General features: G+C 45.5%; 16 protein-coding genes, 6 long non-coding RNA genes, 1 other non-coding gene and 2 pseudogenes across 163 annotated transcripts; 12 read left to right on the top strand and 13 right to left on the bottom strand.

Annotated features, from left to right (window-relative positions):
- Positions 1–161,641: 161,641 nt before the first annotated feature.
- LOC128929312 (uncharacterized) lies at positions 161,642–219,672 on the bottom strand. 50 transcript variants are annotated; one of them, XR_013524745.1, is made up of 26 exons: positions 218,346–218,731; positions 216,162–216,482; positions 215,455–215,576; positions 214,828–215,044; positions 214,431–214,519; positions 213,799–213,896; positions 212,988–213,083; positions 212,247–212,364; positions 211,228–211,321; positions 209,511–209,569; positions 208,145–208,217; positions 205,931–206,026; positions 202,114–202,280; positions 201,219–201,315; positions 199,215–199,273; positions 198,037–198,134; positions 190,766–190,953; positions 189,943–190,038; positions 187,640–187,728; positions 186,118–186,179; positions 185,580–185,670; positions 184,929–185,033; positions 182,155–182,387; positions 180,203–180,325; positions 178,695–178,753; positions 171,149–173,063 (listed from the first exon to the last, which is right to left on the bottom strand). XR_013524745.1 is itself a non-coding variant. In XM_078344840.1 (24 exons), exons 19-24 carry the CDS (start codon positions 190,890–190,892, stop codon positions 172,711–172,713), a joined length of 795 nt encoding a protein of 264 aa, XP_078200966.1. In that variant the 5' UTR covers positions 190,893–190,953; positions 192,075–192,195; positions 197,438–197,560; positions 198,037–198,134; positions 199,215–199,273; positions 201,219–201,315; positions 202,114–202,280; positions 205,931–206,026; positions 208,145–208,217; positions 209,511–209,569; positions 211,228–211,321; positions 212,247–212,364; positions 212,988–213,083; positions 213,799–213,896; positions 214,431–214,519; positions 214,828–215,044; positions 215,455–215,576; positions 216,162–216,482; positions 218,346–218,731; the 3' UTR covers positions 171,149–172,710. The 50 variants fall into 50 exon arrangements, 32 of the variants coding, with proteins under 32 accessions (XP_078201081.1, XP_078201071.1, XP_078200966.1 ...); XR_013524741.1 differs by lacking the exon at positions 185,580–185,670 and having other exon boundaries at positions 180,203–180,300; XR_013524743.1 differs by lacking the exons at positions 180,203–180,325; positions 185,580–185,670 and adding an exon at positions 176,662–176,805.
- LOC118154946 (U6 spliceosomal RNA) lies at positions 180,848–180,947 on the bottom strand (annotated as a pseudogene).
- Positions 219,673–221,022: 1,350 nt separating the features above from the next.
- On the top strand, positions 221,023–277,666 carry LOC108588271 (uncharacterized). 50 transcript variants are annotated; one of them, XR_013524641.1, is made up of 26 exons: positions 222,062–222,375; positions 224,239–224,559; positions 225,145–225,266; positions 225,677–225,893; positions 226,202–226,290; positions 226,825–226,922; positions 227,638–227,733; positions 228,357–228,474; positions 229,400–229,493; positions 231,153–231,211; positions 232,516–232,588; positions 238,449–238,611; positions 239,409–239,505; positions 241,446–241,504; positions 242,587–242,684; positions 243,161–243,283; positions 248,526–248,646; positions 249,769–249,956; positions 252,994–253,082; positions 254,544–254,605; positions 255,690–255,794; positions 258,336–258,568; positions 260,414–260,536; positions 261,983–262,041; positions 267,687–276,107; positions 277,279–277,666. XR_013524641.1 is itself a non-coding variant. In XM_078344695.1 (22 exons), exons 16-22 carry the CDS (start codon positions 249,830–249,832, stop codon positions 264,006–264,008), a joined length of 618 nt encoding a protein of 205 aa, XP_078200821.1. In that variant the 5' UTR covers positions 222,062–222,375; positions 224,239–224,559; positions 225,145–225,266; positions 225,677–225,893; positions 226,202–226,290; positions 226,825–226,922; positions 227,638–227,733; positions 228,357–228,474; positions 229,400–229,493; positions 231,153–231,211; positions 232,516–232,588; positions 238,449–238,611; positions 239,409–239,505; positions 241,446–241,504; positions 242,587–242,684; positions 249,769–249,829; the 3' UTR covers positions 264,009–267,467. The 50 variants fall into 50 exon arrangements, 3 of the variants coding, with proteins under 3 accessions (XP_078200821.1, XP_078200817.1, XP_078200824.1); XR_013524626.1 differs by lacking the exons at positions 243,161–243,283; positions 248,526–248,646 and having other exon boundaries at positions 267,687–269,650; positions 269,762–276,107; XR_013524631.1 differs by lacking the exons at positions 243,161–243,283; positions 248,526–248,646 and adding an exon at positions 258,806–258,975 and having other exon boundaries at positions 260,439–260,536.
- LOC118151078 (U6 spliceosomal RNA) lies at positions 259,780–259,879 on the top strand (annotated as a pseudogene).
- Positions 277,667–283,881: 6,215 nt separating the features above from the next.
- On the bottom strand, positions 283,882–292,353 carry LOC128929308 (uncharacterized). The gene is made up of 3 exons (XR_008475600.2): positions 292,251–292,353; positions 290,467–290,847; positions 283,882–289,618 (listed from the first exon to the last, which is right to left on the bottom strand). It is a non-coding gene; the product is annotated as an uncharacterized LOC128929308 (long non-coding RNA).
- Positions 292,354–302,405: 10,052 nt separating this feature from the next.
- On the bottom strand, positions 302,406–318,199 carry RABL2B (RAB, member of RAS oncogene family like 2B). Of its 9 annotated transcripts, XM_078344653.1 has the most exons (10): positions 317,951–318,199; positions 317,757–317,789; positions 315,862–316,026; positions 313,301–313,330; positions 312,078–312,157; positions 311,186–311,265; positions 304,492–304,603; positions 304,047–304,144; positions 303,633–303,716; positions 302,406–303,466 (listed from the first exon to the last, which is right to left on the bottom strand). In XM_078344653.1, the coding sequence occupies exons 3-10, from the start codon at positions 315,966–315,968 to the stop codon at positions 303,368–303,370; spliced, it is 690 nt and encodes a 229-aa protein (XP_078200779.1). In that variant the 5' UTR covers positions 315,969–316,026; positions 317,757–317,789; positions 317,951–318,199; the 3' UTR covers positions 302,406–303,367. The 9 variants fall into 9 exon arrangements, with proteins under 9 accessions (XP_078200779.1, XP_078200804.1, XP_008979085.3 ...); XM_078344678.1 differs by lacking the exon at positions 311,186–311,265; XM_008980837.5 differs by lacking the exon at positions 317,757–317,789 and having other exon boundaries at positions 315,862–316,088.
- A 1,418-nt stretch (positions 318,200–319,617) lies between these two features.
- ACR (acrosin) lies at positions 319,618–326,518 on the bottom strand. Its single transcript, XM_035274874.3, has 5 exons — positions 326,410–326,518; positions 325,198–325,401; positions 324,695–324,978; positions 320,804–320,949; positions 319,618–320,363 (listed from the first exon to the last, which is right to left on the bottom strand). Exons 1-5 carry the CDS (start codon positions 326,484–326,486, stop codon positions 319,866–319,868), a joined length of 1,209 nt encoding a protein of 402 aa, XP_035130765.2. The 5' UTR covers positions 326,487–326,518; the 3' UTR covers positions 319,618–319,865.
- Positions 326,519–331,583: 5,065 nt separating this feature from the next.
- SHANK3 (SH3 and multiple ankyrin repeat domains 3) lies at positions 331,584–388,635 on the bottom strand. Of its 6 annotated transcripts, XM_035295285.3 has the most exons (23): positions 388,568–388,635; positions 386,745–387,392; positions 386,186–386,389; positions 384,699–384,770; positions 382,725–382,833; positions 382,499–382,650; positions 382,233–382,400; positions 380,850–380,966; positions 380,302–380,379; positions 379,190–379,256; positions 369,651–369,924; positions 366,775–366,968; positions 365,682–365,795; positions 360,254–360,329; positions 359,908–359,990; positions 359,184–359,308; positions 358,970–359,102; positions 357,928–358,008; positions 353,298–353,321; positions 349,533–349,663; positions 348,829–348,913; positions 342,286–344,539; positions 331,584–334,099 (listed from the first exon to the last, which is right to left on the bottom strand). In XM_035295285.3, exons 2-23 carry the CDS (start codon positions 387,030–387,032, stop codon positions 333,508–333,510), a joined length of 5,421 nt encoding a protein of 1,806 aa, XP_035151176.1. In that variant the 5' UTR covers positions 387,033–387,392; positions 388,568–388,635; the 3' UTR covers positions 331,584–333,507.
- LOC118148204 (U6 spliceosomal RNA) lies at positions 373,706–373,812 on the top strand. The gene has a single exon (XR_004734985.2). It is a non-coding gene; the product is annotated as a U6 spliceosomal RNA (small nuclear RNA).
- Positions 386,584–414,842, top strand: LOC118147801 (uncharacterized). 3 transcript variants are annotated; one of them, XR_013524589.1, is made up of 3 exons: positions 386,584–386,627; positions 395,252–395,375; positions 414,642–414,842. It is a non-coding gene; the product is annotated as an uncharacterized LOC118147801 (long non-coding RNA). The 3 variants fall into 3 exon arrangements; XR_013524588.1 differs by lacking the exon at positions 414,642–414,842 and adding an exon at positions 396,943–398,711; XR_004734394.3 differs by lacking the exons at positions 386,584–386,627; positions 414,642–414,842 and adding an exon at positions 408,128–408,545 and having other exon boundaries at positions 395,251–395,375.
- Positions 389,347–402,213, bottom strand: LOC144578575 (uncharacterized). Its single transcript, XR_013524590.1, has 3 exons — positions 402,076–402,213; positions 393,642–393,719; positions 389,347–389,559 (listed from the first exon to the last, which is right to left on the bottom strand). It is a non-coding gene; the product is annotated as an uncharacterized LOC144578575 (long non-coding RNA).
- LOC144578570 (uncharacterized) lies at positions 402,825–407,306 on the bottom strand. Its single transcript, XR_013524585.1, has 3 exons — positions 407,205–407,306; positions 403,107–403,796; positions 402,825–403,003 (listed from the first exon to the last, which is right to left on the bottom strand). It is a non-coding gene; the product is annotated as an uncharacterized LOC144578570 (long non-coding RNA).
- Positions 414,843–423,477: 8,635 nt separating the features above from the next.
- Positions 423,478–426,590, top strand: ARSA (arylsulfatase A). Of its 2 annotated transcripts, none has more exons than XM_035274861.3 (9): positions 423,478–423,725; positions 423,831–424,073; positions 424,237–424,477; positions 424,590–424,808; positions 424,882–425,051; positions 425,351–425,475; positions 425,567–425,694; positions 425,938–426,040; positions 426,155–426,590. In XM_035274861.3, the coding sequence occupies exons 2-9, from the start codon at positions 423,856–423,858 to the stop codon at positions 426,472–426,474; spliced, it is 1,524 nt and encodes a 507-aa protein (XP_035130752.1). In that variant the 5' UTR covers positions 423,478–423,725; positions 423,831–423,855; the 3' UTR covers positions 426,475–426,590. The 2 variants fall into 2 exon arrangements, with proteins under 2 accessions (XP_035130752.1, XP_035130744.1); XM_035274853.3 differs by having other exon boundaries at positions 426,137–426,590.
- A 7,839-nt stretch (positions 426,591–434,429) lies between these two features.
- LOC144578566 (uncharacterized) lies at positions 434,430–435,660 on the bottom strand. The gene is made up of 2 exons (XR_013524577.1): positions 435,470–435,660; positions 434,430–435,092 (listed from the first exon to the last, which is right to left on the bottom strand). It is a non-coding gene; the product is annotated as an uncharacterized LOC144578566 (long non-coding RNA).
- Positions 435,661–437,158: 1,498 nt separating this feature from the next.
- MAPK8IP2 (mitogen-activated protein kinase 8 interacting protein 2) lies at positions 437,159–447,461 on the bottom strand. Of its 4 annotated transcripts, none has more exons than XM_035274755.3 (12): positions 447,371–447,461; positions 446,393–446,498; positions 444,802–445,077; positions 444,576–444,669; positions 443,213–444,457; positions 442,777–442,852; positions 442,486–442,658; positions 442,296–442,405; positions 441,478–441,585; positions 441,264–441,334; positions 438,454–438,552; positions 437,159–438,005 (listed from the first exon to the last, which is right to left on the bottom strand). In XM_035274755.3, the coding sequence occupies exons 1-12, from the start codon at positions 447,433–447,435 to the stop codon at positions 437,933–437,935; spliced, it is 2,496 nt and encodes an 831-aa protein (XP_035130646.2). In that variant the 5' UTR covers positions 447,436–447,461; the 3' UTR covers positions 437,159–437,932. The 4 variants fall into 4 exon arrangements, with proteins under 4 accessions (XP_035130646.2, XP_035130656.2, XP_035130657.2 ...); XM_035274765.3 differs by having other exon boundaries at positions 443,213–444,454; XM_035274766.3 differs by having other exon boundaries at positions 443,213–444,421.
- A 17,773-nt stretch (positions 447,462–465,234) lies between these two features.
- Positions 465,235–465,941, bottom strand: LOC103787986 (uncharacterized). The gene is made up of 2 exons (XR_004734390.3): positions 465,767–465,941; positions 465,235–465,523 (listed from the first exon to the last, which is right to left on the bottom strand). It is a non-coding gene; the product is annotated as an uncharacterized LOC103787986 (long non-coding RNA).
- Positions 465,942–466,227: 286 nt separating this feature from the next.
- Positions 466,228–470,200, top strand: CHKB (choline kinase beta). Of its 6 annotated transcripts, none has more exons than XR_013524565.1 (11): positions 466,228–466,509; positions 466,711–466,819; positions 467,198–467,311; positions 467,506–467,639; positions 468,240–468,335; positions 468,505–468,563; positions 468,650–468,731; positions 468,839–468,947; positions 469,041–469,180; positions 469,375–469,456; positions 469,922–470,200. XR_013524565.1 is itself a non-coding variant. In XM_035274833.3 (11 exons), the coding sequence occupies exons 1-11, from the start codon at positions 466,286–466,288 to the stop codon at positions 469,994–469,996; spliced, it is 1,188 nt and encodes a 395-aa protein (XP_035130724.1). In that variant the 5' UTR covers positions 466,228–466,285; the 3' UTR covers positions 469,997–470,200. The 6 variants fall into 6 exon arrangements, 2 of the variants coding, with proteins under 2 accessions (XP_035130724.1, XP_035130714.1); XR_013524564.1 differs by having other exon boundaries at positions 468,466–468,563; XM_035274833.3 differs by having other exon boundaries at positions 469,077–469,180.
- Positions 470,201–470,535: 335 nt separating this feature from the next.
- Positions 470,536–480,799, top strand: CPT1B (carnitine palmitoyltransferase 1B). 7 transcript variants are annotated; one of them, XM_078344575.1, is made up of 20 exons: positions 470,536–470,605; positions 471,178–471,337; positions 471,687–471,826; positions 472,117–472,294; positions 472,514–472,615; positions 472,807–472,944; positions 473,029–473,106; positions 474,273–474,380; positions 474,454–474,538; positions 475,176–475,371; positions 475,889–476,074; positions 476,932–477,037; positions 477,118–477,234; positions 477,843–477,977; positions 478,060–478,194; positions 478,310–478,462; positions 479,260–479,373; positions 479,997–480,089; positions 480,244–480,329; positions 480,578–480,799. In XM_078344575.1, exons 2-19 carry the CDS (start codon positions 471,197–471,199, stop codon positions 480,325–480,327), a joined length of 2,289 nt encoding a protein of 762 aa, XP_078200701.1. In that variant the 5' UTR covers positions 470,536–470,605; positions 471,178–471,196; the 3' UTR covers positions 480,328–480,329; positions 480,578–480,799. The 7 variants fall into 7 exon arrangements, with proteins under 7 accessions (XP_078200701.1, XP_008979053.3, XP_078200680.1 ...); XM_008980805.5 differs by having other exon boundaries at positions 477,813–477,977; XM_078344554.1 differs by having other exon boundaries at positions 470,536–470,656; positions 477,813–477,977.
- Positions 480,800–487,459: 6,660 nt separating this feature from the next.
- On the top strand, positions 487,460–514,239 carry SYCE3 (synaptonemal complex central element protein 3). Of its 2 annotated transcripts, XM_054243044.2 has the most exons (4): positions 487,460–487,524; positions 491,847–491,894; positions 497,257–497,383; positions 513,954–514,239. In XM_054243044.2, the coding sequence occupies exons 3-4, from the start codon at positions 497,275–497,277 to the stop codon at positions 514,109–514,111; spliced, it is 267 nt and encodes an 88-aa protein (XP_054099019.1). In that variant the 5' UTR covers positions 487,460–487,524; positions 491,847–491,894; positions 497,257–497,274; the 3' UTR covers positions 514,112–514,239. The 2 variants fall into 2 exon arrangements, with proteins under 2 accessions (XP_054099019.1, XP_035130633.1); XM_035274742.3 differs by lacking the exon at positions 491,847–491,894.
- Positions 514,240–515,235: 996 nt separating this feature from the next.
- On the bottom strand, positions 515,236–519,412 carry KLHDC7B (kelch domain containing 7B). Its single transcript, XM_035274739.3, has one exon. The coding sequence runs from the start codon at positions 519,285–519,287 to the stop codon at positions 515,361–515,363; it is 3,927 nt and encodes a 1,308-aa protein (XP_035130630.3). The 5' UTR covers positions 519,288–519,412; the 3' UTR covers positions 515,236–515,360.
- A 16,972-nt stretch (positions 519,413–536,384) lies between these two features.
- Positions 536,385–538,425, top strand: CIMAP1B (ciliary microtubule associated protein 1B). Its single transcript, XM_078344520.1, has 7 exons — positions 536,385–536,414; positions 536,791–536,933; positions 537,128–537,331; positions 537,595–537,699; positions 537,812–537,933; positions 538,017–538,157; positions 538,291–538,425. The coding sequence occupies exons 2-7, from the start codon at positions 536,825–536,827 to the stop codon at positions 538,369–538,371; spliced, it is 762 nt and encodes a 253-aa protein (XP_078200646.1). The 5' UTR covers positions 536,385–536,414; positions 536,791–536,824; the 3' UTR covers positions 538,372–538,425.
- A 385-nt stretch (positions 538,426–538,810) lies between these two features.
- TYMP (thymidine phosphorylase) lies at positions 538,811–542,951 on the top strand. Of its 2 annotated transcripts, none has more exons than XM_035274707.3 (10): positions 538,811–538,930; positions 539,085–539,336; positions 539,462–539,664; positions 540,153–540,251; positions 541,054–541,183; positions 541,490–541,608; positions 541,987–542,149; positions 542,232–542,462; positions 542,571–542,711; positions 542,786–542,951. In XM_035274707.3, the coding sequence occupies exons 2-10, from the start codon at positions 539,123–539,125 to the stop codon at positions 542,932–542,934; spliced, it is 1,449 nt and encodes a 482-aa protein (XP_035130598.3). In that variant the 5' UTR covers positions 538,811–538,930; positions 539,085–539,122; the 3' UTR covers positions 542,935–542,951. The 2 variants fall into 2 exon arrangements, with proteins under 2 accessions (XP_035130598.3, XP_078200613.1); XM_078344487.1 differs by having other exon boundaries at positions 541,400–541,608.
- A 173-nt stretch (positions 542,952–543,124) lies between these two features.
- Positions 543,125–545,073, top strand: SCO2 (synthesis of cytochrome C oxidase 2). Of its 2 annotated transcripts, none has more exons than XM_078344502.1 (2): positions 543,125–543,262; positions 544,211–545,073. In XM_078344502.1, the coding sequence occupies exon 2, from the start codon at positions 544,224–544,226 to the stop codon at positions 545,022–545,024; it is 801 nt and encodes a 266-aa protein (XP_078200628.1). In that variant the 5' UTR covers positions 543,125–543,262; positions 544,211–544,223; the 3' UTR covers positions 545,025–545,073. The 2 variants fall into 2 exon arrangements, with proteins under 2 accessions (XP_078200628.1, XP_002743928.3); XM_002743882.6 differs by having other exon boundaries at positions 543,125–543,689.
- NCAPH2 (non-SMC condensin II complex subunit H2) lies at positions 543,906–556,469 on the bottom strand. 8 transcript variants are annotated; one of them, XM_035274676.3, is made up of 20 exons: positions 556,248–556,469; positions 552,708–552,809; positions 551,512–551,567; positions 551,333–551,417; positions 551,186–551,254; positions 550,956–551,032; positions 550,724–550,869; positions 550,301–550,384; positions 549,698–549,828; positions 547,398–547,469; positions 547,020–547,086; positions 546,789–546,896; positions 546,617–546,670; positions 546,405–546,475; positions 546,220–546,313; positions 546,057–546,128; positions 545,908–545,957; positions 545,719–545,820; positions 545,485–545,634; positions 543,906–545,418 (listed from the first exon to the last, which is right to left on the bottom strand). In XM_035274676.3, the coding sequence occupies exons 1-20, from the start codon at positions 556,353–556,355 to the stop codon at positions 545,278–545,280; spliced, it is 1,839 nt and encodes a 612-aa protein (XP_035130567.3). In that variant the 5' UTR covers positions 556,356–556,469; the 3' UTR covers positions 543,906–545,277. The 8 variants fall into 8 exon arrangements, with proteins under 8 accessions (XP_035130567.3, XP_035130550.3, XP_035130575.3 ...); XM_035274659.3 differs by having other exon boundaries at positions 543,906–544,196; XM_035274684.3 differs by having other exon boundaries at positions 546,057–546,125.
- A 732-nt stretch (positions 556,470–557,201) lies between these two features.
- LMF2 (lipase maturation factor 2) lies at positions 557,202–561,493 on the top strand. 3 transcript variants are annotated; one of them, XM_035274637.3, is made up of 14 exons: positions 557,202–557,314; positions 557,851–558,104; positions 558,217–558,245; positions 558,378–558,595; positions 558,687–558,845; positions 559,111–559,221; positions 559,352–559,486; positions 559,554–559,659; positions 559,734–559,830; positions 559,903–560,085; positions 560,156–560,324; positions 560,418–560,529; positions 560,604–560,700; positions 560,797–561,493. In XM_035274637.3, exons 1-14 carry the CDS (start codon positions 557,221–557,223, stop codon positions 561,103–561,105), a joined length of 2,073 nt encoding a protein of 690 aa, XP_035130528.1. In that variant the 5' UTR covers positions 557,202–557,220; the 3' UTR covers positions 561,106–561,493. The 3 variants fall into 3 exon arrangements, with proteins under 3 accessions (XP_035130528.1, XP_017819859.2, XP_078200570.1); XM_017964370.4 differs by having other exon boundaries at positions 558,667–558,845; positions 559,080–559,221; XM_078344444.1 differs by lacking the exon at positions 559,111–559,221.
- Positions 561,494–574,227: the final 12,734 nt, after the last annotated feature.

Raw genomic sequence — 574,227 nt, 5'->3', positions numbered from 1 at the left:
AAGCAAAATTGCGCTGAATATAATCTGTCAGAAAAAATATACAATGTTCTTTTCTGCTCTGTTTTGCAGTATATACACCAACTGAATATGCTCTCTCATGTAAAATTCAGAAATTCTGATTTTACGTGAATGGAAAAAAATATAAATATTATTTAGGCACCCCAATGTTAAAAACAAATTGCTCTGAATTTAATCTGTCAGAAAAAATATACAATGTCTTATTCTACTTTGTTTTGGAGTATATACTACAACTCCATATGCTCTCTCATATAAAATACGGAAAATCAATATTAAAGTGAATCGAAAAAAAATTTAAATATAATCTAGGCACCCCAATGTTAAAAACAAAATTTCTCTAGATATAATGTGTCACAAAAAATATACAATGCCTTATTCTACTCTGTTTTGGAGTATGTACTCCAACTCACTATGCTCTCTCAGGTAAAATACCTAAATCCTAATTTTACGTGAATCGAAAAAAATCTACATATTATCTAGGCACCCCAATGTTAAAAATAAAATTGCTCTGAATATAATCTGTCAGAAAAAAATTACAATGCACTATTCTACTCTGTTTTGGAGTATATACACCAACTCCATTTGCTCTCTCATATAAAATACAGAAATTCTATATTGAAGGAAATCGAAAAAAATCTAAATATTATCTAGTCAACCCAATGTTAAAAGCAAAATTGCTATGAATGTAATCAGTCAGAAAAAATATACAATGCCCTTTTCTACTTTGTTTTGTAGTATATACACCAACTCAGTATGGTCTCTCATGTAAAATACAGAAATTCTAATTTTACCCAAATCAAAAAAATCTAAATATTATCTAGGAACCCCAATGTTAAAAACAAAGTTGCTCTGAATATAATCTGTCAGAAAAAATATACAGTGTTCTATTCAACTCTTTTTTGGAGTATATACTTCACCTCAGTATGCTCTGTCATATTATATATCGTAATTTTAAATTAATGTGAATCGAAAAAACATAAACATTATCTGGGAACCCCAATGTTAAAAGCAAAATTGCTCTGAATATAATCTGTCAGAAAAAATATACAATGCCCTTTTCTACTCTATTTTGTAGTATATACACCAACTCAATATGCTCTCTCATGTAAAATACCGAAATTCTAATTTTACGCAAATCAAAAAAAATCGAAATAATATCTAGGCGAATCAAAGTCAAAAGAAAATGGCTCTGAATATAGTCTGTTAGAAAAAATATACAATGCCTTATTCTACTCTGTTTTGGAGTATATACACCAAATCAGTATGCTCTCTCATGTAAAATACCTAAATCCTAAATTTACGTGAATCGAAAAAAATCTAAATATTATCTAGGCACCCCAATGTTAAAAACAAAATTGCTCTCAATATAATCTGTTAGAAAAAAATAATAATGTGCTATTCTACTTTGTTTTGGGGTACATACAACAACTCCATATGCTCTTTCATGTAAAATACAGAAATTCTATATTTAAGTGAATCGAAAATAATCTAAATATTGCCTAGGCACCTCAATGTTAAGAGCAAAATTGCTCTGAATACAGTTTATGACAAAAACTATACAATGCCCTTTTCTACTTTGTTTTGTAGTATATACACCATCTCAATATGCTCTCTCATGTAAAATACTGAAATTCTAATTTTATGCGAGTCGAAAAATATCTAAATTATATCTAGGGGCTCCAAAGTTAAAAGGAAATGGCTCTGAATATAGTCTGTTAGAAAAGATATACAATGCCTTATTCTACTCTGTTTTGGAGTATATACACCAACTTAGTACGCTCTCTCATGTAAAATACCGATATTTTAATTTTACGTGAATCGAAAAAAATCTAAATATTATCTTGGCACCCGAATGTTAAAAACATAATTGCTCTGAATATAATCTGTCAGAAAAAATATACAATGTTCTATTCTACTTTATTTTATAGTATATACACCAACTCACTATACTCTCTCATGTCAAATACCGAAATTTTAAATTTACGTGAATCGAAAAAAATCTAAATATTATCGAGGCACCCCAAAGTTAAAAGCAAAATTGCTCTAAATATAGTATGTCAGAGAAAATATACAATTACCTTTTCTACTCTTTTTTGGAGTATATACACCAACTCAATATACTCTCTCATGTAAAATACCGTAATTCTAATTTTACGTGAATCGAAAAAATTCTAAATAATATCTAGGCGCCCCAAAGGTAAAAGAAAATGGCTCTGAATATAGTCTGTTAGGAAATATATACAATGCCTTATTCTACTATGTTTTGGAGTATATACACCAACTCAGTATGCTCTCTCACGTAAAATAGGCAAATTCTAAATTTAAGTGAATCGAAAAAAACCTAAATACTATCTAGGCGCCCCAAAGTTAAAAGAAAATGGCTCTTAAAATAGTCTGTTAGAAAAAATATAATATGCCTTATTCTACTCTGTTTCAAAGTATATACACCAACTCAGTATGCTCTCTCATGTAAAATACCAAAATTCTAATTTTACGTGAATCGAAAAAAATCTAAATATTATCTAGGCACCCCAATGTTAAAAACAAAATTGCTCTGAATATAATCTGTTAGAATAAAATTACACTGATATATTCTACTCTGTTTTGGAGTATATACACCAACTCATGTAAAATACAGAAATTCTATATTTAAGCAAATCGAAAAATATCTAAATATTATCTAGGCACCCCAGTGTTGAAAACAAAATTGCTCTGAATATAATCTTTCAGAAAAAATATGCAATGCCTTATTCTACTCTGTTTTGGAGTATATACACCAAATCCATATGCTCTCTCATGTAAAATATGGATATTCTAATTTTACGTGAATTGAAAAAAATCTTAATAATATCTAGGCGTTCCAGAGTTAAAGGAAAATGGCTGTGAAAATAGTCTGTAAGAAAAAATATACAATGCCTTATTCTACTCTGTTTGGGAGTATATACACCAACTCAGTATGCTCTCCCATTTAAAATACAGAAATTCTAATTTTACGTGAATTGAAAAAAATCGAAATATTATCTAGTCACCCCAATGTTAAAGGCAAAATTGCTCTGAATATAATCTGTCAAAAAAAATATACAATGCCCTATTCTACTCTTTTTTGGAGCATATACACCAACTTTATATGCTCTCTCATACAAAATGCCGAAATTCTAATTTGACGCGAATCGAAAAAAATCTAAATAATATCTAGGCGCCCCAAAGTTAAAAGAAAATGGCTCAGAATATAGTCTGTTAGAAGAAATATACGATGTTTTATTCTACTCTGTTTTGGAGTATATACACCAAATCAGTATGCTCTCTCATATAAAATAGAGAAAATCTAATTTTACCCGAATCGAAAAAATATAAATATTATCTAGGCACCCCAATGTTAAAAACAAAATTGCTCTGAATATAATCTGTCAGAAAAATAATTACAATGCACTATTACACTCTGTTTTGGAGTATATACACCAACTCAATATGCTGTCTCATGTAAAACACCGATGTTATAATTTTACACGAATCGAAATATCCTAAATAATATCTAGGCACCCCAAAGTTAAAAGAAAATGCTCTGAATATAGTCTGTTAGAAAAAATATACAATGCCTTATTCTAATCTGTTTTGGAGTATATACACCAACTCAGTATGTTCTCTCATGTAAAATACAGAAATTCCAATTTTACGTGAATCGAAAGAAATCTAAATATTATCTAGGCATCTCAATGGTAAAAAGAAAATTCCTCTGAATATAATCTGTCAGAAAAAAATATACACTTCCCAATTGTACTCTGTTTTGGAGTATATACACCAACTTCCTCTACTCTCTCATGTGCAATATAGAAATTCTATATTTGAGCGAATAGAAAAAAATCTATATATTATCAAGGCACCCCAATGTTAAAAACAAAATTGGTCTGAATATATTCTGTCAGAAAAAATATACAATGCACTTTTCTATTTTGTTTTGGAGTATAAAAACCAACTAAATATGCTCTCTCATATAAAATACTGAAATTCTAATTTTACGCAAATTGAAAGAAATCTAAATAATATCTAGGTGCCCCAAAGCTGAAAGAAAATGACTCTGAATATAGTCTGTTAGAAAAAATATACAATGCCTTATTCTACTTGTTTTTGGAGTATATACACCAACTCAGTATTCTCTCTCATGTAAAATACAAAAATTCTATATTTAAGAGAATCGAAAAAAATGTAAACCTTCTCTACTGAACCCAATGTTAAAAGCAAAACTGCTCTAAATATAATCTGTCAGAGAAAATATACCATGCTTTTTTCTACTCAGTTTTGTAGTATATACACCAACTCAATATTGTCTCTCATGAAAAATACCGAAATTCTAATTTTACGTGAATAGAAAAAAATCTAAATAATATCTAGGCGCCCCAAAGTTAAAAGAAAATGGCTCGGAATATAGTCTGTTAGAGCAAATATACAATGCCTTATTGTACTCTGTTTTGGAGTATATACACCAACTGAGTATGCTCTCTCATGTAAAATATCGAAATTCTAAATTTACGGGAATCGAAAAAAATCTACATATTATCTAGGCACCCCAATGTTAAAAGCAAAATTGCACTGAATATAATCTGTTAGAAAAAATATACACTGCCATTTTCTACTTTGTTTTGTAGTATATACACCAACTCCATATGCTCTCTCATGTAAAATACAGAAATTCTAATTTTACCCGAATCGAAAAAATCTAAATATTATCTAGGCACACCAATGTTATAAACAAAATTGCTCTGAATATAATCTGTCATAGAAAACATACAATGCCCTAATCTACTCTGTTTTGGAGTATATAAACCAACTAAGTATGCTCTCTCATATAAAATACCAAAATTCTAATTTTATGCAAATCGAAAAATACCTAAATAATATCTAGGCGCCCCAAAATTAAAAGAAAATGGCTCTGAATATAGTCTTTTAGAAAAAATATACAATGCCCTATTCTACTCTGTTTTGGAGTATATACACCAACTAAGTATGCTTTCTCATGTGAAATACAGAAATACTATATTTAAGCGAATCGAAAATAATCTAAATATTATCTAGGCACCCCAATGTTATAAGCAAAATTGCTCTGAATATAATCTGTCAGAAAAAATATACAATGCCCTTTTCTACTCTGTCTTGTAGTATATGCACCAACTCAATATCCTCTCTCATGTAAAATAGTGAAATTCTAAATTTACGTGAATCGAAAGAAGTCTAAATAATATCTAGGTGCCCCAAAGCTCAAATAAAATGTCTCCGAATATAGTCTGTTAGAAAAAATATTCAATGCCTTATTCTACTCTGCTTTGGAGTGTATACACCAACTCCATATGTTCTCTCATGTAAAATACAGACATTCTATATTTAAGCAAATCGAAAAAAATCTAAATATTCTCTAGGCACCACAATGTTAAAAGCAAAATTACTATGAATATTATCTGTCAAAAAAATATACAATGCCATTTTACACTCTGTTTTGTAGTATATACACCAACTCAATATGCTCTGTCATGTAAAATACCAAAATTAAAATTTTACGCGAATCGAAAAAAATCTAAATATCTAAGCGCCCCAACGTTAAAAGAAAATGGCACTGAATATAGTGTTAGAAAAAAAAACAATGCCTTATTCTACTCTGTTTTGGAGTATGTACACCAACTCAGTATGCTCTCTCATGTAAAATACAGAAATTCTAATTTTACCCGAATTCAAAACATCTACATATTATCTAGGCACCCCAATGTTGAAAACAAAATTGCTCTGAATATAATCTGTCAAAAAAATACACAATGCCCTATTCTACTTTGTTTTGGAGTATATATACCAACTCAGTATGCTCCCTCATGTAAAATACAGAAACTCTATATTTATGCAAATCGAAAAAAATCTAAATATTATCTAGGCACCCCAATGTTAGAAGCAAAATTGCCCTGAATGTAATCTGTCAGAAAAAATATACAATGCCCTTTTCTACCATGTTTTAAAGTATATACACCAACTCAATATGCTCTCTCATGTAAAATACCGAAATTCTGATTTTACGCGAATCGAAAAAATTCTAAATAATATCTAGGCGCCCCAAAGTTAAAAGTAAATGGCTCGGAATATAGTCTGTTACAAAAAATATACAATGCCTTATTCTACTCTGTTTTGGAGTATATACACCAACTCAGTAGGTTCTCTCATGTAAAATACAGAAATACTAATTTTACGAAATTCGAAAGAAATTTAAATATTATCTAGGCACCCCAATGTTAAAAACAAAATTGCTCTGAATATAATCTGTCAAAAAATAATTACAATGCACTATTCTACTCTGTTTTGCAGTATATACACCAACTCCATATGCTCTCTCATGTAAAATATAGAAATTCTATATTGAAGCGAATCGAAAAATATCTAAATATTATCTAGGCACACAAATGTTAAAAACAAAATTGCTCTAAATATACTCTGTCAGAGAAAATAAACAATGCCTTATTCTACTCAGTTTTGGAGTATATACACCAACTCCAAATGCTCTCTCATGTAAAATACGGATATTCAAATTTTACGTGAATTGAAAAAAATCTAAATAATATCTAGGCGCCACAAAGTTAAAAGAAAATGGCTCTGAATATAGTCTGTTAGAGAAAATACACAATGCCTTATTCTACTCTGTTTTGGAGTATATATACCAACTCACTATGCTCTCTTATGTAAAATATAGATATTCAAATTTTACCCGAATGGAAATAATCTAAATATTATCTAGGCACACCAATGTTAAAAGCAAAATTGCTCTGAATATAATCTGTCAGAGAAAAATTACAATGCACTATTCAACTCTGTGTAGGAGTATATACACCAACTTCTTATGCTCTGTCTCATAAAATACAGAAATTCTATATTTAAGCGAATCGAAATAAATCTAAATAATATCTAGGCACCCCAATGTTAAAAGCAAAATTACTGTGAATATAATCTGTCAGAAAAAATATACAATGCCCTTTTCTACTTTGTTTTGGAGTATATACACAAACTCAATATGCTCTCTCATAAAAAATACCGAAATTCTAATTTTACGAGAATCGAAAAAAATCTAAATAATATCTAAGTGCCCCAAAGTTAAAAGAAAATGGCTCTGAATATAGTGTGTTAGAAAAAATATACAATGCCAGACCCCATCGAGTCAGCCCAAAAACTCCTGAAACTGATAAGCAACTTCAGCAAAGTCTCAGTATATAAAATCAATGTGCGAAAATCACAAGCATTCATCTACACCAATAACAGACTTAAAGAAAGCCAAATCAAGAGCGAACTGCCATTCACAATTGCTACAAAAAGAATAAAATACCTTGGAATACAACTCACAAGCAACGTAAGAGACCTCTTCAAGGAGAACTACAAACCACTGCTCAACAAAATCAGAGAGGACACAAACAGGTGGAGAAACATTCCATGTTCATGGTTAGGAAGAATTAATATCGTGAAAATGGCTATACTGCCCAAAGTAATTTACAGAATCAATGCTATCCCCATCAAGCTAACATTGACTTTCTTCACAGAACTGGAAAAAACCACCATGAACTTCATATGGAACCAAAAGAGAGCCCGCATAGCCAAGTCAATTCTAAGCAAAAAGAACACAGCGGGGGGCATCACACTACCGGATTTCAAACTATACTACAAGGCTACAGTAATCAAAACAGCATGGTACTGGTACCAAAACAGAGATATAGACCAATGGAACAAAACAGAGGCACCGGAGGCAACACAACATACATACCACTATACAGTCTTTGATAAACCTGACAAAAACAAGCAATGGGGCAAGGATTCCATGTTTAACAAATGGTGTTGGGAAAACTGGCTAGCCATGTGCAGAAAGCAGAAACTGGACCCCTTCCTGACACCTTACACTAAAATTAACTCCAGATGGATTAAAGACTTAAACATAAGACCTGGCACCATAAAAACCCTAGAAGAAAATCTAGGCAAAACCATCCAGGACATAGGAGTAGGCAAGGACTTCATGAACAAAACACCAAGAGCATTGGCAACAAAAGCCAAAATAGACAAATGGGACCTAATGAAACTCCACAGCTTCTGCACGGCAAAAGAAACAGTCACTAGAGTGGATCGGCAACCAACAGACTGGGAAAAAATTTTCGCAGTCTACCCATCTGACAAAGGGCTGATATCCAGAATTTACAAAGAACTCAAACAGATTTATAGGAAAAAAACAAACAAGCTTATTCAAAAATGGGCAAAGGATATGAACAGATACTTTATGAAAGAAGACATATACGAGGCCAACAATCATATGAAAAAATGCTCGTCGTCACTGGTCATCAGAGAGATGCAAATCAAAACCACATTGAGATACCATCTCACGCCAGTTAGAATGGCGATCATTAAAAAATCTGGAGACAACAGATGCTGGAGAGGATGTGGAGAAAAAGGAACACTTTTACACCGTTGGTGGGAGTGTAAATTAGTTCAACCATTGTGGAAGACGGTGTGGCGATTCCTCAAGGCTTTAGAAATAGAAATTCCATTTGACCCAGCAATCCCATTACTGGGTATATATCCAAAAGACTATAAATCGTTCTACTATAAGGACACATGTACACGAATGTTCATTGCAGCACTGTTTACAATAGTAAAGACCTGGAATCAACCAAAATGCCCATTGATAATAGACTGGATTGGAAAAATGTGGCACATATACACCATGGAATATTATGCAGCAATCAGAAATGATGAGTTCGTGTCGTTTGTAGGGACATGAATGAGTCTGGAAATCATCATCATCAGCAAACTGACACAAGAACAGAAAATGAAACTCCGCATATCCTCACTCATAGGTGGGTGATGAAAAATGAGAACACATGGACACAGAAAGGGGAGTACTAAACACTGGGGTCTATTGGGGGGAAAAGGGGAGGGCCAGTGGGAGGGGGAGGTGGGGAGGGATAGCCTGGGGAGAAATGCCAAATGTGGGTGAAGGGGAGAAGAAAAGCAAAGCACACTGCCATGTGTGTACCTACGCAACTGTCTTGCATGCTCTGCTCATGTACCCCAAAACCTAAAATCCAATAAAAAATTAAAAAATATATATATATACAATACGCTTTTCTACTCTGTTTTGGAGTATATACACCAACTCAATATGCTCTCATGTAAAATACAGAAATCCTAATTTTACACGAACCGAAAAGAATCTAAATAGGATCTAGGCGCCCCAAAGTTAAAAGAAAATAGCTATGAATATATTCTGTTAGAAAAATTATACAATGCTTTATTCTAATCTGTTTTGCAGTATATACAACAACGCAGTATGCTCTCTCATTTAAAATACCGAAATTCTAATTTTACGTGAATCGAAAAAAATCTAAATATTATCTATGCACCCCAATATTAAAAACAGGATTGCTCTGAATATAATCTGTTAAAAAATATATAAAATTCCCTATTCTACTCTGTTTTCGAATATATACACCAACTCCATATGCTCTCTCATGTAAATTACAGAAATGCTATATTTAAGCGAATCAAAAATAATCTAAATACTATCTAGTCACCTCAATGTTTAAAGCAAAATTGCTCTGAATTTAATCTGTCACAAAAAATATACAAGGCACTTTTCTACTCTGTTTTGGAGTATATACACAAACTGAGTATGCTCTCATGTATAATACCAAAATTCTAACTTTACGTGAATCGAAAAAAATCTACATATTATCTAGGCACCCCAATGTTAAAAGCAAAAGTGCTCTGAATAGATTCTGTTAGAAAAAATATACACTGCCATTTTCTACTTTGTTTGGTAGTATATACACCAACTCAATATCCTCTCTCATGTAAAATACAGAAATTCTAATTTTACCTGAATCGAAAAAATATAAATATTATCTAGGAACTCCAATGTTATAAACGAAATTGCTCTGAATATAATCTGACAGAGAAAATATACAATGCCCTAATTTACTCTGTTTTGGAGTATATAAACCAACTAAGTATGCTCTCTCATATAAAATACCAAAATTCTAATTTTACGCAAATCGAAAAATACCTAAATAATATCTAGGCACCCCAAAATTAAAAGAAAATGGCTCTGAATATACTCTGTTAGAAAAAATATACAATGCCTTATTCTACTCTGTTTTGGAGTATATACACCAACTAAGTATGCTCTCTCATGTAAAATACCGAAATTCTAATTTTACCCGAATTGAAAAAATCCAAATATTATCTAGGCACCGGGATGTTAAAAACAAAATTGCTCTAAATATAATCTGTCAGGAAAAATATAAAATGCCCTATTCTACTCTGTTTTAAAGTGAATACACCAACTCCATATGCTTTCTAATGTTAAATACAGAAATACTATATTTAAGCGAATCGAAAATAATCTAAATATTATATAGGCACCCCAATGTTATAAGAAAAATTGCTCTGAATATAATCTGTCAGAAAAAATACACAATGCCCTTTTCTACTCTGTCTTGTAGTATATGCACCAACTCAATATCCTCTCTCATGTAAAATACCGAAATTCTAATTTTAAGCGAATCGAAAGAAGTCTAAATAATATCTAGGCGCCCCAAAGTTCAAAGAAAATGGCTCTGAATATAGTCTGTGATAAAAAATATACAATGCCTTATTCTACTCTGTTTTGGAGTGTATACACAAACTCAGTATGCTCTCTCATTTAAACTACCGAAATTCTAATTTTACGTGAATCGAAAAAAATATAAATATTATCTAGGCACCCGAATGTTAAAAACAAAATTGCTCTGAATATAATCTCCAGAAAAAATATACATTGCCCTATTCTACTCTGTTTTGCTGTCTATACACAAACTCCATATGCTCTCTCATGTAAAATATAGAAATTCTAGATGTAAGCGAATCGAAAAAAATCTAAATATGATCTAGGCACACCAATGTTTAAAGGAAAATTGCTCTGAATATAATCTGTCAGAAACAATATACAATGCCGTTTTCTACTCTGTTTTGTAGTATATACACCAACTCAATATGCTCTCTCATGAAAAATACAGAAATTCTACTTTTACCCGAATCGAAGGAACCTAATATTATCTAGGCACCCCAATGTTAAAAACAAAATTGCTCTGAATATAATCTGCCAGAAAAAATGTACAATGCCCTATTCTACTGTGTTTTGGAGTATATACACCAATTCACTATGCTCTCTCATGTAAAATACAGAAATTTTAATTTTACCAGAATCAAAAAATCTAAATATTATCTACCAGCCCAATGTTAAAAACAAAATTGCTCTAAACATAATCTGTCAGAAAAAATATATAATTCCCTATTCTACGTTGTTTTGGAGTATATACACCAACTCCATTAGCTCTCTCATGTAAAATACAGAAATTCTATATTTAAGCGAATCGAAAAACATCTAAATATTATCTAGGCACCACAATGTTAAAAACAAAATTTCTCTGAGTATCGTCTATCAGAGAAAATATACAATGCCCTATTCTACTCTTTTTTGGAGTATATACACCATCACCATACGCTCTCTAATGTAAAATACAGAAATTCTATATTTAAGCGAATCGAAAAAAATCTAAATATGATCTAGGCACCGGAATGTTAAAAGTAATATTGCTCTGAACATAATCTGTCAGAAAAAATATACAATGCCCTATTCTACTCTGTTTTGTAGTATATACACCAACTCAATATGCTCTCCCATGTAAAATACCTAAATTCAAATTTTACGCGAATCAAAAAGGATCTAAATAATATCTAGGTGCCCCAACGTTAAAAGAAAATGGCTCTGAATATACTCTGTTAGAAAAAATATACAATGCCTTATTCTACTCTGTTTTGGAGTATATACAAAAACTCAGTATGGTCTCTAATATAAAATACCTAAATTCAAATTTTACGTGAATTGAAATAAATCTAAATATTATCTAGGCACCCCAATGTTAGAAAAAAAATTGCTTTGAATATAATCTTTTATATAAAATATAAAATGCCCTATTCTACTCTGTTTTGGAGTATATACACCAACTCCATATGCTCTCTCATGTAAAATACAGAAATTCTATATTTATGCGAATCCAAAAGAATCTAAATATTATCTAGACACCCCAATGTTAAAAGCAAACTTGCTCTGAATATAATCTGTCAGAGAAAATATACAATGCCCTTTTCTACTCTGTTTTGTAGTATATACACCAACTCGATATGCTATCTAATGTAAAATACAGAAATTCTAATTTTACATGAATCGAAAAATATATAAATAATATCTAGGCTCCCCAAAGGTAAAACAAATTGCCTCTGAATATAGTCTGTTAGAAAAAGTATACAATGCCTTATTCTGCTCTGTTTTGGAGAATATACACCAACTCAGTATGCTCTCTTAAGTAAAATATAGCAATTCTAAATTTACGTGAATCAAAAAAAATCTAAATATTATCTACGCACCCCAATATTAAAAGCAAACTTGCTCGCAATATAATCTGTCATAAAAAATACACAATGCTTTTTTCTACTCTGTTTTGGAGTATATACAGCAACTCCATATGCTCTCTCATGTAAAATACAGAAATTCTTATTCTACCAGAATTGAATAAATATAAATATTGTCTAGGCCCCCCAATGTTAAAAACAAATTTGCTCTGAATATAGTCTGTCCGAAAAAATATACAATGCCCTATTCTACTCTGTTTTGGAGTATATACACCAACTCCATATGCTCTCTCATGTAAAATACAGAAATTCTATATTTATGCGAATCCAAAAGAATCTAAATATTATCTAGACACCCCAATGTTAAAAGCAAACTTGCTCTGAATATAATCTGTCAGAAAAAATATACAATGCCCTTTTCTACTCTGTTTTGTAGTATATACACCAACTCGATATGCTATCTAATGTAAAATACAGAAATTCTAATTTTACGTGAATCGAAAAATATATAAATAATATCTAGGCTCCCCAAAGTTAGAACAAATTGCTTCTGAATATAGTCTGTTAGAAAAAGTATACAATGCCTTATTCTTCTCTATTTGGAGACTATACACCAACTCAGTATGCTCTCTTAAGTAAAATATAGCAATTCTAAATTTACGTGAATCAAAAAAATCTAAATATTATCTACGCACCCCATTATTAAGAGCAAACTTGCTCTGAATATAATCTGTCATAAAAAATACACAATGCCCTTTTCTACTGTTTTGGAGTATATACACCAACTCCATATGCTCTCTCATGTAAAATACAGAAATTCTAATTTTACGCGAATCGAAAAAAATCTAAATAATATCTAGGCGCCCCAACGGTCAACAAAAATGGCTATGAATATACTCTTTTAGAAAAAATATACAATGCCTTATTCGACAATGTTTTGGCGTATATACACCAACTCCATATGCTCTCTCATGTAAAATACAGAAATTCTAATTATACCAGAATCGAATAAATATAAATATTGTCTAGGCATCCCAATGTTAAAAACAAAATTGCTCTGAAAATAATCTGTCCGAAAAAATATACAATGCCCTATTCTACTTTGTTTTGGAGTATATACACCAACTCCATATGCTCTCTCATGTAAAATACAGAAATTCTATATTTAAGGGAATCGAAAAAATCTAAACATTATTTAGGAACCCCAATGTTAAAAGCAAAATTGCTCTGAATATAGTATGTCAGACAAAATATATAATGCCCTATTCTACTCTGTTTTGGAGTATATACACCAACTCAATATGCCCTCTCATGTAAAATACCGAAATTCTAATTTTACCCGAATTGAATAAATCTAAATATTATGTAGGCAACCCAATGTTAAAAGCAATATTTCTCTGAATATAATCTGACAGAAAAAATATAAAATGCCCTTTTCTACTATCTTTGGTAATATATACACCACCTCAATATGCTCTCTCACGTAAAATACAGAAATTCGAAATTTACGTGAATCGAAAAAAATCTAAATAATATCTAGGCGCCCAAAAGTTAAAAGAAAATGGCTCTGAATATAGTCTGTTAGAAAAAATATACAATGCCTTATTCTTCTCTGTTTTAAAGTATATACACCAACTCAGTATTCTCTCTCATGTAAAATACAGAAATTCTAATTTCACCCGAATCGAAAAAATCTAAATATTATCTAGGCACCCCAATGTTAAAAACAAAATTGCTCTGAATATAATCTGTCAGAAAAAATATACACTGCCCTAATCTACTCTGTTTTGGAGTATATACACCAACTTCATATGCTCTCTCATGTAAAATACAGAAATTCTATATTTAGCGAATCAAAAAAAATCTAAATATAATCTAGGCACCCCAATGTTAAATACAAAATTGCTCTGAATATAATCAGTCAGAAAAAATATACAATGCCCTATTCTAATCGGGTTTTGCGTATATACACCAACTCCATATGCTCTCCCATGTAAAATACAGAAACTCTATATTTAAGTGAATCGAGAAAATCTAAATATTATCTAGGCACCCTAATGTTGAAAACAATATTGTTCTAGTTATAATCTGTCAGAGAAAATATACAATGCCCTTTTCTACTCTGTTTTGTAGTATATACACTAACTCAATATGCTCTTTTATGAAAAATACAAAAATTCTAATTTTACCCTAATCGAAAATATCTAAATATTATCAAAGCTCCCCAATGTTAAAAAAAAAACTGCTCTAAATATAGTCTGTCAGAAAAAATATACAATGACCTACTCTACTCTGTTTTGGAGTATATACACCAACTCCATATGCTCTCTAATATAAAATACAGAAATTCTATATTTCAGTGAATCGAAAGAAATCTAAATATTATCTAGGCACCCAAATGTTAAAAGTAAAATTGCTCTTAATATAATCTGTCAGAAAAAATATACAATTCCCTATTCTCCTCTGCTTTGGAGTATATACACAAACTCAATATTCTCTCTCATGTAAAATACAGAAACTCTATATTTAAGCGAATCGAAAAAAATCTAAATATTATCTAGGCACCCCAAGGTTAAAAGCAAAATTGCTCGGAATATAATCTATCAGAAAAAATATACAATGCCCTTTTCTACTCTGTTTTGGAGTATATGCAGCAACACAATATGCGCTCTCATGTAAAATACAGAAATTCTAATTTTAATGCGAATTGAAAAAAATATAAATAATATCTAGGCACCCCAAAGTTAAAAGAAAATGGCTCTGAATATAGTCTGTTAAAAAAATATACAATGCCTTATTCTAATCAGTATCCTCTCTCATGTAAAATACCGAAATTCTAATTTTACCCGAATAGAAAATATCTAAATATTATGTAGGCACCCCAATGTAAAAAACAAACTTGCTCTGAATATTATCTGTCAGAAAAAATATACAATGCCCTATTCTACACTGTTTTGGAGTACATACACCAACTCAATATGCTCTCTCATGTAAAATACCGAAATTCTAATATTAAGTGAATGGAAAAAAACCTGAAGAATATCTAGGCGCCCCAAAGCTAAAGAAAATGGCTCTGAATATAGTCTGTAAGTTAAGATAAACAATGCTTTATTCTACTCTGTTTTGGAGTATATACAACAACTCCATATGCTCTCTCATGTAAAACACAGAAATTCTATATTTAAGCGAATCGAAAAAATCTAAATATTATCTAGGCACCCAAAGGTTAAAAGCAAAATTTCTCTGAACATAATCTGTCAGAAATCATATATAATGCCCTATTCTACTGTGTTTTGAAGTATATACAACAACTCCATATGCTCTCTCATGTAAAATACTGAAATTCTAATTTTACGTGAACAGAAAAAAACCTAAAAGATATCTAGGCGCCCCAAAGTTAAAAAAAAATGGCTCTGAATATAGTCTGTAAGAAAAAATATACAATGCCTTATTCTACTCTGTTTTGGAGTATATACACCAACTCAGTATGCTCTCTCATGTAAAATACCGAAATTCTAATTTTATTCAAATCGAAAAAATCTAAATATTATCTAGGCACCCCAATGTTAAAAACAAAATTGCTCTGAATATAATCTGTCTGAAAAAATATACAATGCCCTATTCTACTCTGTTTTGGAGTATATAAACCAACTCTATATGCTCTCTAAGGTAAAATACAGAAATTCTATATTTAAGCGATTCAAAGAAAATATAAGTATTATCTAGGCACCCCAATGTTGAAAACAAAATTGCTCTTAATATAAACTGTCAGAAAAAATATACAATGCCCTATTCTACTCTGTATTGGAGTATATACACCAACTCAATATGCTCTCTCATATAAAATACAGAAATTCTATATTTAAGCGAATCGAAAAATATCTAAGTATTATCTAGGCACCCCAATGTTAAAAGCAAAATTGCTCTGAATATAATCTGTCAGATAAAATATACAATGCCCTTTTGTACTCTTTTTTGGAGTATATACACCAACTCAATATGCCCTCTCATGAAAAATACCGAAATTCTAATTTTACCCGAATCGAAAAAATCTAAATATTTTCTAGGCAACCCAGTGTTAAAAGCAATATTGCTCTGAATATAATCTGACAGAAAAAATATAAAATGCCCTTTTCTACTCTCTTTTGTAGTATATACACCACCTCAATATGCTCTCTCACGTAAAATACAGACATTCGAAATTTACGTGAATCAAAAAAAATCTAAATAATATCTACACGTCCCAAAGTTAAAAAAAATGGCGCTGAATATAGTCTGTTAAAAAAACTATGCAATACCTTATTTTACTGTCTTTTACAGTATATACACTAACTCAGTATGCTCCCTCATGTAAAATACCGAAATTCTAAATTTACGTGAATCGAAAAAAATGTAAATAACATCTAGACGCCCCAACTTTAAAGAAAATGGCTCTGAATATAGTCTGTTAGAAAAAATATACAATGCCTCATTCTAATCTGTTTTGGAGTATATACACCAACTCAGTATGCTCTCTCATGTAAAATACCGAAATTCTAAATTTACCCGAATCGAAAAAATCTAAATATTTTCTAGGCAACCCAATGTTAAAAGGAATATTGCTCTGAATATAATCTGTCACAAAAAATATTCAATTCCCTATTCTAATTTGTTTTGGTGTATAAACACCAACTCATTATGCTCTCCCATGTAAAATAGAGAAATTCTAAATTTACGTGAATCTAAAAAAATCTAAATATTAACTATGCACCCCAAAGTAAAAAGCAAAATTTCTCTGAATATAATCTGTCAGAAAAAATATACAATGCCCTATTCTACTCTGTTTTGGAGTATATAATCCAACTCCATATGCTCTCTCATGTAAAATACAGGAATTCTATATTTAAGCGAATAGAGAAAACTCTAAATATTATCTAGGCACTCCAATGTTAAAAGAAAAATTTCTCTGAATATAATCTGTCAGAAAAAATATACAATGTCCTATTCTACTCGGTTTTGGTGTAAATACACCAACTCAGTATGCTCTCTCATGTAAAATACCAAAATTCTAATTTTACCCGAATCGAAAAAAATCTAAATATTATCTAGGTACCCGGAGATTAAAAGCAAACTTGCTCTGAATATAATCTGTCAGAAAAAATATACAATGCTTTTTTCTACTCTATTTTGGAGTATATACACCAACTCAATATGCTCTCTCATGTAAAATACCGAAATTATTTATTTACGTGAATCGAAAAAAATCTAAATATAATCACGGCACCCCAATGTTGAAAACAAAATTGCTCTGAATATAATCTCTCAGAAAAAATACACAATGCCCTATTCTATTCGTTTTTGGAGTATATACACCAACTCCATATGCTCTGTCATGTAAAATAGAGAAATTCTAATTTTACCCGAATCGAAAAAATCTAAATATTATCTAGGCACCCCAATGTTAAGAACAAAATTTCTCTCAATATAATCTGGAAGAAAAAATATACAATGCCCTTTTCTACTCTGGTTTGGAGTATATACACCAACTCAGTTTGCGCCCTCATGTAAAATACAGAAATTCTAATATTACCCAAATCGAAAAAATCTAAATATTCTGTAGACACCACAATGTTAAAAACAAAACAGCTCTGAATATAATCTGTCAGATAAAATATACAATGCAAAATTCTACTCTTTTTTGGAGTATATACACCAACTGCATTTGCTCTCTCATGTAAAATACAGAAATTCTAAATTTACTCGAATCGAAAAAAATCTAAATATTATCTAGGCACCCCTATGTTAAAAAAAAAATTGCTCTGAAAATAATCAGTCACAAAAAATATACAATGCCCTATTCTACTCTGTTTTGGAGAATATACAAAAACTGCATATGCTCTCTCAGGTAAAATACTGAAATCCTAATTTTACGTGAATCGAAAAAAATCTAAATAATATCTAGGCACCCCAAAGTCAAAACAAAATGGCTCTGAATATAGTCTGTTAGAAAAAATATACAATAGCTTATTCTAATCTGTTTTGGAGTATATACACCAACTCAGTATGCTCTCTCATGTAAAATACAGAAATTCTAATTTTACCCAAATTGAAAAAATCTAAATATTATCTAGGCACACCAATGTTAAAAACAAAATTGCTCTGAATATAGTCTGTCAGAGAAAATATACAATGCCCTATTCTACTCTGTTTTGGAGTATATACACCAACTACATATGCTCTCCCATGTAAAATACAGAAATTCTATATTTAAGAGAATCGAAAAAAATCTAAAGAATATCTAGATGCCCCAAAGTTAAAAGAAAATGGCTCTGAAAATAGTCTGTTAGAAAAAATATACAATGCCTTATTCTACTCTGTTTTGGAGTATATACACCAACTCAGTATGCTCTCTCATGTAAAATACCGAAATTGTAATTTTATGCGAATCGATATAATCTAACTAATATGTAGCCACCCCAAATATAAAAGAAAACGGCTCTGAATATAGTCTGTTAGAAAAAACATACAATGCCTTATTCTACTCTGTTTTGGAGTATATACAACAACTAAGTACGCTCTCTCATGTAAAATACAGAAATTCTAATTTTCCCCGAATCAAAAAAATCTAAACATTATCTAGGCACCCCAATGTTAAAAACCAAATTGCTCTGAACATAATCTGTCATAAAAGATATATAATGCCATTTTCTACTCTGTTTTGGAGTACATACACCAACTCCATATGCTCTATCATTTAAATAAAGAAATTCTATATTTAAGTGAATTGAAAAAAATCTAAATATTATCTAGGCACCCAAATGTTAAAAGCAAAATTGCTCTGAATATAATCTGTCAGAAAAAATATACAATTCCCTCTTCTACTCTTCTTTGGAGTATATACACCAACTCAATATGCTCTCTCATGTAAAATACAGAAATTCTATATTTAAGCGAATCGAAAAACATCTAAATATTATCTAGGCACCCCAAGGTTAAAAGAAAATTGCTCTGAATATAATCTGTCAGAAAAAATATACAATGCCTTTTTCTACTCGGTTTTGGAGTGTATACACCAACTCAGTATGCTCTCTCATGTGAAATACCGAAATTCTGATTTCACGCGAATCGAAAAAAATGTAAATGATATCTAGGCGCCCCGAAGTTAAAAGTTAATGTCTCGGAATATAGTCTTTTAAAAAAAATATACAATGCCTTATTCTACTCTGTTTTGGAGTATATAAACCAACTCAGTACGCTCTCTCATGTAAAATACAGAAATTCTATATTTAAGCAAATTGAAAAAAATTAAAATATTTTATAGGCACCCCAATGTTAAAAGCAAAATTCCTCTGAATATAATCTGTCAGAAAAAATATACAATGCCCTTTTCTACTCTGTTTTTAGTATATGCACCAACTCAGTATGCTCTCTCATGTAAAATACAGAAATTCAAATTTTACCCAAATCGAAGAAATCAAAATATTATGTAGGCACAACAATGTTGAAAACAAAATTGCTCTGAATATAATCTGTCATAAAAAATATACAACGCCCTATTCTACTCTGTTTTGGAGTATATACCCCAACTCCATATGATCTCTCATGTAAAACACAGAAATTCTATATTTAAGCGAATCGAAAAAAATCTAAATATTATCTTGGCACGCCAATGTTAAAAACAAAATTGCTCTGAATATAATCTGTGAGAAAAAATATACAATGCCCTATTCTATTCTTTTTTGGAGTATATACACCAATTCCATATGCTCTCTCCTGTAAAATACAGAAATTGTATATTTAAGCGAATCGAAAAAAATCTAAATATTATCTAGGCACCCCAATGTTCAAAGCAACATTGCTCTGAATATAATCTGTCACAAAAAATATACAATGCCCTTTTCTACTCTGTTTTGTAGTATATACACCAACTCAGTATGCTCTCTCATGTAAAATACAGAAATTCTAATTTTACCCGAATCGAAAAAATCTAAATATAATCTAGGCATTCCAATGTTAAAAAAAAATTTCTCTGAATATAATCCCTCAGAAAAAATATACAATGCCCTATTCTACTCTGTTTTGGAGCATGTACACCAACTCAATAAGTTCTCTCATGTAAAATATCGTAGTTCTAATTTTACATGAATCAAAAAAAATCTGAATAATATCTAGGCGCCTGAATGTTAAAAAAAATGGATCTGAATATTGTCTGTTAGAAAAAATATACAATGCCTTATTCTACTCTGTTTTGTAGTATATAAACCAACTCAGGATGCTCTCTTAAGTAAAATAATAAAATTCTAATTTTATCTGAATCGAAAAAAATCTAAATATTATCTAGGCACCCCAATGTTAAAAGGAAAATTGCTCGAAATATAGTCTTTCAGAAAAAATATACAAAGCCCTTTTCTACTCTGTTTTGGAGTATATTCACAAACCCAATATGCTCTCTCATGTAATATACCGAAATTGTATATTTAAGGGAATCGAAATAAATCTAAATATTATCTAGGCACCCCAATGTTAAAAGTAAAATTGCTCTGAATATAATCTGTCAGAAAAAATAAACAATGCCCTTTTCTACTCTGTTTTGTAGTATATAAACCAAATCTATATGCTCTCTCATGTAAAATACCGGAATTCTAATTGTACGCAAATCAAAAAAAATCTAAATAATATGTAGGCGCTTTGAAGTTAAAAGAAAATGGCTGTGAACATAGTCTGTTAGAAAAAATATAGAATGCCTTATTCTACTCTGTTTTGGAGTATTTAAACCAACTCCATATGCTCTCTCAAGTAAAATAGAGAATTTCTACATTTAAGCGAATCGAAAAAAATCTAAATATTATCTAGGCATCCCAATGTTAAAAGCAAAATTGCTCTCAATATAATATGTCAGAAAAATTACACAATGCCCTTTTGTACTCTGTTTTGGAGTATATACACAAACTCAATATTCTCTCTCATGTAAAATAACGAAATTCTAATTTTAAGCGAATACAGAAAAATCTAAATAATATCTAGGTGCTTTAAAGGTACAAAAAATGGCTCTGAATATAGTCTGTGAGAAAAGATATACAATGCCTTATTCTACTCTGTTTTGGAGCATATACACCAACTCAGAATGCTCTCTCATGTAAAATACCGAAATTCTAATTTTGCGCGAATCGTAAGAAATCTAAATAACATCTAGGTGCCCCAAAGTTAAAAGAAAATGTCTCTGAATATAGTATGATAGAAAAAATATACAATAACCTATTCTACTCTGTTGCGGAGTATATACACCAACTCCATATGCTCTCTCATGTAAAATACAGAAATTCTAATTTTACGCGAATCGAAAAAAATCTAAATAATATAGAAGTGGCCCAAACTTAAAAGAAAATGGCTCTGAATATAGTCTGTTATAAAAAATATACAATGCCTTATTCTATTGTGTTTTGGAGTATATACACAAACTCAGTGTGCTCTCTCATGTAAAATACAGAAATTCTAATTTTAAACGAATCTAAAAAATGTAACTATTATCTAGGCACCCCAATGTTAAAAAAAATTTTCCCTGAATATAATCTGTCAGAGAAAAATACAATGCCGTATTCTACTTTATTTTGGAGTATATACACCAAATCCATATGCTCTGTCATGTAAAATTCAGAAATTCTTTATTTATGCGAATCGAAATAAATCTAAATATTATGTAGGCACTCCGATGTTAAGAACAAAATTGCTCTGAATATAATATGTCAGAAAAAATATGCAATGCCCTATTCTACTCTGTTTTAGTGTATATACACCAACTCCATATGCCCTCTCATGTAAAATACCGAAATTCTAATTTTACGTGATTCGAAAAAAATCTAAATATTATCTAGGCACCCGAATGTTAAAAGGAAAATTGCTCTGAATATACTCTGTCATAATAAATATACAATTCTTTTTCCTACATTTTTTTGTAGCATATACACCAACTCAATATGCTCTCTCATGTACAATACAGTAATTCTAATTTTACCAAAATCGAAAAAATCTAAATATTATCGAGGCACACCAATGTTAAAAAAAAATTGCTCTGAATATACTCTGTCAAAAAAATATATAATGACCTATTCTACTCGGTTTTGGAGTATATAAACCAACTCAGTATGCTCTTTCATGTAAACCGAAATTCTAATTTTATGCAAATCGAAAAAAATCTAAATAATATCTCGGGGCCTGAAAGTTAAAAGAAAATGGCTCTGAATATAGTCTGTTAGAAAAATATACAATGCCTTATTCTACTCTTTTTTGGAGTATATACACCAACTCAGTATGCTCTCTCATGTAAAATACAGAAATTGTAAGTTAACCGGAATCAAAAAAATCTAAATATTATCTAGTCACCCCAATGTTAAAAACCAAATTCCTCTGAATACAATCTGTCATAAAAAATATACAATTCCCTTTTCTACTCTGTTTTGGAGTATATAAACCAACTCTATATGCTCTCTTATCAAATACAGAAATTCTATATTTAAGCGAATCAAAAAAATTTAAATATTATCTAGACACCCCAATGTTAAAAGCAAAATTCTCCAAATATAATCTTTCAGAAAAAATATATAATGCCCTTTTATACTCTGTTTTAGAGTACATAAACCAACTCAATATGCTCTCTAATGTAAAATACCGAAATTCTAATTTTACGCGAATCGAAAAAAATCTAAATAATATCTAGGCGTCCCAAAGTTAAAAGAAAACGGCTCTGAATATAGTCTGTAAGAACAAATATACAATGCCTTATTCTACTCTTTTATGGAGTATATACACCAACTCAGTATGCTCTCTTATGTAAACTATAGAAATTCTAATTTTACCCGAATCAAAAAAATCTAAATTTTATCTAGGCACCCCAATGTTAAAAACAAAATTCCTCTGAATATAATCTGTCAGATAAAATATACAATGCCCTATTCTATTCTGTTTTGGAGTATATACACCAACTCATTATGCTCTCTCATGTAAAATACCGGATTTCTAATTTAGGCGAATCAAAAAAAATCTGAATAATATCTAGGTGCCCTAAAGTTAAAAGAAAATGGCTCTGAATATAGTCTGTAAGAGAAAATATACAATGCCTTATTCTACTCTGTTTTGGAGTATATACACCAACTCAGGATTCTCTCTCATGTAAAATAAAGTAATTCTAATTTTACCCGAATCGAAAAAATCTAAATATTTTCTAGGCACCCCAGTGTTAAAAAAAAATTGGTCTGAATATAATCTGTCAGAAAAAATATACAATGCCCTATTCTACTCTGTTTTGAAGTATATACACCAACTCCATCTTCTCTCTCATGTAAAATACAGAAATTCTATATTTAAGCGAATCGAAAAATATCTAAATATTATCTAGGCACCCCAATGTTAAAAGCAAAATTGCTCTGAATATAATCTCTCAGAAACAATATACAGCGCCCTTTTCTACTTGGTATTGTAGTATATACACCAACTCAATATGCTCTCTCATGTAAAATACTGAAATTCTAATTTTACGCGAATCGAAAAAAATTTAAATAATATCTAGGCACCCCAAAGTTTAAAAAAAAATGGCTCTGAATATAGTTTGTTATAAAAAATATAAAATGCCTTATTTTACTCTGTTTTGGAGTATATACACCAACTCAGTATGCTCTCTCATGTAAAATACAGAAATTTTTATTTTACATGTATCGAAATACATCTAAATATTTTCTAGGCACCCCAATGTTAAAAACAAAATTGCTCTGAATATAATCTGTCAGAAAAATTATACAATGCCCTATTCTACTCTGTTTTGAAGTATATACACCAATTCAGGATGCTCTCTCATGTAAAATAGAGAAATTCTAATTTTACCCGAATCAAAAAAATCTAAATATTATCTAGGCACCTCAATGTTAAAAACAAAATTGCTCTGAATACAATACATCAGAAAAAATATACAATGCCCTATTCTACTCTTTTCGAGTATATACAACAACTCCATATGCTCTCTCATGTAAAATACAGAAATTCTAATTTTACCCGAATCGAAAAAATCTAAATATTAACTACGCACCCCAATGTTAAACGCAAAATTGCTCTGGATATAATCTGTCAGAAAAAATATACAAGGCCCTTTTCTACTGTGTTTTGTAGTATAAACACCAACTCAATATGCTCTGTCATATGAAATACAGAAATTCGAATTCCACCGGAATCAAAAAAACCCAAATATTATCTAGGCACCCCAATGTTAAAAGCAAAATTTCTCTGAATATAATCTGTCAGAAAAAATATACAATGCCCTATTCTACTCTGTTTTAAAGTATATACACCAACTGCATATGCACTCTCATGTAAAATACAGAAATTAAATTCTACCCGAAACGAAATAATCTAAATATTGTCTAGGCACCCCAATGTTAAAAACAAAATTGCGAGAGGGGACTCAAGATGGCGCTGTGAGAACAACCCAGGATTGGAGCCCGCGTTGAATCCGGAAACGGTGAGTCAGTGCTGCATTTCCAGACTGATCTTTGTTGCCCACAGAACAAAGAAACTGCCAAGTATAAAAAGACATGGGACGCCAGGCAGTAGGTCTGCCTGGCGAAGCCGGCAGCCGGGTCGGCGGCAGCTGGCCCTACCCAGCAATCCCCACAGGGCACGCTTCTCCGGGTGCCTTGTTGAACCGGCAACCTGAGACTTGAGAGGGCTGGACTTGAGACTGAACGAGACTTGCACAGTAGCCCAGCCCAGGGGATTGCAGGGACAGATCGTTTGGGATACCCAGTGGGACCAACAAAACCGCGATTTCAAACTATCCCAAGCAGACGGCCCGAGATGCTCTGTGGGGGAGGGGCGTCCACCACTACCGAGGCAACCCGCCCCAACTGAGATACACACCCACTGCTGATGCAGCCAGCCGTTGCCGAGGCAACCCGCCCCAACTGAGATACACACCCACTGCTGACGCATCCAGCCGTTGCCGAGGCAACCCGTCCCTACTGAGATACACGCCCACTGCTGAAGCAGCCTGCCTTTGCTGAGGCAACAGCCTACAATGAAGAGACTCTGCCGCAGGGCGTGGCGAAGACCACAGCAGAGCCTGCAGGAACAGGGCGAATCACACAACAGCAGGGTGGAGCCTGGCAACCAAACAGTGGCTAGTCTGCCTTCTAGCTGGGCAGGACACTTCATCGAACATCCAAAAATAAAACCCAAACCCCTCAATACAGAGCATTTGAGAAAAAAATAAAAGGGTTTTTTAATGAGCTCTGTTGCAGCAGAATCAAACATAGCAGCCTAACAGCACTGAAGGAACAACAGAGCGCACAGCTCAGCAATTAAACCCCTATAAAGTACAAACTGTCTCCTCAAGCAGCTCCCTGACCCCTCTATATCCAAAAGACTGATATTAGGCAGGCATCATCCTGGGACAAAGATAGCAGAAAAAGAAACTGGTAGCATCCCTCGCTGTGCCACAGCAGCTAGAGGTGCACCCCAGACAAGCAAGGTCTGGAGCGGACCTCAGCAGTCGTACAGCGAAGGGGCTAGACTGGTAGAAGAAAAACCAAGCAACAGAAAGACTCCATCATCAACATTCTGGGTGTCCACTCAGAGACCCAATCGAAAAATCAGCAACTACGCAGACGACCAGCGGACAAATCCACAAAGATGGGAAGAAACCAGTGCAAAAAGGAGGAAAACACCCGAAACCAGAACACCTCGCCTCCTAGAAAGGACCAAAACACCTCACCAGCAAGGGAACAAAGCTGGACAAAGAATGATTGTGACAAAATGACGGAACTAGACTTCAGAAGATGGATAATGAGAAACTTTTGTGAGCTAAAAGATCATGTATTAAATCAATGCAAAGAAACTAAGAACCTTGAAAAAAGATTTGAAAAAAGATTCGAGGAAATGATAACAAGAATGGATAACTTAGAGAAGAATATGAATGAATTAAAGGAGCTGAAAAACACCATACGAGAACTTCGCGAAGCAAACACAAGTTTCAATAGCCGAATTGACCAAGCAGAAGAAAGAATATCTGAAGTCGAAGACCAACTCAATGAAATAAAATGAGAAACCAAGATCAGAGAAAAAAGCGCAAAAAGGAATGAACAAAGTCTCCAAGAAATGTGGAACTATGTGAAAAGACCTAACCTACGTTTGATAGGTGTACCAGAAGAGGACGAAGAGAATGAATCCAAGCTGGAAAATACTCTTCAGGACATCATCCAGGAAAATTTCCCCCACCTAGCAAGACAGGCCAACACTCAATTGCAGGAAATACAGAGAACACCACAAAGATATTCCAAAAGAAGAGCAACCCCAAGGCACATAATCGTCAGATTCAACAGGGTTGAAATAAAGAAGAGAATACTAAGGCGAGCCAGAGAGAAAGGTCGGGTCACCCACAAAGGGAAGCCCATCAGACTCACAGCAGATCTCTCGGCAGAAACACTACAAGCCAGAAGAGAGTGGGGGCCAATATTCAACATTCTTAAAGAAAAGAACTTTCAACCCAGAATTTCATATCCAGCCAAACTGAGCTTCAGAAGTGAAGGAAAAATAAAATCCTTTGCAAACAAGCAAGTACTCAGAGATTTTGTCACCACCGGGCCTGCTTTACAAGAGCTCCTAAAAGAGGCACTACACATAGAAAGAAACAACCAGTACCAGCCATTCCAAAATCACACTGAATGCTAAAGAGCTTCAACAGAATGAAGAATCTACAACAACTAACAGGCAAAACAGCCACTTAGCATCAAAATGGCAGTATCAAATTCACACATAACAATATTAACACTAAATGTAAGTGGACTAAATGCACCAATCAAGAGACACAGACTGGCAAATTGGATAAAAATCCAAAACCCATCAGTGTGCTGTATCCAGGAAACCCATCTCACATGCAAGGATACACAAAGGCTCAAAATAAAGGGATGGAGGAAGATTTACTAAGCTAATGGAAAGCAAAAAAAAGCAGGAGTTGCAATTCTCATCTCTGATAAAATAGACTTTAAAGCAACAAAGATCAAAAGAGACAAAGAAGGCCATTACATAATGGTAAAAGGATCGATACAACAAGAAGAGCTAACGATCCTAAACATATATGGACCCAATGCAGGAGCACCCAGATACATAAGGCAAGTTCTTAATGACTTACAAAAGGACTTAGACTCCCACACAATAATAGTGGGAGACTTTAACACTCCACTGTCAATACTAGACAGATCAACCAGACAGAAAATCAACAAGGATATCCAGGGCTTGAACTCAGACCTGAAGCAAGCAAACCTGATAGACATTTACAGAACTCTCCACCCCAAATCCACAGAATACACATTCTTCTCAGCACCACATCACACCTACTCTAAAATTGACCACATAATTGGAAGTAAAGCACTGCTCAACAAATGCAAAACAACTGAAATCATAACAAACAGCCTCTCAGACCATAGTGCAATCAAGTTAGAACTCAGAATTCAGAAACCAACCCAGAACCGCACAGCTTCATGGAAACTGAACAACTGGCTCTTGAATGTTGACTGGGTAAACAACGAAATGAAGGCAGAAATAAAGAAGTTCTTCGAAACCAATGAGAACGAAGACACAATGTGCCAGAACCTCTGGGACACATTTAAAGCAGTCTCTAGAGGAAAGTATATAGCAATAAGTGCCCATATGAGGAGAATGGAGAGATCCACAATTGGCACCCTATCGTCAAATTTGAAAGAGCTAGAGGAGCAAGATCAAAAAAACTCAAAACCCAGCAGAAGACAAGAAATAACTAAGATCAGAGCTGAGCTGAAGGAGATTGAGACACGAAAAACCCTTCAAAAAATCAATAAATCCAAGAGCTGGTTTTTTGAAAAGATCAACAAAATAGACAGACCACTAGCCAGATTGATTAAAAATAAAAGAGAGAACAACCAAATAGATTCAATAAAAAATGATAAAGGGGAAATCACCACAGATTCCACAGAAATTCAAACCATCATTAGAGAATATTACAAACAACTCTATGCGCATAAACTAGTAAACCTGGAAGAAATGGATGAATTCCTGGACTCCTGTGTCCTCCCAAGCCTAAACCAGGAGGAAGCTGAAACTATGAATAGACCAATAACAAGGTCTGAAGTTGAGGCAGCAATTAACAGCCTACCACACAAAAAAGCCCAGGTCCAGACGGGTTCACAGCCGAATTCTACCAGACACACAAGGAGGAGCTGGTACCATTCCTTCTAAAACTATTTCAAACAATCCAAAAAGAGGGAATCCTTCCCAAATCATTTTATGAGACCAACATCATCCTGATACCAAAACCCGGCAGAGACCCAACTAGAAAAGAAAACTTCAGGCCAATATCCATGATGAACATAGATGCAAAAATCTTCAATAAAATATTGGCAAGCCGATTGCAACAGCAAATCAAAAAACTTATTCATCATGATCAAGTAGGATTCATCCCAGGAATGCAAGGCTGGTTCAACATACGCAAGTCTATCAACGTAATTCACCACATAAACAGAACCAAAAACAAAAACCACATGATTATCTCAATCGACGCAGAGAAGGCATTTGACAAAATTCAACAGCCCTTTATGCTAAAAACCCTCAATAAACTCGGTATCGATGGAACATATCTCAAAGTGATAAAAGCTATTTATGACAAACCAACAGCCAATATCATACTGAATGGGCAAAAACTGGAAGCATTCCCTTTAAAATCTGGCACTAGACAAGGATGCCCTCTCTCACCACTCCTATTCAATATAGTAGTGGAAGTTCTAGCCAGAGCAATCAGGCAAAAAAAGAAATAAAGGGTATTCAAATAGGAAAGGTGGAAGCCAAATTGTCTCTATTTGCAGACGACATGATAGTATACCTAGAAGACCCCATTGCCTCAGCCCAAAAACTCCTGAAACTGATAAGCAACTTCAGCAAAGTCTCAGGATATAAAATCAATGTGCAAAAATCACAAGCATTCTTCTACACCAACAACAGACTTAAAGAAAGCCAAATCAAGAGGGAACTGCCATTCTCAATTGATACAAAAAGAATAAAATACCTTGGAATACAACTCACAAGGAACGTAAGAGACCTCTACAAGGAGAACTACAAACCACTTCTCAACGAAATCAGAGAGGACACAAACAGATGGAGAAACATTCCATGTTCATGGTTAGGAAGAATTAATATCGTGAAAATGGCTATACTGCCCAAAGTAATTTACAGAATCAATGCTATCCCCATCAAGCTACCACTGACTTTCTTCACAGAACTGGAAAAACCACCATGAACTTCATATGGAACCAAAAGAGAGCCCGCATAGCCAAGTCAATTCTAAGCAAAAAGAACACAGCGGGGGCATCACACTACCGGATTTCAAACTATACTACAAGGCTACAGTAATCAAAACAGCATAGTACCAGTACCAAAACAGAGATATAGACCAATGGAACAAAACAGAGGCACCGGAGGCAACACAACATACATACAACTATACAATCTTTGATAAACCTGACAAAAACAAGCAATGGGGAAAGAAATCCATGTTGGGAAAACTGGCTAGCCATGTGCAGAAAGCAGAAACTGGACCCCTTCCTGACACCTTACACTAAAATTAACTCCAGATGGATTAAAGACTTAAACATAAGACCTGGCACCATAAAAACCCTAGAAGGAAATCTAGGCAAAACTATCCAGGACATAGGAGTAGGCAAGGACTTCATGAACAAAACACCAAGAGCATTGGCAACAAAAGCCAAAATAGACAAATGGGACCTAATGAAACTCCACAGCTTCTGCACGGCAAAAGAAACAGTCACTAGAGTGGATCGGCAACCAACAGAATGGGAAAAAATTTTCGCAGTCTACCCATCTGACAAAGGGCTGATATCCAGAATTTACAAACAACTCAAGCAGATTTACAGGAAAAAAACAAACAAGCCCATTCAAAAGTGGGCAAAGGACATGAACAGATACTTTACGAAAGAAGACATATATGAGGCCAACAATCATATGAAAAAATGCTCATCGTCACTGGTCATCAGAGAGATGCAAATCAAAACCACATTGAGATACCATCTCACGCCAGTTAGAATGGCGATCATTAAAAAATCTGGAGACAACAGATGCTGGAGAGGATGTGGAGAAAAAGGAACACTTTTACACTGTTGGTGGGAGTGTAAATTAGTTCAACCATTGTGGAAGACGGTGTGGCGATTCCTCAAGGCCTTAGAAATAGAAATTCCATTTGACCCAGCAATCCCATTACTGGGTATATATCCAAAAGACTATAAATCGTTCTACTATAAGGACACATGTACACGAATGTTCATTGCAGCACTGTTTACAATAGCAAAGACCTGGAATCAACCCAAATGCCCATTGATAATACACTGGATTGGAAAAATGTGGCACATATACACCATGGAATATTATGCAGCAATCAGAAATGATGAGTTTGTGTCATTTGTAGGGACATGGAGGAATCTGGAGAACATCATCCTCAGCAAACTGACACAAGAACAGAAAATGAAACACCGCATATTCTCACTCACAGGTGGGTGATGAAAGATGAGAACACATGGATATAGAAAGGGGAGTACTAAATACTGGGGTCTATTGGGGGAAAACGGGGAGGGCCAGTGGGAGGGGGAGGTGGAAAGAAATAGCCTGGGGAGAAATGCCAAATGTGGGTGAATGGGAGGAGAAAAGCAAAGCACACTGCCATGTGGGTACTAACGCAACTGTCTTGCATGCTTTGCTCATGTACCCCAAAACCTATAATCCAATAAAAAATTTAAAAAAAAAGGAAATGCCTCTAAATATAGTCTGTTAGAAAAAATATACAATGCCTTATTCTACTCTGTTTTGGAGTATATACACCAACTCAATATGGTCTGTCAAGTAAAATACAGAAATCCTAATTTTAGGTGAATCGAAAAAAATCTAAATATTATCTAGGACACCCAATGTTAAAAACAAAATTGCTCTGAATATAATCTGTAAGAAGAAAAATAAAATGCCCTATTCTACTTTGTTTTGGAGTATATACACCACCTAAATATGCTCTCTCATGTAAAATACAGAAATTCTATATTTAAGCGAATCAAAAAAAATCTAAATATTATCAAGGCACCCCAATGTTAAAAGCAAAATTGCTCTGAATATAATCTGTCAAAAAAAATATACAATGCTCTTTTCCACTCTGTTTTGGATTACATACACTAATTCAATATGCTCTCTCATGTAAAATACCGAAATTCTAATTTTACATGAATCGAAAAAAATCTAAATAATATCTAGGCGCCCCAAATGTATAAGAAAGAGGCTCTGAATATACTCTGTTAGAAAAAATATACAATGCCTTATTCTACTCTGTTTTAAAGTATATACACCAACTCAGTATGCTCTCTCATGTAAAACACAGCAATTCTAATTTTACGTGAATCGAAAATAATCTAAATATTATCTAGGCACCCCAATGTTAAAAGCAAAATTTCTCTGAATATAATCTGTCAAAAAATATATACAATGACCTTTTCTACTCTGTTTTGGTGTATATACACCAACTCAATATGCTCTCTCATGTAAAATGCCGAAATTGTAATTTTACGTGAATCGAATAAAATCTAAATAATATCTAGGCGCCCCAAAGTTAAAAAAAATGGCTCTGAATATAGTCTGTTAGAAAAAATATACAATGTTTTATTCTACTCTGTTTTGGAGTATATACACCAACTCAGTTTGCTCTGTCACGTAAAATACAGGAATTTTAATTTTACTTGAATCGAAAAAAATCTAGAAATTACCTAGGCACCACAATATTAAAAACAAAATTGCTCTTAATATAATCTGTCTGAAAAAATATACACTACCCTATTCTACTCATTTTTGGAGTATATACACCAACTCAGTATGCTCTCTCATGTAAAACACAGAAATTCTATATTTAAGCGAATCGAAAAAAATCTAAATTTTATCTAGGCACCCCAATGTTAAAAACAAAATTGCTCTGAGAATAATCTGTCAGAAAAAATATACAGTGCCCTATTATACTCTGTTTTGGAGTATATACACCAACTCAGTATGCTCTCTCACGTAAAATACAGAAATTCTAATTTTACGTGAATCGAAAAAAATCTAAATATTATCTAGGCACCCGAATGTTAAAAGCAAAAGTGCTCTGATTATAATCTGTCAGAAAAAATATACAATGCCGTTTTCTACTCTGTTTTGGAGTATATACACCAACTCAATATGCTCTCTCATGTAAAATACAGAAATTCTAATTATACGCAAATCGAAAAAAAGCTAAATAATATCTAGGCACCCCAAAGTTAAAAGAAAATGGCTCTGAATATAGTCTGTCAGAAAAAATATACAATGACCTATTCTACTCTGCTTTGGAGTATATACACCAACTCAACATGCTCTCTCATGTAAAATACTGAAATTCTTTATTTAAGCGAATAGAAAAAAAATCTCAATATTATCTAGGCACCCCAATGTTAAAAGAAAATTTGCTCTGAACATAATCTGTCAGAAAAAATATACAATGCCCTTTTCTACTCTGTTTTGTAGTATATACACCAACTCAGTATGCTCTCTTATGTAAAATACAGAAATTCTAATTTTAACCGATTTGAAAAATTCTATATATTATCTAGTCACCCCAATGTTAAAAACAAAATTGCTCTGTATATAATCTGTCAGAAAAAATATACAATGCCTTATTCGGCTGTGTTTTGGAGTATATACAACAACTCAGTATGCTCTCTCATGTAAAATACCGAAATTCTAATTTTACGTGAATCAAAATAAATCTAAATATTATGCAGGCACCCAATGTTAATAGCAAAATTGCTCTGAATATAATCAGTCAGAAAAAATATACAATGCCATTTTCTACTCTGTTTTGGAGTACATACACAAACTCAAAATTCTCTCTCATCTAAAATACAGAAATTCTAATTTTACGTGAATTGAAAAAAATCTAAATATTATCTAGGCACTGCAATCTTAAAAGCAAAATTGTTCTGAATATAATGTGTCAGAAAAAATATACAATGCCCTATTCTACTCTGTTTTGGAGTATATACACCAAGTCGATATGCTCTCTCATGTAAAATACAGAATTTCTATATTTAAGTGAATCGAAAAGAATCTACATATTATCTAGGCACCCCAGTGTTAAAAGCTAAATTGCTCTTAATACAATCTGTCAGAAAAAATATACAATGAACTTTTCTACCCTGTTTTGGAGCATATACACCAACTCAATATGCTCTCTCATGTAAAATACCAAAATTCTAATTTTTCGCGATTCGAAAAAAATCTAAATAATATCTAGGCTCCCCAAAGTTAAAAAAAAATGGCTCTGAATATAGTCTGTTAGAAAAAATATACAATGTTTTATTCTACTCTGTTTTAGAATATATACACCAACTCAGTATGCTCTCTCATGTAAAATATCAAACTTCTAATTTTAGCAGAATTAAAAAAATCTAAATATTATCTAGGCACCCCAATGTTAAAAACATAATTGCTCTGAATATAATCGGTAAGAAAAAATATACAATGCCCTATTCTACTATTTTTTGGAGTATATACACTATCTCGATATGGTCACTCATGTAAAATACAGAAAATCTATATTTAAGCGAATCGAAACAATCTATATATTATCTAGGCACCCCAATGTTAAAAGCAAAATTGCTCTGAATATAATCTGTCAGAAAAAATATACAATGCCCTTTTCTACTCGGTTTTGTAGTATATACACCAACTCAATATGCTCTCTCAGGTAAAATACAGAAATTCTAATTTTACCCGAATCGAAAAAATCTAAATATTACTTAGGCACCCCAATGTTAAAAACAAAATTGCTCTGAATATAATCTGTCAGAACAAATATACAATGCCCTATTCTACTCTGTTTTGGAGTATATACACCAACTCAGTATGCTCTCTCATGTAAAATACCGAAATTATAATTTTAGGTGAATCCAAAAAAATCTAAATATTATCTAGGCACCCCGATGTTAAAAACAAAATTGCTCTGAATATAATCTGTCAGAACAAATATACAATGCTTTTGTCTACTCTGTTTTGGTGTATATACACCAAAACCATATGCTCTCTCATTTAAAATACAGAAATTCTATATTTAAGCGAATCGAAAAAAATCTAAATATTATCAACGCACCCCAATATTAAAAGCAAAATTGCTCTAAAAATATAATCTGTCAGAAGAAATATACAATGCCCTTTTCTACTTTGTTTTGGGGTATATACACCAACTCAATATGCTCTCTCATGTAAAATACCGAAATTCTAATTTTACACGAATCGAAAAAAATCAAAATAATATCTAGGCGCCCAAAAGTTAAAAGAAAATGGCTCTGAATATAGTCTGCTAGAAAAAATATACAATTCCTCATTCTACTCTCTTTTGGAGTATATACACCAGTCAGTATGCTCTCACATATAAAATACAGAAATTCTAATTTTACGTGAAACGAAAAAAGTCTAAATACTATGTAGGCACCCGAATGTTAAAAGCAAAATCGCTCTGAATATAATCTGTCATACAAATGCAAAATAGAGTATGTTTTCATGTTATTTATACCACATTCTTGCAATGTGTTTAATGTATGAACTTAAAATGTCTTCATCATCTTCATGACTATAAAGCTGTATGTATATATGTGTATGTGTATTCATATACATACATACTATGTATGTGAAATAAACTAAATAAAATATTCAAACTGTACACTGTAAATAGGTATTTGCAACTATAGAATCACAGAATCACTACTCTAACACCATTTACTTCATATATACATTTTCTATTTCCCTTTAAATGTATTTAAATTTACATTTAAATTATTGTAATTGTTTTTAGGGTACATAATTGTTAATAGGCACCATTCAGAACTAAGAAAATAAAGATTATAGAAAATTAAAAAAAATAATAATAATAATCTGTCATAGAAAATATACAATGCACTTTTCTACTTTTTTTTGGAGTATATACACCAACTCAATATGCTCTCTCATAAAAAATTCCGAAATTCTAATTTTACGCGAATCGAAAAGAATCAAAATAAAATCTAGGCGCCCCTAAGTTAAAAGAAAATGGCTCTGAATATAGTCTGTTAGAAAAAATATACAATGCCTTATTCTACCCTGTTTTGGAGTATATACACCAACTCAGGGTGCTCTCTCATGTAAAATACAGAAATTCTATATGTAAGCGAATCGAAAAAAATTAATTTTATCTAGGCACCCCAATGTTAAAAGCAAAATTTCTCTGAATATAATCTGTCAGAAAAAATATACAATGACATTTTCTACTCTTTTTTGGAGTATATAAACCAACTCAGTATGCCCTCTCATGTAAAATATACAAATTCTAATTTTACCCGAATCGAAAAAATCTAAATAATATCCAGGCGCCACAAAGTTAAAAGAAAATGGCTCTGAATATAGTCTGTTAGAAAAAATATACAAGGCTTTATTCTACTCTGTTTTGGAGTATATACACCAACTCAGTATGCTCTCTCATGTAAAATACTGAAATTCTAATCTTACGTGAATCGAAAAAAATCTAAATATTATCTAGGCAACCTAATGTTAAAACCAAAATTTCTCTGAATATAATCTGTCAGAAAAAATATACAATGATCTTTTCTACTCTGTTTTGGAATATATACAACAACTCAATATGCCCTCTCATGTAAAATATCGAAATTCTAATTTTACGCAAATCGAAAAAATTCTTAATAATATCTAGGTGCCCGAAAGATAAAAGAAAATGGCTCTGAATATAGTCTGTTAGAGAAAATATACAAGTAGAATGTCTTATTCTACTCTGTTTTGGAGTATATACACAAACTCAGTGTGCTCTCTCATGTAAAATACCGAACTTCTAATTTTACGTGAATCGAAAAAAATCTAAATATTATCTAGGCACACGAATGTTAAAAGCAAAATTGCTCAAAATATAATCTGTCAGAAAAAAATATACAATGCCCTTTTCTACTTTCTTTGGGAGTATATACACCAACTCAATATGGTCTCTCATGTAAAATACAGGAATTCTAATTTTACTGGAATCGAAATAAATCTAAATAATATCTGGGCACCCCAAAGTTAAAAGAAAATGGCTCTAAATATAGTCTCTTAGAAAAAATATACAATGACCTATTCTACTCTCTTTTGGAGTATATACAATACCTCAATATGCTCTGTCATGTAAAATACAGGAATTCTAATTTTACGCGAATCAAAAAATATCTAAATAATATCTAGATGCCCCAAACTTAAAAGAAAATGTCTCTGAATAGAGTCAGTTAGGAAAAAAATACAATGCCTTATTCTAATCGGTTTCGGAGTATATACACCAGTCAGTATGCTCTCTCAGGTAAAATACCAAAATTCTAAATTTCCGTGAATCGAAAAAAATTTAAATAGTATCTAGGCACCCCAATGTTAAAAGCAAAATTGCTCTGAGTGTAATCTGTCAGAAAAAATATACAATGATTTTATCTACTCTGTTTTGTATTATATACACCAACTCAGTATTCTCTCTCATGTAAAATACCAAAATTCAAATTTTACATGAACCGAAAGAAATCTGAATATTATGTAGGCACCCAATGTTAATAGCAAAATTGCTCTGAATATCATCTGTCAGAAAAAATATACAATGCCCATTTCTCCTTTGTTTTGGAGTATATACACCAACTCAATATGCTCTCTCATGTAAAATACAGAAATTCTAATTTTACATGAATCGAAAAAAATCTAAATATTATCTAGGCACTGCAATGTTAAAAGCAAAATTGTTCTGAGTATAATCTGTCAGAAAAAATATACAATGCCCTATTCTACTCTGTTTTGGAGTATATAGACCAAGTCCATATGCTCTCTCATGTAAAATACAGAAATTCTATATTTACACGAATCGAAAAAAATCTACATATTATCTAGGCACCCCACTGTTAAAAGCAAAATTGCTCTTAATATAATCTGTCAGAAAAAATATACAATGAACTTTTCTATTCTGTTTTAGAGTATATTCAGCAACTCAATATGCTCTCTCATGTAAAATACTGAAATTCTAATTTTACGTGATTCGAAAAAATTCTAAATAATATCTAGGCGCCCCAAAGTTAAAATAAAATGGCTCTGCATATAGTCTGTTAGACAAAATATACAATGCCTTATTCTACTCTGTTTTGGAGTATATACGCCAACTAAGTATGATATCTCATGTAAAATAACAAAATTCTAATTTTACCCAAATCGAAAATATCTAATTATTATCTACGCACCCCAATGTTAAAGCAAAATTGCTCTGAATATAATCTGTCGGACAAAATATACAATGCCGTTTTCTACTCTGTTTTCGAGTATATAGACCAACTCAATATGCTCTCTCAGGTAAAATACAGAAATTCTAATTTTACCGAATCGAAAAAACCTAAATATTATCTAGGCACCATAATGTTAAAAACAAAATGGCTCTGAATATAATCTGTCAGAAAAAATATACAATGCCCTATTCTACTCTGTTTTGGAGTTTATACACAAACTCAGTATGCTCTCTCATGTAAAATACAGAAATTCTAATTTTACGTGAATCGAAAAAAATCTAAATATTATTTAGGCACCTCGATGTTAAAAACAGAATTGCTCTGAATATAATCTGTAAAAAAATATATACAATGCCCTATTCTACTCTGTTTTGGAGTATATACACCAACTCCATATGCTCTCTCATGTAAAATACAAAAATTCTATATTTAAGCGAATCGAAAAAAGTCTAAATATTATCAACACACCCCAATGTTAAAAGCAAAATTGCTCTGAATATAATCTTTCAGAAAAAATATACAATGCCCTTTTCTACTTTGTTTTGGAGTATATACACCAACTCACTCTGCTCTCTAAAGTAAAATACCGAAATTCAAGTTTTACGTGAATCGAAATAATCTAAATAATATCTAGGCGCACAAAAGTTAAAAGAAAATGGCTCTGAATATAGTATTTTAGAAAAAATATACAATTCCTCATTCTACTCTGTTTTGGAGTATATACACCAGTCAGTATGCTCTCTCATATAAAATACCGAAATTCTTCATTTACGTGAATCAAAAAAATGTAAATAGTATGTAGGCACCTGAATGTTAAAAGCAAAATCGCACTGAATATAATCTGTCAGAAAAAATATACAATGCTCTTTTCTACTCTGTTTTGGAGTATATACACCAACTCAATAGGCTCTATCATGTAAAATTTCGATATTCTAATTTTACGCGAATTAAAAAAAATAAAAATAAAATCTAGGCGCCCCAAAGTTAAAAGAAAATGGCTCTGAATATAGTCTGTTAGAAAAAATATATAATGCCTTATTCTACTCTGCTTTGGAGTATATACACCAACTCAGTATGCTCTCTCATGTAAAATATTGAAATTCTATACGTAAGTGAATCGAAAAAAATTAATTTTATCTAGGCACCCCAATGTTAAAAGCAAAATTTCTCTGATTGTAATCTGTCAGAAAAAATATACAATGCCCTTTTTTACTCTGTTTTGGAGTATATACACCAACTCAGTATGCCCTCTCATGTAAAATACAGAAATTCTAATTTTACCCGAATCGAAAAAATATAATAATATCCAGGCGCCACAAAGTTAAAAGAAAATGGCTCTTAATATAATCTGTTAGAAAAAATATACAAGGCTTTATTCTACTCTCTTTTGGAGTATATACAACAACTCAGTATGCTCTCTCATGTAAAATACCGAAATTCTAATTTTACGTGAATCAAAAAAAGTCTAAATATTATCTAGACACCCCAATGTTAAAAGCAAAATTTCTCTGAATATAATCTGTCAGAAAAAATATACAATGACATTTTCTATTCTGTTTTGGGGTATATACAAAAACTCAATATGCCCTCTCATGTAAAATACCGAAATTCTAATATTACGTGAATCGAAAAAAATCTTAATAATATCTAGGCGCCCAAAACATAAAAGAAAATGGATCTGAATATAGTCTGTTAGAGAAAATAAACAATGTCTTATTCTACTCTGTTTTGGAGTATATACACCAACTCAGTGTGCTCTCTAATGTAAAATGTAGAAGTTCTAATTTTTCGTGAATCGAAAAAAATCAAAATATTATCTAGATACACGAATGTTAAAAGCAAATTTGCTCAAAATATAATCTATCAGACAAAATATACAATGCCCTTATCTAGTCCCTTTTAAATTATATACACCAACTCAATATGCTCTCTCATGTAAAATACTGAAATTCTAACTTTAAGGGAATTGAAAAAAATCTAAATAATATCTAGGCGCCCGAAAGTTAAAAGAAAATGTCTCTAAATATAGTCTGTTAGAAAAAATATACAATGCCTTATTCTATTCTGTTTTGGAGTATATACACCAACTCAGTACACTCTGTTATGTAAAATACCGAAATTCTAAATTTACGTGAATCGAAAAAAATCTAAATATTATCTAGGCACCCCAATGTTAAAAACAAAATTGCTCTGAATATAATCTGTCAGAAAAAATATACAATGCCTTATTCTACTCTGTTTTGAAGTATATAGACGAAGTCCATATGCTCTCTCATGTAAAATACAAACATTCTATATTTAAGCGAATTGATAAAAATTTAAATATTATCTAGGCACCCCAATGTTAAAAGTAAAATTGCTCTGAATATAATCTGTCACAAAAAATATACAATGCCCTTTTCTACTCTGCTTTGGAGTATATACACCAACTCAATATGCTCTCTCATGTAAAATACCGAAATTCTAATTTTACGCGAATCGACAAAAGTCTTAATAATATCTCGGAGCCCCAAAGTTAAAAGAAAATGGCTCTGAATATAGTCTGTTAGAAAGAATATACAATGACCTATTCTACTCTGTTTTGGAGTATATACAACAACTCAATATGCTCTGTCATGTAAAATACAGAAATTCTAATTTTACACGAATCGAAAAAGTCTTAATAATATCTTGGAGCCCCAAAGTTAAAATAAAATGGCTCTGAATATAGTCTGTCAGAAAAAATATACAATGACTTATTCTACTCTGTTTTGGAGTATATACAACACTCAGTATTCTCTCTCATGTAAAATACAGAAATTCTTAATTTACGTGAATCGAAAAAAATCTAAATAGTACCTAGGCACCCCAATGTTAAAAGCAAAATTGCTCTTTAAATAATCTGTCAGAAAAATTATACAATGCCGTTTTTTACTCAGTTTTGGAGTATATACACTATCTCAATATGCTCTCTCATGTAAAATACAGAAATTCAATTTTACGCGAATCAAAAATAACTTAATAATATCTAGGCGCCCCAAAGTTACAAGAAAATAACTCTGAATATAGTCTGTTAGAAAAAATATACAATGCCTTATTCTACTCTGTTTTGGAGTATATACACCAACTCAGTATACTCTCTCATGTAAAATAACAAAATTATAATTTTACCCCAATCGAAAAAATCTAAATATTATCTAGGCACCCCAATGATAAAAAAAAAACTTGCTCTGTATATAATCTGTCAGAAAAAATACAAAATGCTCTATTCTACTCTGTTTTGCAGTATATACAACAACTCCATTTGCTCTCTCAAGTAAAATACGGAAATTCTATATTTAAGCGAATCAAAAAAATTCTAAATATTTTCTAGGCATCCCAATGTTAAAAACAAAATTGCTCTGAGTATAATCTGTCAAATCAAATATACTATGTCTTATTCTACTCTGTTTTGGAGTATATATACCAACTACATATGCTCTCTCATGTAAAATACAAAAATTCTATATTTAAGTGAATCGAAAAAATTCTAAATATTATCTAGGCACCCCAATGTTAAAAGCAAAATTACTCTGAGTATAATCTGTCAGAAAAAAAAACACAATGCCCTTTTCTACTCTGTTTTATAGTATATAAAGGAACTCAATACGGTCTCTCATGTAAAATACTGAAATTCTAATTTTACACGAATCGAAGGAAATCTAAATAATATCTAGGCGCCCCAAAGTTGAAAAAAATGGCTCTGATTATATTCTGTTGGAGAAAATATACAATGCCTTATTCTAGTCTGTTTTGGAGTATATACACCAACCCAGTATGCTCTCTCATGTAAAACACAAAAATTATAATTTTACCCGAATCGATAAAATCTAAATATTATCAAGGCACCCCAATGTTAAAAACATAATTGCTCAGAATATAATCTGCCAGAGAAAATATAGAATGCCCTATTCGACTCTGTTTTGGAGTATATAAACCAACTCATTATGCTCTCTCATGTAAAATACAGAAATTCTAATTTTACCCGAATCGAAAAAATCTAAATATTATATAAGCACCTTAATGTTAAAAGCAACATTGCTCTGAATATAATCTGTCAAAAAAATATACAATGTACTATTCTACTCTGTTTTGGAGTATATACACCAACTCAATATGCTTTCTCATGTAAAATACCGGAATTCTAATTTTACACGAATCGAGAAAAATCTAAATAATATCTAGGCGTCCCAAAGTTAAAAGAAAATGGCTCTGAATATAGTCTGTTAGAAAAAATATACAATCCCTTATTCTACTCTGTTTTGGAGTATATACACCAACTCAGTATGCTATCTCATGTAAAATACCAAAACTCTAATTTCACGTGATTCGAAAAAAATCTAAATATTATCTAGGCACCTGAATATCAAAAGCAAAATTGCTCTGAATATAGTCTCTCAGAAAAAATATACAATGCCCTATTCTACCCTGTATTGGAGTATATACACCAACTCCATATGCTCTCTCATGTAAAATACAGAAATTCTATATTTAAGCAAATAGAAAAAAATCTAAATATTATCTAGGCACCCCAATGTTAAAAGCAAAATTGCTCTGAATATCATCTGTCACAAAAATATACAATGCCGTCTTCTACTTTGTTTTGTAGTATATACACCAACTCAATATGCTCTCTCGTGTAAAATAAGTAAATTTTAATTTTACGTGAATCGAAAAGAAACCTTAATAATATCTAGGCGCCCCAAAGTTAAAAAAAAAATGGCTCTGAATATAGTCTGTTAGAGGAAATATACAATGCCTTATTCTACTCTGCTTTGGAGTATATACACCAACTCAGTATGCTCTCTCATGTTAAATACCAAAATTCTAATTTTACGTGAATCGAAAAAAATCTAAATATTATCTAGGCAACCGAACATTAAAAGCAAAATTGCTTTGAATATAGTCTGTCAGAAAAAATATACAATGCCCTTTTCTACTCTGTTTTTGCGTATATACACCCACTAAATATGCTCTCTCATTTAAAATACCGAAATTCTCATTTTAGGCAAATCGGAAAAAATCTAAATAATATCTAGGCGCCCCAAAGTTAAAAAAATCTGGCTCTGAATATAGTCTGTTAGAAAAAATATACAATGCCCTATTCTCCTTTGTTTTAAAGTATATACACCAAATCACTGTGCTCTCTCATGAAATATACCGAAATTCTAAATTTACGTAAATCGAAAAAAATCTAAATATTATCTAGGAACCCCAATGTTAAAAACAAAATTGCTCTGAATATAATCTGTCAGAAAAAATATACAATGCCCTATTCTACTATGTTTTGGAGTATATACACCAAGTCCATATGCTCCCTCACGTAAAATAATAAATTTCTATATTTAAGTGAATTCAAAAATATCTAAATAATACTTAGGCACCCCAATGTTAAAAGCAAAATTGCTCTGAATATAATCAGTCATAGAAAATATACAATGCCCTTTACTACTCTGTTTTGGAGTATATACACCAACTCAATATTCTCTCTCATGTAAAATACAGAAATTTTAATTTTACGCGAATCGAAAAAAATCTAAATAATATCTAGACGCCTCAAAGTTAAAAAAAATGGCTCTGAATATAGTTTGTTAGAAAAAATATACAATGCCTTATTCTACTCTGTTTTGGAGTATATACACCAGTCAGTATTCTCTATCATGTAAAATACCGAAATTCAAATTTTGCGTGAATCGAAAAAAATCTAAATAGTATCTAGGACGCCCAAATTGAAAAGCAAAATTGCTCGGAATATAATTTGTCAGAAAAAATATACAATGCTCTTTTTTTCTCAATTTTAATGTATATACCCCAACTCAATATGCTCTCTCATGTAAAATACCGAAATCCAAATTTTACGCAAATCAAAAATATCTTAATAATATCTACGTGCCCCAAAGTTAAAAGAAAATGGCTCTGAATATAGTCTGTTAGAAAAAATATACAATGCCTTATTCTACTCTGTTTTGGAGTATATACACCAACTCAGTATGGTCTCTCATGTAAAATAACAAAATTCTAAGTTTACCCGAATCGAAAAAATCTACATATTATCTAGGCACCCCAATGTTAAAAACAAAATTGCTCTGAATACAATCTGTCAGAGAAAACATAAAATTCTTTATTCTACTCTGTTTTGGAGTATATACACCAACTCCATATGCTCTCCCATGTGAAATACAGAAATTCTATATTTAAGCGAATTGAATAAAATCTAAATATTGTCTAGGCACACCAATGTTAAAATCAAAATTGCTCTGAGTATAATCTTTCAGAAAAAGTATACAATGCCCTATTCTACTCTGTTTTGGAGCATATACACCAACTCCATATGCTCTCTCTTGTAAAATACAGAAAATCTATATTTAAGCGAATCGAGAAAAATCTATACATTATCTAGGCACCCCAATGTTAAAAGCGAAATGGCTCTGAATATAATCTGTCAGAGAAAATATACAATGCTTTTTTCTACTCTGTTTTGTAGTATATAAACCAACTCAGTATCCTCTTTCATGCAAAATAAAGAAATTCTAATTTTACCCACATCGAAAAAATCTAAATATTGTCTAGGCACCCCAAAGTCAAAAACAAAATTTCTCTGTATATAATGTGTCAGAAAAAAATATACAATGCCCTATTCTACTCTTTTTTGGATTATATACAACAACTCAGTGTGCTCTCTAATGTAAAATACCGAAATTTTAATTTTACGTGAATCATAAATATCTTAATAATATCTAGGTGCCCAAAAGTTAAAAGAAAATGGCTCTGAATAGAGTCTGTTAGATAAAATATACAATGTCTTATTCTACTCTGTTTTGGAGTATATACACCAACTCCATATGTTCTCTCATGAAAAATACAGAAAATCTATATTTAAGTGAATCGAAAAAAATCTATATAATTTCTAGGCACCCCAATGTTAAAAGCAAAATTGCAGTGAATATAATCTTTCATAAAAAATATACAATGCCCTTTTCTACTCTTTTTTGTAGTATATAAACCAACTGAATATGCTCTCTCATGTAAAATTCCGAAATTCTAATTTTACGCGAATCGAAAAAATCTAAATAATATCTAGGAACCCCAAAGTTTAAAGAAAATGGCTCTGAATATAGTCTGTTATATAAAATATACAATGCCTTATTCTACTCTGTTTTGGAGTATATACACCAACTCAGTATGCTCTCCCATGTAAAATACCAAAATTCTTATTTTACGTGAATCGAAAAAAATCTAAATATTATCTTAGGCACCCGAATGTTAATAGCAAAATTTCTCTGAATATAATCTGTCAGAAAAAATATAGAATGCTCTGTTCTACTCTGTTTTGGAGTATATACACCAACTCATTATTCTCTCTCATGTAAAATACAAAAATTCTAATATTACGCGAATCGAAAAAAATTTAAATATTATCTAGGCACCCCAATGTTAAAAGCAAAATTGCTCTGAATATAATTTGTCAGAAGAAAATATACAATGCCTTTTTCTACTCTGTTTTGTAGTATATACAACAATTCAATATGCTCTCTCATGTAAAATACGGAAATTCTAATTTTACCCAAATCAAAAAAATCTAAATATTATGTAGGCACCCCAATGTTGAAAACAAAATTGTTCTGAATATATTCTGTCAGAAAAAATATACAATGCCCTATTTCACTCTGGGTTGGAGTATATACACCATCTCAGTGTGCCCTCTCATGTAAAACACCGAAACTCTAATTTTACGTGAGTCGAAAATATCCATATATTATCTAGGCACCACAATGTTAAAAACAAAATTTCTCTGAATATAATCTGTCAGAAAAAATATACAATACCCTATTCCACTCTGTTTTGGAGTATATAGACCAACTCCATATGCTCTCTCATTTAAAATACCGGAATTATAATTTTACGCGAATCGAATAAAATCTAAATAATATCTAGAGGACCCAAAGTTAAAAGAAAATGGCTCTAAATGTAGTCTGTTAGAAAAAATATACAATGCCTTATTCTACTTTGTTTTGGAGTATATACACCAACTCAGTATGCTCTCTCATGTAAAATACTGAAATTTTAATTTTACGTGAATCGAAAAAAATCTAAGTATTATCTAAACACCCGAATGTTAAAATCAAAATTGCCCTTAATATAATCTGTCATAAAAAATATACAATGCCCTATTCTACTCTGTTTTGGCGTATAAACACCAACTCAGTAAGCTCTCTCATGTAAAATAGCGAAATTCTGATTTCACGTGAATCAAAAAAAATCTAAATATTATCTAGGCACCCGAATGTTAAAAGTAAAATTGCTCTGAATATACTCTGTCAGAAGAAATATTCATTGTTTTATTCTACACTTTTTTGGATTATATACACCAACTCCATATTCTCTCTCATGTAAAATACAGAAATTCTATATTTACGTGAGTCGAAAATAATCTATATATTATCTAGGCACCCCAATGTTAAAAGCAAAATTTCTCAGAATATCATCTGTCAGAAAAAATATACAATGCCCTTTTCTACTCTGTTTTGTAGAATATACACCAACTCAGTATGCTCTCTCATGTAAAATAGTGAAATTCTAATTTCACGTGAATCGAAAAAAATCTAAATATTATCTAGGCACCCGAATGTTAAAATTAAAATTGCTCTGAATATACTCTGTCAGGAGAAATATTCAATGTTTTATTCTACTTTTTTTTGCATTATATACACTACTCCAAATTCTCTCTCATGTAAAATACAGAAATTCTATATTTACGTGAGTCGAAAATAATCTATATATTATCTAGGCACCCCAATGTTAAAAGCAAAATTTCTCAGAATATCATCTGTCAGAAAAAATATACAATGCCCTTTTCTACTCTGTTTTGTAGAATATACACCAACTCAGTATGCTCTCTCATGTAAAATAGTGAAATTCTAATTTCACGTGAATCGAAAAAAATCTAAATATTATCTAGGCACCCGAATGTTAAAATTAAAATTGCTCTGAATATACTCTGTCAGGAGAAATATTCAATGTTTTATTCTACTTTTTTTTGCATTATATACACTACTCCAAATTCTCTCTCATGTAAAATACAGAAATTCTATATTTACGTGAGTCGAAAATAATCTATATATTATCTAGGCACCCCAATGTTAAAAGAAAAATTGCTCTGAATATTATCTGTCAGTATAAAATATACAATGCCCTATTCTACTCTGTTTTGAAGTATATACAACTCCATATTCCTTCTCATGTAAAACACAGAAATTCTATATTTAAGCGATTCGAAAAAAATCTATACATTATCTAAGCATTCCAATGTTAAAAGCAAAATTGCTTCTGAATATAATCTGTCAGAAAAAATATATAATGCCCTTTTCTACTCTGTTTTGTAGTGTATACACCAACTCAATATGCTCTCTCATATAAAATACAGAAATTCTAATTTTAACCGAATGAAAAACACCTAAATATTATCTAGGCACCCCAATGTAAAAAACAATATTTCCCTGAATATAATCTCTCAGAGAAAATATACAAGGCCTTATTCTTCTCTGTTTTGGAGTATATACACCAACTCAGTATGCTCTCTCATGTAAAATTCTATATTTAAGCGAATTGAAAAAAATCTATATATTATCTAGGCACCCCAATGTTAAAAGCAAAATTGCTCTGAATATCATCTGTCAGAAAAATATACAATGCTTTCTTCTACTTTGCTTTGTAGTATATACACCAACTCAATGTTTTCTCTCATGTAAAATACGTAAATTCTAATTTTACGCGAATTGAAAAAAACGTTAATAATATCTAGGCGCCCCAATGTTAAAAGAAAAATTTCTCTGAATATAATGTGTCAGAAAAAATGTACAATGCCCTTTTCTACTTTGTTTCGGAGTATATACACCCACAAAATATGCTCTCTCATGTAAAATACAGAAATTCTATATATAAGCGAAGTGAAAAAAATCTAAATATTATCTAGGCACCCCAAAGTTAAAAGCAAAATTGCTCTGAATATAATCTGTCATAAAAAATATACAATGCCCTATTCTACTCTGTTTTGGAGTATATACACCAACTCAGTATGCTCTCTCATGTAAAACACGAAAATTCAAATTTTACGTGAGTCGAAAAATATCTAAATATTATCTAGGCACCACAATGTTAAAAACAAAACTGCTCTGAATATAATCTGTCAGAAAAAATATACAATGTCCTTTTCTACTCTGTTTTGGAGTATATACAACAACTCAATATGCTCTCTCACATAAAATAAAGAAATTCTAATTCTACGTGAATCGGAAAAAATCTTAATAATATCTAGGCGCCCCTAAGTTAAAAGAATATGCCTCTGAATATAGTCTGTCAGAAAAAAGATACAGTGCCCTTTTTACTTTGTTTTGGAGTACATAAGCAAACTTCCTATGCTCTCTCATGTAAAATAGAGAAATTCTATATTTAAGCGAATCGAAAAATATCTAAATATTATCTAGGCACCCCAATGTTAATAGCAAAATTGCTCTGAATATAGTATGTCAGAAAAAATATACAATGCCCTGTTCTACTCTGTTTTGAAGTATATAAGCCAACTCAATATGCTCTCTCATGTAAAATACAAAAATTCTAATTTTACGTGAATCGAAAAACATCTAAATAATATCTAGGCGCCCCAAAGATGAAAGGAAATGGCTCTGAATATAGTCTGTTAGAAAAAATATACAATGCCTTATTCTACTCTATTTTGGAGTATATACACCATCTAAATATGCTCTCTCATGTAAAATATCGAAATTCTAATTTCACCCAAATCGAAAAAATCTAAATATTATCTAGGCTCCCCAACGTTAAAAACAAAATTACTCTGAAAATAATCTGTCAGAGAAAATATAAAATGCCCTATCCTACTCTATTTTGGAGTATATAGAGAAACTCAGTATTCCCTCTCATGTAAAATACCGAAATTATAATTATATGTGAACTGAAAAAAATCTAAATAGTATCTAGGCTCCCCAATGTTAAAAACAAAATTGCTTTAAATATAATCTTTCAGAAACAATATACAATGCCCTATTCTACTATGTTTTGGAGTATATACACCAACTCAATATGCTCTCTCAGGTAAAATACCGAAATTCTAATTTTTCGCGAATCGAAAAAAATCTAAATAATATCTAGGTGCCCCAAAGTTAAAAGAAAATGGCTCTGAATATAGTCTGTTAGAAAAAATATACAATTCCTTAGTCTACTCAGTTTTGTATTATATACACCAACTCAGTATGCTCTCTCATGTAAAATAACGAAATTCTAATTTTACGTGTACCGAAAAAATTATAAATATTATCTAGGCACTTCAATGTTTAAAGCAAAATTGCTCTGAATATCATGTGTCATAAAAAATATACAATGCCCTTTTCTACTCTGTTTGGGAGTATATACACCAACTCAATATGCACTCTCATGTAAAATAACAAAATTCTAATTTTATGCGAATCGAAAAAAATCTAAATAATATCTAGGTGAACCAAAGTTAAAACAAAATGTCTCTGAAAATAGTCTGTTAGAAAAAATATGCAATGCCTTATTCTACTCTGTTCTGGAGTATACACACCAACTCTGTATGCTCTCTCTTGTAAAATACAGAAATTCTAATTTTACCCAAATCGAAATAATCTAAATATTATTTACGCACCCCAATGTTGAAAACAAAATTGCTCTGAATATAATCTGTCAGCAAAAATATACAATGCCCTATTCTATTCTGTTTTGGAGTATATACACCAACTCAGTATTTTCTCTCATGTAAAATACCGAAATTCTAATTTTACGTGAATCGAAAAAAATCTAAATATTATCTACGCACGCTAATGTTAAAAACAAAATTGCTCTGAATATCATCTGTAAGAAAAAATATACAATGACCTATTCTACTTAGTTTTGGAGTATATACACCAATTAAGTATGCTCTCTCATGTAAGATTCGGAAATTATTATTTTACGTGAGTCACAAAAATCTAAATATAATCTAGGCACCAAAATGTTAAAAAAAATTGCTCTGAATATAGTCGGTCAGAGAAAATATACAATGCCCTATTCTACTCTGTTTTAAAGTATCTACACCAACTCCATATGCTCTCTCATGTTAAATACTAAAATTCTATATTTAAGCAAATCGAAAAAAGTCTAAATATTATCTAGGTACCCCAATGTTAAAAGCAAAACTGCTGTGAACCTAATCTTTCAGAAAAAATATACAATGCCCTTTTCTACTTTGTTTTGGAGTATATACACCAACACAATTTGCTCTCTCCTGTAAAATAACAAAATTCAAATTTCACGAGAATCGAAAAAAATCTACATAATGTCTAGGCGCCCCAAAGTTAAAAGAAATAGGCCCTGAATATAGTCTGTTAGAACCAATATAAAATGCCTTATTCTACTCTGTTTTGGAATATATACACCAACTCAGTATGCTCTCCCATGTAAAATACCGAAATTCTAAATTTATGTGAATCGAAATAAACTAAATATTATGTAGGCACCGCAATGTTATTGCAAAATTGCTCTGAATATAATTTGTTAGAAAAAATATACAATGCTTTCTTATACTCTGTTTGGAGTATATACACCAAATCAATATGCTCTCTCATGTAAAATACAGAAATTATTATTTTACGTGAATCGAAAATAATCTAAATAATATCCAAGCGGCCCAAAGTTAAAAAAAAATGGCTCTGAATATAGTTTGTTAGAGAAAATATACAATGCCTTATTCTACTCTGTTTTGGAGTATATACACCAACTCAATATTCTCTCTCATGTAAAATACAGAAATTCTAATTTTACACGAATTGAAAAATCTAAATATAATCTAGGAACCCCAATGTTAAAAGCAAAATTGCTCTTTAAATAATCTGTCAGAAAAATTATACAATGCCCTTTTCTACTCTGTATTGGAGTATATACACCAACTCAATATGCTCTATCATGTAAAATACCCAAATTCTAATTTTACGTGAATCGAAATAAATCTAAATAATATCTAGGCGCCCCAAAGTTAAAAGAAAATGGCTCTGAATATAGTCTGTTAGAACAAATATACAATGCCTTATTCTACTATGTTTTGGAGTATATATACGAACTCAGTATGCTCTCTTATGTAAAATAAAGATATACTAATTTTACTCGAATCGAAAAAATCTAAATATTATCTAGGCACCACAATGTTAAAAACAAAATTGCTCTGAATATAATCTGTCAGCAAATTATACAACGCCCTATTCTACTCTGTTTTGGAATATATACACCAACTCTACTGGCTCTCTCATGTAAAATACAGAAATTCTATATTTAATCGAATCGAAAAAAATCTAAATATTATCTATGCACCCCAATGTTAAAAGCAAAATTGCTCTGAATATAATCTGTCAGAAAAAATATACAATGCCCTTTTCTACTCTGTTTTGGAGTATATACACCAAATCAGTATGCTCTCTCATGTAAAACACCGAAATTCTATATTTTAGCGAATCGAAAAAAATCTAAATAATATCTAGGCACCCCAAAGTTAAAAGAAAATGGCTCTGAATATAATCTGTTAGAGAAAATATAAAATGCCCTATTCTACTCTCTTTTGGAGTATATACACCAACTGAGTATGCTCTCTCTTGTAAAATACCGAAATTCTAATTTTACGTGAATCAAAAAAATTCTAAATATTTTCCAGGCACCACAATGTTAAAGCAAAATTTCTCTGAATATAATTTGTCAAAAAAAATATGCAATGCCCTTTTCTACTCTGTTTTGGAGTATATACACCAACTCAATATGCTCTCTCACATAAAATACCGTAATTATAATTTTACGCGAATTGAAAATTCTAAATAATATCTAGGCACCTCAAAGTTAAAAGAAAATGGCTCTGAATATAGTCTGTAAGAAAAAATATACAATGCCTTATTCTACTCTGTTTTGGAGTATATACATCAACTCAGTATGCTCTCTCATACAAAATACAGAAATTCTTATTTTACTTGAATTGAAAAAATCTATATATTATCTAGGCACCCCAATGTTAAAAACAAAATTGCTCTGAATATAATCTGTCAGAAAAAATATACAATGCGCGATTCTTCTCTGTTTTGGAGTATACATTAACTCCATATGCTCTCTCATGTAAAATACAAAAATTCTATATTTAAGCTACTCGAAAAAATCTAAATATTATCTAGGCACCCCTATGTTAAAAACAAAATTGCTCTGAATATAATCTGTCAGGAAAAATATACAATGCCCTTTTCTACTCTGTTTTGTAGTATATACACCAACTCAATATGATCTCTCAAGTAACATAACGAAATTCTAATTTTACGCTAATCGAAAAAAATCTAAATATTATCTAGGAACCCAATGTTAAAAGAAAATGACTCTTAATATAACCTGTCAATCAAAATATAGTATTCCCTTTTCTACTGTGTTTTGCAGTATATACACCAACAGAATATGCTCTCTAATGTAAAATACCAAAATTCTAATTTTATGCGAATCGAAATAAATCTAAATATTAACTAGGCACCCAAATGTTAAAAGCAACATTGATCTGAATATAATCTGTCATAAAAAATATACAATGTTCTCTTCTACTCTGTTTTGAAGTATATACACAAACTCAACATGCTCCGTAAGCTAAAATACCGAAATTCTAAATTTACGTGAATCGAAAATAATCTAAATTTTATCTAGGCAAGCCAATGGTAAAAGCAAAATTGCTCAGAATATAATCTTTCAGAAAAAATATACAATGTTTTATTCTACTCTGTTTTGGAGTATATACACCAACTCAATACGCTCTCTCATGTAAAATACAGAAATTCTAATTTTACCCGAATCGAATAAATCTAAATATATTTTTGGCACCCCAATGTTAAAAACAAAATTTCTCTGAATATAATCTGTCAAAAACATATACAATGCCGTATTCTCCTCTGTTTTGGAATATATACTCCAACTCAGTATACTCTCTCATGTAAAACACCGAAATTCTAATTTTACGTCAATCGGAAAAAATCTAAATATTACCTAGGCACACCAATGTTAACAACAAAATTGCTCTGAATATAATCTGTAAAATAAAATATAAAATGCCCTATTCTACTCTGTTTTGGAGTATATACAACAACTCCGTGTTCTCTCTCATGTAAAAGATCGAAATTCTAATTTTACGTGAATCGAAAAAAATCTAAATGTTATCTAGGCACCACAATGTTAAAATCAAAATTACTCTGAATATAATCTGTCATAAAAAATATACAGTGCCCTTTTCTACTCTGTATTTGAGTATATACACCAACTCAATATGCTCTCTCATGTAAAATACTCAAATTATAATTTTACGAGAATCGAAAAAAATCTAAATAATATCAATTCACCCCAAAGTTAAAAGAAAATGGCTCTGAATATAGCCTGTTAGAATAAGTATACAATACCTTACTCTACTATGTTTTGGAGGATATACACGAACTCACTATGCTCTCTCGTGTAAAATAAAGAAATTCTAATTTTACCCGAATTGAAAAAATCTAATTATCTAGGCACCCCAATGTTAAAAACAAAATTGCTCTGAATATAATCTGTCAGAAAAAATATACAATGCTCTTTTCTACTCTGTTTTGGAGTATATACAACAACTCCATATGCTCTCTCATGTAAAATACAGAAATTCTAATTTTACGTGAATCGAAAAATATCTAAATATTATCTAGGCACCCATTGTTAAAATCAAAATTGCTCTGAATATAATCTTCCAGAAAAAATATACAATGCCATTTTCTACTATGTTTTGGAGTACGTACACCAACCCAATATGCTCTTTCATGAAAAATACCGAAATTCTAAATTTAAGCAAATCAAATGAAATATAAATATTATCGAGGCACCCCAATGGTAGTAGCAAAATTGCTATGAATATAATTTGTCAGAAAATATATACAATGCTTTTTCTACTCAGTTTTTGAGTATATACACCATTTCAATATGCTCTCTCATGTAAAATACCAAAATTCTAAATTTACGTGAATTGAAAAAAATCTCAATATTATCTAGGCACCCCAAGGTTAAAAGCAAAATTGCTCTGAATATAATCCGTCAGAAAAAATACACAATGCCCTTTTCTACTCTGTTTTGGAGTATATACACCAACTCAGTATGCTCTCTCATGTAAAATACGGAAATTCTAATTTTACGCGAATTGAAAAAAATCTCAATATTATCTAGGCACCCCAAGGTTAAAAGCAAAATTGCTCTGAATATAATCTCTCAGAAAAAATCTACAATGCCCTTTTTTACTCTATTTTGCAGTATATAAACCAAATCAATATGCTCTCTCATGTGAAATACCGAAATTCTAAATTTACGCGAATCGAAAAAAATCTAAATATTATTTAGGCACCCCAATGTTAAAGCAAAATTGCTCTGAGTATAATCTGTCAGAAAAAATATACAATGCCCTTTTCTACTCTGTTTTGGGGTATATACACCAACTCAATATGCTCTCTCATGTAAAATACAGATATTCTAATTTGACTCGAGTCGAAAAATATTTAAATATTATCTAGGCAACCCAATGTTAAATGCAAAATTGCTCTCAATATAGTCTGTCAGAGAAAATACACAATGCCCTTTTCTGCACGGTGTTGGTGTATATACACCAACTCAATATGCTCTCTCATGTAAAATACTGAAATTCTAATTTTACGCGAATCGAAAATAATCTAAATATTATCTAGGCAAACCAATGTTAAAAGTAAAATTGCTCTGAATATAATCTATCAGAAAAAATATAAAATGGCCTTTTCTACTCTGTTTGGGAGTATATACACCAACTAAGGATGCTCTCTCATGTCATATACCGAAATTCTAATTTTACCCGAAGCGAAAAAAATCTAAATATTATCTAGGCACCACAGTGTTAAAAAAAATTGCTCTGAATATAATTTGTCAGAAAAAATATCTAATGCCCTATTCTACTCTGTTTTGGAGTATATACACCAACTCCATATGCTCTCTCATGTAAAATACAGAAATTCTATATTTAAGTGAATCGAAAAAAATCTAAATATTATCTAGGCACCCCAATGTTAAAAACAAAATTGCTCTGAATATAATCTGGCAGAAAAATATACAATGCCCTATTCTACTTTGTTTTAAATTATATACACCAACTTCATATGCACTCTCATGTAAAATACAAAAATTCTATATTTATGTGAATCGAAAAAAATCTAAATATGAATTAGACACCCCAATGTTAAAAGCAAAATTACTCTGAATAAAATTTGTCAGAAAAAATATACAATGCCCTTTTCTACTCTGTTTTGGAGTATATACACCAACTCAATATGCTGTCTCATTTAAATTACCGAAAGTCTAATTTTAGGCGAATCAAAAAAGATCTAAATAATATCTAGGCGTTACAAAGTTAAAAGAAAATGGCTCTGAATATAGTCTGTTAGAGAAAATATACAATACCCTATTCTACTCTGTTTTGGGGTATATACACCAACTCCATATTCTCTCACATGTAAAATAAAGAAGTTCTATATTTAAGCGAATGGAAAAAAATCTAAATATTATCTAGGCACCCCAATGTTAAAAACAAAATTGCTCTGAATGAAATCTCTCAGAAAAAATATACAATGCCCTTTTCTACTCTGTTTTGTAGTATATACACCAACTCAATATGCTCTCTCATATAAAATACCGAAATTCTAATTTTACACGAAACGAAAAAAAACTAAATTATATCTAGGCGCCACAAAGTTAAAAGAAAATGGTCCTAAATATAGTCTGTAAGAAAAAATATACAATGCCTTATTCTTCTCTGTTTTGAAGTATATACACCAACTCCATATGCTCTCTCAAGCAAAATACAGAAATTCTATATTTAAGCGAATCGAAATAATTCTAGATAGTATCTAGGCACCCCAATGTGAAAACCAAAATTGCTCTTAATATAATCTGTCAGATAAAATATACAATGCCCTTTACTTCTCTGTTTTGTAGTATATACACCAACTAAATATGCTCTCTCATGTAAAATACAAAAATTCTAATTCTACCCAAATCGAAAAAATCTAAATATTATCTAGGCACCACAGTATTAAAAAAAATTTTCTCTGAATATAATCCGTAAGGAAAAATATACAATGCCCTATTCTACTCTGTTTTGGAGTATATACACCAACTTCATATGGTCTCTCATGTAAAATACCGAAATTCCAATTTGACTCGAGTCGAAAAATATCTTAGTATTATCTAGGCACCGCAATGTTAAAAACAAAATCGCTCTAAATATAATCTGTCACAAAAAATATACAATGCCCTATTCTACTCTATTTTGGAGTATATACACCAACTCCATATGCTCTCTCATGTAAAATACAGAAATTCTATATTTATGCGAATCAAAAAAAATCTAAATATTATCTAGGCACCCCAATGTTAAAAGCAAACTTGCTCTGAAATAATCTGTCAGAAAAAATATACAATGCCCTATTCAACGCTGTTTTGGAGTATATACACCAACTAAGTATGCTCTCTCATGTAAAATACCGAAATTCTCATTTTACGTGAATCGAAAAAAATCTAAATATTATCTAGACACCCCAATGTTAAAAACAAAATTGCTCTGAATATAATCTGTCAGAAAAATTATACAATGCCCTATTCTAGTCAATTTTCGAGTACATACACCAACTCCATATGCTCTCTCATGTAAAATACAGAAATTCCATATTTAAGCAAATCGACAAAAATCTAAATATTATCTAGGCACCTAAATTTTAAAAGCAAAATTTTTCTGAATATAATCTGTCAGAAAAAATATACAATGCCCTATTCTACTCTGTTTTGGGGTATATAACGCAACTCAGTATGCTCTCTCATGTAAAATACAGAAATTCCATATTTAAGCGAATCAAAAAAAAATTTAAATATTATCTAGGCACGCGAATGTTAAAAGCAAAATTGCTCTGAATATAATCTGTCACAAAAAATATACAATGCCCTTTCTACCCTGTTTTTAGTATATACAGCAATTCAATATGCTCTCTCATGTAAAATACAGAAATTCTAATTTTACCCAAATCGAATAAATCAAAATATGATGTAGGCACCCCAATGTTTAAAACAAAATTGCTCTGAATAGAATCTGTCAGAAAAAATATAAAATGCCCTATCCTACTCTGTTTTGGAGAATACACACTAACTCCATATGCTCTCTCATGAAAAATACAGAAATTACATATTTAAGAGAATCGAAAAAAATCTAAATATTATCTAGGCACCACAAGGTTAAAAACAAAATTGCACTGAATATAATCTGTCAGAAAAAATATATAATGTCCTTTTCTACTCTGTTTTGTACTATATACACCAAATCAATATGCTCTCTTCTGTAAATTACAGAAATGCTAATTCTACCCTAATCGAAAATATCTAAATATTGCCTAAGCACCCCAATGTTAAAAACAAAATTGCTCTGAATATAATTTGTCATAAAAAATAAACAATGCCATATTCTACTCTCTTTTGGAGTCTATACACCAACTCAGTATGCTCTGTCATGTAAAATACGGAAATTCTAATTTTACGTGAATCGAATAAAATCTAAATATTATCTATGCACCCCAATGTTAAAAGTAAAATTGCTCTGAATATAATCTGTCTGAAAAAATATACAATGCCCGATTCTACTCTGTTTTGGAGTATATACACCAACTCCATATGCTCTCTCATATAAAATACCGAAATTCTAATTTTATGCGAATCGAAAAAAATCTAAATAATATCTAGGCACCTCAAAGTTCAAAGAAAATGGCTCTGAATATAGTCTGTTAGAAAAAATATACAATGACTTATTCTAATCTGTTTTGGAGTATATACACCAACTCAGGATGCTCTCTCATGTAAAACAGAGAAATTCAAATCTTACCTGATTCGAAAAAATCTAAATATTATCTAGGCAACACAATTTTAAAACAAAATTGCTCTGAATATACTCTGTCAGTAAAAATATACAATGCCTCATTCTACTCTGTTTTGGAGTATATACAACAACTCAATATGCTCTCTCATGTAAAATACCGAAATTCTATATTTAAGCGAATTGAAAAAAATCTAAATAATATCTAGGCGCCCCAAAGTAAAAAGAAAATAGCCCTGAATATAGTCTGTTAGAAAAAATATACAATGCCTTATTCTACTCTGTTTTGGAGTATATACACCAACTCAGTATGCTGTCTCATGTAAAATACAGAAATTCTAATTTTACCCGAATCGAAAAAATCTAAATATTATCTAGGCTCCCCAATGTAAAAAACAAAATTGCTCTGAATATAATATGTCAGAGAAAATATACAATGCCCTACCTATTCTGCCCTGTTTTGGAGTATATACAGCAATTCAGTATGCTCTCTAATATAAAATAAAGAAATTCTAATTTTACGTGAATCGAAAAAAATCTAAATATTATCTAGGCACCCCAATGTTAAAAGCAAAATTGCTCTGAATATAATCTGTCAGAAAAAATATACAATGTTCCTTTCTACTTTGTTTTGGAGTATATACACCAACTCAATATGCTCTCTGATATAAAACACCGAAATTCTAATTTTAAGTGAATCGAAAAAAATATAAATAATATCTATGCACTCCAAAGTTAAAGGAAAATGACTCTGAATATAGTCTGTTAGAAAAAATATACAATGCCTTATTCTACTCTGTTTTGGAGTGTATACACCAACTCACTATGCTCTCTCATGTAAAATACAGAAAGTCTAATTTTACGTGAATTGAAGAAAATCGCAATATTATCAAGGCACCCAAAAAATTTAAACAATATTGCTCTGAATATAATCTGTCAGAAATAATATACAATGCCCTGTTCTTCTCGGTTTTGGTGTATATATACCAACTCAATATGCTCTTTCATGTAAAATACAGAAATTCTAATTTTACCCAAATCGAAAAAATCTAAATATTATCTAGGCTCCGCAATGTTAAAAGCAAAATTGCTCTGAATATAATCTGTGAGAAAAAATATACAATGCCCTTTTCTACTCTCTTTTATTGTATATACACCAACTCAATATGCTCTCTTATGTAAAATAAGAAAATTCTAATTTTACACGATTCGAAAAAATCTAAATAATATCTAGGCGCACTAAAGTTAAACGAAAATGCCTCTGAATATAGTCTGTTAGAAAAAATGTACAATGCCTTATTCTACTCAATTTTGGAGTATATACACCAACTCAGTATGCTCTCTCATGTAAAATACAGAAATTCTAATTTTACCCGAATCAAATAAATCTAAATATTATCTAGGCTACCCAATGTTAAAAACAGAATTGCTGTGAATATAATCTGTCAGAAAAAATATACAATGCCCTATTCTACTCTGTTTTGTAGTATATACACCAACTCAATATGCTCTCTCATGTAAAATACCGAAATTCTAATTTTACGCTAATGGAAAAAAATCTAAATAATATCTAGGCGCCCCAAAGTTAAAAGAAAATGACTCTGAATATAGTCTGTTAGAAAAAATATACAATGCTTTATTCTGCTCTGTTTTGGAGTATATACACCAACTCACTATGCTCTCTAAAGTAAAATACCGTAATTCTAATTTTACATGAATTGAAAAAAATCTAAATATTATCTAGGCACCCCAATGTTAAGAAAAAAATTTCTCTCAATATAATATGTTAGAAAAAATATACAGTGCCCGATTCTCCTCTGTTTTGGAGCACATACGCCAACTCAATATGCTCTGTCATGTAAAACACCAAAATTCTAATTTTACCTGAATCGAAAAAAATCTAAATAATATCTAGTCGTCCCAAAGTTAAAAGACAATGGCTCTGAATGTAGTCTGTTATAAAAAATATACAATGACTTACTCTACTCTGTTTTGGAGTATATACACCAACTCAGTATGCTCTCTCATGTAAAATATCGAAATTCTAATTATACGCGAATCGAAGAAAATCTAAATAATATCTAGGAGCCCCTAAGGTAAAAGAAAATGGCTCTGAATATAGTCTGTTAGAAAAAATATACAATGCCTTATTCTACTCTGTTTTGGAGTATATACACCAACTCAGTATGCTCTCTCATATAAAATTCAGAAATTCTAATTTTACCCGAATAGAAAATATCTAAATACTATCTAGGGACTCCAATGCTAAAAAAAAAATTGCTCTGAATATAATCTGTCAGAAAAAATACATAATGCCCTGTTCTACTTCTTTTTGGAGTATATACACCAACTCGATTAGCTTCTCTCATGTAAAATACAAAAATTCTATGTTTAAGTGAATCGAAAATAACCTAAATATGATCTAGGAACCCCAATGTGAAAAACAAAATTGCTCTGAATATAATCTGTCAGAAAAAATATATAATGCCCTATTCTACTCTGTTTTGGAATATATACACCAACTCCATATTCTCTCATGTAAAATACCGAAATTCTAATTTTAAGCGAATAGAAAAAAGTCTAAATAATATCTAGGGGCCCCAAAATTAAAAGAAAATGGCTCTAAATATAGTCTGTTAGAAAAAATATACAATGCCCTATTCTACCCTGTTTTGGAGTATATACACCAACTCAGTATGCTCTCTAATGTTAAATACCGTAATTCTAATTTTACGTGAATTGAAAAACATCTAAATATTATCTAGGCAACCCAATGTTAAAAACAAAATTGCTCTGAATATAATATGTCAGAAAAAATATACAGTGCCCTATTCTACTTTGTTTTGGAGTATATACACCAACTCAATATGCTCTCTCAAGCAAAATACCGAAAATCTAATTTTACCCGAATCGAAAAAAATCTAAATAATATCTAGGTGCCCCAAAGTTAAAAGAAAATGGCTCTGAATATAGTCTGTTAGAAAAAATATACAATGCCTTATGCTACTCTGTTTTGGAATATATACACCAACTCAGTATGCTCTCTTAGGTAAAATATCGAAATTCTAAATTTACGTCAATGAAAAAAAATCTAAATATTATCTAGGCATCCTAATGTAAAAAACAAAATTTCTCTGTATATAATCTGTTAAAAAAATATACAATGCCCTATTCTACTCTTTTTTGGAATATGTACACCAACTCCATATGCTCTCTCATGTAAAATACAGAAATTCTATATTTAAGCGAATCGAAAAAATGTAAATATTATCTAGGCTCTCCAACGTTAAAAAAAAATTGCTCTCAATATAATCTGTGAGAAAAAATATACAATGCCCTTTTCTACTGTCTTTTGTACTATATACACCAACTCAATTCGCTCTCTCATGTAAAATCACAAAATTCTTATTTTACACGAATCAAAAAAATTCTAAATAATATCTAGGCGACCCAAAGTTTAAAAAAAAGTCTCTAAATATAGTCTGTTCGAAAAAATAAACAATGCCTTATTCTACTCTGTTTTGGAGTATATACACCAACTCAGCATGCTCTCTCATGTAAAATACCGAAATTATAATTTTACGCGAATCGAAAAATATGTAAATAATATCTTGGCACCGCAAATTTAAAAGAAAATGGCTCTGAATATAGTCTGTTAGAAAACATATACAATGCCTTATTCTACTTTGTATTGGAGTATATACACTGACTCAGTATCCTCTCTCATGTAAAATACAGAAATTCTACTTTTACCCGAATCGAATAAATCTAAATATTATCTAGGCACCCCAATGTTAAAAACAAAATTGCTCTGAGTATAGTCTGTCAGAAAAAATATGCAACGCCCTACTCTCTGTTTTGTAGTATATACACAATCTCAACTCAATATGCTCTCTCATGTAAAATACAAAAATTATAATTTTACCCGAATCCAAAATATCTAAATATTATCTAGGCCCCCCAGTGTTAAAAACAAAATTGCTATGAATATATTCTGTTAGAAAAAATATACAAAGCCCTATTCTACTCTGTTTTGGAGTATATACATCAACTCAGTATCCTCTCTCATGTAAAATACCGAAATTCTAATTTTACGTGAATCGAAAATAATCTAAATATTATCTAGGCACTCCAATGTTAAAAGCAAAATTTTTCTAAATATATTCTGTCAGAAAATATATGCAATGATTTTTTCTACTCTGTTGTGGAGTGTATACACCAACTCAATATGCTCTCTCATGTATAATACCGAAATTCTAATTTTACGAGAATCGAATAAAATGTAAATATCTAAGCGCCCCAAAGTTAAAAGAAAATGGCTCTAAATATAGTCTGTTAGAAAAACATACAATGCCTTATTCTACTCGGTTTTGGAGTATATACACCAACTCACTATGCTCTCTAACGTAAAATACCGTAATTCTAATTTTACATGAATTGGAAAAAATCTAAATATTACCTAGGCACCCCAATGTTAAGAAAAAATTTCTCTGAATATACTATGTCAGAAAAAATATACAGTGCCCTATTCTACTCTATTTTGGAGTAAATACACCAACTCAATATGCTCTGTCATGTAAAACACCGAAATTCTAATTTTATTCGAATCGAAAAAAAATCTAAATAATATCTAGTCGCCCCAAAGCTAAAAGACAATAGCTCTGAATATAGTCTGTTACAAAAAATATACAATGACTTATCCTACTCTGTTTTGGAGTATATACACAAACTCAGTATACTCTCTCATGTAAAATACCGAAATTCTAATTTTACGCTAATGGAAAAAAATCTAAATAATATCTAGGCGCCCCAAAGTTAAAAGAAAATGACTCTGAATATAGTCTGTTAGAAAAAATATACAATGCTTTATTCTGCTTTGTTTTGGAGTATATACACCAACTCACTATGCTCTCTAAAGTAAAATACCGTAATTCTAATTTTACATGAATTGAAAAAAATCTAAATATTATCTAGGCACCCCAATGTTAAGAAAAAAATTTCTCTCAATATAATATGTTAGAAAAAATATACAGTGCCCGATTCTCCTCTGTTTTGGAGCACATACGCCAACTCAATATGCTCTGTCATGTAAAACACCAAAATTCTAATTTTACCTGAATCGAAAAAAATCTAAATAATATCTAGTCGTCCCAAAGTTAAAAGACAATGGCTCTGAATGTAGTCTGTTATAAAAAATATACAATGACTTACTCTACTCTGTTTTGGAGTATATACACCAACTCAGTATGCTCTCTCATGTAAAATATCGAAATTCTAATTATACGCGAATCGAAGAAAATCTAAATAATATCTAGGAGCCCCTAAGGTAAAAGAAAATGGCTCTGAATATAGTCTGTTAGAAAAAATATACAATGCCTTATTCTACGCTGTTTTGGAGTATATACACCAACTCTGTATGCTCTCTCATATAAAATACAGAAATTCTAATTTTACCCGAATCGACAATATCTAAATATTACCTAGGCACCCAAATGCTAAAAACAAAACTGCTCTGAATATAATCTGTCAGAAAAAATATACAATGCCGTATTCTACTATTTTTTGGAGTATATACACCAACTCCATATGCTCTCTCATTTAAAATACAGAAATTCTAATTTTACCCGAATTGAAAAAATCTAAATATAATCTAGGCACCCCAATGTTAAAAACAAAATTGCTCTGAATATAATCTGTCAGAAAAAATATACAATGCCCTATTCTACTCTTTTTTGGAATGTATAAACCAACTCCATATGCTCTCTCATGTAAAATAAGGAAATTCTAATTTTACTCGAATTGAAAATATCTAAATCTTGTCTAGGCACCCCAATGTTAAAAAGAAAATTGCTCTGAATATAATCTGTCACAAAAAATATACAATGCCTTATTCTAGTCTGTTTTGGAGTATATACACAAACTAAGTATGCTCTCCCTTGTAAAATACCGAAATTCTAATTTTACCCAAATCGAAACAATCTAAATCTTATCTAGGCACCCCAATGTTAAAAGCAAAATTGCTCCGAACATAATCTGTCTGAAAAAATATGCAATGCCCTATTCTACTCTGTTTTGCAGTATAAACACCAACTCCATATTTGCTCTCACGTAAAATAACGGAATTGAATTTTACGTGAATCAAAACTGATCTAAATAATATCTATGCGCCCCGAAGTTAAAAGAAAATGGCTCTGTATATAATCTGTTAGAAAAAATATAGAATGCCTTATTCTATTTTGTTTTGGGGTATATACACCAACTCAGTATGCTCTCACATGTAAAATACAGAAATTATAATTTTACCCGAAACGAAAAAATCTAAATATTATCTAGGCACTTCAATGTTATAAGCAAAATTGCTCTTAATATAATCTGTCAGAAAAAATATACACTGCCCGTTTCTACTCTGTTTTGTAGTATATACACCAACTCAATATGCTCTCTCATGTAAAATACCGAAATTCTAATTTTACGTGAATCGATAAAAATCAAAATATTATCTAGGCACCCCAATGTTAGAAACAAAATTTCTCTGAATATAATCTGTCAGAAAAAATATACAATGCCTTTTTCTACTCTGTTTTGGAGTATATACACCACCTCAGTATGCTCTGTCATGTAAAATAAAGAAATTCTATATTTAAGCGAATCAAAAAAATCTAAATATTATCTAGGCACCTCAATTTTAAAAGCAAAATTTCTCTGAATATAATGTCAGAAAAAATATACAATGCCCTATTCTACTGTGTTTTGGAGTATATAACGCAACTCAGTATGCTCTCTCATGTAAAATACAGAAATTATATATTTAAGTGAATCGAAAAAAATTTAAATATTATCTAGGCACCCGAATGTTAAAAGCAAAATTGCTCTGAATATAATCTGTCAGAAAAATACAATGCCCTTTCTACCCTGTTTTTAGTATATACACCAGTTCAATATACTCTCTCATGTAAAATACAGAAATTCTAATTTTACCCGAATCGAAAAAAACAAAATATTATGTAGGCACCCCAATGTTTAAAACAAAATTGCTCTGAATATAATTTTTCAGAAAAAATAAACAATGCCCTATTCTACTCTGTTTTGGAGTATACACACCAACTCAGTATGCTCTGTCATGTAAAATACGGAAATTCTAATTTTACGTGAATCGAATAAAATCTAAATATTATCTATGCACCCCAATATTAAAAGTAAAATTGCTCTAAATATAATCTGTCTGAAAAAATATACAATGCCCGATTCTACTCTGTTTTGGAGTATATACACCAACTCCATATGCTCTCTCATATGAAATACCGAAATTCTAATTTAATGCGAATCAAAAAAAATCTAAAAAATATCTAGGCGCCTCAAAGTTCAAAGAAAATGGCTCTTTATATAGTCTGTTAGAAAAAATATACAAAGCCTTATTCTACTCTGTTTTGGAGTATATACACCAACTTAGGATGCTCTCTCATGTAAAATAGAGAAATTCTAATTTTACCCGATTTGAAATAATCTAAATATTATCTAGGCAACACAATGTTAAAAACAAAATTGCTCTGAATATAATCTGTCAGAAAAAATATACAATGCCCCATTCTACTCTGTTTTGGAGTATATACAACAACTCAATTTGCTCTCTCATGTAAAATACAGAAATTCTATATTTAAGCGAATTGAAAAAAATATAAATATTATCTGGGCACCCCATGTTAAAAACAAAATTTCTCTGAATATAATCTGTCAGAAAAAATATACAATGCCCTATTCTACTCTGTTTTGAAGTATATACACCAACTCCATATGCTCTCTCATGTAAAACACAGAAATTCTATATTTAAGGAAAACAAAAAATATCTAGATAGTATCTAGGCACCCCAATGTAAATAGCAAAATTTATCTGAATATAATCTGTCAGAAAAAATACACAATTGCATTTTCTACTTTGTTTTTTAGTATATACACCAACTCAATATGCTCTCTCATGTAAAATTCCGAAATTCTAATTTTACGCGAATCGAAAAAAATCTAAATAATATCTAGCCGCCCCAAAGTTTAAAGAAAATGGTTCTTCATATATTCTGTTAGAGAAAATATACAATGCCTTATTCTACTCTGTTTTGGAGTATATACACCAACTCAGTATGCTCTCTCATATAAAATACAGAAATTGTATATTTAAGCGAGTCAAAACAAATCTAAATATTATCTAGGCACCCCAATGTTAAAAGCAAAATTCCTCTGAATATATCTGTCAGAAGAAAGATACAATGCCCTTTTCTACTCTGTTTTTAGTATATACACCAACTCAATATGCTCTCTCATGTAAAATACAGAAATTCTAATTTTAGCTGAATCGAAAATATCTAAATATTAGGTAGGGACCCCAATGTTAAAAACAAAACTGCTCTGAATATAATCTGTCAGAAAAAATATACAATGCCCTATTCTACTGTTTTTTGGAGTATATACAGAAACTCCATATGCTCTCTCATGTAAAATACCGAAATTCAAATTTTACGCGAATCGAAAAAAATCTAAATAATATCTAGGCGTCACAATGTTCCAAAAAAATAGCTGTGAATATAGTCTGTTAGAAAAAATATACAATGCCTTATTCTACTTTGTTTTGGGGTATATACACCAACTCCATATGCTCTCTCATGTAAAATACGAAAATTCTAATTCTACTCGAATCGAAAAAATATAAATATTGTCTAGGCACCCCAATGTTAAAAACAAAATTGCTCTGAATATAATCTGTGAGAAAAAATATACAATGCCCTATTCTACTCTGTTTTGGAGTATATAAACCAACTCCATATGCTCTCTCATGTAAAATACAGAAATTCTATATTTAAGGGAATCGAAAAAAATCTAAATATTATCTAGGCACCACAATGTTAAAAGCAAAATTGGTCTCAATATAATGTGTCAGAAAATATATACAATGCCCTTTTCTACTCTGTTTTGGAGTATATACACCAACTCCATATGCTCTCTCATATAAAATATGGAAATTCTGTATTTAAGTGAATCGAAAAAAATCTAAATATTATCCAGGCACGCCAACATTAAAGCAAAATTGCTCTGAATATAATCTGTCGGAAAAAATATATAATGCCCTTCTCTACTCTGTTTTGTAGTATATACACCAACCCAATATGCTCTCTCGTGTAAAATACAGAGATTCATTTTTTACCCGAATCGAAAAAATCTAAATATTATCTAGGCACTACAATGTTAAAAACAAAATTTCTCTGAATATAATCTGTCAGAGAAAATATACAATGCCCTATTCTACTCTGTTTTGGAGTATATACACCAACTCCATATGCTCTCTCATATAAAATACAGAAATTCTATATTTAAGCGAATTGAAAAAAATCTAAATATTATCTAGGCACCCCAATGTTAAACGCAAAATTTCTATGAATACAATCTGTCAGAAAAAATATACAATGCTGTTTTCTACTCTGTTTTGGAGTATACACACCAACTCCATATACCCTCTCATGCAAAAAAGCGAAATTGTAATTTTACGCTAATCGAAAAAAATCTAAATAATATCTAGGCACCCCAAAATTAAAAGAAAATAGCTCTCAATGTAGTGTGTTAGAAAAAATACACAATGCCTTATTCTACTCTGTTTTGGAGTATATACACAAACTAATTATACTCTCTTATGTAGAATACCAAAATTCAAAATTTACATGAATTGAAAAATTCTAAATATTATTTAGGCACCCGAATGGCAAGAGCAAAATTGCGCTAAATATAATCTGTCAGAAAAAATATACACTGCCCTTTGCTACTTTTTTTTTATAGTATATACACCAACTCAATAAGCTCTCTCATGTAAAATACAGAAATTCTAATTTTACCCGAATCTAAAAAAATCTAAATAATATGTAGGCCTCCAAAAGTTAAAAGAAAATGGCTCTGAATATAGTCTGTCAGAAAAAATATACAGTGCCTTATTCTACCTTGTTTTGGAGTATATACACCAACTAAGTATGCTCTCTCATGTAAAATACCAAAATTCTAAATTTACGTGAATCGAATAAAATCCAAATATTATCTAGGCACCCCAATGTTAAAACCATAATTGCTCTTAATGTAATCTGTCATAAAAAATATATTATGCCCTATTCTACTCTATATTAAAGTATATACACCAACTCCATATGCTCTCTCATGTAAAATACAGAAATTATATATTTAAGTGAATCGAAAAAAATCTAAATATTATCTAGGAACCACAATCTTAAAAGCAAAATTACTCTGAATATAACGTCAGAAAAAATATACAATGCCATTTTCTACTCTGTTTTGGAGTATATACACCAACTCAATATGCTCTCTCATGTAAAATACAGAAATTCTAATTTTAGCCCAGTCGAAAAATCTAAATATTATCTAGGCACCCGAATGTTAAAAACAAAATTGCTTTGAATATTATCTATCAGAAAAAATATACAATGCCCTATTCTACTTTGTTTTGGAGTATATACACCAACTCAGTATGCTCTCTCATGTACAATACCGAAATTCTAATTTTACGTGAATCGAAAAAAATCTAAATATTATCTAGGCACCCCAATGTTACAAAAAGTTGCTCTTAATATAATCTGTCAGAAAAAATATACAATGCCCTATTCTAATCTGTTTTGGAGTATATACACGAACTCAGTATGCACTCTCATGTAAAATACTGAAATTCTAATTTTACGTGAATCGAAAAAAATCTAAATAATATCTAGGCGCCCCAAAGGTAAAAGAAAATGGCGTTGAATATAGTCTGTTAGAAAAAATATACAATGCCTTATTCTACTCTGTTTTGGAGTATATACACAAAATCAGTATGCTCTCTCATGTAAAATACCGAAATTCTAATTTTACGTGAATCAAAAAAAATCTAAATATTATCTAGGAAACCGAATGTTGAAAGTAAAACTGCTCTCAATAGAATCTGTCAAATAAAATATACAATGCCCTTTTCTACTCTGTTTTAGAGTATATACACCAACTCAATATGCTCTCTCATGTAAAATACCGAAATTATAATCTTACGTGAATCCAAAAAAATCCAAATATTATCTACGCACCCGAATGTTAAAAGCAAAATTGCTCTGAATATAAGCTGTCAGAAAAAATATACAATGCCTTATTCTACTGTTTTGGAGTATATACACCAACTCAGTATGCTCTCACATGTAAAATACCCAAATTCTAATTTTACGTGAATCGAAATAAATCTAAATATTATCTAGGCACCCCAATGTTAAAAAGAAAATTGCTTTGAAAATAATTTGTCAGAAAAAATATACAAAGCCCTATTCTACTCTGTTTTGGAGTATATACACCAACTCCAAATGCTCTCTCATGTAAAATACAGAAATTCCATATTTAAGCGAATCGAAAAGAATCTAAATATTATCTAGGCACTCCAATGTTAAAAGAAAAATTGCTGTGAATATAATCGGTCAGAAAAAATATACAATGCCCTTTACTACTCTGTTTTGAAGTATATACACCAACTCAATATGCTCTCTCATGTAAATTAACGATATTCTATTATTACGCAAATCGAAAGAAATCTAAAAAATATCTAGGTGCCCAAAAGTTAAAAGAGAATGTCTCTGAATATAGTCTCTTAGAAAAAATATACAATGCCTTCTTCTACTCTGTTTTGGAGTATATACACGAACTCAATATGCTCTCTCATGTAAAATACCGAAATTCTAATTTTTCGAGAATCGAAAAAAATCTAAATAATATCTAGGCGCCCCAAAGTTAAAAATAATGGCTCTAAATATAGTCTGTTAGAGAAAATGTACATTGCCTTATTCTACTCTGTTATGGAGTATATACACCAACTCAGTATGCTCTCTCATGTAAAATACAGAAATTCTAATTTTACCCGAATCGAAAAAATCTAAATATTATCTAGGCGCCCCAATGTTAAAAACAAAACTTCTTTGAATATAATGTGTCAGAAAAAATGTACAGTGCCCTATTCTACTTTGTTTTGAAGTATATACACCAACTCCATATGCTCTCTCATGTAAAATATAGAAATTCTATATTTAAGCAAATCTAATAAAATCTAAATATTACCTAGGCACCCCAATGTTAAAAACAAAGTTGCTCTGAATATCATCTATCAGAAAAAATATACAATGCCCTATTCTACTCTGTTTTGGAGTATATACACCAACTCCATATGCTCTCTCATGTAAAATACCGAAATTCTAATTTTAGGTGAATCGAATAAAATCTAAATAATATCTAGGCGCCCCAAAGTTAAAAGAAAATGGATCTGAATATAGTCTGTTAGAAAAAATATACAATGCCTTATTCTACTCTGTTTTGGAGTATATACACAAACTCAGTATGCTCTCTCATGTAAAATACAGAAATTATAATATTACCCGAATTGATAAAATCTAAATACTATCTAGGCGCCCCAATGTTAAAAACAAAACTTCTTTGAATATAATGTGTCAGAAAAAATGTACAGTGCCCTATTCTACTTTGTTTTGAAGTATATAAACCAACTCCATATGCTCTCTCATGTAAAATACAAAAAATCTATATTTAAGTGAATAGAAAAAAATCTAAACATTATCTAGGCAGTCCAATGTTAAAAACAATATTGCTCAGAATATAATCTGTCAGAAAAAATATACAATTCCCTAATGTACTCTGTTTTGGAGTATATACACCAACTCCATATGCTCTCTCTTGGAAAATACAAAATTTCTAATTTTAACCGAATCGAAAAAATCCAAATATTATCTAGTCACCCCAATTTTAAAAACAAAATTGCTATGAACATAATCTGTCGGAGAAAATATACAATGCCCTCTTCTACTCAGTTTTGGTGTATATACACCTAATCAGTATGTTCTCTCATGTAAAATACCGAAATTCTAATTCTACGTGAATCGAAAAATAACTAAATATTATCTGGGTACCCCAATGTTAAAAGCAAAATTGCTCTGAATATAATCTGTCAGAAAAAATATACAATGCCGTATTCTACTCTGTTTTTGAGTTTATACACCAACTCAGTGTGCTCTCTCATGTAAAATACTGAAATTCTAATTTTACATGAATCGAAAAAAATCTAAATATTATCTAGGCACTCCAATGTTAAAAGCAAAATTGCTCTGAATATAATCTGTGAGAAAATATATACAATGCCCTTCTCTACTCTGTTTTGGAGTATATACACCAAGTCAATATGCTCTCCAACGTAAAATAACGAAATTATAATATTACGTGAATCGAAGAAAATCTAAATAATATCTAGGCGCCCCAAAGTTAAAAGAAAATGGCTCTGACTATAGACTGTTAGAAATAATAAACCGTGCCTTATTCCACTCTTTTTTGTAGTATATACACCAACTCAGTATGGTCTCTCATATAAAATACAGAAATTCCAATTTTACACGAATAAAAAAAATCTAAATATTATCTAGGCACCCCAATGTTAAAAACAATATTGCTCTGAATATAATCTGTCATAAAAAATATACAATGCCCTATGCTTCTCTGTTTTGGAGTATATACACCATCTCCATATGATCTCTCCTGTAAAATACAGAAATTCTATATTTAAGCGAATTGAATAAAATCTAAATATAATCTAGGCACCCCAATGTTAAAAGCAAAATTTCTCTGGACATAGTCTGTCAGAAAAAATACACAATGCTCTTTTTACTCTGTTTTGTAGTATATACACCAACTCAATATGCTCTCTCATGTAAAATACCGAAATTCTAATTTTACACGAATCGAAAAAAATCTAAATAATATCTATGTGCTCCAAAGTTAAAAGAAAATGGCTCTGAATATAGTCTGTCAGAAAAAATATACAATGCCCTTTTCTACTCTGTTTTGGAGTATATACACCAACTCAATATGCTCTCCAACGTAAAATAACGAAATTATATTTTTATGTGAATCGATGAAAATCTAAATAATATCTAGGCGCCCCAAAGGTAAAAGAAAGTGGCTCTGAATATAGTCTTTTAGAACAAATATACAATGCTTTATTCTACTCTGTTTTGGAGTATATACACCAACTCAGTATGCTCTCTCATGTAAAATATAGGAATTCTAATTTTTCACGAAATGTAAAAATCTAAATATTATCTAGGCACCCCAATGCTAAAAAAAATTGCTCTGAATATAATCTGTCAGAAAAAATATACAATGCCCTAGTCTAATCTTTTTTGGAGTATATACACCAACTCCATGTGCTCTCTCATGTAAAATACAGAAATTCTATATTTAAGCGAAGTGAAAATAATTTAATATCATCTAGGCAACCCAATGTTAAAAGCAAAATTGCTCTGAATACAATCTGTCATAAAAAATATACAATGCCCTTTTCAACTCTGTTTTGGAGTATATACACCAACTCAATATGCTCTCTCATGTAAAATACCGAATTTCTAATTTTATGTGAATCCAAAAAAATTTAAATAATATCTAGGCTCTCCAAAGGTAAAAGAAAATGGCTCTGAATATAGTCTGTTAAAAAAAATATACAATGCCTTATTCTACTCTGTTTTGGAGTATATGCACCAACTCAGTATGCTCTCTTATGTAAAATACAGAAATTCTAATTTTACCTGAATCGAAGAAATCTAAATATTATCTAGGCACCCCAATGTTATAAACAGAATTGCGGCCGGGCGAGGTGGCTCAAGCCTGTAATCCCAGCACTTTGGGAGGCCGAGGCGGGTGGATCTTGAGGTCAGCAGATCGGGACCATCCTGGTCAACATGGTGAAACCCCGTCTCTACTAAAAATACAAAAAATTAGCTGGGCACGGTGGTGCGTGCCTGTAATCCCAGCTACTCGGGAGGCTGAGGGAAGAGAATTGCCTGAACCCAGGAGGCGGAGGTTGCGGTGAGCCGAGATTGTGCCATTGCACTCCAGCCTAAGTAAGAAGAGCGAAACTCCGTCTCAAAAAAAAAATTAAACAAAAAGAATAAAAAAAAACAAAACAAAAAACAACAAAATTGCTCTGAGTATAATCTGTCAGAAAAAATATACAATGCACTATTCTACTTTTTTCTGGAGTATATACACCAACTCCATATGCTCTCTCATGAAAAATAATGAAATTCTATATTTAAGCAAATTGAAAAAAATCTAAATATCATCTAGGCACCCCAATGTTAAAAGAAAAATTGCTCTGAATATAATTTGTCAGGAAAAATATACAATGCCCTATTCTACTCTGTTTTTGCGTATGTACACTAACTCAGTATGCTCTCTCATGTAAAATACAGAAATTCTAATTTTACGTGAATCGAAAAAAATCTAAATAATATCTAGGGGCCCCAATGGTCAACAAAAATGGCTCTGAATATAATCTGTTAGAAAAAATATACAATGCCTTATTCGACTTTGTTTTGGAGTATATACACCAACTCCATATGCTCTCTCATGTAAAATACAGAAATTCTAATTCTACCAGAATCGAATAAATATAAATATTGTCTAGGCACCCCAATGTTAAAAAAAAAATTGCTCTGAAAATAATCTGTCCGAAAAAATATACAATGCCCTATTCTACTCTGTTTTGGAGTATATACACCAACTCCATATGCTCTCTCATGTAAAATACAGAAAATCTATATTTAAGGAAATCGAAAGAAATCTAAATATTATCTAGGCACCCCAATGTTAAAAGCAAAATTGCTCTGAATATAATATGTCAGAAAAAATATACAATGCCCTTTTCTTCTCTGTTTTGTAGTAAATACACCAACTCAATATGCTCTCTCATGTAAAATACAGAAATTCTAATATTACCTGAATCGAAAAAATCTAAATATAATCTAGGCACCCCAATGTTAAAATCAAAATTACTCTGAATATAATTTGTCAGGAAAAATATACAATGCCCTATTCTACTCTGTTTTTGCGTATGTACACCAACTCAGTATGCTCTCTCATGTAAAATACCGGAATTCAAATTTTACGTGAATCGAAAAAAATCTAAATATTATCTAGGCACCCCAATGTTAAAAGCAGAATTGCTCTGAATATAATCTGTCAGAAAAAATATACAGTGTTCTTTTCTACTCTGTTTTGGAGTATATACACCAACTCCATAAGCTCTCTCATGTAAAATACAGAAATTCTAATTTTACAAGGATCGAAAAGAATCTAAGTAATATCTAGGCGCTTCGAAGTTAAAAGAAAATGGCTCTTACTATAGTCTGTTAGAAAAAATATACAATGCCTTATTCTACTCTGTTTTGGAGTATATACACCAACTCAGTATGCTCTCTCATGTAAAATACAGAAATTCTAGTTTTACCTGAATCGAAAAAATCTAAATATTATTTAGGAAACCGAGTGTTAAAAACAAAATTGCTCTGAATACAGTCAGTCAGAAAAAATATACAATGCACTATTCTACTCTGTTTTAAAGTACATACAGCAACTCCATATGCTCTATCATGTAAAATACAGAAATTCTATATTTAAGCGAATCGAAAACAATTTAAATATTATCTAGGCACCCCAATGTTAAAAACAAAATTGCTCTAAATATCATCTGTCAGAAAAAATATACAATGCCCTATTCTACTCTTTTTTGTTGTATATATACCAACTCCATATGCTCTCTCACATAAAATACAGAAATTCTAATTTTACCCGAATCGAAAAAATCTAAATATTATCCACGGACCCCAATGTTAAAAACAAAATTTCTCTGAATATAATCTGTCAGAAAAAATATACAATTCCCTATTCTACTCTGTTTTGGAGTATATACACCAACCAAGTATGCTCTCTCATGAAAAATAACAAAATTCTAATTTTACCCATATAGAAAAAAATCTAAATATGATCTAAAGACCAGAAGCTTAAAGCAAAATTGCTCTGAATATAATCTGTTACAAAAAATATACAATGCCCTATTATATTCTGTTTTAGAGTATATACACCAACTCAGTATGCTCTCTCATGTAAAATTCCGAAATTGTAATTTTATGTGAATCGAAAAAAATTTAAATATTATCTAGGCACCCGAAGGTTATAAGCAAAATTACTCTGAATATAATGTGAAAGAGAAAATATACAATGCCCTTTTCTACTTTGTTTTGGAGTATATAGACCAACTCAATATGCTCTCTCATGTAAAACACAGAAATTCTAATTTTCCTGAATCGAAAAAATCTAAATATTATCTAGGCACCCAAATGTTGAAAACAAAATTGCTTTAAATATAATCTGTCAGAAAAAATATACAATGCCCTATTCTACTCTGTTTTGGTGTATATACACCAACTCAGTATGCTCTCTCATGTAAAATACAGAAATTCTAAATTTACATGGATCTAAAAAAATCTAAATATTATGTAGGCAACCCAACGTTAAAAGCAAAATTGCTCTGAATATAATCTGTCATAAAAAATACACAATACCCTATTCTACTCTGTTTTGGAGTATATACACCGACTCCATATGCTCTCTCATGTAAAATACAGAAATTCCATATTTAAGCAAATCGAAAAAAATCTATATATTATCTAGGCACCCGAATGTTAAAATCAAAATTTCTCTGAATATAATTTGTCAGAAAAAATAAACAATTCCCTATTCTACTCTGTTTTGGAGTATGTACACCAACTCAGAATGCTCTCTCATGTAAAATACAGAAATTCTAATTTTACGTCAATCCAAAAATATCTAAATATTATTTAGCTACCCCAATGTTATAAATAAAATTGCTCTGAATATAGTCTGTCAGAAAAAATATACAATGCGCTATTCTACTCTGTTTTGGAGTATATACACAAACTCCATATGATCTCTCATGTAAAATACAGAAATTCTATATTTAACCGAATCGAAAAAAAACTAAATAATATCTAGGCACCCCAAGGTTAAAAGTAAAATTGCTCTGAATATAATCTGTCATAAAAAATATACAATGCTCTTTTCTACTCTGTTTTGTAGTATATACACCAACTCAATATACTATCCCATGTAAAATACCAAAATTCTAATTTTACGTGAATCGAAAAAAATCTAAATAATATCTAGGTGCCCCAAAGTTAAAAGAAAATGGCTCTGAATATAGTCTTTTAGAAAATATATACAATGCCTTATTCTACTCTGTTTTGGAGTATATACACCAACTCAGTATGCTCTCTCATGTAGAATACCGAAATTCTAATTTTAGGAGAATCAAATATAATCTAAATATTATCTAGGCACCCGAATATTAATAGCAAAATTGCTCTGAATATAATCTGTCAGAAAAAATATACAATGCCCTTTTCTACTCTGTTTTCGAGTATATACACCAACTCAATATGCTCTCTAATGTAAAATACCGAAATTCTAATTTTACCCAAATCAAAAAAATCTTAATAATATCTAGGAGGCCCAAAGTCAAAAGAAAATGGTTTTGAATATAGTCTGTTAGAAAAAATATACAATGCCTTATTCTACTCTGTTTTGGAGTATAGACATCAACTCCATATTCTCTCTCATTTAAAATACAAATATTCTATATTTAAGTGAATAGAGAAAAATCTGGGCCAGGTGTGGTGGCTCAAGCTTGTATTCCCAGCAATTTGGGAGGCCGAGGCGGGTGGATCACGAGGTCGGCAGATCGAGACCATCTTGGTCAACACGGTGAAATCCCGTCTCTACTAAAAACTACAAAAAATTAGCTGGGCACGGTGGCCTGTGCCTGTAATCCCAGCTCCTCAGGAGGCTGAGGCAGGAGAATTGCCTGAACCCAGAAGGCAGAGGTTGCGGTGAGCCGAGATCGTGCCATTGCACTCCAGCCTAAGTAACAAGAGTGAAACTCCGTCTCCAAAAAAAAAAAAAAAAAAATCTGAATATTTTCTAGGCACCCAAATGTTAAAAACAAAATTGCCCTGAATATAATCTGTCAGAAAAAATATACAATGCCCTTTTCTACTCTGTTTTTTAGTATATACACCAACTCAATATGCTCTCTCATGTAAAATACAGAAATTCTAATTTCTCTCGAATCGAAAATATCTAAGTATTATCTAGGCAACCCAATGTTAAAAACAAAATTGCTCTGAATATAATCTGTCAGAAAAAATATACCATGCCCTATTCTACTTTGTTTTGGAATATATACACCAATTCAGTTTGCTCTCTCATGTAAAATACCGAAATTCTCATTATACATGAATCGAAAAAAATTCTAAATATTATTTAGGCAACCCAATATTAAAAACTATATTGCTCTGAATATAATTTGTCAGAAATAATATACAATGCCCTATTATACTCTGTTTTGGAGTATATACACCAACTCAGTATGCTCCCTGGAGTAAAATAACAAAATTCTAATTTTACGTGAATCGAAAAAAAATCTAAACATTATCTAGTCACCCCAATGTTAAAAGAAAAATTACTCTGAATATAACCTGTCAGAACAAATATACAATACCTTTTTCTACTCTGTTTTGGAGTATATACACCAACTCAATATGATCTCTCAAGTAAAATACCGAAATTCTAATTTTACGTGAATTGAATAAAATCTAAATAATATCTAGGCGCCCCAAAGTTAAAAGAAAATGGCACGGAATATAGTCTGTTAGCAAAAATATACAATGACTTATTCTACTCTGTTTTGGAGTATATACACCAACTCACTATGCTCTCTCATGTAAAATACCAAAATTCTAATTTTACGTGAATTGAAAATAATCTAAATATTATCTAGACACCAGAATGTTAAAAACAATATTGCTCTGAATGTAGTCTGTCAGAAAAAATATACAATGCCCTATTCTACTCTGTTTTGGAGTAAATTCACCAACTCCATAGGCTCTCTCATGTAAAATACAGAAATTCTAATTTTACCCAAATCGAAAAAATCTAAATATTATCTAGGCACCCCAATGTTAAAAACAAAATTGCTCTGAATATAATCTGTCAGAAAAAATATACAATGACTTATTCTACTCTGTTTTGGACTATATACACCATGTCAGTAGGCTCTCTCATGTAAAATACTGAAATTCTAATTTTATGTGAATCAAAAAATATCTAAATATTATCTAGGCACCCCAATGTTATAAACAAAATTGCTCTAAATATAATATGTCATAAAAAATATACAATGCCCTATTCTACTATGTTTTGGAGTATATACACCAACTCCATATGCTCTCTCATGTAAAATACATAAATTCTATATTTAACCGAATCGAAAAAAATCTAAATAATATATAGGCACCCCAATGTTAAAAGCAAAATTGCTCTGAATATAATCTGTCAGAAACAATATACAATGCCCTTTTCTACTCTGTTTTGTAGTATATACACCACCTCAATATGCTATCTCATGTAAAATAACGGAATTCTAATTTTACACGAATCGAAAAAAATCTAAATTATGTCTAGGGGCCCCAAAGTTAAAAGAAAACGGCTATGAATATAATCTGTTAGAAAAAATATACAATGCCTTATTGTACTCTGTTTTGGAGTATATACACCAACTCAGTATGCTCTCTCACGTAGAATACAGAAATTCTAAATTTACGTGAATCGAAAAATATCTAAATATTATCTAGGCACCCGAATGTTAAAAGAAAAATTGCTCTGAATATAATCTGTCAGAAAAAATATACAATGCCCTTTTCTACTCTGTTTTCGAGTATATACACCAACTCAATATGCTCTCTCAGGTAAAATACGGAAATTCTAATTTTACGTGAATCGAAAAAAGTTTAAATAATATTTAGGCGCCCCAAATTTAAAATAAAATGGCTCTGAGTATAGTCTGTTAGAGAAAATATACAATGCCTTATTCTACTCTTTTTTGGAGTATATACACCAACTCAGTATGCTCTCTCATGTAAAATACAGAAATTCTAATTTAACCCGAATCGAAAAAATCTAAATATTATCTAGGCACCCCAATGTTAAAAACAAAATTTCTCTGAATTTAATCTGTCAGAAAACATATACAATACCCTATTTTACTCTGTTTTGGAGTATATAAACCAACTCAGTATGCTCTCTCATGTAAAATACGGATATTCTAATTTTACGTGAATCGAAATAAATCTAAATATTATATAGGCAACCGAATGTTAAAAGCAAAATTGCTCTGAATACAATGTGTCATAAAAAATATACAATGCCCTTTTCTACTATGTTTTGGAGTATATACTCCAACTCAATATGCTCTCTCATGTAAAATACCGAAATTCTAATTTTAGGAGAATCGAAAAAAAACTAAATAATATCTATGTGCCCCAAAGTTCAAAGAAAATGTCTCTGAATATAGTCTGTTAGAAAAAATATAGAATGCCTTATTCTACTCTGTTTTGGAGTATATACACAAACTCAGTATGCTCTCTCCTGTACAATAGAGAAATTCTACTTTTACGTGAATCTGAAAAAATCTAAATATAATCTAGACACCCCAAAGTTAAAAGCAAATTTGCTCTGAATATAATATGTCAGAAAAAATATACAATGCCTTATTCTACTCTGTTTTGGAGTATATAAACCAACTCAATATACTCTTTAATGTAAAATACAGAAATTCTATATTTAAGTGAGGAGAGAAAAATCTAAATATTATCTAGGCACTCCAATTTTAAAAGCAAAATTGCTCTGAATATAATCTGTCAGAAAAAATATACAATGCCCTAATCTACTCTATTTTGGAGTATATACACCAACTCAATATGCCCTCTCATGTAAAATACCGAAATTCTAATTTTACCCGAATCGAAAAAATCTAAATATTATGTAGGTAACCCAATGTTAAAAGCAATATTGCTCTGAATATAATCTGACAGAAAAAATATAAAATGCCCTTATCTACTCTCTTTTGTAGTATATGCACCACCTCAATATGCTCTCTCACGTAAAATACAAAAATTCTATATTTAAGCAAATCGAAAAAAATCTAAATAATATCTAGGCGCTCAAAAGTTAAAAGAAAATGGCTCTGAATATAGTCTGTTATAAAAAATATACAATGCCCTTTTCTACTCTGTTTTGTAGTATATACACCAACTCAATATGCTCTTTCATGTAAAATAAAAAATTCTAAATTTGCCCAAATCGAAAAAATCTAAATATTATCAAGGCACCCCCAATGTTAAAAACAAAACTGCTCTGAATATAGTCTGTCAGAAAAAATATACAATGACCTATTCTACTCTGTTTTGGAGTATATACACCAACTCCATATGCTCTCTCATGTAAAATACAGAAATTCTTTATTTAAGCGAATCGAAAAAAATCTCAATATTATCTAGGCACCCCAATGTTAAAAGCAAAATTGCTCTGAATATAATCTGTCAGAAAAAATATACAATGTTCTTTTATACTCTGTTTTGGTGTATATGCAGCAACTCAATATGCGCTCTCATGTAAAATACCGAAATTCAAATTTTACGCGAATTGAAAAAAATCTAAATAATATATAGGCGCCACAAAGTTAAAATAAAATGGCTCTGAATATAGTCTGTTATAAAAAAATATACAATGCCCTATTCTACTCTGTTTTGGAATATATACACCAAGTCAGTATGCTCTCTCATGTAAAATACCGAAATTGAAATTTTACGTGAATAAAAAAATCTAAATATTATCTAGGCACCCCAATGTTAAAAGCAAATTTGCTCTGAATATAGTCTGTCAGAAAAAATATACAATGCCGTTTTCTACTCTGTTTTGGAGTATATACACCAACTCAATATACTCTCTTATGTAAAATGTCGAAATTCTAAATTTACGCGAATCGAAAAAAATCTAAATAATATCTAGGCACCCCAAAGTTAAAAAAAATGGCTCTGAATATAGTCTGTTAGAAAAAATATACATTGCCTTTTTCTACTCTGTATTGGACTATATACACAAATTCAGTATGCTCTCTCATGTAAAATACAGAAATTCTAATTATACGTGGATTGAAAAAAAATAAATATTATCTAGGCACCCCAATGTTAAAAACAAAATTGCTCTGAATATAATCTGTCAGAAGAAATATACAATGCCCTATTCTACTCTGTTTATGAGTATATACACCAACTCAGTATGCTCTCTCTTGTGAAATACAGAAATTCTAATTTTACGAGAATCGAAAAAATTTAAATATTATCTAGGCACCCCAATGTTAAAAGCAAAATTGCTCTGAATATCATCCGTCAGAAAAAATATACAATGCCCTTTTCTACTCCGTTTTCGTGTATATACACCAACTCAATATGCTCTCTCGTGGAAAATACGGGAATTATACTTTTACACGAATCGAAAAAAATTTAATAATATTTAGGCGCCCCAAACTTAAACGAAAATGCCTCTGAATATAGTCTGTTAGAGAAAATATAAAATGCCTTATTCTACTTTGTTTTGGAGTCTATACACCAACTCAGTATGCTCTCTCATGTAAAATACACAAATTCTAATTTTACCCGAATCGAAAAAATCTAAATATTATCTAGGCACTGCAATGTTAAAAACAAAATTGCTCTGAATATTATCAGTCAGAAAAAATATACAATGCCCTATTCTTCTCTGTTTTGGAGTACATACACCAACTCCATATGCTCTCTCATTTAAAATACAGAAATTCTATATTTAAGCGAATCGAAAAAAATCTAAATATTATCTGGGCACTGTAATGTTAAAAACAAAACTGCTCTGAATATTATCTGTCAGAATAAATATACAATGCACTTTTCTTCTCTGTTTTGGAGTATATATACCAACTCTAGGTGCTCTCTCATGTAAAATACCGACATTCTAATTTACGTCTATCGAAAAAAATCTAAATAATATCTAGGAGCCCTAAAGTTTAAAAAAAATGGCTCTGAATATACTCTGTTAAAAAAATATACAATGCCTTATTCTACTCTGTTTTGGAGTACATACACCAACTCAGTATTCTCTCTCAGGTAAAATACTGAAATTCTATATTTAAGCAAATAGAAAAAAATCTAAATATTATCTAGGCATCTTAATATTACAAGCAAAATTGCTCTGAATACAATCTATCAGAAAAAATATACAATGCCCTTTTCTACTCTGTTTTAGAGAATATACACGAACTCCATATGGCCTCTAATGTAAAAACAGTAATTCTATATTAAAGCGTATCGAAAATACCTAAATATTATCTAGGCATCCCAATGTTAAAAGCAAAATTTCTCCGAAGAAAATCTGTCAGAAAAAATATATAATGCACTTTTCTACCCTGTTTTGGAGTATATACACCAACTAAATAGGCTCTCTCACGTAAAATACCGAAATTCAAATTTTATGGGAATCGAAAAAAATCTAAATAATATCTAGGCGCCCGAAAGTTAAAGGAAAATGGCTCGAAATATAGTCTGTTAGGAAAAATATACAATGCCTTATTCTACTCTGTTTTGGAGTATATACACCAACTCCGTATGCTCTCTCATGTAAAATACAAAAATTCTATATTTAAGCAAATCGAAAAAAATCTAAATATTATCTAGGCAACCCAATAATAAAATCAAAATTGCTCTGAATATAATCTGTCAGAAAAAAAATACAATGCTCTTTTCTACTCTGTTTTGTAGTATATACACCAACTCAATATGCTCTCTCATGTGAAATACAGAAATTCTATATTTAAACGAATCGAAAAAAATCTAAATATTATCTAGGCTCCCCAATGTTAAAAGCAAAATTGCTCTGAATATAATCTGTCAGAAAAAATATACAATGCCCTTTTCTACTCTTTTTTGGAGTATATACACCAACTCAATATGTTCTCTCAGGTAAAATACCGAAATTCAAATTTTACGCGAATCGAAAAAAGTCTAAATAATATCTAGGCGCCTCAAAGTTCAAAGAAAATGGCTCTGAATATAGTCTGATAGAAAAAATATACAGTGCCTTATTCTCAACTGTTATGGAGTATATACACCTACTCAGCATGCTCTCTCATGTAAAATAGAGAAATTCTAATTTTACCCGATTTGAAAAAATCTAAATATTATATAGGCAACACAATGTTAAAAACAAAATTGCTCTGAATATAATTTGTCAGATAAAATATACAATGCCCCATTCTACTCTGTTTTGGAGTATATACACCAACTCAGTATGCTCTCTCATGTAAAATACCGAAATTCTAATTTTACGTGAATCGAAAAAAATCTAAATATTACCTAGGCACCCCAATGTTAAAAACAATATTGTTCTGAATATAATCCGTCAGAAAACTATACAATGCCCTATTCTACTCTGTTTTTGAGTATGTACACCAAATCCATATGCTCTCTCATGTAAAATACAGAAATTCTACATTTAAGCGAATAAAAAAAAATCTAAATACTATCTAGGCACCTCAATGTTAAAAGCAAAATTTCTCTGAATATAATCTGTCATAAAAAATATACAATGCCTTATTCTACTCTTTTTTGGAGTATATACACCAACTACGTATGCTCTCTCATGTAAAATACAGAAATTCTATATTTAAAAAAAAACAAAAAATATCTAAATATTATCTAGGCACCCCAATGTAAATAGCAAAATTTCTCTGAATATACTCTGTCAGAAAAAATACACAATGCCATTTTCTACTCTGTTTTGTAGTATATACACCAACTCAATATGCCCTCTCATGTAAAATTCCGAAATTCTAATTTTACACAAATTGAAAAAAATCTAAATAATACCTAGGCGTCCCAAAGTTTAAAGAAAATGGCTCTTAATATAGTCTGTTAGAAAAATTATACAATGCCTTATTCTACTCTGTTTTGGAGTATATACACCAACTCAGTATGCTCTCTCATGTAAAATACAGAAATTGTTTATTTAAGCGAATCGAAACAAATCTAAATATTATCTAGGCACCCGAATGTTAAAAGCAAAATTTCTCTGAATATAATCTGTCAGAAAAAATATACAATGCCCTTTTCTACTCTGTTTTTTGTATATACACCAACTCAATATGCTCTCTCATGTAAAATACAGAAATTCTAATTTTACCCGAATCGAAAAAATCCAAATATTATGTAGGCACCCCAATATTAAAAACAAAATTGTTCTGAATATAATCTGTCAGAAAAAATATACAATGCTTTATTCTATTCTTTTTTGGAGTATATACATAAACTCCATATGCTCTCTCATGTAAAATACCGAAATTCTAATTTTACGCGAATTGAAAAAAATCTAAATTATATCTAGGCGCCCCAACGTTCCAAAAAAATAGCTCTGAATATAGTCTGTTAGGAAAAATATACAATGCCTTATTCTACTCGGTTTTGGAGAATATACACCAACTCAGTATGCTCTTTCATGTAAAAGAGCGAAATTCTAATTTTACGTGAATCGAAAAAAATCTAAATAATATCTAGTCGCCCCAAAGTTAAAAGAAAATGGCTCTGAATATAGGCTGTTAGAAAAAATATACAATGTTTTTTTCTACTCTGTTTTGGAGTATATACACCAACTTCGTTTACTCTCTCATGTAAAATAAAATAATTCTAATTTTACCGGAATACTCAAAATCTAACTATTACCTAGGCACACCAATGTTTAAAACAAAATTGCTCTGAATATAATCTGTCAGAAAAAATATACAGTTCCCTATTCTACTCTGTTTTGAAGTATATACACAAACTCCATATGCTCTCTCAAGTAAAATAAAGAAATTCTATATTTAAGCGAATAGAAAACAATCTAAATATTATGTAGGCGCCCCAAAGTTAAAAGAAAATGGCTCTGAATATAGTCTGTTAGAGAAAATATACAATGCCTTATTCTACTGTGCTTTGGAGTATATACACCCACTCAGTATGCTCCCTCATGTAAAATACCGAAATTCTAATTTTACGTGAATCGAAAACAATCTAATTATTATCTAGGCAACCGAATGTTAAAAGCAAATTGCTCTGAATATAATCTGTCAGAAAAAATATACAATGTGCTTTTCTACTCTGTTTGGGAATATATACAACAACTAAATATGCTCTCTCATGTATAATAACGAAATTCGAATTTTTCGCGAATCGAAAAGAATCTTAATAATATCTAGGCCCCCAAACTTAAAAGAAAATGGCACTAAGTATAGTCCGTTAGAAAAAATATACTATGCTCTATTCTACTCTGATTTGGAGTATATAAACCAACTCCATATGCTCTCTAATGTAAAATACAGAAATTCTATATTTAGGCAAAGAGAAAAAAATCTAAATATTATTTAGGCACCCCAATGTTAAAAGCAAAATTGCTCTGAATATAATTTGTCAGAAAAAATATACAATGCCCTATTCTACTCTGTTTAGGAATATAAACACCAACTCAGTATACTCTCTCATGAGAACTACAGAAATTCTAATTTTACATGAATGGATAAAAATCTAAATATTATCTAGGCACCCCAATGTTAAAAGCAAAGTTGCTCTGAATATAATCTGTCAGAAAAACTATACAATGCTCTTTTCTACTCTGTTCTGTAGTATATACACCAACTCAATATGATCTCTCGTGTGAAATACAAAAATTCTAATTTTACCCGAATAGAAAAAATCTAAATATTATCTAGGCACCCCAATGTTAATAGCAAAATTGGTCTGAATACAATCTGTCAGAAAAAATATACAAAACCCTTTTCTACTGTGTTTTGGAGTATATACAGAAACTCAATATGCTCTCTTATGTAAAATACCAAAATTCAAATTTTATGTGAATCGAAAAACATCTAAATCATATCTAGGCGCCCCAAAGTTAAAAGAAAATGGCTGTGAATATAGTGTGTTAGAAAAAAATGTACAATGCCTTATTCTACCCTGTTTTGGAGTATAAACACCAACTCAGTATGCTCTCTCATGTAAAATACCGAAATTCAAATTTTACGTGAATCGAAAAAAATCTAAATATGATCTAGGTACCCCAAAGTTAATAACAAAATTGCTCTGAATATAATCTGTCAGAAAAAATATACAATGCCTTATTCTACTCTGTTTTGGAGTATATACACCAAGTCAGTAGTGTCTCTCATGTAAAATACTGAAATTCTAATTTTACGTGAATTGAAAAATATCTAAATATTATCTAGGCACCCCAATGTTATAAACAAAATTGCTCTGAATATAATCTGTCAGAAAAAATATACAATGCCCTATTCTACTATGTTTTGGAGTATATACACCAACTCCATATACTGTCTCATGTAAAATACAGAAATTCTAAATTTACCCGAATCGAACAAAATCTAAATATTATCTAGGGACCCGAAGTTTATAAGCAAAAATGCTCTGAATATAATCTGTCAGAAAAAATATATAATGCCCTTTTCTACTCTGTTTTGGAGTATATACACCAACTCCATATGCTCTCACATGTAAAATACCGAAATTCTAATTTTACGCGAATGGAAAAAACCTAAATAATATCTAGGCGCCCCAAAGATTAAAAAAAATGGCTCTGAATATAGTCTGTTAGAAAAAATATACAATGCCTTATTCTACTCTGTTTTGGAGTATATAAACCAACTCAGTATGCTCTCTCATGTAAAATACCGAAATTCTTATTTTACCCAAATCGAAAAAAACTAAATATTATCTAGGCACCCCAATGTTAAAAGTAAAATTGCTCTGAATATAATCTGTAAGAAAAAATATACAATGCTCTATTCTACCCTGTTTTGAGTATATACACCAACTCAGTATGCTCTCTCATGTAAAATTCCGAAATTCTAAATTTACAAGAATCGAATATAATCTAAATATTATCTAGGCACCCCTATTTTAAGAGCAAAATTGCTCTGAATATAATCTGTCAGAAAAAGTATACAATGCCCTATTCTTCTCTGTTTTGGAGTATATACACCAACTCCATATGCTCTCTCATGTAAAATACAGAAATTCTATATTTAAGCGAATCGAAAATAATCTAAATAATATCTAGGTGACCCAAGGTTAAATGAAAATGGCTCTGAATATAGTATAATAGAAAAAATGTACAATGCCTTATTCTACTATGTTTTAGAGTATATACACCAACTCAGTATGCTCTCTCGTGTAAAATACAGAAATTCTAATTTTACCCGAAATGAAAAAATCTAAATATTATCAAGGCACCCCAATGTTAAAAACAAAATTGCTCTGAATATAAACTCTTAGAAAAAATATACAATGCGCTATTCTACTCTGTTTTTGAGTATATAAACCAACTCTACATGCTCTCTCATGTAAAATACAGAAATTCTATATTTAAGCGAATCGAAAAAAATCTAAATATTATCTAGGCACCCAAATGTTAAAAACAAAATTTCTCTGAATATCATCTGTCATAAAAAATATACAATGCCCTTTTCTACTCTGTTTTGGAGTATATACACCAACTCAGTATGCTCTCTCATGTAAAATACCAAAATTCTAATTTTACGTGAATTGAAAAAATCTAAATATTATCTAGGCACCCCAATGTTTAAAGAAAAATTGCTCTGAATATAATCTGAATGACAAAATATACAATGTCCTTGTCTACTCTGTTTTGGAGTGTATAAACCAAATCAATATACCCTCTCATATAAAATACAGAAATTCTTATTTTATGCAAATCGAAAAAAATCTAAATAATATCTAAGCACCAAAATGATAAAAACAAAATTGCTCTGAATATAATCTGTCAGAAAAAATATACAATGCCCTATTCTACTCTGTTTTGGGGTATATAAAACAACTCCATATGCTCTCTCATATAAAATACAGAAATTCTATATTTAAACGAATCAAAAAAATCTAAATATTATCTAGGCACCCTAATGTCGACAGCAAAATTGCTCTGAATATAATCTGTCAGAAAAAATATACAATGCCCTATTCTACTCTTTTTTGTAATATATACACCAACACAATATACTCTCTTATGTAAAATACAGAAATTCTAATTTTAGCAGAATCGAAAAAATCTAAATATTATCTAGGCACCCCAATGTTAAAAACAAATATGCTCTGAATATAATCAGTCAGAAGAAATATACAATGCCCTATTTTACTCCGTTTTGGAGTATGTACACCAACTCTATATGCTCTCTCATGTAACATACCGAAATTCTAATTTTACGTGAATCGAAAATAATCTGAATAATATCAAGGCACCCCAAAGTTAAAAGAAAATGGGTCTGAATATAGTCTGTTAGAAAAAATATGCAATGCCTTATTCTACTCTGTTTTGGAGTATATACACCAGTTCAGTATGCTCTCTCATGTAAAATACAAAAATTCTATATTTAAGCAAATCGAAAAAAATCTAATTATCTAGGCACCCCAATGTTAGAAGCAAAATTGCTCTGAATATAGTCTTTCATAAAAAATATACAACGCCATTTTCTACTCTGTTTTGTAGTATATACATCAACTCAATATGCTCTCTCATGTAAAATACACAAATTCGAGTTTTACCCGAACTGAAAAAATCTAAATATAATCTAGGCACCCCTATGTAAAAAACAAAATTGCGTTGAATATAATCTGTCAGAAAAAATAAAGTATGCCCTATTCTACTCTGTTTTGGAGTATATACACCAACTCCATATGCTCTGTCATGTAAAATAAAGAAATTCTGTATTTAAGCGAATTGAAAGAAATCTAAATATTATCTAGGCACCCCAATGTTAAAAGCAAAATTGCTCTGAATATAATCTGTCAGAAAAAATATACAATGCCCTATTCTACTTTCTTTTGGAGTATATACACAAACTACATAGAGTCTCTAATGTAAAATACAGAAATTCTTTATTTAAGCAAATCGAAAAAAATCTAAATATTATCTAGGCACCCCAATATTCAAAGTAAATTTGCTCTGAATATAATCTGTCAGAAAAAATATATAATGCCCTTTTCTACTCTGTTTTGGAGTATATACACCAACTCCATATGCTCTCTCATGTAAAATACCGAAATTCTAATTTTACGCAAATGGAAAAAACCTAAATAATATCTAGGCGCCCCAAAGTTAAAAAAAATGGCTCTGAATATAGTCTGTTAGAAAAAATATACAATGCCTTATTCTACTCTGTTTTGGAGTATATAAACCAACTCAGTATGCTCTCTCATGTAAAATACCGAAATTCTAATTTTACCCAAATCGAAAAAACCTAAATACTATCTAGGTACCCTAATGTTAAAATCAATATTGCTCTGAATATAATCTGTAAGAAAAAATATACAATGCCCTATTCTATTCTGTTTTGGAGTATATACACCAACTCAGTATGCTCTCTCATGTAAAATTCCAAAATTCTAATATTACGTGAATCGAAAAAAATCTAAATATTATCAAGGCACCCGAAGGTTATAAGCAAAATTGCTCTAAAATTAATGTGTACAAAAAAATATACAATGCCCTTTTCTACTCTGTTCTGGAGTATATACACCAACTCAATATGCTCTCTCATGTAAAACACAGAAATTCTTATTTTACCCGAATCGAAAATATCTAAATATTATCTAGGCACCCCAATGTTAAAAACAAAATTGCTCTGAAAATAATCTGTCAGAAAAAATATACAATGGCCTATTCTACTCTGTTTTGGTGTATATACACCAACTCAGTATGCTCTCTCATGTAAAATAGAGAATTTCTAATTTTACGTGAATCTAAAAAATTCTAAATATTATCTAGGCACCTTAAAGTTAAAAGCAAAATTGCTCTGAATATAATCTGTCAGAAAAGATATACAATGCCCTATTCTACTCTGTTTTGGAGTATATACACCAACTCCATCTGCTCTCTCAGGTTAAATACAGAAACTCTATATTTAAGCGAAAAGAGAAAACTCTAAATATTATCTAGGCACCCGAATGTTAAAAGCAAAATTGCTCTGTATATAATCTGTCAGAAAAAATATACAATGCCCTTTTCTACACTGTTTTCTAGTATATACACCAACTCAATATGCTCTCTCAGGTAAAATACGGAAATTCTAATTTTACGGGAATCGAAAAAAGTCTAAATAATATCTAGGCGCCCCAAATTTAAAAGAAAATGGCTCTTAATATAGTCTGTTAGAGAAAATATACAATGCCTTATTCTACTCTGTTTAGGAGTATATACACCAACTCAGTATGCTCTCTCATGTAAAATACAAAAATTCTAATTTCACCCGCATCGAACAAATCTAAATATTATCTAGGCACCCCAATGTTAAAAACAAAATATCTCTGAATATAATCTGTCAGAAAACATATGCAATGCCCTATTTTACTCTGTTTTGGAGTATATAAACCAAATCCGTATGCTCTCTCATGTAAAATACCGAAATTCTAATTTAACGTAAATCGAAATAAATCTAAATATTATATAGGAATCCGAATGTTAAAACAAAAATTGCTCTGAATACAATGTGTCAGAAAAAATATACAATGCCCTTTTCTACTCTGTTTTGGAGTATATACACCAACTCAATATGCTCTCTCATGTAAAATACCGAAATTCTAATTTTACGAGAATCGAAAAAAATCTAAATAATATCTATGCGCCCCAAAATTCAAAGAAAATGTCTCTGAATATAGTCTGTTAAAAAAATATAGAATGCCTTATTATACTCTGTTATGGAGTATATACACAAACTCAGTATGCTCTATCCTGTAAAATAGAGAAATTCTAAATTTACGTGAATCTGAAAAAATCTAAATATTATCTAGACACCCCAAAGTTAAAAATAAAATTGCTCTGAATATAATCTGTCAGAGAAAATATTCAATGCCTTATTCTACTCTGTTTTGGAGTATATACACCAACTCAATGTGCTCTTTAATGTAAAATACAGAAATTCTATATTTAAGCGACGAGAGAAAAATCTAAATATTATCTAGGCACTCCAATTTTAAAAGCAAACTTGCTCTAAATATAATCTGTCAGAAAAAATATACAATGCCCTATTCTACTCGGTTTTGGTGTATATACACCAACTCAGTATGCTCTCTCATTTAAAATACCGAAATTCTAAATTTACCCGAATCGAAAAAAATCTAAATATTATCTAGGCACCCCAAAGTTAAAAGCAAAATTGCTCTGAATATAATCTGTCAGAAAAGATATACAATGCCCTATTCTACTCTGTTTTGGAGTTTATACACCAACTCCATATGCTCTCTCATGTTAAATACAGAAACTCTATATTTAAGCAAATAGAGAAAACTCTAAATATTACCTAGGCACTCGAATGTTAAAAGCAAAATTGCTCTGAATAAAATCTGTCAGAAATAATATACAATGCCCTTTCCTACTATGTTTTCGAGTATATACACCAACTCAATATGCTCTCTCAGGTAAAATATGGAAATTCTAATTTTACGTGAATCGAAATAAGTCTAAATAATATCTAGGCGCCCCAAATTTAAAAGAAAATGGCTCTGAATATAGTCTGTTAGAAAAAATATACAATGCCTTATTCTAGTCTGTTTTGGAGTATATACACCAACCCAGTATGCTCTCTCATGTAAAATACAGAAATTCTAATTTCACCCGAATCGAAAAAATCTAAATATTATCTAGGCACCCCAATGTTAAAAACAAAATTTCTCTGAATATAATCTGTCATAAAAATAAACAATGCCCTTTTCTACTCTGTTTTAAAGTATATACACCAATTTAATATGCTCTCTCATGTAAAATACTGAAATTCTAATTTTAAGGGAATCGAAAAAAATCTAAATATTATCTAGGCACCCCAAAATTAAAAGAAAATGGTTCTGAATATAGTCTGTTAGAGAAAATATACAATGCCCTATTATATTCTGTTTTAGAGTATATACACCAACTCAGTATGCTCTCTCATGTAAAATTTCGAAATTCTAATTTTACGTGAATCGAAAAAAATTTAAGTATTATCTAGGCACCCGAAGGTTATAAGCAAAATTACTCTGAATATAATGTGCAAGAAAAAATATACAATGCCCTTTTCTACTTTGTTTTGGAGTATATAAACCAACTCAATATGCTCTCTCATGTAAAACACAGAAATTCTAATTTTACCTGATTCGAAAAAATCTAAATATTATCTAGGCACCCAAACGTTAAAAACAAAATTGCTTTAAATATAATCTGTCAGAAAAAATATACAATGCCCTATTCTACTCTGTTTTGGTGTATATACACCAACTCAGTATGCTCTCTCATGTAAAATAAAGAAATTCTAATTTTACATGGATCTAAAAAAATCTAAATATTATGTAGGCACCCCAACGTTAAAAGCAAAATTGCTCTGAATATAATCTGTCATAAAAAATATACAATGCCTTATTCTACTCTGTTTTGGAGTATATACACCGACTCCATATGCTCTCTCATGTAAAATACAGAAATTCCATATTTAAGCAAATCGAAAAAATCTATATATTATCTAGGCACCCGAATGTTAAAATGAAAATTCCTCTGAATATAATTTGTCAGAAAAGATAAACAATTCCCTATTCTACTCTGTTTTGGAGTATGTACACCAACTCAGTATGCTCTCTCATGTAAAATACAGAAATTCTAATTTTACGTGAATCGAAAAATATCTAAATATTATTTAGGCACCCCAATGTTATAAATAAAATTGCTCTGAATATAGTCTGTCAGAAAAAATATACAATGCCCTATTCTACTCTGTTTTGGAGTATATACACCAACTCAGTATGCTCTCTCATGTAGAATACCGAAATTCTAATTGTACGTGAATCGAAAAAAATTTAAATATTATCTAGGCAGCCGAATTTTAATAGCAAAATTGCTCTGAATATAATCTGTCAGAAAAAATATACAATGCCCCTTTCTACTCTGTTTTCGAGTATATACACCAACTCAATATGCTCTCTAATGTAAAATACCGAAATTCTAATTTTACCCAAATCAAAAAAACCTAAATAATATCTAGGAGGCCCAAAGTTAGAAGAAAATGGTTCTGAATATAGTCTGTTAGAAAAAATATACAATGCCTTATTCTACTCTGTTTTGGAGTATAGACATCAACTCCATATGCTCTCTCATGTAAAATACAAAATTTCTATATTTAAGTGAATAGAAAGAAATCTGGGCCGGGTGCGGTGGCTCAAGCTTGTAGTCCCAACACTTTGGGAGGCCGAGGCGGGTAAATCACGAGGTCGGCAGATCGAGACCATCTTGGTCAACACGGTGAAATCCCGTCTCTACTAAAAACTACAAAAAATTAGCTGGGCACGGTGGCCTGTGCCTGTAATCCCAGCTACTCAGGAGGCTGAGGCAGGAGAATTACCTAAACCCAGGGGGCAGAGGTTGCGGTGAGCCGAGATCGTGCCATTGCACTCCAGCCTGGGTAACAAGAGCGAAACTCCGACTCAAAAAAAAAAAAAAAATCTGAATATTATCTAGGCACCCAAATGTTAAAAACAAAATTGCCCTGAATATAATCTGTCAGAAAAAATATACAATGACCCTTTTCTACTCTGTTTTTTAGTATATACACCAACTCAATATGCTCTCTCATGTAAAATACAGAAATTCTAATTTCTCTCGAATCGAAAATTAAGTATTATCTAGGCAACCCAATGTTAAAAACAAAATTGCTCTGAATATAATCTGTGAGAAAAAATATACAATGCCCTATTCTACTTTGTTTTGGAATATATACACCAATTCAGTTTGCTCTCTCATATAAAATACCGAAATTCTCATTTTACATGAATCGAAAAAATTCTAAATATTATTTAGGCACCCCAATATTAAAAACTATATTGCTCTGAATATAATTGGTCAGAAAAAATATACAATGCCCTATTATACTCTGTTTTGGAGTATATACACAAACTCAGTGTGCTCTCTTGTGTAAAATAACAAAATTCTAATTTTACGTGAATCGAAAAAAAATCTAAATATTATCTAGGCACCCCAATGTTAAAAGAAAAATTACTCTGAATATAACCTGTCAGAACAAATATACAATGCCTTTTTCTACTCTGTTTTGGAGTATATACAAACTCAATATGATCTCTCAAGTAAAATACCGAAATTCTAATTTTACGTGAATCGAAAATAATCTAAATATTATCTAGGCACCCCAATGTAAAAAGCAGAATTTCTCTGAATATAATATGTCAGAAAAAATATACAGTGCCCTAATCTACTCTTTTTTGGAGTATATACACCAACTCCATATGCTCTCTCATGTAAAATACAGAAATTGTAATTTTCCCAGAATAGAAAAAATCTAAATATTATCTAGGCACCCCAATGTTAAAACAAAATTGTTCTGAATATAATCTGTCTTACAAAATATACAATGCCCTATTCTACTCTGTTTTGGAGTATATACACCAACTCAATATGCCCTCTCATGTAAAATACCGAAATTCTAATTTTACCCGAATCGAAAACATCTAAATACTATGTAGGTAACCCAATGTTAACAGCAATATTGCTCTGAATATAATCTGACAGAAAAAATATAAAATGCCCTTATCTACTCTTTTTTGCAGTATATACACCACCTCAATATGCTCTCTCACGTAAAATACATAAATTCGAAATTTACGTGAATCGAAAAAAATCTAAATAATATCTAGGCGCCCAAAAGTTAAAAGAAAATGGCTCTGAAGATAGTCTGTTAGAAAAAATATACAATGCCTTATTCTTCTCTGTTTTAAAGTATAAACACCAACTCAGTATGCTCTTATGTAAAATACTGAAATTATAATATTACCGGAATCGAAAAAATTTAAATATTATATAGGCACCCGAATATTAAAAACAAAATTGCTCTGAATATAATCTGTCAGAAAAAATATACAATGCCCTATTCTACTCTGTTTTGGAGTATATACACCAACTTCATATGCTCTCTCATGTAAAATACAGAAATTCTATATTTAGCGAATCGAAAAAAATCTAAATAAAATCTAGGCACCCCAATGTTAAAAAAAAAATTGCTCTTAATATAATCTGTCAGAAAAAATATACAATGCCCTATTCTAATCGGTTTTTGCGTATATACACCAACTCAATATGCTCTCTCATGTAAAATACAGAAATTCTATATTTAAGCAAATCGAAAAAAATCTAAATATTATCTAGGCACCCCAATGTTGAAAACAATATTGTTCTGGGTATAATCTGTTAGAGAAAATATACAATGCCCTTTTCTACTCTATTTTGTAGTATATACACCAACTCAATATGCTCTTTCATGTAAAATAAAAAATTCTAATTTTACCCAAATCGAAAATATCTAAATATTATCAAGGCACCCCAATGTTAAAAATCAAACTGCTCTGAATATAATCTGTCAGAAAAAATATACAATGACCTATTCTACTCTGTTTTTGAGTATATACACCAACTCCATATGCTCTCTCATGTAAAATACAGAAATTCTATATTTAAGCGAATCGAAAAAAATCTCAATATCATCAAGGCACCCCAATGTTAAAAGCAAAATTTCTCTGAATATAATCTGTCAGAAAAAATATAAAATGCCCTTTTATACTCTGTTTTGGAGTATATGCAGCAACTCAATATGCGCTCTCATGTAAAATACCGAAATTCTAATTTTACGCGAATTGAAAAAAATATAAATAATATCTAAGCACCTTAAAGTTAAAAGAAAATGGCTCTGAATATAGTCTGTTAGAAAAAATATGCAATGCCTTATTCTAATCTGTTTTGGAGTATATACACCAACTCAGTATGCTCTCTCATGTAAAATACCGAAATTCTAATTTTACCCGAATCGAAAAAATCTAAATATTATCTAGGCACCCCAATGGTAAAAACAAAATTGCTCTGAATATAATCTGTCAGAAAATATATACAATGCCCGATTCTACTATGTTTTGAAATATTTACACCAACTCCATATGCTCTCTAATGTAAGTCGCAGAAATTCTATATTTAAGCGATTCAAAGAAAAAATAAGTATAATATAGGCACCCCAATGTTAAAAACAAAATTGCTCTGAATATAAACTGTCAGAAAAAATATACAATGCCCTTTTCTACTCTGTATTGGAGTATATACACCAACTCAATATGCTCTCTCATGTAAAATACAGAATTTCTATATTTAAGCGAATCGAAAAAAATCTAAATATTATCTAGGCACCCCAATGTTAAAGGCAAAATTGCTCTGAATATAATCTGTCAGATAAAATATACAATGCCCTTTTCTACTCTTTTTTAAAGTATATACACCAACTCAATATGCCCTCTCATGAAAAATACCAAAATTCAAATTTTTCCCGAATTGAAAATAATCTAAATATTTTCTAGGCAACCCAATGTTAAAAGCAATATTGCTCTGAATATAATCTGACTGAAAAAATATAAAATGCCGTTTTCTACTCTCTTTTGTAGTATATAAACCACCTCAATATCTAGGCAACACAATGTTAAATGCAAAATTGCTCTGCATATATTCTGTCATAAAAAATATACAATGTCCTCTTCTACTCTGTTTTGGAGTATGTACACCAACTCAATATGCTCTCTCAGGTAAAATACCGAAATTCTAAATTTACGTGAATCGAAAAAAGTCTAAATAATATCTAGGCGCCCCAAAGTTAAAAGAAAATGGCTCTGAATATAGTCTGTTAGAGAAAATATACAATGCCGTATTCTACTCTGTTTTGGAGTATATACACCAACTCAGTATGCTCTCTCATGTAAAATACAGAAATTCTAATTTTACCCGAATCAAAAAATTATAATATTATCTAGGTACCCCAATGTTAAAAATAAAATTGCTCTGAATATAATCTGTCAGAAAAAATATACAATGCCCTTTTCTACTCTGTATTGGAGTATATACACCAACTCAATATGCTCTCTCATGTAAAATACAGAATTTCTATATTTAAGCGAATCGAAAAAAATCTAAATATTATCTAGGCACCCAAATGTTAAAAACAAAATTGCTCTGAATATAATCTGTCAGAAAAAATATACAATGCCCTATTCTACTCTTTTTTGGAGTATATACACCAACTCAATATGCTATCTAATAAAAAATACATAAATTTTATATTTAAGCGAATTGAAACAAATCTAAATATTATCTAGGCCCCCCAATGTAAAAAGAAAAATTTCTCTGAATATAATCTGTCAGAGAAAATATACAATACCATTTTCCACTCTGTTTTGGAGTATATACCCCAACTCAGTATGCTCTCTCATGTAAAATACCAATATTCTAATTTTACATGAATCGAAAATAATCTAAATATTATCTAGGCACCTGAATGTTAAAAGCAATTTGTCTCTGAATATAATCTTTCATAAAAAATATACAATGCTTTAATCTAGTCTGTTTTGGAGTATATACACCACCTCAATATGCTCTCTCACGTAAAATACAAAAATTTAAAATTTACGTGAATCGAAAAAAATCTAAATAATATCTAGTCGCCCCAAAGTTAAAAGAAAATGGCTCTGAATATAGTCTGTTAGAAAAAATATACAATGTTTTTTTCTACTCCATTTTGGAGTATATACACCAACTTCGTTTACTCACTCATGTAAAATACAGTAATTCTAATTTTACCGGAATACTTAAAATCTAACTATTACCTAGGCACACCAATGTTTAAAACAAAATTGCTCTGAATATAATCTGTCAGAAAAAATATACACTTCCCTATTCTACTCTGTTTTGAAGTATATACACCAACTCAATATGCTCTCTCAAGTAAAATACAGAAATTCTATATTTAAGCGAATCGAAAAAAATCTAAATTATATCTAGGCGCCACAAAGTTAAAAGAAGATGGCTCTAAATATAGTGTGTCAGAGAAAACATACAATGACTTATTCTACTGTGTTTTGGAGTATATACACCAACTCCATATGCTCTCTCATATAAATTATCGAAATTATAATTTTACCTGAATCGAAAAAATCTAAATATTATCTTGACACGCCAATGTTAAAACAAAATTGCTCTGAATATAATCTGTCAGAAAAAATATACAATGCCTAATTCTACTCGGTTTTGGATCATATAGACCAACTCCATATGCTCTCTTATATTAAATACAGAAATTCTATATTTAAGCGAATCGAAACAAATCTAAATATTATCTAGGCACCCAAATGTTAAAAACAAAATTGCTCTGAATATAGTCTGTTAGAAAAAATATAAAATGCCTTTTCCTACTCTATTTTGGAGTATATACACCAACTCAGTATGCTCTCTCATACAAAATACAGAAATTCTAAATTTACCCGAATCGAAGAAGTCTAAATATTATCTAGGCACCCCAATGTTAAAAACAAAATTGCTCTGAACACTATTTGTAAGAAAAAATATACAATGCACTTTTGTACTCTGTTTTGGAGTATATACACCAACTCAAAATGTTCTCGCATCTAAAATACCGAAATTCTAATTTTACGCCAATCGAAAAGAATATAAATAATATCCAGGTGCCCCAAAGTTAAAAGAAAATGGGTTTGAATATAGTGTGTTAGAAAAAATATACAATGCCTTATTCTACTCTGTCTTGGCGTATATAAACGAACTCAGTATGCTCTCTCATGTAAAATACCAAAATTCTAATTTTACGTGAATCGAAAGAATCTAAATATTATCTAGGCACTCCAATGTTGATAACAAAATTGATCTGAATATAATATGTCAGAAAAAATATACAATGCCGTTTTCTAATTTGTTTTGGAGTATATACACCAACTCAATATGCTCTCTCATGTAAAATACCGAAATTCTAATTTTACATAAATCGAAAAAAGTCTAAATAATATCTAGGCGCCCCAAAATTAAAAGACAATGTCTGTGAATATAGTCTGATAGAAAAAATATGCAATGCCTTATTCTACTCTGTTTTGGAGTATATACACCCACTCAGTATGCTCTCTCGTGTAAAATATCGAAATTCTAATTATATGCGAATCGAAAAAAATCTAAATTATATCTAGGCGCCCCAACATTAAAAAAATGGCTCTGAATATAGTCTGATAAAACAAATATACAATGACTTATTCTACTTTGTTTTGGAGTATATACACCAACTCAGTATGCTCTCTCATGTAAAATACCGAAATTGTAATTTTACGTGAATTGAAAAAAATCTAAATATTATCTAGGCACCCCAATGTTAAAAGCAAAATTGCTCTGAATATATTCTGTCAAAAAAAAATACAATGCCCTATTTTTCTTCGTTTTGGAGTATATACACCAACTCCATATGCTCTCTGATGTAAAATACAGTAATTCTATATTTAAGCAAATCGAAAAAAATCTAAATATTATGTAGGCACTCCAATATTAAAAGCAAAATTGCTCTGAATATAATCTATCAGAAAAAATATACAATGCCCTTTTCTACTCTGTTTTGTATTATATACACGAACTCCATATGCTCTCTCATGTAAAGTACCGAAATTCTAATTTTACGCAAATCGAAAAAAATCTAAATAATATCTAGGCGCCCAAAAGTTAAAAAAAAATGGCTCTCAATATAGTGTGTTAGAAAAAATATACAATGCTTTATTCTACTCTGTTTTGTAGTATATACACCAACTTAGTATGCTCTCTAATGTACAATACGTATAATCTAATTTTACGTGAATCCAAAAAAATCTAAATATTATCTAGGCACCCCAATATTAAAAACAAATTTTCTCTGAATATAATCTGTCAGAAAAAATATACAATGCCCTATTCTACTCATTTTTCGAGTATATACACCAACTCCATATGCTCTCTCACGTAAAATACAGAAATTCTATATTTAAGCGAATCGAATAAAATCTAAATATTATCTAGGAACCACAATGTTAAAAAGAAAATTGCTCTGAATATAATCTGTCAGAAAATATATACAATGCCCTATTCTACTCTATTTTGAAGTATATACACCAACTCGATATGCTCTCTCATGTAAAATAGAGAAATTCTAATTTTACCCAAATAGAAAAAAGCTAAATATTACTAGGCACCCCAATGGTAACAACAAAATTGCTCTGAATATAATCTGTCAGAGAAAATATACAATGCTCTATTCTACTCTGTTTTAAAGTACATACACCAACTCCATATGCTCTCTCATGTAAAATACAGAAATACTATATTTAAGCGAATAGAAAAAAATCTAAATATTATCTGGGCACCCCAATGTTAAATGCAAAATTGCTCTGAATATAATCTGTCAGAAAAAATATACAATGCCCTTTTCTATTCTGTTTTGGAGTATATACACCAACTCAATATGGTCTCTCATGTAAAATACCGAAATTCAAATTATACAAGAATCGAAAAAAATCTAAAGGAAGTTCATTGCAGCACTGTTTACAATAGCAAAGACCTGGAATCAACCCAAATGTTCATTGATAATAGACTGGATTGGAAAAATGTGGCACATATACACCATGGAATATTATGCAGCAATCAGAAATGACGAGTTTGTGTCGTTTGTAGGGACATGGATGAATCTGGAAAACATCATCCTCAGCAAACTGACACAAGAACAGAAAATGAAACACTGCATATTCTCACTCATAGGTGGGTGATGAAAAATGAGAACACATGGAAACAGAAAGGAGAGTACTAAACACTGGGGTCTATTGGGGGGAAAAGGGGAGGGCCAGTGGGAGGGGGAGGTGGGGAGGGATAGCCTGGAAAGAAATGACAAATGTGGGTGAAGGGGAGAAGAAAAGCAAAGCACACTGCCATGTGTGTACCTACGCAACTGTCTTGCATGCTCTGCTCATGTACCCCAAAACCTATAATCCAATAAAAAATTAAAAAAAAAAAAAAAAGAATATCTAGGCGCCCTAAAGTTAAAGGAAAATAGCACTGAAAATAGTCTGTTCGAAAAAATATACAATGCCTTATTCTACTCTGTTTTGGAATATATACACCAACTCTATATGCTCTCTCATGTAAAACACCGAAATTCTAATTTTACGTGAATCAAAAAAAATCTAAATAATATCTAGGCGCCCCAAAGTTAAAGGAAAATGGCTCTGAATATAGTCTGTTAGGAAAAATGTACAATGCCTTATTGTACTGTGTTTTAGAGTATATACACCAACTCAGTATGCTCTCTCATGTAAAATACAGAAATTCAAATTTTACACTAATCAAAAAATCTAAATATTATTTTGGCACCCCAATATTAAAAACAAAATTATTCTGAATATAATCAGTCAGAACAAATATACAATGCCCTATTCTACTGTTTTTTGGAGTATATACACCAACGCCATATGCTCTCTCATGTAAAATACAAAAATTCTATATTTAAGCAAATCGAAATAAATCTAAATATTATCTGGGCACCCCAATGTTAACAGCAAAATTCCTCTGAATATAATATATCAGACAAAATATACAATACCCTTTTCTACTCTGTTTTGGAGTATATACACCAACTCCATATGCTTTCTCATGTAAAATGCCGAAATTCTAATTTTACAAGAATCGACAAAAATCTAAATAATATCTAGGCGCCCTAAAGTTAAAGGAAAATGGCTCTGAATATAGTCTTTTAGAAAAAATATACAATGCCTTATTCTACTCTGTTTCGGAGTATATACACCAACTCAGTATGCTCTCTCATATAAAATACCGAAATTCTAAATTTACACGAATCGAAAAAAATCTAAATATTATCTAGGCACCCCAATGTTAAAAAAAAATTGCTCTGAATATAATCTTTCATAAAATATATACAATGCCGTATTCTACTCTGTTTTGGAGTATATACACCAACTCTATATGCTATCTCATGTAAAATACAGAAATTCTATATTTAAGCAAATTGATAAAAATCTAAATATTATCTAGGCACCCCAATGTTAAAAGCAAAATTGTCCTGAATATAATTTGTCAGAAGAAATATACAATGCCCTTTTCTACTTTGTTTTGTAGTATATTCACCAACTCAATATGCTCTCTCATGTAAAATACCAAAATTCTAATTTTACGCTAATTGAAAAAAATCTAAATAATATCTAGGCGCCGGAAATTAAAAAATAATGGCTCTGAATATAGTCTGTTAGAAAAAATATACAATGCCTTGTCTTACTCTCTTTTGGAGTATATACACCAACTCAGTATGATCTCTGATGGAAAATAACGAATTTCTAATTTAACGTGAATCGAAAAAAATCAAAATATTATCTAGGCACCCCAATGTTAAAAACAAAATTGCTCTAAATATCATCTGTTGAAAAAATAGACAAGGCCCTATTCTGCTCTGTTTTGGAGTATATACACGAACTCAGTATGCTCTCTAATATAAAATACGGAAATAGTAATTTTTCGTGAATAGAAAAAAACTACGTATTATCTAGGCACACCAATGATAAAAAAAAAATTGCTCTGAATATAATCTCTCATAAAAAATATACAAGGCCCTATTCTACTCTTTTTTGGAGTATATACACCAACTCCATATGCTCTCTCATGTAAAATAGAAAAATTCTAATTTTACACGACTGGAAAGAATCTAAATAATATCTAGGCGCCACAAAGTTAAAAACAAAATTGCTCTTAATATAGTCTGTCAGAAAAAATATACAAGGCCCTATTCTACTCTGTTTTGGAGTATATACACCAACTCAATAGGCTCTCTCATGTAAAATTCTGAAATTCTAATTTTACGCAACTCGAAAAAAATCTAAATATTATCTAGGCGCCCCAAAGTTAAAAGAAAATTGCTCTAAATGTAGTCTGTTAGAAAAAATATGCAATGCCTTATTCTACTGTGTTTTGGAGTATATACACCAACTCAGTATGCTCTCTAATGTAAAATACATTAATTCTAATTTTACACGAATTGAAAAAATCTAAATATTATCTAAAAACCCCAATGTTAAAAACAAAATTGCTCTGAATATAGTCTTTCAGAAAAAATACACATTGCCCTATTCTAGTCTGTTTTGGAGTATATACACCAACTCCATATGCTCTCTCATGTAAAATAGAGAAATTCTATATTTAAGCGAATCGAGAAAAATCTAAATATTATCTAGGCACCCCAATGTTAAAAGCAAAATTGCTCTGAACATAATCTGTCAGATAAAATACACAATGCCCTTTTCTACTCTGTTTTGTAGTATATACACCAACTCAATATGCTCTCTCATGTAAAATAAAGAAATTCTAATTTTACCTGAATCGATGAAATCTACATATTATATAGGCACTCCAATTTTAAAAACAAAACTGCTCTGAATATAATCTGTCAGTAAAAATATACAATGACTTCTTTTATTCTTTTTTGGAGTATATAAACCAACACAGTATGCTCTCTCATGTAAAATACAGAAAGTCTATTTTTACCTGAATGGAAAGAATCTAAATATTATCTTAAAACCCCAGTGTTAAAAACAAAATTTCTCTGAATATAATGTCAGAAAAAATACACAATGCCCTATTCTACTCTGTTTTTGAGTATATACACCAACTCCATATCATCTCTCATGGAAAATACAAAAATTCCATATTTAAGCGAATCTAAAAGAATCTAAATATTATCTAGGCACCCCAATGTTTATATCAAAATTGCTCTGAATATAATCTGTGAGAAAAAATATACAATGCCCTTTTCTACTCAGTTTTGTAGTATATACACCAGCTCAAAGTGCTCTCCCATGTAAAATACCGAAATTCTACTTTTAGGTGAATCAAAAAAAATCTAAATAATATCTAGGTGTTCCAAAGTTAAAAGAAAATGGCTCTGTATACAGTCTGTAAGAAAAAATATACAATGATTTATTCTACTCTTTTTTGGAGTATATACACCAACTCGGTGTGCTCTCTCATGTAAAATACCGAAATTCTAATTTTACATGAATCGAAAAAAATCTAAATCATATCTAGGCGCCCCAAAGTTAAAAGAAAATGGCTCTGAATACAGTCTGTTAGAAAAAATATATAATGCCTTATTCTACTCTGTTTTGAAGTATATACACCAACTCAGTATGCTCTCTCATGTAAAATACCAAAATTTTAATGTTACCTGAATCGAAAAAATGTAAATATAATCTAGGCACCCCAATGTTAAAACAAAATTGCTCTGAATATAATCTGTCAGAAAAAATATACAAGGCCCTATTCTACTCTATTTTGGAGTATATACACCAACTTCATATGCTCTCTAATGTAAAATACAAAAATTCAATATTTAAGCAAACCGAAAAACATCTACATATTATCTAGGCACCCCAATATTAAAATCAAAATTGCTCTGAATATAATATGTCAGAAAAAATATACAATGCCCTATTATACTCTGTTTTAGAGTATATACACCAACTCCATATGCACTCTCATGTAAAATAGAGAAATTCTATATTTAAGCAAATCGAGAAAAATCTAAATATTATCTAGGCACCCCAATGTTAAAAACAAAATTTCTCTGAATATAATCTGTCAGAAAAAATATACATTGCCCTATTCTACTCTGTTTTGGAGTATATACACCAACTCCATATGCTCAATCACGTAAAATACAGAAATTCTATATTTAAGCGAATCGAGAAAAATCTAAATATTATCTAGGCACCCCAATGTTAAAAGCAAAATTGCTCTGAACATAATCTGTCAGAAAAAATATACAATGCCCTTTTCTACTCTGTTTTGTAGTATATACACCAACTCCATACGCTATCTCATGTAAAATACCGAAATTCTAATTTTACGTGTATCGAAAAAAATCTAAATAATATCTAGGTGCTCCAAAGTTAAAAGAAAATGCCTCTGAATATAGTCTGTTAAAGAAAATATACAGTGCCTTATTCTACTCTGTTTTGGATTATGTACACCAACTCACTATGCTCTCTCATGTAAAATTCTGAAATTCTAATTTTACATGAATCGAAAAAAATCTAAATATTATCTAGGCACCTTAATGTTAGAAACAAAATTTCTCTGAATATAATCTGTCAGAAGAAATATACAATGCCCTATTCTATTCTGTTTTGAAGTATATACACCAACTCCATATGCTCTCTCATATAAAATATAGAAATTCTATATTTAAGCAAATCGAAAAAAATCTAAATATTATGTAGGCACCCCAATGTTAAAAGAAAAATTGCTCTGAATATAATCTGTCAGAAAAAATATACAATGCCCTCTTCTACTTTGTTTTGTAGTATAAACACCAACTCAATATGCTCTCTCATGTTAAATACAGAAATCCTAATTTTACGCGAATCGAAAAAAATCTAAATAATATTTAGGCGCCCCAAAGTAAAAAGAAAATGGATCTGAATATAGCCTGTTTTAAAAAATATACAATGTTATATTCTACTCTGTTTTAGAGTATATATACCAACTCAGTATGCTCTCTCATATAAAATAGCGAAATTCTAATTTTACATGAATCGAAAATAATCTAAATATTATTTAGGCACACCAATGTTAAAAAAAATTGCTCTGAATATTACCTGTCAGAAAAAATATACAATGCCCTATTCTAGTCTGTTTTGGAGTATATACACTAACTTTATATGCTCAATCATGTAAAATACAGAAATTCTATATTTAAGCGAATCGAAAAAATTCTAAATATTATCTAGGCACCCCACTTTTAAAAGCAAAATTGCTCTGAATATAATCTGTCAGAAAAAATATACAATGCCCTTTTCTACTCTGTTTTGGAGTATATACACCAGCTCAATATGCTCTCTCATGTAAAATACCGAAATTCTAATTTTACACCAATCGATAAAAATCTAAATAATATCTAGGCGCTTCAAAGTTAAAAAAAAATGGCTCTGAATATAATCTGTTAGAAAAAATATACAATGACTTATTCTACTCTGTTTTGAAGTATATACACCAACCCTATATGCTCTCTCATGTAAAATACAGAAATTCTATATTTAAGCGAATCGAATAAAATCTAAATATAATCTAGGCACCCCAATTTTAAAGGCAAAATTGCCCTGAATATAAGATGTCAGAAAAAATATACAATGCTTTTTTCTATTCTATTTTGTATTATATACACCAGCTCAATATGCTCTCTCATGTAAAATACCGAAATTCTAATTTTACGCATATAGAAAGAAATCTAAATAATATCTAGGCGCCTAAAAGTTAAGAGAAAATGGTTCTGAATACAGTCTGTTAGAGAAAATATACGATGCCTTATTCTACTCTGTTTTGGAGTAGGTACACCAACTCAGTATGGTCTCTCATGTAAAATACCGAAATTCTAAATTGACGTGAATCGAAAAAAAATCTAAATATTATCTAGGCACCCCAATGTTAAAAAAAAAATTTCTCTGAATATAATCTGTCAGAAGACATATACAATGCCCGATTCCACTTTGTTTTGGAGTATATACACCAACTCCATATGATCTCTCATGTAAAATACCGAAATTCTCTATTTAAGTGAATCGAAAAAGTTCTAAATATAATCTAGGCCCCCCCATGTTAAAAGCAAAATTACTCTGAATATAATCTGTCAGAAAAAATATACAATACCCTATTCTACTCTGTTTTGGAGTATATACAAAAACTCATTTTGCTCTCTGATTTAAAATACTGAAATTCTAATTTTACGCGAATTGCAAAAATTCTAAATAATATCTAGGTGCCCCATAGTTAAAAGAAAATCGCTCTGAATATAGTCTGTTAGAAAAAATATACAATGCCTTATTCTACTCTGTTTTGGAGTATATACACCAGCTCAGTATGCTCTCTCATGTAAAATACAGAAATTCTAATTTTACGTGAATTGAAAAAAATCTAAATATTATCTAGGCACCCTAGTGTTAAAAACAAAATTGCTCTGAAAACAATCTGTCAGAAAAAATATACAATGCCCTATTCTACTCTGTTTTGGAGTGTATACACCAACTCTATATGCTCTCTCATGTAAAATACAGAAATATTATATTTAAGCGAATCTAAAAAAATCTAAATAATATCAAGGTGCCCCAAAGTTAAAAAAAAAATGGCTCTGAATATAGTCTGTTAAAGAAAATATACAATGCCTTATTCTACCTTTTTTGGGGTATATACACCAACTCAGTATGCTCTCTCATGTAAAATACCGCAATTCTAATTTTACATGAATCGAAAAAATTCTAAATATTATCTAGGCAACCCAATGTTAAAAAAAAAATTGCTCTGAATATAATATGTCAGAAAAAATACACAATGCCCTATTCTACTTTGTTTTGGAGTATATACACCAACTCCATATGCTCTCTCATGTAAAATACACAAATTTTATATTTAAGCGAATGGAAAAAATTCTAAATATTTTCTAGGCACCCCAATGTTAAAATCAAAATTGCTCTGCATATAATCTGTCAGAAAAAATATACAATGCCCTTTTCTACTCTCTTTTAAACTATATACTCCAACTCAATATGCTCTCTCATGTAAAATACCGAAATTCTAATTTTACATGAATCGAAACAAATCTAAATAATATCTAGGCACCCCAAAGTTAAAAGAAAATGGCTCTGAATTTAGTCTGTTAAAAATAATATACAATGCCTTATTTACTGTTTTGGAGTATATACACCAATTCAGTAGGCTCTCTCATGTAAAGTACTGAAATTCTCATTGTCCCCAAATCGAAAAAATCTAAATATTATCTATTCAACCCAATGTTAAAAACAAAATTGCTCTGAATATAATCTGTCAGAAAAAATATATAATGCCCTAATCTACTCTGTTTTAGAGTATATACACCAACTCCATATACTCTCTCAAGAATAATACAGAAATTCTATATTTAAACGAATCAAAAAAATCTAAATATCATCTAGGCACCCCAATGTTAAAAACCAAATTCTGTGAATATAATCTCTCAGAAAAAATATACAATGCCCTATTCTACTCTGTTTTTGTGTATATACACCAACTCGGTATGCTCTCTCATGTAAAGTACAGAAATTCTAATTTTACCCACATCGAAAAAGATCTAAATATTATATAGGCACCCCAATGTTAAAAACAGAATTGCTATGAATATAATCTGTCAGAAAAAATATACAAGGCCCTTTTCTACTCTGATTTGTAGTATATACACCAACTCAGTATGCTCTCTCATGTAAAATACCGAAATTCTAATTTTACGTGAATCGAAAAAAATCTAAATATTATCTAGGCACCCCAATGTTAAAAGCAAAATTGCATTGAATATAATCTGTCAGAAAAAATATACAATGCCCTTTTCTACTCTGTTTTGGAGTATATACACCAACTCAGTATGCTCTCTCATGTAAATACAGAAATTCTATATTTAAGCAAATCGAAAAAAATCTAAATATTATTTAGGCAGCACAATGTTAAAAACAAAATTTCTCTGAATATAATCTGTCATAAATAATATACAAAGCTTTATTCTACTTTGTTTTGGCGTATATACACAATCACAGTATGCTATCTCATGTAAAATACAGAAATTCTAATTTCACGTGAATCAAAAAAAATCTAAATATTATCTCGAAACCCCAATGTTAAAAGCAAAATTGCTCTGACTATAATCTGTCAGAAAAAATATACAATGCCCTTTTCTACTCTCTTTTAAAGTATATACTCCAACTCAATATGCTCTCTCATGTAAAAAACCGAAATTCTAATTTTACACGAATCGAAAAAAATCTAAATAATATCTAGGCACCCCAAAGTTAAAAAAAATGGCTCTGAATTTAGTCTGTTAGAAAAAATATACAATCCCTTATTCTACTCTGTTTTGGAGTATATACACCAATTCAGTATGCTCTCTCATGTAAAATACAGAAATTCTAATTGTCCCCAAAACAAAAAAATCTAAATATTATCTAGGCAACACAATGTTAAAAACAAAATTGCTCTGAATATAATCTGTCAGTAAACATATATAATGCCCTAATCTACTCTGTTTTGTATTATATACACCAACTCCATATGCTCTCTCAAGAAAAATACAGAAATTCTATATTTAAGCGAATCGAAATAAATCTAAATATATACTAGGCACCCCAATGTTAAAAACAAAATTTCTGTGAATATAATCTGTCTGAAAAAAAATACAATGCCCTATTCTACTCTGTTTTTGTGTATATACACCAACTCAGTATTCTCTCTCTGGTAAAACACAGAAATTCTAATTTTACGCGAATCGAAAAAAATCTAAATAATATCTAGGCGCTCCAAAGTTAAAACAAAATGGCTCTGAATATAGTCTGTTATAAAAAATATACAATGCCCTATTCTACCCTGTTTTGGAGTATATACACCAACTCCATTCGCTCTCTCATGTAAAATACAGAAATTCTATATATAAGCGTATCTAAAAAATCTAAACATAATCTAGGCACCCCAATGTTAAAAGCAAAATTGCTCTGAATATAATTTGTCAGAAAAAATCTAGAATTCTCTTTTCTACTCTGTTTTGGAGTATATATACCAACTCAATATGCTCTCTCATGTAAAATACCGAAATTCTAATTTTACGTGAATCGAAAAAAATCTAAACAATATCTAGACACCGCAAAGTTAAAAGAAAATGGCTCTGAATATAGTCTGTTAGAAAAAATATACAATGCGTTATTCTACTCTGTTTTAGAGTATATACACTAACTCAGTATGCTCTCCCATGTAAAATACCGAAATTCTAATTTTACCCAAATCGAAAAAATCTAAATATTATATAGGCACCCGAATGTTAAAAGCAAAATTGTTCTCAATATAATTTGTCAGAAAAAATATACAATGCCCTTTTCTACTCTGTTTTGGAGTATATACACCAACTCAATATGCTCTCTCATGTAAAATTCCGAAATTCAAATTTTACGCGAATCAAATAATCTAAATAATATCAAGATGCCCCAAAGTTAAAACAAAATGGCTCTGAATATAGTCTGTTAAGGAAAATATACAATGCCTTATTCTATTTTGTTTTGGAGTATATACACCAACTCAGTATGCTCTCTCATGTAAAATACCAAAATTCAAATTTTACATGAATTGAAAAATATCAAAATATTATCTAGGCACCCCAATGTTAAAAACAAAATTACTCTGAATATAATCTGTCAGAAAAAATATACAATGTTCTATTCTACTTTGTTTTGCAGTATATACACCAACTCCATATGCTCTCTCATATAAAATACAGAAATTCTATATTTAAGCGAATCGAAAAAAATCTAAATATTATCTAGGCACCATTATGTTAAAAGCAAAACTTTTAACTCTGAATATAATCTGTCAGAAAAAATATACAATGCCCTTTTCTACTCTGTTTTGTAGTATATACACCAACTCAATATGCTCTCTCATGTAAAATACGGAAATTCTAATTTTACGCGAATCTAAAAAAATCTAAATAAGAATTAGGCGCCCCAACTTTAAAGGAAAATGGCTCTGAATATAGTCTGTTAGACAAAATATACAATGCCTTATTCTGCTATGTTTTGGAGTATATACACCAACTCAGTATGCTCTCTCATTTAAAATACCGCAATTCTAATTTTACGTGAATCGAAAAAAATCTAAATATCATCTAGGCACCCCAATGTTAAAACAAAAATTGCTCTGAATATAATCTGTCAGAAAAAATATACAATGCCCTTTGCTACAATGTTTTGGAGTATATACACCAAGTCATTATGCTCTCTCATGTAAAATTTCAAAACCCTAATTTTACAAGAATCGAAAATAATCTAAATAATATCTAGGCGCCCCAAAGTTAAAAGAAAATAGCTCCGAAGATAGTCTGTTAGAAAAAATATACAATGCCTTATTCTACTTTGCTTTGGAGTATATAAACCAACTCTGTATGCTCTCTCATGTAAAATACCGAAATTCTAATTTTACGTGAATCGAAAATTATCTAAATATTATCAAGGCACCCCAATGTTAAAAACCAAATTGCTCTGAATATAATCTGTCAGAAAAAATATACAATGCCCTATTCTACTCTGTTTTAAAGTATATACACAAACTCCATATGCTCTCTCATGTAAAATACCGAAATTCTATATTTAAGTGAATCGACAAAAATCTAAATATTATCTAGGCACTTCAATGTATAAACCAGAATTGCTCTGAATATCAACTGTCAGTAAAAATATACAATGCCCTTTTCTACTCTGTTTTGTAGTGTATAAACAAACTCAATATGCTCTCTCATGTAAAACACCGAAATTCTAAATTTACGAGAATTGAAAAAAATCTAAATAATATCTAGGCGCCCCAAAGTTAAAAGAAAATGTCTCTCAATATAGTCTGTTAGAGAAAATATACAATGCCTTATTCTACTTTTTTTTGGAGTATATACACCAACTCAGTATGCTCTCTCATGTAAAATACAGAAATTCTAATTTTACCCGAATCGAAAAAATCTAAATATTATCTATGCACCCCAATGTTAAAAGCAAAATTGCTCTGAATATAATGTGTCATAAAAAATATACAATGCCTTTTTCTACTCTGTTTTGGAGTATATAAACCAACTCCATATGCTCTCTCGTGTAAATACAGAAATTCTATATTTAAGCGAATCGAAAAGAATCTAAATATTATTTAGGCAGCAGAACATTAAAAACAACATTACTCTGAATATAATCTGTCAGAAAAAATATACAATGCTTTATTCTACTTAGTTTTGGCGTATATACCCCAACACAGTATGCTGTCTCATGTAAAATACAGAAATTCTAATTTCACGTGAATCGAAAAAAGTCTAAATATTATCTCGGAACCCCAATGTTAAAAGCAAAACTGCTCTGAATATAATCTGTCAGAGAAAATATACAATGCCCATTCCTACTTTCTTTTAAAGTATATACTCCAACTCAATATGCTTTCTCATGTAAAATAACGAAATTCTGATTTTACACGAATCGAACAAATCTAAATAATATCTAGGCACCCCAAAGTTAAAATAAAATGGCTCTGACTTTAGTCTGTTAGAAAAAATATACAATGCCTTATTCTACTCTGTTTTTGTGTATATACACCAATTCACTATGCTCTCTCATGTAAAATACAGAAATTCTAATTTCACGTGAATCGAAAGAAACCTAAATATTATATAGGAGTACCAATGTTAAAACCAAAATGTCTCTGAATATAATCTGTCAGAAAAAATATACAATGCCCTTTTCTACTCTGTTTTGGAATATATACACACACTCAATATGCTCTCTCATGTAAAATACAGAAATTCTATATATAAGCGTATCGAAAAAAATCTAAATATAATCTAGGCACCCCAATGATAAAAGCAAAATTGCTCTTAATATAATCTGTCAGAAAAAATATAGAATTCCCTTTTCTACTTTGTTTTGGAATATATACACCAACTCAATATGCTCTATCACGTAAAATACCGAAATTCTAATTTTACGTGAATTGAAAAAAATATCAAGAATATCTAGGCACCCCAAAGTTAAAAGAAAATGGCTCTGAATATAGTCTGTTAGAAAAAATATACAATGCGTTATTCTACTCTGTTTTGGAGTATATACACTAACTCAGTATGCTCTCCCATGTAAAATACCGAAATTCTAATATTACCCAAATCGAAAAAATCTAAATATTATATAGGCACCCGAATGTTATAAGGAAAATTGTTCTCAGTATAATCTGTCAGAAAAAATATACAATGCCCTTTTCTACTCTGTTTTGGAGTATATACACCAACTCAATATGCTCTCTCATGTAAAATACCAAAATTCAAATTTTATGTGAATCGAAAAAATTCTAAATAATATCTAGGTGCCCCAAAGTTAAAAGAAAATTGCTCTGAATATTGTCTGTTAGAAAAAATATACAATGCCTTATTATAATCTGTTTTGAAGAATATACACCAACTCAGTTTCCTCTCTCATGTAAAACACAGTAATTCTAATTTTACCTGAATCGAAAAAAATCTAAATAATATCTAGGTGCCCCAAAGTTAAAAGAAAATGGCTCTGAATATAGTTTGTTAGAAAAAATATACAATGCCTTATTATACTCTGTTTTGGAGTATATACACCAACTCAGTATGCTCTCTCATGTATAACACAGAAATTGTAATTTTACCTGAATCGAAACAATTCTAAATAATATCTAGGTGCCCCAAAGTTAAAAGAAAATAACTCTGAATATTGTCTGTTAAAAATAATATACAATGCCTTATTCTACTCTGTTTTTGAGTATATACAACAATTCAATATGCTCTCTCATGTAAAATAAAGAAATTCTAATTTTACGTGAATCAAAAAAAATCTAAATATTATCTAGGCACCCCAATGTTAAAAACAAAATTTCTCTGAATATAATCTGTCAGAAAAAATATACAATGCCCTATTCTTCACTGTTTTGTAGTATATACAACAACTAAATATGCTCTCTCACCAAAATAATGAAATTATAATTTTACGTGAATCTAAATAAATCTAAATAATATCTAGGCACCACAAAGTTAAAAGAAAATGGCTCTGAATATAGTCTGTTATAAAAAATATACAATGCCTTATTCTACTCTGTTTTGGAGTATATACACCAACTCAGTATGCTCTCTCATGTAAAGTACAGAAATTCTAATTTTAACAAAATCGAAAAAATCTAAATATTATCTAGGCACCCCAATGTTAAAAACAAAATTTCTCTGAATATAAACTGTCAGAAAAAATATACAATGCCCTTTTCTTCTTCGTTTTGTAGTATATACACAAACTCAATATGCTCTCTCATGTAAAATATAGAAATTCTAATTTTACCCGAATCGAAAAAAATCTGAATAATATCTAGGTGCCCCAAAGTTAAAAGAAAATGGCTCTGAATATTCACTGTTAGAAAAAATATACAATGCCTTATGCTACTTTGTTTTGGAGTATATACACCAACTCAGTATGCTCTCTCATGTAAAATACCAAAATTCTAATTTAACCGAATTGAAAAAATCTAAATATTATCTCGGCACCCCAATGTTAAAAACAAAATTGCTCTCAATATAATCTGTCAGAATAAATATACAATGCCCTATTCTACTCTGTTTTAAAGCATATACCCCAACTCTGTATGCTTTCTAATATAAAATACCGAAATTCTAATTTTACGTGAATTGAAATAAATCTAAATATTATCTAGGCACCCGAATGTTAAAAGCAAAATTGCTCTCAATATAATCTGTCAAAAAAATATACAATGCCCTTTTCTACTCTGTTTTGGAGTATATACACCAACTCCATATGCTCTCTCATGAAAAATAGAGAAATTCAATATTTAAGCGAATCGAAAATAATCTAAATATTATCTAGGCACCCCAATGTGAAAAGAAAATTGCTCTGAATAAAATCTGTCAGAAAAAATATACAATGCCCTTTTATACTTTGATTTGTAGTATATACACCAACTTAATATGCTCTCTCACGTAAAATACAGAAATTCTAATTTTACCTGAATTGAAAAAATCTAAATAATATCTAGACAACCCAATGTTAAAAACAAAATTTCTCTGAATATAATCTGTCAGAAAAAATATACAATGCCCTATTCTACTCTGTTTTTGAGTATATACACCAACTCAGTATGCTCTCTCATGTAAAACAACGAAATTCTAATTTTACGTGAATCGAAAAGAATCTAAATAATATCTAGGCACCCCAAAGTACTCTCTGAATACTAAGGGCAGCCAGAGAGAAAGGTCGGGTCACCCACAAAGGGAAGCCCATCAGACTCACAGCAGATCTCTCGGCAGAAACACTACAAGCCAGAAGAGAGTGGGGGCCAATATTCAACATTCTTAAAGAAAAGAACTTTCAACCCAGAATTTCATATCCAGCCAAACTGAGCTTCAGAAGTGAAGGAAGAATAAAATCCTTTGCGAACAAGCAAGTACTCAGAGATTTTGTCACCACCAGGCCTGCTTTACAAGAGCTCCTAAAAGAGGCACTACACATAGAAAGGATCAATCGGTACCAGCCATTCCAAAATCACACTGAATGTGAAAGAGCTTCAACATAATGAAGAATCTACAACAACTAACAGGCAAAACAGCCACTTAGCATCAAAATGGCAGTATCAAATTCACACATAACAATATTAACCCTAAATATAAATGGACTAAATGCACCAATCAAGAAACACAGACTGGCAAATTGGATAAAAATCCAAAACCCATCAGTGTGCTGTATCCAGGAAACCCATCTCACATGCAAGGATACACAAAGGCTCAAAGTAAAGGGATGGAGGAAGATTTACCAAGCTAATGGAAAGCAAAAAAAAGCAGGAGTTGCAATTCTCATCTCTGATAAAATAGACTTTAAAGCAACAAAGATCAAAAGAGACAAAGAAGGCCATTACAAAAATGGTAAAAGGATCGATACAACAAGAAGAGCTAACGATCCTAAACATATATGGACCCAACACAGGAGCACCCAGATACATAAGGCAAGTTCTTAATGACTTACAAAAGGACTTAGACTCCCACACAATAATAGTGGGAGACTTTAACACTCCACTGTCAATACTAGACAGATCAACCAGACAGAAAATCAACAAGGATATCCAGGGCTTGAACTCAGACCTGGAGCAAGCAAACCTGGTGGACATTTACAGAACTCTCCACCCCAAATCCACAGAATACACATTCTTCTCAGCACCACATCACACCTACTCTAAAATTGACCACATAATTGGAAGTAAAGCACTGCTCAACAAATGCAAAACAACTGAAATCATAACAAACAGCCTCTCAGACCATAGTGCAATCAAGTTAGAACTCAGAATTCAGAAACCGACCCAGAACCGCACAGCTTCATGGAAACTGAACAACTGGCTCTTGAATGTTGACTGGGTAAACAACGAAATGATGGCAGAAATAAAGAAGTTCTTTGAAACCAATGAGAACGAAGACACAACGTGCCAGAACCTCTGGGACACATTTAAAGCAGTCTCTAGAGGAAAGTATATAGCAATAAGTGCCCATATGAGGAGAATGGAGAGATCCAAAATTGACACCCTATCGTCAAAATTGAAAGAGCTAGAGGAGCAAGATCAAAAAAACTCAAAACCCAGCAGAAGATAAGAAATTACTAAGATCAGAGCTGAGCTGAAGGAGATTGAGACACGAAAAACCCTTCAAAAAATCAATAAATCCAAGAGCTGGTTTTTTGAAAACATCAACAAAATAGACCACTAGCCAGATTGATTAAAAATAAAAGAGAGAACAACCAAATAGATGCAATAAAAAATGATAAAGGGGAAATCACCACAGATTCCACAGAAATTCAAACCATCATCAGAGAATATTACAAACAACTATATATGCATAAACTAGTAAACCTGGAAGAAATGGATAAATTCCTGGACTCCTGTGTCCCCCCAAGCCTAAACCAGGAGGAAGCTGAAACTATGAATAGACCAATAACAAGGTCAGAAGTCGAGGCAGCAATTAAGAGCCTACCTCACAAAAAAAGCCCAGGTCCAGACGGGTTCACAGCCGAATTCTACCAGACACACAAGGAGGAGCTGGTACCATTCCTTCTAAAACTATTTCAAACAATCCAAAAAGAGGGAATCCTTCCCAAATCATTTTATGAGACCAACATCATCCTGATACCAAAACCCGGCAGAGACCCAACGAGAAAAGAAAACTTCAGGCCAATATCCATGATGAACATAGATGCAAAAATCTTCAATAAAATATTGGCAAGCCGATTGCAACAGCAAATCAAAAAACTTATTCATCACGATCAAGTAGGAACAAAACAGAGGCACCGGAGGCAACACAACATACATACAACTATACCATCTTTGATAAACCCGACAAAAACAAGCAATGGGGAAAGGATTCCATGTTTAACAAATGGTGTTGGGAAAACTGGCTAGCCATGTGCAGAGAGCAGAAACTGGACCCCTTCCTGACACCTTACACTAAAATTAACTCCAGATGGATTAAAGACTTAAACATAAGACCTGGCACCATAAAAACCCTAGAAGGAAATCTAGGCAAAACCATCCAGGACATAGGAGTAGGCAAGGACTTCATGAACAAAACACCAGAAGCATTGGCAACAAAAGCCAAAATAGACAAATGGGTCCTAATGAAACTCCACAGCTTCTGCACGGCAAAAGAAACAGTCACTAGAGTGGATCGGCAACCAACAGAATGGGAAAAAATTTTCGCAGTCTACCCATCTGACAAAGGGCTGATATCCAGAATTTACAAAGAACTCAAACAGATTTACAGGAAAAAAACAAACAAGCCCATTCAAAAGTGGGCAAAGGATATGAACAGATACTTTACGAAAGAAGACATATATGAGGCCAACAATCCTATGAAAAAATGCTCATCGTCACTGGTCATCAGAGAGATGCAAATCAAAACCACATTGAGATACCATCTCACGCCAGTTAGAATGGCGATCATTAAAAAATCTGGAGACAACAGATGCTGGAGAGGATGTGGAGAAAAAGGAACACTTTTACACTGTTGGTGGGAGCGTAAATTAGTTCAACCATTGTGGAAGACAGTGTGGCGATTCCTCAAGGCCTTAGAAATAGAAATTCCATTTGACCCAGCAATCCCATTACTGGGTATATATCCAAAAGACTATAAATCGTTCTACTATAAGGACACATGTACACGAATGTTCATTGCAGCACTGTTTACAATAGCAAAGACCTGGAATCAACCCAAATGCCCACTGATAATAGACTGGATTGGAAAAATATGGCACATATACACCACGGAATATTATGCAGCAATCAGAAATGATGAGTTCGTGTCGTTTGTAGGGACATGGATGAATCTGGAGAACATCATCCTCAGCAAACTGACACAAGAACAGAAAATGAAACACCGCATATTCTCACTCATAGGTGGGTGATGAAAAATGAGAACACATGGACACAGAAAGGGGAGTACTAAACAGTGGGGTCTATTGGGGGGAAAAGGGGAGGGCCAGTGGGAGGGGGAGGTGGGGAGGGATAGCCTGGGGAGAAATGCCAAATGTGGGTGAAGGGGAGAAGAAAAGCAAAGCACACTGCCATGTGTGTACCTATGCAATTGTCTTGCATGCTCTGCTCATGTACCCCAAAACCTATAATCCAATAAAAAATTAAAAAAAAAAAAGAAATATATAGGTACATATTTTACAGATTATGTACACTTTTTCTACATGTGTATTGTGTACACCTATGCACAGCAGAGTAAATGTACAGACTGTACCTATTTTATACATTTCTTGTTATATGCCAATAAATGTACACATTATGAGTACATTCTAAAATATAATTTTTACCATATTAGAAATTATTCCATTGACCAAAGTGGGTGTACACCCAGGTGTGTACATAGTTTATACGTGTACATATTGTGCATATTAGGTACTCATGTACAAAATGTACATGTCAACATTATATGTATGTGTACATAGTATACAAATGTACATACTGTGCACACATGTACATGTGCATATTTTGTACATGTGTACATAATGGGTACATGATGTGCATGTGTACACACCATGATACCACAATAAATGTAAATGTACATGATGTGTGCAATATGTACATTTATATTATGTATTACTTGTGTATTGTGATTTTATATGCTGTTGTGATTATATGATATCATTGTAATATTACAATAAATGTACATATTGCACACATTACATACATACCTATTGTGTACACATTATGTACCTGTAATTGCACATATTGTACAGATTATGTACATTTTTGGTACATCTGTATTGTGTACACATATGTACATAACACTCTAAGTACATATGGTACGTATTCTGCACATTGATTGTAACATCTCAATAAGTGTACACATTATGAGTATATTGTGATATATGATTTTTAGTATATTAGATAAAAATTTCTTTCTATATCAAAGTGGGTATACACCCATGTGTGTCCATTTTTTGATATTATCCATCATATTTTAAGTAGGTATTACTCTCATTTTGAAAGCAAGTGTTCACTCTGTGATTGTTCCAGTATCACAGGCAAAGTACAAGGCTTCTTTAATGTACTACCTAATATCCTGGGGACAAAAGATTATTATATTCTGAATATCGCAGGAAGTGTACACCACCACTGTAGTATCGTGTCTAATATCCAAAAACAGAAAAGATATTACTCCAAGTATCTGATAAAGCACACAAGACCCCCATGATATTTTTTCTAATAACTAAGGGATTACAGATGACATTACTCACGATATGACAGGGGCTGTCCGCCGGTCCTGTGATATTGTTCCTAATATCCAGAGAACGAGAGAATAATGTTGCTGCCCATAGGCAAATCCTCTGAATACGGCAAGAGGAGTACACTGTGCTCTGATATGGTCACTAATGTAAACAAGAAAACAATTATATTGAATTTAACATTGCAAGGGGTGAAACCCCCTTATGATTTCAATTCTAATGTCCAGGGGTGTGAGGATGACATTTTTGTCAATATGGCAGAGGTGTAACTAGAACTATTGCCTAGTATATAAAAAACCAGTATAACATCATTTCCATATGATATGGTCGCCAGCATCATATTACACCACATTTTCAAAATAGCCGGGCATAGCGCCCTAGCCAGGGGGTCCCTAAGCAGCCAGCGTCAGCCTGGGAGCCGTTACGGGCCCTCTGGCGGGGAATGTGGTTACAGCCCCCTAGCCAGGGGGTCTTTAAGCAGCCAGGGTGGGCCTTGGGGCTGCTACGAGGGGGGCTGTGGTAATAGCCTGTTCTGCACAGGTACATAGTTTTAATAATGAACACATATTTGTATAAGTGTACACATGGTGTTATTATGATAAATATATGTACATATGTGCACAATACATATAGACCTAATGCGTACCTCATGTGTACAATATGTACTTTTTTGTGATATTACATGATATATATATATTACTGTGATTATATGCGTTATTTTGATTATATATATTTTATCACTGATATTTTAAGGAATGTGCATAGTGTACACATTATGTACCTATACATTGTTTACACATTATAGAAATATGTAGGTACATATTTTACAGAGTATGTACATTTTTGTACATGTGCATTGTGTACACATATGTACAGCAGGGTAAATGTACAGATTGTACCTATTTTATACATTTATTGCAATATGCCAATAAATGTACACACTATTACTACATTCTGAATTATTATATTTTGCATATTAGATAGAAATTTCTCCAGTTACCAAAGTGGTTGTACACCCAGGTGTGTACATAGTTTATATGCGTACATATTGTGCATAGAATGTACTCGGGTACCGAAGGTACATATCTACATTATATGTACACATGTGTAGTGTACATATGTACATACTGTACCCACATATGTACACTTGCATATATTGTGCATCTGTACATAATGGGTACATGATGTACATGTTTACATATCATATCACAATAAATGTAAATGTACATCATGTTTGCAATATGTACATTTATATTGATATTACATATTACATGTGTATTGTGATTTTATATGCAGTTGTGATTATATAACATTGTGATATTACAATAAATGTACATATTGTACACATTATATGCATACCTATTGTGTGCACATTTTGTACATATATTCGTACAAATTATACAGTTTATGTACATTTATTGTACATCTGTATTGTGTACATGTATGTACATCAGTCAATGTACATGTTACATAATCTGTACATTGAGTGTAATATCCCAATAAGTGTACACATTATGAGTTTTTTCTGGGTTATGACTTTTAGTATATTAGATAAAAATGACTTCCAATATCACAGTGGGTATATACCCATGTGTGTCCATTTTGTGATATTATCCATCATATCCTAAGTAGGTATTTCTCTCACAATGAAAGAAGGTGTACACTCTGTGATTGTTCCAATATTATAGGCAAATTGCAACGCTTCTGTGATGTAGTTCCTAATATCCCAGGGACAAAGGATGAGCATACTCTTAATATGGCAGGAAGTGTACACCACCACCGTAGTATTGTTTCTAATATCCAGAAACTAAAAGGATATAACTCCAAATATCTCCAAAAGCACACAAGACCCCCGTTACATTGTTCTTAATATCTAGGGGATTACAGATGACATTGCTCACGATGTGACTGGCGCTGTAAGCCGGTCCTGTGATATTCTTTCTAATATCCAGATAAGGAGAGAAAAATGTTGCTGCCCATAGAGAAATACTCTGAATACTGCAAGAGGTGTACACCGTGCTCTGATATGGTCACTAATGTAAACAAGAAAACAATTATATTGAATTAAACATTGCAAGGGGTGAAACCCTCCTATGCTTTCAATTCTAATGTCAATGGGGTGAGGATGACATTTTTGTCAATATGCCAAATGTGTAACTAGAACTATTGCCTAATATGTAAAGAACCACAATAACATTATCATTTCTGTGTGATATGGTTGCCAGTATCATATTACACCACATTTTCAAAATAGCCGGGCCCCAGCAGCTGTGGGCACAGCGCCCTAGGCAGGGGGTCCCTAAGCAGCCAGCGTGAGCCTGGTAGCTGTTATGGGCCCTCTGGCGGGGGCTGTGGGTACAGCCCCCTAGCCAGGGGGTCTTTAAGCAGCCAGGGTGGGCATTGAGGCTGCTTCGAGCAGAACTGTAGTAATAGCCTGCTGTGCATAGGTATGTAGTTTGCACCTATTTCTGCATGTGTACATTGTTTAAATAGTAGGCACATATTTGTATACGTGTACATACGGTGTTATCATGATACATATATATTTTCATAATATGTGCACTATACATATGTACCCAATACATACCTAATGTGTACAATACGTACTTTTTGGTGATATTACACGATATATATGTATTAGTGTGATTATATATCTTACTGTGATTATATATATTTTATCACTGATATTTTAAGGAATGTGCATAGTGCACACATTATGTACCTATGCATTGTGTACACATTATAGAAATATATAGGTACATATTTTACAGATTATGTACATTTTTTGTACATGTGCATTGTGTACACCTATGTACAGCAGAGTACATGTACAGATTGTGCCTATTTAATACATTTATTGCAATACGACAATAAATGTACACACTATGACTACATTCTGGGATTTTATATTTAGTATATTAGATAGAAATCTCTCCGGTTACCAAAGTGGGTATATTGTACATACTGTGTACTCCTGTACAGAAGGTACATATCTACATTATATGAACATATGTGTAGTGTACATATGTACATACTGTGCACACTTATGTACACGTGTATATACCGCAAATCTGCACGTGTGCATGATGTACAACTGTACATATCGTAATCACAATAAATGTAAATGTATGTGTGCAATATGTACATTTATATTGATATTATGTATTATGTGTATTGTGATTATATATGCTGTTGTGATTATATGAAATCATTGTATTACAATATATTTACATATTGTACACATTATGTACATACCTATTGTGTACACATTATGTACATATAAATGTACATATTGTACAGATTATGTACTTTTTTGTACATCTGTATTGTGTACACATATGTATATCACAGTCAATGTACATATGGTACATATTTTGTACGTTGATTGTAATATCCTGATAAGTGTGCACATTATAAGTATATTCTGGGATATGATTTTTAGTATATAAGAAAAAAATTACTTCCAATATCAATGCGGGTATACTCGCATGTGTGTCCACTTTGCTGTACCTTCTATTAATCTTTGCCATTGAACATGATAGTGAGAGGTGGTTCTTTTCTCTAACAAGGTTTTCTGTTAATATAACTCAACTCTACTACCTTGTGGCCTCTGTATCTTCCATTGTAAATTGTAATTACCTATAAAAGAGAATATTTTGACATCACGTATCTACCTCTTGGATCCATCAGCCAGAGGCCTAAAATGAAAAAGACATTCACCCCACGAATGGTTATATAGTGGTTGACAACCCCACTTTTTTCTAGGTAAATAATATCCTTTCTTTAACAGTAGCTACTCACAAGATTTATGCATAAAGAATGTGAATTTTTTATCAGTATCTAGTTTATTCTTACATAAATTTCTAAAATACTGAGAGAATATTCTAATCATTGGTTATGTACTATTTTAATTTAATTTTTTCCTCTCAAATTTTATCTTAACTGCATACTCTACCCTGTTTATAAGACTGCCCTATGGTTAAATTTAGTAGGTAGTAAATTATCCTGAGCACACAGAACGGTTCTTTTTGTAATCAACTCTGAAACATCATTGAAAGAGCAAGGATATGGGAATGAGATTTATCTGGCTTTTATTTCTGGTACTTACTTGCTCTCTGACCTTGGGCAACTTATGTATTGCTCTGAGTCTCATCTTCTTCATCTGTAAAATGATCATAGTAATACCTAATTCATATGCAGCTTGGAAATGTGTAATTTAGTGATTTATATAAAGTTCCTGATACAATTTCTGACAAAATAATAGACACCCCACGAGGGATAACCATAACAATCAGAGTTTATCTTCACATTAACTGGGATAAAATTGATCTGAAAATACAGCATGGAAAAGCAGCCAAAAATTCACAAGCATATATTTCGCTTGCCCTTTTATACAGAGCTGGAAAATTTCTCATCATTATCTCATCCATTGCCTGCAGCACGATCCTTCCAAAACTCCTCCTAAGACCGTCTGCCAAGGTGGAACACACTGAACCGCATGTGACTCTGCCTTTTCTGACTATTTTTGCAAGATTTTTCTCATAGAGTATTATTAACAGAAAATGGGGCTGTTATCAAGGTGACTAGGAATGGTGCATTCTCAGTTCAGGCTCTGATGGAATGTCTACTTGATCTGGTGCAACTCCAGCTGTGCTCTTGGCGTTCCTCACTTTTGTGGTTCCGAGAATGCAAATATTCTCCCATGGCTTCCTGATTTTGTCTTTCTCCATGAGGTCTCATTCAAGTATAAACATTCCCTTCAATTTTCTCAACTCATTTTATATTTTCTGAATAACCTTGATAATTTTCCCTTTCCTAAAGCTATAGACCTTCTTTTTGTGTGTAAGAACAGATTACTCACAAATGTTTACTGTCCGCTAAACATTTATGTGTAATCAGTCCTTAATTCTACACACAAAATATCATCTCTACCAACATTTTACAACTATAGTCTTTCTATAGAGAACTATGAAAGGAACTTGCTCTAAAGGAGAAACTTCCAGAGCTAAGCCGAGGGTCTGACAATTTTTAACAATATGTTATTCAGTAAAAATATTTTTTCAGTTAACAGAGAAGAATGCCATGGACAAAATGGCAAAACAGAACTTTTCAGCACTTATTCCTTCACAGAAACATCAATTTGAACAGCCATCCGTGCATCAAAGTGTCTTCAAAAGAGACAAGGAATCCAGGTGAGAGGTTATAGCACGTTTGTGGAGTAGAAATGTAAGAAAAACTACATAAAATAGAGTATAACAGAGAGTTTTCTATTATCTGCATTACCCCGCCCCTAAACCTGGGTAGTGCAGCATGGAAAGAGATACCATGTATGTGCAGAGAGGAGAGTAAATGTAACACCTGACTTCAACATCAACTCCAATGCCAGGCACAATTCAGTGAACTCAACACCAGGCAGGTCTCTATAGCCACAGGCTATGGGACAGACCCTGTCAACCCAAGCTCCAGGCCTTCCCCTATGGCTCTAAGATCTAATGCCTTCAACCTCCATGGCTCCTATCAACATAGGCTCCAGGCCTTCACCACAACCAGGCCATTTATGGCTTCCCCAGCCTCCACACTGGTTACTATAAACTTGTAAGTGCCTGGATAAACAAACCTGTACATCTACACAGTGGAATATTATTCAGCAATGAAAGCAATCATCTTTGAATGTGGCTTTTGTTGCAGAAAAAAAGCACGTGAGCTATGAAGCCATTAAGAGACATAGAGGAAACTCAAATACATACTACTAAGTGAAAGAAACCAATCTCAAATGACCACTTACTATATGAATCCAACTATATGACATTCTGGAAAAGGCAAAACTATAGAGACATCAAAACGTTCAGTGATTGCTGGGGGTTGAAAAGTGGGGAAGGATAAATGGGCAGAGCCTAGAGGATGTTTAGGGCAATGAAACTACTCTGTGTGTTACTATAATGGTAGACACATGCCATTACACCCTTGTCAAAACTCACTGAATATACGACAGCAAGAATGGTCCCTAATGTCAATTATAAACTATGGGTGACAGTGATAAGTCAATGTTGGTTCATCCATTGTAACAAATGTACCTCTCTAGTGAGGAAGGCTGATAGTGGAGGAGGCTGTGCATTTGGGGAGGTGGGAATGTAGGAACTCTCTGTACTTTCCACTATGCCTCACTATTCACTTTACACTGCTCTAAAAATAAAGCGTATTTGAAAAAAGATTGAGCTGTTGATATAAGCCCAATGTCTACTTTGACGTCCAGAAATGTTTCTTTTAAAACGCTAATACACAACTTCCTGGAAGAAAATATTTGTTAACAAATTCTTTTCTAGAGCAATTATTTTTGTGGGTGTCCCTGTCACAACTATACATAAAAATCAGAATATGCAGCAACATCTTGATACTCTAAAAACACAATACCAAAAACGTTAAGAAAATCATTTCTAAATTTGATCTATGCCAAAATGTGGAGAAGCAAAAGGGAAGAAAATTATTTCTGTATAATGAGATTATAGGTTGTTTCTCCGAACTCCTCTACAGTTTTCAGTATTTTCCAACTTCTATCATGGAGATATATAGATATATAAGTAGATATGTAGATATATAGTCATTAGATATATATTTATATATAATAAATAAACAGATATCATTTTTATCTTTTATTATTTATTTATTTATTTTTTGAGATGGAGTTTCGCTCTTGTTTCCCAGGCTGGGGTGCAATGGCGCGATCTCGGCTCACCGCAACCTCCGCCTCCTGGGTTCAGGCAATTCTCCTGCCTCAGCCTCCTGAGTAGCTGGGATTACAGGCACGCGCCACCATGCCCAGCTAATTCTTTGTATTTTTAGTAGAGACGGGGTTTCACCATGTTGACCAGGATGGTCTCGATCTCTTGACCTCGTGATCCACCCGCCTCGGCCTCCCAAAGTGCTGGGATTACAGGCTTGAGCCACAGCGCCCGGCCTACAGATACTATTTTTAAAAGATATATTTATGTATTTTATATATTTATATAATATATACATGTTCATATATACATCATGTTATCACCATTATGGATATAAAGAAGGACATTAAAATAGTGAAAAGATTAAAATAAAATGTACCAAAATGGAAACAGTAATTTAACTCTGCCTAGCTTTATGTGATTAAACAAGGTATTTTTCAAATCTATTTTTCTTTGCTTTCTAGAGGCTTTATAATAAACCTATAGTTTTATATTTAAAAGCCTAATTTTTATTAAACAAATAAAAATTCAGCAACACTGTCTTTAGAACATTTTTTAAATCAACTTGAGCAGGAAGAAAATGTTATGACTATGGTGGTGAGCATTTTGAAAGATTAGCAGAAGCAGGGATAATGTGACATTTAGCTGATCTTTCAAGCTAGACAAATGACACTTTTCGAAAAGAAAATAGTCACTAGTGTTGAAACATGGTATTGCCAGTATGATTAAGAAGGAAAGTGTCAACTTCTTCTGTGGAAAATCCTAACATTACCAAACGTAAGAAGGCAAATACTTCAACAACAGAAATGAAAAATATCTTGATTCATTTATTTAACACTTTTTTAGAGTTTAATCCCAAAAAGTCTATTTTGAAAAAAAGAAAAAATCTTACTCGTGTATATTACCCTTTGCAGTGAACTGGCCAAATAAGTCTATCCAAGGTACGTTGAATACCGAGCATGCTGGAAACATTTTTATTGACATCATCTCTAATCCCTACAACAATAGTGCAAGGAAAGGTTTAACATCTTCTTTTTACAGAGAGGAAAGCTGAGGCTCAAAGAGGTATAGTAGCTCATTTAACATTACACATCTAATACGTGGTGGAGGTGGGACCTATACTTACATCTGTCAGACCTTAAAGTCTGTGTTCTTCTTTCTACCTCTCTGCCTCAGTCCAACAATTGGGATCTTTGCCATGATGCCTCACGAGTTCACGAGGCACTTTTCAGGAAGTTTTTGACTCAGACTTTATCACTCAGCAAGATACCTCAACTAATTTACAAAATGTGACTTGAAAAGCAGGTTGTAATTCCAAAAGCAAAAATCCAACCACAAAAGATAAAGTCTTAATCAGTAGAGCTTTACAGAAGGAAGTAATGTAGGTAGTAAGGGCACTTTCGGAAATGTCTGGAATCAGAGGAGTCGATGTATCACCTGTTAGAAATTGTACTCGCTTGGTAGCAAAATTTTCCTTGTGTTCACTTAAAATAATAGTCTTGTTGTTTTAAAACCAACGCACAGTCAGAGGGTGACTTGGATGTTTATTTTTTATTCTCTTTGCCTTCTTGTTTTAAGAATGGATTTTTCCTAAATTCTAATTATTATTGTAACTTACATAAGTGCAGCCGATTTTGCTTTTAAGGATAAAACTACATTTAAGTAGCTTTGTCTGGATTATCAAAACCAGGCCCTGAAGAAGTGAGTTCCTAAAGGGTAGGAACTTTGCTTATGTCTATATCTCAGTTGTGTTAAACAGAATAACTGGCACAAATTAGCAAATGATGCACTGAGGAATCATAGAACAAAAGACTTTATGAAGAACTAAGTTTCAGATTCAGGGTGACGCTAAGGAGCTAGTGTACCAGAGGATGGTATGCCTTCTGCAATCACAAAAGCAGCATTCAGTCTGATCTGGGCTCTAAGAAGTGCTCCTTGAGACCTGACATTTTATCCTAACACTGCCACTAACAGGTTAAGTCAGAAAGAGTTCACTTCCCAGAGCTTTCGATTTCTGGTTTCCAAATCGGCACAATGAGAAACTGAAAAGAAGGAAAGAGGAAAAAAAGAGAGGGTCAGAGATCCCTTCTGCTTGTACAATGCCATGATTTGGACACAGGGTTTGGGCAACCATGGCCCATCCACCAATTCCTGCCTGTCGTCTCTTGTCATACAGCTCATGAGCCACGAATGTGAAAGAATTCAAAAAAGTAACAATATTTTGGGACATGTCAACAATTATATAAAATGCAATTTTCAGTTCTCATAAAAGTACTTTAGAACTCAGCCCCACTCCTTTATTACCCATTTCTATGGCTGCTTTCACACCACAACCACAGAGATGAGTAGCTGTGACAGAGACCATATGGGCTGCCAAGCCTAAAATATTTACTACCTAGACCTTTCCAGAAAAAAAAAAGAAGGATTGCTGATCTTTTACACAGACAATCAAGCAAGCGATCACCTGAGAACATTAAAATCTGTGTCTAGGAGAAATGGGGCCTATATAAACTAGGGAATAATCTTCCCCACTACTTATGAAAGAACATTCACCCTTGAGAGAGCAGGCTACATGGCTTGGCAGCATTACTGCCACCAGTCCAGACTTCCCCTCACCTGTGCCCTATAAGTGACCAGCATTTCTAGGCATCCGTGGAGCATCGGGGTGCATTCTCATGGCTGGCCCCACACCTTTCCTTCCTCCTGCTTCCTCACATTCTATTTTCTGAGTGGTTGTCAAAGGAACGCTGAATTTTGCTGTCACTTTTTCAGACCCCAATTCCACTTATGACAGTCTTGATACCAGGAAGCATTTCGAGCTCCTATCTCATCACCACAACCACCTGCTTCTCGCTTAGTCCAGACGAGCTTGCCACAGTGCACTTGCTTTTTAATCACTCTCTCTCTTCTTGCCTTCACCTCCTCTCCCTCCCTCTCTCCATGGCTCTTTCTGTCACACAGGTGTGTGCACATACACAAGTTCCGATTAGATAAAAGAAGAAACACTTTTTTAGTTTCTTTCTAGGCCTAATAGAAAATTCATTTTTTTACAAAAACAGATCTGTTTTTTTCCATTGCAAAAGTGTGGGTGTCCTTCCTTTTGGAGAGTAACAATCATTTTCTACATGGCCTTCTGACACATTGCATGTTGTACATATGTGTGTGTGCACATGTGCATGTGAGTGTTAGAGTATGTGTGTGTAGCAGGGAGGAAAGAGATGAAGGAGAGTGTGTATGTGCATATTGGTTCATATGAGTGTGAGTGTGTGCATACACGTGCCTGTGTGTGTGCACATGTGTATGAGCATGCTTGTATTTGCATATGAGAATGTGCATGTGAGAGAGAAAGAAAGAATGCGTGTATGTGTGAATGTGTATGTGTGTGTATAGCAGGGAAGAAGGGGATGAAGGAGAGTATGCTAATAAGAGAACCCCTCAGAACAGTCAAATAAAAGATTCCATATCAACATCATATCTTGTTAAAATACAGGATTCCCAAGTCAGTCACCTTCAAGCTGGAAGCCTGGAGTGTAAAAAGAGTGGGTATTCTTCTCTGACAACTTATTGTCTAAGACAATTTTATGATCAAAAACATATTCGAATAAAAGTACCTGAAAAAAGTACATAAAGAGAATATAGCAAAATATTAACAATGGTTTTCTTTGGGTGAGAGGAAGAAGAGGCAGGTTGTGGTTGATCTGTTTCTTTTAGTTCAACTATTCTGCATTCCTCACTTTTAAATTTTGGATATTAAGCTGGAGAGAAAGAACATGAATATAAAGATGAATTTGCTGAATGGAGCAACGAATGCTGAGTTAGCCAAAAATGTATGGCTACCTTCTATATCTAATTATCTGAGGGCGAATCAGAAAACACCAGTTTCAGAAAAAAAATTTTTTTTTTAGAAATGAAGTTTCGCTCTTGTTGCCCAAGCTGGAGTGCAATGGCACAATCTCGGCTCACCGCAGCCTCCGCCTTTTGGGTTCAGGCAATTCTGTTTCCTCAGCCTCCTGAGTAGCTGGGATTACAGGCACGCACCACCATGCCCAGCTAATTTTTTGTATTTTTAGCAGAGACAGGGTTTCACAATGTTGACCAGGATGGTCTCGATCTCTTGATCTTGTGATCCACCCACCTCGGCCTCCCAAAGTGCTGGGATTACAGGCTTGAGCCACCGCGCCCAGCCAGAAACTTTTTAAAATGTGTTTTACGTTATTTTCCCTTTCAGCCTAAGGACGAAAAATTGAACACAACTGGATCTGCGCCATTGCCTCAAAGATTCTTAGCCTAGTTCAAGATCCATTGTCTGGACACTCCTGCTTTTTAGACAGAAAACAGGGCTAAATTCCTATTGACTTCCAAATACACAGACCCACAGATTTGTCACAGTAGCCTCTCTCTCTCACCCTGTCTCTGTCCGTCTGAGTCTTTCTTTCTCTCTCTCTTCCCTCACATCATCCCCAAATCAGAATGCATATATAAAAATGTGATTAACTGAAACATAGAATGATTAAGATTTTACTTCAAGAGAAATACACAGACTTCAGCTAAGATGTTTGGTTGAATACCTGCATATGCCTTCACTCCATCATTAAACCACATTAACACGGGATGATTAAAAATAAACCAACAAAGATAAAAAGACAATAAAGACAATCCCTTCAGCATATAAAAAACTGGCAAGCAGAAGCTGTCAGTGACACCGGAGAGTAGACCCAGGGATGCTAAATCCCAAGTCAGTGGCAGGAAGGCAACCAAGATCCCCAAGGGTTCAAGAGTTGGCAGCTAAATTTACCTAGGGAATTTATGTTTCAGTAGTAGCTAGATCCCAGATCCTCTCCCTAGACTGGGTGACTGCATCCCACGGTGGTGGCAGGGTGGAGGTTTCCTCTCTATAGGGTAAAATTTGGTGTCTCTAGGCAGGAGCTCTCTAGACATAAGTGCTTAAATGTACACACTGAACACTGAGATCCTCCAGGTTTTCCTACCACTTAGTTCCAATGAGGGTGGCAGATACTTGGTCAGAAGTTAAGATGATTTTTCTCTAGAGAGAATCTCTCTTGCTCAAGAAGAAAAGGTCTGACCCAGCAAGACCACCGCCCACAAAATGTTACAATCACAAAACTTCCATCAGCTCTTAGCTTTTCAGTGCTCCATTTTTTTCTAACATACACAGACAGCTAAGGGTCACCAGGCATCTGAGCAAAGCTTCTAACATGAATGGCAGAGACCAGAGAAAGAAGACACATAAATGCAGCCTGAATGAAAAGGACTGTGTTAGGAGATAAGACCTTCTGAAACCCATATGAATGTTCTCGAAGAGATAAAAGTGTTACCATTTTCATGAAACAAGAACCAAATTTAAAGAAAAAGTAAACGCTTAGAAATTGAAAATATGACAGCAGAACTTGTGAAAAATTCTTGTTAGAATAGTAAGACAACAAAGTTGAATAGATGAACCTTATGTCTTCCAGAAATAGCGATAAGAAAAAAGTTGAAATCCGGAAGAAAATTTGAACAGGTTCAACACTAAAATGATCAGAATTCCAAAGATAGAAATAGAGACAGACAGAGAGAGAGAAAAAAGAATAGACACACGCAGCAAATAAGAAAGAGAGAGATAAACCCTAACACAGTAATTGCTGGAGACTACAACACCCAACTTTCAGCACTGGACGGATCTTCCAGACAGAAAACCAACCAATCAACATGAAATTTAATCTTTACTACAGACCAAATGGAACTGATATTCAAGGAACATTTTATCCAATGACTGCAGAATACACATTTTTCAACTCAACACATAGATCATTCATAAGTATAGAAGATACCTTAGGTCACAAAGCAAATGCAATCACATTTGAAATCAGGACTAAGAAATTCATTCAAAACCATACACTTACATGGAAACTGAGTAACATGCTCCTGAATGACTCCTGGGTAAATAATGACATTAAGGCAGAAATCAAGAAGTTTAAGAAGTTCTTTGAAAGTAATGAGAACAAAGGTACAACTTACCAGAGTTTCTGGGATGCAGCTAGTCAAGTAGTGTTGAGAGAAATGTATAGTACTAAATGCTCACATCAAGAAGTGAGAACTCGGGACAGCTGCGGTGACTCACTCTTGTAATCCCAGCACTTTTGGAGGCCAAAGCGGGCAGATTACAAGGTCAGGAGTTTGAGACAAACCTGACCAACATGGTGAAACCCCATTCTACTAAAAATACAAAAATTAGCTGGTGTTGTGGCACATACCTGTAATCCCAGGTACTCAGGAGGCTGAGGCAGGAGAATTGCTTGAACCCAGGAGATAAATGTTGCAGTGAGCCCATATCACACCACTGCACGCCAGCCTGGTTGAGAGAACAACACTCCATCTGAAAAACAAAATTGAGATCTCAAGTTGACTACCCAACATCACAATTAAAAGAATTAGAAATCCAAGGGCAAAGAACACCCTCAAAGCTATGCTGAATGGGAGTGGGGAGAGAGGGCATCTTTATCTTGTGCCAATTTTTAAGGGGAATGCTTTCAGCTTTTGTCCATTCAGTATGATGCTGGCTGTGGGTTTGTCACATGTGGCTCTTATTATTTTGAGGTATATTCCTTCAATACCTGGTTTATTGAGAGTTTTTAACACACATGAAAGTTGAATTTTATCAAAAGCTGTTTTTGCATCCATTGAGATAATCATGTGGGTAATTTTTTTCTTTAGTTCTGTTTATGTGACGATGACATTTATCGATTTGCATATGTTAAACCAAACTTGCATCTCAGGGAGGGTGGTTGTGACCAGGAATTTATCAGTTTCTTCTAGATTTCTCAATTTTTTCAGGTTCAGTGGCTCACATCTGCAATCCCAGAACTTTGGGAGGTCAAGGTGGGTTGATCACCTGAGATTGGGAGTTCAAGATCAGCTGGATCAACATGGAGAAACCCCATGTCTACTAAAAATACAAAATTAACCAGACATGGTGGCACATGCATGTCATCCCAGCTACTCAGGAAGCTGAGGCAGGAGAATAGCTTGAACTCAGGAGGCAGAGGTTGCACTAAGCCGAGATCTCACCATTGACCTCCAGCCTGAGCAACAAGCACAAAACTCGATCTCAAAATTAAAGAAAAAAAAGTGCCTACAGTTGTACATCATATTCTCTGAGGGTGGTTTGTATTTCTGTGGGGTCAGTGGTAATATTGCCCTTATTGTTTTTGATGGTGGTTATTTGAATCTCTTCCCTTTCTCCTTCATTGGTCTAGCTTCAAGTTTATTATTTTTTAACCAGTATGATTTTAATAGACCAGTTACTGGGTAGTAAATTGAAACATACAGAGTGCCATCTCCAAGAGCAGTCATGATTTCATTTGGGTTCTTGAAAAATGTTAAGAAGTAGGTTGAGTTTTATTATTTTTTTCAGAAAACCAGCTTTTGAAAAATTTATGTGGAACAAAAAACAGCCAAGGCAAACCTAAGCAAGAAGAGCAAAGCTGGAAGCGACATGCTACCAGACTTCAAACTGCATTACAGGGCTACAGGAAACAACAGCATAGTACTGGTACAAAAACAAACACATAGACTAATGGAACAGAATAGAGAATCCAGAAACAAAACCAAGCTTCTACAACTATCTGATCTTTGGCAAACTTAACAAAAACAAGCAAGGGGGAAAAGATTCTCCCTATTCAATAAACGATGCCAGGATAACTGGATAGCCATACGCAAAAGACTGAAACTAGACCCCTTCTTTACATTACATACAAAAATTTGCTCAAGATACATTAAACACTAATATGTATAACCAAAAACTATAAAAGCTCTGCAAGACACGAGACAATGCCATTCAAAACATAAGCACAGGCAAAGATTTCATCATGAACATGCCAAAAGAAAAGGTAACAAAAGCAAAATTGAAAACTGGGGTCAAATTAAAATGAGAAACTTTCACACAGCAAAATAAACTATCAACAGAGGAAACTGACAACCTACAGAATGTGAGAAAATGTTTTTAAACTATGCATTCCACAAAAATCTAATATCAAACATCGGTAAGGAATTAAATTTACAAGAAGAAAACAACCCATAAAAAGGTGGGCAAAGAACATAAACAGACACTTTTCAAAACAAGACATATATGCAACAAGCAATTATATTTAAAAGGCTCAACATCACTGATTATTAGAGAAATGCAAATGAAAATTATAATGAGATACCATCTCACACCAGTCATAATGGCAATTATTAAAGTCAAAAAAATAAAAACACATACTGCCAAGGTTAGAGAGAAAAACAACACTTACACACTGTATTCGGGAATGCAAATTAGTTCTGCCATTGTGAAAAAGTGTCATGATTCCTCAAAGACCTAAAGAGCGAAATACCATTTGATTCAGCAAACCTAGTAATGGGTTACTAGGTATGTACCCAAAGGAATATAAATCCTTCTGTTATAGAGACATGTGCAGGCATATGTCCATGGAAGCACTGTTCACAATAGCAAAAATATGGAATCAAGCTAAATGCCCATCAATGGTAGATTGGATAAAGAAAATGTGGTACATATACAACAAAAAACACTGGGCAGCCACAAAAGAATGCGATCATGTTCTCTTCAGGGACATAGATGGAGCTGGAGACTATTATTCTTAGCAAACTAATGCAGGAACACAAAATCCAAATACCAGATATTTTCACTTGCAAGTGGGAGCTAAATGATGAGAACACAGGGACATACGACAGGCAGAAGAACAACACACACTAGAGCCTTTCAGAGAGTGGAGAATGAGAGAAGGAAGAAGATCAGGAAAAACAACTAAATGGGACTAGGCTTAATACCGGAGTAATGAAATGATCTGTACAACAAACCTCATGACAGACATTACCTAAATAACAAACCTGTGCTTGAACCTTTGAACTTAAATAAAAGTTAAAAAAAAAAAAAAAAGGCAACTTCTCAAGTTGAATAACATAACCTCCTAGGTTTAAACACATGAACACAAACTCACACCAAGGAACATTGTCTTGAAAATCTGCAATATATGACAAAGGAAAACAGCTCTCCTAAGTTTTCAGAAAAGTTTTTTAAAAAACAGTATTTACAAAGAATCAAAAATCAGAATGATTTCAGGCTTCTCAACAGCACTACCAGAAGCTGGGAAATAATGGAGTAGTATCTTCAAAACTTGAATGGGAAATTATTTTCAATCAAAAATTCTATGCCCCACCAGTCATGTAAGTGTAAGAAGAAATAAAGTCATATTTCAGAACAATTTGCTTCAGTGTATCCTTGCTTGAATAAGTTACTGGAGGATACAGTCCACAAACAAGAGATTCAGGGCACGGGGCAGTGCAAAACAACAGAGTGGGTTTGTATTTGTATTGAAAAGACAGCAGCATTCGAGAGTTAGAAAATACTGGAGGAGAAGTTTTCTCCAGCATCCCTGGAGCCCACACCTCTCATTTCCACATTTCTATGTCCCATTGCTGCCCATGAATTCTGATCACCTATTCCTTTGATAGAGGTATTTCTCTCACTGATTAGCTGTAGTCAAGTGGCTCTTTCTTGGGCTACAGGAGAAAATCTATTGCTTTTCATTAAACATCAATTTGATTAACCTAGGCTTAAGGTCAGCATTATGCCATCAGCTGTACGTTCTTGGGAAGACATCTACTCACAAACTGGTTAAAGAACGTGGCCCTCCTACCTCTGACTTGTGTGATTCTAAGCAAGCTATTTAGCACCCTCTCATCTGTGAAACAAACATAAAGTTCTTATCTTGGGCTCCACAAACAGAAAGTGTTGAAAAAGAACAGTTTCTTCTCCTCCAAGGCCAGACCATATGGAGGACCCTAAGACAGCCACAGCCTTGGTCAGTAGGACAAACACAAGGTTCAAATTGCACCATTAAAGCTGTGGCCAAACGTTTGCTCTGCCTCTGAGTCACTCACTGTCATAAGGTTCTACCAGTTCCCATTCCAGATAGGAAGTGGGCTTTTGTTGATTTTTGTTGTGTTTTTTAAGAGATGGAGTCACCCAGGCTGGAGTACAGTGGCATGACCATAGCTCACTGCAGCCCCAAACTCCTGAGCTCAAGTGACCTTTCTGCCATGGCCTCCTGACAGCAGCTGGGCCAACAGGGCAGCAGGTGTGCACCCCCAAACCCAGTAATTTTTTTGAGAGATGGGGTACTGCTATGTTGCCCAGACTGCTCTCAAATTTCTGGCCTGAAGCAAATTTCCCATATTAGCCGCCTAAATTTCTAGGATTACAGGTGTCAGCCATTGTGCCCAACAGGTGTTCTAAATGCAATTTCCACACTGCTATTCTGAAGAAGGGCAAGAAGCAAAGAGACCCTCCTTGAAACAGAAAATAAAAGCGTTCACTATTAAGTGGAGGCAGAGTTGATGATCAGCCAAAACTACTTCAACTGTAATCCAGAAGTCCCATTGATACAGGAGTTCTAAAGAAATTATTTAGTCAGAGATTGAGGGTAAGGAAGTCTTTGGTAAGATTTCCCTTTGAATAAAAAGCAGCCCCAAAACCATTTCTAACAAAGAGCAGCCTGTAAAATCGAGCTGCAGATATAGACAAGCAAGCTGGAAGCGTGCACAGGCGAATGCCAGCAGCTGTAACAATAGAAGGCTACCTGGGTGCCAGGCATGCTCAACCTGACAGCTCCATCTTCCTTTATCAACCACAAGTGCAATAAGGGACAGACAACATGCACTGGCCAAGTAGAAAACCTATATGCATAAGAATATTAGGGTGGGTAGCCAGCTTCTTCATGAGCTATGTAAAGCTCTCACCTGGTCCAACCCATATTTGGACCCTATGTAAATCAAACACCACCTCCTCAAAAAGTATATAAAACCTTGTGCAGTTCACCAGAAAGCCAGAAAACACACTCAGAAGCCCCTCTCTCTCTGCAGGAGAGAGAGGTGTTCTTTTTTCTGCTTTTGCCTGTAAAACCTCCATTCTTAACCTCACTCCATGTGTATTCACGTCCTTGATTTTCTTGACATGAGGCAATGTACCTTGGGTATTACCTCAGATGGACAATGCTGCTTCATCATAGTTCTGTTTTGTTCAGGTTGTAGGACAAATGGCCCCTTTCCTCTGCAACCTCAGCTCAACCTCACTCAGGCTTCCTTCCAGCAGAATCACAGAGCCAAATGAAACATTTTAGTCTTCTTTTAAATGGGCAGCCGCTCCAAGAAAGCAGCATGATGAGTTTCAGGTGGCCCGGGGTGGGGGCAGTGCTACTCTGGCTTCTCCGTGCTCAGTCCCTCTCAGTTCAAAAGCGCACCACGTGGAGCAATAGAACACCTGCTCATCTGAGTTTTAAAAATAGTGGGAGGAAAAGCGCTGTCTTCATGCTTATTTCCCTGGCAGAGGGGAGGTCATAAAACACTAATTTCTAAGCAGTGAACCAGAGTTTTACTGATCTCTTCTGTTACTGACTCATGTTTACCCAGAGAAACCACATCACAAATCTGAGTCTCCTCTGGCAAGAGAAGGAATAGGATTCATGATTCTCTCAGCCCCCTTTCCACAGTAGAGTTCTAACTCCACTTCTAAAATACTTTTCTGCAAGCCTCTGTACCTCATAAATGTTTTACTATACTCGAGACAGCAAAGGGAAGCACAGATTAGCTACTGTTTTCAGAACAGTGGAAACATGCTGTCTTCTCCAAGTTTGGCACTGGAGTCAAAGATCAAGCGCCAAACAGTAGTTGTCAAGAATCCTTTCATTTACAATCAGGTTCTAGACTTTGCAAACGGTGTGGGCAAGAACCCGTTTTGCCAGAATAGGTTATTATCTACCTCTTACCTTTATAGGACAGGACTAAAAAAAAGACTCTTTTTTCAGACAGAGTCTTGCTCTGTCCCCGAGGCTGGAGTGCAGTGGCATGATCTCGGCTCACTACAACTTCTGCCTCTCAGGTTGAAGTGATTTTCCTGCCTAAGCCTCCTGAGTAGCTGGAATTACAGGGGCCCACCACTACACTCAGCTAATTTTTGAATTTTTAGTAGAGACAGGGTCTCCCCATGTTTGCCAGGGTAGTCTCCAAAGCCTGACCTTATGATCTGCCTACCTGAGCTGCCCAAAGTACTGGGATTACAGATGTGAGCCACCACGCTGGGCATTTTTTTTTTAATTACACTGAAGACTTTTGAAAGGGTTGTGTGCTGTATGAACTCCCTCCTCACCCAATTCTCATGGATGGGAAAATGCTGCTGCTTCATTTTAAAGCTAACGAGCTGCCTGAACAGGAACTTCTAATTAACCATTCAAACTGATTAGCTCACGTCCCTGAAGGCTGGAGAACTCGGAAACTGCTATCCCATCTGAATACAATCCAAAGGCAAAAGGCTGTGGCCAAATTGAAATAATGGGGCAGATAGAAGCCATAAAGACTGGAGCTAGGAGTGGCCCGTACTTCAAGTTAAGCCAAACAAAGGTGTTTGCATGTTTTATATGGGCCAAATAGGAATTCCATAATAGAGAAAACCATTGATTTTAAGGAAGTCGCTGCCCTGAAAAGCTTCCTGCCAGGGGTAAGGAAGAGGCTGCCCAAGACCCCCAAAGGCAGGTGGTAGGAGGGCTCTTAGTGGCTTTCTAGAAACTGTATTACCTGAAGTAGTGAACTGCTGTCAGAGATCCCTACCAGGAGAATTTCTCAGGAACCCATGAGAAAGGGCCAAAAACTGCATGCCTGCTCCTAAAATGTGACACCATAATACAGCTAAACTATTCAATAAGGCCCTATCTGTTCCTCAGTCTCTCCTTTCTCTCTGCCCCTAGCCAACCCTAGAAGAGCCAGAAACCACTGCTAAGGGGTGAGGGTGGATGGTCATAACCAAACACACTGCCCTCCTTTCCCTTCCCACTGTGGGTTTCTCAGGCTGAGGGTGTCACAGAGGCGGAGGGATGAAAATTGTTTTCGTTGATATTTTATTATGAACATTTATGAACGTACAGCAAAGTTTAAAAAACTTTACAGTGAACACTTTAACTGTATCTTCACCAACTTGGAGTCTTGTTTTATCTCATGTCCATCCATAGTTCCATCTTTCTATCCATCCAGTAATCCATTATAGCTTTTAGGCATTTTAAAGTAAATTGCAGACATCAGTAACTCAACATGCATTAACTAGAATTTGGTACCTTTTTTTTCCTTTTGGTGTAAAGTTTACAAATGATGAAATGCAAAAAATTTTAAGTATGTATTTACCGAATTTTGACAAAAGTATACATATGTGTAACCCAAAACTCTATAAATAAAGAACATTACTATAATCCCTGATATGGTTAGGCTGTGTCCTCACCCAAATCTCTTCTTGAATTGTAGCTCCCAGAATTCCCACGTGTTGTGGGAGGGACCTGGTGGGAGAGAATTAAATCATGGTGACAGTTTCCCCCATACTGTTCTTGTGATAGTGAATAAGTCTCACAAGGTCTGATGGTTCTATAAGAGGAAAGCCCTTTTGCTTGTTTCTCATTTCTCTCTTGTCTGCCACCATGTAAGATGTCCCTTTGACTTTCTGCCATGATTATGAGGCCTCCCCAGCCAGGTGCAACTGTGAGTCCCTTAAACCTTTTTTGAATAAAGTACCCAGTATCAGGTATGTCTTTATCAGCAGTGAAAAAACAGACTAATACAATCCCAGAAAGTTTCCTCATGACCTGTCTCAGTCTCCAGCTCTGTACCCTTGGATTTTTTTCATTGTAGACTAAGTTTGCCAACTTTAGAAATTCCACGTAACTTGAATCATGTTGTGATAACCCTATATATAAGGCTCCCTTCAGTCCACAAAATAATTTTTATATTTATCAGTCAGGTTACACATATCAGTATCTCTTTCATTTTTATTGCTGAGTAGTATTTCATGCTATAAAATAATGTAGTTTGCTACCTGATCCTCTATTTGTGGTCACCAGAAATATTTCCAACTTTTGATTATTATGAGTAAAGCTATTGTGGTCTTCTATAAGTATTTTTATTAACATGTATTTTCACTAATTGGGGTAGATTGCTAACTCGGAAATTTATTATAGATGAGATGTATATTCGTTCTATAAGAAAATTCCAGAAATTTGACAAAGTAGTTGTACTGTTTTATAGTCCCATTAGCAATAGTTATAGTTGTGCTGTATTCTTGCCAACATTTGGCGTTTAGTCTTTCCCAACCTAGTTATTTTGTGGGGTGTGTAGTAGTATCTCACTGTGGTTTTAATCTGCATTTCCTTGATGTTAACCATTTTGTCCCACTTGTATATTATCTTTGCAAAGTGGCTCCTCACATTTTTTCCCCTTCTAAACAGTAATTGTTATCTTTTTTTCTTTTAGTTGTTCTGTCATCCAGGCTGGAAGGCAATGGTGCAATCTTGGCTCACTACAGCCTCTGCTTCCTGGGCTCAAGCGATCCTCCCACCTCATATTAGCTGATACCAGGCTAACTTTTTGTATTGATATTAGCCAACATACAAGGCTAATTTTTTGTATATATACTAGGTGTCAGGGTCTCACCATGTTGCCCAGACTAGTCTCAAACTCCTGGCCTTAAGCCATTCACCCTCCTCGGCCTCCCAAAGTACTGGCACTACAGGTGTGAGCCACTGTGCCCAGCCTTATTTTCAGGTTATAAAACTGCTTTATATATTCTGGAAATCAGGCTCTTTTCTAAAAATAGATTTATGACCATTTTCTGTCAGGCTGTGGCTTGCATATTCTTTTGTTTAATGTATATTTTAATTTTTCCAGACACATTTTCTGCAAAATTTGTGTTAGTTTTTGTTGTATTTTTCAGATACTTTGTTCATTTCATCTAAGTTGCAGAATTTGTCACCATGACGTTGTTTATGATAGTCTCTTATTATCCTTTTCACGTCTGCAGGATCTGTAGTGATAGTTTCACTTCGCTTTCACTTCTGATATTGATACTGACCATTTGTGTTTTCTCTCTTTTTTTTCACGATCAGAGTAGCTTGAGGTTTTAGTGTTAATATTTTAAAACAACCAGCTTCTTTGCTTTGTTAGTTTTCTCTATTATTTTGTCTGTCTTCAATTTGGTTTATCTCTGCACTTTTACCTTTTTTGTTTCCTTCTTACTACTTCGTTGGAGTTTTCTTTGCATAGTGTGTGTGTGTGTGTGTGTGTGTGTGTTTTCAATCTTCTTTAGGTGAACATTTACGTCATTGATTTTAGACCTTTCTCTTTTTCTTCTATTGCAGTATAAGCATGTACGGCTATACTTCCCTCTGGGAACTCCCATAGCTGTAATTCATAAGTGTTGGCATGTTGTATTTTGATTATCCCTTAGAATAAAATATTTTATATTCTACCTTTTGATTTCTTCTTGGGCTTGTGTATTATATTTAATCTCCAAGTACTTGGAGCTTTCCTACTTCTCTTATTGTTAATTTCTGTTTTAATCCTATTGTGGTCAGGTAACATACACTGCATGAATTCAATTTGATTTAATCTATTCAGTCTTGTTTTACGACCTAGCATGTGACCTATCCTAGTGAACACTACATGTACTTGAAACATACAGTATTCTGTGGTTATTGGGTGTCGTCTTCCATAGGTTTGTTTAAGATAGTGGAGAGTGTTGTTCAGGTCATCTGCATATTGACTAAGATTTTGTCTAGTTTATCTATCAATTGCTTGGGAGATGGGTATTAAAATCACCAATAAAAATTGTGGATTTTTTGTTTATTCCTTTAGTTCAATTTTGTTTTGTGCAAATTGATGCACAAATTATTTTTCATCCATTTTTTTGATGAAATGACTCTTCTGTAATCATGAAATATCCCTCTTTGTCTTTGGAAATACTGTTTTGACTTAAGCATATTTTATTTGGTAATATAGCTTCTTCACACTTCCATTACTGACTGTTTGCATAGTATATCTTTTTAAATGTACTCATTTAGGGTCAGGTACAGTGGCTCACACCTGCAATCTCAGCACTTTGGGAGGCTGAGGCAGGTAGATCACTTGAGGTCAAAAGTTTAGGACAAGCCTATCCAATGCAGTGAAACCCCAGCTTTATTAAAAATACCCCCACAGTTAGCTAGGCGTGGTGGCAGGTTTCTGTATTCCCGGCTACTCGAAAGGCTGAGGCAGGAGAATTGCTTGAACCCAGGAGGCAGAGTTTACAGTGAGCAGAGATTGCACCACTGTACTCCAGCCTGGGAGATAGAGTAGGACACTGTCTAAAAAAAATCAAATGTACTTATTTAGACCTACGTATATTTGTGTTTTTTTTCTATTCAAAGTGTGTATTTTATATACAGCACTGGGTCTTGTGGGTTTTTTAAATCAATTCTGGCAATCTCTGCACTTTAATTGGAGTATGTGGTATGATTCATTAACATTTAACGTTATTTTTTTTTGAAAACCCAGAGAATAATTTATTTGCTTTTGGCATTATCAGTTTGTTCTCTGTCTCAGGCTCATTTTTTGTTTAAATTGTTTTTGTTGAAACTGGGATTACTTACCCAGATTTCTCATTTTCATTTCCTTCATCATAAGAATCTACATTAATCACTTCCAAACCTAGACAAGACTTTAAATCATATTTTGTTTCCATCCTCAGAGAACGGAGACAATGGCTTTTGTTACTTTGCCAGCGACCTTAAGAACATCATAAAAGTGAAATAATATATGTGGTAGCTGAAATAGAAGAGGTTAGCTCCAGCTCTTCCTAGGAAACCGCAGTTTCACACTAACACCTAGGATTACTCTGTGTGTTATAAGTTTGAGAAAAATAATAAGCAGAGAACGTTATGATCGAAAGGGAAATAACTGAAAAAAACTTGTAGGAAGGTAAAGTTCAGTAGTTTTGGTCAATCAAAGCAGCTGCACTTGGGGAGTTCTGAGATTGGCTAGAAAATTTCAATGTGGTCAGAATCACAAGAGGAGCTTTTGAAGCTTGGGTCACACCCCATGCAAATTAAATCAGAATGCCAGAGCATCTATTGACTTTTACATTTTTCTTTAAGGAGGTGGTTGAGAACCATTGATATAGACTGACTTAGCAGATCTTCAAACGTTAATAGGGAACCCTGCCATTCCACTGATGAGAATAGCATGGTTTAGGATATTGGTTCGGAGGACAGGTAACCCAAGTTACAACCCCAATAGCTAAGTTAACATATCTGAAAGAACTAAAATCTACAGTGCCCATCATGTAGGCCCATTATACTTCTGTGTTGACACTCTAATGCTACTGTCTAATGCTACTAATAAAACTTTAGCAAATCAGTAGGATTATTTAACTCAAAACTTGTGTATCTCTAAGAAGGTGATGTTATTCCTGGCAGTGTTTAAATACATGTATTTTTCAAACAATTTCTTCATTGATCTGAAGTTCATTAGCACTCATTGAATCTTCAAGAGCTCAAAGTTTAATTTTCTACTTGAAGAAAACTGCTTTAAAATTGTTCCCATATTTTAGCTGTGCTGTCTGATAAACACTAATGAACCAACAGCCACTTTGAAGAGCCTGATCTGTATCAAAGTAATGGGCCATTTGAAGTAATGGTGAGTGAGATTTTAATGCTAGGCCATTGTAAGAGCATAGTATTGGCTACCATTATGTTAAACTCCATGATCCAATCAGTTTTCAGCCTGGATATTAATAATTTTGAGAGCAAAATTATGACATCATGTTTCTGCAACGCTTGCAACTCATCTTCTGTTTTTGAGTTAAGCCTTATCAGGGTCTGATTCAAAAAAATCTTAGAGGCCTAGGGTTTTCCAACTAAAGTCCATGGCAAGTATAAGTGACAGATTTCGATTCATACAGCATAAGTGAATCCATATTGTATACCATCCATGTGCTTTTTGAGTTTGGCATCCCAGCTGGTATTCAGTGCAGTTCTATTTGTGGCAAGAGGCAAGAGAGGTTCAGAGAGGTTAAACATTGTGGCTAAGACCATGTGCCTAGAGAGCTGTAAATTAAACCTAGGTCTCTGATTCCTCACTAGTATGTTTTAATAATATTCCATAGTTCTGACTGTCTAAAAGTAGCTTATATATTGGGTAAAAACATCTTCCTGTAACCTATGTCATCTGCAGCTTTCATAGGTGAATACACACAGTTTATAAAGACAAACATTCTGGCTATTTGGAAACTTTATCCAGGCAAAAGAGGAGAGTTGACAGATTCTCCAGCAAGTAGACTAGTGTGACCTTCTTGGTCATCCTATCCTGCAGAACATGAGAGGCCCACCTTCTACTCTCACTTTTTTATTTTTAAGGGAGAAAGAGAAAGAAAAAGAGGGAAAAATAGGAAAAAAAGAGGGAAAAAGAGAAAAAGAGGAAAAAAGAAATATTGCTTCATTCCTAAAATGGGTATCAATAATGGCCGATCAATATTTTGTATGTTTAAAGTGGATAATGTATATTTTGTGTGTTTAAAATGGAGAGCTCTATTGAGTTTATTTGTCCTGGTTCTGAGTTCAAGTCCTGGATATCGTTATCAATTTTCTGTCTCGTTGAATCTAAATCTCATTATGGGTCTTATGTATCTGGGTGTTAAGATCTCTTATTATTATATTAATCCTTTTACCCTTGTATCCTTGTAGCTTTGAAATCTAATTTATTAATTGTGAGAATTGCAACTCCTGCTTTTTATTTATTTCTTTTTGCTCTCCATTTGGTTGGTAAGTTTTTTTCCAACCCTTTATTTTGAGTCTTTGTATATCTTTAGATATACCGTTAGATTTTGTCTGTATCTTTTGATTGGGGGATTTAGTCGATTTAAATTTAGGGTTACTGACATTTGATATTGACTGGCTATTTTATCCTTTCATTGATGTAAATTCTTCTTTATTTTAATGCTCTTTACTTTTTGGTATATTTTTAGAAAGGCTCATACTGGTTGTTCCTTTCTATGTATAATACTTCTTTTAGAAGTTCTTGTAAAGCAGGCCTGGTGGTAGTAAAATCTCTAAGTACTTGCGTGTTCCTGAAAGATTTTATTTTTCCTTCAATTGTAAAGCTTAAATTGGCAGGATATGAAATTCTGGGCTGAAAGTTCTGTTCTTTAAGTATATTGAATATTGGCCCCCACTCTCTTCTAGCTTGTAGGGTTTCCGCTGAGAGATCTGCTGTAAGCCTAATAGGCGTCCCTTTATGGGTAACCTGATCTTTCCCTCTGGCTGCCCTTAATATTTTCTCCTTCGTTTGGATCCTGGTGAATCTAACGATTATGTGCCTTGGGGTTGGTCTTCTTGAGGAATATCTTTGTGGTGTTCTCTGTATTGCCTGGGGTTGAATAGTGCCCTGCTTTGCTAAGTTGAAAATATTTTCCTGGATAATGTCCTGAAAAATATTTTCCAGCTTGAATTCATTCTCTCCGTCACATTCAGGTACACCGATCAAACGTATATTAGGTCTTTTCACATAGTCCCACATTGCTTGGAGACTTTGCTCATTCCTTTTTATCCTTTTTTCTCTATTCTTGTCTTGTCATTTTATTTCATTAAGTTGGTCTTCGACCTCTGATATCCTTTCTTCTGCTTGATCCATTCGGCTATTTAAGCTTGTACATATTTCACTAAGTTCTCGTGTTGTATTTTTCAACTCCATAAGTTCATTTGTATTCCTCTCTATATTGTCTATTCTTTTCATCATTTCATCGAACCTTTTTTAAAGTTCTTAGTTTCTTTACATTGGGTTAGAACAAGTTCCTTTAACTCCCAGAAGTTTCTTATCATCCACCTTTTAAAGCCTACTTCAGATAATGGAACACAGTCCTTTTCCATCAGAACTTGTTCTGTTGCTGATGAGTCCTTTTCCATCAGGGCTTGTTCCGTTGCTGATGGGTTCTGATTTCGAGTATACTCGACCTTCTTAGGCTGTTTTTTCCCTTCGTTGTAGATGAACCACCTTTCTAATTAGGTTTCTGAGGTCCAATTTATTGATTCCCAGTGCTGGAATCCAAGCAACCCACTGTGGCGGCCTAAATAGCAGTGATAAGACTGATGGTGCTCTTCTGCCCAGGAATCTCTGGTCTGGCTTCCCTCTTGAGTCCGCAACAAGCGGCTCTGACTTCCTGGAGCTCCGAACTCCGGTCAGTAGTGTGATATAGCTAGCCTAGAGTTAGAATTTGTACACTGCCATAAATTGGACAAAACTGTTTCTATTCTCCTCCCAAGGACTGCTAACCTGAGTTTCTGTAAACTGCTAATTTACTTTGCAAAAAGGTAAAGCTGTATACTGCCCCTTATCTGTAACTGCCCGAATTGCTGGCCTTTGATCATCAGTAATGGCCAGAGTAAACACCCCAGATAATTCCATCCTGGCGCCAGGCAACTAAAAAAATCTGTGGAGCCCACACCTGCTCAAATAATGTATAAACGAAAGTTTATCTTGACCTCTGTAAACCACTTAAATGACAATCGGAATGACAAAAGTCCCCTGGCCCTCGGAATGTCTGGAGCCCCCTCACCCTCGTCTTAGCCTGGGAATTGATTGACAGCTTTCATTCCCATCTCCTCTCTTTACCTCCACTCCCAGGGTAGTTTTGTGGGTATAAAAGGTCTTGTCTCTTTTCTTTCGGGGCCACGGGTTAGAGAGACGTGAGTCCTCCGTGGTCGCCGGCAATAAACCCTGCAATTTAGTATACTTTTGTTCTAGTGTTGAGTTTCTGTGCTAAGTTCAATGCAACAGTAGGGGAAGCAGTCCCGTTTGCTCTGCATGAAGAGCTGCTGCGCTGAGACGCCGGCAAAACCGCTGCGGCGGCCACAAGAGAAAGCAAGCAAAACACACTGCCATGTGTATACCTATGCAACTGTCTTGCATGTTCTGCACATGTACCCCAAAACCTAAAATGCAATAAAAATTTTAAAACAAAAAGAACTAAAAGAAGTTTCTTAACCTAATAAATACATTTTAAAATTTTAACATTTGCAATATATCATAAGCAAAAATGGTTTATGCTTATGGACAACTTTAGAATGCCTACTAACAATGCATTTATGTTATTTTCATGGGAAGGTTTAGCAAATAAAATAAAACAAGATTTTAAATATGAGATTTTGGAAATGAAGTGACAAATCTCTCACTCCTCAGGGTGATATGACTGTCTACATAGAAAAAGTCAAAGTAATCTACTGAAAAAAATTTACAGTTTAGAAAACGTTTATCAAGAGTGATGGGATAAAAGGTGAATAATAACATATTTGTAAAAATTACACTTAAAAGATAATATAGTTTTTAAAATTTGATAATTAAATATAAAAATGTACAGTTCTTTGATGAAGAAAACAAATAATCACTGAAAGGCATTTGAAAACAAATTTAATAGAATATGCCAAATTTAATTAGAGAATCAATAATTAAAATTTTTGATTCGCCCAATTATATCCATAGCTTTATTGCTATGCCAATCAAAATTTTTATTATTTCATACAAATTGACAAGATGAGTCTAAGTATTTCTGGAATTACAAAGGACCAAAAATTTCCAAGTATCTCCTGAAAGAAATGTTGTTATTGGAATAAACTGATTCACCTGAGACCAAAAACTATTATAAGCTAGTACAATTGGTACAGCAAAAAAAAAAAACTGTAATTAGGACAGTTCATTTGACAAAGAACTCATGATATTGACCAATACAACCATTCAGAAAGGACAGGAAAGGTCTCATGAAAATAGGAAAGTTCAACACCTGAACACAGAAGAACAAATCAGATGGGGAAGTCTGCATTATTTCACACATAGTGTTGAGCTCATTGGAATGAAATAAACGAACCACATCGCTACCACATTACATTCAAAAAAAAGTCAATTTAGGATGGAAAACTAAGCTTGAAAAGTGTTATAAAACAATTCTGGAGATATTAGTAAAATAAAGAAGAGAATGATTTATTTTTTAAAGCCTGAGTGTACTATTTTTTCTGATAGAAAAGAGGTATATTTGCCTCCATTGAAATTAAATAGCTGTTTATCAAAGGATGCCATAAAGAAGAAAAGAAACTATTAACTGAAAAATATATTCACAAAATATAAAACTGAAAAATGACAATCTTATAAAAATGTATAATGATGGAATATATTCTCTCACCAGGTCCACAAGAAGGGGCGTAGTTTTAGAGAACTTTCCAGTGCCATTCCCTCTCCCTTCTCTCTCCATCCAGGAGATTTAATGGTTTATGTTTGAATTTCGTGGGCGCAGCAAGAAACTAAGGGTCAATCACTCTAGCGAAAGTTTAAAGGAACTCCTTTCATTGGCCAGAGGAACTTGGGAAGGTGGGAATTTCTTCTAGGATAAATTCCCTTTCTTCTTCACCCACACTGGATTTCCAGCTCTCTGGGATCCCCTCCACATAATGGGAGCTCTCTTTCCCCTCTTGGATTTCCCGTCTGGAATCACCTTCCACATGCTCTTCTTCTCTTTTCTCCACCTAAATAAAATCACCTTTCTTCAACACTTCTAGAGTCCAATATTTATTTTTATGAGCTTACTGCACACCTGCAGCAGTCCCTTCTCTTAGCATAAGAGGGCAGAGACCAAGAACCTACAACATTCTCTTAGAGGAACTGTGCCTCACCAGCAACCAAGCAAACCTGGTTGCAATAATGCATATGAGTAAATGAGATAGTCACCAAAACATAGTAGAGAAATGAAGAAAAGACATGAACAGAAATCTCAGAAGAGGATAATATAAAGGGCAATTATTTACATGAGAATATGCTTATTAATAGTAATTTAGAAAGGAATAATTAAGATTCCAATAAACTAATACTTCATAAAAAAGAGTAGCAAAATGTTAGACAATTTGACAATAATTTATCTTTGCCCCTCATAAAAGGAATAGGTTTGATGTAGTCAACCTGGCATCCAGTAGGACTTCTTGGGGAACTCAGCTATTTGAGGGCATTCGCTGCAGGCAGGCTGGGAAATTGCACATTGGCAAAAATTAGACCAGCTTTGGTGAGATAGAGCTCATGCTCTGTGTGCATTCTGTGTCTGTAAATTAATAAATGTTAGACGGCAGTGAGAGAGACAGTGATTTTCCATTATGGGAGTGGATATCAGTCTTTGGATAGCCAGCCTCAAAAACTGTGACAGTAACATCCTGTTGGTTTTGAATCTTTACCCATGAATTCTGCAAAGTGTTGGCCATTGTTACACATTCTTTTGGGTCAAGCCACTCTGATGGGCACTTCAGTTTTTCTACAATTTGAGTAATTACATCCATTTAGTCTCTTATGTTTAAGGGCTGCCACCTGGTCTGCCATTCTGAAAATTATTTTCCTCACTGATATTTCAGAGCCAATTTCCATTTTAGCATTTTGTACAAAACAGCCCCAGTAGGGTTTCTTTATTCTGTTAATGAGGATAGAAAAATCTTGCTTGCTTTGGATAATAGAGCCAAGTGATAACTTTCAGTACAAAATAAATTCTTTCTAACATTAGTATCTCCCTGAGCCTTTGATCCCTTTTTACTGTTTTGAGAAAGTTCCAGCATCTTCTCCTTTTACTGAATGCTGTTCTCATCGCTAAGCATCAAAGGTCCACTGCAGCATAAGTAACTTTCAGCCTCAGCTGTTCCTGTTAGGATATTGAATGCAGACTCATTGATCATTTTCCCCTGTCAAGAAGTTCACCTTCTCTAGCCTCCTATTCTGAACTCTTCAGTCTAGTCAGGCAGACATAAGATTATAAGATCCATTCTTAAAAGTACTTCCTTTATTCCTAATGATACATATTATGCACAATTTAAGATTCAGCTAGCATCTAGGACTTTCTTATGTTAGCAGAGACTGTACATCCCTGCCTGGTCTCTTCTCAGTCCTGAATGTGTTTATTAGCTTGAATCATGACAGGGCATCATCTTTAAAAGGGCAAGTAAAATTTTGAGAGACATCTACCTTTGGTAAGAACCTCAGAGGAGCTCAAGTGACAAACGACTGCTTTCTTCCGTTATGCTGGTGCAAAAGTAATGGCGGTTTTTGCCAGTAAAAGTAATATTGGGGCTGAGCGTGGTGGCTCATGCCCGTAATCCCAGAACTTTAAGAGGCCCAGGCAGGAATGTCACCGGAAGTTAGCAGTTCAAGACGACCGCATCACTACTAAAAATAAACAGAAGGAAAAAAAAATAGCAGGCATGGTGGCGCGTGTCTGCAGTCCCAGCTACTCTGGAGGCTGAGGCACAAGAATCGCGTAAACCTGGGAAGCAGAGCTTGCAGTGAGCCGAGATCATGCCACTGCATTCTTTCCTGGGTGGCTGAGTTAGACTCCCATCTCAAAAAAATAAAAATAAAAAGCAATATTGCGGCTACTTCTGCCAGAAAAAAGCTTGAAAGGCAACTTCTGGTTTAAGATTCAAATTTTTCAGTCTTTTTAAAATTTTTTTAAATTGCATTTTAGGTTTTAGGGTACATGTGAAGAACATGCAAAAGAGTTGCATAGGTACACACGTGGCAGTGTGATTTGCTGCCTTTTTCCCCTTCACCTATATCTAAAATTTCTCCCAATGCTCTCTCTCCCCAACTCCCCACCCCCCCATTGTCCCTCCTCTGTTCCCCGCAACAGACCCCAGTGTGTAGTGCTCCCCTCCCTGTGTCTATGTGTTCTCATTGTTCAACACCCGCCTATGAGAGAGAATATGCGGTATTTCATTTTCTGTTCTTGTGTCAGTTTGCTGAGAATGATGGTCTCCAGGTTCATCCATGTCCCTACAAAGGACACAAACTCATCGATTTTGATGGCTGCATAATATTCCACAGTGTATATATGCCACATTTTCCCTGTCCAGTCTATCATCGATGGGCATTTGGGTTGATTCCAGGTCTTTGCTATTGTAAACAGTGCTGCAATGAACATTCGTGTGCAGGTATTTTTATAATAAAACGATTTATAATCCTTTGGATATATACCCAGTAATGGGATAGCTAGGTCAAAAGGAATTTCTATTTCTAGGTTCCTAAGGAATCGCCACACTGTCATCCATAATGGTTGAACTAATCTTTCAGTCTTTCCTTTCCACATTTTGTCAATTTTATCTATCTGAAATGTTTGTTAAATAGCAACTGCCATTGTCATTTTTCTTCTATCATGGTTATTTTTATTTCATGCTGTTGGTCTATTTGTAATTTATGATGCATTTTAGCATATTTTTCAAAAATACTTTCCACCTCCTATTTTTGATGTTGGGTCTACACTACTACTTAGGTCAGTTAGAGAGTTTTTCTTTAAATTATTATATTATTTAAGTTTCAGTGACTACATTTTTAAAAACTTAACCATAGTTATAAATGCACAGAACTAAACATCTAAAATACAACTTCCTTTTTATAACAAAAGATAAACCCGTACACCTTCTTAATCCTAATCATTACTCTATTATTGGGAGAGGGTTCAATGATAAGATTTTGACACATTTTTACTTTTTAACTGCGAAATCGTTTATATAGCTAGTTTATCTTTCAGTTGCAAATAATTATGTTATATTGCATCTCCTTACTTTCTATACCACCTAACTTTAAATACTAAATTTTAATTAAATTAATGAAATATTAAGATCGCTACCAGTTATATAAAATTTTTTCATTACTATGATTACTTTATTATGCACTATTTTATTATTTATAGTTAATGTTGATTTTTATATTCATAAATGTTAAAGTTATCGTTCTTCTATTTCCAGATGCTCTAAAAATCTAATATGGTGTTTCTAATATGCTCTAGACAACAAGCAGCATCAGCATAGCCTTAGAATTTTGTTTCATATACAAATTATCTGAGCCTCACTAACATTTATTGGGTCATTGATATGGGGTGAATGTTTGTTTTCCCCAAATTTATGTGTTGAAATATTAACTTTGAATATAATGATATTAGAAGGTAGGACCTTCTAATTTGGTAATTTGGTCATGAAGGCTCTGCCATCATGAATGGGACAAGTGCTTCTATAAAGGAACCCAAGTCAACAGTAGGCAACCTGGCGCAGGGCAGACCTAACAGTGCTAGCACAATGATCTCAGACTGTTAGCCTCCACAACTGTGAGAAATGCGTTTATGTTTTGCATAAGATATCTAATCTATGATATTTTGTTACCACTGCTAGATCTGATTAAGACAGTCAGAAGTGGAATGGGCCCAGTACACTCTTTAAAAAAGTCTCTAAAGGAATTTTTTCATGTTCATTTTTCCTATTGTATTACTCAAAGCTCAAATTAACCAGAAATGTTTTAAATTTCTGCCCTTTACTTCTTCTTTCTGCTGCCATCTGAGCTGATTTTTAGAAAAATAAGTGCATGCAAGACATTCAAAGATTTCCCTGTCCAATCATCCTTAATCCTTATTAAGTCTGTTGACTCCCAGATGTCATGACTTATACTCCCTTCTTTTTTGTGGTTAATATTTTTGTTTTACTAAATCATATCCTCTGAAAACTATCTAAATATGTATTGAGTTCATGCATGGGAATAATTTTATTAAATTTAGTTTGTTTTTGTTTTTAGAAGTATAGCATTCTTAGTTGAACAACCAACTCACTCAGAAATTTGTAATATTGTTTTCTAGAACATACTGACCTTATAAAATCAGAAAAAAATCTTGATTTCAATCATGTATTTGTGTTCCTATAAGTTGTTTAGCTTCTTTCATTTTACCCTGATGATTTATGTGATATTACTGTCAGAGGTGTTTGAACCAGAGAAACTCTATCTTGAATAGGGAATAGGTAAAATAAGGCTGAGATTTGCTGGGCTGCATTATCAGTTGATGAGACAAGAGGTCAGCAAAAGATACAGGTCACAAAGACCTTGCTGATAAAACAGTTTTCAGTAAAGAAACCAGCCAAAACCCACCAAAACCAAGATGGTGATGAAAGTGACCACTAGTTGCCTCGATGCTGATAATTCAGTAATTATAATGCATTAGCATCCTGAAAGACACTCCCATCAGCACCATGACTGTTTACAAAATGTCATGGCAACATCAGGAAGTTACTTCCTATGTCTAAAAAAAAGGGAGGAACTCTCAGTTCCAGAAATTGCCCACCACTTTCCCGGTAAACTCATGAATAATCCACCTCTTCAGTGTATAATCACTAAATAACTCTAAGTATACTCCGTGTAGCAGCCCGTGCTGCTGCTCTCCCTATGGAGTAGCCATTCTTTATTCCTTTGCTCTTTAATAAATTTGCTTTCAATTTACTCTATGGATTCACCCTGATTTATTTGTTGTGCGATATCCAAGAATGCTCTCTTGGGGTCTGGATCGAGACCCCTTTCTTGTAATATTCTGATCATGTTACAAGTCAGATCATGTAACCTGTAACAGATTTGTGTTTGTTTCTTGTTCTCCCCTTTTTTTGTCTCAAAAATCCCATTTATTCTTTTCACTATAAGTAAGTTATGCAGAAATAATATTTTACAATTACTTATTTTTTTAGATTTGAAAAAATACTCTTTCTGTAGTTTTGTGAGAATAAGAAGTTAAAGTCTCTTTAATCATTTTAACAGAGTACAGGATGCTTTTAAAATTTCATTATATAACACAAATATGAGCAACATCTTTAATTTTATTTCTTTAACTCTTTCTATAACCTTAAAAAATTATTAAATCATATGTTCCAGACACAGGAAAAATTACTGTATTATGGAAAAAGTACTTTTTTTCAAATGAAGAAATGTATGTAATATAATGATTATGAAACCTATCAATTTTTCCTTTTTCTTTCTTCCAAAATAACTTAAAATTATACATGATACATATAAATCATACATACATATGTTCACATACATACATTTATACATATATAAATAGTGCCTATTTCTGTTTTACAAACAGCCTCAAAATTTCATGACTTAAATGATGATGATTGAGTATTCCCTGCCATTTTGTGAATTGGCTGCATGATGCTCTGGTAATCTTGCTTAACCTAAGATTAGGGAGCTTAGGGAACCTATTATTTTAGTGTTCTATTAATTAAAATGTGCATGTTATGTGATGCCACAACCCTGTATATGAGAATTTACACGGAAGAAAAATAAAAAATGCATTAAAGTTATGTGAGTGCAAGAAAATATATAACAATCTGTTTCTGAGAAACAAAACCAGGTTATAGGACCATATGATCTTATTTCTATAAAACTGTACACAGAAAGAGGTGCATAGAAGAAAGTCTGTAGGCTACTAACCAAGTTATCTATGTCCTGGAGATGGGATTTACTATTTATTTTCTAGTTTTGTATTGATTTGCTAATAGTTCCTGCGTTGTTTGCTAATGGGGAAAAATAAAGCCATTTATTTTTTTAAAACGTGTCAACTAATTGTAAAGGAAGGAGTGCTGATGGAGTCAGATCTGCTTGTAGCTGGTATCCATGAACAAATGACTTCATACTTGCTGACCTTAGGTTTTCTCATTTGTAAAATGTGCGTATTCGACACTGTGCTCATGTTTAACACAAATATTTAAAAAATCAGTGTCAGAACCACTCTATTGTATTTTCTTTTTATTTATTTATTTTATTTTAGGTGTATACTATATCCAGCATTTCTCCCCATGTTAGCCCTCCCCACCCTCCGTGCCCTTCACTGTCCCTCCCCTACACCCCACAACTGCCCCCAGTGTGTGATGCTCCTCTCCGAGTCCACATGTTCTCATTGTTCAACACCCACTGACAAGTGAGAACATGTAGTGTTTGGTTTTCTATTCTTGTGTCAGTTTGCTGAGAATAATGGCTTCCAGATTCACCAGGGTCCCTACAAAGGACACAAACTCATTTTTTATGGCAGGGTAGTATTCCATGGTGCATATGTACCACAATTTTCTTTGTGTAGTCTATCATTGATGGGTGTTTGGGTTACTTCCAGGTCTTTGCTATTATACACAGGGTTGCAATGAACAGATGTGTGCATGTGTCTTGATAGTAGAACGATTTATAGTTCTTTGGGCATATACCCAGTAATGTGATTGCTGGGTCAAATGGAATTTCTATTTCTAGATCCTTGAAAAATCGCCACACTGTCTTCAACAATGGTTGAACTAATTTACACTCCCACCAACAGTGTAAAACTGTTCCCATTTTGCCACATCCTCTCCAGCATCTGTTGTCCTCAGAATTTTTAGTGATCACCATTCTAACTGGCATGTGATGATATCTCAGTGTGGTTTTGATTTGCATTTCTCTAATGACCAGTGATGATGAGCATTTTTTCATATGTTTGTTGGCCTGATGAATGTCCTCTTTTGAAAAGTGTCTGTTCATATCTTTTGCCCATTTTTAAATGGGCTTCTCTGTTTTTTCTTGTATATCTGTTTTAGTTCTTTGTAGATTCTGGATATTAGCCCTTTGGCTATGATTATAGCCAGGTGAAAACAATGACGAAGATAAAAAGTACAAAGACAGGAGAAAGGTTCGAAGGAGTACAACCAACAGGACTTGCAAGTAAGCAGATCTGGTGCCAAAGGTCAGAAAAAAACCAAAGACTGCCAGGTCTCCAGCTGGTGAGGCCAGATATGGTACATAAAAGTGCTGGCAGATGGAGGGGGAGTGCATTCCACCACAGAGTCAGCCCACACACTCTGGCTGCAAAGGGCCAGGAACCATGTGTCTACAGTTTGCTGCCTGAATTTGGACAACTCAGTCTCACTGCCTGTCTTCACAGTTTCAAAACAAAGCCTAAACAAACCCTTCTCTGGCTTGTTTTACTTATTTATTTATTTATTTATTTTTCTAGAGGCAGAGATTTTCTATTACCCAGGATGGAGTGCAGTGGTGTGATCTTGGATCACTGCAACCTCCAACCCTGGGATCTAGTGATTCTTTTTGCCTCAGCTTTCCAAGTAGCTGGGATTACAAGCTCCCGCCACCATGTCTGGCTAATTTTTTTTTATACTAAAGATAAGGTTTCACCACGTTGGCCAGGCTAATCTCAAATTACTAACCTCAGGTGATCAACTATCCTCAGCCTTCCAATGTGTTAGGATTAAAGGTGTGAGCCACTGTGCCCGAACTCCAGCTTGTTTTAGGAATCCAGTAACATCACTATGTTTAACAATTGGCTTAGATATTGAGAAGCAGCGGATGTAAACTTTTAATGAATTTTGTGCATAAGTAAATTATACCAAAGTAAGCAAATTCCATGAAGCTGAGAATGATGTCTTCTGGCTTTGCTACCTGGTAACTCCTTTAGTGCACTGTGCTCACTGACAAGCATCATAGAGAACAGGGACAAAAAAACTGGGTGGGAGCACAGGGACACAGGCATGGTGACATCCATCCCTGCCTTGCCCCCATCCCATCCACCCCTTTCTATAATACAATCATTTGATAATGGTTTCCCATATGTAAAATATTTGCCTGGTTCCATCACAGAGAGACACTTGATGTTCAAATTAACTGAGGAAGAAGCTATTCACATGCCAAGCAGAAACTTTAAAAAAATCTCTGAATTAGCTGTGTTCTTGAAGTAAAACCAACTTAAGGGATTGAGTGTGTATCCAGGCAAGCCTGCTTGGCTTCTTGGCTTTCTGTGCTCCCCATTTCTTCCTCCTCTCAGAGCATGGATTCTATTTTCAAACCTGGGAAAAGAGGTCCTCAAGGTGGGAGGTGAAGACAGGAGGATAAAAAATCATGAGTTCAAGACCAGCCTTGTCAATATAGTGAGATCTTGTCTCTAGAAAATAAAAATTAATCGGCTGATTCTGGCGGTGCCTGCCTGTGGTCCCAGCTCCTCAGGATGCTGAGGCATCACTTGAGCCCAGGAATTGGAAGCTGCAGTGAGCTGTAATCATGCCACTGCACTCCAGCCTGTGTGGCAGAGCAAGACCCTGTCTAAAAACAACAAAAAGGCAGGCTCAGTGGCTCACACCTGTAATCCCAGCACATTGGGGGACTGAGGCAGGAAGATCTCTTGGGGCCAGGAGTTTGAGACCAGCCTGGGAAACATAGTGTGACCGTGTCTTTATATATTAAAAAAAAAGGCTGGACACAGTGGCTCAGTCATGTAATCTTAGCACTTTGGGAGGTAAAGACAGGCAGATCACAAGGTAAGCAGTTAAAGGTCAGCATGGTCAACATGGTGAAATGCTGTCTCTACTAAAAATACAAAAATTAGCTAAACACTGTGACACATGCCTGTAATCTCTGCTACTCAGGAGGCTGAGGCAGGAGAATTGCTTGAACTCAGACCTGGGAGGCAGATGTTGCAGTGAGCGGAAATCACACCACTGCACTCCAGCCTGGGCTAGCGAGAGAGATTCTGTCTCAAAGAAAAAAAGGTGTTTGGGAACTTCCACTTCCACAATGTAGACATCCGGTGCTGGAGGACTGTTTTGCATCATAACCAAGACACGTGGCCGGAGAGCCTGTGATGATTATTTGTGTTTGTGCAAACTCTAGAAAAGACAAGCTCCTGGACCAAGAGGCACTCTGTAACTGTATGGAGCAGACACATGAGGAGAGACAGATCATTTTCTCCTGCACTAAAGAAATGAACCAAGATGTTGATTTTGAAGAGCCAACACTTTCCCAAGAAGCCTCCACAGTGTGACCTCACAGGGCCTCCACCAGCATTGAGTCAGAATTAAGGCCTCCAAGGCTGGGCCATATTCTTGCAGAGGCCCTGCTCAAAACTTGGCCTCAAGTGATCAAAAGATGTTGATTTGGCAGCTCCTCACCAGACGTCCTGCTCCCACTCTTGCTTTTCCATACCCAGTCTCTTCATAAGCAGCTGGAATTTTTTGGTGTTTCTGTTTTGTTGTGTTTTTCTTTGTGAGAGAGTCTCTCTGTCACCCAGGCTGAAGTGCAGTGGTGTGATCTCTGCTTACTGCAACCTCCATCTTATGGGTTAAAGCAATTCTCATGCCTTAGCCTCCCAAGTAGCTGGGATTACAGGCACCTGCTACCATGCCTAGATAATTTTTTAGTAGAGGCAGGTTTCACCATGTTGGCCAGGCTGGTCTTGAACTGTTGACCTCAGGTAATCCACCTGCCTTGGCCTCCCAAAGTGCTGGGATTACAGGCATAAGTCACCATGCCAGGCCTCTTTTAGCTATTTTTAATATACACTAAATTACTGTTTACCATTGTCACTCTGTTTTACTATCAACTACTGCATCTTATTCTTTCTAACTGTATTTTTGTACCCATTAATTATTCCTGTGCACTCCCTCCAGCCCACCACCCTCCCCAGCCTACGGTAACCATCATTCTACCTCTATCTCCATGAGTTCAATTGTTTTTATTTTTAGCACCCACAAACGACTGGGAGCCTGCAAAATTTGTCTTTCTGCATCTGGCTTATTTTAGTTAACAAAGTGATCTCCAGTTCTACACTTGTTGTTGCAAATAACAGATTCTATTCTTTTTAATGGCTGAATAATATTCCATTGTGAGTATGTACCACATTTTCTTTATCCATTCACCTGTTGAGGGACACTTAGATTGCTTCCAAATCTTGGCTATTGTGAATAGTATTGCAATAAATATAGAGATGTAGATATTTCTTTGATATGCTGATTTTCTTTCTTTTGGGTTTATACCCAGCAGTAGGATTCCAATGCCATATAAAAGCTCTCTTTTTAGTTCTTCGGGACCCTCCAAACCATTCTCCACTGTGGCGGCACTAATCTACATTCCCACCAACAGTGTACTAGGGTTCCCTTTTCTCCACACTCTAATTAGCAACTGTTGTTGCCTGTCTTTTAGCTGTGGGATGATAGCTCATTGTAGTTTTAATTGGCATTTCTCTGATGATCAATGATGTTGAGGACCTTTCCATATACACACTTGCCATTTATAGATCTTCTTTTGATAAATGTCTAGTGTGATCTTTTGCACATTTTAAATGAGATTATGAGAGCTTTTTTTCCTATTTACTTTTCCCCTGAGCTCCTTATATACTCTGGTTTGTAATCCCTCGTCAGATGGATTCAGGATTGGGTTTTGTCTTTATTTTACACCCAATTCTAAACCATTAAATGCTGTCAAGTGGAGAAGTGACCTAATATTTATATTGGAAGATGACTTTGTGTGTTTGCTATCTATTGCTGTGTAACAGACCAGCCTGGCATGGTGGCTCACACCTGTAATCCCAGCACTTTGGGAAGCTGAGGCAGGTGGATCACAAGGTCAGGAGTTTGAGACCAGCCTGGCCAACATTATAAACCCTGTCTTTACTAAAAATACAGAACTTAGCCAGGTGTGGAAGCACATACCTGTAATCCTAGCTACTCAGGAGGCTGAGACAGCAGAATTACTTGAACTCGAGGCAGAGGTTGCAGTGAGCTGAGATCCTGCCACTGCACTCCAGCCTAGGGGACAAAGTGAGAGAGTGAGACTCTGTCTTAGAAAACAAACAAGAAAAAAAAAACACCCAAGGCCTAAAGTTACAATGATGTTTATTAGTCTTCTCACAAATCTGGAGGCTGACTAGACTAACTTAGGCAGTTCTGGCTCAGGATGTAGTTGCCTTCAAACAGTATGGAGTTAGAAGTGTCAAAGGTTTCCTTGCTCAAATATCTCCTGGTTAATGTGCGCTGTCAGCCAGGGCTTAGCTGGGGCTACCTGGTGGAATACCCACACATAACCTCCCTGCATGGCCTGGGCTTTCTCACAAAATGGTGAATGGGATCTAAGTGCACACCTCCCAGGAAGGAGAGCCAAGTGGAAACAGTATCATCTTTTAAGACCTAACTTTGGCAGGTCATGAGCAGCACCTCTACTGTATTCTACTTACAGAAGCAGTGGTCTAAGCTCGTTTTCAAGGAAAGAGAAACTGAATTCTATCTCTCCATGACAAGTGCAAAAAAAATGGGCAGACAACTATTAACAATAGTGAAGAGATGAAATCAACCTAAGTTTTCTGTCATCAATAGAGAAAAGAATAAAGAAAATGTGAGGGCCGGGTGTGGTGGCTCACGCCTGTAATCCTAGCAATTTGGAAGGCCAAGGGGGGTGGATCACCTGTGGTCAAAAGTTTGAGACCAGACTGGCAAACATGGTGAAACCTGTCTCTAACAAAAATACAAAAATTAGCAGGATGTTGTGGTGCACACCTGCAATCCCAGCTACTTTGGGAGGCTGAGGCAGGAGAATGACTTGAACTTGGGAGGTAAGGGTTGCAGTGAGCTGAGATTGCACCACTGCACTCCAGGCTGGGCGACAGAATGAGACTCCATCTCAAAAAATAAAAGATAAAAGTGAATCAGAGAATGAAATAACTACATTAAAGCAACTAAAAAAATTATGGAAATTAGAGAGAGTAGTCTAACACTGGGTTGTCAATAGGTGTTATGGAAAGCCTAGGCAATATAGAAAAACCCCATCTCTAAAAAAGTAACAAAATTCGCCAGGTGTGGTTGTGCACACCTGTAGTCAGAGCTACGACGGAGGCTGAGGCAGGAAGATTTTTTAAGCCCAGGTGTTTAAGGCTGCACTGAGCTATGATTACACCACTTTGTTCTAGAACCTGGGTGACAGAGCAAGGCATTGTCTTGAAAGAAAGAAAGAAATGTAAGAATGGAGGGAGTAAAAAAAGAAGAAAGGGAAGGAGTGAGGGAGGGAAAAAAAAAGAGAGAAAGGAAGGAAGGGAGGGAGGGAGGAAGAAGAGAAGGAATGGAAAGAGGAAGAAAAGGGAGCGAGGGAGAGAAGAGAGAGTGAAAAAGAAAGAAGGAAATGAAGAAATGCAGAGATAGAGAAGTACATAATCAGTGGTCAAAAGGCACACCATATATCTGGAAAAACTAATACAGAATGACTGACCTAGAGCCAACCCTGTCTAAGCTACCGAACTTCAATGATAAAAAAAAAAATACTCCACTGGCCTGTCGGCAGAAAAATATAACGCACATGTGAGAAGAACCTCCAGCCAGCCTCAGACCTTCCCATAGCCCCAGCCAGAACCAGATGACGATAGAGTCAGAACTTAAAGAACTAAAGAAAAATTAATCAAGAATATTCTCTCAAGAGAGATGTCAACCAAGTATACAAGCATTAAACAGAAACTATCAAAGCAATTTCAAAAATACAGCAGTTGTGGGTGAAGATAGAAACTGCAGATTAAAAAGAATCACGACACATTTATCTTTTTCATAATTTTAATGAATGTTGAATGAAAAGGTATCACTTGCACATAGGCATTTATCTGAAGTTCAGAAATTCTCCCACCTTACTTTAGTTTCTTCAGCTTCTGTTGTATCGGGAAAATGAAACATATATATTTAAACTAAACACAAACAAAATATGTAGTTATTTTTTATCAATTGATCTATTCATCTAACTCCCTATTTGTACAAAAAGAGTTTTGAATTAATTATCACATTTTTGTGAGTCAGTCTCACTCTGTTACCCAGGCTGGAGTGGAATGGTACCATCTCGGCTCACTGCAACCTCTGCCTCCTGGGCTCAGGTGGTTTTTATCCCTCAGCCTCTCAAGTAGCTGGGGTTACAGGCGCCCACAACGATGCCTGGATAACTTTGGAATTTTTAGTAGAGTGTTTCACCATGTTGGCCAGGCAGGTCTCAAACTCCCGACTTCAAGTGATCCACCCACCTTGGCCTCCCAAACTGCTGAGATTGCAGGCATGAGATACAGCACCCAGCCATATCACCTAATGTTGAGTTATTTTTTGGTAAATGAAAATTTCATGATTTGCTACTTCTCTCTCTCTCTCTCTCAACAGGGTCTCACTCTGTTTCCAAGGCAGAAACCTCAAACTCCTGGGTTCTAGTGATCCACTACCTCACCCTCCTGAGTAGCTAGCACTGCAGGTGCTCATTACCATAACTGGTTTATAATTTTTTATAGAGACGGGATCTTGCTATGTTGCTCATGCTTGTCTTGAACTCCTGAGTTCAAGTGATTGGCCCACCTCACCCTCCCAAATTGTTAAAATTATAGGCATGAGCCACCATGCCCAGCCTCTTTGTACTTTTCTATAGGACTTATATTTCTTTATAATAATTACAATTTTTTTAAGCCATCATTATTCTAAGCTTTTCAAAATTAAGTACTAATTAAGAATGTGCTACAGAAAGTAGTATTTATTCAGCACCTATTATATACGAGATATTTTGCCTATAGTGGACCACCTAATTGACATATCAAGGCAGAAATTATAATTTTATTTTCTGGGAGAGAAAATTGACACAATTATTTCTTAACTCTAGAGTTACAGTTACACAGCTTCTGCCAAAACAAGTGCCCATCCGAACAGCCTACACTTTCTGCTTTTATCAAATTCAACCCCCTACTTCTGTCTCCCCATCTGTGTACAAGAATGTATGCATGCATGCATGCATCCACAAGCACATGTGCGCGCACACACACACACACACTCCTGCAATATTTCATCTGCCTAGGCCAGGAAATTGTCATAACAAACCAAATGCAATAACTATTTCCTTACAAAAGCTGTTATTCCATATCGCTAAGATTTGGAAAATAGTTTCTGATTCCACACTGATGAGGGTTACAATGAGGTTTCAAGAGAAGTAAGAATTACAAAGCAACCTAATGAATGCAAAAGGGCATGATGTTCAGATACATCAAGCCCTTTGAGATGCTCCACTGGAAGGTCGAGCTGCCAAGTACAATTGACTCATGGTCATCCTGGTCCATGGTCATGAATAATGATACTTTGTACTTCTTTCTTATTTGTGCTAAGGGTCATTTCAAAAGCTGGAAGAAGCTTATCAATTTCTGGGTATGCAAATATCTCTTTCACAATGTTTATGGTGGGTGTGTGTGCAGGCTATGAAAAGATATACACACAAATATTCACATATAAATATATAAATATATACACACATATCTACATGTGTTTATAGTACACTAAAAGGTAAATCCTTAATGATCCATAAAGAGAAAATGGCAGACCAGGTGTAGTGCCTCACACTTGCAATCCCAGCACAGTGGGAGGTTGAGTGGGGAGGATCAGTTGAGCCCAAGAGTTTGAAGCTGGGTGAGACCCTGTGTCTACACAAATATAAAAATTAGATGGGCATGGCAGCTCTCCCATCTACTCAGAAGGCCAAGGTGGGAGGATCACTTAAGCCAAGAAGGCAGGAGTTGCAGTGAGCCGAGATCACACCACTGCACTTCAGCCTGAATGACAAAGCAGTAACTTGTCTCAAAAAAGAAAGAAAAAAATTGATATCCCAGAAAACATTAAAATATCTATATATTCACAAATGTATATAACCATAGCATATTAATCAAAAAGTAAATTATTAGTTGTACATGGCAAGCAAAGGACAGGTCATGGATGATGGTTCATGTTTCTAATCTCAGCAGTTTGAGAGGCCCAGGAAAGAGGATTATTGTTGTCCAAGAGTTTAAGACCAGCTTACCTGAAAAACTTGGTGAAACCCCATCTATATTAACAATACAATGTGATATGGCTGGCCCAGAGTTAGAACCTGTACACTGCCGTTTTATAAAAGACAAAACTGTTTCCATTCTCCTCACAATAACTGCTAACCTTGGCCTCTGTAAACTGCTAGTTTACTTTGCAGAATGCAAAGAGGTAAAGCTGCATACCTTCTCTTATCTGTAACTGCCAGAATTGCTGGCCTTTGTTTACCGGTAATGACCAGAGTAAGCACCCCCAGATAATTCCATCCTGATGCAAAGTAACTAGAAAATCTGTGGACCCCACACCTGCCCAAATAATGTTTAGAAACTAATGTTTATCTTGACTTCTGTAAACCACTTAAGTGGCAATTGGAATGACAAAAGTCGCCTGGCCCTTGGACTGTCCAGAGCCCCATCACCCTCCGCTCTGCCCACGAGGTGATTTACAGCCCCCAAAATGTCTGAAGACTTTCATCCCATCCCCACTCCTCACCCCCACTCCCAAGGTGGTTTTGCGGGTATAAAAAGGTCTTGTCACCCTTCTTTCTCTGCCACGGGTTGGACAGACGTGAGTCCTCTGTGGTCGCCGGCAATAAACCCTGCAATTTGGCATACTTTTGTCTTGGTGTTTTCTATGCTCGGCCCGATACAACAACAAAAATTAGCCGGTCTTGGCGGCACACACCTATCATCCCAGCTACTCAGGAGGCTGAGGTAGGAGAATCACTTGAACCCAGGAGGCTAAGGCTGCAATGAGCTGAGATCCTGCCACTACACTCTAGACTGGGCAACTGAGTGAGACTCCATCTCAAAAAAAAAAAAAAAAGACCACCCTGAGCAACAGAGAACCAACTTCTCAAACCAAACCAGAATTTAGTCAGAAATGGCAACGTCTGCCTGTAGTCCCAGCTACTGAAGATGATGACTGGGGAAAATCAGTAAAGGCCAAAAGGCCAAGGCTGCAGTGGAGCCATGATCACATGATGACACCCAAGCCTGGGTGACAGAGCAAGAGGATAAAAGTTAACAGGAAAAAATATAAAAAACAAGACCTGAAATGAGCAGCCACCATGTCCAGGGCAAAGACAAACAGACAAAGCAGAGGCTTAATCTGCTCTGAACCCCCAGAAGACAAGAAAAACAATGAGACATTAAATAAAACAGAACACACTGTAAAATGACATAGGCAGAATTTACTACAAATCGGTCAGAAATACACTTTCAAGATTAAAAGTAGACATAGGCATTTAGCCAAGGCACACTGCTAGGAACTAAACACATGAGAGTCCAGGGAAGCTTTGGGATTCTAGATGCAGTTGAGAATCAAAGACATATACAGCTGGATCAAGAAGAGGCCATTATAACGCACGTGCACTGCAGAAAAAGCCACCATGAGAGGAGATGAGACTTGAGTGTCCATTAAGACGCAGGAGAAGAGCCTGAAGAGGCCATCGTGAGGCAGGAACTGAGGTGAAAAAGTCCACGGCAAAACAGAAGTTGCATCTTCAGAGGCAGACATGACTAAGCAGATGGTCTTGGAGACACCAGTGTGTACGAAAGGAAGACCTGCCAAAAGGGTTGAAAAACAGGTATTAAATAAGCCTCAGGAGGCCCACATGAGATAACCTCTAGGCTTTGATAGACGGCTTTGAGGAAAGCACTGTGTCTGTCCGGACCACCGGGAGGCCGAAGGAGGGCCTGAAAAGTCCATATAATGAAGGCTGAGGTGTACAGAATTTACCAAGAGGTGGGAAGAAGCTGGGCCTGTGATGCTTCTTGCAAGGAAAGACTGGGGCTTCCAGACACAACAGGGAGGAAGAGCTGGGCCTAAAGAGGCTGACCTGAAGACATTTTGGGAATAAAGAGGATGCCAGAATGCCAATGCTGGGCCTGGCAGGGCCACTGGGAGGCACCAGCTTGGTCTGATGGGGACACGGGGAGGCTGGGGGAGGGCCTGAAAATAAAGGCTGCCACAGAGGCAGGAGCTAAGCCTGAGCAGTGGCCACAGTAATGCCACAAGCTGGGCCTGGAGGGTCCATTGAAAAGTGGAGGCCGGGCCCGGAGGGGCCTGGCAAAGGCAGGAGCCGGACCTAAGGAGGCCGGGCCCGGAGAGGAAGCTTCGGGCCTGGATAAGCCGCCAGGAGGCAGGAGCTGGCCCAGGAGAGTCCATGATAGGCGAGCTCAGCTGAGGAAGGCCGCTGCGAGGGAGAACCTGGGCCTAGACTAGAGGCCAGCGTGAGGTGAAAGCTGGGTCCGGAGAGTTTTGTCACAGGCATGAGCTGGGCCTCAATGAATCAGTGTCAGGGAGGAACTAGGCCTGTGGACACAGCCGGGATGCAGGCAAGCAGGCAGTATCTTGGCCTGGGGAAGCCACCAGCAGGCAGCAACTGGGGCTGGGGAGGCTGCGGGAAGTCCAGAGCTGGCCTGGAGCAGCCAACATCAGGCGGTAGCAGGGTCTGTCAAGGCCACCAGGAGGCAGAATGGCAGCCTAGAAAGCCCCACTTGAGAACACTTTGGGCTGACAGATGAAAGGCCGCGGGAAGCTGGCCAGGGGCCGAGCCAAAAGAAGCTGCCAGAAGGCAGGACGGGCCGGTAGACAGGGCCAGGAGGAGGATCCGGATCTGGGGAGTCCCCCAGAGAGGAGGCATACGCTGGACCTCCCGAAGAGGCTGACAGGAGGCAAAAGCTGGGCCCACGGGGCCTTTGGGAGGCAGAAGCTCGACTTGGAGGGGCCAACCTGATGAAGTTTTGTGCACATGAGGAGACGCCAGGAGGGCAGGAGCTGGGTCTGGAGAGGCTGAATTCAGGACCCAATACTGGGCCTCCCATGGCCAGCAGGAAAAGGCAACAAGAGCCGGGCTGGCAGAAGCCGACTTGGGAATGTCTGGGGCCTGGAGATGCCCTGGGAGGGCAGGAGCTGAGCTCGGAGAGGCCACTAATGAGGCATGAGCCGGGTGGGCCTGGAGAGCCTGAGTCGATAGTCTGAGCTTTCGGGCCTACAAAGGCCATCGGGAGCTGGGCAGGAGCCAAGTCCACAGAGGTTGCTGCAAGAAAAATTCGCATGTTGGGCCTGTAGATGCTGCTGAGAGGAGGCGCGGGGCCCAGAGAGGCCGACCTGAAGACGTTCTGGACACGAAGAGGATGCCAGAAGGCCAACGCTGGGCCCGGCAGGGTCCCCTGGGAGGCACTGTCTTGGCCCCAGGGGGCCACGAGGAGGCTGGGGCCTGGGCCTGTGAAAACAGGCTGCCACAAAGGCAGAAGCGGAGTCTGAAGGGTCCTCTGAGAGGCGGAAACTGGGCCCAAGGGCCTAGCACAGGCAGGAGCCCGGTGTGGGGAGGCTGGGCCCAGAGAGAAACCTTCGGGCCCTGACAGGCCGCCGGAGGACAGGAGCTGACCCGGGAGAGTCCATGACAGGTGAGCTAGGCCGAGAAAGGCCGGTGCGAAGGACGTGCGCCCAGAGTCGAGGCCAGCACCAGGTGATAGCTGGCTCCACAGGCGTCTTTCAGAGGCATGAATTGGGCCTCAACTGGCCAGTGTGAAGGAGGCGCTGGGCCTGTGGATGCAGCCGGAATGCAGGCAGGCAGGCAGGTAGGAAAAATCTTGGACTGCGGAAGCAGCCAGCAGGCAGCAGCTGGGGCTGGGGAGGCTGTGGCGAGTCCAGAGCATGGCCCCCGGGCCCAGTCCTGCTTTGTCCTCCCACTGGCCTCTGGAGGCCCAAGCACTGGGTCATGAAGTCTGCCTCAACAGGTCAACCTCCTACCCAGGCCCAGTCCTGCTTTGTCCTCCCGCTGGCCTCGGGAGGCTCAAGCACTGGGTCATGAAGTCCGCCTCAACAGGTCAACCTCCTACCCTCCTGGCAGCACCACCCAACGTGGGTGCAATACACCATCACGTGGTCCCCTCCAGAACCAGCTCCTGCATCCCAGTGGCCCCCTGGGGCCCAGCTTCTGATTCCCATCAGGTGGCCTCTCCAGGAGGCCCATCCTCTGCCTCCCTACTGGCAGCCTCACCAGGCCTGGATCCTCATCCTGGTCACATCTACAGGCCCAAGTTTTGCCCCCAGCAGCCTGTTTTGGCTTGGCTCCAGTCCAGCTCCCAGCAGCCTTTTGTCTGTTGGTGTGAACCTTCCTCAGGTGGGGCCTTCTAAGTGTCCCTTCTGTTGAGGCCACCGGGAGGCAAAAGGGAGGCCTGGAAGGCCTTACCTGAGACAGCTTTGGGCCGACAGACGAAAGCCCGCCGGGAGCTGGCCAGGAGCCGAGCCAAAAACCGCTGCTGGGGAGCAGGTGTGATAACTCACGCCTGTAATCCCGGTACTTTGGGAGGCCAAGGTGGGTGGATCATGAGGTCAGGAGATCGAGACCATCCTGATCAACATGGTGAAACCCCATCTCACCTAAAAATACAAAAAATCAGCTGGCCATGGTGGCGTGTGCCTGTAATGCCAGATTACGCAGAAGGCTGAGGCAGGAGAATTGCCTGAACCCAGGAGGTGGAGGTTGCGGAGAGCTGAGATCGTGCCATTGCACTGCAGCCTGGGCAAGAAGAGCGAAACTCCATCTCAAAAAAAAGAAAAAATTGCTGGGCACAGTGGCGGGTGCCTGTAATCCCAGCTACTCAGGAGGCTGAGGCAGAATTGCCTGAACCCAGGAGGCGGAGGTTGCGGTGAGCCGAGATCGCGCCATTCTACTCCAGCCTGGGTAACAAGAGCAAAATTCTGTCTCAAAAAAAAAAAAAAATACAAAAAATTAACTGGGCATGGTGGTGCATCCCTGTAATCCCAGCTACTCAGGAGGCTGAGGTAGGAGAACTGCCTGAACCCAAAAGGCGGAGGTTGAGGTGAGATGAAAGCACACCATTGCACTCCCACCTGGGTAACAAGAGCAAAACTCCGTCTCAAAAAAAAAAAAAAAAAGGCTGCCGGGGGCAAAACATGGGCCCGGAGACATGGCCAGGAGGAGGATCCAGGCCTGGAGAGGCCACCAGTACAGAGGCAGAGGCTAGGTGTCCAGGAGAGGCTGAAGGAAAGCAGAAGCTAAGTCTAGGGGGCCTTTGGGAGGCATGAGCTGGCCCTAGAATGGCCCACGTGATGACGTTTTTGCACCCATGGGGAGGAGATGCCAGGAGGACTGAAGCTGGGCCTGAAGAGGCTGAATTGAGAAGCCAATGCTTAGGCCTGCAGAGGCCAATAGGAGGAGTGTGGAGCCGGGCCTGGAGAAGCCAACTCTGGGACATCTGGGGCCTATAGGCACCATGGGTGGGCAGAAGGTGAGCCCGGAGAGGCCAGCGTGAGGCATGAGCCGGGTAGTCCTGGAAAGCCTGAGTCGATGGTCTGAGCTTTCAGGCCTACAAAGGCCGTCGGGAGCTGGGCAGGAGCCGAGTCCACACAGGTTGCTGCGAGGCAAATTTAGAAGTTGGGCCTGTAGACGCTGCCGAGGAGGCGCTGGGCCCTGAGAGGCCGACTGAAGACGTTCTGGCCCAGGGGGCCAATGGGAGGCTGGGGTCTGGGCCTGTGGAAACAGGCTGCCACAAAGTCAGAAGCGGGGTCTGAAGGGTCCTCTGAGAGGCGGAGGCTGGGCCCGAGGGCCTAGCGCAGGCAGGAGCCCAGTGTGGGGAGGCTGGGCCCGGAGTGAAAGCTTTGGGCCCTGACAGGCCGCCGGGGGACAGGAGCTGGCACGCGAGAGTCCATCACAAGTGAGCTGGGCTGAGAAAGGCTGGTGCGAGGGAGGACCTGCGCCCAGAGTAGAGGCCATAACCAGGCGATAGCTGGCTCCAGAGACGTCTTTCAGAGGCATGAATTGGGCCTCAACTGGCCAGTGTGAGGGAGGCGCTGGGCCTGTGGATGCAGCCGAGATGCAGGGAGGCAGGCAGGCAGGCAGGAAAGATGTTGGCCTGCGGAAGCAGCCAGCAGGCAGCAGCTGGGGCTGTGGGGGCAGCGGGGAGTCCAGAGCTCAGCCCTGAGGCCCAGTCCTGCTTTGTCCTCCCGCTGGCCTTGGGAGGCCCAAGCACTGGGTCATGAAGTCCGCCTCTGCAGGTCCAGCTCCTGCCCTCCCGGCAGCACCCCCCAACCTGGGCGCAGTACATCATCACGTGGTCCCCTCCAGGGCCAGCTCCTGCATCCCAGTGGCCCTCTGGGGCCCAGCTCCTGATTCCCATCAGGCGGCCTCTCCAGGAGGCCCAGCCTATACCTCCCTACTGGCAGCCTCACCAGGCCTGGATCCTCATACTGGCCACGTCTACGGGCCCAATTTTGCCCCTGGCAGCCTCTTTCGGCTCGGCTCCTCGCCAGCTCATGGCGGCCTTTCATCTGTCGGCGTGAAGCTTCTTCAGGTGGGGCTTTCGGGCGTCCCTTCTGCCTCCCGGTGTCCTCAACAGAAGGGACACCCAGAAGGCCCCACCTGAGAAAGCATTGGGTTGACAGACGAAAGGCCGCTGGGAGCTGGCCAGGAGCTGAGCCAAAAGACGCTGCTGGGGACCAGGCGCAGTAACTCACGCCTGTAATCCCGGCACTTTGGGAGGCAGAGGCGGGTGGATCAGGAGATCAGGAGATCGAGACCATCCTGGTCAACATGGTGAAACCCCGTCTCACCTAAAAATACAAAAAATTAGCCATGCATGGTGGCGTGTGCCTTAATCCTAGGTACTCAGAAGGCTGAGGAAGGAGAATTGCCTGAACCCAGGAGGCGGAGGTTGCAGTGATCCGAGATGGCGCCATTGCACTCCAGCCTGGGTAACAAAAGCGAAACTCCATCTCAAAAAAAAAAAAAAAAAAATTACCCGAACACGGTGGCACGTGCCTGTAATCCCATATACTCAGGCGGCTGAGGCAGGAGGATTGCCTAAACCCAGGAAACGGAGGTTGGAGTGAGCCAAGATCATGCCATTCTACTCCAGCCTGGGTAACAAGAGCGAAACTCCATCTCAAAAAAACAAAAATACTAAGAATTAGCTGGGCATGGTGGCCCATACCTGTAATCCCAGCCACTCAGGAGGCTGAGGCAGGACAATTGCCTGAACCCAGGAGGCAGAGGCTGAGGTGAGCCGAGATGACACCATTGCACTCACGGCTGGGTAACAAGAGCAAAACTGCGTTTCAAAATAAAAACAAAAAAACGCTGCCGGGGGCAAAGCTTGGGCCCGTAGATGTGGCCAGGAGGAGGATCCAGGCCTGGAGAGGCCACCAGTACAGAGGCAGAGGGTAGGCATCCAGAAGAGGCTGATGGGAGGCAGGAGGTGAGCCCAGGGGGCCTTTGGGAGGCACGAGCTGGCCCTAGAAGGGCCCACGTGATGACGTTTTGCACCCATGGGGAGGAGACGCCAGGAGGACTGAAGCTGGGCCTGGAGAGGCTGAATTGAGAACCCAATGCTTGAACCTGCAGAGGCCAATAGAAAGAGTCTGGAGCTGGGCCTGGAGAAGCCAACTCTGGGACATCTGGGGCCTACAGGCACCCTGGGTGGGCAGAAGGTGAGCCCGGAGAGGCCAGCATGAGGCATGAGCCGAGTAGTCCTGGAGAGCCTGAGTCGATGGTCTGAGCGTGCGGGCCTACAAAGGCTGTCGGGAGCTGGGCAGGAGCCGAGTCCACAGAGGTTGCTGTGAGGCAAATTCAGAAGTTGGGCCTGTAGACGCTGCCGAGAGGAGGCGCTGAGCCCCGAGGGGCCTATCTGAAGACATTCTGCAGCCCAAGAGGACGCCACCAGGCCAATGCTGGGTCTAAGAGGGCAGTCTGGAGCACGAGTTTGGCCCGAGGGGGCCACTGGGAGGCCAGGAGCTGGGCCTGTGGAGACAGGCTGCCACAGAGGCAGGAGCTGGTCTGAGCGGAGCCCACAATGAGGCCACGAGCTGGGTCTGGGGGGTCCACTGAGAGGCGGACACTCAACCCGGAGGGGCTTAGAGCTGGCAGGAGCCAGGCCTGGAGAGGCCAGGCCCGGAGAGGAAGCTTCAGGCCTGGACAGGCCGCTGGGATGCAGGAGCTGAACGAGAGTTTATGAGAGGCAAGCTGGGCTGAGAAAAGCCGGTGCGAGGAAGGAAAAAAAAAAATACAAAAAATTAGCTGGGCATGGTGGTGCATGCCTGTAATCCCAGCTACTCAGGAGGTTGAGGCAGGAGAATTGCCTGAACACAGGAGGCGGAAGTTGAGGTGAGCCGAGATCACACCATTGCACTCGCGGCTGGGTAACAAAAGCAAAACTGCATAAAAAAAAAAAAAAAAAAAAAAAGGCTGCCGGGGGCAAAGCTTGGGCCTGTTGCCTGGGCCCAGACTCAAGGCCAGTACAAGGCGATAGCTAAGTCCAGAGGCATCTGCTAGAGGCCAAGCTGGGCCTCAACTGGCCAGTGTGAGGGAGGCGTTGAATTTGTGGACAAAGTTGAAAGGTAGGCAGGATCTTGGCCTGGGGAAGTGGCCGACAGACAGTGGATGGTGCTGGGGGTGCTGTAAGGAGGCCAGAACTGGGCATGGAGAGGCCAATGTCAGGATGTAGCTGGGCCTGTCAAGGCCACCGGGAGGCAGAGGGGACACCCCAAAAGCCCCGAGGAAGCTTTGGGCCGACAGACGAAAGGCCGTCGTGAGCTGGCCAGGAGCTGAGCCAAAAGAGGATGCCAGGGGGCAAAATGTCAGCCGGTAGACAGAGCCAGCAGGATGATCCGGGTGTGCGGAGGCCACCAGTAAGGGGCAGAGGCTGGGCCGACAGAGATGAACTTCAGGACCCAATGCTTGGGCCTCCCGAGGCCAGCAGGATAACGCAGCAGGAGCCGGGGCCAGCAGAAGCTGACTCAGGAACGTCTGGGGCCTGGAGATGCCCTAGGAGGGCAGAAGCCGAGCCTGGAGAGGCCAGCGTGAGACATGAGCTGGGTGGGTCTGGAGAGCCTGAGTCGAGGGCCTGAGCTTTCGGGCCTACAAAGGCCGCCAGGAGCTGGGGAGAAACTGAGTCCCCAGAGGTTGCTGCGAGGCAAATTAAAACGTTGAGCCTGTAGACACGGCCGAGAGGAGGAGCTGGGCCCCGAAAGGCCTACCTGAAGACATTCTGCGCACGAAGAGGATGCAAGCAGGCCAATGCTGGGTGCGGGAGGGCCACCGGGAGGCACCGGCTTGGCCTGATAGGGCCACGGGGAGGCTGGAGGAGGGGCCTGTGGATACAGGCTGCCACAGAGGCAGGAGCTGGGCCTGAGCAGAGGCCACGGTGATGCCACGAGCTGGGCCTGGAGGGTCCACTGAAAGGCAGAGGCTGGGCCCAGTATGGGCCTGGCGCAAGCAGGAGCTAAGCCTGGGGAGGCCGGGCCCGGAGAGGAAGCTTTGGGCCTGGACAGGCCGCTGGAAGGCAGGAGCTGGCCTGGGAGAGTCCATGATAGGCGAGCTGGGCTGAGGAAGACCTCTGCGAGGGAGTGCCTGGGCCTAGACTCAAGGCAAGAGTGAGACGAGAGCTGGTTTCGGAGAGGTTTGCCAAAGGCATGAGCTGGGCCCCAACAGGCCAGTGTGAGGGGGGCGCTGGGCCTGTGGACGCAGCCAGAATGCAGGCAGGCAGGTAGGAAGGCAGACAGAATCTTGGCCTGGGGAAGCCACCAGCAGGGAGCAGCTGGTGATGGGGCGGCTGCAGAGAGTCCAGAGCTGGGCCCGGTGGGGCCAATGTCAGGTGGTAACAGGGCCAGTCAAGGCCACCAGGAGGCAGAACGAAGGCCCGAAAAGCCCCACTTGAGAAAGCTTCGGGCCTACAGAAGAAAGGCCGCTGGAAGCTGGTCAGAAGCTGAGCAAAAAGCAGCTGCCGGGAGGCAGGACGTGGTCCAGTAGATGAGGCCAGGAATAGGATCCGGGCCTGGGGAGGCCACCAGAAGGGAGGCATAGGCTGGACCTCCCGGAGAGGCTGAGGGGAGGCAGAAGCTGGGCCCCAGGTGGCAGTTGGGAGGCAGCAGCTGGCCCTGGAGGCACCCATCTGAGGATATCTTGCACCCATGTGGAGGAGATGCCAGGAGAGCAGGAGCTGGGCCTGGAGAGGCCGACTTCAGGACCCAATGCTTGGGCCTCCTGAGGCCAGCAGGAGCACACAGCAGGAGCAAAACTCCATCTTAAATGATAATAATACTAAAATTATTAAGTATTAATATAAATAATCCTTTTGTTTCTTTGAGACAGAGTCTCACTCTTTCCCCAAGGTTGGAATGAAGCATATAATCTCGGTTCACTGCAACCTCTGCCCCACCTCCCAGTTCAAAGGATTCTCCTGTGTCGGCCTCTGAAGTAGCTTGGATTACAGGCACCCGCCACCATACCTGGCTAATCTTTGTGTTGTTGTTTTTTTTTTTTTGAGATGGAGTTTCGCTCCTTACCCAGGCTGGAGTGCAATGGTGCGTTCTCGGCTCACTGCAACCACCGCCTCCTGGGTTCAGGCAATTCTCCTGCCTCAGCCTCCTGAGTAGCTGGGATTACAGGCACACGCCACCATGCCCAGCTAATTTTTTGTATTTTTAGTAGAGATGGGGTTTCACCTTGTTGACCAGGATGGTCTCGATCTCTTGACCTCGTGATCCACCTGCCTTGGCCTCCCAAAGTAATCTTTGTTTTTTAGTAGAGATAAGGTTTTGCCATGTTGGCAAAGCTGGTCTTGAACTCCTGACCTCAGGTAATCCACCCGGCTCATTCTCCCAAAGTGTTGGGAATGCAGGCGTAAGTCACTGCACCCAGCCCGATTAACATATTTTTTAAAACACTGATTAGTCAGGCAACAACACTGGGCAGGGGTCTCCTCATTCCGATTAAAACCCCACTCCATGGCTCCAGGGTTGCAAGGGCTGCAGAGCCAAAAGGTTCTGACTTGAGATTTCATTACTTTATTTGTATTGTGAGACAAGGTCCTGCTTTGCCACCCAGCCTGGAGTGCAGTTGTGCACTTATAGCTCACTGCAGCCTCAATGTCCTGGGCTCAAGCCATCTTCCTGCCTCAGCTCCCCAGTGCTGGTACTACAGTTGAGTGCCATCATACCTGGCTAATTTTTAATTTTTTTTGTAGAGTGTGGAGTCTTGCTATGTTGCCCAAGCTGGCCTCAAACTCCTGACCTCAAGAGATCTGCCCACCTCAGCCTCCTGAGTAGCTGAGACTACAAGTACACATCACCATGCCTAGCTACATTTATTTTATTAAATTTTGAAAAATATTTTTGTAGAGAGGAGGTCTTGCTATGTTTCCCAGGCTGGTCTTGATATTCTGCCCTTAAAAGATACTCCCATCTCTCCTTCCCAAACATCTGGGACTACAGACATGAACCACTGCACTGCACCTGAAGAGATTTCTTTAATCTAGCATCCCATATTTGGTAACACTGGACAAGGCTGTAGAGTTTTCAATACTTACTTAGTAATTCAATAAGAATCAAACTCAACCTTGACCCCGCCTTCTCTCACACCCCACATCCAGTCTGTCAGGAAATCCTGTTGACTGTCTTCACCATGTACTGAAGATCGCACCCAGCAACTCACTGGACTCCTCCCCTACTTCTCTCTTCTGACTATCACCACCACCATGACCCTGGTCAGGACCACTATCATCTTCCACCTAAATGTTACCACAGCTTGACCCCCATGCTTCTACCCAAATCTCCCCACAGTCTTTCTCAACTCAGCAGCCAGAGAATGCTTTTACATCAGGAGACAGATCAGGTCCTGACAGATCAGGAGACAAATCAGATCAGAATCTTCCCACAGTTCCCATCTCATAGTAAAAGCCAAAGCCCCAGCAATAACCTCCCAGGGCTTACACAATCTACACTGATCCCCACCCAGCAACTCCATGGCCTCCTCCCCCAATTCTCTCCCCCTCTTCTGCTCCACTGGCCTCCTTCCAGAGCCTCAGGCACTTTATTCTGTTGTTTCGGCCCACAACCCTCCTCCTTCAGCACCTCGGCCACCTCCTTCCCCTCCAAGTCTTTGCTCAATTTTCACTTAGGAGGCCACCCCTGACCTTTCTATTTAACACTGCCATCTGTCTCCATTTCCACCGTGTTCTTTTTTTTTTTTTTCCAAAACAAGATCTCACTCTATCACCAAGGCTGGAGCAGAGTGGTGCAATCACAGCTCGCTGCAACCTCGAATTCCTAGGCTCAACCGATACTTCCACCTCAAGACTCCCTAGTAGCTGGAACGATAGGTGCATGCCATCATGCCTGGCTAATTTGTTTTATGTTGAAATGGCGTTTCACTCTTCTTGCTGAAGCTGGAGTGCAATGGTGCAATCCCAGCTCACTGCAACCTCCACCTCCCAGGTTCAAGTGATCCTTCAGCCTCAGCCTCCAAAATAGCTGGGATCACAGCTGTGTGCCACCATGCCTAATTTTTGTATTTTTAGTAGAGATGGGGGTTTGTCATGTTGGCCAGGCTGGTCTCAAACTCCTGACCTCAGGTGATCCTTGGCCTCCCAAAATGTTAGGATTACAGGAGTGAGCCACCACACCCGGTCAATTTAATTTTTCGTAGAGACAGGGTCTCACTATGTTGCCCAGGCTGATCTTGGACTCCTGGCCTCAAGTGATCCTCCCGCTAGGATTCCTAAAGTGCTGGGATTACCACCATCAGCCACGATGCTTGGTGTCATGTTTATTTCCTCTTGCTGCTGCCACAAACTACCCTATATTAGTCCCTTGAAACACCACAAATCTACCAACTTACACTTCTGGGAATCAGAAGCCCAAATTAGGTCTAATAAGGCTAAAGTTAAGGTGTCAGCAGGGCTGCATTCCTTCTGGAGGCTCTAAAGTGTTCCCTTGGCTTTTCCAGCTTCTAGAAGCCACCCCCATTCCTTGGATCATGGCCATTAACTCCATCTTCAAAGCCAGAAGTGAAACATCTGCAAATCTCCCTCTCTAACTCTGCTTCCACCACCACATCTCCTGCTCCAATTCTGACTCTTCTAACCTCTTTCTTTTATAAGGATCTTTGTGACCGCTGGGCATGGTGGATCCCACCCATAATCCCAACACTTTGGGAAGTCAAGGCAGGAAGAATATTTAAGGCCTGGAGTTTGAAACTAGCCTGGACAACATAGTGAGATCCCACCTCTACAAAAGCATAATAAATATTAGCCAGACATGGTGGTGAGCGCCTGCAGTCCCAGCTACTTGAGAAGCTGAGGTGAAATAATGGCTTTAGCCCAGGAGTTTGAGATCAGCCTGGGCAACATAACTGAATCTCATCTCTACAAAAATGAGCTGGACATGGGTGACATGCATGTGTAGTCCCGGCTACTCTGAAGTCTGAGATGGGAAGATCACTTGAGCTCAGGAGGTCAAAGCTATAGTGAGCTATGATCATACCACTGTGCTCCAGCCTGGATGACACAGGGATATTCTGTCTCAAAAAAAAAAAGAAAATAAATATATACTTGTTCTCTGTCCACGGTTCCTGGCACAGAGCTTTGAATGCTTATAAAGACCTCAGTCATAGAGGTGATAGGAGTAACTTTAGTTTTAATATTTGGTCTTGGCCCCAGCTTTCTAACATAAGAGACTCTAAGAACTTTGGGATCTCCAGCATGCTAAGAATGCATTTCTTATGGATTCTTATCCCCAGTTGAGATGACTGGGTGGCTGCACGCTCCTGGATTTCTTTAGGAGGAGGGCTGATTGCCAGAGAAAGCAACCACATGATTAGAGGCTTAGAACTTTTAGCCTCACCTGCTGAACTCCAGGAGGGGAGAGTGGCTGAAGATTGACTTAATTACCAATGGCCGATTTTATCAGTCATGCTTGCATAACAGAGCCTCTGTAAACAGCCTGAACAACAGGGTTTGCAGAGCTTCCGGTTGCTGAACACAGGAGCTGCTGGGAAAGCGGCATGTTGAACACAGGGCATGGAAGCTCTGTGCACCTCCCACTTACCTTCCCTTGGGCATCCATCTTTGTTTCATTTCTTTCTCCCCTTTCCTTCCTTTCTTTCTCCTCTTTCTTTTTTTTTTAAAGACAAGTTCTGGCTCTTTTGTCCAGGATAGAGTGCAGTGGCACAATTTCAGCTCACCACAACCTAAGTTTCCCCAGTCCCCAGCTCAATGCATCCTCACCTCAGCTTTCCTAGTAGCTGGAACTACAGGTGCACACCACCACACCTAGTTATTTATTTTTATTTACTTTTTGGGACAAAATCTTGCTCAGTAGCCCAGGCTGGAGTGCAGTAGCATGATGTCAGCTCACTGCAACCCCTGCATCCTGGGTTCAAGTGATTCTCCTGCCTCAGCCTCCTGAGTAGCTGGGATTACAGGTGCATATCAACACGCCCAGCTAATTTTTGTATTTTTTATAGAGAGAGGGTTTCACCATGTTTCCCAGGCTGAACTCAAACTCCTGCGTTTAAGAGATCCTCCCAACTCAACCTCCCAAAGTGCTAGGATCACAGGTATGAGCCACTGCATCCAGCACGCACATCTCTTTCACTGGCTGTTTCTCAGACATATCCTTTACAGTGAACCAGGAACAAAAATGAACTGACCGATGTGGTGGCTCACATCTGTAATCCCAGCACTTTAAGTGACTGAGGTGGGAGGATCACTTGGGCCCAAGAATTTCTGGCCAGCCTGGGCAACAAAACAAGTTCCCATCACTACAAAAAAATTAATTAGCCAGATGTGGTGGTGCAGGCGTGTAGTCTCAGCTACTAGGGAGCGGGGAGGACCACTTGGGCCCAGGCAGTTGAGGCTGCAGTGAGCTATGACTGCAACATTGCACACCAGCCTGGGCAACAAAATGAGACCCTGTCTCTCAGAAAAAAAGAAAATAAACTTTTTCTGAGTTCTGTAAGCTGTTCCAGCAAATGATTAAATCAAAGGGGGTCATGAGAACCCCTGATTTGTAATAGCTTGGTCAAAGGTACAGGAGAAAACCTAATACTTGCCATGGCATCTGAAGTGGGGGTAGTCTCATGGGACTAAATGCCTAACCTGCAGGGTCTGTGCCAGCTCCAGGTAGTGTCAGAATAACATTGTGAGATGCCCAGTTACTATCCAGAACACTGGAGAATTTGGTGTATGAGCTCCACACACACAGTCAGTCAGTCAAAGTGTGTGACTAGAGAGAAACACGGGCTTTTCTTTCACCTACCTGCCTAACTGCATAGGAGAAGCAATACATGGTGCTCATGAAAAGAGCAAGTGTTAAAGTCAAAGCAGTCCCTACAGCTGACTCAGCTTAGTATCCATGTGAGCTTGGGGAATCACTCATCATCCCTGTCTTTATCACCTCATTCATAAAATGGGGATAATTGGTACCTGCCTGTGACTTTGTGAGAATTCATGAAATATTATGCTTGATGTTACTGTGATCATCACACCTATTCCAAACTATCTGACAGGGACAGTGATGGACGATAACATCACCAGATCAGAAACTGTAGTGAGGTCTCTCAGGCAAAATTCCATACAAGCAAATTACTGTCTCTCCAGAGCATTCCTGCCACACCTCATTCCCCATTCCCTGAACCAAATGTGCCACCTTAATTGTCCAGGTCTTTACAGTGCTGGTTTCCCTGCCCATTCCCCATCCCTCCACATCCCCCTTCGCTCCCTACTCTCACACAACTCTTCCTCATCTTTCAAAGGCCAGTTTCACTGTCACCTTATCTGGAAGCTTCTCCCACTCTCCAGAAGAGCTTCCCATTGCACGTGATGCATGCACTATTATTTGATCATTTTTGAGTTATTGTCCAAGTCTTTTTGTACCTGAGTAACATGATGCCCAGTCTCCTCCTGAACTCTGGTGTCTTTCATGGTAGATCCAGCTGGAAGTGACAAAAAGACATTCTTTAAAAATATAAGAAGGAATGAGGCGGACATCCAACCAATCCCATAAAAGTTTTATAAGATACGTGAAAAGCAAACAAAATCCAAGAGCTTCTAGGAAAAACATTAGAGGGAAGGTGTTACTGGGAGATATGCTAAAGGGTTAATTTTTATTGTATTTTACTTTTTTGAGACAGAATCTTGCTCTATCCCCTAGGCTGGACCACAGTGGTACAATCACAGCTCATTGCAGACTCAACCTACACGACTTCAGCAATCTTCCAACCTAATTTTTATTTTATTTAAGAAATGCATTCTTACTGTTACCAAAGCTGGAGTGCAGTGGTGTGACCACAGCTTACTGCAGCCTCGACCTCCTAGGCTCAAGTGATCCTCCAGTCTCGGACTCCCCAGTAGCTGGGACTACAGGTGTGGACCGCAATGTGCAGCTCATGCTATCTTGAATGTTTTTTAGAGACAATGTGCTGCTATGTCGACGAGGCTGGTGGTGATCCTTCTCCCTCAAGCAGTTCTCCCACCTCAGCCTTCCAAAGTGCTGGGATTACAGGTGTGAGCTGCCACACCTGCCACAACCTGCTGAGGAGGTTAATTTTTAATGATATAAAGAGCTCAAAGCAAATATTAGAAGGAGCTTAAATGGCTATAGAGGCTGACTGGTCAATTGTGATATATCCATATGATAAAACATTAGGAAACCATGAAAAGGATTCAGATAGATCAATAGAAATTGACACAGATGTCCACAAAATATGAAAATGAGAAGTGATATTCAATTAGCCCATATGTATTTGAAGAATATGGCCAATTATTTCATGAGATAAGATTATGGGTCTAATGCGTAAAGGAAGTTTTTCACTTCTTCATTTGAAAGTCTTCACTATTTTTATAATTTAATAAAAGATTAAATATATAGATCATCTAATTAGTAAAAGACACGTTAACTCTATAAATAAACAGAAAAGACATGGACAGCCCAACCTTGGTGGCTGATGCTTATAATAGCAGCACTTTGGGAGGGGGCAGTGGGAGAATTGCTTGAGGCCAGGAATTCCAGACCAGACTGGGAAACATGGCAAGACCTCGTCTCTATTAAAAATCAAAAATAATTAGCCAGACATGGTGGCATGTGCCTATAGTCCCAGTTACTGAGGTGGAAGGATCACCTGAGCCCAGGAGGTCAAGGCTGCAGTGAGTCGAGACTGTACCACCATACTCAAGCCTGGGCTACAGAGTGAGACTTGGTCTCCCCAAAAAAAAAAAGGGAGCAAAAAAGAAAGCTAGCTGGGCACGGTAGCTCACACCTGTAATCCCAGCATTTTGGGAGGCTGAGTCAGTTGGATTACTTTATGGAGTTCGAGACCAGCCTGACAAACATGGAGAAACCCTGTCTCTATTGAAAATACTTAGCCAGGTATGGTGGCACATGCCTGTAATTCCAGCTATTCTGCAGACTGAGGCAAGAGGATGGCTTGAATTCAAGAGAAGGAGGTTGCAGTCAGCAGAGATTGTGCCATTGCACTCCAGCCTAGGCAACAAGAGTGAAACTTCATCTGAAAAGAAAGAAACAAAGAAAGAAAGAAAAAGAAAGAAAGAAAGAGAGAGAGAGAAAGCTAATAAACTAAGATAAGAAAATAGATATTAAAATGTAACAAAATTTATGAGGTCTTTCATTTAAAAAAATAACTTGTAATTGTACCCTGTGCCAGCAAAGGTGCAGTGAAATGGGCATTTTCTTTTACTATTAGTGATGTTTAAATTGTATACAAGCGTTCCACCAGGGTAAAGCTTGGAAATTTTTAAAAAAGAATACAGTGACTCACTCTACTGCCTCCTCCAACTCCTGGCCTCAAGCAATCCTCCCACCTCAGCCTCCCAAAGTGTTGGAATTATAGGCCAACAGCCACCATGCCTGAAAGCTTGGCAGTTTACATCAAGTATAACAAGAATGCTAATGTCCTGTGACTCACAGTAATCTCATTTCTGGAAATATCATCTTCGGATACAATTCAACCTAAACAAAAGGTCATATGCACAAACACCGTGAAAATCTAGGAGTCATATTTTTGTTTTAAAAACATATGGAACACTTCACAAATTTGCACGTCATTCTTGCACAGAGGCCATGCCAATCTCTCTATTGTTCCAACTTTAGTATATGTGCTACTGAAGCAAGCATGAGCAATTTAAGATAGAGCGGTTAAGCAAAATAAGGAAGAGTTACGGGGAACTTAGAAATCTATGGTATTTAAAGGCACCTAGTAACAGCTCAGTAAATATTAGCTGCTACTTTTATTATCTTTATGGTAATTCCACTCAATTAAAAATGGTCATTAAAAATTTACCACTGTCATGGAACATCATGTATTTAACAGTATAATTGTAAAAACAGATAGAGGCTGGGTGCGGTGGCTCACACTTATAATCCCAGCACTTTAGGAGGCCAAGGCAGGTGGATCACCTGAGGTCAGGGGTTCAAGACTAGCCTGAACAACATGGAGAAACCCCATCTCTGCTAAAAAATACAAAATTAGTCAGGTGTGGTGGTACCTGTAATCCAAGCTACTCAGGAAGCTGAGGCAGGTGAATCACTTGAACCTGGGAGGTGGAGGTTGTGGTGAGCTGAGAGTGCACCATTGCTCTCCAGCCTGGGAGCAAAAGAGCAAAACTCCATCTTGGGGGGGAAAAAAAAAAAAAGTCCCAGCACAGAGAATCACAGCTGTAATCCCAGCACTTTGGGAGGTTGAGGCCAGGCAGATCACCTGCAGTCAGGAGTTCAAGACCAGTCTGGCCAACATGGTGAAACCCTGTCTCTACGAAAATACAAAAATTAGCTGGGCATGATGGCAGGTACCTGTAATCTTAGCCCACTCTTAACCCTGGGAGGTGGCGGTTGCAGTGAGCTGAGATTGTGCCATTGCACTCCAGCCTAGGCAACAGAGCAAGACTGTCTCAAAAACAAAACAAAACAAAACATACCATTTGTCCCTTGGTATATGGGGGGATTGGTTCCAGCTCCCCAATATCTGTGAATACCAAAATCCATGCAAGCATCTGCAGTCCCAGCTACTTGTGAGGCTGAGGAAGGATTGCTTTAGCTCAGGAGGTTGAGGCTGCACTGAGCCATAATTGCACCACTGCACTCCAGTCTGGGCAACAGAGTGAGAAAGAAGGTTGACTTTTAAATATAATTTTTTGGTTCATTTGAGAATTTGGTCAGAACTGTGGCATATGAAAATTCTTCATAGAATATCTAATCAAATTCATGCTAGAATTGGGAACAGAAAATGTTTTGTTGACTCTTTATTCCTTCACTTGCTGTTACATAAACTTTTGCCAGTGGGCACTTACCAACCAGAAGTGTTATCTCAGAGCTACTCACAATGAAAGGTGATGTTTAGGGCCCAGGTGTGTTGAGGTCTCCATGCCTTGGCTATGGGTGAGTAGGACTTGTAGGTCAATCCATTTTCTATATTCCAGCTCTGGAAACCTTGGGTTTATCTATCTTGATAAGATGTAATTTAAATTTAACTTGGCAAGAACCACAAATGGAAGAAAGGTTATGAAACCACAGGATAGTACTTGTTCTCAAGGGACTCTTCAGCTTAGGTGCTTCTGTACAAAAGAAATGACATTGTCGAAAACTCATCACAGGTCAGGTGAGGTGCCTCATATCCATAATCCCAGCCCACTGGGAGACTAAGACAGGAGGATCCCGTGAGGCCAAGAGTTTAAGACCAGCCTTGGTGACACAGTGAAACCTCATCTCTACAAAAAAAAAAATTAGAAAAGGAGCTGGGTATGGCAGCACATTCCTATAGTCCTAGCTACCCTGGAGGCTTAAGTGGGAGGATAGTTGAACCCAGCAAGTGGAAGCTGCTGTGAGCAATGATCTCACCACTACACTCCAGCCTGGGTGACAGAGTGAGACCATGTCTACACACACACCCCCCTCAGTCTGTCCAGCCTTGACTAATAAAAAGGGTCTTCCGGTTACAGGTGTGCTCTTTTGTAGGACACGAAGGGACCAGCAAGCGTGTTCACAGCCTTTCCTCATCCTCTGCTTAGTTTTCCAAGAACCTTCAAGGGAGTCCCGAGGGAAAGGACAAATCTTCTGGTTGCCAGAGGAGAAATATGCCTCCTTTGTCAATTAATAAATGGAACACCTGCCATGAAAACCAGGAAGCTCTGCTAAGATGAACCACTCCCTACGACACTGACCTATGCAGGAAACATGAGAAACTGGAGTTTGTGGACCAATAATATTGAAGGTCACATTCCAGATTGTGGAGATCTAATCAAAGTACAGCCTTTCCACAAGGCACTGCCAAATGTAATTTAAATTTGGCTGGCTGTCTCCATTGGGGCACTGCCGCCGTATCTCTGGCTCTCATTTCGCCGGGAGATGCTCTATTCCAGCTTCCTCTTGCATTTTGTATTCTGTAGTTCCTGGGGTAAGACCTCACAACATAGCAGACTGCTGAGTCAATGCTGATCTACAGATCTGACTTCAGATTCTAGCAGGACTCTTTCAGTTTGAGAAATTAAAGAGGAGAAAAAATGGACCCAGCCTGGCACCGCCCAGCTTAGCAGTCCAAAGATAGAAGCTGCTCAAAATGACTACAGTGCTTCTGACTTTCTTAGTCTGCCCTTCCTCCTAGGGCTCTTTGGATGAGATTTATTTCTCCTTGTTGAAGAAATGGTTTGCTAGACTATAAAAAATTTAAGGAAGAATGAAATATTAAAATATAGTTTTCTCCTAAAGAGCACTCAAAAGTATAATCCCACCAGTGCTGGATCTATTTATCTCTCTCTTTTTTTTTTTTTTTTTCTGATAGGGTCTCACTCTGTTACCAAGACTGGAGCACAGTGGTGAGATCACAGCTCACTGCAGCTTTCAACTCCTGGGCTCAATTGATCCTCCCACATCAGCCTCCCAAGTAGCTGGGATTACAGGTGCATGCCACCGTGCCTAATATTTTAAATTTTTTGTAGAGAAGGCCGCTATGTGGCCTAGGCTGGTCTTGAACTCCTAGGTCAAACTAATCCTCCTGCCTTGGCCCCCCAAAGTGCTGGAATTATAGGCTTTAGCCACCCCACCGAACCTATTTATCATTGTGTATGTATATATGCACATGCATATGTGCGCACGTGCGCGCACGCGCGTGCACACACACATATATACATATATAAAATCTCATATACTAAATGTTCCTCCTTAAATCGCCTCCAACCCACCCGTCTGCAGGGAGAGCAAACACAGGTCTCAGCAGATCAGGCAAGCTACATGAAGAAAGGAGGCTGGAGTAATGCCAGAGACCAGGAGGAACTGTAGCAGATGGCAAGGTCCTCACTTCAAAGGTTTTTCAACATTGTGATGGTCAAACCAAACACAGAAACAGGAAGCCCAGTTCAGTCACCAGCAGCCAACATGAGATATTTGATCTACATGCTACAGGGCAAACTGTTTAGGATGAATGACCTTGTCTCCACCACCCCGTTCTTCAAGTCCCTCCTGCCCAGTAGTCCCTACACTCTGCTGACATGACCCACATTCACAGGACTCTCCTGACCCCTTTGCTTGTTTAGTCTTTTGTCCCCAATAACTATTTTCTTTTTTGGATACAGAGTTCACCTCTGTCACACAGGCTTGAAGGAAAGTGAGGTGATTATGACTCACTGCAGATTCCATCTCCTGGGCTCAAGTGATCTTGCCTCCCAAGTAGTTGGGATTACAAGCATGTACCACAATACATAGCTAAGTTTGTTATGATGATGATGATTTTGAGATGAAGTCTCACTCTATCATCCAGGCTGGAGTGCAGTGGCACGATGTAGGCTTGCTGCAGCATCCGCCTCCTGGGTTCAAGTAACTCTCCTGCCTCAGCCTCCTGAGTAGCTGAAATTACAGGCATGCGCCAGCAAGCCCAGCTAATTTTTGTGTTATAGTAGAGATGGGGTTTCACCACGTTGGCCAGGATAATCCCAATCCCTTGACCTTGTGATCCGCCCACCTCGGCTTCCCAAAGTGCTGGGATTAAAGGCATGAGCTGCTGTGCCTGGCCAACCTTTTTTATTTATAAACTACTGAGCCTCACATGTATGCTTATAACAATGCAAAACAGACTAATATAGCAATCGTATGCCAACACTTACCAGACTGTGAGGAGCACAATGACAGAAGTACAGAGTGGGACTGAAATGCTCCCAAGGGGCTTCTTGTTGCAGCATAGAGAATGGGGCGAGACATCTCGGCTGAGGCTAAAGATGAGCGAAGATGAGAGTCAAAGAGTGATGATGAGGGTAGGGGGAGGTTTCCTGAAGGACACCAGTAAAGTCCCCCAAGGAAACTGACATTCCACGTGGCTGGAGGGGAGGGATATGGGGAGGGTGGTGCAGGATACAACTGGAAAGGTAAGCCGAGGCCAGCTCTTACCAGGCCCTGTGGCCGAATTAGTTTGGATTTTACATTAAAGGCGACGGGCAGTCACCAGCAGGTTTTAATCAAGAACCATTTTGACCCAAATTTGCCTTTTAGAAAAATTCCTCTGGCTTCAGTGAACAGGCTGAAGTGAGCAAGCCTGGAAGTCAGGAAGACAATTGGAGGCCTTCCCAATAAACCAGTGCTGAAGAAAACAGGGCCAGGCATGGCAGCTGCTGCCTATAATCTCAAAACTTTAGAAGTCTAAGGTGGGTGGATGTCTTGAGCCCAGGAGTTTAAGACCAGCCTGAGCAATGTGGTAAAACCACATCTCTACAAAACACAAAATATTAGTTGGGTGTGGTGGCTCATACTTGTGGTCATACCTCAGCTACCCCAGACGCTGAGGCAGGAGGAGAGCTTAAGCCCGGGAGGTTGAGACTGCAGTGAGCCGAGATCACACCGCCATGCTCCAGCCTGGGCAACAGAGGGAGACTGTCTCAAAAAGTAAGAGAATCCCATTCTTCACCTATTAGTGCCCCAATGTTCTCATGAGAACCTTGGTGATGCAGTGAATTCAACTGTCATTGTAATTCAGCAATTCACACATTTAAGATTGTGTTTGATTTTTAATAATATCAACCCTGTGGAAACAAGAAATACGGAATTGTGTTTGGGCTATCATGGAAGCTCTCTGGATCTTAGAACGTGACTTATGCTAAGACGTGAGCTTTGCGTTTTTCTCTCTGTGACTGCTCAAGGGCAGCAGTCCCAGGTTTTACGGCACCAGGGACCAATATTATGGAAGACAGTTTTCCCACAGACTGGGGGCAGGGGGTCCGTTTTGGAATATTTCAAGCACATTACATGTATTGTGCACTTTGTAATTATTACACTGTAGTATATAATAATCATATAACTCACCATAATGTACAATCAGTGGGAGTCCTGAGCTTGTTTGTTTTCCTGAAACTAGAGGGTCCCATCTGGGGGTGATGAAAGATAGTGACAGATTATCAGCCATTAGATTCTCATAAAGACAGAGCAAGAAAGAACCCTTGCATGCACAGTTACACAATAGGGTTCCTGCTCCTATGAGAATCTAATGCTGCCACTGACCTGACAGGAGGTGGAGATCAGGCGGCAAAGAGGGGAGTGGCCGTAAATACAGATTAAGCTTTGCTCGCCCACCTGCTGCTCACCTCCTGCTGTGTGGCCAAGTACACGCCTGTGATTCAGAAATTAGGTGCCCCTGCTCGACTGCATCCAAAAGGACCCTCCCCACACCAGTCTTCATCGTGGTCAAGTACAGAAGCCACTTAGCTCCTAAGGCATGTGTCTCAGCTGGCATTTCATCACAATCAACAGTAAGTGGCAGCTTGAAACATTATGAGGTCACTTCCTGAAAATCACCAGCATCCCATTTCCCATTGACAAGAAGCTCAACGCTGCCCCTTGGATAACCAAACCTATGCCCAAATCCCATTTGTGTGGGTCTTTCTCCCAGAACCCTTCCTAGCATCAGTTCTGTATTTGTCAGAGTCCAATCAAAAGACATAAATCACCCAAAATTTAAAGTGGAAAAATTTAAAATAAAAAAAGCAACTATGTAACAGGAAAACACCATATGAGAGATTGGCTACAAAAGTAAAGAGAACTCTAGAGAACATAGGGCTAGCAGAGGCCAGACATGGTGGCTCATGCTTACAATTGCAGCAATTTGGGAAGCCAAGGCAGGAGGACTGCTTGAGACCAGCAGTTTGAGACCACCTTGGAAACACAGTGAGACCCTGGCTCTACCAGAAAAAGAAAAAAGAAAAGCCAGGTGTGGTGGCACACACTTGTAGTCCTAGTTACTTGGGAGGCTGAGGTGAAAAAATTGCTTCAGCCCAGGAGGTTAAGGCTGCGGTGAGCCATGATTTCACCACTGCACTTTAGACTGGGCAAAAGAGAGAGACCCTGCCTCAAAAAAACAAAGTACAGGACCAGCTGTTACAATGAGCAGTAACTTCCTACTATCCCTACACTAAGATAGAGTGACCAAGCAAGGGATTCCCCACTAAGGCTGAGATCCAGGCCCCTTGGAGAGGGCACAGTCATGAGTAATTCAATGGCAGAAGTGCTGCATTACCACATGGTGGAACATGCTAGCAATATGCCCTCTGCAATTTGCTGAAAATCCACCATCTAGGGTGCTAGCTTAACCTATCAGTAAACAGTTGTCTCACCGCAAAACCACCCAGGCAAATGCAGAGAAACTGCTGGTCACTGCCTGCTGCTAAGCACCATGCAGGGCAGCAGCCTGGTGCAGCAAAAGCTCAGCGCCTGTGAAGATGTGCACACAACTAGAAACAAAAGCCTCTTAGAACGCCCCTTACAACAGCACCATGTACTGACAACATTTAATAATACACCAGTTGACAGAGGAAGCATTTAAGGAACCCACCTCTATGTCTGCAGAGCAGGCAGTGAAGGGTGAATTTGGAACTGAGGAGCAGTCATTGGATGAATAGCTGGTACCTGACACATTTCCATCTACCAAAGAACGAAAGGAAGAGAGAAAAATGAGATAAAAAACAGGCATGGTGGTTCACACCTGTAATTGCAGCAGTTTGAAAGGCCAAGGCAGGTGGATCACTTAGGTCCAGGAGTGGACCAGCCTGGGTGACATAGAGAAACCTTGTCTCCACTAAAAATAAAAAAAAATTAGCTGAATATGATGGCATGTGCTGTAGTCCCAACTTCTCAAGAGACTCCTGGGTTCAAGCAATTCACCTGCCTCAGCCTCCCAAGTGGTGGGGATTATAAGTACGCACCACCATGTTCAGCTAACTTTTGTATTTTTAGTAAAGACAGGATTTCACCATGATGGCCACATCAGTCTCAAACTCCTGACCTCGTGATCTAGCCACCTCAGCCTCCCAAAAGCTTCTGCTCTGTCTTTGCCCACTGAATCTAAGAAAACTAAGCTAAAATAAATTTTGTAACCAAACCAAAATGAAGCTAAGTGGTGTGGTTACTATACTCAAAATACTTGAAATTCCCTTCACCCAAAAATAACTATCTGGAAGCCAAGAATGGCTATCTGGAAATCAGCATCCTCAGAGTACATTTCAGGGGCAAACTAGAATATGTCAGTGTAAACTATGAAAGTCCAGAGCCTTTGTTTGAGTAAGACTAGGTGCAGCAAAACCATGGGCTCCGTGCATGATTGGTATTGTAGAAGAGGCCACAGGGAGTAGAATTAAATATGACACCCTCAGCTGGGCGCAGTGGCTCACATCTGTCATCCCAACAATTTGTGAGGCCGAGGTGGGCAGATCGTTTGAGGTCAGGAGTTTGAGAGCAGCCTGGCCAATATGGTAAAACCTCGTCTCTACTAAAAATATAAAAATTAGCCAGGCATGGTGGCAGCTGCCTGTGATCCCAGCTACTTGGGAGGCTGAGGCAGGAGAATCACTTGAATCCAGGAGGCAAAGGTTGCAGTGAGATGAGATCACACCACTACACTCCAGCCTGGGCAACAGAACAAAATTCCATCTGCAAAGTTTCTTCTAAACTCAATTTAAGGCACCATGTACCACAAACCAGAGAGCAAGAAATTAAATAAATTTTAGCCTTTTTCATGCTATCCAATTACATCTTGGTCAGTTCACAAATATGTTTCAGCCAATGCTAAAGGAGGTTTTCTCTTTAGGAGTCCTCTTCTCACTTCACCCTGCTTAACACAAGACTTCACACACAAAGAGAATGGAGACAGCCCCGCTTCAGGACATGCTACACAGAGAGAACCGACTGTCCAAAAAACAGAGGGCTCCACACCCCTCTGACAACTCCACAATGGACCAGCTACACACAAATGCCTGAAGTAAGGAAGTCCATTAAGAAAAGGAACAGTTGGTGAGATCAAGACTTCTGACCCAAAGGGCCTGCAGCTGGTCTGATGATTCATCAAAAAGTCTGAATTTAAATGAAGACATACTGGACTGTGACACATAATAAAAGAACTGAAGAAGCAAAGTGTCGATTTGGGTTTCCTTTCCACTGTATACAGCTCCAGTGAATGGAGAAGTGAGCACGCCTGTGGTACTCCTGACACATCTGGGATAGTTCCCATCCACAGTGGTCAGCCTTTGGGAACATGCACACATTGCAGGGTCATTGCCCATCTGTGCTAACCTAGAATGTCCACATAAAAGCTTCTGTTTAGAGACTGGAGAGAAAAATGTCAAACCTGTAAGCCCATGAACTGTCTCAGCCAGGGGGAACACATGAAGGAAACACTACAGAATCTCACATCAGAAGCCTAATTTCAGGTTGACCTCTAAAGCTTTACGATTGTGAGTAATCAGCTTACTTTCTCTAGGCTCTGTTATTGTCACATCAATAAGCAGAAAAGCAGACTGAATAGTCTCCCAGATCAATTCCAATCTTAACATCCTCTGGCTTTATGATTAAAGAATGATACTAATTAATAAGGTTGAAACTGTGGCTTAACCCCAATAGGAGCCTGCTGGGATTATGCTAAGCAAAACTAGTCCACATGGACAGAGCCATTCTGACCACATCCCTCCCTATGCCAGCTATCATACAGATATGCACCACTGGTATGGGAAGTCCCTTCCACACAGGACTGACTGATTCAATAATAGGCTGATTTAGTCATTCAAACAACAAATATTTACTGAGCACCTTCTAGGTATTTAGGGTTACAACAGAACAAAACACAAAATCCCATCCCTTACTTACATTTTAGTGAAGGAGGAGGGGGAGTCAGACATCAAATAGGAAATATAATGAAGGATATATTTTATGTAGGGCAGTGCTGGGATTCACTCAGGGTGGCTGGAAAAATATTAAGGGAAATATTAGGAAAGTATAGAACACAGTCTCAAACCTTTGGGAAGCCAAAAAGTTTTAATGAGCCAGGCTGAAGACAGCCAGTTCTTACATTCGAGCTTTAAGTCATAAGGTGAAGATTAAGATAATAAAAGCTTCCCTGGCTAAGTCTGTTTACCCCACATTCCTTTTTCTCCACTCCATTTACTCATGTAAACTTCATGCTAGCTGCTCCTCTAAGGGGGAGGTTGAAAAAGAATTACTTCTCAATGGTGTTTATTCTGGACCTCAGAACCAAAAGTTTTTATCATTCTTAAAACCACTCTTTTAACCATGTTAATTATCCACAAGCATGTTAACTTAAAACCTCTGTTACTCCTTCTGTACTGAATAAATGCAAGAATGAACAAGGAGTCAATTAGCTGCAATCACTCTCTAAAAGCTGATGACACCCTAGCCCAACTCTTACACTGTATTCTGTATGGAAGGGCATATTTTATTCATCTGATACTTACACTAAATTAATCTTAGTGAAACTAAGTGAAACAAAACGTGAAATTGTAAGTACAAAGTGAAACTAAGTGAACTAAATCTTAGTGAAACTAAGTGAAACGAAACGTGAATTGTAAGTACAAAGAAGTCATGATGAGAGGGAGACAAAAGGCCCAAATTAATCAAACTAATGTCTTCTTAGGGAAGACACCGAATTTGTGTCTGCAGGTTATCATCTTACCTTTTAATAACAAATTTAATTTGATTGCCCACTTGAATGATGTTTTCCAGCCTTGGGATTCCCTATCATGAGGGACTTCTGAAAGAAATGTCTTCCAGTACTTCTTCCACACACAGATCATTTGCATGTCCTTCAAATTTTTGGTCTTAAAAACAATCTTCAAAGATTAAACTTTGTTTTTCAATATCCTTAAACAGAAGAGAAAGAAAGAAAATCATTATAGACAATAAACAACATAACTGAAGCTAGTGTGCAGTGGCATGATCTCGATTCCTTGCAATCTCTGCCTCTCGGGTTCAAGCAATTCTCCTGCCTCAGTCTCCCAAGTAGCTGAGATTACAGGTGCCTGCCAGCATGCCTGTATAATTTTTGTACATTTTTAGTAGAGACAGGGCTTAACTATGTTGGCCAGGCTGGTCTCCAACTCCTGACCTCAGCTGATCCACCCACCTTGGCCTCCCAAAGTGCTGGGATTACAGGCATGAGCCAATGTGCCCAGCCATAAACACTATTTGGAAGCAGCTTTTTGCTACTATCTGCTCGTGACTGCAATAACCCTCCTCCATTGGCTGCCTTACGGTAGCGCATTTCAGGCTACACTTTCATCTGCACGGCAGCCATGAGATCAATGTTCTTTACCCCTTCAACCTCGTGAGCATGCTATTTAATAAGAATTAACTTTCCACAAAGAATTCATGGAATGGGAATGAAAAATAGTAAGCAGAGGCTGATTGAGATTAAAAGAGGCAGAACAACCAACGTTATCACGTGAAGACTGTTTAAAGCCAGATTTAAAACAACATGTTTTCAGATAATGAGGAAATGTGATACTGTTCACATAAGAGTAAGGAAACTCGACTAAGGGCTACATATGAGCTGACACCAAAAAATTATTGCTAAATTTGTCAGATATGATGAGGGAGCGGCTGTGCGGGGATGCACACTGAACAGATAAAATGATGCGATGACTGCGATTTGCTTTATAATGTTCCTGCAAAGGGAGGTAAAAGAATAGCAGAACAAAATGTGGACAATCTTAATGGTCACAGAAATTGAGAAACGGGTATTTTAGTGTTTATCATACTATTTTCTCTACTTTTGAATAGGTATAAAAACTATAATTTAAAAATGTTTTTAAAAAAAATGGTCGGGAGCAGTGGCTCACTCCTATAATTCCAGCACTTTGGGAGGCCGAGGCAGGTGGATCACTTGGGTCAGGAGTTAAGAGACCAACCTGGCCAACATGGTGAAACCCTGTCTCTACCAAAAATACACACACAAAAAATTAGCCAAATGTGGTGACAGGTACCTGTAATCCCAGCTACTCAGGAGGCTGAGGCAAGAGAATCACTTGCACCCAGCAGGAAGAGGCTACAGTGAGCCAAGATCATGCCACTGGACTCCAGCCTGGGCAACAGAGTGAGAATCTGCTTCAAAAACAAAAACAAAAATAAAGCAAAAATTAATTTACTATTCCCTGCTCTGAAGCCACATCCTAACAGAATTCTAAAAAGAAAGATTCTAGCAATTCACATGGTGCTATTTATATAGAGATCTCCCTTGCACCTTTGTATGTAAATTTAAATATTTTGCAACCTGATGGCTCAGAGTGGTTCAAAGCTGGGCATGCTAACACATGCCTGCAGCCCCAGCCACTTAGGACACTGAGGCAGGAGGATAACATGAGCCCAAAAGTTCTAGTCGCGCCCAGACAACATAACAAGACCTGGTTTCTTTAAAAAGAAATGGGGAGCTGTGAGGGAGCTCATTGATGAATTATTTTGGTGACATCAACAAGTGCTATCAAAACACTACAAAATCCAAAATTACATCTACTGCCAGATTTTTCTCCTTACTTCTGGACTCATTTATCCAATTGCCTCCTCTACCTCCACACCTCAACTTGAAAGAGATTAACTTCTTTGATCTTAGATTGGCTTTCCTCTAACATCTAAGATTTGTATTAAATTCTTACTTCATGTTATTAGCACCAAATCTGAAAGGATCTAGTATAGGAACTCTGTGAAATAAGAAACACACAGAATGAAATAGTTATCATATCTGGAAAAAGAAATATGCCCATAAACAAACAACAGTAAAAAATTAGAGGCTTTCAGTCACACTAAAGGATGATGTTAAATAAAATTATTCTGTCGATTCAACAAGAAACTATATAAACCTAATTCTAACAACCTTTCTATAAAATAAAAAAGAACCAATTGTTAAGAGCTGAGAGTAAAAAGTGGAAGTTTTAGAAAGAGGTGAAGTCAACTGCAGAAGGTGCCCATCGCATATCATAAAGGCTGCCCCAATCACACCCATCCCCCTTATTCCACCTAGTATCACCTGAGGTCAGGAGTTCAAGACCAGCCTGGCCAACACAGAAAAACCCCTTCTCTACTAACACAAAAATTAGTCTTGTATGGTGGTGGGCGACTGTGAGGCAGGAGAACTGCCTGAACCCAAGAGCCAGTCAGACAAAATCACACCATAGCACTCCAACCTGGGTGACAAGAGTGAAAACTGTCTCAAGAAGAACAACAACAAATTCCTTTGGGAAGGCTTTCTTCATAGAGATCTTCAACATGAGACTGGAAAAAAGGGTATGGAATCATCACCGGACCTTTGGCTTTTACAGCTTGAGGTATAAGGACAAAAAGAAAAAGGGATCTCATTTAAACACAATTTACAGGAAAGAATCATTATTGAATCTGTATTGCTCTTTAACTTTCTTTTCTTGAAACAGAGTTTCACTCTTGTCGCCCAGGCTGGAGTGCAGTGGCACGATCTTGGCTCACTGCAAGCTCCATTTCTCAGGCTCAAATGATTCTCCTGCCTCAGCCTGCTGAGGAGTTGGGATACAGGAGCCTGCCACCACCCCCTGCTAAGTTTTGTATTTTTTTGTAGAGACAGAGTTTCACCATTTTGGCCAGGCTAGTCTCGATCCCCTGACCTCAGGTGATCCGCTCATCTCAGCCTCCAAAGTACTGGGATTAGAGGGATGAGCCACTGAGCTGCCTGAGCACTTTCTTATGTTATTAAATAGCCTAACCCAGGTAGGGGCAGTGGCTCATGTGTGTAATTCCAACAACTTTGAAGAACAAGGTAAGACGATTGCTTCAACCTAGGAGTTCAAGACTGGCCTGGGCAACATTGCTAGACCACCTCTAATCTCTACAAGAATTAGGTCAGGTGTGGACCACATCCAGCTAAATTTTTTATCTTTTATAAAGACAGGGTTTCATCGTGTTGCCCAGGCTGGTCTCAAACTCCTAAGCCCAAGCCATCCTCCTACCTCGGCCCTCAAAGTGCTGGGATTACAGGGCTCAGGAAGCCTCATGTTTTAGTTAAGAAGTCTCCTACTCTTGCAGACTTGGATAGTTTTCTTTTTGTTCTTTTAGGCAGGGTTTACCTCAGTCTCACAGGTTGGAGTTCTGTGGTGGGATCATAGCTCATTGCAGCCTTGGACCCTGGGGTTCAAGTAGCTGGGAGGCTGAGGTAAAACTACAGACACAGGGTCACACCATGTTGCCCAGACTGCTCTTGAACTCCTGGACTGAAGGGATCCCCCTACCTCAGCCACACCTGGACACAGTTTTCTATTTTTGACCTACATAAACACTGTACCGGATCAGAGTTTGTCAACTGCCCTTTTCCAGCCCGCAACACACAGGACCTAGCTGAGACACTGCAGTTACCAGGCTTCGCTCTGAGGAGAAGGCAACACATCTCCAGGCCCATACTGTCCCTGTGACTTCCCTGAAAACCCACCCTTGTGACATCACAGAGTCCCCCTCAGATGAAGCCAATCAGAACTCTAAAACAAAATGTCAGTTGCATGCCAGTCAGATGTGGGCAGTGTTCATGTTTCAAAAGCTAACACTGGCATGATTTAGTGTTGGACCCAGAAAAATGAAAGATAAAAATATGTAAAATAGGCACTGAGTACAATGGCTCACACCTGTAATCCCAACACTTTCAGAGACCAAGGCAGGTAAATCACAAACTCAGAATTTTGAGACCAGCCTGGCCAATAAGGAGGCTGAGGAAAAAGCACTGCTTGAACCCAGGAGGCAGAGACTGCAGCCAGCCGAGATCATGCCACTGCACTCCACGCTGGGTGACTAGAGTGAAAACTTTGTCTCAGAAAAAAACAATCCTTTGGGAAGTCCTTCTACATAAAGATCTTCGACGTGAGACTGGAATAAAAGTACAAGATCATCCTGGACCTTTGGCTTTTACAGCTTGAGCTGTAACTGAAAAAAATATATATCATTTAAATACAGTTTGTAGAAAAGAATAATTATTCAATCTGTATTGCTCTTTAATTTTTTTTTTTTTTTTGACGAAGTCTTGCTCCGTTGCCAGGTGGGAGTGCAATGGCACAATCTCAGCTCACTGCAACCTCCATCTCCCATGTTCAAACAATTCCCCTGCCTCAGCCTCCTGAGTATTTGGGACTACAGGTGCCTGCCACCACGCCCAGCTAATTTTTGTACATTCAGTAGAGATGGGGTTTCACCATATTGGCTAAAATGATCTTGATCTCCTGTCCTCATGATCCACCTGCCTTGGCCTCCCAAAGTGCTAGAATGACAGGCATGAGCCACCATGCCCTGCATTGCTCTTTAACTTTTATAATTCGTTCCTTACTTCTGTTATTGTAATTGAGTCCAAAAAATAGTATTAAAGAAATAAAAAGAACCCCCCCAAATGCTAATATTCTGATTATCAAAGTCTACAGTAAAATATCCCATTACAGCTGGGTGCGGTGACTCACACCTGTAATCCAGCACTTTGGGAGGCTGAGGTCAGTGAATCACATGAGATCAGTAGTTCGAGACCATCCTTGCCAACATGGGAAAACCCATCTCTACTAAAAATACAAAAACTACCTATGTGTGGGGGCAGGTGCCTGCAATCCCAGCTACTCGGGAAGCTGAGGCAGGAGAATCACTTGAACCCAGGAGGTAGAGGTTGCAGTGAGCCAAGATCATGCCATTGCACTCCAGCATGCCGGACAAGGGGGAAACTCCAGCTCAAAAAAAATTAAATAAAATAGAGAAAGAAAAAGAAAGAAAGAATCCCATTATTTAAGCCAATGTAGATACAGTCAGACTTTCTCTAACAGTCTGAACCAAAGTATAAGGCCAGAAAAGCATACCAGCTAATGTTATTTAATATATACAGTTCTCAATGGAAAATGTAATATTTTCAAAACATAAACATTAGTGTAACCTTATTGGACTTATAAAAATAATTTTTTTAACTAATAGAAACCGAAGATTCTCCTGAACGGCAACATTTCAGCTAGCATTTATTTACTCAAGATTGAAATAATACAACATTTATAAAAAGTCAAGAACTGGGATGGGCACTGTGGCTGATACTTGTAATCCCAGCACTCTGGGAGGCCGAGGTGGTCAGATCACCTGCCTTGGTCTCTGAAAGTGTTGGGATTACAGGTGTGAGGTCTGGAGTTCGAGACCAGCCTAACCAACATGGAAAAATCCCGTCTTTACTTAAAAACAAACAAAATTAGCTAGACATGGTGGTGTACACCTGTAATCCCAGCTACTTGGGAGACTGAGGCAGGAGAATTGCTTGAACCCAGGAGGAGGAGGTTGTGGTGAGCTGAGATCAAGCCATTGCACTCCAGCCTGGGCAACAAAAGCTAAACTACGTCTCAAAAAAAAAAAAAAAAAAAAAAGAAAAGAAATTCAAGAGCTAGTCATTGAACAGGCTCACACCTATAACCTCAGCATCCTGCAAGGCCTAGGTGGGTGGATCACCTGAGGTCAGGAGTTTGAGACGAGCCTGGCCAACATGGTGAAATGCCATCTCTACTAAAAATACAAAAATTAGCCCGGCATGGTGGCATGTACCTGTAGGCCCAACTACTACAGACACTGAGGCAGGAGGATCGCTTGGACCTGAGAGGTGGACATTGCAGTGAGCTGAGATCATGCCACTGCCCTCCTCCCTGGGTGACAGAGCAAGACTCTCTCAAAGAAACAAAAAATGTCAAGAGCATGGGAAGTAGTAAAATTAAACATAACCGACAATCTCCCATCAGAATAGCTCCATTTTTTGCTATCATTATGTCTTAAAGTCTATTTGCTGAACATTGACATTTGTACTAAAGTTTTAAGTGCACCATATAACACATTAGTGCTGAGTGAAGTTTAATATCCTTTGCTGTACACTAAACTTGAATATCATACTTACAGATTAAAACAAAACTATCTTTCCCTAAGGTAATTATCACTAATGCTGCTTTAAAATTATAAAATGCAAAGATTTTTTATAATGTCACAACAGCTGCAAATTATTGTCTTTAAACAAAATAATCTAATAAATCACCGTCACAAAAAAAGCCCCACAACATAATCTATTTCATCTTATAAAAAAGCACTTACATTTATAAAACGGTTAGAGTCAATTTATAATACTTTAATAGCAAATTATTTTTACTTAGAATAGTACTAAATTAACAATACGATAAAAGCATAGGCCACGTGTGGTGGCTCATAGCTGTATCCCAGCACTTTGGGAGGCCCAAGCAAACGGATCGCTTGAGGTCACAAGTTCCAGATCAGCCTTGCTGACATGGGGAAAGAAACCCCACATCTACTAAAAATACTAAAATCAGGCAGGCGTGCTGGTGGATACCTGGAATCCCACCTATTCGAGAAGCTGAGGTAGAAGAATCACTTGAACCTGGGAGCCGAAGGTTGCAGTGAGCCGAGATCGTGCCGTTGCATTCCAGAATGGGTGACAAGAGCAAAACTCCAGCTCAAAAAACAAAATCCCATTACTTTAAGCCAATGTAGATACAGACAGACTTTCTACAACAATCTGAACCACATCATAAAGCCAGAAAAACACGTCAGCTAATATTATGTCATACATATAGTACTAGATGGGAAAGGTAATATTTTCAAAACATAAACATCAGTGTAACCTTACTGGACTCAGAAAAACACTTACTGGAGTTATAAACATAATTTTTTAAAGTAACAGAAACAGAAGATTCTCCCGAACTACAACATTTGAGCTAGCATTTATTTACTCAACATTAAAATAATACAACAGGTATAAAAAGTCAAGAGTTGGGCCAGGTGTGGTGGCTCACAACTGTAGTCTCAGCACTTTGGGAGGTGGAGGCAGGCAGATCACCTGAGGTCAGGAGTTCAAGACCAGCCTGACCAACATTAAAAACCCTTGTCTCTACTAAAAATGCAAACTTAGCTGGGCATGATGGCACATACCTGTTATCCCACCTACTCGGGAGGCTGAGGCCGGAGAATTGTTGGAACCCAGGAGGCGGAGGTTGCCATGAGCCAAGATCACACCATTGCACTCCATCCTGGGCAACGAGAGTGAAACTTCATCTCAATAAATAAATAAATAAAATGAAATTCAATCACTGGCCAAATGTGGGTGGCTCATACCTGTAAGCCCAGAATTTTGGGAGGCCAGGGCAGGTGGATCATTCGAGGACAGGAGTCTGAGAGCAGCCTGGCCAACATGGTGAAACCTCATCTCTACTACCTATGCAGAAATTAACTGGGCATGGTGGCAGGTGTCTGTAATCCCAGATTCTTGGGAGGCTGAGGCAGGTGGATCACCTAAGGTTAAGAGCTCAAGACCAGCCTGGCCAACAGGGTGAAACTCCAACTCTACCATACAAAAATTAGATGGGCATGGTTGTTTGTGCCTGTAATCGCAGCTACATGGGAGGCTGAGGCAGGAGAACTGCTTGAACCCAGGAGGTGGAGGTTGCGGTGAGCTGAGATCACACCACTGCACTCCAGGATGGGTACCAGAGCAAAACTCCATCTCAAAAAATAGGAAGAAGAAGAAGAAGAAAGAAAACAGTTGCTATGGGGAGACCAGAAATATGATCTGCTGGCAATCCTTCCATTTTAGGAAATCTAAACAGTGTGAGTCCATCCTGTTTTGTCCCTCTCCACTCCAGAAACAAAACCAGTAACCGAATCCATTCCATTTCTTTCAAAACATATCTAACAATTAAGAGATGATATGCATGGCTCCATACTCTAAAAGGAAACCTTATGTCCTGGGTATCACAGACAGTTGATGAATGCTTGTTCACTTGACTGGTGTAGACTTCAATAATAAACGTTCAATGCACTATGCCAGATAAATATTGCATCTCAGAAGTAGAACAAATACTGTTATATTAGTTCTGTCTACACATAAGTGCAATATTTACACATATTTATAATGGGTTAATACAAACAAACGGAGTTAATTGTTCTAGACAGTAATAGAATTTGGACAACGTGAATTCTCCTGTCCTGACACATAATTAGTAGTTAGAGGCATTTTATTTCACGTGAAACGTACCGTTATAAAATCAATGGTAAGCATTAAATAATTATTGCACACGATCTTCTCATCTGAGTTAATACTGAAGACCTACCTCCTGAAGCTGGTTTATCAAGTTGTAAATCTTCACATGTAGAATTAGCAAGTTCATGTCTGAAAGGTGAGAATAAACATTTACTATTCACTATGCAATATTCAGCAAAGTATTATCCACTAGTACATATTTAACATTTAATCATCAAGGGTGGTTTTGAAAAGAAAAGACAGGCTGGGGGTGATGGCTCAGACGTGTAATCCCAACACTTTGAAAGACCGAGGCAGGCAGATCACGGGTTGAATGTTTGAGACCAGCCTGGCCAACATGGTGAAAGCCCGTCTCTATTAAAAACACAAAATTTAGCCTGGAGTGCCGGCAGGTGCCTGTAATCGCAGCTACTCAGGAGGCTGAGGCAGGAGAATTTCGTGAAGCCAGGAAGCAGAGGTTGCAGTGAGCCAAGATCATACCACTGCAATCCAGCCGGGGTGACAGAGCAAGACTCTGTCTCAGGAAAAAAAAAAATTAAGAAAAGGTCATCTGAATGCTTGAGCACAACTAAATCTACAGAGTAACAAAACAAAATAACAATTGCAAATTGTCTCATCACGTGCTTCATGGAGCATGTGTCCTCACAAGTAAAGTGGTAACTTGGCAACATACAGCTCTTTTGAAGCATACTCCAAATATCTTTAATGGGATCCTTTAATACCACATTGCATTCAAGGCTATCTCCTGCTCAACATCTATAAACACAATCATATATTCCCTCATATGCTTTAAAAGTCTCAGGCCTAAAAACAAGACATGGATACTATTTTCTTCCATCTACCAAAGAAGGAAGGGAAGAGACAAAAGAGAGAGATAACCAGGTATGGTGGTTCATACCTGTAAATCCCAGCAGTTTGGGAGGCCAAGGCAGGTGGATCACTTGGGTCCAGGAGTTTGAAACCAGACTGGGCAACATAGTGAAACACTGTCTCTACTAAAAATACAAAAATTAGCTGAGTGTGGTGGCACGTGAAGGTAGTCCCAACTTCACAAGAGGCTAACATAAAAGGATCATGAGGGTCTGGGAGTTTGAGGCTGCAGTGAGCCATGATCACACCACTGCATTCCTGCCACGGCGACACGGTGAGATCTTGCCTCAAAGGAAGAAATGTTGGTGAAAATGTAGAAACTGGAACCCACATACATTACTGGTTGGAACATAAAATGGTTTAACCACTTTGGGTGTTTCTTTTCTTGTCATTTTCATTTTATTTTTTTAAATAAAGACAGGGTCTTGCTATCTTGCCCAGACTGGTCTTTTTTAACTCATAGGCTCATGTGATCCTCACACCTCAGCCTCTCATGTGGCTGGGATTACAGATGTGAGTCACCACACCTGACTGGTATAACCGCTTTGGAAAACAGTTTCTCAAAAGCCTAAATGTACAGTATCATAGACTGCAACGATTTCTCTCCTAAGCATTTATCCCAGAGAAATAAAAATATATGTCCACACAAAAACTTGTACATGAATCTTCAGAGCACTATTATTCATAATGGCCAACACATGAGAACAACCCAAATGTTCATCAACTGATGAACAGATAAATACAATGTGGTGTGACTCTACCATGGAGTATATTGTTCAGCCATAGAAGGAAAGACATACTGACACATGCCATGACATGAAGAAACTCTGTAAACATTGTGCTAGGGGCGGAAAAAAAAAAAAAAAAAAAGCCAGCCACCAAAGTTCCCCACGTATTGCACAATCCTATTTCTATAAAAGGTCCAGATTATGCAACTCTATAGTGACAGAAAACAGATCAGCAGTTGCCTATGGGAGCACAGGGGTATAGGGGGAGTATGAACTAATGGCAAAGAAATGTAGATTTCTCTATAGGGTAATGAAAGCTTCTAAAATTGATTGTGGCAACAGATGCACAGCTCCATGAACACTCTAAAGACCACTGAACTGCATACTCTGATGAATCAATTGTAAGGTATGCTAACTACATTTCAATAAAGCTGTTATTTAAAATAAATAGGGGGCTGGGCACAGGTGGCTTGTACCTGCATATAATCCCAGAACTTTGGGAGGCTGAGGCAGGAGGACCACTTGAGGCCAGGAGTTAAAGACCATCTTGGGCGACACAGCATGATCCCATCTCTACAACAAAAAATAAAAACATCAGCTTTGCGTGGTGGTGTACATCTGTAGTCCCAGCTACTTGGGAGGCTGAGGTGGGAGTATTACTTGAGTTTGGAACTATAGCAAGCCGTGATTACACCTCTGCACTGCAGCCTGAGTGACGGAGCAAGAAAAAAGGAAAGAAAAGAAATGCAAGTTTATAAGACTTTGTGAGAGTAACCAAGTTTGAGGAGAAACAGAAGAACAAAAGAGCACTGGATATTGAGGGTGGCTGGCTGGTGAGGTGCAGCTGCTAACTGGCTTCTGAAAAATTTGTTAGTAAAATTACAGCTCTGGGGATAAGTCACACAGGCAAATGGTGAACGTTAAATCCCTTACAAATGCTCGTCTTTCTTTACATGCCTTCTGGTGAAAATTCTTAAGGGCCTAAATAGCAAGTGGTCTGAAATGATAGCAGCTGTTTACTAAAGAAATAACATCAAAAACAAAAACTTAAATGGTTTTCTTTGATGGAACTTATAATACTTTGCTTTTACTTTCTCATTGATCTTCAATGAGACAGTAACTGAATATGCTTTCTTACCCCAAAATGCTCAATAATTTTTCATTGTATTTTTCTTACTATTAAGCCCCCAGTGACAGGGTTCTTGTCACACCCAATTTTGCACATCTAATGCTTATACTAAATAAATGTTTGTTCAATAAGTGAATCTAAATATTAATTGTAAATACAAAGAAGTCATGATGCGATGAGAACAAAAGGCCCATCTTCATCAAGTTCATCTCTTCTTAATTTGTTTCTGCAGATGATCTTACCTTTTAATAAAAATTTAATTCAGTTGCCCACTTGACTGATGTTTTCCAGCCTTGGAATTCCATATCACGAGGGACTTCTGAAAGGAACGTTTTCCGGTAGTCCTTCCACATACAAATCATTTCAACGTGCTTCAAAGTTTTGGTCTTAAAACAGATCTTCAGAGATTCTAAAAGATAAAACTTTTTTAATACCCTTAGGATGACAGAGAAAGAAAATTATTATAGAATATAAAGAATACAACCTAAGTAGTATTTTTTTTTGAGAGGGAGTCTTGCTCTGTCACCCAGGCTGGAGTGCAGTGGCATAATCTCAGCTCACTGCAACCTCCACCTCCCAGATTAGCAATTCTCCTGCCTCAGCCTCCCAAGTAGCTAACATTATTGGCAACTGCCATCATGCCTGGCTAATTTTTGTATTTTTTAGTAGAGACGAGGTTTTTCCATTTTGGGCAGGATGGTCTCAAACTCCCGATCTCAGGTGGTTCGCCCATCTCGGCCTCTCAAAGTCCTGGGATCACAGGCATGAGCCATCGCACCCAGCCTGTAAATACTATTTGGAAGCAGCCTTTTGCTACTCCCGCTGGTGACCTTTAATAACCCTCCTCCATTGCTGCTGCACACTGGCACATTTCAGGCTACACTTTCATCTGAGCTGCAACCACAAGATCAATATTCTTTACCCCTTCAACCTTGTAAGCATTCTACTTTAAAAGAAATAACTTTCCACAAAGAATTCATGGAATATGAAATAACAGTAGTAATCAGAGGCTGGTTTAGATTAAAAGAAGCAGAAGAACCAAAGTTAGCACAAGAATATTGTTTGGATCCAGATATAAAGAAAACAATGAGTTGAAACCAAAAAAATCATTGTTAATTTTGTCAGACGTGAGGAGACAGTGGCTGTTTGGGGATGTGCACTCAACAGGTAAAATGATGTGAAGACTGTGATTTGCTTTACAACATTCCTGCAAAGGGAGGAAAAGAAATAGAGCAAAATGTAGGACAATCTTAATGATCACAGAAATTGAGGAATGGGTATTTTAGTGTTCATCGTACTATTTTCTCTACTTCTGAATCGGTATAAAAACTGTAATTTAAAAACGGAAAAAAATAAAATAAAATAAAATGGCCAGGCACCATGGCTCAAGCCTGTAATCCCAACTCTTTGAAAAGCCAAGGCAGGGGGATAACTTGGGTCAGGAGTTCGAGACCAGCCTGGCCAACATGGTGAAACCCTGTCTCTACCAAAAAAAAAAAAAAAAACCTGAGTGTGGTGGCAGGCACCTGTAGTCCCAGCTACTCAGGAGGTGAGGCAAGAGAATCAGTTGAACCTGAGAGGCAGAGGCTGCAGTGAGCTACTGCGCTCCAACCTGAACAACAGAGAATCTGCCTTAATAAAAAAAGTAAAAATGAATTTACTAATCCCTGCTCTGAAGCCACATCCAAACAGAACTCTAAAAACAAATATTCAAGCAATTTACATGGTGCTATTTATATACAGATCTCCCATGCACCTCTGAATGTAACATTTAAATATTTTGCAACAGGATGGCTAGGAGTGGCTCAAACCTGTGCATGGTGGCGCATGGCTGTAGCCCTAGATACTACTTCGGAGACTGAGAAAGGAGCATAATTTGAGCTCAGGAATTCTAGCCCAGCCCAGAAAACATAACAAGACCCTGTTTCTTTAAAAAGAAAAGTCAGGGAGCTGCCAGGAAGCTCACTGATAAATTATTTCGGTGCGATCAACAACTGCTATCAAAACACTAACACAAAATCCAAAATGATATCTATTGCCAGACCTTTCTCCTTACTTCTGCGCTCATTTACCAAACTGCCTCCCCCACCTCCAAAACTCAACTTGAATGTCAACTTGAAATTTATTTATTTATTTATTTGTTATTAGACTGGCTTTCCTCTAACATCTAAAGACTTGTCTTAAATTCCTACTTCATGTTATTAGCATCAAATCTGAAGGGATCTAGTGTAGGAGCTCTCTGACATAAGAAACACGTGTTTTTGAGAAATCACACAAAGCGAAATAATCATAGCTATAAAAAGAAATACACCCATAAATAAGTAACAGTAAAAGGTTAGAAGCTTTCAGTCATACTAGAGAGTAATGTTAAATCAAATTATTCTGTAAATTCAACAAGAAAATATATAAACCTAATTCTGACAAACTTTCTATAAAATAAAAAAGAACCATTTGTTGGGGTTGAGAGTGAAAACTGGAAGTTTTAGAAAGAGGTGAGACCAACTGCAGAATGTGCTCATCACGCATCACCAAGGCTGTCCCAATCACACCCTCTGCCTCGTTATCCCCCCTATTCCACTTCTTTCCCAGACCATAACCCCTTCTCCATAGTAAATATGGACCATAACTCCATATTTACTATGGAGATACTTCCATAGTAAATATCTCCTACTTACTACATATTTCCCCAGCAGATTAAATGCTCCAGAATGCATGGGGCAGGGCACTGTCTTCCACACTGCCCAGTTTCCAACACCTGACTCACAGGTACCAAATCACTTCAGGATTACGAGGTTGGAAGTAGTGATTATTTCCTCAATACTTGCAGTGGTTCACAGCAATGAAAATCCTAAGATTTCCTTTCCCCTTTCGGGGACCATAAAGACAGCAGCAATACTATCAGAGGCATTTGAACCAGAGCAACTCCATCTACAAGAGGAGCTGGGTAAAATGAGGCTGAGACCTACTGAGTTGCATTCTCAGATAGCTAAGGCATTCTGAGTCACAGGCTGAGGAAGGAAGTCAGCACAAGATACAGTTCATAAAGACCCTGATTAAATGGGTTGCAGTAGAAAAGCGGCCAGCCAAAACCAAGATGGTGACGAGAGTGGCCTCTGGTCGTCCTCACTGCTACTACACTCCCACCAACACCATGACAGTTTACAAATGCCATGGCAACATCTCAAAAGGGGAAGCATAAAAATAATCCATTCCTGGCCAGGCACGGTGGCTCACACCTGTAATCCCAGCACTCTGGGAGGTCAAGGTGAAGGGATCACTTTAGGTCAGGAGTTTCAGAGCAGCCTGACCAACATGGTGCAACCCCCATCTCTACCGCAAATATAAAATAAAATTAGCTGGGTGTGGTGGTGCACACCTGTGATCCCACCTACTTGGGAGGCTGAGGCAGGAGAATCACTTGAGAACCTGCTTGAGAAGTAAACAAGACAGGCATGATCTGGGCTGTCAGAGCCACTGTGCTGAAGCAGGAGGAAAAAGTCAGCCAACAGCGCTCTGTGGAAAATGAAAGGCGGATGAGTCAGTGAGCCTTGAGGCTGAGGTGAGACAGTGCTAAGTGAAGACCTCCCCAACATGGTGATGTTTCAACTGTGATGGTAATAGAAAGGAGACGCACAGAAAGCCCTCAACTAACAGCAGTCCACAAACATCAGTCCTCAGCGCAACAGTGCCAGGAGGCTGTGACCTGAGAAGAAGAAAGGCACACAGATGACCAGAGTGGCTGGCACAGAGCAAGCAATCCACAGACGGCATGTGGGAAAAGCAGAGGAACGGCAGAGGGCAGTTCACCCATGCCCCTGCAGACCCAATCAGGGGCTGTGACGTTTACTCCAAGTACAGTGGAAGGCACTACATATGACAGTCCAGAGAATGACAGGCTCCACCTCCTACTTTCAATGAGCCTGACCTGGCTGCTCTGTGGCATGGCTCTAACTGAGCACTGGAGGGCAGTGGAGGAGGATGGCACAGAACCTGGGCTTTGTGTTCGGCCAGATTCAGCAGGCCTTGCTAGGCTGGATATGGAAAGGGAGACAATCATACCTCAGAGTAACTCCTGGGCATCTGGCTTGGGCAGCTGGTAGACCGAGAAGAGCTCATGGAGAGGGAAATGGGGACTTGGTCTGGGACACATGAAGCCTGAGGAGGGGTCAAGCAGATAGGTCAATATAGAGGTCTGGTATGAGGAGCATCTTCAGGGCCAGGAATGAGAGTCTCAAAGACACAGACAATATAATATTTTTAAGAGGTGGGCAGCGTGGGATTATCTGTAAGACACAGTAAGAAGAGAGAAAGAGGCTGGGCAAAGTGGCTCATGCCTATAATCTGAGCACATGGGGAGGCCAAGGAAGGCAGATCACGAGGTCAGGAGTTCGAGACCACCCTGGTCAACATGGTGAAACCCCATCTCTACTAAAAAAATAGAAAAATTAGCCAGGCATAGTGGCAGACATCTGTAATCCCAGCTACTCAGGAGGCTGAGGCAGGAGAATCGCTTGAACCAGGGAGGCAGAGGTTGCAGTGAGCCAAGACTGCGCCACTGCACTCCAGCCTGGGTGACAAGAGAAAGATTCTATCAGAAAAGAAAGAGAAAGAAAGAAAAAAAGAAAGAAGGAAAAGGAAAGAAAGAAAGAAAGAAAGAGAAAGAAAGAAAAAGAAAGAAAGAAAGAAAAAAAAGAAAGCAAGCTAGCTCAGGATGAATCTGCTGGCTGGCACTCTCTGGTCTAGAGAGGATGAGGGCAGGGGCCTTGAGAGACTGAAAATGAGACAGAGAGAGCCAAGGAAGAGTCCACAAGATTTGAACATTTTTATAAAAAATCGGGGGCAGAGAACAATAACCTAGAATTCTGTTGAGAAGCAGAATAAAAATGGGCCAGAGAGCAACTTTGGGTGGCAAAAGATGTTGAGTGAAAAATTAAAACTAAGTATTTTGAAGTGTTGATGAAGTATTTAAGGAACAAGATAGAAAAGACAGGTTGGCTGAGGTTGTACCTTCAAATGCCCAGTGGTGGCTACTGCCAAAGCTCTCTCCGTTAGTACAGAGTGGCACCCAGGCACAGGTAAAGCCCAAAGAAAAGAGGCTTCCCAATGGTGTCAACCCTCCTGCAGAAAACCTTTGACTCTACAGAAAAATTGACTCAGTAAGAAGCATATGTGCTTCCATTACCCGACTCTCTCCTCTTACGTAGGAGTAAAATTTCCATAATCCATGCATATTAAAAACTGTAGGATGGCCAGGCATGGTGGCTCACATCTGTAATCCCAGCAATTTGGGACGCTAAGGCAGCTGAACCACCTGACGTCAGGAGTTTGAGACCAGCCTGACCAACAAGGCAAAGCCCTGTCTCTACTGAAAATATAAAAATAGCCAAGTGTGGTGGTCATGCCTATAATCCCAGCTAGTCAGGAGGCTGAGGCAGAAGAATCACTTGAAACTGGGAGGCAGAGGTTGCAGTGAACTGAGATCCCGCCATTGCACTCCAGCCTGGGTGACAGAATGAGACTCCATCTAAATTTTTAAAAAAGGAAAGTAAGAGCGTCCAGGTGTAGTGGCTCATGCCTGTAATCCCAGTATATTGGGAGGAGGGGGAATCAACTCAGGTCAGGGGTTTTAGGCTAGCCTGGCCAAAATGGTGAAACCCCATCTCCACTGAAAATACAAATATTAGCCAGGCATGGTGGCAGGTGCCTACCATCCCAGCTATTTGAAAAGCTGAGGCAAGACAAACGCTTGAACCTAGGAGGTGAGGGTTGCAGTGAGCCAAAACAGTGCCACTCTGCACTCCAGCCTCAGCAAAAACACTGAAACTCCATCACCAAAAAAAAAAAAAAACAAAACAAAAAAACCAGTAAGAGAAAGCCTGAGCTGAGTCCTACTCATTGTATTTACTTTCCTAAGATAAAACATGAAAAACATTACCACCAGGTGTGGTGGCTCACATCTGTAATGCCAGCAGTTTGGGAGGCCAAAACGTGGGAATCACAGAATGAGGAGCTCAAAACAAGCCTGGCCAACATGGTGAAATCCATGCCTACTAAAAAAAATACAAAAATTAGCCATACATGGTGGTGTGTGCCTGTAATCTCAGCTACTCGGGAGAGCGAGGCAAGGGAATTACTTGAATCTGAGAGGCGGAGGTTGCAGAGAGCCACTGTACTCCAGCCTGGGTGACAGAGCAAGACTCCATATAAAGAAAACAAAACAAAACAAAAGACATCACTCAGTAATATACTTTAAAGGAGGAAAAGAAGGCTTACCAAACTTTTTTGCAGAAAAGCCGATCCACTGTCTTTCTTAATTTGGTGATTCTGGCACACTATTCTTCCTTTGCTGTTGAAACCACAAAAATACAAGTTTTCCAAATGTAATGGGTTTACTAATTTGGGTTGTTAAATATTGTTATTATTATTATTTTTTAAGACAGGGTTTCACCATGTTGGTCAGGCTGGTCTTGAACTCCCGACCTCAGGTGATCCACCCACCTTGGCCTTCAAAGTGCTTGATTACAGGTGTGAGCCACCATGCCCAGCCTAAATATTATTACTATAAAATAGGCAGTATTTTTTCATTCCTGTGACTAAAATTATTTCTAAGATTCCAGAATGTACTTATTACTGAAACAATGATAACACTGAACAAAAAAAGGAAGAACCAGACATTCATTAAAGCTGGAAAAAAGCAGAACTCGGTGTGCTCAACAACAGCTACCAGGCCAGGCACAGTGGCTCACGCCTGTAATCCCGGCACTTTGGGAGGCCGAAGCGGGCAGATCACCTGAGGTCAGTTCAGGAGCAGCCTGGCCAACATGGTGAAACCCCATCTCTACTACAAATACAAAAATTAGGCAGCCATGGTGGCAGGTGCCAGGAATCCCAGCTACTTGAAACATGAAGTAGGAAGATTTGCTTGAACCCAGAAGGCGGGAGGATACAGCAAGCTGAGATCATGCCACTGCACTCCAGCATGGGGAACCCAGCAAAATTCCATCTCAATAAATAAACAAACAAGCAGACAGACAGACAGACAGCTAGCAGGCGACATTTGCTATGGGGAGACTAGGGACATATCTTGCTGGCAATCTAAAATTTAGATTTTAGTAAATCTAAACAGTTTAATTCCATACTGTTTCGTCCCCACACCACGCCAGAGCCAAAACTAGTGAGAAGATCAATTCTATTTCTTTGAAAATGCATCTAACAATTAAGACATGATATGTATGGCTCCACACTCTAAAAGGAAACCTTCTTATGTTCTGGGTATCATGAGGATTTGACGAATGCTTCCTCAGTTGACTGGCATAGACTCGGAACAATAAACTGTTTGATGCACTGTGCCAAATAAATCTTGCATCTGAGAAGTAGGACAAAGATTGTTGTTTTACTTCTGTCTACCCATTAATCCAGTATCTACACGTATTTATAATGGGTTAATACAAAGAAAATGAGTTGACTGTTTTAGAGAGTATTAGAATTTTGACAACATGAATTCTCTCATCCTGGAAAATAATTAATAGTTAGAGACGTATTATTTCATGTGGAAGCTATACCATTAAAGAAATAAATGTTAATCATTAAATAATTATTGCACATAATCTTCTCATCTGACTTAAGACTGAAGACATACCTCCTGAAGCTGGTGTATCAAGCTGTAAAACTTCAGTTATTGACTTCATAAGTTCAAGTCTGAAAGGTGAGAATATTTAATATTCACTAGGCAATATTTTGCAAAGGAATATCCATTAGTACATATTTAATCACCGGGGGTGGTTTTAAAAAGGAAAGACAGGCTGGGCACAGTAACTCCTGCCTGTAATCCCAACACTTTGGAAAGCTGAGGCAGACAGATCACAAAGTCAAAAGTTTGAGACCAACCAGGCCAACATGGTAAAACCCCATCTCTACTAGAAACACACAGCTCAGCTGGGCGTGGTGGCAGGCACATGGAATCACAGCTACTTGGGAGGCTGAGTTGGAGAATTGCTTGCACCCAAGAGGGGGAGGTTGCAGTGAGCTGAGATCACATCACAGCACTACAGTCTGGGTGACAGAGCAAGACTCCCTCTCATAAAAAAAATTAAGAAAAGACAATCTGAATGCTTGAGCACAACTAAATCTTCAGTTGAGGTTTCTACAGAGTAACAAAAAAAAAATTGCAAATTGCCTCAGAAGTTGCTTCACGGAGCATGTGTCCTCACAAGGAAAGTGGTAACTTGGCAACACGCAGCTCTTTGAAGCATACTACAAAAATCTCAAGTGGGATCCTTTATTATTGCATTGCATTCAAGGCCATTTTCCTCTACCTATCTACAAAAAGAATCATATAGGCTTTAAAAATCTCAGGCCTAAAAGCAAGACATGGTACTATTTTCTTCAGCAAAAGCAGCACAACATTGTAAGAGAAAATGTAAGTTGCAGCCAGCCAGGTGTGGGCGGTGTTCATGTTTCAAAAGCTAACACTGGCATGACTGACTCAAGGCTGGACCCAGATAAATTAAAAACGGGAAGATAAAAAATACAGAAAATAGGCTGGGCACAGGGGCTCATGCCTGTAATCCCAGCACTTTGGAAGGCCAAGGAAGGTGTATCACAAGGTCAGGATTTTGAGTCCCCATGTGGAGACTGAGGCAGGAGAACTGCTTGAACCCAGGAGGCAGAGGTTGAAGTGAGCCGAGATCATGCCACTACACTCCAGCCAAGGCAGCAAGAGTGAAAACTCTGTCTCACAAAGGAAAAAACATTCCTTTGGGAAGTCCTTCTACATAAAGATCTTCAACGTGAGACTGGCGAAAAGGGTATAGGATCATCAACAGACCACTGGCTTTTACTGTTTGAGCTATAAGGACAAAAAGAAAGGGAGATCATTTAAACACAATCTGTATTGCTCTTTAACTTTTTATTTTTCAGACGGAGTCTCGCTCTGTCGCCAGGCTGAAGTGAAGTGGCACAATCTCAGCTCACGGCAACCTCCGTGTCCCGGGTTCAAGTGATTCTCCTGCCTAAGCCTCCTGAGTAGCTGGGACTACATGTGCCCGCCACCATGCTCAGCTAATTTTTATACTTTTAGTAGAGACGAAATTTCATCATGTTTGCCAGGATGGCCTCGATCTCCTGACCTCGTGATCCACCCACCTTGGCCTCCCAAAGTGCTGGGATTACAGGCGTGAGCCACTGAGCCAGGCATTGCTCTTTAACTTTTATAATTTGATGTTTACTTCTGTTATTGTAATTCAGTCCAAAGAAAAATAGTGTGAGGAAAATAAAAATAGCACCAAAAATGCTAATATTCTGTTCATCGAAGTTTGCTGTGAAATATCCCACTACAGCCAGGCAGGGTGACTTACCTCTGTAATCCTAGCACTTGGGAGGCCGAGGCAGCTGAATCCCCTGAGGTCAGGAATTGGAGACCAGGCTGGCCAACATGGCAAAACCACATCTCTTGAAAAACACAAAAAGTAGCCAGTTATGGTGGTGAGTGCTTGTAATCTTAGCTACTCAGGAAGCTGAGATAGGAGAATCACCTAAACCCAGGAGGCAGAGGCTGCAGTGAGCTAAGATCACCCCATTGCATTCTAGCATGAGTGTCAAGAGCAAAACTCCAGCTCAAAAAGAAAAGAAGAGATAGGTAGATCCCATTACTTTAAGGCAATGTAGATACGGTCAGACTTTCTACAGAAATCTCAACCACATTATAAAGCGAGAAAAACATACCAGCTAATATTATTTAATACATGCAGTATTAAATGGCAGAGGTAGTATTTTCCAAACATAAACATTAGTGTAACCTTATTGGACTTATAAAAATAATTCTTTTTATTAACAGAAACAGAAGATTCCCTGAACTGCAACTTTTAAGCTAGCATATTTACTCAAGATTCAACTAATAGAACAGCTTTAAAAAGTCAAGAGCTGGGCTGGGCATGGTGGCTCACGCCTGTAATCCCCACATCTTGGGAAGCTGAGGCAGGCAAATCACCTGAGGTAGGCTGTTCCAGACTAGCCTGACCAACATGAAAAAAAGCCCATCTCTAATAAAACATAAAATTAACTGTGGCATATGCCTGTAATCCCAGCTACTCTGGAGGCTGAGGCAGAAGAATAGCTTGAACCCGGGAAGCAGAGGTGGCAGTGAGTCGAGATTGAGCTATTGCCCTAAAGCCTGGGCAACAAGAGCAAAACTCCATCTCAAAAAAAAGTCAAGAGTTAGCCAGGTGGGAGTGGCTCACACCTGTAACCCCGGCACTGTGGGAGGCCAAGGTGGGTGGATCACCTGAGGTCAGGAGTTTGAGACTAGCCTGGCCAACATGGTGAAGCCCCATCTCTACTAAAAATACAAAAATTAGCTGGGCATGGTGGCACTCACCTGTAGTCCTAGCTACTAGGGAGGCTGAGGCAAGAGGATAAATTCAACTTGAGAAGTGGAGGTTTCGGTCAGCCGAGATCGCACCGCTGCACTCCAGCCTGAGTGAAAGAGCAAGACTCTGTTTCAAAGAAAAAAAAAAGTCAGGAGCATGAGGAATATTAAAATCAAACATAAACAATAGTCTCCCATCAAAACAGCTCCATTTATTTGCTATCAGTATGTGTTACGGTCTATCTGCTAAACACTGATATTTGTACTAACGTTTCAAGTGCACATTAGTGCTTAGATTTAATATCCTTTGCTGTACACTAAACTTGAATATCATACTTTCATATTACAAAAAAGTATCTTTCCCTAAGGCAATCCCCATTAATATTGCTTTAAAATTACAAAATGTGAAGACTGTTTTTATAATTTCACAACAGCTGAACACTGTTTTAAACAAATTATTTTTAAACAAAATCTTATTTAAACAAAAAATAAGATTTTGTTTAAAAATAATTTGTTTAAAACAGTGTTCAGCTGAAGATTTTAAAGAGAATAATCTAATAAACCACCATCACAACAAAAGCCCCACAACATAATCAGTTGCACCTTATAAAAGCACTGACATTTATAAAAATCGTCATTCACTATATAAAACAGTGAATTCCTAAAACTTTAATAGCAAATGATTTTTACTCAGAGTAGTACTAAATTAACAATATCATAAAAACATAAGCTGGGTGTAGTGGCTCACACCTGAAATTCCAGCACTTTGGGAGGCCAAGCCGGGTGGATCACTTGAGATCAGGAGTTCAGGACCAGTCCGGCCAGCATGGTGAAACCCTATCTCTACTAAAAATACACAAGTTAGCTGAGCATAGTGGTGCACGCCTATGATCCCCACTACTTGGGAGGCTGAGGCAGGAGAATTGCTTGAAACCGTGAGGCAGAGGTTGCAGTGAGCCAAGATCTCATGCCACTGCACTCCAGTCTGTGCAACAGAGCAAGATTCGGTCTCAAAAAATTAGTAAGTAAATACAAACATAAGGAAGATGCATTTATTACGTATTGATATACCCGGTATTATGTGAAGCACTGTAGCATGTTATCAAATCTTCCAGATAGATCTTCAGTTCTCACGACCACTAAAGAGCAGACTGAGCCTCAGACAGGATAAGAGACTTGGCCAAGCTGACCTCGCGATCTGCCCACCTTGGCCTCCCAAAGTGCTGGGATTACAGGCATGAGCCACCATGCCCGACCAAATACTCAATTTAACAAAGCAGATAAAGAGAAACAATTAGTTTTAAAAAAAACAATATTAATTAAATCCCTAAGATCCAGGGCTTTGCAATAAATATGTAAATAAATCCCCAATATCCATGCTGAAAGTTTAAAAGAAATGCTGACTGATAATTTAAGAGATACAACTTTTCCTTAGCTTTGCAGTAATCTAGAAAGCTAGAATGTTCCTAATACTTGGACAGACACTACAAGATGAACAGTGACTCCATTGTGTAAACTCTCATGAACAAAGTATTACAGGACTTTTCCAGTTTAGACATACCATATTTTCTTTCAGGCAGTTCTTCAACATACCATATTTTCTTTCGGATAGTTCTTCAATGTGTTTATATAGATCAGTGATACCATCACTGCATTTCTCTGAAAATTGAGCAAAGGTTGATTGTCAATAATACGTCCCTATGTCAGAGCAACATTAACATATGATGACTTACTTCCTATATTTTACATCTCAACAGTCCATATCATTTTACTCCTTTTGAAAACATTTTTCCCTTTTTTGGTGGTTCTTATATTAGTTTAATTGGAGACTGTGAGAAAAGTTTTAAAGTTTAGTATCTCTTTTTATCCTTTTAATTTCTGAAGAGGAAGAGGGCAGAAAAGAGCAATCAAATTAAATAAGACAACAAGGAGGCCACAATGAGAATGTCTCCAGGGGTCTTTTAGCAAACTTCCTAAAACATGTCTCAGCTGTGTGGAAATAAGACTTTACAGCAGCCAGTGAGGTGATGCAGGCCTGTAATCCGAGCACTTAGGGAGCAGAGGTAAGTAGATCGCTTTGAGCTGAGGGCAACATAGCAGAAACTTCCGTCCTCTCCCCCACCTTCCACTACCCCCTCCATGTCCCCATCTCCTCCAAAAATACAAAACTTAGCCAGACATGGTGGTAGGCACCTGTAGTCCCAGCTGCTCAGGAGGTTGAGGTAGAAGAATCTCTTGAACCCAGGAGACAAATGTTGCAGGGAACGAAGACTGCAGCCAGCCTGTGCAAAAGAGCAAGACTCCATCTCAAAAAAGAAAAAAATAAAATAAAAACAAGTTTAAGAGGAACCCCAAAGCAAAAATCCCAACCCTTTACCTTCCAATCACTGAAACACCAGGAAGGTGTAATAGTTTTGCAGCATACCTGTAATAGGCTGATAGTGACCCCCGCAAGATGCTCATAACCTAATCCCAGGAACCGGTGAACATGACTTCGCATGGTAAAAGGGGCTTTGCAAATATAATGAAGTTCAGGACTTTTGGCCAAGAAGATTATTCTGGCTTGTCACAGTGGGGTTGATGTACTCACCCAGATCCTTATCAGAACAGAGCAGGTGATGGAGAGCGACGGGAAGTGTAGTGTTGGAAGCAGGAACCTCGAGTCATTCAAGAAGGGCAGCAAAAGCTGAGGAGTGCAGGAAGCCTCCGGGGCCAGGAAACTCATTCTCCTACAGAGCCTGGGAAGGTACCTGCCCTGCTCCCACCTTGAGTCAGTGGGACTGACTTTAGAATTCTGGCCTTCAGAACTGTAAGGGAATACATCTGTGTTGCTTTGTTGTTTTTTTTTAGATGCAGTTCCACTCTTTTTACCCAGGTTGGAGTGCGACGGCACGATCTCGGCTCACTGCAACCTCCGCCTTCCAGGTGGAAGCAATTTTCCTGCCTCAGCCTCCTGAGTAGCTGGGATTACAGGCATGCACTACCAGACCCAGCTATTTTTGTATTTTTGGTAGAGATGGAGTTTCTCCATGTTGGTCAGGCTGGTCTCGAACTCCCGACCTCAGGTGATCCGCCCGCCTCAGCCTCCCAAAGTGTTGGATTACAGGCATAAGCCACCATGCCCAGATACATCTACGCTGTTTTAAGCTCTAAGTGTGTGGTAATTTGTTGCAGCAGAAACAGGAAACTAGTATCGTAGTGAAGCCTCAAAACCCACCTGAAGGGGCTGGGTGCAGTGGTTCATGCCTGTAATCCCAGCATTTTGGGAGGTCAAAGTGGGCAGATCACTTGAGGTCAGAAGTTCGAGACCAGCCTGGTCAACATGGTGAAACTCTGTCTCTGCAAAAAAAAAAAAAAAAAAACTAGTTGGTGTGGTGGCACATGCCTGTAATCTCAGCTACTTAGGAGGCTAAGACATGGGAACTGTTTGAACCTGAAGAGGGGGAGGGGGAGGTTGTAGTGAGTCAAGAGTGTGCCACTGCATTCCAGCCTGGGTGAGAGAGCCAGACTCCATCCATCTCAAAACAAACAAACAACCCACCTGAAGAAAGTTTCCAGTTTGGTCAGCAGTCCCCCACCCAACCCCCAGAAGTAGACCTTTCCTCTTTATGGTTTTTTTTTTTTTTTTTTTTTTTTTGGAGATGGAGTCTCACTCTGTTGCCCAAGCTAGAGTGCAGTGGCATGATCTTGGCTCACTGCAACCTCTGCCTGCCTGGATCAAGCCATTCTCCTGTCTCAGCCTCCTGAGTAGCTGGGATTAGAGGCAAGCACCACCACACCTGGCTAATTTGTGTGTTTTGAGTAGAGACAGGTTTTGCCATGTTGCCCAGGCTCTACTCAAACCCCTGGCCTCAGGTGATCCACCTGTCTCAGCTTCCCAAAGTGCTGGGATTACAGGTGTGAGCTACGGCACTAAGCACTCACCAAGGACTTTGACAGCATGCTTTTCCAGGTGATCAGTCCTTGTCTGGTCTGGCTCTGCCACACTCTCCACCACACCAAGTTGGAATCCTTAGCTACTTTTCAGAAGAGGAGGGTGTGTACTTTAATCCCAGCTTGGTATGGTTCCAATCTGCATTTAACTCGTGGAACCTGGCTGCTTCCCAGGCCCCGGAGAAAAAAAGGGTCTCTCTGTGGGTATGATACAGGATGAGCCAAGATCATGCCACCGCACTCCAGCCTGGGCTACAACAGCGAGACTCCATCTCAAGAAAACAAAAACAAAAAGAAAAAAACAGACTCCATCTAAAAGAAAAACAAAGACAAAACAAAAACAAATGTGGCATGGCAAACAAAATAATTACTGTGCTAAAGACAGTTTCATAGAAAATAAAAGACAATAAAATAAGCTGTCTTTTTAGATTAGTATAGTACTTATTCTTATTTTACAGCTAAACAAATGAGCTCAGGGCAACTGTGGTGGCTCACACCTGTAATCACAGCATTCTGAGAGGCTAAGGCAGGTGGATCATGAGGTCAAGAGATCAAGACGACCCCTGCCAAAATGGTGAAACCCCATCTCTACTAAAAATACAAAAATTAGCTGGATGTGGTGGCACGTGCCTGTAGTCCAAGCTACTCAGGAGGCTGAGGCAGGAGAATCGCTTGAACCCGAGAGGTGGAGGTTGCAGTGATCCAAGATGACGCCACTGCAAAAGAGCAAGACCCCGTCTCTAAAAAATAAATAAAATAAGTAAAAGAGAAACCGGCTCAGAGAATGTTATTTGATTGGACCATGTTGTATCTCTGGACAGTGAAGCTGAGATCAGACTTCATGTGTAACTCCCCTAGCCTACCACAGTGCCTCTCATAAAAAGAAGACATATAAATTTGGCCTAATATACAAAGATGCTGGAACGGTCAATTCTACATACAGTACTTCCGTGTTCATCAAGGGAAACCTTAAGGGAAGGTGAAAATGCTTCTAGAAGGGACTGGACACCAGTGCCCTTACTTGTTGCCTTTGGGCTCTTCCTCCAAGGGTAACAGTGACCTGAAATTACTGACTGATCCAATCAACGGGAGAAAATGGTACCAAGGTCACCAACATCAGGTAAATTCACTTGAGGACCTATGTGTGTGCTTTGACAGACTAAAACTGCTTTTGTAAAGGACACTGTATTGCAGGCAAACATAATCACATTAACAACTAATAACACTGTAAAATGCTGTTGTGTTGAATGCTACTTTAGAAAAATATGCTCAAATGTAGGGGAAAAAACTGTGATAGAAAACTACGTATCAATTATCTAGCTAGCCATCTAGAGACACGGTCTCATTCTTTTGCTCAGGATGGCATGCTGTGGGATGATCCTACTCACTACAGACCTGCTCCTGGCCTCAGGTCATCCTCCTGCCTCAGCATCCTAAGTGGCGGGGGACACAAGTGGACACAGTACACCTGCCGTTTTTACTTGTTTGTTTTGTAGAGTCAGGGTTTCACTACATTGCCCAGGCTGGTCTCAAACTCTGGAGTCTCGCTCTGTCAACCACGCTAGGGTTCAGTGATGTGATCTCGACTAACCGCAACCCCTGCCTCCTGGGTTTAAGCAGTTCTCCCATCTCAGCCTCCCGGGTAGCTGGGACTACAGGCATGTGCCACCACATGTGGCTAGTTTTTGCAGAAACCGGGTTTCATCAGGTTGGCTACACTGGTCCTGAACTCCTGACGTCAGGTGATCCACCTGCCTTGGCCTCCCAAAGTGCTGGAATTACAGGTGTGAGCCAGCAAGCCGAGCCACGGACTTTGGTATTAAATAGCCTAACCCAAGTGGGGCGCCGCGGCTCACACCTTTAATCCCAAGAACTCTGAAGGCCAAGGTGAGAAGATGGCTTGTACTCAGGAGTTCGAGACCGGCCTGGCAAAATGGGAGCATCTTCCCCTCCATCTCCACAAAAAAATACAAAATATTAGGCCAGGCTTGCACTGTGCCTGACTCATTTCTGTATCTTTTTGTAGAGACGGGGTTTTGTCCTGTTGCTCCCGCCTCGGCCTCCCAAAGCGCTGGTATTACAGGGCCCAGGCAGCCTCAGTTTCTCCTTAAGCAGCCCCCCCAATGGTGCACGCCTGCATAGTTTTCTTTTTTATTTTTTTAAGACAGGGTTTACCTCAGTCTTGCAGCCTGGAGTGCTGTGGGAGAATGACAGCTCATCGCAGCCTTGAACCTTGGGCTTCAAGTAGGTGGGAGGCTGAGGTGGGACTGCAGAAATGGGGTCCCCCCGGTTTGCCAGGCTGCTCCTGAACTCCTGGCCTGAAGGAAACTTCCCACCTCCCCAGGGTCCGGACGCACTTTTTCTATCTTTAACCCACAGAAACACGGTGCTGGGTCGGAGTCTGTTACCGACCCTTCTCCAGCGAGCAGCGCACAGGACGCAGCGGGAGGTAGAGGTGACCAGGCTCTGCCCTGCGGAGAGGACAACCCGGCTCCTAGGCAACACCCCTCCGCGTGAAGTCGCCGAAGGTCCGCCTCTGTGACGTCGCGGGAAGCCCGTCTGTGCGCCGGAGGAGCGCCGCCGTGACGTCGCGGGTGGCCCGTCTGTGCGCCAGAGGCGCGCCGCCCTGATGTCGCCGGAGGCCCGTCTGTGCGCCGGAGGAGCGCCGCCGTGACGTCGCGGGTGGCCCGTCTGTGCGCCGGAGGCGCGCCGCCCTGATGTCGCCGGAGGCCCGTCTGTGCGCCACAGGCGTGTCGCGGTGACGTCGCCGAAGGCCCGTCTGTGCCCCGGAGGCACGTCGCTGTGATGTCGCTGGAGGCCCGTCTGTGCGCCGGAGGCGCATCGCTGTGACGTCGCCAGAGGCGGGGCACGGTGAAGTTTTCAGAGGCCGGCCCCTCACGCGGAGCCAATCGGAAGTAGAGGCGGTGCTGCTGGGTCTTCCAGGAGCGCGCATGCGCAGGCTGGTGATGGAAGCCGCTGCAGAGCGGGCACTTTCGCCTACAGAGGCTCCCGACTTGCTGCCCTCACCTATAAGCTCCAAAGAGGAGGGTTTTTTTGTGTGTGTGACAGAATTTCGCTCGTTACGCAGGCTGGAGTGCAATGGCGCGATCTCGGCTCACTGCAACCTCCGCCTCCTGGGTTCAGGCAATTCTCCTGCCTCAGCCTCCTGTGTAGCTGGGATTACAGGCGTACGCCACCATGCCCAGCTAATTTTTTGTATTTTTAGTAGAGGCGTGGTTTCTCCATGTTGACCAGGATGGTCTTGATCTCTGGACCTCGTAATCCACCCGCCTGGGCCTCCCAAAGTGCTGGGATTACAGGCGTGAGCCACCACCCCCGGCCCCCAAAGAGCAGTTTCCCAGTCTGCAGGGCCAGGAGCGGCAGGAACCCGACGCAGTGAGCAGGTGCTGCCCACCAACCTCTCAGCGACTGGTGGGCACGAGTGCAAGGTCATGCAGGAGAAGCTCCTCAATGGACAGTGAAGGGCTACCAGCACCACTGCCACCCTGGACACGTATTCTCCTTACCTCAGCCTAGGTACGTGCGACCCCTAATACTTTTCCCAGCCAGAAACCCCAGGAGCATCCTTCATCACTGCTCATCCTGGGCAGGGCAGGGCAGGGCAGGGCAGGGCAGGGAAGGCCAATTACCAGGCAAGGCAATTCCAGGAAAGGCAATTTGAGGCAGGGCAAGTCAAGGCAGGGCAGGGAAATTCTAGGCAAGGCAATTCGAGGCACATGAAGGAAAGGCAAGGCAGGGAAATTCCAGGCAAGGCAAGGTAATTCCAGGGAAGAGAAGGTAAAGCCAGGCCAGACCAGGCAATTTCAGGGAAGAGAAGTTTAGGTCAGGCCAGGCAATTCCAGGGAAGGAAAGGCCAGGCCAGACAATTCCAGGGAAGGTAAGCCCAGGCCAGGCAATTCCAGGGAAGGGAAGGGAAGGCCAGGCCAGGATAGCCCAGGCAATTTTAGGGAAGAGAAGACCAGGCCAGACCAGACAATTCCAGGGAAGAGAATGCCAGGCCATTCCAGAAAAGGGAAGGCCAGACCAGGCCAGCCAAGCAATTCCAGGAAAGGCAAGACCTGGCCAGTCCAGGCAATTCTAGGGAAGGGAAGAGCAGGACAGTCCAATCCAGGCCAGACAATTCTAGGGAAGGAAGACCAGGCCAGGCCAAACAAGCAATTCCATGGAAGGGAGTGCCAGGCCAGGCCATTCCAGGGAAGGTAAGGACTTCTGGCCTGGTCTTCTCTTCCCTGGAATTGCCTGGCCTGGCCTGGGCTTCCCTGGAATTGCCTGGCCTGGCCTGGGCTTCCCTGGAATTGCCTGGCCTGGACTTCCTTCACTGGAATTGCCTGATCTGGCCTGGCCTTCCCTTCTCTGGAATAGCCTGGCTTGGCCTGGCCTGCCTTCCCTTCCCTTCCCTGCAATTGCCTGGCCTGGGCTTACCTTCCCTGGAATTGTCTGGCCTGGCCTTTCCTTCCCTGGAATTGCCTGGCCTGACCTAAACTTCTCTTCCCTGAAATTGCCTGGCCTGGCCTGGCCTTCCTTTCCTGGAATTGCCTGGTCTGGCCTGGCTTTACCTTCTCTTCCCTGGAATTACCTTGCCTTGCCTGGAATTTCCCTGCCTTGCCTTTCCTTCATGTGCCTCGAATTGCCTTGCCTAGAATTTCCCTGCCCTGCCTTGACTTGCCCTGCCTCAAATTGCCTTTCCTGGAATTGCCTTGCCTGGTAATTGGCCTTCCCTGCCCTGCCCTGCCCTGCCCTGCCCTGCCCTGCCCAGGATGAGCAGTGATGAAGGACGCCCCTGGGGTTTCTGGCTGGGAAAAGTATTAGGGGTCGCACGTACCTAGGCTGAGGTAAGGAGAATACGTGTCCAGGGTGGCAGTGGTGCTGGTAGCCCTTCACTGTCCATTGAGGAGCTTCTCCTGCATGACCTTGCACTCGTGCCCACCAGTCGCTGAGAGGTTGGTGGGCAGCACCTGCTCACTGCGTCGGGTTCCTGCCGCTCCTGGCCCTGCAGACTGGGAAACTGCTCTTTGGGGGCCGGGGGTGGTGGCTCACGCCTGTAATCCCAGCACTTTGGGAGGCCCAGGCGGGTGGATTACGAGGTCCAGAGATCAAGACCATCCTGGTCAACATGGAGAAACCACGCCTCTACTAAAAATACAAAAAATTAGCTGGGCATGGTGGCGTACGCCTGTAATCCCAGCTACACAGGAGGCTGAGGCAGGAGAATTGCCTGAACCCAGGAGGCGGAGGTTGCAGTGAGCCGAGATCGCGCCATTGCACTCCAGCCTGCGTAACGAGCGAAATTCTGTCACACACACAAAAAAACCCTCCTCTTTGGAGCTTATAGGTGAGGGCAGCAAGTCGGGAGCCTCTGTAGGCGAAAGTGCCCGCTCTGCAGCGGCTTCCATCACCAGCCTGCGCATGCGCGCTCCTGGAAGACCCAGCAGCACCGCCTCTACTTCCGATTGGCTCCGCGTGAGGGGCCGGCCTCTGAAAACTTCACCGTGCCCCGCCTCTGGCGACGTCACAGCGATGCGCCTCCGGCGCACAGACGGGCCTCCAGCGACATCACAGCGACGTGCCTCCGGGGCACAGACGGGCCTTCGGCGACGTCACCGCGACACGCCTGTGGCGCACAGACGGGCCTCCGGCGACATCAGGGCGGCGCGCCTCCGGCGCACAGACGGGCCACCCGCGACGTCACGGCGGCGCTCCTCCGGCGCACAGACGGGCCTCCGGCGACATCAGGGCGGCGCGCCTCTGGCGCACAGACGGGCCACCCGCGACGTCACGGCGGCGCTCCTCCGGCGCACAGACGGGCTTCCCGCGACGTCACAGAGGCGGACCTTCGGCGACTTCACGCGGAGGGGTGTTGCCTAGGAGCCGGGTTGTCCTCTCCGCAGAGCAGAGCCTGGTCACCTCTACCTCCCGCTGCGTCCTGTGCGCTGCTCGCTGGAGAAGGGTCGGTAACAGACTCCGACCCAGCACCGTGTTTCTGTGGGTTAAAGATAGAAAAAGTGCGTCCGGACCCTGGGGAGGTGGGAAGTTTCCTTCAGGCCAGGAGTTCAGGAGCAGCCTGGCAAACCGGGGGGACCCCATTTCTGCAGTCCCACCTCAGCCTCCCACCTACTTGAAGCCCAAGGTTCAAGGCTGCGATGAGCTGTCATTCTCCCACAGCACTCCAGGCTGCAAGACTGAGGTAAACCCTGTCTTAAAAAAATAAAAAAGAAAACTATGCAGGCGTGCACCATTGGGGGGGCTGCTTAAGGAGAAACTGAGGCTGCCTGGGCCCTGTAATACCAGCGCTTTGGGAGGCCGAGGCGGGAGCAACAGGACAAAACCCCGTCTCTACAAAAAGATACAGAAATGAGTCAGGCACAGTGCAAGCCTGGCCTAATATTTTGTATTTTTTTGTGGAGATGGAGGGGAAGATGCTCCCATTTTGCCAGGCCGGTCTCGAACTCCTGAGTACAAGCCATCTTCTCACCTTGGCCTTCAGAGTTCTTGGGATTAAAGGTGTGAGCCGCGGCGCCCCACTTGGGTTAGGCTATTTAATACCAAAGTCCGTGGCTCGGCTTGCTGGCTCACACCTGTAATTCCAGCACTTTGGGAGGCCAAGGCAGGTGGATCACCTGACGTCAGGAGTTCAGGACCAGTGTAGCCAACCTGATGAAACCCGGTTTCTACAAAAACTAGCCACATGTGGTGGCACATGCCTGTAGTCCCAGCTACCCGGGAGGCTGAGATGGGAGAACTGCTTAAACCCAGGAGGCAGGGGTTGCGGTTAGTCGAGATCACATCACTGAACCCTAGCCTGGTTGACAGAGCGAGACTCCAGAGTTTGAGACCAGCCTGGGCAATGTAGTGAAACCCTGACTCTACAAAACAAACAAGTAAAAACGGCAGGTGTACTGTGTCCACTTGTGTCCCCCGCCACTTAGGATGCTGAGGCAGGAGGATGACCTGAGGCCAGGAGCAGGTCTGTAGTGAGTAGGATCATCCCACAGCATGCCATCCTGAGCAAAAGAATGAGACCATGCCTCTAGATGGCTAGCTAGATAGTTGATACGTAGTTTTCTATCACAGTTTTTTCCCCTACATTTGAGCATATTTTTCTAAAGTAGCATTCAACACAACAGCATTTTACAGTGTTATTAGTTGTTAATGTGATTATGTTTGCCTGCAATACAGTGTCCTTTACAAAAGCAGTTTTAGTCTGTCAAAGCACACACATAGGTCCTCAAGTGAATTTACCTGATGTTGGTGACCTTGGTACCATTTTCTCCCGTTGATTGGATCAGTCAGTAATTTCAGGTCACTGTTACCCTTGGAGGAAGAGCCCAAAGGCAACAAGTAAGGGCACTGGTGTCCAGTCCCTTCTAGAAGCATTTTCACCTTCCCTTAAGGTTTCCCTTGATGAACACGGAAGTACTGTATGTAGAATTGACCGTTCCAGCATCTTTGTATATTAGGCCAAATTTATATGTCTTCTTTTTATGAGAGGCACCGTGGTAGGCTAGGGGAGTTACACATGAAGTCTGATCTCAGCTTCACTGTCCAGAGATACAACATGGTCCAATCAAATAACATTCTCTGAGCCGGTTTCTCTTTTACTTATTTTATTTATTTTTTAGAGACGGGGTCTTGCTCTTTTGCAGTGGCGTCATCTTGGATCACTGCAACCTCCACCTCTCGGGTTCAAGCGATTCTCCTGCCTCAGCCTCCTGAGTAGCTTGGACTACAGGCACGTGCCACCACATCCAGCTAATTTTTGTATTTTTAGTAGAGATGGGGTTTCACCATTTTGGCAGGGGTCGTCTTGATCTCTTGACCTCATGATCCACCTGCCTTAGCCTCTCAGAATGCTGTGATTACAGGTGTGAGCCACCACAGTTGCCCTGAGCTCATTTGTTTAGCTGTAAAATAAGAATAAGTACTATACTAATCTAAAAAGACAGCTTATTTTATTGTCTTTTATTTTCTATGAAACTGTCTTTAGCACAGTAATTATTTTGTTTGCCATGCCACATTTGTTTTTGTTTTGTCTTTGTTTTTCTTTTAGATGGAGTCTGTTTTTTTCTTTTTGTTTTTGTTTTCTTGAGATGGAGTCTCGCTGTTGTAGCCCAGGCTGGAGTGCGGTGGCATGATCTTGGCTCATCCTGTATCATACCCACAGAGAGACCCTTTTTTTCTCCGGGGCCTGGGAAGCAGCCAGGTTCCACGAGTTAAATGCAGATTGGAACCATACCAAGCTGGGATTAAAGTACACACCCTCCTCTTCTGAAAAGTAGCTAAGGATTCCAACTTGGTGTGGTGGAGAGTGTGGCAGAGCCAGACCAGACAAGGACTGATCACCTGGAAAAGCATGCTGTCAAAGTCCTTGGTGAGTGCTTAGTGCCGTAGCTCACACCTGTAATCCCAGCACTTTGGGAAGCTGAGACAGGTGGATCACCTGAGGCCAGGAGTTTGAGTAGAGCCTGGGCAACATGGCAAAACCTGTCTCTACTCAAAACACACAAATTAGCCAGGTGTGGTGGTGCTTGCCTCTAATCCCAGCTACTCAGGAGGCTGAGACAGGAGAATGGCTTGATCCAGGCAGGCAGAGGTTGCAGTGAGCCAAGATCATGCCACTGCACTCTAGCTTGGGCAACAGAGTGAGACTCCATCTCCAAAAAAAAAAAAAAAAAAAAAAAACCATAAAGAGGAAAGGTCTACTTCTGGGGGTTGGGTGGGGGACTGCTGACCAAACTGGAAACTTTCTTCAGGTGGGTTGTTTGTTTGTTTTGAGATGGATGGAGTCTGGCTCTCTCACCCAGGCTGGAATGCAGTGGCACACTCTTGACTCACTACAACCTCCCCCTCCCCCTCTTCAGGTTCAAACAGTTCCCATGTCTTAGCCTCCTAAGTAGCTGAGATTACAGGCATGTGCCACCACACCAACTAGTTGTTTTTTTTTTTTTTTTTGCAGAGACAGAGTTTCACCATGTTGACCAGGCTGGTCTCGAACTTCTGACCTCAAGTGATCTGCCCACTTTGACCTCCCAAAATGCTGGGATTACAGGCATGAACCACTGCACCCAGCCCCTTCAGGTGGGTTTTGAGGCTTCACTACGATACTAGTTTCCTGTTTCTGCTGCAACAAATTACCACACACTTAGAGCTTAAAACAGCGTAGATGTATCTGGGCATGGTGGCTTATGCCTGTAATCCAACACTTTGGGAGGCTGAGGCGGGCGGATCACCTGAGGTCGGGAGTTCGAGACCAGCCTGACCAACATGGAGAAACTCCATCTCTACCAAAAATACAAAAATAGCTGGGTCTGGTAGTGCATGCCTGTAATCCCAGCTACTCAGGAGGCTGAGGCAGGAAAATTGCTTCCACCTGGAAGGCGGAGGTTGCAGTGAGCCGAGATCGTGCCGTCGCACTCCAACCTGGGTAAAAAGAGTGGAACTGCATCTAAAAAAAAACAACAAAGCAACACAGATGTATTCCCTTACAGTTCTGAAGGCCAGAATTCTAAAGTCAGTCCCACTGACTCAAGGTGGGAGCAGGGCAGGTACCTTCCCAGGCTCTGTAGGAGAATGAGTTTCCTGGCCCCGGAGGCTTCCTGCACTCCTCAGCTTTTGCTGCCCTTCTTGAATGACTCGAGGTTCCTGCTTCCAACACTACACTTCCCGTCGCTCTCCATCACCTGCTCTGTTCTGATAAGGATCTGGGTGAGTACATCAACCCCACTGTGACAAGCCAGAATAATCTTCTTGGCCAAAAGTCCTGAACTTCATTATATTTGCAAAGCCCCTTTTACCATGCGAAGTCATGTTCACCGGTTCCTGGGATTAGGTTATGAGCATCTTGCGGGGGTCACTATCAGCCTATTACAGGTATGCTGCAAAACTATTACACCTTCCTGGTGTTTCAGTGATTGGAAGGTAAAGGGTTGGGATTTTTGCTTTGGGGTTCCTCTTAAACTTGTTTTTATTTTTTTTTTTTCTTTTTTGAGATGGAGTCTTGCTCTTTTGCACAGGCTGGCTGCAGTCTTCGTTCCCTGCAACATTTGTCTCCTGGGTTCAAGAGATTCTTCTACCTCAACCTCCTGAGCAGCTGGGACTACAGGTGCCTACCACCATGTCTGGCTAAGTTTTGTATTTTTGGAGGAGATGGGGACATGGAGGGGGTAGTGGAAGGTGGGGGAGAGGACGGAAGTTTCTGCTATGTTGCCCTCAGCTCAAAGCGATCTACTTACCTCTGCTCCCTAAGTGCTCGGATTACAGGCCTGCATCACCTCACTGGCTGCTGTAAAGTCTTATTTCCACACAGCTGAGACATGTTTTAGGAAGTTTGCTAAAAGACCCCTGGAGACATTCTCATTGTGGCCTCCTTGTTGTCTTATTTAATTTGATTGCTCTTTTCTGCCCTCTTCCTCTTCAGAAATTAAAAGGATAAAAAGAGATACTAAACTTTAAAACTTTTCTCACAGTCTCCAATTAAACTAATATAAGAACCACCAAAAAAGGGAAAAATGTTTTCAAAAGGAGTAAAATGATATGGACTGTTGAGATGTAAAATATAGGAAGTAAGTCATCATATGTTAATGTTGCTCTGACATAGGGACGTATTATTGACAATCGACCTTTGCTCAATTTTCAGAGAAATGCAGTGATGGTATCACTGATCTATATAAACACATTGAAGAACTATCCGAAAGAAAATATGGTATGTTGAAGAACTGCCTGAAAGAAAATATGGTATGTCTAAACTGGAAAAGTCCTGTAATACTTTGTTCATGAGAGTTTACACAATGGAGTCACTGTTCATCTTGTAGTGTCTGTCCAAGTATTAGGAACATTCTAGCTTTCTAGATTACTGCAAAGCTAAGGAAAAGTTGTATCTCTTAAATTATCAGTCAGCATTTCTTTTAAACTTTCCGCATGGATATTGGGGATTTATTTACATATTTATTGCAAAGCCCTGGATCTTAGGGATTTAATTAATATTGTTTTTTTTAAAACTAATTGTTTCTCTTTATCTGCTTTGTTAAATTGAGTATTTGGTCGGGCATGGTGGCTCATGCCTGTAATCCCAGCACTTTGGGAGGCCAAGGTGGGCAGATCGCGAGGTCAGCTTGGCCAAGTCTCTTATCCTGTCTGAGGCTCAGTCTGCTCTTTAGTGGTCGTGAGAACTGAAGATCTATCTGGAAGATTTGATAACATGCTACAGTGCTTCACATAATACCGGGTATATCAATACGTAATAAATGCATCTTCCTTATGTTTGTATTTACTTACTAATTTTTTGAGACAGAATCTTGCTCTGTTGCACAGACTGGAGTGCAGTGGCATGAGATCTTGGCTCACTGCAACCTCTGCCTCACGGTTTCAAGCAATTCTCCTGCCTCAGCCTCCCAAGTAGTGGGGATCATAGGCGTGCACCACTATGCTCAGCTAACTTGTGTATTTTTAGTAGAGATAGGGTTTCACCATGCTGGCCGGACTGGTCCTGAACTCCTGATCTCAAGTGATCCACCCGGCTTGGCCTCCCAAAGTGCTGGAATTTCAGGTGTGAGCCACTACACCCAGCTTATGTTTTTACGATATTGTTAATTTAGTACTACTCTGAGTAAAAATCATTTGCTATTAAAGTTTTAGGAATTCACTGTTTTATATAGTGAATGACGATTTTTATAAATGTCAGTGCTTTTATAAGGTGCAACTGATTATGTTGTGGGGCTTTTGTTGTGATGGTGGTTTATTAGATTATTCTCTTTAAAATCTTCAGCTGAACACTGTTTTAAACAAATTATTTTTAAACAAAATCTTATTTTTTGTTTAAATAAGATTTTGTTTAAAAATAATTTGTTTAAAACAGTGTTCAGCTGTTGTGAAATTATAAAAACAGTCTTCACATTTTGTAATTTTAAAGCAATATTAATGGGGATTGCCTTAGGGAAAGATACTTTTTTGTAATATGAAAGTATGATATTCAAGTTTAGTGTACAGCAAAGGATATTAAATCTAAGCACTAATGTGCACTTGAAACGTTAGTACAAATATCAGTGTTTAGCAGATAGACCGTAACACATACTGATAGCAAATAAATGGAGCTGTTTTGATGGGAGACTATTGTTTATGTTTGATTTTAATATTCCTCATGCTCCTGACTTTTTTTTTTCTTTGAAACAGAGTCTTGCTCTTTCACTCAGGCTGGAGTGCAGCGGTGCGATCTCGGCTGACCGAAACCTCCACTTCTCAAGTTGAATTTATCCTCTTGCCTCAGCCTCCCTAGTAGCTAGGACTACAGGTGAGTGCCACCATGCCCAGCTAATTTTTGTATTTTTAGTAGAGATGGGGCTTCACCATGTTGGCCAGGCTAGTCTCAAACTCCTGACCTCAGGTGATCCACCCACCTTGGCCTCCCACAGTGCCGGGGTTACAGGTGTGAGCCACTCCCACCTGGCTAACTCTTGACTTTTTTTTGAGATGGAGTTTTGCTCTTGTTGCCCAGGCTTTAGGGCAATAGCTCAATCTCGACTCACTGCCACCTCTGCTTCCCGGGTTCAAGCTATTCTTCTGCCTCAGCCTCCAGAGTAGCTGGGATTACAGGCATATGCCACAGTTAATTTTATGTTTTATTAGAGATGGGGTTTTTTTCATGTTGGTCAGGCTAGTCTAGAACAGCCTACCTCAGGTGATTTGCCTGCCTCAGCTTCCCAAGATGTGGGGATTACAGGCGTGAGCCACCATGCCCAGCCCAGCTCTTGACTTTTTAAAGCTGTTCTATTAGTTGAATCTTGAGTAAATATGCTAGCTTAAAAGTTGCAGTTCAGGGAATCTTCTGTTTCTGTTAATAAAAAGAATTATTTTTATAAGTCCAATAAGGTTACACTAATGTTTATGTTTGGAAAATACTACCTCTGCCATTTAATACTGCATGTATTAAATAATATTAGCTGGTATGTTCTTCTCGCTTTATAATGTGGTTGAGATTTCTGTAGAAAGTCTGACCGTATCTACATTGCCTTAAAGTAATGGGATCTACCTATCTCTTCTTTTCTTTTTGAGCTGGAGTTTTGCTCTTGACACTCATGCTAGAATGCAATGGGGTGATCTTAGCTCACTGCAGCCTCTGCCTCCTGGGTTTAGGTGATTCTCCTATCTCAGCTTCCCGAGTAGCTAAGATTACAAGCACTCACCACCATAACTGGCTACTTTTTGTGTTTTTCAAGAGATGTGGTTTTGCCATGTTGGCCAGCCTGGTCTCCAATTCCTGACCTCAGGGGATTCAGCTGCCTCGGCCTCCCAAGTGCTAGGATTACAGAGGTAAGTCACCCTGCCTGGCTGTAGTGGGATATTTCACAGCAAACTTCGATGAACAGAATATTAGCATTTTTGGTGTTATTTTTATTTTCCTCACACTATTTTTCTTTGGACTGAATTACAATAACAGAAGTAAACATCAAATTATAAAAGTTAAAGAGCAATGCCTGGCTCAGTGGCTCACGCCTGTAATCCCAGCACTTTGGGAGGCCAAGGTGGGTGGATCACGAGGTCAGGAGATCGAGGCCATCCTGGCAAACATGATGAAATTTCGTCTCTACTAAAAGTATAAAAATTAGCTGAGCATGGTGGCGGGCACATGTAGTCCCAGCTACTCAGGAGGCTTAGGCAGGAGAATCACTTGAACCCGGGACACGGAGGTTGCCGTGAGCTGAGATTGTGCCACTTCACTTCAGCCTGGCGACAGAGCGAGACTCCATCTGAAAAATAAAAAGTTAAAGAGCAATACAGATTGTGTTTAAATGATCTCCCTTTCTTTTTGTCCTTATAGCTCAAACAGTAAAAGCCAGTGGTCTGTTGATGATCCTATACCCTTTTCGCCAGTCTCACGTTGAAGATCTTTATGTAGAAGGACTTCCCAAAGGAATGTTTTTTCCTTTGTGAGACAGAGTTTTCACTCTTGCTGCCTTGGCTGGAGTGTAGTGGCATGATCTCGGCTCACTTCAACCTCTGCCTCCTGGGTTCAAGCAGTTCTCCTGCCTCAGTCTCCACATGGGGACTCAAAATCCTGACCTTGTGATACACCTTCCTTGGCCTTCCAAAGTGCTGGGATTACAGGCATGAGCCCCTGTGCCCAGCCTATTTTCTGTATTTTTTATCTTCCCGTTTTTAATTTATCTGGGTCCAGCCTTGAGTCAGTCATGCCAGTGTTAGCTTTTGAAACATGAACACCGCCCACACCTGGCTGGCTGCAACTTACATTTTCTCTTACAATGTTGTGCTGCTTTTGCTGAAGAAAATAGTACCATGTCTTGCTTTTAGGCCTGAGATTTTTAAAGCCTATATGATTCTTTTTGTAGATAGGTAGAGGAAAATGGCCTTGAATGCAATGCAATAATAAAGGATCCCACTTGAGATTTTTGTAGTATGCTTCAAAGAGCTGCGTGTTGCCAAGTTACCACTTTCCTTGTGAGGACACATGCTCCGTGAAGCAACTTCTGAGGCAATTTGCAATTTTTTTTTTTGTTACTCTGTAGAAACCTCAACTGAAGATTTAGTTGTGCTCAAGCATTCAGATTGTCTTTTCTTAATTATTTTTATGAGAGGGAGTCTTTCTCTGTCACCCAGACTGTAGTGCTGTGATGTAATCTCAGCTCACTGCAACCTCCCCCTCTTGGGTGCAAGCAATTCTCCAGCTCAGCCTCCCAAGTAGCTGTGATTCCATGTGCCTGCCACCACGCCCAGCTGAGCTGTGTGTTTCTAGTAGAGATGGGGTTTTACCATGTTGGCCTGGTTGGTCTCAAACTTTTGACTTTGTGATCTGTCTGCCTCAGCTTTCCAAAGTGTTGGGATTACAGGCAGGAGTTACTGTGCCCAGCCTGTCTTTCCTTTTTAAAACCACCCCTGGTGATTAAATAGGTACTAATGGATATTCCTTTGCAAAATATTGCCTAGTGAATATTAAATATTCTCACCTTTCAGACATGAACTTATGAAGTCAATAACTGAAGTTTTACAGCTTGATACACCAGCTTCAGGAGGTATGTCTTCAGTCTTAAGTCAGATGAGAAGATTATGTGCAATAATTATTTAATGATTAACATTGATTTCTTTAATGGTATAGCTTCCACATGAAATAATACGTCTCTAACTATTAATTATTTTCCAGGATAAGAGAATTCATGTTGTCAAAATTCTAATACTCTCTAAAACAGTCAACTCATTTTCTTTGTATTAACCCATTATAAATACGTGTAGATACTGGATTAATGGGTAGACAGAAGTAAAACAACAATCTTTGTCCTACTTCTCAGATGCAAGATTTATTTGGCACAGTGCATCAAACAGTTTATTGTTCCAAGTCTATGCCAGTCAACTGAAGAAGCCTTCGTCAAATCCTCATGATACCCAGAACATAAGAAGGTTTCCTTTTAGAGTGTGGAGCCATACATATCATGTCTTAATTGTTAGATGCATTTTCAAAGAAATAGAATTGATCTTCTCACTAGTTTTGGCTCTGGCGTGGTGTGGGGACGAAACAGTATGGAATTAAACTGTTTAGATTTACTAAAATCTAAATTTTAGATTGCCAGCAAGATATGTCCCTAGTCTCCCCATAGCAAATGTCGCCTGCTAGCTGTCTGTCTGTCTGTCTGTCTGCTTGTTTGTTTGTTTATTTATTGAGATGGAATTTTGCTGGGTTCCCCATGCTGGAGTGCAGTGGCATGATCTCAGCTTGCTGTATCCTCCCGCCTTGTGGGTTCAAGCAAATCTTCCTACTTCATGTTTCAAGTAGCTGGGATTCCTGGCACCTGCCACCATGGCTGCCTAATTTTTGTATTTGTAGTAGAGATGGGGTTTCACCATGTTGGCCAGGCTGCTCCTGAACTCCTGACCTCAGGTGATCTGCCCGCTTCGGCCTCCCAAAGTGCCGGGATTACAGGCGTGAGCCACTGTGCCTGGCCTGGTAGCTGTTGTTGAGCACACCGAGTTCTGCTTTTTTCCAGCTTTAATGAATGTCTGGTTCTTCCTTTTTTTGTTCAGTGTTATCATTGTTTCAGTAATAAGTACATTCTGGAATCTTAGAAATAATTTTAGTCACAGGAATGAAAAAATACTGCCTATTTTATAGTAATAATATTTAGGCTGGGCATGGTGGCTCACACCTGTAATCAAGCACTTTGAAGGCCAAGGTGGGTGGATCACCTGAGGTCGGGAGTTCAAGACCAGCCTGACCAACATGGTGAAACCCTGTCTTAAAAAATAATAATAATAACAATATTTAACAACCCAAATTAGTAAACCCATTACATTTGGAAAACTTGTATTTTTGTGGTTTCAACAGCAAAGGAAGAATAGTGTGCCAGAATCACCAAATTAAGAAAGACAGTGGATCGGCTTTTCTGCAAAAAAGTTTGGTAAGCCTTTTTTTCCTCCTTTAAAGTATATTACTGAGTGATGTCTTTTGTTTTGTTTTGTTTTCTTTATATGGAGTCTTGCTCTGTCACCCAGGCTGGAGTACAGTGGCTCTCTGCAACCTCCGCCTCTCAGATTCAAGTAATTCCCTTGCCTCGCTCTCCCGAGTAGCTGAGATTACAGGCACACACCACCATGTATGGCTAATTTTTGTATTTTTTTTAGTAGGCATGGATTTCACCATGTTGGCCAGGCTTGTTTTGAGCTCCTCATTCCGTGATTCCCACGTTTTGGCCTCCCAAACTGCTGGCATTACAGATGTGAGCCACCACACCTGGTGGTAATGTTTTTCATGTTTTATCTTAGGAAAGTAAATACAATGAGTAGGACTCAGCTCAGGCTTTCTCTTACTGGTTTTTTTTTTTTTTTTTTTTTGGTGATGGAGTTTCAGTGTTTTTGCTGAGGCTGGAGTGCAGAGTGGCACTGTTTTGGCTCACTGCAACCCTCACCTCCTAGGTTCAAGCGTTTGTCTTGCCTCAGCTTTTCAAATAGCTGGGATGGTAGGCACCTGCCACCATGCCTGGCTAATATTTGTATTTTCAGTGGAGATGGGGTTTCACCATTTTGGCCAGGCTAGCCTAAAACCCCTGACCTGAGTTGATTCCCCCTCCTCCCAACATGCTGGGATTACAGGCATGAGCCACTACACCTGGACGCTCTTACTTTCCTTTTTTTAAAATTTAGATGGAGTCTCATTCTGTCACCCAGGCTGGAGTGCAATGGCGGGATCTCAGTTCACTGCAACCTCTGCCTCCCAGTTTCAAGTGATTCTTCTGCCTCAGCCTCCTGACTAGCTGGGATTATAGGCATGACCACCACACTTGGCTATTTTTATATTTTCAGTAGAGACAGGGCTTTGCCTTGTTGGTCAGGCTGGTCTCAAACTCCTGACGTCAGGTGGTTCAGCTGCCTTAGCGTCCCAAATTGCTGGGATTACAGATGTGAGCCACCATGCCTGGCCATCCTACAGTTTTTAATATGCATGGATTATGGAAATTTTACTCCTACGTAAGAGGAGAGAGTCGGGTAATGGAAGCACATATGCTTCTTACTGAGTCAATTTTTCTGTAGAGTCAAAGGTTTTCTGCAGGAGGGTTGACACCATTGGGAAGCCTCTTTTCTCTGGGCTTTACCTGTGCCTGGGTGCCACTCTGTACTAACGGAGAGAGCTTTGGCAGTAGCCACCACTGGGCATTTGAAGGTACAACCTCAGCCAACCTGTCTTTTCTATCTTGTTCCTTAAATACTTCATCAACACTTCAAAATACTTAGTTTTAATTTTTCACTCAACATCTTTTGCCACCCAAAGTTGCTCTCTGGCCCATTTTTATTCTGCTTCTCAACAGAATTCTAGGTTATTGTTCTCTGCCCCCGATTTTTTATAAAAATGTTCAAATCTTGTGGACTCTTCCTTGGCTCTCTCTGTCTCATTTTCAGTCTCTCAAGGCCCCTGCCCTCATCCTCTCTAGACCAGAGAGTGCCAGCCAGCAGATTCATCCTGAGCTAGCTTGCTTTCTTTTTTTTTCTTTCTTTCTTTCTTTTTCTTTCTCTTTCTTTCTTTCTTTCTTTCTTTCTTTCCTTTTCCTTCTTTCTTTTTTTCTTTCTTTCTCTTTCTTTTCTGATAGAATCTTTCTCTTGTCACCCAGGCTGGAGTGCAGTGGCGCAGTCTTGGCTCACTGCAACCTCTGCCTCCCTGGTTCAAGCGATTCTCCTGCCTCAGCCTCCTGAGTAGCTGGGATTACAGATGTCTGCCACTATGCCTGGCTAATTTTTCTATTTTTTTAGTAGAGATGGGGTTTCACCATGTTGACCAGGGTGGTCTCGAACTCCTGACCTCGTGATCTGCCTTCCTTGGCCTCCCCATGTGCTCAGATTATAGGCATGAGCCACTTTGCCCAGCCTCTTTCTCTCTTCTTACTGTGTCTTACAGATAATCCCACGCTGCCCACCTCTTAAAAATATTATATTGTCTGTGTCTTTGAGACTCTCATTCCTGGCCCTGAAGATGCTCCTCATACCAGACCTCTATATTGACCTATCTGCTTGACCCCTCCTCAGGCTTCATGTGTCCCAGACCAAGTCCCCATTTCCCTCTCCATGAGCTCTTCTCGGTCTACCAGCTGCCCAAGCCAGATGCCCAGGAGTTACTCTGAGGTATGATTGTCTCCCTTTCCATATCCAGCCTAGCAAGGCCTGCTGAATCTGGCCGAACACAAAGCCCAGGTTCTGTGCCATCCTCCTCCACTGCCCTCCAGTGCTCAGTTAGAGCCATGCCACAGAGCAGCCAGGTCAGGCTCATTGAAAGTAGGAGGTGGAGCCTGTCATTCTCTGGACTGTCATATGTAGTGCCTTCCACTGTACTTGGAGTAAACGTCACAGCCCCTGATTGGGTCTGCAGGGGCATGGGTGAGCTGCCCTCTGCCGTTCCTCTGCTTTTCCCACATGCCGTCTGTGGATTGCTTGCTCTGTGCCAGCCACTCTGGTCATCTGTGTGCCTTTCTTCTTCTCAGGTCACAGCCTCCTGGCACTGTTGCGCTGAGGTCTGATGTTTGTGGACTGCTGTTAGTTGAGGGCTTTCTGTGCGTCTCCTTTCTATTACCATCACAGTTGAAACATCACCATGTTGGGGAGGTCTTCACTTAGCACTGTCTCACCTCAGACTCAAGGCTCACTGACTCATCCGCCTTTCATTTTCCACAGAGCGCTGTTGGCTGACTTTTTCCTCCTGCTTCAGCACAGTGGCTCTGACAGCCCAGATCATGCCTGTCTTGTTTACTTCTCAAGCAGGTTCTCAAGTGATTCTCCTGCCTCAGCCTCCCAAGTAGGTGGGATCACAGGTGTGCACCACCACACCCAGCTAATTTTATTTTATATTTGCAGTAGAGATGGGGGTTCCACCATGTTGGTCAGGCTGCTCTGAAACTCCTGAGCTAAAGTGATCCATTCACCTTGACCTCCCAGAGTGCTGGGATTACAGGTGTGAGCCACCGTGCCTGGCCAGGAATGGATTATTTTTATGCTTCCCCTTTTGAGATGTTGCCATGGCATTTGTAAACTGTCATGGTGTTGGTGGGAGTGTAGTAGCAGTGAGGACGACCAGAGGCCACTCTCGTCACCATCTTGGTTTTGGCTGGCCGCTTTACTGCAACCCATTTAATCAGGGTCTTTATGAACTGTATCTTGTGCTGACTTCCTTCCTCAGCCTGTGACTCAGAATGCCTTAGCTATCTGAGAATGCAACTCAGTAGGTCTCAGCCTCATTTTACCCAGCTCCTCTTGTAGATGGAGTTGCTCTGGTTCAAATGCCTCTGATAGTATTGCTGCTGTCTTTATGGTCCCCGAAAGGGGAAAGGAAATCTTAGGATTTTCATTGCTGTGAACCACTGCAAGTATTGAGGAAATAATCACTACTTCCAACCTCGTAATCCTGAAGTGATTTGATACCTGTGAGTCAGGTGTTGGAAACTGGGCAGTGTGGAAGACAGTGCCCTGCCCCATGCATTCCGGAGCATTTAATCTGCTGGGGAAATATGTAGTAAGTAGGAGATATTTACTATGGAAGTATCTCCATAGTAAATATGGAGTTATGGTCCATATTTACTATGGAGAAGGGGTTATGGTCTGGGAAAGAAGTGGAATAGGGGGGATAACGAGGCAGAGGGTGTGATTGGGACAGCCTTGGTGATGCGTGATGAGCACATTCTGCAGTTGGTCTCACCTCTTTCTAAAACTTCCAGTTTTCACTCTCAACCCCAACAAATGGTTCTTTTTTATTTTATAGAAAGTTTGTCAGAATTAGGTTTATATATTTTCTTGTTGAATTAACAGAATAATTTGATTTAACATTACTCTCTAGTATGACTGAAAGCTTCTAACCTTTTACTGTTATTTATTTATGGGTGTATTTCTTTTTATAGCTATGATTATTTCGCTTTGTGTGATTTCTCAAAAACACGTGTTTCTTATGTCAGAGAGCTCCTACACTAGATCCCTTCAGAGTTGATGCTAATAACATGAAGTAGGAATTTAAGACAAGTCTTTAGATGTTAGAGGAAAGCCAGTCTAATAATAAATAAATAAATAAATAAATTTCAAGTTGACATTCAAGTTGAGTTTTGGAGGTGGGGGAGGCAGTTTGGTAAATGAGCGCAGAAGTAAGGAGAAAGGTCTGGCAATAGATATCATTTTGGATTTTGTGTTAGTGTTTTGATAGCAGTTGTCGATCGCACCGAAATAATTTATCAGTGAGCTTCCTGACAGCTCCCTGACTTTTCTTTTTAAAGAAACAGGGTCTTGTTATGTTTTCTGGGCTGGGCTAGAATTCCTGAGCTCAAATTATGCTCCTTTCTCAGTCTCCGAAGTAGTATCTAGGGCTACAGCCATGCGCCACCATGCACAGGTTTGAGCCACTCCTAGCCATCCTGTTGCAAAATATTTAAATGTTACATTCAGAGGTGCATGGGAGATCTGTATATAAATAGCACCATGTAAATTGCTTGAATATTTGTTTTTAGAGTTCTGTTTGGATGTGGCTTCAGAGCAGGGATTAGTAAATTCATTTTTACTTTTTTTATTAAGGCAGATTCTCTGTTGTTCAGGTTGGAGCGCAGTAGCTCACTGCAGCCTCTGCCTCTCAGGTTCAACTGATTCTCTTGCCTCACCTCCTGAGTAGCTGGGACTACAGGTGCCTGCCACCACACTCAGGTTTTTTTTTTTTTTTTTGGTAGAGACAGGGTTTCACCATGTTGGCCAGGCTGGTCTCGAACTCCTGACCCAAGTTATCCCCCTGCCTTGGCTTTTCAAAGAGTTGGGATTACAGGCTTGAGCCATGGTGCCTGGCCATTTTATTTTATTTTATTTTTTTCCATTTTTAAATTACAGTTTTTATACCGATTCAGAAGTAGAGAAAATAGTACGATGAACACTAAGATACCCATTCCTCAATTTCTGTGATCATTAAGATTGTCCTACATTTTGCTCTATTTCTTTTCCTCCCTTTGCAGGAATGTTGTAAAGCAAATCACAGTCTTCACATCATTTTACCTGTTGAGTGCACATCCCCAAACAGCCACTGTCTCCTCACGTCTGACAAAATTAACAATGATTTTTTTGGTTTCAGCTCATTGTTTTCTTTATATCTGGATCCAAACAATATTCTTGTGCTAACTTTGGTTCTTCTGCTTCTTTTAATCTAAACCAGCCTCTGATTACTACTGTTATTTCATATTCCATGAATTCTTTGTGGAAAGTTATTTCTTTTAAAGTAGAATGCTTACAAGGTTGAAGGGGTAAAGAATATTGATCTTGTGGTTGCAGCTCAGATGAAAGTGTAGCCTGAAATGTGCCAGTGTGCAGCAGCAATGGAGGAGGGTTATTAAAGGTCACCAGCGGGAGTAGCAAAAGGCTGCTTCCAAATAGTATTTACAGGCTGGGTGCGATGGCTCATGCCTGTGATCCCAGGACTTTGAGAGGCCGAGATGGGCGAACCACCTGAGATCGGGAGTTTGAGACCATCCTGCCCAAAATGGAAAAACCTCGTCTCTACTAAAAAATACAAAAATTAGCCAGGCATGATGGCAGTTGCCAATAATGTTAGCTACTTGGGAGGCTGAGGCAGGAGAATTGCTAATCTGGGAGGTGGAGGTTGCAGTGAGCTGAGATTATGCCACTGCACTCCAGCCTGGGTGACAGAGCAAGACTCCCTCTCAAAAAAAAATACTACTTAGGTTGTATTCTTTATATTCTATAATAATTTTCTTTCTCTGTCGTACTAAGGGTATTAAAAAAAGTTTTATCTTTTAGAATCTCTGAAGATCTGTTTTAAGACCAAAACTTTGAAGCACGTTGAAATGATTTGTATGTGGAAGGACTACCGGAAAACGTTCCTTTCAGAAGTCCCTCGTGATATGGAATTCCAAGGCTGGAAAACATCAAGTGGGCAACTGAATTAAATTTTTATTAAAAGGTAAGATCATCTGCAGAAACAAATTAAGAAGAGATGAACTTGATGAAGATGGGCCTTTTGTTCCCATCGCATCATGACTTCTTTGTATTTACAATTAATATTTAGATTCACTTATTGAACAAACATTTATTTAGTATAAGCGTTAGATGTGCAAAATTGGGTGTGACAAGAACCCTGTCACTGGGGGCTTAATAGTAAGAAAAATACAATGAAAAATTATTGAGCATTTTGGGGTAAGAAAGCATATTCAGTTACTGTCTCATTGAAGATCAATGAGAAAGTAAAAGCAAAGTATTATAATTCCATCAAAGAAAACCATTTAAGTTTTTGTTTTTGATGTTATTTCTTTAGTAAACAGCTGCTATCATTTCAGACCACTTGCTATTTAGGCCCTTAGGAATTTTCACCAGAAGGCATGTAAAGAAAGACGAGCATTTGTAAGGGATTTAACGTTCACCATTTGCCTGTGTGACTTATCCCCAGAGCTGTAATTTTACTAACAAATTTTTCAGAAGCCAGTTAGCAGCTGCACCTCACCAGCCAGCCACCCTCAATATCCAGTGCTCTTTTGTTCTTCTGTTTCTCCTCACACTTGGTTACTCTCACAAAGTCTTATAAACTTGCATTTCTTTTCTTTCCTTTTTTCTTGCTCCGTCACTCAGGCTGCAGTGCAGAGGTGTAATCACGGCTTGCTATAGTTCCAAACTCAAGTAATACTCCCACCTCAGCCTCCCAAGTAGCTGGGACTACAGATGTACACCACCACGCAAAGCTGATGTTTTTATTTTTTGTTGTAGAGATGGGATCATGCTGTGTCGCCCAAGATGGTCTTTAACTCCTGGCCTCAAGTGGTCCTCCTGCCTCAGCCTCCCAAAGTTCTGGGATTATATGCAGGTACAAGCCACCTGTGCCCAGCCCCCTATTTATTTTAAATAACAGCTTTATTGAAATATAGTTAGCATACCTTACAATTGATTCATCAGAGTATGCAGTTCAGTGGTCTTTAGAGTGTTCATGGAGCTGTGCATCTGTTGCCACAATCAATTTTAGAAGCTTTCATTACCCTATAGAGAAATCTACATTTCTTTGCCATTAGTTCATACTCCCCCTATACCCCTGTGCTCCCATAGGCAACTGCTGATCTGTTTTCTGTCACTATAGAGTTGCATAATCTGGACCTTTTATAGAAATAGGATTGTGCAATACGTGGGGAACTTTGGTGGCTGGCTTTTTTTTTTTTTTCCGCCCCTAGCACAATGTTTACAGAGTTTCTTCATGTCATGGCATGTGTCAGTATTTCTTTCCTTCTATGGCTGAACAGTATACTCCATGGTAGAGTCACACCACATTGTATTTATCTGTTCATCAGTTGATGAACATTTGGGTTGTTCTCATGTGTTGGCCATTATGAATAATAGTGCTCTGAAGATTCATGTACAAGTTTTTGTGTGGACATATATTTTTATTTCTCTGGGATAAATGCTTAGGAGAGAAATTGTTGCAGTCTATGATACTGTACATTTAGGCTTTTGAGAAACTGTTTTCCAAAGCGGTTATACCAGTCAGGTGTGGTGACTCACATCTGTAATCCCAGCCACATGAGAGGCTGAGGTGTGAGGATCACATGAGCCTATGAGTTAAAAAAGACCAGTCTGGGCAAGATAGCAAGACCCTGTCTTTATTTAAAAAAATAAAATGAAAATGACAAGAAAAGAAACACCCAAAGTGGTTAATCCATTTTATGTTCCAACCAGTAATGTATGTGGGTTCCAGTTTCTACATTTTCACCAACATTTCTTCTTTTGAGGCAAGATCTCACCGTGTTGCCGTGGCAGGAATGCAGTGGTGTGATCATGGCTCACTGCCGCCGCAAACTCCCAGACCCTCATGATCCTTTTATGTTAGCCTCTTGTGAAGTTGGGACTACCTTCACGTGCCACCACACTCAGCTAATTTTTGTATTTTTAGTAGAGACAGTGTTTCACTATGTTGCCCAGTCTGGTTTCAAACTCCTGGACCCAAGTGATCCACCTGCCTTGGCCTCCCGAACTGCTGGGATTACAGGTATGAACCACCATACCTGGTTATCTCTCTCTTTTGTCTCTTCCCTTCCTTCTTTGGTAGATGGAAGAAAATAGTATCCATGTCTTGTTTTTAGGCCTGAGACTTTTAAAGCATATGAGGGAATATATGATTGTGTTTATAGATGTTGAGCAGGAGATAGCCTTGAATGCAATGTGGTATTAAAGGATCCCATTAAAGATATTTGGAGTATGCTTCAAAAGAGTTGCATGTTGCCAAGTTACCACTTTACTTGTGAGGACACATGCTCCATGAAGCACCTGATGAGACAATTTGCAATTGTTATTTTGTTTTGTTACTCTGTAGATTTAGTTGTGCTCAAGCATTCAGACGACCTTTTCTTAATTTTTTTTTTTTCCTGAGACAGAGTCTTGCTCTGTCACCCCGGCTGGATTGCAGTGGTATGATCTTGGCTCACTGCAACCTCTGCTTCCTGGCTTCACGAAATTCTCCTGCCTCAGCCTCCTGAGTAGCTGCGATTACAGGCACCTGCCGGCACTCCAGGCTAAATTTTGTGTTTTTAATAGAGACGGGCTTTCACCATGTTGGCCAGGCTGGTCTCAAACATTCAACCCGTGATCTGCCTGCCTCGGTCTTTCAAAGTGTTGGGATTACACGTCTGAGCCATCACCCCCAGCCTGTCTTTTCTTTTCAAAACCACCCTTGATGATTAAATGTTAAATATGTACTAGTGGATAATACTTTGCTGAATATTGCATAGTGAATAGTAAATGTTTATTCTCACCTTTCAGACATGAACTTACTAATTCTACATGTGAAGATTTACAACTTGATAAACCAGCTTCAGGAGGTAGGTCTTCAGTATTAACTCAGATGAGAAGATCGTGTGCAATAATTATTTAATGCTTACCATTGATTTTATAACGGTACCTTTCACGTGAAATAAAATGCCTCTAACTACTAATTATGTGTCAGGACAGGAGAATTCACGTTGTCCAAATTCTATTACTCTCTAGAACAATTAACTCCGTTTGTTTGTATTAACCCATTATAAATATGTGTAGATATTGCACTTATGTGTAGACAGAACTAATATAACAGTATTTGTTCTACTTCTGAGATGCAATATTTATCTGGCATAGTGCATTGAACAGTTTATTATTGAAGTCTACACCAGTCAAGTGAACAAGCATTCATCAACTGTCTGTGATACCCAGGACATAAGGTTTCCTTTTAGAGTATGGAGCCATGCATATCATCTCTTAATTGTTAGATATGTTTCTAAAGAAATGGAATGGATTCGGTTACTGGTTTTGTTTCTGGAGTGGAGAGGGACAAAACAGGATGGACTCACACTGTTTAGATTTCCTAAAATGGAAGGATTGCCAGCAGATCATATTTCTGGTCTCCCCATAGCAACTGTTTTCTTTCTTCTTCTTCTTCCTATTTTTTGAGATGGAGTTTTGCTCTGGTACCCATCCTGGAGTGCAGTGGTGTGATCTCAGCTCACCGCAACCTCCACCTCCTGGGTTCAAGCAGTTCTCCTGCCTCAGCCTCCCATGTAGCTGCGATTACAGGCACAAACAACCATGCCCATCTAATTTTTGTATGGTAGAGTTGGAGTTTCACCCTGTTGGCCAGGCTGGTCTTGAGCTCTTAACCTTAGGTGATCCACCTGCCTCAGCCTCCCAAGAATCTGGGATTACAGACACCTGCCACCATGCCCAGTTAATTTCTGCATAGGTAGTAGAGATGAGGTTTCACCACGTTGGCCAGGCTGCTCTCAGACTCCTGTCCTCGAATGATCCACCTGCCCTGGCCTCCCAAAATTCTGGGCTTACAGGTATGAGCCACCCACATTTGGCCAGTGATTGACTTTCATTTCATTTATTTATTTATTTATTGAGATGAAGTTTCACTCTCGTTGCCCAGGATGGAGTGCAATGGTGTGATCTTGGCTCATGGCAACCTCCGCCTCCTGGGTTCCAACAATTCTCCGGCCTCAGCCTCCCGAGTAGGTGGGATAACAGGTATGTGCCATCATGCCCAGCTAAGTTTGCATTTTTAGTAGAGACAAGGGTTTTTAATGTTGGTCAGGCTGATCTTGAACTCCTGACCTCAGGTGATCTGCCTGCCTCCACCTCCCAAAGTGCTGAGACTACAGTTGTGAGCCACCACACCTGGCCCAACTCTTGACTTTTTATACCTGTTGTATTATTTTAATGTTGAGTAAATAAATGCTAGCTCAAATGTTGTAGTTCGGGAGAATCTTCTGTTTCTGTTACTTTAAAAAATTATGTTTATAACTCCAGTAAGTGTTTTTCTGAGTCCAGTAAGGTTACACTGATGTTTATGTTTTGAAAATATTACCTTTCCCATCTAGTACTATATGTATGACATAATATTAGCTGACGTGTTTTTCTGGCTTTATGATGTGGTTCAGATTGTTGTAGAAAGTCTGTCTGTATCTACATTGGCTTAAAGTAATGGGATTTTGTTTTTTGAGCTGGAGTTTTGCTCTTGTCACCCATTCTGGAATGCAACGGCACGATCTCGGCTCACTGCAACCTTCGGCTCCCAGGTTCAAGTGATTCTTCTACCTCAGCTTCTCGAATAGGTGGGATTCCAGGTATCCACCAGCACGCCTGCCTGATTTTAGTATTTTTAGTAGATGTGGGGTTTCTTTCCCCATGTCAGCAAGGCTGATCTGGAACTTGTGACCTCAAGCGATCCGTTTGCTTGGGCCTCCCAAAGTGCTGGGATACAGCTATGAGCCACCACACGTGGCCTATGCTTTTATCGTATTGTTAATTTAGTACTATTCTAAGTAAAAATAATTTGCTATTAAAGTATTATAAATTGACTCTAACCGTTTTATAAATGTAAGTGCTTTTTTATAAGATGAAATAGATTATGTTGTGGGGCTTTTTTTGTGACGGTGATTTATTAGATTATTTTGTTTAAAGACAATAATTTGCAGCTGTTGTGACATTATAAAAAATCTTTGCATTTTATAATTTTAAAGCAGCATTAGTGATAATTACCTTAGGGAAAGATAGTTTTGTTTTAATCTGTAAGTATGATATTCAAGTTTAGTGTACAGCAAAGGATATTAAACTTCACTCAGCACTAATGTGTTATATGGTGCACTTAAAACTTTAGTACAAATGTCAATGTTCAGCAAATAGACTTTAAGACATAATGATAGCAAAAAATGGAGCTATTCTGATGGGAGATTGTCGGTTATGTTTAATTTTACTACTTCCCATGCTCTTGACATTTTTTGTTTCTTTGAGAGAGTCTTGCTCTGTCACCCAGGGAGGAGGGCAGTGGCATGATCTCAGCTCACTGCAATGTCCACCTCTCAGGTCCAAGCGATCCTCCTGCCTCAGTGTCTGTAGTAGTTGGGCCTACAGGTACATGCCACCATGCCGGGCTAATTTTTGTATTTTTAGTAGAGATGGCATTTCACCATGTTGGCCAGGCTCGTCTCAAACTCCTGACCTCAGGTGATCCACCCACCTAGGCCTTGCAGGATGCTGAGGTTATAGGTGTGAGCCTGTTCAATGACTAGCTCTTGAATTTCTTTTCTTTTTTTTTTTTTTTTTTTTTTGAGACGTAGTTTAGCTTTTGTTGCCCAGGCTGGAGTGCAATGGCTTGATCTCAGCTCACCACAACCTCCTCCTCCTGGGTTCAAGCAATTCTCCTGCCTCAGTCTCCCAAGTAGCTGGGATTACAGGTGTACACCACCATGTCTAGCTAATTTTGTTTGTTTTTAAGTAAAGACGGGATTTTTCCATGTTGGTTAGGCTGGTCTCGAACTCCAGACCTCACACCTGTAATCCCAACACTTTCAGAGACCAAGGCAGGTGATCTGACCACCTCGGCCTCCCAGAGTGCTGGGATTACAAGTATCAGCCACAGTGCCCATCCCAGTTCTTGACTTTTTATAAATGTTGTATTATTTCAATCTTGAGCAAATAAATGCTAGCTGAAATGTTGCCGTTCAGGAGAATCTTCGGTTTCTATTAGTTAAAAAAATTATTTTTATAAGTCCAATAAGGTTACACTAATGTTTATGTTTTGAAAATATTACATTTTCCATTGAGAACTGTATATATTAAATAACATTAGCTGGTATGCTTTTCTGGCCTTATACTTTGGTTCAGACTGTTAGAGAAAGTCTGACTGTATCTACATTGGCTTAAATAATGGGATTCTTTCTTTCTTTTTCTTTCTCTATTTTATTTAATTTTTTTTGAGCTGGAGTTTCCCCCTTGTCCGGCATGCTGGAGTGCAATGGCATGATCTTGGCTCACTGCAACCTCTACCTCCTGGGTTCAAGTGATTCTCCTGCCTCAGCTTCCCGAGTAGCTGGGATTGCAGGCACCTGCCCCCACACATAGGTAGTTTTTGTATTTTTAGTAGAGATGGGTTTTCCCATGTTGGCAAGGATGGTCTCGAACTACTGATCTCATGTGATTCACTGACCTCAGCCTCCCAAAGTGCTGGATTACAGGTGTGAGTCACCGCACCCAGCTGTAATGGGATATTTTACTGTAGACTTTGATAATCAGAATATTAGCATTTGGGGGGGTTCTTTTTATTTCTTTAATACTATTTTTTGGACTCAATTACAATAACAGAAGTAAGGAACGAATTATAAAAGTTAAAGAGCAATGCAGGGCATGGTGGCTCATGCCTGTCATTCTAGCACTTTGGGAGGCCAAGGCAGGTGGATCATGAGGACAGGAGATCAAGATCATTTTAGCCAATATGGTGAAACCCCATCTCTACTGAATGTACAAAAATTAGCTGGGCGTGGTGGCAGGCACCTGTAGTCCCAAATACTCAGGAGGCTGAGGCAGGGGAATTGTTTGAACATGGGAGATGGAGGTTGCAGTGAGCTGAGATTGTGCCATTGCACTCCCACCTGGCAACGGAGCAAGACTTCGTCAAAAAAAAAAAAAAAATTAAAGAGCAATACAGATTGAATAATTATTCTTTTCTACAAACTGTATTTAAATGATATATATTTTTTTCAGTTACAGCTCAAGCTGTAAAAGCCAAAGGTCCAGGATGATCTTGTACTTTTATTCCAGTCTCACGTCGAAGATCTTTATGTAGAAGGACTTCCCAAAGGATTGTTTTTTTCTGAGACAAAGTTTTCACTCTAGTCACCCAGCGTGGAGTGCAGTGGCATGATCTCGGCTGGCTGCAGTCTCTGCCTCCTGGGTTCAAGCAGTGCTTTTTCCTCAGCCTCCTTATTGGCCAGGCTGGTCTCAAAATTCTGAGTTTGTGATTTACCTGCCTTGGTCTCTGAAAGTGTTGGGATTACAGGTGTGAGCCATTGTACTCAGTGCCTATTTTACATATTTTTATCTTTCATTTTTCTGGGTCCAACACTAAATCATGCCAGTGTTAGCTTTTGAAACATGAACACTGCCCACATCTGACTGGCATGCAACTGACATTTTGTTTTAGAGTTCTGATTGGCTTCATCTGAGGGGGACTCTGTGATGTCACAAGGGTGGGTTTTCAGGGAAGTCACAGGGACAGTATGGGCCTGGAGATGTGTTGCCTTCTCCTCAGAGCGAAGCCTGGTAACTGCAGTGTCTCAGCTAGGTCCTGTGTGTTGCGGGCTGGAAAAGGGCAGTTGACAAACTCTGATCCGGTACAGTGTTTATGTAGGTCAAAAATAGAAAACTGTGTCCAGGTGTGGCTGAGGTAGGGGGATCCCTTCAGTCCAGGAGTTCAAGAGCAGTCTGGGCAACATGGTGTGACCCTGTGTCTGTAGTTTTACCTCAGCCTCCCAGCTACTTGAACCCCAGGGTCCAAGGCTGCAATGAGCTATGATCCCACCACAGAACTCCAACCTGTGAGACTGAGGTAAACCCTGCCTAAAAGAACAAAAAGAAAACTATCCAAGTCTGCAAGAGTAGGAGACTTCTTAACTAAAACATGAGGCTTCCTGAGCCCTGTAATCCCAGCACTTTGAGGGCCGAGGTAGGAGGATGGCTTGGGCTTAGGAGTTTGAGACCAGCCTGGGCAACACGATGAAACCCTGTCTTTATAAAAGATAAAGAATTTAGCTGGATGTGGTCCACACCTGACCTAATTCTTGTAGAGATTAGAGGTGGTCTAGCAATGTTGCCCAGGCCAGTCTTGAACTCCTAGGTTGAAGCAATCGTCTTACCTTGTTCTTCAAAGTTGTTGGAATTACACACATGAGCCACTGCCCCTACCTGGGTTAGGCTATTTAATAACATAAGAAAGTGCTCAGGCAGCTCAGTGGCTCATCCCTCTAATCCCAGTACTTTGGAGGCTGAGATGAGCGGATCACCTGAGGTCAGGGGATCGAGACTAGCCTGGCCAAAATGGTGAAACTCTGTCTCTACAAAAAAATACAAAACTTAGCAGGGGGTGGTGGCAGGCTCCTGTATCCCAACTCCTCAGCAGGCTGAGGCAGGAGAATCATTTGAGCCTGAGAAATGGAGCTTGCAGTGAGCCAAGATCGTGCCACTGCACTCCAGCCTGGGCGACAAGAGTGAAACTCTGTTTCAAGAAAAGAAAGTTAAAGAGCAATACAGATTCAATAATGATTCTTTCCTGTAAATTGTGTTTAAATGAGATCCCTTTTTCTTTTTGTCCTTATACCTCAAGCTGTAAAAGCCAAAGGTCCGGTGATGATTCCATACCCTTTTTTCCAGTCTCATGTTGAAGATCTCTATGAAGAAAGCCTTCCCAAAGGAATTTGTTGTTGTTCTTCTTGAGACAGTTTTCACTCTTGTCACCCAGGTTGGAGTGCTATGGTGTGATTTTGTCTGACTGGCTCTTGGGTTCAGGCAGTTCTCCTGCCTCACAGTCGCCCACCACCATACAAGACTAATTTTTGTGTTAGTAGAGAAGGGGTTTTTCTGTGTTGGCCAGGCTGGTCTTGAACTCCTGACCTCAGGTGATACTAGGTGGAATAAGGGGGATGGGTGTGATTGGGGCAGCCTTTATGATATGCGATGGGCACCTTCTGCAGTTGACTTCACCTCTTTCTAAAACTTCCACTTTTTACTCTCAGCTCTTAACAATTGGTTCTTTTTTATTTTATAGAAAGGTTGTTAGAATTAGGTTTATATAGTTTCTTGTTGAATCGACAGAATAATTTTATTTAACATCATTCTTTAGTGTGACTGAAAGCCTCTAATTTTTTACTGTTGTTTGTTTATGGGCATATTTCTTTTTCCAGATATGATAACTATTTCATTCTGTGTGTTTCTTATTTCACAGAGTTCCTATACTAGATCCTTTCAGATTTGGTGCTAATAACATGAAGTAAGAATTTAATACAAATCTTAGATGTTAGAGGAAAGCCAATCTAAGATCAAAGAAGTTAATCTCTTTCAAGTTGAGGTGTGGAGGTAGAGGAGGCAATTGGATAAATGAGTCCAGAAGTAAGGAGAAAAATCTGGCAGTAGATGTAATTTTGGATTTTGTAGCGTTTTGATAGCACTTGTTGATGTCACCAAAATAATTCATCAATGAGCTCCCTCACAGCTCCCCATTTCTTTTTAAAGAAACCAGGTCTTGTTATGTTGTCTGGGCGCGACTAGAACTTTTGGGCTCATGTTATCCTCCTGCCTCAGTGTCCTAAGTGGCTGGGGCTGCAGGCATGTGTTAGCATGCCCAGCTTTGAACCACTCTGAGCCATCAGGTTGCAAAATATTTAAATTTACATACAAAGGTGCAAGGGAGATCTCTATATAAATAGCACCATGTGAATTGCTAGAATCTTTCTTTTTAGAATTCTGTTAGGATGTGGCTTCAGAGCAGGGAATAGTAAATTAATTTTTGCTTTATTTTTGTTTTTGTTTTTGAAGCAGATTCTCACTCTGTTGCCCAGGCTGGAGTCCAGTGGCATGATCTTGGCTCACTGTAGCCTCTTCCTGCTGGGTGCAAGTGACTCTCTTGCCTCAGCCTCCTGAGTAGCTGGGATTACAGGTACCTGTCACCACATTTGGCTAATTTTTTGTGTGTGTATTTTTGGTAGAGACAGGGTTTCACCATGTTGGCCAGGTTGGTCTCTTAACTCCTGACCCAAGTGATCCACCTGCCTCGGCCTCCCAAAGTGCTGGAATTATAGGAGTGAGCCACTGCTCCCGACCATTTTTTTTTTTAAACATTTTTAAATTATAGTTTTTATACCTATCCAAAAGTAGAGAAAATAGTATGATAAACACTAAAATACCCGTTTCTCAACTTCTGTGACCATTAAGATTGTCCACATTTTGTTCTGCTATTCTTTTACCTCCCTTTGCAGGAACATTATAAAGCAAATCGCAGTCATCGCATCATTTTATCTGTTCAGTGTGCATCCCCGCACAGCCGCTCCCTCATCATATCTGACAAATTTAGCAATAATTTTTTGGTGTCAGCTCTTATGTAGCCCTTCATCAAGTTTCCTTACTCTTATGTGAACAGTATCACATTTCCTCATTATCTGAAAACATGTTGTTTTAAATCTGGCTTTAAACAGTCTTCACGTGTTAACGTTGGTTGTTCTGCCTCTTTTAATCTCAATCAGCCTCTGCTTACTATTTTTCATTCCCATTCCATGAATTCTTTGTGGAAAGTTAATTCTTATTAAATAGCATGCTCACGAGGTTGAAGGGGTAAAGAACATTGATCTCATGGCTGCCGTGCAGATGAAAGTGTAGCCTGAAATGCGCTACCGTAAGGCAGCCAATGGAGGAGGGTTATTACAGTCACGAGCAGATAGTAGCGAAAAGCTGCTTCCAAATAGTGTTTATGGCTGGGCACATTGGCTCATGCCTGTAATCCCAGCACTTTGGGAGGCCAAGGTGGGTGGATCAGCTGAGGTCAGGAGTTGGAGACCAGCCTGGCCAACATAGTTAAGCCCTGTCTCTACTAAAAATGTACAAAAATTATACAGGCATGCTGGCAGGCACCTGTAATCTCAGCTACTTGGGAGACTGAGGCAGGAGAATTGCTTGAACCCGAGAGGCAGAGATTGCAAGGAATGGAGATCATGCCACTGCACACCAGCTTCAGTTATGTTGTTTATTGTCTATAATGATTTTCTTTCTTTCTCTTCTGTTTAAGGATATTGAAAAACAAAGTTTAATCTTTGAAGATTGTTTTTAAGACCAAAAATTTGAAGGACATGCAAATGATCTGTGTGTGGAAGAAGTACTGGAAGACATTTCTTTCAGAAGTCCCTCATGATAGGGAATCCCAAGGCTGGAAAACATCATTCAAGTGGGCAATCAAATTAAATTTGTTATTAAAAGGTAAGATGATAACCTGCAGACACAAATTCGGTGTCTTCCCTAAGAAGACATTAGTTTGATTAATTTGGGCCTTTTGTCTCCCTCTCATCATGACTTCTTTGTACTTACAATTCACGTTTCGTTTCACTTAGTTTCACTAAGATTTAGTTCACTTAGTTTCACTTTGTACTTACAATTTCACGTTTCGTTTCACTTAGTTTCACTAAGATTAATTTAGTGTAAGTATCAGATGAATAAAATATGCCCTTCCATACAGAATACAGTGTAAGAGTTGGGCTAGGGTGTCATCAGCTTTTAGAGAGTGATTGCAGCTAATTGACTCCTTGTTCATTCTTGCATTTATTCAGTATAGAAGGAGTAACAGAGGTATTAAGTTAACATGCTTGTGGATAATTAACATGGTTAAAAGAGTGGTTTTAAGAATGATAAAAACTTTTGGTTCTGAGGTCCAGAATAAACACCATTGAGAAGTAATTCTTTTTCAACCTCCCCCTTAGAGGAGCAGCTAGCATGAAGTTTACATGAGTAAATGGAGTGGAGAAAAAGGAATGTGGGGTAAACAGACTTAGCCAGGGAAGCTTTTATTATCTTAATCTTCACCTTATGACTTAAAGCTCGAATGTAAGAACTGGCTGTCTTCAGCCTGGCTCATTAAAACTTTTTGGCTTCCCAAAGGTTTGAGACTGTGTTCTATACTTTCCTAATATTTCCCTTAATATTTTTCCAGCCACCCTGAGTGAATCCCAGCACTGCCCTACATAAAATATATCCTTCATTATATTTCCTATTTAATGTCTGACTCCCCCTCCTCCTTCACTAACATGTAAGTAAGGGATGGGATTTTGTGTTTTGTTCTGTTGTAACCCTAAATACCTAGAAGGTGCTCAGTAAATATTTGTTGTTTGAATGACTAAATCAGCCTATTATTGAATCAGTCAGTCCTGTGTGGAAGGGACTTCCCATACCAGTGGTGCATATCTGTATGATAGCTGGCATAGGGAGGGATGTGGTCAGAATGGCTCTGTCCATGTGGACTAGTTTTGCTTAGCATAATCCCAGCAGGCTCCTATTGGGGTTAAGCCACAGTTTCAACCTTATTAATTAGTATCATTCTTTAATCATAAAGCCAGAGGATGTTAAGATTGGAATTGATCTGGGAGACTATTCAGTCTGCTTTTCTGCTTATTGATGTGACAATAACAGAGCCTAGAGAAAGTAAGCTGATTACTCATAATCGTAAAGCTTTAGAGGTCAACCTGAAATTAGGCTTCTGATGTGAGATTCTGTAGTGTTTCCTTCATGTGTTCCCCCTGGCTGAGACAGTTCATGGGCTTTCAGGTTTGACATTTTTCTCTCCAGTCTCTAAACAGAAGCTTTTATGTGGACATTCTAGGTTAGCACAGATGGGCAATGACCCTGCAATGTGTGCATAATCCCAAAGGCTGACCACTGTGGATGGGAACTATCCCAGATGTGTCAGGAGTACCACAGGCGTGCTCACTTCTCCATTCACTGGAGCTGTATACAGTGGAAAGGAAACCCAAATCGACACTTTGCTTCTTCAGTTCTTTTATTACGTGTCACAGTCCAGTATGTCTTCATTTAAATTCAGACTTTTTGATGAATCATCAGACCAGCTGCAGGCCCTTTGGGTCAGAAGTCTTGATCTCACCAACTGTTCCTTTTCTTAATGGACTTCCTTACTTCAGGCATTTGTGTGTAGCTGGTCCATTGTGGAGTTGTCAGAGGGGTGTGGAGCCCTCTGTTTTTGGGACAGTCGGTTCTCTCTGTGTAGCATGTCCTGAAGCGGGGCTGTCTCCATTCTCTTTGTGTGTGAAGTCTTGTGTTAAGCAGGGTGAAGGGAGAGAGGACTCCTAAAGAGAAAACCTCCTTTAGCATTGGCTGAAACATATTTGTGAACTGACCAAGATGTAATTGGATGGCATGAAAAAGGCTAAAATTTATTTAATTTCTTGCTATCTGGTTTGTGGTACATGGTGCCTTAAATTGAGTTTAGAAGAAACTTTGCAGATGGAATTTTGTTCTGTTGCCCAGGCTGGAGTGTAGTGGTGTGATCTCATCTCACTGCAACCTTTGCCTCCTGGATTCAAGTGATTCTCCTGCCTCAGCCTCCCAAGTAGCTGGGATCACAGGCAGCTGCCACCATGCCTGGCTAATTTTTATATTTTTAGTAGAGACGAGGTTTTACCATATTGGCCAGGCTGCTCTCAAACTCCTGACCTCAAACGATCTGCCCACCTCGGCCTCACAAATTGTTGGGATGACAGATGTGAGCCACTGCGCCCAGCTGAGGGTGTCATATTTAATTCTACTCCCTGTGGCCTCTTCTACAATACCAATCATGCACGGAGCCCATGGTTTTGCTTCACCTAGACTTACTCAAACAAAGGCTCTGGACTTTCATAGTTTACACTGACATATTCTAGTTTGCCCCTGAAATGTACTCTGAGGATGCTGATTTCCAGATAGCCATTCTTGGCTTCCAGATAGTTATTTTTGGGTGAAGGGAATTTCAAGTATTTTGAGTATAGTAGCCACACCACTTAGCTTCATTTTGGTTTGGTTACAAAATTTATTTTAGCTTAGTTTTCTTAGATTAAGTGGGCAAAGACAGAGCAGAAGCTTTTGGGAGGCTGAGGTGGGTAGATCACGAGGTCAGGAGTTTGAGACTGATGTGGCCAACATGGTGAAATCCTGTCTACTAAAAATACAAAAGTTAGCTGAGCATGGTGGTGCGTACTTATAATCCCCACCACTTGGGAGGCTGAGGCAGGTGAATTGCTTGAACCCAGGAGTCTCTTGAGAAGTTGGGACTACAGCACATGCCATCATATTCAGCTAATTTTTTTTTATTTTTAGTGGAGACAAGGTTTCTCTATGTCACCCAGGCTGGTTTCAAACTCCTGGACCTAAGTGATCCACCTGCCTTGGCCTTTCAAACTGCTGCAATTACAGGTGTGAACCACCATGCCTGTTTTTTATCTCATTTTTCTCTCTTCCTTTCGTTCTTTGGTAGATGGAAATGTGTCAGGTACCAGCTATTCATCCAATGACTGCTCCTCAGTTCCAAATTCACCCTTCACTGCCTGCTCTGCAGACATAGAGGTGGGTTCCTTAAATGCTTCCTCTGTCAACTGGTGCATTATTAAATGTTGTCAGTACATGGTGCTGTTGTAAGGGGCGTTCTAAGAGGCTTTTGTTTCTAGTTGTGTGCACATCTTCACAGGCGCTGAGCTTTTGCTGCACCAGGCTGCTGCCCTGCATGGTGCTTAGCAGCAGGCAGTGACCAGCAGTTTCTCTGCATTTGCCTGGGTGGTTTTGCGGTGAGACAACTGTTTACTAATAGGTTAAGCTAGCACCCTAGATGGTGGATTTTCAGCAAATTGCAGAGGGCATATTGCTAGCATGTTCCACCATGTGGTGATGCAGCACTTCTGCCATTGAATTACTCATGACTGTGCCCTCTCCAAGGGGGCCTGGATCTCAGCCTTAGTGGGGAATCCCTTGCTTGGTCACTCTATCTTAGTGTAGGGATAGTAGGAAGTTACTGCTCATTGTAACAGCTGGTCCTATACTTTGTTTTTTTGAGGCAGGGTCTCTCCCTTTTGCCCAGTCTAAAGTGCAGTGGTGAAATCATGGCTCACCGCAGCCTTAACCTCCTGGGCTGAAGCAATTTTTTCACCTCAGCCTCCCAAGTAACTAGGACTACAAGTGTGTGCCACCACACCTGGCTTTTCTTTTTTCTTTTTCTGGTAGAGCCAGGGTCTCACTGTGTTTCCAAGGTGGTCTCAAACTGCTGGTCTCAAGCAGTCCTCCTGCCTTGGCTTCCCAAATTGCTGCAATTGTAGGCATGAGCCACCATGTCTGGCCTCTGCTAGCCCTATGTTCTCTAGAGTTCTCTTTACTTTTGTAGCCAATCTCTCATATGGTGTTTTCCTGTTACATAGTTGCTTTTTTTATTTTAAATTTTTCCACTTTAAATTTTGGGTGATTTATGTCTTTTGATTGGACTCTGACAAATACAGAACTGATGCTAGGAAGGGTTCTGGGAGAAAGACCCACACAAATGGGATTTGGGCATAGGTTTGGTTATCCAAGGGGCAGCGTTGAGCTTCTTGTCAATGGGAAATGGGATGCTGGTGATTTTCAGGAAGTGACCTCATAATGTTTCAAGCTGCCACTTACTGTTGATTGTGATGAAATGCCAGCTGAGACACATGCCTTAGGAGCTAAGTGGCTTCTGTACTTGACCACGATGAAGACTGGTGTGGGGAGGGTCCTTTTGGATGCAGTCGAGCAGGGGCACCTAATTTCTGAATCACAGGCGTGTACTTGGCCACACAGCAGGAGGTGAGCAGCAGGTGGGCGAGCAAAGCTTAATCTGTATTTACGGCCACTCCCCTCTTTGCCGCCTGATCTCCACCTCCTGTCAGGTCAGTGGCAGCATTAGATTCTCATAGGAGCAGGAACCCTATTGTGTAACTGTGCATGCAAGGGTTCTTTCTTGCTCTGTCTTTATGAGAATCTAATGGCTGATAATCTGTCACTATCTTTCATCACCCCCAGATGGGACCCTCTAGTTTCAGGAAAACAGACAAGCTCAGGACTCCCACTGATTGTACATTATGGTGAGTTATATGATTATTATATACTACAGTGTAATAATTACAAAGTGCACAATACATGTAATGTGCTTGAAATATTCCAAAACGGACCCCCTGCCCCCAGTCTGTGGGAAAACTGTCTTCCATAATATTGGTCCCTGGTGCCGTAAAACCTGGGACTGCTGCCCTTGAGCAGTCACAGAGAGAAAAACGCAAAGCTCACGTCTTAGCATAAGTCATGTTCTAAGATCCAGAGAGCTTCCATGATAGCCCAAACACAATTCCGTATTTCTTGTTTCCACAGGGTTGATATTATTAAAAATCAAACACAGTCTTAAATGTGTGAATTGCTGAATTACAATGACAGTTGAATTCACTGCATCACCAAGGTTCTCATGAGAACATTGGGGCACTAATAGGTGAAGAATGGGATTCTCTTACTTTTTGAGACAGTCTCCCTCTGTTGCCCAGGCTGGAGCATGGCGGTGTGATCTCGGCTCACTGCAGTCTCAACCTCCCGGGCTTAAGCTCTCCTCCTGCCTCAGCGTCTGGGGTAGCTGAGGTATGACCACAAGTATGAGCCACCACACCCAACTAATATTTTGTGTTTTGTAGAGATGTGGTTTTACCACATTGCTCAGGCTGGTCTTAAACTCCTGGGCTCAAGACATCCACCCACCTTAGACTTCTAAAGTTTTGAGATTATAGGCAGCAGCTGCCATGCCTGGCCCTGTTTTCTTCAGTACTGGTTTATTGGGAAGGCCTCCAATTGTCTTCCTGACTTCCAGGCTTGCTCACTTCAGCCTGTTCACTGAAGCCAGAGGAATTTTTCTAAAAGGCAAATTTGGGTCAAAATGGTTCTTGATTAAAACCTGCTGGTGACTGCCCATCGCCTTTAATGTAAAATCCAAACTAATTCGGCCACAGGGCCTGGTAAGAGCTGGCCTCGGCTTACCTTTCCAGTTGTATCCTGCACCACCCTCCCCATATCCCTCCCCTCCAGCCACGTGGAATGTCAGTTTCCTTGGGGGACTTTACTGGTGTCCTTCAGGAAACCTCCCCCTACCCTCATCATCACTCTTTGACTCTCATCTTCGCTCATCTTTAGCCTCAGCCGAGGTGTCTCGCCCCATTCTCTATGCTGCAACAAGAAGCCCCTTGGGAGCATTTCAGTCCCACTCTGTACTTCTGTCATTGTGCTCCTCACAGTCTGGTAAGTGTTGGCATACGATTGCTATATTAGTCTGCTTTGCATTGTTATAAGCATACATGTGAGGCTCAGTAGTTTATAAATAAAAAAGGTTGGCCAGGCACAGCAGCTCATGCCTTTAATCCCAGCACTTTGGGAAGCCGAGGTGGGCGGATCACAAGGTCAAGGGATTGGGATTATCCTGGCCAACGTGGTGAAACCCCATCTCTACTATAACACAAAAATTAGCTGGGCTTGCTGGCGCATGCCTGTAATTTCAGCTACTCAGGAGGCTGAGGCAGGAGAGTTACTTGAACCCAGGAGGCGGATGCTGCAGTAAGCCTACATCGTGCCACTGCACTCCAGCCTGGATGATAGAGTGAGACTTCATCTCAAAATCATCATCATCATAACAAACTTAGCTATGTATGGTGGTACATGCTTGTAATCCCAACTACTTGGGAGGCAAGATCACTTGAGCCCAGGAGATGGAATCTGCAGTGAGTCATAATCACCTCACTTTCCTTCAAGCCTGTGTGACAGAGGTGAACTCTGTATCCAAAAAAGAAAATAGTTATTGGGGAAAAAAGACTAAACAAGCAAAGGGGTCAGGAGAGTCCTGTGAATGTGGGTCATGTCAGCAGAGTGTAGGGACTACTGGGCAGGAGGGACTTGAAGAACGGGGTGGTGGAGACAAGGTCATTCATCCTAAACAGTTTGCCCTGTAGCATGTAGATCAAATATCTCATGTTGGCTGCTGGTGACTGAACTGGGCTTCCTGTTTCCGTGTTTGGTTTGACCATCACAATGTTGAAAAACCTTTGAAGTGAATACCTTGCCATCTGCTACAGTTCCTCCTGGTCTCTGGCATTACTCCAGCCTCCCTTCTTCATGTAGCTTGCCTGATCTGCTGAGACCTGTGTTTGCTCTCCCTGCAGACGGGTGGGTTGGAGGCGATTTAAGGAGGAACAGTTAGTATATGAGATTTTATATATGTATATATGTGTGTGTGCGCGCGCGTGCGCGCACGTGCGCACGTAAGCATGTGCATATATACATACACAATGATAAATAGGTTCGGTGGGGTGGCTAAAGCCTATAATTCCAGCACTTTGGGGGGCCAAGGCAGGAGGATTAGTTTGACCTAGGAGTTCAAGACCAGCCTAGGCCACATAGCGGCCTTCTCTACAAAAAATTTAAAAAATTAGGCACGGTGGCATGCACCTGTAATCCCAGCTACTTGGGAGGCTGATGTGGGAGGATCAATTGAGCCCAGGAGTTGAAAGCTGCAGTGAGCTGTGATCTCACCACTGTGCTCCAGTCTTGGTAACAGAGTGAGACCCTATCAGAAAAAAAAAAAAAAAAAGAGAGAGATAAATAGATCCAGCACTGGTGGGATTATACTTTTGAGTGCTCTTTAGGAGAAAACTATATTTTAATATTTCATTCTTCCTTAAATTTTTTATAGTCTAGCAAACCATTTCTTCAACAAGGAGAAATAAATCTCATCCAAAGAGCCCTAGGAGGAAGGGCAGACTAAGAAAGTCAGAAGCACTGTAGTCATTTTGAGCAGCTTCTATCTTTGGACTGCTAAGCTGGGCAGTGCCAGGCTGGGTCCATTTTTTCTCCTCTTTAATTTCTCAAACTGAAAGAGTCCTGCTAGAATCTGAGGTCAGATCTGTAGATCAGCATTGACTCAGCAGTCTGCTATGTTGTGAGGTCTTACCCCAGGAACTACAGAATACAAAATGCAAGAGGAAGCTGGAATAGAGCATCTCCCGGCGAAATGAGAGCCAGAGATACGGCGGCAGTGCCCCAATGGAGACAGCCAGCCAAATTTAAATTACATTTGGCAGTGCCTTGTGGAAAGGCTGTACTTTGGTTAGATCTCCACAATCTGGAATGTGACCTTCAATATTATTGGTCCACAAACTCCAGTTTCTCATGTTTCCTGCATAGGTCAGTGTCATAGGGAGTGGTTCATCTTAGCAGAGCTTCCTGGTTTTCATGGCAGGTGTTCCATTTATTAATTGACAAAGGAGGCATATTTCTCCTCTGGCAACCAGAAGATTTGTCCTTTCCCTCGGGACTCCCTTGAAGGTTCTTGGAAAACTAAGCAGAGGATGAGGAAAGGCTGTGAACACGCTTGCTGGTCCCTTCGTGTCCTACAAAAGAGCACACCTGTAACCGGAAGACCCTTTTTATTAGTCAAGGCTGGACAGACTGAGGGGGGTGTGTGTGTAGACATGGTCTCACTCTGTCACCCAGGCTGGAGTGTAGTGGTGAGATCATTGCTCACAGCAGCTTCCACTTGCTGGGTTCAACTATCCTCCCACTTAAGCCTCCAGGGTAGCTAGGAAGTATAGGAATGTGCTGCCATACCCAGCTCCTTTTCTAATTTTTTTTTTGTAGAGATGAGGTTTCACTGTGTCACCAAGGCTGGTCTTAAACTCTTGGCCTCACGGGATCCTCCTGTCTTAGTCTCCCAGTGGGCTGGGGTTATGGATATGAGGCACCTCACCTGACCTGTGATGAGTTTTCGACAATGTCATTCCTTTTGTACAGAAGCACCTAAGCTGAAGAGTCCCTTGAGAACAAGTACTATCCTGTGGTTTCATAACCTTTCTTCCATTTGTGGTTCTTGCCAAGTTAAATTTAAATTACATCTTATCAAGATAGATAAACCCAAGTTTTCCAGAGCTGGAATATAGAAAATGGATTGACCTATAAGTCCTACTCACCCATAGCCAAGGCATGGAGACCTCAACACACCTGGGCCCTAAACATCACCTTTCATTGTGAGTAGCTCTGAGATAACACTTCTGGTTGGTAAGTGCCCACTGGCAAAAGTTTATGTAACAGCAAGTGAAGGAATAAAGAGTCAACAAAACATTTTCTGTTCCCAATTCTAGCATGAATTTGATTAGATAATTATTCTATGAAGAATTTTCATATGCCACAGTTCTGACCAAATTCTCAAATGAACCGAAAAATTATATTTAAAAGTCAACCTTCTTTCTCACTCTGTTGCCCAGACTGGAGTGCAGTGGTGCAATTATGGCTCAGTGCAGCCTCAACCTCCTGAGCTAAAGCAATCCTTCCTCAGCCTCACAAGTAGCTGGGACTGCAGATGCTTGCATGGATTTTGGTATTCACAGATATTGGGGAGCTGGAACCAATCCCCCCATATACCAAGGGACAAATGGTATGTTTTGTTTTGTTTTGTTTTTGAGACAGTCTTGCTCTGTTGCCTAGGCTGGAGTGCAATGGCACAATCTCAGCTCACTGCAGCCTCCACCTCCCAGGGTTAAGAGTGGGCTAAGATTACAGGTACCTGCCATCATGCCCAGCTAATTTTTGTATTTTCGTAGAGACAGGGTTTCACCATGTTGGCCAGACTGGTCTTGAGCTCCTGACTGCAGGTGATCTGCCTGGCCTCAACCTCCCAAAGTGCTGGGATTACAGCTGTGAGTCTCTGTGCTGGGACTTTTTTTTTTTTTTCCCCCCAAGATGGAGTTTTGCTCTTTTGCTCCCAGGCTGGAGAGCAATGGTGCACTCTCAGCTCACCACAACCTCCACCTCCCAGGTTCAAGTGATTCACCTGCCTCAGCTTCCTGAGTAGCTAGGATTACAGGTACCACCACACCTGACTAATTTTGTATTTTTTAGTAGAGATGGGGTTTCTCCATGTTGGTCAGGCTAGTCTTGAACCCCTGACCTCAGGTGATCCACCTGCCTTGGCCTCCTAAAGTGCTGGGATTATAAGTGTGAGCCACCGCACCCAGCCTCTATCTGTTTTTACAATTATACTGTTAAATACGTGATGTTCCATGACAGTGGTAAATTTTTAATGACAATTTTTAATTGAGTGGAATTACCATAAAGATAATAAAAGTAGCAGCTAATATTTACTGAGCTGTTACTAGGTGCCTTTAAATACCATAGATTTCTAAGTTCCCCGTAACTCTTCCTTGTTTTGCTTAACCGCTCTATCTTAAATTGCTCATGCTTGCTTCAGTAGCACATATACTAAAGTTGGAACAATAGAGAGATTGGCATGGCCTCTGTGCAAGAATGATGTGCAAATTTGTGAAGTGTTCCATATGTTTTTAAAACAAAAATATGACTCCTAGATTTTCACGGTGTTTGTGCATATGACCTTTTGTTTAGGTTGAATTGTATCCGAAGATGATATTTCCAGAAATGAGATTACTGTGAGTCACAGGACATTAGCATTCTTGTTATACTTGATGTAAACTGCCAAGCTTTCAGGCATGGTGGCTGTTGGCCTATAATTCCAACACTTTGGGAGGCTGAGGTGGGAGGATTGCTTGAGGCCAGGAGTTGGAGGAGGCAGTAGAGTGAGTCACTGTATTCTTTTTAAAAAATTTCCAAGCTTTACCCTGGTGGAAGGCTTGTATACAATTTAAACATCACTAATAGTAAAAGAAAATGCCCATTTCACTGCACCTTTGCTGGCACAGGGTACAATTACAAGTTATTTTTTGTTTGATTATTTTTAATAAATGAAAGACCTCATAAATTTTGTTACATTTTAATATCTATTTTCTTATCTTAGTTTATTAGCTTTCTCTCTCTCTCTTTCTTTCTTTTTCTTTCTTTCTTTGTTTCTTTCTTTTCAGATGAAGTTTCACTCTTGTTGCCTAGGCTGGAGTGCAACGGCACAATCTCTGCTGACTGCAACCTCCTTCTCTTGGATTCAAGCCATCCTCTTGCCTCAGTCTGCAGAATAGCTGGAATTACAGGCATGTGCCACCATACCTGGCTAAGTATTTTCAATAGAGACAGGGTTTCTCCATGTTTGTCAGGCTGGTCTCGAAATCCATAAAGTAATCCAACTGACTCAGCCTCCCAAAATGCTGGGATTACAGGTGTGAGCTACCGTGCCCAGCTAGCTTTCTTTTTTGCTCCCTTTTTTTTTGGGAGACCAAGTCTCACTCTGTAGCCCAGGCTTGAGTATGGTGGTACAGTCTCGACTCACTGCAGCCTTTACCTCCTGGGCTCAGGTGATCCTTCCACCTCAGTAACTGGGACTATAGGCACATGCCACCATGTCTGGCTAATTATTTTTGATTTTTAATAGAGACGAGGTCTTGCCATGTTTCCCAGTCTGGTCTGGAATTCCTGGCCTCAAGCAATTCTCCCACTGCCCCCTCCCAAAGTGCTGCTATTATAAGCATCAGCCACCAAGGTTGGGCTGTCCATGTCTTTTCTGTTTATTTATAGAGTTAACGTGTCTTTTACTAATTAGATGATCTATATATTTAATCTTTTATTAAATTATAAAAATAGTGAAGACTTTCAAATGAAGAAGTGAAAAACTTCCTTTACGCATTAGACCCATAATCTTATCTCAGGAAATAATTGGCCATATTCTTCAAATACATATGGGCTAATTGAATATCACTTCTCATTTTCATATTTCGTGGACATCTGTGTCAATTTCTATTGATCTATCTGAATCCTTTTCATGGTTTCCTAATGTTTTATCATATGGATATATCACAATTGACCAGTCAGCCTCTATAGCCATTTAGGCTCCTTCTAATATTTGCTTTGAGCTCTTTATATCATTAAAAATTAACCTCCTCAGCAGGTTGTGGCGGGTGTGGCAGCTCACACCTGTAATCCCAGCACTTTGGAAGGCTAAGGTGGGAGAACTGCTTGAGGGAGAAGGATCACCACCAGCCTCGTCGACATAGCAGCACATTGTCTCTAAAAAACATTCAAGATAGCATGAGCTGCACATTGCGGTCCACACCTGTAGTCCCAGCTACTGGGGAGTCTGAGACTGGAGGATCACTTGAGCCTAGGAGGTCGAGGCTGCAGTAAGCTGTGATCACACCACTGCACTCCAGCTTTGGTAACAGTAAGAATGCATTTCTTAAATAAAATAAAAATTAGGTTGGAAGATTGCTGAAGTCGTGTAGGTTGAGTCTGCAATGAGCTGTGATTGTACCACTGTGGTCCAGCCTAGGGGATAGAGCAAGATTCTTTCTCGAAAAAGTAAAATACAATAAAAATTAACCCTTTATCATATCTCCCAGTAACACCTTCCCTCTAATGTTTTTCCTAGAAGCTCTTGGATTTTGTTTGCTTTTCACGTATCTTATAAAACTTTTATGGGATTGGTTGGATGTCCGCCTCATTCCTTCTTTTATTTTTAAAGAATGTCTTTTTGTCACTTCCAGCTGGATCTACCATGAAAGACACCAGAGTTCAGGAGGAGACTGGGCATCATGTTACTCAGGTACAAAAAGACTTGGACAGTAACTCAAAAATGATCAAATAATAGTGCATGCATCACGTGCAATGGGAAGCTCTTCTGGAGAGTGGGAGAAGCTTCCAGATAAGGTGACAGTGAAACTGGCCTTTGAAAGATGAGGAAGAGTTGTGTGAGAGTAGGGAGCGAAGGGGGATGTGGAGGGATGGGGAATGGGCAGGGAAACCAGCACTGTAAAGACCTGGACAATTAAGGTGGCACATTTGGTTCAGGGAATGGGGAATGAGGTGTGGCAGGAATGCTCTGGAGAGACAGTAATTTGCTTGTATGGAATTTTGCCTGAGAGACCTCACTACAGTTTCTGATCTGGTGATGTTATCGTCCATCACTGTCCCTGTCAGATAGTTTGGAATAGGTGTGATGATCACAGTAACATCAAGCGTAATATTTCATGAATTCTCACAAAGTCACAGGCAGGTACCAATTATCCCCATTTTATGAATGAGGTGATAAAGACAGGGATGATGAGTGATTCCCCAAGCTCACATGGATACTAAGCTGAGTCAGCTGTAGGGACTGCTTTGACTTTAACGCTTGCTCTTTTCATGAGCACCATGTATTGCTTCTCCTATGCAGTTAGGCAGGTAGGTGAAAGAAAAGCCCGTGTTTCTCTCTAGTCACACACTTTGACTGACTGTGTGTGTGGAGCTCATACACCAAATTCTCCAGTGTTCTGGATAGTAACTGGGCATCTCACAATGTTATTCTGACACTACCTGGAGCTGGCACAGACCCTGCAGGTTAGGCGTTTAGTCCCATGAGACTACCCCCACTTCAGATGCCAGTGGCAAGTATTAGGTTTTCTCCTGTACCTTTGACCAAGCTATGACAAATCAGGGGTTCTCATGACCCCCTTTGATTTAATCATTTGCTGGAACAGCTTACAGAACTCAGAAAAAGTTTATTTTCTTTTTTTCTGAGAGACAGGGTCTCATTTTGTTGCCCAGGCTGGTGTGCAATGTTGCAGTCATAGCTCACTGCAGCCTCAACTGCCTGGGCCCAAGTGGTCCTCCCCCCTCCCTAGTAGCTGAGACTACATGCCTGCACCACCACATCTGGCTAATTAATTTTTTTGTAGTGATGGGAACTTGTTTTGTTGCCCAGGCTGGCCAGAAATTCTTGGGCCCAAGTGATCCTCCCACCTCAGTCACTTAAAGTGCTGGGATTACAGATGTGAGCCACCACATCGGTCAGTTCATTTTTTTGTTCCTGGTTCACTGTAAAGGATATGTCTGAGAAACAGCCAGTGAAAGAGATGTGCGTGCTGGATGCAGTGGCTCATACCTGTGATCCTAGCACTTTGGGAGGTTGAGTTGGGAGGATCTCTTAAACGCAGGAGTTTGAGTTCAGCCTGGGAAACATGGTGAAACCCTCTCTCTATAAAAAATACAAAAATTAGCTGGGCGTGTTGATATGCACCTGTAATCCCAGCTACTCAGGAGGCTGAGGCAGGAGAATCACTTGAACCCAGGATGCAGGGGTTGCAGTGAGCTGACATCATGCTACTGCACTCCAGCCTGGGCTACTGAGCAAGATTTTGTCCCAAAAAGTAAATAAAAATAAATAACTAGGTGTGGTGGTGTGCACCTGTAGTTCCAGCTACTAGGAAAGCTGAGGTGAGGATGCATTGAGCTGGGGACTGGGGAAACTTAGGTTGTGGTGAGCTGAAATTGTGCCACTGCACTCTATCCTGGACAAAAGAGCCAGAACTTGTCTTAAAAAAAAAAAAGAAAGAGGAGAAAGAAAGGAAGGAAAGGGGAGAAAGAAATGAAACAAAGATGGATGCCCAAGGGAAGGTAAGTGGGAGGTGCACAGAGCTTCCATGCCCTGTGTTCACCATGCCGCTTTCCCAGCAGCTCCTGTGTTCAGCAACCGGAAGCTCTGCAAACCCTGTTGTTCAGGCTGTTTACAGAGGCTCTGTTATGCAAGCATGACTGATAAAATCGGCCATTGGTAATTAAGTCAATCTTCAGCCACTCTCCCCTCCTGGAGTTCAGCAGGTGAGGCTAAAAGTTCTAAGCCTCTAATCATGTGGTTGCTTTCTCTGGCAATCAGCCCTCCTCCTAAAGAAATCCAGGAGCGTGCAGCCACCCAGTCATCTCAACTGGGGATAAGAATCCATAAGAAATGCATTCTTAGCATGCTGGAGATCCCAAAGTTCTTAGAGTCTCTTATGTTAGAAAGCTGGGGCCAAGACCAAATATTAAAACTAAAGTTACTCCTATCACCTCTATGACTGAGGTCTTTATAAGCATTCAAAGCTCTGTGCCAGGAACCGTGGACAGAGAACAAGTATATATTTATTTTCTTTTTTTTTTTGAGACAGAATATCCCTGTGTCATCCAGGCTGGAGCACAGTGGTATGATCATAGCTCACTATAGCTTTGACCTCCTGAGCTCAAGTGATCTTCCCATCTCAGACTTCAGAGTAGCCGGGACTACACATGCATGTCACCCATGTCCAGCTCATTTTTGTAGAGATGAGATTCAGTTATGTTGCCCAGGCTGATCTCAAACTCCTGGGCTAAAGCCATTATTTCACCTCAGCCTCTCAAGTAGCTGGGACTGCAGGCGCTCACCACCATGTCTGGCTAATATTTATTGTTATGCTTTTGTAGAGGTGGGATCTCACTATGTTGTCCAGGCTAGTTTCAAACTCCAGGCCTTAAATATTCTTCCTGCCTTGACTTCCCAAAGTGTTGGGATTATGGGTGGGATCCACCATGCCCAGCAGTCACAAAGATCCTTATAAAAGAAAGAGGTTAGAAGAGTCAGAATTGGAGCAGGAGATGTGGTGGTGGAAGCAGAGTTAGAGAGGGAGATTTGCAGATGTTTCACTTCTGGCTTTGAAGATGGAGTTAATGGCCATGATCCAAGGAATGGGGGTGGCTTCTAGAAGCTGGAAAAGCCAAGGGAACACTTTAGAGCCTCCAGAAGGAATGCAGCCCTGCTGACACCTTAACTTTAGCCTTATTAGACCTAATTTGGGCTTCTGATTCCCAGAAGTGTAAGTTGGTAGATTTGTGGTGTTTCAAGGGACTAATATAGGGTAGTTTGTGGCAGCAGCAAGAGGAAATAAACATGACACCAAGCATCGTGGCTGATGGTGGTAATCCCAGCACTTTAGGAATCCTAGCGGGAGGATCACTTGAGGCCAGGAGTCCAAGATCAGCCTGGGCAACATAGCGAGACCCTGTCTCTACGAAAAATTAAATTGACCGGGTGTGGTGGCTCACTCCTGTAATCCTAACATTTTGGGAGGCCAAGGATCACCTGAGGTCAGGAGTTTGAGACCAGCCTGGCCAACATGACAAACCCCCATCTCTACTAAAAATACAAAAATTAGGCATGGTGGCACACAGCTGTGATCCCAGCTATTTTGGAGGCTGAGGCTGAAGGATCACTTGAACCTGGGAGGTGGAGGTTGCAGTGAGCTGGGATTGCACCATTGCACTCCAGCTTCAGCAAGAAGAGTGAAACGCCATTTCAACATAAAACAAATTAGCCAGGCATGATGGCATGCACCTATCGTTCCAGCTACTAGGGAGTCTTGAGGTGGAAGTATCGGTTGAGCCTAGGAATTCGAGGTTGCAGCGAGCTGTGATTGCACCACTCTGCTCCAGCCTTGGTGATAGAGTGAGATCTTGTTTTGGAAAAAAAAAAAAAAAAGAACACGGTGGAAATGGAGACAGATGGCAGTGTTAAATAGAAAGGTCAGGGGCGGCCTCCTAAGTGAAAATTGAGCAAAGACTTGGAGGGGAAGGAGGTGGCCGAGGTGCTGAAGGAGGAGCGTTGTGGGCCGAAACAACAGAATAAAGTGCCTGAGGCTCTGGAAGGAGGCCAGTGGAGCAGAAGAGGGGGAGAGAATTGGGGGAGGAGGCCATGGAGTTGCTGGGTGGGGATCAGTGTAGATTGTGTAAGCCCTGGGAGGTTATTGCTGGGGCTTTGGCTTTTACTATGAGATGGGAACCGTGGGAAGATTCTGATCTGATTTGTCTCCTGATCTGTCAGGACCTGATCTGTCTCCTGATGTAAAAGCATTCTCTGGCTGCTGAGTTGAGAAAGACTGTGGGGAGATTTGGGTAGAAGCATGGGGGTCAAGCTGTGGTAACATTTAGGTGGAAGATGATAGTGGTCCTGACCAGGGTCATGGTGGTGGTGAGAGATAGTCAGAAGAGAGAAGTAGGGGAGGAGTCCAGTGAGTTGCTGGGTGCGATCTTCAGTACATGGTGAAGACAGTCAACAGGATTTCCTGACAGACTGGATGTGGGGTGTGAGAGAAGGTGGGGTCAAGGTTGAGTTTGATTCTTATTGAATTATTAAGTAAGTATTGAAAACTCTACAGCCTTGTCCAGTGTTACCAAATATGGGATGCTAGATTAAAGAAATCTCTTCAGGTGCAGTGCAGTGGTTCATGTCTGTAGTCCCAGATGTTTGGGAAGGAGAGATGGGAGTATCTTTTAAGGGCAGAATATCAAGACCAGCCTGGGAAACATAGCAAGACCTCCTCTCTACAAAAATATTTTTCAAAATTTAATAAAATAAATGTAGCTAGGCATGGTGATGTGAACTTGTAGTCTCAGCTACTCAGGAGGCTGAGGTGGGCAGATCTCTTGAGGTCAGGAGTTTGAGGCCAGCTTGGGCAACATAGCAAGACTCCACACTCTACAAAAAAAATTAGAAATTAGCCAGGTATGATGGCACTCAACTGTAGTACCAGCACTGGGGAGCTGAGGCAGGAAGATGGCTGGAGCCCAGGACATTGAGGCTGCAGTGAGCTATAAGTGCACAACTGCACTCCAGGCTGGGTGGCAAAGCAGGACCTTGTCTCACAATACAAATAAAGTAATGAAATCTCAAGTCAGAACCTTTTGGCTCTGCAGCCCTTGCAACCCTGGAGCCATGGAGTGGGGTTTTAATCGGAATGAGGAGACCCCTGCCCAGTGTTGTTGCCTGACTAATCAGTGTTTTAAAAAATATGTTAATCGGGCTGGGTGCAGTGACTTACGCCTGCATTCCCAACACTTTGGGAGAATGAGCCGGGTGGATTACCTGAGGTCAGGAGTTCAAGACCAGCTTTGCCAACATGGCAAAACCTTATCTCTACTAAAAAACAAAGATTACTTTGGGAGGCCAAGGCAGGTGGATCACGAGGTCAAGAGATCGAGACCATCCTGGTCAACAAGGTGAAACCCCATCTCTACTAAAAATACAAAAAATTAGCTGGGCATGGTGGCGCGTGCCTGTAATCCCAGCTACTCAGGAGGCTGAGGCAGGAGAATTGCCTGAACCCAGGAGGCGGCGGTTGCAGTGAGCCGAGAACGCACCATTGCACTCCAGCCTGGGTAAGGAGCGAAACTCCATCTCAAAAAAAAAAAAAAAAAAAAACAACACAAAGATTAGCCGGGCATGTTGGCGGGTGCCTGTAATCCAAGCTACTTCAAAGGCCGACACAGGAGAATCCTTTGAACTGGGAGGTGGGGCAGAGGTTGCAGTGAACCGAGATTATATGCTTCATTCCAGCCTTGGGGAAAGAGTGAGACTCTGTCTCAAAGAAACAAAAGGATTATTTATATTAATACTTAATAATTTTAGTATTATTATCATTTAAGATGGAGTTTTGCTCCTGCTGTGTGCTCCTGCTGGCCTCAGGAGGCCCAAGCATTGGGTCCTGAAGTCGGCCTCTCCAGGCCCAGCTCCTGCTCTCCTGGCATCTCCTCCACATGGGTGCAAGATATCCTCAGATGGGTGCCTCCAGGGCCAGCTGCTGCCTCCCAACAGCCCCCTGGGGCCCAGCTTCTGCCTCCCCTCAGCCTCTCCGGGAGGTCCAGCCTATGCCTCCCTTCTGGTGGCCTCCCCAGGCCCGGATCCTTTTCCTGGCCTCATCTACTGGACCACGTCCTGCCTCCCGGCAGCTGCTTTTTGCTCAGCTTCTGACCAGCTTCCAGCGGCCTTTCTTCTGTAGGCCCGAAGCTTTCTCAGGTGGGGCTTTTCGGGCCTTCGTTCTGCCTCCTGGTGGCCTTGACTGGCCCTGTTACCACCTGACATTGGCCCCCCCGGGCCCAGCTCTGGACTCTCTGCAGCCGCCCCATCACCAGCTGCTCCCTGCTGGTGGCTTCCCCAGGCCAAGATTCTGTCTGCCTTCCTTCCTGCCTGCCTGCCTGCCTGCCTGCCTGCCTGCCTGCATTCTGGCTGCGTCCACAGGCCCAGCGCCCCCCTCACACTGGCCTGTTGGGGCCCAGCTCATGCCTTTGGCAAACCTCTCCGAACCCAGCTCTCGTCTCACTCTTGCCTTGAGTCTAGGCCCAGGCACTCCCTCGCAGAGGTCTTCCTCAGCCCAGCTCGCCTATCATGGACTCTCCCAGGCCAGCTCCTGCCTTCCAGCGGCCTGTCCAGGCCCAAAGCTTCCTCTCCGGGCCCGGCCTCCCCAGGCTTAGCTCCTGCTTGCGCCAGGCCCATACTGGGCCCAGCCTCTGCCTTTCAGTGGACCCTCCAGGCCCAGCTCGTGGCATCACCGTGGCCTCTGCTCAGGCCCAGCTCCTGCCTCTGTGGCAGCCTGTATCCACAGGCCCCGCCTCCAGCCTCCCCGTGGCCCTATCAGGCCAAGCCGGTGCCTCCCGGTGGCCCTCCCGCACCCAGCATTGGCCTTCTTGCATCCTCTTCGTGCGCAGAATGTCTTCAGGTAGGCCTTTCGGGGCCCAGCTCCTCCTCTCGGCCGTGTCTACAGGCTCAACGTTTGAATTTGCCTCGCAGCAACCTCTGGGGACTCAGTTTCTCCCCAGCTCCTGGCGGCCTTTGTAGGCCCGAAAGCTCAGGCCCTCGACTCAGGCTCTCCAGACCCACCCAGCTCATGTCTCACGCTGGCCTCTCCAGGCTCGGCTTCTGCCCTCCCAGGGCATCTCCAGGCCCCAGACGTTCCTGAGTCAGCTTCTGCTGGCCCCGGCTCCTGCTGCGTTATCCTGCTGGCCTCGGGAGGCCCAAGCATTGGGTCCTGAAGTTCATCTCTGTCGGCCCAGCCTCTGCCCCTTACTGGTGGCCTCCGCACACCCGGATCATCCTGCTGGCTGTGTCTACCGGCTGACATTTTGCCCCCTGGCATCCTCTTTTGGCTCAGCTCCTGGCCAGCTCACGACGGCCTTTCGTCTGTCGGCCCAAAGCTTCCTCGGGGCTTTTGGGGTGTCCCCTCTGCCTCCCGGTGGCCTTGACAGGCCCAGCTACATCCTGACATTGGCCTCTCCATGCCCAGTTCTGGCCTCCTTACAGCACCCCCAGCACCATCCACTGTCTGTCGGCCACTTCCCCAGGCCAAGATCCTGCCTACCTTTCAACTTTGTCCACAAATTCAACGCCTCCCTCACACTGGCCAGTTGAGGCCCAGCTTGGCCTCTAGCAGATGCCTCTGGACTTAGCTATCGCCTTGTACTGGCCTTGAGTCTGGGCCCAGGCAACAGGCCCAAGCTTTGCCCCCGGCAGCCTTTTTTTTTTTTTTTTTTTAATGCAGTTTTGCTTTTGTTACCCAGCCGCGAGTACAATGGTGTGATCTCGGCTCACCTCAACTTCCGCCTCCTGTGTTCAGGTAATTCTCCTGCCTCAACCTCCTGAGTAGCTGGGATTACAGGCATGCGCCACCATGCCCAGCTAATTTTTTGTATTTTTTTTTTTCCTTCCTCGCACCGGCTTTTCTCAGCCCAGCTTGCCTCTCATAAACTCTCGTTCAGCTCCTGCATCCCAGCGGCCTGTCCAGGCCTGAAGCTTCCTCTCCAGGCCTGGCCTCTCCAGGCCTGGCTCCTGCCAGCTCTAAGCCCCTCCGGGTTGAGTGTCTGCCTCTCAGTGGACCCCCCAGACCCAGCTCGTGGCCTCATCGTGGGCTCCGCTCAGACCAGCTCCTGCCTCTGTGGCAGCCTGTCTCCGCAGGCCCAGCTCCTGGCCTCCCAGTGGCCCCCTCGGGCCAAACCGGTGCTCCAGACTGCCCTCTTAGACCCAGCATTGGCCTGGTGGCATCCTCTTGGGCTGCAGAATGTCTTCAGATAGGCCCCTCGGGGCTCAGCGCCTCCTCTCGGCAGCGTCTACAGGCCCAACTTCTGAATTTGCCTCACAGCAACCTCTGTGGACTCGGCTCCTGCCCAGCTCCCGACAGCCTTTGTAGGCCCGCACGCTCAGACCATCGACTCAGGCTCTCCAGGACTACCCAGCTCATGCCTCAGGCTGGCCTCTCCGGGCTCACCTTCTGCCCACCCAGGGTGCCTATAGGCCCCAGATGTTCCAGAGTTGGCTTCTCCAGGCCCGGCTCCAGACTCCTCCTATTGGCCTCTGCAGGTTCAAGCATTGGGTTCTCAATTCAGCCTCTCCAGGCCCAGCTTCAGTTCTCCTGGCGTCTCCTTTCCATGGGTGCAAAACATCACGTGGGCCCTTCTAGGGCCAGCTCGTGCCTCCCAAAGGCCCCCTGGGCTTACCTCCTGCCTCCCATCAGCCTCTTCTGGATGCCTACCCTCTGCCTCTGTACTGGTGGCCTCTCCAGGCCTGGATCCTCCTCCTGGCCACATCTACGGGCCCAAGCTTTGCCCCCGGCAGCCTTTTTTTTTTTAAACGCAGTTCTGCTCTTGTTACCCAGCCGCGAGTGCAATGGTGTGATCTCGGCTCACCTCAACGTCCACCTCCTGAGTTCAGGCAGTTCTCCTGCCTCAACCTCCTGAGTAGCTGGGATTACAGGCATGCACCACCATGCCCAGCAAATTTTTTGAATTTTTTTTGTTTCCTTCCTCCCACCGGCTATTCTCAGCTTAGCTTGCCTCTCATAAACTCTCTGTTCAGCTCCTGCATCCCAGCGGCCTGTCCAGGCCCGAAGCTTCCTCTCCAGGCCTGGCCTCTCCAGGCCTGGTTCCTGCCAGCGCTAAGCCCCTCTGGGTTGAGCATCCGCCTCTCAGTGGACCCCCCAGACCCAGCTCGTGGCCTCATCGTGGGCTCCGCTCAGACCAGCTCCTGCCTCTGTGGCAGCCTGTCTCCGCAGGCCCAGCTCCTGGCCTCCCAGTGGCCCCCTCGGGCCAAACCACTGCTCCAGACTGCCCTTTTAGACCCAGCATTGGCCTGGTGGCCTCCTCTCGGGCTGCAGAATGTCTTCAGATAGGCCCCTCGGGGCCCAGCGCCTCCTCTCGGCAGCGTCTACAGGCCCAACTTCTGAATTTGCCTCACAGCAACCTCTGTGGACTCGGCTCCTGCCCAGCTCCCGATGGCCTTTGTAGGCCCGAACGCTCAGACCATCGACTCAGGCTCTCCAGGACTACCCGGCTCATGCCTCAGGCTGGCCTCTCCGGGCTCACCTTCTGCCCACCCAGGGTGCCTGTAGGCCCCAGATGTCCCAGAGTTGGCTTCTCCAGGCCCAGCTTTAGACTCTTCCTATTGGCCTCTGCAGGTTCAAGCATTGGGTTCTCAATTCAGCCTCTCCAGGGCCAGCTTCAGTCCTCCTGGCGTCTCCTCCCCATGGGTGCAACACGTCATCACGTGGGCCCTTCTAGGGCCAGCTCGTGCCTCCCAAAGGCCCCCTGGGCTCACCTCCTGCCTCCCATCAGCCTCTTCTGGATGCCTACCCTCTGCCTCTGTACTGGTGGCCTCTCCAGGCCTGGATCCTCCTCCTGGCCACATCTACGGGCCCAAGCTTTGCCCCCGGCAGCCTTTTTTTGTTTTTATTTTGAAACGCAGTTTTGCTCTTGTTACCCAGCCGTGAGTGCAATGGTGTCATCTCGGCTCACCTCAGCCTCTGCCTCCTGGGTTCAGGCAATTGTCCTGCCTCAGCCTCCTGAGTGGCTGGGATTACAGGTATGGGCCACCATGCCCAGCTAATTCTTAGTATTTTTGTTTTTTTGAGACGGAGTTTCGCTCTTGTTACCCAGGCTGGAGTAGAATGGCATGAACTTGGCTCACCCCAACCTCCGTTTCCTGGGTTTAGGCAATCCTCCTGCCTCAGCCGCCTGAGTATATGGGATTACAGGCACGTGCCACCGTGTTCGGGTAATTTTTTTTTTTTTTTTTTTTTGAGACGGAGTTTCGCTTTTGTTACCCAGGCTGGAGTGCAATGGCGCCATCTCGGATCACTGCAACCTCCGCCTCCTGGGTTCAGGCAATTCTCCTTCCTCAGCCTTCTGAGTACCTAGGATTAAGGCACACGCCACCATGCCCGGCTAATTTTTTGTATTTTTAGGTGAGACGGGGTTTCACCATGTTGACCAGGATGGTCTCGATCTCCTGATCTCCTGATCCACCCGCCTCTGCCTCCCAAAGTGCCGGGATTACAGGCGTGAGTTACTGCGCCTGGTCCCCAGCAGCGTCTTTTGGCTCAGCTCCTGGCCAGCTCCCAGCGGCCTTTCGTCTGTCAACCCAATGCTTTCTCAGGTGGGGCCTTCTGGGTGTCCCTTCTGTTGAGGACACCGGGAGGCAGAAGGGATGCCTGAAAGCCCCACCTGAAGAAGCTTCACGCCGACAGATGAAAGGCCGCCATGAGCTGGCGAGGAGCCGAGCCGAAAGAGGCTGCCAGGGGCAAAATTGGGCCCGTAGACGTGGCCAGTATGAGGATCCAGGCCTGGTGAGGCTGCCAGTAGGGAGGTATAGGCTGGGCCTCCTGGAGAGGCCGCCTGATGGGAATCAGGAGCTGGGCCCCAGAGGGCCACTGGGATGCAGGAGCTGGCCCTGGAGGGGACCATGTGATGATGTACTGCGCCCAGGTTGGGGGGTGCTGCCGGGAGGGCAGGAGCTGGACCTGCAGAGGCGGACTTCATGACCCAGTGCTTGGGCCTCCCAAGGCCAGCGGGAGGACAAAGCAGGACTGGGCCTCAGGGCTGAGCTCTGGACTCCCCGCTGCCCCCACAGCCCCAGCTGCTGCCTGCTGGCTGCTTCTGCAGGCCAACATCTTTCCTGCCTGCCTGCCTGCCTCCCTGCATCTCGGCTGCATCCACAGGCCCAGCGCCTCCCTCACACTGGCCAGTTGAGGCCCAATTCATGCCTCTGAAAGACGTCTCTGGAGCCAGCTATCGCCTGGTGATGGCCTCTACTCGGGGCGCAGGTCCTCCCTCGCACCAGCCTTTCCCAGCCCAGCTCACTTGTGACGGACTCTCGCGGGCCAGCTCCTGTCCCCCGGCGGCCTGTCAGGGCCCAAAGCTTTCACTCCGGGCCCAGCCTCCCCACACTGGGCTCCTGCCTGCGCTAGGCCCTCGGGCCCAGCCTCCGCCTCTCAGAGGACCCTTCAGACCCCGCTTCTGACTTTGTGGCAGCCTGTTTCCACAGGCCCAGACCCCAGCCTCCCATTGGCCCCCTGGGGCCAAGCCAGTGCCTCCCAGTGGGCCCTGCCGGGCCCAGCGTTGGCCTTCTGGCATCCTCTTCGTGTCCAGAACGTCTTCAGTCAGCCTCTCAGGGCCCAGCGCCTCCTCGGCAGCGTCTACAGGCCCAACTTCTGAATTTGCCTCGCAGCAACCTGTGTGGACTCGGCTCCTGCCCAGCTCCCGACGGCCTTTGTAGGCCTGAAAGCTCAGACCATCGACTCAGGCTTTCCAGGACTACCCGGCTCATGCCTCACGCTGGCCTCTCCGGGCTCACCTTCTGCCCACCCAGGGTGCCTATAGGCCCCAGATGTCCCAGAGTTGGCTTCTCCAGGCCCGGCTCCACACTCCTCCTATTGGCCTCTGCAGGCCTAAGCATTGGCTTCTCAATTCAGCCTCTTCAGGCCCAGCTTCAGTCCTCCTGGCGTCTCCTCCCCATGGGTGCAAAACGTCGTCACGTGGGCCATTCTAGGGCCAGCTCATGCCTCCCAAAGGCCCCCTAGGCTTAGCTTCTGCTTTCCTTCAGCCTCTCCTGGACACCTAGCCTCTGCCTCTGTACTGGCGGCCTCTCCAGGCCTGGATCCTCCTCCTGGCCATGTCTCCGGGCCCATGTTTTGACCCCGGCAGCCTTTTTTTTTTTTTTTTTTTTGAGACGGAGTTTTGCTCTTGTTACCCAGGCGGGAGTGCAATGGTGTGCTTTCATCTCACCTCAACCTCCGCCTTTTGGGTTCAGGCAGTTCTCCTACCTCAGCCTCCTGAGTAGCTGGGATTACAGGGATGCACCACCATGCCCAGTTAATTTTTTGTATTTTTTTTTTTTTTTTTTTTTGGAGACAGAATTTTGCTCTTGTTACCCAGGCTGGAGTAGAATGGCACGATCTCGGCTCACCGCAATCTCCGCCTCCTGGGTTCAGGCAATTCTGCCTCAGCCTCCTGAGTAGCTGGGATTACAGGCACCCGCCACTGTGCCCAGCAATTTTTTTTCTTTTTTTTGAGATGGAGTTTCGCTCTTCTTGCCCAGGCTGCAGTGCAATGGCACGATCTCAGCTCTCCGCAACCTCCACCTCCTGGGTTGAGGCAATTCTCCTGCCTCAGCCTTCTGCGTAATCTGGCATTACAGGCACACGCCACCATGGCCAGCTAATTTTTTGTATTTTTAGGTGAGACGGGGTTTCACCATGTTGATCAGGATGGTCTCAATCTCCTGACCTCATGATCCACCCACCTCGGCCTCCCAAAGTACCGGGATTACAGGCGTGGGTTATCACACCTGCTCCCCAGCAGCGGTTTTTGGCTTGGCTCCTGGCCAGCTCCCGGCGGGCTTTCGTCTGTCGGCCCAAAGCTGTCTCAGGTAAGGCCTTCCAGGCCTCCCTTTTGCCTCCCGGTGGCCTCAACAGAAGGGACACTTAGAAGGCCCCACCTGAGGAAGGTTCACACCAACAGACAAAAGGCTGCTGGGATCTGGACTGGAGCCAAGCCAAAACAGGCTGCTGGGGGCAAAACTTGGGCCTGTAGATGTGACCAGGATGAGGATCCAGGCCTGGTGAGGCTGCCAGTAGGGAGGCAGAGGATGGGCCTCCTGGAGAGGCCACCTGATGGGAATCAGAAGCTGGGCCCCAGGGGGCCACTGGGACGCAGGAGCTGGTTCTGGAGGGGACCACGTGATGGTGTATTGCACCCACGTTGGGCGGTGCTGCCAGGAGGGTAGGAGGTTGACCTGTTGAGGCGGACTTCATGACCCACTGCTTGGGCCTCCCGAGGCCAGCGGGAGGACAAAGCAGGACTGGGCCCGAGGGCCATGCTCTGGACTCCCCGCAGCCTCCCCAGCCCCAGCTGCTGCCTGCTGGCTGCTTCCGCAGTCCAAGATTTTTCCTACCTGCCTGCCTGCCTGCATTCCGGCTGCATCCACAGGCCCAGCGCCTCCTTCACACTGGCCAGTTGAGGCCCAATTCATGCCTCTGAAAGACGCCTGTGGAGCCAGCTATCACCTGGCGCTGGCCTCGACTCTGGGCGCACGTCCTTCGCACCGGCCTTTCTCGGCCTAGCTCACCTGTCATGGACTCTCCCGGGTCAGCTCCTGTCCTCCGGCGGCCTGTCAGGGCCCGAAGGTTTCTCTCTGGGCCCAGCCTCCCCACACCGGGCTCCTGCCTGTGCTAGGCCCTCGGGCCCAGTTTCCGCCTCTCAGAGGACCCTTCAGACTCCGCTTCTGCCTTTGTGGCAGCCTGTTTCCACAGGCCCAGGCCCCAGCCTCCTCGTGGCCCCCTGGGGCCAAGCCAGTGCCTCCCAGGGGACCCTGCCGGGCCCAGCGTTGGCCTTCTGGCATCCTCTTCGTGTCCAGAACGTCTTCAGGTCGGCCTCTCTGGGCCCCGCGCCTCCTCTCAGCAGGATCTACAGGCCCAACATGCGAATTTTTCTTGCAGCAACCTCTGTGGACTTGGCTCCTGCCCAGCTCCCGATGGCCTCTGTAGGCCCGAAAGCTCAGACTATCGACTCAGGCTCTCCAGGCCCACCCGGCTCATGCCTCATTAGTGGCCTCTCCGAGCTCAGCTCCTGCCCTCCCAGGGCATCTCCAGGCCCCAGACATTCCCAAGTCGGCTTCTGCCAGCCCGGCTCTTGTTGCCTTTTCCTGCTGGTTATGGGAGGCCCAGTATTGGGTCCTGAATTCAGCCTCTCCAGACCCAGCTCCTGCCCTCCTGGCGTCTCCTCATGGGCACAAAACTTCATCAGGTGGGCCCCTCCAAGTCAAGCTTCTGCCTCCCAAAGGCCCCGTGGGCCCAGCTTTTGCCTCCTGTCAGGCTCTTCGGGAGGTCCAGCATATGCCTCCTCTCTGGGGGACTCCCCAGATCCGGATCCTCCTCCTGGCCCTGTCTACCGGCCCGTCCTGCCTTCTGGCAGCTTCTTTTGGCTCGGCCCCTGGCCAGCTTCCCGTGGCCTTTCATCTGTCAGCCCAAAGTGTTCTCAAGTGGGGCTTTCTAGGCTGCCATTCTGCCTCCTGGTGGCCTTGACAGACCCTGCTACCGCCTGATGTTGGCTGCTCCAGGCCAGCTCTGGACTTCCCGCAGCCTCCCCAGCCCCAGTTGCTGCCTGCTGGTGGCTTCCCCAGGCCAAGATACTGCCTGCTTGCCTGCATCCCGGCTGTGTCCACAGGCCTAGTTCCTCCCTGACACTGATTCATTGAGGCCCAGCTCATGCCTGTGACAAACCTCTCCGGACCCAGCTTTCACCTCACGCTGGCCTCTAGTCTAGGCCCAGGTTCTCCCTCGCAGCGGCCTTCCTCAGCTGAGCTCGCCTATCATGAACTCTCCTGGGCCAGCTCCTGCCTCCTGGCGGCTTATCCAGGCCCGAAGCTTCCTCTCCGGGCCCGGCCTCCTTAGGCCCGGCTCCTGCCTTTGCCAGGCCCCTCCGGGCCCGGCCTCCACTTTTCAATGGACCCTCCAGGCCCAGCTTGTGGCATTACTGTGGCCACTGCTCAGGCTTAGCTCCTGCCTCTGTGGCAGCCTTTATTTTCAGACCCTCCCCCAGCCTCCCCGTGTCCCCATCAGACCAAGCTGGTGCCTCCCAGTGGCCCTGCCAGGCCCAGCATTGGCATTCTGGCATCCTCTTTATTCTCAAAATGTCTTCAGGTCAGCCTCTTTAGGCCCAGCTCTTCCTCCCTGTTGTGTCTGGAAGCCCCAGTCTTTCCTTGCAAGAAGCATCACAGGCCCAGCTTCTTCCCACCTCTTGGTAAATTCTGTACACCTCAGCCTTCATTATATGGACTTTTCAGGCCCTGCTTCGGCCTCCTGGTGGTCCGGACAGACACAGTGCTTTCCTCAAAGCCGTCTATCAAAGCCTAGAGGTTATCTCATGTGGGCCTCCTGAGGCTTATTTAATACCTGTTTTTCAACCCTTTTGGCAGGTCTTCCTTTCGTACACACTGGTGTCTCCAAGACCATCTGCTTAGTCATGTCTGCCTCTGAAGATGCAACTTCTGTTTTGCCGTGGACTTTTTCACCTCAGTTCCTGCCTCACGATGGCCTCTTCAGGCTCTTCTCCTGCGTCTTAATGGACACTCAAGTCTCATCTCCTCTCATGGTGGCTTTTTCTGCAGTGCACGTGCGTTATAATGGCCTCTTCTTGATCCGGCTGTATATGTCTTTGATTCTCAACTTCATCTAGAATCCCAAAGCTTCCCTGGACTCTCATGTGTTTAGTTCCTAGCAGTGTGCCTTGGCTAAATGCCTATGTCTACTTTTAATCTTGAAAGTGTATTTCTGACCGATTTGTAGTAAATTCTGCCTATGTCATTTTACAGTGTGTTCTGTTTTATTTAATGTCTCATTGTTTTTCTTGTCTTCTGGGGGTTCAGAGCAGATTAAGCCTCTGCTTTGTCTGTTTGTCTTTGCCCTGGACATGGTAGCTGCTCATTTCAGGTCTTGTTTTTTATATTTTTTCCTGTTAACTTTTTTTATCCTCTTGCTCTGTCACCCAGGCTTGGGTGTCATCATGTGATCATGGCTTCACTGCAGCCTTGGCCTTTTGGCCTTTACTGATTTTCCCCAGTCATCATCTTCAGTAGCTGGGACTACAGGCAGACGTTGCCATTTCTGACTAAATTCTGGTTTGGTTTGAGAAGTTGGTTCTCTGTTGCTCAGGGTGGTCGTTTTTTTTTTTTTTTTGAGATGGAGTCTCACTCAGTTGCCCAGTCTAGAGTACAGTGGCAGGATCTCAGCTCATTGCAGCCCTGGCCTCCCGGGTTCAAGTGATTCTCCTACCTCAGCCTCCTGAGTAGCTGAGATGATAGGTGCGTGCCGCCAAGACCGGCTAATTTTTGTTGTTGTATCGGGTCGAGCATAGAAAGTCAACACCAAGACAAAAGTATGCCAAATTGCAGGGTTTATTGCCGGTGACCACAGAGGACTCACGTCTGTCCAACCCGTGGCAGAGAAAGAAGGGTGACAAGACCTTTTTATACCCGCAAAACCACCTTGGGAGTGGGGGTGAGGAGTGGGGATGGGATGAAAGTCTTCAGACATTTCGGGGGCTGTAAATCACCTCGTGGGCAGAGCAGAGGGTGATGGGGCTCTGGACAGTCCAAGGGCCAGGCGACTTTTGTCATTCCAATTGCCACTTAAGTGGTTTACAGAAGTCAAGATAAACATTAGTTTCTAAACATTATTTGGGCAGGTGTGGGGTCCACAGATTTTCTAGTTACTTTGCATCAGGATGGAATTATCTGGGGGTGCTTACTCTGGTCATTACCGGTAAACAAAGGCCAGCAATTCTGGCAGTTACAGATAAGAGAAGGTATGCAGCTTTACCTCTTTGCATTCTGCAAAGTAAACTAGCAGTTTACAGAGGCCAAGGTTAGCAGTTATTGTGAGGAGAATGGAAACAGTTTTGTCTTTTATAAAACGGCAGTGTACAGGTTCTAACTCTGGGCCAGCCATATCACATTGTATTGTTAATATAGATGGGGTTTCACCAAGTTTTTCAGGTAAGCTGGTCTTAAACTCTTGGACAACAATAATCCTCTTTCCTGGGCCTCTCAAACTGCTGAGATTAGAAACACGAACCATCATCCATGACCTGTCCTTTGCTTGCCATGTACAACTAATAATTTACTTTTTGATTAATATGCTATGGTTATATACATTTGTGAATATATAGATATTTTAATGTTTTCTGGGATATCAATTTTTTTCTTTCTTTTTTGAGACAAGTTACTGCTTTGTCATTCAGGCTGAAGTGCAGTGGTGTGATCTCGGCTCACTGCAACTCCTGCCTTCCTGGCTTAAGTGATCCTCCCACCTTGGCCTTCTGAGTAGATGGGAGAGCTGCCATGCCCATCTAATTTTTATATTTGTGTAGACACAGGGTCTCACCCAGCTTCAAACTCTTGGGCTCAACTGATCCTCCCCACTCAACCTCCCACTGTGCTGGGATTGCAAGTGTGAGGCACTACACCTGGTCTGCCATTTTCTCTTTATGGATCATTAAGGATTTACCTTTTAGTGTACTATAAACACATGTAGATATGTGTGTATATATTTATATGCGAATATTTGTGTGTATATCTTTTCATAGCATGCACATACACCCACCATAAACATTGTGAGATATTTGCATACCCAGAAATTGATACGCTTCTTCCAGCTTTTGAAATGACCCTTAGCACAAATAGGAAAGAAGTACAAAGTATCATTATTAATGACCATGGACCAAGATGACCATTAGTCAATTGTACTTGGCAGCTCGACCTTCCAGTGGAGCATCTCAAAGGGCTTGATGTATCTGAACATCATACCCTTTTGCATTCATTAGGATGCTTTGTAATTCTTCTCTTGAAACCTCATTGTGACCCTCATCACTGTGGAATCAGAAACTGTTTCCCAAATCCTAGCGATATTGAATAACAGCTTTTGTAAGGAAATAGTTACTGCATTTGGTTTGTCATGACAATTTCCTGGCCTAGGCAGATGAAATATTGCAGGAGTGTGTGTGTGTTTGTGTGTGTGTGTACGTGCGTGCACGTGTGTGTATACGTGCGTGCACGTGTGTGTGTACGTGCGTGCACGTGTGTGTACGTGCATGCACGTGTGTGTGTACATGCGTGCACGTGTGCGTGTGCACGCATGCGTGCATGCATACATTCTTGTACACAGATGTGTAGGTAGAAGTAGGGGGTTGAATTTGATAAAAGCAGAAGGTGGAGGCTGTTCGGATGGGCACTTGTTTTGGCAGCAGCTGTGTAACTCTAGAGTTAAGAAATAATTGTGTCAATTTTCTCTCCCAGAAAATAAAGATTATAATTCCTGCCTTGATATGTCAATTAGGTGGTCCACTATATGCAAAATATCTACTATATAATAGGTGCTGAATAAATACTACTTTCTGTAGCTCATTCTTAATTACTGCTTAATTTTGAAAAGCTTAGAATAATGATGGCTTTTTTAAAAATTATTTGTAATTATTATAAAGAAATTTAAGTCCTATAGAAAAGTACAAAGAGGCTGGGCATGGTGGCTCATGCCTGTAATTCCAACAATTTGGGAGGCTGAGGTGGGCAGATCACTTGAACTCAGGAGTTCAAGACAAGCATGAGCAACATAACAAGATTCCGTCTCTATAAAAAATTATAAACCAGTTATGGTAATGAGCACCTGCAGTCCCAGCTACTCAGGAGGCTGAGGCAGTGGATCACTAGAACCCAGGAGTTTGAGGTTTCAGCCTGGGAAACAGAGTAAGACCCTGTTGAGAGAGAGAGAGAGAGAAGTAGCAAATCATGAACTTTTCAATTACCAAAAAATAACTCAACATTAGGTGATATGGCTGGGTGCTATATCTCATGCCTGCAATCTCAGCAGTTTGGGAGGCCGAGGTGGGTGGATCACTTGAAGTTGGGAGTTTGAGACCAGCCTGGCCAACATGGTGAAACACTCTCTCTACTAAAAATTCCAAAGTTATCCAGGCATCGTGGTGGGTGCCTGTAACCCCAACTACTCGAGAGGCTGAGGGACAAAAACCACCTGAGCCCGGGAGGCAGAGGTTGCAGTGAGCCGAGATGGTACCATTCCACTCCAGCCTGGGTAACAGAGTGAGACTGACTCACAAAAAAAGGTGATAATTAATTCAAAACTCTTTTTGTACAAATAGGGAGTTAGATGAATAGATTGATTGATAAAAAATAACTACATATTTTGTTTGTGTTTAGTTTAAATATATATGTTTCATTTTCCCGATACAACAGAAGCTGCAGAAACTAAAGGTGGGAGAATTTCTGAACTTCAGATAAATGCCTATGTGCAAGTGATACCTTTTCATTCAACATTCATTAAAATTATGAAAAAGATAAATGTGTCGTGATTCTTTTTAATCTGCGGTTTCTATCTTCACCCACAGCTGCTGTATTTTTCAAATTGGTTTGATAGTTTCTGTTTAGTGCTTGTATACTTGGATGACATCTCTCTTGAGAGAATATTCTTGATTCATTTTTCTTTAGTTCTTTAAGTTCTGACTCTATCGTCATCTGGTTCTGGCTGGGGCTATGGGAAGGTCTGAGGCTGGCTGGAGGTTCTTCTCACATGTGTGTTATATTTTCCTGCCAACAGGCCAGTGGAGTACTTTCTTTATCATTGAAGTTCAGTAGCTTAGACAGGGTTGGCTCTAGGTCATTCTGTATTAGTTTTTCCAGATATATGGTGTGCCTTTTGACCACTGATTATGTACTTCTCTATCTCTGCATTCCTTCATTTCCTTCTTTCTTTTTCACTCTCTCTCCTCTCCCTCGCTCCCTTCTTTTCTCCCTCCCTCCATTCCTTCTCTCCTTCCTCCCTCCCTTTCTTTTCTTTCTTCCTTCCTTCCCTCCCTCCCTCCCTTCCTCCTTCTTTTACTCCCTTTATTCTTACATTTCTTTCTTTCTTTCAAGACAATGCCTTGCTCTGTCACCCAGGTTCTAGAACAAAGTGGTGTAATCATAACTCAGTGCAGCCTTAAACACCTGGGCTTAAAAAATCTTCCTGCCTCAGCCTCCGTCGTAGCTCTGACTACAGGCGTGCACCACCACACCTGGCTAATTTTTGTTACTTTTCTAGAGATGGGGTTTTTCTGTGTTGCCTAAGCTTTCCGGAACTCCTGGCCTCATGCTATTCTCCCAGTTAGCCTGCTAAAGCACTGGGATTATAGGTGTGAGCCACCATGCTCAGGCTTGTTTTTTTTTTTTAAGGTTCTCTCACTCAGGGCCACCTATTGACAACCCAGTGTTAGACTACTCTCTCTAATTTCCATAATTTTTTCAGTTGCTTTAATGTAGTTATTTCATTCTCTGATTCACTTTTATTTTTTGAGATGGAGTCTCTGTCACCCAGCCTGGAGTGCAGTGGTGCAATCTCAGCTCACTGCAACCCTTACCTCCCAAGTTCAAGTCATTCTCCTGCCTCAGTCTCCCAAAGTAGCTGGGATTGCAGGTGTGCACCACAACACACCTGCAATCCCAGGTGTTTTGTTAGAGAGAGGTTTCACCATGTTTGCCAGTCTGGTCTCAAACTCCTGACCACAGGTGATGCACCCCCCTTAACCTTCCAAATTGCTAGGATTACACGCGTGAGCCACCACACCCGGCCACATTTTTTTTATTCTTTTCTCTATTGATGGCAGGAAACTTAGGTTGATTTCATCTCTTCACTATTGTTAATAGTTGTCTGCATATTTTTTTGCACTTGTCATGGAGAGATAGAATTCAGTTTCTCTTCCCTTGAAAATGAGCTTAGACCACTGCTTCTGTTAAGTAAAATAAAGTAGAGGTGCTGCTCATGACCTGCCAAAGTTAGGTCTTAAAAGATGATACTGTTTCCACTTGGCTGTCCTTCCTGGGAGGTGTGCACTTAGATCCCATTCACCATTTTGTGAGAAAGCCCAGGCCATGCAGGGAGGTTATGTGTGGGTATTCCACCAGGTAGCCCCAGCTAAGCCCTGGCTGACAGCGCACATTAACCAGGAGATATTTGAGCAAGGAAACCTTTGACACTTCTAACTCCATACTGTTTGAAGGCAACTACATCCTGAGCCAGAACTGCCTAAGTTAGTCTAGTCAGCCTCCAGACGTGTGAGAAGACTAATAAACATCATTGTAACTTTATGCGTTGGGTGGGTTTTTTTTCTTGTTTGTTTGTTTTCTGAGACAGAGTCTCACTTTCTCACTTTGTCCCCTGAGCTGGAGTGCAGTGGCACGATCTCAGCTCACTGAAACCTCTGCCTCTGGAGTTCAAGTGATTCTGCTGTCTCAGCCTCCTGAGTAGCTAGGATTACAGGTATGCATTTCCACACCTGGCTAAGTTTTGTATTTTTAGTAAAGACAGGGTTCATAATGTTGGCCAGGCTGGTCTCAAACTCCTGACCTTGTGATCCACCTGCCTCAGCTTCCCAAAGTGCTGGGATTACAGGTGTGAGCCACCATGCCAGGCTGGTCTGTTACACAGCAATAGATAGCAAACACACAAAGTCATCTTCCAATATAAATATTAGGTCACTTCTCCACTTGACAGCATTTAATGGTTTAGAATTGGGTGTAAAATAAAGACAAAATCCTGAATCCATCTGATGAGGGATTAAAAACCAGAGTATATTACAAGCTCAGGGGAAAAATAAATAGGAAAAAAGCTCTCATAATCTGATTTAAAATGTGCAAATGATCAGAATAGACATTTATCAAAAGAAGATCTATAAATGGCAAGTGGGTATATGAAAAGGTCCTCAACATCATTGATCATCAGAGAAATGCCAATTAAAACTACAATGAGCTATCATCCCCCCCCCCCAGTTAAAAGACAGGCAACAACAGATGCTAGAGTGTGAAGAAAAGGGAACCCTAGTACACTGTTGGTGGGAATGTAGATTAGTGCCGCCACAGTGGAGAATGGTTTGGAGGGTCCCGAAGAACTAAAAAGAGAGCTTTTATATGGCATTGGAATCCTACTGCTGGGTATGAACCCAAAAGAAAGAAAATCAGCATATCAAAGAAATATCTACATCTCTATATTTATTGCAATACTATTCACAATAGCCAAGATTTGGAAGCAATCTAAGTGTCCCTCAACAGGTGAATGGATAAAGAAAATGTGGTACATACTCACAATGGAATATTATTCAGCCATTAAAAAGAATAGAATCTGTTATTTGCAACAACAAGTGTAGAACTGGAGATCACTTTGTTAACTAAAATAAGCCAGATGCAGAAAGACAAATTTTGCAGGCTCCCAGTCGTTTGTGGGTGCTAAAAATAAAAACAATTGAACTCATGGAGATAGAGGTAGAATGATGGTTACCGTAGGCTGGGGAGGGTGGTGGGCTGGAGGGAGTGCACAGGAATAATTAATGGGTACAAAAATACAGTTGGAAAGAATAAGATGCAGTAGTTGATAGTAAAACAGAGTGACAATGGTAAACAGTAATTTAGTGTATAGTTTAAAATAACTAAAAGAGGCCTGGCATGGTGGCTTATGCCTGTAATCCCAGCACTTTGGGAGGCCAAGGCAGGTGAATTGCCTGAGGTCAACAGTTCAAAACCAGCCTGGCCAGCATGGTGAAACCTTTCTCTACTAAAAAATTATCTAGGCATGGTAGCAGGTGCCTGTAATCCCAGCTACTTGGGAGGCTAAGGCATGAGAATTGCTTTAACCCATAAGGTGGAGGTTGCAGTAAGCAGAGATCATACCACTGCACTTCAGCCTGGGTGACAGAGAGACTCTCTCACAAAGAAAAACACAACAAAACAGAAACACCAAAAAATTCCAGCTGCTTATGAAGAGACTGGGTATGGAAAAGCAAGAGTGGGAGCAGGACGTCTGGTGAGGAGCTGCCAAATCAACATCTTTTGATCACTTGAGGCCAAGTTTTGAGGAGGGCCTCTGCGAGAATATGGCCCTGCCTTGGAGGCCTTAATTCTGACTCAGTGCTGGTGGAGGCCCTGTGAGGTCACACTGTGGAGGCTTCTTGGGAAAGTGTTGGCTCTTCAAAATCAACATCTTGGTTCATTCCTTTAGTGCAGGAGGCAATAACCTGTCTCTCCTCATGTGTCTGCTCCATACAGTTACAGAGTGCCTCTTGGTCCAGGAGCTTGTCTCCTCTTGAGTTTGCACAAACACAAATAATCATCACAGACTCTCCGGCCACGTGTCTTGGTTATGATGCGAAATAGTCCCCAGCACCGGATGTCTACATTGTGGAAGTGGAAGTTCCCAAACATTTTTTTTTTTTTTTGAGGCAGAATCTCTCTCAGTAGCCCAGGCTGGAGTGCAGTGGTGCGATCTCTGCTCACTACGTTATCTGCTTCCCAGGTCCCAGTTCAAGCAATTCTCCTGTCTCAGCCTCCTGAGTAGCAAAGATTACAGGCATGTGTCACCGTGTTTAGCTAATTTTTGTATTTTTAGTAGAGACAGCATTTCGCCATGTTGACCAGGCTGATCTTTAACTGCTGACCTTGTGATCTGCCTGTCTTGGCCTCCCAAAGTGTTGGGATGACATGACTGAGCCACTGTGTCCAGCCTTTTTTTTTTTTAATCTAAGACACGGTCACACTATGTTTCCCAGGCTGGTCTCAAACTCCTGGCCTCAAGAGATCTTCCTGCCTCAGCCTCCCAAAGTGCTGGGATTACAGGTGTGAGCCACTGAGCCTGCCTTTTTGTTGTTTTTAGACAGGGTCTTGCTCTGCCACACAGGCTGGAGTGCAGTGGCATGATTACAGCTCACTGCAGCTTCCAATTCCTGGGCTCAAGTGATGCCTCAGCATCCTGAGGAGTTGGGACCACAGGCAGGCACCGCCAGAATCAGCCGATTAATTTTTTTTTTTTCTAGAGACAAGATCTCACTATATTGACAAGGCTGGTCTTGAACTCCTGATTTTTTATCCTCCTGTCTTCACCTCCCACCTTGAGGACCTCTTTTCCCAGGTTTGAAAATAGAATCCATGCTCTGAAAGGAGGAAGAAATGGGGAGCACAGAAAGCCAAGAAGCCAAGCAGGCTTGCTTGGATACACACTCAATCTTTTAAGTTGGTTTTACTTCAAGAACACAGCTAATTCAGGAATTTTTTTGAAGTTTCTACTTGGCATGTGAATAGCTTCTTCCTCAGTTAATTTGAACATCAAGTGTCTCTCTGTGACTGAACCAGGCAAATATTTTACACATGGGAAACCATTATCAAATGATTGTATTATAGAAAGGGGTGGACAGGATGGGGGCAAGGCAGGGATGGACGTCACCATGCCTGTGTCCCTGTGCTCCCACCCACCTCCTTTGTCCCTGCTCCCTATGATGCTTGGTAGGGGGCACAGTGCACTAAAGGAGTTACCAGGTAGCAAAGCCAGAAGACATCATTCTCAGCTTCATGGAATTCGCTTACTTTGATATAATTTATTTATGCACAAAATTCATTAAAAGTTTACATCCGCTGCTTCTGAATATCTAAGCCAATTGTTAAACATCGTGATGTTACTGGATTCTTAAAACAAGCTGGAGGTCGGGCACAGTGGCTCGCACCTGTAATCCTAACATTGGAAGGCTGAGGCCAGTAAATCACCTGAGGTTAGGAGTTTGAGACCAGCCTGGCCAACATGGGAAAACCCATTTCTACTAAAAACACAGAAATTAGCTGGGTGACTGCAGTCCCAGCTACTCACGAGGCTGAGGCAGGAGAATCATTTGAACCCAGGAGGCAGAGGTTGCAGTGAGCTGACATTGCACCACTGCACTCCAGCCTGGGCAAAAGAGCAGGACTCTACCTCAAAAAAAATAGTTGGGGGGAGGTGAAGCATCCCTGCTCTGGCCTGACCTGGCCTGGCATATATGCTGGTGAGGAAGATTGAAGACCAAAAGGTAGGACCAAAAAAACTACTTAGGGCTGGATAAGTAGTTCCTGTGTAAATTAAAAACTCAATCTTATTTCCTGCCAGAGTTAGGGTTACTGGATGGCCTGGATGGCTTCTGGACCCCATTAGTCATTTTTTTTCTGCCTCCTGAGTTTCATAAGTTTCTCATAGTCAAAGAATACAGTTGGGGGCATTTGTGGTTTCCATTCTCACAAACTGGCTCACAAACTGGGGTTGCTGGTTGTGTGATGACCCTCCACACAAAGGAGAGAGGGGCAGTCCTGTTTCCAATGTCCTGCTTGTTTGCGGTGAGGACAGGGTCACTAAGGACCAGAGTATGATTGGGGAAGCTTTGGGCATTTCCAGCTGATTTGCCCTGCTGATTATAGTGACAGCAGATAGTGGGTTCCTTAGTGGCTGTTAGGCTCCATCCTGATGGCTGACCTGGGGCCCTTGGGATGGGCAGAGAATTTGAAATGGCAGCAGCCGTGTCGTGAACCTGCCACTTATCTCTTTCTTGGTCTTTTCTGTCTCATTCACCCTGCAATTTATTAGCCCGGCTAATAAAATGAACAGTCAAAATACCGAGGACTTCTCAGCTCTCGGGGTCCATATTAGTACGTTTTCTCACAGCTTCGGCCAACCTGCAGTAAAATAGAGCTGGGTTTTCATTTGGCTCCTGAATTACCTCTGTTAGCTTGGCATAGGTGACTGGTTTTATGACAGCCTTCTTCATGCCTTCAGTTAAACAAGTAATCACATGATGATGGCATTCCCTGCTAGTGTTTCCCTCTCAGTAGCCCCATCTAGGATCAGCATTAGGAACTCCCGTTCTCCCCAGGCCAGACTCCTGAGGGTTCCAGGCATGAACCTCATCTGCCTATCATCGAGCTAGAGACCAAAGGCAGGACTTTTCCTCATGAGCACAAGAGGTGGCACAGATCATATAAATATCCTGCCAGTGATATTAAATAAAATATTTAGTCCTTTCAGTTGTCTTATGAAATGGGACAGGTCTTGGCTAAAGGAGACAAAAGCTTAGCTTCTATCCGAGAGAGGGCAGACACTGAAAAAGGAAAAATGGACTCTGATGGTTCCTAGATCCACCTTTGCCATTTCTCAGAGCAGAAGAACCTTGTCTGGACCTAAAGAGGGATCATAAGTGGCCCCCAACCTAGTATGTGAAGGGGACAAGAGTCCCTGCAAAGGAGGTGGAACTGGAAAATGACATCCAAGGTTGAGATGACAAGGAGGTGAGGGACAAGGAACACATGGAGGAGGGACAGTTGAACATGAAGGTGATATGTGCAGGGTGGCCTCAACCAGTCCAGCTGCCTGGGGAAAGCAGAAAGGGTAGAGGAAGTGTTATTGTCAGAAGAGTCAGTGGTGCTAGAGAATTCAGCCAAGCACAGTGGATAGGTTTGGCAGAGACTGGGATCCAGAGAGACAGTCATAAAATCCTGGACATAAAGAACTTCAGGGCCAGGTGAGGTGGCTCACACCTGTAATCCCAGCACCCCGGGAGGCTGAGGTGGGCGGATCATGTGGTCAGCAGTTCAAGACCAGCCTGGCCAACATTGTGAAACCCTATCTCTACTAAAAATACAAAAATTAGCTGGGTGTAGTGTTGTGCGCCTCTAATCCCAGCTACTCAGGAAGCTAAGGTAGGAGAATCGACTGAACCCAGGAGGCAGAGGTTGCAGTGAGCTGAGATTGTGCCCCTGCACTCTATTCTGGGTGATAGAGTGTCTAAAAAAAAAGAACTTCAGACCATTTATAGGAGTTGTGACAGAAAAGGCCAAGCTGTAACATAGTATCGGAAGCAAGGGTCTTGTTCAGAGACAAGAATTTCTGGCCCAGAAGTTTGTAAAGCAGGCAAGCCACATTGCTTAAAAAAATAAGTATTTCTTTTTGAGATTTCGGAGGCCAAATTTGTTCCAATGTTTTTTATTTTATTTTACTTTATTTTATAGACAGAGTCTCACGTCTGTCACCCAGGCTGGAGTGCAGTGGCATGATCTTGGCTCACTGCAACCTCCACCTCCCAGGTGCAAGCAATTTTCCTGCCTCGCCCTCCAAAATAGCTGAGACTACAGGTGTGTGCCACCACACCTGGCCAATTCTTTTTGTTTGTTTGTTTTAGTAAAGACAGGGTTTCACTGTGTTAGCCAGGATGGTCTCAATCTGCTGACCTTGTGATCCACCCACCTCGGCCTCCCAAAGTGCTGGGATTACAGACATGGGTCACCGTGCCCAGATCTCCAGTGTTTTAGAATGCAACCCAGAGGCAAGTCTGAGGGACTTGGGAACTGTGTGACTGGGAAACCAAGCCGCTTGGGGCTAGTTGAACCAATTGCCACTTGGGGCATCCTACCAAGGAAAACTGCTCCACTCACATCTGCTGAAGGACCCTGAGGTGCACTTTTCTAAAGGGGCATCCTGCCTGTTAGAAAAAGCCTCCCAGAGCTAGGGTGCCTTACCCTGGGATGACCACTGGGGTGACAGTCCCATGTCAGTCCAGACACAAGTTACGCTGAGTGCTTGGCCCAAGGTCTCAGGGGAAGAGGTTGAGGGAAGATTGGCTGTTCTGATGCTGTTTGGGATCACCTGGATGAAAACATCTGGAGCAGCAGGATGGCTGGCTCTTCAGCGGAGAATTTAGAGTGAGAAGGTCTAAGTCACTCGAAACGTATGTGGTTTCACCCTAGATGAGCTGCCATTGCTAACTGCACCACATGTAGAGTTCTGGAACTCTTGACCAGAGAAGGATAGAGGAGTCTCTCCCTTCCAGGCAAGGCAGCCAGCTCTGTTGACCTTCAGGCAACACCAGGGAGCAGCAGCCTTGCCAGACATCATCAGTCACCAGAAGGGCACTGGAAGCTGGCTGCTGGAAGGCTGAAAAAGGAAAGAAAACTTAGGTCCCTCACCAGAGCAAGCAGTGGTGGTTAGATACCTCTGAATGGACACCTTTCAGTTTGACCAGAGTGTAGTCCTGGCCAGAAACCTTCAGTTGTCTCCACACACTTTCAGACTGTCCACCGAGGGTCCTGAGTAGGAATGGAGAGGGAAAGTGTCCCCCGTAGGGAGAGTCCCCATGTGGGCCACCAAAACATCGTGATCAGTGACTGCCAAAAGAATTTACCAAGACAGTAATCAGTTTAGAAAGGCAGCTTTATTAGAGAAAAGGGGGAGATAACATTGCCAGGGAGCAGCAGGCAATACAGAGAGGGAAGGCTGTCTGCCAAGAGGCAGGGGCCTGAGGGAAGTTTCACACGGTCGTGCTGCTTGGGCTCAATGCTTGCAGACATGACGCTTGGGTGCAGGTGAGCCATTTGCAGCTGACCCCATTTCTCTGAATATTTGCTCCTGTGCATCCATTTCTGTTCCTGCCAGCCAAACCCATTTTTCCATTTTCTTTTTACTCCTTAGGGTTCCACAGTAATCTCTTAAAACCACAGAGGGAGCCAAGAGAATCAAAAGGTCCTGACCTGCCTCCCAGGCAAGATGAGGTGAACTACCCATCTCCACGCTTCTCACTTGGAGATAGCAAATGTCAGTGTGGGAAGGTCACCTAAACATATCATAATCTCAGGAAACTATGAGTAAATCACCATATATGGCAAAGGAACTTTGTAAATTAATCTCGAGATATGGAGAGTATCCTGAGTTATTCCAGTGGCCCCTAATTATAATCACAGAGGTACTTATGAAAGGACACAGAGGGGCAGGGCCAGGTGACTCACCTGTAATCCCAACACCGGAGGCTGAGGCAGGTGGATCATGAGGTCAGGAGTTTGAGATGAGCCTGACCAGTAGTGAAACCCTGTCTCTACTAAAAATACAAAAATCAGGCTGGGCACAGTGGCTCACGCCTGTAATCCCAGCACTTTGGGAGGCTGAGGCAGGTGGATCACGAAGTCAAGAGATCAAGACCATCCTGGCCAACTTGGTGAAACTCCAACTCTACTAAAAGTACAAAAATTAGCTGGGCATGGTGGTGAATATCCTGTAGTCCCAGCTACTCAGGAGGCTGAGGCAGGAGAATCGCTTGAACCCAGGAAGCAGAGGTTGCAGTGAGCCAGGATTGCACCACTGCACTCCAGCCTGGGGGACAGTGTGAGACTCTGCCAAAAAAAAAAAAAAAGGAATAAACACTGAAATAAAAACACAAAGTCAGATACAAAACTGCTTAGTAAGCCGTGAGCTACAAGGTGATACACTGGGCAGAAAGCATTGCAACCTATCAGCCTGCACAAGGTGGCGTCTAACTGGACAACATCTGGACTCCTAGGTTTTCCTAACACTTTCGTAAGTTTTTCTAGCAGTTCTACCTCTGACTTTCCCTGTCTCTTTGCACTGTCGTCTTTCTCTAAGTCTTTGAAATCTGTCAGTCCATCTCACTGAATCTCTGATTTCTGTCCCTTTTCTCCCTTCTTGCCTCTGTCCCTCTCCCTTCCTGTCTGCCTCTTGAGTCTGGATATCTGCACTTCTTGTCTCTGTGAACCCATTCTGCGTTTCCCTCTTTGTGTCTCTTTCATCTGCATCCCTTTCTGATCTGCCTCTCTCTCGCTAACTGTTCTGACACCTGTTTCCCCAGGATCCTCTGATCCACTCAGCCCTCTTATAACTTGGGCCCGTATCTCTCCATTTGTTCACTTATTTTCACTGTCTCTGCCCGTGTCGAGTGTCTGGCCCTCCCAGTCTGTGGGTCTCTCTCTGTCTGTCTCCTATCTGTCTGTCTATCTCTCTCTCTCTCTCTCTCTGTCTCTCTCTCTGTCTGTCTCCTATCTCTCTCTCTCTCTCTGTCTGTCTCCTGTCTCTCTGTCTGTCTCCTGTCTGTCTCTCTCTCTCTGTCTCCTCTCTCTCTGTCTCCTGTCTGTGTCTCTCTCTCCTGTCTCTCTCTCTCTCTTTCTCTCTCTCTCTCTCTCTCTGTCTCCTGTCTGTCTGTCTCTCTCTCTCTCCTGTCTCTCTCTCTTTCTCTCTCTCTCTCTCTGTCTCTCTCTCTCTGTCTCCTGTCTCTCTCTCTCTCTCTGTCTCCTCTCTCTCTCTCTCTGTCTCCTGTCTGTCTGTCTCTCTCTCTCTCCTGTCTCTCTCTCTCTCTCTCTCTTTCTCTCTCTCTCTGTCTCTCTCTCTCTCTCTCTCTCTCTCTCTCTCTCCCATGTCTCTCTCTCTCTTTCTCTTTCTCTCTCTCTCTCTCTCTCTCTCTCTCTCTCTCTCTCCCATGTCTCTCTCTCTCTTTCTCTTTCTCTCTCTCTCTCTCTCTCTCTCTCTATCTCTCTCTCTGTCTCTCTCCCCCTCCTGTCCTTCGTTTCTCCTTGCCCTTGACTCTCTGGTCTCTCTGTTTCTGTTTTTCCTCGCTGTTTCTGTCAATCGGCATCTCTGTCCCAGTATCCCTCCCCACCTCCTCATCCCACATGCCCCTTGCACGCCGGCCGCATCTCTGGGTTGCTCAGGTGATGTCGGGTCCCCGGGTTGCCATGGAGACGTTCAGGGCCCGCCCTTCCCCGAGGATCACACAGGAACTCACCGCGCCGCGCGCACCTGCACACAAGGACCCTGCAGACTGCATCTCCCGGAAAGCAGGGGCCAAGCCTTTCGCCATTTGCGGTCTAGGAAGCAGCAGAGGAGGCGGCCCCTTCCCGCAGGGCGTTGCCATGGAGACGGGGGGGCGGGCGGAGTTCCAGTGAGGGCCGTGATTGGTGCAGAACCTGCCAATCTCAGGAAGGACCGTGGAGAATTGAGGACGACGTGGCGGGGCGCGTGCGCGGTCTGGAAGGCGGCACTGCCTCTGTAGTCCCGAGAAGCATGGGGAGCATAGGGAGAAGCGGCCAGGAGTGGGACCTGCTCAGTGCGACCGCCGCTACCCAGGGGACGGGAGGAGAGGGTGTAGAAACGGAGGCGAGGCTGGGGGAAGGGCAAGGAGGCGAGCTCGGTCTGGCCCATATGGTGAAATCCTGTCTCTACTGGAAAATAGGAAAGTTATCCAGGCGTGGTGCTGCGCACCTGTAATGCCAGGCGCTCAGGAGGCTGTGGCAGGAGAATCACTTGAACCCAGGGAGGCAAAGGTGGCAGTGAGCTGAGATCACAACACTGCACTTCAGCCTGAGCGACGAAGCGAGACTCTCAAAAAATAGTAAACCGTGTGTATTCTTTCATAGCCAGTGTTTTTCTCTTAAATAGTATGTCATTAAAATATTTCTAGCTCAAAAACAACAAATCATTTTTAAGATTATCATTTTAAATGACAAGATAATGCTCAATTTAGTGAGTAATTTAATTATTAATACTGGACTTTTTGTAGATTGCAAAGAGCATTCAAAACAAATGAAGAATTAAAAATGTGTATTGTGTGTTGTAAATATGACTTTGTTAAGTCTTTTATTCAGAAATATAGAACATATATATGTAATATAGAATTTATTTATTATGAGTCATGTTAAAAAATAGTTTAGAAGCTGCTGATTTCTTTCCTTTTCAATTTTTTCAGGATAATCTTTTTTTAGAGTCTCACTCTGTGCCCAGGTTGGAGTGCAGTGGCACAATCTTATTGCAACCTCCAGTTCCTGGGTCCAAGCAATTCTCCTGTCTCTGCATCCTGACCAAGTGGGACTACAGACATACACCACCATGCCTGGCTAATTTTTGTATTTTTAGTAGAGACGGGGTTTTGCCATACTGGTCAGGGTGGTCTTGAACTCCTAACCTCAGGTGATCCACCCACCTCTGCCTCCCAACATGCTGGGATTACAGGCAGGAGCCACCACACCCAGCCTAAACTTTGCAGGATAATAAGTAACCTTTAGGTGAAGTGCAGTGGCTCACCCCTGTAATCCCAGACCTTTGGAGGACACTGCAGGAGGATTGCCTGAGGTCAGGAGTTCAATACCGGCTTGGCTAACATGGTGAAACCTCATCTCTACTAAAAATACAAATAATTTCACACTAGAATAGTTATACATTAAAAAAGAGGAGTTGACAAAGACGTGCAGAAACTTGAGCCCTCAAACACTGCTTGTGACAATATTAAATGGTGCAGCCTATGTGTAAAATCATCTGGTGTTTCTTCAAACAGTTACAAATAGATTGTGCCATATGACTCAATAATTCCATTCCTAGGCATATACCCCAAAGTACTGATGACAGGTGATCAAACAATAACTTGGATGCTCTTTAAATGTGTCCAGGTGACAAATATGCAGGAAAGTCTGGGCAACGGTGCCAGGAAAAGTAAACTGGATCTGAACAATGAAGAAACACATCATACTCCCAGGTGGTGCAGAAGGTAAAAGTGAAATGAGTTTGTAGACTGAATTATCATGTAGGAACCATGCGGATTTCCTGGTCTCGGGGTTATGTGGTGGTTACCTGGGAGAGTGAACTTTGGGTAAAATACACTGAAGTATTTTGTGGGACACTGTAAATCTGGTACAGCAACAACTGCTGCAGAATCTAAGAGAAGAAACAGGTTATACTTTGTAATGCTACTGGAAGATTCCTAGAAGGATGACATTACTGGAAAGTAAATTACTTTTTTTTTTTTTTTAATTGAGACGGAGTTTCGCTCTTGTTACCCAGGCTGGAGTGCAATGGCGCGATCTCGGCTCACTGCAACCTCCGCCTCCTGGGTTCAGGCAATTCTCCTGCGTCAGCCTCCCAAGTAGCTGGGATTACAGGCACGCGCCACCATGCCCAGCTAATTTGTTGTATTTTTAGTAGAGACGGGGTTTCACCTTGTTGACCAGGATGGTCTCGATCTGTTGACCTCGTGATCCACCCACCTCGGCCTCCCAAAGTGCTGGGATCACAGGCTTGAGCCACCGCACCCGGCAGTAAATTACTTTTTAAAACAACCATATCAATACCATGCCAGGAAAGCAGAGACCTCATCAAAATCCATTATAGAGGCTATAGTTAAACCAAAGCTGCGAAATCCTTATAAAAGTCTCAATATCAACAGAGTCCACTTGTAGATATTATTATATTTACTAGTATTAGAGGCTGCTGTATGGATATATTGGTGTTACAGCATGGTGTGGATATTAGGTTAGTGTTAGGGCATGGTGTGAACATTATATTGGTGTTAGGGCATGGTGTGATTTCTATATTAGAGGCCACTGTGAGAATGTATATTAGCAGCCACTGTGTCTTGGAAACTGACAATATCAGAGTGTAGTCAAAACAGTGGGATTTGAGGGTTTCATTTTTAGAGCTGAATTCCTTCCTCTGCTGAGTACTCTCTAAAGACTCCTCTGCACTCAGGGCTGTGGACGGGAAGTTTTTTACTCACCAATGAACAACACCAAGTTGACACAACCTTCATGCCGCCCTGAGGAAGATAAAGCTCCTTGCTACTCCTGGCACCTCAGAGGGAAGTTACTCAGGAGTGGGTACGTGGGCCCTATGGTGGCGCCAGGGCTCAGCACAGATGCTGTTACTCAACTGTTTTTCCGCGGACATGCGCCCCCTCCTAGTTGTCCTGAAATACCTATAAAATTCAATATTCAGTTTACTCAATGTCGTAATTTTGGAAATTCCAACTGAAATGAAGCCCACTATAACCATATCCCTCCCAAAAATGGTGATGGAGAGATTACTTGGAAGACATATAGAATGAAATGTACACACAAAGTAACACACAAAAACCTATTCAAAATAGTCCAGAGACTGTAATTGAAAATGCAAAACTAGAAGAAATCAAAAATAAAATCTATGTGACATTGGGTTTGGTGTTGAGTTTTAATACACGACATCAAACGCCAATTCATGAAATATTCATAACAGACTATAAAACTCAATTTTCTACTGTGAAAAATCCTATTCACAGAACAAAAAGACAAGACAGACTGTGGGAAGGTATTTACAAAATACATATGTGATTTTTAAAAACTGTATTAAAAATACACAAATAACTCTTCAAAGGATCAGTAAGAATTTTAAACTGGCCAGGCACAGTGGCTCACACGTGTAGTCCCAGCACTTTAGGAGGCCAGGGTGAGCAGATCATCACAAGGTCATGAATTCAAAACCAGCCTAGGCAACACGGTAAAACCCCGTCTCTTCTAAAATACAAAAAATTAGCCAGGTGTGGGGGCACGCAACTGTAATCCCAGCTACTCGGGAGGCTGAGGTGGGAGAATTGCTTGAACCAAGGAGGCAGACATTGTAATGAGCCAAAATTGTGCCACTGCACTCCAGCCTGGGTGACAGAGCAAGACTCCGTCTCCAAAAAAAAGAAAAAATACTAAAATCCCAATTAAAACTGGGTGAATATCAGAACAGACACCCAGCCAAAGAAAATATACATATAGATAGCATGCTGGGCATGGTGGCGCATGCCTGTAATGCCAGAACTCTGGGAGGCTGAGGCAGGTGGATCACCTAAGATCAGAAGTTTGAGATCAGCCTGGCCAACATGCTGAAACCCCCTCTCTACTAAAAATACAAAATATTAGCCAGGCATGGTGGTGGGCGCCTGTAATCCCAGCTACTTGGGAGGCTGAGACAAAAGAATTGCTTGAACACGGAAGGCGGAGATTGCAGTGAGCCAAGATGAAGCCATCGCACTCCAGCCTGAAAGACAGAGCAAGACGCTGTCTCCAAAAAAAAAACCCAAAAATATGCAGATAGCAAATAATCACACAAAAGGATGCTCAACATCATGTCACATTAGGAGACTGCAAATTAATATAACCCTAGATGGCTGGGTGCGGTGACTCATGCCTGTAATCCCAGTTCTTTGGGAGGCCGAGGCGGGTGGATCACGAGATCAAGAGACTGAAAACATCCTGGCCAAAATGGTGAAACTTTGTCTACTAGAAATACAAAAATTCACTGGGCATGGTGACACATGCCTGTAGTCCCTGCTACTCGGGAGGCTGAGGCAGGAGAATCGATTGAACCCAGGAGGCAGAGGTTGCAGTGAGCCAAGATGGTGCCACTACACTCCAGCCTGGTAAGAAAGTGAGACTCCGTCTCAAAAAAGAAAAGAAAAAACGAAAGATTGAGATATCACTGCACATCTAGTAGAACTGCAGGTCTCTAAAAATAGTTCAACAATAACAACTGGAGGTTGAAGAACAAGAGGTACTGTCATTCATGACTGGTAGAATGTAGCCACTTTGGGAGACAGTTTGACAGTTTTTCCCAAAGATAAACAAATCTTAACTGCAATCCAACAAATGCACCCCTAAATTGTATATGTTTAGACAGCTGCTTTGAAAAATTATTTTCAAACAAAAGCTAGCATAACCAACTTCAAGTACAACCACGCAATGGGATACCATTCAGCAACAGAAAGGAATGAACTTTCAATCCATGAAAATGAATGAATGTGGCATGTATATTGCTAAGTGAAGGGTGGCAGAATCCAGATGCTATATATTATATGACTCAATTCATATGACATTCTGGAAAAGGCACAACTACAGAGATGATAATCAGATGAGTGACTGTCTGGGGTGGAGATGTGAAGTATTCTATATGACCCTTGAGTGGTGGATACCTGACACTATGCATTTGATAAAACTCATAGAATTTTAAAGCACAAAGAACAAATCACAATTTATACAAATTAAAGTATTTAGGTTGTAAAAGTATCTAAGGACAAAATATGGAGTGCAACCAAGAATCCAATTGTATTATTACCAATGTATGTTCCAAATGGTGGGCCAAAGATACTGACCTAAGTCATTTTGAAAATGAGTAGAATTCATAGCCTAAAAGCAAAATGTACTATACACAGTGAACTCTATTTTATAAAGTTATTTCCCACAGGAGTAATAGTTAATTTTGAACCCACTATATGTAAAAAGAAAAATAACCCTGATTTTCCTCTATACTCTCGACACTTCACTTCTGACAGCAGATTAGGATAGGTGGTGTTTTCCAAAACAACCAATTTTTGAACTCTCTGGACAACAATTCGGTGTCCTATAATTCAATCATGACATTAATCACCTGGAGTTCATACAGACCCTACAGGTTAAGGGCTTAGTAATAGACTGTCCCCGACCTCAGGTGCCAATCAAATGTAGTAAATCCCCAGTTTACCCAAATTTGTCTATGACTTGGCTAGAAACTAGCACTCCTACACCCTTTCCTCAGGTTTGATAATTTGCTATAATGGCTTATGGAACTCAGGGAAACACTTACTTATGTTTACTAGTTACTGTGGTCTCAACATGTGTATACCCTCCAAATTATTTTGTTAAAACATGATCCCCAAAGGGATGTGATTCAGAGGTAACTGAGAGGTGATTGGCTCATGAGGGTGCTGCCCTCATCAATGAAACCGGCACCCTTACTAAAGACTCTTCCCCCATTCTGCCATGTCAGAACATGGCTAGAAGACACTATCTGTAAGGGATGAGCCCTCACTAGACATCAAATCTGTCAGACTTGATCTGGGACTTTTCGATTCCATATTTTAGGAACTTTTATGGACACTTCTTCATGTTAATATGATTGATTACTAACTCAATCTCTAGTCCCTTCACACCCTCAAAGGATTGCATGTGAAGCTAAAAGTCACAAGCTTCTTATCATGGCTTGGTCTTTTTGGTGACCATCCCCCACCCTGAAACCATCCAGGAACCCACAGAGGGTCCTTATAGAAGACATTTATATCACTCAGCAGATTCCAAGGGATTTAGGAACTCTGCATCAGGAACCAGGGCCAAAGACCAAATATTAGAACACAAGATGTTCCTAGCACCCCTATTGTCCAGGAAATTATAAAAGTTTTAGGAACTCTGTACCAGGAACTGCAGACAGAGGCCAAACATATTTCTCATTAAATCCCAACCTGGAATCTGGATCAAAAATGAATTCCTTGTTCCCAATGGAACAAGGCATGAAATAAATGGCAAATAGTGGGAGCCAGGTTCCTCACTGTTAGACTGAGAAGTTACAGTTAAGAAATGAGGGAAGCCTAGAATGATCTCTGTGCTAATGGATCCAAATATATATATATAAGGATAAACTCACATTTAGCTTAATATATACACATATGGTTCCACACTGAAACCTTTAGAATTAAGTGGGTACATATAAGTTAGAATACACACATATATTTCTTTGCACTGTCAGCTGTGAGGGTCACGGTGCAATAACCATATTTAGTGGCCAGATGTAAGTTTTTAATACCATTCTTTAACACAGGAAATCAGGGCTCTTTGAAAAAATGGCTGAATCTAGGACTGGGACAGAACAATACATGAGCCAGGATACGTTTGAAGTAACAGAAAGAAATTATAAATAAATAAATAAAAGTATGTCAAAGGAGCCAGTGGAAAGAGCTCCCGATGGCCACAGACTATGAACAAAGAGCAACAAAATACTGCAGAACTGGATAACAACCAAAAGACTCAAGTAACTCTCTGAGTGTCCACACCGCTATAAATAAGTGATTAAACAGATACACAAATGGGCTGAATACAAATCTCCTCTACAGAAGAATTCCAAATACCTGATACAGACACTCAGCCATCAAGGAGGTGGGGCTAACTCTCCACTCCTTAAGTGTGGGCTCTCCATGGTGACTTCCTCCAAAAGCATACATAAATATAGACATGGGAAAAAAGTAACTTCACAGTGAGAAACCTGAAAACACTAGGTGTTTTCGGCCAGGTGATCAAAGTTAACATTAATGGTGATGACACATCTAAAGAGCATGACGTGACTAGAAGAGCACTTGCAAACCAAAAATAAAATTCAAAGGCCCTTCCCCAACCACCTGTATGGACTCCCTCCTATGCACAAGGGGACACCAAAGTTAACCTGAAAGACTGGTTCAGGCCTTCATGGGAAAGGGGTGGTCAGACATGCCTCATTATGCCCTCTTCCCTTTTAGAATTCAGGAAAAGCCAATCAGCATTTAGTTTATCAAATCTTAAATCTCATAAAAAACATGTACAATCTATTCTCTCCGAAGCCTGCTACCTGGAGACTTCATCTGCGTGATAAAACTTTGCTCTCCATAACCCCTTATCATAACCCAGATGCTCCTTTCTATTGAAAATAACTCTTTCAACCAACTGTCAATAAGAAAATGTTAAAATCTACCTATAACCCAGAAGCCCCACCCCACCCCACCCTAACCCACTGGGTTCTCCCACCTTTCTGGACAGAACCAGTATATATCTTAAATACATTTGATTGATGTCTCCTACCTCCCTAAAATGTATAGAACCAAGCTGCACTCCAACCACCTTGGCCACATATTCTCAGGGTCTCCTGAGAGCTGTGTCACAGGCCATGGTCACTCATATTTGGCTCAGAATACATCTCTTCAAATATTTTACAGACTTTGACTCTTTTTGTGGACACACTACGTTTATCTGATGTGCTTCCCCCAGACCCATAACCCCAGTCTAATTATGAGAAAAACACCAAGGAAACCACAATGGAGGACGATTCTACACAATACCTGACCAATCCTCCTAACACTGTTCCAGGTCCTCAGAAGGAAAGTCTGAGAAGACTCTCACAGCCAAGAAGGGCCTGACATGGTGACTAAATGACATGTGGGATCCTACATAGGATCCTGGGACGGAAAAAGGCAGAAAAAAGGGAAACCAAATAAAATGTGAGCTTATTTAATAATATAGTAATATCCAGTCATTAACTGTGACAAATGATGTTGACCAGGCATGATGGGTCACACCTGTAATCCCAGCATTTTGGGAGGCCAAGGCAGGAGGATCATCTGAGGTCAGGGGTTCCTGACCAACCTGGCAAACATGGTGAAACCCTGTCTACTAAAAATACAAAAAATTAGCTGGGCATGATGGCAGGTGCCTGTCATCCCAGCTACTCGGGAGGCTGAGGCAGAAGACTCGCTTGAACCTGGGAGGCAGAGGTTGCGGTGAGCTGAGATCGCACCACTGCACTCCAGCTTCGGCGAACAAGACACCATTTCAAAAAAAAACAGATGTTAATAACATATCTGATACATGTTAATATATTAATAAGAGGGGAAACATGGTTGGGTCTACATGGGAAATCTGCATTTTTTTCCCAATTTCTGTGTGAATCTAAACTAATTTTAAACAAAACTTTATTTTAAAAATTGTTATTTTTTTCAAATATCTGCTTATTTGTACTAGTAAGTAGTAACTTACACTACTGCCGTCAGTTGGGACACTGTGGGGCCCTCTTGCTCACAGTGTAGTGGTGGCACGCCCTCTGCTGGCTCCTTGGGACACTGTGGGGCCATCTTGCTCACAGTGTAGTGGTGGCACGCCCTCTGCTGGCTCCTTGGGACACTGTGGGGCCATCTTGCTCACAGTGTAGTGGTGGCACGCCCTCTGCTGGCTCCTTGGGACACTGTAGGACCCTCTTGCTCACAGTGTAGTGGTGGCACGCCCTCTGCTGGCTCCTTGGGACACTGTGGGGCCATCTTGCTCACAGTGTAGTGGTGGCATGCCCCCTGCTGGCATCTGAGGACACCGCAGGACCCTATTGCTCAGGGTTGTGGCGGGACGTTGCCAAATAATAACAGGCGGGAGCAATGTATTTGGTACTCAGGTGATCCATGCTACTGCTTGGTACTTGCATGTCTAGCTGTAACTGTGTAAGTGTAACACCTACTGCCTCATAAAGGCATGGTAAGCAGGGGCTCAGACCCCTTAAGCAAGAGGAGCAGGATCAATCCACCAGGCAAACCTAGACCAGCAAAAGTGCTAACCAGAAGATGAGAGATGGCAAGAATCCGTCTCTGCATGGAGTCCAACTACAATAGCAGGGGCTATGGTTTGTCGTTTCCCATTGACCCTTCTCTTGTGCATTCCCCCAGAACTGGTGGCCAGTTAGAAACATGGAGCAGCTCTGCCTGGATGGAATGCTCTATAAAAAGCAGGTGGATCTGAGCAATGTATGCATGGGTGGCTTGTGGCTGTTGCCGGCACCCTGGGTAAACAATCATCCTCAACTTGCTTTGAGTGTTGACAAATTAAGCGCACAGTTGCCCTTTTCCCCCGACAATAGACCTTACTGAAACAGAAGGTCCCCTTCCACCTCACACCCTTGACTGAAGGGCACAAAAGGACTCTGGTCTTGAGGTAGGACTAACTCCGTGGGGCCAATTTGCCCTCCAGAGCTTCTCTGGGACAGGGAGTGGGATGGTAAAGCCAGCCTCCAGCTGAGACCACAACCTTGCTGAGCTTCTTCCCTCCTGCCACACTCACTCTTCTGAGAATGCCCCTAATAAGTCATTGGAACAATGGCCTTCTCAGGGTCAGCTTCTAAGGAGCCTGACACAAAATAGTTCCATAAAACCAATACGATGGTGAACTTTATGGTATGTAAATTCTATCTCAGCAGGGCGGTTGTATTTTTTTTTAAATACTTACTAGTCATTTATAGTAATTAAATTTTTATAAATATCACCTCATCAGGCTATACATGCCTGGAAACCCTTGATCAGGTCAAACATGTTAAACATCTAAGTACTGCTGATTTAAAGGGGAAATGTGCTTGTTTTTGAGCTCCCAAATTACTTGTTCTTTTGAAAACACTAAATTCCACTGAAATGGCCTCTACTATAGTGAACTGAGAGTTCACATGGGTTACCCTGCAACAGGTCAAGGCAGCCACCCCTCACCGATAAGGCTGATTTGCAGGTTCTTTTGTCTTTTTGCCTGGTACATATTTCGGAGCCACAAAACACACATTTACTCAATGGTCATGTAATTCAGCCTTTATTGTAAGAAAGGAAAATAAAAACAAAATCCTATTAATAAACACAATGCAAATGATGCCTGAGATTATCATAAAGTCATACTAGCAAGCCACAAGTACCAGAGAGGGGTGAACAGGCTATCTACTAGCTCTTCTCTTGCAGTCCTGCGCCTCCCACGGAAGGCACAAGGTACAAACTATTACTGAAAAGGAAAAAAAAAAAGACAGCCTCTTTACGCTGAAATAGGGACTTTAATATCTTCTTGTAGTCCAAATGGATGTACCTCGCAGTGTGGCTGTAATGACTGGATTTTGCCAACAATAACGCTTGAGTATCCCTAACTATAGTTGAACCTGTCACCTGCTTTTACTTAATGCTAATGGAAAACCCGTTCCTGTGATCTCAGCTTTCCCTAGAAGAGCTCCTGAAACAGAGCAGGTACACAAAACTCTGGAATGAATAGCTATCTGCTCAAACATATTTTATTAAAACACAGATGATTGGGAAACTGAAGAGGAAAAAGGGTGGGAGACCACACATGGAAAGGGTGGGGTCTCACAGATTCAGCTGGGGATTGGGGATAAGGGGCAATCATTACCTTGGCAGAAGCACAAGGAATTGTCCCAGAGGTCAGCTTTGCAAAGAAAAAAAAAATCCACCTGAATTTGCTTTATTAAAGTGACATACAATCATGTTTTCTGATTCTCTTCACTGTCTAGCTTTGGGGGAGGTGGGTGGGAAAGGTGTGAATGATACTGATCCCTAATTCTGCTTCAATGAGATCTGGTGTGGACTTTCCACCAGTCCAGAGTTTGCTGGTACTGACCGCATCCCTGTATCAAGGGCCTTGAATGTGGGAGGCTAATGGGATGGGATGGCCTAGAGAGTTTCTCCATTCAGAGCTGGAGAGTTGCTGAAGGAAATGGTTTGTTGAAAGAGCTCCACCCACCCCTAGCCCCAGCCCTTCAGCTGTGGGAAGAGGCTGCCTCCTCTGATGGGGTCTCGATGCTGCTTCTCTGCTCCTGGTCTGGCGCATCCTCCTCTTTTTGCTCCAACTCGAAGTTCTGTGAACAAGGTCACAGGTGAGGCCTGGCCCTGCTTTTTCTCAACGGCAGCTCTGATACATTTAGTGGGGCAAAATTAGGCGAGAACCACTATATTGGGTAGTAATACCTACCCCCGAAGAGAAGTCATTTCTTCTATCCCACCCGAAATGTGGACCTGACCTACCTCAAGCTCCTGAAAGATCTCATCCATGAAGTCCTGAGAGTTCTGTTTGTAAGACACAGCTAATCGAATTGCATCATTGAAGAGCTGGGGGTGAGGTAGACATGGTGGATGGGAGTGTCTTGGACTCTGCCCAGTCCACCCCACTGGTACCACTGTGAGACTACACAATACTCCATGCCTAAAATCAGCAACCTTACCCATTGATTTGCCCCTCCCCATCACCCTGACTTATGCACGCTCAATGGACTTCTGCCTCATCAAGTCCAGGTCCATCAGCTTCTCCCTTCCTTGCTGCACATAGCCATGCACTGTCCCCATTCTCTCCATCACACCTGCAGCAAGCGCTTCTCTTCACAGCTTCCCTTTGCCACCTAGGGCCCTGACCTTGCCAGCAAACCACCAGTGAGCCCGTACCTTCACAACATTGGTACCATCAGCAGCTGAGACGAAATACAGGGGCAGGGAGAACTTCTTGGCAAAATTGAAGCTTTTTTGGGTCACGTTTATGTCTGCTGTAGAGAGAAGGCATGACATTGGTCTGTCCATCAAGGGAGGGGAAGAGAGTTTGGAGGGTGGGCCACTGGAGGCCTTCATTCTAGAAAGTGTGATACGTAGGATGGATCGGGAAACATGTCCTAGAAAGGGTTCAGTTAACAGGGATCTGTGTCTTGGAAAGAGGGCAGGTTGGCTCAGCGGGCTTCTTCATAAGGTGGGAAGTATGCAAGCCACCAAGGGTTGTATCTTATCATGGGAGGGAGGACAAATCACTGAAGGTTGCCTGCCCCAGGAGTGGAGGAGGAAATGCATAATGGCAGGCCCCCCATGAATTGCTGACACCCAGGTGCAGGGCTGGCCCCACCGTCAATTTTATTGGCCACCACGATGCATGGGATCTCTGGCCTGAACTCCCGAAGCTCTGTATACCAGGTGCTCAGGTTCTTATAGGTGACTTTCCTCTGTACATCAAACACCTGCAAAGAGCAGAGGAAGAAAGATAGCTCAGGTATGTCAATGTTTCTGCACCCCATCTCCAGGAGACTCACACACCCAAGCAGACGAGCATGAGCACATGCTGCGGTCACCAGAATGCGCTGAATTGCAGGCTCTCTGACCACAGAGGCTGCCCTTTCTCAGGGAAGCCCCCTGGAGCCTCCAGATGCAAAAATGCTTTTAGAAATCTTATTCTTGGCCTGGCACGGTGGCCACGCCTGTAATCCCAGCACTTTGGGAGGCTGAGGCTGGTGGATCACCTGAGGTCAGGAGTTCAAGACCAGCCTTGCCAACATGGTGAAACTATGTCTCTACTAAAAATATTAAAAATTAGCCAGGCGTGGTGGCGGGTGCCTGTAATCCTAGCTACTTGGGAGGCTGAGGCAGGAGAATCGCTTGAACTTGGGAGGCGGAGGTTGCAGTGAGCCCAGATCATGCCATTGTACTCCAGCCTGGGCAACAAGAGTGACAGCCATCTCAAAAAAAGAAAAAATATATAAATAAAAAACTTACTCCTTTTTCATCTAATCTTATTCACCAATTTTAACAATCACAAATTGAATCAATTTACCAATTGATAGTCTGTTAGAATTTGTAAAAACGTTTTTAGTCTACTTTTATGTTTATTGTTTAAACTGTTTTAAAGTTCCTTTGTAATAATTGTAAATGTTTCTAGAGTTTTCCTTTAGTCGCTATTGATTACGTTTATCTATTTATTTATTTGTGAAAGACAGGGTTTCACTCTGTGTGCCCAGGCTAAAGTGCAGTAACTCAGTCACAGGTCACTGCAACCTCAAACTCTTGGGCTCAAGGGATCCTCCCACCTTAGCCTCCAAAACTGCTGGGATTACAGGCGTGAGCCACCACAACCAGCCTTGATTGACTTTAAGACGGAACTTCACTCTTACTCAGACTGGACTGCAACAGCATGATCTCTGCTCACTGCAACCTTTGCCTCCCAGGTTCAAGCAATCCTCCTGCCTCAGCCTCCCGAGTAGCTGAGATTACAGATACAAGCCACCAGGCCTGGCTAATTTTTGTCTTCTTAGTAGCGACAGGGTTTTGCCATGTTGGCCAGGCTGGTCTCGAACTCCTGACCTCAAGTGATCTGCCCACCTAGGCCTCCCAAAGTACTGGGATTGCAGGCATGAGCTACTGCACCTGGCCAATTTACTTTTAAGCTTTTCTTTACTTTTTTGTTCTGTTTTTAATTTTGTTTTTTGAGATGGGATCTTACTGTCACCCAGGCTGGAGTGCAGTGGCACAATCTTGGCTTACTGCCACCTCAACCTCCTGGGCTCAGGTGATCCTCCCCTACCACAACCTCCTGAGTAGCTGGGACTACAGGTGCATCCCACCATGCCTGGCTAATTTTATTTATTTATTTTTTTTTGTAGAGATGAGGTCTCATTCTATTGCCCGGACTGGTCTTGAACTCCTGGGCTCAAGTAATCCTCCTGCCTTGGCCTCTCAAATTTCTGGGATTACAGGAATAAGCCATTTTGCCTGGCCTCTTAAAACTTTTTAAAAGTAATTTTTATTTTTTATTATTTGTAGCTCATACTTTTGTCTTTTTATAATTCATTGTTTTTACCTATTTTGTTTTTAATTTTTTTTTTTTTTTTTTTTTTTTGAGACATAGCCTCGCTCTGTTGCTCAGGCTGGAGTGCAGTGGCACTATCTCGGCTCACTGCCACCAACCTCTGCCTCCTGGGTTCAAGCAAATCTCCCGTCTCATCTTCCCAAGTAGCTGGGATCATAGGTATGCACCACCATGCCCGGCTAATTTTTGTATTTTTAGTGGAGACAGGGTTTCACCATGTTGGCCAAGCTGGTCTTGAACTCCTGACCTGAGGTGATCTGCACTCCTCGGCCTCCCAAAGTCCTGGCATTAAAGGTGTAAGCCACCACGTCCAGCCTGTTTTTACCTCTTTAAAAATAGCAGCAAGAAAGATGACCACTACAAACCAGCTCTAGGGGCAGAACTCTTCAAGACAACTTCTGAGCTGCTGCTACAGTGACCCCTCGTGCCCTTCACAGGAGTTCCTCAAAAGTGTCACACCCAAACTGCCCTAGTACAACAGTCAGTAAAGTTACAACCACCACCCTGTAGCTGCTGGCACAGCTGACCTGACTTCTAAATCACCAGCTATTTGTGCAGACAACACGGTTCAAGCTCAAGGCTAGAGGCTCGCCCTGTGTAGAGGGTCAGCAGCCGTCACACCTAAAAAGGCAACAGGAAGTCTATCTGGACTCAGCGAATCACCAGGTTGTCTTGAATTCCCAATGAGGACTCCTTATAAAGGGTGTCTGTAATGAAACTTCTGGAACCTACTTCACACCAGGCTCAGATGCCTTTTGTTCAAGGCTGGTTTCCTGAGCATCCTTTCTTTGTTTTGAGAGCTGAGAAGGAGCTGGCTAGAACGAGGAGTATCCCCATCTCAAGATTTCAAGGTGGAGGATAGAGCCCTGGCTCCATCTCTGACCCTCAGCCCCGTGTGGTCAGAAGGTGAGTGCTTTCTACCTGCCAGGCCCCAAGCAGCAGACTGGGGCTGGTGGCAGGCACCTGCAGACACAGGGATGGTGGCAGGAGAGACAGCCCAGGCCTTCAGAAGAGGGTATGGGGGAAGCCCATGGAGAGGCATCAGAAGTAGGAGGCAGTCACTCTGAGAGAAAAAGAGAGGTGAGCTCAAAATACCAAATGCCAGAGCAGACGTGAAACCAAACTGGCTAGAACCAAGCTCCTCTGCTCTTGAGTGTCACTTCTGCACTATACTGCTCCCATTTGCCTCACCCTGTCATCCTCTTTTGTTTAGTACCTTAACAGTATGAGAGTTAAAACCTGGACATTTTCAAAGGATTTTGTTCATAAGGAACAGTGGGGGGAATCAGGAGATGACCTCCTTCCTTTACCATTTGCAAAAGGCCAGAAGGGAAGAATCCTTACTGTCCTCTGGTGAAGATCCACCACTGGTATCTGTACTGTGCCCTCCACACACTGTGCTTCCTGGGGGCAGCCCTCATGTCTTTCCACCTTGGCACCTCCGGCACTTCGCACATGCACATCACAGACAGAATCCAAGTTGTGGAAGTGATCAGTGGTGCAGGAGCACACAGGAAAGAGTAATTCTAATGACAAACATCAGAGGAAGCTGCGCGGAGGTGGTAGCATTTAAGCAGGGCCTAAAAAATGAGCGGCTTTTCGAGTAAAGGGGTGTGAGCTGGGGAGAGGCTGAGGGAAGAGCATGAAGGAAGGTGTGCAGAGGAGCAGGTGACAATGAGCAGAACAGAGCAGCTCCTTCTGGATCCCCTCTGCTATTGCTTCTCACAGATGAGATGACACCTGTTCAGTCATGCATCCCTCTCAGTGCCAAGGTAAGGCTGTGCATACTTGCAGACAATCACTAAGTGGGAGGTAGGGCTAGAAGGACGGGTGTCTAAATGCTATGGAGCGCCATGGCAGACTGTATTCACATATACCAACAATGCTGGCAACTTGTCCATCCCATTTGCTCTTTTCATCATGTGACCCTGACTCCCCACTGAGAGATGTCTGTTTCTTCACTCTGTGATTATGGCCAGAGGATGCCATGTAACTTGCAGGGCTAGGCCATAAAAGGAAATACAAGTCCAACCAGGTTCTCTGTAAATGTTTGACCCTCACGAGGTCGGGAGATCGAGACCATCCTGGCCAACATGGTGAAACCCCATCTCTACTAAAAAATACAAAAATTAGCTGGAAGTGGTGGCACACCTGTAGTCCCAGCTACTTGGGAGGCTGAGGCAGGAGAATTGCTTAACCAGGGAGGTGGAAGTTGCAGAGAGCAGAGATCGCACCACTGCACTCCAGCCTGCTGGCGCCTGGAAAGAGAGTGAGACTCTGTATCAAAAAAAAAAAACATCTTCTAGTGTAGATTGATGAGTACTTTAGCAGTCTAAATTCTCAGGGCGCCATGGTAAAACCTCTAATGGGTACATCCCCTAGGAAGGAGTTAAGAGGAACATGGCAGTACTAGCATCATTTCATTTTCCAGAAACCTAGGGAAGTCCTGACATTTACCCCTCTGTAGTTTGGTTAGTGTTTACCAATTGTTGATGTTATGCCCTTCAGTTAAATGCATGGATGTGCCAAAATAATTAGAAAATAATTTATTAAAACAAATGAAGTTTGTCAAAGCAAAACTGTTGTAACCATAACTTGTTCATTAGTGTTGAGTGACTCCTTCTTGCTAATTTTCTAAGGGTTTATTTTTATAAGAGTCACATCTTCTGTACTGTGTCATCAACTGAATACTAAACAACTGTAGGATAAGGAAACCCTCAGTTTGAAGTTTACAGTCTGGTTTTGATTAACAGGTCAATGTAATTTGGTGGGAAGTTCTTTGGACCACAAGTCAACAGTGTGATCTAGACCTGTGTGGGCTACTCACTCAACCTTAATAATTTTGTTTGAATTTCTTCATATAAAAATGATAACTAGTATATTAGATCATCTTTACGATATATTGATTTTACTTAAGTTTGCACTTCTCTCTTATAGGAAATACCTTGCAGTGAATCGTATAGACTCAAACTAGAAAAACCATTTATGTTATAGTTTAAATTATACTGGTGTGATTTTATTTTCTGGCCTCTTATGCTATTCACTCTAGTTGTTAATTACATCATTAGTTTTTTTCATTGTCCCCATGCCCTAATGTAGATTTGTTTTGTGTGACCATTTAAAATGCCTTATCATTTTTTATATTCCCAAATTGTTAATTAAAAAAAGTAAAATTATTGCAGTTAAAAAAAAAAAAAAAGCTTGATCCTGATATCTTGGCTGCCATTCTGTGAGCAGGCCCAAATCAGCCCAACTGACAAAGTGCGTAAAGAGACACGCGGAGCAGAACCTGCTGGTGGCCCAGCCAAGTGCCAGTGTGTGTGGGGAGATATCCCAGGCGGTTTCAGACTGGTGCATAAAGAGACATGCAGAGCAGAACCTGCTGGTGGCCCAGCCAAGTGCCAGCGTGTGTGGGGAGATATCCCAGGCGGTTTCAGACTGGTACATAAAGAGACACGCGGAGCAGAACCTGCTGGTGGCCCAGCCAAGTGCCAGTGTGTGTGGGGAGATATCCCAGGCGGTTTCAGACTGGTGCATAAAGAGACATGCAGAGCAGAACCTGCTGGTGGTCCAGCCAAGTGCCAGTGTGTGTGGGGAGATATCCCAGGCGGTTTCAGACTGGTACATAAAGAGACACGCGGAGCAGAACCTGCTGGTGGCCCAGCCAAGTGCCAGCCTGTGTGGGGAGATATCCCAGGCGGTTTCAGACTGGAACCCAGGCCTGGAGTTTTCTCAGCTGAGACTTCAGACATTTATGGATTCCTGAGACATCAGAAAACGGTTGTTCTGTACCACCAAGTTTTGGGGTTTTGTGTTAAAGGAAGACCTTGAATGCTATTCTAAAAAGTTTTAGTGACTGAGGTTTTCACTTGGTGACAATTGATAGAGTTAATAATTCAGAAGACTAGCCTGTTACTTCCTGCATTACAGATGGCTGATATTCATGAAAATGCTTTTTTTTTTTTTTGAGACAGAGTTTCGCATTGCTTCTCGGCCATTTGGCTAAGACAAGTGTGGAGACTGAGTTTCACTCTTGTTGCTCAGGCTGGAGTGCAATGGTGTGATCTCAGCTTACTGCAACCTCCACCTCCTGGGTTCAAGTGATTCTCCTGCCTCAGTTTTCTAAGAAGCTGAGATGACAGGCATCTACCACCACGTCCTGCTAATTTTTTGCATTTTTATTAGAGACTAGGTTTCACCATGTTGGCCAGGCTGGTCTCAAACTCCTGACCTCAGGTGAAGTGCTGGGATTATAGGTGTGAGCCACTGTGCCCAGCCATGAAAATGTTTTTTAAGTATCCCAAAAGAAAAATATGCTCTTTTTCAGCATCTAAAAGTGGTGGCCTGAGAACCAAGGCAGGAAATTCATGGTCGGAACTTCTATAGGACACAGGTTTACAGAACTCGGTTTCCCTTTCTTAGCCCTTCCCACGCTGTGCTTCAGGCACTTACCACTCCCTGGCCACTGGGGTGGGAACCCTGAGACTGCATCCTAGACAACAAATGAGAGGCTGGGAGGGAGGCAAGGGGCTGGCCTGGGAGGGAAGGTTCTCTGGTACCCATAGCATCTACTTGGTGCCAGCATGTGTCCCTAGGGAACAGCAGCGGGCAACAGTGGAGGGAGGCCTCGGGAGCTTGTTTGACAGGGTGGGTCTGTCGGAGAGAGACTTTGACCCTCTCTTAGGGACGCCTTTGCCTCTTGGATGCCACACCTGGTGTTGAAGCCTTGAGCTTGCTGTTCCACCTTTTCTTTACCCATCCCCACTTGCAGAGAGCTCACCTGGCACCTTCTCACTAAGAAGCTCCAGGGAGCAGGTATGGTTTGAAGCATCCCCGGGTGGCCTTGAGCCCCTGTCACACAGCACCGAGACTTGGTTTAGAGGGCCAAGGGCTTCTAGGCCCCTCAACCCTCAGGCCAGATGTGCCCAGTGCCTTTGTCCACCTTCCCCGGGTTTCATACCATGATGCAGGCGTGGGCCTTGTAGTAGTAGGAGGCGTGCATGCTCTGGAACCGCTCCTGGCCTGCCGTGTCCCAAAAGTCTGCAATGTGAACACAGCTCTGACTGCCTGTTGGGGGCTAGAGGTCAGAGAGACCCACATGCCCGGTGCACTTCTGTGCAAGTTGCTGTGCCAAATACACATGTGACACAAGCCACAGCATGAGTGTGTGAGTGTACACGGGGAGCACAGGGTAGAGACTACGCAGCTCTACCTGTGTGTCTTCAAGACACAGTGCACCTGAGTGTGCTGCGAGAGGTGTTCACCTGTGTGTATGGGAGGACAGTGAATCGGGGGCCAGGAGTAATGACAACACAAACCGGGAGCCCAAGGAGGAAGAAGATAGGTTCCCCTGTTTCCCGTGAGATATGCAGGGTCCTCTAAGTTCTAAACCAGTCCAACTTGTCACGTGCGCTGACCACAGATGACAGACACAGTTGGCATGGCCAAGGAGAAGGTTAGGACCCAACGGCAGGTCAAAGCCCTGCGTGAGAGATAATGTTCTGACAACATTTTTATTTGTTTAAACTGGCTTAAAAAGGAACCCCTGAAGCTAGGAAAACTACTGCCTTGTTTAGGCCTCTTCTGTTCTTTTTCCCTCTGGCAGGCACAGCACGCCTCCTGACTTCTACTCCTGAACCCTGTCCCACACACCGGTGCTGGTCTGGACGCCAGGTCAGAGGGCTGGGACTTGGCCCCTGTGTGCCTCCTTCCACCCTCCATGGCCTTTTGTCCCCGCCTGGGGTCTCATTTTCTTCCTCTGGACTCTGTCTTTACCAACCTTCCGTCACCTCCCCTCCTCTCCCATTTCGTCCTTCCTGAGGGTCAGCATGGCTTGGCCCTGTGCTGCTTACCCACAAGGATAGTCTTGCCATCCACCGTGGCTGTGTGCTTGTACATGGTCAGGGCGTATGTGGACAGCTGCTGTGGCTGACTGCATTCAGGTTAAGGAACAAAAACCAATAAAACAGGAGGTAAGGAAGGAGTGGGGAGCAGGGGTGTTTGGTTTGATGAAATGGATCCTCTCCTTCCTCTTCTCTTTGGAATTATTGAGATTTTAAATCAAAGGAATGTGGCAGAGGATCAGCTTCACATATCACTGGTACAAGCTCCATGGAAGGGTGAGGGTTGGGAGGGGATGGGAGTGTGTCCTGGTCATTGAAGTCTGAGGTAAAATGCAGAACAGGATTTTACAGACAAATGTCATCAATGGCATCATGCAGTTGGAAAATACAAATGTGGATGTCACAACTCCATCATGGATGGAGCTTCTGCAGGCAAGAAAGGAAACCCTAACTCTGGTAGCAACACGACCATTCCAGAGAAAAAACCCCCACAAGCTGTCTATCAATTTGGAGTCTGCCTATGTGTTAAACCCTGAGAACATGGGTTAAACTCTGGGAATAACACCTGCCATGGCCCAAGATGCTGGACACTGTAACCAGCAGAACCAAGTGACACAGGTCGGCTGGGTGTGCAGAAGCACTTGGTACGGAGTAAGACATACTCAGATCTTAAGACAACTGAGCTTTGCAGTTAGGACAGGGAGCAGCAGGTTCCAGGGGCTCTTCTCACAAGTGTCTTCACTTGGAAAGCTGTTTAAAAAAATCTCCCAGTTGGAGGGAGGACCTCACTGCAAACCTATACAATGTAACAATTCATGGGAGGAAGGTGGGGCTGGCAGCTCCGATTTTGCAAAGGTCATTCATATCAGAGATTTGTTCAATAGTAGGGGCCCAAGCTTTGAGGTTAGAGAGCTTAAATGACTTGCCCAGTGTCAGAAGCTACTGAGGAGGAGGAGGAGGATGTGGGAGTTCATCCAGACTAGTGTTAGTCATTCTACTGCACTCTTAATATAAGACAGATCCAAATACGAGTAACCTTCAAAACAGACAGCAGCGATTTGCAATGCCGTGTGGGTCAATGAACAAGAAACCCGTGCGGAACAAAACCTGTGCGTTCACTTACCCAATCCTCCTTCCTGGGCTGCTAATACAGAGGGGTGGGCAGTGGGGCACAGATACCTGAGCACGGGAAGACCCACAGGAGCAAGGGCATGTCAAACCTTGAAGGATACAATCCATCCATGAGAAATCGCTCCATGAGTCTGTAAGCAGAACAGGTAAGGTGGTCAGATGGCGTATCCATCTCCCCATTGCCCCCAAACTTTTTTTTTTTTGTGAGAGAGTTTCACTCTTGTTGCCCAGGCTGGAGTGCAATGGCGCAATCTGGGCTTACCACAACCTCTGCCTCCCAGGTTCAAGCGATTCCTGTGCCTCAGCCTCCTGAGTAGCTGGGATTATAGGCATGCGCCACCACGCCCAGCTAATTTTTGCATTATTAGTAGAGATGGAGTTTCACCATGTTGGTCAGGCTGGTCTTGAACTCCTGACCTCAGGTGCTCCACCCACCTCAGCCTCCCAAAGTGCTGGGATTACAGGCTTGAGCCACCATGCATGGCCCACCGTCCCAAACTTTATCACTCTAAAGCCGACAACCTGGAAGCCATAGGTGGCTTTTACAACAGCCACACAGTTCCCAGGTCAAGTCTGGAACCTGGGAATAAGCACAACACCCCGTCATAACAAAACAGCTCATGTCACTGAGAGTCCACAGACTGTCCACGTGAAGCTCTCAAATCTGTTATTTCCATCTCAGCACAATGCTGCAAAGTACCCTTGTGTTATGCACAGGGAAACACAGACTAGGAAGGCTGTTCCTTCTGTTCAAAAGCCATTTCCTGGCCAGGCATATGGCTCATATCTGTAATCCTAACCCTAACTAGAACCCCAACCCTAACCCCTAACCCTAACCGCTAACCCTAACCCTAACCCCTACCCTAACCCTAACCCTACCCTAACCCTAACAACCCTAACCCTAACCCCTAACCTCAACCCCAACTGTCTTATTAAAAGGAACCAATCTTTACAATGATTATAGCAAACCATCGGTTCTACCCAGTTTTCTCCATCTCAAAGAGTCCCTCCGAGAAAGCATCTTTACCACATTTACACAATCGGTCACGGTTGCATAGCTACTTTTCTCTTTCCATTCCCACTCCCTGCCCTTGCAGTCCCTCAGCCCACACACCACAATGTCCTCAACTGCTCCACACCTTCTCACAGGGCTCAGAGGGAACACTCAAATACCTCGGTGTCCTCAACTGCTCCACACCTTCTCACAGGGCTCAGAGGGAACACTCAAATACCTCAGTGTCCTCAACTGCTCCACACCTTCTCAAGGGCTCAGAGGGAACACTCAAATACCTCAGTGTCCTCAACTGCTCCACACCTTCTCAAGGGCTCAGAGGGAACACTCAAATACCTCAGTGTCCTCAACTGCTCCACACCTTCTCAAGGGCTCAGAGGGAACACTCAAATACCTCGGTGTCCTCAACTGCTCCACACCTTCTCAAGGGCTCAGAGGGAACACTCAAATACCTCAGTGTCCTCAACTGCTCCACACCTTCTCACAGGGCTCAGAGGGAACACTCAAATACCTCGGTGTCCTCAACTGCTCCACACCTTCTCACAGGGCTCAGAGGGAACACTCAAATACCTCGGTGTCCTCAACTGCTCCATACCTTCTCACAGGGCTCAGAGGGAACACTCAAATACCTCGGTGTCCTCAACTGCTCCATACCTTCTCACAGGGCTCAGAGAGAACACTCAAATACCTCAGTGTCCTCAACTGCTCCACACCTTCTCACAGGGCTCAGAGGGAATACTCAAATACCTCGGTGTCCTCAACTGCTCCACACCTTCTCAAGGGCTCAGAGGGAACACTCAAATACCTCGGTGTCCTCAACTGCTCCATACCTTCTCACAGGGCTCAGAGGGAACACTCAAATACCTCGATGTCCTCAACTGCTCCATACCTTCTCACAGGGCTCAGAGGGAACACTCAAATACCTCGGTGTCCTCAACTGCTCCACACCTTCTCAAGGGCTCAGAGGGAACACTCAAATACCTCGGTGTCCTCAACTGCTCCACACCTTCTCAAGGGCTCAGAGGGAACACTCAAATACCTCGATGTCCTCAACTGCTCCACACCTTCTCATAGGGCTCAGAGGGAACACTCAAATACCTCGGTGTCCTCAACTGCTCCATACCTTCTCACAGGGCTCAGAGGGAACACTCAAATACCTCGGTGTCCTCAACTGCTCCACACCTTCTCACAGGGCTCAGAGGGAACACTCAAATACCTCGGTGTCCTCAACTGCTCCACACCTTCTCACAGGGCTCAGAGGGAATACTCAAATTCCCCAGTCCCTATGACCTGCCCCTGTCCCTGCAACACACACAACTGTGCAAGTGATTCCCCTCGTTCTCCCATGAACATCTGGGCTACAGCCGAGACTGCTCCTTCACCAGCCCTGAGAAGCCATGCTCTGTCTCCTAGGCTGTAATGCGGTGGTGTGATCCTGGCTCACTGCAACCTCCACCTCCTAGGTTCAAGCGATTCTCCTGCCTCAGTCTCCCACGTATCTAGCACTACAGGTGTGCGCCACCATGCCCGGTTAATTTTTGTATTTTTAGTAGATGGGGTTTTGCCATGTTGGCCAGGCTGGTGGAAGACTTCTTAAATGACCCAGACCCTCTCTAGGCCTGGTATTTCTTCCCTAATCTCCCAACATACTTGGATTTGCCCACTGCGCTGTCTCCCAGGCAGATGATCTTCACGTTGTCATCAGCATCATATTTCGCTTGGTCCAGCTCACTGGGTTTGGTTTTGCCTTCTGCCATTGGCTCCTAGCTGTAGAGAGGGGTCCGGCCCGGGGTGGCAGGGGGCAGGGGGGCTTGTCTGGGAAGATCAAGAGGCTGTTAGAGATAAGTCCCCTCAACCAAATGTATTTCTTCCTCTTCCTGGACAGGAGACACAATGAGCCAATGAGAGAGGGGCCCGAGAACTCACAACCTTCATTCACCACCAACTTGCCTGCCACATGCTGTACACACAAGATTCTCTTAGGGTGGTTTTCCCTACAATATTTTCCTACTGCAGGTATGCTTAAGTTCACACCTCCCACTCCCACCTGGAGAGACAATATTCTGTATTTACAAGTTCTTCTTTTTTTGAAATGGGATCTTGCTCTGTCACCCAGGCTGGAATGCAGTGGCGCAATCTCGCCTCACTGCAACCTCCACCTCCCCGGTTCAAGCGATTCTCCTGCCTCAGCCTCCCCAGTAGATAGGATTACAGGTGCCTGCTATCTCACCCAACTAATTTTTATATTTTTAGTAGAGACAAGGTTTTACTATATTGGCCAGGCTGGTCTTGAACTCCCGACCTCAAGTGATCTTCTCACCTCAGCCTCCCAAAGTAATGGGATTATGGGGATGAGTCACCGTGGCTGACCTGTATTCACAAGTTCAACACACAAAAGTTTCCTTAATTGTAAAGCAGGGACAAAAAACAGTGCCCATGTCATATAGTTGATATAAGACACTGTCTGCCAAAAAGCCTGAGCTCTCAAGAATAAATGACACTGACTCTACAGCCAAAGATGCCTGCCCCACACTTGTGATCCTTTGCCTTCTTCATGTCTCTTACCTCTCCTTCATTTTCCATCCTACTATAATCTGTACTTGCTCTCCCTCCCTCAACACGGGCAATTCCCCTAACCCCCTTCTCTAGGGGTGTTTCAACCTTTACTAGTTTAAAGTATCTCCTAAATGCTGATCATACCCCGCTGTAACCTCCACCCAGACTGCTTCCCTCAGTGCCAGACTCAGACGTCATGCACTTGCCTACTAGACTGGGAGTAGCAGAGTATGGCACACAGGCATCAATAATACGTTATAAACAAATACTTAAGTCCTGCACACTCCAAATGCTGCTCCTCACATTCCCCATTTGCACAAGACATTTACCAGGTATCCAGTGCCAAAAGCTGTGTGCAACATCATCTCTCGCTCTGTTCCACTCTCCTCACACCTAAATATGACCTTACGAACATTCCTGAGAATGTAACCACAGTCCAGACTCTGAGCTAGCCGGGCACATCGAAATGATATGATGAGAGACAGCAGCAAGAAGTGAACCTGACTGAGCATTCACCAGGAGCAGACGTTGCACAGGGTTCAGAGGATGTAAGACACAATGACAGCGGAATCTACTGTGGTAAGAGCTACAACAGAAGTATGCACACGGCTCAGGGGTAGAAAATACCAAGAGGGCCCCCACGTTTTACTGACTGTGCCACCACACAGCTACTGCTTCTGCATAGTCAGGAACTTCCGCTTATGTATCCAGGGGCACAATCCCTGGGAAGTGGCAGATACTTGGTAAGCATGGTGAGGGTAAGCCCCCTTCCACCTGTACCCTGTAGAGAGAGCAACATACAGCCAAATGCGGCTGCATGGCTCCATGCTTGGAGACTTTCTTTCTTTCTTTCGTTTAGAGACACGGTCTCACTCTGTCGCCCAGGCTGGAGTGCAGTGGTGCGATCACGGCTCACTGCAGCCCCCAACTGCTGAAGCGATCCTCGCTCCTCGATACCCCTGGGACTACAGGCGTGAACCACTGCTTACAGGCGAAGACTTGGTTGCCGCTGTCCTCGAGATCTAAGTGGGCAAGCTATTTTTCGATAAATATTTCTGGGCACCAACCATGTCCAGGCATCGCCAGGCTGCTCGTCCCACCCCCCACAACAGCCTCGCGAAGCCACCGTTCTGTATTTCCCCCGACCGGGACGCCCTCCCGCCCAGATCCCATTTGCCCTCACGTGCGATCCCAGGTGAGGGCTGGAGAGACCAAGGACGCTGCAGGTCGGCCCACCCGCGGCCAGCGGCCCCTCAGGCACCGCAGCCCACCCGGACTCTGCGTGGTCTGGAACCACGCCCGCCCGCCCGTCCCGCTAGCGGCGGCAGCGGCGGCGGCGGCGGCGGCGGCGGCGGCGGCGGCGGCGGCGGCGGCGGCGGCACCCTCGACTTCCGGCTCGACAAGCGTCCTCGCAGCTGCCGCGCAACCGCACAAGGACCCCGAGCAGGGCTGCCCGGTCGAAGGCCTGAAGGACCCCCGCCGCGGCGCGGGCTGCCCAGCGCGGCGCCTGACGGGAGGGCCGCAGGGAGTGCGCATGCGGCTGAGTGCGAAAGTGGCAGTTCTTAACCTGGCGTGGTGGCCCGCACCTGTAGTCCCAGCAACTCGGGAGGCTGAGGCAGGGGAATCGCTTGAACCCGGGAGGCGGAGGTCGCGGTGCCATCTGTCTTAGTAACCAGGGCGTAGAAACACCTTGTGCTTGACTCACAAGCAGCTAGGTGGACACACATGTGAGGGAAAGCTTGTTGCAACCACTGCTCAGCCAGGAGCCAGGGTTTTCTCTCTTTCTGAGACCTGCCATCTTCAGTGTCACAAGGGGTTAAATCAGCAGTCAAATTTTACTCTCTTATGAGAGTGGGTAGTTGGCCTGAACCTATCAGGATTTTTTTTTTTTTTGAAGGTGGAGTCTTTGTGGCCTGGGCGGGCACGCAGTGGCATGATCTCGGTCACTGCAGCTTCTACCTCCCTGGTTCAAGCGATTCTCCTGCCTCAGCCTCCGGAGCAGCTGGGATTACAGGCGCCCGCCACCACACCCGGCTAATTTTTCTGTATTTTTAGTAGATACGGGTTTTCAGCATGTTGGTCAGGTTGGAGGATCTCTTTCCCAGGGTTTTGCAAATAGATGTGAACAGTTCCAGGTGACAGTTGCCCCCAGCATGGGGCAGGGTGGGGCGGGTACTCCATGAGCACTGCAGACCAGGGTCGTGCCTTGCCCGGGTTTCTCACCATTCCTGGTATCTGCTTCTGGCCTTTCTTATTGGTTCTGTGTGACGTCTTTGCATCCTTATCACTTAAATGTCTCTGATTTCTGTTCCTTGCAGTGAAAGCTCTTATAATAAATAACCCCAAATCCTAAGGAAGCCATTCACAGCTCACTCAGGGGCATCTAAAAGGTATTCCCCATCGCAATTCCTGGAAAGCTGTAGCAAAGAATACATTTTTTTAATTTTTTCAAATCCAGGAACTAATAAGGCAAGTAATGAACAGCACACAAGCAAAATCTGTTTGGTGGTAAGCACTTGTTTTGGTCGCCAGTGGCCTCCTTAGCCTTTGTGTTCCGGGGGATTCAACCTTCATGCAGAATCTTCTCTGTGGGTGTGGACACCACCAGGAGAACACAGCCTCCTGATACACTTGGACCCACACCCCTTCTTTCCCAGTCAGCTCACTCACAGCTGTTGTTTTGGCGACCCACCCCCTCTGACTTGCGCACGCAGAGATGGCTCTTTCATTTTCACCGTTCGTCGTTTTCCCTAAGTAAGACATAAAGACCATCCCTGGCCTTCAGCCCCATATCAACTTTTTCCAGCATTGAAAAATCAAGATTTTTTAAAAACACAATTGACACTAATGCACAAGCAAGTCCACTTTATTGTAGGGTGAAGGAGGGGGGGTAGATTTTATAGGGGAAATTTGGGTTGGGTTGGGAGGGGAGATAGGAAGAAGTCCAGAAGGCATCTCTTTGTATATATGCATGTGTACAAACGTGTGTGTATGTATATATATATGTGTGTGTTTATTACAAACATATGTTTATTTATTTCATCTTTCCTTTTCTCGGGAGTGAAGGACTCACTGGGTGTGTTGACGACGGGGTCAGATCAGGAGGTAAGGGTCAGCTCTGGGAGCTCTGTGGTCTCCGTGTAGTAATAGTTGTTTGCGTCAGAATAGGTCTTCCCCTTCAAGGCCTCTATGAGCTGCTGTAGGCGCTTTGCAAAAGAAAGTCCTTGGGGAGGTTTTGTGGTAAATAAGGGTAGAGGTGGGGGTGAGGGAAGTTGCTGAAGAGGGGGTCGGGACTGGGCTGCAGGTGGTCGAGGGGGCTGTTGGAAATACCAAGGATGGTGAACAGAGACAGGGTGGGAGGAGGAGAGTTGAATTGAGGGCGGTTGAGTGGCGGGGCGTGGAGGGGTGGGCGGCTGAGTCATATGCAGGGCATTAGAACCGATCTTGGAGGCAATCCAGTTCAGATAGGGCCAGGTGGCCGTGTAGATTCCTGGGCGCTTAGCACGGGCACAGCCTACCCCCCAGCTTGTGATTCCCACGACCACATAGGCGCTTTCCTCGCTGTCTTTGCACATGAGAGGCCCGCCGCTGTCCCCCTGCCCAGAAGGACACAGAGGTCACTATCTGTTTGAGCCACTCTTTCCCTGCCCAGAGGGGTCAGAAGGCTCTGGGAGGACAATTTCCACAGCCACATGGTTTCCTGCTGCCGTAAACACAACTGGTTGTGCTTTAAGGTGGTGTCAAGGGCTTCGTTTGGGTAGTGAGGAGGGTGTGAATTGTCAGGGGTTTCCTGGCAGTGAGATGAGCAAGCCCATGTGCCCACAGGGGCACATGGCACGGGCAGCTGGTGTCTGTCCCCTCTCATCCCCACTGTGACTGTAGGTGTGGGAAGAGGGACTGGGGATGCAGTCGCTAGAGTAGGACCCTGGGCAGAGGAATGGAGATAGTGGAGCTTGGGGATCCAAAAGGAGATGTTCTCAGGGGCCTGGAGAGTCCTGGAGGGACTCAGGGGCTTGGGAGCCAGAAGGAAGGTTACCTGGCAGGTGTCGATCTTGCCTTCAGGGTAGCCGGCACACACGTTGGTTGGCTGAATGCGCCCATTGTACCACTGGGTTGAGTTACACAAGTCCAGGTCGATGAGATCCACACGCGCCTCCATCAGCACAGGTGATGGCCTGGGGGCTACAGTCAGACCACTCAGTGGTCAGTGATCATGAGAGACACAGAGGAAAGTCCTGCCTCCTCACACCACCGACCCCCATCCTCTGTGAAGCTCCAGTTAAACCTCAAACCCATCCAGTCAATGCCCCTACCTCTCCTTATACACTCCCAAAGGAAAGAGATTTACACCAGAAAGAGCAGACAGGAGGCGATGGGAGGAGGTGGGGAGATTATATCCAAATCAAGGCCAGAGGAGAGAGGAGAGGAAGGAAGAATGGAGGCCCATGGAAGGTGGATGGAGGATGGGCAGGTGGATGGTGGGTGTGCATATTAATGATGGATTATGGAGGTTAGTTGCGGTATTACCATTAACACCTAGTGTGCACCAAGCACTCACTGAGCCACATGGTCCCATTATCTCCATTTTGGACCAGAAGGCTGGAGCACTGCCTACCTATGTCACACTACGGATGTGAGGGGGCTGGAAGCTGGCAGCTCAGCGGCTCCTCTCCAGACTCCAGTCTGAGACACACAGTCCACTCCCATAGTCTGGCTGTAAGCCACCCTCCCTGCTTCTTGTCCCTCATTAGGACTCCTCAGCTCAGCTGTGGACACGACCCGCTGAAGCTGGGCTGATAAGCCCGTCCTCATGTGCTGCAGATCTGTTCTGAGGAGCTTGCAGGAGAAGCCCTGGGCAGTGCCTCCACACACGGGCAGGCCTGGCAGGGGCAGGGGCAGTTGAAACAACCCTGACGCGGAACTTCCTTGACAGCCCTGGACTCTACCGTGACCTTTGTATTAGGAAAGATTCCATGCGGCCGGGCGCAGTGGCTCAAGCCTGTAATCCCAGCACTTTGGGAGGCCGAGACGGGCGGATCACGAGGTAAAGAGATCGAGACCATCCTCGTCAAAATGGTGAAACCCCGTCTCTACTAAAGATACAAAAAATTAGCTAGGCATGGTGGCGCGTGCCTGTAATCCCAGCTACTCAGGAGGCTGAGGCAGGAGAATTGCCTGAACCCAGGAGGCGGAGGTTGCGGTGAGCCGAGATCGCGCCATTGCACTCCAGCCTGGGTAACAAAAGTGAGACTCCATCTCAAAAAAAAATAAAAGACTCCATGCTATGGCGCACGCAACCAGCATTGCTCCTCTTCAAGGGGTCCCACAGACAGGAGGGTCCCCAACAGCAGCAGCCCTCACCACAGCCACACCCATAACCCAGGGGCTGAGTCTGGATGTCAGCTGCAGACTGAAGTAGGGGCAGACCCAGAACATAGCTGCATAGGCCAAGACGGGAGATGGGAAACCCATGAGTGACATGCACAGGGCTAGGCATTCGACAGGCGCCTGGCCAACGGCTGCTGAATGAGTGTTCGCTGGGCTTCATGTTTTCTAATCCCCTTAGCCCCTACCCTTTCTTACCATCCAAGCAGCAGTGAGAGTTTTGTACATGCACTGCCCTCGGGGTAGGGGTGACATTGAAACAACATCGACAACAATCCTGGCTTGCTAGCCATTAAGATGACTTTTTAAATCTATGGCAGAGCCCATAGTCTTGAAGGCCATGGCTTTCATTATGAAGAGCCAGCTGTCCTGAAACAAAAATGGTTTTCCTTGGCTTTTTTTTTTTTTTAGATGAAGTTTTGCTCTTGTCACGCAGGCTGGAGTGCAGTGGCGTGATCTCAGCTCACTGCAATCTCCGCCTCCCGGGTTCAAGTGATTCTCCTGCCTCAGTCTCCTGAGCAGCTGAGATTACAGGCACCCACCATCACATTCAGCTAATGTTTTGTATTTTTAGTAGAGATGGTGTTTCACCATGTTGGCCAAGCTGGTCTCAAACTCCTGACCTCAGGTGATCCACTCGCCTCAGCCTCCCAATATGCTGGGTAAATTACAGGCATGAGCCACCGCACTGGGCCAACACCTTGGCTTTAAACATCAAATGCTTTCAAGTCTGCAGGGACTTAAATCTCAGTAGAAAAGAAGCAAAGCCCCAAAGCAGATGAGTTGAAGGAGGTGGTAGGACACAGAATGTTTGAAGGAATCACATGAGTTGGAGCCTGGGGGTTTCTTTAAGACTTGGGCTTATGGGTACAGGATGTGTTTGCAAAAATAAAAAACAAAACAAAACAGAAACAGAGCTATCCCATTAAGTTTATGGGAATTCCAGAATAAAAAAGGTTTTGCATGACATCCAAGGTCCAGCTAGGAGACTACAATCCTTCTGAGCAATAGAATAGGACAGCAGAGGATGGCAGTGGGGACCCTGAGATCAGCCTCCCAGCACCACAGGAACCCCCAGGAGCTGTGGACATGATCAGACAAGTGACAGAGCATGGCAGGCTAGGGGACTGGACAGAGGCCAAGGCAGAGCCATGGGTATCAGCAGGTGGAATACAGGCTGTCACCAGGCCAGAAGGGGATGGCCACCTATCAACTGAGGCCAGTGAGAACAAGGACAGCTGGGACGAGACTCCCTTCCCTGAGGGACAGGTGGGTGGCAAACCTGTCAGAAACTTAGACCACTCCCTGTGAGAAGGAAATAAAGAGTTAAAAGAAGAATCCTGAAATGATTGTTTTTTCTTACCCTAAAAAGGCGGCGTTTTAAACCCAAATGACTGAATTGCCTTGAATTTAGAAGCCTAATCTATTCATTATCAAGAAAAAGAAGAAATTGAGAGCTAAGTTAATTTCAGTCACATTTTTCCATCTTTACTGTAACCTACGGAAAGTCGGAAGTATAGGCCACATGCAGAGATCAAGTCCTGCTGGGTCTTGTCCTGCCGGCAGAAACCTTGCTGCCCATTCCTGCCATTTAATGGGGCAGCCTGTTGCTTCTGGGACAAACAGTATCTCTAGGGTGTCAAAGTATGTGGGGAGAGGTGTCCGGGATTCCTCTGACCCAGACACCTCTGGGTAATGACAGCTTGTTCTAGGTCACACCTGGGCTTTCCGTGATACTGGTCTGCTAGGGAAGAAATTCCTCCTACTCACTGAGAATTCATCTGGAGTCAAGTGTGTTAAGGAGAGTTGGATGGGCAAGAGCTCTTCTGGGAGCCAGCGAAGAGAGAGACAGCTTGGTTAAGGACAGAGAGGGACCCGCTGGACACTCCAGGGAGCCTGAAATTCGGAATGCCTGTGACCCACAGAAAGCCAAACTCACCACCTGTCCCCTTTCCAGTCTACAGAGGAAACGTCAGGTAACTCAGATGGAGAGGGTGGATTTGGTGCTATGACTGCCGGAGGATGGGAGCAGGGGCCCGGAGGCTGCTGCTGATGGGAATAAAGACAGCCTGGAAGCAGGAAGACTGGGCCCTGGATTTGCAGGTGTTGGAAAATGGTCAGCTTGAAGACCATGTGATCCGGCCCTTCCATTTACACATGAGGGAACCGGGGCCCAGAGGGTGGGAGGCACTGTCCTGTGGTCACATAACCTTATCTGGAGCTCTTCTCCCAAGGTGGTTTCAGGATTGCTCCCTGTTTCCAGGATCCAGCAGCTTGGGTCCCATTGCCAAATACAGACACAGCCTCAACCCCATTCTAAACAATGCTGCAGTTCTGCCTGCACCTGCCATCAGCGCCCCCACAGAGAGCCAGACGAGTCACCCACCATGTCACCTGGAAGGCCACAGTGAAGGCTCTACTTGTAGTACCGTGAGGAGGATGAAAGTCACTTGGCTGGGTGTCAACACGTGACCACCGCACCTCAAAGACCACCAGGAGAATGGCCATCAGTGCTCTCCCTTGGAGGTCGTCCCATACTCACCTTTCTCTTCTATGTATCCCCAGCCAGCCACCCAGCAGATCTGGGGGCCTCTGGGGAGGCCTGCCTTAAAGTGGGGCAGGCAGCCCGGCCCAATGAAGGGCCCGCACGAAACGGGAGGCGTGATCTTCAAGAGAGCAATGTCATTTCCCTCTGTCACACGGCTGTATTTTTCATGAATGATGATTTTCTCCACATATCTCTCTTGCAGAGGTGGCTTTACTGGCTTATTGTTCCCATATGTAATTTCCTTTGCTCCGAAAACCAGTCTCCAGTCATACACTTTACTGTGGGCACAAAGGTTAGCCAGGTCACAACTGGCTGGACAAAAGCCTGGTGACAGTGACCCTTGGGGCCTTCCCTTAGCAAAGGTCTGGACCAGCCCCCAGAGTCTCACAGCCACTTGACCCAGAGTCCCAGGGAGACTCTGCACAGCATCCCTGGGGAACACCCCTCTCTGAAAAGAGCCGTTCTGAAGACCCCCCTCTGTGCATCCCAACACATACGTTTTGCCATTGAAGCAGTGAGCAGCAGTGAGCACCCACTGTGAATTCAGCAAGCTGCCTCCACACGTGTGGTACCGGTAGCTGTTGTACATGAAGATCTGGAGGCTGACCATCCACGGCCAGGCCCCGTGCTGTGCAGCCTGCCCGCCGACGACACGGACACCACCGTGTGGGTTCTGCCTGAACCGTAACCCGCAGGGGCCCCTGGGGAGAGACCAGGCACAGTTCAAACCTGGCATGAGCACAGCATGTCCTTGTAACTCCACAGCTGAGCGGAGGCAGGGACATGGGGTTGGGAGAAGTGAGGAAGAGCTTCCAGGGTCTGGGAAAGTGGGGGCAGCCTGGGCTATGCAGGAAGATGCAGGCTCTAGGAAATGGTTCTGGAGGCCAAGATTTCTCACATCTTGTGGGTGCAGTCACAGATGGAAAAACAGGAGGCCACAGGAAGTCAGGACAGGCTGTATACAGGGCCCTGAGGGATGGCCCATCCCTGGGCAGAACAGGAGGGTAGAGGTAAGGGTGTGGGGCTGGGGACAGAGGGGTGTAATGGCCTAAGGTCTTTATAACGAATCTTGGATGGGAGACTCAGGGAAGAGTCCGGTGATGAAGGGGGTCCTGAGGCTGCCAGACTGGGTTGACAGTGATGGGAGGAGGGACAGTAGCCGGGGGCAGCTACTGTGGACCACAGGTGTGGGGGTACACTGAGAGCAGTGAGGGCCTAGAGGTGGAGGGAGGCTCTAGGAACTGTGTCACAGGCAGGAGCTACACATAGCTTGGGAGGTGTTGGCGTTGTGGGGTACCTTGGAGTGAGAGGGTCTACTTGGGGTAGGGGTATAAGAGGTGTGAAGACATAATATCCTGGAGGCAACAACCATGTGTTGGGACGCCTCGGCTGTCTGTGGGAGAACAGGGGCTCCTAAAATCAGGGCTTCATGTCTTCAAGGCAGTGGGGTAAATCCCTGGGGTTGTGGGAGAGGCACAAGGAGTCTGAAGTGCTGAGAGGTCCATCTCTGGAGGAAATCATGAAAGCTGGGGGTCTGGGAGCTCCAGGCTGATGATTCTGGGAGCAGGCAGTCCAGGCTAGAGCTGTGAGCCCCAGGAACTGCTGAGGCCCAAGCCCAGCCTCCCTTTCCCCAGCCCCAGACAGAGGGAGTCAGGGTGAGACCTGCTCCTCAGAAGATCCTTCCCCCACCAAAGTCCCCCGGCACTTACTCACACGTGGCGTTATCTTTAGCAACCGCAGACACTGCCAAGGCCAGCAGAATGGCAGTTGGCAGCATCTTGAACATACTCCTGGCCCTGCCTGACCTGCAAGTCCAGTGACCTCACAAAGCTCCATGGCCGCCTGGCCAATCAGCAGGGTGACCTCCCACCCCTCCCCCCAAACCCCCAACAGTCAGGCCAGGTAACAGCCCTTTGCCTTAACTGGTTTGTGCTGAAGAGATTTTCTGACTTCCTGCACAGGTTCCCCCACCAGCAGGACAATGGGGAACTCCTGTGCAGCCCCACTCCCTCTGTCCCAAGACCAGGATGTCCATTCCCAGTTACTCTTGTCAGGTCCCCATATCATCCAAGTCCCCGGCTCTGTGCACATTCAGAGTCTGTCTCTCACACACACTGTAACCACTGCAGACTCACAGATCTGGAGGAGCGGCTCAGCCCTTCAGTGATGAGATGGTGCCACATGTTTGTGGTTCAGAGGAGTCAGGCTCAGCAGATTCATTGGTCCTTAATTGTTGTTGGGGAAAACTGTATTTTCCTATTCCAAGTGCGTACTATCAGGACGCTTTTCCAAGAGCCATTTTGAATCTCCCCAATTTACGACTGCACAGCCCACCTTCCTGTCCATTGCTGAATATCACAAGGTCTCCTGTTTCCTATCTGAGTGTCTCCAGATCTCCTTTCTGTGATCAAGGTGGAGCAAGGTGTCTTCTCTTATACATGACAGCTACCTGATTATCGTGAAGCATCGTTTTTTTTTCTACCTGATTGTCAGGAACTAGCATCTCACCTACAAGAGTGTGACAAATGCTCATTGCAAACGCCCGAATGTTAAAACATTTCACATCTCCTGCAAGTGTCAGGAGGTCACATTGCTACCTGCACAAGGGAAGCCTTACTTCTTCTACCTGAGCGTAAGTTCTCAACTGCCTGAGGATCAATAGGTTGCCCATAATCTAAGTGGGTGTCAGAAGGTCCATGTCTCCAACCTGAGTGTCAGGACCTCTCAGAGTATTGAGTTTTCCGATTGTCAGATGATCTTGATTTCTCTATTTTCTCTAACTAATGTCATACTTATCCTCAAATGAATGTCCAGTAGGTCTCATATATCTTACCTAGTATCAGTGAGCAATCATCTCCTTCCTTGAAAATGACAACTCTTTTCTTCCACTGCAGCACCAGAGGTCCCAATTGCTTCCACCTACAGGTTAAGAATTCTCATCTGCACCACCCAAGTGTCACCTTGTCGCATCTTCTCTACCTGAAAATCAGGAGGTCTCACATCTTCTACCTGAATGTCAAGAGGTTGTATTTTACCTCTATGAATATTCTGAAGTTTCTACAGCCATACTGGAGTGTTGGGAGTTCTCACTGCCCCCACCTGAGTGCTCAGGGCACGCCCTACCCTCTACTTGAATATAGTCTCATATCCCTGTCTAAGTGGTGTGGAGCTTTTATCTCCTCTGCCAGAGTATTATGAGATCTCCTCTATTCTGGGTATCCAAAGTTCTCATCTCAACCCCCTGAGGTCTGGAGGTATTTTCACCCCTTACTGGTTCTCTGGAGGTCTCATCTCCCTTACCTGAGACTCACAAAATCTCCTATCTCCTATAAGCCCTGTATGAGTCATGACACTTTATCTCCTCCATCTGAGTGTCAGAAGATCTTGTCACTACCTGACTGTCAGACTTCTTCTCTCTGGATGTAGGTCTAGAGATTCCAACTCTTCTCTCTAGGTGGCTATGTGGTCTCATCTCCCTTACTGGAGTATAAGTGCATTAGTCCCTTTTCACACTGCTGATAAAGACATTCCCAGACTGAGAAGAAAAAGAGGTTTAATGGACTTACAGTTCCACATGGCTGGGGAGGCCTCACAATCATGGAGGAAGAGGAGGCGGAGCAAGTCATGTCTTACATGGATGGCAGCAGGCAAAGAAAGAGAGAGCTTGTGCAGGGAAACTCCCATTTTTAAAACCGTCATATCTTGTGAGACATTCATTATCACAAGAATAGCATGGAAACGACTCATCTCCATGATTCAGTTATCCTCCACCAGATGCTTCCCACAACACATGGGAACTGTGGGAGCTACAAGATGAGATTTGAGTAGGACACAGAGCCAAACTATATCGATATGGATATCTTATCTCCCCTCTTTGAATGTCACAAAGCTTTATCTTCCCCACTCATCTCTTTTGCCTGATGACAAGGACATCCTGCTTCCTCTAAAGGAATGTCCAGAGGTCTCTGCTCACATGCCTGGTTGTCAAGAGCACATGTTCTCAACAGAGGTGTCCCAATATCTGCTCCCTTTGCAGCTGGGAAGGTCTTTCCTATTACCAGGCCAGAACATCTCATTTTTCTTTACCTGGGAGTAACAAGGCCTTATTCCCCTATCTGAGTGGCAGGAGGATTTAACTTTATTCCCTGAGTACTGAGATGTATTATTTTCCTACCTGTTAAGCAAGAGGTTTTATTTCCCCTTAATGAATATAAGCAGGTCTCAATAATATCAGGTATCTCAGTGCCATGAGGTTTTTATCTTTGCTACCTGCATGTCAGGAGATCTCCTCTACCTGCGTGTAAGGACGTCTTTCCCCTATGTCCGTTTCAGGGACTCAAGTACTTCCTCTGAGCATTAGGAGCCCTTACCTCCCACACCTCAGTGTCACAGGATGTGTTCCTCAGTCTGAGTGCCAGGAGGGTTCTCTTCCTCTATTAACTGTGTGAGGTCTCTCTTTTTCGACCTTGATGTCATGTAGTCTCACCTCCTCTAGCTCAAGGTCAGGAGGTCCTATTTCACTGCCTGGTGTGTTAACAGGTTTCAGCTCCACTACTGAGTGTTGGGAGGCCTCACTGATTTTAACTGAGCATCAAGTTGTGCTGATAAAACCGAAAAATGTTTTGGAAGTATAGTTCAAGAAATGACAAGAATAATTCAAGAAGTGGGCCCACTGCCATCACCAAGCGTGCCCACTTCTGTCCCCATTCCTTATTTACCTGGGCAATCCAACCTCCACCCCAGTTTTTCTCACCCCAATCTCCAATGCCCTTCAGCCCCCAATCCCCTACTCTCCCATCCTGTCCCCACCACCCTCTATGAGGAGCAGAAATCTTGTCCGTGCATCCTCAATGTCCAGGCCCATCCTCAATATCCAGCCAGCCAGGAAGGCAAGAAGATCCCAGAGGGAGTAAGAATGGTTGAGGGAGTGAAGCCTTGAGGGCGGAAAAGGGGTAGGTTTGGGGAGTCTTCACCCAGGGGAAGCAGGTGCCTCAGGAGTGGTTTTAGCAAGCAAGTGAGGATCTGTATGGCACCTTGGAGAAGGATGAAGGCCCTTTGAAGCTGTGGATAATGACAGCTTAAAAAGCAGCCTCAGGCTGGGCACAGTGGCTCACACCTGTAATCCCAGCACTTTGGAAGGCTGAGGAGGGTGGATCGATTGAAGGCAGGAGTTCTAGATCAGCCTGGGGAGCAAAGTGAGGCCCCCGTCTCTACAAAAATATTTAAAAACTTAGCCAGGTGTGGTGGCGCACACCTGTGGTCCCAGCTACTTGAGAGGCTGAGGCAGGAGGATTGCTCGATTCCAGGAGATTAGGGCTACAGTGAGCCATGATCTTGCCACTGCACTGCAGCCTGGACAACAGGCTGAGATCTTGTCTCAGAACAAAACAAAAGCAGCCTCCGTGTCCAGGTCCTGCCCCATAGTTGTCCTCAGGTCTTGGGGGTGGCTGGTGGAGATGCAGAACAGCAGAGGCCACACAATTTCAAATATTCAACATTTCCTAAGTTTCATTTCATTTTCATATTAGAAACTGAGGCCATGATAGGGAAAGGGCTGCACGGGGGGGTCAAGGGTCTGAGTGTGGGGCAGTGGGGGGCCCGACTCTCTCTGGTCCTGAATGTGTGGCAGTGGGAGGGTGGGACTCCCTGGGCTTCACAGGGAGCCCTGGATCTCCACAGGGACTCAGAGTCTGGGGCTAGTGCCACTTCTCCCCAGTGTCACCGGCCCCACCCCTGGCTAGGGTTAACCCTCAGAGTCAAGGTGTGCAGTTGTCATTCTGTCATACGCATGGACCACCTCAACTTGGTGTGTCCAGCTTCTGACACCACTGCCCCACCTGTAAGCAACTATCCCCCCTTGGGGATGTCACACCTCTGCAGCCCCTGGCCCTCTCCCAGTCCTGGGTCCTGTCCCCTCTACTTTCTCATGGCTCCCTTTGAGTGCCTTTGCCCACTCACCTTACTGTTCTCCCTTCAAGACGTAGCTCACTACCTCCTTCCACTCAGCGAGGGGCCTTTGCCCCTCCTGTGGGCTGGCCCCCCCCACAGGTGCCACCCAACCCAAGGTGGGTGCTCTAATTTGAGCTAGTACCAGGGCTGTGCAGATGCAGGGCCTAACATCTAACTTGGACTCCAGGGAGGGCGGGCCAGGGAAGACTTCCTGGAAGACAGGATCTAGAGATCAGCCTCCAAGCTATGTATGCTTGATGCAGGTGAAGAATGGGTGATCCAGGCAGGAAGAGGAGGGCGTGTGTGAGACAGAACCCTAACGTGTCATGGTGGCTCAGAGACTACAAGAGGTGGGGTGAGACTCGAAAGCAGCATGTGGAGGGAGCAGGGGATGCTGGCAGGGCCATGGCAGCACTGGCTGGGCCAGACTGGCCCACAGGGTCCATTCATCAGCTGCATTTACAGACAGGCTGTTTGTGAGCAGAGGGTAGAAATGGAAACAGAAAACCAATGAATCAGCAGGGAAGGAGCGAGGCCTGAATTTGGTCAGCAGCCATGAGTAGGACAGTTGGGAGCAATGTGAGGGGGTTCCAAGATCAGAGCAGCAGAATTTAAACACAATGGGACACTGGAGGGAGCAGGTCTTGAACCCTAGGTTTAAAATGCGGCAGGGGTCATGGAGGACACGTGGCCTCCAGCTTAGGAGGTGCTACTCAGTGAGCTGGTGAACAGAGAAAAAGCCTTCGGTGCAGACAGTACAGGCCGAGTACCAGCAGACTCGGAGAAGATGCTGGAATACGCCAGGTGCCTAGGCACAGAGGTCAAAGATGAGGATCCAGGAGTCAGCCGAGCGTGTGGTCAAACTGGGGATGTTTATATGGCCTGTATAAGGGACAAAGATAAATATCCCCTCAAGCAGGCAACTGAGACATGGTTTCATTTCTTATAAATTTATTACATAATATTATAATAATTATTATCAATAATAATAATATAAGAAACATAGATCTCTGTGGGGTGTGTATCACAACGTCAGGGTCAGGAGGCCTCAGGACTGGAGCAGGGGGTGAAACCCCCTGGATGGAACTCCATACAAAAGGAGGGTGAAGCGGAACTGACCCTGTAAAGTTAAAAACCCAAATTGAACGGAACCAAAACCCACAGGTGAGTGTGAGACCGAGTGTGTATGTGGCAGTCCATTACATTGACTGCTGCTGTGTGACCTGGACTGTTGGCGGAAGGGTGAGTGGGTGTGACTCTGCTCCCAGGGAGTGGGGCCGGTGGGCCAGGGTGGGGCGGGCAGGCACAGACCGGCGTGCCAGGCCCCTGGGTTGTGAAAACTTCTGTTTTCTGTCTTTTTTTTTTTTATTTTATTAAAAAAAGCTAGAAATATAAACAGAAACTTGTGAGTGACGTGGATGGAGCTTAGTCCAGACTCCAAACCCTAGGTTTAAAAACGTCCCAGGGCCCCCACCCCACAGGTCATTGCTGAGTGTGAGGAGTCACAGTGTGGGGGGCTGGGCACCCTCGGGGGAGGGGGGGGGTCTTTGACTCTCCCCAGGGCCTGTGGTGGCCTGACTCTAGGGGTCCCCCAATGATCCCCTCAGAAACCCGAGGTGGGGGCGCTGCCTCCAAGGGGCCCTTGGGGCCTCCCAAGCAGCAGGGATTCACCAGGGAACCCCACTCAGGCTGGGTGAGGCTCTGAAAGGACAGGCTGGGCAAACAGGAGGACCCAGGGTGCAGGATGACCTCTGACTTTCTTTGGAAGAGGAGACAGAGTGCTTTCACAGGCACACCCCCTGCATGCACCCTGTGCACGCCTCCACAGCCCCACACTAGTCCAGAGTGGCCCCGGGGCCACTCGGTAATCAGGCACACACATGGCTCCCACATGTTCAGACGCACCCAGTTTCACCCACACACACAGAGCAGGACAGGAGACTTTGGGGTCCAAGGCAGGGAGGCTTCTCTGCTGTAGTTGCCCAAGAGCATGGGGACCAGGCTGGCCCCGACCTTGGGGAGAGACCCTGTGAGGAAGATGGCTGCGGTGGAGCGGCAGGGCCCTGCCCTCCCTCCCCCCCCCCCGCCCCCCGCCCCGGCCAATGGTCTCCCAGGCCGGCTGGTTCCGCGGGTGCACAGTAGGACCCGCAGCCTGCCGCCCCTCCCCCCACGAGCAGCACCTGAAGGGTCGGTGGGGCACACTAGAGCTCAGCGAGGGGAGGGGCCGAGCTGGGGCCCCAGGGCGGGCCACTAGGGCCCTGGCCAACCCCAGACCAGCTGGAGCGTCCCCTGCCCCGTGTGGGGTGGCAGTGGCAGTGAGGGCCGGAGATGGAAGACTGGGTGGCTGCAGTGGGACCAGTGGAAGTAGAAGGGAGGGGGAGGAAACTATTACGGACAGAGATATTTGTTCCTTTTCTCGTTCCAAATATAAAGTGGATTAAAATATGCAAAACAGGGGGGCTCCGAGGCCCCCATCGAGAATCCCAATGTCTCCCCCCTCCCCCCGAGTCACCAAGGCGGGTCCTGACCTCGCATGCTGGACTAGGTTCCCCCTCTGGGAGAATGGCCACCAGGAGCTGTGAAGGAGGTGGTCAGGCTCGAGCACCCCACCTCCGGCCCCTACCGCCCCAGCCTCCCTGGTCCACGCCCTTCTTGACTGTGTGCTGGGTGGGCTGGGCGGCCGGTGAGGGCACTAAGCAATGTACAGGGCGAGTCTCCGAGCAACAGCAAACAGGACGATTCATGCAACATTCCTGGCCCGGGCGCCGTCGGAAGGGGCAGGCCGAGCCCGCGGCCCGGGGTGGGGGTGGAGGGCCCTGCCGGCAGGGCGCGGCCGGGGCGGGAGCAGGGGTGGGGCGTCAGCTGCCGTCCAGCTGCCTGAGCGCGCGCTCGATGTTCATGCGGTGGCCCACGCGCGTGACGCCCAGCTCCACGAAGTCGTCCTTGGTGAGCGCGGGGAGGTGCGCGCCTTCGATCTCATGGTCCTCGAAGCGGTCACGGTGCTCGCCCAGGTGGATGCTCTCCAGCCAGTCGCCCACGTCGAACTTGCTCCAGAGCTGCAGCGGCTTCTGCTGGAAGGGCCGGCGCGGGCCGGGGGCGCCGGGGCCGGGGCCGGACGCGGGCGAGGGCAGCGGCGATGGCGAGGGGGAGCGGCTGCGTGCGCTCACGCTGCGCACCACGAAGCGCACCTCCTTGGGCTCGTGCGGGATGGAGAGGCTGGACGACTTGAGGATGGTGGGGGGCGTGAGGCCGAAGGGCCGCCCTGCTCCCCCCGCGCCCGCCCCCAGCCCCTCCACCCGCTCCAGCGACGCGGGCTTCACAGGGCTCGGGGCGCGTCGCGCCACGGGGTAGCGGCCGCTGGGCCTCACCGAGTAGGAGGCCCCGCCGCCCGGGCCCCCGGGGCTGCGCTGCGCTGAAATGGAGCTCAGCTCACCGAGGCTGCTGAAGAGCCTGCGGAGGGAGAGGGGTCACGCCAGGTGAGGGGCGCACAGCCAAGGCGGGACGGGCGGAGGGGAGCGGGCAGGGTCCAGGAGGAAAGGGGCTGGGGCTGGCGGGAGTAGCCCGGCCAGAGGAAGAAATAAGGGTGGGATCCTATGGTTACCCTAGCCCTTTTGTTTGGCCCCTGGGACCAGAGCTAGTGGCTGGCTGGAATATGAGGAATGACTGGTGGTCTTCTCCACTCCATCCAGGCTCCAAGTGTAGCCCACCAAAGAAAAGACAGCCTGTCATGGCAAAGGGCTGGCTTCTCCCTCCTGCCAGCCTCCGAGACACGCTCTGGGCATGGCGGGATCCACGGATGCCCTGGACCGTAAGACTTGGGCAGTACCTTTCATCCCCCACCCCACCCCCACAGCTCTGCTCTCATGAGTAGACCCAGGGGACCCTGGGCTAGATCCAGGAACAGCTGAGTCGTGAGAAAGGCTGGCAGCAGCAGCACGAAGTTGAACAGGTCCGTGACACAGGAGACAGACACCAGGCAGGGCTCATGCCCATATGGAGCAGCAGCACATGCAGGGCAGGTGTGAGGCCGTGCGCACCCACAACATAGAGGCAGCTTCCTGCACAGACGGCACACAGCAGCAGCAACGGTGCCCACACATGCTAGACAGGCTGCAGTGGCAGCACACACACGCAGACACGCAACACTCGCGCACGCATGCACGCACACGCCCACGCGAGAACCGATGGCAGCTCTCTTCCCAGCCTCACCTGACAGGACCCTAGAGCTCTAGCCCCTCCTCATCTCTGCTGTGGTGGGAGGCCCACCCGGGGTGACAACTCCAAAGAAAACCCACTCCCATGTCCGCCTATTCCCATCCCTGTCCCCACTGTGTCAGGGGAAGCCTCAAGGGTCTGTCAGTGGCACCAGAGCCCCTCACAGTCACGCAGAGCAGAGACCCAGGCAGATAGGCACAGCATGGGGATGGCAAGAGGCATGGGATGGGCATGCTCACTTACACAGCCGGCGCTCGGGACCACGGCGCAGCTCGACAGAGCAGCCACATGCAGATGGGCAGGAGAGAGCAATGAGAGAGAGAGTTAGCCAGCCAGGCCCACGCAGCCCACAGCTGCAACCACACAATGGGCAGCCAGGTGTGGAGGGAGGAACTCAGGTGCAGAGGGCCCAGCTGCTGTGGGAGGGACAAAGCTGGAGGTGCTGGCGGAGGATTAGCGCCTGTGCGAAGGTCTCCAAGTGCAGGTAAACCACAGGCGTGGCTGCAGTGCCCGGCAGGTGCCTGGTGCCTGGGGGTGCTGAGCCCCTGACATTCTCTCTGGCCATCCCCTCTCCAGCAGCCATCCCACCCCCTCTCCCTGCCCCTGCCCAGGCTGAGTTCCCCCAACCCCACCTCTGTGCTGTCCTCACCATCCAGCATCACCAGTGCCTGTCCCACACAGGCATAGGGTTCCCCTTAAAGCAGGTTTTGTCTTTTGTCTCCCACCTGTGGGAGGTCAGCCCTCTGTGGAGATCTGAGCTCTCTCCCACTGGACTTCATTTCTGTCCTTTTCTCAGCCTCTGTCCCTACTGCCTTCTCCCAGCTGCTCAGATCCAGAGCAGAGCTTCCTGAAGAGGCCACACTGTGCCCCCCAACAGAAAGGGGCTTCAAAAACACCCGAGGTGGGCCTCAGCACAGGCACCACCAGAATAAGCTGTCTTTGCTCCCACCCGCCCTGGCCTCCATGGATCCACCTGCACAGTGGGCCAAAGTGGGGTGGCAGCCAGGGTTGGGGGGGATTCCCGAGGGGAGGTGGGAGGTGGTGTTGGGTCGGGGGGGGTGGGTGCCCAGGTAGTGGTGACTGCTGGAGGGGGTTTAACTCTTGAGGGACCTGACTGTGGATGCCCAGAGAGGAGCAGGACCAGGAATATGCACCTGGCCTCCACCCCCAGCCCTGACACAGTGATCCTGGCTTGGGGACCTGCATCACAGGATGGACACCTGCCCCGGCCCTGGCCCTGGCCCTTGCGCTGCCCCTGCCCCAAGACGTAGCTTTCAATGGAGTTGCAATATCAGGTGTACCTGGAGTCTCAGGTGTGACTGAAGCACACTGATGAGTTGCAGGACCACAGCAGTGAAGGCAGAGGCACAGGGCAGGCGCAGGCAGCGCAGCCAGGAGGCTCAGCTGGAGCCCAGAGCAGGGTCTGGGCTCCAGGAGGTCCAAGCTGGGCAGAGCAGAGTTGTGCCTGTCTGGGTAGTACTGGCAGGGACTGAGCTGAAGACCTGGGCTGAGGGCAGGCTGGCTCCAGAGGCACTCACAGAGCCAGGGGCCCGAGGGCAAGAGATGTGGGGCCAGGCTCCACCAGGCTGTGAGTGGGGGAGAGCCAAGTCACATTGCTCCCACCTCCCAAAGCATGCTAGAGATGTCAGGCTGAGAAGAAACACCCAAGGAAGGCTGTGCCCTCCAAAGGCCCCAGGGCATGGAGGGAGGAGCCTGGGGTCTCCCCTGGCTCAGGTGTCCGTTTCCCCTCTTTCTCTTGGGGAACAGCATACTGCCCACCCCATCCCCAGGACACAAACCCGAGCAGTGTCCATGTCTGACTTCCATGTTTCCATGGCATCTCTGCACACCCACTGTCACTCTCAGCTGTCTGGCCACCTCCCTGGCCACACTCCGGCCACCAAACAGCCACATCCCAGCACCTGCCACCCTCCCAAAGAGCTTCTAGGCCACCCACCCTCTAACACATGATACCTCACCAGGCACCACCACCTGCGAACACCTCCAGCAGCCCCCTGAAGAGGCTGAGTCTAGATCATGCTGAGGCCCCCCGTGGCCTCCAGGTCTTTCCACCTGTATTTGAATCCTGCACTATCTCACTGTTTCCCAGTGACTCTCGGCCAGTGAGAGAGATCTGGCCTTGCCACACTCTTCCCACTCCAGACCACTACAAAAGCAGACATGGGCTCTGAAACTTCTGGTGCATCCTCGGTGGTAACCCTCACCCTGCATTTGCCCAGGCCGTCAGCAAGACCCCACTGCTGACCTGTTCATCTGTTTCCCTTTGAGACATCCTTTCCTAGACCTTTTCCTTACTAGATGGATTTTCAGAGCTCCCCTCTTCTTAGTTTGCAGTTTCCCCTAGGGAGAAACTTTCTCACACCCTTTGCTATGGCCAATGCGCCCAGGAATGCTACATGTGAGACCCAGTCAGTCTCTGATGAGTTCAGTACCTCTACTGAGATATCCATACATGTCCCTCCATCCCCAATTCAGTGAACAGCACACTGTCCTTGCCACCCACAGAGCCTGGGAGCCACCATAAGCTCCTCTGTCTTTTTAACCTACAGCCAATGACCAACTCCTAACACCAACCCAGACCTCCTCTTTACCCCTAGCGATTTCTGGATGCAGACCGTTCATGGTCTCAGGGCCTTAACTCCACTTCTTAACAGTTCTCCCTGACTCCTGGTCCCCAGCACAAAGCCAGGTATGCAAGATGAACTGACAAAAACATCACGCAAAAGCAGCATGACATGTCCCTGCCAGGCATGCCCAACTCAGCCCACTGGGACCAACAGGAAGGAAACTGTCCACACTCCGGCCCTGCCTCAGGCCTTCTGCCACTGCACTCACGTGGGCCAAGTCTAGGCCTGTGGCCTTTTGCAAACTGGGGGCTTCATTAAGGGAACTAATTCTCAGAAGAGCACATAACCAGACATGGGCTCTGAAGCTTCCAGCGCGTCCTCTGTGGTAACACGTCTTGCTCCCAACACCCCGCCTATTCCCAGCGCCAGCCCTGATGGCCCCAGTGTCCTGTGACCCCTCCTCTGGACCTCCTTCCTACTCCACAAACAGGGTTCAGAGATCCTGGGAGCACACCTGCCCCCACTGCATGTGGCCGGCAGGGACCTCCACTGGCAGGTACATGACACACTCAGTCTGGGTTTCAGAAGAGCAGGCCCTGGACAGTGCTCTGTCCAGGTCACTGACAGATATAGCAGCAGGCAAGTTCTGCAGCAGGCCACCAGGGCAGGGTTTCCTGACCTTTTTGAGGAATGTGGGTTTTCTGTGGGATCTAGTAACTGACTAATAGGTCTGAAGACCACGGCACGCAGTGCCCTCCTCCACACAAGCTTACCAAAGTACTGCAGCAAAGAACCTCTTTAACTTGTGTTTCCAAAACTATTTTGCTATGAACTTTACCTACAAAACCAGATGTGAGAGTCAGCTGCAAAGCTAAGAGCCAAGGCAGAAGTGAGCATTGCCATGGACCTCAGACCCCATATGGGATTCAGATCCAAGCACGGGGCCTGGAAGAAAAAATTGAGTTTAGAGCCAGATGTGGAGCCAGGGTCTCAGAAACAAGTGTGAGCCTCAGACAGTTGGGGCACCCATGGCCAGTTTTGGGGCTCAGAGTCAGGTTTGAAATCATGCCCAAATGCAGCCTCAGAGTCAGCTGTGGGGCCCAGAGACAGAGGAGGGGCTCTGGGCAGATGAATGGTCTGTCCAGCAGGGCTAGACTTGGAGCTGGGAGCACAGAGCAGGCAGACAGTCTGGGATCAAGGATGCAGAAGGCCAAAGGTCCTGGACCTTCCAGAGGCAGCATGAAAGTGCCACATCCTCCAGCTTCCCCTGAAAATCAAAGGTGGCTCCAGAGCTGATCATTTTTCCACAGGTTACTGAGCTTTAGTTCCATAACATACAGGACAGCTTAACTTGCCCAGAAAATTCTCAGGCCACAGAACAGCTTGTGGCTAAAGAACATCAGGAATGAGCCATCCGTGGAGAGGGTGGGAAGGGGCATTGCCTTCCCTGTGGTGTCGGTCAGGGAGGTGGAGGGAGGATGGGCCTGGGAGACAAACACTGCGGGAAAACAAGGGACTGGAGACACGGCTCAGGGTATGGCCCTGAGGGTGACCCAGCACCTCTGCCAGGACTGGCCCTGCGAAGGAAGCAGCCATACCTGGATGTCAGAACTTCCCACACTTCAGACAGTTCCCTATAAGACAGTTCCACCAGCAGTTTTATCCCTAAGTGAGGAGTGAGTACCAGAGTCCGGCCACTGAAGGCTGCAGGGTAAGAGCCGACAATGGCCACGGTGGGCACACAAAGGACCAGATCTGAAACAGGACTGGACTCAGACATCACCAAGTATCCCGTGCTCCGCTCCACTGCCTGCAGCCAGAAGCACCGGAAGTAAAGGGCCCAGGATGGGCACAGGGGCCCTTTCAGATGGCTGTAGTTTAGCCCAGGCCTGAGGAAAAGAAGGAGCACAAGAGGGTGGAAGCAAGAATGAGCCAGAACAGAAGGTAACATAGGCAAACTGAGGAGGAAAAGCAAGCCAGGGGGTGGCTCAATGCAGGCTGGCCACTCGGGTGGCACCGGGTGCTACTTAGGACACACATGACCAGTAAGCAAGGGGGGTGAGTCTGTGCTGTATAATGCACACACCTGCCACTTCTGTGCAGGGGGATTATTGGGCAAAAACCCATTGCACATCATCAGAAGGGGTCTGACAACAGATTACAGCAGTCGGAGAGCAGGGCTCATGGTCAGGCAGACCCCCGTTTTCTGTCTGCAAGGAAACTCTCTGGTACCTCAGTTTCACTCTCTGGAACATGGGGATTCTGTTACGGTCCATCTAACAGAATGGTGTGAAGATGAACTGATATGGCGGGACTATCTCCAGTGCTACATCTAACAGGTCTGTTTTCCCACCAAGGACTCTAAGACTCAGCCCAGGTGTCCGAGTGTCCAGGTGTTGGGGACGGCAGGGACAATGCCAGCTCATAGCAGTGAGGATCCACAGGCCCCAGGCCTGGGCCTGCTGGTGCTTCACAGGTGATGCCACATGCAGCCTCACGACAGCCTATGCAGTTGGCTCATTGTAAACACACTTCACGGGGGAGGGATGGACGTTCACAGAGCTTCAGTGGCTGACCCAAGATGACAGCACTCAGCAGGTCACAGCTTAGTGCTGACATCAGGGCCCTCTGATGGCTCCAAGCCAGTGACTGGCAAGGGAGGGAGTTGCTGAAGCTGGTGAGGGCCGGACCTCCATTTGGACAGCCGCCTCCCCTCACTCTCAGCACCTGCTTGCTAGGTGGGTGAACCCATCCCCCTCGCTCCTGGGAGAACACAGGACTCAGTCCTGGCCGATGACAATCCTATGTCCCCAGGCCCCAGTGATCAGTCAGGGAGAAGCAGAGGACCCACATGAATCCAATCAGACGCCAGAATTTTGCAGGAACTACTAAGTAAAAGAACAGATAGCATGTAAGGCTCAGGGTTGCTGGTCTTGTCCTTCTCCATCCCACATCTGAGAAAGAAAAACAGGGTCCTCGTGAAAGCCAGAGCCAAGGGATAAGAGAACTTTACCCTGACCAAGACAGAACACTAAAAACCACAGTGGGAGGATTAACTCAGAGAAGGGAAAGTGCCGGAAGGTTCTGGCTGAGGAATCCCCGATCCTGCCCTGCAACAGCTGCCGCTGCCTCTTGGGAGAGAACAGGGTCAATGATGAAACCTAGGCTCACCTGAGCCCGACCATGGGGGATGGACAGCTGATGGGTCTGGACGCTGAGTCGGTCCTTCTGTGGGTTTGTCCTAAGCCACCTCCCTAGATCTCAAATCACAAAAGACAGCATTTGCATTTCACTTTGTTCTTTCATCCATTTAACAAATGTTTATTGAGGACCTGAACCAGGCCAGGCACTGTGCTGTGCACTTTTTAAATGGCTTTGATTTTCATCAAGATCAAGAGGCAAAGAGGAGTGGAGGCAGGAGAAGCAGAGAAGGAAGATGGCAGCTGGTCAGGAGTGCGTCAGGAGACCCAGCCTCAGAGGCCTAGAACCAGGCTGCTCACTCTAATTGGATGCTTACTGTCTCCACCCATTCTACAGGCACCTTCAACACTGCACTGCTGGGAAGAGGGCTTTCCACTTTGGCTGGGAGTTGGAAGAGGCCAAAAGGGGAGAGGACCCCAGAGCAATCCCCCAGGATGATAGGAGCTGGAGGCAGCATCCCTGGACCTTAGGAGAGGCCTCATGAGCTTCCCAAGCTCCCACTTAGCTTTTGAATCCTGAACTAAAGAAGGTAGAATGGCCAGGCCCTTGTGAGTAAGACCTGCAGAGTCCTTAAGTTCTAAACATGTTACTACGCTGTGAACTCTGCCCTCCAAGGTTGACAGTAAAGGGCCCACTAGGTTGGTCTTCCAGGCAGCAAGAATGGCGCCCACATACTCTCCCCAGACCCAAAGAAGGGAGGGGAGACCTAGGGGCACAGAATGTAAAAGTAGCTTGAAAAAGGCAGACAAGGGGTCTGGTGGGGGATGACCAGCTCTGACACCAGCATCCATGCAGCCCGTGGGCCTGAAGGGCTCCTCTTTGGAGGGAGCCTTGGGAGTGGGGTCAAGTAAAGACCTATGGGATCAGCTGGGGCTCTGGCAGCTGCGACAGCCTTGGCAACAAGCCAGGCCCCTGCTCAGACCCTCCTGGGTAGGGGCAGGACAGAGAGGGAAGTGGGGTGAGAAGGCAAGAGGGCAGATCCATCTATCTTCCTACCGCACTTTAGAAATGACACATGGGAATCCATGTTCAAGGGACTCTAAGGTGGTGCTAAGAGACAAATGTTTCTGGGATGGGAAACAGGAAGTTAGTGGCAGATCCCCAAAAGAAAAGGAGTCAGTGGGCTCCAAGCCTCCAAAGGAAGTAAGGCAGGAGGCAGCCCCAGGGCAGAGGGTGATCAGCCACACTGGGCAGCCACATGGCCAAAGAGAAGGTGGGAGGGAGGTCCACCTCCAAAGGAAACCACAAAACAGCCCTTAACGGCAAAGGCAGCCTGCGTTGGGAGAGAGAGAACCCACAGGAAATCCTGGGGCCAAGAGCGTCCAGGAGGGCCATGGGGGCACTCATCCCCAACCTGGGTCTCTGACAAGAGCCCTGCTCACACTTCTGGCACCTGCAGGGACATAGTGAGAAGCAGCCCTGATGTGTCAGACACCCAGAAAAACCTTCCCTCTCAGGCAGGCCAAGCAAGACCGGATTCAGAGGTGGATGGCAGGGGTGGGTTAGGGGTTGCCACAGAAGGAACCGAACAGAACAAGGAGGAACAGGAGAGCCAGAAAACGGACAAGAGGAAGGATGGGTTGGGGGGGCAACAAACAAGGCACAAGTCCCTCCCCACACCACCCTGCTCACCGAGCTGCTGCGATGGGCGACTTCTTGGCAGGGTCCAGCAGGCCGCCCAGGCCACCAACTGGTTCCTCCCCCAGGGAACGCGTGTCTTTGTTCAGCTGCTGCAGGCGGGAGCTGAGTTCACTGATCACAGTTGGTTTGTCGTCTTCAGGCCCAGGGAGCCCCCGGCTCTCCACGGGGTCCCCCCATAGCTTGGACCTTCTCTGGAAGAGGTAGCGAGGGCGGGCAGGCCCGGCGGCAGAGGCCAGCCCGGCAGAGGCGGCATGGTGCTGCTGGGCCATAAGCTCGCTGTCCGAGGACTGTTTCAGCAGCGGGTCCCTGAAGGTCACCGGCCCCTTCCCCAGCGGGGACTTGAGCTTGGGCTTGGGAGGCACTGGTGGCTTCTCGAGTAGAAAAGTGTGTCCGTCAGCGAAGGAGGTGTGGGTGTCAGTGAGTTCCCCGCTCTCTGAGCTCAAGGTGGACATGCTGGACACCGTGGAGATGGTGCTTGTGGTCTCCAGGTGGGGGTCGCTGGAGCTGCGTGTGTCAGCCTCCTCCACCCCGGAGTCGGCTGCAGACTCAGGGGCAGGGGGTGGCTCACTGCTGGGCTTCCCTGAGGCCGGGCTGGGCACCGTGGTGGGCGAGGGGCCCGGGCCAGCGAGTGGGGTGGCCAGCAGGACCCCGTTGGCAAACTCTTCTGGGGGTGGCACCAGCCCAATCCGGGCCAGCTCCTCCCTGGTCTCCTCATCGCTAGACGACAGCTGAGCGGGTGGTAGGTTCACAGCAAACACCAGCTCTGGCTCTTCCTCTGAGCTGCCCTGACCTGGCCCAGGTTCTGCCGGGGTGCTGCCAGGGGGCTGGGCCCGGGGGCTGGGCAGGGGCTCAGCCACAGCCGCTGACTGCATGGGGGCCGGGGCCAACTCCGGGGTGCCCGGGCGCTCCTCTTCGGCCCCCAGCCTGCTGGGCTCCTGCCCGTTGCTGGTGGCATGCACAACGATGAGGCCGGCTGGCCGCTGCAGGGATGTGTCCAGAACGCTGAGGATCATGGACTTCTTGTCCTCAGGTGACTTCCGCTCCTCCCGGGGGGCCTTCTCTGCCTCCCTGCGAGCAGGCACAGGAATCCAGGCCGGGCTTCGCGGGGAGAAGGCTGGCGACGCCAGGGACCCTCGCTCTGGGTCCCGGGCCTGCACATCCACAAACAGGGGTCCAGGGCGGTCGGCGTCGGGGCTGTGCACGGGCGTGGGGGACCGGGAGGGTGCCTGGGAGGCCAGAGCCCGCTCTCGGGCAGCCAGGGCAAGGGCCAGGGGTGAGCTGGGGTCCAGGGGTTTGCCGGTGAGCGGGTGGATGAAGGTGGAGCCTGAGGGCCCGAGGGTCGGGCCGCTGACCAATGGCTTCAGAGCAGACACCGGGGAGGGCAGCAGCAAGTCGCGGCCGGCGGTGGGGCCGGTGCCCAAGAGGCGCTCGTCGATGGAGCGGGAGGGCTGCAGGGATGGCAGGTCCGCGCTGGGGGCGCTGCCCTCGATGGCGCCCACGGACAGGAACACAGTGGAGCGGCGCCGCTCCTCCAGCCGCCGGTCCTTGGCCGGGCCCGGGCCGCCGAACGCGAGCCCCGGGCCGTCGCCCGCGCCGTAGTCGAGGCCGCCGGGTCGGGGACCACGGTGGGTCGGGGAGGGCTCGCGTGCGAAGCTGCCGCCGCCGGGCCCGGGGCTGCCCACGGCCAGGGCCGCGCGCTCCTGCGCATCCTCCACCTGCAGCTGCTTCACCAGCGGGCTCTTGCGGCGCTGCGGCTTGGACGGCGCGAAGAGGCTGGCGCTGAAGGCGCCCAGGTTGGCATAGGGGCTGTCGGGGCCGGGCGGCCGCGGCCGGCGCTTGGGGCGCTCGGGCGGGGTGCCTGCGGGCGGGGGCCGGGGGACGTCGCTCGTCTCCGGCGCCGAGTCCTGCAGGATGATCATGGAGCGCGCGCGCTTCTGCCGCTCGGGGTAGGGCAGCGGGCCGAGGGCCGCGCCGGGATCGTACAGGCCGGCAGCCCCCGCGCCCAGGCGCGCCTCCAGGCCGGGCTTGAAGCTGGAGCGCACCGTGTCGTAGGCGCGGCCCGGCGGGGGCGGCGGCGAGAAGGCCGGGGGCGGCCCCGAGTCGAAGTAGTAGGGCGCGGGCGGGGGCGGCGGCGCGGTCTGCGGCGGGGGCGGGATGCCGCGACTCTCGCGCAGCACCGGGTCTTGCATCGACGTGCTCCGCGGGAAGCGCCCTTCCAGCAGGGACGCCAGCTTCTCGTCCTCCCCTGCAGACGGAAAGGCCGGTGAGACCAGCCGGGGTGCTGGGGGCTGCTGCCTTCGGAACGGCTCCTGGGGAACCCCGGCACCCCCTCCCACAGGGGACTCCACCCCAGGGCAGCCACTGTCCCAGACACGACGGACGCCAGCGGCAGAACCCGGCGAGGCGCCAGAATGCTCGCGAAGATGGGGTTGAGGCCAGCGGTGGGCAGAGAATGGACGGCAGGAGAGAAACAGGGAGCGCAGAGCACGGGCTCAAGCAAGACCCCGGTCTGGGCTTGTCCCTGGATGCCCAAGCTCTGTGCCCCAGGCCCAGGGCTGCACGGGGAGGGCTCTTGTGAAGAGGAAGGGAGTGGGGAGGGCCCCCACAGGGGGGCCCAGAGGAAGGACACAAACTGACCAGCTGGGTTGGGGCCAAGACCTGCCCAAACCCAGGGGCATCAAATAGGCCCTGAGAAGACATCCCAGGCAGGCAGGGATAGCCTCGCAAGACATGGGGACAGAACTGCCAAGGGACTTAGAAGGGGCAGTACAGGGCTCCCAACCCAAGTCTAAACAAGGCCGTTGCAGAGGTACCAAGCCCTGGAGGCAACCAGCGGTGAGAGGAAGATGGTCGGAAATGAGCAGGATGAGGGACAGCAGGGCTGTGGCTACTGAAGCCATTGATCTGGCAGAGAAAGAGCTGATACCCCAGTAAGGAGGTGCCTTGAGAGGCTCCTCCCAGAGACCCACAGGGCTGAAATGCAGTAAGGTTGGGTGAGTGGGTGGAGGGAAGAATGGATGGATGAATTAAAATGGAACTGTAGGCTCAGCACCCAGCACGTTTCATTTTAACCCCCACTGGCAGCATGACCCCAGGCCAGGCCCTGAGCCCCTTTGAGCTTTCAGTTCTTTCATGATCAAAACAGGCTTAAAATGAACCTCCCTCTGCATGCCTTGCTTGGTCGTCATTGCTAGGGCTGTGCAAGGGCTGGTGCTCAGGGCCCTCATGATCCTGCTGTCCAGCCAGAACCTGACACAACCTCCTGAGCACCCCTGTGGACATAATGATGTGGACGCATGTGCCACAGGCGTGTTCAGTGAGGCTGCAGGTGCTGGATGGCCCGACCCACAGGGAGGAGACCGATGGTCCCACACTGACACACCCAGGTCTCGTGGTGCCGTTCCCAGTCTCGCTCTGAGATTGGTCAACATTTTTATGAATTCACTACTATATAGACTGCCTGTTCTGATGGAATCCTCCTCCATCCACTGCAGTGCTAATGAGGCCTCCAATGCCAACAGCATCTTGCTGGGTATGATACCTCTTTGTATCCTAGGTAGCAACGGTGGGCTTTTGTGTACAGACCTAAGCTTGAATTTTAGCTGTGCCAGGTACTGACATTCCTTAACCTCTAGAACTTCAGCTTCCTCATCTCAGGAGGGCAGCTGCAACTGAGGGGCGATTTCACCTTTACAGGACAGGGCTGAACTGCCGCAGTGTCCCGGGAAAGTGGCCGAGGTTATCATCATCGTAATTTTTAGGTCTGCCTTCCCTCCACCCTCAACCGCTGGACACTGAAATTGTGCCCAGTTCGTCCTGGGTCTCCTGCTGCATTCCCTACACTGGGTATGAACGCACAGGGAACACCCACAAGCCTGTGGGTTAGATGGAGCAACACAGAACTAGCGCACCTTGAGGATGTAGAAGGCGGGAGTGACGTGCGAAGATGAAAAAAGGGGAAATTTAATGCTAATAACATGCCAAGTTCTGACTTAGGGTAAAGAAAAGTCATCTGCCTCGGCATGGAATGGGGAATCTGTTCCGATACCATCTAGGAGGGGGTGGGACCCCTTGGGGGCAAAGGCAGACCCTCTTTGTCTGCCTAAATAGCAGAGAGCATTTCTCGAGCACCCACTGTGTGCCAACCTCAAAAGGCAGCATCTTCGTCTACTAACACTGGCGGCGGCTGAGCACTCCCAGTATGCCACAAAGTCCCCAGCCAGTGAGTGCCACCTACTGGACGAGCCTCAGAGTGGTCCTTGGAGGTGGGTAATGGGTGGTCTCCATATTTATGGATAAAGATCCTGATGTTTCAAGGGGTACATCGTATGCCTAGGGCAACAGAGCCAGGGCAGGAGGCAGGGGGCAGGGGCCTGGGGAGTATGACAACCCACCAATGTGCAAGTTGGCAGCTGAGGCCCAGCAGGCCAAGGGGAATCAAAAAGGAGCACCTGTCCCCCAATTCATCAACCAATCACAAGAGGGTACAGGAGGGACCAGTGCAGAACTGGCAGTCCTAGGAGAGGGGCTCAAGGCCTGCAGGGCAGGTGCACGGACCTAGATGGGCAGGATCAGACCTAGGAACAGCAGGAGCCAGAAAACCCAGGTCAAGGGAGACAGAGACAAATGTCCACAGATGAAGCAGGAGAGCACTGGGGCTGATCTCCAGGGCCCTGAGGCAATGAAGAGCACTGAGGGTCAAGCTGGACAGATACAAGGTGACAGCTGCTCTGCGGAAAGCCTCATTTGGGCAGAGGGACAGACAAGGGCAGAGCCAGGGCAGTCAGTCATGAGAACAAAGCCATGGTCCAGCTGCAAGGTGATGAGGTCTGTGCAGGGCAGGGCTGTAGGGCCACCCACCCTGACAAGTCAGAGGGTAAGAAAGAAACCACAGAAGACACTCGGGGCTTAGCCAGGGAGAGCAGGGGAGTGTGCTTCTTAGCTCCAGAGTAGCTGCAGTCTCACCAGCCTTCTTCCCCACAATCCCACCTACAGAAATAACTCTTAGCAGTCTCTGAGGGACCAGGTCACACACCCATGTGCCTTTTACACACTGCTCCGTCAGTTCACCCCATTATCCCCCAGAAACTCCCACTTATCTTGCACATCTTAATTCAGAAGTACCCCTGCCCCGGCACACACAGCCTTCTGTGACACCCAGGTGTGCTTGGAGCTCCCCAGTCGGCTCCATTGGTCCATGTGCCCTGGTACCCACCATGTGCCCGCTGAGCTGTCTGCACACGCCACGTTCCCCATCATGCCCCAGACTTGGCTGGGGATCGGCCTCACGTGAATACCAACTGGCAGGGTCCTGGGGCAGGTGAGGCATCAGTTTGGGCAGCTGGTTGGCTGCAGTGTGCACAGAACATGATAGGCAGGGCAGCTGTGTGATCTTGGGCAGGTCATTTACCCTCCTGTTTCGGTTTCCTCATCTGTAAAATCGAGGTGCTAGTGGTCTCACCTCAATATGGTTATTCTAAGTATTAAATGCTCAGTGTCCAGCCCGTAGTTAAGTGCTGAGAGGTTTACTCCAATGTGTAACAGGTGGTGGGTGTCCTGGGGTTTGTGTGGACAAGGGACTGGAAAGTGGGCAGGTCTGTGGGTGGACGGATCGCAGGTGTGCAGGTGACGGGGAAGTGAATGCCTGGAGGGATGCACGGTGGCTAAGCTAGTTACATGTTCCCATCTGGGTCAGGAAAGGAGACAGTGAGTGTGGGACGTGATGGTGGCTGGGGAGTGATGAGGGCACAGAGGGGAAGGAAGCTGAAGACACAGCCTCGAAAAGGTCCCATATTTGGGAGGCTGCGTGGCAGGGTGGAAACAGGTGCCACCTGAGAAAAGACGGGAAAACCAACCAAGTGTTGTCCTAAAACTCTGGGGGGAAGCGTTTCATGGAAGAAGGAGCAAAGAAACCAAATGCCAGCTGAGGCCAGCAGGAGGAGTGCTGGCCATGCGTCCACGGGGAGGAAGGCCCTGGAGGCCACCGGTGACCCTGGTGGGAGCAGTTTCAATTTGGGTATGGAGAGAGCGAGTCTGCCGCAGGCTGAGAAGCAGGTTGGGGACAGGAGAGAGACGGCAAGCAGAGGTGACTTTTGGGGGGAAACTGGCTGTGAAGGGGAGAGAGAGAGAGCAATACATGGAGTGGCAGGGGAGAGGCAAGTTCAGGGAAGGGGAGTTTTAGGATCAGAAACTTCACATGCACTTGGGCTACAGGGGAGCAACCAGGATGAAGGCGGCTGAGCTGGGACAGGGGTGAGGCTGCCCACAAGAGGGATGAGAGGCAACGGGGGGTGCCCACTGGACAGGGAGTGGTGGCTGGGGGAGGGACTCTCTGGGTTGGGGAAGGACTAATTTCCACATGATCACCAGCATAAGAGATCCTTCGGCTGGGGCCAGGAAGAGGCAGGACTCCGAGGGAAACTGGAAACCCTAGTTACCGGCAGGGAGAGGCAGGGTCCTTCAAACCCAAATCCACCTTGCCGGGCCCCAGCCCCATTCCTCCCAGCCCCATGCAGTCCCACAGCCCAGCCATACCTACAGATTTGGTCCGTGGAATCCCCTTCCGCAAGGAGCCCGGCAGCTTCTCTGGGCCTGGGAGGCCCTGGCGTTCAAACAATGACTGTGGGGGTCAGGGAGGGGGAATATGGAGGTTCCAGGGCACTGGGGGCCCCCAGTCCTCCTAAGCCAGAGGTGAGACACCCCATGCACTCACTCCAGTGGCGCTGGTGCTGTGGGTGCCTGTACCCAGCCATCATGTCCAGGCTCTGCCCTCAAGGAGCAGGGAATGCAGCCTATTGAAGCTTCGGTGGTGTGGACAGTATAGATGGTGGCACAGTGTAGACGGTGTTGGGCAGGGTGGGTGCAGACCCTGGCAGAGCCTGGGTAAGGGTGGGAGAGGAGCCTGGAAGGTGCCAGGTCGGGAAGTGGGCAGAGAATAAAGACATGCTTTGTAGTGCTCTCGGTGGGCCTGGGGTATCTTGGTGGTCTCAGGCGTGACACAGGGACTGGCTGAAGCCAGAGGCACTGAAAGCCGTCAGAGCAAGCCCAGCAGGTTGCTGAGCTGTGGCAATTTAGGGGGCAGAGACAGCCCCAAGTGTCTCTGAGAGAGGCTATGGGGTACACATACTCCTCTGGAGAGGGGTCCACATGATGGGCTCTCACCTCAGTTAAGAGGGCCCAGGACAGTCTGGCCCCCACGCCTGCCCATCCCAGTGCTCCCAGCCACCCGTGGTCCTTACACTAATCTCAGCAGGTGTGATCCTCCGACTGGTGGGCCGCTGTTTGACTGTGGCGGCTCTGGAGTCCGCGTCTGCGATGTCTGGCCTCAGCGTCGGCTCTGTGGCGGCTGCCAGCATCTCGTCCAGCTTCTCTGCACAGCAAGGAGGCTCCATCTCAGCTGCCTGGGCCACCTCCTCCCCAGGCCCCACCATCCATGATGCTGACACAGGGCGCTGCTCCCCTCCGTCCTCAGGCTCCTACCCTGGACCCCCAAGACAGGGCCCTCACTCAGACCCCATCCCAGGCAGCCTCTCTATCCTTAAGGAGACTCCAGGTGACCCTGTGGACCCCACTCAAGGAAAGGACACTCTGACCATGAGGGAGAAGACCAGGGCAGGAGACAGACAAACTGTTGAGAGTCTCCCTGGATTTCCCTCTCTTTCCCTTTGTCCTGTATCACCGTCCTCAGCATGTATGGGCCACTCTTGGTGTTGTGAACCGCACCGGAAGGGAAGCTGTTCACACCAGGACAGACCCTGAGGTACAAGCAGGTTTCCATGAGAGATGTGTGGATACTGAATGAGTGAATCAAGGCTGGATGGTGGACACCTTCAGAAAATGGAGCTTGCTGTCCCAGGCTAGGGACCTAAAAAATGGTTCACTGCAGAACAGGACAAAGAATCCTTTTTTTCACCCTGAGAAAAAGCGGCCCACTCAGGGTAGGACGCATCAAGAAACGAGGAGGAAGGAGGGTGGGGGACAGTGCTGGAAAGGCCCCTCCTCACCAGCAGGGCTTCTACCACTCTCTAAGAAAGCACCGGGGAGGCAGAGATGCGAAGGAGGGTTAGGGAGACCCCTCTGGGCTGATGCCTGAACAACCCACACAGCGAGAAAGGTGCCTCGGCAGCATTCTTTTCAAATTCGTTAAAAAAGAAACACCTTCTCAGTGTGGTTGTTTTTATTAAAGTACAATCAATGTTTTGAAAAGTGGCATTCTATATTATCCAAGTGACTCTGGAAACTCTGTTAAACTAATACGTGTATCTAAGGACCATCAGAGCTCCGGCTGGACGGCTCCCCCAGGACATTGGTAGCTCTCACCCCCAGTGGGTCCACTTAGGACCAGCGCATGGGGCATGAAGCAGGGGCTGGGGCAGCACCCTGTCCACCTGGCTGCTGCACCCACCCACCCTCTCGTTCAGCAGCCCCACTGCACCCCACCTGTCACTCAGGCTCCACCCAAGCCCTGGACCGCCTCCACTCTTTAGGCCTGTGTCAACCCTGGAGACACCACCTCGTGCCTCAGCACCTTTCACTCTTGCCTTGGCCCCTTGCAGGAGAATTTCAGTGGTCAGCCTGGACAACTCCTACTCCTTCCAACTCCAATCTGCAGCTGTTCACAGCACCTGCTGGTTCTACCTCTGCAATCTGCTTAGCATTGCTGGAAGGAAGTAAATAACTCCCCAAGACCGTCCTGTACCCAACCAAGACCAGACCCACCCTGAATACTGACTCTGTGACTTCTGTATCCTCATCTGATAAAACAGGCATAAAAACAGCACTAGCTTCCCATGTCTCTAGTGAGAATTAGCACATAAGAAAGGCTTACAACTGTGCTGGCACTGAGCACATATTCAGTACAATTCATGTCTGTGTGGCTCATCTCCCCAGACAGCTTGTGGGTCCGCAGAAGAGAGCAAATACTGTTCTCTGTGCTCCATCAGCGCCCAGTCTGTGCCCTGAGCAATACAGAAGCTTACAAGCGAAACAGGCTCCACCTACAGAAATCTGAGCCTGCGCACAGCCCCCAGTGCCACAAGGTGACAGGGCCCAGGTACAGAGCAGGGGTTGCTGGTTTGAGGGGATTTATCATTTGCTTTTGTCATGAAGTTTTCTTTTTGAAAGTTGAAGTCGCCATCGCCATCATTTGTTAAGTTCTTGATTTCTAGAGTACGCGGGACTTTATGTGAACTCTCTCCTCTCATCCCACAACTGCACGAGGATTTTACCACCACCCTCATCCTACCAGGAGCAAACTGAAGCTCAGAGAGAGGAACTGCCCCAGATCACTAGCCTAGGAAGTAAGAGATCAGACTTAAGCACCACACTCCCCAGAAACTGCAGAAGTAAAGACATGAATGGAGACAGAACTCCGGGGGGCACACACGGGACAGCATCATGCGAGACACGGTGGCACCTGAGCCACGGGCTAGGAGAAGCTGTGTCTCTAGGTCCAGAAGACCCATCCCAGAGACCCAAAGCGGGACGTACATAACGTTTAGTGAGGCAGCTGTTTCTGGTCATCGGGCGATGGTGCTGGAGCCAGGTGAGAAGTGTTTTCAAAAGGGAAAGGATTAATCAAGAATTTTGAAAATTACAAACTGATGAGGTTGACATAAATTCCACCCCCACCCCCAGTATTAGAGAATATATTCTCAAATAAATTATTTCAGATACTTAAGGGAAATGAAGCCCGTTAGGAGCCAAGTGGACCCACTCACTCCCAGGGCCCTCTGGGTGCACAGCAGGGTACAGCTGAGTTTGCAGCTGTCTGGTCAACAGGGCCCCAGCCTGAAGGGGGACCAATCAGCCATCACTTCTTCCACAACTGGAGGCAGCACATGGGCTTCAGCACGGCACTCTGGGAGCCCCAGTAATGAGCTGGAGGACAGCACCAGAATGTTGCAGAATTAGTCTGTGTGTCTGTCCCAAAGGCATGCAGGAAAGGTCACTGGAAGAGATCTTGTCACCTGTTTCTAATACCTAAGCAGATGCTGGGGAAGCCCTTCACCTGGACTGGGGCAAGAGGCAGCAAGGGGACCTCAAGAGGGCTGGGCCAGCGGCCTGGCAGACGTGTCCTCACCCAGGAAAAGCCCAGTGGGTCCAAAGAGAGGGAAGGATGGGCATCAGGCACACGGACATGGAGCGAATACACAGGCCTGGGTTGAGCAAGCCACCTCAAGCTTGTGTGGGCCCTGATTCCCATCCACCCAAGAGGCAGAAGAGGCCACCAGAAGCCAGGTCCCAGGACCTCACCAGACACTGGACCTCAGTACCCAGGCCCAGGTGACTGTCCCTGAATGCTCCCTCCTCTGCAGCCAAGCTGAATATACAGGACACACAGGGAGGAGCCCCAAAGGGTAGAGGGAGGCCTGAACAGGGGTTCTGGAGGGTCAACAGCCTGGGGGGCTGTTGGGCAGGGGAGCTCCAAGCTCCCTCCCCAGTGCTGTGGGACTCAGACCCCTGCTCTGAAGGGACCATTGGCTCTAGACTTGGCCCTAGGACCAACCAGCACGGGAGTGGGTCCCACAGCCTAAGCACAGGCCCCGAGAGGACCAGCAGAAAGCAGCAATATAGGCTGGGCTGAGTACGCTGACACAGCCCAGTCTCCCTGCTCCCAAGAGCTCCCTGCTGAGCCCTCGGAGCCCTTTCCCTCCTGCTTTCCAGCCATGGCACATGCAGTGGCCTCCACCCATGGGGGCTCTCCAGCTCCTCCCCCCGGGTTGCCTCCACCAGGCCATCTGCACAGCTCAAAGGCCCCTGGCTTACCTGAGCACCCAAGGCCATCCCAGTCCCAGAGGGTCACACCCCTGGGAATTCCCCATCCATCCTACCAGGTCCTTCTCTCAGCCCCTACCAGATCCCCAGGGAGAAGGCCAACAAGAGGGTGCAGCCCAGGCTTCTGGGCCACCCTAACTTGCACTGGAACTTCCTCACACACCAGCACTCCCCCAGACAGGGGTCAGGCAAAGCCAAGGCCCTGGGGACACAAGCAGTTGACTCACCCCCTTTTCTTCTCCGAATGGAGGCTTGGAATCAAGAAACAGAGTAAAGGGAGTCAGAGGCAGGCTTGGCACTGGGCCCCGTTCTCCACACCCATTTCCTTTCCCCACCCCATCTCTGTCACCACCACTTTCCCCAACAACTACGACCTCCCAGATCTTCCCCCAGCCTACACCTCTCCATCAGACCACGAATAGCAAACCTGCCCAAATGCCGAGTCGGGTGGTACATGCCTTGAAACCCAAGGAGGAAACCACCACAAGCGGGGCCTTGTGTGTGCACACGCATGCATGCGCGCCCAGTGCAGGCCCACTCACCCATGCACACATGCACAGACATGCGCAACTCAGTCATGCTTGGCTTGGTCAAACGTCCGTTCAGAAAAAAGGCAAACCCCCCCCAAAAAAAACAAGTTCAGCTGTCGCTGAAAACCAAGGTGGTCACCTGTGTGTTCTGTGCAAAGGTGGTCTTAAAACAAAAGGCAGGTCAAGTGTGTTTGGCATAGAAACCTTTTCCGGGACAAGGCCACTCACACAGATGCTGGCTGTGGCACCTACCCTGATGATCTCATCACAAAAGAAAAAGGGGCCCAGACATTACAGTGAAGTCCAGATTTCTCCCGGGAACATGAATACACAGGAAGGGCTGGGACGCACCTGGGCCTTCCTGGCCTGGCTCTCCACTGCCCTGTGGCCCCAGCACATCCCTGGTTCAAGCTGAGCAGACTGCACGTGGCGACCATGAGGAGCCCCCACTGCTGAGGGGAGGAGGGGTGCTCTTGCCCTCTTTCTCTCTCCACTTGTCTCAGGAGGGTCCCTACCCTGCCCCTTTCTCTCACTCCCATCTCTGCATTTTCCGGGCACTAGCCTTTGCTCACCCTATTCCCCCAGAGAATACCCCTTCCCTTCCCTTCCCTTCCTCAGGCAGGGCCCTGCCTCTCCCACATCCTCTGAGCAGCAGACAGCCACCTGGACAGAGCCGCCACCTTGCACCTGCTTTCTCTGACACCTCACTTTGCTTTCTTTCTGAGTGTTCAGGTACCTTCTTGATAGACTATGGATCCTACAGGGCTCTAACAGCTCTTGACAGTGTGAGGCAGTTCTCATGTGCTCATGCCGGTAATGACCAACAGGCCTCATTTTCATCTTCTGAAAGCAAAAACACTGGATGGTGGGATGGTCCCCAGTACCTGGGGAAACTCTAATGCTGGCATGGCTTCCTCAAATTAGACATTTCCACAGGGGACTTCCAGAAGGAAGCCAGCCTGGCTTCCCGGGACAGCTGTCTTCTAGGGACAGGGTGGCTTCCCAGGCTCCAGAAGTGTGGGTAGAGGCTCTGTGCTAAGCTGTCCCTTCATCCTCCCCCAGACTCTGCTCAGGAAAAAAGCCTGGAAAATTATGAAGGCCTGAAGCTGTGAGCAACTGCTCTGGGAGGCCAGGGTCCACAGAGTGACTCCAGCAGCCTGTCCTGAGGCTTGCTGCAGAAGAGGGAACACCTAGTCCAGGGGAGACGGGGAGAGGAACTTCTTCCATTCACTGGTTTCTTCAAGTAGAAAAGCCCAGAGAGGCCGGGTGCGGTGGCTCAAGCCAAGGTGGGTGGATCACGAGGTCAACAGATCGAGACCTTCCTGGTCAACATGGTGAAACCCCATCTCTACTAAAAATACAAAAAATTAGCTGGGCATGGTGGCGCGTGCCTGTAATCCCAGCTACTCAGGAGGCTGAGGCAGGAGAATTGCCTGAACCCAGGAGGCGGAGGTTGCGGTGAGCCGAGATCGCGCCATTGCACTCCAGCCTGGGTAACAAGAGCGAAACTCCGTCTCAAAAAAAAAAAAAGAAAAGAAAAGCCCAGAGAGCAAAGGGCGGTTCCTTCATTTTCACAGGGCAGAGTGCCTGGGTCCTGGGATTATAGCTCTCAGGCTGCCCAAAAGTAGCACAGTGCTGAAAAGAAGAGTCCCTTCTGAACATTCAGCTGACCATGGCCATGTGACAGCCTCTGGCAGGAGAATCCGGGGACCCAGCTGCCTACTGGTGCTGGCTTATTGATCAGTTTGGATCTTCCCTTGACGGGTCCACTCCCTTGATCTTGGACCCTTACCACCCTAGGGCCAGAAGTCTGCTAGCCTCTCTGCCTCACCCCTGAATGAGGAGGATTAGTGGGGTAGAGAAATCTAGTTCTAGGTGGAAAAGAATTTGGACTCAACACTCTCAGGCTCTTCTTCCATCCTCCACTGTCATCTGCTATTGCTGATGAGAAGTCTGTTGAACCATTGCTCCAAGCAAGACATCTAGCGGCCAGTCTCTCTCTCATCATTGCATTGTTTTGAGACAGGGTCTCACTCTGTCGCCCAGGCTGGAGCGCGGTAGCACGGTCTCGGCTCACTGCGACCTCCACCTCCCACCTCAACCTCCCAAGTAGCTAAGACCAGAGGCACACACCACCATGCCGGGATAAATTTTGTATTTTTAGCAGAGAAAGAGTTTCGCCATGTTGCCCAGGCTGGTCTCAAACTCCTGGACTCAAGTGATGCACCTGTCTCGGCCTCCCAAAGTGCTGGGATTACAGGCATGAGCCACTGCGCCCAGCCTCTCTCATTGTTTTAAAGATTTCTGCTTGTTGACTGTGTTCTGCAGTTTTACCGTGAACAATCTGGATACAGATTTGTTTTATTTCCTTGCTATAAGAGATTTATATTTCTTCACCTGGGTCTAGTGTACTGTTTACCCAGCCATGGATTTCTTTTTGATCGCAGTGACTATACTTTTTCTTTCAGTAACAGTTCTTTAGAAATCCTTCTAAAATGTGCTGCTTCTTTCTTTTGGCTTGTTCTGTCCTATTCTTGCATTAGGAGTTCTGTTAGTTCCTTTAATCTTTGTGACAATTTATTTTACTATTCTTCTCTGATTTCTAGTTCTTTTTATGCTAATTTCAGCTGTTGGGCTTGGTTTTAACCTAACCACTTCTCACAGGTCCAGCCATGTCTCCTAGCCTTGTGGGGTCTCAGGACCCCACCCCCTTGCCCTTGGGCACTATATAATGAGCTATGGAAGCCGCTGGCTTTGGTTTCTTCCCTCTTCATTTTGAATTATCTATATGGGTTTTTTCTTTGGTTTTATTTTATTTGGTGAAGAACATTCTGACCATGTCAGCCCGGTGTATACTGGTAGCCATTTTCCACATTGAACTAAACTGCATTTAAGAGCACCTGCTTCAATATTGAAGAATCTGGCAAGAAAATTTAAAAAATAGGCGGTGGCTCACGCCTATAATCCCAGCACTTTGGGAGGCCTAGGCAGGTGGATCACGAGGTCAAGAGATCGAGACCATCCTGGTCAACAAGGTGAAACCCCGTCTCTACTAAAAATACAAAAATTAGCTGGGCACGGTGGCGCGTGCCTGTAATCCCAGCTACTCAGGAGGCTGAGGCAGGAGAATTGCTTGAACCCAGGAGGCGGACGTTGCGGTGAGCCGAGATCGTGCCATTGCACTCCAGCCTGGGTAACAAGAGCGAAACTCCGTCTCAAAAAAAAAAAGAAAATTAAAAAAATAAAGAAAGAACACCTGCTTGGCATGGGGCAGCTCAGCCTGTGGCCAGGACAGGGTCAGGGCTTGGTCCACGAGTACGGTCAGGGATAATTCTGGGGGCCAGGGAGAGAGTTCCGTCTATGGCTGGGATAGAACCAAGACTGAACCCAGGGACGGGGCTCAGCCTAGAAACAGAATCAGGTCCCTGCCTGTGGCCAGGACTTAAGAATTCAGTTTAGTAGCAGAGGTGGGATTCCTTCTGTGACCAGAGCCAGACACCAGAGAAAGAAAGACCCTGTCAACTGTCACGTACAGTAGGACATGTCCATGACGAGGCTGTTGGTCACATGTACAGCACAAACCCGCAATAAGGGTCATCGTCACACGTACTGGGACATGCCCATGAAGACACTACTAACTGTCACATGTCAGGACATGATCAAGTATATCTGGACATGCCCACAACAAGATTGTTAACAGACACATATGTAAGACATGCCCATGAAGAGACTACTGAGGGTCAACCAGGGCTTGTGCCCAGGATGTGCCCCATCAAAGCCCAGCACACTCCTGCTCCCCTCCTGCCTCAATCTAGGCCCTGCCCCATCATCCCACCAGCAGTGTTCCTGGAGCCTGTGGGGCCAGCAGGACCGCCTGGCCAATGAGTGCACAGACACCAAGTGGATAAAATAAGCACAAAGCGGACACAGCCAGTGCCTGGCAGAGCCAGAAGCGGACCCTGGTCACCTCACTACTGCTGTTTCCTCACTTGAACCAGAGGTAGCACACGCACACACATGCACACTCATGCAAAGATACTGGTGGGCCGGGGCCTGCTCCCCATCATCTGTCCTGGACACCCCACTCTCCATCCCCAGCCCCTCACATCTCACCCCTTCCACATCTCATGCCCCTCCTCACCACACAAGCGCCAAATGTCCCCATCGCTCCAGCACCCACCCATTGACCTCTGACCTGTTCTTACATCCACCTGTCCTTCCTCCTCTATGGCTCTACCCCCTGGCCTCCCATACTACCTGTGTCTCCCGGCCCCGTCTGCCCAACCCGGACCATCCACCCGCGTCCAATTCTACCCCTGCCACTTACCAAGTTCCTCGAGCTCAGCTGTCATGGACTTGGAGCGCAGGGTCAGTGTGGTGCTGGGGGCCCTCTTGGGGGGCGGTGGGGCTGCAAAGAAGAGGGAGGCCTTGGACCTCCTGTCCAGCAGCAGGCGGCGCGGCGTGGCCAGGTGCAGGTGCCACTTGCGCTCCACTGCCTGGATCTCCTCGTATTCCCGCGAGGATGAGTCGCACTGTGCCAGGATCTTGTTCAGGCTACGGCTGGACGCAAACTTCTTCATGGCGTAAGGAGCTCAGGGGATGGGGGGGCCCAGGAGGTCAGGGCCTCAGGGGCCCTGGGAACCCCCAGAGCCAGGGCCTTGGGACACGATCAAGGGTGCTGGTGGGGCTCACGGTGCTGGCTGGCTCTGGCCTGAGCACCCACCCTGCAGGCTCCGAGGGCTAAGTGAGGGGGCACCAGAGCCATGAGGTGGGGGCTGGGAGGGGGTCTCCTTTCGGGTAGGGCTTTTGCTGCTCCAGGGCTCCCCCAGGCCCGGGTGGCCACTGCCCTTAGTGGGGCCAGGGTGTGGTCAGCCAAGCCACGGCCTGGGCTGGGCCTGGCCGGCAAAGCCTCCCAGGCCCAGGCTATGCCGCGTCGTCGCGGGGAGAAGACGCTTTTCCTCTTCCCTCAGGTGCCGCCTCCCCCTTCCCTCCGACAATAAGCAGCGTCAACCTCACAGTTGCTATGGCAACCCCGGCCTCCAGGCAGCTGCTGGCGGTGTAGGGAAGGAGGGCTCTGCCACACCAGGGGCTGGGGGAACGCCAGGAAGGAGGGGGCAGGGATCTGAGGAGGGGCAGCCTGGGGTCGGGGGGTCAGGGGTCAAAGGCCTCGGGCCAGGGGACAGGACTGGCAGTGTAACACCAGTGTTTGGGAGGGGCCCCAACCCACGCGTGTGGGTGGTTCATGGAGGTTCAGGAATCTGATATCAGCAGTTGGGGGTCAGGGATGGGAAGAGGAATGTGGGCCTGAGGTCAAAGGTCTAAGGTCAGGGGAAAGTCTGGGCACAGAGGCCTGAAGCGTGACCCCTCACCTCTGCGCCGAGCCCCATCCTCTTCCGGCTTTCTTGTCACAGACACAACCTTCATGACAAGGCGGTTGCCACCCTGGCGGATCAGAGCTACCACCTGCTTGTGTCCAACCTTCACCACGTTCACCCCATTCACCTGGGACAGACAGGCAGCTGCGTCCACCACAGGGATCAGGGGTCAGCACCCCCAGGGCAGGGCCGGCCAGGACGGCCTCACCTCAATGAGGAAGTCTCCTGTGCGAAGCCCGGCCCTCCAGGCCACACCCTCCACGTCCACCGACTCAAGATACTGCAGCGCTGGGAAGGCTGGTGTGGGCGTGAACTCCTCGATGGGGGTCTCTGCTGCGGGGGGCAAGTAGGAAGGCACTTCACCAGTGAGGTTCAGGTGGGGGCGACTGCCACACAGCAACCTCCGAGGGTGGCTCCGCACAGGAAAGGGATGACTGCAGAGGGCAGTGACCCAGGGCTGGGGGAGGGCCACGGGAGCGCAGGGATGAACCGGCCCAGGGATCCTGGACATGACCCTCTGCAAAACCCCCTTTACCCACACCAGAAAGGCGCCCACTCCGTTAGACTCTACAGCAAAGAAAGTGGAAAACGGCAAAGGGAAGGAACTGCCGCCTCGGCTGGGACATTGCAAACCACGACTGTCGCAACAGCAGCAGAGGAGCATCGAAGGACAGACACAGGGAGGCGCAGGTGAGGCAGGGCAGGTGTGTAGGGAAGAGTAGAGTTGGGGGCAGAGGCAAGACGCTGAAGACATCCCCAAGCAGCATGCAGCCCCTGCCGGCCCTGTAGACGCTGAAGACATCCCCAAGCAGCATGCAGCCCCTGCCGGCCTGTAGACACTGAAGACATCCCCAAGCAGCATGCAGCCCCTGCCGGCCCTGTAGACGCTGAAGACATCCCCGAGCAGCATGCAGCCCCTGCCGGCCTGTTACCTTTGGCTCCCCGGAGCACAAAACCAAAGCCCTCGTGGTCCCGTTTCTGCAGGACGGCCACTTTGTCATCAATGACATAATCGCTGATGGAAGAAAGCAGGGAGGAGTGAGGTCAGCCCTGCCACAGGGCTGGCCATCCAGACACAGTCCACCCTGCAGTCACCCTGGGACGGACGGGCCACACAGAAGAGAGGTGGGCCGGGGACGGACGGGCCACACAGAAGAGAGAGGGGCCGGGCACCTTCCCTTGCCTTCCTCTGACCTCTTCACCCCTGGCCTCCCTCTACACGTCACGTCCCGCCCCCACGTCCCATCTGCATGCCCCTGCCAGCGTCCCTGCGTGTACCTGTGTGAGGTGAGGCTGTCGTAGGAGCCCACAGTGTAGTGCCGAAAAAGCCGCTTTGTCCGGTCCTCACGGGTTTCTGAGGGAGTATCAGGAGCTGAGGGACAGTTGTGGCCTCCAGCTGGCCTGCCTAAACTGCCCTCACCCACGCTGGTCACCAGTCTCTGTCCAAATACACCCCCCCTGGCCTGGTTGTGTCCGGATGGAACTCAGGGGCCCGAAATCCTGGAATCTTGGGTCCAGAGGTCCTGAGGCAAGAAGGCTGAGGGATGATGCAGGGAGTTCTGACCTCTGTGGGTCAGGGCCCAAGAGGGGGAAGCAGCTCATCTCTTTTCTAAGTAGCAGCTGAACGCAGGGATCCAGACAAGGCCAGAGCCATCCACAGAGCGTCAGTGAGCCCCGCAGCTGTGAGCAGAGGGGGGTGTGCACATGTGTGTGTATGTGTGTGACCTGTGGTCGCGTGTAGATGCTGTGCCCATGCACCTGTCTGTGTATGTGCAAGTGCCATACTGATGAGTGTCTGTGTGACGTGCACGTGCGAGGTGTGTTCACGCACGTGCGTGTCCACGTCTGTGTCTGCGTGACCCACACTCATGTACAAATGCCGTTCTATGTGCCTACATATGCTGCCATGGAAGCAGCATTGTGTCTTCACCAACTGCTTCATCACGGCTCCCTGATGCCAACCTCATGGGGTCCCTGCTTCCGACTGCCTCTGAGTGGGGTAGGGGATCCAGGTGTGGGGGCTGGGTCTTCTGTCCTGACTTCAGTGCATCCCGCAGAGCTTAGTCCCCACTGTCCTGTTGATCTCAAAGTCCCACAAGGCCAGCACCAAGCTAGCCAGCTGTCTGCCCATCACTCCACCCTCGCTGACCTGAAGGTTCAAGCCACATCTCCAGCCATGACCTCTCTGCTCCCACGGGCTCCTCCAGCTGCCTGTGAGCCCTAGCTGCCAACTTCCCAGCCCCACAGCTTCACACTCCAGGACCACAGAGGTCCCATGGCAGCACCACCACTGCCTCGCTTCCATCCCTCAGCACCTTCCTCGTTTCCTCTCTCGGTAGCATTCCTCAAGAGTCATGTTTTCCTTCAGCAAGTATTTATTGAGCTCCTACTGTGCACCAGCTCTGCAAATACAGCAGAGAAGAGAATAAAGTCTGCACTTGTGGGGTTTTATAATCTGTTCAGGGAGACAGGATAAACACAGGATAAAGATGTAGCATGTGAGTGCCGGCAAGTGCTGAAGAGATCAGCGAGCAGACCAGGGAGTGCGGAGAGAGGCACCTAAAGGCCTCACCCCCACGGGAGGGCTGAGCAGAGGCCGAGGATGGGGAGCATCCTGTGGATATGTGGGCAAAGGCCTTCCCAGGCGTGGGGGTGGTCGGGGGAAGCCCACGGCAGCCATCAGCCTGCAGCATCTGAGGGAGTTCAGAGCCTGTGCAGCTGGAGCAGAGGGAGCTAGAGAGAGTGGCAGGAAATGAGATCTGAAAGAGAACCTGCAGCTTGCAATGACCTGTTTCCCAAACTAACTGTGAGCTCCCTGAGGGCAAGGACCACATGTTCTTTACCTCTGTGATCCTGGTGTCCCGCACCCGGCATGCTGCAGGTGTTCTACATGCTGACTAGGAGAGTAATGGGTGGACAGGTACATCTAAGACAGATGGACAGAAGGGTGGATCAAAAGGCACTGAATGGGTAGATGGAGGGAGGGAAGAAGACGATGGGTGGACAGGCCAAAGAGCAGACAGATACATGGGTGGGTGGACAGGCGGAGAGGCAGATGGATGAATGGATGGACGGAGGAAGGAAGGGTGGTGCACTGGGTTGGCTGGCGAGTCAATGGATGAGAAATGATGGTGGGATGGGTGGGTGAGTCAAAGGATAGATGGTGGCCGGGCGTGGTGGCTCACGCCTGTAATCCTAGCACTTTGGGAGGCCGAGGCGGGTGGATCAGGAGGTCAAGAGATCGAGACAATCCTGGTCAACATGGTGAAACCCCATCTCTACTAAAAATACAAAAAAATTAGCTGGGCATGGTGGCGCGTGCCTGTAATCCCAGCTACTCAGGAGGCTGAGGCAGGAGAATTTCCTGAACCCAGGAGGCGGAGGTTGCGGTGAGCCGGGATCATGCCATTGCACTCCAGCCTGGGTAACAAGAGCGAAACTCTGTCTCAAAAAAAAAAAAAAAAGGATAGATGGCTATAAACACTGATAGAGCAGTGGCCAGACGGAAAGAGGAAAGAGCACCTATTTCCTATCAGAAGATGCAGATATCAAAAAAGTACTGGGCTGGATTCCAGGTCCCAGCTACTAACTTCTGTGACTCTCAGTAAGTCAACAGTCACCTGTAGGCCTCCCCATATAGAATAGAAAAATCCGACTCGGAGAATCCCTTTAGTTCTGATAATCTATTATCTTATCTTCCTGGCATTCCCTAGACATATTTGCACCCCTCATCCCACCAACCTAAGGCCAGCTCAGGCCAAACCTCATCACGCTCAGGTGGGGCATCAGACCCCTCCTTTCCTCCATCACACCTTTCTCCCCGTCGACCTGCCACAGATGTGCTCATGGTGGCTCCCTGCTGAAGAACCCCAAGACTTGCACTTCACTAGCCTCCTGTTTGCAGATTTTCCAACCAGACCAATTGTAGGCATTACATAACACAAATTCATTTTTCCAATTGTCTTAATAAGACACATAAAAGACACAGCTGAAGATAAAATGCCCAACCCTCCCCTACTACCCGCCCTAGTGCTGACCTTACTATGAAGGGAAGGAGGGACGGGACATGGTCATGCCGGGCCCCAGAACACACCTGACCTGTCTCACCATTCCCTCTCTCTCAGCTCCACCCTCTGCCTGCCAGGAGGTGCCGTGGGAGGGTGCTCTCTGCTTGGTAAGTGACCAGGACTCAACTCCTGATCCCACAATGGGCACAGACCTTGGGCGCCAGACCCTGTCTGCATAGGACTGTGCCCCTCCCTGACCCTTCAGTCCTTTTCTGTCCCCACTCCAATCCCAGAAATAGATTTTTTGGGGAAGGGGGGACATGGGCGTATTGGAAGCAGGTTCCTGGTTCCTGGGCTGTACACTCATCTCTGGCAGAACTCAGCCCCGGGGCCCCAGAGCAGAGGCTCTGTGCGGAGTGGCCAGCTGGGCCTGCAGCCGAGGTCAGAGGGGGCTGTCACTGCTCCCACTGCCTGCCCCTCATAGGCAGCCCTCACAGGTCCCTCCCCCTCTGCCCACTCATGAAATACTCCCATCTACCCAAGGACCTCCCCACTCACTCCCCGGCTCACACACACCATGGCTGCTGCCTGGAGCCTAGACCCAACCCCACACTGGCTGCTCTGTGACCCCACTCCTCCTCTCCACCTCCCTGCTCTGCCCAGCCCAGGCTTTGATCTTACGCAGCCTGCACAATCAGACAGCTGCTGCTGGGCCCCCTCCACCATGATGCCACGCTATCCCTTGACCCCACGGCCACCTAACCACCTCATGGTCCCCACGCCAGCCTCGCCCCTCATCCCAGCAGGTGCTTCACTCACACAGAACTTGTTGCCTATGTCACAAACAAGACCTCACCCCGCAGGGCCATGTGACCCCCCAAGAAATGGAATAATAACAAGTGGCCCCACCTTTCAGGACGGCTGGGATGAGTCAACGACTTGTACGTGTGGAAGTGCTAAAACTGTGCCAGGTGCTCAGAGCAGGCCATGCCGACACACGCAGCTGCAGAGTGCCACACAGACCCTGCACACACGGCTCTCCCCTCAGCCCACCCACTGACTACCAAGAGGGCTCAGCTTAGACAACACCTCGGCTTTGAGGCCCTCTGACTCCTTCAGGCCAACCCAGGGAGCTCCCACACGCACACGGCCCCCATCACAGCCACTGCTCCCACAAGGCTTCCAGCCGAACCTCTGTGATCCTGGCTCCCAGCACAGGATAAACACCTAAAAAATACTTGCTGCTCTCCAGTCTGACTCCAGCCTAAACCTCCCTCCCAGCCCTTCAGCTTCGGACTTAGATCCAAATGCCCCTCACTCTACACAGTCCTCAAACCAGAACCTTCCTCACCACCACCATGTGGGGGAGCTCCAGACCCGCTCCCACCACAGGTGTGGATCCCCGCCCCCTACCCCCCCACCTCTCCTTCACCTCGCCTCTCCATACTGCCTGAACCAGGGCCCAAATCTCTGAAATCATTTCCCATCTGGACCCTGCCCTATCCACCCTCCACAGGCTGAGAACACGGGGCCAGGTCCCTTCCACACGCTAAGCCACCAAGAGAGTCATCAGAACAAGGCAAGACAATGCCAAAGGAGGAAGAAAGGGCACCTGCCCAGGAAAGGGTCAGTGGCCAAGCTCCTGCATTCCTGAACCTCTGCTAAACTCAGCATAGGGCAGGGGTCCAGGCAATACAGGGGTGGAGTTGCTGGGAAACTCATCCTAGAGATGGGGACAGAGTAACCCCGGGGCTAGGCCTCTCACGTGCAGAGGGAGGATGCATGAACCCTTGATCCAGACACACCACCAATGACTCCCAGTGACCATCACTCAGGAGAGGTATGCTTGGCCCACCAGTTCTCCAGGCCAGAAGCAATATGCATGAATCTGGGGGCCTCCTGGGACCTGTGAGGGTTCCTCACAAGGGCACCCCCAAGACATGCATCCAGCTCCAGCCTGGGGACCGCCAAAGAACCAGATGCTGCCTTCTATAGGCAGCACCCCTTGGACTCCAGCACCCAGAGGGATCCTTCCAGGAAACCCAGGTGGCCAGCAGGGCTGGACGGAGGCCACTCACCAACCCCAGAAACTGCAGCCTTTACCTTCATATCCTCCCTGCAGGCTTAGGACTAGTCCCTCCCTCACCTGCTGCCCTCAGACCATCCCTGCCCCAGGGCACCCACCAGGGCAACTCCAGGCCCAACTGGCCTCATTTCCTCTTGGCTGCTCCAGGCCTCCCTGCTCTGCCCACTTGGACAATCTGTCCACTTTGGAAAAACGCCTCTTTTCTCACACTGACCTCCTTACATGTCTGCCAGCTACGCAGGAATCATGCGTTCCACACACCTGGTGTTTCTGTAGGGATGGCCCTGGCAGGGTGTGGCAGTCACTGGGAGTCAGTGTGGGATCCCACAGACAGAGGCATCATCACGCGTGTGCGCCTCCCGGTGCACGACCCCTGTCTCTCCATGGCACACGAAGGATCAGGTCACACACACATTCCCAGGTATACGCAGAGTGCGTGCATGCATGTCCGTGTCATGTACGCAAGTTTGTGTCTACTTTGAGTGTTCGTTTGAGTTTACCTCTAGTCTTTTCTCTGTGAATATCAACGTGGATTTAGCACCAAGAGAGACCAAAAGGAAACCAGAAGAAGTCGTCCCCTTGGGAGCTGCCCAGGGGCCAGGGGGTCACTCACCAGGCCTCGTGTCATGCTGCCTCATCTGCACCTCCTCCACGCAGTCAGCCGGGAACCAGCCCGTGCGGCCTTTCACGGTTCCCTCCCAGAAACCGCCCTCCCCAATGCTGAGCACTGGAGGAAGAAGCCAGACAGGCCGTCAGTGGGGAGCAGAGCTGGGTGCCCACCCCTCCTCAGGCACCGGTTCTGCCCACCCACCCACTGCCCTTTCCCTCCTTCCCTTCCCACTTTCTCCCGGCTTTTTCCCTGGGAAGATTTTGGGATCCACACAGGAGAGAGAAAGGAACAGATGGGCTGGGCACACGGTGGGCATGTGGGGGACACACAGACACACAGATGAACACGCTCATGGAGGGGCACAGGCAGGGGCAAGGGCCACGCTCCTACCACTGCCCCCCAGCTGACCACGCTCCCCCAGCCCCTTGAACCAACCCCCATCCTGGCTCTACCACCCACCCAGGGGTCACTGCCAAGAGCTCGGGGTCATCGTGCTGTGGCCAGTGGGTGAGGCCACGTGATGCACCAGCTGGGCTGTTTCCACCTCAGCCGGCCCTGAGGCTACGACCCCAGTGATGACGGCGACACCCCCATAAGCAGAGGGGTCTGTCATGGCACTCGAGATCCCCATAAGGAGAGGGGTTTGTCATGGCACGCGATGCCCCGGAACACAGGAAGCCCCAGTGACAGATGCCTGCATAACACAGACACCCACATGACGGTCACAGACACCCCACGACGGCAAGGGTCCCCCACATCACACGGCCTCCAGTGAAGAAGCTGCAGAAGTGCCAGGGAACCCGGCCAAGCTGTGTGGTGGGACAAGGTCCTGCAGGCAGAGACCCCCGGGGACACAGAAATGCCCAAGGCGAGAGAGGCGCCTGCCTCCGTGGTGACACAGGGAGCCCGGAACGACAGAGCAGCTGGCGACCTGCACGGCAGGAATCTTCCCGGGCAGAGCCCTTCACCGTGACACCAGGGACCCCACATGGGCCCAGGCGGCGGCGCAGACCCCAGAGGCATCCCCTGCCCCGCCGGCCCGCGCTGCGCGGCGCCGCCCCCTCCCCGCCCCGGGCCCGCCCCCCGCGCCCCTCACCCTTCACGGCCTCTCCGCGGTGCAGCGGGATCTCGCCTTCGCCCTGCGGGCTGTGCGCCTTCACAGCGATGAACTTGCGGCCGGGGACTGCGCTGTAAAGTTTCCGCTTCGGGCCCCGGGGCGGCGGCGCGGGGGGCGCGGGGGGCGCGGGGCCGGGGCCGGGCGCAGGGCCAGGGCCGCCAGGCCCGCTCGGGCTGTAGACGAACACGTAGGTGACGGACGCGATGCCGGGGGGCAGCGGGCACGCGAAGCCGGCGCCCGGGGCCTCCATGGCGCGCGGCCCGGCCCCGCCGCCTCCGGCCTCACCGCAGCCGCCGCCGCAGCGCCCGCCGCCCACCGCCCGCCGCCCGCCTGCCCGCCGGGGGCCCGGCCCGGGGCCGCTCCATGGGCCGCGCCGCCGCGCCCGGCCCGCTCCCGCCAGCGCACGAGCCGCGCCCGCTCAGGGCTCCGGGGCCGCGGGGCTGCGCTCCTGGGCGCGCCAGGCTCGCTCCATGCCGCGGCCGCCCCGCGCCCCGCCTCCTCCGTGGCCGGGCTCCTCCCTCTGCGGGCGGCGGCGGCCCTCGCGCCCTCCCCGCGCCGCCGACCCCCGGGAGGGGGAGTTCCGACGGGATGCGGGACGGGGGTCTGGGCAGCCTGGGGTGAGCGGGGACGGGGCGGGGGCTTAGGCACCCGCGAAGAAGGGGAGGGGGCGCCCCGTCCCCCTCCAGGGCTGTGTCCCCTCGTCCTGGATACCGGCCCCTGCCCCCGCCCACTGCGTGAGGGCCCTTCCCCAGACTACTCCCCAACTGGGTCAGAGCCTGAACTCTCGCTCCGAAGGCTGCACTGGCTCCCTAGTACCCAGGCAGGCCAGAGCAACAAGCTCTTCCCCTGGGACTGGGGAATTTGCGACTCCGGTCACACAGGGGCACCTTCCTTCCCCTCCTGTGGGCTGTCCATCGCGCTGCTGCCAACACCTGCACCACGCTAAGCCTGACCCCTGGGCCAGCTGTGAATGGCTGACTGTCGGCCCAAACTCGCCCCGTCGTGCCCCGTGCGCTGCTGGGGCGGCTGCAGGGGGTCGGGCGCGGCTCCGCTCGGCCGACAGAGGGCGCTGCGGAGCCGCCGCCGACAGAGACCCGCACGGCTCAGGGCCCGACCTCACCTCCCCCAGAGCAGACCTCCTCCACGGCCTCTGACCTTCCTCAGTCCCTCCCGAGAGCTGCAGACCCTCATCCACTCACCCGGGCAGCCCCATACAGGGATTACTGCCCGTCTAACTGCTGCTCAGCCTGGGGCCTCAGCTGTCAACCTCCTGAGACCCAGTTAGGACCCCTGCTATCAGCACCTCAGACGCACTAGGCACCTAATAAATGTTTGCAAGGAAGAAAAAACCAGAATTCTGCCATCCCCACAAAGCAGGTGAGCTGGAGCCCCTCACTCAGCAGGTCTTAGTTTTGTGTCTGCTGAAAGGATAAATGAACACACACAAAATATGAATACAGAGAGGAGCCTGTGGCAATGCGCACCTCCAACTTGGGGGCAGGCTTTCTGCACAATGGAAACATCCAGAATGTGTTATTTTAGCCACTGGGCCATCCAACCCTTAGAAAATCCACAGGACTATGCAAAAGTTTCAGGGGAGAACTGAGATTTGGGGCAGGACAGCCAGCCTTGGGAGTCCAGTAGCTCCAGGCAGGGAGACAGACACAGACATCGCTGAGAGGAGGCTACACAGCAAAGGCAGCAGCACAGGGAGGGGCGCCTTCAATAGGGCCTGCTGCACCTGAGCCCTGCACTCAGGCTTAGAAAGTTGGGGATTGGGTCTACCTGGGGCCCAGTTAAGCAGATCCCTAGCTCTGTGGCCCTGGACCCATGATAGACCCCGCCTGAGTACCAGGACGCTCATCTGTAACATGGTACTAATAGGGCATGAACATGTACGTTGTCAAGGTTAAAGGAACTTAGTATACACATGCCACTCAGCCCAACAGCAGGCACAGAGTGACAGGACTGTAAAGGCCATCGGCCATCCTGACGACAACGTACTGTTTATGTCACTCTTTCATTCAACAATGTCTGCTAAACACCCTCCTCAGTGCCTGGCTCTGAAGAAACCAAAAGCAACAAGAAAGACGGTGTCTGCCCTCGAGTCACAGGGAGGGCAGATGCTACGATCAGCAGTTGCTAGACTCTGCCAGGTGATGCCTCACCTGCCCAGGGCATTCTGGAAGGCTTCCCAAAGACAGTGACTTGGGTAGGATTGACCCCACGTACTGATGAGAAGCCCAGACACAAAGTGGCTGAGATCCAGTGCCCACCTCAGCACCCAGTGCACAGCCCATAGAGGCCACAGGGCTCCAGGCCAGGCCTCCTACTCTAAGTTCTAGGGATACCTCAAACATCCCTGGCTTCTCAGGGTCCCAGGACTTAGGGTGGATGTAAAGAATAGAAGACACAGAGTCCTGTGGGTACAGCAGGGCTGGGGATGGGGAAAACCAAGAATACACCCTGGGGACAGGGCTGGGGCTTACCTGTAGGTTTTGAGCTCTCCTGGAAAGGCAGCTCCATCCCTGACCCCCTTATCACAGGCCACCAGCCCTGACTCTTCCAAGCCATGCTTGATACTGCAGTGTATTTTCTAAATCACACGTGGGAACATACCCTCTCCACACCTAACACACTCCCTCAACTGCCCACTGTCCTCACAGCAAGCCCAGCTCCGACCAGAAATCAGCCTATCCCTGCCTACAGAGATACCTTCTTCCCTTCCCCAACCAGGAAGGCCTAGCCCATTGCTATACAGGTGCCAGGCACCACCAGGCCCCTCTCTGCCTCCTGGCTCGGGTCCCAGCGCCCCACCCTACCCACCCCTCCAGGGCCTCCCAGCTCCCTCCTACCTGATCTTGCTCTGGCTGCCCCTGCCTACTAAGGGGCCACTGATGTTGCTCTCCTGGTCGGCATCCCGGTCACGATCTTTCTCCTCTTGCAGCCGCTGGAGCAGCAGCTGGTGGGGGAGGCTTCTCAGCGAGGGTCCAGGAGAAGCTGCCGGCTGCGCCTCCCCCTTCAGGTTGATATCGCTGGCTGAGCGCTGCAGAGGCCGAGGGGATGCCAAGCCACTGGGGCCAGCCAGTCGCCGCCGCTTCGCATAGCTGGGAGTTTCCCTGAATGGTACTGGGGTAAGGAGGCGTAGTTAAGACTCTGAACAGGCAACTGGGTAACCAACTTGTCCAGTTTGCCCAGCCTTTCCCAATTTTAAAACTAAATCCGATATTGCAGGAACTGCCTTGGTTCCAGGGAAACCAAAAGAATTGGCCACCCTACGAATGAAGCTACCACTGAGGGGCCTCATCCCAGTCAAACTGCCTCTCACTCTAGCTTCGGAGGTAGAAGCCTGCTTCTCCTCTCAGCCAAATGAGGCCTTGAGGATGCTGAGATATGCTCTGAGAACTGCATTTTACAAGCTTCAGGAGAGACAAAACAGGCTACATGTGACAAATATCACCAGACTCCTGCTGAACAGGACCATTTGCAGTTAACTATAACCAGGGAAACTACAAAAGACATTTTAGACCAGGGATCGGCAAACCTTTTCTGTAAAGATTGGGCAGTAACGACTTAAAGCTTTGCAAGCTATGTAGTCTGTGTTGTAATGACTCAACTCTGCCACCACAGCATGAAAACCACCGCAAGCAACATAGAAGCAAACAGGTGAGTTTGTGTTCCAATGGAATTTGACTTAAAAAGCAGATGGCGATTAGAAAATATGACCCAACTACATGCTACTTACAAAATAATCACTTTAAGTTCAAAGACACAAACAGGTTGAAAATGAAAGGATGAAAAAAGCCATCTCAGCCGGGGGCAGTGGCTCACAACTGTAATCCCGGCCAAGGCAGGTAGATCACAAGGTCAGGAGTTTGAGACCAGCTTGGCAGGCATGGTGAAAGCCCCTCTTTACTAAAAATACAAAAATTAGCTGGGCATGGTGGCAGGCACCTGTAATCTCAGCTACTCAGGAGGCTAAGACAGGAGAATTGCTTGAACCCGGGAGGCGGAGGTTGCAGTGGGTCAAGACCGTGCCATTGCACTCCAGCCTGGGAAACAGAGCAAGACTCCGTCTCAAAAAAAAAAAAAAAAAAAGAGATCTCATGTAAATAGTAACCAAAAGATAGCTGGGTGGCTATATTAATGTCATACAAAATAGACTTTAAGATAAAAACTGTTAACAAGAGACAGAGAAGGACATTATATGCTAACAATTATTAACATATACACACCGAACAACAGAACTGTTAATCAAATATGATACAAACAATGCAATTTAAGAGAAAAATAGACAGTTCCACAATACTAGTAAAAGACTTTAATACCTCACTTTCAATAATGGGTAGAACATCTGGAGTTCAATCAGGACACAGAAAACGGAACCCATTAGACCTAATGATACATACAGAACACGCCACCCAGCAAGAGCAGAATATAGTCACGAATTCTTCTCAAGTACACATGGAACATTCTCTAGGACAGACCGTATGGCCACAAAACAAGTCTCGATAAAGTTTTAAAAGACTGAAATCATACAAAATATCTTTTTCAATCATAACAAAACGAAGGTAGAAATCGAGAACTGAAAGAAAACTGGAAAATTCACAAATATGTGGAAATTAAACACCATACTCCTAAATGACCAATGTGTCAAAAAAGAAATCAGGCTGGGCATGGTGGCTCAAGCCTGTAATCCGGTACTTTGAGAGGTCAAGGCAGGAGGATCAGTTGAAGCCAGGAGTTTGAAACCAGCCTGGACAACATAGTGAGACCACCCCCCATCTCTATAAAAAAAAAAAATAGCCAGGTGTGGCAGTGTACCCTGTAGTTCCTGCTATTCAGGAAACTGAGGTCAGAGGATGACTGGAAACCAGGAGGTTGAGGCTGCAGTGAGCTATGATGAAGCCAGGGCACTCAGCCTGGGCCACAGAATGGCAGCCTATCTCTTAAAAAAGAACAAAGAAAAGAAAAGAAATCATAAGGAAAATTAGAAAATGCTTTAAGACAAATGAGAACAAAAATACAACATATGGAGCAAAGGTAAGGGAAATGTATAGCTGTTAACACTTACTTTTAAAAAAGGAGAACAATCTCAAATCAATAACCTAATTATACATCTTAATAAACAAGAGACGGCCAGGATCTGTGCCTCACGCCTGTAATCCCAGCACTTTGGGAAGCCAAGGCAGGCAGATCACCTGAGGTCAGGAGTTTGAGACCAGCCTGACCAACATGGAGAAACCCTGCCTCTACTAAAAACACAAAAGTAGCCGGATGTGCCGGCACATGCCTGTAATCCCAGCTACTCAGGAGGCTGAGGCAGGAGAATCGCTTGAACCCGGAAGGTGGAGGCTGCGGTGAGCCAAGATCGCATCATCCCACTCCAGCTGGCAACAAGAGCCAAACTCCATCTCCAAAAAAAAAGAAAAAGAAAAGAAGAAACTAGAGAAAGAAGTGGAAAGGAAGGAAGGGAGGGAGGGGAAACTAAAGAGCAAACCAGGGAGAGAGGGAGGGAGGAAGTAACTACAGAAAGAACAAACCAGACTAGCAAAACAAAGGAAAGCTAGCGAAGGAAGGAAACAGTTAAGATTAAAGCAGAGATAAACAAAATAGAAAAACCGTGGAGAATTTTTTTTAAAAAAAAAAGTTTTTTCTTGGACAATACGAACATAATTGACTAGTAAGGAAAGAAGATGGACAAAATTAACTAAAATCACAAATGAAATCTGGGGTCTTACTCCCAGTATTACAGAAGTTAAAAAGGAATATGAGGCCGGGCGCGGTGGCTCACGCCTGTAATCCCAGCACTTTGGGAGGCCGAGGCGGGTGGATCACGAGGTCAAGAGATCGAGACCATCCTGGTCAACAAGGTGAAACCTCGTCTCTACTAAAAATACAAAAAACTAGCTGGGCGTGGTGGCGCGTGCCTGTAGTCCCAGCTACTTGGGAGGCTGAGGCAGGAGAATTGCTTGAACCGAGAAGGCGGAGGTTGCAGTGAGCCAAGATGGCACCATTGCACTCCAGCCTGGGTAACAAGAGCGAAACTCCGTCTCAAAAAAAAAAAGGAATATGACATAACTATGAACAATTATATGCCAACAATTAGAAAGCTAGATGAGGTGGACAAATTTCTAGAAAAACACAAATTACCAAAACTGACTCAAGAAGAAACAGAAAATTTAAACAGACCTATAATGAGCAGAGATTGAATCAGTAACCACAAACCTCCCAACAAAGAAAAGTCCACCACCAGATGGCATCACTAGAGCACTCTACCAGAAATTCAAAGAATTGACACAAATTCTTCTGAAGTTCTTCCAAAACATGGAAGAAGGAACACTCCCTCATTTCATGAGGCCAATATTATCCTGATATCAAACCCAGATAAGGGCATTACAAGAAAAGAAATCTACAGACCAATGTAATCAATATAACACATCACATTAATAGAACAAAGGGGGAAAAAAAGGGTGATCATTTCAATTGATGCAGAGAAAGCGTTTGCCATAATCCAACATGCTTTCATTATAAAAACACTCAGAAAACTAGCAATAGAGACCAGTAACTTCCTCGACATGATAGAGGACAGTTATTAAAAATCCAGTCCAGGCGCCGTGGCTCATGTCTATAATCCCAGCGCTTTGGGAGCCCGAGGCAGGTGGATCACGAGGTCAAGCGATCGAGGCCATCCTGGTCAACATGGTGAAACCCCGTCTCTACTAAAAATACAAAAATTAGCTGGGCGTGGTGGTGCGTGCCTGTAATCCCAGCTACTCGGGAGGCTGAGGCAGGAGAATTGCCTGAACCCAGGAGGCGGAGGTTGCGGTGAGCCGAGATCGCGCCATTGCACTCCAGCCTGGGTAACAACAGCGAACCTCAGTCTCAAAAAAAAAAAAAACCATCCATAGTGCTTGCTTCAGCGGCATGCACACTAAACTTGGAATGATACAGAGAAGGTTAGCATGGCCCCTGCACAAGAATGAAATGCAAATTCATGAAGCATTCCATATTAAAAAAAAAAACACGCATAGATAACATCACATGCGATGGTAAAAGATGCAACGCTTCCCCCTAGGGTCACAAACAAAGCAAAGACGCCTGCTTTCACTACTGATATTCAACATTGCACTGGAAGTTCTAGACCGACAAAAATAAAATTTAAAAAAGGCACCCAAACTGGGAAGGAAGAAGTAAAACTATCTCTATTTGCAGATGGCATGATCCTATATATAGAAATCCCAAAGAATACAGCAAAAGAGCTACTAGAGCTAATAAACAAAATCAGCGAAGTTGTGGGGCACAAGATCAGCACACAAAAATCACTTGTTTTTATACACCAGCAATGAACAATCCAAAAAAGAAATTAAGAAAATAATTTAATTTATAATAGCATCCAAAAGAAGAAAATACTCAAGAATAAATTTAAGGAAATAAAAAGATCTGTATACTCAAAATGACAAAACACTGCTTAGAGATGACTTAAATAAAAAAAAAAAAAAGGACATCCCATGTTCATTAATTGGAAGACAATAGTGTTAAAATGTTAATGTCATCCAGAGTAACGGACAGATTCAATGCAAAATTCCAATGTCCCTTTTTTCACAAATAGAAAAGCAATGTTCAAATCTATATGGAATTGCAAGGGGCCCTGATTAGCCAAAACAATAACAAAAAAGAAGAACAAAGCTGAACCACTCAAACCTCCTGAATTCAAGTTACTAAAACGCCAGGCGCAGTGGCTCATGCCTATAATCCCAACACTCTGGGAGACTGAGGTGAGTGGATTACCTGAGGTCAGGAGTTTGAGACCAGCCTGGCCAACATGGCAAACCCCATCTCTACTAACAATACAAAAATTAGCTGGGCGTGGTGGTGCATGCCTGTAATCCCAGCAACTCAGAAGACTGAGGCAGGAGAATCGCTTTAACCTGGGAGGCGGAGGTTGTAGTGAGCCAAGATCGCACCATTGCACTCCACCGTCTGACAAGAGTGAAACTCCATCTCCAAGGAAAAAAAATAGAAAGTTACTACAAAGCTTCAATAATCAAAACCACGTGGTATTGTCCTAAGAACAGACATGTAAACCACTGGGATAGAATTGAGAGTCCAGGCCGGTGCAGTGACTCACGCCTGTAATCCCGGCACTTTGGGAGGCCGAGGCGGGCAAATCACAAGGTCAAGACCATCCTGGCCAACATGGTGAAACCCCATCGCTACTAAAATACAAAAATTAGCCGTGTGTGATGGCATGTGCCTGTAATCACTTGAACCCACGAGGCAGAGGTTGCAGTGAGCCAAGATTGCAGGACTGCACTCCACCCTGGGTGACAGAGCAAGACTCCATCTCAAAAAAAAAAAAAAAAGAACTGAGAGTCAAAATAAACCCACATATCCAGGATCAACTGATTTTCAATAAGGGTGCCAAGACTATTAAATGGGAAAAGAATAGTGTCTCCGATAAATGGCGCTCGACAATTGGATATTCATATGCAAAAGAATGAAGATGGCACCCTACCTCACACCATTAACACAAGTTAACTCAAAGCGGATCAGTGACCTAAATATAAGAGTGAAAACCGTAATATTTTTAGAAGAAAACAAAGAGGGTAGACCCTTGTGACCTTAGATTTGGCAACAGACTCTTAGCTATGACAACAAAAGCATGAACAACAAAAGAAAAAAATAGACACATTGAATTTATCAAAATTAAACATTCTTGTACATTAAAGGGCATTATTCAAAAGTGACAAGGGGCCGGGCGTGGTAGCTCACGCCTGGAATCACAGCACTTTGGGAGGCCGAGGTGGACAGATCACGAGGTCAGGAGATTGAGACCATCCTGGCTAACACGGTGAAACCTTGTCTCTATTAAAAATACAAAAAATTAGCTGAGCGTGGAGCCACATGCCTGTAGTCACAGCTACTCGGGAGGCTGAGGCAAGAGAACTGGTAGAACCCAGGAGGTGGAGGCCGCCGGGAGCCGAGATCATGTCCCTGCACTCCAGTCTGGGTCACAGTGCGAGGCTCTGCCTCAAAAAAAAGGAACAAGGATCTCTTATGCTACAGAAAAAACATTTTAAAATCACATACTTCATACAAGTTTAGTTCTCAGAATATATCAAGAACTCTTACAACTCAACAACAACAAAAATAAACCACCCAATTTTAAAATGGACAAAGGACTTGACTTTTCTCCAAAGAAGACACGCAAATGGCCAATAAGCGCATGAAAAGAGGCACAACATCATTAGTCACTAGGGGAATACAAGTCAAAACCACAATGAAATACTATTTCACACTTAACTAGGATGGCTACAGTCAAAAAAAGAATAGTAACAACTGTTGGTTCTTGAAGATGTGAAGAAATCGGAAGCCTCGTACATCACTGGTGAGAACGCAAAATGGTGGAAACCAGTTTGGCAATTCCTCAAAAAGTTAAACATAGGATTACATGACTCCAAAATTCCATTCCCAGGTATATACCTAAGATATTGAAAATAGGTATTCGAATACATGTACACACATGTTCAGAGCAGCAATGTTCAAAATGGTAAAAGGTAGAAACAACCCACCTTTCCACTGACAGATGAATGTATAATCAAAATGTCATTTATCCCAACAAGGAAGTAGGATTCAGCCAAAAGAAGGAATGAAGTGGTGATATATCCTACAAGGCGGAGGAAGCTCAAAAACACGTGGAGCAAAAGAAGCCAGACACTAAGTGTCATATATTATATGATTCCATTTACGTGAAATATCAAGAATAGGTAAATCCATAATCCACAGAGACAGAAAGTGTGCTAACGGCTGACAGGGTTGGAGGGAGAGGGTAATTCATGCAGAATTATTGCTTAATGTGTCCAGGGTCGTCTTTTGTGGTGATGAAAATGTTTTGGAATTCAATAGACTGGGCTGCACAACACTGTGAATATACAAAATGCCACTGAATCATTCTGGCCTGGGAATGATCGCTGCTTCCTTGCCTCTGGCACCTTGGGCCACTCTTCAGGTCCACATTGTCTCTTACCCTCTCTCATGCACACACCCCTAGGCACAGCTGTGTTCTCACAGGCATGATACCACCCTGGAGAAGCATTTCCCCAAGGGACTCATCGAAAGCACTGAGGGCTACCAATTCCACCCCCAAGCCAGGGACCCACCCATGGCCTGCAGTCTGGAGGGGACAAGCAGGGCTGTCAAGAGGCCGCAAGGTATCCTGTCCCATGAAGGGTGGACACAGTCTACCAGATCCTACTAGGTGGGACCTTCCTTCCAGTCCTCTTCTGTGTACAGGCCCCACCCTGGGACCCCAGTGGGGGTAGGACGTGGCAAGCCATGACTGTCACATCCTTGCAGCAAACGTGTACAGATGGCATGAGAGTGACAAGGGCAGACTGTGAATCAATCAGATCTGAATTAACCCCCCTGTGCCTCAGTTTCCTTCTCTGTAAAACAGTCTAATAATCACTCCTTGGGGAGTTGTTGAGAGGGAAAATTGAGATAAGGGGCTTGTATGAAATCCTGACAAACATGTTGCCTGTTCTCAGAAAATCTGGCGGTGCCCCTCTTGTGTCTGTGTGTGACAGCTGAGCAGGTTAAGGGTGTTGTTGGCCCCTGGAACCGATGACCACATCAGAACAAACTGACACAGGTGCCCGTTCCCTACCACTCAGGGACGGTGTATCTAACCTCCACCGAGCAAGCACACCTGGGTTGGATGGCCAGGAAGTCACAATCATGGTGACCCCAAGAGCCCTGGGGTATCTGTCCACAGCACACAGATGAGGGGCAGACGGCGTCTTCCCACCCCCCCTCCAAGCCACTAAACCAAGGCCACCAGCCAGAGCCCATCCCCACCCAGAATCAAATGCCACAGGAGGCCACAGGGAGAAGGGGATGCAAATGACCTTAAGAGACCATGTTTCACTCAAAAGAAGCTGAGGTGCAGAGGTCCTAGACAGCTTTCTCATGCTTAGCTAACTACAGGCAGAAAAGAAGGCCTCACACATGTACAAACCAGGCTTCTCCAAGGCTAAGGGCCACCTCCAAAACATTCCCCAGTCCAAATCAGCAGTAACTTATCCCTTGCCCCTTACACAAACCCCAAACCTTACCACAGTTCTCCCCTGACCTGACCCTGGACTCTGACCCTACCCATCCCACTGGCCCAGTTACTCAACACACACTTCCCTACAGCGGCCATGAGAGCAGCTGGCAGCCGTGGCACTGAGGGTCTGCCACAGCCTCGGGTGGTTCAACTGTTAAGGTGGCCCTGACACAGCTTGGGGTGGAGGGGCTCAAAAACCAAGCCTTACAGGGGGATGTTCAGGGGGAACTCTGCAGAAGAAGGGCCCTTAAACATGAATCTGAACTTAATCTTAACCTCAGTCCAAAATTCAACTCCAGCCCTGACCATAACCTCACATTAGAACCAAGTGAGATTCCAACCCTTACAACGGCCCCGAACGTTTGGTGCCTCACTGTCACTTCAAATTAAAACAAAAACAAAAGTTGAGGACACCAGCAAGTAAACACAGGTGGCAGGAAGGGGATCCTGGGAGTCCATGTTCCAGAGAGAGGCACGGGCAGAAAAGCCCGGCCCACCCAGGACAGGAGGGGTCGGCAAGGGAGTTTCTGTGCAGCCAGGGGGCTGGAAGGAGCCTCTGGCCAGCAGCAACGCTCCCAGAGGGAGCCTACCCTCTCCGGCAGCCACAACAGGACTATCCCAGCCTAGCACCACACCCACTATAGACCTCCCGGAGGCTCAGGTGTCCCAGCTGAGGCCACATGGGTGTCTCCCGGTTTTCCTTCCAGGACTGTGAGACGCACACACAGCAGGCTTTCCTCTATACGCAGGCAGCAGGGGGCCCAGAGCTCCTGCCCTGAGGACGGCTGTGGCACTATTCCCAGCCCCATTCTGCTTTCCCATCACTGTTTTGTTTTCTTTACGTGTCGTTTGTGATCTTTTTATGTTGACAGCTTGCTATGGACCACCTAGACTCACTCTTGCTCCAGGGTGAAGTCAAACCCACCATCCCCATGTCTCCTGCTGGCCCTTCCTAGGATTTAATGGGAAACAGGGACTCTGATCCTAACTTCAACCCCACTCTCAACCTACGCTGCCCCCTAAGCCCAGTGCTAGCCCCAGCCCACAGCCCAAAACCTCACTATGCTCCTCTCCCAGACCAAAACCAAGGTCCACTCAACACAGGCCCCTCCCTTGGCCTGTTCCTCATGCCTGCAGTGGCCACCCAGAGATCACTGGCCACACAGAGAAGATGTGGGGCATGGGGCCCCTTTGTTACATCACCACTGACCCCCACATCTGCCGGGCCCCAGAAAACCACATGAATCTACATTCAACAAGGACACCCAGGTGGGCAGAACTCACCAACATCCGAGTCTTTGTGGGTCTTGATAACCTCTGCAAGCTCAAAGTTCCCTGCGATGATGGCCACCTGAGGGAAAGTGGGAGTCAAGGTGTGGAGGGGCAGGGAGGGGGCTGAGCAGTGCCAGCCTTGCCTCCCCAGCCAGCCCCAGCTGCTCCTTCTCAAGCTCGTGTGGAGTCTTTCTTGGTTGGGGGCCACGGAGATCCCAGCCCATTCCTCTTCTCTATTGACACACACTCCTGGTAACTGGGACGCCACAGGCATGCCCCATAACTAGACTGACCCACCATCTGCCTGGGACCGAGGGGCTAACAGACAGGAGAAACTCAGAGCTAAAACCAGCAGTCCCAAGCAAATGGGCACACTGGTCTGTCCCAACATGCAGCCATGTTCGCCATGTTTCCAGTCTCAGCCAAGGCCCCACTGCTGCCCAAGCCGCTAAGCTCATCCCCGCTTCCCATGACCCTGCATCCAGTCTTCCAACAGGCCCTGGAGTATCTGCTTCCAGATGTGCCCAAACCCACTGCTGCTTCACTGTCCGTGACCACACACCTCGGCAGCCTGACTACTTCCTGCACCTCCCTCCTATTGAAAATAGAGTTCTGGCTCCTTTCCTGGGCCACAGACCTCCACGATATTCCCCTGACTTCCCAACAAACTCCAAGTCACAGAGACCACATCCACCTGGTCATCAGTGCCAACAGACCTTGCCAGAGAAGGGGCTCGGAAACCTCCCCTGAATTACATCAGCAGCTGGGACCACACCCCGTCTCCAGTTCAGCTTCTGCACCCCTGCTGGTCTCTCGGTGGCTGGGGCCGGGGGCGGTCAGACCCATACCTGCCATCCCAGTCTTCTCACCCTCCCCATTCCTCTGCCCCCAGAGCCCTTCTGAACCTCTTCTCTCCCTGGCAGGAGGATGAAGGGAACATTGGCACCAAGCACCTCCTCACGTGCTGGGCTTGCCCCCCACCACCTCCACCTCCTCCTGCAGCAGTCCTGGGGGAGGTGCTCCCTTAGGGCCTTCCAGGGAAGAACCAAGGTTCGGAGAAGTCAAGTCACCACCCCAGAGAGACACCTTGGGGGCAGCCTTGGGCTCCTAAGCCCCCACTGTACCTGGAAGGCTGTCTGGCTGTTGTAGTTACGCACATCCCTGTTGGCTCCACGGAAGAGCAGGACACGAGCACAGCTCTCCTGTTGGGGGGAAGAGGGGGTCACAGCTGGGTGGCCGGAGAGACCATCCGAGCACAATAGCACATGTGCATACAGGAACACACACATGGTGCGTGTAGGGCACAGGCACACAGACTCACACCTATGCACTCAATGAGTGGCACAGGGACAAACAGGTAGGTATACACGTCCAGGGATCACCTGGCCCAGAGGGCCTAGATGTACCCAATTCATACCTGGCTATTCAGAACACACGTGCACACGTGTGAAGCACGCGTTTTCAGAGAACAAAGGTGCATATGTAGGCCTATGAGGCTGTGCTGTGACAACTCTCTGCAGAACCCAGAGCACATGTATGCACAGGGCACACAGGCATGCACATACACAACCACTGTACAGGATCACCTGTGTGCACACACACGTACGCCCCCCGCACAGGCAAGTACATCCACACTCCCCGGTGCACACGTGTGCAGCACACGCAGTCACACCTGGTTGTAGAGGGCACAGATGTGCAGGGCTGTGTTCCCTGAGGCGTTCTGGGCCCCCATGTCTGCCCCGTAGAAGAGCAGGTGCTCCAGGTGCTGCACGTGCCCGAAGCGGCAGGCCTAGGGGAGGAGAAAGGTGCTGCAGGGTCCCTGGGCAGAGGCTAATGTAGGGCTGCAGGTCCCCACAGGGTCGTGGGGTGTCCTTTATGCTGTGCTGAGGAGCAGGATCCAAGAAGTAAAGAGACGGGACACTGAAGAACTGAAGAAGAGCAGCTGGACTCGGGGGGCCACGCCACCTATGAGTGGAGACCGGCGAGAGCCCCAAATGCCCAGAAGCATCTGTATTTATTAGGTACAAGCAGGGGGCAGGGTCATAAGTGAGGTCATCATCTACAGACTTAGTAATAGGGCATGAGTCACAACCGAGGAGGCCACCCCATTAGGTCACCTGGGCAGAGAGGTGGGCCGTGCACAGTAGTAGAGGGTCGTGTACAGAAAAGGGGTCCACCCCCATTAGGTCACTGAGGCAAGGAGGTGGGCTGTGTGCAAAAGGTGTCGTGAGCAACACTTCTTATCTGGGGGCTGGAGACTTCAAAGGGTTTCTAATAGAAGGATACTGCAAGCCAATGCACTGGGAGCTGACAGACGTGTGCTCTTCTCTTAAAGATATTTATGGGAGGATGATTTAAGCTACCACAGAAGCGAGAAAACACTGACAGGGCGTACAGCCGCCGTGACTGGTCACACCGGACGGGTTCTTCTCCCTCAGTTACTTCCAGGATCCCAGGCCTGAGGCCTACTTTCCACAGGAACTGGATGCAAGGTACTACAGCTCCTTTATCAGGAGGAGAGGCTCTTGCTCCAAGCCTGCCACACAGTGTATGCCCTTTCAGGCAGGGACGCCACAGCCAGGGTCTTTGGTCCTTGTCCTGGTCTTGCTGTTTTCCCATGTACTGCTTCTGTTCTGTGACTGCTCTGGGCATTCCTCCTACTATAAACTACTATATGGTTATATAGAAGGATTATATAAATCAGCACTAAATGTGTCAGTACAGTTCCGACTACAATACCTATGTGATTATATAGAAATATTATACAGAACTAAGTATGCTAGATATATATTAGCTAGTATAGTAAGCAATAAGTTATTATATGATTATACAGAAAACCTATACAGGACTAAGTATGACTATATATATAAGCTAGATAAAAGTAAGCAGTGAGTTATACTTCAGGCACTAATTGTGCCTGGGGTCTGCACAGTTTCCTTGGTGCCCCTGGGGGGTGTTACCCACGGGCTAGGGCCCCCACCCCTACAGACAGAACCCAGGACCCCCCCCCACCCAGCACACAGAGGTCGGGACCCCACCTCAGCTCCCTGCACACCTGGTGGATCTCCTGCCAGCCATTCTCGTCGGTGGTCCCCAGCTGAGCATGGTCGTGGAGAAGCAGCTCACAGCAGAGGGCATCCCCACCCCCCAGGGCGCTGTGGTAGAGGGGTGTCAAGCCGCGGCTGTCCTTGTAGTCAGGTGATGCCCCCAGGTCCAGCAGGGTCTGAGGGTGAACAGCCTCAGTATTCACACCAGGCACAGCAGCCCCCAGCCCCACCACCAGGAGAGAGTCCCTCCAGGCCAGGGCCTGCCCTCACTGACCGTCAATGCCGCTGCATTCCGCTGGCGTGTGGCACAGTGCACAGCAGTGAGCCCATCACGAGTGCGAAAGTCCAGGTGGGCACCGCCGTTCTTCAGCACCTTCAGCAGGTCCGTGGCATTGTCCAGCTGGGCTGCAAGGCTCAGGGGGCACTCTGGATTCAGAGACAGATGAGGGTCAGGCTCCCGGTCACTCAGAGGCCATGCCCCTCCCTATTCTGCTCCTCACCTCCTGAGTCAGGGTCATGGAAGTTGGGGTCCAGCCCCTTGTCCAGCAGGCGGGCCACCTTGTCTGTGCTATGCAGCTGGACATAGTCCATGAACTTCTTCAGGTTCGCCTGAAACACCAGCCGCCAGTCAGCCTGGCACCAATGCCTCTGTCATCTGACCATCACCCGCCTTCCTCCTGCAAGCCTCAGGCCACCTTCGGGCATCCCCCACCACATCCCTACCAGTCTGACCTGTCACCTGACATCACCGTCGTCACCCACAGCCCTGCGCTCCTACCACGGCCCCAATTCCTACTTGGCAGGGCCCATGCATGGCTCAAAGCCCTTCCTTGCATCCTGAGAGCCAAACCAGCCACGACCGCCAGCCTGCACCCAAGTAGCCCCTCACTAAGGCCAGGTCACCCAGGTCGTGCCCCAGTCAAGTCCCTCACTCCAGGCTCAGTCCCTGCCCTGCCTCTGTGTCTCCGGCCCTGCTGCCCCAACCTGCCTGGCCTGGAAGAGCCCGAAGTCTACCCAGGCGGGAACCAGCCCCACAGCAGCCCTGAATCCTCAGCACCCTGAGACGCCCTACTCCTTCTCCAGCCCATCTTCCTCTCCAGCTCACCCCATGGCACACCCCCACCCCAGGGACCCCTCCTGTGACATGACTTTGATGGCCTTATACTCACTCACTCAGTTTATCCACTTGCCCCACAAGACCACACTTGCCCAGGTGGCTCTACAGATACCACACACACAAGGCAGGTCCCCTGGTCAAAGACCCAGGCCCTTCCATAAACCCTCCATGTACAGCAGAAATAGGGGAGGGCACCACAGAGACCCCTGCCAGGCAGTGAAAGAGAAGGAAGTGCTCACTACAAGGGGAGAGGGAAAGGCCGGACGGAGCCCAGGGAGGCAGCAACATGGGGCTGAGTCAGAAGTTTAAGCTCATTCCGAAAGCAGACGAGACCCACTGAAGAATGAGTCATTCATGTCTTGTTGGTCACTGCGGGGAGATCTGGAGGGAGACGTGGTCATGGGGGAGGGAACCCAGGCTGACAGGGTCAAGTGATGGCCAGTGGAGGGAGAGGGGGAATTTTCCACAGTGGCCTCTGCCCATCCACATTGCCAAGGCATTGACCACCACCTGCCCAAGGACAGCAGAAAAGTCTGACACAGAAGCCCGAGGCTCCAAGGTCACTGACCGGACCATTAGGGCACAGGGGTGACAGTGTTCTCTGATCCTTCTCCTAAGCTCCAGAGCTCATCCATAAAGTATCCCCCAAGCAAGTGCCTGCTGGCCCATGAGCTTGGGGTGGGAGCCCATGGGGAGATGCTGTGGCACCAACACTGCCCCTCTGACATTCAGAGGCGGTAGAAAGGTGCCCCCCAACAGCATTTCGGGTCAGGCCCAGCCGGAGGTGGCATCCAGCAGTAAAGACACCTCACAGGTATGCTTGGGGACTGGGTCTGGAATCAGACAGACCTGGGTTCAGCCTCAGCTTCACCGTCTACAAAGTCGTGAACAAGTGACTTAGCTTATCTGGCACTCTGGGTCCCCATGTGCCAGATAGGATTCTATTAGTCCCTCCAGGAGAGGATTAATGAGAGGTCTCATTACAAATGCCCAGCACTGGCTGACCACTCAGTGCTGGGTGCCTTGTCCCGACAGCCATCACGTCAGATGCTTGTCCATTCTCTGTGCCACCCAGCTTCTCACAGGACACTCTAGCCCCCAAGCCAGGGGGTCGGTAAGAGTCTGATCTAACTGGAACACACCACTGGACCACCTGCTCCCCCAGCTATGGTGCCTGGAATCTGTGCCCAGCCCTCCAGCCACACCCAGCACTGTCTCTGGGCCCCTGACAGTAGGGTAAATAGACTGAGCTGAAGCTGGGGGGGACTGTGGTCAGCCCCAAGCTGGAGTGGGGGGCAGCAGCCACAGGGAGGCAGGAGAGAACCTCAGGAGCACCCCCCTCGCCATGACCCTTTACCTTTGTGTGAAGCTTTGCAAACTGCTTATCATCGATGAGGTTCTGGGCATAAACTCGCCGCTTGTATCGAAACTGCTCAGATAAAGAAAAGGTAGAGAAAACGCCCTCATCCCAGCTAAGCAAGGGAGTCCACGCACAAACCCTGTTCCACTCATGCTGGCCACAGTGCACCCCTCCACTGCCCTCCTGTACACACCATCAGTGCAGCACAACCCAGTGCCACCAAACCCAGACGCACATACTACCACGGTGGACAGAGCTAACAGCTGTCATGCACCCACCACACCCAGGCATCAGGCAGCGTGGTGGAAGGCACATTCGAGCTGCCCGCAGCCTGCAGCGTCCCGTCTCCTTCCCATCCCCAGGATTCCCTAAAAATCCCACGCCTCTCTGAAGGCCTCACTCCAGGCTCACCTCCCAAGACATCCCCCTCCACTTTCCAGGTAGAACTGACCCCACTTTCCCATGCCATCATGGAGACCAGCCCAATTTTGAGCTCAGCTCCCAAAATCTTTATTCAATGCTCATTGCAGTTGGGTGCCCCCCTCCACACTGCCAAACTCCAAGACCTTCCACAGGACGGAACCAGTCTGTGAGTCTGTGTCCCCATGCCTGGCAGGGCACTCAATACATCTTCACACCATGCATGGGTGAGCAAAGGAGACTTAGGTTGGCCTTCACAAGACTTCACAGCTTGTGAAGAGAAAGGAACAAACGTGCACACAGACAACCCTGCTCACACCACACACCCCTCGGGCACTCATTCCTGCTCACACTCCTCCCTGGAGAACAATGCATTGATACCACACACGCTGCTCACTGCACACACTGTTCAAACTGCACACACACACAATCTGACTGTACGTGTGGCTCACTACACACACACTATACACACTGTGCACGCTTCTCACTGTGTACTGCACATGCTGCTTGCCACAATTACAACGCTGCTCACACGGTACTCACTGCCCCAAACCGCAATGCTGTACACATGGCTCACTGCATGCAGTGTACACACTCACTGGACACACAGTGTGCCACTCACCACACACCGTGTACACACTCACTGCACACTGTACATGCTCACTGCATGCACTGTGTGCACCCACTGCACTGCCTGCTCACTACACAGGCTCACTGCACGCACTGCCCACCACTCGCTGCACACACTGTAGATGCTCACTGCATGCACTGTGTGCACCCACTGCACTGCCCGCTCACTGCACATCCTGTACACAATGCATGCCACTCATTGCACACCCTGTACATGCTCTCACTGTACATCCTTACTGCACACTGTGGCCGCTCACTGCACACACTGCCCACTCACACTGTACATACTGCACACACTGTGCCCGCTCACTGCACACCGCTCACACTGTACATCCTGACTGCACACACTGTGCGCGCGCACACACACCGCCTCCACCCTGGAGCTTGGGGGTCTACTCTGCGCGCTGCTCAGCTCGCCCCGTGCCGCCGCTCACCTCCAGGTAGGGCAGGGGCGTGTCCAGATTAGGCGGGTAGTCCTGCAGGAGCCGCTCCTCGTCCAGGAACTTGCCGGCGCGGCCCCGGGAGGGCGGCTGGAAAAGCCCATAGTTGAGCGCGTCCTGGAGGCTGTGGTTGAGGGCGCAGAGCACGCGCTGCTTGGCGGCCCACACGGGCGCGGTCGGGTCCAGGCGCAGGCACTTCTGCAGCGGGGCGGGCTCGTAAGCTCAGACTCGGGCAGCGCGACCCGCCCCGCCCGCTCCACGCGGGGTGCCGAGCCCCGGGGCCCCCCGCAACGCCGAAGGAGTCCGGGGCTCCGGAGCCGGCGTCCAGGACCCCGCGCCTCCGCGAACTGCGGTCCAGGCTCCGCCCCGGGGGCCGGGCTTCCTCGGGCCCCGCCCTGGTGATGGGGAGGGTCCCGGCGGAGGCGGCGGGGGAGGGGTGAGTAGCCGTGGGCCGGGGGTCCAAGGCGCGGGGAGGCGCCCGGCGGGACGGGGGCGGGAGGATCCCGGGCGGGGAGCGCAGGGGCGCGGCCGGGCCCAGGGCGGCGGGGCTCACCGTCTGCTGCAGGTCCGGGATGCCGACGCGCACGACCACGGCGCTGGCCCCGGGGCCGTCCATCCCCGCGCCGGGGCCCGGGCCGGGGCCTCTCGCGCCGGGGAACGGAGCGCCCGGGGACTCCGCGCGGCGCCCCGGCCCCCCCTTCCCCCCCGCCGGAGCCCCGTCGGCCGCGCTGCGCGGGAGGGGGCCGGGGGGGGCCGGGGCCGGGGCCGGCGCGGGGGACAGCGGCTCCGGGGGCTCCGCTGGGGCGGCGGCGGCGGCGGCGGCGGCGCGGCTCAGCTGCATCGGCCCCGGCTCAGCTCGGCGCCTGCCTTCCCCGGGGGCGGGGGCGGCGGGGGGAGGGGGCCTGAGACGGGAGGGAAGCGGGGGTGGCGAGGGGGCTGCGCCGGAGGCGGGGGCCGGGAGGGCTCGGGGCCAGTGTGGGGGGGCGGCTTGCGGGGTCCCGGGTGGGGGTGGGAGGCTCGTGAGGAGGGCGGGGGCCAGGCCCCGGGGCGGGGGGCTGGGGGGCTGTGCCGGGGGGCGGGGGGAGTCCTAGGCCTCGGCAGGGGGGGAGTGGCTGAGCAGCGAGGGCCGCACCGCCCTTCCGCCGCTGGCGGACATCCCCGGACCACCGGGGAGGGTGCGGCGGAGGAAGGGGTCCCAGAGCTGGGTTGGGGGCCGCGTTGGGGCAGGAAGACCGAGGTAGGGGGAGAAGGGGAAAGAAAAACAATTAATTTCCGGAGGTGGCGGTTTCTCCCTCCACTCCACCGACCCCCCAGCTCTGGGCCTGGAGGAGATGGCGGGGACCACCCCTGCCCCAGGCCTGGGGGTCGGAGGCTGGGGACCTCCAGTACGAGAGAGTCCGGGGCCGTTCCCACCGCCGCAGCGAGAGGCCCTCCGAATTAACCCTTTTGACCACGCCCTGGCGGCTCCCCCACCCCAGCCGAGTTTGGGGAGTTTGCTCCTGACTTCCCCCCAAGGCCCCCTGGCCGGCCTGGACCCTTCGCTTGTCGCCCCCTCCCCGTCACCTTAGCGACGGCGGGATGGGGGCGCGACCTACGGGGAAGGGCCTAGGGGAGGGGGCGCTACTAGTCTCCACCTGCGACTGGAAAGTGAATTTTAGTTTTACGCGTTGTCGTGGCAACGCGGGAGGGGGTGATGAGTGGGCGGAGGAGGGGGGAGCTCAGTAAAGAAACTAGCTCAGGCACCGCCGCCCCATCGGGGTGCACCAGGCCCCCAGCCCTGAGCGGCCTCTCCGAACTGTCCAGCTCTGCGAACCCCTGTTCCCCCAAGAGCAGCCCCTAAATCGAAATAGCTCCGACTCCCACGGAACTCTCCCAACCCACTTTGCCTGGCGCCCCCCCACCCCCAGCAGCCCCAGATCCCGGGAGAAGAGCCGCTGGCCCCTTGAGGGCAGAGCTTGAGAACGTTCACAGAAGAGCCCAGCCTAGGGAACCCCTCTGCCTAAAGAGAAAAGCAGCCCCTAATTCCCAGCCTCTCCAAGAGCAGCCCCAGATCACCCACAGAACGGATTTTGCCTGAGCCTCCCAGGAATAACCTTGAACTGCTGCGGCCCCCATACACGCAGAAAAACCTCCCTCCCCTCCCTTTGACAACCTGGACCATCCTAAGTACCCGGACTCACACAGAACAGGGCTTGACACTCCCCCACAGATCCACCTCGACCACCACCTGCCCAACCCAGAGCACCCCTGACCCCATGCAGAGTTTCTGATGAACCCTCTGCCCTCAGAACAGCCTCTGGTCAACCCCAGAGCAGAGCCTCTCTTCCCTGGGACCAGCCTGGCTTGCTCCTCCCGCCTCCCCAGGAGGCCACTGACCCTGCAGAGTGGAGCCTCCAGTGCGGTGTGTGGGTCACGTCCGTCCCGCGTTCTTCCCTCGCCTGGACGGTTATTGCCTGCCCAGGAACTGTGGTCCCAGCATCACAGACCTCCCAGGCCCCTCCCAGGGCCATTGGCCTGGCCTGAATGGTGCAGCTGAGGGTCTCCCAGGGGAGGGGGCAGGATGGGAGGGGTGGGGGTCCCGGGAGCAGGGAGCAGGAAGGGGCCCTCGAAGCTCCCTTATCTGCAGGAAGCACCTTGGAAGGCACCAGGGCTGGATTTCCTGTGCCCCAGCCCTGGAGAGAGGAAGCTAGTGCTTCCGGGCCCACCTCGTGTCTCCACCGTCTTCCTGCTGCTCTCTCTCTCCTCCCTAGTCACCCAGGCCCCCAGCTCCCTCCCAACCCCGCCTTCAGCCCTAACCCTAACCCTCCCTGCCATTCTTCCCACCACAACCACCACTTTGGCCAGGGCAACGTGGTAGATGGGGCCACACCTGTCTCCACGGCCAGGTCTTCCACAGCCCTGGGCCTCCTCCCTCTCCTTTGGGCTCTCCCTACAAGCCTGCCCTTGGCTGGATGGACCCAGAACCCCTGGGTGGCACTCCCCCTACCCCAAGACTAGACCTCTGGGCCCCGCCAGCCTCTTCCTGCCAACCCACCAGCCCAGGTGAATCCAGCCACCCCATGCCAGCACAGGCTGTGGCCACTGAGACTTTCAAGAGAAAAATCTCACATCTTCGACAACCAGCAACCAACAGATTGATGGTCCCCAGACTCAACTGGGTTGAAGACCCACTGCCCAGGGCAACACCGGAGCGCCTGCCCAGTGCCACCCTGAGCCTCAGTTCTGCACAGTGCCTGGCACGCGTGATGCTCACATCGTGAACAGAGTCCAAGCCTGAGTCACTCCCCAGCTCCACCGCCACCCCGGCAAACAGCAAAAATAACAATACCCACAAGCACTTACACACATGACGTCCTCCGGGTGGATTCCTGGAGAGGAAGCCAAGGGACACGGGGTGTCTTTGCCCCTTATTTTGTTGAGAATAATCCCCAGGTTCCCCAGGGCCTTCCCACACTTCCTGAGCACCCTCCCTCAGGCCCACCAGACCCCACCTGCCAGGCAGGGCCACCCTGGGCCCAGCCTTATCCCCTCTATTCTCCTGTTTCTGACCTGGAAGGTGGGGTTTTACAGGACACCACAGTCCCTAGCTTTCCCTTCCTTCCAACAGGGCCTAAGGATCCAGAAAGATCCGTCCTTCTCACCATCCCCACTTCTTCCCCACCTGCCCCCACACACATTTAGACACAAATAGGCCTCACAAGGCCTGGGAGAGCTCATGTGGGCAAAGCACCCAGAATAGTGCTGGACACAGGGGTGGGGGGGCAAACCAACCTCTGGATGGACCACAGCCCACTGCCCCGCTGCCACCCCCAGGCTGAGGCCACTGCAAGGGCCCTCCCTGCCTAAGCCCTCCTGTCCTAATACACTCTGCAGCAAGGGGGCTCACGCCCCCATCCACCTTCAGGACCTCGGGTGGGCCTGGGTTTGCCAACCACTGCCTTCTCTCTTATCAGAGCTGTCCCATCCAGACCTCCCACCATCGCTCCCCCGCCCCTCTCACCCACTCCTTACCCTCCCTCTCACCCAGCCCACAGTCCCTGTGAGGACCATTTCCCTGAAGATTCCCGAAGGCAGCACGAGAACCCTGTGCTGCTAACCCTGAAGGCACATTTCTGTCCTGTCCCACTTGACTTCCTGGGGAACGTCACCTCCCTTGGCTGCCACACCCTAGTCGGGGAGAGGTCCCTCTGCTCTCAGGCCATCCCCTCCACCTTCCTTTCTCAGGTGGACCTGCCTGGCTCCACACTGCTCCACTCCCTCCCTCTGGTCCCCTGTCTTCCTTCTGTGGCCTTCTGGCATACTCTGACTCACTTATTTGTGGTTTAGTGTCTTTCTTTCCCTGCCTCTCACTAGGCACCCAGTGGTGAGAGACCTTGGCCAGTTAGGTTCACTGATGTGGCCAAGCCCCTGGCACAGCCCTGATGCACGGCAGTGCTCCTGCTGTGTACTGGGTCAGTGCTCCAGCCTCCATCTACAGGTCCAACTTCCCCTCCCCAGAGCAGTCCCTCTTCCAGACTCCAGACCAGCTTGTGGAAGGCAGGCATCCTTGGAGGATCAGTTGATAATAACTGTCTGGATCTGGTGCCTTTTCAGGGAGTAGAGTTTTTATTGCTTCTAGTTACTGAATATCTATCTATAGTTATATTTAAGCTCCATTTTATCTTCACTCTTATTTAAATTTTATTTTTCTAGGAATACAAATGTATAAAAAATCAGCTTTTCATTTTTTGAACATCTCTGTTTTCTATTGTATTCTGTTCTTATGTTTATTTCTTTAGGATTCTTTTTCTTTTTCTGGTTTTTTGTTTTGTTTTGAGACAGAGTCTTGATCTGTCGCCAGGCTGGAGTGCAGTGGGTCGATCTTGGCTCACTGCAACCTCCGCCTCCCGGATTCAAGCAATTCTCCTGCCTCAGCCTCCTGCATAGCTGAGATTACAGGCACGCGCCACCATGCCCAGCTAATTTTTTGTATTTTTAGTAGAGACGGGGTTTCACCATGTTGACCAGGATGGTCTCGATCTCTTGACCTCATGATCCCCCCACCTCAGCCTCCCAAAGTGCTGGGATTACAGGCATGAGCCACTGTGCCTGGCCTGATTCTTTTTCTAAATTGAGCTGGATGCTTATTAATTTTCAGTGTTTCTTCATAAACCTATACATTTCCAAATGTCACTTTACTTATGTCCCTTAAGCTTTCCTTTTTATTTTTACTTTTTAAAGCTAGTCAAGTGAAACAGTGAGAGTGAAGAAGGAGCAGGTGACTCTGTGGCTGGTTATGATCAATTAAACACCGCTGCACTCTGTTGCCTTGACTGGTGGCATCAGAGCTCACTGCAGTCACCTACTCTCCCACTCGTGGGCTCAAACCGTCCTCCTGCCTCAGCCTCCCGAGTAGTTGAGACTACAGGCACACACCTGTCTTCTTAATTCTTGGCAAGTAGTATTTTAATTTCATTGTGTTCTGATTTTTTTTCTTTTCTTTTAAAGACAGAGTTTCGCTCTTGTTGCCCAAGCTGGAATGCAGTGGCACAATCTTGGCTCCCTGCAATCTCCACCTCTCCGGTTCAAGCAATTCTGTCTCAGCCTCCTGAGCAGCTCAGATTATAGGCACCGGCTAAGATGCCCGGGGTTTCACCATGTTGGCCAGGCTGGTCCTGAACTCTTGACCTCAGGTAATCCACCCACCTCTGCCTCACAAAGTGCTGGGATTACAGGCATGAGCCACTGCACCTAGCCATTTTGTTCTGATTTTCTAATATCAATTATATATTTTGGCTTGGGAATTGCTGAAAAGTATGCTTATTTATATTTTTTAATGTGCTGGGCGTGGTGGCTCACACCTGTAGTCCCAGCACTTTGGGAGGCCAAGGTGGATCACCTGAGGTCAGAAGTCCGAGACCATCCTGGCCAACATGGTGATACCCCATCTCTACTAAAAATACAAAAATTAGCCAGGTGTGGTGCGTGCCTGTAATCCCAGCTACTCTGGAGGCTGAGGCAGGAGAATTGCTTGAACCCGGGAGGCAGAGGTCGCAGTGAGCTGAGAATGCACCATTGCTCTCCAGCCTGGGCAATAAGAGCAAAACTGCTTCTCAAAAATAAATAAAAATAAAAATACTTTCAAATGCATATTTTTTTGTTGGGGAAGACTAGCCCTTGGTTATTGATATTTTTTACATTATGGTCAGAGAAGGTATATCCATAATACTGATATTTTGGGGTTCTGTGAACTCTATCCTTCTACATGGTCCATATTTGTAAACGTTTCCTATTTATTCAGTAGGAATTGTTGGATACAGGTATATCTATTCTTATCATAAATGTTGATTTCATCTATTTCATATATACTGATTCATAACCATGATACATATTAATTCACATATGCATTTTATTCATATATAACCTCCATTAGATCAAGCTTGTTTATTTTATTCACATATGCTGTACTTTCTAATATGCTGTCTGCTTGATTTATAAGTGACTGAGAGAGATGTGTTCAAATCTCTGCGGTGGCTGTGGCTTTGTCAGTCTCTTCTTTACATTTTGCCAGTTTTGGTTTTATAGACTTTATCTTTGTCATTAAATGCTAGCAAGCTTAGAATTATTACAGCTTCCTGATAAATTCATCCTTTTATCATAAGACCACTGTTTAATTAAGCTTTTTGTCTTAATTTTATTTTTTCCAACAGTGAAAATAGCTACAACACACTTCTTCGTGGCCTCGTGTATCTTTCTCCATCATTTTCCTTTTATCCTTTGTTTTATATTCTTCAGTGTGCTTCTGGCAAATAGCATATACAGCTAGATTTTTTTTAGACCCGGTCTGACAATTTTCAATCTTTAAGAGTCTGTATGTTGTAATTAATGATATGCTTTAACTGATTTTTACCATCTTATTTTGTGCTGTTGGTTTGTACTTTTTCCTCTATGCTTCTTTTTTCTTTCTGCCTCTATTGGATTGATCATGTTTTCTTTATTTCCCTTTCCTCCAACTCCCATTGGTTTGGAATTCATGTATTCTTTTTCTGTCATTTTTATAAATAAACTTTCCACATGCATAATTAACAAGGTCTAAAGTTAATTAGTGTCTCTAATATTCCTTCTGTGTAACAAAAAGAATTCAGAATACTTGGCCAGGCACAGTGGCTCAAGCCTGTAATCCCAGCACTTTGGGAGGCCGAGGCGGGTGGATCATGAGGTCAAGAGATCGAGACCATCCTGGTCAAAAAGGTGAAACCCTGTCTCTACTAAAAATACAAAAATTAGCTGGGCATGGTGGTGGGCGCCTGTAGTCCCAGCTACTCGGGAGGCTGAGGCAGGAGAATTGCTTGAACCCAGAAGGCGGAGGTTGTGGTGAGCCGAGATCGTGCCATTGCACTCCAGCCTGGGTAACAACAGCTAAACTCCGTCTCAAAAAAAAAAAAAAAAAAAAGAATTTAGAATACTTAACCTCCAATCGCTGCTCTCATCCTGGCTTTTGTCCATGTTGTTTTCACCTCCAAATTAGTCATGTCTGTTATTACTATCACTGTAGAAAAATAAATGCTTGTTTAGACTTAGTCACATGTTAACCAGTTTGCTTGCTTGCTTGTTACGGAGTTTCACTCTTGTTACCCAGGCTGAAGTGCAGTGGCGCAATCTCAGCTCACTGAAACCTCCAACTCTTGGGTGCAAGCAATTCTGCCTCAGCCTCCCAAGTAGCTGGGATTACAGGCATTGCCACCACACCCTGCTAATTTTTGGATTTTCAGTAGAGAAAGGATTTCACCATGTTGTTCAGGCTGGTCTTGAACTCCTGACCTCAAGTAATTCACCTCAGCCTCCCAAATGCTGGGATTACGGGCGTGAGCCACCATGCCCAGCCTTCTTGCCTCTCATTCTTTCCTTCTAGGTTTAATTTTCTTTTCCCTAAGAGTGCATCCTTTACACTTCATTCATTCATTCATTCTTGAGATAGGGTCTCACTCTGTTGCCCAGGCTAGAGTGCAATGTCACGATCTCGGCTCACTACAGCCTCTGCCCCCTGGGTTTAAGCGATTCTTCTGCATCAGCCTCCCAAGTAGCTGGGATTACAGGCATGCAACACCACGCCCAGCTAATTTTTAAAATTTTTTCTAAAGACAGGGTTTCCCCATGTTGCCCAGGCTGGTCTCAAACTCCTGACACTCAAGCAATCCACCTGCCTCAGCCTCCCAAAGTGCTGGGATTACAAGCATGAGCCACTGAGCCCAGCCTCTTGTTTTTAATTATTTCAAAAATATCTATTTTAAAATTTCTAGTCAATAGTTTCATTATGTGAACTGTTTGATGGTCTAATTCTGCTTTTTGTGACATCAACTAATTCTGACTCTTGGTGGATTGTTTCTGTGAGAATTTTATGACCAGGGGTTATGAGCTCGTGTTGGGCCTGGATTTATGTGAGAACCCTGAATAACCTAGATGTGCCCCTTCAGAGGCATACTGCTAGCCCACCATTTCTTTTTATGTCAATGTCTTAGCTTTGTGGCCAGGACCACAAAGGGTAATATAAACTCCAAAGCTGGCAATAATGAGTTTCACGGAAAAACCTTTTTTGCTTGGAGACTACCACAAAGACTTACGAAAATTGTTTAAATAAAAAAAATGTGCAGTGAAAATTAAGAAAATGGATTGTTCACCGAGGTTTTTAAGCACATACATGCCACTCTAACTGTATCACACATATTAGTTCATTCAATCATCACAAAGTCGCTGGGCGAGCCACTGTTACTGTCCTCATTTAACAAACAAACAGGTAACTTAACTTGTCCGTGGTCACTGTGGCTGGTCAGCAGAGAAGCCGGTGGCCATTGTGAGTCCTGCTCTGGGATTGTGCGTCTCTTAAAATGAGGAGACTTGTTCCACTCTTGAGATGCAGAGGAGAGATGTGAACTCACGAGCTACTGGCAACCAAGGTGCCAGCCTTGAGAAGAAAGCCACATTGAAAGAAATAGAGATTTGAGAGACAGGAAAGGTTCTGAAGGGGTTTGAGTTTCTAATTTTAGTCCCTAAAATCTGATAGCACTTTTGCTTTTCTTGCAGTTTGGTTTCAAGGAACAATAAATTTCCAAGAGAAGTTCAAGAGCTGGACTTAGAGCAAATGCCCAGCTCAGCCACCAGATACCCAGGTGACCTGGAAAGCTTCCTAGCCTTCCTATATCTCCAGGTATGCTCAGCTAAGCTGGGGACAATAATACAAACTGTTTCATTTCCTCAATCATTCTGGCCAGATGGCAGGCCTGGTTGAGATGCAAGGTATCTGCCTTCAGAGGCTCACAGGTCAGTTCTCAGCCTCCTGGGCCATTGTGTGGGCTACATGAGGTAAGTGTGTGTAAAATACTTAGCACATGCCTAGTACATGGTAAACACTAAATTTTATCATCAAAAGCTAGTTCAAATTTTGGAGTGTACCCTAATTGAGACTGTGTTCTCCCTATGTAGCAGCAAAACAGCATTGGAAGGGATGGCTGATCTTTGTTGTATATTCTTAGAGTGTTAAATTTAAAATATTATTTTGACATTAAAATGTAGAATTGGCTGGCCAACGTGGTTCATACCTGTAATCCCAGCACTTTGGGAAGCCAAGGTGAGTGGATCTCTGAGCTCAAGAGTTTAAGACCAACCCGAGCAACAAAGTGAGACTCCAGGTCTACAAAATTACAAAAATTTGCCATACGTGGTGGCAGCTACCAGGGCTATATTAATAAGGAAGAAGACAGAATGGTTATTAAAATAGGTGACTAGCAACCTGCGGCACTGGGAATGCAGTTCTAGATAACAGTGATTTACGCTCCATGTTTTACAGTTACTATTCTGTTGCCATCAGAACGAATGCTGTTAATCAACTTGTCATTCTTTCTGTGGGTAATCTGGTCTTTCTGGCTACTTTTAAGACCCTGTTGTCTTTAATATTACTCAGTTTCAACATGATCGGCTTAGTTGTCATTTTAGTTTTACTTTCCCTGTTTGGGATTTGCCATAATTCCTGGATCTGAGGATTTATGTTTTTCATGAAATCTGAAATTTTTCTTTTCGAATACTGAACTCCTCAGTATCTTTTATTTAAAATGCTAGACCCTCATGGGTGAACCTTGAAAACATGTGAAGTAAAATAAGCCAGATGCAAAAAGACAAACATGATATGATCCCACTTATCTGAGGTATAAGAACGAACAAATTCATGGAGACAAAGCAGAATAGAGGTTAGCAGGAGATGGTGTAGGAGAGAATAGGTAGTTCTTATTTAATGGGCACAGAGTTCCTGTTTGGGATGATGAAAAAGTTCTGTAGATGGTGACAATTATTTTGCAACACTGTGAATATACTTAATGAAATGTTAAAGTGTGAAATTGTAAAAAAGATTTAGGCTTTCATGGAACAACTTCAACATGGTCCCAGCTACTCGGGAGGCTGAGGCAGGAGAATTGCCTGAACCCAGGAGGCGGAGGTTGCGGTGAGCCGAGATGGCGCCATTGCACTCCAGCCTGGGTAACAAGAGCGAAACTCCGTCTCAAAAAAAAAAAAAGATTTAGGCTGGGCATGGTGGTTCACACCTGTAATATGAGCACTTTGAGAGGCTGAGATGGGAGAATCGCTTGAGCTCAGGAGTTCGAGACCAGCATGGGCAACACAGTGGGACCTCATCTCTTAAAAAAAAATTAAAAGCTTGGATTACATTATCAATTTATCAATTTTAAATAGATCTCTCTCTCTCTCTCTCTCTCTTTCTCGAGATGAGGTCTTACTATGCTGCCCAGGCTGGTCTCAAACTCCTGAACTCAAGCAATCCACCCAGGTTAGCCTCCTATTTTGGATAACATGGATGAACCTGCAAGACATTAAGTGAAATAAGCCAGGCACAGAAAGACAAACGCGGCATAATCTCACATATATATGAAACATAAAAAGAACTCAGATGTAGAGGGTAAAATGGTGGTTATCAGGGGCGAGGGTCTTGTTGGGGAGATGTTGGTCAGGGAAGTCAAAATTTTAATTAGATAGAAGGAATAAGTTCCAGAGCTCTACTGTACATGTTGGCTATAGTTAATAACAATGTATAGTGTACTTGGAAATTGTTGAGAGTATATTTTGTGTTATCACCATAAAAAAATGATGTGAGGTAGGCCGGGTGCAGTGGCTCACGCCTATAATCCCAGCACTTTGGGAGACCGATGCGGGTGGATCACAAGGTCAAGAGATCGAGACCATCCTGGTCAACAAGGTGAAACCCCGTCTCTACTAAAAATACAAAAATTAGCTGGGCATGGTGGTACGCGCCTGTAGTCCCAGCTACTTGGAAGGCTGAGGCAGGAGAATTGCCTGAACCCAGGAGGCGGAGGTTGCAGTGAGCCGAGATCGTGCCATTGCACTCCAGTCTGGGTAACAACAGCGAAACTCCGTCTGAAAAGATAATAATAATGATAATGATGTGAGGTAATACATATGTTGATTAGCTCAATTTAGCCATTCTACAATGTATACCTATATATTTTGAAACAATGTTACATGTGGTAAATATATATAAATTTCATTTGTCAATTTAGAAAAAAAACAGTCAAAAAGAAAAGATAAATATCTCCCAAAGAAATAATTAGACTGAGCAGAACAGTGAAGGTCAAGAAAGAAAGTTAAGAATAATAGGCCAGGCTAGGTGTGGTGGCTCATGAGTATAATCCCAGCACTTTGGAGTCTAAGACGAGTGGATCACCTGAGGTCAGCAGTTTGAGACCTGCCTGAACAACAAGGAGAAACCCCATCTCTACTAAAAATACAAAACATTAGCAGTGGCTTACACCCTATAATGCCAGCACTTTGGGAGGCCAAGGCGGATGGATCACCTGAGGTCAGGAGTTCGAGACCAGCATGACCAACAAGGAGAACCCCGTCTCTACTGAAAATATAAAAAATTAGCCAGGTGTGGTGGTGCATGCCTGTAATTCCAGCTACTTGGGAGGCTGACACAGGAGAATTGCTTGAACCCAGGAGGTGGAGGTTGCAGTGAGCCGAGATTACACCATTGCACTCCAGCCTGAGCAACAAGAGTGAAACTCTGTCTCAAAAAAAAAAAGAAGAAGAAGAATGGGCCAGCACAGTGGCTCACACATGCAATACCAGCACTTTGGGAGGCCCAGGCAGGCGGACCATGAGGTCAGGAGATCAAGACCATCATAGCCAACATGGTGAAACCCCGTCTCTACTAAAATACACAAAATTAGCCAGGCGTGATGGCGCATACCTGTAGTCCCAGCTACTTGGGAAGCTGAGGAAAGGGAATTGCTTGAACCCAAGAGGCAGAGGTTGCAGTGAGCCAAGATCACACCACTGCACTCCAGCCTGGTGACAAACCAAGATTCCGTCTCAAAAAAAAAAAAAAAAAAAGTGGGTGAAGGGGAGAAAGAAAGCAAAACACACTGCCATGTGTGTACCTATGTAACTGTCTTGCATGTTCTGCACATGTACCCCCAAACCTAAAATGCAATAAAAAATTAAAAAAAAAAAAAAGAATAACCGTTAACTCAGAATCAGAATCATAGTTCTCATTCATTTAAGCATGAGATTGGTGAAAAAATGTTTTCAGAAGAGGAAAAGGAAAAAATAATTTCAATTATTTTTCTTATTTTAAAAGATATATATTGTTCCTTTTCAAATCTACCAGGTTATTTCCTGTTCTTTCTGATAATTTCCTCAATTCTTGTTAATGTTTTCATTTGCATCATTAACCTCTGTGAACATGTTAAGCATTCTTACATGTTTTGTGATTTTTAGATTGTGATGTCATGTTCGACCAATCTTAATCTGTAGGAACCTGGAGGAGTTAAGTTGAAAGTACTCTCCTTCAGAGGTGATGTCACATTTCTTCCTGCCAAGTGCTTTAGTCCAGCCAACCTACAACCGCTTCAACTCAGTTCCAAACCACCAAGATATTTTGTATTTAAACCCCATGCCCATTTGGAGGCAAATTTATACATATAAATTGTCACTGATTTCTATCTAGTGGTAAGGTTATTTCATTTCTCAGCTAGGCATGGTGGCTGACACCTGTAATCTCAGCACTTTGGGAGGCCAAGGCAGGCAGACTGCTTGAGGCCAAGAGTTCAAGACTAGCCTGGCCAACATACTGAAACCCCGTCTCTACTAAAAATACAAATATTAGCCAGGCTGGGTGGTGCATGCCTTAGTCCCAACTACTCAGGAGGCTGAGGCACAAGAATCACTTCAACCTGGGAGGCAGAGGTTGCAGTTGCAGTGAACCAAGATCCTACCACTGCACTCTAGCCTGGGCAATAGAGGGAGACACTGTCTTAAAAAAAAAAAAAAAAAAAATTAATTTCTCTTTCCTGGAAAGCAGATTTTTTTCCTAGTCTTTCTAGCCTCTTACTGAGACTGTGGGTCTTCCAAAATCCTGATTTTACGTGAGCATCTGCATGGGCCCAAGTCTCTGTCTTTTGCCTCCTATGCAGCCTTAAAACCCAAGGCTTTCAGTTCCTGGTATTGAGAAAGCCCCAGATTTCATACTGATTTACCCTGTTGGTTTCACTTTCCTCTTCATTTTATGTCTCTCAGGATAGCCTTTGTTTTATTTTCAAGCTCAAATATGTATATGGAAGAATGCTTATGACCAGGAGTGGTAGCTCACGCCTATAATCCCAGCACTTTGGGAGGCTGAGGTGGGTGGATCACGAGATCAGGAATTTGAGACCACTAGCCTGGCCAACATAGTGAAACATCATCTCTACTAAAAATACAAAAAAATTAGCCAGGCATGGTGGCGGGGACCTGTGATCCCAGCTACTTGGGAGGCTGAGGCAGGAGAATCGCTTGAACCCGGGAGGCAGAGTTTGTAGCGAGCTGAGATTGTGCCTTCACACTCCAGCCCAGATGACAATGGGAGACTCCATCTCAAAAAAAAAAAAAAAAAAAAGAAGGCTTACTATATCTTAATCAGCATCTAGTGCAATAGACAGGTTTTAGATTATATTGTTGGAAATCTGCTTTTCTTATTCAACCGCAGCACTGAGCACACATAAATGCTAAATGATTGCATGCTGGATAATCAACTAATGCAGAAATGAACAGAAAGACATTCTGCATTTTAAAACATTTATCTCACATGCACACACCCTGAGGTGAGGCCTGGCGATAGGTCAGTGACTAAATAGATCCCACTGGGTCAAGCACATCCTATCATTCACTGAGGATTTTGGCACCTAGGTCACAGGTTGCTCACCCCGAGTTCTGACATCATCCACATCCCTCCAAGTGACCCCTCACACCATGGCCTTGCAGTTCCTCAGTCTCACTGACTGTAAAAGCCACAGTTCAGGTATAGATTTCAGACCCATATATGGCTACTTTGAGCAGAAAGGGATTTAATACAGAAAATTGGTGCCTACAGGATCATTGGGAGGACTTGAAGTGTCTAGTATAAGCTTCTAGAAAAACACCTCCCTGAGATAACACCATACAACAGGTGCCCCTGGAGAGTGGCTTTCTCTGCCATAGTTGACAAACTGAGGAGTCAGAAAGCTGATGTCCTAACTACTGGCTCAAGATAGAACACATTTCTCAGCCAAGGCCTATATTTTCTAGTCCCTTTCGCATCTAGGTCATGTCACTGAGTTCTGGAATTGATTTGGGTAGAAATGATGTGTGCCACTCCTAAGCCTGGTACATAAAAACACCCTGTACAAACCTGCATGCTTTCTCTTCACCCTCCTGCTGGCTGGCTATGGACTTCCATGATGCCCTTAAATCCACATCAAAAGTAGCAGTGGTTCAGCTCGGGCATGGTGGTTCAAGCCTGTGATCCCGGCACTGGAAGGCCGAGGTAAGAGGATTGCTTGAGGCCAGGAGTTCAAGACCAGCCTGGGCAACAAAGAGACCTGCATCTCTACAAGAAATACACAAACGGCCGGGCGCGGTGGCTCAAGCCTGTAATCCCAGCACTTTGGGAGGCCGAGGCGGGTGAATCACAAGGTCAAGAGATCGAGACCATCCTGGTCAACATGGTGAAACCCAGTCTCTACTAAAGATACAAAAAATTAGCTGGGCATGGTGGTGCGTGCCTGTAATCCCAGCTACTCAGGAGGCTGAGGCAGGAGAATTGCCTGAACCCGGGAGGCGGAGGTTGCGGTGAGCCAAGATCGCGCCATTGCACTCCAGCCTGGGTAACAAGGGCGAAACTCCATCTCAAAAAAAAAAAAAGAAATACACAAATTAGCCAGGCATGGTGGTGAGTGCCTGTAGTCCCAGCTACCAGGGAGGCTGAGGTGGGAGGAACGCTTGAGCCCAGGAGGTAGAGGCTACAGTGAACTGTGATCATGCCACTGCACTCCAGCCTGGGTGATAGAGTGAGACCCTGTCTCAAAAAAAGAAACATCTTTATATTAAGCCACTGCGATTTGGACTTTTATGTGGCAGAGTAGTTGGTGTTGCCTCAACTGATAAAGGATGGGAGCTCCAGGAGCCTGCCTTAGGCTTCCCACCTCAAGAGCCCTTCCCCGAGTCAGCATGACCATGTGCACGCTGGCCAGCTGCTCAGAACTCGGATCATATACTTGAGAACCAGGGAGATGGCTGGGCACAGTGGCTCACACCTATAATCCCAGCACCTTGGGAGGCTGAGGAGAGCAGATTGCTTAAGCTCAAGAGTGTTAGACAAGCCTGAGCAACACAGGCTCTATAAAAAACTGAAAAATTAGCTAGGTGCGGTACGTGCCGGCAGTTCCAGCTACCCAGGAGGCTGTGGTGAGCCGAGTCTGTGTCACTGCATTCCAGCCTGGGTGACAGAGTGAGACTCTGTCTCAGAAAGAAAAGAAAAAAGACAGCTGGGGAAATTAACACAAGATAGATTCACACACACTCACTGTGTCCATTGTGAGATGGACTGTGACCCAGAAGCATGTCTCGCCTAACTTCCAAAGACGACCTCTGCTCAGGGGACTGTGGAGACATCAGTGTCTGGGAAGTGGCATCAGCTCACAGCCAGTGCCAAGCAATCCCCGAGAGCCTGGGTGTCCCTTCCGCCAGTGCACAGCCGTCCTGCCGAGCTCTTTGCCTCCCTTCAGGGGAGGCCAGGGGAAGCCATCCGCAGCCTTGGTGTTTCCGTCAGATGTGTCCCTCTAGCAGAGGGTCTGGGAATGACTCATATCCAGGAATTGCAAGAGGAACTTCAACCCCCCTGGACTGTGACCAAGCCCAGGCCCGAGACCCAGGGTTTTTCCACCACTGCCGCCCCTTCACCCTTGTGCTGCCCTCTGCTTTTGTCCTGGAGGGAAACTCCTTGTCAAAGGAGTCCAGGGTCTGTGAGGCCACACCACTCTGCTTGCCCAGCACAGTGACCTCGCCTGCCTGGCTGGCCATGTGGCCGGTGCCGCCCCAGGATCTCCTCACTTGGTTTCTTGACAGCTTTGTCCCCTTCGTCCCCAGTGGCCTTCTGAGTTTCCAAGGGTGTTGTCACTCCCCTCCTCACCTCACAGTAAGCCCCTTAACGTCTTGGTGGGGGTGTCCTGCAGGACATCTCCCAGGACAGTTAGGTGACAGCAGGGCAGGCAGAGCACAGTACATCCTTGTCTCCATCAGGCTTTGGATGCCTTTTCCCCAATAAGCCAAGGAGTTTCTAGTATGTTACCTTCATTCCCCCGGGGTTGCACGAGCCTTGGTTTTAAGAACCAGAGCACAAGCAGACCCTCCCAAACAGCGCACCAGCCCCTCCAGTCCAGGACCCACGGTGATTTTCTCAGTTCCACAGGATTTACGATCATCTTCTTCCAACATCCATTCCTCTGGACTTGGCTGAATGAGATTTGCAAAATGATGCAGTTAGTTTGGTGTCTGTCATCTCTTCCTGGGTTTAAGTTACCCCTGCCCCGCCCTGAAAGACTGGACTATGACCTACTCATGAGTTCACCCATATTCCTTGCATTCCTTGAGCTCTTGGAACTGTGCAATGATGGCCGCTTCTCCACCCATCCTGGCCAGACCTGCCACAGGCTCTGCACTGTGGAAGTCTTAGCTGCAACAGACACCAGTTCTGGAGGCTGCTCTCTGCAGCCACTTCAGGGTGTAGATCTGCTTTAGAAGAGCTTCCTTCTGAGCTCTGCTTGGTTCCCTGAAAGCACTGGGAAAAAACGTGATCAGGGCAGAACTTCTTTCTGAGAAGAAATTAGCATTCCTGGGCTGGGCAAGGTGGCTCAAGCCTGTAGCCCCAGCACCTTGGGAGGCTGAGCTGGGCAGATGACTTGAGCCCAGGAGTTCAAGACCAACCTGGGCAACATGGCGAAACCCATCTCTACTAAAAATACAAAAAATTAACTGGGCATGGTGGCCCGAACCTGTGCAGTCCCAGCTATCTGGGAGGCTGATGTTGGATCGCCTGGGGCCAGGAAGTCGAGGCTGCAGTGAGCTGAGATTGTGCCATTGCACTCCAGCCTGGGCAACACGGCAAGACACTGTCTCAACAAAATGAAAGCCGGGCACAGTGGCTCACACCTTAATCCCAGCACTTTGGGAGGCCGAGGCAGGTGAATTGCTTGAGGACAGGAGCTCTTACTTCAGAACTTTACCCATGAAATAAATACGAATTCACCTGCCAAAAAAAAAAAAAATCTATTAGATACAAACAGTGGTTTTTATCTTAATAGAAAAATTGAGGCCGGGCACGGTGGCTCACGCCTGTAATCCCAGCACTTTGGGAGGCCGAGGTGGGTGGATCACGAGGTCAAGAGATCAAGACCATCCTGGTCAACATGGTGAAACCCCATCTCTACTAAAAATAAAAAAAATTAGCTGGGCATGGTGGCGCGTGCCTGTAATCCCAGCTACTCGGGAGGCTGAGGCAGGAGAATTGCCTGAACCCAGGAGGCAGAGGTTGCGGTGAGCCGAGATCGCGCCATTGCACTCCGGCCTGGGTAACAAGAGAGAAACTCCATTTCAAAAAACAAAAAAGAAAAATTGGCTGGGTGCACTGGCTCATACCTATAATCCCAGCACTTTGGGAGGCCAAGGCGGGTGGATCACCTGTGGTCAGGAGTTCAAGACAAGCCTGGCTAACATGGTGAAACCCCATCTCTACTAAAAATACAAAAATTAGCCAGGCGTGGTGGCGAGTGCCTGTAATCCCAGCTACTTGGGAGGCTGAGGCAGGAGAATCACTTGAACCCGGGAGGCACAGGTTGTAGTGAGGTGAGATTGCACCACTACACTTCAGCCTGCGTGGCAGAGTGAGATTCTGTATCCAAAAATAAATAAATAAATACATAACAGCAGCTCTAAAGCAGGCAGAACCTAGGAACTCAACAGTTTGCAGGTCAACCTTAGAGCTCTTTTCCCTTAATGTACATGTGCACAAAGACATTATTTCTTCCACTTTACATAAACTCTGGCAAGTAGTGCTCAAAAGGGGGTTGTTCTCCTTGTTCTCTCCTCATTCTTAGATTGTTTTCCACTTTTTTTTTTTTTTTGAGCCACAGCCTCACTCTGTGACCCAGACTGGAGTGCAGTGGCACGAGCTCAGCTCAGTGTGACCTCTGCCTCCCGGGTTCAAGTGACTCTTCTGCCTCAGCCTCCTAAGCAGCTGAGACTACAGGCATGCATCACCATACCCAGCTAATTTTTGTTTGTTTGAATTTTTTGTTTTTGTTTTGTTTTGTTTTTGTAGAGACAGGGTTTCACCATGTTGTCCAAGCTGGCCTCAAACACCTGACCTCAAGTGTTCCACCCACCTCAGCCTCCCAAACTGCTGAGATTACAGGCATCAGCCACTGCACCCAGCCCCCACTTTTTTTCTTAAAACGAGGAACTAAGCTATGGCCTAGGGTTTTTGTGTGGTAAATCAATGTGTGCTGCTTACAGGCCGGACTCCACAGTGTGTCACCACTGAGTCGTTTCCACCTTCTTATGTGTCTCAGTTTCTCTCTTTAGAGGTCTACGACCTCTGAGAGGGCACAAAACACATGGTGATCAGACTTTATATGTGTTTCCTGGATGAGCCCTTTTTTTAAATAAATTTTTGTTGGTGATTTCCCTGTAGGACAATGCACGTCATGGGGGTCAACCTCCCAGACACTCCCATGCGGCCCCCAGTCACCCAGGGGCACCTTTCGGCTGGGAGGAGCAAAATGCCCTTTCTCTTCTGAGTTGAGAAAACTTGGTCTCTCATCTACTTATGAGAACAACAGTTCAGTTTCACACTCAAATGCACATAGACAAGCAAAATCAAGATTAATTTTGGGAGAAAAAGCAATAGAGAAGGCCCTTTAGGATGCATCTCCAAGCTAGAATTAAGATCATTAAACAACAGCTTCCTAGGAGAAAAAAAACAACCAGCCATGACTACTTCCTGTAAACTGTGCTCCGCCACTCCTAACTTTGTAGCTGTTGTACATAATCACACATGCCAAGGTCAAATCCTCTCACAGTGGCCAGGCACGATAGCTCACGCCTGTAATCTCAGCACTTTGGGAGGCCGAGGCGGGTGGATTACAAGGTCAAGAGATTGAGACCATCCTGGTCAACATGGTGAAACCCTGTCTCTACTAAAAATACAAAAAATTAGCTGGGCATGGTGGCGTGTGCCTGTAATCCTGGCTACTCAGGAGGCTGAAGCAGGAGAACTGCCTGAACCCAGGAGGCGGAGATTGCGGGGAGCCGAGATCGCTGCCATTGCACTCCAGCCTGGGTAACAAGAGTGAAACTCCAACTCAAAAAAAAAGAAAAAAAAATTCTCTCACAGTACAAGGTCATCTCTGGTACCCTCAAAGCCAAAAAGGTCGGGTCATGCAATACAGGAAAACAGAGCTTTAGACCTAAGAAGAATCTTAGGTCTATGACTCTTGAAACTCCACAAAGACAACAGAACACCCCAAAAGGGGTAAGTGGTGCTTTTGTTCTGAATTCTTTTTTTTTTTTTTTTTTTTTTTTGAGACGGAGTTTCAATCTTGTGAAACTCCAGGCTGGAGTGCAATGGCGCGATATCGGCTCACCACAGCCTCCACCTCCTGGGTTCAGGTAATTCTCCTGCCTCAGCCTCCTGAGTAGCTGGGACTACAGGCGCGCACCGCCGTGCCCAGCTAATTTTTTGTATTTTTAGTAGAGACAGGGTTTCACTTTGTTGATCAGGATGGTCTCGATCTCTTGACCTCGTGATCCACCCGCCTCAGCCTCCCAAAGTGCTGGGATTACAGGCGTTTGTTTCTTTAAAGCAGGAAACAAACACAGAAACCAAGGACATGGTGTTTTGTGTTTTTTTTAATTGTTTTGTTTTCTTTGATGTTGTTTTTGTTCTTTTTCCTCTTTTGCAGCTGCAAGGAATTTTACCCAAATTAGACAGGCTTTGTTACCCACAATTTGGAACTCTCACTCAGATTGACTGAGTCAGGTTGGGTTGGTCAAATCTGATGGGAGAAAGACCAGCACAACAGTAACAAAAACCCCAACAATATGATCACTGAGGGGTCTAATAGTAAGGAAAAATGAAGACCAGCTGACGGTTAAACATTAGCCAAGACAAAACCCCAATTCGGCTACTTATCTAGGGAAGGGTTTCAGGCTGAAGACGGCTCTCTACCGTCCTAGAAACAGGAAAATCCTCGAACTCATCTTCCCTGCTGGGAGCAAGATCAAACTCCCTAAAGGAGTCACTGCCTTTCATCATCATGGAAGCAGGGAATCTTGACTTTCTGTTGGAAGAAAAACGCCACAAAAAAGCGGGGGCGGGGGGAGAGTTGTACAGCATGTAAATTTTAGATCTTAACCAAATTTTTTAAGACCAGGGATTCTCTGGAGGGGGTGCTCCCAGACCTCAGCAAATTGTCCTGTTGGTTTGAGCCATAAAGTTAGCTCATGCTGATACCAAGCACTAATAGGAGATTTGTCAAAGAAAAGGGGAATCTCCACTCGGAATCCCTCTGTCGTTACCAAAATGTGAACCCCAAATATCTGAGACTGATCTCAGTTAATTTAGAAAGTTTATTTTGCCAAGGCTGGGGACATGTACCTGTGACACAGCCTCAGAGGTCCTGACGACATGTGCCCAAGGTGGTCAGAGCAGTTTCGTTTTATACCTTGTAGGGAGATACGAGAAATCAGTCAACGTGAGATGAACACTGGTTCTGTCCAGAAAGGCAGGACAACTCGAAGCAGGGAGGGGACTTCCAGGTCATAGACAGATAAGAGACACGTGGTTGCATTCTATCGAGTTTCTGATTAGCCTCTCCAAAGAAGGCAATCAGATATGCAACTATCTCAGTGAGCAGAGGGGTGTGACTTTGAATAGAATGGGAGGCAGGTTTGCCCTGCATAGTTCCCAGCTGGACTCTTCCCTTTAGCTTAGTGATTTTTGGAGCCCTGAGATTTATTTGCCTTTCACAAGGTCATGCCTGGGCACAAGAATGGAAGGCAGAGCTTGGGGGCCAGGCTCCTTGAGTGGTGGCCTGAAGGAGTCAAGGGAGCAGGATTCCGGGTTGGGAAAACAGCAAGCTCAGTGGCCAGAAGCTGGAGGAGGCCTCAGCCAGCTGGGGCAGAGGGCTAAAGGGTAGTACATCAGAGAGAAAAGTGACCCAGTGACACGTGTTACAGCACAGTCAGGCACACTTCATTCAGGACCATTGCCATAGGTATAGAGCCCACTGGAAAGGGACTGGACTCAACCCCAGATATAGCCTGGGTAAGCAGGAGTTTACAGCCAAGGAGCAGGGTGGGGGCAGGGGATGTGACTACTAAGGGAAAACATCAGGTGTGAAGAGGATTCTTCTGAGGACAGGACAGGGTGACCAACGCCACCTGGCAGGTGGTGGAGGGTGAGGAACCTGACCAGATAAGATGGAAACCGCCTTTGTAAAATTATGACTGAGGCAGTGAAGGAGATCTAACCTAACCAACTCCAGCTTGTAACCTTTAAGCTGTCCTTGTTCCTTCCAGGCATATGCTGAACTAACTTTGGGAAGTACTCAGGAGACTAGTCTGCCTTTACAAGACTAACAAATTAGCCACAAGATTAGAAATTATGGTGTAGGAGTCATGCAGCTGGAGGCTACAAGATTCTGACCCTCCTAAACTGCTCCTAAGAACAGTGCTTGAGACATTTTGCAGACCCTGCACTTGATGGATCAGCTGGCACCACCCAGATCCATAAACAGGCTCATCTGATCTTGTGGCCCCCACCCAGGAACTGACTCAGCATAGGAGGACAGCTTCAACTTCCCGTGATTTCATCTCCGACCCAACCAATCAGCACTCTCAATTGACTGGCTTCCCCCACTCACCACATTATCCTTAAAAACTCCGCTCCCTGAATGCTCAGGGAGACTGATTTGAGTAATAAAACTCTGGTCTCCCATACAGCTAGCTCTGCGTGATTACTCTTTCTCTATTGCAATTCCCCTGTCTTGATAAATCAGCTCTGTGCAGGCAGCGGGCAAAGGGAACCCACTGGGTGGTTACATAAAGGGTGATCAGGTATTGAGGGTGGCAGGTCCTTGCTAAAACTGGATTTTACCAGGAAGTGCACAGATGGGCTTCGGAGAAGGTTTAGGAGCCGCAGTCTGCTCAAGCAGAGGAGCTTTCGGTGCCACACAGCAGCCACCTCACATCTGCCAGTTTTTGTGGGCAGTAGATGCCTCTCTCAGATGCTCAAGACTGTGCACCCCTTTCTGGGAACCTCCTGCTTCCTCTCCCTTCCAGTGGGTTCCACAAGAACCTCCCATGTGGTACCTGCTACCCCCTTGTCCAGGCCATGTATCTGCTTGGCTGGGACCAGCAGAGCCCTTTTGGAGTTGGGACCAACCATAGAGCCTCAGGGTGGTTATCGAAGGGATGAGGATGGAGCAGGCCCACAGGGGTGAGGAAGGTGAAGGCTACACAGGGGGCCCAAGGTGGATCCCCTCGTCCGCAGCTCTCATGAACTGCTGCAGAATTCCTCCACTCATGCCACATGTTCTTGCTGAAGCAGCTCGACTCCCTACCTTCCCCATGCAGAGGCTTCTTCCATCCCTTGTCCAAGGTGCAGAAAGACAAGACCCATGCCCCTCATTTCAAGGCCCTCTCCTGACTGTGGGCGTTAATCCCAAATTAGCAATGCCCCAGGCTTCCAGGGCCACTTCCCGAACCCCAGCAGGCTGCCTTCAACTGGGGCTCCGTCGATGCCGAAAAAGAGCTCACATCTCCAAAAGGCAGGATGGCCTGCAGAGCTTGGCTTTGAACAAACATAGCTGGCAGCAAATGCCTCCCATCCTCCAGGCCGGGAGGTCAGGGCTGTGCTGAGGCAGCTGTCACGTGGGCACACACCTGAGCAGCCTCGAGAACCAGGGGGAAGGTGCCACCATTTGCATCACACTACAACCCTAAGCAGGCTCTTCTCTGGAAGAAGGGGCACATCCTGGGGTAGTTCCCAGCTTGCAGTTGAAAGAGAAGAAAGTGCTTTTGATTGTTTCTTTTTAAACTCCAATTCACAGCGCCGACCAGCTGTGATAGCTCCAATTACAGGTTCAAAGATTTCTGGGCCACCAAGCAGCTTTCTATTCTGGCTCCAGATGGAAGCGCCAGCAGCACACCCCCGCCCCCCAGCCCTGCCATGCACAGGCGCAGAAACCACACTGGAATGTGACATCCAGGGGCTCGCTGGCAGAGACTGGCCCCTCCTGCTCCCCACTAGGTCAGCGGCAGCCTCAGGCCCATCCTCTTCCCACCCCATCTCTGGGAGTCCTTGCCCTTCAAACTTTGCTCCCACATGGCCTCTTGTCTTAGAGCTTCCATGTATCCTCAGATAAATGCCACACACAGCTGGGCCTCAGTGGAAGTCGAGTCCTGAACCCTCACCCCAGTCCCCAGAGGCCCTTCCAGAGCCCTGTCCACCTTCCCACTGGCTCCAGGGTCAGTGACCAGGGAAGTACTCCCCATCAGGAGACCAGGTCCTGCTCTTTCTGAGGTCACGTGTCCCTGAGGGGCAACCTGAGCTTGTGGGGAAACCCAAGGTCAAGGAGCTGCCCTGGGGAACCACCCTAGGAGGACCCACTCTGAGGGAGATGTCCTGGGAACCACCCTAGTGTCAGAGGTGTTCCAACCAGAGCGACTCCATTTTGAGTGCGGGCTAAGAAAATGAGGCTGAGACTCAGGAAGTCAGGCATTCCTAGCCTCTAGATATTTATGGCTCAGGGAACAAATCAATCATGTTTCCTAAACAGACCCAGACTTCAGAACAAAGGCATTCCTAATTTTGCTCTGAGGATAATATCATCGATTCTTGCAAAATATAGTAATTATGAAAAGTAATCCTTTATCACAAACCCTTGTAGCAGAGCACATCTCCCCACATTTACAAGCATTGTACCTAGGGCGGTCCCGTTCCTCCTGTTACTTTTGGGAACGTCCTACCCTGTCTATCAGCAGCTGTCCTTTCACCATTTTACTTTCCTTTTTTTGTTGAGACGGAGTTTTGCTCTTGTTGCCCAAGCTGGAGTGCAATGGCATGATCTCTGCTCTCACTACAACCTCCACCTCCCGGGTTCAAGTGATTCTCCTGCCTTAGTCTCCACAGTAGCTGGGATTACAGGCATGTGCCACTATGCCCGACTAATTTTATATTTTTAGTAGAGATGGGGTTTTTCCAAGTTAGGCTGGTCTCAAACTCCCGACCTCAGGTGACCCACCCACCTCAACTTCCCAAAGTGCTGGGATTACAGGTGTGAACCACGGCACCTGACCCACTTTACTTTCTTAATAAACTTGCTTTCACTTTGCACTGCAGACTTGCCCTGAATTCATTCTTGCGCTGCAAGATCCAAGAACCCTTTCTTGGGGTCTGCATTGGGACCCCTTTTCTGTAACACTAGGGGGAACCACCCTGAGGGAGATGTCCTGGGGAGAACTGTGCAGGGCAGGGACTATGGAGAGGGGATGCCCTGGCAGGGCCCAGTTACTACACTAACCTCGGGGCCCACAGCCACACAGAATAAAATACCACTGAAGCCCCTTCTGGGGTTCGCTCTCACACTGATGAGAAAAGAGGTAGCTCAGAGCAGAATCTGAACTATTTGGGGTGTGCAGCTGAGAGAGATGACTATGGGGCCTCAGTCATCCCATACTTCTGCAAACACGGCTGGGGACAATTGTTTCAGGACACTTTGTTCCAGACCAGCTGCATCACCCATTATCTCCATGTTCTTGGAATTTGTGACACAAAGAACAATGTAGGCCGAGTGCAGTAGCTCATGCCTATAATCCCAGCTACTGAGGAGGCTGAGGCACAAGAATCGCTTGAGGTGGAGGGTACAGTGAACACTCCAGCCTGGGCAACAGAATGAGACTCTGTCTCAGAAAAAAAAAAACAAAACAACAATGTATAGACAATGTTACCCATTTTTGTCTTTCGTTTGTTTTGAGACAGAGTCTCACTCTGTCGCCAGGTGCCAGGCTGGAGTGCAGTGGCGCGGTCTTTGCTCACTGCAACCTCTGCCTCCTGGGTTCAAACAATTCTCCTGCCTCAGCCTCCTGAGTAACTGGGACTACAGGGGTGTGCTACCATGCCCAGCTAATTTTTTGTATTTTTTACTAGAGACGGGGTTTCACCATGTTGGCCAGGATGGTCTCAATCTCTTGACCTTGTTATCCACCCGCCTCGGCCTCCCAAATTGCTGGGATTACAGCTGTGAGCCACTGTGCCTGGCCTGTTTTTGTTTTTGAGACAGAGTCTCGCTCTGTCGTCCAGGCTGGAGTGCAATGGCACAATCTCGGCGCACGGCAACCTCCATCTCCCAGGTTCAAGCAATCCTCCTGCCTCAGCCTCCCAAGTAGCTGAGATTACCAGATACAAGCCACCAGGCCCGGCTAATTTTTGTATTCTTAGTAGAGACAGGGTTTTGCCATGTTGGCCAGGCTGGTCTTGAACTCCTGACCTCAAGTGATCAGCCCGCCTCAGCCTCCCAAACTGCTGGGATTACAGGCATGAGCCACTGCACCTAGCCACCTCTTTTCCTTTGAAAAACTACTGTAACTGTTGCCAATCGTGATGTATATTCAGAGCAACTTGAATCTCTGCTCCCAGGTTGCAATCCTCAAGCTTGGCCCAAATAAACTCTCTACTTATGTTAATTTTGCCTCAGCAACATTTCTTTTAGGTCAACATTCAGATGTGCGTTTGGCATTCCCATTTGACAAACAAACTGGAGACTGCAGAGGCCGAAAGAAAACTTCCCCTCTGCTCTCTAAAGATTCACAGAAAATCAACTGACAAAAGCCAGATTAATAAGACAAGAGGCATACAGGTTTATTCACACACACAGTGAGAACCAGAGTGATGACCCCAACCTCCCAATGGGATTCAGAAGCTTATATACCATCTTGAGGTTACAGAAAGAACGGGGACTCAAAGCATGGCCATAAACAGGTTATGGTGGAAAATCAGGTTACAGCAGCAAGACCAGTTACAGGAGGGAGAGGATGGGGGCCTGGCTAGCAAAGGTGGCCTTGTTCTATAGATGAAACCTCACAGGTAGCAGCCCTCAGAGACAATAGACGGTGAACGTTCCCTTCAGACCTTTAAAGGTGTCAGACTGTTACTCTTCTGCATCAGGCAAGGGAGGGCCTCAGAGAAGGCCTAGCCTCATCAGTAGATTCTCTCCACAGATACAAATCTCCCCCACAAAAGACAGCTTTTCTAGCTACTCTATTTCCAGTCCTTCTGAGTAACTGTCTTGAGCCATGTCAAGGAAATACTTTTTTGTTTGAGGCAGGGTCTCACTCTGTTGCCCAGGCTGGAGTGCAGTGGTACAATCTCAGCTCACTGCAACCTCTGCCTCCTGGGTTGAAGCGATTCTCCTGCCTCAGCCTCCTGTGTAGCTGGGAATACAAGTGTGCACCATCATGACTGGCTAATTTTTGTATTTTTGGTATAGACAGGGTCTCATCATGTTGACCAGGATGGTCTTGAACTCCTGGCCTCAGGTGATCTGCCCACCACAGCCTCCCAGAGTGCTGGGATTACGGGTGTGACGCCTGGTCATGGAAATACATTTTGGGGCAAAATATTTTGGTTTTCTTCAGTCCCCACTTTGAGACTTTACTTTCAGAAAGTTTCCCATAGGAAAAGGAAAGTTGATAGCTTTGAAGAGATTTGAGTTAGAGATTGTTAGATGAGAGATAGGCAAAGGTGGGGAAAAACGAATCGAGATAAACAGAAAAGGACAAATTTAAATGTCATCCTGGTAGGGCACTGTGGCTCACAGCTGTAATCTCAGCACTTTGGGAGGCTGAAGCAGGAGGATCACTTGAGCCCTGGTGTTCAGACCAGCCTGGTCAACACAAGGAGACCCTATTGCTACAAAAAATAAAAAAATTAGCCAGGCATGGTATGTGCCTGTGGTTCCAGCTACTTGGGAGGCTGATGCAGAAGGATGACCTGGGCCCGGGAAGTCAACGCTGCAGAGAGCTGTGATCGTGCCACTTCCTGGGTAACTGAGTGAGACCCTGTCTCTCTAAAAAAACATAGGTGTATCATGCTGTATTTTCTTGAATCAGTCTCTTAGTCCTGAGACTAGATCAGCTCAGTTAAACAGCTGTGTCCCATTCCAAGCTGTGGCACTACAGACGGGCTGGGGCTTTGTATATAATTCACACAAACAGATCTTTAACAAGAGACAATTCTATGGAAACAGAAGGAAAAAAAAAAAAGGCGAATATCTGGAATCATCCGTAGAGTAGCTTTTACAGCCTGCCTCAATCCAAAGCATCTGGAGCATTTCAGATTGCAATGGCAATTTGACAGATTTTCCTGGATCATAGCTCTAACGGGGTGTTCAAGTGAACTTTCTAAGTAGTCCATATATCAACAGGAACAAAGGCTGTTTATATATAAGTTCCTGTGATGATTTCTCCTTAAGTTTTTAAGTCCTCTAGATTCAGCTGCAGGGCTTCAAGAAAAGCTGTTTTAATTTCCAATGGTTTTAAATCAGAAAAATGGGAGAAAAATTTGACAGTATTAGTTTAGAGACCTGGAGCTAGGAAAGAAAGCAGGATTCAGTCCAAACTATAGGCAAATGATAACAACTCACAAACAACAATCAGTTCAGAATCCAATCACAGGTGTACTATAGTTTTCTTCTAAAACACAATTTTTCTCCCTAAGTCCCCCTTTTCCACAAGATAAATTATAGTCAGACCAAAAGATTTGCAAAATAAGTTTTAGTCTTATTATAATTGGCTTGATTATTTGCATAAAGTACAGTGAGAATAGTGACTGGCCATACAGGATCTTTTAAAGTTGGCTTTGCCAGAACTTTTTCATAAGGAATCTGAGTTTATTATGGCGCTGTTCACAATAGCAAAGACTTGGAACCAACCCAAATGCCCATCAATGATAGACTGGATAAAGAAAATGTGGCACATATACACCATGGAATACTATGCACCCATAAAAAGGATGAGTTCATTTCCTTTGCAGGGGCATGGATGAAACCGGAAACCACCATCATTCTCAGCAAACTGATACAAGAAGAGAAAAACCAAACACCGCATGTTCTCACTCACAAGTGGGTGTTGAACAATGAGAACACATGGACACAGGGAGGGGAACATCACACACTGGGGACTGAGGAGCGGGGTGCTAGGGGAGGAATAGCAGGGGGTGGGGGTATTGGGGAGGGATAGCATTAGGAGAAATACCTAATATAGATGATGGGGAAATGGATGCAGCAAACCACCACCATGGCACGTGTATACCTATGTAACAAACCTGCATGATCTGCACATGTATCCCAGAACTTAAAATATAATAAATAAAATGTTTTTAAAAAAGGAATCTCAGACTCTTTTTTTTTTTTTTTTTAGAGACAGAGTCTCGCTCTGTTGCTCAGGCTGGAGTGCAGTGGCTCACTACAATCTCCACCTCCTAGGTTCAAGAGATTCTCCTGCCTCAGCCTCCTGAGTAGCTGGGATTACAGGTGCCTGCTACTGCGCCCAGCTAATTTTTGTATTTTTTTAGTAGAGATGGGGTTTCACCATGTTGGCCAGGCTGGTCTTGAACCCCTGACCTCTGGTGATCCACCCACTTTGGCCTCCCAAAGTGCTGGGATTACAGGCATGGGCCACCACACCTGGCCTTTTAAAAAATTTTTTTAAAATATAGATGGGGTCTCACTATGTTGCCCAGGCTGGTCTTAAACTCCCATGCTCAAGCAATCCTCCAATCTCAGCCTCCCAAAGTGCTAGTATTACAGGCATGAGCCCCCACACCCAGCCAGAAAACAGATGCTTTTTGAACTTATGAAAATAACTATATTGCCACAAAACAGAAAAACTCACAAATAGTTCCTGAATTTGGAGAAATCAGGTAAAAAGAAAGGTAAATGTTTCCATTTTGCTCACAAAAGTTTAATTTACCCAATTGCTATAAGCTATAACAGCTTAAGAGAAAAAATGTTTTCTTGACTCTGGAAAACAAACCATAAAAAGAATCAACAGGCCAGGTGCAGTGGCTCACACCTGGAATCCCAACACTTTGGGAGGCCAAGACGGGCAGATCACAAGGTCAGGAGTTCCAGACCAGCCTGGTCAACAGAGCAAAATGCTGTATCTACTAAAAATACAAAAATTAGCCAGGTGTGGTGGTGCACACCAGTAATCTCAGCTACTCGGGAGGCTAAGGCAGGAGAATCACTTAAACCCAGGAGGTGGAGGTTGCAGTCAGCCCAGACCACATTACTGCACTCCAGCCTGGGCGACAGAGTGAGACTTCATCTCAAAAGAAGGAAAAAAAAATCAACAATGCTTCAAACAAAGTCATAAAAAAATTTATTTCAGGCCAGGCACAGTGGCTCATGCCTGTAATCCCAACACTCTGGGAGTCCAAGGTAAGAGGATCACCTAAGGTCAGGAGTTGAAGACCAGCCTGGCCAACATGGCAAAACCCTATCTCTACTAAAAATACAGAAATTAGTCAGGCATGGTGGCACACACACCTGTAATCCCAGCTACTTGGGAAACTGAGGCAGGAGAATTGCTCCAACCCAGGGGGCAGAGGTTGCAGTGAGCCAAAGATAGCACCACTGCACTCCAGCCTGGGCAACAGAGTGAGACTCCATCTCAAATATTAATTATGATAATTTTAGTGCTGTGTCAGTTCAGTCCATGTGATTAACTCTTGTTCTGCTTCATGCTAGGTTGTCAGTCGTCATGAACCCATCAGTGTTTGTGTGTGTTTTTATTAGAGTCCTGGAAAGTTTTTTTTACCTAGTCCAGTGGTATGATCTCCAAAGTTACCAGAAACCTGTATTCAAAAGTACTTGTCAGGGTACTTCACATGACTTTCCTCGAGGGAGAAGCAAGTCTTGAACTGTAGTTAATTACGAGCTGCTTTTTAAAAAGAATCAAAGTAAAACAATACTTGACTGTGGGAGACAGATGACTTGGAATAATGATAGTTAAAGATGAAATTGACAAGGAAATTTGTTTTTTTGTGTGACATACAACAATTTAACATAATACTTATGACTTATAGCAAGATACAGCAGAATTTTAGGAATTTAATAACATTTTGGAACACATTAATAACACCTTTATTCAAATAGAACTCAAAGAAAGTTGCCGAGTACGTTGGTTCACGCCTGTAATCCCAGCACTTCGGGAGGCCGAGGCAGGCAGAGCACCTGAGGTCAGGAGTTCCAGGCCAGCCTGACCAACATGGAGAAATACCGTCTCTACTAAAAATGCAAAAAATAAGCTGGGCACGGTGGCGCATACCTGTAATCCCAGCTACCCAGGAGGCTGAGGCAGGAGAATCACTTGAACCCGGGAGGCGGAGGTTGCAGTAAGCAGAGATGATGCCATTGTACTCCAACCTGGAAAGTTAAACATTATTTCTTATTTGACCATGCTTTCTGTATAATGTTTACATACCAAATAAAACGAATATGCATGCCTATAATCCCAGCTACTCAGGAGGCAGAGGGAGGAGCATTGCTTGAACCCAGGAGGTGGAGGTTGTGGTGAGCCAAGATCACGCCATTGCACTCCAGCCCAGGGAACAAGAGCAAAACTCTGTCTTTAAAAAAAAAATTCCTTTCAAATATCTTATGATATTTTAGCTGAGACAAACAGCTGATATCCATGGCTTTTGAGCTTTTTTTTTTTTTTTTAACCAAAGGTACTCTCCCAACTGACTCACCAAAACCAATAGGCCTTAACCAAAGTTATAGACTTAACAAGGACACACAGGCATCTTCAAAGAGGCACAAAGCAGTCCTTACAACACCCAGAACCACCCCAAAAACAGTTAAAAGGAAGGAAATCAAAGCTGTCCATGGAAGGGGAAAGGAGTACCCCAGAAAGTCAAAAGTCAGCCAGGTGCAGTGGCTCATGCCTGTAATCCCAACACTTTGGGAGGTTAAGGCAGGCAGATCATGAGGTCAGGAGTTTGAGACCAGCCTGTTCAACATGGTGAAATCCGTCTCTACTAAAAACACAAACACACACACAAAAATTATCCGGGCATAGTTGCGCATGCCTGTAATCCAAGCTACTCTGGAGGCTGAGGCAGAATTGCTTAAATCCAGGAGACAGAGGTTGCAGTGAGCCAAGATCATGCCACTGCACTCCAGCCTGGCAACAGAACAAGACTCCATCTTGGGGAAAAAAAAAAAGTAAGTCAAAAGTCACACAAATATCACCAAAAGGGACTGGTTCCTCTATTGGGAATTGAACTCAGGCCATGGTAATGAAACTACAGAATTTTAAGTAGTTTCCAGGATGGAGCAGTCTTCATTGTGAATCCTGCAAAGATCCAAAGCAAGCGGTTTGAGCATATAAAGGGTTTTAACTTGTTGTAAGTCAGATTTTTGCTCTTTAATTTTGTGAAGAGGGTTTCTAAGGCTAGCCACGACACCATTATGTGTCTTTCCTTCAATTTTCCCACAAATACAAATAAGGCATTTGTTTAGAATAACAGACCTCTAAAATCTTTTTATTTTTTTTTAATTTAGGGATCTTTCTAATTTAAAGGATTCATCTTTTGGCTACTGACAATCAGAATTTCCAATGATGTATTTATTCCAGTAGCAACTCAATGCAATAAGCCTCTTCGTGGAAAGCCCAAAAGGCAATTTCCCAGATTTAGAGAGGACACAAAAGAGGCAGATCCAATGATGCCCCCAAAATTCACTCCCAGGAAAAGGCAAAGATAGCAAAAGACCCTTGTTGCCAGAGACAGTTAAGGATGGTGTTTATACATACAGTGCCTCCAGTAACCCACAGATTTGTAGGGGGCTGCCAGTCACAGACTCATTAACCTGTGACACAGGGTAGGCCCTGCTGGGATTGGACTTTCTGAGGACTGACCAGGCAACAAGGATTAAGACAACAAAAGCCCTTTATGGATGGGACTGAGGAGAGTGAAAATCACCTGGTGACCATTTAACAGGCCCCAGACACAAAAACTCCTTATCTGAGGAATTTAGGAGTGAGCAAAGACCACCTGGCAGCCATTAAACAGGACATCAGAGGCAAAACTCCTTATCCGGGGAAAATTAGAAGTGTCTAGACTTCCCTGTTATCTAAAGCAGGCATCTGGTTCTGGATTTCTTTTCCCCCCAAAAATTTTTAAATAACTAGAATTTCTATACATCTCTGGAATGCCATGCCGAAACTCATTGTGCAACCATTGCTGACATTAAGGCAGCAAAATTACTACAAATGTCATCGTTTATCATGACCTACACGGCTAATATGGTCCAAATTACTGTTATGCCCCCTCTTTAAGGTCTATAAATACCCCTAAGTAAAAATCCACCCAGCATGCTCAGTCCTCTTGATGAGGCACCCCACTGCACTCTTCTGTAGTGCTCTTGCTAAACTTTGTTCCCTCCCCCAGACGGAGTTTCACTCTTGTTGCCCAGGCTGGAGTGCAATGGCACAATCTCAGCTCACTGCAACCTTCGCCTCCCAGGTTCAAGCGATTCTCCTGCCTCAGCCTCCCAAGTAGCTGGGATTACAGTCTCCCACCACCATGCCCAGCTAATTTTTTTTTTTTTGTATTTTTAGTAGAGAGGGGGTTTCATCATGTTGGCCAAGCTTGTCTTGAACTCCTGACCTCAGGTGATCCACCCACCTCAGACTCCCAAACTGCTGGGATTACAGGTGTGAGCCACTGTGCCTAGCAAACTTTTTTTTTTTTTCCGAGACAGAGTCTTGCTCTGTCTCAGTTCACTGCACCCTCCAACTCCTTGAACTCCCTATCTCGGGTGATCTGCCCGCCTTGGCCTCCAAAGTGCTTGGATTACAGGCGTAAGCCACCACGCCCGGCCAGCACCCTCCAACTCCTAAGTTCAAGCAATTCTCCTGCCGCCTGAGTAGCTGGGATCCCAGGCACGTGCCACCACACCTGGCTAATTTTTGTATTTCAGTAGAGATAGGGTTTCTCCACGTTGGCTAAGCTGATCTCAAACTCCTGACCTCAGGTGATTCACCCACCTTGGCCTCCCAAAGTGGGAGCTGCAAGAGCCAAAATGCCCAGCCAAACTTTCCTTTTTCAAACCTATACTGTTGTCAGTAAACTCTTTGTACCAACCCGAAAGTTGACCACTTCCCAATGCTGAGGCTCTGACACCTCACCTGGCAGGGACTTCTTAAGACAAACAGAGCTTGACACATTCAGAACAAAAACTGTGCTGCTTAAAATCTTACCTGTCTTGGGTTCCCAACCATTTTCAGACTGACCACAGGATGTGATCTGCCAATCACTGCCTCTGAATGGCAGAGACCGAGAGAGTGTTCCTGAGGGAGGAGGCAGGACTCGACTCCAGAGGTGGGGCTTGGACAGTTGACCAGGTTGAGGACTAAAATAGGGTTGGGGCAAAAGCAGGTTTCAATCAGATATGCCCACCACTGTGCCACGTCAGCTTACCATTGCCATGGTAACACCCAGGAGTTACCACCCCTTTCCATGGCAATGACCCCATGATTACTACTCCTTCCCTAGAAATTTCTGCATAAACCATCCTTTAATCTTCGTGCAATCAAAAGTGGGTATAAATGTGACCGCACAACTGCTCTCCGCCTACGGGGTGGCCCTGCTCTGCAGGAGCAGTCACAGAGCTGTAACACCACCTATTCGATAGAGCTGCTTTCTTCTAACTCTGGCTTGTCTTTGAATTCTTTCCTGCGCAAAGCCAAGAACCCTCCCGGACTAAGCTCCACTTTGGGGTTTGCCTGCCCTGCATCACCCCCACTTGGTCACAACTCAAGCTTTCAAGGAGGGAGAATCTTAACCAGTTTTCATTTCAGGGACCCACAGCAAAGTTTGTCTAACTAGACGCATCTGATCAGAGCTGCAAAACTGACTAGCCTGCAGGGCCGGCTCGAACCCTGGGCTTGAGGGGTTTTAGGCCTGTGTTCTACCCTATGGACACCCCTCTTTATGACAGAATAACACAGAAAGACAAGGATGAAGGATAACCATTTCTGGGAAAAAAAGCGATCAAACAATATGAATACATTTGTCTCATTAAGACTTTGAAGAGGAGCTGGACACGGTGGCTCATGCCTGTAATCCCAGCACTTCAGGAGGCCAAGGCGGGCAGGTGACCTGAGGTCTGGAGTTTGAGACCAGCCTGACCAACATGGAGAAACCCTGTCTCTACTAAAAATACAAAAAATGAGTCCAATGTGGTGGTATATGCCTTTAATCCCAGCTACTTGGGAGGCTGAGGCAGGAAACCTGAACCTGGGAGGTGGAGGTTGCAGTGAGCCAAGATCATGCCATTACACTCCAACCTGGGCAACAAGAATGAAAGCCCATCTCAAAAAAAAAAAAAAGACTTAGAAGAGGAAAACAAGATAAACAGTGATTTTTACCATTGGTTTGACAAGATTCCACAGAGAGGCCAGGAGCCTAGCTGCTAAAACTTTCTTACCCTTCTGTCAGCTTGTCAGATCCTGGGTTCCCTTGACGGAGGCTCCCAGTAGAGTGACTTTAGTTATCCTACTGACTACACCAAAATTGTAGGAGCCTAGAGAAAACCGTGTGCACGTGGAGAGTTCACAGAAAATCAACTGACAAAAGCCAGATTAATAAGACAAGAGGCATACAGGTTTATTCACACACACAGTGAGAACCAGAGTGATGACCCCAACCTCCCAATGGGATTCAGAAGCTTATATACCATCTTGAGGTTACAGAAAGAACGGGGACTCAAAGCATGGCCATAAACAGGTTATGGTGGAAAATCAGGTTACAGCAGCAAGACCAGTTACAGGAGGGAGAGGACGGGGGCCTGGCTAGCAAAGGTGGCCTTGCTCTATAGATGAAACCTCACAGGTAGCAGCCCTCAGAGACAATAGACGGTGAACGTTCCCTTCAGACCTTTAAAGGTGTCAGACTCTCTTACTCTTCTGCATCAGGCAAGGGAGGGCCTCAGAGAAGGCCTAGCCTCATCAGTAGATTCTCTCCACAGATGCAAATCTCCCCCACAAAAGACAGCTTTTTAGCTATTCTATTTCCAGTCCTTCTGAGTAACTGTCTTCAGCCATGTCAAGGAGATATATTTTAAGGTGACATATTTTGGTTTCCTTCAAGATCAAAAAGGTTAAGTCCAAGGCTGTCCAATGAGGGAGCGAGGGCCCAATCATGTTGCCTTCAGAGGAGTTTTTCCCCAGCAGCGTAACCCTGAGACAGGCCAGACTGGACCCCAGACACACATTCCACACCACAGCATGCCTCAACCACCACACACACACACCACACACACACCCTACCTTAAACACTAGACACACACACAGCCACTGCAAACACACGCATGCCACACCTCTAATACTACACACACACCCCTCAAATACCACCTAAATATACCTCTCAAACACCACATACACCCCACACACACCTCAACCACCACACACACACCTCAAACATTATATACCCCTCAAACGCCACACACCTCAAAAGCCAACACACACCCCTCGAACCCCGCACACACCCCTCGAACCCCGCACACACCCCTCGAACCCCGCACACACCCCTCGAACGCCACACCCCCTTCGAACGCCACACACCCCTCGAACGCCACCCCCCCTCCAACGCCACACGCCCCCCTCCAACGCCACACCACCCCTCCAACGCCACACCCCCCTCCAACGCCACGCACCCCCCTCCAACGCCACGCACCCCCCTCCAACGCCACACGCCCCCCTCCAACGCCACACGCCCCTCCAACGCCACACACCCCTCCAACGCCACACGCCCCTCCAACGCCACACGCCCCTCCAACGCCACACACCCCTCCAACGCCACACGCCCCTCCAACGCCACGCACCCCCCTCCAACGCCACGCACCCCCCTCCAACGCCACACGCCCCTCCAACGCCACACGCCCCCCTCCAACGCCACACCCCCCTCCAACGCCACACCCCCCTCCAACGCCACACACCCCCCTCCAACGCCACACGCCCCCCTCCAACGCCACACACACCCCTCGAACGACACGCCCCCCTCCAACGCCACACACACCCCTCCAACGCCACACACCCCCCTCCAACGCCACACGCCCCCCTCCAACGCCACACACACCCCTCGAACGACAGACACCCCCCTCGAACGACACGCCCCCCTCCAACGCCACACACACCCCTCCAATGCCACACACACCCCTCCAACGCCACACACCCCCCTCCAACGCCACACGCCCCCCTCCAACGCCACACACACCCCTCGAACGACACGCCCCCCTCCAACGCCACACACACCCCTCCAATGCCACACACACCCCTCGAACGACAGACACCCCCCTCGAACGACACGCCCCCCTCCAACGCCACACGCACCCCTCCAACGCCACACACAAGCCCCCGCACCCACACCGCAGCTCACACGCACAGACACACCTACGAGGAGAAAGGGCTCTTGCAAGTCCTTGGGCCCGCACGGTTTTCCTTGCGCTTTGCTCATTCACCGGGTGGCCATTTCTGTCCGCGCTCAGGTCTCTCAAAGGGGGCCCCGAGTCTCCCAGGAGCGCAGGTCTGGGGCGCGCCGCTCCTCCTCTGGAGAAGATCCGGACCGAGACGCCACCGGACAACGCGCAGCGCCGAGCCCCGCGCAGCCCGGGACGCCTAGGCCGGAGCCGACCGCGCAGAAGCGCCCGGAACCCGTCGCAGCCCCCGGCAAAACCACCTCACAGCGCAAACCGCGGGCTCGGAGTGAGCATGCGCGGCCACGCCCCTCACCCCGGGCCGCGCCCCGCCCCGCCTCGCGAGAACCGCGGGTCACGGGGCGGGGCCGAGACGAAAGCGCCCGCAGCCCGGGCCCCGCCCCTCCTGGGCCCCGAGCCGCGCCAGCCCCTGCCCCGACTCCACTGCTCAGCGTCGGGTGACTTATGCCCCGACCCTGAGCCCGGACCGCTAGCGGAAGACGATCGAATCTCCGCTCGAGAATCTGGAGGCGTCCCGGTCCTGGAGGAGGGTCTTGGGCAGTTACATCCCAGCCCAGGGTCTCCTGCCCCTGTCCGGCCCCGGTCCTCCGGAACTTGAGGAAGCGGCCGTCAGGGTCGGGGAGTATTGGGGTCTGGGACCCCAGGGGAGGGCGGTGTCTGGGTCTGGGGTCTCGGAAAGAGCTTGCTGGAGCCAAGGGGCCTTTCCTCTCTTGGGACAGACCCCTCGGGACAGGTCCCGTGTCCATGGGGGCACCGCGGACCCTCCTCCTGGTCCTGGCTGCTGGGCTGGCCGCTGCTCGCCCACCCAACATCGTGCTGATCTTTGCTGACGACCTCGGCTATGGGGATTTGGGCTGCTATGGGCACCCCAGCTCTACCACCCCCAACCTGGACCAGCTGGCAGCAGGGGGGCTGCGGTTCACAGACTTCTACGTGCCTGTGTCTCTGTGCACACCCTCTCGGTAAGGAAGGGGCGCCTTCCTCGCCCTCCATCTGGTTTCTCCCAGATGTGCAATGGATTGCAGGAGGGAGGGAAAAACCTCTCTCTCTCTCTCTCCTCTCTCTCCCTCTCTCTTTCTCTCTCTCTCTCTCTCTGGCCACATTTCTGTCTGACTTGTCCTGCAGGGCCGCCCTCCTGACCGGCCGGCTTCCGGTTCGGATGGGCATGTACCCTGGAGTCCTGGTGCCCAGCTCCCGGGGGGGCCTGCCCCTGGAGGAGGTGACCCTGGCCGAGATCCTGGCTGCCCAAGGTTACCTCACAGGAATGGCTGGCAAGTGGCACCTTGGGGTGGGGCCTGAGGGGGCTTTCCTGCCCCCACATCAGGGCTTCCATCGATTTCTAGGCATTCCATACTCCCACGACCAGGTAGGAACCCCCAGGACCCTCAGCTACCCACCCACCTCCCAAAGTCCCCAGCCCTTGATGCTCCCTCGGCCCCATCTGCCAGCCCAGCCCTCACTGGAGCTGCCCCCCTCAGGGCCCCTGCCAGAACCTGACCTGCTTCCCCCCGGATACACCCTGTGATGGCGGCTGTGACCAGGGCCTGGTCCCCATCCCACTGTTGGCCAACCTGTCAGTGGAGGCACAGCCCCCCTGGCTGCCTGGACTAGAGGCCCGCTACATCGCATTCGCCCGTGACCTCATGGCTGACGCCCAGCGCCAGAATCGCCCCTTCTTCCTGTACTATGCCTCTCACGTAAGTGATCTTGGCCCCACCTTCCGGCTGCCCATGACCCCTATCCAGTGCTAACTCCAGTCTTTGCCCCCAGCACACCCACTACCCTCAGTTCAGTGGGCAGAGCTTTGCAGAGCGTTCAGGCCGAGGGCCATTTGGGGACTCCCTGATGGAGCTGGATGCAGCTGTGGGGGCCCTGATGACAGCCATAGGGGACCTGGGACTGCTTGAAGAGACGCTGGTCATCTTCACGGCAGACAACGGGTATGCCAGCAGGGTGGCGGAGTGCTCCCACCTGTCTCAGGCCAGGACCCCAAGTGCCTTGCAGTTCAAGAACATAGTGGTTAAGGTGGTGTCAGGAGATGCTGGCCACATTGCTGGGACCTACGGTGCGTCAGGAGACACAAGTACACAAAGAACTGGTTTTGGTAGGCCTGGGAGGCCCCAGGCTCATGCTGGGCACTTCTGGGCAAGTTTTGTGACTTAGAGATGTGGGGCCACTGGTCACCTTTGGTGGCTCAGAGGCTGTGGCTCCATGGCTCATGATCTCCTCCTGTGTCCAGACCTGAGACGATGCGCATGTCCCGAGGTGGCTGCTCTGGCCTCCTGAGGTGTGGAAAGGGGACGACCTACGAGGGGGGTGTCCGAGAGCCTGCCTTGGCCTTCTGGCCAGGTCACATCACTCCTGGTCAGTCCGCAGGCCTTCTCCTTTGGAACCCTGGCCCTACCATCCCAACCTTGATGGTGAACTGACTGACTGAACAGCCTCCTGCCCCCAGGCGTGACCCACGAGCTATCCAGCTCCTTGGACCTGCTGCCTACCCTGGCAGCCCTGGCTGGGGCCCCACTGCCCAATGTCACCTTGGATGGCTTTGACCTCAGCCCCCTGCTGCTGGGCACAGGCAAGGTAAGACCAGTGACCCCTGATCCCGGCTCCTCGGCCCCTGTCCTGGGGTGAGTGTGGGCAGTGCCTGAGAGTCCATGCCTCAGCGCTTCCTGCGTTGAGTGGCATCCAAGTGGTGGTACTTTTCAGGTTCTTGGGTGGGTGAGAAGTGGTCCACTTCCAGGGCCTCACACCAGGTCTTGCAGCTCTGGGTATATGTGATGCTCAGGGCCTGTCCCACTATGTGACCCCTGACTCTGTCCCCAGAGCCCTCGGCAGTCTCTCTTCTTCTACCCGTCCTACCCAGACGAGGTCCGTGGGGTTTTTGCTGTGCGGAGTGGAAAATACAAAGCTCACTTCTTCACCCAGGGTAACTCCCTCCCCATGGATCCCTTCCCCTGACCTGCAGACCCCTCCCAGGAGCCCCAGATCCCTGGCCTCTTCTCACGTTCTTGCCTGTGCTCAGAATTGGCCCCCTCCCCAGGCTCTGCCCACAGTGAGACCACTCCAGACCCTGCCTGCCATGCCTCCAGCTCTCTGACAGCTCATGAGCCCCCGCTGCTCTACGACCTGTCCGAGGACCCTGGTGAAAACTACAACCTGCTGGGAGGTGTGGCTAAGGCCACCCCAGAGGTGCTGCAGGCCATGAAGCAGCTTCAGCTGCTCAAGGCCCAGTTAGATGCTTCTGTGACCTTCGGCCCCAGCCAGGTGGCCCGGGGTGAGGACCCCAACCTGCAAATCTGCTGCCAGCCCAGCTGTACCCCTCACCCAGCCTGCTGCCACTGCCCAGATCCCCATGCCTAAGGGCCCCTGGGCCTGCCTGAGCATGTGATGGCTCATGACTGTGAGCCTGTGGGGGAGGTGCAGGTGTCTGGAGGTGTTTGTACCTGATAATGTAATAACAGCAGTTGAGACTTGCAGGTGTGACAATTCATTTAATCCTGTGGTAATACTGTGATGTCGGTGCTGTTCCCCTCTGGCACAAATGAGGAAACTGAGGTCCAGAGAGGTTCAGTACTTGTCCAGGTCCAGCTAGATCACCCAGCCACAAAGAAGTTGGGCTGGGATTTGAACCCTGGTGTCGTGGCTCTAGAAGCTTCCCTGGCACTTGGGCAATCTACGTGGGTCATTGCATACATACACATGTCAGCCATGAAAACATGGCACATCTGTTCATGGGAGGAGCACCACGTGCCTGTAAGTGCCAGGAACAAGGTGGGGAGGGTGTGAGGGTGCAGTGGCCAGAAGACTCAGAAGATGCAAAGTGCCTAAGAGGGAGACAGGATTTTCCCCAAGAAGAAGAGTTCTTAGAGGCACATACACTAGACCTCCTTGGTTCTTATCAGAAACCTGTCTGAAGCCAGGTGATGAGTTGTACATTCCAGGTGGGGATAAGGGGCCCAGAGCCCCTAGGAAGGCACAGCAGCAGCCCCGAGACAGCCCTGCTGGGCCCCCCACCCTCCTAGGGCTCTGCCTTTCACCTGTGCTCACCTTCTGTCTCCTGCCTTCACCTTCTGACCCACAACAAATGATTCTCCACCCAGCAGATAAAGTGATCTCTTACAAACATCTGTTGGCCGGATGTGGTGTCTCATGCTTGTAATCCCAGCACTCTGGGAGGCTGAGGCGGGTGGATCACCTGATGTCAGGAGTTTAAGACCAGCCTGACCAACATGGAGAAACCCTGTCTTTACTAAATATACAAAATTAGCTGGGTATGGTGGTGCATGCCTGTAATCCCAGCTATTCAGGAGACTGAGGCAGAGAATCACTTGAATCCAGGAGGCAGAGGTTGTGGTGAGCCAAGTTCGCACCACTGCACTCAAGCCTGGACAAGAGTGAAACTCGGTCTCAAAAAAAAAACACCATCTGTTAGGCTGGATGTGGTGACTCACTCCTGTAATCCCAGGGCTTTGTGGGGCTGAGGTGAAAGGATTGCCTGAGACCAAGAATTCAGACCAGCCTGGGCAACGTAGTGAGAACCCAGCTCTAAAATAATTTTTTTGTTTTTTGAGACGGAGTCTCACTCTGTCACCCAAGCTGGAGTACAATGGTGTGATGTTGGCTCACTGCAACCTCTGCCTCCTGGATTCCAGCAATTGTCTTGCCTCAGCCTCCTGCGTAGCTGGGACTACAGGTGTGTGCCACCACACCCACCTAATTTTTTTTTTTATTTAGTAGATACAGGATTTTACCATGTTGGCCAGGCTGGTCTCAAACTCCTGACCTCAGGAGATCCATCTACCTCAGCTTCCCAAAGTGCTGGGATTAAGTCATGAGCCACCATACCCAGCCAACAATATCTGTTTAATTAGCCAGGCATGGTGGCAGTTGTCCTAGAAATTTGGGAGGCTGAGAGGGGAGGATCACTTGAGCCCAGTAGGTCGAGGCTATGGTGAGCTGTAATCGTACCATTTTACTCCAGCCTTGGAGACAGAGTGAGACCCGGCCTGTAAATAAGTAAATAAAACATGAGGTTGGGTTTGAGCATCTATTCCTGCTCAAAATTCCACAGGCTTTTCATACTCAAAATCCAAACTCCTTACAGTGATCCAGTTTGCCCTTGAGGCCTCCACCCCTGCCCCTGTCCCCCCGACTCTTAGCAGGCCGGCCTGGCTGTTCCTTCCAACAGCAATGCTCTGCCTCCATTGTTGGCCTCCTCTGCAGGGAGGGACTGAGTACTTGCCTGTGTCTGCATGGCATGACACATTGACACCAGGCCCATGTGTGTGCCCAGATGGCCAGTCACACAGCAGGTGCTCCCTCAGTGTTGGCCAACTGAGAGGAGCACCATCCAGTGTTCAGACACCTCCCCGTGGCAAACGCCATTCATTGCCCACCAAACGGCCACCTCCTTCCTTATGGGCGCCCACATTTTTCAGTGCTGGGCAAAGGCCCCTTGATCTTGAAGTTGTAGCCTCTTTATGTCCCAGGAGGGCAGTGACCAGACTGAGCCAGTCAATCCAGTGATTGGTTCAGGAGTAGCCTGTGACCAGGAGTCCTGGTAGTGAAAGACTGGGGCAGCCCTGGGGGTGAGGACCTTGCTGAAGCAGCCACAGGCCCTGACTGGACACTGGGCAGCATCTCCAGCTGCCTACCTGGAGAGCTCCAAGTGCAGGAAAATAAACCCTGCCTGTTGAAGCCACTGCTCGTGAGGGTTCTGTTTTTTGCAGCCAAAAGCCTTGCTGGAATGTGTGGCGGTCTCATCTGCCTGTGTGAGCCTGTGGTGTCAGACTGCGCTGGGGACCCTTCGTACAACTGTTCCATCACTTTTCATCTGGCTTGAGGGCTGCATTGACCACACCCAAAATCTGCTGTCTTGGAGTCACCCCCATAGAGTGGTGGTTTCCTTGGGGTGCCCAGCAGCCCCTGATGCTGGCTTAAGGAGGGTCCTCATGTACTTGTGGTCCGAGTGGTGGCATTGACCCCAGAAGCCGCTATGATTCACAGTGAGGGCAGAGAGGAACTGAACTGGGTTCATGATCCCATTATCACATGGAAAGACCAAACTCCCTAGCAAGAACTAAATGAATACTGGCACCCAAGCACAGTCGTCAGGGACCCCCTCCAGCTCTGCTGCTCCACTTCCTCTCACTTGGGTAGTGTGCACCGCGCATAACTGGGTTAATCCAGTCACCAGCACCCTGCAGTGCTGGGGCGTGGCATTCTCTCACTTGGGTAGTGTGCACTGCGCATAACTGGGTTAATCCAGTCACCAGCACCCTGCAGTGCTGGGGCGTGGCATTCTATCACTTGGGTAGTGTGCACTGTGCATAACTGGGTTAATCCAGTCACCAGCACCCTGCAGTGCTGGGGCGTGGCATTCTCTCACTTGGGTAGTGTGCACTGTGCATAACTGGGCTAATCCAGTCACCAGCACCCTGCAGTGCTGGGGCGTGGCATTCTCTCACTTGGGTAGTGTGCACTGTGCATAACTGGGTTAATCCAGTCACCAGCACCCTGCAGTGCTGGGGCGTGGCATTCTCTCACTTGGGTAGTGTGCACTGTGCATAACTGGGTTAATCCAGTCACCAGCACCCTGCAGTGCTGGGGCGTGGCATTCTCTCACTTGGGTAGTGTGCACTGTGCATAACTGGGTTAATCCAGTCACCAGCACCCTGCAGTGCTGGGGCGTGGCATTCTCTCACTTGGGTAGTGTGCACTGTGCATAACTGGGTTAATCCAGTCACCAGCACCCTGCAGTGCTGGGGCGTGGCATTCTCTCACTTGGGTAGTGTGCACTGTGCATAACTGGGTTAATCCAGTCACCAGCACCCTGCAGTGCTGGGGCGTGGCATTCTCTCACTTGGGTAGTGTGCACTGTGCATAACTGGGTTAATCCAGTCACCAGCACCCTGCAGTGCTGGGGCGTGGCATTCTCTCACTTGGGTAGTGTGCACTGTGCATAACTGGGTTAATCCAGTCACCAGCACCCTGCAGTGCTGGGGCGTGGCATTCTCTCACTTGGGTAGTGTGCACTGTGCATAACTGGGTTAATCCAGTCACCAGCACCCTGCAATGCTGGGGCATGGCATTCTCAGAGGAGACCCGCCCCACACTCACCATGCTTACAGACTAGCAAAGGAGATCGGCTTAATCCCAGGATGTCAGATGCACCTGAGATTTCAGTGTGATAGAAGTCACTACCTCTGGAAGGATAGGGTGTGTGGAATTGCCTGACCAGGGACACCAGAGAACCTGGGGGTACTGTAAATGTTCCAGATCTTGAGAGGGCATTACATGATGCATGCATATGAATCAAGCAGTCAAGTCACACACATAAGATGTGCACACTTTATGATGTCATAGTGTATTTTCTTTCTTTTTTTTTGAGGCAGAGATGGAGTCTCACTCCGTCACCCAGGCTGGATGCAGTCGCGCAATCTCGGCTCACTGCAACCTTCACTTCCCAGGTTCAAGCAACTCTCCTGCCTCAGCCTCCGAGTTCTGGGATTACAGGCACTCACCACCATGCCCGGCTAATTTGTTTGTATTTTTAGTAGAGATGGGGTTTCATCACGTTGGCCAGGCTGGTCTCGAACTCCTGACCTCATGATTCACCCACCTTGGCCTCCCAAAGTGCTGGGAATACAGGTGTGAGCAACTGCGTTTGGCCTATGTATTTTCTATTTCAGTAACAATCTAACCATGATAAATGCTACAAAGGAAGGGTACCTGGTTTTACAAGCACATAACCTTGAAGTGGGGGTGGAAAGATAAATGAGCCTCCCATTGCCTGAGCTCTGAGGGGTGTTCAAATGCACTCTGCACCCAACGTTGGAAAGAGAAGCAGATTTTCCCACTCCCCCATTCCTCTTTCGGTTTTGCTCTGATTTGTTTGTGTGAAGAAATGCTTGTTTTTTATCATTAAGCTATTTTAGCTGGATGCACCCTCCTCACACAGGCATGCACACTTATGTGTGTGCACACATGTAGGCAAACAGAAATACCCATACTCACACACACAGGCACTCACACACATGTGCAGGCACTCACGTGCACACAAACTATGCACTCACACATGCACAGTCACACACACATGCACAGGCACTCACTCATGTGCAGGCACTCACGTGCACACAAACTATGGCACTCACACATGCACAGTCACACACACATGCACAGGCACTCATGTGCAGACACTCACGTGCACACAAACTGCACTCACACATGCACAGTCACGCACACATGCACAGGCACTCATGTGCAGGCACTCACGTGCACACAAACTATGCACTCACACATGCACAGTCATGCACACATGCACAGGCACTCACTCATGTGCAGGCACTCACGTGCACACAAACTATGGCACTCACACATGCACAGTCACGCACACATGCACAGGCACTCACTCATGTGCAGGCACTCACGTGCACACAAACTATGGCACTCACACATGCACAGTCACGCACACATACACAGGCACTCACTCATATGCAGGCACTCACGTGCACACAAACTATGCACTCACACATGCACAGTCACGCACACATGCACAGGCACTCACTCATGTGCAGACACTCACGTGCACACAAACTATGCACTCACACATGCACAGTCACACACACATGCACAGGCACTCACTCATGTGCAGGCACTCACGTGCACACAAACTATGGCACTCACACATGCACAGTCACGCACACATGCACAGGCACTCACTCATGTGCAGGCACTCACGTGCACACAAACTATGCACTCACACATGCACAGTCACACACACATGCACACTCATGTGCAGGCACTCACGTGCACACAAACTATGCACTCACACATGCACAGTCACACACACATGCACATGCACTCACGTGCACACAAGCTTGCATATGCATGCGTATTTGTGCTGACATGCTGTTACTGTGGCCCCAAAAGCTTGCCACAATGTCCCTGCACTTCCCTTTCTTCACTGCCACTGGTGATTTACAAAACAGCCCCTTTCCTGTGAGCCTAAGATAATCCACTCACCAGGCTGGCAGTCATCCATTCCCACAGAGCAGCTTCCTCGGGGAGCCCAGTGTCCTCTCGAAGGGGCTAAGTGTGTTTTGGAATGTACAGAGCAAACAAACAAGTTGATTCTGTGGCTTCCCCTCAGGTGCATTAGGAAGGAAGAGGAGATATCCGGAGCCCAAGCGACTGTGTGAATGACAGGATGAGGGGCGGCTCCTGCAGGGAAACCCTTCTCCCCCGCCGCCCTGTGGCCCCTCCTTGCCCGTGTGCTCACTTGTCCCCCATGTGACCAGAAGGGGGAGCCCAGGGAACGTTTCAACAGAAGAATGTTTAAATTTCCCTCTGAGGCTGGGCGCGGTGGCTCAAGCCTGTAATCCCAGCACTTTGGGAGGCTGAGGCAGGCAGATCACAAGGTCAAGAGATCCAGACCATCCTGGCCAACATGGTGAAACCCCATCTCTACTAAAAATACACAAATTAGCTGCTTGCCTCACTGCAACCTCTGCCTCCCTGATTCAAGCAATTATCTCGCCTCAGTCTCCAGAGTAGCTAGGATTACAGGGGCCCACCACCACACCCAGCTAATTTTTGTATTTTTAGTAGTGACGGGGTTTCACCATGTTGGCCAGTCTAGTCTCAAACTCCTGACCTCAGGTGATCCGCCCACCTCAGCCTCCCAAAGTTCTGGGATTACAGGCATGAGCCACTGCACCCGGCCATAACTTTTATATACACTGGGAAACAGAAAATGTGTGTGGCTCATTTTATTGCAATCAGTTTTATTGGGGCGGTCTAGAAGCAAACCTGCAAAATCTCCAGGGTATGCCTGCAACAACCTCTGCTATTTTGCTTTTATCTTTTGCCTTAAATCCTTGATTCCCCTAACCTCCCTCTGCCTTCAACCCTCATGTAAAAGGGAGAATGGAAAAAATACACCAAAATATTAGGAATAGTCGTCTCTGGGTCTAAAATACAGTTGATTTTAGCCTTTCTTCTATTGTCTGCAGTCTCCAAAATGCCTATAATGACGTTTACTCTTTATAGGGAAAGTTAATCTCTTCAGAATAAAGAGAGAAATCCTACTACAGCATTTATATAGATAATAACTCACCCAAGCACTGCCCTTATGATAGCCTTATGGGGTGGCATTTTTCTTTTTTTTTGGGGGGGGTGTGGCATTTTTCTTGAGACCAAATAACTTTTTTGTTTGAGTTTGATTAATTTATCTTAACTTTTTTCTTGTTCTTTTCACTGTGGATATTTCTATTTGCATTTGGAGGTCTCTAATAAGCCGCAAATAATACTTCGAAAAATTAAGACTTACTTGCTGCATGAATTAAGGGATGAGAAACACCCTCAGCTCAACTTCAGCAAAAACGACTTAACGTTTTTTGTTTCCTTTCAGCATTTTTTAACACATAGTTTCTCACATACTAAGTACGATCCTGCCTATTTTCTTTCTTTTTCCTTTCCTTTCCTTTTCTCTCTCATACTTTTCCTTCTTTCTTTTTGTTGTTAAGACAGGGTCTTGCTCTTCCCAGCTGGAGTGCAGTGGCAGGATCGCAGCTCACTGCACCATGAACCTCCTGGACTCAAGCTATCCTGCTACCTCAGCCTCCCAAGTAGCTGGGATCACAGGTGTGTGCCACCATACCTAGATAATTTTTTTGTTTTTTTTGTTTGTTTGTTTGTTTTTGTAGAGATGGGAGTTTCGCTGTGTTCCTCAGGCTGGTCTTGAACTCCTGAACTCAAAGGATCGGCCAGCCTCGGCCTAGCAAAGTGCTGAGATGACGTAGTAGCATGAGCAGCTGTGCCTGGCAATTTATTTTTGTTTAATAGCATAACAGATACTTTCAGTATAATTACAAATGTTGGCAAGTCAACTTTTTTTTTTTTTTTTGAGACAGAGTCTCCTTCTGTCACCAGGCTGGAGTGCAGCGGCACGATCTCAGCTCACTGCAACCTCTGCCTCCAGTTTCAAGCAATTCTCCTGCATCAGCCTCCCAGGTAGATGGGACTACAGGTGCCCGCCACCACCCCTGGCTAATTTTTTGTATTTTAGTAGAGACCGTGTTTCACCATGTTGGCCAGAATGGTCTCCATCTCTTGGCCTTGTGATCCGCCTGCCTCGGCCTCCCAAAGTGCTGGGATTACAGGCGTGAGCCATCACGCCCCAACAGCAAGCACGCTTCTTTTTACATCTGGTCAGTATTTCAATAGGTAAATATACCTTAATCAATTGACCCTATTGGTCAATATTCAGATTATCTTTATGCTTACATTATTTCAAACAAGAATGCAATAAACACTTTTCTGTAGAACGCGTTTTATTTAGGATGCCATCCTTGGCCTAGATTGGCAGAAGCGGGAGGCAACTCGCAGTGCCTCCTGCCAGTGAGCCAGGTGTTCTGCCAGGTCCTGGGAGGACCTAAGGTTAGCAGCTCAGCGGAGCAGCCAGGGGAGCAACCAGGAGCGAGTCCTCGGAAAGCCCAAGGCCAGAGCCCGGGAGAGCCCAGAAGGACAGGAGGTCACCCCTCACGAAGGGTGAAGAACCTTCCAGAGGTGAAGAACTCACGAGCATGTCAACAGCCATCAGAAACAAACAGGAAAGGGCAGCAGGTGCGCCCAGGAACCCAGAGGCTCCCAGAGCAGAAGTGGACGCAGGGGTTGGGGCAGGTCATGCTGAGGTTCAACAGGCACCTGCTTTGGAGCTGACCAGAGAGAGGGATCTGCTTCGGCTCTGTTTAAAAACCCTGGCCTGGGTGTGGGTGCAGGTGGATTTGCAGGTGCAGTGAGGCAGCGGCGGATGGAGCAGGCTGTTTGTGCACGAAGATCCAGGAGGAAACTCAGGGTGATTTGGTCCAGGCAGACGAGGGGGAAATGGAGCCAGGGGCAGACGTAAAGGTGACGGGTGAGGGTTAGGGTGACAGGAGGGAGGAGTCGGGAGTGACCAGGGCCTGCAGCTCAGCTGACTGGGAAAGACCATAAAACAGAGCATACATGAATGCAGGGGTGGGCAAGGGCTCCTGTGAGTCTGAAGTGACTGTGAGTGGTGCCCTGTGGGCAGCCACAGTGGCCCTCACAGCTCATTCTGCAGAGCACCACCCCAGTGAGCAGCTGAGGAAGTGCCCCTGGAGATCAGCTGGGAGTGGCCAGTGGTCTGCACAGGGGGCAGCTGCCAGGGCCCTGAGCACAGACACCCTCGAATCTGTGGGAGGGATGAAGCCAGTGAGGGAGACCCCAGGGACCACCAAGCCCGGAATGAGGCCTGGAGGGCGGCCAAGCTCAGAGGAGACCCTGAGATTGGAGAACTGCGGAGAGGTGGCAGACAGAGAGGTGAAGAACTCACGAGCATGTCAACAGCCGTTGGAAGGGCCCGGCTGGAGGGAAAGGTTAACCACGGGACCTGGAGACATGTTGCGGGGCGAGGCCAGGCCGGGCAGGGGCGGGGACGGGGGTGCCGGAGGGCAGGGCTTGGAGAATTCTCACCTGAGTGGAAGAGCAGAGGGAGGAGATGGGTGGGTGGCAACGGTTTCCAGGCTGCAGCTAGAAGGGACTCAGAGCCACAGCCTGAATCCCCGAGCACAGGGGGCACAAGTTTCAAACCCAGTGGGGCCATCTGCCTCTTTATAGCTTTATCTTAATTAATAGGAATGTTTTCTCATACACGTTCTGTGTTTCTGTTGTGCCACTGGTCACATCATGGATCTCTCTGGAGTCTCGGGTCTGTGCGCTGCACGGGCGCTAAGTCTCTGGATCATGATGCATTTCCCTACACTGCAGCTATTTTTCTGTTTGTTGGCTCCGTAGAGATGTGTGTTTTACGGACCACACTTTTTAATGTTTATCTGTAAGTTTGTGTAACCTTCCCTTAGCTCACTAAGGAGCCTTCACCGGTTGTCTTGCTGGTGCTGCACGAATTCTGGGCTCAGACAGAGGGACCCAGGCCATGTTGATCCCTGCCTGGCAGGTGGGCTCACCCAGGAGGGCCTGGGAGGGCATCTACAGCCATCTAAGGGCATAGTGGAAAAGTCACCTATTTTCTTCTGGCTTTCTCTGGAGAATTTTTTAAATACCAAATTTAAGATCCAAGTAGGGCCGGGTGTGGTGGCTCACGCCTATAATCCCAGCACTTTGGGAGGCCAAGGCGGGTGGATCACGAGGTCAAGAGATTGAGACCATCCTGGTCAACAAGGTCTCTATTAAAAATACCAAGATTAGCTGGGCATGGTGGCGTGCGCCTGTAGTCCCAGCTACTCAGGAGGCTGAGGCAGGAGAATTGCTTGAACCCAGAAGGCAGAGGTTGCAGTGAGCCGAGATCGTGCCATTGCACTCCAGTCTGGGTAACAACAGCGAAACCCCGTCTTAAAAAAAAATAAAGATCCAACTAGATTGTTTTTCTTTTTCTTTTTCTGAGATGGAGTCTCCCTCTGTCACCCAAGCTGGAGTGCAGTGGCACGATCTCAGCTCACTGCAACTTCCACCCCCCAGGTTCAAGCGATTCTTGTGCCTCAGCCTGCTGAGTAGCTGAGATGACAGGTGTGCACCACGACGCCTGGCTAATTTTTGTATTTTTTGTAGAGAGAGGGTTTCACCATGTTGGCCAAGCTGGTCTCAAACTCCTGACTTCAGGTGATCCACCCACCTCAGCCTCCCAAAGTGCTGGGGTTACAGGCATGAACCACTGTGCCCAGCCAGATTGTTTCTCAAGGAGTTCATGCCCCAACTACACACTGACCTGAGCCATGCTGGCCCTCAGTCCGTGCATATGGAAAGGATAACCATTGTGCAGCCTCAGCTTCCTCTGTGGCCAAAAGAGTATTTGGGGAGAATTCCCATGGGTGCTTCTAGATATGGCACCTCAAATGAGGCCCCAGAGCAGCACTGCAGGGACCTTCTGCACAATTTCGGGAAGCACTAAAAGGGTGAGATTCCTATGATCCCCCACCTCATCACTGGAGTCTCTCTGTCCCCACCACCATGGGCAGCCCCTGGGCGCCTGGCCCCACGTCTCAGCACCCCCTAGAAACAGCCAGTGTCACACCAAGCAGAGAGTTTATTGAGGCCATGGGCGGGGCCCAGGTACACAGCGTGGGGCGTGCGTGGGGCGGATGCACGCTGGACTGCAGGGGTACACTAGCGGCGGCAAGCGGAGGAGTATGGGGGGCCCAGGAGGGGCACCCTCCTCCTAGCAGCATCTGGGGACTTCAGGTGAGCATCAAGAACCACTCCTAACCTCCACAGGACTATTTTGGGAACCCTCCCTGCTTCCCCCTGAGCTCTGTGTGGGGTGGCGGTGGTGTGAGGAGGCCCCTCTTGTCCCTGTGGTTGAGGATGGGATGATCCCTTGAGATCACTATAAAAATTAAAATTCCCTTATAAATCGCAGGGGAGTGGCAAGAGGGCATCACTCGGAAGGTGGCATTACCCGTCACCTAGAGCTGCGCCTCCTCCACACCGCTGAAGTTCTGACCCCAAAGTAAAGAATAGAGGGGAAGGTTTGCAGGCACAGAAAGGGGCAGAGACACCCAGGAGAGAGAAAAGGGAGGCTGGGGAGGGATGGAGGAGGACAACACAGAGAAAGAGCAGATCTGAGGAAAAGCGGGGGGAACGGGGGCTCCACTTTCCCGCAGCCCCCACAGCTGTGCCCTGGGGACCAAGGGCAAGAGTTCCCAGCCCGCAGACTCCTACAAGCATAAGGTCCCACGTCCCCCAATCTAGTCCTTGCCAAAGCCATGGTGGCCTCTTGAAACGTCCTCAGCCCCAGCTGCGCCTGGAGCAAATGGGCAGGAGACGGAGAGCAGTGGGAGGGCTACTCCAGGTAGATGTCCTCCGTGGGGCAGGCGTATGCCAGGTGCTCCTGGTAGTACTCCAAGAAGGCGCGGCTGGGGGAAGACAGTCCTCCACCAGCCACTTGGAGCCAGTCCTCAACCCCTAAACCACCTACTACAACACCTCTGAGTTCTCCCTCCTTCCTCCCTCGCTGCCATCTACAACCCCCAACCTGGGCATGGCCACGTCACTCTCTAGTCTGACCCTCAGCTCTCCTGGCCCAGCAATTCTACCCCTGCCAGGGTGTCTGTCCTCACCTCGCACCCAGGAACTGGCGCCTGTCCTCACCTCGCACCCAGGAACTGGCGCCTAGCCTCACCTCACACCCAGAAACCCTCCCAAATCATCACCCACCACTGCCCTCTCTACACAGCACATCCAGTTCTCCTTCCCCAGACCTCCCCTACAAGGCTCCTGCCCCCACCTGCTCCCCTCCGCATCCCCCATTCTCACCCCTGCACCCATTCTGCATCCCCACCCACACCCTGGGGCCCCACTCACCCCACACTCTGCGCCACTGGCCTCATGGATTCCTGGGAGACAAAGACATGGCAGGCGAAGCGGCTCAGCAGGGGGTGTTTGGTGATGAAGCCAAAATAGCTGTGGGCAAGTCAGTGTGGAGGGCACGTCAGAGTCCTGACCCAGACTTGGCCACCCCACAAATGATGCAGACAGAAGAGGCAGGAACAAAGGGCTTGGGGAGAGGGTAGGGGACAACAGGAGTGTGGGGGTCGCACAGTTTCAAGATTTGAAGTCGTCTTTTTTTGGTTTAACCCAAGCACAGGGCTGGGCACCTACAAAGAGTTCATGTGCTGAGTTGATTCTGTGATGACCAGGGCATCCGGCCCACTCTGTGGACACATCTCCCTTCTCTGAGCTGGCGCGGTCGCCCTCTGTGGCCCTGTTCAGGGCCTGCCCCAGGACCACAGAGCAAGGCTCTGCCCGGCTACTGGACCATGTCTCCTGCCAACTCAGGCCTCCTCCTGTGGGTCTTGCAGACTCACAGTCCCTTGCCCAGCTCTAAGGCAGGGCTGAACGTTACCCCTGGTCTGTAAAACCCTCTTGCAGTCTGTCCCTCACTCCCACTGGAAAGTAACTCCTCATTTGGCCTCACTCATGGAGTCACTGCCCAGCTCCTCCACATATGCTGTCTTCTCATCCCAGACATTAGCAAAAATCATGGTCCAGAGGGTGAGGCGGTCAGAGGTCTGCAGCAGGCCACACCGCCCCCCGAAACTGGCCAACCGTCCATTCCCCCATGGCTTTGGGGCTTTGCAGTTCTGCCAGATGGGAAGCCACATGATGGTCTGGTTGCCAGGACAGTGTGTGCACGCCGCCCACAGACAGAGCACAGGACCTGCCTGAAATGCTGCGTTCAAGTCATCAAGGCAATAAGCGCTGACCCACAGACCTGGCTTTCCGCGTTACTCAGGCACCACCTCAGTCCTTTCAATGAACTCACAGAAGCCTCACAGCAGCCCTCTGAAGTAGGGCCCTGATGGAGAGCTAGGCACAGAGGGTTGGGTGCTCACCCAGGACACAGCCAGGCTGGACAGCCCTGAGAGTCAAGGCTATAGTCTGTGATCCCAATATCACACATCCCAATGCCTGCCTGATCCCAACACAGCACACCCCACACACTCCTGACCTACCACCACTGCCACAACAAAACGAGTTAACCTTTCACTTCACACAGTTTCCTCCGTGCCTCCTTGTGGCGAGGGACCGGTGGGTGGGGGAGGGCCTGGGGTGACCAATATTAAAGGTCTGGGCCAGGGCAGCAGCTCCTGTCTCACCACAATCCCACTCCACATCTTGACCCCAAACCCCAAACTCCACTGACCACCTTCCTCTCAGGGAATTCTAGCTGGGGCCATGTCCAGCCCGAGGCCTCAGCTTCACCCACAGTTTCCTTCTGATGAGAAATTCAGGTTGTTCTTCCTCTCTTGGCAGTGCCCACTGTCCCAGTGGCCCCAGAGCTGGCCCCGCTGTCTGGTCTGAGCCCCCACACTGTGTCCCATCTCTCGAGTAGGGTCTCCACATGGAGCCCATCAGACCATCTCCGCCCTCGAGGGAACGACTAAAAAAGACCTCTGCATATTCCAGCAGGCAGTGCCCTCACTCTTGACTACGAGAGTCCACGTGGCTTCCAAGATGCCCTGATGTCTGTGCCATGCCTCAGTCCTACAGCACCACATCCTGCCTGCCTGTGAGCCTCTTCCTCCAACTCCCGCCAAGTCCTGTCCAGCCTCTGACTGGCTCTGTCTCTCTGCTTCCTGCCCGATCTCCTTCCTCTAGGGTGCTGGGATGCAGAGGGCAGGGGCCTGTGCCTGGAGGGAAGCCGGCAGCCCGGCTTGGCCCGCTGCTCCTGTGCCAGCATCCCCTCCTCCCCTCCTCTCGTCCCCTCACCCTGCCTGACCATGCCCCTCATGTCTCAGTGATCTACCTGTTCCAATCTGGTATCTCCCCTCCAGGTCTCCCTCCTAAACTCCAGACCCATGGCGGCTCAGTGTCATTGTGTCTGTGATTGATCTGCATCCCCTCTTGGTGTGTGGGCTGCAGTCCAACCATCCCCAGGGAGATGTCACCCTGGTCTCTTCCAGGTCAGCCTCTACAGCCATCAACCTAGGTCCTGCCTGTGTTACCTCTTCAGTGCCTCTTGCATCTACACACTTGGTCTTAGGACATGTAGAACCCGTATAACCTCAGCAGCCACTAGGTTCCCTTCCAGCAGCACCTGCATCAAAGCAGTTGGCCAGTGGCCAGAGCCAGCATGTCAACCTGACTGCATCACCTCCTTCCATTAGGAGCCTTCTATGGCCTCATTACCAGCAGGGTAAGTACAGCTCCTTGGCATAATCGAAAGGGTCCAGGTCTCCACTGACACTTCTAGCTACTACCCTTACTCACAGGCCTCAGAGCCTGTAGCGCCCCCCCAGTGCATCCCACACCCTTGGCTCAGCTGGACCCCACCAGGTAGAGCCACTTCCCCATCCCTGTCGCCTGCTGTTTTTCCAGGCTGGCCATCCTGAGCCCCAGGAGGACTGGCCCACCTCTGGGGGTCTGCTCCCCAGGGCCCACTCAGGCATGCTCCATACCCAAAGCAGCTGCTCATGTCCTTTGCCCGTGTGTCTCTCTCCACCCAGACCAGATGCAAGCCCGTCTGACCTGCACCTCCCGAGTCCAGCTCAGAGTGGACATCACTGCATGCTCAGCTCACAGAGCCAGGTGGGTGCAGGTGGAGCTCTTGGGGTCGGGTATGAGCAGCCCTCAGGGTTTGTGGGGACTCTGGGGGACGGTTAGGCTCTCACCAGCTGTTGCGGGGGTGGCAGCCGCAGAATGAGATGTTCTTCATCTGGAAGAAATGGCTGCAGCGCTGGAACTAGAGCAGAAGGGGCAGGAGCCCGTGTCAGAAAGGCCTGGGGCCACTCCTGCCTCCTGCCTGCTGGATGCCCCTGCCAGCCCGGCCCTGTCAGACTCCTCAGCCTTACCCTACCCCCCGACCCCAGTCCCCCACACCCCCACCTCGGGGCCTCCTCCACTCAGACTCAGCTTGACTCCCCGAAGAGAGATCTCGAGGTCACAGGAGGCAGGAGGGCGCAGGTGGACGGTCAGTTTCCGGGCAGTGGCGATCTAAGGAAGAAGTTGGGGGAGAAGAGGGTCTTGAGGAGCCCACAAGGGCCACTTTCTTTCCCCTTGGTGGGACTATGCCTCTGCTCCTTTTAGCTTATGTTCACAGACACTCCTGTTAAGGACCCCTGAGATGCAATTCTGGAAGATATAGGGGGTGGGCTTGGCCACTCCTCAGGCTCAGGAGGAGCGGTCACCTCTCTGCAGTCAGCTTGCTTCATCTTCCCTCTGCTCCTCTAGGCAGACTGCTGCGCTTGGCTCAGGAGCCAGGAACACAGACCCCACCCACCCTGGCCTCTTCACTGCCTGCCCCATGAGTGAGTTGGAGCTCTCAGATGCAGGGCTGGTCTGCTCTGCTCCCTACAGCCCCCAGCCTCAGTCTCAGGACTGCTGGATGGGCAGGTGCTCACTAATGTCCACTGAGTAGATGACTCTCAGGGAAGGGGCTGTGAGAGCTGGTCTCAATTTCAGACAGGAAGAGGAAGGGCTGATGGCAGTGCCTGGAAGGTCTGTGGCCCAGAGACCCAGAGGTGATGAGGGAGAGTTGCTGAGCTCTGTCCTGGACTCACCTGCTCAGGCCTCTGAACCAGGGCCTGGGGCACCCACCCTGAGCTGCCCTCCCTGTAGGAAGTCGAGGCCCTGTGCCAGCCTGTGGTGCTGGTGTGGCTGCCATGCGGACCCTCAGCCTGTACTTGCCTGGCCTCCACACTGACCTTCTGCATGGCTGCACACAGGATGCCGTTTCCCTGGTGACAGGGCACCTCCACAGAGCCCAGGAACTGCACATCGAAGCGCTCCACCCAGCAGGGGCTCCGTTTGCTCCCTGGGAGGCACAGAGGGCCCAGGTCAGTCAGGGGCAGAGCATCTGGGGTGACAAGCCATCCCTCAGGGTTGGGGCCTCACCCAGCAGGTCCTTGGCAGGGCCAGGCACCGCATGGGCGTAGAAGGCGGGGAACACCCCTCGCTCCCCTGTGCGCATGTTGAAGCCTCGGAACCAGAAGTCATCCTCCTCCGCCTCCACCAACACAGGGTCATCCACATCCAGCTCCAGCTCGTCTGGATGCCGTGGGATGAACCTGCCATTGGGAGACAGGTCACTGGGGAGGCAGGCAGGGCTGAGGGTCATGTCCACTGGTGTCCTGTGATGCCACGGACTGAGGCTGGGGCCACTACCAGCAAGGAGGGAGGCTGTACCTGAACACAGCCCGGTGCGTCTGCTCTCGCTCCTCACCGTTGACCAGACAGGAGAAAAGGCCAAAGGACTCGGTGCCTGAGAGATGCGGCAGGACAGAGGTGGGGGGCACGCGAAGACAGAGGCAGCAAGGCAGAGTGGGGGAAGGAAGGTGCTTAAAGGCCTGGCCTTGGGCAGAGGCCAAATCCCCTCCCCTCTGCAGTCTGATGTGGGTGTCCTGGGAGGGGAAAGGGACTGAGGCAGAGCAGGCCACCTCTTACCATGTCCTGGGTGGGAGAGTGTGGCCAGCCCTGACCACGGCCAGACCCTCAGGTGGCCCAGACTTGACCATGGCCAGACCCTCAGGTGGCCCTGGGAACTGTGGGGCACCTGTGGGACTAGGGCGAGGGAGTGCAGATATTCCTCGGGCCACCCCCATTTTACCCGCCTCTCACTCACTGGAGGACCTAGATGTGCTGTTGACGAAGACATTGAGGAACTTCTTGGAGAAAGTGAGGTCAGGGCTGTCGGGCGAGGAGTCCCCCGGGACCTGACTGCCGCCTAGCAGCGCAGCGCCTGCCTCCTCCTCACTGGCCTCCCCGCCGCTGTCCTCCTCGCTGTCGTGGCCCAGGCCGGCGCAGCGCCTCAGGCTCACCAGCTCCAGCTGCGTGTGCTCGTCCACCACCAGCGTGTACTTGACAGCGTCGTACACCAGTGAGGCGTCCCGCGGTGCTGAGGGGCCGGTACCCCTGCCCCCAGGGGGGCCCACACTGTCCTCGGCCTCCTCCTCATCTTCGTCGTCCTCTTCGTCCTCCTCCTCGGAGCAGGCGGCAGAGCAGGCTCGGCCGGGGCGGGCGGCGCGGCCGGGCGCGGCCCACAGCGGCGTGATGGTGTCGCGCGTGGGGTTGCTGAGGAACAGGCAGGGCCCGGGCTGCGCCGGGCCGGGCCGAGGCGCGGCGGGTGCGGGCGGCGGCGGCGCGCACAGCGTCTCCATGTCCACCAGCTCCACACCGCCGGGCCCCGTGGCCGCCTCGGGGTCCTGGGAGTCCTGGGCGACCCCGCCGGCCGGAGACACGGGCTCCCCGGGCTGGCGCTGCGCAGGAGACAGGCACTGGCTGGGGCAGCGAATGGGCGAGGAGCCCTCGGAGATCATGCGGCTCACCAGGTTGCTGAGCAGCCAGGGCGAGTCCGCGTCCTCGCTGAGGTCCGGCTCCGACTCAGACCCCGACTCGTACTCGCTGTTGGTGTCGTCGGGGCCCACGGGCAGGAAGGCGGGGCGGCGCGGGGGTTCGCGCAGGGGCTCCGGCTCCGGCTCGGGCTCCGGCTCCGAGGCGGGCGACGAGGCCTCCTCGATGGAGTTGGTGAGGTGCGAGGAGCGGCCGCTGCTGCTGCTCCCGCCATCGCTGCTCAGCTCCAGCTCGGTCTCCGAGATGGACGAGATCATGCGCCCCAGGCGCGCGCCGCCCGCGTCCTCCGAGTCGGAGCCCGGCGAGGACAGCTCCTGGCTGCTGCGACGTCCCCCGTGGCCCCCGCTCGAGCGGCTTCTCAGGTCAGCCTCGATGCCGGGATCTGAGGAGGGCGAAGTCCCCCCTGGCGCCGGGGGCTCCGCAGGCTGGTTCCCTTCGCAGTCGCAACCAGGGCGCACCGGCGACTGCGCCCCGCCAGGCCCTGCATCCGTGGGAGGGAGGGGGCCAGGGAGCTCTGCTGGGCGGGGAGGTGGGGTCACCCTCTCACTAAGATCCAGACCTCTTCCAGCAGCCAGCCCATCCTCCCTCCCCTCCTTCCGCGCTTCCCGGTGCCCCGCGGGCCCACCACCCCTCACCTCTGAGGGCCTCCTGGGCAGGTGAACACAGCACTGTCTCCTTCCAGGAGGCAGGAGGCACCAGGTCAAAGCCTCCATTGTTGTTCAGGGAGTCCTGGGGTGGAAGGATATGGCGGCGGTCCTGAGAAGGGCCTCCAGCTCCCAGGGGTGAGCAGGGCTGGCTGAAGAGTCCCAGGGGCTCTGAACCCAGGCTGAGCTCCAGGGAGCTGTTGGTCAGGGCACTCACCTGGGTTCCCAGTGTGGTCAGATGGAGCGTGGTGGGCCGGTGCTTCTGGGGCTCCTCCAGGGAAGGGGAGGGGATAAGGGGCCTGGGGGCAGGTGCCTCTGAGCCAGGGTCTCCTCCCTCCTGGCCCTCCCCATCTCCCTCCTCGTCCTCCTCCTCCTCTTCGTCGTCCTCATCGTCCTCCTCTTCATTGTCATCGATCATCTCAAACTCCTGGAAGTCATCCTGGAAGGAGCAGATGGGGTGCGGCTGCTCCGAGCGCCCCAGGGAGAGGCTGTCCTGCAGGACAGAGGGAGATGGCAGGGCTGGGCCAGAGGGCAGCAGCGGCCCAGAGGCCCAGGTGCTAGGAGAAGGGAAAGCAGAGTCAAAGTCAGTCAAAGGAGAGCCCCTTCCAGCTCTCTCTGCCCCTCCGTCTTCAGAGAGATGTTTTCAAAATCTGCTTAAGACACCTCGGGATCACTCCAGATCTTGGGAAGGGCCCAAACTCTACAGCTGAACCACAGGGATTCTTAGAGCAGCCCCAGCCCACCTTTTAGACTCACTGCAAAACCCCATCACGTTTAACAACAGCACTGTGTTCCCTTCACAGCATTTTAACACAACTGACAGTTACTGGGCATGGTTTTTGGTCTGTTGCAAGCCCCACCAGGGCAGGGTCATGCCCATGTTGTGCTCTGGTGCACCCACCCCCGAGAATAAGACCTGGGGCTCAGCGGATGTTCGGTAAATATCAAACACATGCATACATGGAGAGACAGCCTGCACTCTGAGGATTCACAATTTTGCACCAACCCCAGGGCCTTTGGCACAGTGAATCCCCATGCTGGCAGTTCTCCTCCCTTCCCTCCTACCTACCCCATCTGCCTGGCTCTGCTAACCTCAGGGCATGGTTGACATTTCCTCTGGAAATTCTCCCTGATTCCCTCAGTGTGGATTGGGTTCTCTTCCCCCTCATGGAACTTAGGTCCCTGTTGGAATGCCACCCTTGACATATGGGCAGCCATTGTCCCTTACAAGTCTTTCTCCCCTACTAAGTTGCAGCTCTGGAGGGCAGCCGTCTTGTTCCACTCCCGGCACCTGGAAGCCCCCAGCACTTGCCACATGGCAGTTGCTCAGAAATGTTCTTGAATAAATGAAAACAGAAATGTGAAGAGACAAGGAGGAGAAGCAGCAGATGAAGGAGAAAAGATTTCAGCAGGGGGAGACATGAGACAGACAGATGGAAGTCGCAGAAGGGGGGACAGGGCTACAGAGGGTACAAGGTTGTGATGGCAGCTGGCAGGGGTTAGATCTTTCTGGGAGGGATCTGAAGACAGAGGGCACCCAAAGCAAAGGAACACCTCTCTGCCCCGGGCTGGCCACCGATGGGGTCAGGGAGAATGCTGGGGAAGGGCCTGCGTGGAGGCCTGCAGTGTGTTGCAATAAGAGAGGGTTGATACCAAGGAAACCTCAAGGGTTAGTGGGGAGGAGCCATCAGAGGATTCCCTGGTTCCAGGCTGAGCTCACACCCACCCGAAAACCCCAAGTGAAAGCTAAGAAGAGCCTGATGAGGCCCTCCCTTGAGCTGTATCTGTGCCCCTAACTATTCCCCCACCTTCTCACAGTGATCTGAGTCGTAGCTGAGGCCCAGGCCACAGTCATCAGTGATCTCAGACAGATCTTCGTCGTCAAATTCTTCCAGGCTTATGTCCTGGGGAGGCCTGGAAAGGAGACCAGGGTCAGAGTACCACCAGCCCTGGGCCCTGCCTGGGAACTGGTCCTGAGGATGGGGCAGAGGGAGGCCTCAGCTCCGGGGCCCGGTGGTCTCCACAGCCCCCAACTCCCGGAACACAGCCTGCCATCATCTTGACCCCCGAGCTCTGCTCTCCTGTGGCTCCCCTCCCCCATCAGAGCCAGGCCTGCCTGGAGGAGCCAGCCCTGCCCCCACCCCTCCCACCCCTCCCACCCTTCCTCCCAGGAGAGCCAGCAGTCTCTCCTCCCTCCGTTCCAGCTCCTGGCCCCTGGGGTCAGGGTCTGGCAGAGCAGGCAAGGGGGGAGCGGAAACTGCGGCGGCCGCAGATCGGGAGGGGTCGCGTCTGCTCTGGGAGGAGAGTCTGGCCTGTTTGTCTCCTCTCCAGCGGAGTGGGGCCTAAACCCAGAGGCACACCGTCCTCCCCACCCCAGTCCCTTCCCGCAGGGCTCCACTGTCTCCCGGCCCGGCCCGGCCTGGCCGGCCAGGTCCTGGCGTCCCCTGAAGGAGGCCAAGGCCACCGGGACACGCCGGGCCGGGAGGGTGTGCCCGCGTCCCGCCCGCATCCTCCCCCGCAGAGGGTCGGCCCAGGGCCTCCACGGTTGACAGGTCAGCGGCCCCGGCCAGGCGCGGCTCCGAATCCCAGCGGGGCCGGGGTGGGGGGGTCACTGAGGCTGGGGACGCGCGCTGAAGATGGAGGGAGCGGCAGCGGGTGGGGGTGGGGCGCCCGAGCCGAGGCTCAAGGACCGCAGGGGGCCCGGGCCGCGCCGGCGCGGGGGTTGGGGCGGCGGGTTCGGGGGTCCGGGCCGGGCTCACGGAGCGCGGGGGGCGCGGAGGGGATACCTGCAGCCCGGCGGCGACAGCGAGTGGAAGGTGGAGAGGGAAAACATCTCCGCGCGATCCGCCATCTTCTCCGGGAGAGGCCCGCTACTGCGGCGGGGGGTGCGGGAGCCTCGCCGCGCCCCGCGCCCGCGCTCGGCCCGCCCCGCTCACCTCGTGACACGCCTTGCGGCGCCCGCCCCGCGCACCTCGCCCGGACTCCGCGGCGGCGCGGGGAGGGCGGCGGGGGCGGCGGGGGAGGGACGCGGCCGGGGACGCTGGTTGGCGGAGAGGCGGCGGCGGCGCTGCCGGGCGCTGGTGGGGACAGACCGGGCGTGCGACGAGGATTCTTCCCGGGGAGGGGCGGGCGGGGAGGGGAGGGGCGGAGGCCGGGGAGGCAGCGCCGGGGTCCGCAGGCCTCGGTACGCAGCGGGCTGTTTCCTCCGGGGAGGGGCCGCGGCGGCCCCAGGACCCCCAGGACCCCCCAGGAACCCTCACGTGGCGCGGCCGGAGCTGGGCGGCCGCGGGGCGGGAGGCGGGAGGAGCTGTCCGCCGCCTGGTGCTGACCGGAGCTGTCCCCGCCGGGTGCTGACGGGGCTGCTGATCAGGCTGGATTCAGAGTCGAGGTGACGGGACTGAAGCTGGCGGGGCTCAAGCTGGACTCTGAGCGCTCAGTAGAGACGGCGCAGCCGGACAGAGGCACCGACCCGCACCGGGAGAAGGTACCACCCCGAGGCCACGTCCGCCCATCGGAAACACTTTTTCCTGGGCACGGTCTTGCTGGGCCTGTGTAGGGAGCTGACCCGCTCTGGCTGGAGATGGAGCCCTATGGGGAGGGCCGTGGTAGAAGTTGAGCTCGAGGGGGTGGCTGTGGGAGGAGGCAGGAGATCAGAGTTGAGGGCTCAGAACTAGGGAGACTGCGGAACACTGGCTTTTTTTTTTTTTTTTTTCTTTCTTTCTTTCTAAAATAGAGACCTGGTCTCTCTATGTTGCCCAGGTTGGCCTCAAGCTCCTGGGCTGAGCGATCCTCTGGCCTTAGCCTTCCAAAGTGCTGGACTACAGGTGTGAATCCCAGCACCTGGCTAAATATTGGCTAAGGAAGGAGGCTGGAGTTTCAACAAGAGTGCAATTCCTTTTCCCTCTTGCTAAAAGTTATGTGCTGTAAGATTTCTTCATGTCTTCGTTCTGTGGAAAATTATTTCTTCTTCGCCTTTTTTTTTTTTTTTTTTTTTGAGACAGAGTCTGTCGCCCAGGCTGGAGTGCAGTGGCGTTATCTCCACTCACTAACTTCCACCTTCCAGGTTCAAGCGATTCACCTGCCTCAGCCTCCCCAGTAGCTGGGATAACAGGCAACCACCACACCACACAGCTAATTTCTGTATTTTTAGTAGAGACAGGGTTTCACCATGTTGGCCAATGGTTTCGAACACCTGACCTCAGGTGATCCACACACCTTGGCCTCCCAAAGTGCTGGGATGACAGGTGTGAGCCACCGCGCCCGGCCTGGAAAATTATTTCCTAGGAAAGGATGAGGCACTTGAGTGACAAACAGCAGAAACTACATGGTGGAAGGAGCTCATGCAAGTTGAGAAGGGGTATCGCCATTCCAGCTCAGAGAGAGGCCTGTGGCCAGGGCCTGGTTGAGCATGCACTCTTTGGTACCCCATCACAGTTACATTTTGTGCCAATTACAGTATTCTAAGAATGGCATTTACTTAGCCGGGCACAGTGGCTTACACCTGTAATCCCAGCACTTTGGGAGGCCAAGGTGGGTGAGTCCCTTGAGCTCAAGAGTTTGAGACCAACCTGGGAAACATGTCTCCACCAAAAATACAAAAAATTAACTGAGCCCAGGAGGCTAAAGTTGCAGTGAGCTGAGATCACACCACTGCACTCCAGCCTGGGAGACAAAATGAGACCCCATCTCAGGAAAAAAAAAAAAAAAAAGCATTGACTAGTTTATGCCTCCTTGACTTGGGGTGACTTGAGAGAAGAGAGTGCCTGGCACACAGTAAGTGCTTAGCAAACATGTAAATGAATGAATGACAGAACTTATGGCTCTCGCCCAGTCTGGGGCATCAGGTTTTTGCCTTAACACTGTCTTCTCCATTTTAGAAGCACTAAGAACATTCCCCATTTCTGAGGTTTAAGGAGTCTGGGCCTATTCCCCATGCCCTGCCTTTCCTATAAAACTCCAGATCTCTTCCCAGGATTCACAAAGAGTTTGACCCCAACTTTCTGGACTTCATTTTCATACTGAGTCTTGTCATCAGATGGGTTTATCTGGACGTCCACATAAATGACCCATCCAACACCCTGGTCAGTCAGTTCCTTGACTTCTGATCTGTCAACAGTCTTTGATGCTCAACTATAGTGACCTCTCCCACAAACAGCCTCCAGGATCTACCTTCATCTGGAATTGCAGCAATCTTAAAAATCTTTTTTCTTTTATCTTTTTGAGACAGGGTCTCACTCTGCACCCCGGCTGGAGTGCAGTGGTGTGTACCTAGCTCACTGTAGCCTCAAACTCCTGGGCTCAAGGAATTCCCCTACTTCAGCCTCCTGAGTAGCTAGGACCACAGGCGCACACTACCACACCTGGCTGTTTTTAATTAAAAATATATATATATATATGGTCTCACTGTGTTACTCAGGCTTATCTTAAACTCCTGAGCGCAAGCAATGGCCTCCCAGAGTGCTGAGATTACAGGTGTGAGACATGGCATGCGACCTGAAGCCTTATCGCCTCAAATTTTGTCTTAGATCCTAACCCCTTCCTCAAGCCTCTCCCATTCCTTCCCTCCCTCTAATCAGATGGCCACTCTCGGATCCCATTAGCGTAAACACCATGAGATGGGGATCCCACCCCCAATTTTATCTGTGGACCTTCTGTCTTGCCCCCAGAGCACAGATGGAAGATGGTCAGCCTTAAAGTCTGAAAGAGTGGTGCCAATCTTCATTTTGCCACCAACTTTTTGAACATGGGCAAGTTACTCAATCCCTCCAGATCTTGGGTTCTTCCTCTGAGCAATGGTGCTGTGAGGACCACATACCATTGTGTAATAAGCCCCAGGCACAGGTACTGGTGTTTGTTCATGATCATTTAAGGCTCACCTTTCCCCTGCTCCTCACACTGGGGCCACGGCCTCCAGTCCTTCAGGACTGCTCTGTGCAGCTCAGGAATACATTGGTGAAAAGGCAGCACCTCTTTCCTGAGGGGCGTTATGCTCCTTACATCCTGCACATTTTATCAAATTTACATCTTCCTCGTGAGCTCCTCAGAGCAAGATCATATAGATGGACAAACAGAGGTCTATGGGAGCGGAACGATCCCTCCTTGACGTTCTCTCCCTCCGGCCTGTAAACCACGGGCACTGGGTTTTGCTTCCTGACCACCATCCATTGTCAGCGATCTTCCAGACTCCTCCTTCTCCTTCAATGACAAATCAAGATGTTGTGACCTGACTATTTTAACCCTTTTTTCCCTCTATGGTACATGAACAGCATAGACAGTACAAAGCACAAAACTGACTGGACCAATAAGGGAGAGTTGGAAAAGCAGCAGTTTCAACAATCCTGACCACAGCAATTCTGAAAAGTCAGAGAACATTTTCTGACAACTTTCTTAGAGATCAGAAAACAAATGAAAACTATCAGTGTTTTATTGTACTTATATTGCACAGAAATCACAAACACAAAATAAATATGCCAATGGTTAAAACTGCAAACAAAAACATTGAATAAAGACGAATTTTTTTTTTTTGAGACGGTTTTACTGTTGTTACCCAGACCGGAGTGCAATGGCACGATCTCGGCTCACCACAACCTCTGCCTCCTGAGTTCAAGCAATTCTCCTGCCTCAGCCTCCTGAGTAGTTGGGACTACAGGCACGCACCACCATGCCCAGCTAATTTTTGTATTTTTAGTAGAGACGGGGTTTCACCACGTTAACCAGGATGGTCTCGATCTCTTGACCTCGTGATCCACCCGCCTCGGCCTCCCGAAGTGCTCAGATTACAGGCGTGAGCCACTGCACCTGGCTTAAGATGAAAATTAAGAGTCCTACCTTAATCATGGGAAAGTTCTAATGTCACCATTTCCTTAATCTTCATTCTGCCCATATAGGTCTCTGACCACAACCTCCTACTTCTCTTGGTCTCTTGCTGGATTACTACAATACCCACATTAGAAAAAAATTATTATTTTTTGAGACAGGGTCTCGCTCTGTCACCCAGGCTGAAGTGTAGTGGTGCAATCTCAGCTCACTGCAACCTCTGCCTCCTGAGTTCAAGCAATCCTCCCACTTCAGTCCCCAGGGTAGTTAGGACTATAGGTATGTACCACCATACCTGGCTAATTTTTGCATTTTTTGTAGAGACAGGGTTTTGCCATGTCGCTCAGGCTAGTCTCAAACTCCTGAGCTCAAGCGATCCACTCACCTCAGCCTCCCAAAGTGCCAGGATTACAGGCATGAGCCACTGCACTTGGTCCTTTTTTTTTTCCTTTTTTAACTCCATAAGAAAAGTGCTTCAATTACTATTACTGTTTATCAAGTTATACTCAAATTTTGCGAATTAAAACAATTAAGTTGTTATTTACAATTGTTTGTTTCGAGGGCGGAAATTCAGGAAGGACTCCAATGGGAAGTTCTTGCCTGGGCCTCTTTCGAGGTTTGGTGGAAGTTGGAGGTGAGCTGGGCTCGAGGTCTGAGATGGTTCATTCCGAATGATGATGGAATGATGATGTTGGCAGAGGATGCTGAGTGTGAGCTGGGAGCTCTGCTGTGGCTGTCGCCAGCACAGCCACTGGGCACCCCAGCATGGTGGTCTCAGAGTAGAGTTTCTTCTTCTTCTTCGTTGAGACAGAATCTCACTCTGTCACCAGGCTGGAGTGTGCAGTGGCATGACTCACTGCCACCTCCACCTCCCGGGTTCAAGTGATTCTCCTAATTCAGCCCCTGGAGTAGCTGGGACTACAGGTGCCCACCAAAATACCCAGCTAATTTTTTGTATTTTTAGTAGAAACGTGTTTTCGCCATGTGGGCCAGGCTGGTCTTGAACTCCTGATCTCAGGTGATCCACCCACCTTGGCCTCCCAAAGTGCTAGGACTACAGGCATGAGCCACGGTGCCCAGCTAAGGGTAGAGTTTCTTACATGATGGCTGGTTCCCATCAGAGTGAGGGTCCTTGGAGGGCATGGCCTTTTCTGGTGTAACCTTGGAAATCCTATGGTGTCACTGCTGCCGTGCCTATTGGTCAAAGCAGTTGCAAGCCTACCCAGGCTCAAGAGGGGGGTCACAGACCCTACCCCTCCATGGGAAGGTTGTCAAAGAACTTGGGAGCTGTGTCATGAAATCACTACAAATCTCCAGTTCATTGAACTCACACTTTTCTCATCATCCACTCCAGTTTCTTGTCTGACATTAACCCTCTCAATCGTCAACTTGCCCTTCTCTTCTAGATCATTTCCATCAGCAAACAAGCACAACCTATGTTAAAGAACATAGTAATTCTCACCTGATGGTATCGGACATCCAAAATCATGGCATTTACAACACTGTTATGCTTAAAGGAAGTGACAATTTAAAAAAATCCTTCTTGTAGTTTAAGAAAGAAATCTCACACATAATTGTACCTTTCAGAAAGCAGATTCCTACCAGTGCTGAAGACGATTATAACATGCATCAGAGTTGAAGTTTTTTGTTTTGTTTTGGTTTTTTTGAGCCCAAGTCTCACTCTTGCCCAGGCTGGAGTTCAGTGGCGTGATCTCAGCTCACTCGGCAACCTCTACCTCCTGGGTTCAAGCGATTCTCCTGCCTCAGCCTCCCAAGTAGCTATGCCGCCATGCCCAGCTAATTTTTGTATTTTTAGTAGAGACAGGATTTCACCATGTTGGCCAGGATAGTCTCCATCTCTTGACCTTGTGATCCGCCTTCCTCGGCCTCCCAAAGTGCTGGGATTACAGGCTTGAGCCACCGCGCCCGGCCCGAGTTGAAGTTTTTTAAGAGATTGCTACTATCAGGAATTTTGGTTTTTTGTTTTGTGTGTGTGTGTGTGTTTTTTTTTTTTTTTTTTTTTTAGACAGTGTTTCAATCTCTTGCCCAGGCTGGAATGCAATGGTGCAATAATAGTTCACTGCAACCTCCACCTCCCAGGCTCCCATTCTCTCCCTTCAGCCTCCCAAATAGCTGAAACTATAGGTGTGCACCACCACACCAGGCTAATTTTTGTGTTTTAGTAGAGATGGGGTTTCACCATGTTGGCCAGGCTGGTCTCGAACTCCTGAACTCAAGTGATCCACCTGCCTCTGTCTCTCAGAGTGCTGGGATTACAGGCATAAGCCACCACGCCTGACCAGGAAATGTTTTAAATCTCTGAAATCTCAATGTCTTACTAGACTCCTTCATAGAACATACATGTCCAAAGACACTTACAATAAGTGAATAAAGAACAGGGTTATACACTTTCATGAAAGTCCGCACTGCAGCAGTGTTAAAAACCCAAGGAAGACAGCACTGGAGCCTGGACAAATCTCTCTCTGACTACACATTTTGGAGAGCTTTCCATTTACTGTGCTGAGTGCAAAGGGAACACTCCCAGGAAAGTGTTCCAGGAACTATCAAGCTAGAGAATGTCTGGTGAGCACAGCTTCTCAGATTTCCCCAATTCCTCCCAAAGGTGCACTGAAGTTGGTGGTGACCCGGCTCTGTCTGACAGAGAGAGTTCCCGATAGGTTGTTGGAGACTCTGAACAGAGATTTACCGGGCCTCTTATACCCACAAACTTGTCATCCTGGAACTCCCAGCATAATTACCTCATTTGATTAACAAATTTTTTCTTTTTGAGACAGGGTCTCACTCTGTCACCCAGACTGGAGTGCAGTGATGTGATCTCGGCTCACTGCAACCTCCACCTCCTGGGCTCAAGCCATCTTCCACCTCAGCCTCCTGAGTAGCTGGGACTACAGATACCCAACATCATGCCTGGCTAATTTTTGTATTTTTTTGTAGAGACAAGGTTTCACCATGTTGTCCAGACTGGTCTCCAACTCCTGGACTCAAGTGATCCACCTGCCTCAGCCTCCCAATGTGCTGAGATTACAGGCATGAGCCACCATGCACAGCCTCAAAAAACTGTCTTTATCCTCTGGATCTAATACATAAGTTCTAAGTACAATCTTGCTACATAGGCCACAGGATAGAGAGACCAGGCAGCTGGGAGGATGGCACTTCTTCCCTCCCTGCCTCTTTCTTACCCACCCACCTGTATTTCCTGCATCTTCTTTTTTTTTTTTGAGACGGAGTTTCGCTCTTGTTACCCAGGCTGGAGTGCAATGGCGCCATCTCGGCTCACTGCAATCTCCACCTCCTGGGTTCAGGCAATTCTCCCGCTTCAGCCTCCTGAGTAGCTGGGATTACAGGCATGCGCCACCATGCCCAGCTAATTTTTTGTATTTTTAGTAGAGACGGAGTTTCACCATGTTGACCGGGATGGTCTTGATCTCTTGACCTCATGATCCACCCGCCTCGGCCTCCCAAAGTGCTGGGATTACAGGCGTGAGCCACTGCACTGGGCCCTTCCTGCATCTTCAAACAAACAAACTACTTGCATATGAATCCTTGTCTCAGCTAATTCCTCTGAAATAATCTAAGGCATCCTGTTAATTATAACACTCACACTTAAATTATCAAAGCCTGAAGTTAATCAATATTTTTACCATTTTCCTGAACAACACAAGGACCCTAGCAGAAATTAACTGTTTACTCCAGTCCCCACTTACACTTTATTATGTATTTTAGTATTATTTTTCCTTTTCTGTTTTTGAGACATCAGGATGCTTCTGTCATCAAGGATGGAGTGCAATGGCATAATCTTGGCTCACTGCAGCCTCGACCTCCCAGGCTCAAGCAATCCCCCTGCTTCATCCTCCCAAAGTATTGGGATTAACGGTGTGAGCCACTGTGCCTGGCTATTATTCTTCCTTCAAGACCCATAGCAATTGTTATTGTTGCTTTAAACCATCGATGTTTACTTACATTTACCCAAATGTTACCTTTCTGTATTCTTCATTCCTTTTTCCACGTCAGATCATCCTGTGATACCACTTCTTTTTGCCTGAGGTACACCTTTTAAATGTTTTTTTCTTTTTTTTTTTTGAGATGGAGTTTCGCTCTTGTTGCCCTAGCTGGAGTGCAATGACTGGGGAACAATGGCTGCCAGCTCCGCCTCCTGGGTTCAGCCACCTGAGTAGCTGGGATTACAGGCACGCACCACCACACCTGGCTAATTTTTTTGTTTTTAGTAGAGATGAGGTTTCTCCATGTTGGCCAGGCTGGTCTCAAAGCCCTGCCCTCAGGTGATCCACCCACCTTGGCCTCCCAAAGTGCTGGGATTACAGGCATGAGCCACAGTGCCCGGTCTTTAAATGCTTCTTTAATGAGAATCTTTGAGAGTAAACTCAGTTTGTCCGGAAATGTCTTCATTTTGTCCTGGTTCCTGAAAGATATTTTTACAGGCTGTAGAATTCTGGGTCAGGTCACTAGCTGCCATGATCACCTCAAAGGTCTCATCCCCCCGTTCTCGTCTGGCTTTCCTTGTGGCTAAGAAAGCGTCATCTCTCAGTCGTTCTCCTTAGGGTCACTTTTCACGCATCTCCAGCTGGACTTAGGACCTCTTTGTCTTCGGTGTTCTAAGATTTCAACGTGGTATATCTAGGTGTGGGTTTATCTTGTTTGTTTGTTTTTTCTGGCTGAGGTTCTCAATTATATGAATTTCTCAATTATATGATTTTCATTAGTTTAGAGAGTTCATGGCCATCATCTCTTCAAATATTTCCTCTGCTCCATTCCATCTCTTCTCCTTCTGGTACTCTAATTAGACTCATGTTGGATTTTTCCTATTCTAGCCTTTATGTCTCTTAACCCTTCTTCCAGGTTTTCCGTATCTGTGTCTTTCCAGGCAGCATTCTGCATACTTTATTCAGAATTATCTTTTAGCTCATGAAGTCTCTCTTCAGTTATTTATAATCTTCTGTTAAAGCTGCATACTAAGTTTTTAATTTGGTTCAAATTAAAATTCAACTAAAATTTCAACTAAATTAAAACTTTCCTTTTGGAACTTTCATTTGGTTCTTTTTAAACGGCTTGACTATTCTGTATCGTTTCTTAGGTTTTGCACATATTTTCTTTCTTTTCTTTAGAGACAGGGTCTCGCTGTGTTGCTCAGGCTGGAGTGCAGTGACATGATCATGGTTCACTGCAGCCTCAACCTCCCGTGTTCAACTGATTCTCCCACTTCCCAAGTAGCTGGGACTACAGGTGCACACCACCATTTCTGGCCAATTTTTGAATTTTTTGTAGAGACAGGGTCTCACTAAGTTGCCCTAGATTGGTCTCGAATTCCTGGGCTCACGAATTTTCCAGACTTCGCCTCCCAAAGTGCTGGGATTACAGGTATGAGCCACCATGCCCAGCCCTAAAACACATGCATATGTGAAACATAACAACAATAATACAGAGGGTGGGAGGGAGAAATGAAAACGTCCTGCTGTGAGGAGGCTCTTACATTGGATGTGAGATGCTACAACATTATGTGAGGGTAGACCATGGCAAGTTAAAATGATTATAAATCCTAGAGAAAACACTTTTAAAATTACAAAAAAAAAAACAGAGTTAATAAGCTATGAGTGGTGATAAAACAGAGTACTAAAACATACTTGATCAATCCATCTGAAAGCAGAAAAGAAGTGGAAATGGAACAAAGACAGGATGAATCAAACAAACAGCAAGATGGTGGATTTAAACCCAGTAATACCAATGATTATATTAAATAGAAATGATCTAAACTCAGATTGAAAGGCAGAGATTATCAGAGGTATTTAAAAAGTGAGACACAAACTATAAGCTGCCTCAAGAAATGAATGTTAAATATAAACACCAAGATAGGCTAAAAGTAATAGGCTGGAAAGAAAGAAAAATAGATGAACTGGGTGTGGTGGCTCATGCCTATAATTCCAGCACCTGGGGGAGACAGGGTGGTAGGAGAGCATGAGCCCAGGAGTTCAAGACCAGCCAGGACAACATAGTGAGACCCCATCTACACACACACACACACACACACACATACACACATGCACACTAGCCAAGTGGTGGCACACACCTGTAGTCCCAGCTACTTGGGAGGCTGAAGGATCACTTGAGCCCAGGAGGTCAAGGCTGCAGTGAGCTACAATGGCTGGTAAAACTGCTGGCTCTTCAGCACAACTTAAGGAAGTGGTACCAAACTGTAATAGTGGTCATCAGGCTGGGCGAAATGGCTCACGCCTGTAATTCCAGCACTTTGGGAGGCTGAGGCAGGTGGATCACCTGAGGTCGGGAGTTTGAAACCAGCCTTGACCAACATGGTGAAACCCCATCTGTACTAAAAATACAAAAATTAGCTGGGTGTCATGGCATCCACCTGTAATCCTAGATACTCGGGAGGCTGAGGCAGGAGAATTGCTTGAACCTGGGAGGCGAAGGTTGTGGTGAGCCAAGATTGTGCCATTGCATTCCGGTCTGGGCAACAACAGGGAAACTCTGTCTCAAAAAAAAAAAAAAAAATAGTGCTCATCAAATTCTTCACTGCAACTTGCAGGGCAGGAAAGAAAAATTAATACTTTTTACTGCTTAATGAAGCAGTAAATTAATCTTTAGTATCGATTAATTTCATCAAGTATCGATACTAAAGAATATTTCTTAATATTCAGGGTCATGACATACCAAATATACGTAAGTATGCATATTGAGGAAGAGTGGTTGTCAGACACGAAACTGCTTAAGTGGCTAGTTGAATTGTCCACCCTTTTCATGGAATACTACGCTCGAAAGAACAACTGACAAACTAGTAATATTATTACCTGGGTATCTGGCAGACACTTTCTCAAAAATGAACCAAGTGAGCATATCACTCCAATAAAAACAACTCGTAGTATTTGTTACCAATGATGGAATTTGAGCTTTTTTTTTTGTTTTTTTTTTTTGAGATGGAGTTTCGCTGTTGTTACCCAGGCTGGAGTGCAATGGCGCGATCTCGGCTCACTGCAACCTCCGCCTCCTGGGTTCAAGCAATTCTCCTGCCTCAGCCTCCCGAGTAGCTGGGACTACAGGCGCGCACCACCATGCCCAGCTAATTTTTGTATTTTTAATAGAGACGGGGTTTCACCATGTTGACCAGGACGGTCTCGATCTCTTGACCTCGTGATCCACCCGCCTCGGCCTCCCAAAGTGCTGGGATTTATATGTGTGAGCCACTGCGCACGGCAGGAATTTGAGCAAACATTAGAATTTTGGAAAACCTGTATCCATCACCATGAGCTTAGTTTCCCAATATTTACAAATTTTTCTGGGCTAGGTGTGGTGGCTCATGCCTATAATCCCAGCACTTTGGGAGGCTGAGGCCGGTGGATCACTTGAGGTCAGGAGTTCGAGACCAGTCTGGCCAACACGTTGAAACTGTCTCTATTAAAAATATAAAAATTCGGCAGGCATGGTGGCACGTGCCTGTTATCCACCTACTCAAGAGGCTGAGGCAGGAGAATCGCTTGAACCTGGGAGGTGGAGGTTGCAGTGAGCCACCACTGCACTCCACCTTAGGTGACATAGTGAGACTGTGTCTCAAAAAAAAAAAAAAAAATGATGGCGCACACCTGTAATCCCAGCACTTTGAGAGGCCAAGGCAGGCAGATCACTTGAGGTCAGGAGTTTGAGACCAACCTGGCCAACATGGTAAAATCCCATCTCTACTAAAAACCACAAAAATTAGCCAGGCATGGTGGTGCATGCCTGTAATGTCAGCTACATGGGAGGCTGAAGCAGGAGAAGCACTTGAACTCGGAAGCTGGAGGGTGCACTGAGTCAAGATCAGGCAGCTGCCCCCCAGTATGGGCGACAGAGCAAGACTCCATCTCTAAAATAAAATAAAATAATTTCCATCTTTTGATGGCTGAATATTTCCTTGTGTATGTGCACACACAGACACACACACACGCCCATTTTCTTTATCCATTCACCGCCAGTGCACACTCAGGGTGTTTCCTATCTTGGCTATTGCGATTAATATTGTCACTCTGCAATGAACATGGTGGTGCAGATATCCTTCAAGACGCTGACTCATTTCTCTGGATACATCCAGAATTGGAATTGCTGGATTGCATGGTATTCTATTTTCATTTTTAAACTTTTTAGGAACCCCGATACTGCATTCCATAATGGCTGTACGAATCTACCTTCTCACCAACAGTGTGCAGGGGTTCTCTCTTCACATCCTCGCTAACATTTATCTCTTGCCTTTTTTATACTAGCCAACCTAACAGGTGCGAGGTGTAGCACGCTGTGGTGATACCTCATTGCGGTGTCACCTTTTCTCTGATTAGTGACGTTGAGCGCCCTTTCAAACATTTGTTGGCCATTTATATGTCTTCTCTGGAGAAATGTCTATTCAGGTCCTTTGCACATTTTAAAATCGGGTTATTTTGGTTTTTGCTATTGAGTTTTGTATTCCTTGTACATTTTGGATATTAACTCCTTATCAGATATATGACTTACAAATACTCTCTCTCATTCCATGGGTTGCCTTTTCATTTTGTTGATTGTACCTCTTTATTAACAATCTTGAAAAGAAATTCATCGTATCACCTATTTTTTAAATGACATAATGATCTAATGAAGGGACAGAGAGAGGAGAGTGGCAGCCAGGTCAGATCACGCACATTAAAGTCCACTCTACATTCTCATCTTCCCATCAGTGTAAACCACCAAGGAGTCCAGGCTTCGCTCATAACCGCTGTGCCCACCAGGCACAGTCATAGCTACTCCCCAGGCTTCAGCCAAAACACGGAGTCCAGATTCTTTTTGAAGAGCATACATGTTGATAAATTTGCACTAACCTACGATTCATTCTTGGCTTTATATACTCACAGTCCATTCCTGCATGTATTTCCCCCAACCCTGCATTTTTTTTTTCTTCAGACGGAGTTCAGCTTTGTTGCCCAGGCTGAAGTGCAGTGGCATCATCTCGCCACAGGCTCAGGGTTCTGTGGTGTCAAAGAAGGCCTGGAGCTGGTAGCACAAAGACATAGAGACGCAGAGATGCAGAGATGCACCTCTGTGCCACTGCAGTTACAGGTGGGCTGAGGGCATCAGTCAAGACACCAACTCCTGCACCCCTCAGGTCTACTCAGCTACCACATTGAGTCTACTCTGTCACAATTCTTCAAGGTAAAGGCTCGTTACAACTCCTATAAATGCCTTCATACAAGAGGCTTAGCAGAACAAATACAATCCCTACTGCTACAGCTTCTCCCAAGTAACACATCTTCAGCACCCACCAACTCCTTGGCCTCACCCTTACCAGCATTCCAGCATTCCACCTTGCCTGAATGGCTTGCCTGGGGACACCACCCAGACTTGCACCTGGAGGGGTCTGAGCCCTTTGAGGCTATGGCTGCTGAAAAGACCTTTTCATTGTCATTACTTGGCATGGAAGCACCAAGACAGACCCAGATGAATCCTCTAAGTACCAGACCAATTCCTGCTTGCCCCATTACGCAGAAGCCACACTGCATCTCACTATTTATGAGGATCAAGTATCCCCTCCTTTGGGGCCTGCTGGTCCACCAGCATGAGGAGCCTGGTGCTTGTGCAGATTCAGGCTCAGTGGAGGTACCCTTCCTGCAAGCAGCAGGAGTGCTCTCGTGGAAGCATTCCCCACCTGGGAAAACGGCTCTAATCCGGCAGACCCTAAGGCTGTGGAGACAGGATGTACAAATTCTACGTGTGAGTCACTGGGAATGATGGTGAGAAGTAGCCAACCCCAACCCTTGGGTTCTTGGACCTGTACCTTTGTTCTTGGATCCACATAATGTTTCTCCTGGGGACAGAGCACCACCCATTAGGCTTTGATTTAGTGTATATATCCCAACTCCTCAGGGTACTGTCCCAGAACCAGGACCTCAGCTAAGCCCTTAAGAAGTCACTCTGGGCCGAGCGTGGTGGCTCATGCCTGTAATCCCAGCACTTTGGGAGGCCGAGGCGGGTGGATCATGAGGTCAATAGATCGAGACCATCCTGGTCAACATGGTGAAACCCCGTCTCTACTAAAAATGCAAAAAATTAGCTGGGCATGGTGATGCGTGCCCGTAGTCCCAGCTACTCGGGAGGCTGAGGCAGGAGAATTGCCTGAACCCAGGAGGCGGAGGTTGTGGTGAGCCGAGATGGCGCCATTGCACTCCAGCCTGGGTAACAAGAGCAAAACTCCGTCTCAAAAAAAAAAAAAAGGAAGTCATTCCATCTTTCCAATCTCCTAGTTGCTTTTATGTAATGCAGGCTATTCGGATATTGGAGAAGCAGCGGATCCCATGACAATCCACACACTACCATGCCTCTTTCACTATAAAATGGTTTTCCTGGCTTGAGGCCATGTTATCCATGATCCCACGTTAGTGCATGGAGCATGCTTGAAGCTCCTGGATAGTGATGCTGGCCTGGGACACAGTGAATACAGAAGACAAACCCATATCCAGAGGGGCGTCAACTCCAGCAAGGATGAATGGCTGTAACCAATTTGCCACTAAGAAACGAGTTGGTGTGCTCTAGGGATGGAATCTCAGCAGGGGCTCAGCATTGATCTTAGCTGCTAACAGGTCACACTTTCAGCAGGACTAGTCATGAGACAAGCCTTGGTAAGAGGCCCGTGCTGGTGACAATAACCTGTGCTCCTTCTGCATGATGCTTCCACTGGGCAGGCACAGGGGTAGCCAAGGGCACAGCTGCCCGACATCCATCCCCATCCGTCCTGCTGTTCAGTGGCTCCACTGCGGTGAGTATGAACATGAGGCAGAAAGATGCACATCTTCTGTGGCCACTCCTGTAGGTCTATCTTCCCCAGACCTCTTTGTCTCCAATCTTCGCCTCTTCCTCTTTGCAGGTCCCTGAACAGCCAGCAGGACGTCACAACCCAGAAGTTCATAGGCATTCCTCCCTTAGGCTACTCTCTCCACTCCCTCCATACAAAGTGGATGTTCACATGTACTGCTGGAAGCTCAGCCCCATGAAGGGTTTCCTATAATCATCCTTTAGGGTCACCCTAATGGGACTGTAGTGTAGCTGTCGTTCATTTTCAGTTCATATCAAAACATCAAACTGACCTATATATGAACCAGACTAGAATTGTTTGTTGTCTACTAAGAGATAAATATCAGTGCAAAGCAGATGCAGGGCCACTGCCACCTCTTCCTGTAAATGACTGTTACCCGCTAGACACACTTGGATCCGAGGCCAAGGCTACCTTTTTCATTGTACAGTGAATTGCTACTGAGCCTCTGATCTACTGACTTGGTGGGTCTGACAATACCTGGCTTGGGCAGATTCTGTTGTGTGATCATCGATGCCCCCAGTCAGGTGCTCGGTCTCTACTTGGGTCTGGTAGTGTGCCTGATACTCTTTTCACTTAGTGAGTTCTCTGCTGCAGAAGGCATGGTCTTGCCCAGGAACTCGAGGCGGGTGCACTGCAATTCTCCCATTGGAGTCTGCCAGAGATGCCATATAGGGTCCTTTCTACCCCAAATAAGCCACCCCACAACCGATGTCTAAGTAGCAGGGAAGCCCATCTCCCAACCCAAATACTTGGCAGAGCCCTTTTTCTCTGGGCCCTACTCAAAACTGGCAGTTCTCACCCAATAAAGGGGTGAGAGTGGTATCCCCTATTGTGGTACATGCTGACTCCAAAATTCAGAGGTGCATCAATGCTGTGCCTCTTTCTTCCTTACAAGGATGCAAGATTCATCAGGGTACCCCTAAAGGACCATAATAGAAAACCCTCCAGGGGCTGTGGACAAGGAATAACTTGTCCCTGGCTTGCCCTCAAATGCTGCACCCTGAAAATGTCACTGATATGGCAGGTCCAGATCTTCTGAGGGCTTCTTGCTCATCCTCTGACATGCACTGTTTGACAAGGCCAGAGCACTTGTCACTTCCTTCTTCACCATGTCCAATTAGTATGATGCCATCAGTGTTACACAGAATATCTACATGATAAGGTACCTAAGGACTATTATGACAGAGAACAGGAGAGTTAAAACAGCAAGGGGCCGGGCACGGTGGCTCACGCCTGTAATCTGAGCACTTTGGGAGGCCAAGGCAGGTGGATCACGAGGTCAAGAGATTGAGACCATCCTGGTCAACATGGTGAAACTACATCTCTACTAAAAATAGAAAAGATTAGCTGGGCATGGTGGCATGCGCCTGTAATCCCAGCTACTCAGGAGGCTGAGGCAGGAGAATTGCCTGAACCCGGGAGGCGGAGATTGCGGTGAGCCGAGATCGTGCCATTGCACTCCAGCCTGGGTAACAAGAGCGAAACTCCGTCTCAAAAAAAACCCAAAAAACAAAAAACAGCAAGCAGCAAGACAATTTGTTTAGCTTTTCTTCCCATATAAATGTGAACTGCTTTTAATCCTCTTCACCACTGGGAATTGAAAAGAATGTTCACCAAGTCAATAATTGCGTTACTGAGTGCAAGAGGTGCGTTAAACAGTTCCAATAAGGATACCACATCTAGCATAGCTGTGTGATCAGGGATACTACTTGGCCATGTTTGTGCAGGGCGTAATTTACTTGTATCCACCTAGACTTAGCAGGAGCCATTCAGGTTAACTGAAGGGATGAAATGGTGACCACCACTTTACGTCTTTGAGGGCGAAATACCTCTGCAATTACACCTGGAATGCAGTATTGCTTCTGACTGACTGTCTTGGAAAGGTTTGAGTGGGATGAGGTGTTTCAGAGACTTCTACTTTGTTCTTCCTTACCATATAGCACTAAAGGCCTGGAATCAATGTATAAGCTCTGCCCCTGCTAGGTACAAACATCCCAAGGATGCACTGAGACCAGAGAAGTAATCACAGCACTTGGGTCAGGACGCTGCTTATAATTTGATTTCCATAAGCCTGCACCCTAATGAGAGCGCCATGATGCTCTCAGGTGCCCTGGTAACAGTGTCAGCTCAGACCCTGTATCTAACAGCCCTTGAGAGATCTAAATAGTCCCTTTTCCAAAGTAAAATAGTTTGTGTTTTGTTATTGTTCAGACAGGGTCCTGCTGTGTTGCCCAGGCTGGAGTGCAGTGGTGTGAACACAACTAACTGCAGCCTCGAAGTCCCAGGCTTAAATGATCCTCCCACCTAAGCATACAGAGTTGCTGGAACGAACCACAGGCACCTGCCCCCATGCCCAGCTAATCTCTTAATTGTTTGTAAAGATGGGTTTTCGCTATGTTGCCCAGGCTGATCTCAAACTCCTGGGCTCAAAAGATCCGCCTATCTCAGCTTCCCAAAGTACAGGGATTACAAGTGTCACCCACTGCCCCAGAAAGAATCAGTTACTTTTTTTTTTTTTTTTGAGACAGAGTCTCACTCTGTCACCCAGGCTGGAGTGCAGTGGCTTGTTGCAACCTTTGCCTCCTGGGTTCAAGCAATTCTCATGCCTCAGCCTCCACAGTAGCTGGGATTACAGGCGTGCACTATCACGCCTGGCTAATTTTGTATGTTTAGTGGAGACGGGTTTTGCCATGTTGGCCAAGCCGGTCTCGAACTTCTGACCTCAAGTGATCCACCTGCCTTGGCGTCCCAAAATTCTGGGATTACAGGCGTGAGCCACCGCGCCTGGCCAATGTTACTTTTTAAAGTGGCTCCAGTTCCCTTTAGGGAAGGATTGGAGGAGTATTTTTTGGTATATACTTAGATGCTGGTATTGTGAGATCCTGAGAGTAACCAAGCCTCCTTGTCAATTAAGGGGCTCTAGGTCTCAAAACTGACTCAGATTTAAACAGAATGATGATTGTCCACTGCGGCAAGTGACATTAACCTTGTGATCACCAATTTTTTATTTCTTTCTGGTTATCAAAAAATAGAAGCCCCAAAGAACACCATGGTTCGACCAGATCCCCATGCCATCGCCACAGATCCCTGTGGGTCCAGCGTTCCTGGTCGCCGCTCCAGCCTGGTGCAGAAGCAGAAACGCTGGAGGCACGCATTTAAATCGGGACGCCCTCAATGTGAGGTGCGCAGGCCAAGGAGGGGGCTGCTGCAAGCTGCGCGTCTTCACCTTCTGCTCTCGGGTTTGAGTCTGTAATTGGTTACCGGCCTGGAGGAGAGGAGGAGGGTAGGTGGAGCGGGGCATGAATCAAGCAGGACAGCAAAAGCCTCCTCATTCAGAGGTGGCTCTACCGGCTAGGAGATCCCCGTGTGACTGCGGATTATGCACCTGGAGTCATCGGAACTGTCCCAAGGGTCTCATTCCTTCAGCAAATGTTTACTGCGAACCCACCGGGTGCCCGCAGCCCGCACTGTGCGGCCCCACCTAGGGCGCGCCTCCTCTAGGCCTTACCCACGCTCAGGACGGACGCGCGCTGGGCTGCTCTTCCTCGTCGGAACGCCCCGGGGGCGGGGGAAGAGGGCCCGACAAGGGAGCCCTCGCGCCGGAGCCGCAGCCACCGCCCCTCCGACTCCCACGGAGCCAAAGCGCAGCTCCTAATGTCGCTACTGCACCCGGCCAGCGGCTCGCAAGCGCATGCGCCGCTCCGCCAAAAGACGCGCCCCGGGCCCCCCGGATTGGCCCAGGCCGTCCAAACAGCGACCCCGCCCAGAGAAAGGCCATTGGCCCTTGCCCATAGGGGCGGGGCACAGTGGCGAAGTGCGTAATTCAGCCTTCGGAAAGAGCCCCCGGACCAGGGTCACGGAGAGAGCCGAACGCCTCAGCGAAGAGCCGAATAGAGCCGGAGAGACCCGAGTATGATTGGAGAAGCGCAGGCCGGCCGGAAGAGGAGCCGAGCGGGGCCGGAAGGAGCCGAGCCCGTCCGAAGGGAGCGGAGCGAAGCTGGGCGTTGGGCCCGGTCGAGCCCGCGCCATGGCGGCAGACGGGACAGCTGTGGCCGGAGGCGGGGCTGTTGGCGGCTGCCTGGCCAAAGACGGCTTGCAGCAGTCTAAGTGCCCGGACAGTACACCAAAACGGCGCCGCGCCTCGTCGCTGTCGCGTGACGCCGAGCGCCGAGCCTACCAGTGGTGCCGGGAGTACTTGGGCGGGGCCTGGCGCCGAGTGCAGCCCGAGGAGCTGAGGGTTTACCCCGTGAGGTGGGAGGTCAGGGGTCAGCCTCTCCGGTGCGCGGATCGGGGTCAGGGGTCAGCCGCGGGGCCCTCAGGACGCTCCATATTTTCGTCCTCCTCTTGCGTCCGCGCCTGGGGCGGGGCCGGGGCCGGCCTGGCCGGGAGGGGGCCGGGGCCGCGGCAGGTGGGGCCGCCCGCGGGCTGAGCGCTCCTGCTGTGGGTCTGCAGCGGAGGCCTCAGCAACCTGCTCTTCCGCTGCTCGCTCCCGGATCACCTGCCCAGCGTTGGCGAGGAGCCCCGGGAGGTGCTGCTGCGGCTCTACGGAGCCATCCTGCAGGTGAGGGAGCGAGCGCCGCAGCGCCAGTGGCTTTAGGGCCTGTCGCTTACAAGGTGCGGGTAGTGGTGTCCCCATTGCGCAGTTGAGGACCCCCAAGACTCACGGTCTCTTAACCTCATTATACTGAAGCCTGGGCCTGTAATCCCAGCGCTTTGGGAGGCCGAGGCGGGAGAATCTCTTGCGCACAGGAGTTGGAAAGCAGCCTGGACAACAAAGCGAGACTCCATCTAAATAAAAATAGACTAGGACTAAAGCCTGTGCTCCAGAGCCTCCAGGCTATTGGACCAGAAGTCCCAGCTCTGGTGGGAGGAAGGCAAGCCCTCATGTGTGTCCCTGTGCCACTTCACCTTGGCCCCTTTGCTATCCATCTTTTTTCAGGGCGTGGACTCCCTGGTGCTGGAAAGTGTGATGTTCGCCATCCTTGCAGAGCGGTCGCTGGGGCCCCAGCTGTATGGAGTCTTTCCAGAGGGCCGGCTGGAACAGTACATCCCAGTACGAACCCGACCTACCCTCTCCTCCCCAAGGCACCTCCACTCCCTAACCCTACCCTAGACCTCAATGTCTACCTTCACATCCATCCCCCCAAGTAGGGAATTTCCCCCCAAACCCTGACCTCCCCATAGTGTCCCATCCCCTCCCCCTCCTGCCCCAGCCCCATCACCACCCTAATAGGTTCCTGGGTGCAGAGCCGCCCATTGAAAACTCAAGAGCTTCGAGAGCCAGTGTTGTCAGCAGCCATTGCCACGAAGATGGCACGGTTCCATGGCATGGAGATGCCTTTCACCAAGGAGCCCCACTGGCTATTTGGGACCATGGAGCGGTGAGTCGGGAGCCCCCTCGGGGCTCCTGTACACCTGTACTGAACCTCCATGCCACTGGTTACCACATTGGCCTGTGACTGGATGTGTCCATGGCTCTATCCAGCCCTCCACTTGAGTGGATTCAATGTCCCAGTGTCTAGCATGGGCTCTCACAGAATACGCTTTGAAATGCTTGCCAGAGGCCAGGTGCAGTGCCTCATGCCTGTAATCCCAGGACTTTGGGAGACTGAGGACAGTGGATTGCCTGAGCTCAGGAGTTAGAGACCAGCTTCAGCAACACGGTGAAACCGTCTCTACTAAAATAGAAAAATTAACCCGGCATGGCTGTGTGCCCCTTTAGTCCCAACTACTCAGGAGGCTGAGGCAGGGGAATTGCTTGAACCCAGGAGGAGGAGGTTGCAGTAAGCTGAGATTGCACCACTGCATTCCAGCCTGGGTGACAGAGCAAGCCTCTATCTCAAAAAAAAAAAAGAAAAAATGATCTCCAGACAAGTCACACAGTGATAGGAAAGAGGGCACAGTAGTCTGGCCTGAGGGGTAGATAGGAGAGGGGTGGGAAAGAATAGCAGAGCTAGTGTGTCCTATTCTTTGGGCTTCAGGTATCTAAAACAGATCCAGGACCTGCCCCCAACTGGCCTCCCCGAGATGAACCTGCTGGAGATGTACAGCCTGAAGGATGAGATGGGCAACCTCAGGTGAGGGCAGGCAGGACAAGGCTAGGGAGGTGGTGCCATGCACGTAATGGTAGTGGTGTCTGCCCTTCCAGTATTTGCTGAGGGCTGGTGTCAGGGCCTGGACTGTTAGTGTGGCTCTGATCCTCCTCAGCCACTCCTCTTCAGGACCCATGCTCCCAAACCCCTGCAGGAAGTTACTAGAGTCTACCCCGTCGCCAGTCGTCTTCTGCCACAACGACATCCAGGAAGGTAGGAGAAGGCATCTGAGTCTTTCAACCCGAGATGGAGGAGCCAGAGGGCTCTGGAGTGAGCAGAACCTCACCCCATTCCCCCAGGGAACATCTTGCTGCTCTCAGAGCCAGAAAATGCCGACAGCCTCATGCTGGTGGACTTCGAGTACAGCAGTTACAACTATAGGTGAGGGTGGAAGGATGGCTTCCCATAGATCTGTTCCCATAGGGTGCTTGAAAACAGGCCAACTGCCCAGGGCATTTGGGAACTGACTGTCCACCTTATTCTCCCAGGGGCTTTGACATTGGGAACCATTTTTGTGAGTGGGTTTATGATTATACTCATGAGGAATGGCCTTTCTACAAAGCAAGGCCCACAGACTACCCCACTCAAGGACAGCAGGTATGTGGGCCAGAGACTGGGGAGCAGGAAAGAGGGCGGTGGAGTCTTGAAAGAAATGGCCGGAAAGGATGTTACCTGGGAAATACTCCACAGTCTCCCCAGTTCCTGACTCTCGGCCGTTGATTGTAGCTGCATTTTATTCGCCATTACCTGGCAGAGGCAAAGAAAGGTGAGACCCTCTCCCAAGAGGAGCAGAGAAAACTGGAAGAAGATTTGCTGGTCGAAGTCAATCGGTGAGGAGGAGGGACGGGGTCGGGTAGGGCAGAGCAGAGGAAAGGGAGACGGGAAGAGGCAGATTTATCAAGCTGCAAGTAAGGTGCCTGTGCACAGCGGGGTTAGGACAGTGGGGGAGAAGTTAAAACTTTAGGGATTCAAGCAGTGCCAGACCCGCTCTTGAATGCCCCTCATTTTCCTGCCCTCCCTGCAGGTATGCTCTGGCATCCCATTTCTTCTGGGGTCTGTGGTCCATCCTCCAAGCATCCATGTCCACGATAGAATTTGGTTACTTGGTAAGTGACCCTGGGGATGGCAATGCTAGCTGAGGGGCTGGGGAGCAGCAGCAGCCACACTCTTCCAGGAGACCTGGGAAGTTTTGGGTGGCTGCAGGCAGCCTGAGGTGGGTGTAGAATGCTGGTCCTGGCCGAGCACGGTGGCTCACGCCTGTAATCCCAGCGCTTTGGGAGGCCGAGGCGGGCAGATCACGTGACATCAGGAATTCAAGATCAGCTTGGCCAACATGGCAAAACCCTGTCTCTATTCATAATACAAAAATATTAGCCAGGCATGGTGGCAGTCGCCTGTAATCCCAGCTACTTGGGAGGCTGAGGCAAGATAATTGCTTGAACCCAAGAGGCAGAGGTTGTGATGAGCTGAGATCACGCCATTGCACTCCCACTTGGGCAACAGAGCGGGACTCCATCTCAAAAATAAATAAATAAAAAGAATGCTGGTCCCACACCTTCTCACCACCCTAGGACTATGCCCGGTCTCGGTTCCAGTTCTACTTCCAGCAGAAGAGGCAGCTGACCAGTGTCCACTCCCCATCCTGACTCTCCACCCTCCCACTCCTGGAGCCTCCAGGGCAGGACTTTGGAGGGAGGAGCAACAAGCAGAAGACCCTGGGGACTGGGCTGAGCCCCCAAGTGAAACTGAGGTTCAGGAAAGCCACCTCTTGAGTTTGAGGAGGTCCCCATGGCTGGCAGGCCAGAGCCCGGAGCTGTGTATGTGACACAATAAACAAGCTTCTTCCTTCACACCCTGTCCTGGCACTGCTGAGCAGCAGCAGAAAGTACCAAACCAAGCAGCACACAAAGGGACAGTGACCGCTTGAAAGTGGTTGAGGGTTCATGAGGCCGATTGGGGTCCCCCATCGCTCCCCACTCTTCTGGCTCCAGCTTAGAATAATAAATACTCGGACTTGGGGAGGAGGACCAGAGAGTGATGGGGGTGAAGACAACCCTGAGGGGGGTTCCTGGAGCACCAGCGATCTGAAAACAGGCAGCAGCTGACACATCGGTGACCTTTTCCCTACATTTGGCTATTTTTAGCTCTAATGCCACCATCCTCACGAAACTCTCTGGGGCCCCCCAGGCTCCCAAACCTTTGAGCAACCCTCACCGCGCAGAAACTGCCCTGCCCTGCAATTCCCACCGCGGAAGGTGGGTGGGTTCTGGTTCCGGTCCCGCGTTTTACCCCACCCCGATTTGCGGGTAGGTGTCAGGTTCCTGGTGAGGGCGGGGTGGGGGTGACTAGGTCTGAAGGACGTGGGGACACGGGCCAGAGTGGCTAGCCCCACACACGGACAGGAGTGAACCCGAGCCGTGAGTAGGGGGCACGGGCGAAGACGGCACTGGGGCCACGCGGTCAGGGGAGAAAGGGGGACGCGGGAATCCTGCATCTGTCCAGGCCAACTCGGCTTCCAGGGGCACCTCTTCCCCCCGTCCGCGCCCTCGCTGACGCCCCCTACTCCAGCCTGCCCTTCATCGCCCTTGGGGTTCCTGGAGCTTTCAAGGCCCAAAGCCCTGCGCCACAGTGGCTGTGCCCACCGAAAGGCTGGCGCGAGGATTTGGCGGCGGTTGGCCGGTCGGGGGGCGCGGGCCGGGGACAGCCGCTAGTCGCGGGGTGGGGGGTGAGGGGTATAGCGGACTGGCTGTGGGGGGGGTGGGCCTCGGCGCGGCTGGGGGCGGGGCCGGCCTGAGCGCGCCCTCGCACCCACCTGCGCCTGTCCCAGGTGCTGACCAACCCCCAGGATGGCAGAAGCGCACCAGGCCGTGGCCTTCCAGTTCACGGTGACCCCAGAAGGGGTCGACTTCCGGCTCAGTCGGGAGGCCCTGAAACACATCTACCTGTCTGGAATCAACTCCTGGAAGAAACGCCTGATCCGCATCAAGGTGCGCACAGGTGCTTCTCCCAGCCTTTTCCTCTCAGCAGGTGCAGAAGGGAGCTCTCGGAGCGGAGGGAGAGCCGGGGTGTCCGCTGTCAACCTCTCCGTTAGGGTCCCTCACTGCTTGCTTGGCTGGCAGTCCTGCCGGGTACAGCTTCTGGAAGTGCAGACACCAGAGAGGTGCACAAGATGTGATGGGACACGGGGAGCTACAGGCGTGGGTGTGGAGGAGGAAGGAGCACAGCAGGGCGAGAGAAAGCCTTTCAGGCCACGACCAGGAGCCCATTCCCAACACTTCACAGGCACGCTAACCTCATGCCCTCCAGCTGCATAAGGGTGCCTGTTTCTGCCCACAGAATGGCATCCTCAGGGGCGTGTACCCTGGCAGCCCCACCAGCTGGCTGGTCGTCGTCATGGCAACAGTGGGTTCCTCCTACTGCAACTTGGACATCTCCTTGGGGCTGGTCGGTTGCATCCAGAGATGCCTCCCTCAGGGGTAAGGAGTGAAGCTGGAAGGGCTCAGGTGTCACCAGGGAGGGCTACGCCCAGCTCCCTAGGCTGAGTTTCCTGAGCTGGGCAGATACGGACAGTAGCCATCGGCAATCACAGGGAAGCCCTCCCTTATGACAACCATTGTCTTAATCCTATATCAGCTCTTACTTGGTGCAATCAGACTTAAGTGTGTCCAGGGAGGTTCATCCCCTTGGTGTCTCCCTGAGACAGTTCACAGCCACCTGAGGCTAGCCTCAAGAGGACCCTCTGCAGCCCTTACGCCTTCTCCAATAGGTGTGAGCCCTACCAGACACCGCAGACCCGGGAACTTCTTAGCATGGCCATCTTCTCCACGGGCGTCTGGGCAACAGGCATCTTCTTCTTCCGCCAAACTCTGAAGCTGCTGCTTTCCTACCATGGGTGGATGTTTGAGATGCATGGCAAGACCAGCCACTTGACCAGGATCTGGGCTGTGAGCAGCCGCCAGTGCAGGGTTTCAGGCATCTGGGTTGAGACTGTTTGGGCTCCTTTGGGGTTCTGAGCCAGAGGGGAGAGACAGACAGGGCACTGGTGCCTGGTGTGGGGTTTGTCCTGGAGGGGCCGGGATGGTTCTGAGGTTCTCAGGGGATTGCTGGCTGGTTTCCATTCTTTCCGCGGGCTCCCACCCCAGCGCTCTGCTCTGTACCCCTAGATATGTATCCGCCTTCTATCCAGCCGGCGCCCCATGCTCTACAGCTTCCAGACGTCTCTGCCCAAGCTTCCTGTGCCCAGGGTGTCAGCCACAATTCAGCGGGTGAGCACCTCACTTGGGCATCCCAGCGGGCAGGGGAGGCTGGATTCAGGGGATGTTTCTAAATATAAGGTTTTTTGCAAAGAATGGCCTTAAGGGCTTGAGAATAAAGGGGCTGGGAGAGGTGGGAAGAGGATTAAGATAGAGGCAGTCCTCGCCAGCCGGCCCCATGGTAAGGATAACTGGCTGGACAGTACCTAGAGTCTGTGAGGCCCTTGTTGGATGATGAGGAATATTACCGCATGGAGATGCTGGCTGAAGAATTCAAGGAGAAGACTGCCCCCAGGCTGCAGAAATATCTGGTGCTCAAGTCATGGTGGGCAACTAACTATGTAAGTTTGTGCCCTTGGGTTCATTGTCCCTGCCATGTGTCCTGGCTGCCCCCACCCTGGCTCTAACCTTCCACCTGCCCACAGGTGAGTGACTGGTGGGAAGAGTACATTTACCTTCGAGGCAGGAGCCCTCTCATGGTGAACAGCAACTATTATGTCATGGTATGAACCGGAGCCCCTGGGCCCCTGCACATGCTCAGCTCTGTCCCCACTCCAAGGCAGAGGACCTGGAGGACAGCCCAGAGCTCTGGTAGCAATTTCCGTGGGGAAGTGGGGGTTAAGAAGTGAGGCCTGAGGGAAAGGGAAGAGGGAGAGGAGATCCTAGAAGAGTCCAGAAGCAGCTTAGGGATGACGGGGATCCTGAGAATGAGGAGAGTGGAGACCCCCCCCCAGCCTGTCACTGCCTCTCTTAGAGTCTCAGGGTCAGTGCCCCTGCCCAGCTCAGGCTCTGTCACCTCTTTCCCTGGTTTCCTTACTGGCCTCCTGGCCATGGGTTCCTAGCTGTCCTGACACCATAACCAGGGAATTTTCTAGAACATGTCTTGCTTTGTGTCCCTCTGCAGAGCCAGACAGCAGAATGAAGGCCAGGCTCCTTCTCTTAGAGCTCAGGAGGTCACAGTCTGCCTCTGTCCCATGTAACTGGCCCTCCTGAGTCTCTGGGTCTTGCATGACCCTCCTCTTCTCCCCTTTTCCACTGTCCGAAGCACACTCAACTCGGGAGAGTCTACTGGAATTCTTCTCCATAAACTATCCTTCCTGAAACTTAGACACAACTTGTCCCTATCGGAGGTTTCAAACTGCTTTTTAGCGGTAGAGCCCCTTTATCAAAGCAAAATAAGTAGAACACGTGCACATAAAATAGGTTATAAAAGGGCAGCTCCGAGCCAGGCTTGGTGGTGCATGCCTTTCATCCCTGCGACTCAGGAGGCTGAGGCAGGAGGATCACTTAGGGCCAGGAATTTGAGGCTGCAATGAGACATGCTTGCCCCACTGCACTCCAGCCTGGGTGACAGAGCAAGACCCTGACTCTAAAAAATAAAGAATAAAAAAAGCAGCTCAGGCTGAAGCTGGAGCAGAGGGTTACTGTGATCAGTTGTGCATTTCTGGAGGTTCACCCCCAGAGCATGTGCAGGATGGCTGAAGCTGGAGCAGAGGGTTACTGTGATCAGTTGTGCATTTCTGGAGGTTCACCCCCACAGCATGTGCAGGATGGACTGGAAGAGGGAGACAACACCTCAGGCCCCCAGATAGATTGGTCCTTGGGTCGGCAAGATCCAGGTGCCACCCCGACAGAGGCACCCACCCTGTGGGCTCTGCTTTCTCTTTAGGACCTTGTGCTCATCAGGAATACAGACGTGCAGGCAGCCCGTCTGGGAAACATCATCCATGCCATGATCATGTATCGCCGTAAACTGGACCGTGAAGAAATCAAGCCTGTGAGTTGCATCAGGATTGAAGGTGGGATGGGAGAGGAGACCTGACTCTGAGCCATGCTGGGCCTTCCCCTAGGTGATGGCACTGGGCATGGTGCCCATGTGCTCCTACCAGATGGAGAGGATGTTCAACACCACTCGGATCCCGGGCAAGGAGACAGGTAATGGAGCCCGCTTCCTCCTACCTATGGCCCACCTGGCTCGGTGCCCTCCTACCTGCTCATCACCAAGTGTCCCCAGTGTCTCAGGGTCCTGAAACTGCGAACAGTAGTCTATTCGTGACATTTACTAGACATCTATTATTAGCAGGCATGCTGCTGGTGTTGGGACCCCACAGGGCCCAAAGCAGAGCCCCCCAATCCAGGTTTCACTGTGTGTGCGCAAGGGGGTCCTGCTGCAACCCAGAGCTTAGGATAGGCCTGGTGCTGCCATGGAGCTGGCAGAGGAGGAGAGGAAGGGCACACCCAGGGGCCTGGCAGAGGCGGTAGCCTTCCTTGCTTCTGACCCTGTATCCTCAGGCCATGTGCATAACCTCCTAGTGCTTCTGTTTCCTCTTCTGTGAAATACTTTATAGGATTGTTGTTGGTGTTATGAGAGGCAGCAGAAGCACCCAGCACAGGTCCTGGTTTAGGACACACAGATCCCATCCAGGGGGCAGGAAGGCCCAGGCAGAGGCCGAGCAAAGCGGGGTCTGCAGGGGCCACCTAGCGCATGGGAGGTGGACCTTTCTCAGGATGTACCTGGGGCCATGAGCTGCTTCCCACGGCCCACCTCAGCTTGCCCCGATCTCTGTCACAGATACGCTACAACACCTCTCGGACAGCCGGCATGTGGCTGTCTACCACAAAGGACGCTTCTTCAAGCTGTGGCTCTATGAGGGCTCCCGTCTGCTCCAGCCTCGGGATCTGCAGATGCAATTCCAGAGAATCCTGGACGACCCCTCCCCGCCTCAGCCTGGGGAGGAGAAGCTGGCAGCCCTCACTGCAGGAGGAAGGTATCGGCCTGTGGGGAGGGACTGTCTTCACCCCGAGGTTCAGGTCTCCATGCGGAGAGGAGCATGGCCCTTCCTGCCACCCTGGAACTGGGGGCTAGAGGCACAACCAGGGAGGGGCATTGGTGGTAATCATAGCATGACAGCCAGTGTAACCTACGTCTGACGGGTGGCAGCTAGGTGGGAGTGTGCAAGGCAGGGGACACCCTCTAAGACAGCCTGAAGTGTGCAAGGTGGGCACCCCCACCTTCAGGCCTAGCCTGGCACCTCCCATCTCTGGGCCCAGCCTGCCACCTCCCACTACTGGGTCCAGCCTGGTGCCCCCCACCTCTGGGCCCAGCTTGGAACCCCCACCTCCGGGCCCAGCCTGGCACCCCCTACCTCTGGGCCCAGCCTGGCACCACTGCCCACCTGCAGGCCCAGCCTAGTACCCTCCCATCTCCAGACCCAGCCAGGCCCTCGGATGCACCCTCCATCCCAAGTCCATGTGCCCACTGCTTAACTCTGCCCCATGCCACAGGGTGGAGTGGGCGCAGGCACGCCAGGCCTTCTTCAGCTCCGGAAAGAACAAGGCTGCCTTGGAGGCCATCGAGCGTGCCGCTTTCTTTGTGGCCCTGGATGAGGAGTCCTACTGGTACGACCCCGAAGATGAGGCCAGCCTCAGCCTCTATGGCAAGGCCCTGCTACATGGCAACTGCTACAACAGGTTGGTCATCCCCAGCCCCACAGGTTACAGCTTAGGGTTACAGTTAGAGGATTAAAGATAGAAGAAGGGAGGGTTATGGGGTGGGTGCAGTGGCACACACCTGTGATCCTAGCACTTTGGGAGCTCAAGACCAGCTTGGGCAACATAGCAAGACCCCATCTTAAAAAGAAGGAGTTAAGATTAGGATTAGTGGTTAGGTAGGGTTAGCACTTAAGGTTAAAGGTTAGGGTTTGGGTTAGAGAATAGGGTTAGAAGCTGGGCGTGGTGGCAGGCACCTGTAATCCCAGCTAGTCAGGAGGCTGAGGCAGGAGAATCCCTTGAACCCGGAAGGTTGCAGGGAGCCAAGATCGTACCACTGCACTCTGGCCTGGGCGACAGAGCAAGACTCCATCTAAAAAAAAAAGGAATAGGGCTAGAAATTAGGGTTGTGTTAGTATTAGGGCTAGGATTAGAGGTAACATCCAAGTTAGGGTTAAAGGTTAGGGTTGCGGGCTGGGCGGGGTGGCTCACGCCTGTCATCCCAGCACTTTGGGAGGCCGAGGCAGGTGGATCACAAGGTCAAGAGATCGAGACCATCCTGGTCAACATGGTGAAACCCCGTCTCTACTAAAAGTGCAAAAAATTAGCTGGGCATGGTGGTGCGCGCCTGTAGTCCCAGCTACTCGGGAGGCTGAGGCAGGAGAACTGCCTGAACGCAGGAGGCGGAGGTTGCGGTGAGCCGAGATCGCGCCATTGCACTCCAGCCTGGGTAACAAGAGCGAAACTCCGTCTCAAAAAAAAAAAAAGGTTAGGGTTGCAGGTCAGGATCCTGCGGACATTCTAAGCTTTGGCTCTTCATGCATCTACTCTTCCTGCAGGTGGTTTGACAAATCCTTCACTCTCATTTCCTTCAAGAATGGCCAGTTGGGTCTCAATGCAGAACATGCGTGGGCAGACGCTCCCATCATTGGGCACCTCTGGGAGGTAACAGCCTTGCAGAGGGAACCTACAGGGCAGACCATAGGGGATGAGGCTGGCCTCTCAGTCTCATCTTCTCCCTGTAGTTTGTCCTGGGCACAGACAGCTTCCACCTGGGCTACACAGAGACTGGGCACTGCCTGGGCAAACCAAACCCTGCTCTGGCACCTCCTATGCGACTGCAGTGGGACATTCCAAAACAGGTGGGTCGGAAGCACCCAGAGCAAGTGTGAGACCACAAAGCAGCAGGCAGGTACAACTCCAGCAAGGCCTGAGTCCCCCTTCTCCTCCCCCACTGCTGGCCCCACTGCCTGGCCCAGCCCTCAGAGGAAGGCACAGGAGGACTCAGGATACCCGTAGGGTCCAAACTGGCTTCAAGGAGGACAGAGATCACACACACACTGCTCCTGGGGCCATCTGTGTTTAGAGAAGGCCATGGGATGGAGGAGGCACTCACAGGCTCCTGAAGCTCCTTTCAGCCCTTCCGTCTTCACAAAGCTCAGCCCAGTCTCTGGCAGCTGATTCCCTATCAGGTTGTCCTTGTGTACCCTCCTCCTGAAGATGTAGCGGCCAGCTGTGCCCCTCCTCCACCAGCTAAACTTCATGCCTCCTAGATGTGACCTAGAGTCCTGCTTGGAGAGCCCTGCCCTTGGCTGACCCTTCCCATGTCTTGGCTGGCTGTGCCCTTCCTCCACCAGCTAAACTTCATGCCTTCTGGACGTGACCTAGAGTCCTGCTTGGAGAGCCCTGCCTGCAGCTGACCCTTCCCATGTCTTGGCAGTGCCAGGCAGTCATCGAGAATTCCTACCAGGTGGCCAAGGCACTGGCAGACGATGTGGAGTTGTACTGCTTCCAGTTTCTGCCCTTTGGCAAAGGCCTCATCAAGAGGTGCCGGACCAGCCCGGATGCCTTTGTGCAGATTGCACTGCAGCTGGCTCACTTCCGGGTAGGAGTCCTGCCTCCGGCTGCTGAGAGGGCAGGGTGGTACCAGGGTCCACCTGCCAGATTCACCCCTCTGTATACCCCAGGACAGGGGTAAGTTCTGCCTGACCTATGAGGCCTCAATGACCAGAATGTTCCGGGAGGGACGGACTGAGACTGTGCGTTCCTGTACCAGTGAGTCCACAGCCTTTGTGCAGGCCATGATGGAGGGGTCCCACGTGGTGAGTCTCCTCTGCCCGACATGGGGGTCACAGTCATCTGATGAGTTGCCCCTTCTGCCTCCCATCTGCCTGGTGGATCAAAGCTACTCTTCACTCCTTTACTTCTGCCCCGCAGAAAGCAGACCTGCGAGATCTCTTCCAGAAAGCTTCTAAGAAGCACCAGAATATGTACCGCCTGGCCATGACAGGGGCAGGGATCGACAGGCACCTCTTCTGCCTTTACTTGGTCTCCAAGTACCTGGGAGTCAGCTCTCCTTTCCTGGCTGAGGTTAGCACTGTTGATGGGCGTGTCTTTTTTTTTGAGACAGAGTCTTGCTCTGTCACCCAGGTGGAGTACAATGGTGTGATCTCAGCTCACTGCAAACTCCACCTCCTGGGTTTAAGTGATTCTCTTGCCTCAACCTCCTGAGTAGCTGAGACGACAGACACCCACCACTACACCTAGTTAATTTTTGTATTTTTGTAGAAATGGGGTTTCACCATATTGGTCAGGCTGGTCTTGAACTCCTGACCTTGTGATCCACCCGCCTCAGCCTCCCAAAGTGCTGGGATTACAGGCATGAGCCACTGCACATGGCCGGGTGTGTCCTTTGTCTTACTGCCCTCCTACACCCAGGGGCTGGGCCATCTCATGATGGGGCACAGCCTGTTTTCTGTCTGGCTCCCCTGAAGCTCCCTGGAGGGCTAGGCCAGCTTTCCTGCCCACACCCCACCTGGGCCTCTGGTCCTGGGGCTGTGCAGGAGCAGCAGTCTCTTCATGGTGTTGGTGTTCTTGTGACAGGGAACAGACAAATGTATAATCTGTCAGGTGGTGACAGCACTACTGAGACTGGTGAGGCTCAGGGGGATGGGGAGGGGCAGAGCGGAGGGCTGGGCAGGTCACAGGAGCCTTATGTGGCATGATATGTAGGGGACCACGGGCGATGGCCAGGGAGCTCCTGCACTCATGTCCACTCCCGCAGCTCAGCAGAACAGTGCCTGGCTCAGAGCTGGTCACAGACACCACCGGTCAGACAGGTGCTGTGGGCATGTGGCCTCTGACCAGCTGCGGCCTCCCTGTTGCAGGTGCTCTCGGAACCCTGGCGCCTCTCCACCAGCCAGATCCCTCAATCCCAGATCCGCATGTTCGATCCAGACCAGCACCCCAACCACCTGGGTGCTGGAGGTGGCTTTGGCCCTGTGAGTGCCCCTGAAGGGGGTGGATGGGAAGCCCCCCCGGGGCCCTGGGGGTTTCATTGGAGAGTTGCAGACCCTGAAATCAGACCAGAGGCAGGAGCACCTTGCTTAGAGGAGAGCATAACCCCAGACCTGCACAGAAGCAGAATGTTAGCTATGGACTCAGGCAGCCAGGTACCTGGCACCCACCCATCCCAAATACCTCCTTGCTGGAGCATGACCGTGCCCGCGGCTGGTTTCCAGGGTACCAGGCAGTGCTGCCCTGGGTGGTCTGAAGTCTGCTTATCCAAGAGAGTGCATCTGTCTTCCACAGAAACCTTCACATGGGCCAGTTTGTCAGAAGGCTAGAGAACAAACACTCTGGAGAGAAATGGAGTGACCGAGAGTATAAGCCCCCTGAGGGAAACTGGGAGGCCCCTAGATCCTTTGGTGGGGTCTGGGCAGCATTCTTTGGTTTTCACCATTTTCTGGGGATGGTCCTCAGGAAAAATGCAGTGTTTAGGGCTGGGGCCTGTTCCGGCAAATCCTGTGGGAAGAACAAGTACAGTGTCAGCTTGGCTTTCAGACCTTCAGGGTCTGAAAGGTTTGGTTTATGCCTTCTCCTTCACACTTCCTGTTGCCCTTAGGTAGCAGATGATGGCTATGGGGTTTCCTACATGATTGCAGGCGAGAACATGATCTTCTTCCATGTCTCCAGCAAGTTCTCAAGCTCAGAGACGGTGAGTCTCCTGTCCCAGCTCAGGCCTGAGGAAGGGGTACCACCTGGGGCTGCCCAGGAACACAGGTGCCTTTGGCTGGGGAGGAGTCCTTGCTTGTGGGGACAGAGGGGTGGGTGCATATCTGAAGCTGCATCTGAGCTCTTGGCTCCCACAGAATGCCCAGCGCTTTGGGAACCACATCCGCCAAGCCCTACTGGACATCGCTGATCTTTTCCAAGTTCCCAAGGCTGACAGCTGAAGGTTGGAGAAATGCCAGCTGCCCTTTTGTCCCCACATGGTGGAGGAAGGGGCCTGTGGCGGCTCACAGGCGTGAGGGGTGGCCGTGCACAGGTGCCCAGCTTCCAAGGACAGCTCTGGCAGCAGGCCCTCGCTGGGCAGATGCATGTCCCTGAGGGCCCAGGGGTGGAGGTGGGCTTGGAACAGGAGGGAATTTTGATTTTTTTTTTTCTCGACAGATACTAATAAAAATAAGGCTAATTTTCTCTCAGCCCTTAGGTACCTGTGTTTTGTGTGGGAATTAGGAGACCATCCCCCTTACCCCAGCTCAGACCAGAGAGGTAGCAAGAAAAGGACTAGGGCTGAGAGACTATTGATGAAGGACTTGTGTGATCTGCATTGAAATGTGTGGCTTTGCCGAGTGATGTAGGCCCTGAGATAGCTGTCCATGCCCACATATGTGCTTGGAATAAATTCCTGCTTCAGAACCTTCACCTGTTCCCTGGGGCCACTTCTGTTTGTCTATCTGCTGGAGAGCAAGCCCACCTGCCTCCCATGCAGGGGGATGTATGATGCACCCCTCTTGGCTGGGCACAACCCTGCAGAGGCCCCACAGCCTCTTCTCAGCATAGAAAGGGGCTGCAGTCCCAGGCCTGAAGTCTTGGGGTGCCAAGTGGTCATGTCCACGAGAGGGCACACGGGATGGTCTGCAGCAACAGATGCTCTTTCATTTTTTTGAGATGGAGTTTTGCTCTTGTTACCCAGGCTGGAGTGCAATGGCGTAATCTCGGCTCACCGCAACCTCCACCTCCCGGGTTCAGGCAATTCTCCTGCCTCAGCCTCCCGAGTAGCTGGGATTACAGGCACGTGCCACCATGCCCAGCTAATTTTTCTGTATTTTTAGTAGAGACGGGGTTTCACCATGTTGACCAGGATGGTCTCGATCTCTTGACCTCGTGATCCACCCACCTCAGCCTCCCAAAGAATAAAATATATATTTTTTTGGCCGGGCGTGGTGGCTCATGCCTATAATCCCAGCACTTTGGAAGGCCGAGGCGTGTGGATCACAAGTTCAAGAGATCGAGACCATCCTGGTCAACATGGTGAAACCCCATGAGATGGTGAAACCCCATGAGACCCCATGAGATGGGGTCTCACTATGTTGCCCAGGCTGGTCTCAAACTCCTGAGCTCAAGTGATCCTCCCACCTCAACCTTCCAAAGTGCTAGGATCACAGGTGTGAGCCACCATGCCCGCCCAGGAACCATTGTCTGTTGAACACCCACCATAGACTTGTCCCTGTGCTGGGGATTCAGTGACAAGCTAGGTCCTGTCCCTGCCCATGTTGAATTCACTACTGGGTGAGGCAAGTGTGGTCAGGGGACAGAACAGCTGGCCAGAAACCAGGAGGCTTCTGGAATAATCCACTTAGCAAATACAGACATGGGTTGCTTAATGAAGGGGATACATTCTGAGAAACACATGCTTAGGCGATTTTGTTGTGCAAACTTTCTAGAGTGCATTTACATAAACCAGGATGGCACAGCCTACTACAAACCTGGGCGATATTGCATACCCTGTTGCTCCTGCACTATACCCCATTACAGCATGTTACTGTACTGAATACTGTAGGCAACTGTAATACAATGGTAAGTCTTTGTGTATCTAAACATGTCTAAACATAGAAAAAGTACAGTAAAAAATGTTATATAGGCTGGGTGCAGTGGCTCATGCCTGTAATCCCAGCACTTTGTGAGGCCAAAGTGGATGGATTACCTGAGGTCAAGGGTTCGAGACCAGCCTGGCCAACATGATGAAACCCCATCTCTACTAAAAATACAAAAATTAGCCGAGTGTGGTGGCAGGTGCCTATAACCCCAGCTACTCGGGAGGCTCAGGCAGGAGAATCACTTGAACCTGGGAAGCAAAGGTTGCAGTGAGTCAAGATCATGCTGCCGACGAGAGCAAGACTTTGTCTAAAAAAAAAAAGTTATATAAAAGCTTAAAAATGGTACACTTATATAAGACACTTACCGTGAATGTGGCTTATAGGATTGGAAGTTGCTCTGGGTGAGTCAGTGAGTGAATGGTGAGTGAATGTGAAGGCCTAGGAGGTTATCTTATTATAGACTTTATAAACATTGTTCCCTTTGGTTACAGTATTTTATAATTTTTTTTTCTTTAATAAACCTTAGTTTACTGTAACTTTATAAGCTTTTTAATTTTTAGCTTTTTAGTAATAGCTTAAAAAACAGACATTGTACAGCTATACAAAAATATTTTCTTAATATCCTTATTCTATAGTTTTTTTCTATTTTAGGTTTATTTTTATTTATTTATTTTTTTTGAGATGGAGTCTCGCTCTTGTTGCCCAGGCTGGAGTGCAATGGCTCGATCTCGGCTCACCACAACCTCTGCCTCCTAGGTTCAAGCAATTCTCCTGTCTCAGCCTCCCGAGTAGCTAGGATTACAGGCATGTACCACCTCACCCAGCTAATTTTGTATTTTTAGTAGAGACAGGGTTTCTCCATGTTGGTCAGGCTGGTCTCAAACTCCTGACCTCAGGTGATCCACCCGCCTTGGCTTCCCAAAGTGCTGGGATTACAGGCATGAGCCACCACACCCAGCCTTACTTTTACTTTTTAAACTTTTTGATAAAAATCAAGATGCAAACACACACATTAGCCTAGGCCTATACAGGGTCAGGATCATCGATATCACCGTCTTCTACCTCCACATCTTGTCCCACTGGAAGGTCTTCAGGTGTAATAACATGCATGGAGCTGTCATCTATGCATGTTATTCTAGAACAGTGCCTTCTAGAAAACCTACTGAAGGATCTGCCTGAGGCATTGTACAGGTAACTTTTTTATAGAAGGAATACATTCTAAAATAATGATTAAAAGTACAGTAAATACATAAACCAGTGACACAGTCATGTATTATCAAGTATGTACTGTACATAATTGTGTGTGCTGTGCTTTCACACAGCAGGCAGTGCAGGTTACACCAGCGTCGCCACGCACAGGTGAGTCATGAATGCATTGTGCTACAGTGTTTCCATGGCTACCACCTCACTGGCAATAGGAATTTTTCAGCTCCATTATAATCTTATGGTACCACAGTGGTATATGCCGCCCACTGCTGACCACAACATCGTTATGCAGTACGTGTCTGTGCTTACTGAGTGCCTACAGTATGCACCACGATGCAGCAGTGAACACGCCTGGCAAACAGTTCCTGCTCATGCAGCTTAGAGTCTAGTAAAGGAGACAGACAATTGCCAAGAAGAATGTGTAAATTACAGAGTAAGTTAGAAGGTATTAAATGCTAAGGAGCAGCCAGTATAATATGGCTGGGGTCAGGACAGACAATTCAATAAGACTATGAAGATGGGATGGAGGGAGATACGACACCAACAGTTGCTGGACAGTTTGAGGGAGCAGATGTTGACAACTGAATATTATATGTTTTTTTTTGGAGATGGAATTTCACTCCTCTTGCCTAGGCTGGAGTGTAATGGCAGGATCTTGGCTCACCACAACCTCTGCTTCCCGGGTTCAAGTGATTTCCCTGGCTCAGCCTCCTGAGTAACTGGGATTACAGTCATGTGCCACCATACCTGGCTAATTTTGTATTTTTAGTAGAGGTGGGGTTTCTCCATGTTGGTCAGGGTGGTCTCAAACTCCCAACCTCAGATGACCGCCCACCTCGGCCTCTCAAAGTGCTGGGATTACAGGCGTGAGCCACTGTGTGCGGCCTACTGAACATGATTTATGCAGGTTTAAGATTCTGCTCCTGGGCAGGAAGTGGTGCCTCACGCCTGTGAGTATGCCTCCCAGTACTTTGGGAGGCTGAGGCAGGCGGATCATAAGGTCAAGAGATCGAGACCATCCTGGCCAACATGGTGAAACCCCGTCTCTACTAAAAATACAAATTAACTGGGCATGGTGGCATGTGCCTGTAATCCCAGCTACTCAGGAGGCTGAGGCAGGAGAATTGCCTGAACCCAGGAGGCGGAGGTTGCGGTGAGCCAAGATTGCGCCACTGCACTCCAGCCTGGGTAACAAGAGCGAAACTCCGTCTCAAAAAAAAAAAAAGAAAATGTCTCAGACTCTTGAAAATATAAATTAAAACCTAAGGAGAGATCTGGGGTCCTTATAACAGTTTTAAAGATAGTTAAAACCTTGAAAGCACATGTGAGGGTTCCCAAGGCAGAGGCTCTTCACCTCTTTCAAGTCTTCATAAGCTTATAAGAGTACGCCTCTGCCCACAAAACGTTACATTCCGTATCAGAGCTTTCTTCAGCTTCCAAAAATCTTTTCAGAGACCTCTGCCTGTTTGGGTACCAGTGAAGCCTCCCCTGGGAAAGTGCCTGGGTTTGGGTAGGTTTCTGGGGACATCGGCTCACCCCATACTGAGACAGCAGTGAACAGAGTTTCTAACAAGCTAGCTTTTAATTAACATCAAAATTAGCATTGAAGTTCTTTTATCTGATTTGTTCTGGGTTAAAATAAGTGAGATGAGGAACAACAGTGCTAAACTGGGGTATAAGCCTCTGGTGACCGCTGGGCATGGTAGCTCATGCTTGTAATCCCTGTACTTTGGGAGGCCAAGGCAGAAGGACTGCTTGAGCCAGACCAGCCTGGGTAGCATAGTGAGACCCCAACTCTACAAAAAATTTTTTTAACTTGCCAGGTGTGGTGGTCTTTGCCTGTGGTCCCAGCTACTTAGGAGACTGAGGTGGGAGGATTACTAGAGCCTGAGAGATGGAGGCTGCAGTGAGCCATGATTGACCCATTGCATTCCAGCCTAGGTGACAGAGTGACATACTGTCTCAAAAAGTCAAATCTCTGGTGACAACCCACCAAACCCCAATTAGTTCCCATGTCCCGTAGGTCTGCATTAATAAAGGCTAGCAGCCATACATATATCCTAGAACCTCATGGCTCTGCCCAGTAGAAGTTGGACTGTAGAGGTCAAATAGAATACAGTTGGCTGAGATGAGGGCTCTGCCCCATACTGTGATTCTAGGATCTGTGGTGACAGAAGCCCTGACTTCAGCAGGCAGTTCTCAGGCTGCCTTGGGCATCAACATCGTAAGTACATGGCTGGGGCACTTGTGGGAGGCTGTGATGGCCTCAACCTCAAGGTGATACACAGCATTTCTCTCCATACCCTCTGGCCAAGACTTGCATTTCAAGAGAACTCAAGAAGTAGAGTCTAGCTGTGTGTCCAGGGTGTAAAGGAAACATTAAGTGATAGTTAGTCTCAGGTGCACAAAGGCATGGAAAGACCAACCCGACAGCTGGGGCTTCCCAAGAGCCGGTGCCTTCACGGACTGGAGTTTGCAGGGGGCTTCAGGCAGCCCACCTCCAGCTCCTGAGCAGGGTACTCAAGAGCCCACACATTCCAGCTCAACTGACACTTTTCCGAGTCTTCTCTGTCCCTTACCAACAACCCTGAGCCTAGAACACACTTACCATTCCCCAAAGGAGGCAGGCTGAGCCATACCCTTGCCTTTGCCCTAGACGGACCTTCTGCTTGGAATCCTGTGCTCTTTCTCCTATTCTTCCTGGAAGCTGTCTCATTAGCCATAGGAATTATTCCTGATTTGGGCTGGGCACAGTGGCTCACGCCTGTCATCCCAGTACTTTGGGAGGCCGAGGAGGATGGATCGCCTGAGGTCAGGAGTTTGAGACCAGCCTGGCCAAAATGGCGAAACCCTGTTTCTACTAAAAATACAAAAACTAGCCAGGTGTGGTGGTGGGCACTTGTAATCCCAGCTACTGGGGAGGCTGAGGCGGGAGAATCGCTTGAACCCGGGAGGCAGAAGTTGCAGTAAGCCGAAATCATGCCACTGCACTCCCCCCTGACAACAGAGCAAGACTCCGTCTCAAAAATCTCTATGTATATTCCTGATTCATGTTTCTCTGGCGTGCAGTAACAGAAACTGGCTCTGGGCTGTATAAGCAAACGGAATGATGAAGAGCAGCTCACAGGTGGGAAGGGATGGCCAGAAAACCGGGTTTGACGGGGGCAGGAACCTGGCAGCTGGGGATGGAGTTCGGCCCAGGCAGCAGCCTCCTCCTCAATACCAGGCGAATGCTCACTCCTTGCCCAGAACCGTCTGGCTCGACTGCAGCCATTTTTCCTCCCCTGGAGAATCCCTGAGAGAAAATTGAGGAGGTCTCAGGTTTGTCAGGATTCTCAAACACACAGGTGTTCAAAACCAAAGTGAACCTCCCGAGCTGGCTTCTCTCCCACCCTCCCACGTGTCCGCCAGTGGTATCGCCTCGGCCAGAACAGAAGCCCGTTCCTTCTTCCTCCTCCCACCCTCCCACGTGTCCGCCAGTGGTATCTCCTCGGCCAGGACAGAAGCCCGTTCCTTCTTCCTCCTCCCTCCCTCCCGCGTTACCAAGCCCTGTCAGGTCGATCTTGGAATGGCTTTGACCACCACTCAGCCAAACAGCAGCGACGGCCGGCTCCGCCACCACCCGCCTCGGCAGAACTCTGCCCCGCGCCCGCTCACCACCCTTCCAGGGTGCCCATGGCCCTCTGAAAAAAAGGCTGAGCTCAGACCGGCCCCTGCTCAGCCTCCCCCCAGCCAGAGCTTTCTGTCACAGCCCCTCTAGGTGCTGAGTGGTTCCGCTTCCAGTTCTTGCCTGGGGACCACGAGCGCCCGGGAGCCCCCCGCCCTTTCCAGCCCGCGAGGACCTGCGTGCGCCTCTGCCTCGCCTCCCTGAGTCTGGGCTGCCTCCTCCGTAACACACGTGCCACACTATGCCGGCCACACGTGGTCGCTGTGACCGGAAACAGCTGGGCGTTCAGCTACTCATTCCACACGTTTTTACCAGCACCTTTGGTACCAAGCGCTGTCCTCGACACTGGGCAAACGGGGCCCCGCGTATAAGTCCCTAAGCTCAAGAACGAGGTGGGGGTAAAACTGTCAGGCCCGGAAGGGCCTCATCTCCGGGGGATCCTCCCTCAACCTCAGGACGACCCCAGCACCGCCCCAGCCAGTCCCAGACCCGGACGCCGCCGACCTTCAGGAGCGGCCCCGCCCCTTTTCCCGAGGACACCCAGTGAGAGCGAGAGGCCACTTCCGGGGCGGGGCTGCTAACGGAAAGGGCGGGACATCGCTCCTGAGGAGCGGCCTTGTTCCTCAAGCGGCCGCTGGGGGCGCCAGAGCAGGACCGGAGCGTGGGCCAAGCCGGAGGTGAGCGACGCCGCGCCGTCCCGGGCCCCTGCCCTCCCGACGCGCGTCCCGGCTGCCCCTGACCCTGTCCTAGCGTTCGCCGCAGCACCAAGCTCAAAGCAGACCCACCACCCCTCACCCGACTCCACTCACCCGACACCCCATGCCCCCTTCCGCAACGCCCCTCACCCGCCTCGCCCCTCACCCCCCTCACCCGCCTCGCCCCTCACCCCCCTCACCCGCCTCGCCCCTCACCCCCCTCACCCCTCACCCCCCTCACCCGCCTCGCCCCCCACCCCTCACCCGCCTCGCCCCTCACCCGCCTCGCCCGCCTCGCCCCTCACCCCCCTCACCCGCCTCGCCCCTCACCCGCCTCGCCCCTCACCCCCCTCACCCGCCTCGCCCCTCACCCCCCTCACCCGCCTCGCCCCTCACCCCCCTCACCCCTCACCCCCCTCACCCGCCTCGCCCCCCACCCCTCACCCGCCTCGCCCCTCACCCGCCTCGCCCGCCTCGCCCCTCACCCCCCTCACCCGCCTCGCCCCTCACCCCCCTCACCCCTCACCCCCCTCACCCGCCTCGCCCCCCACCCCTCACCCGCCTCGCCCCTCACCCGCCTCGCCCCTCACCCGCCTCGCCCCTCACCCCCCTCACCCGCCTCGCCCCTCACCCCCCTCACCCGCCTCGCCCCTCACCCCCCTCACCCCTCACCCCCCTCACCCGCCTCGCCCCCCACCCCTCACCCGCCTCGCCCCTCACCCCCCTCACCCGCCTCGCCCCTCACCCCCCTCACCCGCCTCGCCCCTCACCCCCCTCACCCCTCACCCCCCTCACCCGCCTCGCCCCCCACCCCTCACCCGCCTCGCCCCTCACCCCCCTCACCCGCCTCGCCCCTCACCCCCCTCACCCGCCTCGCCCCTCACCCCCCTCACCCCTCACCCCCCTCACCCGCCTCGCCCCCCACCCCTCACCCGCCTCGCCCCTCACCCGCCTCGCCCGCCTCACCCCTCACCCCCCTCACCCGCCTCGCCCCTCACCCCCCTCACCCGCCTCGCCCCTCACCCCCCTCACCCCTCACCCCCCTCACCCGCCTCGCCCCCCACCCCTCACCCGCCTCGCCCCTCACCCGCCTCGCCCCTCACCCGCCTCGCCCCTCACCCCCCTCACCCGCCTCGCCCCTCACCCCCCTCACCCGCCTCGCCCCTCACCCCCCTCACCCCTCACCCCCCTCACCCGCCTCGCCCCCCACCCCTCACCCGCCTCGCCCCTCACCCCCCTCACCCGCCTCGCCCCTCACCCCCCTCACCCCTCACCCCCCTCACCCGCCTCGCCCCCCACCCCTCACCCGCCTCGCCCCTCACCCCCCTCACCCGCCTCGCCCCTCACCCCCCTCACCCGCCTCGCCCCTCACCCCCCTCACCCCTCACCCCCCTCACCCGCCTCGCCCCCCACCCCTCACCCGCCTCGCCCCTCACCCCCCTCACCCGCCTCGCCCCTCACCCCCCTCACCCGCCTCGCCCCTCACCCCCCTCACCCCTCACCCCCCTCACCCGCCTCGCCCCCCACCCCTCACCCGCCTCGCCCCTCACCCGCCTCGCCCGCCTCGCCCCTCACCCCCCTCACCCGCCTCGCCCCTCACCCCCCTCACCCGCCTCGCCCCTCACCCCCCTCACCCGCCTCGCCCCCCACCCCCCTCACCCGCCTCGCCCCTCACCCCCCTCACCCCCCTCACCCCCCTCACCCCTCACCCCCCTCACCCCTCATCCCCTCACCCCCCTCACCCCTCACCCCCCTCACCCCCCTCACCCCCCTCACCCCTCACCCCCCTCACCCCTCAGCCCCTTCACCCCCCTCACCCCCTCACCCCCTTCACCCCCCTCACCCCTCACCCCTCACCCCCCTCACCCCTCACCCCCCTCACCCCTCACCCCCTCACCCCTCACCCCTCACCCCCCTCACCCCTCACCCCTCACCCCCTCACCCCTCACCCCCCTCACCCCCTCACCCCCCACCCCCCTCACCCCTCACCCTCCTCACCCCTCACCCCCCTCACCCCCTCACCCCCCACACCCCTTACCCCCCTCACCCCTCACCCCTCACCCCCCTCACCCCTCACCCGCCTCACCCCTCACCCTTCACCCATGTCACCCCTCACACGCCTCGCCCCTCACCCGCCTCAACCCTTACCTCCCACCTCACCGCTCACTTCACCTGCCTCACCCCACTTTACTCCACCTCACCCTTCACCCCCCTACCCCAGCCCCACCTCACCCTTCACCCCATCTCAACCCTCACTCACCTCCCACCTCACCCTCTCCTCCCTGCACACCCCACACCCTACTCTCCTCACTCCACACCCCTCACCCTACCCCTCTCACCCGACATTTCTCACCTCAGTCACCCACCCCCTTACATCTCACGTCCATCTCCTCACACTATACATGCCGGATCCTGAACTCTACATACCCTGGGCTTTTCATTCCATACAACATGGCCTTCTTACCCTCCTACCTCCCACACCTGGGACCACCTCACACCCCAAGTTCCCAAACACTCTGGCTTCCTCCCATCTGTACTTCAGGACTGGCCCAGACTTTTCATAGCCCTAACTCCAAAACTTCCCTCCCCACATCACATGCGACTTCCCTTCCTGTGCTGCTGTCACCCCATACAGAGGAGCACATCTCTTCAAGCTTTCCTCCTATACCCTCCCATTTCTTATTCTGAAAGGGAGCCCAGACTCTATTAGAAACTCTTTGTACCAGGCAAGACACTCAGACCACAAAGCAGACTCTTGGCTCTGACTTCCTCAACCCACGACTTTCACACCCAAAGTGATACCCAACCCAGATCCCACACTCCTGCCACCCATTCTGAGCCCTGTTCCATTGTGCTTTGGTGTGAGCTCAGGCCTCTTTCTCCACCCAGTGCCAGTCGTCCCAGGCAACCTCATCAGGGAAGAAATTTCATGAATTCTAATCCTGTGGCTGCTTCCTCTACATCAGCTCTCACACCCTCTCCCTGGATCTGCTTTTCAGATCTATCCCTCCTCTGAGATCCAGTGCCACTCTGGCCACAGCCTCCATCCTTCTAGCAGTCTCATCTTTACCCCCAAATCTACTTGGGGCCACCCCAACGCCCCAATTATAAAGGATATATGTCTTTTCTTTTCTTTCTTTTTTTTTTTTTTTTTGAGTCAGTTTTGCTCTTGTTGCCCAGGCTGGAGTGCAATGGCACCATCTCAGCTCACCGCAACTCCACCTCCCAGGTTCAAGCAATTCTCCTGCCTCAGCCTCCCAAGTAGCTGGGATTATAGGCACGTGCCACCACACCCAGCTACTTTTCTATTTTTAGTAGAGATGGGGTTTCTTCATGTTGGTCAGGCTGGTCTTGAACTTCCGACCTCAGGTGATCCACCCACACGCAGCCTCCCACTGTGCTAGGATTAGAGACGTGAGCCACTGCGCCCAACCAGGATACATGTCTTTTGTATGTCTCTGCTTAATCCCAGCCATCATCTTAACCACTGCTTAAACTACTCTCATGCTTGTGCCCTCAGTGTCCTTACCATGTCCATCCACTGCATATGTCTACACTCCGTCCATTGTTTCTGTGCCATCCTAGGGTCCTGAGGACACTAGCCCTGTGGCCTCAGCCACATGCCTAAGTGCCCCTAGGGAAGCATACAGCTTCACTAAACCCTTATCATTCTCCTGAAACCAAGAATGTCTGTTGTCACAAGAAGAAACTTTTCATTGCCGTTTATGAGGGAGTTAGAGACCATCAGGGCTGAATTCCCCTCTTGCCACCCTACCTCGACCTCTACCTACCTCACTCTATCCCTACCTCCTTACCTTACCTTCCCTTACCGTCATAGGTGTCGGAGACCAGTCCACCATCAGCTACCCTTTCTCCTGATTCTTCAGGCTTATCTTTTTTTTTTTTTTTTTGAGACAAAATTTTGCTTTTGTTGCCCAGACTGGAGTGCAATGGCATGATCTCAGCTCCCCACAACCTTTGCCTCCTCGGTTCAAGCAATTCTCCTATCTCAGCCTCCCAAGTAGCTAGGATTACAGGCATGTGCCACCACGCCCGGCTAATTTTGTATTTTTTGTAGAGACGAGGTTTCTCCATCTTGGTCAGGCTAGTCTTGAACTCCCAACCTCAGGTGATCCACCTGCCTTGACCTTCCAAAGTGCTGGAATTACAGGTGTAAACCACCTTGTCCAGCCTCTTTTTTCTTTCTTTCTTTCTTTTTTTTTTTTTTTGAGACAGTCTTGTCCTATCATCCAGGCTGGATTGCAATGGCATGAGCTCAGCTCATTGCAACTTCTGCCTCCCAGGTTCAAGTGATTCTCTTGCCTCAGCCTCCTGAGTAGCTGGGATTACAGGTGAGTACCCCCACGTCCAGCTAACTTTTTGTATCTTTAGTAGAGACAGGGTTTCACCATGTTGGTCAGGCTAGTCTCGACCTCATGAATGCCTGCCTCAGCCTCCCAAGTGCTGGGATTACAGGCGTGAGCCAGTGCGCCTGGCCTCGTCAGGCTTTTCTGTCCAACTAGCTCTTTCCACACAGCCTAGAAACATGAAGATTTCAAAAAACCTTCACTCTATACCACCTTCTAGTTCTCTGTTTTTTTCTACCCTTCCCATCTAAATCTGTACACACTATCCATTTTGTCTAATGATCTATTAATTAATTCATGGAAATCTTTTTACTTTTATGGCTCTTCTGAAACATCTCACCAAGTTGACCAGTTATATCCAAATCAAATATCCTGAATTTACTGACCCTTTTTTTCTTTTGCAGAGGAGATGTTGCAGATCTTGCTCTGTAGCCTAGACTAGAATGCTGTGGCACAGTTGTCCCACCTCAGCCTCCTGAATAACTAGGACTGCCGGTGTGCACCACCACACCCAACTATTTTCTTTTTCTTTTTTTAAGACGGGGTTTCACCATGTTGCTCAGGCTGGTCTTGAACTCCCCACCTCAAGTGATCCGCCCGCCTTGGCCTCCAAAGTGCTTGGATTATAGGCATGAGCCACCACACCCGGCCGACACCCAACTATTTTTAAATTTTTTTGTATAGACTATTTCCCAGGCTGGTTTCTAATTCCTGGCTTCAAGCATTTTTCCTGCGTTAGCCTCCCAAAGAACTGGGATTACAGATGTGAGCTACCGTGCCTGGCCTGCATGCCCAAATATTGTAATCTTTGACACTAGTGTAGTATCTCCCGACTTAAAACAAAATACCTCTGTGACTCTACATTACATTTCAGGTACTGGCATGTTTCTCTACTTCTCTTTGAAGCAAATTTCTCTGCTTCTCTTTGAAGAATTTCTACTTCTTCCTCTCTTCAGAAACATTTAAATCAAGCTCTTGTCCCAGCCACTCCATGAAAACAGCTCTTGTCAAGATTGCCAGTGTGACCTCCAGATTGTCAAATCTGGTGGTCACTTTTATTATTATTACTATTTTTGAGACAGAGTCTTGCTCTGTTGCCCAGGCTGGAGTGCAGTGGTGTGATCTTGACTCACTGCAACTTCTGCTTCCTGGGTTTAAGTGAGTCTCCTGCCTCAGCCTGCCTAGTAGCTAGGATTACAGGTGTGCACCACCAGGCACCACTATTTTTTTAAAAATTTTTAGTAGAGTTGGAGTTTCACCATGTTAGCCAGGTTGGTTTTAAACTCCTCTACTCAAATGATCCACTTACCTCGGCTTCCCAAAGTGCTAGGGTTACAAGGCACGAGCCATCGTGCCTGGCCCAGTGTCACTTTTTAATTCTACTACTGCTTGATAGGCAACACAATTTATTGCTTCTTGTTTACTTTCTTCACTTGACTTCCAAAACATCAATCTCTCCTGGCTCAGCTTGTACCTCACTGGCTGCTGGTTTTTTGTCTCCTTTGCTGGTTCCTCTTCATCTTCCCAGACTCTAAATATTGGAGAGCTCAGACCTCTCCTCCATTTACCCTGATTTCCTAGGTGATCTCAACTAGTCCTGTGGCTGTAAACGTTATCTATACTCCAGTAACTCCCAAGTAAGTGTACTTAACCAGGCATTTCACTGCACTCCACATTCATATTTCCATTTGGATGTCAGCAGATACTATCGGCTCTGTTTTCATAGCATATCCAGAATCTGTTCACATCTCACTACCTCCACTTTTTTTCTTTTTGAGAGGGAGTCTCGCTCTGTGGCCCAGACTGGAGTGCAGTGGCATGACCTCAGCTCACTGCAACCTCCGCCTCCCAGGTTCAAGTGAGTCTCCTGCCTCAGCCTCCTGAGTAGCTGGGGCTACGGACGCATGCCACCATGCCTGGCTAATTTTTGTATTTTCAGTTGAGACAGGATTTCACCATATTAGCCAGGCTGGTCTCAAACTCCTGACCTCATGTTCCCCCTGCTTCAGCCTCCTAAAGTTCTGGGATTATAGGCATGAGTCCCCGAGCCCAGCCACTACCTCCACTTCTAACACTGTGATCCAAGCTCCATCATCCCTTACCTGGAGTTTTGCAGCTACCTACTTTTTTTTTTTCTTTTGTACCCAAGCCTCCATTACCTGAAGCAGCATCTACCTTCTAACTGCTCTCTCTGTTCCACCCTCTCCACCTCTAAGTCTATTCTCAACATAGAAGCCAGAGTGATCCTTTTAAGTCATTATTCAAATTATGTCACCTTTGTCAACATCTTTTCCATTGTTTCCTCATGTCACTCAGAATAAAAATCAAAGTCCTGGCCAGGCACGGTGGCTCACACCTGTAATCCCAGCACTTAGGGAGGCCAAGGCAGGTGGATTACCTGAGGTTCAGGAGTTTGAGACCAGCTTGGCCAACATGGCAAAATCCTGTCTCTACTAAAAATACAAAAATTCTCCAGGCATGGTGGCAGGTGCCTGTAATCCCACCTACTTGGGAGGCTAAGGCAGGAGAATTGCTTTAACCTGGGAGGCAGAGGTTGCAGTGAGCCAAGATCACACCACTGCACTCCAGCCTGGATGACAGAGTAAGACCCTGTCTCAAGAAAAAAAAAAAAGAATGTGTATTGCAAAGAGAAGGGGCTGAAAGGACCCTCCCTTGACACGTTAGAGCCAGCAAAGGAGAGAGCCAAGAAAGAACAGGGAAAGAAATACTAGAGGTGGACAGAGTTTGAAGAGAACAAGGTTAAAACATCAAGAGAAGACGATTTTGAGCAGGAAAAAAAATGGCCAAATGTCAGTGCTGCAGAGAAGTGAAATGAAAGACAGAAAGTACCCTGAGAGTGCCAGTTATGACTTTGGTGAGAGCATTGTCAGTGAACGGCAGAGACAGATGCCAAATAACAGTGGAGTAAGGAGGACAGGCAAATGTGTGAGACCTGGCTGGGTAAGGAAGGAGAGGGAATAGCTATACGAGAGGATCAAGGAAGATATTCCAGACATTTCTTCCTCCCATCACCCTCTACTAGCCCCCTGCCATGCCATCTGCCTGCACCTCCCCACTCACTCTTAGCAAATTATTCCTACTTACCAAAAAGCAGGACAGGGTCCCTGCATATGGAATGACTCCATGCCCACATAGGTAGCTCCTTTACAGATCCCAAAAGACTATACACCCTGCCCTTGCACCCTTGTTCTCAGATCTGCCTCTCAGGCCTCTTGGAGGGTCCTTTGCTCCTCCCTCAGAATCTCTACCCTTAACAGGGAGGATGGCAAGAGGGAAAAGATAATAATTTCTTTTCTTTACTTTTCTCTTCTTTTTTTGAAATGGAGTTTAACTCTTGTCATCCAGGCTGGAACGCAATAGCATGATCTTGGCTCACTGCAACTTCCGCCTCCCAGGTTCAAGCAATTCTCCTGCCTCAGCCTCAAGTAGCTGGGATTACAGGCGCCCACCACCATGCCTGGCTGATTTTTATATTTTTAGTAGAGATGGGGTTTCACCATGTTGGCTAGGCTGGTCTCGAACTCCTAACCTCAGGTGATCCACCCACCTTGGCCTCCCAAAGTGCTGGGATTACAAGCATGAGCCACTGCGCCTGGCCTGGCCAAGATCACAATTATCTTTTAGAATTAGAGTTTTACAATAGTCCTTTATTCAGCCAACATTTATTAAACACTTGCTGTTTTCCTAGCCCTGAGCTGAACACTAGGAATAGTTCATTGAAAAGATAGCCTCTGCTCTCCAGGACCTCACAGTCTAGTTGGGAAGGTAGAGAGTCCACAATCACAATACCGGCTAAGAGGTACCATTATGAGGGAGGCCCAGGAAGTCACAGGATAACTGAGTGGAGGCCTCTAACTCTGAATTAAAGGCCAGGAAGCTTTTCTCCACATGTACAGTGGGAACAATGCCACAGTATCTGTGGCCCATTCCTCCCTATTTTATGCTTATCTGGCTCATTCCTTCACCTTCATAGGGTTACAAGTTCCCTGACAGCTCTTACAACATTATTAATCTATTTCTCTCCTTTCTTACTCGTGCCTTGTTTATAAATAGGTAAGCCTCAAATATTAACAGAATGAATTAATGTATATTAATAAAGATTAGGAGAGGATCTGGAGTGATTTAATTACAGTTCAATATTTTAAATAACAATAGATATGATTTATTAAGTGCTCATTATGGTAGGCACTGTGCTGAATAGTATATAATTTATTTCAATTAATCCTCACAAAACTCCACAAGATATAGGTACCACTAATAATTCTCTTTTAAAAAATATAAAACTTGGCCAGGAGCAGCGGCTCATGCCTGTAATCCCAGCACTTTGGGAGGCTGAGGTGGGCAGATCGCCTGAGATCAGGAGTTAGAGACCAGCTTGACCAACACAGAGAAATCCCGTCTCTACTAGAAATAAAAAATTAGCCAAGCGTGGTGGTGCATGCCTGTAATTCCAGCTACTTGGGAGGCTGAGGCGGGAGAATCACTTGAACCTGGGAAGCAGAGGTTGCAGTGTGCAGAGATCACGCCATTGCATTTTAGCCTGGGCAATAAGAGTGAAACTGCATCTCAAAAAAAAACTTTAAAAAAATCACGAAAAATTTGTTGAGAAGATGTGTAAGTTGCCAAAGGTAACACTGCTGATAGGTGGTGGAACCAAGATTTGAACCCAGGCAGTTCTGTTCCAGAACCAGGACATTCTCTATGGGGCACTGCCTCTAATGCCTAGGAGAATTCTTCTGGAAAGTTAAGTTGATAATTTTTTAAAATGTGTGAATCATTTCATTTTTTAAAATTAAACTTACCCTTCTCCAGGCTTCGATAGCTTGATATCTGTAATTATTACATTAACTGCTATTTATATATCTGCTTTTGCATCTGTCACATTCTGGTTTGTCATATGCTATGTGTGACTTACTCCCATATTGCACAAGAAATTCCTTAGGTTCAGGGATTGTATCTTTAGAACAAATCAGCACAATAGCTTGCATCTTAGTGGGTACTCAGTACAGTTTTGCCAGAATAAATTCCACTATTATGTTAACATTATGGCAGACGTTTTCCCGCATGATGATGAAGATGTTTTCTGTGTTAATCACTGCAGCCTTCAGCTATGTTTGTATGGCAAGGATGGAAGAAAGGGGAAAGACAACTTACATGTACCAAAAGCTATGCTGGGCTCTTGAGACATGTTCCCATTTAACCTTTACAGCCCTGTGTAGTAAGTGGTATTGTCTGAATCTGAGAGATAGGGAAAGAATTCCTTGGAGAAATCGCTGAGTTATAACCAGTGAAGCTGGAATTAAAATGTGGGTCTATCTCACTGCAGCTTCTGTGTATTCCCTAAATGGCTGATGCTGATGCTGAGGAAAGAAACTACGACAACATGCTGAAAATGCTGTCAGATCTGAATAAGGACTTAGAAAAACTATTGGAAGAGATGGAGAAAATCTCAGGTAGGACGTGTGAACCCAGAAGTATCTGAGTTTCTGAGATAGGTCTCAATCAATTTAGAAAGTTTATTTTGCCAAGGTTGAGGATGCACCTGTGACACAGTCTCAGGAGTTCCTGAGGACATATGCCCAAAGTTGGCAGGCACAGCTCACTTTTATACTTTCTAGGGAGAAAGAATACATCAGTCAGTACCTGTCAGATGTAATAGTTTTAAATATTAGTGATAATGGATCATCGAAGTAGAATATGGTATTGTTACAGGAAAAGGGTCCCGATCCAGATCACAAGAGAGGGTTCTTGGATCTCGTACAAGAACCCTCTTGTGCGAGAAACAATTTAGGATGAGCCTATAACGTAAAGTGAAAGCAAGTTTATTAGGAAACTAAAGGAATAAAAGAATGGCTACTCCGTAGACAGAGCAGCCCTGAGGGCGGCTGGTTGCCCATTTTTATGGTTATTTCTTGATGATATGCTAAATAAGGGGTGGATTATTCATGCCTCCCCTTTTAAGACCATATAGGGTAACTTCCTGACATTGCCTCTGGTCACCTCTGGTCACCATCTTGGTTTTGATGGGTTTTAGCCAGCTTCTTTACTGCAAACTGTTTCATCAGCAAGGTCTTTATGATCTATATCTTGTGCTGATCTCCTGTCTTATTCTGTGGCTTAGAATGCCTTAACTGTCTTGGAATGCAGCCCAGTATGTCTCAGCCTTATTTTACCCAACTCCTATTCAAGATGGAGTTGCTCTGGTTCACACACCTCTGATAGCTGGGATTACAGGCATGCGCCACCATGTCCAGCTAATTTTTTGTATTTTTAGTAGAGACGGGGTTTCACCATGTTGACCAGGATGGTCTCGATCTCTTGACCTCGTGATCCACCCGCCTCGGCCTCCCAAAGTGCTGGGATTACAGGCGTGAGCCACCACGCCCGGCTTAAAATTATTTTAAATAAAAAGCCAACAAACAAAACCAAATGCAAAGTTACAAGACTGACTTATTTAGAACTTCTATGTATTGAGCTACTGTAAGCTTGGTTTTTATTATAGACTCATAGCAATTAGCTATACAGAATATAAGCATTGTTCTGGGCTGGGTGCAGTGGCTCACACCTGTAATCCCAGCACTTTGGGAGGCTGAACTGGGTGGATCACATGAGGTCAGGAGTTTGAGACCAGCCTGGCCTACATAGTGAAACCCCGTCTCTACTAAAAATACAAAAATTAGCCAGGCGTGCTGGTGCGCCTGTAGTCCCAAAGAATAGGTTCCTTTGTAGGGAGAAGACTCCCTAAGTGCTGAGAGAGGAGCCAAAAGACTAAGCCTATTTCCATATAAATAATGAAGAAGAAAGTAACTAGTCATTATTAGTTATTCATAAGTGATCTTAATTCTTTTACTAACGCCTCTCAGGTCAGAGGTGTGAACCTGGGGCGACACTGTAAATATGAGGAAAAATTATAATCTGGTACTCTCTAGAGGATTACTGTAGCCAAGAAACAATGATTTAATTTGCACTCAAAAAGCAAGTTACAGCTGAAATCTACTGTTAAGTGTTATGACTTTCCTTTGAAACAATTTCTCTAGCCTCTGTTTTTTCTCTTAAAGAGAAATTATAGCAAGACCAATTGTGTGCAAGGTAAGTTTTAGGCTTTATTATGCTTGCCTGATTATTTGCATAAAATGCAACAATAATTAGTTGCCTATATAGACTCCCTTTAAGTTGGCTTTGCTGTAACTTTACCTAAAAAATAGTCTATTTTAGTTTAAATCTTGGTAAAATAACCAGTGTCTCCAATTTTTTGTTTTAAAACTCTTATTAAACTTATGCAAACAACTATATTGTCATAAAATTACTATTTGAATTTTGGAGAACTCAGACAGGTAACTTAGCTTATAGAAATATACTTCACCCAAATAACTTTAAAAAAAAGATTTCTTAACCCTCCTTTAATCAAAGCAGCAGCATTTAAACAAGATGTTTGTTTACCTGGGAAATACCATTTAAAAACCCAACAGCTCATGACAGCTATCTATCGGGCACCGTAGAATTGAACAGCTCCTCATAATTAGTCCTAGGAAAGAGGCTCTCTGCTTATCAGGTAGCAAGATTTTATGTAAACCATTTTTATTTTGTTATGGAACTCTTCTGAAAAACATTATTTCCATTAGCATAGGGGTAGCTTCAGTTAACATTCCATTGCAAGGCAGTAAATGCCCCATCAAGTGGAAATTCTCTAGTTCAGTTGTTATCATTGAAAAGTAGAGTTTTGGCCAGCCGCACTGGCACACACCTGTAATCACAGGACTTTGGGAGGCGAAGGTGGGCGGATCACCTGAGGTCAGGAGTTCAAGACCAGCCTGGCTGACATGGAGAAACCCTGCCTCTACTAAAAATACAAAATTAGCGGGGCGTGGTGGAGCATGCCTGTAATCCCAGCTACTTGGGAAGCTGAGGCAGGAGAATCACTTGAACCTGGGAGGCAGAGGTTTCAGTGAGCTAAGATCGTGCCACTGCACTCCAGCCTAGGTGACAGGGAGAGACTCCACCTCAAAAAAAAAAAAAAAAAAAAAACTTATGGTTACGTTTAAGGTTGTTTATACCAATAACTCAGGATTTAGCTATTCTCATTAAGCCAACAATATTTCATAAGCATACATAAGCAAAGATCATTCTGTCTTTGGCTAGGCTCTATAGTTTTATAACCCTTATGGCAAATCTTAGGTATTCTGAAGGAATAAACATGAAACCACTTGATCAATAAATGCAAAAAAATTCTTAAGATATTCTAATATTATTTTACCAATAACTTTAAAGTCAGTTTATTTATTAAAGATTTTACTGCTGGGCAAGGTGGCTCATACCTGTCATCTCAGCACTTTGAGAGGCCAAGGTGGGTGGATCACCTGAGGTCAGGAGTTCGAGACCAGCCTCACCAACATATAGAAATCCTGTCTCTACTCAAAATACAAAAATTAGCCAGGCGTGGTGGCGCATACCTGTAATCCCAGCTACTCAGGAGGCTGAGGCAGGAGAATCGCTTGAACCTGGGAGGTGGAAGTTGCGGTGAGCTAAGATTGTGTCATTGTGCTTCAGCCTGAGAGAAACTCCATCTCAAAAAAATATTGTATATTAAAGGAAAACAACTCAGGTGAAAATCAGATAGCAAAATTTACAGCATAAGGTACAGATACAAAAAGTCTGGTGTGCTAGAGGGAAATTAAAATGGATTTAACTGCCAACTAAACATAAAATTGTATAATTTATAAAGGCCTTTTAAATATGTACACACACATACACAAAGATCCTATAGCTTTTGCTTCAGGAGTTTAGCCATGACATAAATACAAAACCACTGGCTTATAAAAAAAATCCTGTTAGATCCAAACAGTGGTTTTTATCTTAATAGAAAAGTAACAGCAGATTTAAAGCAGGCAGAAAAAAATAATAGAGAAAAGAGAACTTAGGAACTTTACAGTTTCCATGTCAGCCTTAGGGCTCATTTTCCTTAACGTAAATGTGCACAAAGACCGTATTATTTCCATTTTACATAAACTTTGGCAGTAGAGTTGCCATAAAACCTACAGTGCTCAAAAAGGAGTCATTCTCTTTGTTTTCTCCTTAATCTTAGATTATTTGTTTCCCACTTTTTTTTTTTCTTAAAAGGAAGAACTAAGCTGTGGTCTAAGGTTTTTGTGTGGTAAATCAAAGTATGCTGCTTGCAGGCTGGACTCCACAGTGTGTCACCACTGAGTCGTTTCCACTCTTTTATGTGTTTTGGTTTCTTTCTTCAGAGATCTCTTACTTCTGAGAGGGCTCAAAATGCCAGGTAATCAGCCCTTATAGGCATTTCATGGATGAGTACTTTTTAAAATTAATTTTTGTTGGGGATTTTTCTGTAAGGCCACTGTATGTTGTAGGGGGTCAATGCCCTAGACAATGCCTCCTATGAGCCCCATGGTCACCCAGGGGTGCCTTTCAGCTGGGAGGAGCAAAATGCCCTTTCAGGTCTCTCATTTATCTATGAAAACAACAATTCACTTCCTCACACAAATGCATACAGACAAGCCAATTGAGATTAATTTGGAGAAGCAATAGAGAAGACCTTTTAGAATGCATCTCTGAACTAGAATTAGGATTACTAAACAACGACTTCCTAGAAGAAGAACCATTCAGAATAACTCGAGGATCATCAACCAAAGGGAGGTCCAGGGCTCAGGAGGACTTAACAGTTCCACCAGAGGAGAAGCTCGAAGTTGAGTATCCTTCAGTGGGCTCCTGCTGGTAGCTCCAAGTTTTGTTTCAATTATGCATTCTGAACAGAGGAAATAACAACAGGGTGGGTTCAGAAACCCACTGGGTCCCCTGTGAGACAGACCTGAGCTAGAACTCCACTGATAATCTGACCTCCATAAGCTCCTACTCTGATTTACAGACCACAGTGATGCTTTGGATCTCCAGGAATTAGTGTCAGTTCAGAACCTGTGTCCAGTAATCCCCGAAAGATCTGATTATTTCCCTTTTCCCAGTGTATAGTCCTTCAGCAGTACAATATAAGGGTTCCTGTTCCCAAGCTGATGTTGGTGTGAGAAGGAAAAATAACTAAGCAAGTAATCACAGATTTTGATGAGTGTTAAGATAACCTTCATGGCGCTGTGGGACAGCCAAAAGAGGATCTTAATATAAAACAGGGAGCCAGGGAAGGCATCCTAGAATAAATGACTTATCAGCTAAGACTAAACATGAGTTAGCTGAATGAAAGAGGGAAGGGGAAAAGTGGAGCGATGAGAGTTTGGGAATACAGAAAGGGGTTTGAAAGAAGGTGGGGGAAAATGAGTTCAGTTATGGACATGTTGAGTTGAAAGTACTGGTTGCACATACAGGTGATGTTCTACACAGTTTAAAAAAATAAGATCCCAGAGCTCAAAGACATGTTAAGACTGGAAGTTTCTAAGCATTATATGTTCATTCATTCAACAAATAATTTCTGAATGAGACACCTATGCCATGTCCTGCTCTCAGATTACCTACAATCTAATGGGAAAATAAATATCCAAGCACATAAATGCAATATACTGTGTTAATTCTTTTGGGCTTCTTTTTTTTTAAGACATAGTAGAGTCTTGCTCTGTCACCCAGGCTGATGTGCAATGGCATGATCACAGCTCACTGCAACCTCCAACTCCTGGACTCAGGCAATCCTGCCTCGGCCTCCCAAAGTGCTAGGATTACAGGTGTGAGCCACCGCATCCAGCCTGTGTTAATTCCTATAATTAAAAAATATTAAAATTCCAATGGGATTTTAGATGAAGGGCTGAAATCTGTTGGCTAACTTATGAAAAATTTAAAAAGAGGCATTGAACATTTTTCTGAAATATTGTTTGGAGTTTTTCAGGTAGACAGGTGATATGGAAGACATTCAGACAGAATGAACAATGTGCGCTAAAGAACAGAGGAGTAATAAAGCAGGTTGGATCTAGGGTTCATCTACTGGAGAATAAACAAGTGGAAGTGGTAGAGAGTGAATCTTAATGAATCTTCTTGGGTCCGATCATCAAAGATTTTGTGTACACAATAAAAGTTATTCTGTAGGCAATAGGAGAATTATTGAAGAATATTAAGCAGGGGAATGACATGAAGAGACATGTGCTTTAGAAAGATTTTAGCGGTTATCAGGAGTCATGAGAGGCATGGAGGTGATGCAGTACTCTAGGAAAGATATGATAAAGAATATGTTAGCATTGGGAATGGAGAAGCAAGAATTTAGAAAGAAAAATCAACAGGGCTTATATGATTTTTAACTGAAGATGAGAGGTGAATGGGGAGAGAGAATAGCTCCTGAGTGTTTGCTTTGAGCAACTGTGTGCATGCAGGTGGTGCTATTAAGCAACATGGGGATATAGCAAGAGTAGAGATTAGAGGTTCAGCTTTGAACATACTGAGTTTAGGGTGACCCTAGAAAATCCTGGTAGAAGTCTACTAGGGAGTTTAATGTAGGGAGGCTCTATAGCATGTTATAGTTCAGGTTATAGAATCATATTGTATCCTGATTCCACCACTTAATATTGTGTGACTTTAGGCAAGTTTTTTTAACCTTATTGTGTTTTGATTTTCTCAGCCTAGTGAGCTGAGGCTGGCACAACCAGGTATCTCAGCCAGGGCATTCAGGGGTTGGGGATCTGAGAAGCTAGGGTGTGAGCTTCTGGTGCTATATACTCTATTAGTTTGATAGGTCTGTCATAACAAAGAATCACAGATTGGGCAGTCTAAACAATAAAAATGTATTTTCTCATAGTTCTGGAGGCTAGCAGTCTGAGATGAAGGTATTAGCCCAGTTGGTTTCTTCTGAGGCTTTTCTGCTTGGCTTATAGATGACCATCTTCTCTTTGTGTCTTCACGTTGTTTTCCTTCTGTACCTGTCTGTGTCCAAACTTCCTGTCCTTAGGACGACACTAGTCATATTGGATTAGCACCTACCCTAATGACCTCATTTTCACTTACTTATCTCTTTAAAGACCCTATCTCAAATACACTCACATTCTGAGGTAATATGGGGATAGGACTTCAATATGAATTTTGGGTGGTGGAGGGATACCATTTAGTACATAGCAAATACCAAATATTGAAACATCAAAGTAGAGGAGCTGTTTATATGACACTTACTCTAAGCTAAAACCCTTGAGAATGTTGAGGAAGTCCTGAACTGGGTACTACCTCAGCAATGACCTCACAGATAAAGATTACCAAATACATGAGAGGATAAGCCACTGTGAGTAAAAGGAAAAAAGAATCAACATATTTGCATCTCCAAAGACTGACGATGATATCAGATGCAGAGTGTAAATAACTGTATATAAAATGGTTAAAGAAGTAATGAATGCAATTACTAAGATGATCACAAAAGTATCTCAAGAATGAATGGGCATATTTGATTAAACAAACGGAGCTTCTAAAATGAAAAATATAATTGTAAAATAAAAATGGAATCAACAATACTTGAAAGAGAGAATTAGTCGATTAGAGAAAAATATATCACAGAAATAAAAAATATGAAAATAAATGAGATTTGTGATATAGATGAAGAAGGTCTAAAATGTATCTAAATTGGGATCTCAGAAAAAGAGAAAATGAATGGAATAGTGGCAATATTTAATAATGGCTGTGAATTTTCCAGAACTGATGAAAAATTGAGCCACAGATCCAAGCAACAAATCATATCCCAGAAAAAAATAAAATGAAGGCCAGGCGCAGCAGCTCACACCTCTAATCCCAGCACTTCAGGAGGTTAAGACGAGCAGATCACCTGAGGTCGGGAGTTCAAGACCAGCCTGACCAACATGGAGAAACCCCGTCTGTACTAAAAATACAAAATTAGCCAGGTGGGTTAGGGAATGCCTGTAATCCCAGCTACTCAGGAAGCTGAGGCAGGAGAATTGCTTGGACCCGGGAGCTGAAGGTTGCAGTGAACCAAGATCGCACCATTGCACTCTAGCCTGGGCAAAAAGAGCAAAACTTCGTCTCAAAAAAAAAAAAAGAAAAATAAAATGAAATCTACACCTACACACAAAATAATGAAACTTCAGAACATCAAAGACAAAGAGAAAAACTTTACAAGAAGCCAGAGAGAAAGTAACCATACAAAGGAATTACAACTGGAATGAATTTTCAGCAACAATAATGAAAACCAGTAATTAGTGAAATAATATTTAAATGGCATGAAAACATTACCCAGAATTTTGCATACAGAAAAAAAATGCATTTTTCAATAATTAGGGCAAAATAAAGACATTTGCAGATGAACAAAACTAACAATGTCCATCATAAAGAGATGAACATGGTCATCTCTTAGGTACTCTAAGGGTTGCACCATTACACTCCAGCCTGGGTAACAACAGCGAAACTCTGTCTCAAAAAAAAAAAAAAAAAGTTCAAAGGTTTTGTTTTGTTTTGTTTTTTGAGGTGGAGTCTTGCTCTGTCACCCAGGCTGGAGTGCAATTGTGTAATCTTGGCTCACTACAACCTCCGCCTCCCAGGTTCAAGTGATTCTCCTGCCTCAGCCTCCCGAGTAGCTGGGATTACAGGCAGCCACCACTGCGCCTGGCTAATTTTTGTATTTTAAGTAGAGACGGGGTTTCGCCATTTTGGCCAGGCTGGTTTCGAACTCCTGACCTCAGGTGATCTGCCCGCCTCAGCCTCCCAAAGTGCTGAGATTACAGGCATGAGCCACTGTGCCCGGCCTAAAGTTCAAAGTTCTATGAACAGTGTGTTCAAGGAAGCTTTTTTTCTCATGCACCTCAGCCTCCCGAGTAGTTGAGATTACAGGTATGTACCATCACACCTCACTAATTTTTTTTTTTTTTGTATTTTTAGTTGAGACAGGGTTTCTCCATGTTGGCCAGGCTGGTCTCAAAGTCCTGACCTCAGGTGATCCACTTGCCTCGGCTTCCCAAAGTACTGGGATTACAGGCATGAGCCACTATCCCAGCCTCAAGGAACTTTAAAAAAAAAATTAATTCATTTATGTTTTGTAGAGATTGGGGTCTCACTATGTTGCCCAGGCTGGTCTCAAATACCTCAGCTCAAGTGATGCTCCAATCTAATCTTGGCCTTCCAAAGAGCTGGGATTACAGGTGTAAGCCCCTACTTCCAGCCAAGGAACTTCAAACTTTCTCTAATGCTCTCTTCAAAATCCTTACACGTTGTCGAGCTTTCACTTACTGCCCTGTTCCAAAGCCACCCCCACATTTTAGGTTTTTGTTACAGCAGCATCATACTCCCAGCACCAAAATTTATAATTGTTAACTATTACTGTATAACACATTAACCCAAACTTAGAAGCTTAAAACTAAAAACATTTATTGTCACATAGTTTCTGAGGGTCAGGAATCTAGAAGTGACTTAGGTGGGTGATTCTCGATATGGCTCTTATGAGGTTGCAGTCAAGCTGTTAGCCATGGCTATCAGTCTCTGAATATTTGACTAGGAGCTGAAGAATCTGCTTCCAAGCTTAAGTAGCTGTTGACAGGAGCCTTTCTATGTGGCCTGTCCATAGAGCTGGTCATGACATAATTTCCCCCAGAGCTAATCTTGGAAGTGACATACTATATCACTTTTGCCATATTCTACTGATCACATGGTACAACTCTGGAATAATACGAAAGAAGACCACACAAGGGTGGGTGTGACTGCCAGAAGGCAGGGACTACAGGGGACCAACCACATATATGTAGAACATCTAAAACATAAATGAGCCAGATGTGGTGGCTCACACCTGTAACCCCAGCACTTTGGGAGGCGGGGGCGGGTGGATCACTTGAGGTTCAGAGTTCAGGACCAGCCTGGCCAACATGATGAAACCCCATCTCTACTAAAAATACAAAAAAAAAAACCTGAACCAATTAGCTGCTGTGTGCCTGTAGTCCCATCTACTTGGGAGGCCAAGGCAAGAGAATCACTTGAACCTGGGAAGCAGAAGTTGCAGTTAGCCAAGATTATACAAAAGAATGAGACTCTGTCTCAAAAAATAACCCATAAATGATTAGAAATAGTAAAATGAGGCCGGGCGCGGTGGCTCACACCTATAATCCCAGCACTTTGGGAGGCCAAGGCAGGTAGATCACGAGGTCAAGAGATTGAGACCATCCTGGTCAACATGGTGAAACCCTGTCTCTACTAAAAATATAAAAATTAGCTGGGCATGGTGGCATGTGCTGTAGTTCCAGCTACTCTGGAGGCTGAGGCAGGAGAATTGCTTGAACCCAGGAGGCGGAGGTTGCGGTGAGCCAAGATCACACCACTGCACTCCAGCCTGGGTAACAAGAGCAAAACTCTGTCTCAAATAAAAAGAAAAGAAATAATAAAATGTAGCAAGGTGGCTGGATATATGATCAATATACAAAAGTTAACTGCATTTTTAAATACTAGCAGCAAAGAAATAGAACACATGTTTTAAGGACCATTTACATGCAATAACAATAGTAATACACATACATACACACACACACAGTCTATAGATTACATCAAAAAAATTTAATAAGGAATGTGCAAGTCCTGTGTACAGAAAATTATAAAACTGACTAAAAGATATTACAGACAAAAATAAATAAAGCAATAGCTACATTCATGATAAAAAGGCTTAATGTGTCAGTTCTTCCCAAATTCCATCCAAGGGTTAAAAGTAGTTCTAATTAAAATCCTATTCGCTGGGGGAACGATCCAAGATGGCCGATCGCTAACATCCCGGGATTGCAGCTCTCAGGGAAGGCACGGAGAACTAGAGGACGCCACACTTTCAGACAAAGTCTGGTCGCTCACGGAGCAGAAGATCCCCCAGTGGTGGAAACACACGAGTCGCCAGCGCGACTCTCGTGGTCGGCGCAGCGGTTCCGCCGCCGGCACCTCTACGCGGCAGCGCTCGGCGCAGAGTAAACGGGACCAGTTCCCCTTCTGACCGAGGTTTGGAGCCCCGGGAAGGCAGAGCCTACTACGGAAACAAGAAGGAAGCCCGACAGGAGAATCCTGGGCAGAAAAGCACCATCAGTTGTAATGCTGCTGCTCTGGCCCTGGGAACTAACAACCTGGATGTCCACTCAAGAGACCTAATCTGAAAGTTGGTAATTTCAAAGACGACAGGAGGATAAATTTACAATGATGGGAAGAAACCAGCGTAAAAAAGCTGAGAATACTCAGAGTCAGAACGCCTCTCCCTCTAAAGATGATCACAGTTCCACATCAACAATGGAACAAGGCTTGATGGAGAACGAGCGCCTCCTGATGACAGAATCACTCTTCAAGGAATGGATAATAACAAACTTCGGTGAGTTAAAAGAACATGTTGTAGCCCAACGTAAAGAAACTAGGAACTTTGAAAAAAGGTTTGATGAAATCCTATTGAGAATAGACAACTTAGAGAGGAGTATGAGTGAATTAATGGAACTGAAGAATACAATACAGGAACTCCGAGAAGTATGCACAGGTTTAAACACTCGAATTGTTCAAGCAGAAGAAGGGATATCAGAAGTCAAAGTCCAACTTAATGAAATAAAACGTGAAGAAAAGATTAGAGAAAAAAGGATAAAAAGGAATGAGCAAAGTCTCCAAGAAATGTGGGACTATGTGAAAAGACCAAATTTACGTTTGATAGGTGTACCTGAATGCGACGGAGAGAATGAATCCAAGCTGGAAAATACCCTTCAGGATATTATTCAGGAAAATTTTCCTAAACTAGCAAAGCAGGTCAACATTCAACCCCAGGTAATACAGAGAACACCACAAAGATATTCCTCAAGAAGACTAACCCCAAGGCACATAATCGTTAGATTCACCAGGGTTGAAACGAAGGAGAGGATACTAAGGGCAGCCAGAGAGAAAGGTCATGTTACCCACAAAGGCAAGCCTATCAGACTTACAGCAGATCTCTCGGCAGAAACTCTACAGGCCAGAAGAGAGTGGGGGCCAATATTCAACATCCTCAAAGAACAGAACCTTCAGCCCAGAATTTCATATCCAGCCAAACTAAGCTTCACAACTGAAGGAAAAATAAAATCTTTTATGAACAAGCAAGAACTCAGAGATTTTATTACCACCAGGCCTGCTTTACAAGAGCTTCTGAAAGAAGCATTACACACGGAAAGAAACAACCAGTATTAGCCTTTCTAAAAATACACCAAAAAGTAAAGAGCACCAACATAAAGAAGAATTTACACCAACAAGTGGATAAAACAGCCAGTCAACATCAAATGGCAGTAACCCTAAATTTAAATTGACTGAATTCCCAATCAAAAGACACAGCCAAAACCTAACGGCATGTTACATCCAGACCTGTTTCACGTGCAAGGATACACAAAGACTCAAAACAAAGGGATGGAGAAAGATTTACCAACCAAATGGAGAGCAAAAATAAATAATAAATAAAAAAAAAGCAGGAGTTGCAATTCTTGTATCGGATAAAATAGATTTTAAAGCAACAAAGATATAGTGGTAAAAGGATCAATGCAACAACAAGAGCTAACGATCCTAACACCCAGATAAGAGACTTAGATTCAATGAGACAGAAAATTAATAAGGATATCAAGGACTCGAACTCAGATCCAGAACAAGTAAACTTAATAAATATTTATAGAGCTCTCCACTTCAAATACACAAAATATACATTCTTGTCAATACCACATCACACCTACCCATTAGTTTAAATGAAACATTGATTGGCCATTATTAATACCCAATTTTTTTCAAAATAAAGCAATATTTCCATTTACTCTCCCTCTTTCTCTTCCTCTTTCTTCCTCTCCTTTACTTATTTTTTTTTTCTTTCCTTCTCTCAAAAAAAAAAGAAATCAACTTGTAAACCTCTAGATCCAGGTCGGCAATGTCTCTTTCATTGCTTGATTTCCTTTCTTCTCTTCCGTCCCTCCCTCCCCGCTTCCTCCCTTCCTTCCTTCCTTCATCCCTTCCTTCCTCCCTACCGTCCTTATTCCCTTCCTTCCTGCCTTCCTCCCCCCCAAAAAAAATAAATAAATAAATAAAAATAAAATAAAATCCTATTCGCATTTTTCATGGAACTTGACAGGTTGATTCTAAAATATTTATGAGAGACCTAAGAGTCAAAAATAGCTAAGATACTTCTGAGGAAAACAAATAGGATGGGGGATGAACCCTGCAATTAACAACATTTATTATAAAGCTATATAATTAAACTATAAAGCTCTATATTGGCTTAGGGACAGACAAGTTGAATAACAGAATACAGCCCAGTGCAGAGAGGCCAGAATCAAATATACACATACACATACACAAACACACATCTTTATCACATGTATATATAAAATAAGACTCCTCCCACCCTATTTCTCTGTTACCACATATACTGTTTATTTCCTTCACAGCATCTTTCACAATCTTGTCTTATATTTTTATTATCTTTCTCCTCCCACTGCAACTGGGATGGAAAATGTCACAAGGGCAGAATGTGTCTCTCTTGCATACTACTGTATTACCAGTTCTGGCCTAGCAAAATGCCAGCACTAAGTGGTGTTCAATAAATATGGAATGATTGAGTTAATTAAAAACTCAAGAGACGTATATTTCTGGTGAATTTTATGAGGATGATGAGTCCTTATTTTATGTATTCTAAATTTTTTTCCTTGTATGAAGTGACAAGAGGACTCTACACTTTATACAGAGTTTTGGTGTCTGATTGAATTGCCTTTTTGCACTGTGCTTTGATGCTGTTACTAGCTTTCTTTCACCAGTGACCACAACTACGGACATGGAAGGACCACCTTGTATTTAAAGAAGGGATATGATCAAGGTCATTTTTAACTACATTATACACCTCTCATAAGCAAGACACATAGGAAAGTTTTCTCTTAGGATAAAAGTGTTTTAAACTTTGGATTTGTTTTTATCTTATGATCACTGAATCTGATATCTGATCATGTTTTCTTTTCTTCTTTGACCTAGGAAACTCAGAATTCCAGCTGCTATATAGGATTATATGAGATTCATTTCTATGTATTGCCTTTTCCCTGAATTTTTGCCTTGGGCACCCAAACTCTTTGCCTTGGGTACATCAATTATTTATTTTATAAGAAGAGTTTATTCTTTTTTTGAGCAAATCTCCTCACTAATATCCAATTTAATTGCCCATAAGTTCTACCTTCTACAAAACACCACTAGAACATGAACACAATTCAGCTAAGCTCTTTACCATTTTATAACAAAAATCACTTTTCCTCTAGTTTCCAATAACATGTTTCTCATTTCTGTCTAAGACTTCATCTGAATGGCCTTTACCATCCATATTTCTACCCATATCCTGTTCATTGTTAATTATATGTTCTTGAAGAAGTTGGAAGCTTTCTTGGCAAATTTCCTCTTTTCTTTCTGAGCCCTCACCAGACTCACCATTAAAACATGCTTCATGACAGTATCAGCTTCTCATAGCATGCACTTCAGAACTCTCCCAGCCTCTATTCATTACCAATACCAAAGCTGCCTCCACACCTTTAGAGGTTTATTACAGCAACATCCAACTTTTGGGGATGCAATAACAAATTACCATAGACTGAGTAGCTTAAAAAACAAACATGTAAGCCAGGTACAGTGGCTTATACCTGTAATCCCAGCACTTTGGGAGGCTGAGGTGGGCAGATCTTGAGGACAGGAGTTTGAGACCAGCCTGGCCAACATAGCAAAACCCTGTCTCTACTAAAAACACAAAAATTAGCTGGGCATGGTGGCACGTGCCTGTAGTCCCAGCTATACAGGAGGCTGAGGCAGGAGAATCATTTAAACCCAGGAGGCAGAGGTTGCAATGAGCCAAGATTGTGCCACTGCACTCCAGTCTGGGCAACAGAGCAGTCTGTCTCAAAGAACAAACAAACATTTTGACCAGTGCAGTGGCTGAAACCTGTAATCCCAGATAGAGACCATCTGGCCAACATAATAAAACCCCATCTCTACTAAAAATACAAAAATTAGCTGGGTGTGGTGGTGCATGCCTGTAGTCCCAGCTACTCCGGAGGCTGAGGCAGAGGAATTACTTGAACCCAGGAGGCAGAGGTTGCAGTGAGCCAAGATCGCACCAGTGCGCTCCAGCCTGGTGACAGAGTGAGACTACGTATCAAAAAAATAAAAAAAAATTTTTTTAAACACATTTTGGTCAGGCATAGTGGCTCACATCTTTAATCCCAGCACTTTGGGAGGACAGGATGATCACTTGAGGTCGGGAGTTTGAGACCAACCTGGGCAACAGAACGAGACTGGTTCTGTTAAACCATGCCCAGCTACTTTTAAAAAAATAATGTTTTTTTAAAAGTAGCTGGGCATGGTGTTGCCTCCACTTGGGAGGCTGAGGTGAGAAGATCAGTCAAGCCCAGGATTTAGAGGCTGCAGTGAGCCATGATTTTGCCACTGTACTCCAGCCTGGGCAACAGAGCAAGATCCCAAGTCAAAAACAAAACAAGACAAAATAAACATTCATTTCTGGAGGCTGGGAAGTCCAAGATCAAGGTGCCAGCAGACCTGGTATCTGGTAACAAGTCTCTTCCTGGTTTGTAGGTGGTCACCTATTTTTTTTTTTTTTTTTTTTGAGTAGTTGGAACTACAGGTACACACCACTGCACCCAGATAAATTTTGTATTTTCTGTAGAGACAGGGTTTCAACATGTTACCCAGGCTGGTCTCGAACTTCTGAGCTCAAGAAATCTGCCCACCTCAGCCTCCCAAACTGCTGGGATTACAGGCATGAACCACCTTGCCTGCGCAGTCACCTTCTTGTATTCTCACATAGAGCCTCACATATCCTCACATAGAGAGAGAGTTAGCTTTCACGTCTTTTCTTTAGAGGGTACTAATCCCATTCATGAGAGTCTACCCTTAGGACCTAATCATCTCCAAAAGATCCAGCCTCCTAATACCATCACATTTGGGGTTAGGATTTCAACAGGTGAATTTAGGGGGACACATTCAGTCCATAACGTGTGCTAGGCAGTTTATATAATCATCCATTTAATCTTCACAGTAAACCATGAGATTGGTAGAGTCTCTAAAGATGAGAAGACTGAGATTAATATATATAAGCCACTTGTTCCAGGTCACATAGTTGGCAGGAGGAGAGTTGGGAGGCACACTCTGCTATGGCTTCCAGGTCCCTGCTGCACCTGCTGTCTGGATGGTCTGCAGCCTCCCTGTGCCAGAATGATCTGGGATGCTTGTTAGGATGTAAGTTCCCAAAGTATCCAGTACTTTTTACCTCCATGAAGAGGAACTTTAAGGGGAAGTGTTTGCTACGTATGATTGGCTGTTATGCAAAGGGGAGATGACATTTGTTCTGTATAGTTGTAGAGGGCAGAACCACACCAGCAGGTAGGCTATGCAGAGAAAAGGTTGGAGGTTCTGTAATCCCAGCACTTTGGGAGGCCAAAGCGGGTGGATACGAGGTCAAGAGATCAAGACCATCTTGGTCAACATGGTGAAACCCTGTCTCTACTGAAAATACAAAAAATTAGCTGGGCATGGTGGCGCGTGCCTGTAATCCCAGCTACTCGGGAGGCTGAGGCAGGAGAATTGCCTGAACCCAGGAGGCGGAGGTTGCAGTGAGCCAAGATCATACCATTGCACTCCAGCCTGGGTAACAAGAGCGAAACTCCGTCTCAAAAGAAAAAAAAAAAGGGTTGGAGGTGGGATTTCTGCACACTTTCTTTGAGTTTACACAAGAAGCATATATTCACCTATAGGCCCAGGTAACACTACCTTCAGGTTGCTCTCAGAGGGAAAGAGCAAGAGAGTCAGTCAATGCATGGATAGATGGTCAAGGACACCTTCCCAAGAGGAGAAGCCCCAGGCCTGGGCCTCAACAAAAGCATAGAGGTGCCCAGATGGAGCTGGGCAGGCCTAAGGTGACATGAGACTTGGGCCTTGCAGGACTGGGAACCAGCTAGAGTAATTGGGTGCCTCAGCAGGGTCTTGTCCCCCAGATGCTGAGTACAGCTGGAGGCATCTGACTCTTCTGGGTGCCCCAGAGCTGCAGCCCCTCCCTGTGGCCTCACCAGGCCTGTCTGCTTGTTGCAGTGCAGGCAACCTGGATGGCCTATGACATGGTTGTGATGCGCACCAACCCTATGCTGGCCGAGTCCATGCGCCGACTGGAGGACGCCTTCCTCAACTGCAAGCAGGAGATGGAGAAGAACTGGCAAGAGCTGCTCCATGAGACCAAGCAAGGGCCATAGGCCCCACTGGCCCACCACAGTTGCCATGCCACCATCTGCCTGTGTGACAAAGTCACTGGGGGACGGAGCTGGTGCCCACAGCTGTATGCACTGTACTTGTTTCTTAATAAACTTATTTTTAAGCACAACCCGAGGGCTTATCTTGTGTGCGGTGATCCACCCACCTGCATATTAAACCTCATGTACAAAACATGGTAAGTGCAAGCTGCAGACCTTTCAGTGAATCAAAATGTATTTGGTGCCAGTGGTGCAGAGCATATAATAAAAAACAAAACAAAAAAAAGAGGGCCCAGTCAGGGACACCCAGGGTGGAGGTTGGAGTGGGCCTCAGTCAGTATTATTCACCTCTCTAACATGGGTTTCAAAGTGTGTAAGGGGAGAAAATGAATCATGGATTGTGCTGTGTGTCCTGGACACCATGCAAGGTGTTCACAGCCGCAATCTCATCTCCCACATCTCTCCTGGATGACAGATGTCCACTGTCCACATTTTACAGATGAGGAAACGGAAGTTGAATGTCTTATCCAAGTCCACACAGCTGAAAGGGGCAGAACTAGGGTGACACTCAGGCTTCATTTAGAGCTGGGGGGTTGGTGAGAAGTGGGGTGAGCTTCTGGAGGGGCTGGGAAAGCCCCAAGGCTGCAGAGGTTGGTGAGCCTGGAGTGGGCCTGGCCTGTTGTGGGCTGGGAGTATGGATAGGGGCTGCAGATAGCAGGGCAGCAGCAGTTTCAGAGGCAAAGGTTCTAGGTCCTTGAGAATCCACAGTGCCAAACAGACCCAGGTGGCTACGTACCGGGTCTGGACAGGCAGAAAATCCCAGAGGCCAAGGAGTTGCCTGAGGACTTTCTTGCTCCCTGTCATGCTGACAGAGCATAGGGAGTCTGAATGGTTTCTACCCCTCTCGGCTCAGCAGAGCTCCAGCGAGCCAAGTCCTTGTCTGTGGGGTCATATCAGTCCCTGGCTCTAGGGAATGGGAAGTCCCAAAGACAGAGGGGGGTGTGAGCAACCTGAGTGGGTCTGTAAGCAGGTACAGAATTGAGTCCGGAAACAGCATGCTGTGGAGGGACAGGCAGAAAGGAGTCTGGGCTTCAAAATAATTGACAACCTTTAAGGCAGAAGCGGAAAGTCATCCAGAAACAAGAGCAGGAAGTTCTGATCCCAGCCCCCTCCCTGAGCCCCGGCCTCTCAGACCCACCCCACAACGCCTCCCTGGAGAGCAGTGAAGCAGCCCTGGTTCTCTGCCTGCCACTCAGAGTGAGGTCTGCAGCCTGTCCTCAGGGGGCAAAGTCAGGATGAATGGACTGAGGACCCCTGTGCTCCCCAAGGGAAAGGGCTGCAGTTCCTTGGCCTGGAACTGGGCAGTTCCCCCAGAGACCGTGAAGGTGGCAGTGACCTGGGGGTTGAGGCAGTAAATGGTGTTGCCCAGGGTGGTGCAGCGCAGGGGGGCAGGGGTGGGCAGGGGCAAGGAGGCAGCCCTGCTCCAGGAGCCCGTCACCGTGTTGTAGCGCATCACAGCAGCGCCCACGCCCCGCAGCAGGTCGAAGCGGTACAGGAAGCCCCCCAGCGCAACGATGTCGCTGGAACGCCGGTGGCTGGCACTGTATGGGCACTCGTCCCAGACATCCTTCACAGGGCTGTACCTGAGCAGCCGGTAGAAGAGGTGACCCCCGGTGACGTAGATGTCCCCACGGCAGGCCACAGCCTCATGGGCCACAGGGAAGGTGCCTGCGGGGAGGGGCGCGCGCGGCGTCCAGGCGTCTGTGCGCGGGTCGTAGCACTCCATGCTGTACAGGCACTCGCCACCGATGGCATAGAGCAGTCCGTCCAGGGCCACCAGCTTAAGCTGGGCTCGGGCCTGCTGCATGGACCGAACCTGGCTCCAGATGTTGGTCAGAGGGTTGTAGCAGAAGACCTCGTTGGAGCAGACAGCCTTGGCACCAGAGCCACGGATGCCCCCCGCCAGAAACAGGTAGTTGTGCATGGTGCAGAGACCGCAGCCCCGGAGCGGGGCCTCCTCGGGCACCTGGGTCAGGGGCCGCCAGGTGTTTTCCTGGGGGTTGAACACATGCAGGTGCGTACGTGGAGGCAGGGGCACAGGGGCCGCCACAGGAGGCTCGTCGCCACGAGGGCCCCTGGGGAGCCCTGAGCGCCCCCCCTGGTAGAGGCTGGGCAGCACGACGACGCCCAGCACCGCCCGGCCCTGGCGGGTGCGCAGGCTGAGGATGCGCTCACGGTCGGCGGCGCTCAGCCGGCGGTAGAGGCGCGGGTCTCCCAGCACTCGCAGCAGGTTGTTGCTCATCAGCGTGTAGGTTTCCTGCGCCAGGCCCGGCTCCCCGTACTGCTGGGCAAAGGCCAGTACGTCCAGGCAACTGCCCAGGTCCAGCCGCCGCCTCAGGACCGCTGCCGTGGTGGGCGCCAGCGCCTGTAAGGTGGGCTTTCGGGGCCCTTCTACCACCCCCCAACTCCCGGGCCTCTGCAGAAACACCATGAGTTTCCGAGCCTCCTTCTGCTTCTCTGTGAGCGCCCCGCTGCGGCCGGCCGGGCTGCCCGCCTCTGCAGGCACCTCCCCCTGGGGGTCCCCTGGGGCGGCTGGCCTGACTTTCTGCTCTGAGGTCAGGGCGATTTCACACCTGCTGCGTTTCCGTGGCTGGGGCACCGGCTGTGAGTGCCTCACAGAGCGGGAGGCCTCAGGGCCAGACGGCCTCTGCGCAGGGGGCTGTGCGGAGTCCCTGGGCGTTGCGGCTTGGGGCAGCAAGTCTAGACTCTTCTCCCTGGTTCCCTCTCCTCTTAGGCCTGGGGAAGGGTCTGAGCTGGGCACTCCCTTGGTCTCGGAGCTTCTTGGCCATGGCTGACCTCGAGCCTCAACCAGGGCCCCTGTACCTGTCCCCATTACCATCCCCACTAAAGAAGAGGAACCATGTCTGTCCTTAGAGTGAGTGCAAGTGCTGGGATCCTCAGAACTCCCAGGAACCGCCCTTGGGACACTCCCTTGGGGCCTGTCTTGCCTGGGGAAGGGGTGGCGTCTAAGCACCATGGCAATAAGGTTTCCCCAGCTGGCTGAGACCTGACCCTCCTGGTAGCGCCTGGCGAGAACCACACTCTCCTGAGATACAGCCCTTGACCCGCCAGCTGGGGCAGGGGATGTGGCTGGGGTTGGAGCTGAGGTGGGGGCTGGGGTTGGCGCTGAAGTTGGAACTGGGGCTGGGGCTGAGGTGAGGGTAGGGACTAGGGCTGGGGCTGGAGTTGAGGCTGGAGTTGGAGTTGGGGCTGGAGTTGGGGCTGGGGCTGGGGCTGGGGCTGAAGTTGGAGCTGGGGCTGGGGCTGAGGTGGGGGATGAGGTTGAGGTGGAGGCTGGGGTTGGTGCTGAAGTTAGAACTGGGGCTGGGGCTGAGGTGAGGGTAGGGACTAGGGCTGGGGCTGGAGTTGAGGCTGGAGTTGGAGTTGGGGCTGGAGTTGGGGCTGGGGCTGGGGCTGGGGCTGGGGCTGAAGTTGGAGCTGGGGCTGGGGCTGAGGTGGGGGATGAGGTTGAGGTGGAGGCTGGGGTTGGTGCTGAAGTTAGAACTGGGGCTGGGGCTGAGGTGAGGGTAGGGACTAGGGCTGGGGCTGGAGTTGAGGCTGGAGTTGGAGTTGGGGCTGGGGCTGGGGCTGGGGCTGGAGTTGGAGTTGGGGCTGAAGTTGGAGCTGGGGCTGGGGCTGAGGTGGAGGATGAGGTTGAGTTGGGGGCTGGGGTTGGTGCCGATGTTGGGCACGAGGCTAGGGCTGGGGTTAGGACTGAGGTTGGAGCTGAAATTAAGACTTGGGCTGAGGCTGAACTTGGGGCTGGCGCCGCTCTGAGATTTTCTGCCACAGAAGGACCCTGGGTAACCCCCAGGGGCAAAGAATCTGAAGGAGAGGGGGTCGGGAGAGTCAGGGCTTCAGGTGGGACCCCCGGGCCCGGAGTCGCAGGCCGGGAGGCAGAGCGCGGTTGGGGCTCACGGCTCGGGGAGGAGGCGCGGTTGCGACGGACTGCTGCCGTGGGCCCCAGGTCAGTGGCCCGACTGTCCACTCGCGAGCCGTAAGCCCCGGCCTCGCCCGCAGCGTAGGCCCCTGTGGCCCCTGGCCCTTGAGAGGAAAGTGAGAGTCCTTGAGGCGGACTCTCCAGCCAGGTGCGCGTGGATCCTGGGGCCGGGTGGGAGTTCCGGGTGCCGGGGACCTCTCTCCTGGCCCAGGGCCAGCCTTCTCCGGGGGCGGGGACCCCCGGAGCCTCCCTGCTCCCTCCAGCCTTGGCCCCAGAACCCTCGGTCTGGGACCCAGGCTGCCCGGCGCGGGGTGTGGTCTCCTGAGCGAGCAGGGATCCTGTGGGGAGGCCGCGCGCGTGGGCGTCCAGGGCAGCAGCCTCATCCACCGCGTCCCACACGCTCCCCGCGGCCCCTAGGCAGAGCTGGTCCAGTTTCCGGGGGCGGCGGGCTCTGTCTCCTAAGCCCGCGTCCATCCGCCGTCGCCGGCCCCGGCCTCTCCCCAGCGAGCCCGAGGGCCCCGCGCCCGCCTGCCAGGGGCCGGTGTCCTGATGCCCCGCAGGGCCCGCGGCCTGGGGAAAGGGCGCCTTGACACCACCTGCCTCCGCCTGCACCTCCGCTTCGCTTCCAGGGCTCCGAGGGGTGAAGTGGATCAGGAGGGGGGCTGACATCCCCCCTGCTTCGCTCCTGCCCATGAGGGCAGTGCCTGGCCTGGGAGGCTCCTTTCCTTCAGCTCGGGGGGCCATGGGGATGGCGCCGCCCCGCTGCTGTCCCAGTACCCCTCTACGGGCCTCCTCGCCAGCTGTCTTGAGTGGAAGTGCGGCCGTGGCGGCCAGGACCCGGCTCAGCTCTGCAGCAGGGACAGGGCTCTGCTGGCCGCGTCCTGGAGGCTCCTGCTTCCCCTGCCCTGGGCTCTGACCCTCGCTGCCATCACTGACCTTAAACTTCGGTTGCAGGGCCGGCTCAGCTCTTCCTGCCTGATGAGGTTGAGCCCTGAGGTCTGTGGACACTGGTCCTGCCACCTCTTGGTCGCGCCCGGAGCCAAACCAGTGTAAAGCCAGCGCCGTGGCAGCCACCACAGCCAGTGCCAGGAGGGCCAGCACAGCACTATCCCAGTCATTGTCACCATCCCAGTCCCAGCCCCAGAGGGGACTGTCTGGCTCCAAGGTACCCTGGACCATGGTTTGGGGCTGCAGCCCACACTGCAAGGGGCCCAATGGCAGGCTCAGTGCGTGCAGCACAGAGGCCTGGGCTGGGGCACCGGCCAGTGCCCCGCCCCATGGGCTGCCCAGTTAAGGTGGACCAGTCCTCCAGGGCCTGGGAAAGATGAGTCTTTGCTTGCACCCAGGCCTGGAGGTGTCTGTAGGGCCTGGCTGTAGATATCAAGAGACAGCAAGGCTTACAGCAGGACAGGAGCCCAGGGTCTCCGCAAGCCCCCACCACCTCCTGCCCCCTTCTCCTCTTCCTAGTCCCCAGTATCCAATGGCTACATTTCTGGGCTCTGTGCTGGCATCACAGCCGACCTACTTCTGTCTGGTAGACCCTCACACCCCTAAGTTCATCCCACATCCCAGAGTCTCTCCTCTCAGCCTGGGTCCAGCTTCAGGGGGCTGTGGCCGGGAAGATTTACTCACAGGGAGATGTTATCTCTAGCTTTAGCAATGTGATGCAGCCCTGATGAAATTACCAGAAACCGGAGAGGCTGATTCCATTGCGGGCCAGCAAGGGAGAGGTGGGGGCCGTGCCTGATGGTGGCCTCCCAGACTGAAGAGGAAGACCCTGGGGCATGGGTCCTGGCAGTGAACATTGTCATTGCAGGGATGTAGTGGAGGTTCGCATCAGGGCACAGGGAGGGGCATAGAGGGGAGGCTGACGCTCCCATAGCTCCTCCAGCAGCTTCTGGACTTTCCTTACTCTGGGTTCGCCAGACCTGGGATAGGGTTTTCAAGTCGAGAACAAAAAATAAATGAGATAAATAAAATCCAAACATATTTCTCTTTATGGCCAGGCTTATTTCAACCCATCTAGACCCTCTAGGACTTCCTGGACCCCCTGCACCCATTGCGACTGTTGTGACTGCACAGATGAGACTCTCACTGTGCCCATGGAGAGCCCAGAGCTCAGCCTGCCCCCTACTCCAGTCACTGCATCAGCTAGCACCTGGTATCCCCGCTCTGGACCAGTTGCTCTATTAGCCCGACTTCTGGGTGTCTTCATCTCAATCCTCAGCCTTCCCTCATCTGAGCTGAGGACTTGCCCTCGAGACCACATCCTGGCTGGTATCTCCTTGCCCCACTCAGGCTGGCATGTAGGTGTTTCTGCTGGTTGTGAGCATTTGGTCCCTTAGGGAGGAGGCTTGGCTCCTCCGTCTGCTTCTCACTTAATCCCATCTCAGGAGTGAGTCTTGGGATAGGTGCCAGGTGGGGCCCAGACATGAAAAAGAGCCTGGAGTCCCTGAGACAAAGATAGGGCTCCCTGGAAAGTGCTGTGTGTGTTTCCTCCCTCTGGGACACAGTAGGGCTGGGGATTTCTCCCTTACTCAAGCAGCAAGGAGATGGCCCAGGAGTGAGTGTCCCTGGCACCCAGCCTGAACTCTACTGAGCCTCAGGTAACTCACCTCCCAGCTGCCCCCCTTCCCGGGACTATTAGATGACAGTGAGAGGGTGAGGATGGGCCCCTTACCTTAAGGTGGACCTGAAGTTGGGGAAATCTAGACCCTGCCCTGATTCTCTGTCCCAGTCTCAGGCTCTCCCTCTTGGTTAAGTTTAGGGTGCACAAACCTTCAGAGGATGGAGATGACACCCTCCACCTGCACCTTCTTATAGGCCACTCAGTGCTCATAAGTCAACTCCACCCAGCTTCTGGAGACCCCAGGCTGCTGTCAGAGGACAAGGGCAGTGTCCAGCATGTGATGCCCTAGGATCCCATGGTAGGAGAAACCAAACAGAGGAAGTCATCCCACCAGCCTTACCAGGCATGTGGATGGCAAGCAAGGACGTGCTCAGTCCCATCTTCTGTGGAAGGGAAATGCCTCTCACTTTGTCAAAATTCAGATCAAGGGCAGAACTTTGTCCTTCATGGGGAAAGTTCCTGTCAGGAAGGTGACTGAGGACATGTCACTTCCCTGAAAGGCAGGAGTTTTGCCCCCTAACTTCCTAGAGAATTAAAATGTCGCACTCCCAGGCACAGTGGCCTGAGTAACATAGCAAGATCCATCTCTCTAAAAAGATCCAAAGAAAAAAAAAAAAAGAAAAGAAAGAAAAAACCTCAAACCCCAAAACACCCAATATAGCTCTGCAAAGGTGGCAGGACTTAAAAAGCACGAGATCCCCGGCAGCAGCTGTGAAACCCAAGTCACTGTTCTGCTTGTGCTATGATAGTATAAATAACACAATTTACTACCAAGCAAAAAATTAAAATCAAGAAAATGGGTCCCAGGAAGGTCAGTCCAACCTTCAGCAGCCTCCTTGGAGCAACCTTCTGATTGCCTGTGGAGGCGGTCCAGCCACTGGAGGAAAGAAACCCTGTCCCAGCCTCTCCAAGGAGAGAAGGACTTCTGGCTAAGACCTAAAGCTGCTGTTTCCTCAGAGACAACACAAGCCTTCAGGGACTGGTTCCATCTGCAGCCGCGCCCGGGACCACGCCTGGAGGGTTAACAGCGATTTGCGAGTGAAAAATGTGAACCGGCAGCACCTGGGCTGGGAGCGCAAAGCTGGAGACTGGGAGGGCGTGGGGAGCAAGTAAGCCCTCGCCAGCCCCGCCAGCCCCGACAGCCCCAGGAGCGAATTTCTCTGCATTTCCCACTGTGGCCGCAGGAGGAGGCTGGGATCTAAAACCGGCAAAAAAGTGGGACACGAGGGCCAAAGTGTCAGATCACCTCGAGGTGGGAGGTCGAGTCGGGCGGTTTGAGACCAGCCTGGCCAACGTGGAGAAACCCTGTCTTTATCAAAAATACAAAAATTAGCCCGACGTGGTGGCGGGCGCCTGTAATCTCAGCTACTAGGGAGGCTGAAGCAGGAGAATTGCTTGAACCCAGGAGGCCAAGGTTGCAGCGGGGTTGCCACTGCACTCCAGTCTGGGTGACAGAGTGAGACACTGTCTGAAAAAAAAAAAAAAAAAAACGAAGACACCAGCAAAGGGATTTTTCCTATAACTAGCCCTTTCAACCCCAAAAAGGAGAGTGGTTAAAAGCAAAAAATAAAGGCTTTTGGCCAGGGGCAGTGGCTCACACCTGTAATTCCAGCACCTTGGGAGGCCGAGGTAGGCGGATCACCTGGGGTCGGGAGTTCAAGACCAGCCGACTAACATGGAAAAAAGAGCCAGCTCTACTAAAAATATAAAAGTAGCGGGGCATGGTGGCACATGCCTCTAATCCCAGCTACTCTGGGGGCCGAGGCAAGAGAATTGCTTGAACCCAGGAGGTAGAGGTTCTAGTGAGCCGAGATCACACCATTGCACTCCAGCCTGGGCAACAAAAGGGAAACTCCATCTAAAACACACACACACACACACACACACACACACACACACACATTTGCGGGGCATGGTGGCACATATCTGTGATATCAGCTATTCGGGAGGCTGAGACAAAAGAATCCCTTGAACCCAGGAGGTAGAGGTTGCAGTGAGCCCAGATCATACCACAGCACTCCAGCCTGGGCAACAGTGTGAGACTCCATCTTAAAAAAGAAAATAGAATAAAGGCTTTTATATTTCAAAATCTAAAGACAAATCACTGTAGTTCAGACACTGGAAACTTTCATATTATTTTAACGTGCGACATTAGACAATTTCAAGAAGTTGTTTTAGGTACTGCACTTGTGTCTTCTTAGGCTTCCTCATCCCTTTTCACCTCCAGAGCTCAGCATCTTCCTCAGCAGCACTTCCATTTCATTGGCTCCATGAAATCAGCCTGACTCAGTTTTTCAATAACATGAAATGCAGTAGACCACTGCAACCTTCCAGAAGCTCTCTCAGCTCAGTTTCCATTCTCCCACAGTCTCTTGGTTCTCCTTCTCCCTCACCAGTTGCTCTTCCTCTACTTTGCAGCTGAAAATGTGCCTGGGGCCTGCTTACAGAGTGCAATTTCCCATGAATGATGCCCAGTGGTTACCATGAACCTGTGGCAAGACAGCAAGGTGGCCCTGGTGACGGAAAAAGAAACTGCACCAGGAGCTGGATGTTGATCTAAGTCATGTTCCTTACTAACAGCATGTTTTATGTGTGAAAGAAAAATCGACTCACAATAAAACTGTAAAGAGTTTATTTGAGTAAGAAGCAATTTTTGAATTGGGGAACACCTGACTGAAAGAGGTTTAGTATTCCAGAGACAAAATATCAAATGCAAGTTTCTATTGGGAAAATGTGGAAGCACAATAAAGAAATCATTGGATTTGTTACACTGTTCCTTTCTTTGGTTTATCCTGTTGGAAAATCAGTAGTTATATAACCATGTTAGTTGGTTACTATGATGCGGTAGGGTTAAAATTTATCTGTATCTAATGTAAGCATTGATCAGAAACGATTCAGCAGGGCATGGTGGCTCACGCCTGTAATCCCAGCACTTTGGGTGGGAGGCCAAGGTGGGCGGATCACCTGAGGTCAGGAGTTCAAGACCAGCCTGGTCAACATAGTGAAACCCCATCTCTACAAAAATACAAAAATTAGCTGGGCTTGATGGCAGGTGACTGTAATCCCAGCTACTCAGCAGGCTGAGGCAGGAGAATCACTCAAACCCAGGAGGTGGAAGTTGAAGTAAGCCAAGATCGCGCCTTTGCACTCCAGCCTGGGTGACAGAGAAGACTCCGTCTCAGAAAAGAAATTACTCTTGCCTGTAATCCCAGCACTTTGGGTGTGAGGCTGAGGCAGAGTAGATGGCTAGCGTTTGAGACCAGCCTGGGCAAGACCTTGTCTCTACCAAACAAACAAAAATGACTCAAATTAAGTTTCACTCATGTTTTCAGTTTAAACAAGGTTGAGGTCACTTACAAGGCCTAAATTGTTTGTGTGCTTAGGGAGTCTTCAGGCCTGGTCTCCATTTTAATTATACAGGCCAAGCGCAGTGGCTCACACCTGTAATCACAGCACTTTGGGAGGCCAAGGCTGGTGGATCACCTGAGGTCAGGAGTTTGAGACGAGCCTGGCCAACATGGTAAAAACCTCGTCTCCACTAAAAATACAAAAAAAAAAATAGCTGGGTGTAGTGGTGCTCACCTGTAATCCCAGCTAAACTTGGGAGGCTGAGGCAGGAGAATCACTTGATCCTGGGAGGCAGAGGTTGCAGTGAGCCAAGATTGTGCCACTGCACTCCAGCCTGGGTGACAGAGTGAGACTCTGTTTCGAACAAACAAAAAAATTTACTTAAACAAATCCCCACTGGGCAAGCTGAGAGGATGACCAGATGGTAGATAGAGCTTTACTCTCCATTGCCACTGAGTGACGCAGTCACTGGAGTGAAGAGTCGTATGGAGTAATCACCAACAGCAGTTGCACTGGGGCGCAAGGTGACATAGCCATCACTATGCACATCACAGACTACAGCAGATCTGATCTGGACAGCCTTCACGCCTGCTGCCAGGTGGGCCACCTGGAGAGCTCATCAGAACACTTCCTGCTGACATAGCCAGCGCCATCCAGACGCAGTCTGCTGAGGTGATTGTTCTGAAATTTAAATTCATCTACTTTCAGTTTGCAAGGCTTTGGAAAAGGGAAGTTTTAGTTTTCAGTGAAACTAGGGAAAGTCGGGATTCAATTCAGTTTACAGGGAGAAAATAAAACCTCAAAAAAATGAACAGGACTAGAATTCGATAATGCATGCACTGTAGTTTTCTACTGAAATACGATCTCCTTTGTGGTCACTCCCATTTTTACCATAAATAATCACAGTAAATTTTTTTTTTTTTTGAGACAGAGTTTCGCTCTTGTTGCCCAGGCTGAAGTGCAATGGCATGATCTCAGCTCACTTCAACCTCTGACCCTTGGGTTCAAATGATCTCCTGCCTCAGCCTCCCAAGTAGCTGAGATTACAGGTGCAATTTTGTATTACAAAACTGCCAAGGAAATTTGAATGTTTTGATACAACACTTTAAGATAACAGAATTATGAGTGATACCAGAACACATCAGATTTTTAGGAATTTAATTCTGGGACATTTCTATTAATATGTATCTATATAACTAAGAAAGTTAAACATCACATGTATTTCAAAATGCATACCATGCAATTTAACATATCAAATAAGCCTAATTAGTTTAACATCTCTATTTTCATCTATTTTTATTTATTTATTTATTTATTTTTATTTATTTATTTTCTGAGACAGAGTTTTGCTCTTGTTGCCCAGGCTGGTGTGAAATGGCGCAACCTTGACTCACTGCAACCTCCGCCTCTCGGTTTCAAGCGATTTTCCTGCCTCACCCTCCTGAGTAGCTGGGATTACAGGCATGTGCCAACACGCCAGGCTAATTATGTAGTTTTAGTAGAGACGAAGTTTTGCCACGTCGGTCAGGCTGGTCTCGAGCTCCTGACCTCAGGTGATCCACCCACCTGGGCTCCCAAAGTGCTGGGATTATAGGCATAAAAAGAGAGATTGGCCATACTGTGCCCGGCCAATCTCTCTCTTTAGAAGGGGAGAAAATAAATTCATTTGAGATATTCCCAGGACCCTTCTGGAACCTCCCAAAGTCAAGGAAAGCTGTCAAAAATGTCAAAAGATTTACAACCCTTGACTAAATAGGGTCACAGGCCACTGGGAAACAGTACCAAAGTGATAGAAGACTTTAAAGGCAAATACAGAAAGTTACCTACCTGTAAGAAAAAAAATACTTTTTTTAATATTGAAAAGATTCACTTTTTGGAAAATAATCAAAGACATAAAGCATAAGAAATCATCTTGACAGGCTGCACACGGTGGCTCATGCCTGTAATCCCAGCACTTTGGGAGGCCGAGGCAGGTGGATCATGAGGTCAAGAGATCTAGACCATCCTGGCCAACATGGTGAAACCCCACTCTACTGAAAAAATAAAAAAACAAAAAACAAAAATTAGCTGGGCGTGGTAGCTCGAGCCTGTAGTCCCAGCTACTCGGGAGCTGAGGCAGGAGAATGGCTTGAACCTGGGAGGCAAAGGTTGCAGTGAGCCGAGATCACACCACTGCACTCTAGCTTGGTGACAGAGCAAGATTCTGTCTCAAAAAAAGAAAAGAGGATGGGCGCGGTGGCTCAAGCCTGTAATCCCAGCACTGTGGGAGGCCGAGGAGGGCCTGTGGATCACGAAATCAAGAGACCGAGACCATCGTGGTCAACATGGTGAAACCCCATCTCTACTAAAAATACAAAAAATTAGCTGGGCGTGGTGGCACATGCCTGTAATCCCAGCTACTCAGGAGGCTGAGGCAGGAGAATTGCCTGAACCCAGGAGGCAGAGGTTGCGGTGAGCTGAGATTGCGCCATTGCACTCCAGCCTGGGTAACAAGAGCGAAACTCCGTCTGAAAAGAAAGAAATGAAATGAAGAGAAATTATCTTCATAAAACATGATGAAATCTTGGTTTTCTAGGCCAACCACTTAAAGAAAAAAATATTTCATAATCAAGAGCAGACTAACCCTCCAAGAAAGCTTTGCCCTTTTAACACAAAGAAAACCAAATTCTAAGCTAGGTGGGATGGTGCATGCCTGTAGTCCCAGGTATTCAGGAGGCTGAGGCAGAAGGATCACTTGAGCCTAGGAGTTCAAGGCTGTAGTGTGCTCTGATTTATGATTATACATATGAATGTAAACAGCTACTGTACTCTAGCCTTGGTATGTACTCAACATACCAAGACCCAACTCTAAAAAAAGAAAACTGAATTCTAACTTTGTATGAATACATTACTGAGCTTATTTTTTAATGCTATGAATAAAATACCTAATCTTAGTAGTCTGACCACACACAAAATTCCTCCTTCACAACTTTCTGTATCTGTTGAGTTTTTGTCTTACTCATTTTCTTCTTTTTTATCCTAGAACAGTCAGTAATCTTGCTCTAAGACAAAATTACTCATTATCCTAAGTGAATTAGTGCAGGAACAGAAAACAAAATACCACATGTTCTCACTTATAAGTAGAAAGTAAACACAGGAGCACTCGTGGACATAAAGATGGCAACGGTAAAAATGGGACTGCTCGAGGAGGGAAGGAGAGAGACTCAAGGTTTTCAAGGTTGAAAAACTATTGGGTACCATCCTCAGTACCTGTGTGATTGGATCACCCATACCCTAAACCTCAGCATCATGCGATACACCCAAGTAACAAACCCGCACACGTACCCCATATCTAAAATAAAAGGTGAAAAAAAGACAAAGTACTGTTTTTCTTTTCTTTTTTTTTTTTTGAGACAGAGTTTTGCTCTTGTTACCCAGGCTGGAGTGCAATGGCGCGATCTCAGCTCACCACTACCTCCGCCTCCTGGGTTCAGGCAATTCTCCTACCTCAGCCTCCCGAGTAGCTGGGATTACAGGCGCGCGCCACCATGCCCAGCTAATTTTTGTATTTTTAGTAGAGATGGGGTTTCACCTTGTTGACCAGGATGGTCTCCATCTCTTGACCTCCTGATCCACCCGCCTCGGCCTCCCAAAGTGCTGGGATTACAGGCGTGAGCCACCATGCCCGGCCGTTTTTCTTAATGCAAACATATACCTTGCATACTTTTCCCTATTAAAAACACATCTTACTTTCTCCATATATCTTTCATATTTATGTTCATTTTCATATACAGTTGTTTCCTTTTACCCTTACTACTTGTAGTTTTAGTTACATATATTAATTAAATGTCTTAACCCTTAGGAACCAAATATCTAGTGAAAATTAGGAAGCACATGATTTTGTAATTTTTTTTTTTTTGAGACGGAATCTCACTCTGTCGCCCAGGCTAGAGTGCACTGGTGCTATCGCGGCTCACTGCAACCAACACCTCCTGGGTTCAAGTGATTCTCCTGCCTCAGCCTCCTGGGTAGCTGGAATTACAGGCCCACACCACCATGCCTAGCTAAGTTTTTATATTTTTAGTAGAGACAGCGTTTCACCATGTTGGCCAGGATGGTCTCCATTTCTTGACATTGAGATCCACCTGCCTCGGCCTCCCAAAGTGCTGGAATTACAGGTGTGAGCCACTGCGCCCTGCCCCAGGCAGACATATTATTATAACATTCAACAAAACTGTGTTCATTTCAGTTTATTTTTCTTGTTGACAAATTTTGTAACAAATATGAGTTTGATTAACAAATCTAGGTAGAATATCCATTTTTACTAAATCACCAATATTCTTATTTATTAAAGATTAATCAAGCCACATGAACTTCAAAAGTATTTGGGTTACTTTTTTTTTTCTGAGAAAATACTTAAAAATACTTTTTTTTTTTTTTAGACTGAGTCTTGCTCTGTTCCCCAGGCTAGAGTACAGTGATTCAATCTTGGCTCACTGCAACATCCACCTCCTGGGATCAGGCCATTATCCTGTCTCAGCCTGCCCAGTAGCTGGGATTACAGGCCACCACACCCAGCTAATTTTTGTATTTTTAGTAAACACTGCTTTTCTCCATGTTGGCCAGGCTGGTCTCCAACTCCTGAGCATAGGTGGTCCACCCGCCTCTGCCTCCCAAAGTGCTGGGATTACAGGCCTGAGCCGGCCATAAATACCTATTTTTCTCTGGCCAATGACAAAAATGTCAGAGATAAGTATTTGTCTATTTGTTACTGGGAAAACGAGGAAGCACACTGAAGAAATCACTTGATTAGTTACAGTTATGCTGCTGCCTTCTTCGTCTAGTTGGGAAGTCCCTAGTTACACAATCAAGTGTTGGCTGGCTGCTTATGATTGGCTGGGCTTAAGTTTCTCTTCTGCCTAACATAACCATTTACGAGAAATGAAATGACTCCAGTTAAGCTTCACTTGTTTTCCATTGAGGCAAGGTTGAGGTCACTTCCAACGCCCAACTGATTTGTCTGTTCAGGGATTCTTCAGGCCTGGTATCATTTTAATATTTAACCCATGAAAGGTAATTATGCTGAAGTTTCACAGTAATCTTTTACAGTTGGGAAAATTAAGTCTTCCTGCAATCGGACAGGACCTTACTGCAGATGTCAAATATGAGTCCACCAACGTAAGGGTCATTGGTGAGGACGACAGAAACCTCAGAGGTTATATTCATCCAATGTCCCTCGACCTGCTAACTCATGAAAATCCGCTGAGAAAGCTAAGTGCAGAGCACAGGAGGCCGCCGCTTGTTTATGATCAGCGTATCACAGTGATTGCTTCTGCCACGTCTCCAGCCCAGGAGTGCTGCAGTGCCCTGAGCTCCTTACCCACGTACACACTCTCGGTCAGGGGCAGCAAAGTGTTTGTGCAAAGAGCTGGATTCTAACTGTCTTTGCCTTTGCAGGTCATATGGTCTCCTGCCACTACTCAAGTCTGCGATTGTAGCACAAAACCAACCTCAAAAAATAGTAAACAAAAGAATGTGGCTGCATTCCAGTAAAATTTTATTTATGGAAACAGGAGGTGGGCTGGACTTGGTGACCCTGCACTAAGCGGTCCCATCTATTCCTGTGGCTTGTGCAAGTCTCGCAGGTCGGCATCTCCAACCTGGACCTCTCCGCCGCATCTGCCATTTACCGTCTTCACGGGGTGGGAGAAGACATCTCAAGACTCATGTGCTCACATCAGGACTCTTGCTTTTCCACGGCGCTGGATGTGCTCAATTGTATTCAGCTGCCATTCTCACCTCCTTTTGAAGTTTATTTTCCTGTATTTCAGAACCTAAAATACAAATGCTGCAATGCTATGTTTTGCAGAGTCCCTTGCAGTCAGATTTGGATTCAGGGCAATTGTGCAAGATGTGAAAAGCAGCAATGACCAAAGAGGCCTCTGCCCTGTGCTGACTCTGCTGGCAAGCAGGGCTGTGGAGACTCAGCCGCTGCTGAGGAAGGCCTGGGCAGTTTTGGGGTGTGGCATCAGGATCCCCGGCGGGTTCCTGATCTCAGAATCACAGTTACCCAGGTCTCCACTTAAGCTCAGTAGTCCCAAGGACCACCTTTCAGTAATTACACCACCAGTTCATCCAGCGATTCTGTAATATTCCTCATAATAAATCCATTTTGGCCGGGCACTGTGGCTCACGCCTGTAATCCCAGCACTTTGGGATTACAAAGTCAAGAGATCGAGACTATCCTGGCTAACACCGTGAAACCCCATCTGTACTCAAAATACAAAAAAATAGCTGTGCTGGTGGCACGCGCCTATAGTCCCAGCTACTCAAGAGGCTGAGGCAGGAGAAGTGCTTGAACCCGGGAGGCAGACGTTGCAGTGAGCCATGATTGCACAACTGCACTGCAGCCTGGGCAACAGAGCAAGACTCCATCTCAAAATAACTAACTAAATAAAAATAAATCCATTTCTACCTTGAACACTTAGAGTGGTTTCTGTTATCTGCACGGAGCCCTGACTGATACACTCACTGAACCTCGGTTGTCTTCACCTCAGAAAATCTTTATCATAACAGAGTTAGTTCCAATCAGAAGGGAAAAACCACCCAGGAATGTGAACAGGAGAAACATTAACATAGAGAATCTCTACCTAGTAAGACGAGGTTAAGAGCAGAAGTAGAGAAAAGAGGACGGAAAGGGATTCAGAAGCAGCAGATACAGAATGTTGCTTCGATGGCCGGGCTTCAGGAGCAAGGAAAAGTCCAGGAATGCACGGAGCTGCCCCAGCCCAGGGCCCAGCCAGGCTGATGCATGAAATTAACCATCGAATGTGGTTTAATATCTAGAAGCCTTTTCATTCCTTTCTTGTTTTAGAATTTTTTTTGGCAATTGAACACATTTTTGCATATGAACTTTAAATTTCTGTTTTCCTATTTTTAACATTGGATTCTAACTGGAATTAAATATTTATATTCATTGAGGAGTTTTTCTTTGTTTGTGACAGAGTCTTGCTCTGTCCCCCAGACTGGAGTGCAGTGACGCAGTCTTGGTTCCCTGCAACCTCCACCTGCCAGGTTCAAGCAATTCCTACGCCTCAGCTGGGATTACACGCCTGGTTAAAATAATCATGCCCGGTTAATTTTGTATTTTTAGTAAAGATGAGTTTTCACCAGGTTGGCCAGGCTGGTCTCCAACTCCTGACTGCAAGTGATCCACCTGCCTCAGCCTCCCAAAGTCCTGGGATTATAGGCCTGAGCCACTGCACGTGGGCTCATCTTCCCATCTGGTTCAGAGGCCTACTCCAAGGGTAATGGACATCTTAAAGCTTTAGCCATCTGAATTGGTAACCTTAACTTGTTCTATTTTATCAAAAACATAAGTTAAATCCAAATGTCCTTTTATACACTGGTGAATATAAGTGACTATGTTTTACTGTTTTTTGACAAAAAGTTTCAAGTGAAAGGCCAGAAAAGCTTTGTGTTGTCTATGTTTTTATGTGTGTATGTTATTTTAATTTACAAAGAGCTCTGTTTAATTGGCATAAAGAAAAAAAGCAGTTAAATTAAGTAATTTAAGAGCGTACTGTTTTTACCATTTTTATACTGTATGTAAGAAACATAGGGACAAGCACAGTGGCTCACGCCTATAATCCCAGAACTTTGGGAGGCCAATGCAGGAGGATTGAAGTCAGTTTGACACCAGCCTGAGCCACCAAACAAGACCCCATTTCTACAACAACAACAACTAAAATAGCTGAGTGTCTCTATTAAAAGACAGAATAAAATAAAATAAAAAATCATTATGCAAACTGAGTTCATCATTTTACTTCACTCTGTATGATCCTTTTAAAACCCTGCACCTGTCCAACGTCTGCAGAAGTACAACTCCTAACAGATAATGCTGGCACAGCACTTTGACACGATAGCCAGCACCCGATAAAATGAAACTTAATAATTAACTCCAGGCTGACTTAACCTGACAGCTACTCCTCCCAAATCTCCTTCCAGCTGCTCAGATGGGGTTCAATTGGTTTTGACAGCGATTTGAAATTGCTGGCCATTGTCCCAACATGGCACCAAATCAACCTGGACAGGTCCATCTTGGCACCAAAGGACAATCAAGACCTAACCAGAGGATAATTGATCAGTGATGTCTTCAGAGAAAGTTTTTTTTGTTGGTTTTTGTTTTTTGTTTTTTGTTTAGATTGAGTATCACTCTGTCACCCAGGCTGGAATGCAATGGCACAGTCTCTGCTCACTGCAACCTCTGCCTCCCGGGTTCCGTGATTCTCTTGCCTCAACTTCCTGAGTAGCTGGGATTACAGGTGCACACCACCACACCCAGCTAATTTTTGTATTTTTAGTAGAGACAGGGTTTCAGCATGTTGGCCAAGCTAGTCTCGAACTCCTGACCTCAGGTGATCCGCCCGCCTCAGCCTCCCAAAGTGCTGGAATTACAGGTGTGAGCCACCATGCCCAGCCTCAGGAAAAGATCTTCATCAAAAGGAGGAAATGTAAAAATTGCCAATATCAAGATGGAGTCACTTGCGTCAAACTGAAACAAAATAAGACGTTAAGAAGGGGTGGGGTCCTTCATGCACACATGCCTATGAGAAGAACCATTACAAAAGTCTCTGAAGGCCTCACGCACATATGCCTGTAAAAATAACTTTTTTTCTAAAGAGTCTTGCCGTGTCACCCAGGCTAAAATGCAGTGGTGTGATCACAGCTCACTGTAAGCTCCACCTGCTGGGTTCAAGGGATTCTTCTGCCTCAGCCTCCTGAGTAGCTGGGATTACAGGTACCTGTTACCACGCCCAGTAATTTTTGTATTTTTAGTAGAAATGGGGTTTCACCAGGTTGGCCAGGCTGGTCTCAAACTCCTGACCTCCAGTGATCCACCCACCTCATCTTCCCAAAGTGCTGGGCTTACAGGTGTGAGCCACCATGCTTGGCCTGTAAAGATAACTTTTGACAAGCATTTTCCAACCTGCAGCTTGCTACATGAGTCACAAGGAAGGCTAGCCAGATGTACAAAGAACAGTTGGCTGACACACTGTCTCCACTAATAAGCCGATGTCAACTCCTGCAATAAACCCCTGTAACCAATGTTCTCTTTGCTTCACAGCTTCTGTGGGCCGGGCACACTCATGCCTGTAACTCCAGCACTTTCGGAGTCCACAGTGGGAGGATCACTTCAACCCAGAATTCAAAACCAGCCTGGGCAACATGGTGAGACCCTATCTCTACAAAAATTTTTTTTTTTAATTAGCCAGGCATGGTGGTGAATGCCTGTAGTCCCTGCTACTCAGAAGGCTGAGGTGGAAGGATCACCTGAGCCCCGAAGGTCGAGGCTGCAGTGAGCCATGATCACACCACAACACTCCAGCCTGGGCGACAGAGCAACACCTTGTTTCAAAACAAATAAATAATAATAAAGTTTAAAATAAACAAAAACGTAGGCCAAGGCAGGCAGATCAGCTGAAGTCAGGAGTTCAAGACCAGCCTGGCCAACACGGTGAAACTCTGTCTCTACTAAAAATACAAAAATTGGCTGGGCACGGTGGTGCACGCCTGTAGTCCCAGTTACCTGGGAGGCTGAGCCAGGATGATCCCTTGAACTCAGGAGGCAGAGGTTGCAGTGAGCTGAGATAGCGCCACTGCACTCCAGCCTGAGTGACAGGGCAAGACTCCACCTCAACAAACATAAAAAAGTAAAAAATAAAAATAAACAAAAACATACCTTACATATACTTCTGTTTGTTTTTTTTTTGAGACGGAGTTTCACTCTTGTTACCCAGGCTGGAGTGCAATGGTGCATCTCAGCTCACCGCAACCGCCGCCTCCTGGGTTCAAGCAATTCTCCTCCCTCAGCCTCCTGACTAGCTGGGATTACAGGCACGCACCACCGTGCCCAGCTAATTTTTTGTATTTTTAGTAGAGACGGGGTTTCACCATGTTGACCAGGATGGTCTCGATCTCTTGACCTCGTGATCCACACGCCTCGGCCTCCCAAAGTGCTGGGATTACAGGCACGCGCCGCCGTGCCCAGCTAAGTATACTTCTGTTTGACTTTTATAAGCATCCCCTTACCTCAGCCTCCTTGAGTGTGCCCAGGTTTGCCACGGCACACGTAGTCGGTATCGCAGTGCTTCTGCACATTCCCAGTAGTTTAGGTTGACACCCTTTACTACTACTCTCTCTCCTTTTCCGGAACGTGAAGTGTATGCTGGAGCTGGAACATACATCGTGCAGCGGTAAGGACTAAGGATGGGAACGCAGAGCCTGGTGCCTAGAGGCTTCCTGGAGCTGGGTGCCAGCCTGGCTAATTACTTCTGGACTTCATTACCTGAGTCCCCGGAAATACTTCTAGGCATCTAATCAATTGGGGGAAGGCATTTGTTTTGGGGGTGGGTTGTTACTTACTGCCAAATGTAATTTCTAGCTGATACATACAGAAAATTGTCTGTTAAATTGTTCTGCTCCTTAGGTTCATTACGTAACTCGTTATGCTAAAAAATCACTCGTTTTTCCAGGTTTTTACATTTGTCTCAGTCACACAATGAAATATGTTAAATTATCTTACCTTATCGTATATTGGTATTTCATTTTCTCATTCTTAATGTTGTATACTTTTACTCCTCCCCATTGATCAATCGAGCTCACTGATGTGTTGTCTCTAAAATAGTTATTATATTTAATCTTTCTACTACTTTGTGTTAGTTCCTGTTTCATTCGTTTAGCTTACTTAATTGTTTTTCCATATGTGAGATAAATACTAAGCTTCTTGAATCTTTTCTTCATTAATAATGTAGTCAGCCGGGCATGGTGGCTCACTTCTGTAATCCCAGCACTTTGGGAAGCCAAGGCAGGCAGTTCTTTTGAGCCCAGGTGTTCAAGGCTGGCCTGGGCAACATGGTGAAACCCTTCTCTATCAAAAATACAAAAAGTTAGCCAAGCGCAGTGGTGCATGTCTGCGGTTCCAGCTACCTGGGAGGCTGAGAAGGGAAGATCTTTCGAGCCTGGGAGGCAGAGATTGCAGTGAGCTGAGATGGGCCCCTGCATTCCAGCCTGGTGACAGTGAGACTCTGTCTCAAATAATAATAATGAAGTCATTCTAAAATGACTATACATTTTCCTCAGAACACAGCTTTAGCTGCCTCCTATAGGAATTGGGTGGGAAGGGATTCTACCTTTGCAGTGTTTGATATACAGTTTGTAACTCCAGATGAGTTTCTGACAAGTTTTGATCCAGGGTTTTAAAAAAGATTTATCAATTTCAAAACATTTGTTTGCTGCCTTGTTTTTTTTGTTTTGTTGAGATAAGGTCTCTCTCTGTTACCCAGGCTGGAGTCCAGTGGTGGGATTACTGCTCACTGCAGCATCCAACTCCCAGGCTCAAGAGATCCTCCCACCTCAGCCCCCAACCTCATAGCTGGGACTGCAGGTGTGCACCATCACACCCAGCTAATTTTCAAAAGTTTTTTGTCAAGATGGGGTCTCACTGTATTGCCCAGGCTAAGTTTCTTTTTTTTTAACAATTTGTTTTTTGGGGGGACGGAGTTTCCCTCTTGTTACCCAGACTGGAGTGCAATGGCCCGATCTCGGCTCACCACAACCTCTGCCTCCTGGGTTCAAGCAATTCTCCTGCCTCAGCCTCCCGAGTAGCTGGGATTACAGGTGCACACCACCATGCCCAGCTAATTTTTGTATTTTTAGTAGAGACGGGGTTTCACCTTGTTGACCAGGATGGTCTCGATCTCTTGACCTCGTGATCCACCCGCCTCGGCCTCCCAAAGTGCTGGGATTACAGGCGTGAGCCACTGTGTCCGGCCTCTTTTTTTTTAACATTTTGTTTGCTTAGAATTGTATTCAGTTGTAATCAAATCATGTGTCACATCATTTTTTCAACTTGTATGATTATTTTGTGGCCCAATACATAATTGTTTTTTTGCAAATATTTCATGGGCTTAAATGGATGTAAAATTCCCTACACACAATTAAATTGAGTGTGTGGTTTGCATTATTCATTTCCTTTATTCCCATCCTTGCTTTTCTTCTGCAGATTTGTCTAATTTTATGAGTGTACTGAGGCTTGGGTAAGTGTGAGGCTAGAGTTCTGGGTGCCCCAACCTACTGTCCTGCCCATGCTACAGAATCCACGGAGAGGCCCAGTGGCGGCACTGGGTGTGGGGGTGGGGGGGCGGAGCCAGGTTAGGGATAGGGAGGCAGTCAGTCTGGTTGCCAGGAAGCGGGAAAGGGCCACAATGGGGTCTGGGAGGTGGGCGGGGCGGAGCATGGGTGTCCAGCTACGTCGCTTTGTTTTCCCACGCCAGGGGCTACCATCACAGGTCAGTGCACCTCGGGGCCTCCCCTCGGGGGACCGGGTCCCCCACACCAGGCCCTCCCCGGGGCACCTTTTCCCAACACCACGAAAATCTCCTGCCCGCCCCCGCCAGATGATTCCCTTCCCAAAATCTGGGTCTAAACTTGTCCCCAGCCAGTTGACGACCCTACCCAGCCCTCCCCAGAGTCAGGAGCGGAGTGATAGCCTTGAACCGGCTCCAGCCCCACGCCCCTCAGAGCCGGGAGGGAAGCTCATGTTTGTTTTGCGGGCGCCCGGGACACCGACCAGGCCCCGCCCTGCGCTAATCCCAGGGTAGCGGGCTAGTGCTCTCCCCGAGAATCTGGGGTGGAGGGGCCGTTCCCACCGCCCTCTGTCCACAGGTGCTGCGAGCCGTAAGCGCCCCCCACCCGCGATATGGGCTCGGACGCCTGGGTAGGCCCTTGGCGGCCACACCGGCCTCGCGGCCCCATCGCGGCGCACTACCGAGGCCCGGGGCCCAAATACAAGCTGCCGCCCAACACCGGTAGCAGGGGCGGGCCCCGGGATTGAGGGGGTGGGATGGTGCCCGGAGAGGGAAAGGGAAGTGACGGGTGAGGTCTGTGCTTGGGGCCGAACCGGGCCTGTGAGCGGGGAGAGGGGGCTCTGTGCCGGGGGAGGATCCGTGTTCCACGTGGGGGTGGGGCTGGCCCGGCCCGGCGCTGACTCCGATGCTCCCAGGCTACGTTCTGCATGACCCGTCGCGACCCCGAGCCCCCGCCTTCAGCTTCGGCGCGCGCCTCCCCACGCAGCGGACGACTTGCGGCCCCGGGCCCGGCCACCTGGTGCCCGCCCGCATGACCGTGCGCGGCCCGGACAGCGCCCCCGCCTACTCCATCTACGGCCGCCCGCGCCACTCAGCGCCCTTCCCCACTCCGGGACCCGGTCAGCACCCCCAGGACCCTGGCCACCCCGACGCCGAACTGCCTCCAGGGAGGCCCACCTGGGAACCCCCCACCTGAACCCCGACTCCCCCTCGGATACCCTAACACCGCATATTCGGTACCCCCATATCCGGATCTCAAATCCCCAACCTCGAGCCCCCCGGGGCTTTGAGAAATAGTAGCTCAGATTCCCCCCCTAGTCCCAGGGGCACCCACCAGGCCCGCACCCAGCTCCCGCCCCCACACCCTTGATCCGCCCGGCAGGCAGGTACTTCCCGGAGCGAGCGGGGAACGCGACGTACCCCAGCGCGCCTCAGCACACCATTGCTCCCCGAAACTGGGGTGTCCATGCGGAGCAGCAGAGCCCAGGTGAGGCCTGAAAGGCCCATCCCAGCACTATGGGCCTTCCCACTCCTGGCCGGGGGCCACCCCGAGCCTGTCCGCTCAGACCCGCTATCCCCGAGCCCCGGCTCCTCTCCAGGTCCGGGGTCCTATACTGTGCCCTCGCTCTTGGGTCCGCGAGTCATCGGCAAAGTCTCCGCCCCAAATTACTCCATCTGCGGCCGCAGAGCAGCTGGCAGTTTCTTCGAGGACCTCAGCAAGGTGGGGGACGGGCGGGGCGGACGCAGGGTGTCCCTGGTCCGCCGCAGTGAAGGCGGCAGCCAGCACCCTCTGCCCTCCCGCAGACCCCGGGCCCCTGCGCCTACCACGTGGTGAGCACGGGGGTCTACAAGTCCCGGGCCCCCCAGTTCACGATGCTGGCGCGGACTTCGCTCCCCCAAGACAGCACGCAGAAGCCGGGGCCCGCAGCTTACAACGTGGACCAGGTGGTCTTGAGTCCAGGGTCAAGGGTCAGGGGCGGGGCGGGGGGGGGAACTGAGGTCGGAGTTATGGGATCAGGGTCCCCGGCGCGGAGGGGACGCCGGTCCCGCGAGCTCAGCGGCGTCTCTGGGCCCGCAGCACCGCAAGCCCCGCGGCTGGACCTTCGGGATCCGGCACTCGGACTACCTGGTCCCTCTGGTGACCGACGTGGACAACTGACCCGCCGGGCGGGCGCGGCCCCACACTTGTTTGCTTAAAGTTTGCGAGCCCGCACCGCGTCCGCCTCTCTGTCTCTCTCTCTGCGCGCCCCGGGGCGAGGCCAGGGGCGGGGCCGAGTCCGAACTCCGAACCCAACGGGGCGGGGCCCGAGCGTCCGGAGAGGCCCAGCCCCGCGCCACGTCGGAACCTTGAGACCCCAGAGGGCGGGATGGGCGACGCTCGGGCGCTACAGACACCGAAGGGCCGCGACGGGCGGGACAGGCCAGTGGTCGCGGCCGCCCACGGCACCGGGCCCGAAAATCCCGCGTATCCGGGAGCATCTGCGGATAGGCCGGGACGCGGCGCGCAGGGGTTAGCGGGCGGAGGCGACTGCCGAGCCCCGCCCACCAGACGGCCCCACCTGCCCTCTGCCCTGGGGCGCCACCGCCCTGCCGCTGGCAGTGCACTGCTGTGCGCGAACCCCGCTGTGCGCGAAGCCCGCGGTCCGGACCCGTGGACGAGGCGGGGTATCCCGGGCTGGGATCCGGAGGAGGTGGGCGAGGGCAGCTGTCCTGAGCAGGTACGGGCCGGGCTCAGGTCGTGAGGCCGGAAAGCGGGAGCCAGACTCGGACAAGGGCGACACAGACCCGGGACCCAGGGGTGGACACCAGGGAGACGCGGAAAGGGGTCGGAACAGGAGCACGTGGCTCAGACATCAACACCGCTGGCCGCAGGTCCCAGACGTGCCAGGCATCCCCGCAGGCCGGGAGCGATGGCGGCCTCGATGACCCGGGGAACCCGGGCCCCACCCAGGCCTGGTGACCTCTCCGGAGAAGGGACCCAGGGACTTCCCAACCTCTCGCTAGAGCCTAAGCAGCTTCCAGAGCTGATCCGCATGAAGCGAGATGGAGGCCGCCTGAGCGAAGCGGACATCAGGGGCTTCGTGGCTGCTGTGGTGAACGGGAGCGCGCAGGGCACACAGATCGGTGGGTGGGGAGGGTTGGGTGCCCCGATCCCGGCCGGGAGGTCAGCAGAGACTGTCGGTCCCTGGGGGTGATACAGTGCCCCACCGCTGTGGGCTACCACCCTCACGCATACCCCCATATACCAGGGGCCATGCTCATGGCCATCCGACTTCGGGGCATGGATCTGGAGGAGACCTCGGTGCTGACCCAGGCCCTGGCCCAGTCAGGGCAGCAGCTGGAGTGGCCAGAGGCCTGGCACCAGCAGCTTGTGGACAAGCATTCCACAGGGGGTGTGGGTGACAAGGTCAGCCTGGTCCTGGCACCTGCCCTGGCTGCATGTGGCTGCAAGGTTAGAAACCACCCCCTTTCCAGACCAGAGCCTATGACCCTAGTCAGCAACCAGGCCATCCACAGGTAGCTCCCAACCTCAAGCCTGGTCCAAAGACCCCAAGCCAGGACGGAGGCTTCTCCCCAGCACAGAGCTTGTGGCCCCTCTGGTTCCAGACCAGGCCCCCTTGGAGCAGGCAAAAGATCCACTGATGGAATGCAGACCCTTTCCCCTTAGGTCCCCAGACAGCTCCCCCAAGGGATAAGTAAGGACTTCTCTCCCTCTGCCCCTACCCTTGTTTCCCCCCAGGGATGGGTACCAACCTCCTCCCCTACTGACACTTCTCAACCAAGAAAACTTCCTTCCCATTCCCTCACTGGCTGGGAACCCCTATAGCTGCTTAAATACTTTCTAAATTCAGCTGAAGTCCTATCCAGGGAAGGTGAGGGGATGCATGGGGGTGTGGGGGAGAGGTACTGTGCAGGGTACTCAGCATCCCTGCCCACCAGGTGCCAATGATCAGCGGACGTGGTCTGGGGCATACAGGAGGCACCTTGGATAAGCTGGAGTCTATTCCTGGATTCAATGTCATCCAGAGCCCAGAGCAGGTATGGGGGTGGGGTGGGGGGGTGCTGATGAGTCTTTGATCCGGGTTGATGAAAACACGACACTGGCCAGGATCACTAAAGGATCACTGGTGGATCATTGGGGTCACTATTGAGGTTATCCCTCAAAGCTGCTCATGTCATTGGACCTGGGTCAAACTCATCAGTGGAACTCATCAGGATCATAAATGAGGAGTTGGTCAAAATCACAGATGGCTGGCCTGGCACGGCGGCTCACACCTGTAATCCTAGCACTTGGGAAGGCTGTGGTGGGCAGATCACTTGAACCCAGTTCAACACCAGCCTGAATAGTAAGGCAAAACCCCATCTCTACAAAATAAAAAAATTAGCTTCATGTGGTGGTGTGCCTGTGATTCCAGCTACTCAGGGGGCTGAGGCAGGAGGATCACTTGAGCCTGGTAGGTCTAGGCTGCAGTAAGCCGTGACCGTGGCACTGCACTCCAAGCTGGGAAACAGAGTGAGACCCCATCCCAGCACTTTGGGAGGCAGAGGAGGGAGGACCCACTTGAGCCCAGTGGGAGATGAGCCTGGGTAATATAGTGAGACTTCCATCTCTACAAAAAAGCAGGGAGTGGGAAAAGCCCACTGTGGTGGTGCACGCCTCTAGTCCCAGCTATTGGGAAGTGGAGGTGGGAGGATCACTTAAGCCCAGGAGGCAGAGGTCACGGTGAGCCGGGATTCTGCCAGCTGCACTCCAGCCTGGACAAGAGGACAAGACTTTCTCTCGGGGGAGGGGGGGGCTGCTGTTACCGGAGGTCACTGAGAATAGGGGGTGTCTGACCAGATGCAAGTGCTGCTGGAGCAGGCAGGCTGCTGTATCGTGGGCCAGAGTGAGCAGCTGGTCCCTGCGGACGGAATCCTATATGCAGCCAGAGATGTGACAGCCACCGTGGACAGCCTGCCACTCATCACAGGTGACCTGATCCATGGCCTGCTTCTGCATGTTACGGGCCCCTGACCTCTGACCTCAGTCAGGGTCCTCTTAGTTCACTTGTTAGGAGTCACCTGACTGCCTGCACCCTCCCCCCCCCATCACAAGATGCCTGACCACTACCTTGTGGGGTGGCCTGATACACAACCCACTAGGTGCTGCCACCCCCATCATAAGGGACTTGACCCTCAATACTCAGGGCGCCTGACCCCAAAGTCGGCATCCCCCAAGTCTCCCAGGAAGCTCCAGGCTCTCCATTGTCTCCAATTGCCTCTGCCTCCCCACAAAGCCTCCATCCTCAGTAAGAAGGTCGTGGAGGGGCTGTCTGCTCTGGTGATAGACGTTAAGTTTGGAGGGGCCGCCGTCTTCCCCAACCAGGAGCAGGCCCGGGAGCTGGCAAGGACGCTGGTGAGTGGTGTGGCGTCTCCCTGGGGGTGCGTCTTGATGTGGATCCAGCCTACCCGTCACCCTTCCGTCCCCACTGCCTCCCTCCTCTCAGCAGCCCTGCCTGACCCCAAACCCACCGTTTCCTGCCCGAAGTCCCTCCCTCTCTGATGGCCCCAGAACCTCCTGTCCCTTCCCCAGGCCCAGGCACAAGGTCCTCCTGGCCCCAGGTCGAGGTGTGGCACTTCCCTCGCTTCTGTTCCCCACCCCAATCCTTTCCTGATTTCATCCTGGGGGGCTGGCAACCCCCAGGGTGAAAAGTGCAGAGGGGCTGGAGTTCGATGAAGAACGGGCTGCAGGAGGCCCCGCTATGTAGGGTCCACGCTGAGCCTCTCTCCACAGGTTGGCGTGGGAGCAGACCTGGGGCTTCGGGTCGCGGCAGCGCTGACCGCCATGGACAAGCCCCTGGGCCGCTGCGTGGGCAACGCCCTGGAGGTGGAGGAGGCGCTGCTCTGCATGGATGGCGCAGGCCCGTCGGACCTAAGGGACCTGGTCACCAGGCTCGGTGAGAACTAGGAGCTGGGAATGGGGCTTCTCGCCGGGGCCGCCCCCGCCCGGCCACACCTAAACTCCGTCCCCGCCCACAGGGGGCGCCCTGCTCTGGCTCAGCGGACACGCCGCGACCCAGGCCCAAGGCGCTGCCCGGGTGGCCGCGGCGCTGGACGACGGCTCGGCCCTTGGCCGCTTCGAGCTGATGCTGGCGGCGCAGGGCGTGGATCCCAGCCTGGCCCGAGCCCTGTGCTCCGGGAGCCCCGCACAGCGCCGGCAGCTGCTGCCCCGCGCCCGGGAACAAGAGGAGCTGCTGGCGCCCGCGGATGGTGAGCGTCGAGGGAACCCCGTCATCCCGTCTCCGCCATCCCCTTCCCTTCCCGAGCCCCTGCCCTGCCCCTTCCCGAGCCCCCGCCTCTCAGGCCCTCTCCCCGCAGGCACCGTGGAGCTGGTCCGGGCACTGCCGCTGGCGCAGGTGCTGCACGAGCTCGGGGCCGGGCGCAGCCGCGCGGGGGAGCCGCTCCGCCTCGGGGTGGGCGCGGAGCTGCTGGTCGACGTGGGTCAGAAGCTAAGCCGTGGTGAGCGCCGCCCCCGCGCCGCCGACCCTGACCCCGCCCCGGCCGCGCGGCCTCTGACGCCCCTTGCCCTGCAGGGACGCCCTGGCTCCGCGTGCACCTGGACGGCCCCCCACTCAGCGGCCTGCAACGCCGCGCCCTGCAACACGCGCTCGTGCTCTCGGACCGCGCGCCCTTCACCGCCCCCTCGCCCTTCGCGGAGCTCGTCCTGCCGCCGCAACAATAAAGCTCTTTCGCCGCGAAGCCTTGTCCGTGCCTGGCGCGCCGGGGTGGAAGCCCAGGGATCCGGAGCCGCGGGGCTGGGGGCGAGGAGGGGGCGCAGGCTCGGCAAACACGTGACCTCCGGCGGGCTCCACCCGCGCACGCGTCGAGCGCCTGTCAGCAGCTGCGCCCGTCTGCGCATGCGCGCAGCTCCCGGGACGCCTACGGCCTGGCTGCGAGTGTGTGGCGCGGGGATCCTGAGCCCACGAGGAGTTCGCGGGACGGGGCGTGGGGAGTCGGAGGCCGGCGCTGCCTCCTGGGCCTGGTCCACTGACGCGCGGCGTTGCCGCGAGGTGCGGAGCGGGGCCAGGTGGGGGCGGGAGGGGAGGAGGTAACCCCGGGGACGCGCGGGGCTCCGGTTTCCCAGTTCCGGCTGCTCCGAGGGCGCGCTGGAGAGAGGGGCGAGGCTGGGGCGCCCGGAGGAGGCTCCGAGCAGGCACCGGTGTTTTCGCGGCTGAGGACAGTTCTAAGCGCTTCGTGTGGTCCTGGGACCTTTCTGGCCAAGAGGGCGCTGGTTTTGGTGGGGAAGGGACAAGGCCAGAACCGCCCGGGCGCAGTGAGTCCTCGGGAGGGTGCCCCCAGCAGGACAGGAGCAGTGACGGGGAGTCCCGAGACCTCCACGGAGCAAACCTTCCGGGGTCCGTGGAAAGGCGCTAAGGTCACCAACGCAAAGGCGGGGCGTCGGCAGTGAGCCCGGAGAAGCTGCTGGGAAGCCTGGATGTGAGGACGGTGGGGTTTTGTGGCGGGTAGAAGTGTCTGCGGGGAAGCGTTAAATACCGGAGGCGCGCAGAGTCCGAGCTCCGGCGTAGGTGGTGCAAGTTTTCTGCTGGGGGTGGGGAGGACGGCTATGGTTAACTTAGGTGGCCCGAGATGACAGGGAAGTGCTGGAGGAGTCGGTTGCTCTAGGGATTGCAAGCCAGAGTATTACCCACCTCCTTTCAATAAACGGGTTTATTGCAAATAGATAACATGGTCAGGAGTCCAGGCAGCGCAGCACTTGGAAGCTTTCAGTCAGCAAGAGGCGCACCTGCTGAGGTACAGGGCAGGGTGTGGTGAGAGGCTAGGGATCCCAGGTGGAGGACCGGAGCGACAGGTGTGGATGTTTGGTGGCGTTCTGAGCTCTGGTGAGCAGTGAACGTGGGCTGGGTCCTTCAGATGAGTGGCTGGTCTCGCGTTGCAGGGACAGCCCAGGTACCATCTTGGGCCTTCCTTTCTGGCTGCTGATGCCTGTTTGTTTCCAGGAGCATCAGATCCATGCTGCTGCTGACTCGGGGCCCCATGGCTTGGCACAGGCTCTCTCGGCTCAAGCCCCCAGCCCTCCCTGGGACCCTGGGAGGCCAGGCCCTGCATTTGAGGTCCTGGCTTTTGTCAAGGCAGGGCCCGGCAGAGACAGGTGGGCAGGGCCAGCGCCAGGGCCCTAGGCTTCAAACCAGGCTGCTGATCACAGCCGTGTTCGGAGCTGGACTGGGTGGGGTCTGGCTGGCCCTGAGGACTGAGAAGGAGAGGCTGCGGCAGCAACAGCGAATGGAAGCCCTGCGCCAGGCAGCTGTGGGCCAGGGCGACTTCTGCCTGCTGGACCATAAAGGCCAGGCTCGCTGCAAGGCTGACTTCCGGGGCCAGTGGGTGCTAATGTACTTTGGCTTCACTCACTGCCCTGACATCTGCCCGGATGAGCTGGAGAAGCTGGTGCAGGTGGTGCAGCTGCTGGAAGCAGAGCCTGCTTTGCCTGCAGTGCAGCCTGTCTTCATCACTGTGGACCCCGAGCGGGACGATGTCAAAGCCATGGCCCGCTATGTCCAGGACTTCCACCCAAGGCTGCTGGGTCTGACAGGCTCCACCGAGCAGGTTGCCCAGGCTAGTCACAGTTACCGCGTGTATTACAGCGCTGGCCCCAAGGACGAGGACCAGGACTACATTGTGGACCACTCCATTGCCATCTACCTGCTCAACCCTGACGGACTCTTCACCGATTACTATGGCCGGAGCAGGTCGGCTGAGCAGATTGCAGACAGCGTGCGGCGGCACATGGCAGCTTTCCGCAGCATCCTGCCTTGAGCCACTGTGGCCTGGGCCCCATCATTAAACGGGGTACCTTTAATCTGCACATGTGTGATCTGTACCAGCAGCCCATGGGGGCCGGACAGCCCTCTTCTCTGCACAGACTAGGTGTATGCAAAGTGGCTTTTAGGGGGAAGACGAGATGGCAACACTGCTTTATTAGTCTGTGCCAGCCAGGAAGCAACACTGGAGTTAGCAGACACACGGCTCCTCATACACATCCCCCCGCCCCTGCCTCGGTGCTCTCCACTCAGGGTTGGGCCATGGAGGGGGCAGCGTAGGTCTGGAAAGGCTTGTGCGCTCGCTGGTATGTGAGCAGTCTCAGGGACATGGTGTCCACAGCTGTCTCCAGCCCCGGCTGCTGAGTGATCTCTACTGTGTAGTCGTTGGCCTGCAGGGGTGGGGTGTCAGCAGGGTCTGAGACCATTTCCCCTTCCCACGAATCCCGGCTACTCACCAGCTGCAGGGAGGCCAACATGGAACGGCACACCTCGAAGGCCGGCTGGCCAGCCACCATCTCCGCAAAGGGACACCACACATTGAGTTGGGGGAACCGTGAGACTACCTGGTCCCCATAGGTGTGGATGTCAAAGGGCACGTGTTGCTCCTGCACAGGGGAGGGGCATGTTGGCTGCAGAGAGAGGCAGAGGCTGGCAGCAGGCAGCTCGAGTTCCCAGCGGCCCCACCTCACCTGCTCCTGGAGCAGAGGCTGCACAGTATCCTCCCAGTCCCTGATGCGCTGGCTCAGCTCTGTCTCCTGGACAAACTTCTGGGAGCTGGCGATGAAGAGCTCCTAGGGGAGGGTCAGCAGGAGCTACTGCCTCCTAAGCAGGGGCCTGGGTGCCTCTCACATACCCCACCCCCTCTAACCCAAGCCTACCACATTCCTTCGAACCAGCTCCTCGTAACTCAGGGACACCGGCACTGCGTCTGGGAAGGGACAGCTGTGAGCTGAGCGGCCAAGGGGCCACACTCCCCTGCCCCCAGCTCCAGTGGCCCCTCAGCACTCCTAGCCCGCTGCCCACCTACCAAGGTCAGCAGCTTCTTTGGGGTCTGCTCCCTCGGGCTCCACACACTCCTCAGGCTCTAGAAGGTCATCTGCTGGGAGGTGGGAGAGTGAACAGCACACAGGCAGCAAGTCAGCTGCACAGGTGCTGAGCCCCGTTCTACCCCACCCCTGGCAGGCACACACCTGCTGCCCCCAGGTCTTCCAAGGAATCCTCCAGGTGGTCGTCCTCTGCAGGCCACAGCTCCTCCTCAGCCCTTGGCAGCCACTGCTCAGCCACCTGTCCAGAGAAAGCATCTGTGAGGGACACTGTCATCTCCCATCAGGGCCACCACAGGGTCCTAGGTCACAGCTGAGCAGTTGGGACTTGCCTCCCTCCTCTGCAGCTTCCGGAGAGTTACCAGCTGCTCCTTCACGTGTGTCCAGTACAGGACTTCCATGTCTGCAGACAAAGGCCTTCTGAGGGTTCCCTCATCCTTCCCAGGCCCCGTACCAGTCCATCCAAGGCTTTGGGTGACACCAGGTGGGGGTAGCGATAGGGGATGGAGAGTAAAACTGTCGTCCCTGAGGACCTCAGCCTCACCTGCAAAGGACGGGCCCTTTCGCCGGGATCGCCTGCTGTCGGCATGGTCAGCATCTGTGAAAGAACACGGTCAGCACAACTAGGCCAAGAGCTGCCCACGGCATTGGGGATCCTCTTCCACAGGCCCTGGCCCAGCTCCCAGGGACCCAGAGTGCCCACCACACCCACTCACAGGCTGCCAGGTACCACTGGTGGAAGTCTTGCAGCTTGGCAGCACCCTTCCTCTTGCGCTTCTGTCCTGGAGCCTCCTCCACACAGGGGGGCACAGAGTAAGGCCTACCTGGGGGCAAACGGACTGTCTTGGAGCCGCCGTGGGATCAGGCTGCAGAGCCCACTCCCATGCCCCTACCTCATGTCCCAGCCAGGTATGATACCTGAGTGGAGGTATCCTCCACCCAATTACCTTTCTTGAAGGGCTTAGAGTCCAAGGAGTCAAAGGGGTCCAGGCTCTGCCAGGGGTCTGGAGTCTCCTGGGCACAGAGCACAAGCAGGCGCTGGGGGAGTTGGGGGTGCACAGCCGTCCCTCCCAAAGCCCAGACAAGTACAGTGACAGCCTGGGGTAGGGCCAATCACACTCAAACCCTGGATCACAGAGGGGAACATTCAAGGGAGGGAAGGAGGGAGCCCAGAGCCGCATGAGGGAGTCTTTAAGAGAGCAAGTGCAAAAGGCCACAGGCTGGGAACACTGCAGGGCAGCAGGAGCAAGGGCACGATGGGAGGGCAGCCAGTCCTCAAATCCACCTGGACCCCCTTGACAGGGCCAGGGCCCCAACACTCCTACCTTCACGTGGGACGCAGGCTCTGGGGCCCTCTCTCGCTCCCGCAGCATGTACCTCCTGGGCAGGGCAGCATTCTACAAAGACAGTCACAGAATCCCCACTTCTCCCCTTTTCTTTTCTTTTTTTTTTGAGACGGAGTTTCGCGTTATTGCCCAGGCTGCAGTGCAGTGGCACGATCTCAGCTCACTGCAACCTCCGCCTCTCGGGTTGAGCCCCCCGTAGCTGGGACTACAGGTGCACGCCACCACGCCCAGCTGATTTTTTGTATTTTTAGTAGAGACAGGGTTTCACTGTGTTAGCCAAATGGTCTTGATCTCCTGACCTTGTGATCTGCCTGTCTCAGCCTCCCAAAGTGCCGGGATTACAGGCGTGAGCTCATTTCTCCCCTTTCTCCACTCAAGGCTCTGGGTACCCCAGAACTCCAGCTTGGGTCAACATCAAGAACCCCACAGGCGACAGTCACAGCAGCTCACGCCTGTAATTTCAGCAGTTTGGGAGGCCAAGGCAGGTGGATCACCTGAAGTCAGAAGTTTGAGACCAGCCTGGCCAACATAGTAAAACCCCATCTCTACTAAAAATACAAAAAAAGGCCGGGCGCGGTGGCTCAAGCCTGTAATCCCAGCACTTTGGGAGGCCGAGGCGGGTGGATCACGAGGTCAAGATATTGAGACCATCCTGGTCAACATGGTGAAACCCCGTCTCTACTAAAGATACAAAAAATTAGCTGGGCATGGTGGCGTGTGCCTGTAATCCCAGCTACTCAGGAGGCTGAGGCAGGAGAATTGCCTGAACCCAGGAGGCGGAGGTTGCGGTGAGCCGAGATCGTGCCATTGCACTCCAGCCTGGGTAACAAGAGCAAAACTCCGCCTCAAAAAAAAAAAAAAAAAAAAATTTAGCCAGGCATGGTGGCCTACACCTGTAGTCCCACCTACTCAGGAGGTTGAGGCAGGAGAATTGCTTGAACCCAGGAGACTGAGGTTGCAGTGAGCTGAGATCACACCACTGCACTCCAGCCTGGTCGACAGAACAAGACTCCGTCTCAAAAAAAAAACAAAAAAACAAACCTACAGGGGCCAGACATAGTAGTTGGTACCTATAATGCCAGCATTTTGGGAGGCCAAGGCAGGAGGATCACTTGAACTCAGGAATTCAAGACCAGCTTGGGGGCCGGGCACAGTGGCTCACGCCTGTAATGCCAGCACTTTGGGAGGCTGAGGCGGGCCGATCACGAAGTCAAGAGATCAAGACCATCCTGGTCAACATGGTGAAACCCCATCTCTACTAAAAATACAAAAAAATTAGCTGGGCATGGTGGTGTGTGCCTGTAATCCCAGCTACTCGGGAGGCTGAGGCAGGAGAATTGCCTGAACCCAGGAGGCAGAGGTTGCGGTGAGCCGAGATCATGCCATTGCACTCCAGCCTGGGTAACGAGCAAAACTCCGCCTCAAAAAAAAAAAAAAAAAAACCAGCTGGGGCAACATAGTGAGACCCCCCCGTCTCTACAAAAAAATACAAAAATTAGCCAGGTATGGTGTCACACATCTGTAGTCCCAGCCACTCGGGAGACTGAGGTGGAAGGAACACCTGAGCCTGGGAAGGGGAGGTCAAGACGGCAGTGAGCCAAGATCAGGCCACTATACTCCAGCCTGGGCAACAGAGCAAAACCCTGTCTCAAAAACAAAACAAAAAAGACCCTGCTTGTACTCTCTTGGATCATTAAAAACCCTAAGAAAAACTTTAAAACACACACACACACAGTGGTCATGGGGTACTCTTTCAAAAATAGGAAAAACATCAATTATGACAAACATCCATGTTATCTACCAATTTTAAAGTTAAGAAATGTTAACATTTCCTCCTGTAGGCATCAGGTTGATTGTCTTTTTTAATGAATAAAAAGGAAGAATTTCTTCCTTCTAGGCTGGATAGAGTTGCCCCTGGGGGTGGAGGGAGGCAGCAAAGGCCTCCAGACACCCCCTCCTACCAGCCCAACTACAGAAGAGGCGCCTTGGCAACCAGTGGCCATCCCAGCTAGCTGTGAGCTCAACAGAGCTCAAACCCCTGGGCGCCAGTCCACTATCTGAGGAGCGCCAGTTCTGATCAGAGACGGGAGGAACACAGAAGCTGCTGTTCAAAAGGGCTGCTTGCAGAACGGGCTGCAAGACGGGCAGGCTTCTGCCCAAGACCAGCGGCCTGGGGCCAAGGCTCTAGCACTGTCCTCCTTGTGCAAGGTGACTCAGCCCCAGAGCCAGGGTCACCTGGTTCACAGCTCAGGCTCTGCAGGCCGCCGTGTGGGTCCCACCTGCTGCAGACTCCTGGGCTCCTCGGGCTCCAGAGCGGCCTTGGGGGCCGAGGCCTCAGGAAGCTCTACTGCCTCCTCTGCGTCCTCATCCTCACCCCCGCCCAGGGGCATCGGGCTTTCTGGAGAGGGGCCTGGGCAGGGAGCAAGAGAATGATCAGCTCCAAGGAGTGTCAAGACCAGATGGCACCAAAGGGACCCTGATGGCCACTCCTTCCTCTCAGCTTTGGTCACTGGAACCCAGAGGATTCAGTGGGTGCCTTGCACCCTCCTCGTCATGCTAGTATGCTCTGCTTGGATGATTTCATTTCTTAGCAAATGTTCCTCTTTAAATGCAGTCATCCACATCCGCCCAGAGAGGAGACCCATGAGGGCAGTCAGAACGCAGTCAGCGAACCAGGACGGGCTGAGGCTTAGGTCAGGCTGGGGGCCTGGGCTCCAAGGCTGTGGCTGCCTCCCTGAGTGAGGCCTCACTCCCGAGGGCCACAGAAGGGGCATGAGGCTGGCAGCTGAGCACAGCCCCTTGGAGCCCTGTCCACTGAGTGCTGCCTCCCTGGTCCCCTCTTTGGCTGCCCTGCCAGTCCCGCCAGGGAGCTTTCTTCTCACCTGGCTCCTGGGGGAAGCCAAGTGCTGGGATGGGGCTCCTGCATACAGAAACTTCCATTGGCTGCTCCTCAGTCCTCCTAGCGTCTGAGAGAGACAGGGATTGGACAGGGTCAGTCCAGCCCCTCTTCAAGATGATCTCTGCCCGGTGTCCAACAAGCCCCTCCAAGGGGCCAGCAGAAGGGCGCAGCCCAGCACACTCCAGGCCTTGGACTTAGGGAAGACAGCAGGGCCCTGAGCTGGGCACCAGGTCCCTGGCACTGAGACCGTGTCAACTTGTAATCAAGGCAGAGCAGATGGGTGGAGTAGGCATCCAGAGAGAGGGAGCTCCCAAGATCAGAGCTGGCAAGCATAGGGCACCCCACGAGTCCACTCCAGAAGACCCCTTCCCTCCTTCCCGCCAAGCCCCTGCATCCAAGCCCTCACCCTTCTGGGTCCTTGGCATGGGGAAAATGCCTGCTGGCTCCATGGGGGACATGCCCTCTGGCTCCAACATAAAGGCCCCTCTGGGGTGGGGGATGCACGTGTTCATCCTGAAATCCTTCCGGCTGGCCAGAACCTCACCTTGACGGCTGTGCTGGCAAAAACACACCTGCTGTAGAGATCCTTCCTAGGAAGACCTAGGCCTCCCTCCCCATCACTGGGCTCAGATCCCTACCTGTACAGGGGGTTGTTGTTCTCCATTTCATCAGGGGCTACCAGGGCCATGGGCAGGAGGGGGACGATGAAGACCTCCTGCATGGAGTCCAAGGGTGGGTGAGCAGGCAACCTTCCCCTCCAGGTGGAGAACCCACATGGGGCAATAACACCATCCCACACCCTATCAGCTCAACACAGCCCCAGGGAAACTGCTGATCTCACCCCAACCTAAGAGGGGCCAGGACTCACACTGGACACCTGATCGTTCTTCAGATCCACGTTAGTCCGGGAGTCAGGGAAGTCATCCAGTGACAGCAACTGGAGGGAGACAGAGCTCGTGGGGGCGGAGCCCAGGCAAGCACACAGTGGGTGGGACCACGTGCCCAAGAAACTCACCTCATCCTCTGCCTCCTGGGGGGCCCCAGAGCTGGCATCCCCATTGGCTCTGTCCTCCTGCACTGCAGAGAGCTGCTTGGCCCGCCTGAGAGAGAAGAGTATCCCATGGGCATCCCAGGAGCTGCAGGGGTCTCCCTGGCCACACACAGGGCCTCACTGTGAGTGGCTCTAGTACTCACCTCTTTCCAGAGATGAAATCAAGGGCCTGGTAGACGAGTGAGTAGAGGTATTCCACCTGGTGACCAGACACAGGCAGTGAGAACCCGGAAAGGAGGGGCCCACCCCCCAAGGCCTTCGAGGCCTGGCCACCAAACCTTCAGTACAAGAACCACCAATTTTGCCACCAAAAATAATTCTCAAATCAAACCAGGAATCTCACGGCAATTACTTTACTGCTGAGGCCACCCACTTCTCTCCTCTGCCCACTGTGGTCCACACAGCCACGAGCATGGCCTTCTCAACATGTGACCCTGAGGACAGTGTGGTGCCCACAGTGAGCCTCACATAGCCCTTGCTAGCCAGGGCCCTTGTACTTGGCACCCACTCTGCCCATGGCCTGCAGCCCTGCTGCTCCTCCATCCATGGGCTCCTGCCCACATCTCCCCCAACCCCTCCTCCTCCTTATGTTCTGGCCCAGCCGGGTCCCAGCTCCAGCCGCCATGGGGCCTGCCGGACAGAGCCCTTCACACACTTCCTGTCCTTCTCCTCCACAGAACAGAAGCCCCACCAAGAGGGTGGTGGTTGTAGATTTTCAGGGTGCTGACAATGAAGCACTCACAAGTACGGGACGGGGAAAGGGGTACACATGGCACCCCAGGCTGTTCCCAGGTGCACACAGCAGGTGTCATTTCCCAAGGACAACACAGCCCAGCAGCACACAAGACCCTCCCTGCCTGGTTGTGCAATTTTTTTTTTTTTTTTGCCACGGAGTCTTGCTCTGTCACCAGGCTGGAGTGCAGTGGCACAATCTCGGTTCACTGCAACCTCCTATTCCCTGGTTCAAGCGATTCTCCTGCCTTGGCCTCCCAAGTAGCTGGGATTACAGGCACGCACCACCACGTCCAGCTGATTTTTGTATCTTTAGTAGAGACAGGGTTTCACTATGTTGGCCAGGATGGTCTCCATCTCCTGACCTTGTGATCCGCCCGCCTTGGCCTTCCAAAGTGCTGGGATTACAGACATGAGCCACTGCACCCAGTCAAGATTTTAAATTCGAAATTGTTCTTGGTGTTGGAAGGTGTCAAGGAACTGGCTAAGACCTGAGGTGCTAGGGAGGTAGGTCACAGACAGGAGGACCACTGCGCCTGCCCCAGGAGAGCTGACCACGGTCCCACTGGCCACTGAAATGCCAAGAGCAGCATCAGGCAGGGCCTACCTTCTTACTGTAGACACAGGCGGAGCCCTGGATCAAGAGCGCTGCCTCAATGAAGTTCATTGTGGTTTTGCCTTCGTCAAAAGAAATACAGATCTGGTCCAGCTGCAAGAAACAACACAAGGGCAGGGAGAATCCGAGGCCCAGTCTGCACTTGCTTCTTCCAGGGAAGCCCCACTCTGCCCAGCACCTCTGGCCGGGTCACAGCAGAGCAGCCCCCTGAGATGGGCAGCGCGAGCTCTGCCATGGGCTTGCCACTTGTCCCTGCATTTCAGGGCAGCGCAAGCTCTGCTGTGGGCTTGCCGGTTGTCCCTGCATTTCAGGGCAGCGTGAGATCTGCTGTGGGCTTGCCACTTGTCCCTGCATTTCAGGGTAACACGAGCTCTGCCATGGGCTCGCCAGTTGTCCCTGCATTTCAATGGAGAGACAGGTCTTTGTGATCCCCCTACTTCCTATAACAAAACCCTGTTTTGGAAGTGGAAGGCCCCAGGGCGCAGTCTACAAATAACTGCGGCAGCACGTCAGCTCCCTCCAGAAGGTACCGGAGGCTGACAGACTCAGCAAGAAGACCCCTGATGCAGAGAAGAAAAGGGGACCTCAGGGGTGGGAAAGGCAGAGACAAAATGCCAATGTCGCCATCCTTTGAGCAGACAACTCAGGAAACAGTCCAGGTGAGTCGTCACCCTTCCTCTGCCCCACTTGGCCTCCCGGAGCCCCAGCTCCTCTGTTATCCCTTAAACGTCAGTGTCCCAGGCACTCCACCCTCAGTCTCTCTTCTTCCCACATGCACACCCCACCATGCGCATTCCTCCATCCCATGCCCAAGCTGCCAACCATAAGCCAACAAGCCCCAGACCCATCCCGACCAGCCCTCTCTCCTAAGCTCTGGGGCTGCACCCACAGCTGTCCACGGAGTACATTCAAATGTCCCCAGACATTTCACTTCCATACTTAACCCAAAATCTTCCCCAATGCTGGCCCATCTCCTATATTTCTTCTCAGCAATGACACTTTTTTTTTTAACTTTTATTCTATTTTTAGCCAAGGGATTGTCAGTCAAAATTTTTATCTTTAAAAAATGTTTTTGTAACGACAGTGTCTATGTTGCCCAGGCTGGTTTCAAACTCCCAGCCTCCAGCGATCCTCCTGCCTCAGCCTCCCAAAGCACTGGGATTACAGGCATGCGCTGTTTTCCCAGCTCTTCAATTCTGCAGAGTCATCTGCTTGGAACACCCACCCCCAAATGTCCCCAGGCAAACTCTTTTTCAGAGCCCCCTCCATGCCTGGGGTCTCCCTGCCGCTCCATTAGTGTGACCTAGTCCGTTAGTGAACCGTGAGCAGCATTAGTGTAATTCCAGCCCTCTGTTCAGTGCCTGACACTGGTGTCCAATAAATATTTGATGAAAACATGTACACATAACGTCAGAGGGAAGCCTGAAAAACGAACAGGCTCACCAGACAAATGAAGGGAACGTGAAAGCAGCAGCAGAGACTGGACATGTCTCTTCAGGAAAATGAGCATGATATAAACGTGGCCAATGTATAAGGCGTGCTGGGGAGAGGCGAGATTTCAGGCAGCACGCCAGCACCAAGGATGGGGAAAGGCTGGGGGGGCCGTCACCAGGGGGAGTCACTTCCATTAGTTCTTGAAGGACACAAGTTGTCTGTCAGATCTGGGCAACACAGCAAGATCCTCCTCTCTCTCTTTTATTTTATTTTTCCTCTTGCTCTTACCATATGAAGTCCCTCTTTATTTAAAAACAAAAAAGAACATTCCCAAGTGGGAGCAGAAAGCATGAACACCTTCCACCAAGAAAAAGCTTGGAGAGCCATAGGTTGACTGGTTCAAAAGAACAAGGTACAAAATAGCCTGAAATCAGGCTAAAATGGTGAGCAGAGCCAGGTTCAGAGGAGGAAATCTGGGTTTTATTTTTAGTGCATTGGAAAGCCATTGAGGGGTTTCAGGCAGAAAATAGTGCTGTAGCCGGATTTTAATTTTTTTCTTTTTTGAGACAGAGTCTCACACTGTTGTCCAGGCTGTAGTGCAGTGGTGTGATCTCAGCTCACTGTAATCTCCACCTCCCAGGTTCAAGTGATTCTCCTGCCTCAGCCTCCTGAGTAGCTAGAGACTACAGGCTTACGCCACCATGCCCAGCTAATTATTTTGTATTTTTAGTAGAGACGGGGTGTCACCATGTTGGCCAGAATGGTCTCGATCTCCTGACCTCATGATCTGCCTGCCTCAGCCTCCCAAAGTGCTGGGATTACAGGTGTGAGCCACCGCACCCAGCCAGATTTTAATTTTTAAGAGTCACACTTGTTGCAGGTTGGAGCACGAATTGGACAGAGACAAAAACAGGGATGAGGGAGCCCAGACAGGAAGGTTTTACACAAATCCAGGCCAGAGACAATGGTGGCCTAGACCACAGAAAATGGAGAACAGATGAATTCAAGTGATATTCCGGGGGTATAACTGATGGAACTCTATAGTGTTGAGAGTGGGGCTTCACTATAGCTGCACTAAGCTTTTGCCTTTGATTGAACAATGGTGCCATTTTCCAAGATGGGAAAGACTAGGGTTTAAGCAGAAAAATGATGAGTTCCACTTTATATATGTTAAGTGAGATGTTTATGTAATGCCTGGTGGATGCCAAGAGAGCAGCTGGATACATAAAGTAGATTTGGAGGAAAGATCTCAGATGGAGGTGCAAATCTGGTAGTTCTAACACAGAAGAGATGTAAAATCATAGGAGTAAATAACACTGTTTAGGGGAAATGTATCAGAAGAAGACCCAGGTCCTGTCCTGAGGAACTCAACACTTAAAGACTGGATAGAAGAGAAAAGGCAGGAAATAAAATAGGGGGAAAAAAATCCTACCGCCATGTTTCAAAAAGGAACGAGTGGCCAATCCCACAAATGCTAATTTGAATAAGATGACACTTCTAGTGTCACTTGGATTTAGTAGGATGGAGATCACTGTTGATCAAGACAACAAACATTTAAGTGTAGTGGAACCCAGATTGAGATGCGTTGAGGAATGAAAATGAAGAGCAGAAATGGAGCAGAAAGCTTAACAGAGGTCTAGACAGGTCTGTCAAATATGGAAGACTAAACGCTGACAGGATGGAGCATGGCAACAGCTTGAAATTGGTTTGAAAAATCCAAGATTAAAAATCCCTCTGACATCGTGATCCAGACCCGTGAAACACACAAGCATGCACCAATAACTGAAACAAAGGCGACAATGCTTTCTAGTCTATTCCATTCCGCTAAAAAGTGCTGGTCACCACCCACTGAGTCATTCGCAGCTCGCCGGCGGGTAGAGACCTGCAATGACAGCTACACGCTCATCTAACAAGGGATGATTTGGGGAGGCAGAAATGGAGTTTGAAAAGCAGCAGCAACCCGAGAATTAGCGCGCCCAGAGCGCCAGATGGCCACCTGCGTGGAGGCGGCGGGGGGCCCACAGCCCCGGGACCAGGGCCCCCGTTCCGCAGCCCCACCAGCCTGCCCACCCCGCGCCACTCCCCCGCCGCCCTCACCTCCTCCAGATACTCGCCCAGCTGGGCAGCCACGTCCACCTCCCAGTTCTTGGTGAGGTCGCGGATGGGCTGCAAGAGGTGGGCGAAGCGCGCCTCCACATCCTCCATGTCCGGGAGGGACCGGGCAGCAAAGGTATCGCAGGGCTACCTTCAGAGGGGTACGGTGTCCTCAACCCGCCACTATTTCTGGCGCCATTTTGCTGTTCCCGCCCAGGAGAGTGCGTAGGCGCGGCGCGGCGCGGCGCGCATGCCTATGACGTAACGTGGGCGGAAGCCCCGAGAGGCGACACCCCGCGCTGCGCGGAGGGAGAGCACTGGAAAGCCGCGGGGCGGGGCGAGGAGGTGGGGAGGTGGGAGGGGCTTTGGGGGCTGTCGCTGGCTTGGAGGGGCGGGGCTTTGGGCTGCCGCGCGTTTGCAGGGGCGGGGTTTTCAAGCGGCCGGGGATGGGGGAGCGGGGCGGGGCCTGGGGGCTGCAGCCGGCAGGACGGGGCGGGGCCTGCAGCTGCCGCGGGCGGGGAGGTGAGGAGGCGGGGCCTGGGGCTGCAGCCGGCCGGGGGGGGCGGGGCCTGCAGCTGCCGCGGGCGGGGAGGTGAGGAGGCGGGGCCTGGGGCTGCAGCCGGCCGGGGGGGGCGGGGCCTGCAGCTGCCGCGGGCGGGGAGGTGAGGAGGCGGGGCCTGGGGCTGCAGCCGGCCGGGGGGGGCGGGGCCTCCAGCTGCCGCGGGCGGGGAGGTGAGGAGGCGGGGCCTGGGGCTGCAGCCGGCCGGGGGGGGCGGGGCCTGCAGCTGCCGCGGGCGGGGAGGTGAGGAGGCGGGGCCTGGGGGCTGCAGCCGGCCGGGGGGGCGGGGCCTGCAGCTGCCGCGGGCGGGGAGGTGAGGAGGCGGGGCCTGGGGCTGCAGCCGGCCGGGGGGGCGGGGCCTGCAGCTGCCGCGGGCGGGCGGGCGCGCGCTGCTCTTCAGCGGGCCGCGTAGCGGACATGGCGGGCTCACGGCTCCCGCGGCAGCTCTTCCTGCAGGGTGTGGCGGCCGTCTTCATGTTCGCCTTCGCTTCCCTGTACACTCAGATCCCAGGTGAAGGCACCCAGGGTGGGACACCCCCAGCCTCGGCCCGGGACCCGATGTCCTCTTTTCTCAGCACGCGGCACTCACGCTGTCTGGGGTTGGGAGTGAGGTCCAGGCCCGGACCTGGGGTAGGGGACGGCGGTTCGTGTCCTGCAGGCCGCTGTGGGGGTAGGAAGATGTGCAGTGATCCGTTTCCCGTAAGGCTCTGGACTCTGACCTGGGGTAGGGGTCAGAACTCTGAGGGAGGCGGGGGGGAGAGAGGCTTCCTCCCAGACCTGGTGGGGCAGGCGGGAGAGCGGCCCGAGACCTGGAAGAGGGCAGCGAGCTCTGCCGAGTAGGAGGCCCTGACCCAGCTAGTTGGGCAGGCCTCTAGCCCTGGGCGGGGCTTTTGACAGGTGCTGAAGGGTCGGGTGGGGGCGGGGACGGGGTCTAGAGGGACTGTGAACCCTAACCGAGGGATGGAGGGGTGCGCAGGCCCCGACTCAGAGGTAGTCTCTAGCCTGCAAGGGGTGTCCAGGGCCTGACCCTGACGTCCCCTCCCACAGGCCTGTACGGTCCCGAGGGCATCCTGCCTGCAAGGAGGACGCTGCGGCCGCAGGGCAAGGGGCGCTGGCAGCAGCTGTGGGAGACCCCGACACTGCTGTGGGAAGCCCCGAGACTGGGGCTGGACACGGCCCAGGGCCTGGAGCTGCTGAGCCTGCTGGGTGCGCTGCTGGCCCTGGGGGCCCTGCTGCTGAGCCCACTGCGCCACCCCGCCGTCTACCTGCTGCTTTGGGCTGCCTACTTGTCGGCCTGCCAGGCAAGTGGGACCCCTGTCACCAGCTCACTCCACCCCTCATGCCACCCACCCCACCTCTGCCTTACCTGAGTCCACAGACACACCCGCTCCCTGACAGCTCCTCTCTCTGCAGGTGGGCCAGGTGTTCCTTTATTTCCAGTGGTGAGTGACTGCTGGGCCTGGGGCAGCCGAAGGCTGGGTGGGGGTGGGGGGGCTCTGCCTCTCCTGGGAGGACCCTCTGAGGGAAGCAGCTGCCTGGGGAGGGGCTCTTGATGCTATTTCCTCTCCCCATAGGGACTCCCTGCTGCTGGAGACTGGCTTCCTGGCAGTGCTGGTGGCCCCACTGAGGCCAGCCTCCCACCGCAAGCAGGCCCCCCAGGGCAGGCGGGCAGGGGCCCTGCCCCATGAAGGCCTCCCCTTCTGGCTGGTGCGCTGGCTGCTGTTCCGCCTCATGTTCGCCTCAGGCGTGGTCAAGCTGACCAGCCGCTGCCCCGCGTGGTGGGGGCTCACTGGTGAGGGACCTGGCCTGGACCTGGGGCAGTCTTGGGGCTCTGCCAGCCCTGACTCCCGCCCTCACCTGCAGCCCTCACCTACCACTACGAGACCCAGTGCCTGCCCACACCCGCCGCCTGGTTCGCACATCACCTGCCCGTCTGGCTGCACAAGCTCAGCGTGGTGGCCACCTTCCTCATCGAGATAGCTGTGCCACCCCTGTTCTTCGCCCCCATTCGACGCCTGCGCTTGGCCGCCTTCTACTCGCAGGTGGGTGGGAGCCGAAGCTGTCAGCGAGAGGAAGACAGGGCTTGGCCTTCAGCGCTGCTCAGTGTGCCCTGTTAGGGACAGTGTGGTCCTCAGGGACAGGTGGCAACTGCTGTTGGGAAGGCATTGTAGCAGAGGGAGGCACCTCGCAGGGTGGAGGTATGTGCCTGCCAGGTCAGGCTGTGCCACGGGGCAGGGCATCAGTCTCGGGAGCACTGAGAGCCAGGCTGCCCCCAGGTGCTGCTGCAGGTGCTGATTATCATCACAGGCAACTATAACTTCTTCAACCTGATGACGCTGGTGCTCACCACTGCCCTTCTGGACGACCAGCACCTGGCTGCAGACCCTGGCCACAGCAGCCATAAGAAGACAGCCACATGTGTGTGTCGGCCGGCCTGGGCCCGCTCTCCCCAGCCCCCTTCCCTCCCAGAGGGGTGGGTGGCACTCTAGCTACACCCCAGTCCCTTGGCTGGGGACCCTTGCTGACCCATGACTATCCGGCCCCACAGCCCGGCCCAAGGCCCTGCTGGCCACACTGTCACTGCTGCTGGAACTGGCTGTCTACGGGTTTCTGGCCTATGGCACCGTGCACTACTTTGGCCTGGAGGTTGACTGGCAGCAGCGCACCGTCCACTCTAGAACCAGTGAGTGCCGGCTGGGGTGGGCCAGAGGGCAGGGGTGAACCAGTCCTCACACCCCCCTCCTCCCCAGCTTTCACCTTCCACCAGTTCTCTCAGTGGCTGAAGACGCTGACGCTGCCCACCGTGTGGCTGGGTGTGGCCTCCCTGGCCTGGGAGCTGCTGAGTGCCCTCTGGAGGTACATGGCCCAGAAAGCAGGGAGGGGCACAGGTGTGCAGGCTGGGCCTGACATCCTTGGGTCCCTGCCCACAGGTGGACCCAGGTGCGGGGCTGGCTGCGGAAGCTCAGTGCTGCAGTCCAGCTGTCCCTCGTGGGCACTGCCACCGTGGCCTTGTTCCTGATCAGCCTGGTGTGTAGCACTTTGAGGGCTGGGGGTGGGCCGGGGGCCGGGCAGCTCTGAGGCCCACCTACCTGCCTCCAGGTGCCGTACTCCTACGTGGAACCGGGGACCCACGGGCGCCTTTGGACTGGGGCCCACCGCCTGTTTGGCACCGTGGAGCACCTGCAGCTGGCCAACTCCTACGGCCTCTTCCGCCGTATGACCGGGCTTGGTGGTCGGCCCGAGGTGGTGCTGGAGGGCAGCTATGATGGCCACCACTGGACGGTGAGCCCTCCCAAGGCAGGCAGGGTGGGGTCCACATCAGTTGCCCAGCTGACCCTGGCCTGCCTGGCAGGAGATCGAGTTCATGTACAAGCCTGGGAACCTGAGCCGGCCACCCCCAGTTGTGGTGCCCCACCAGCCTCGCCTGGACTGGCAAATGTGGTTTGCAGCCCTGGGCCCGCACACACACAGCCCGTGGTTCACAAGCCTGGTCCTGCGCCTGCTGCAAGGCAAGGATCCAGGTGCGCAGCAAGGCAAGGAGGGGTGGGGAGGGGAGGGAGACAAGAGGGGGCCGGGAGGACACTGCAGGGGGCCACGTTGACTCCTCCCCACAGTGATCCGCCTCGTCCAGAGCCAAGTGGCCAGGTATCCCTTCCACGAGCAGCCACCCACCTACATCCGAGCCCAGCGCTACAAGTACTGGTTCTCCCAGCCTGGGGAGCAGGGGTAAGGCCGGGATGGCTGGTGGGGTGTGGGAGCATGGGGTGCCGCCAGGCTCTGAACATCAGGTCCTGCTGCAGCCAGTGGTGGCGGCGCCAATGGGTGGAGGAGTTCTTCCCACCCGTATCCCTGGGGGACCCAGTGCTGGAGACGCTGCTCAGGCAATTTGGGCTACAGGTAAGGGGGTGTCACCCAGGCTGGAGGAGGTGGCAGGAGTGACCCCAGCCTGCTGGGATGAACCCAGTGAGCACTTCCTCAACCTCACTCCCACAGGACAAGAACCCACCCCGGGCCCGTGGCGCCAACAGCACCCTGGCCCAGGCCCTCCACTGGACACGTACTCAGCTGTCTCCCCTGGAGGCCCCTGCCCTGCTCTGGGGGCTCCTCGTGGCGGTGGGGGCTGTCAGAGTTGTGCAGGCCCTGCTAGCACCCTGGTCTCTCCGGTCCTCCCCTGAGGCTCTAGCCATCAGGGAGAAGCACAGGCCAGCCCCCCAGAAAGACTCTGGAGCTACCTCCGAACAGGCCACTCCTGCCCCCAGCCCCTGCAGCAGCGGTTCTCGGACCACCCGGCGGAAGAAGTAGCTGTGTCCTGAGAGGGCTGGGTCCCCAGGACTACTCTGGCCTCCCGCAGGACAGGACCCTGCCACCGTGCCTTAGCTGACCCCGCAGGGCCAGGCATAGGTTTGGGGGACTGCCCCTGGGGTTTGCAGGGTGCTGCGTTGAGGGCTGTGGGCCACCTGATGCCAACAACGCCCCTCCCCCTTACTCCCACTACTGCCTCCATGATTGACCCAGGAAGGGGACACCTAACCCAGCTCAAGACCCTTCCCCTGCCCTGGGCTGTGAGTCAGAGGAAGAGGCTGACTCACAGGGGAAAAGGGGAAGCACCGTCATCTTCATCATCATTTCCACACCAGCCCATCCTGCCCTTTAGATCTGGGCACCAATAAAGGCGTCTTTTGTGCTTGGCTATGTGCCTGGTGCTTCTTTCCAGGGAGGCCTGAGGATGGGGGTGTCTCCCCTTCCCCAGGCAATGGGCCTCCCAGGGTGCCATCGGACTCCCCCACGGCATGGCTCCACGGGCACCCTCCTGCCCCAACCTCAGCATTCTCTGTAAAGTGGATTCGAGGACTGGCCCCGTGTTTTCCACTGCCTGACCACAAAGGAGCCTCAGGCCTGGCGTGGCCTGGTGGAGCTGGCCCCTTCCTTCTCTCCTTCTCCCACTTCTTGGCTTCAGAAAAGGATGGAAGGGCCCGAGTGCCCGAGTGGACAAGGGCTGAATAAGAGATGAGGTAGGCAGCTTAGCAGAGGCTCCTCTGCAGAGTGAGGCCAGGAGAGGAGAGCTGGAGCCCTGGGTTAGGACAGAGGAGAGGAGGTGCATCTGACGCTCCAGCCTCCATCCTAGGAAGAGCACAGCAGTGGAGACAGCAGTCAGGGCACCGACCAGGTTTCCGTTTGGGGTCACCGCCCACCCTGGAAATTTACAGCACAGCTTCCTCTACCTCTGGCCCTATCCCCCACCTCCTGCTCTGCTCCACAAACCTCTGGATGGCTCCCAATGTACCCAGCTTCCTCACGTCACTGACCTCTGTCTGGCCCACCCAGACAGAGTTCTGTGGTCAAACAGCCTGTGGCATGAACTCTCAAATGCCTTCAGGGGCTCCTATACGTGGAATAAATGATGGAAAAGTCTGCTCTGGCTTAAAACAGTAATAGGCCAGGCACAATGGCTCACACCTGTCATCCCAGCACTTCGGGAGGCTGAGGCAGGTGGATCACCTGAGGTCACAAGTTCAATACCAGCCTGGCCAACATGATGAAACGTTTTCTGTACTAAAAATACAAAAATTGGCCAAGTGTGGTGGGTGCCTTTAATTCTAGCTACTCGGGAGGCTGAGGCAGGAGAATTGCTTAAATCCGGGAGGCAGAGGTTGCAGTGAGCTGAGATCATGCCACTGCACTCCAGCCCAGGCAACAGAGTGAGACTCCATCTCAAAAAATAAAAAAAGGGCTGGGCACGGTGGCTCATGCCTATAATCCCAGCACGTTGGGAGGCCAAGGTGGGTGGATCACGAGGTCAAGAGATTGAGACCATCCTGGTCAACAAGGTGAAACCCTGTCTCTACTAAAAATACAAAAATTAGCTGGGCATGATGGTGTGTGCCTGTAGTCCCAGCTACTCGGGAGGCTGAGGCAGGAGAGTTGCTTGAACCCAGAAGGCGGAGGTTGCAGTGAGCCGAGATGGTGCCATTGCACTCCAGCCTGGGTAACAAGAGCGAAACTCCATCTCAAAAAAAAAAAAAAGTATATTTAAAACTCAAAAACCTTTTCCTAGGCTTCCTTGTTTTCTAGATGGGGTCTCACTCTGTTGCCCAGGTTGGATTGCAGTGGTGCAGTCATGGCTCACTGCAGCCTCAGACTCCTGAGGTCAAATGATCCTTCTGCCTCAGGCTGCCACCACCACCCACACTCCCCATTTGCCCAGGCTGATGGTCTTAGGCCTTTTTTTTTTTTTTTTTTTTTTTTTTTTAGATGGAGTCTTGCTCAGCTACCCAGGGTGGCACAATCTCAGCTCACTGCAACTACTGTTTCCCAGGTTCAAGTGATTCTCCCATCTCAGCCTCCCAAGTAGCTGGGATTACAGGTACCTGCCATCATGCCTGGCTAACTTTTTTGTATTATAGTAGAGATGGGTTTCACCACATTGGCAAGGCTGGTTTTGAACTCCTAACCTCAGGTGATCCATCCAGCTCAGCCTCCCAAAGTGCTAGGATTACAAGCATGAGCCACGGTGCCCAGCCTTTGTTATTCTTTTTTACGTTTTAATTATTTTGTTTCTTTTATATGTTTTTTTCTTTTTATGTTATTTATTTTATCTTAGTCATCAAGATTGGGTTCCCTTAAACTTCCATAGCAATTTTAGGATTATGTTTTTCTACTTCCCAAAAAATGTCATTTGTGTGGTGTTGTGAACTCGACGCGAGCCCGGGAATCTCGTCCAGCAAGAGGGTCCCAAACCTGGAAGAGAGCGCGCGCCGGAAAAAAAGGAGATAGAAAAGGCGAGGTCTGGAGGGCTACATGCGCTATGCTCATGCAGCAATTTTATTTCTACAATATGTTTCATTATATACTTTTCTGAAGTTAAAGTTGTTTACGCCAGATCAACATACTTAAGTTACAGTAAGCAAGTTATGCCCACTAAGTTACACCCAGTAAGTAAGTTAAGCCCAGTAAGTAGGTTACTTCCAGTAAGTAGGTTACGCCCAATAGGTCAAGGTAAGTAAGTTACAGTCACGCCCAGTAAGTTACAGTAAGTAAGTTACAGTTACGCCCTGTAAGTAAGTTAAGCCCAGTAAGTAGGTTACTTCCAGTAAGTAGGTTATGCCCAATAGGTCAAGGTAAGTAAGTTACAGTCACGCCCAGTAAGTTACAGTAAGTAAGTTACAGTTACGCCCAGTAACGGTAAGTTACCAAGTGTAAATACTTAAGTTAATATTTTACAATGAAGGTAACAAGGGTCCAAAATGAACACAATGAGTCAATCAACCATAAGGAGCCGAAAGTAGACACAATGCCTCCCAAGTCCTCATATTCATAAAGTAATGTCTGTTAATTATTTTGAATAACATATAGTTCCTCTCTCGGTTCCTGCTTTCCCTCAGCTCGACTCCCCCAACCGGGGATCTGTGTCCGGGCTCAAGCTCACCGTATGGCGAGGCCCATTTCCCAGGGGCCTCACACGGGAGCGATCCCCACAGGTCTCCCTTAGTGTGGTTCTTTTTTTTTTTTTTTTTTGAGAGAGAGTCTCCCTGTGTCACCCAGTCTGGAGTGCAGTGGTGCAATCTTGGCTCACTGCATTTGCCTCCCAGGTTCAAGCAATTCTCCTGCCTCAGCCTCTGGAGTAAGTAGGATTACAGGTGTGCACCACCACCCCCAGCTAAATTAGTATTTTTAGTAGAGATGGGGTTTTATCATATTAGCCAGACTGATTTCAAACTCCTGACTTCAGTTGATCTGCCCCACTTGGTCTCCCAAAGTGCTGAGATTACAGGCATGAGCCACCGCACTGGCCCCAAAAAAATGCCATTTGGATTTTGAGAGACATTGCACCGAATCTGTAGATCACTTTGGTAGTATTGCTTTCTTAGCAATATTACGTCTCCAAATTCATGTGTTTTCATTTTCTCTCTTCTGTTTATTTTTATTTTTGAGATGGAGTCTCACTTTGTCACCCAGGTTGGAGTGCAGTGGCGCGATCTCACCATGTTGGCCAGGATGGTCTTGATCTCTTGACCTCGTGATCTGTCTGCCTTGGCCTCCCAAAGTGCTGGGATTACAGGCGTGAGCCAACACGCCCGGCCTAATTTTCTATTTTTAGTAGAGACAGGGATTCTCCATATTGGTCAGGCTGGTCTCAAACTCCTGACCTGAGGTGATCCGCCCACCTCAGCCTCCCAAAGCGTTGAAATTACAGGCATGAGCCACCATGCCCAGCCTATTTATACTTCTTAATAAAACACAATAGCAGGTCAAGAGCTTTTTTTTTCTTCTGCCTCAGCCTCCTGGGTAGCTGGGATTGCAAGCACGTACCACCACACCCAGCTAATTTTTGTATTTTTAGTAGAGACGGAGTTTCACCATGTTGCCCAGGATGGTCTTGATCTCTTGACCTCATGATTCACCCACTTCACCCTCCCAAAGTGCTGGAATTATAGGTGTGAGCTACCATGCCTGGCCTAAAAGATTTACTTATTAATTTTATTTAAACATAAAAATAAACTCATTAGAGAGGCTTATTTGACGCACACCTGTCATCCCAACTGAGGTGGGAGGATCACTTGAGCCCAGGGAGGCAGAGGCTGCAATGAGCCAAAATTGTGCTACTGTGTTATACCTGAGAAAGTCAAGAAATGCACCGCACTCTGAGATTGAATTGTGAGTCCTTTTTTTTTTTAGACAGAGTCTCACTCTGTTGCCAGGCTGGAGTGCAGTGGCATGATCTCAGGTCACTGCAATCTCTGCCTCCCAGGTTCAAGCAATTCTCCTGCCTCAGCCTTCCGAGTAGCCGGGCCTACAGATGTGCGACACCAGGCCCAGCTAATTTTTGTATTTTTTAGTAGAGACAGGGTTTCACCATGTTGGCCAGGATGGTCACGATCTCTTTACCTCATGATCTGCCTCTCTTGGCCTCCCAAAGTGCTGGGATTACAGGCGTGAGCCACTGCACCCTGCCATGGGTCCTTTATTTTACCTGGTGACTGAGAGCTGGCTAACACCCAAAATTCTCTGGGCCCCGAAGAAAGAGTTAGGGGTTTCTTATACCCTGGTTTGAAAAGGGAGCGGGGAACCTAGCTGAAGCAATTTTTTCACAGAAGCAGTGTAAGCAAAAAGTTAAAAGATAAAAGAGTATATGAGAAATAAAACAGTACCAGGTGCAAGGGCTAGAGCTGTCATAAAAAGACATATAACTTATATCTATGGGGGCTCTGGGTACTTGACAGCACCTGCATTCCCAGGCTCTGCTGGTACCACTTAACTTGGCCTCTTAGCAAATGTACTCCTGGATGTGCCCAGTGTCAGCCTACCCCAGCTACATACTTCAGTTACGTACTTAAAGGGGAATAACTAAAATGAAGAAGCTAAGATGGAGTCTGTCCGGCTCAAGAAGCTAACAAGAAGCCTGAACAGCGTTCTTTTTTTTTTGAGACGGAGTTTTGCTTTTGTTACCCAGGCTGGAGTGCAATGGCGCGATCTCGGCTCACCGCAACCTCCACCTCCTGGGTTCAGGCAGTTCTCCTGCCTCAGCCTCCTGAGTAGCTGGGATTACAGGCACGCACCACCGTGCCCAGCTAATTTTTGTATTTTTAGTAGAGACGGGGTTTCACCATGTTGATCAGATGGTCTTAATCTCTTGACCTCGTGATCCACCCGCCTCGGCCTCCCAAAGTGCTGGGATTACAGGTGTGAACCACCGCGCCCGGCCCGCCTGAACAGCATTAAGCCAAGAAAGAGAGTTTTTGTCAGTTTAAGCTGACAAAGAAACAGGTTACCACAACTGCACTCTAGCCTGGGCAACAGAGCCAGACTTTATCTCAAAAAAAAGTCACATTCATTAATATCACCATCAATTTCATCAGGAAAAATATTTTTTGGTTAATTAATTTATTTATTTATCTGAGATGGAGTCCCACTTTGTTGCTCAGGCTGGAGTGCAGTGGCATGATCTTAGCTCACTGCAACCTCCACCTCCCACGTTCAAGCAATTCTCCTGCCTCAGCCCCCTGAGTAGCTGGGATTACATATGCATGCCACCATGCCTGACTAATTCTGTTTTTAGTAGAGACAAGGTTTCACCACGTTGGCCAGGCTGGTCTCACACTCCTGACCTCTGATCTGCCCGCCTTGGTTTTCCAAAGTGCTGGGATTACAGGCATGAGCAACCATGCCTGGCCCAGGAAAAAAAAAAAAAATTTATTTAAAAAAACTTTTTTTTGTAGAGACAGAGTCATACCAGGCTGGTCTGAAACTCCTGCCCTCAAGAGATCCTTCCGCCTCAGTCTCCCAAAGGGCTGGGACTACAGGCCTGAGCACCCAGCCAGAAAAGTTTTTAAGTGTCATGCCAGGTGCGCTGGCACATGCCTGTAAACCCAGCACTTTGGGAGGCCGAGGTGGGCAGATTACCTGAGATCGGGAGTTCGAGACTAGCCTGGCCAACATGGAGAAACTCTGTTTCTATTAAAAATACAAAAATTAGCTGGGCGTGGTGCTGGTGCCTATAGTCCCAGCTACTCGGGAGGCTAAGGCAGGAGAATCTCTTGAACCTGGGAGACAGAGGTTGCACTGAGCCGAGATCACACCACTGCACTCCAGCCTGGGCAACAGAGCAAGACTGAGTCTCAAAAAAAAAAAGTTTCAGAAGCTGTGAAGTTTACAGTGGTGGATACAGGTTTACCTAAATCCTGGTGTTTTCTCAAAACTTCAGTTTTACCATTTACAAGAAACGCTCTCATTGTTTTCCTTGGTCGGACAGGGTAACCTGCCCACCTCAGCCTTCCAAAGTGCTGGGATTACAGGTGCGAGCCACCGCACCTGGCCGGTTAAATTTATTTCTAAATGTTTAACTTTTTTTTGTAGTTATTGTAAGTGTGATTGTTTTCTTGATTTATTTTTCAGATTGTTGTTAGTGTACTTAGAAGCGCTACTGACTTTTGTATGTTGAGTTTGTATGCTGCAACTGTGCGGAATCTATTAATTAGTTTGAACATTTTTGGTGGAATTTCTGTTGCTTTAAGCCACCCAATCTGTAGTAACTTCTTAGGGCAGCCACAGGGAACAATGTGGGGTCTCGTCACTCCAGGCAACAAGGCACGCATCACAGACTGTGGGTGTCATGGTGGGAGGAGCCGGGAGTCACCCTGGAAGCCCTTTGCCATCGTCCCTGCGAAGGATGGGACAACCGAGACCTAGGAAGTAACCCCTCGCTGAACGGCCATCAAATATGCCGAGACTGAATGTTCTTCACACAAACACAAGCTGACTGCCCCAAGGATGCCAGGGAACCAGCTCTCAGGCAAATTAAGGGAAGAGGCCAGGAACAGTGGCTCACGCCTGTAATCCCAGCACTTTGGGAGACTGAGGCGGGTGGATCACTTGAGGTCAGGAGTTCGAGACCAACCTGGCCAACATGGTGAAACCCCGTCTCTACTAAAAACATAACAAATTAGCCGCGCGTCGTGGTGCATGCCTGTGACCCCAGCTACTCGGGAGCTGAGGCAGGAGAATCTCTTGAACCCAGGAGGCGGAGGTTGCAGTGAGCCAAGATTGCACCACTGCACTCCAGCCGGGGGCGACAGAGCGAGACCCCGTCTCAAAGAAAAAAAAAAAAAAAAAAGTGAGGGAAGGCCTGAAACATTCATCTGCCTTTCTTTTTTTTTTTTGAGATGGAGTTTTGCTCTTGTTACCCAGGCTGGAGTGCAATGGCGCTATCTCAGCTCACCGCAACCTCCGCCTCCTGGGTTCAGGCAATTCTCCTGCCTTAGCCTCCTGAGTAGCTGGGATTACAGGTACCTGCCACCACACCCAGCTAATTTTTTGCATTTTTAGTAGAGATGGGGTTTCACAATATTGTGCAAGCTGGTCTCAAACTGCTGACCTCATGATCTGCTCACCTCAGCCTCCCAAAGTGCTGGGATTACAGGCATGAACCACCACACCCAGCCTATAGGGGTATTTTTTAAAGGGACAGAGCCCAGAGGACTTGGTGACTATTTTGAGCATGTAGGGGTGAGCTGGGTGACTCATCCCCGGGTTCTAACATGGGAGCTGGGAGATGAGCAGATGTTTACCATGGCGAGTGCAGTGGGACATACACATCTTGTGATATAGCTGGCCTAGAGTTAGAACCAGTACAATGCCATTTTAAAATGGGAAAACTGTTTCCATTCTCCTCACAATGACTACTAGCCATGGCTTCTGTAATCTACTAAGATTACCTTGCAAAATGCAAAGAGAGGACAAGCTGCATACTTTCTCTTATCTGTAACTGCCAGAATTGCTGGCCTTTGTTTACCAAAGTAAGCACCCCCAGATAATTCCATCCTGGCGCCAAGTAACCTAAAATTATGTGGACCCCACACCTGTCCAAATAATGTATAAACTAATGTTTACCTTGACCTCTGTAAACCACTTAGGTGGCAATCGGAATGACAAAAGTCCCCTGGCCCTTGGAATGTCTGGAGCCCCCTCACCCTCGTCTCAACCTAGGAGGTGATTGACAGCTTTCATTCCCATCTCTGCTCCTCACCCCCACTCCCAAGGTGGTTTTGTGGGTATAAAAAGATCTTGTCACTCTTCTTTCTCTGCCACGGGTTGGAGAGACGTGAGTTCCCCGTGGTCGCCGGCAATAAACCCTGCAATTTGGCATCCTTTTGTTCTGGTGTTGACTTTCTGTGCTGAGTGCGATATAACATTTGGAGGTTCCACTGAGATATTATTTTTCATCACCAGACAAAAGCCATTTCAGAGTCTCGCCTGGGTGGCCGCTCCCACCTTGGAAGCCTCTAGGGGAGGCGCCCCCTGAGCTGTCTCAGGGCCCTGGAGGGCCACTGCGGAGGAGCGCCCACCCAGCCGACATTCAGCCAAAATTCTTCAGGGTCCTAAACGCCTCCAGAGGTAGGTTGGTTTGGAATCTGGGAACCGGTTCAAGGGAAAGGGCCTGTGTCGGGGGACTGACGAGTCACTGCAATTCTGACCTGGCAAGCCTCACCGAGACGTCGCTTGAGGCTTCTGGTGGCTGTCATAGTGGGTGCCAGCCTTCTGGTAGCTGGTACAGTGGGTACCTGCATCGGGTAGCTGGTATAGTGGGTATATCAGCGTCGAGTAGCTGGTATAGTGGGTATATCAGCGTTGAGTGGCTGGCATAGTGGGTGCCAGCCTTTTGGTGGCTGTCATAGTGGGTGGCAGCCTTCTGGTAGCTGGCATAGTGGGTGTCAGCATTCGATTGTTTTCCGTAGCCTCTGAGTGAGTGAGAGAGTGTGTGAGTATCTATGTAGTCCCACGGCTGAAAGCTACGGGATTTGAGTGGGCCTCCACCCGCGGTTCCACGGGAGCGTCATAAGGCATAACGGTGACTCACCTCAGAGCTGTCCTACTCGGACTTCCATCCTGAGGTGACCAGGCCCGGGGATTATACGGGTGCCCCTTGAGTCAAGACGTTCCTGAAATACCCCTCCGGGGGCGTGGCCGGGCAGGCAACTGAGTGGTCTCCTCTGGCAGACTCCCACCCTTTGTCACTCTTGTATGTGGTCCTGTCTCGTCTGTAAGTTTGCCAGTATTATTAGACTTCTGCTAGCAGACATACACTGGATGCAGGGAACTTTCATTGATTATATCCCTGCAGAGATTACTCTATTCTCCTTCTTTCTCATCTTTTTCTTCTATCACTGAGGCCTCATTCTTTCTCCGCCATGTGGCAGATAGTCTTAACTTTAGTTGTTTTTATTCTCTTCCTTGTTATGATCATTATGGTCTGTAAATTCTCCCAGCCACCTCCACCGGGAAAAGAGTATTTTTGCCCATGCTGGGTCTGAGTCCATGTCGGGAAGGCAGTTGTGCCCCCAGCACCTCAGAAGTAGTTTCTTTGGGGTTGTAGGAAACAAAGTCCTAGATCAGGTTCTACGAGAGCTTTGTCTGGTTGGGATGGAAAACTGGTAACTGCCTATTCTGCCAGAAGAGTATCCAATGTTATTATAAGCAGTGCCCGGTGGTGTATCACAGGGAGGCCTTACTAAAACCTGCTTTAGAGAGGGCAAAATTTGAATTAGGGGCTTTCCAAAGTTGGCTATACCACAGAAAAAGAAAGACACGGGTAGTAAGCAAGAGTCCTGAGAGAAAGGAAAAGAAAAGGAGAGAGAGGAGACAGAGACAAAGAAGAGAAAGCAAGAGAGAGGAAATAGGGAAAGAGAGAGAAAACAGAGAAGAGAGTGGAGAAGAAAGGGAAGAAAAAAAGGGGGAGACAAGAATTTAATGCTTTTCAGGGTCCCTGTGTAAAAGTGACAAAAAGCTGCAGGCGGGGAACTCACAGCCGGCCCAGCGGCTTGGAGCTCAGTTTAAACTGACCCCAAAAGCATTTTTTTCCCTTCTCTGCCGGCTGCCCGCCCCACCCGGCTTTCAGGCAGGCCACACTGTCCCAGAGTGTAGCATTTGCATCTAAAAACTGGCTTTAAGAACAGCTTTCTAACTCTTTGTAGTGCAAATTATTTGTTAGCACAACAGTTAAGGTGGGGCAGGGGAGCCGCAAGCTGCAAAATTGTTAGTTCAAGTCCTCAATAAGGCCAGTCTTAAACTAGTAAAATCTCTCAGGGGAAAATTTAAAACTGAAAGAAAACGACCAAATGGGCTCGTCACCCTCCTGACCATACATCCGCCTCCGATGTATGATGGAAAACTTTAAATTAGGGTTCTCTGGCCAGTATGGTGTTAAGCTAACCCCAAAGAAGCTTCGGACCCTTTGTGAGCAGGACTAGCCAGCCTTTGGGGTAGGCTGGCCAGATACAGGGACATATGACCCCAAGATAACTCAGGCTGTCTGGAACATAGTGTCGGGGTTCCCAGGCCACCCCGATCAATTTCCATACATCGATGAATGGCTGAGGCTGAACCAGCACCCCTCTCCTTGGCTTAAAAAAAATGTATAAAGGGTGCTGGACTTCAGGTTATGCTAGCAGGCCCCAAAAAAGGGCCCCTCAGCACCGGCTGTTCTTCCAGGCCCTGCCAAGGACCAAGAGTTGCCTCCACCGTATTCTTGGCCCTCGGGGGCGGGGTCCCAACACCCCTTCCTGGATAGTACTAATGACCAGCCCTTGTCTCCTCTCCACACTCGAAGCAGGGCCCTACACCCACCGGCGGTCCTTCTTCTCCGAGAGGCTCCCCAACAAAAAGGAAACAATTGGGGTCGCCCATTCTTTGTTCACTTCTTGTCAGGTGACTTATATAACTGGAAGGTGATAGAAATGAAGGAGAAGGCCAAAACACCAAGTGCTGGCACAAGCTTTATTAAAAGCAAGGAAAAATCTGCTGGGCTGCACCCAAAATTGACACGCAGCAACTGTGGTGTGGCAAAGGGGATTTTTATGGCCTGTAAGCCAGCAGATACCTCCAGTGTGAGGCGCTGTGCAGGAGGGGAGGAGCTGGGGAAGTGCTGAGTTTAATAGTTCCTGGAAGGGCTGGGGAACCGCTAAAATGGCAAAAGGGGGAGGGTTAGAAAACTACTGAGATAGAAAGTTCCCCGGGAAGGGGTCGTGCTGGGAGGCTGGAGGATCTTGAAGCGGTAGCAAAGTTTTACAATACAGTAAGTTCTGTCAGAAAGCTCAACATCCCCCATTCTCTGAGAAGCCCCAGGCTTTGATAGGGCTCTTAAAATCTGTACTGCAAACTTATCGCCCCATTTAGAATAACTGCCAACAATTATTACTGAGTTTGTTCACAGAGGAGAGGAGTAGAATTAGACAAGAAGCCCATAAAGCAATACGTAGGACAGGGGGTGGCATTTTTCATCTACCCGACCCCACATGGGGGCCCAACACCTTGAGGGGTCACCAGGCTCTGAACACTTTTCACCGGTAATTGTTAGAGGGGGTTAAGAGAGCGGCTCCATGGTAGGGACTGTAAAAATCAGCGGGCCATAAATCTGGCTTTTGTTTCCCAGTCTCCCCCAGACATCAAAAGAAAGTTGCAAAAATTAGAGGGGTTTCAGGGAATAAATTTAGCTTAGTTGTTAGAGATTGCCCAAAAAGTTTTTAAAAATAGGAGCACCTTAGAGGCCAAGCAAGGTGAGGGAGTTACTAAAGCAGTGATAACAGCACCCCAGGAAACCCGAGTTACCTCCCGGGAACCAGAAATCCAGCAGAGAAGCTGCTGCACAGTTCTAAGAATTCCCCCACTTTGTTTGATGAGACGCTGAGCCAAGACCTTGCTGATTTCCGAGCTGAGTTATAACTTACTCTTAACCACAAAAACCCAGGAGGACTGTAAAGAGACCACCCAGTCATTACTAAGGACCCTACAGACTTTAGAGTACCGGGTCTCAGCTAAAAAGGCCCAACTCCTCCAGCCGAGAGTTACTTACTGGGACTATATTATAGAGAAGGGCAACCGGGCATTGGCTCCCAGCGGAATCCAAGCAGTGCTGCAAATACCCACCCCCACCATGAAACGCCAAGTTAAAGAATTCCTTGGGGCACTAGGGTACTGCAGGCTATGAATTTGGGGATTTTCTGAGATAGCCAAGCCCCTGTTTGCCTGCACTAGAAGAAATCAGCCCTTGACATGGACAGAGGTAGAGCAACGGGCTTTTGACAAGCTCAAGACTGCCCTGACTGCGGCCCCAGCCTTAGCCCTGCCAGACAGCTCTAGACCTTTCCAGTTGTTTCTGCATGAAAAACAGAGTTGCTAAGGGGGTGCCCACCCAAACTCTGGGACCCTAATCCCAGCCAGTCACCTATCTTTCAAAAGGACTTGATCCTGTAGCCTCTGGGCGGCCAGCTTGTCTGAGAGTGGTGGCGACCACAGCCCTATTAATCAAAGAGGCAGACAAGCTGACTTTGAGGCAGGAGTTAAACTTAGTGGCTCCCCACGTGGTAGAGTCGCTACTCCGTGGAGCCCCAGAAAATGGATGTCAAACGCCGCCACATTGCTACCTGACAGCGGGCCAGAGGAGCCAATTCATGACTGCCGATGGACAATAGATGTCCACCACGCTGCGCGAACGGATCTCACTGACGTCCCCCTGCAGAACCCGGAAGAGGTATTGTATACGGATGGAAGCAGCTTCATGGTCAACGGAGTCAGGTATGCCGGGGCAGCTGTGGTCACCCTAGAGCGAGTTATCTGAGCTCAGGCTCTTCCACTCGGGACCTCAGCCCAGAAGGCCGAACTCATAACTCTAATAAAGGCCTTGGACTGGGCAGAGGGAAAAACTGTGTATATCTACATAAATAGTCGATATGCCTTTGCTACAGCCCAAGTACCTGGACCCGTTTACAAAGAAAGAGGGCTGCTTACCTCAGAGGGAAAAATCATCAAAAACAGAGAGGAAATCCTAGCCCTGCTAGAAGCTCTATGGAAGCCCAAGGCAGTGGCATTAATACACTGCAAAGGACACCACAAGGGAGATTCGCCAGAGGCAAGGGGAAAGAGGGCAGCTGA

This window comes from Callithrix jacchus, chromosome 1, assembly GCF_049354715.1.
Source record: "Callithrix jacchus isolate 240 chromosome 1, calJac240_pri, whole genome shotgun sequence".
In the NCBI taxonomy this organism is placed as follows: Eukaryota; Metazoa; Chordata; class Mammalia; order Primates; family Cebidae; genus Callithrix; species Callithrix jacchus.
Note: the sequence above shows the minus strand (reverse complement) of the source record. Positions and strands in the feature narration are given on the sequence as shown.

Bases quoted from the DNA above. Each gene is read 5' to 3' on its own strand.
- SHANK3 (XM_035294750.3), bottom strand. From the start codon at position 387,032: ATGCAGCTGAGCCGCGCCGCCGCCGCCGCCGCCGCCGCCCCAGCGGAG. The intron at 366,969-369,650 runs GTAGGAGGGAGC...GTTCGTCTACAG, and splicing joins GGCAGCCAGAGCAAGATCAG to CCCGAGCGGGCCTGGCGGCC. The intron at 334,100-342,285 runs GTGAGCAGGGTG...CTCCCTCCGCAG, and splicing joins TCGCCCATCGCAGCAGCTCG to GCTCTTCAGCAGCCTCGGTG.
- NCAPH2 (XM_035274659.3), bottom strand. From the start codon at position 556,355: ATGGAGGATGTGGAGGCGCGCTTCGCCCACCTCTTGCAGCCCATCCGC. The intron at 551,568-552,707 runs GTAGGCCCTGCC...TCTGGTCACCAG, and splicing joins CCTGTGTCTACAGTAAGAAG to GTGGAATACCTCTACTCACT. The intron at 546,129-546,219 runs GTGTGTGCCTGC...CCCACCTCCCAG, and splicing joins GGAAGACCTGGGGGCAGCAG to CAGATGACCTTCTAGAGCCT.
- LOC108588271 (XM_078344691.1), top strand. From the start codon at position 249,830: ATGCAAATGATCTGTGTGTGGAAGAAGTACTGGAAGACATTTCTTTCA. The intron at 254,606-255,689 runs GTGAGTTATATG...GCTCATCTTTAG, and splicing joins CCCACTGATTGTACATTATG to CCTCAGCCGAGGTGTCTCGC. The intron at 262,042-277,278 runs GTACAAAAAGAC...CCCTTTTGGCAG, and splicing joins CTGGGCATCATGTTACTCAG to GTCTTCCTTTCGTACACACT.
- LOC128929312 (XM_078344798.1), bottom strand. From the start codon at position 190,892: ATGCAAATGATCTGTGTGTGGAAGAAGTACTGGAAGACATTTCTTTCA. The intron at 186,180-187,639 runs GTGGGTTCCTTA...CATCACCCCCAG, and splicing joins CCTGCTCTGCAGACATAGAG to ATGGGACCCTCTAGTTTCAG. The intron at 185,034-186,117 runs GTGAGTTATATG...GCTCATCTTTAG, and splicing joins CCCACTGATTGTACATTATG to CCTCAGCCGAGATGTCTCGC.
- KLHDC7B (XM_035274739.3), bottom strand. From the start codon at position 519,287: ATGGTCCAGGGTACCTTGGAGCCAGACAGTCCCCTCTGGGGCTGGGAC.
- RABL2B (XM_078344653.1), bottom strand. From the start codon at position 315,968: ATGGCAGAAGGCAAAACCAAACCCAGTGAGCTGGACCAAGCGAAATAT. The intron at 312,158-313,300 runs GTATCCTTCAAG...ACCTGAATGCAG, and splicing joins CGATTTCTCATGGATGGATT to TCAGCCACAGCAGCTGTCCA. The intron at 304,604-311,185 runs GTATGAAACCCG...TGCTCTTTGCAG, and splicing joins AGGCCCACGCCTGCATCATG to GTGTTTGATGTACAGAGGAA.
- LMF2 (XM_017964370.4), top strand. From the start codon at position 557,221: ATGGCGGGCTCACGGCTCCCGCGGCAGCTCTTCCTGCAGGGTGTGGCG. The intron at 559,487-559,553 runs GTGAGTGCCGGC...CCTCCTCCCCAG, and splicing joins CACCGTCCACTCTAGAACCA to CTTTCACCTTCCACCAGTTC. The intron at 560,086-560,155 runs GTGAGCCCTCCC...CCTGCCTGGCAG, and splicing joins ATGATGGCCACCACTGGACG to GAGATCGAGTTCATGTACAA.
- ACR (XM_035274874.3), bottom strand. From the start codon at position 326,486: ATGTTCAAGATGCTGCCAACTGCCATTCTGCTGGCCTTGGCAGTGTCT. The intron at 325,402-326,409 runs GTAAGTGCCGGG...GTCTCTCCCCAG, and splicing joins AAAGATAACGCCACGTGTGA to GGGCCCCTGCGGGTTACGGT. The intron at 320,364-320,803 runs GTAACCTTCCTT...CCTTCTGGGCAG, and splicing joins GCAAGATCGACACCTGCCAG to GGGGACAGCGGCGGGCCTCT.
- SYCE3 (XM_035274742.3), top strand. From the start codon at position 497,275: ATGGCTGATGCTGATGCTGAGGAAAGAAACTACGACAACATGCTGAAA. The intron at 497,384-513,953 runs GTAGGACGTGTG...TGCTTGTTGCAG, and splicing joins AGAGATGGAGAAAATCTCAG to TGCAGGCAACCTGGATGGCC.
- ARSA (XM_035274853.3), top strand. From the start codon at position 423,856: ATGGGGGCACCGCGGACCCTCCTCCTGGTCCTGGCTGCTGGGCTGGCC. The intron at 424,074-424,236 runs GTAAGGAAGGGG...CTTGTCCTGCAG, and splicing joins TCTCTGTGCACACCCTCTCG to GGCCGCCCTCCTGACCGGCC. The intron at 425,695-425,937 runs GTAAGACCAGTG...CTCTGTCCCCAG, and splicing joins TGCTGCTGGGCACAGGCAAG to AGCCCTCGGCAGTCTCTCTT.
- CIMAP1B (XM_078344520.1), top strand. From the start codon at position 536,825: ATGGGCTCGGACGCCTGGGTAGGCCCTTGGCGGCCACACCGGCCTCGC. The intron at 536,934-537,127 runs GTAGCAGGGGCG...CGATGCTCCCAG, and splicing joins CAAGCTGCCGCCCAACACCG to GCTACGTTCTGCATGACCCG. The intron at 537,700-537,811 runs GTGAGGCCTGAA...GCTCCTCTCCAG, and splicing joins TGCGGAGCAGCAGAGCCCAG to GTCCGGGGTCCTATACTGTG.
- CHKB (XM_035274823.3), top strand. From the start codon at position 466,286: ATGGCGGCAGACGGGACAGCTGTGGCCGGAGGCGGGGCTGTTGGCGGC. The intron at 466,510-466,710 runs GTGGGAGGTCAG...GTGGGTCTGCAG, and splicing joins CTGAGGGTTTACCCCGTGAG to CGGAGGCCTCAGCAACCTGC. The intron at 468,564-468,649 runs GTAGGAGAAGGC...CCATTCCCCCAG, and splicing joins CCACAACGACATCCAGGAAG to GGAACATCTTGCTGCTCTCA.
- CPT1B (XM_008980805.5), top strand. From the start codon at position 471,197: ATGGCAGAAGCGCACCAGGCCGTGGCCTTCCAGTTCACGGTGACCCCA. The intron at 472,616-472,806 runs GTGAGCACCTCA...CTGGCTGGACAG, and splicing joins TGTCAGCCACAATTCAGCGG to TACCTAGAGTCTGTGAGGCC. The intron at 474,381-474,453 runs GTGAGTTGCATC...GCCTTCCCCTAG, and splicing joins ACCGTGAAGAAATCAAGCCT to GTGATGGCACTGGGCATGGT.
- TYMP (XM_078344487.1), top strand. From the start codon at position 539,123: ATGGCGGCCTCGATGACCCGGGGAACCCGGGCCCCACCCAGGCCTGGT. The intron at 539,337-539,461 runs GTGGGTGGGGAG...CCCATATACCAG, and splicing joins CGCGCAGGGCACACAGATCG to GGGCCATGCTCATGGCCATC. The intron at 542,463-542,570 runs GTGAGCGTCGAG...CTCTCCCCGCAG, and splicing joins GCTGCTGGCGCCCGCGGATG to GCACCGTGGAGCTGGTCCGG.
- MAPK8IP2 (XM_035274755.3), bottom strand. From the start codon at position 447,435: ATGGCGGATCGCGCGGAGATGTTTTCCCTCTCCACCTTCCACTCGCTG. The intron at 446,499-447,370 runs GTATCCCCTCCG...TCTCCTTTCCAG, and splicing joins CTGTCGCCGCCGGGCTGCAG to GCCTCCCCAGGACATAAGCC. The intron at 442,853-443,212 runs GTGAGTGAGAGG...CGCATCTCTCAG, and splicing joins CAGCACATCTAGGTCCTCCA to GCACCGAGTCCTTTGGCCTT.